The 576,716-nt window shown below is 40.1% G+C and overlaps 3 protein-coding genes across 8 annotated transcripts; all 3 read right to left on the bottom strand.

The window, feature by feature from the left end:
* Positions 1-96,271: 96,271 nt before the first annotated feature.
* On the bottom strand, positions 96,272-422,510 carry AFF2 (ALF transcription elongation factor 2). Of its 3 annotated transcripts, none has more exons than XM_082770464.1 (21): positions 422,175-422,510; positions 336,788-336,908; positions 329,147-330,037; positions 242,382-242,426; positions 221,852-221,944; positions 219,097-219,133; positions 218,793-218,844; positions 181,560-181,611; positions 167,012-167,049; positions 127,915-128,077; positions 126,366-127,385; positions 124,106-124,227; positions 117,480-117,714; positions 115,424-115,563; positions 114,834-114,897; positions 111,366-111,502; positions 108,204-108,275; positions 107,756-107,849; positions 104,220-104,269; positions 100,093-100,307; positions 96,272-96,572 (listed from the first exon to the last, which is right to left on the bottom strand). In XM_082770464.1, exons 1-21 carry the CDS (start codon positions 422,219-422,221, stop codon positions 96,451-96,453), a joined length of 3,810 nt encoding a protein of 1,269 aa, XP_082626590.1. In that variant the 5' UTR covers positions 422,222-422,510; the 3' UTR covers positions 96,272-96,450. The 3 variants fall into 3 exon arrangements, with proteins under 3 accessions (XP_082626590.1, XP_082626589.1, XP_082626591.1); XM_082770463.1 differs by having other exon boundaries at positions 124,106-124,230; positions 422,175-422,502; XM_082770465.1 differs by having other exon boundaries at positions 124,106-124,230; positions 221,858-221,944; positions 422,175-422,502.
* Positions 422,511-528,130: 105,620 nt separating this feature from the next.
* Positions 528,131-536,937, bottom strand: FMR1NB (FMR1 neighbor; the record flags this gene model as incomplete). Its single annotated transcript, XM_082771108.1, has 5 exons — positions 528,131-528,233; positions 531,434-531,530; positions 533,900-534,037; positions 535,496-535,609; positions 536,862-536,937. The coding sequence occupies 5 exons, from the start codon at positions 536,935-536,937 to the stop codon at positions 528,131-528,133; spliced, it is 528 nt and encodes a 175-aa protein (XP_082627234.1).
* Positions 536,938-540,517: 3,580 nt separating this feature from the next.
* Positions 540,518-572,418, bottom strand: FMR1 (fragile X messenger ribonucleoprotein 1). Of its 4 annotated transcripts, none has more exons than XM_082770722.1 (15): positions 572,054-572,418; positions 563,945-563,997; positions 562,835-562,928; positions 561,818-561,889; positions 561,398-561,546; positions 560,134-560,227; positions 559,929-560,045; positions 555,458-555,628; positions 555,299-555,377; positions 551,175-551,284; positions 547,855-547,941; positions 547,136-547,331; positions 545,738-545,881; positions 545,190-545,272; positions 540,518-543,196 (listed from the first exon to the last, which is right to left on the bottom strand). In XM_082770722.1, the coding sequence occupies exons 1-15, from the start codon at positions 572,102-572,104 to the stop codon at positions 543,035-543,037; spliced, it is 1,662 nt and encodes a 553-aa protein (XP_082626848.1). In that variant the 5' UTR covers positions 572,105-572,418; the 3' UTR covers positions 540,518-543,034. The 4 variants fall into 4 exon arrangements, with proteins under 4 accessions (XP_082626848.1, XP_082626849.1, XP_082626847.1 ...); XM_082770723.1 differs by having other exon boundaries at positions 540,523-543,145; positions 545,738-545,917; positions 572,054-572,413; XM_082770721.1 differs by having other exon boundaries at positions 540,526-543,196; positions 545,738-545,917; positions 572,054-572,410.
* Between the last annotated feature and the right edge of the window lie 4,298 nt (positions 572,419-576,716).

Here is a 576,716-nt window from a genome sequence, read left to right as displayed (position 1 = left end):
CAGTGACATTGTTTCTGATTTAAAGCCATGCAAATGAGATCAGAATTTATCACTGCACTTGTAAGTAATGGTTCATTTAAGGATTTTTATATCAATCACTTTGTGAAAGAAATAGATGCTACCCATTGTTTATTGAATACAGATAGGAGTTGAAACAGTCAACTATTAACCTCTGCAGTAACGCATACTCCTATTAAGTAAAACGCTTAAACTTAGGCAGCACGCTTAACGTGCTTTGCAGAATCAGGGTCAGACAACTGCAAGGAAGAAACATGGCATGTGCATCCTCATCTGAGTAATACCAAGCACAGGAAGACAGTGAAGAGGAGAGAGCCACCTACCCCTGCCTTAGGGAACCGACCCTTGGAGCATCCCTGAACACCTTCATTCACCACGTTATAGGGACTACATCACCTGTGTATGTTCTGTGGTTAGTTTAGATGCAGACATTGCAGGAATGCCAAGCTGTCATGTTATTCTTCAGTTTAGTTTGAAGTCCAGGCCCTCTGTAAGTGTAGAAGTAAAATGTTTTAAATTAATTTTACCTGCTGTATTTGACAAACAAAATGGTGTTAAGATTTCTGCTAGTCAGACAGCATTTTTCTGTATTTTCAGGTCAGTTGTTCACTTTTTTTTTTTTTTTTTTGGGTGGTGGTGGTGGGGGATTGCTCTTTGAAAGTAATAAAATACTTGAATTTCTATGCTCATTAGGCCTGATAAATCTCCCACCTTCCTCTTTCCCTACTTCCCCACCCCACTTCATTTATTAGTTTGCAATAGTAGCCAGTTCTGGATTTCTCAAAGTTTTTTTGTATACTTGATTGCAGATCAATAAGGTCTCACTTCACTTGAGAGGTTTAAATGAGTCACAAGACATTAAAACTGAAAGCTAGGAAGCAAAGACATGTCATGTTCCCACACATAATCTCTTACCAAACCTATTACAAACCTTCCATCAGCTTTACAGGTAGTGCTTGTCTATGCTTTGTGTTGCACCTCCAGGCTTTGGCTCATGACTATAGGTAAAAGGAGGCAAATGATCTTCATTTTTTTATTTTGTAAGTATTTTGTAGAAATGCTTCAGATGTCGTCTGTGTATGTGGGAGAGGCTGTGCCCTGTAATTCCAGAGCTCCTCGACTAGAGGTCAGCAACACATCAAGGAACATGCAAGGCAGAAAACCTGAAAGCTGTGGGATATTAGCTACCACTAGATGTATCATTTTATTTTGCATTTGAAATGAAGACTTCTGATTTGGTTAACCATCAGCAGCAGCTGTAATTCACTGAGATGTGTCGCCCAGAGTAGTGGAATGCTTCTTCCGTCTATTTTTTATGTTATTAGAAACATGGAAAGTAGTCCTTCCAAATTTTATACAATAAGAAAAAAATATCACCATTTTGATATAACTTGTTCTTATGTAATGATGAGCTGTACATTTATTTGCATGCAATATGTACCTTAAAAAGCGATTTTTCAATTTTTTACTACTAAAGCTGTATATAATCTAGTCAGTTGCATGGGTGTTTTTTTCACCCAGTGCTGGCTACTGTGCTTGGAAGAAAAGATCAGTGTGTGAAGCAGAGGTGGTTAAAAGTAGATTGCTTTACAAATAGGCTCAAAGTCCTATTTGTCATGTCCTTACAACTTCATAGAGTATAGAATAGTCACTTTTTAATAAAGAATAAGCTTAGAAATACTCAGAGGTAAAACAGAGATTTCTTTTTCGATTTATTTTAAAAATAACCCTTATTGTTTCTGTATTCCTTCCATTCTTTTTTCTGCTGAACTGTTCCTGTGCAGCAATAGAAGCAGTGGTCATGTGGACAATTAGAAAACAATTTATGGAGCAACTCTTTCTCTTCCAGACACATTTCTTTAAAGGGTATCTTGAATTGTGCTGTTATTTTAGCAGCAAGTTGTTTAAATACATACTCTAAATCATCCCTCCATAGAAGCAAGCACAAAAGATTCTGTTTGTATTCTCTGAGTGTGTCCTATCCTGAAAATACTCATTTCCTTTATCGTGACTAATGCCATCGCTGAGTGGCTTTGCTGAGACATTTAGTTCAGCTGTGTTCATGACCATGATTAGTGCATTTGTCTCCAGCTAAAACGCTGATTCTTATTTAAATGCTGCACTCCTAAGAGCTGTGCTCTAATTCTTCACGAAGGAGAAATCGCCGCTTCCCAGCATTCTTGTCTCAGCTAAGTTGATTTTTTTTTTCTGCATGAAGAAACCTAGGCCAAGACATTTCAATAGTCCCCTTACACAAGTTCTGTTTCCCTCCCTCCCACCAGTTTTACATGTGAAAGCTACTTTGTGATTTATGCAACACTGAGTAAGAGTGGAATCAGACCTAGTATTTCCAAAACGTAAAATATTAATGACTGTAATGAACAGTGTAATTCTAATGAATAATATTAGGGTGAGAGATGCAAGCAGTTCACAATCTAATGGCAATCAAGAGTGACCAGCCTGCCATCCGTCCACACTCCCAAGACTTTACCAAGCTCCTTGCACTCTGAAAATGTCTGAAATAGGAGTGAAGGTGGTGGTTGTGCTATCTAACACAGGTTTTGCATAAGCCAGGCTCCAAACTGAGCAAAAGAGTTAATGCCAGCTGAATTCTGCAGTTGGGTGATGGTTACTGAGTTTTGTTTGTTTGTTTGTTTTTCTTTCACCTCCCTGTAAATTCAGGAGAAGTGTAAGAAAGAATAACGTGGAGACTTGTTGATGCTTTCTCAGTGCAGGCTGGTTGCTATCTTGTCCAGGCAGGTTCTCAGAAACTCATTGTAGAGGAGGAATATAAAAGCACATTTGCGTTAAGCAACACTCAGCATAACTTGAATGGAGGACCTAACAATGTAAAACCAGGTCAGTAGGGCTCCCGTTGTGGTCTGCAAACACAGGAAACTTTTTGTGTTGGACCAGCAAAATGCATTAGTCTAAAGCTGATTGGGTTTAAGAGAGGATTATGCTTTGGAAATGTTACGGGCAAGACAATGGGAATGAGTTTGGGAGCTGGTATTTAGTTTTGTAGGGATGTTATTAATAACAGTCACACTTGGAACTGCGATCAGGCTAAAAAGTGGTGTCCTTTAAAAAATAAAATTAAAACCAAAATCTTTTTAGCCAACCTTCAGACTGCAGAACTGCTAACCACTTGTGGCCAACCTGCAAATTACTTCCAGCCTTGTGGCCAGTAACCCTGACCCATTGGTGTGATACCAGCACCTCCCTGTTTAGCACCAGCAAGGCAGAAAGATCTTTACAGACAGCAGTCACTGACTGGAGTTAGAACTGTATCGCTGCTTTATCCTCTCTTAGGGTCTGGCATCTCTGCTTCAGGAGCTTGTACATTGGCAAAGTGCTCAATCCAAGCCTGCCAGCTCCAGAAGTGAATGGTGACAAGCCGTCATCTTCTGCAGTGCCCTGTCATTCAGTCAGCTTTAAAAGGAAACCCCAGCCCGTGGGTTAGAAAGGACTTCTGTGCATTTGATCATTGACTGACTAGGGAAAAGGAAGTGTAATGGGAATCTTTTTAGCCTCTTTCATAAAGTAAATCAAGTTCTGTGCTGGTGTGTCTCCTTGAAGGCCACTGGGATTAGTAGACTTGACTTTGTTTCACTTAAATGGCAAAGGTAGATTTCTCGTTTCGGTTGTGCCATGTGGTTTCCTCACTCCAAAATGTTCAGTGTTTCACATCTCCAGCTCTCAGTTGGGTCTGGAGCCTTTAGCTGGATATGGGCCCAGTAGTGCTAGACACTGCACAAGCCATTGTTGGGGAGGTTTTGTGTGTGCTGCTAAAAAAGCTTTTTTAACCTTTTAAAGCTCTTCACAGCTGGCTGGATCTGCCCTCACCCTTCTGTTGGTGTATGCCTGATTCCTTGGGAGCTCTTTCGGCTTGCTAACCCAACAAAAACTTGTCTTTTTCCTGATGTAGCTCACCAAAGAGTTAGAGGAGTGCCAGAGTAAGAAGGAGTGTGTGACCTCAGATGGATTTAGTCTTGTGAACCTAGCAGCTACACGAAGAAGGAAGGTGGAAGTAACACAATCACTGGTCCCTTTCCTAGAAATGTTTCTAAACTCTTCAAGGGGTTTGCAAGCAGTGTGGTAGAGAGGGGCAGTAGTGCAATTAGGGGATGTGCATTAGTATGTTGTTGCAAGGGAAGGAGGTGGCCTTGTTCCAGAGAGAACTGGATGGAGTAAGCTCATACCATGAATAGACATTTAATGAGTAATAAATCCAGGGGGATCTGATACTTTCATTTTGTAAATGGGGCAAGCTCAAGATCCTAAGACAATGATTTTCTTGCCAGATACAAAAGATTATCTAAATACTGATGCTTGAGCATCATACTGGTGACTTTCTCTGGAATAATAGCTGAAAAACTTTATATAAAAATAAATTAATTAATTATATATTATATATATATATATATATACAAACCACGAAAAACTGCAACAACAAAAAACAGTAACAATAGTGACATTGGGATGCTACTTTATCCTGTGTTCTCCTGAAGATTAATTTTTGTACACGATAGCTTTTAACATCACTGTTCTCTGATTAGACTGTAGATCCATAAAGTTGTACAATATTAACAAGCAGCTAATACTGTTTGTTTTTAGGAGAACAGTTGTTGCACCTCCAGGTGAAATCTGTGAGCATATTAAAGTTGACTTTAAAAGGCTAGAACTTAGCAGATTTCCTGCCTCTTCCCTAAGACTCTCTAAATGGCTTATACACTTTACTGTCTTGGACCAAGAAAAAAGGTCTTTTAGCTATGTAGTGGCACACTTACATAGAAAGCCAAGCATTAGTCCCATTATTATCTTATCTCTGTAGAGTTATTTGTGTTATTGTTTATAGCTTGTGAAAATGGGCTCATTGCCAATGAGAGAGCTAAGAGGAAAATTCTCTCTGTGACAATTTTCATACATCTGGTATAATTATAAATATTTTATATTATTAATAATAAATAGCAGCTTTATACAAATAGTTTCCTTTTGTGGGCTATGGTAGGACAGCTGTCTGATTCGTAATTTTATAATTTGTCTTACGGGCAGTTTTGTGCTTATGGCATATTGACTTCAGTGGGGAATTCTGCTTAAAATCTGATGGCACAAAAGATAACCCTGTATTTTTATGAAAGCAGGTGTAGGCATTTATATTTCCACTGCCAGTCTTTCTCTTCAGAGAAGCTTTGGAAGAGGAAAATGATGGGCATTCCAGGTGAGTCCTCACATGAAAAGTGAGCTTGATAGGAACAGTTACTGACCCACTGTGTTGAGATAGTTGGAAGTTTACCTGTCCTCCCCTTTCAATCTCTTCAGAATCCTTTCGGGCTTTGTCCTTGGGAACAGAATCACAACTTAAATGGATGTTATTGAAATCACAGTGACTCCTCAAAGCTTTATCTAAGGAGAAGCCCCATCACACTAACACTATACAAGTACAAAGGTCTGTTCCTCAGTTTCCTGATGTGTGCTAGAAAACATTTCTAACCCCATCAGTGGTCCTTGTATTTTAGTGATTACTCCCTCTATCTGAAGGACAACCTGATGAATCTAAATGGTAGTCTCAGCCTCAAAGAGCAGCTAAGAACATGGAGGATGGCTGACTGTATTTAGCAGGGCTCTCCAGTTCTCATAAGCTGAGTTAAGTGGCTGTGTAGCAGGTGAATCAGAAAGCTAGAAAGTAGTAAGTGTCTGGAACAGTTATTACCTTCCACTAACAAAACCCTGACTGGCAAGGTGGACTTAATACTTCTAAAATTGATAGCAAAAATGCTGCAACCTACTGACTAGCTCTTAGACACAAACCAGATACCAGGGATCCAGTATACAAAATCTTAACCCCCAAGGCTACTGGCCTTTTTTTTTTTGCTCTTTCAAATAACCTTGCCTCTCATAAATCTGTTGCTCATTTAAAGCAAACTTTCTGCTTGCATCAGAAATTACTTCCAGCATTGGATATGAAACATTCTGCAATATGTTATAAAATGAGGGCTGGATTCAGTGCTTAAATAAAGAAAGCCAGTTTGCTTCAAACGGATCATTTATTGCTACCTTCATGCTGTATATTTATTGTGAGGATATTGTCACATTTCTTTCAGTTTTGAAAATGTAAGTTGGATTTTCTCTTTCAGGTTGCCATCTGGTGTATTGCGAACAGTCTCAGAGAGTAAGAGGCCATCTGTTAATACTTTTTCAGGAAGCTTTTTATAGAGCAGTGAAGTGGCAAATCTCAAAAACACGTTGTAATGACTTACAAGATCTTGGGTATGTGTACAAGTAAAGGCTGATATTTTATTCCTATCAACAATATAGTTATCAAGCTGGGAAGGAAAGGAAGAGAAGAAAGAGAACTTGCACACAAATGCACATGCATTTTAATGGCTGTATTGCATATATTACTTTTTCTATTTTTACATAAAATGTAAAGTGAGTTTCTGAAGCTCTGACTCAGTTTATGCTCATGTACTTTAGCAAGACTGATCGCCCATTTGAGAAAGAGCTTCTTTCTTTAACCATTAATAGAAATCAAGTGGACCCAGGATTTTGCCTAATAATGCTGAAAATGAATGCAGCTTGCATTACTGTAGCATGTGATTTTTTCCATCTCTAGTGATTACAGACATAAAAGGCCATTCTGCAAGATGGCTGCCATGCAGGAAGGCCTCTAGTTCAGGCTTTCCGCTTCTAGTGCCAGCAACCTCAGGTTCAATATTTGCTCTATTCCTGTGACAGAAGGTTAATTCCTCATTCAACTCCTCAGGTGGAGAGATCTTCAACCAAATTTATTATGTTAACTCTTGTTAATGGTAGAAGTAGAGAACACAACTGACAAAAGTGTTGCCTGATCCACCGTTAAAGTATTCTGATTATTGTGGAATAAAAAGGATCAGGAAGGAGCCAGATAAAAGTGTCCAATTAAATGCACACTTCGAAGCCTGATGCAGAGTAGTTAGCACTAACACTTGCCTCTCTGCCTGTCTGACAGCACTGCCTCTGATTTTTCTGCCCACAGCTGTGTTGTGCATTGGGAGGGAACAAGTAAATCCTTGAAGGTGCTGTGTTTAAACTGGTGATGGTTTAAAAAACAAAACAAAACAAAAAAGTGCTGTTGACTTGTGCTATCATTTTATAGTAAGATGAATAGAAGACCTGTGGAAGAGAAGAGGTGACTTTGTGAGGTTATCCATTAGGCTGCTGGTTCTACCAGGAGTAGGAATTAGGTTTCTGGAGTGCCCCTCTAGCTATGTACACTCAGCCACTTTTCTTCTGCTTGCATTGTCTTCCTCATAATTTTGTGGTATGGCAGAAGCAAATAGAGCTAAGTCACGTTCCTGTTGTGTGCTGTGCTGAGGTTTATCTCAACTCTGTTCTGTCCTCTGTGAGAGAATACCCGAGAAAACACTTGCTTCATTCAGGATCTCGCCCTCTGAAGGCACTCAGAGAAGCATCAGATTACTGGTATCAGCCTGACATGCTGAGGAAAAAAAAAAAAAAAGCAATTGCTGACTATCTGAGCTGGTGACTGCTGCAGTTTCACTACAACAAAGATATGATGATGTGTGTTTTCTTGGGTGCTAATACACCTCCTGAGTGAGTGGTGCATGCCACTTTGGCTGTGCATTATCTGAAATGGCCCAATCAGGCACTTTTTTTTATTATTATTATTATCATCATTTATTTATTTATTTATTTTATTTATTTTATTTATTTTATTTTAATGCTATATTCATTCTCTCTGCTTTGTCTTCTGCAGCAACAAGATTTCACTGGTGATGTTTTGGACCTTCCCTCTGTGGAACCAGTCCTGCTTCAATGAAGAGTAGTATCAAGATCTTTTTCTCTTCAGTGGTTCAGAATTTGATCGTGGGATATCAAAAGTACTATCCAGGTATCACCAGTAATAAATGTCAGTGCTGCTGCATGTCAAGGTCATGAAAATCTGTCATAAAAGCTTTTCAGGCTACCGTGTGCTTAAATATTATCATCATTTAAACAAAACTAGGCAGCTTTTAAAGCAAAGGCATTATGAATATAGCCATAAAATTAAGCGCACTAGCCAACAGTGAGAGAATCTGAAGCTTATATGTTGGAATTGTTTAAAAAACAACACAGATTGGTATTTCAGTGCTAACAACCCTTAGAAGAGAGAAGTAAGTGAGCCCAGCTGTGCTCAATATAATGGGATTCAGCTCTGCTTAATGGTATCTAGCCATGGTCAGACTGTCTTCTGAAAGTTTTATTATAAAAAAAACAACAACAACACAGTTTCTTCCAAATTATTTTTTAAAGAGCTAACATTATTATTATTTTTTAAATTGAAGGAACTAAAAATAATATTTGTTTTGTACTTGTTTTTTAACGGAAAAGGAAGAAAAAGAATGAATGATAGAAACTGGGGAGGGGCTACTTTCTTGTCCAGAAAAGTACAAAGTCAACTACAAGTTTTACTTTTGAGCTGTCTTTTTTTCCCCATCTAACATCTAATACTCTTACTTTGTTGCTGAATGATCTTTACTTAACCAAAGGCAAACAGTCATAATTTTATTACTGCATTATTTGAGAATGCTATTAGAAAGATCTACTGCTGACTTGAATCCAGGAAAGATATGACAGAAATCAGTTCTGCTGTCTTTATTCTTTCCTCTCAAAACAAGCCTCTGTAGTCTTGACTGGCAGCTGCCCTGTGCTCTGGCATCTTTCTCCCTTTGTTAAACATGAAACTGCTGGGAGATCTCCTGAGATGTCAGTAAGTTAAGTGCCAGTGTGAAGATGCATGTTGTCCTTCACTCATTCCATGTCTATGAAGCCAGGTCAGCGTATGGGAAAAAAGATCATTACTGAAAATGATTCCCCAGAGAGGGAGATTCTTAGGACTCCCCTAAAATTATCTGCAAATGGTTCAGAACTGAGAGTTACAGCTTAATGGGCCAATACAGACTCCTCGAATGCTTTGCAAATAACATATCCAGGGGTAAAGGACCAAATAGCTATAAACAGATGCCTGGTGCCCCTCCATCTGAAGACTGAACATTGCAATAACAGATCCTTCTTGGCCAGGTGGATCCTTCCTGTGCTACTGTTCACAGATGTGAAAATACAGACCATGAAAGCTTCTATCTCATCGAGATCACAGCTGAGCTGTTTACCACACCTAATGAAGGCCAGATTGAATTCACGGTGCATCACGTTGAATTTTCAAGTACCTTAGCATACGAGGTACTGCTTTTTGTCATCAGAACCGAGACGTTACAATAATATCTGTGATCTACACCGGATTTGTGCTGGTATATCCTGGGGCCCAGACCTCTCCAACAATCAGGAATGGAACTTCTGTGTTGTGCTTTGGCATGTGTTGCTGCACTCCAGGTCTGTTAGCTGCCATTGTGCTGATTTACTGGGGTAACGAAATATGAAAGATTGAATCTAGTCCTATTTAGGGTTAAGAGTCTGTAAATCTAATGCATTTGCAGAGACTAGGAATAATTTAAACACTGCTCACATTCCAGCCTCCACAGTAGGGATGGGTATTTTGTTTTGAGGATTTTTTTCCTTATCTCAACTGCTGTACCATTTGGCTATCTGAAGCTTTTGCATGCCTCACAAACACCATCTGTTACAACCCAAGACACAAATACTGCAAGTGATTAGTAATATAAGCCAATGTTGCAGCTGTATGTGGTGTAGAAACCTGATAGAACCAGAACTTCCTTTGTAAGCCTGACATGCTGAATTGTGCGTTTGTGGTTTGTCTAAGCTTTTGCATTCATCAATTAAAGATTAACTTTCTGCTGCTATGGAGACATGTTAGATTTAAAAAAAAAAAAAAAAAAAAAAAGGAAGACTGAAGAAAACAAGTGGTTTCTTACAGGAAGCATTATTAGAGCAAGTGAAGCACCTAGGACAGACGGAGTCCCCAGTAGAGAAATGTTTCCAACTGCCGCATCCTGATACATTATTAGATGAATCTTTGATGGGTTGAAATCCTCTATGTATTCTTATGAATGCTCTTCCTAAAGTCATAAAACCCTGAAAATATACATATAACAGGGATCAGTCAGCTGTTCTAGCCATGGGCGGATTACAATAGATACCAATATATTGCTCCTGTTATTCAATATGTGTTCACAGCAGAGACCGGCTCTCCTAGAGTTCCAGCACTATTTTTCCTTTTTGTGTTTTATCCTCCAGCATCGGCCTTGATTGCAGTAATGGATGAAGAACTGCTTGTGCTGGAGGATACCGAATTAGTAAGGAGCACCATGTGTTCTTGTGGATGTGCATGAGAGATGAATAGAAGGAGATGAAAACTTATATTTGACTGCCTGCAGGATAATTGTGTTAGTGCATGATAATCCAGGACATGGTTCAACCGTGGAGACTGAAATTCTGAAATGGTGGGGGTAAGTCCCATTTTAATGTTGAGTAAAAAGAATCGTTCAAATCAAGGACCATAACAGAACTGTTGTTGCTAATCTTCCCCTCTATCTCTAAACTATTTCTGCCCCCTTACTATCTTTAGGCATTTGGATTTATTTAACACCATTAGTTAAGTGAATAGCAAATATGAAGACAGAGTTTGAATCAACTTTTGTATTTCTCCTCTTCATGAAAATCTCCCCAAAATCTCTCTTGAAACACTCAGTTTCTTATGTTCTAGTACCACATACTCCCTGTTTTGAAAACAAGAAGTTTTAATTCTAAAAAAACCTCTGTGTTATAGATAATAACTCAAATTTGGAAGAAGGTACAAAAATTATTTTTGCTTATGTGGAATATTTACTCTAAGCAAGTGTGCTATTGTTCATAGATTTTGTTTTTATTATTATTTTTTCCCACGGAGACAGAGCAAGAAGTAATGGCCTTAAATTGTAGCAAGTAATAATAATAATAATAAAGCTAGATACTAAGAAAAAAAAACAAAAACAAAACATTATGTATGGAAATGACAGCAAAACCTGGAGAGAGACTATCAGGAAAGCTGTGATCTCTACATCACTGGAGATCAGTAAGAGCAAATACCATCCGTACAGTTGATCTCACTATGGATAGAACAATGAGCTGAATGGCCTTCTGACATGTCTTCCAGTACTATGATTTTATAAATGTGTTTACCCAGAAAGTCCTTTCCAGCACTCTGCTGTATGTAAGAAATATCAAGGTCATCAGAGGAGAGCCAGCACTGAACGCTGAGATGTGTGGCTCTTGGGAGGCAATCCACTGCTGTGGCCAGACACCTGGGGCCTTTAGGATGTCCTGGGAAAGTTAATCCCTTCCAGTGGACTCTAATAGAGGGCTGGCCTAGCAGGGAGATACTTAATTTAGCTGGTCGGAAAATGTTGAAAATGAACAAATCTTAATCGTATTCTTCTTGAGAGTTGTAGATCTGGAGATGTGGCAGCAAGAAGGCACTGGTGTCAGACCAGTGTATACAGCAAAGAAATCTTTGCTTTATTGCATGTCCTGTGTTATCACTTACTAAAGTACTGGAGGTGATAGTCAGAGGCTGATGGAGTAAGCAGAAGCTATTCTTTCCTTTCCCTTTCACACCATGGCTGAATGGTTGGAGTCTAGGGTGCAGGACAACCGGATTTGATATGGTGATTGGCCTGTGGGTATGTGAAACCATATTTCCTTCTTGAATATTGCCTTAAACACTAGGCTGTTAATGTGTGTTGTGGCTCTTCTGAGCAATTGCAATTAACTGCCCAGGATGCATAGGGCCAGAGGAAGGCAATCAGACTTTCCAGACTTGTGAGCACGGCTTGTCCTTGGAAAGGGAAAGGGGTTGTCTTGCTCCAGGAACCACTGGGATCTGTTCAGTGGCCTGCCTTTTATTATGGGCTAGATTGCAAAGGAGGGAGCTGGCATTTTGTTAATATAAAGTTCATTCTGGTGGTTTGATAACTCATATTTAAATAACTGCAGCATATTCCCAAGCACTAAGCAGGCACGTGTTTATGCCCTGCTAGTTGCCCTTTACAGTGTATTATGAAGTGTAAGACAGTAGGACTGTGAGTGGCTATGATTTAAATGACTGAATTTACTGTAGATTAAATGTTTGCCTTTCATGTTTGATTTCTCATTAACAGAGAATTTACAAAGTCAAGTACACAGTCCTATTCTTACTTGTAAACTTAAAGCTTTCTCTTTTAATACCTAATAATAAGTTCTCCCCTCTGGTTGTTTAATATATCACTTGTGATTCCGTTTTGACAAATCTCTCAGCAGTTCAGAAAACTCTTTGTTACAAGAAAATAAATATCCTGCTGACTCAATGGGAAAGAAATGCTTTTTGTCCTTTGAAAAATGTTGCAGCCCTGTAGACTGGTCAGCGTTACTTATCTGAATAGTGCTATTATAGAGCAGAAAAGGGCACTTTATTGGGCCAAAGAGCATTCAAGGGTACTGAAGTATGCAGGGTAAGGTTATCAAGGCATTGCTTTTGTAACGCTGGTTTTGGCTTTGAAAGATCATCTTACATGTGATATTTGTCTCCGCTAAATGCATTGCCTTTATTATTGCAATAGCTTTTCTTTTTTAATTACAAAATGCTGACAAGATGTTTTGCGGTGACATATTATAACTACATTAACCAGGTACATTAGGATCTGTGTATATGGCAATTGATGATTTCTTTTTGTCACTTGCATAATGAACCTTCTGCCTGTACGGAATAAAATATTTATCTGGAATGCAGGCTGAAGCAAGTGCTGGAGACTGGAGGAGGAAAAAACAGGCTGCCTGCAGTGAATAATTGTTATAATCTCATTGTCCTTTGCAAAGTTGTTAATTAAAGCCTTTACTAAGCAGACTGTGCTTGCAGGAGTCCCACAGAAGTCAAGTTGCTGTGCTCATGTGCATCTGTTGGCTTGCAGTGCTTTTAGCATACCTAATACAAAGGTCCCTAAGTTTCATCTACAGAGAAACTGTGTAGTAGGGAGGGTGTCTCGTAATGCTCTTCCCCTTCTTTTGCCTGCACTTTTTACTTTAAAATGGAGAACATCTGAAAGAGGTTGGTTGGTGTCTGAGCTGGTAAACTAGTGCATAGAGCTCGAGTATTCTCTGTCAGCAATATTGGCAAGTAAGCCTTCCGTGCGTGTGGGGTGTTGGTTTATTTGTAGGTGCTCTCTGGAGCTTTCTCTGCAAGGAGCAAATGGTATGAATCTTGTGTACTATGCCTATTCTGGTTACAAGTTCTATTTGTTATTTAGTATTTACATTTCTGTGGCAACTAGAAGACTCATTTAGGGATTTTGACCATTCCTGGTAGGCAGCAGTGTAAATAATCTGCAGAAATAGTGTTTTGGGTGATGGGATCTGAGCAAAAAATGGCCTATTGATGTCAATTTCTTTGTAGACATTATTAGAAAGGGGAATTTTGGAAAACTGAATGAATTAAGTTTTAGGTTGCTTCTGGTGTCAGGGGACTGCATGGGAGGAAGGAAAGAAAGTCCTAACTTTAAAAAGTAGCAAATGGAGAAGTTTGGTGCTAAGGGTTGATTGGAGACAAGAGCTGACATCTTGGGAGCAGATGAGAGGAAATAGGATGTGTCACTAAATCATGAACAGCCTTGAAACTCAAGGCAAACAACCCATAAATAATACAGAAGGGAGAGCCCAAGGAGGGAGGGAAAACTAGCAACATATGATGGGGTGGAAGGGGGAGGTGAGCTGAGACAACAAAGGTATTTGCAACATCATTTGGGAGCAAATAGTACTGGGAAAGGATTGCATTAGGAAGGCCAGAGAGAAGAACGTTGATGTCAGTAGGATGGGCCAGATCTTGTGTGAAAAAGAAGAAAAAGTATTAATTATACAGACAAAATCAGTGAAATGTGGATGTGAAGACTGAAGGAGGGATGGACGAACAGGTGGAGAAGCAAGCAGAGTCAGTGTGGGGAGCTGTGAGCAGGCAGACTGAGTACACCAGCACTGCGCATATGAAGGCAGAGGGAAGTAAGAAATGGGAGGAGGATGAGAATAATTCCTGGACAACTAATGGAGTCAGCAGAATCAAAGTAATTTCTATGTCTGGTGGGAAAGGAAGAGGAAAAAGGCAGGAGGAAGAGTAAGGCATGGGGAAAGTCTAAATGTCTCACGTCCACTTTTTCCTTGGGAGAAAGTTGGCAAGAGCTTGTGTGGATAAAGAATAGGAGGCAGAATGAAATGTGGCAGTGGATTTATTTTAATCAGAAAAGCAAACTTTGTTAGAGAAATGTCAGGGAGAATGACCTGCTCGTGGAGGAAGTAATTCTGGTGTCCACAGTCCTACTGCTTTCCTTGGTGAGTGAGCAGATGTGGTGTAAATGGAGGTAGTCTGGGATGGAAGCTTGGAAACCCGGATCTTGTTACACGCACAACAGCAGGAGAGACTAAACAAAATGAACTGCTTTATTAAGGGCAATAAGGAGGGAGCTGAAAGCAAACAAAAGTCCCTCCTGATGCAACTGGGTTGTGAAAAGCTGAATGACACGAGGAGGGAACATGTCAGGCCACTCCTGCAGGTGTGACACCAAGGAGGTAAGCAGCCATGAGCACTCATCACTGTAAAGATGCTGTCATTAGGGTTAAGCTGAAAGAGCCAAGAGTCAGAGAGGAAGGCTGAGGAGGTGAAGCCATGGCAGACAGTAACAATATCGAGGGGGCAAGACAGCAGGACTCGTTGTTTACTAGAGTGGAGTATCTCACACTGCTTGATTAGCTTAATTAGGCCAGTTATTTTAAGTTAGACCATGCTTCATAATTTTTGGCAGTGTCTTTAAAAATAGAATTAAAAAAAAAATCAACAAATGTGTAGAATCAAAAACGAGCTCCCCGTGACTCTTAGGCAGCTGTTTCATGTTTATGTGGAGCTGGGCCGTGGCGGAGGGAAGGGCTCTCGCTGCAGTCCTCCCAGCCAGCATCGCCTGCACCCTGCCGCGACCGAGACCAGGAAAGGCTATCGGCACTGGGCAAGTGCACAATTTAATGCTTCCCAGGCTGCTGACCTGGCCCCCAGCAATTTGTAGCTCCCGGATTTTCCGAGCCAGCCAGGTCACTTTATCCCTAATTTCTCCTGTCTGTCTGTAGTGAGATCGCTGCTCCGGGGGAAGCCGTGCTTCCACCAGCAGAGGTTGCTGCTGTTCTCTTCACCTCCTTCTCTTTTTGAGCGAGCTAACCTGTCATGTCAAGCATTTAGCTGAAAGCGGTGGGAATTGTGAAGCTTTAATGTTTCCCAGACTGTAGTCTGCCACATTAACAAATCTTTCACTTTTCAGAAGATGATAGTGTCAATCATGATGACAGGCTGAAAGACACCATTCATTGTTAATTAATTATTAGCTGTCAACTCAAAGACTTTGTTGAACTAAGAACATTCAGGCAGATTGTGGATTTCCTCTTTTTTAAACTTTGTTTAAAGGACACTAAATACCCTTAATTATCAAAGTACGTTGAAATCCTTTCATACTTCTTTCTTCTGCAGGTGACTGCTTCAGGTACAATATTAATTATAAATAGAAAGAAGATTCTGTAGCTTCTTATTGCTGATTTATGTTTTCATAATGGATGAACTAAAAAGGAAAAAGTTTCCTTTCTCTGCTTTGGTAACAGCCTGTGATCCCTAGGCAGCCTCTGAGTTCTGGTAGCTTTAGGAAACAAACAAGAGAGGCAACACTTCTTTCCAGAGAAGACCTGAGGGCCATACAGCCTGGCACTGGGCTGTGACTTTGACTCCACTGTGTAAATCCTTGGATTTGAGTTGTTGGGAAGTTTCAGTTTCATTCCTCCTGTCTGAAAGGCTTTAGCCACGAAAATGAGGGATGGCTTTCTAGTTGGGGTTCCTGCAGGTAGAATGAACTTTTACCTTTTTCTAAGTAATCATCTAATTTCCCAGCAGTTCTGAGCATGCCCAGCCATCACAGCACAGCTTTCTGACACAGAGCCTTACAGCTGGAAGCGAGGTGCTCATATGGACACTTTCTGGTTGTGGGGCGATGGGAGAGCCCAGTCCAGGAAAGCAGCTGGTGCACATAAGTGCTTGCAGAATGCGTCTGCAAGCTCCAACGCACTGGCCAATACTCTCTCCATTTGGGCCTGCTGAATACAGAAGGGATACAAAAATACTTACCTACCTCATAGGAGTGCTCTGAGGCTTAATTAATGCGTATGGGTAAAATGCTTTGAGATCCTTGGGTCACAATGATACTTAGCACTTTATATCTTCAAAGCCCCATACCCAATGCGAAGGAACTAATCCCAAACTAATTAGGCAAAAGGCACTATAAAAGTGCCAAGTGTTGTTATTTGCCTTAAAGTATTATTATTTAATCACAAATTGCCTCAAAGTGAAGTGTGACTCTATGAGATTAGAGACATAGTAATTAAGGCCTTGATTTAATATTTTAAAATTATTCAGCACACTTCAATGCAGCTCTTGATTTTTTTTTCTTTCTTTCCCAAATACCCGGCACACATTTTAATTTTTATAAACACTGCATCCTCATCACTTAATAGGCTTTCCCTCTTCTCTCAGTTGTGTGCCCTTAGGACGTTGCAGTGCTGAGGGAAGATAGAGTTTGGGGAACAAGGATTTGGCCAAGTTGGAACACAGCAGACTGAGTATGTGCATGTGTGAATTAAATATGACAAGAAGGAAATGTGTAAATAAAGTCTTTCTTGCATGTGCGGTAGATATATTTATGTATGTGCTGTGTAAGTTCTACAATGCAAAAACATCTATGAAAGCATCTGTCACCCCGCATTACTTATTCTGCCTTTGAGATTCAAGCTGCTGCAGACCTTCTTAAAGATGACACTTCTCTGCATGTCAGGGAGCAGCTGTAGTTGTGTTGACTTGGGAAGCAATGACTTGGGGTAAACAGGCTGGTGGAATTCACCCCTCTGCATAGTAGCCTGGCAGAAGGTTCAAGGACCACTTCTCTCCCATATAAACCTATTTTAAAGCTTGAAGTGGATGTGAGGACCTGAGTACAAGGTTTAATTTCTTCCAGAAAGAAAATTGCATTGGGTTTAGGGAAAATCTCTTGATGGGAATTGAATATATTTGCTCTTCTTTCGAAAGCAATAGAAGACATTTATTTTTCTGATGCAACTGACTTTGAAGTTCACAGATTTCGGTGAGGAATGGATGTAGCATGTCCATACTGTGCCACTGTAACTTGACTGGCCCCAGCGGAGACAATTCCCAATCTTGTCGTGCTGTGAGGAGAAATTATAATTCACAGTGAGGTTGAACAAACAAGTTTATGGGATAGGGAGACTTCGTAGTGACAGGGAACAATGTGGAAACATTTTAGTGGATGAACCTTTTGGTGGCAGGCAGCCAAAATGGTGACATACTGAAAAGCCAGTGGCAGCCACTCAGATCTTAATTCTGTGCAGTCGCTGCACTCTAGTGAGGAGACACGTCTGCAGGAGGAGAAAGGGGAGGCATCCCATAGTACCAGCTGTAATAACACTGCTCCCTGAGGAGTCTCGCCAAAACAGGTAGAATTACTTCCAGAACAAAATACTGCTCAGTATGAGAGCAACACCCCCAAAATCATATTTATCCTTGTGCATATGTTTACAGTTGTAAATTATAGTTATTTAACACTTATAAAAGTAAGCTTTGAGAGATGTGTGTGTTATTTTCATCTCTTTTTAATTTATTTATTTTTTTGGGGGTAGGACAATAGTTTCTTGTAAACCATAGCATAAGGCTATGCAGTGAGTTTTCACAGAGCCATGCAAACAGTCTCTGGAGACTCTCCTTTCCAGAAACCTCCCACCACAATTTACAGCGTTTTCTCATCACTTGGAATTTTGTGGATCCTATTTATTTTGGGAGGTGGGGGGTGGGTGGGGAAGCTGTTCTGCTCCTCACTGGCCTCAGAAAAGATCTGAGATGAGGAATTTTTGAAAGAGCTTTGCATGAAATCAATCAGAAAATTGCTGAGGTAGCAGTTGGTAAGGTTGGGCCTAGCCACGGAAAAAAATGGAGGATATTTGGGCCTCGGAGAGGTGCTACTGTGTTACTCTGAGACATTCAAAACATTACATGCTTGAATTCAGCTTTGAAGCAGGCCAATTTGGAGGGGGGTTGTGATGCAGCCAGATGCACTTTCAAAGCTCAGTCTTATATCCCTCGTGTTCTTTATTTTCTATAATGACAAAGAAACTCAGCTACTCTGAAGCCGCTTTGCAGGGGACCAGGTGTTCAGCTGTGAACGTGGAAGCAGCTTCTCTGACTTCTCACCAGCTGAGGACCTGGTGCTGTACAGCAGGACTGGGGCTGCAGCATACAAATTTGGTGCCTCAGAGCTTGAGGGGGTTTATTTTTCTGCACGGAGGACCAGCAGGTCTCTGCTTATTCCTAGCTTGCTGTTACTGTAGGTGCATTGCTCAAGCCTTTTGCAAAGCCAGGTGTCAGCTAACGTATGCCTCTGCCTGGAATGAAAGCAAAAATAAAAATGAAACAAGTAAATAATGATTCCAACAAAACCTCAGCATAGGAGTGATCTTTACAAAGGATAACTGAATGAGAAACTTGCACTTAGCTGCACGAGTGTGGGCTTGTGGTAATCTCATTGCTAGCATGCATTTTGGTAGGACTTCAGGAGTAGAGGACATTTGTAGCAAAGCAAGGATCCCTGAGAGCTGCAGACAAGCTGGTTCATCCTGAAGAACTGAGCCTCCTGTGGCAGAGGCTGACACAGAGCCATCTGCTGGTGCTCACCCCTGCTGCTGAGGAAGGAATACTCTGGGGAAACAGAGCATTGAAGCCCAGTGTACTTGGGGTCAGATTTTGGCTAGGTTTTACACTGAGATCTAACATACTTGGGATCATATTTTGGTAAAACTTCAACATCTCCTTTATTGTTGTTAGATGTAAACATGGATTGTGAAGGAGAGCACTGAAAACCAGTGTGGCTCTGCCCAAAGGATATCAGCTGTTACCAGCTCAGCACCTGACCTGTACACGTATATGATGAAGAAACTTGCTGAGGAGTCAGAAATGTGGTGTTGCCACACCCAAAGATATACTGGGGCAAGTGACATTAATGTCTTCCCACTGCTTACACACCTTGGGGAAAGATGAGGTGAAATGAAGTGCTGACCTAAAAGACAAGAGCCCCTGAGGATATAGGTGCTATCAAAATGTCATCTAGATAAATAAGGACCCAAACTCCTAGTATCTTAAGTAGCTACACTATTGATTAAAGAATCATGATAAATGAGTATAGGGCTGTGAATTAGATCAATACCATCAACCTTAAAAGTCAATCTCCTGCACCAGCTTGAACAGACACACTAAAAAAATACACTCAGGAGAACCACAAATCCTAGGGCTGATGGTGGCCTTGAGGCTTTAAGTTTTTCTCTGCCATTTCTTTTTTTACTTTGTTTGTATGAATAAACTTTAAAGAAGTGGTAGAAGAAATGTTTATGCCAGCAAATATTTAGTAGTTCACAAAATTAAGTAAGACCACCAGTCTCCAAAATCTAGGCTTTTGCATAGCTAGGGGTATCTTTAGGATATCATTATGAAGCTTTTAGGGAGAAACATTTTCTGTGGCAATCATTGTGCTAAGGGTCAAGTAAAGGGTCAAATCCTCAGCTATGGTGGGCAGGCATTGACTCTCCTGGGGTAAGTTTACACCTGCAAAGAATTATGCCCTAAAACTACTTTATGTCTTGAAAAGAGGAAGTGCATGGCGCATTCAAGAAAAAAAAAAAAAAAAAAAAAAAAGTTTTGCTGCAGGGGATAAGAAATTGAGACGACTAGGTTTTGGAAAATGAAGTATCTTTGCTTGTGTGATTCTATAGATGAGTCCTGGGAAGGGATAGGTGGCCTTTTTAGCATGCTGGGTGTTGGAGTGGACTAAAAGTGGTGGCACTGTGCTGAATCAGAGCACGTGTCTTCCAGCAGGGCTCTGCATGGACAAGGGGCTCACTAAGGGTCTGTTTCTCAGTCATATTGACTTTTTTGTGTAGGCTTTGGCAAAGGCATGTAGCCTTTTTCCATCTCTGTTTTTGCATATATAAAACAAATTTTTATGTGTATGCCTTATTGTATTCTGAGATGAGTCCCGATTTCCTATTTCTTATTTATTCTTTCTGTTATTCTTACAACAGAGTTGCTTCAGGGTTTCTTAAAATACCTTCCTTCCTACATCTCTATGAAACAAAGGTGCAGCAACAACCATTCAGCTTTGGCTACTGGTGGTAAAGACTTCTAAGGATGTTCATAAGTGTTTTTTCCATTTTCTTTTTGTGGGCAAATTCCTAGGATACCCAGTCCTTACTCCTGCTCTTCAAAATATTTTAAAAACGATTAATTTCTCAGGCTATAGGTATATTATTTATATCTCCCTGTGAGAAAGAGACTTTTATCAGTGTTTCTGCACTGAGACAATGCTCAGTTAGCATGGACGTTACCCACTATTTGTTGAAAGTGTATTTTCATGAGATTGTTTTTGGAAAGTTTCTTATAAATCAGCACATGAACTACCTGCCTATTTCTGTAGCCATCACTGTGAGAGTTTGTCTTACAATGCCATTAAGATGCTTTCCCAATAATGGTGTAAGAACTATATCTATGCTGGTAAACTGTACGTGTGATGACTGTAATAGAGCACTCTCTGTCATCTGACTTCTTATGACGAAATTAACCCCCTGTGCAGATATCTGGCACTTGTGCATCACTTGAGTCTTCTGTTGAGGTGTTAATTGTGTTTGAAATGATACCTCGCTCTTCTGCTAGCTAACTTTCCAGAAGTGAATTTCCTGTGAACAAGGTAATAACTCTTAAAGCAGAAACCTCCTCTTCCCCAGCAGCACCCTCATCTTCACCTTCAGTGTACTGATGCTCCCACCTGACACGAGGAGACAAGCTCTCAAAAAACTGCTAGAGAGCAGTGGTCACGGGGATTGCTTGGGAGCAAGCTGTCGTTTATGATCACTTATAGAGGGCAATATACTCAGCAAGTGTCAGTGCATAGAAAAGAGAAATGTGGTGTCTACTCGAAAGAGTTCCAGATCCCTTTGCTTGTAAAGGTGACAGAGGTTTGAAAAGATTAGTGGTGCACGAGGACATCAAATTGCTTTTGATCTTTACACGATTCTTTTCATAGAAGAAATTTGTATCAGAAAAGGAAAAAGTTAAGGAAATATTTTCAATGTTGGAAAGATTTTCCTAAGTCATGACTGTAGAAATCTTAAAAAATATTTTTTTAAAAAATGGACTCAATTAGAAGTGCTAAATGAGGATCATAATGAGATATCCAAAGTCTTGCCAAGTGAATTTAATCACTTTCTGATCCCAACAGCCACACAATTCAACTCTTTCTTAGCATAATTAAACAAGTGACAATGAGGATGCTATTCCAAGACATGGTAATGAGATGCTGTGGGGCCTGAATTCAGCTGGAGGGGATTTCCTATTAAATATTTATTGTATGTGCAGCTTCTTCAGTAGCTAGAAATATAGAAAAGGAAATTTAGCCAAATAGAACCTCTTTTCTGAAATGAATCTGTGAAAAACTGAAGCACCGCGGTCACTTGGTTTTGGACTGACTATTATTTTTGGCCTGCGGGCTGCATTCAGCATCAATAAAAATCATAGTTTATGTAGGAGGAAAATAAATTGGAGGAAGGAAGTTTGAATGTAGGAAAATAAAAATGGGAACAGAATGGAGAGGAAATAGGAATGTGACAAACCAATTAGGGAGAGTATGAATGATAAAAGTCAACAGCAATTAACTAATGATGGGCTGTAGAACACCGAAAGACTGGAAGGTTGAAGGGGGAAAGGAAATAATTGGATAACAGGGATGAAGGTATGAGGCAGTGAACTAAAAATAATAAGACTTTAAAGTGGAGTGAACATTTAATTCTTGATCCAGGGAGAAATGAAGTATGCTTTCATCATGTTACTTTAGACACTTTATGGGAGTTATGGAAGTCACGGCTAACCTACGTTTAGCTGAAATTGTAGACGAAAAGCTCTATCAAAGCCCTGGGGACTTATAATACACTTGCACATACACAAACTAAAGAGCCTTACTGTAGAAGAGTGTTATTTAGGCCACAAAATCGAGCTGGGACTGCCAAATTTATAGCTGTCTTTGCAACCTCAAGTCTGCACCTTCATAGTCCTTGCCTATTCATTGGATAAGGCAGACATCTTAGTGGAAACTACCACAAAGCAAAGATTTGCTAGAAATTCACAAGAAAACACCATTGCAGTTGCAGCAGTGATTCTGTGCCTGCTGTTTTAAATTTTTCTATTTTTTCCCACTAACTAAATAACACTCTTTCATCTTGCTAATTTTCAATACTTGTTCCTACTCACTTTAAGAAAGAAGAAAACATTTTCTTTTTTTTTTACTGTGTCTTAATCCAACACCAGCACCACAGCAGCTTCAGCTTCATGTCAGCCACAGGAACCGGCAGCAGATGGCTATTGCAGAACCTAGAATGGCTTTATACCTAAAGGCTCTGGGCCTATATGCAGGGTCTTGTAGTCCTCTGCAAGCAATCATCCCTTATCATATTTGTTGACCCAAAAGCACATATTCCTGATGTAACACTTGGCAGGATTTTTTTTTTCTTCTTCTGAGTCCAAGATTTCTAGGGCTAAACAGAGCAGTACAGGTGTAGGAGGCTTCAGGCCATCGAGGCAGTTTCAGGCTCTTCTCTCTGCAGAGCCTGAGCTGAGTCCAGGCTCTGCAGAGTCCACTGAGCTGTAACACTGGGGAAATAGCCCCTTACCACTGCTTTACTGCCTTGCTGGCCCTCGAGAGCTGCCTTGTGTGCAAGGACTGCAGTTTTTCCTGGCCTTTGGCATAGTCTGCACCCTGTGTGTATTCTACAAGGTTTTGAAAAGCAGATGGCTGGCTGAGTAATGAATGGGAACTAGGAGAGAAGTGAGGTGTTGGCTGCCATGCACAAACCACCACCTTCCCCTCTTTCCTCCCTCACCTGTTGCTTCAGCTCTTTGGGCTCAGCGACTGTCTTTCTGGGCATTTGAGTGATGCCTCTGTGGTACATTCAAATCCCAAGGAGAAAGCACTATGTAAATAATAATTCCCGTCATACCTGCAAAATGGCACTCATAATTAAAAAAAAAAAACAAAAAACTTTTTGGCAATAAGATCAAATTAACTTGATGAGAAAGCTCTTTTTTCTTTTTCCTTGTAAAGTATTAGGAAAGCTGTGAGACAGGAGGTGCAATTAATTATCTCACTTGGATTAAAAGCTCTTTTATTTGATATTTGATCTCTTATTACTTGATTTCCCACAAAATTGCTGGTAACGCGCAGTCCCACTTAATAGCTCATTAGCACTCCAGTGCGGTATTTGTAAGGTGGTCAGGTTTGTGTATAATAAAGCAGTTGCTGGCTAGCAGTGAATGACTTCAGCCATAATTAATTAATTAAATGTGTGTAAAACATGGTTCATTAGCAAGGTGTGTGACAATTTCATGGTGTCCAATGCTGTCCCTCTAATTGTGTAATGGGCATGATGCTACTGCGGCATTGCTTCATTAGTTTCCAGCTTCTGCTGGTGTTGTTTAGGTAAAAGATGTCTGATTTCCAGGGCTCATTCTGCTGACCTGGTATCGTTGGAAGGAATAGTTTACGGTAACCAATCGAACAGCATTTCTTACTGTTTTCACTTAAAACCCACACAATTAGAAATTATTACTATAGCTTAGCAGCAGTAGCAGAACATTTACTTGGGAAGCTGGAAATCTCAGTTCAACTGTAGTTCAAGCAATAACTATTCTTTATACTCAATTATGCACTGTAACCTATTAGGGAAGTCTGTGGTTTCCTGATGTAGATTTTTTTTTTCCTTCTCTGTTACAGCAACGTTGCAACTGGCTATGAGTGTATCAGAAATTGTTATGATTGCACAATTATTCTGCAAGCTATCTAAGTTCTACTCGATATATTTATCTGGTACACTTAGAACAAAGCCAGGAGGTTCAGACCTTTAACCCAGGTGTTGTTAGTGTGCCGGAATGCTAACCTGCAGAAGTGATATACTTGTGATGTAAAGCCATTAGAAAGCCATCCTCCAGACCTACTGGACCCAGAAATCAGTAAACAGCTTGTCTTCTGGGCCTTGATGGTGATTTTCTGCTCACAGAGGAAAAGCTTGAAGAGAAGTTTGTTATCTGCCCCACTTGACAGGTCCTTGAAACCTGGTACACTTGACCTCTGTGCAAATGGGGTTGGTTAGCTCTATCAACATGAGCCATGCTGTTTTTGTTTTGCTTTCACGAGGCAAGCAAAAACATTTCTGAGTTTTTGAGCTTTCTGTGGATGTGAAAAAAAATCAATTAGAGACACAATAGTTCCTATTGCAGTGAATAAGGGTGTGAAGAACATTGCCCTTCTTTTGTTTCAGCCAGGTGGAATCACACTGAGTTTGAGGTTCAGGTTCTGAGGCTCATGCAGTTGTTCTCGTCGGGATGTTTCTGTGTGCCACATTGCTTTGTGGTTAGGAGGGCAGGTCAGCCTGTGTTGTTAACGTTATTGTTTTCTGCTACCTTGCTTCTCAAACAAGATCCTGGAGAGCTTTGGTGCTCTGTGACATCGATGTAAAAAGCATGCAGTAAAGATGTTGATGGCTCTAGCTGTTATTCAGAAACATGGTTTCGCAGTGTTACTGTTGTATTTGACTGGTAGTTAATTAGCTATCTGGTTTTGATGTTTGCTGTAATCTAAGCACATTTGAGTAGTTTGCTTCTCCAGCGGGTGTATCAGAAATCTTTAAAGAAGTTATGAGGCTGGAGAAGAAAGTGTGTGTCCTGGTTCTGGTGCCTGCCATGCAACAATTTTCGTTATGAAAGACAAAATTTATTTCAGGACTATTTTCTTTTTGGAGATAGTATACTAAGTTCACGACATAAATAACCCTTACTTGTTTTCTACTGGCTGGAGGATTTCTCCTGCTTCTGCTGTTTTCCTCTTCGGTTATGTAGTAGGTCGTGGTGGTGTGACTTTGACCCAGGCCTTTGCATTGCATGGCACAGTAGACTTCACACCCAAAGTGTTCTTGAAGCTCTACAGTATTCACAGTGGGTTTATCTTTTTGCTTTAAATATATCTAGCTATCAAGGAGCAAGAGAAATAAAGTAACCAACTGCACAGGAAATGACACTGAGAACAGCATCTTCAATTTCAAGAGTTAGCTATTTGCTCCAATTCCATTCACCATAAGCTTGAACATGAACAGGCAGTTACAGGACAAATATGAATCTGCAAAGCTGCTCTTCCCATCCCTTTACCTTGAGCATCCCTCACATGTCAGTTACGTGCTGTCAATGCCTTCCAAACCATTAGTCCTCATTTCAGTGTTTTAAAGTCTTATCTTCCAAAGTTCCCCTATAATATATTTCTTTCTAGAGGTAGGCAGTGAACTTGTTCTTTCTTTCTTTATTTTTTTTCCAGAGGTGATTTCTGAGTTTCTTTTTATGCAGAGGGTTCTTCAAAGAAGGATATATTATTTCCCCATCCTTGAGTCTTCTTTCCCCCCATTATTACAATTTTCAAAAATGTAGATGCCTCTAATACAGCAGAGACCGTTCCACAGCTCTGCCTTTAATGGAGTGAGCAGATTGCAGTAAGAATGCGGTGCTGCTCAGTAAATTTAATGACTTTATGAAGATAAATGTTTCCCTTCCAAAGCCCCTTCTTGTCAGAATACATTTAATACCGCCATTCCTTTGAGAACTAAATTCCTGTAGCACTTTGCAGCATATTAGCATGTTTTTCTCACCACATGAAATTGCACTTCAAGCAAGAAATAATAATGTTTCTGCATCCCCTTGTACATTTTTATTACTGCCAATGAATAGGAGTAAATTAACTATTATGGCTAACATTATTCACAGGGACAAATTCCTAACTCATTTTACAGAGAATAATAAATAACTGAATAAATAAGATGCCTTTAATTTCACATGTGAATTATCAAAGATTCCTCTGAGTAGGAGGAGTAGAGGCTTTACAAACAAAATACAACTCTATAAGAGAAGTTAGATTTGTGTCCACTCATCTTTATTTTATTCTATCCTCCAAAAAGTATAATGAATATTCTTGTAATTACACGTGATTCCTGTGAAAACAGGTTTATTTTGTTGGATTATTTGCTTCAATGCTTGTTATCCAAATACTAATCTGGGAGATGAGCCACATTTTGCTGTTAGGTTTTTGGATTCTGCTGTGACTGATGGCAATTATCGTATGGTTTACTTCATCCACAGACCTTAGAGTTGTTTTTTAAGACTGAGAACCGTTGTACCCTTTTACAACAAGAGAAACTGAGGCTCAGAGATAGGTATCTTGTAGTAGAATACTCAAGATATCTGATCCAAAGCTCCAGTAGATCACAATGTTTTAAGCCATCCTAAAGATTACCTTGTTGCTTGATAGGAAAACTGACCCTAGACAAAATTCTTTTTTTGGAAAGAAAAAATATTTTGATGTCATTAACTGGTTCAGAAGGGATCAGTCTTTATCTCAAGCATTTTAAAGTGTGGTTAAAAAGATTGTCAAAGGGGATGTATATTTTTCTATTATTTACGAAGAAAAACAGGTTCAATGAATATAAACAGTCCACAGGTTTGTAAAAGGGAAAATGGGAATACTTGTCTGTGCCATTTTTGAATGTGGAATAAAAATTGCCATAAATTTCTGCTTCTTGCTCAAAGGTTTTGAATCTGATGGCAATCAGATGGAGTTGGTGGCGGAGGAAGCAAGTTGTGTACCCATGTATCCTGATGCTGTGTCATACCGAGGGGCTGCGCGTACCAAACTCTGCCGTCCTTAGGTCATTGCTTACTCTTTGTGGAGTGGGTGGGGTGTCCGCGACTCGGTGTACATCTCCACAGTTCTTTTGGCATGAATTTGTGCTTCAGTTTCTGTAAAGGTGAGCGTGGAGCTGTGCAGGTGCTGTCTTGCCATGACTAGAGCTATTAAAAAAAACAAACACAGAGAGCATTTTTACTGAACAGCCTGTTGCAGCGCAGCATTGCTGAAAAACCTCTGTTCTTGAAAATTCCAAATTCTTCTTCAGAAGGTGGTCTGACAGAAATCTGTGTGGTAGAGTGTCATGTTATTTGTGGCTATTCCCATTTTGTGACTAAAAGCAACTCCCCTCACTTATTTTTCTATATATTATTTTTCTTCTTCCCCCTTGAGGTGCGGGCAGTGAGGCCAGGCCTTGGTGAGTCCGCAAGGCCGCCGCTGGAGGGAGGCCGGCGCACGCTCCCCTCACAGCCCTCAGTCGCCTTCTTCCTTGCTCCTTCCCCCTCCTCCGTTCCTCTGCAATAACTGTTGTAAATTAAACAGTTACTTCTCTTCCTCTGGTTTCAAAGCATCAAAGATGTATGTGAGCCCATTACCTTTGATGCTGATTTCCTGTTAGAATGCATGTTTTGGCGTCGCAACATCCTGAAAAAGTTTAATCTGAAGCAGAAGAACTGTAAAATGAAGAGAGCAATTATATACAGCCCAGAGCCCTGAGCAGCTGAAATGACAACAAAGTTTCATCTGTTTATTAGGTTAGCTCTGTTTCGGATAAAATACTATTAGCAATTTATGAAGAGGAGAGCAGGACTTTGAAATCGAATATCTGTCAATTAAATCCGAAAATTTTAATACGAAGTGCTTTTAAAAGTCAAATAACATCTATTAAAACGCCGGAGTTAGTCAACAAGATCAGGCTGTACCCTGAGTATACGCTGAAGGAAAAACAGTGTATACATGACAGAACCTTACCTGGGAGGAGTGGGAGGGGATCTTCATGTAGACAGAGAGGAAAAACGAGGAATTAAAACAGCCTTCTGCTCTGCAAAGAGCATTACTATGTAAAGATGGCTACAGTTGTCAAGGCAACTTTGCTTTTGCTTTTACGGGTGCTCCAAATGTGGTCTCTGAAATCAACCTCCCTGCTCCCCTCCCAAACAAAAACGCCACAACAAACAAGATGCCCCCGCATTTTTTTGAGGCTATTTATACTTTTCAATAGAAAATGATCAAGTAAAAATAGCCGAGGATTGACTGACATTCCTTCCAAGAGGAAATAATAGCAAATCAGCCAATACTTGCAATTGATGCTCCCATCTATATCTTATCCTTGGTATATAGTGATCAAGGTCTTGTGTTTAACAGGGCAGATTAGGCAGTCTGCTTGGAGTAAGTAAAAGAAGAAAAATTGACATTGATCACCTTTAACACAGAAGAAAGTTCTGAGCTCTTTAGTTTTGATGGCATCCTTTTGTTCCGTGTTTGTGCACCACTTAGCTATTGTACGGTATCGGTCCACACACTGTGATGAGTCACTAAAAACCTCTTTCTTCAGGCTTGAAGGCGAGCGTGGAGAAGAGCTCAAATACTTTAGCTGACTGTATTGAAGGAGAGGGCAGGGCAGCCTGTGTAAATGGGATTTGCTGTTCCCTTTGCTGTGGAGTGCCTGACTTACTTGTCCTGAGGGGTGGCCTTCTCTGTTATATTGCATTTTCACCAAGCGATTGAAAGCTGAAAGGCTGACAGCACAATGATGCTGTATTTACTGACGCATGGGTCTTGCAGCTGTATCCTCATGGGACTCTTTGCTTTCCAGAGTAGAAACCATCTTCTGGTGTGTGTAAATATATTGTGTGTTTACAACATCCGGCAGATAGGGCACAGTATTGTGATCAGTACCCTAAACTTCCACAGCAGCAACATCGATATTTTCTGGCTCCATACTGATGGGCCACATGTGGATACTTTAAATAATTTGCATGCCACGATATAATCTTCACTTAAGCCCTTCTGGCTTTTCTTATTTGGTCACAGTAATGCTGTCAATAATCCTTGTTTATGCTGATAATGCAAAAAGGAGGACAAACTTGTACTTAAAGCCCAGGCTTCTGCTTCCTGACCTGTAGTACAGGGACATGAATAATTCCTTTTTCACTCAGTCTTGCGGTACTTAAAATGAAAGCTCTGCAGGGCAGATGCTGTATCTTAGTGTGTGTCTATGTGGTACATGGGATGTGCTCTGATCTCAGCTGGGCCATCAAAGTGGTGCTTTATCACCTGTAATGTCAAAGAACAGATGTAGCTCAGTTTTTTTCTGGACTATGAGAAGAGCTTATATTCTGCCTGTGGTGTCACGTTTGAAAATCCGTATGGAAAAACTGTTGGTTTCTGAACAAGTTAGTAACATTTGTCCCAGTCCTTATTTTAAATGTCAGTTTCTGTGGTTTCATACATCTTAGTAATAGTATTGCATGCAATATAAACATCTGCGGAACAAATTCCTTGTGTTTTTACAACAGTCCCCAAAATTCTTTGTTATATTTTTGTGGTGGAACTTGACTGCCAGAGACCAACAGACCCTGTTGGGTAGAGACTGCTACCCAGTGGCCTGTGAGTGCATCCAAAACATTACTGTAACGTGGTTTGGCAAATAGCAGTGGCAAGAATGTGGGAAGAATTTCCAGAGCAGATCAAATAGTCCAGCGCTAAACACAGTTAAAAAAGATATAGACCAAAGATCTTCTAATAGTGTAAAGCTGTGCTTGGCAGAATGAGGAAACATATGGGTAGTTGTGATGCAGCAAATAATGATGCAATGTATTTAGGAGTTCCAGGACCTCTGTTCACATAGGCATTGACTACATGCTGACAATGAAAAGCCACAGATAGGTTCTTTGATAGAACCACTGATAAGCTTAAGACTAAATAGATGTAGGAAAGGAAATTCTTGCTTTACGAAGCATATATTCTCCACAGGTGTTCTCTTAGCTGTGTCAGACCTGATTTAAAGAAACTGCTTCTGTGACTGAAGATCTGAGACAGTTGTCTCTGAGTTAGTTTGGATTCCTTTCATAATCCATGGGAAGGGTGGTGTTTATAGGCTGTGATTTTTCTGATCTCTCTTCGATACCTACCCCAGGATGAGATGAACTTAATAAATACTTCTCTTTCTCTCTAGGACCTGTGAAGTCATACTAGACAAGTAGCAGAGATGGAGAAGTCCCCACAGTAGTTTTAAGTTCAGTTCCTCTCCCACCTCCCATTAAGCAGCAAAGGTAACGAAGTCTAAATAGAGTGAGTAGAATTTTTGCCATTGAGTCCAGTGGAGGCAGGATTTCACCCGATGACTGAGCATCATATGAATATGTAGCACTGCTTTGGAAGTGAATCAGGTCTGTGTATTCCTAAAGATTCAGTTGCCCAGAGACTGGACTGGGACTGATGTAAAGTTGTTCCTGAGGTCTCTCTGTGTGTCTATCAGCATTGTCAGGAGTGTCTTTTGAAAGTCCAGCCTTAAACAAGCAGCTGAGTTGCGCTAGCCAAGTCTTCTCCTATGGAGCTATTACTGTTCAAAGGCCCTCAGTGGACACCTAACTGCCAAAGGACTAAGTTGTGCCAAGGAGGGAAAAAAAAAATCCCAAAGCTCTTAACTGAATGCTTCTCAAATTCCTCATTATCAAGTTACTTTTTAACTTTAATATGACTCTGTACATACATAGTTTTATTGTATGGTGCAACACGTAAAGCACTGGCACTTGTCTCAAGTCTTGGAGGTCTGAATATGCCTGTGATAACAAGCTCAGAAAAAAACATTATAGTGCAAAATGAAAGTTAAGCTATACTGGCATTTGCTACTATGTAAACACCAGTTGTTGGGAAATTATAAGCATTATTGATATCCCAAACGCATGTATTAGCAGGAACAATGTTATGTAAAATGTTAACATCTGTCAAGACAATATAAACAATTATAAGTAACTTTCTTTTAATGATGCAATTATGCAATAACAAAAGGTGCGCTGTAAATTAACATGACACCACGCCAGGTTTATATATTTTAGGGAATGAATTTCAATGCAGCTAAGAAAACAAACAAAGTTTCTAGAGAATCCCTTTGGAAAAAAAATAACTCCACTAAACCTTTACGAAATAAAGTCTGGGAACTGAGATTGTTATTAAATCTGACCTTGATCAGATTTTTATTATGTCAGAAAAAATGGTTCTTAAGAGACAGAGTTGTCATGGGATTAGAGTACATCTACAGCAAGATGTTTCCATGGCAACAAATCAAACACCATTTCCTAAGTCTGCAGTCGTCTGCTTCAAAACCATGAACTTAGCATTGAATAATTATAGAGAAACGCGGTAATGTTGTGTAAAGAGAGGGGGGGAAATAAATCAATCTGGAGGCAGTGATTTATTTTAAAATGCCAATTAACCCCATCAGTGTGATTGTTTGGAGCTTCTGTTGGTGGCGACAGGTCCCACATAGGTATTTGGTTTTACAAATTGAAAGCATAATTTTTTTGTCACACATAACCTTAAAAAAGTGAAAGACGAATCATAATTCCACCAGAATTAATGAAGTCTGAAAGTTATGTATAAAAGCTGTAATAGAAATTCAGAGTTGTGTCAGAGACTCCAGGCGGCGGCAGCACACGATACTCTACCTGAATTCCCCTCATGTTTGAAGGATCTGAAAACATACTTGATACGGGTATGTGTTTAGTCTCCTACAACCAATGAGCTATCTAAATTCATAGGCTCCAATGTCACACAGCTGTAATCTTGGTGGAAAGTTAAACCAGTGAGCACATCTCCACTTAGAACTTGGGGGAGTGAGTTAAGACTAGTTTATCAGTCTCTTTCCCGTTCTGCCATAATTATATTATAAATGTATTGTTCTTCTCCAGAAGCTGTACCTTCTGAATTTATTTGTTGCGTGGTGACATCTGTCTCTGTCTCTCTTGTTTTTTTTCCCCTACGAAACAGAGCATGCTCTTCCCCCTCCCCGGCTACTGGGAGGTTTCCTGGGTACGTTTAGGACAGGTTGCACAGCCAGCTCGGAAGATGAGTTGTGTTTTGACGCTGCACTTGATGAATGACCTTTTATTAAAGGACACAGGTTCAGTGCAGAAGCACAGTCTTCAAGCACTGAGTGCAAATAGCCTGTGCCTGTGTTACTTGTTTTGGATGCGTGTTATCCTGCAATGTGGAGGCTGCAAGCAGGCATTAAGGGAGGTTTTGGGAATCATAGGCTTGAGACTCAGTAGTGACATGTTGTCCTCAGCGTTGTGATTGCTCACATACAGCTGCACGTTCTCTTCTCCAACAAAGTCTGGCTAATAGAAAAATCCTAGGATGGGATGCATTCCTGTGCATTTATTCCAGCTACTACTAATTTGATTAGTAACGGTTGGTGTCTCACCATTAGGATACAGACAGCTATCAGAGCCAGAAATGTGATAACGGTGACTTGTAGGCTGCAGTAGTGGATCTGCTGTCACAAACAGAGTAGCACTAAATTGGTCTCTAACTGTGGTATTAATCCTGACAAAGAGTGTGGGTTTTACTTGGCAATTTAAGAGTGATCTTAAGAGGAACTGGTGTAGTCCCGAACCTCATCACAACTGCTGCTTTTTCCTTTGCTGCTGGTTGATGTGTTCTCTCAACCCATCTTCCATCTCTCGTTTAGCTCTTCTTACTCCTGGTGTGCTACAAGGAACTGTGTTGCCCGCTGTGGTTATGAATCAAAGTTCTGCTCCAAATCAGGCCATTTAATATGCCTGGGGTGTGGCTACCACTGCAGTAGTCTCAAGAAATGCTCATTTCAATGTGGAAAAAATGCTGGACTTGTTGGCTGTCCCAAATCCAGGTGAAGAGCTCTGCAGAAATTACCTGAGGTGGGTATGTGTCATCTTCTGACTCCCATTGACCTACCTAGGAAGGCAAGGGGATATTTACAGATGCAAAACAAACTTCACAAAATAGTTTCTTCAAAGCTTTGCAAGAAGTTCAGTCTTAGATTGAATCTGGATTTGCACAGTATTAATTTGCCCACCTCAGGAGGCTAACTTCACACTTTAAACCAGAAGCTGTATCTTACTTTAATTCCGAAGATCTGTGGGGGCATTCCTGTAATTTTAAAATCAGTGAGTCAGAAGAAGGTAAATGCTGCAGCTGAAACTTTCACGTAGATTGAAATGATAGGAATCTTTCACTTCTTATGTGTGCACAATTTACAGCCATTAAAAGTATATTAGTGTCGTAGGAAATGGGAAAATTGTTTGTTCCCTAAAGGTGTAAGGAAAATGATACTCCTCTTGCTCACAATAGGGAATTATTAATAAAGACGGAGAAGTGATCCCACTCGGAAACAGATATTTTTAACATTGCTAAAAATAACAGTGTTGATCTGTGTTTTTAATGGAAATATACTGGTAAATACGTGTATATTTTTCACGAACGCTTTTTATATTAATAAAATCCATCAGTGAGGGAAACAGCCCAAAGCCAAAAGAATCTCCATTGCCATGTTGCAGCTTTCAGGAAACACTTGTGCCTTGGCAAAGCCCAGCGGGGTTGTTTTTCTGCAGGACTCCCAGTCAGTTGTCTCTGGATGTGGGGAGATGGTGGTGCCTCAGTCTGTGCACCAGTCACTGCCTTCACAAGCTGAATGGCTCAAATCTTAATTTAAAATATACAAAAGATGAAAGCCGCTGAAGGCTTGTGAAAATGGGTTTGTGGGCAGAGTGTGGTCCATTAAGTGATATAAAACCCCTCTGGGAGAACATGAAAGGTCTAAGCCACGTCCCTTTGTGGGATTAATTTGTGTGCTTCTGTGCCATGTAAATGTTTCTGGAAACATCACCCTGTGTCTCTTGCCCAATAGTTTTCAAGTCAGGTTGAAGACGAATCACGTTTCCAAAAACCTTCCTTTCCTATCTTTATTTCAACACTAGCAGCACGTAGATGCCAGTCCCACGAAGAGGCACATGCCATGGTGGATACATCCAGTAGAGACAGGTTACATTGGTTTGAATAGATTAAGAAGCAAGCAGTAACCCAGGGACATAAGGACTCAAGTGTGCTCAGGTCATACTGTGCTACCTGTTCACAAGCCGATTTTTTTGCCACCAGACTTGTGCATGGTCCAGTCCACTCTCAGCATGTGGTGCGTTAGCACGGTACGTATCGCTAGTGATTATTACAGTGTGGAAATGTCATTAACCACTACATTTCTTCCATTATCCTAGGACTGAATATGGCACTTTTGCCAATTTACGAGGACTTGGCCAGGAGATTGTGCCATTCTGGGTGGATGGAGGATGGGGGAAGAGCATGATGCCATCCATAGCCATTACTTACTGGGTAAGTAACTTACTGGGTAACTTCCTCCCTTGCATAAGGGAGGAAGCTGCACCCCATGGATCAAGGGGCTCTCGGCAGTGAGTTTCTGGCTGGCTGTGGTGCTGATGTTGTGAGGCTGTGGGGTGCTGAGCCACAGGGAGGGCTGGGCAGTGTGGGATGGTGGTTCCTAGTTCTCCAGTGCAGCCAGGGCAGTGACTCACCATGCAGTGAGTCATTAGAGCTATTTCAGAGAGTCATTTCAGAAGAAATACTTGGCTTTCAGGGTTTTCCAGTGGAGAACAAGTGTCTCCTTCCTGCAGGAAAGCTCCAACTCATTCTTCATAGTTGTCTGAGCCTCCTTGATCCAGGTGCCAGCAGAAGGACACGTAGTTTTGGGGTGAGAACTCACTGCTGTCAGCTGTGGTGGTACTTGGACAAATTAAATTCTTGGGCAAATGATGTGAGGCCAGAAGCCTGAAAAAAGGAGTCTAAATGAGTCAGACTGCACTGAGGCTACCTATTTATGTGTATCATTTCTGGAAAATCTCTGTGTATAATCAAATCCTAGATTTACAAGTTGTGTGTCCTATGTCAGTGCTGAGCTGCAGACGAGTCCTTGAGCAACCAAATAAAAACTGCAAGCAAGGAGCATAATCAGAGTGATTTTTCTCTCTCAGCAAGAGGAGGAGCTGGTCCTTCATTACACTTAAAATGGAGTTTGATTCCTGGTAGTGGGTCAGTGGTGATTATACTGCTCAGATAAATGCAGGAAAGGAAGGACTGCCCATCTGGGCTGACCATGTGTGAGACACACAGCCCGGCAGTGCAAATGTTCAGGTAGGTGGAGCTGGTGGACTTCACCTGGCACTGGTGAGACTGGGTCAAACGTGATGGATGCTTCACATGGTAAGATGGGGGCTTACTGTCCACAAGCTGGGTTCAGGGAAAAACTTTCATGTGAGGAGAAACTGAAGAGTCTGGCCCAGCTAATAAGTGGAATAATTAATAAAGGAAATATAATAATGTATCAAAGTAATGAGTAGCATGAAAGCAGACACTGGCTGCTCCTGTTTACCCTTTCTCAAGCAGATATTGAAGCGAGAAGGTGCCACATTTAAAACCAGCCGAAGACACTTGGATTTGCAGATACAAGCCCTGTGATTAACCTGTCTCATTTACTGCCTCGAGACTTAATTGAGGCTGCAAGCGTAGCAGGGATCCAGAGAGGACTGGACATTTACAGCGGTGCGACCATCCACAGCCGTTGGGCTGCTCACTGCGCTGCACCCCGGCGGCAGCAGCGGGGGCTGCTCAGCCAGAACACGAGCAGCCCCCCGGGGAAGGGCCCGGAGCATCCTCAGCACCGGGGGCACCCCGCGGGGACGGGACCGGCGCCTGCAGCGCGGCCGCTGGGCAGCAGGGGGCGGCCCCGCTCCGCACCCCCCGCTCCGCACCCCCCGCGCTCGGTGCTGGGCGCCTGCAAGGAGCTGACCCGGGCAGGGCGCTGCAGTGAGCGGACCGGCATTGCAGGCGTTGTGAGGTCTTTTTCTTTCTTTCTTTCTTTCATTTATTTATTTGTTTTAACGAAGCTCTGATTTGCACTTGATAACTTAGTTAGGAATCTGCTGGAAACGAGAACTCTGAAACTGATTTTTCTCCTAGTGATGTGTTTTGTCAAAATAAATTTAAAACATTTTTAAAAATTAGTGATGAACCTCTGCTATTCCTGCCCCCTGTCGTTTTATTTCTACTGTTGTCTGAGTACTTTCAGGACCCAAGCATTACCAGACTCTACCAGGAATGACAGCTGACTCAGAGGCAATAAAGCTTGCTGGAGATATATTTCATGAGCATTAATTTGCAGCGAGGTAGGCAGGAGTTCCAAGAGTGCAGTATTGCAGTTGTGAGACCTGAACAGCAACACAAATGCTGTCTGGGAGGCCAGGTGTCCAAAATGAGTGTTAACTGCCTTCGGCTGGCTGGTTGGCCACAGTCTTGGTGTGACTTTGGCCATGAAGGTTTGTGCATGGCCATTGGGCTGTGTAGGTACTGGGGTCCCTCCAGTGACCCCCGTGAGCAGTATCCTGGGCTCTGCAAGAGCAAGCATGTACAGTAGAGGTATCTTTTACCTCTAATCAATCTACCTCCCTATCTTCTGCAAGTATTGACTAACTCTAAGGGCAGCAGCAGTAAAATATTGGACAAGGGTTAGCTCCTGAGAGAACGTTATGTCGTTATGCTGTCTTTAGACGAAGACTGAAGACAGTAATCAAAAGGGCTATTTTTAACCATGGGTTGATTTATTTGTTTTTCTTGTACAGCTATTGCACCTGGAGCCACTGATGATGGCTTGATTAATTCTCAGTGATTTTTTTTTCTCCACCTTCCTCCCCACGACTTTTCCGACTGGCATAAAGTTGTGCTGTGGCAGGCGCAGTCACTGGGTGAAGATAAGTCCCCAGGTAAAGGCAGCTTTGGGCTTGTTGGCAAGGGCACAGGTGCTTGAGCCCCGTGTAGGCTTGCGAAGTGGATGCTATGGGTAGATGTAGGTCAGCCACCGGCCTTCTCAGTTCCTCCTCTAGATGTGAGTAGGTACAGGTGTAGCTGCAGGTCACCTACCCCATGTATGGTGGGTGTTGTAGCAAAACATAGACAGGGACCACCACTCAGTGCAAAGCTCTCCTGAGAAAGTGAGTAAATCAGTGCTGATGATCATCCAGCCTGTGCTGGGTAAGGTGCTACGATAATCACTGAGTTGCTGGCTTGTTTTAAGCCAGTTTGAGTATCTGTGCTACACCTTTATATTGGTGTTGTAGCCCTAAACTGAAGGGAAAAAAAAAAAAAGAGACGCTGAGTTTTAAAATTCTTTTTCACCTATGAGCATTGGGCAGAGTCTGAGGAGCCTCCCTATCTCTTTGAGCTTTCTACCTTCAGTGCAGGTTTAGTACATGTATGACATGGAGTTTTCCTGCCAAATTGTGGGGCCTGAATCTGCTAGATCTGGGCACAGCAACTTCCTAGAAAGATGTCTGTCTTGATTCTTTTAATGACACTTAATGCTAAGTAAACCTGGGGCTCCACAGCGATTGGAGCAGTACAGGAACATATAAGAAACCAAGATTTTCAGAAGTGCCAGTGGATTTTGAAATCTCAGACTTCAGACATCTCTCCTGAGAACACCTAGGGAGACCCAGTAATGAACCCACTCTGAAGCAACCACTCCTGCAAAAACAGAGCTCTTAGTGTGTCTACCACATTCAGAAGCTCTCAAAATATTCTGCCTCCCAGGATTTTCTAAATATTCTCCATTCTTCCCCATCATAACTCACACCTTATTTTTTCCCCTCCGTGTGACTCAGTAGCAGTCACCTCCCTTTTTATTTTTCCTCGTTAAAGGTCAGCCTGAGCTGTGTATTTCAGATGAAAGGACACAGCCCTCAGCCAGCCTTGGGGCCCAGTTTGTGTTGTGGATGTCTCCTGAGGACACTTCTGTTTGCAAGTGTATCCATTGCAACTTCTGAGAAGCCTACAGAGATTGCTATTGTTTAAAATAAGCTCTTCCATACTTATTATTCTGCTAGTAAGTTTTTTTCTTTCTTATTTATTTCTTTATATTTCCTTCAGAGAAACTAACCACTTTCAGGCTGCAACTTTGAGCCTGCTCTGTGCCAAGCATCAGGAGTGACTTTTGTCTTCAAAGCTGGAGAGACATTTCCCACCAGTGCAGATGAAGGTGCCTCTTCCTTCCAAGGCCACAGAAGAGCAGAGAGCAGACAGTGAGCTAAGTTCTGTTCTCACTCCTGAAGGTAAAAAGCTGCTCGTTTTTGTCTATCTGCACATCTTCCTTAAAATCTCATCTTGAGGGATCTGATGTGAAGTACTTGAGTAAATGGTAGATAGGCACCATGGAAAGGAGCTCAAGGGCAGCTGCAGGAAGTCCTAGGTGTAAATACAAGCAAGGAGAAAAAAGAAGGACAGTCTATTTCAAAGTGACAGAAGCTCTACAGGACTTCCTATAAAGAAAATACATGTTCACCGTCCTCATTTTTGTTTTGTAGCTCTTGTTTCCACCTCAATTTGGCCAAGTAGAGGTTTACTTCCAAAGTAGCTATACAGCTATTCCCTTGTTCCTTCCCCCTGCCTGAGTCCTGCTGCCTGTGGACAGTGTGGTTGTTGGCATGTCTGAAATGCTTCATTCATGCCTCTTCCCACGAGTAACACTCGGAGCAATATCACCCTGTGGCCATGTGGGTTAAATTTGGAACATCACCACATGTGCCCTTATTTTAGTTTCTGGACAGGCTGTGCAGGTACTATATGTACTTTTGAGGTGCAAGCCTATAAAGAGAATGCAGCAGAAGCCACTAACCCTGGATCATCTGTAAATAAGGAAAACTATATTGTGTCTTTTTTTTTTTTTTTCTTTTAACACATATATTCTTTTGGGAGGAAGTTTATCTATAAATTGAGAACATTAGGGGTGTTTGCCTGACTACAGACACACCTGGCAGTTTTGTTGTGATGGAGCATAGATTGCACCATGAGTTCTGAAGAGGCTGCTCTTTAAAGAGGTAAAATACAAAACAACAGGCACATCCATATAATAGATCATCATTTAAGGTAACACATTCTGCCTGACATGTAGTGCTTTGCACATTTAGAATTGTCTCTTGCCAAAATATTCAGGCCTGCAGGGGGAACCCCTGTTGGGAACACAGGACAGATGGATCTGAATCCAGTCATGAAACTCCCTGGGGCCAGCAGTGTGATGTTAATGATCACACCACAGTAAGATGTAAAACATACCTTTGTGCAGCTCAGTGTAAACAGCAACTCCGGTATTATGATGTAAATGAGAAACCAGCAAGGGATGATGTGTGAATGGAAACACAGCAAGGTGCTCTGTGAGGGAGCAGAAAGTACAGTGCAAGGGGAAAATCTGCACATTGCAACTGGAGGTGGAATTAAAATGTGGACTCACTTCATTGTAGAGATAAACTTTAAATACTGCTTGGGCTGGTGGAGAAGGGAGGGAACTCAGTGTTCCTCTATGAGTACCTAATCCCAGCTGAGGTTCTGGAAGGGTAAGGGACAGGTTACAATTAAATTTAGGTTCCTGCACTTGCCAATTAAGAGCTAGAGGATGGGGCTGGGACCAAATGGAAGATAAAAACCGTGAATTAGCCTTATCCCAACAAAAATGTGGAAGTCATCAGCCTGCTCTCCTGCTCAAAGCAGGGCCAGCTTTGAAGTTAGGTGGTGTTGGTTAGGACTTTGACCAGCTGATGCTCAGGTGTCTCCAAGGATGGACGTACCCTTCTGGGAGGCTTGTTCCTGTGTTTGGCCACCTCCATTGGGAAAACATTTCCTGTAGCATTAAATAAGTCTGAAGTGACTCCATGGATGACAGGACTGAAAGCTGGAAACTTGACAATGAGCAAGCATTAATGTGGTTTGTGGGGAGGTATCCAAAGGTACAAAAGGTGCAGTTGGGTCCTCAGCTTTATTTCAGAAATCCACGCTGCTCCTTTGAAGCCCCTTCCCAGTGAGGACAGTGGCAGCTTGCCCGTGAGACAGGGTTTCCATTGGGCCCTTGTAAAGCAAGGCCCAGTCAGAAAGTGTGGTGTCACCAATGTAATTTAAAAATGTGCTGGGCAGCAGGAGCGGAGCTGTGTCTGCTGCTGATTTTATTGTAACGGTGATGTTCCTCTTTGTCCCAGAGTTCCCCGTCCCCTTCCTCTCATCTCTCACAAAGAAGTGAAGGGCTTGCTGGGAAGCTGAGCTTGAAGCTAGAGGAGGTCATACTTAACTAACCTCCTGGAGTTCTTTGAAGATATTACTGCCAGGCTAGATAAGGGGAATTCAGCAGTGTGCTTAGAGTTTCAAAGCGCGTTTCACAAAGTTCCACATCAGAGATTAATAGCTAAGGCAAAAGGTAAAGGAAGAGGAGGTAATAGAGGCTGTTGGATCAAAACCAGCTCAAGGGCAGGTATGAGACAATAAGCACAGATGAAAAATTTTCAAGCTGGCAGAAGGCTGTTCTTGGGACTGTTTCAGGACCTCTGTAACGCATAATCCAGACAGCACAAAGGTGCCCCACCATGCTCATGTCGCTGAGGCAGCCCAGGTTTGGCACCACCAGCAGCAAAACATCCCAGCTATCCCCCTTCTGCCTGCCCAGCCAGGAGCCCTTTCACGTCTCTCTTGGGTGGGGACAGTTTTTGGCACAAGTCTGCAGTCACTGGTGTCCCTGGGGCCATGCCATGCCATCACACTTCAGAGAAGCCAGTGTATGTATTCTTTAGGCTTTGAAAACAGTGAGCTGGCCCCTCAGCAGCATGGTGCAGCTGTGAAGTTACTCTGGCTTTGCAAAGGGAAGAGAGAATTTAGTTTGAGGTCTCTCCAAAACCAGGCACAACCTGAGCGGATTCGCCAGCGCCGAGATCTCTCCGGTGACTGCCAACAAATGGCAAGACGGAGTTCAATGCAGACAAATGTAATTAATCTGCAAGCAGGGAATCAGACAGGGGAATAAGTGATAAACAGAGCAAGCATTCAGCAGAGGGATTAAGAGAGGGATTTGGTGGTGTTGGGGGTTCGTTTCTTTTGGAAAAATCATTGGAAGTGTCTGCCTAGATCACAGCTGTAGTAAAAGGGCAAGCAGGTGACACGGCTGCGTTAGTAGAGGGACAGGATATAAAACAAACGAGGCGATATGTCTGTTACTGTAAAAGGCATCAGATCTCACCTGAGTATTGTCAGCAGTGTTGGCCACTGCCACGGTGCGCTGCAGCGTACGGCAACAAAGAGCAGCCCTGCAGAATCCGCGTGTGAACAAAGGCGAGAGTGCCGGGTTTGTCCTCGGCAGGTTCCTGCCCACCCCGTCCATTCATCATCTGAAGAGGAAATCTGAGGAGCACAAAGACTATCCCTCTAAGCTCTAACAGAGGTTAGGAATTTTGAAGTCGGCTGTATTTTTTCCCCAGAGTATTTCTCTGTCTGGGTATTTTTCTTGCTTTCTTCCCTCTACCTCTCCTTTCTCTTTTCATTTTTCCCCTTTCATTCCCTCTCTCCCTCCTACCACCAGTCTGGGTTTCTTTGTCTTTCCCTATTATATTGCTTCTCCTCCACCCCTGCCCAGGAACTGAGATGATTTAGTCACCTTGCTTCTTCAGACTCTTGAAGGAGCCCAGGCTCCAACGAGGGGTTGCTACTTTGAGTTTTACATGCTGTGTGGCAGGGTGAGCAATACTTTTTTGCCCATAGATTTGGATGAAAAGAAATCTAAGTTGTTGCTGCGGAAAAGGAGAAACTCAACAACCAAACTGAAGGCAGGACGTGGAATATTACTCAAAATGACCATCAAAACCCTTAGATGTGGCTTTCCTTCCACACTCAGAAGAGTTCACAATAGTACAGCTGGTTCTAATCATACAAATTCCACACCAGAAGTCTTCCTTTGTTTTCACTGGTGTAAATTCAGAGCAAGTTCAGCAAGTTGCTCTGAATTTACCCAGCTATGGAGGACAGCTGATTTTGTTTGAGCTGTACAAGAGACAATCTTATTTTTGCTTTCCCTAGGATTACGGTAAGCTTGTCAATCAATGCCCAGAGGCAGTCTACACGACATAGTTGTGCCAGGTAAGAAATGCACTTGACAAACTGTCATAATACCCATTTCTTCTGCTCCTCTCTTTTAACCAGCCCTGACCACTGGACGAATGCTGAGCATTTCAGGTTTGTATGGACCTTAAGCTGTTAGTCATATGTCACAATCAACACAGCAGCTTAAATGACAGCAATTAAAATGGTTCCTTTTTTTTTCCTTTTCATTAATTGATACAACAACCAACAGGCTGATGCACAAAGGGATAAAATAGCTGTCTCCTAAGAAAAAGAAAACTTGTTCTTTTTATTCTTGCCATTTAAATCCCCTGGAGCAGAATTTGCTATTGCTATAAAATCTGTGGAATTATCCCTGCTATTTCAATTTGCCAAGCCAGCCTTTTATCCCTTTAAATACAGGTCTTTAGAGTAACTTGCCAAAATAATCTCTTGGCACCACTGAGGTTAGTGTCCATGTTGTGCTGCTCATGTAACTTCCTTGCTCATGGAACTATTCGACCTGGGTAAGATTTTGACTGGGGACTTGCACTTTTAACTCTTTTTGCTGCCTTTCAAAATATTGCCTCACTATCTTGTGGGAAATGGTCATAGCATAAAGTACCAGGGCAATGCTTGGTGTGTAAAGAAATGTTTAAATAGAAATTATAGCTAGAAATGAAGGTGTGTAAGTAAAAGCCAAGAGATAGGACGTACCTTTCAAATTTTCAGGGCAAAGAGGGTCATTTGGTCCTTTTGTCGGATGTAACTGGGCAAGGGAGAGAAATGCTGGGTCTCATATGATCTCAATTATACGCTGAGGGTGCCAGCAACTTTCAGGCTACGTGTGGATTCTTGACTGAGGCTCAATGTGTGAACTTTGTCACTAGAGGAGTATGTCACACACAGAGCTGGGACATGAGCCATCATTCACAATTCAAACAAACCCCAAGCCCTTCAGAGATTGAAAAGAAATGTGCAGTTAACCATAAAAACTGTGGCATGATTCTCCATACCCTAGTGTCCTCTGGGAACAGAAATACTTCAAGCTCCAAAATACGGCCCTTCTTGTGAGGCTTTCTGACTGGACTGGAAGCATCAACTGTTCGATCCATTGTACAAAATCCTGCTCTTTCACAAATCTCAGCAGTTTTTTTTTTTTTTTCTGGACAAGGAGCACCACAATTCTAGGCAATAGATGCAAATCTACATACCTCTTGATTTTGGGGGTATGTTGGCACAGGGTGACTTTGGATGTGCCAGTGCCTGGAGGTCCGTGCATTGCCAGGAGCTTGGTGTGGAGCAAAGGGGCAAGTGCCAGCCATGGGATGCTCTGGTTGGTACCAGCTGCAGCAAGTGTCTGTTCCCCTGCAAGTTTGAACAAGAAGATCCAAGTGAAAGAGATAATTTGGCCTTCGGATTGTGTCTCGGCTGTAGGGCTGTGAGACTTCACCTGTCTGGGTAAAGCCACCAGGTGGCTCAGGCAGCAACCTTGGAGCATTAGAGATTGTGCAGCCACCCCCATCCTCCCACTTAGACACCTGTACTTATTTTAGTTTGGCCTCACCATGGGATGTTGTCGTGAGGAGCAATTTCTGCTGTTTTTCAGCAGGGAAGTATGCTTTGTGTTGTCTCTGGGAGTGAAGATAGGCTGGTTAGGCTCACTACATGTTCCTACCTGAGCTGCCTCTGGAAGGAGGGGGTCTCAGAGCATTGTCCGTCTGCTCCTCTGAGACTGCAACCTCAGCAAGAAGCACAAACAACTGGGGAGGATCTTCTTCTGGCCAGCTGTGTGCTGGCAAATTACTGCTCTCATGATCAGCAATAAGGGTTTTGCTGCTGCTTAGAAATACACTGAAGGTTCAGATCAGGATGGAAATCAGTTCTGCATATGCTTATTCACATTGTATCTTCTTTTCTATGCATGAGGGCTCTTCATACCGTGTTCAGGCAGAAAAAGTCTGCTGTGGAAATCCATCATATCCTAGCAGTTAAGTCAAATTACTGAGAACTTGCTTACTTACCTAAAAGAACAAACGTGAACATATGGAGATTACTTTTTTTTTTTTTTTTCCCTTAACCTTAGGAAGTACCAGCAAAGATTTTCATGTTAGTAAATTGTCATCTTCTTAGAGAAGAGCCTTATGGAAAAGTTAAGGGTGGCTTTATTTTGTATTTTTTTTCCCTAATGAAAGATATGGTGGAAACTATTACAGCTTTCATCTTCTTTATAGCTTGAAAATCAGAAGTAACAGCAGAGGAAGAAAGTGAGCTCCAAAGATCAGGACTGAGTCACAGGAAAAACAACTTGGCTCCATCAGAGATTTCTTTGGCTTCCTGAGGTATTCACCTGCCTGTCCAGGCAAGAGAGTCATTTCTTCATTGACTCCTGTGTCTGACAGCTCAACCAACAGCTCTTGGAAGTGACCAACATGAGAATGATGTCTTTGCTTGTGAGGAACGCATCTGGGCAACTGGTTGTTATGCTTCTCTTTCCTGCTTGCTCTAACTCTTGGCTCCTTTTGACATAGAAGGGGAGAGGTTGGCACTTCAGTGTATGAAATGCCAGCTGGGATCAAATCAATGTACAGCTATTGATTTCATCTTGTGCCTCAAAGAGCTGGGATTTTTCAGAGGAGGTAGCAAGGAGGGGAGGAGGGTGCTGCACCCATAGCTGCTCCACTGCCCTCTTCTTGGGGTGGTATGGATGCAGCCTGTAAATCCTGCTCTGCAGCAGCTGCATTTTATCAAATTAAGGCCTGTGCAGTGATTAGCGATGCTAAAGTCATGCCAAGATCTTCTTATGGACTCTAATTCATGAAGTATCAGAGGGCAGAGCAGGGCAATTCCTAGTAAGGCAACTCTAAATGGAAGGATGTGAACTTGATAATGCAAATTAGTTTACTTTCCTTTTTATACAACAGATGCTGTTTGACCTCAGAGAAAAAAAAAACACAAAACAACAATATTATAGAAATTGAGAGCAGTCTAAGGGGAAAAAATAAAGACATCTAAAAATAAAATACAAATAGCAGCTGCCTGAATTATATTTCTTTTATATCAGCATTGACAGCTCTCTCTTTTTCCCCCGTTGAGACAGGAATCCTATGGAAGCGGCTGGTAAAGATGCACTCTTTCTTAAGGAGGGGTTCAAGCAGAGGCAATACCACTTTGTGTCAGCGTGCACCCTGCAGTCCTGGTCTCTGGAGCTGTGCAAGGAGATATGCTCAGCACCACTGTGGGCACACAGAGGGGCTTGGGGTCGGAGGGTCTCACCACTGATCGGAGTGTTCTGCAGGTAGGAACCCCACTGGAAAGGGGCAGAATAAAGAATATTAGAAGAAACAGAAGAAATAAGCCCCAAATGTTGTTGTTTCCATAGTCAGAGGGGGTGAGCTTTGTGAGAGGCGTTGAAATGTTGACCTGTGCTTATTTACATCAGGTGAGGAGCTGCACTTGCTGTGTAGTGCTGGTGGGTTATATACTTTTGATATCAATACAAGCAAGTTTCTCACTCTGTAACTATGGTCAGAAGGAAAAATACTACCTAGAAAAAAGGATAAAAGTCCTCATTTTCCAGTCCAGCTGCTAGCGATTTTGGACTGTCAAGCCTGGGCTGTTCAGCCAAGACCGTGTCCCTAGGTCTGATTTTCAGCAAGTGGTAAACACCTCCTCCTTCAAAACAAGATGCCTTCAATGGGGGCTTGAGTTGCATGCAAAAATTAAGGCATTCGTTCGTTTGTGACCAGTGAGGCTGGAACTGGTGTAATAGGACTGTGAGAAAAACTGGATGTGCTTTCCTTTGTGTGTGAGGGGCTCTGCCTTCGGCTGCTCGTGCTCTGTGACTCCGTGGTGCTTGCAGTGGCCTGTCGGCAGTGCGCTGGAGAGCAAATAACACGTTTTTATTTTTATACAAATGTGCATAACTTCATCCATTTCTTGTGGCTGCTCTGACAGGAAAAGGAAATTTATGACGCACATCACCCATTTATTTGGCACAGGCAGTGTTTATTGCTGAGGGAGGCATTCTCATGGAATTGATTGCACAATTTCCTCTTGGTGTACTGTTTTCAAGTAATATCCCAAGACCTCTGTGTGCTAAGATACAGGGACACTTCTTTAAGGCCTGCAGAATACTGCAGCAGAGGAAAAAAATAAACACACAGAGTAGAAAATATAACTAAAAATGTAATTTTGATTACACTGTAAATCTGGGACTTTCTGCAGTCTGCTGGGAGTCCCTGTGGAAAAACCCATTCCCAATGGGTTAAATTTCTAGGTTTCTCTAGAGAACTAAGAACACCTTTGGGATTATTGCTGGTCCATTTTCACAAGTATAGAAGGTGGCGTTGGTCTGGTGTTGGTTCTGGTTTGTGCCTTGGACATGCCAGGATTATGGGTACAGAGAGGAGGGAGAAATTCTGTGTTTTGGAAGAAGAGGAAGGTATATCCTTAGTATGCTGTCCTGCTGAAAGGGAGAGGTTGTTGCCTGTCGCAAGCGGCCAAGAGGTGTAGAAGCTATTAATGTCACAAAATGAAGGAAAAGAAGGGCTGCTGCCTTAATTCAAAGGACTGTGTGGCAGTATATATCTTAAACACTGTGAATGCCACAAAGCACAGAGAGAGGGGGGAGCCAGAGAGGGAACATCTCTCCTGGAGGAGTTTAATTTTAATTTTAATTTTTCTCATATATATATTTGTATGTATGTATATACATATATATATATATTATATTATATATATGTTTTTATATATATTTTTTTCTCATATGTGTTTATTTATTTTTATTTTTTTATTTTTATTTTAATCTGCCCATGCACAATCATTTGTACCAAAGATAAGGAATGTCAACTGTCTCATTTGCACATGGAAAGACGCGGAGGAGGATACTTGCACACAAATAAGTAGCTGGTGATGGCACTGGTTACAAGCGATCGTGGACTGAAGACTGCTGCCAGAAAATTCAGAGCTCTTTTTGGAAAAGGTGACTTGAAGCACGGTGATGGAAGAACGATGGTGTGCACCAGCAGTTAAGAACAACAGCTTTTGCTCCCTTGCACTCCATACAAAACAGCAGCAGCAGCCCCACAGCATGTCTACATGCCGAAGGTCCGTGCCTGCTCCTGAGAGTTACCTGATGAATAACTCCATTTTCCAGCTGCTCGGTGAATGGCTCTCCACCTACATCGCTCTTCTTGATTCTCCAAGGCAGGCCTGGCAGCCAGCGCAGCCTTAATTTTATCATTTCACTTCTCTGGTGACTCTGTCGGTTGCTGCTAATTTCCTGATTTTTCTTTCAGGCTCCAGAAGAAAATGATCTCCTCCTAAGCGTCCGTTCCTCACATTTCTGCATGGCAGTTACCTGTGGGCTGATTCCTGATGCTCCTCCTCAGAGCCAAGGCTGGGACCAGCCTGCGCAGCGAGGCACCGATCCTGCAGCTTGGGGTGGCGGCTGGGCAGCGGCGTGCTCCGCAGGTTTGTTAGCACAGAGGTGGCCAGCTCCCTGGTAATGTTTTGTACATGCCGACCTCTGAACCAGAAACAAGACTCAAACCTCAGAGGAGGCTGGTGATTAATCAAATCAGGGATCAACTGTGACTCAACCTTCAGATCACCAGCTGAGGTTGTGTCCATGGATGATTAAAAGAGGGAAATATATTTATCTATTTACAGCTGTATCTCCCTCTGACTGAGGACAAGGCACCATGGATAAACATATTTATGTTTGTTAGATGTGCAAATTGTGGTTCCTTTGAAAACCTCACAGTTTATCATAAAGCCTCAGAAAGCACATGGCTGTTTATTGACGCTAGAGGACTTCCTGAGACTATGCTGTGGAAGTCGCTGCTCAGAGTATTTGACATGGGCTAGCATGTCCACAAGGGGAATAAAGCCTGGGCGCAGCCATCTGCACATGAAAGGTGGCTTTAAGCAGTTCTCTGTAGGAGATAATTTTCTCTCTCCAATTAGGTTACACTTTCTAGGTGTTGTACTTCTGAAGCCTACAGTGCTCCCCAGTCCAGCTCTCCTGCTAGTCAGGGGCGAACAGAACATATAAACTTCATGTTGCTAATATATTTCACAGTTCTGTGAGATATTAGCAAACTCCAAATAGCTGTCAGGACCTCGAGGTATTCTGGAACATCCTTTGATGCTACAAAGTAATGCATTTTCCATATTATTCCTTTGAACACATTATATATGCAAAGTCTAGCACTTCTTATAGGAGAGGTGGAATTATCATACAATATGATTTTTTTCTCTAGTTCTTTCATGGCTTATAACATATAAAATTTCTTCTTAAAATCCAGACTAGAAACTCAAACTTAATTTATACAGTATTGAAAACATTACAGGGCATAAATCAGTTCAATTTTTAAAGTTCCTGTATGATATTTTCAGAGCAGCCAAATTCCTTCATTCGCCTGGACTCCTTCCAAAATTCTGCCAGCGCTCATGGAAACCTAAATAACTTTGGAGAAAAAGCAGGTTTTCTGTGGAGGCTCAGATTACCCTGTCACCCTTCCTCTACTGCAGACAGGCCTCTGATAAACATGGAGAGCAGGGACAGGGAAATTACTTCATTACTTCGTGTCCTTTTCAATTACAAACATGAGGAGCCTGATCCTCCTGCCAGCTCACGCCCCAGACCCCTGCAAATTTGTGGCTTTCAAAAGCCAACGGTTGCATTTCCTTTGCCAGCACGGATAAGCAACAGCAAGTGAGCAGGGGAGCTCCCTTGAATCTTATTTATGACGGTTGGTTAGAAAGTTTTGAAACTCAGCTCTATTTATTTAAAGCATGAATCCAGCTGAAACGTGAGTCTATGAACTAGAGAAGTGATCGAAACAGGGCTGCAACTCTTTTTTTTTTTCTTTTTCCTGAGAATTAATCACTTGGTGGTGGTGGTGTTACTGTAATCTTCCTGTGATCGCTTAACCTGGAAGCTGTACTTCCAGCTATCTTCATAATATTCTCCTGCTGGCATCTTCAGATCTAGTATTTGTACTGTTCATTGGTTTTCAAAGAACATTAGGTTAATGCATTGTCTTTCTACTGGCTTAGCTTTGTGTTTTGCTTTATGCCTAAAGAAACAAGTGCATTTTCTTTGATGTCATTTTTTGATTATTGATGAACTAACATTCCAAAAAAAAAAAAAATCTGTTTAAGATCTTATTCTGAAACCTCCTTACTTCTACAAAAAAAAAAACACCAAGAATCCTGAAACAAACAAGACACACACACAACACATACAAAACAAAACAAAACAAAAACAAAACAAAACAAAAAAAACACAACGGTTTCAAAATGGTATTAGAGGGAAAAAAATATGGCAGGAGCAAATCTGATTTTCTACCTTGAGTGTAAATCTTACAGGCTCAGCTTCAGCCCAGTGCTTTAGGTCTGTGTCACTGAAACCAAAGCTGGTGTTTGGGTTAAGATTCTGCAGTGTGGTCACAGGTACCTGCTACCTCGGGCTGGTCTGGTGGTGACTCAATCACCTCTGCAATTCTGATGGGGATATTGGCACCAGCTGGGCAGTGAGCACTCCTCCAGCAACACAGAGCTGCAGGAGGCTGCAGAAAGTCCTTTCCAGCCACACTTGGCTGCGAGGCAGAGGCCAAGGCAGTGCAGAGAGGGGAGGGAGAAGAGGGCAGGGAAAAGGTTGGGGGTTCTTTAGCGTTTGGCAATTCAGGTTTTGCTTTGATAAGAATCCAAAAATTCAGGCATTCTTGTGAAATGAATCTCCTGTGGGTGTGGGTAGAGCAAAGAGCTGAACACATGGGAAGCCAGAGGCCATCCATAAGTTCTCACTACAGTTTTTTCCAGGTTTTACTTATTTCTTACTTACACATTGTTTGAACACTTCTGTTTAAGTCAGTGAGAATTTTTCTAACTGGAATTAAAGTGTGGGCTGGGGGAGTTGGTAGTTAGGTGGTGCACAGCATCTTTTTTACTCTCTCAAGGCTTCATCCTTTGGCTGGAACTCTCCTGGATTCAGACATGAGGGTGTGTGCGGCTATGTGCATGTGTGCTTGCTTCTTGCTACTCTCTGCTACCTCTTGGGCCATAAATATTGCATGAACCACAACGGAGGCATGTCTAGTGCTGGTATCAGCCCAAAAGTGGAAGTACATAAAACAAAAAAATACCGAGGAAAAGTTCACCAGACTTAGAAACTCCCAGCTGGCCAGGTCTGGTCTTTGGGAGCTGGCTGGAATGGATGATCTATACCTGAAATAATTTCTCATACTCACTGACTCCCCGAGACATGATGCCAAAATTCTTTTTTTTATTTTTATTTTTTTCATAATGGTAAGGTCATAATGATGCAGATTTTTTTTTAGTTAATGGAAAATTTGGATGCACTGTAAGTAATTTTTTCCCTTTAAGAAGGAAAACTGCTGATGGGCCCTCATTCTGTTTGCTGATGTATGGTAATGAAAGGCGTATCACCCCAAGAATGCTTATTGCTGTGACGAATCACAAAAATGGAGAAAGACTCAGTGCCTGCTAAATTTAGCTTGTGCAAATCCAGTACATCCAAAGTCCATGGAGTGAAATACTGTTTGGAGTAAAATATGATTGAAACGTTTCTGGGAATATAACTCCACTGGATAGTTTACCACCTGGACTTAGTTTTCATATTGTAGGAGATGAATTAAATTTTTATTATTTTTAAATTATAGCCACATCTCTCCCCCCCCCCCCCCACCCCCCCCCAGTATCAGTTCTCTTGTCTTCCCACTGAAGCAAGCACTGTTAAGCTGCTATAACTTTAAGAGCATGAAAGCAAATGTTGTAAAGAGGTCACTGTAAAGGTCACGCAGCAGGTTTGATGTGTCAGTGGATAAATGATGGGATCACATCTGGAACAGTTTGGTGAATAAATAAAATGTGAAAGCTCATATATCACTGCCCACCTTCCAATCTGTAAGGGAAAGAGAAAATAAATTCTCTAATAACCTTGTAAAGCACATAAAAGATATTGAATAAACTCTTGAAATTTTGTGACTAAAACTGTCCATATTAAATAATGATTTTAAGAGTGGCAAAAAGCTTGAAATACAGTATGAGTCTTCCTCGTAAAATGTTGTTTTATTTTATGGTTTATTTATTAGACTATACTTGGATAGCTTTGAAAAATATAATTTTAAGTTTAACTATGTGTTATTGAAACACTCTTCCTTTAGATATGTCCCCCAGAGGTATTTTATATTTACACTTAGGGAAAAGAATTTTCAATTTTTATTACACGGTGCTGTATTATTGCTTATACTGCCACTATATTCTGCCTTCCACAAGTAACATTAAGATATGCATATTTTACTGCCATTACCTTCAAAAGGCCTTAGAAAACCCATAGGTCTAAAACGATCTCTCTAAGTTGGTCATTACTGACTATTGAATTAAGATACAACAGGCTGTACATTGTTTTACTGGGCCATTAATAATAAGCTCCTGCGAATTGTGAGACAGCAAGCTAGAAACTGAGTAATTTCAGTCACCCAAGAACTGCGCAGGATTAATAAAAGGCTTGTAGAAAGCCGTTCTGGAGTGGGAATGCCTTTGGTGTCTGACGAGGGACGAAAGGCAGCGGGTGGGTTTTGATCTCAGCTTCCTGCAGGCAGCTCCTCGTGGCGTGACTGGCAAGGGCTCGTGCAGCCGAGCAGGCAAAATGTCACACTCATCTAGAGAAATTATACATGCAGATGTATGTGTGTGCGATGTACAGTTGCTCCCAACAGCTACAGATAGTGGCAATTTTTTGCTGATTTTTTTTTCTTCTCCTGAAACAGACGTCTGCAATGCCCTGGCTGTACCCTGCAAGGCACGCAGATACACAGACACCCACGATGAAGTCGCCAGGGCCCTGGGCAAACATCAGGTACACCCAGACACAGGTGGCAATAGCAGACAAGTTCTTAAAAAAAGTCCTGTCACTCCCACTATTTTGCTGGGACAGATGAGCTGAATGAAGCCAGCGCCCAGTTCAGGCATGGAGAAAGTGTCTCATGGGCTTCATGGTCGGAGCAGCAAGGTGAATGGCACTGGTGGTGGGCATGGATGTAGGGAAGTGTGGGGTGGGTGGCTGGGGCACCAAGGGGTGCTATGGGGCTGCTGAGATGTGTGGGGCATGTTGGTGCTGGGATAGTTCATGAAGAAATCTGAAATGTTATCATCTGATGCTTGTGTTACTCCTACCTTTGATTAGTGTAGCGCAAGGCATTTAGCATTCGAGATAGATGATGGAACAACAGCTAAAAAACAAACCCAAACAACAAACCCCGACCTTATAGGCAAAGTCTAAACAGATTATAACCAGAAATACAGCTTTTATTCTGGAAGACTACATTACAGGTAACCTTTAACCTGATCTGTGGCAGGACTTAGAAATTGCAGATCACCTTGTACCGTTGCTAGAAATCACTGAAACTGATGCCAGAAAGCAACCTGATGACTTACAAGAAAGCTTTATTTCCCCAAATAAGATCTGGCGGCAGATAAGTGAGTCCTGCAATTTCTTTAATTCATTTATTAAGCTCCACCTTAAAGTGAGCATGGTTTCATGTCCCTGTAGGACAGCTGTTCTAAATACCTTATTCCTTTGATGAGCCGAAACCTCGTCAAATATCCAGCTCATACTTCATAGCCAACTCAGCTCTATTAAACTTTTGGCAAATGTGTGGTCATGTGGTCTTTGAAGACAACCATATTTACTACTACTCTCCCCAGCTCTTTTGCCTCAAAGGAAAGTTAATTTAACTTACAGAGTCTTGTGCTTTAGAACTGATTTCTGATTCCCTGGGCAGATCGGGAAGTCTGTCTGGTTCCTGCCACAGGAATTTGGACCTGTCAGGTGTTTTTTTTTTTTAATTATTATTATTATTATTATTATTATTATTAATATTATTATTATTATTTATTTATTTATTTATTTATTTTTATTTTTTTCCTTTCATTTTCCTGTGAAGGCTTCTAGTTACTCTAAGGACAAAGTGGAGCATGTGAAACACTCCACAGAGAATGACAGGACGGTGGCACGACTGACTCAGGCAGAACGTGACACCTGTTCTAAGGCAATAAATGTTGTAAAGGCAACATTTTTTTTTAGCAGAGACATGTGATGAGGTGCCATGTTAGGATATTCTTGGCCTGTAGCAGTGGTCTCTGAGTTTCTCTGCAGAAATGAAATTTACCTTTTACTCAACTTCATTCAATTTATTATTTTTTGCAAGCTGAATTCTATTCATCCAGACTTGGTCTATCTGAGGGCCTGCAGGAATCAATGTTTTTCTCTTCCTTTTCTCTTAAGGTTCCTCTATAAAGTCCCTTTTTATTGTATTGCCTTTTCAGAGCCCACCATCGCTGTGACCATCAATAAACCTTCATGAATTAACCTGTTGAGAGGAGGGATGGGAGAATCTTACATTGCAGCTGTAAGATTAAATGCTGCTGTTGAACCCTGGACAATTTCCTGCCACTAATCTTTTGGTCTGACTAATATAGCTAGATATATTACTCAAACCTTTCAGTGATGGAAATCATACCTGGATCTGGTAAGCAGAGAGGTAAGAAGACTGGGTGATAAATACTTTAGAAAGAACTATTTTTGACAATATATTTGGCAACTTTTTGGGAATATGTGTGATTTATAGATGTCACCTTTGCACTGAATTATTGTTAAGCACACAGTCTTGTGGGAAGTCGATGGTGAAGCTGGGAAGAAAAGCCAGGAGCCCTAATTTCACATCTCCGTTTCTGACCATGTCTTTGTAGCCTGGCATGGATCAGTGTCTCTCAGATTTCACTGGTGGTTTAGCACATAAATATGACAGCTGATCTGGACCTAATCCTGCAGTGCTTTGCCCCACCGATACCCTCGCTGAGCACAGCCGTTGTACTTTTGGACCCCGTTACTAGTTTCCTGTGGGATGTCTTCAACTTCCCTGCACTTTTCTGAGAAGTTTTATTCTTGAGGGAACGTCTGGGTTTAGAGACATGCACAGCAGAACAACTGTTCTGCTGGAATATGGTTTTAATCAGAGTGAAACAATGCTTCTGCTAATTACATGGTATACTGTGTGACAGATGAGATCCTATGCTGTTTCCTCTTTCAGACTATGCAACATCTCGTATTTTCTCTTCCCTGCCAGAAGTCATCAAATCTTTTTGAAATTCAGTTCAACAATTGCCCTTTCAAATAAAGAAGAGGTTAACAGATCATACTGTAGGCTGAAGAAAAAGGAGGAAAATTAGATGATTGAGGAAGGAAATACTAATCCTTCAAAATTATAAAGATCATGGCAAATAAACTCATAAAATAAGAGCTGATGGCATGTTGTTAGGAGATCCAGTCATTTTCATTTTGAAACATTTCAGCACATTTACAAACTGTGGTCAGCTAAACACGCCGCTAAATGAATACCTGAAACATTTTTAGCTTTTCCAGCTTGGTTCTTGCATCTGGCTTTTCTGGGGGTGGGAGCCGGTCTTTGCAAATTTACTGTATAGGGAATAACATATATGAGGTGAGACGTGATGCATGGCTAAGGGGAGGATCAGACCAATAATCCATTGTAGGGCTACATTATGGTTCTGCAACCCACCATCCATCTATGTCAGGTGGGTATGCTACAAATGGGAAGTGGTAGCCATTGAAACATGTAAGATTAATAGGTGATGTGTGTGTTAATCACAGGATCATAGATGTTGGGTTTGGAATGGTCTTTATAGATTGCTGAGTCAAATCGCCAGGATCTCTTGTGGTTTATCCCAGGTATTTTCCCTCTGAGAGTGCTAGCTGGCGTCGGCTGGAATGTGTCTGTTGATAATGGTTGCGCAGCTCCTCTCTTCAGACCGCTGTGCTGCTGAATTACTGTTCCTCTTGGAAAGTTTTTTCTTGTTATCTAATCTAAACTTGCCCTTCTTTAATTTAAAGCTATTACCTCTTGTAGTACATTGCACTTGGCCAACCTCAAATAAGTCTGTCTCATCCTTTACATTATTCCCTCTCAAGTATTAATTACCTCCAACACTTCTCTTTATTTCTCTAAGCTATTTAGGTTAACTTGCCTTAACCTTTCTTTGAACCCTCCTCTCAAAGGTTAGCGTTAGCTGACATATTGTCTTGAAAATGTTAACTGTTGCTAAAAGCACTTCTTATAGAGCACGGTTCCTACGGAGTGTGCAGCCAGATAAATACACGGTGACCTTTTTTTCTAGGAGCTCTCATAGACATAACATGGTCACGTAGGTGCTTCTTAACTACTGACTTTCCCAACAATGTAGTTGGTGCTCTCTCCTTTTATTTGTTAGACAGAAATCAGGGTTAACTTGAGAGCAAAGGAACTGACCTGAAAAGTACCCGATACAATTGCTCAAAACCTAAAGTGAAAAACCAAGAGAAAGGTGTATATTCGTTGTGGTAAATTCTCAGTTTTGAAATTCTGGGGACCAAATTCTGTCCATTAATGCCTCGCAGATTAGCGAGGAAAACATGGCACAGCACAGAGGGATTAGTGTTGTACCCTTCGCTTTTGGGGAGGTCTGACAGATTAAGGCTTTTGAAGTCTTGGCTCTAGTGGAGTAAGGACACTTCAAGTCAGTTTGGTGGAAACTCAATTACGTAACTGGGGTTTGTGACTGAAGTGAGCTTTTGAACCCCAAAACGTAACTGCTTATAGAGTCACTAGACTGGAAGGGAGGCTGGTCAGAAACCTCTTCATCTCCATCCTGTCTTTGGAAGGACAGGGCATTCCTACTTCCAGAAAGGAAGTGACACCTACAGAGGGAGGTGTCCGTGCTCCCTTGGGCACGTGGACTATTTTTGTAGCTTCTTGTGCAGGACACTTATGGAAGAAGTGACGTGAGGGTATTTCTGCTTATTTTACTTCAAGCTTGCTGGAATCTTGTCCATAATAAAGGATCATTAATTCAGGAGGAGGAAGTTTTGCTGTACTAGTCTGAGCAAGGCACATACAGACAGGAGAAATTATGTTATCCCGTTAGCAATCTAGCCATTAAACTCCACATGGGAACATCTGTTTCCTTCATATTCTTTGCACGGGATGGGAGTTTTGCTTTCAAAGACAAGGAGCTTTGCTATCACGTTGTATATTTTATTCTTTTCCCCTCTTCCACTTCTTCCAGAGGAGCTTGGAGGTGTTAAATTTAATACCTGTCAGAAAAGAACCCATCTCTCACAACATAGGGTTCTTGTGTTGCCTTTGAGACCTTCCAGTGTTGCTTGTGTCAAGAGGGAATTAAAAAGTTCAAACTGATGCAGACAGGATGAGAAATGTCTGAGGTTCTGGCAGGATGGTTTATGTTCACAGTTGTTCCCAAGCCAACAAAATTTGGGGACCGCTTTATTTCAGGGAAAGTAGGATCTGTGAGAAGCCACCTCCATCTCATACACATATCCAGTTTGCTGGCTGACAAAAGCCACATATTCAGCGTGCCCATTTTCCCCTGTGCCTAACAACAAGCTCCTTAGGATCTTGTTTTAGAAGCATATGAGCACTGGTAAAACTGAAGTTTGCTGAATTCTTGCCCAGAGCTTTTCTGACTCATCATCTGGTATATTCACATGTAACTCATTTTCTCAGTAAATCTTTACTCCAGACCTCAAAGTAGATGCAGGAATGAATGAAGAGCTGCTGTTCCTTTTCTCAAAGTTTCTGTGGAAACAGATTCTTTCCTATTTCTGTGGGCCTGACTGCATTCTCAAGCCTGGTGCTGCTCTTTGTGCGGTTTTAAATCCAGTACCTGACAATCTTTAAAAGCTGAAGAATAAAGGGAAATCCCTGTAGTAGTCCTGGGGCTGAAATGATCCGGTGACAGGTGGTAATTTGGTGTAAAAAGGCAAATGAAAGTGCATTTATGAATGTGCCATTCTGCTGGGCAGATGAGAAAAGCACCCTTTTTCTTTTCACTGATTTTGTGTGCCGTATTATAAAAAAAAAAGAAAAGAAAAAGAAAAAAAAAACAAACAACCAAATTCCGATCTTTGCATGAACTGTTTTAACCTTGCAATAGCTGCTTACTTTTCTTTTTCTGGTAGAAACCAGCTGGCATCCTCTCCTGGTCACAGAAGAAGCATGGAGAGGCTGTGAGATTGCCCCAGGTCTGGCTGGTTTAGTGATGGTGCTTTCAGCTACAGGCTGTGAGCCTTGATCTCTTGCTGCACCACTGTTTCCTTCCTCCAAGGTGGGCTACGTCCCTGAAGTCACAAACCAGTGATCTCTGCTGGGTTAGTGTAGTTTCTGGAAGGAGTTCACTAGGGAGAGGGTTCGATAATAATTTTGAACCCTAAAGCTGAAGCCCATATGGGTGATACTTGGCTACTGTACACTTTGTTATGCAGAAACAGCACAATGGGGGAAGGACACACGAGTGAATATGCTAATGAGAAACCCTGGAGAATCCTTTATTTCATCAAACTGGGAAGAAAGTTGGAGGAGTGAATTCTTTGTGTCTAATGAATGAAGACTGCTCTCCCTTCCCATGGAGGAGATGCAAGAACCTTCTGCAGATTTAGTATACCCAGAAAGTGTTAAAAATGCCGTGTTGAAAATAGCTGGCCATGGTGGTTGTGATGAGACCTCTCTGTCTGGGCACTTGAGCCTGCACATCCACAGCAGTATGGGTACCAAAGGAGCATGTATTTGAAGCACAGCTCCATTTCCCACTCTCTGGGTTGCTCTCTGTGGAGAGGGAAGCAGCAGAGCTGTGGTGATCCTACTGTTATCACTCACACTAGGCACCCACATAGCAGAAGCATTGTTTGGTAAAGAAACCTCCTTTGAAACATTCCCAGAACTCCAGATTTTGCAAACCTCCTGGTGTCTGCCAAGACACATGCACTTTTAGTCCCCCAGGAGCTAGAAATCACAGAATCATGCGGAGCCATCTCCAGAGGATCATCTTTGGCATTAAATGGGGAACGATTGTTCAGGCAGAATGTGAGAATGGAAAAAACAAATGTGGCACCCTCTTGAATGGGTTGATTTATGAAAGCGGGAGAGTTGGGAAGTACAAAGTTGCCTTCTGGGACCAGCCAATTTCATGTTTTCGTTGCTTGTAAATAAGTGAGTTTCAGATAAATGCACCCATCTAGCTGAGTGCACGTTTCGAGGATTAAGCTAGTTTAAAAGATTTAGGAGGCTGCTGCGCCAAGTTCATGTTTTTTAAGAGTGAGGACTGCCAAGCCCAGTGGGTGTAAGAGCTACTTTGGAAGCACTTTTATGAACTATTCCTGATGCATATCTTCAAAATATTTAAAGCAACACCTGTCATAGACCATTCTCTCTTTATCCTCTCTTCATGCCAAGTAATGGAGCCACATGGTTTCTACAACTGAAATAACTCTTGGAATACAACATCCTGTAGCTTGGTGTGCAGTATACATTGGCAGGACTTCTTTTTCCCTTTTTTAAAATTTTTTTCTTCTTCTTCTTTTTTTTTTTTTTTTTTTCTTTTTTCTCTAGGATTACTACATATTGGGTACGAGTGCTAATAAACTGCTTGGGAGCCACTATTATCGTGTTAATCTGGATTTGGCATTGTAAGGATATTAAAACTATTCTATTATCAGCCTCGTGAATGTAAAATGGCATGGACTTTTAAATATTTACATTACTGTGAGCTGCAGCCCCAAAGGTATGAGGGGGCTGTACTCGGGCCTCCCACAGTGGAGTCTCAGGCGTAAAGAGGGATTTATCCTCCTGACTATGCAGGATTATCACATCCTGTCTCTCTATATAATGAGCGGAGAATAGGCAATTGTGTTGGCTACGTTAGGCACTCGTAGCAGCTGATACTTTTTTTCCACTGATTTTAGTGGAAATGGGGTCTGAACAATTTGTTAAGCCCTTCTTGCTGTTCTGAATGCAGCTGGCTGAATAATTTCTCACTTGGCATCTTAGAGGACAGGTCTGAACCAAGGTCAGACTGTGGAGAGCTTCAGCTTGGAGTTCTCTGGGTCCAGTCTTCAGGCTTCCTTACCTGTTTCTTACCCAAAGAGTGTGTAATGGAAAGGAAAGCTATTAGTGGGACAGTTGTTCACACAAGCACCATCATAATCTTTTAGGGCAATTCTAGCCATTTTAGAAAAGAATTATTTTTGTCGTGCTCCGTACCTGCTGGCTGCAGGCTGGGGGCAGCTGGCACAGCACAAAATCTCTTTTCTGATGCAGAACCTGCATCAGCACCAAGCGCACTGCAGGCCATGTGAGCAGTAATATGTAAATCATCATTAGCAGATGTTTATTGTTTCTTTTCAGAAAATCAGATTTGACTAATCAGCCTAAGTGAAACATATGCTGAAATTAATTAAAGTTTGTTTTAAAATAATTTGCATGCTTATTGCTTTTAACTGATTGTAATTGGGGCTTTTGAATACTTTTTAACAAACCTAGTCACCTAGGCTGAGCTTTTCAAAGCACTGATTGGCATGTCGCCATACATCTTCCTCTAATATTTAGCTGGCTGAATGACCTGTGTCGCACCAAGTTCTCAACCCCACAGTATCGTAGGAAAAGGAAAGAACATGTCATTGTTTCCTATTTATGCCATGGTGGTTTTTGTAATGAGCACAATTGCTGAGATATGTGTGCCATGATGAAAGATCTGATGATTACAGATTAACTGAAGACAGCAGAGCTTTTCTGAGCGGAGTTGACAGTGTGGTTAAGCATCATGTATGGTGGGAGGTCTCGTTATTTTGGCAAGATGGCTCACCTGCAGACGTACCTTAGAGCCAGCTCTAGCATCCCCCGGCTAGAAGGGGTATGTCAAGAGGATCAGAGGAGCCCGTGGCTTGGCACTGCCCTGCAGCAAGCTCTGCCTGGCCGTGCTGCCTACGTGCTGTCTGACACTGTGGCTGGAGCCTCAGGGAGCCAGCTGGCTCACAGGCAGGGAGGCTGAGGGTGGGAAGGGACTGGCGGCGGCTCAACTTCTGCCCCAACAGGCAGCATGGCTCGCCTGGCTCAACCCACTGGTCTCTGGGAGCCCGGCACAGCAGCCAAAGGCAGCAGGGACCTTGCCAGAGCACGCGGGTGTCTCGCTCGTGCTCCCAGCCAAGGCGCCTGGGTCCTGTGCCCAGCACCGCTGCTGGCTCCTGCTTCACGTTGGGCAACTTGCTCCTGCCTCACTCCCCACACTTTGGCCAGCTGAAGTCGATTTTGGGGTCCAAGAGCTGTCTCTTTGATAACAGCCTGCACACGGGGGCTTTGAATGGGGCATGCTGTTAGCCCTGGGCACCTCACTGGGGGCCAGTGAACTGCGTGCTCCAGGCTTTACACGGGCTCCTTAATGGTCTCCAGGTGGAGCTGAAGGTGTTGGTTATGACCTATAACTTCCTAAAGAGCCTGGGGCTGGCCTAGCCGTGGTGCTGCCTTTCTCTTCAATGTGCACTGCCATGGTAGGCAGGAATGGGCTCCTTTCTGGAGGTAACAAGGTGACCAGCAGTCTGCACCCAGGCCTCAGGGACTGGCCCCTTTCCCCCACCTCCATGTCTTTGGTTTGAAGTGACTGGAATTTGGTGACAGGGCTGGCTCCAGAAAATATGTTTGAGTGAATCTAGAGTGCCTAGGGGACAAAAAGCTGTTTGGTCAGCCAGCTGAGCTCCAGTGAAAGAGGTGCCAGTAAGCTGGAAATTAATTTCAGTGGCAGTTTGATTTAATTGTATTTAGTCTCATACATCTAACAGCCCCGATCTGGAAACTCTAAGTAGTCCTGAGGACTCGGGCTTCTCGTGTGCTGAGCGAGCCCTTCTGTGGAGCTGCGTATCAGCATCGTGCCACTGATAAATCCAGTTCATGCCAGCAGAGGATTTGTCTCGCCAGCACTGCTTACTCCGCGGTGGAATTTGCAGGGTTAGTGCAGGACTCGGTTTGTTCTGCTCATTCATTAGCTCCCTTAGATCTTCCTCAGACCACACTGAAGACAAGAGGCACTTATTAAGAGCAGCAGTTTGTTTCAAGTGCTTTCTCATAAGTTTTCAAATCTTCCTGCTATAATGTCACAGCATCACTGGCTCCTGTGATGGAGAATAACAGTGGTTCATTAGGCTCATAAATCCAAAAGGAAGAAAGACTCTCCTGGAGACATGAGTAGCTTTATAACAAACAGAGCAGCGGGAGAGTCTGCAAATTATCAGCTCAATGCTTTATAAGCATTTTATCATCAGTTGGGGGAAATTACAATAAAGAGCAACGAGTAAGTGAAGCATAAACTATGGCATAAACATGCCCCGTGTTCTCCTCCGTCCACATTTCATGTAAGAGTGTATTTGGAGCCATGGCACTAGGGGGAGAATCCGGGACAGCTTCAGAAGCTGTTCCCCACCCAGAGATTTGCCCAAGCTGAAAATTACAGAGGGTTATATGTTATAAGGACAAATTCCAACAGAAGAGAGAAAATATATGCAGTATTTAACAATCTCTCCCTATTATTCCAATGCAAGTGCAGCATGACAATGAGCTTGATAAGATGTTTACACCCTCTCCAACAGTTTTGCCACTACCACATTTTTAAGTGTGCAGCTTTGATTTACGACTAGTGATACTAAGATCCCAGCCTGTAAATTTTTACAGCAAGCAGACTTGAATTATGTGTTGAGTCTGCTGCACTGGATCAAAAATGCTCAGAATGCTCTCTGGGAAGATTTAAATGTGTACGGTCTCTAAGCCATGGAAATATTGCTCTAATGTGCCTATGTGATTTTTAACAGATTGTGAGTTCAAATTCATTTATCAGCTGATGTCTAATGAGTTTGGCAGGCCCTTAATACATTAAGTATAAGAAAAACTATGAGCATAATGATGTAGACTGAGGAGAATTTAATGAACAAATAAGTGACCTTCACATTTATGTGAGATAAAGATTTCATGCCAAATTTTGCATAATATACACTGGAAATAATGGGATATTTATTAGATTTCTTCTCTCCTTTTTCTTCTTCTTTAAACAACACTTTTTCTTCTTTTTGCAGAGCAGACCTATGTCATCCATGCATATGTGGCTGGGGAGAGTGCAGCTGGCCTGCAGTGGCTAAACCTTTTAATTCTACCTGGGGGAATCTGATTGAGCAAGGGAAAGGCATAAGTCATCCACACCTGCTTCAGAGTGGCAGCTGCACTGGAGGTGAGCATGTTTGTCACACATACAGGAGTTCCCCTCGGTGCCTCCACTGCCATAACTGCCTAGCACTTCTGGAAAATCACATCACCCATTTTGATGCGTGGATATGTACCTAGGAATTTAATTACAGGTGTCTGTCTTTGTAAAATGCATGCCAGCATTATGGCCTGAGTCCCACTCATTTCACTGCGTGGTGTGTCCCAGCTACTAGGGACTGGCTCCGGTACCTCTGAAGGCTGAGGACATGTTGATCTCAAGAATGTAGTTCAAGTTGGCTGGGTCTGGGCTTTGTTTCAGGGCCTGCTTTGACTGATGAGGGTAGAGGAGCAGAGTAAGGCTCCAAAGGTGTTGGTGTTGGGGGTGGAAAGCTGTTAGATCAGTAGGTGCTGTCTCCACAGCTTGGCCCATCTCCCATGGGAGCAGCCAGTCCTCTGATCTGGCCCAGTGTGCCAGCTGGAGACTGGCAAGCCTGAACAACAACCCACACCTCCCCTTGCCTCCGTCCACCTTTCCACAAACTGCCTGCCCACGCGAAGCCTGGTAAATAAATTCTTGCACAGAGCTCACTTGCAACAGAGAGACGGGATGGCAGTAAAAACAATAAGCTGTTTCTTGGGGCTGTGACACTGTGCTTTCATTAAAAAGTAACCAATGCTGAGGTTATTTCCACCAGAGACAATGGGATTTTCACTGAGGCAGTCCAACTCATTGAGAAGAAAAGAATCGTAATCTGGTCATTAAAAAGGAAACAGGGCAGGGGGTAGTTTTCTGACTGAGGCATGTGGTAGGAAAAATGATATCTTATTATCTTATTTACCTTGTCCAACCCGCCCCCCCCCTTTTTTTTTTTTTTTTTTTTTTTTTTTTTTCTGTTTATGTGGGAGCAGCAAAACCTGACTTCATTTTTCTATTTTAGATGATCTGTGGCTTTGCTGCTTGTCCTGCAGCTCGGCAGGTATTACAAACTGTATTTCCAGCTAATGAAGTAGGAGTGAATAATTTATTTAATGTGTCAGACATGGCAGAAGGCACTGCAGCCAGTCACTGCGCATGAAGCTAATTGCTGCACTAAGAAAACAAATCCGTGCAAGTCCTCATTTCAAAGTTATTTCCAAGCATTAACTCAAAAGTTATTTCAATAACGAGGCCTCTTAACAGAAGCATCACTTTTCATAGCACACGGCATAGCTCTGTTGACCCTCCAGTGCTGCTCTGCTGGGTGAAGTGTAGTTCAAACAAAACTTTAACCGTAAAACTTGGGCAAGGGGGAGGCTGGGCAAAGTCTGTGATTAATTAGCAATTAGCAGTATTGAAATGCAGCGAGAAGGGAAAGAATTCATTCTATGCAGAGATTTTTGAACCCCTTGTTTGCTAAGAAGTGCTTGTGCTGAAGTTGTGGGTGCTTGGCAGGGCTGAAAGTTGGATGGCCGGGCAACCTAGCAGGAGGAGCTTTGTGTTTTACATGAGCAATGGTTTAGAAGCCCACCTAAGTGTACTTTTTTTCATTGTAGTTGCAAAATTTGAACACGTAGGTGAATTCACCAGAGAGCCAAACTCTTCCCTCAGACACATGCCTGGGTGCATGCTGACAGTGAAGCACTGTGTTGCCCAAGGGAATGGTTGGATTGCTTTCGGGTAATCCACGCCTACCCTGAGCCTTTGCAGATCCCCTTTCTAAGGCACTTAAGGGGTGTCCTGGCTTTGTGCTGGTCTTTTACATACAGGGAGTTTCCCTGTCAGTAAGAGTGATTCCTGCTATCTCTTGCCTGATGCAAACAAGATAAGCAGTATCATGGGTTTCCTGACACTCCAGTAAATGGAAGCCCTATCCGTCACTGAGCAAAGTGGTCTGGATGAGGAAGGAGATATATCACAGACACACTTCTTCAATCCTTCCGTCCCACTTTCTTGAGATCTTACACAGACCTCAAGAAGTCACACTTCAAAGTCACACTTGGCTTATCTCTGAGAGATTTTAGGGGTATTTCCCAAATCATTCCTTAGCCTCCTAATGTGCTGAAAGGAATACCCACTTATGGAACAGAAATACTGATGTGAAATATGATTTACAGGAAGCACTTAGGCAGCAGATAGCAGGTAACAGGAAAATGATGAGATAGAAGCCTGCTCCTGCTCACCTTGGCTGCTCTGGGATGTGGCATGGTGAGATGAGGTTTGCTGCCTCCGCTTGCTCTGCAGCCAAGGGATGTGTCAGCCCTGGTGTGAGTGAGTGCAATGCCATCAATTCCCATTTGCATTTGATTACACCAAGACTGAAATTGGTCCATGGTGTTTTACTGTATTTCTTTATTTGATTTTATTTTATTTCTGTTTCCTATACCATAAAGCTGAGCAGCTGAACCATGCAGTGTGTAGCAATTTACAGTAAACCCTCCTTGTTCGGCTCGGTAATGGATGGAAACAATTCCGAAGTTAATGGTATTAGTGAGGAAATACAGTCATTCTTAACCAATCTTGTAATGCCCTTTTGGAAAAATGATACTTCAGGCTACTTTTATCATTTGATTTACAAGTCACAAATTTGTGCAAGAAACTTGACTTTAAGTCAGTCGCACACCTTATAAACTGAGCAGGGCCGGTTCACAAATGATTTTACAGCTCCATACACTTCCCTGGAGGAGCCATCTCCTTCCTGCTGGCCAGACACATTGCCTTGAAACAGCTGCCAACTTTTTAAGAGTTCCTTTTTGGCTATATTCTTCTTTTCTTAGCAGCATTCATGGCCCCAGCCCAGGTTCATAAGGAACAAAGTGTAAAATTAATCAATGGATTGATACACTGTTTAGAATGAAAACAGCCCAGTTTTGGCTACATTTTTGGCCCCTGCAGCCAAAGGAGTGCATGTGTGTACATGAAATGTAATTTAGTTTTTCCTTTGCTGCCTGTTGATTTTCCTCTAATTCATTTTCCTTTTGCCTCTTATTGAGTCTCCCGTGTCTGGGTAAGTTTAACCCCACACTGCCTGGTCCATGCAGCACACAGCAGGCAGAGGGACCCAGTAGGTGGGCCCTGGGGTGGCTGCAGGCTTCATTAGCTGCTGGAAGTGATAAGACGATATCCAGGAAAAGGTCTGTGTGAGCACAGCAGTCTGCAAGTGAAGCCTTTGATAGGTAAAATCTACCTGGAGTTTTAATGACTTGTAAAACCCTGAGAAAGCCTCTCGCCTGATATTTATTGCTTTGAATGTCTTCCAAATGAACTTTATCTCACCTGGAAAAGGTTAACATGGATTTGGAGCTGAGTAAATCTAGCTCAGCCTTTTTGTGTACATATATGCCTTCAGCTGAACCTGTTAATACCCAAAGCTGTTCCTCGCCTCCATGGACAGAAGCCACAACCTCTCTGTCACAAGGGGACGTAACTCGAGGCTCTGTTACAGAGCTCTGGTGCCTAAACTTACACATTCACACTTTAAAATAACACCAGTGATTATTAATCAGACATCTTGAAGCAGAAAGCAGGCGATGTAGTGTCTGAAGCAAGAGGAGGGTTTAGGGGGGGCACTGGGTAATTGCATATATTTCACAGACTCCAACAAGCCCTTTTCAGACAGGTGAAAGTTGACAATAGCTCTATTGGTAACTTTAATTTTGGAAGTAGTTGGTCTGGGAAAAAGTTAATCATATTGTAGGCACTGTCTAGCGCCACTCAATCTTGTTTCTATCACTCTCAAAGTCATGTATTTTTAAAAATACCAAAACCAATTTAAAAATACATCTAACAGTAATCACTTCATTGGAAACAACACACTGCAATAACATAAAACAGCAGCCACTTTCCTGGGAAGATTTATGAGACAGACTAGTTTTCTCACGACTTATGTTATTCCTGCCTTATTGTTTTGTCAGCATTGGATATGGAAAGTGGATGATATGTGAACACTCTCCGGCACTAGGAAGCTTTAGAGTTTTGATTAGGTAACAAAATTGAAAAAGTGAGTTTGCTTGCCCTGTTCAATCTCTGTGATTTAAATTTGGGTATGACAAACATACTGAAGAAGCACGCTGCCCTCTCCTGCAGCTGCACCTTGCGGTGGGACTGCGGTTCTCAGGGATCCCGTTCTCAGCCTGGTTCTGAATTTCCTCTGGAAATCCAATGGGACTGTAAATGTCAGTCAGATGCTGGCCCTGAAGGATGACGAGAGGTAAAAAGATAGAGATGGAGAACAAATGGAGAAATTAAGACATTTCAGGGCATGTGAAAGCATTCTGAAACAGTTCTTGTGATCAAACCAGTGAGGAATGCTCACACTGTGACCAAGGGAGCTGGTTCTCCCATGTCTGTGGTGGCTAACTGCTGCCTGACCCTTAGAAATCAACAGCCTGAGATAATGATGAGGGGCAGAAATGAGGAGCCTGGGAGGGAAAAAGTCCTCAGTAGATGCCAGGGGGACATTGCAGCCTGTGAACGCCTGGGGAATTCAGGGCAGCGTTGGTCACTGAGGGGGCAGAAGGTGCCTGGCTGTGGGGCTGCTTGGTGGGATGCGTGCTGCTGCCTCTGCCTTGGAGGTTTCCAAGTGCGAGCACACAGTTGGCTTTCAGCACTTCATGCGTGCTCTGGGTTCACTCCCCCACCCATCCCATCAAACCAGAACAAGCCCACCCGAACGTTGCTTCAAAACCTCTGCTAGACAGTTGGTGCATAGTGTTATGTGCTTGCACATAACTTAGAGAGCTTGCACATCCTTACACAGAGTGCCTCTTACATCTCCGAAAGTAATACAAAGAAGCATGTTATCTGTGGCTCTTAAATCTGCACAAGTCCTAGAAACAAAATTTAATTCATCCATATGCTTACATATATAAATTTATATACAGAGAGAGAAAGGCATAAAGAAATGGAGAAATAAATAAATAAAATGGAGTTTTCTGTATGCAGTTTACCACCTTGGGACCTATTACAAAGCACTTTTATTATAATCATACAAGAACCAACAGTATGAAAATGCACTTGTCTCATGTATTATTGCTGTTGTGTTCTCACACCTTTTAGTCCACTTCCCCTGATGACACACCCAATGGCTCCTTGCTTAGGCTTTGTGTAAATTAACTGCAACATCCTGGAAAATAATAATAATAATACAAAAGTTTACTGTGGAAATGTCATAATTCAGTGTTTCCTCTGTTGGCATTAGCATCTTACAAGTCCCGAGTTCCTCGGGTAGATCTGCTCATTGCACAGCTGGCTGACATCTACCAGGCACAGTTACTGATGTGAGACTATTTTGTAGGCTTAGGCCATATATTCATAATAATTTGTAACAATTCATTAAAAATGAGTTGCCTGTATTCCTAACAGAACAGCAGTTAATGTATATTGAAATAGTGATTGCTTTGCTGTAGTTCATTAAGAAGTCATATTTTAATTCCTATTTAATTACAATCCAGTTACTACCATTTATTACCAATAATTCTAATGAGGTAAAATAAGAGATGTATTGAAAACTAATGATAATGTTACAAAGGTTCATTTGGAATTCACACAAAAAATTTCTACTTAATTGCAAAGGAATTGCTTCTACCTCGTATGTGCGAGGTGGGATGTGGTTGTGGTTCTTGCTGAAGGATCAGCCTGTGCCTACCATGATCAGAAAGGCACAGGTGTGATCTCAGCCCATACTCACCCACAGGGCTATCTCACAAGGCAACCTGCTCTGAAGATGGGGAAAGTGCCGAGCCAGGAGGAGATGTGCAGAGGAGGACGTGGTGGTAAGTTCCCCCTGCCTTGGGTCTCTCAGAGGTTGATGGGTGCTCAAATATGTGCCACAACGGCTCAGGAGATAAAATATGGAGAAGGAGCAATCCTGTCCAGCTCAAAGTGGGGCTCATTTCTGAGTTAGAAAGAGGTGGAGGTGGCTTTATACAATGGAGGAGGTAATGAGATGTGTATGAGAGAGCACAGTGAAGTCAACAAAGATGTAAAGCTGAAAAAAAAAAAGAGGCAGAAAAATGCTGTCCTTGATTTTCTCCTGGGCCTGGCAAGATTCAAAATATTGCTACTCTACCCGGTAATGAGGTTGGTAATGTGGCTTTTCTCTGTTAACAGCTCTGTCAGTGGAGGGTCCAGGACAGTAGATCACGAAATGTTTAAGCAAATTGCCCACAGTCCTCTGAAAAATTGTTTTCAGACAAGATTGGGATTTATTAAAAAGCGAACACCACCCATGGACCCTGACAAGGACTTGTAGTGAGCCCCCAGCAAGCTTTGTAAGTTTGTGTCCCAGCGTCTGCCTTGTGCTTTTCCAGGAATGGGGGTGCAGTCCCTCAAGTGAAACCAAGACAGTGCCTGGGCTCTCTTCTCCTTCCCATCTTCAAGAAAGCTTGGCTCCACTCCAATTTTAGACAAGTTTTGAAATAAAATTATGGGGTCTTTTCCTATTTTTGTATAGCAAGACTACCTGATAAAGGGGAATTTGAGGATAGTTATTTTTGCTTTGAACTATGCAGCCTGAAACATTTGTGGAAAGTTACCCTGAGCTTACCTTGCTCGTGTTAAGGTTTGATGCCTAAATTTCTCCTTAAAATCAACGAGCCAAATCCATCCCTGGTGTAAGCTGTTCACTACAGTCACAGGCATTGCCCACAGGCACCAGGGACTGATTTGGTCAAACACGCCCAATGCCACAATCCTAACTCAGCAAAAATATTCCCTTTCTGTAATCAGCCTGAGGTGCAGGATATTTATGACACCCACTTAGATAGGCCTTCATATTTTCCCTCATTCTAATTTCCCCCTTCTCTTTATTTCTCTCTGTGTCTATCACCTTTTTTCATGTCTCTCCAGATGCATTTCCCAGCATCAGATAATTGAAAGTCAGTGAACTGAGTTTCAGGTTATTTTGCTAAAAGATGCCTATTATTTTGATGAAGCAGGTGCACAGAATTAAAAAAAAACCTCCATAATTGCTACTTTACTATCAGGCTTCTGCTGCCTAATCTTCTTTGATGTTGGTAGAACAAGCTTTCTATCTCCTCTAGGATGATTATAGGGAACATTGCTCTGTTCCTCCTACAGAATCCATTCCTGATGGATATTAAACCTGGGTTATCAATTAAAGTTTCTTTATGTGCCGAGTGATTAGAGCCAGGATTGTGTGTGATTTCTAGCATAAAGCAAATCTGAAGTGATTCCTGCCATTAATATTAATTAATCACTGATATGTCAGACATTCACAACTGAATGCATGAGGTGAGCATGTGCATTTTACTATAGGAACCTGGGACTGAAATAATGGCTGAAATGCTCTCATTTAAGCATTTGGCAACTGTTCCCATAAAGTCTTCTTGGTGTAATTAGCTAAAAAAAAAGAAGCTGAATAAATAGCTGGGGTATTAAAAGCATGGCTGCAGTACTGCCTCATACCAAAAGGGCTGACACATCCCCTTTACTACTCTGCTCTCACTTGTGGCTCTGACAAGCTTCAAATCTTTGGTGTAGAATCTTGCTGGTTATTTATTTATTTATTTATTCTAGGTGAAAATAATACCCAAATATAGACCTGTTAAGAGTCCTAAAATGTGTGTATATGTAAAGAGAGAAAATGAGGAAGGGCTTGAAGGAGCGTGCAGGTTTGTATAGACTCAGATTTTGGCAGCTCAGAATCCAAAAAGCTCACAATCCCACACCAGTCACACCTAGCACTTACCAGATGATGCCCACCACCTTCTCTCCACTTCTGTGTGGGGCTGGACTATCCCCGAGCTTATGCTGGGATCCCAAAAATGTTGTTCCACAGCCTGACGTAGGTCAGCATTCACTCTGGGATCAGAAACCAGACCTCTGAGCTCTCCGTGATGGAGACGGAGGGTCTGATGCTGGGAGCAGCAGGGACAAATGCCAGGCCTGAGGAGAAAGAAGAGGTCAGGCTGGCAGGAGGACTCTGCTGCAATTTGGAAGGTGGGAAAAGGGACATGTTGACAGGCTGGTTAGAAAGAATGAAAGGAGGTACCAAGGATTTGAGAGGGAGCTTGGTACTGGGCAGGCCAGACATTGATGGGAGGATGTACAGTGTGGTGCCTGCCTGCAGACTGGGTGAGAAGCTTGACTAAGTCAGCATGTGCAGAGGAGAAACAGTGCAACAGCTTGTGTCAGGCATCATGCAAAAGATTTTGGAAAAGCCTAAATCCTCTACTGCATGGTTATCCCCTGTTTTGCCAATCCTTATGGTGGCATTGCTTAATTTCAAGGTGCACGACCTCAGTCTCACTCATTTAGGGTAGCCGTAGGCCTGTGGATGTATAGGTGGGCACACAGAAGTGAAGCAATCTCAGAAGTCTGCATACAGTAACGATTGTAGACCCTCACTACATATAGCTGAATAATTTGTTTGCACTTCTCGAGAGTGCAGTGATTGCCTCACCATACAGAGGGACACGGGCGTGTTTACAAGCATTTAAATGGCACTTACATCTGTAGTATCTGATTGCCTTCTAAAGTGCAATGAAATCAGGCAAGGAATCATTATTCCTCTTTTGGAGATGGAAAAGACAAGGACAAAAATTAAAGTGACTTGATGTTTGCACCAAAAACCAATAGCAGAGCTAAAAATAGATAAAGAATCTCCCTAGTGTCAGTCCTGTGCTTTAGGTAATCTTGGGCCACATTATTGACAGAACAGTAAAGAGGCACAGCAATGACCATTGCATCTCCACCTGTTTAAACCAAATGACTAGCTGTCAAATGGGATATAATTACCCACAGTGCTAATGACACAGCCCATTCCCACTGTCATTACCGTTACCGTTGTCACGAGTATGAACAGCTTTGCCGGGCATGCAGGCCCTATCCCCAGGCATGTGATGCTCTACACGTGCAACTTCATTCGGTATAGGTGGCACAAAACATGCTCCTGCTTATTCACTCAGCTGTATAGTCACACCCAGGACATCTTCCAGATGTTGTCAAGTCCTCTCTCAGCTGCAAGCTGTTCAAGCGTCTGGCCTCCTAGATCCAAATTTACCCCTAGAGCAAGGTAACGCAGGACCTCTGGCCTCACTGGAGCTGTGTGTGTTTGCACCATCAGGGAATGCAGCCAGGTGTGTGGTAAATGTGGCTTTTGCAAACACTTCCAAGTTTCTCCCAAGAAATGCATCGCTTAGTGGGACATCTCCTGGTTAGCGTTGGCCCGTCTTAAATCTGAGCCTTGTTCAGCAAGTGCCTGGTTTATCCGTTACTCACATCGTCATAAATCTTAGACAAAAGCAATTACGAGGAAAGCATATTTCTTTCTTTTATGGAATTTCTTAAAGCTGATGAGAGCAGTCAGATGGCTATTTTCATCAATGTACCTTTGATAGAGCATTAGGGAACAGAGATGGTGTCTTTTAATAGACCATTATTACCTGCCTTGGGTGCAAGGAGCTCTCATGCATTCCAAAAGTATATTAATGGCAGAGTAAAACATGACTTAGAAATAATATCCCCAGAAAGGGCCTTATTTTCACTCTTAAAATGATTTTAAATGGATTCTGCTCTTAATAACTGCTGAATTCATGTGCAGTATGGGAAGGGGGTGCAATGAAATTCCTTTTCCAGCCCTTCACCATGGAGTCATGTGGCACCTGTGTGGCAGGGTGCAAACATCTGCCCCATGAGAGCAAAGTGTTTTGTCTCTTTCCTCATCTCCTTTACCCTCCAACATCTAAGGGTTGGGCTTCAAAATGAAAAGAGATATCAGGAAATGGGGTTATTCCCAGAAGGATGAGGAATAGTAGCAGATGTTTGCTAAGCTAGGAGTGCCACCACAGACCAGGTTTCCTTCTCCCACCTATTTCTGCCCGTACTGAGCTCACTTAATCCGTCTCCTTCATGAGGTCAGGCTAGGCCATGGGACAGAGCATTGTGGGGATGCCCAAACCATGGCATCAGGACTTGTGTTTGAGTTCAAAACCTCCTGGATGGAGAAAAGACCTCTGAAATGTTTCACAAGATAATGCAGTCAGGAAATAACCTCAAAGTGGTGAAGCTGGGATAGAAGTTCAAGAGAAGGAATAGGGAAAAGAAACATAAGGGAGACTAAAGGGGAAAATGGACATGCACTTTTGCATTTAAGCAATGCTGCTGACTGTGGGAGATGGTGATCCCAGAGAAGGCCAAGACAAAACTTTTGAGGAAATGGGAGAACAAGATTTGACGGCAGCAAGGAGCAGATAGGAAATTCTGTGCTGATTCCAGGCAGGATTTAAGGAAAGATGTTGACAGAAAAATGGGTTTCTCTGTTTGAGGTTAAAGCACAAACGCTTCACTCATACCTTAACCGGTGCTATCCCCTGAAATAGGAGGGCTGCAGTTTCCCAGCGCAGCGATGACCTGACCCCGGGGATGCTCTTGGCAGGGCACCAGAGCTCGCACAGCACCCGGTGCTGAGCGGCGCCCGCAGAGCTGCCTCCACCACATCGCTGCTGCCACGCTCTTCTGGGGAGCACGGCGAAGACAAAGCTGGGTAAGGCATGGCGTCTGGAGCAAATTAACAAAATCAATAATAATAATACTCCCCATCTCCCATCTATTGTTTGAAGCCAAATTATGTTTTGCTATAAAACGGTCTCAAAATATTACTGCCTTTTCACATGTGATTCTTAATTAAAATTATGAATTTTATAGTTTTTTTTTTTCTTCCCTTGCATAACACGAATTCTGTCCCCTCCTTTCTCCTCAGGTAGTTTTTCCTTTCACGATCTTCACAGACAATATTTAAGGAAGAGGCAAGCAAGCGATTAATAAAAGTGTGAACAGGTGGTTGCTCTGCTACTAAAAAAGATCAGTAGTGCAATAATTTCCTAATTATTATTATACCTTCTAAGGGTTTTTAAATACATGATAATATATTTCCCCACTGCTTCTTCTGGCACCCCTCTTGCTCCTGGCATTATTTCTCATTCAGAATAATAATTAATGAGAGCTGAGGTATCTAATATATATTTTATTCCTTCTGTTTCAGTCCCTTAAGTAACCATCTTGTCACATTTGTTATGCAAATTTTCACACATTGCGTGTAATTTCAGCAATATGTGAGAATGCCTCTCAAAAACGCCTTGAGTATTTTGTTTTATATATTTTTATGAAATTATCACTTCTTTTTTTTCTTGAAGCAGTATTTCTCCATAGCCCTTTAGAGAAATGGATGAGGCTACATATTTGCTCTTGTTTTATTGAGGTAAAAGAAAGCAAAGAAACATTTCTAATTATAAGGTTGTAGCAGTAATAACAATAGCGATTTTTTTTAATTTATTTTTTTATTTCAGAGAGCACTCTATTCTTGCTTATGGGCTGCAAACTGCACCATTAGGAGCAAAGTACTATGTCCTCAGTAACTACCCACTTAGGTAAGCATGGCGCATGTGTTTAACATTTTAGGAAGTTATCCTACATAGATGATGGACCATGCAGCTTGTCAGAGAACAGTGCTCTAATGAGGGTTCAACACATCCATTATGCATTTGTCAACCTGGTCTGTTTGCCTGTAAAAGTTTTGTTTGCTAACAGAAATCATCCATGCTGTAGGCTAAATAAAGGGTCATTTGGACACCAGAGCCCAGAGACACTGACAAGTGATGGAGCAGCTCCTGGAGCCTCAGCATGGGCCACTGCACAGGGTGGTTTTCAGGGTAGAAAATAAGCCCTGCTTTTCCCTGAAAGCTCAAGTCTGGAGTTGTTCAATGGGCACAGCTGATAGCCAGCAAGGATCTGCACACTCAGGGCAAGAGCAGCCCCAGGTTCAGTACCCAGCCCCATGGGATTGTGCCAGCCTAATTTCTTACTAAATTCAGCTGTAAGTTTTCTGCACAAAGACACGTTTTTCCCTGTTGGATTGCAGATGTGCACGAAGTGGAGCAGCCATCTACTAGGACCATGTCTTGGATTTTGCAGCCAGCAAATATTCATCTGCGGGGCATAAGGTAAGTTCTCTTGAGCCTGTTTAATTTTAAACATGCGTGGTCAGTCTCAGTTCAAGAAATACTACCCTGGATTGAACTACTGTACCCAGCAAGGTGCAGAATTGGTCATTATTTGGAAAAAGACTGTAACTTTACATAGGATATCTTAGCATACATTTCAGCAGAGTGAGAGAGGGAGATCTGACTTGAGAAGCCCATTTGACATTGTGTGCACACATATATACGAAGTATTGGACATAATTCGCTAATACGCAAATGGTTACTTGAATGAAAGCTGCCAGTTTGCTTACATCGCTTGCAACCATGCAAAAATAAGGAAACTTGAGCTTCCTATGTGGCAGGAATACTATGAGTCTGTGTGTGATGTAAAATTATGCGAGCAGGACTTTTCTCTAAGGAAGATTTCATTCTTTACCTTCTGAAGTCAGTGGGCCCGGAGTATTTACTGAGCATTTTCACTGCCGTTTTCCATTGGCAAGGATCCTGGTGTCATGCAACTCTCCCACCTGGTTCTCCCATTTACCTTTAATCACACTTTTGCAGTGTCGGGTGGTGGTGACCATTTGCCCGCAGAGTCCCTCTAAGGCCTCAGAAAATCTATTTCTGCTGACCTTTTCCATGCTTTGCTGGAGATGTGGTCAACGCTAGCCTCGTATGGGAGATTAACCTACAAAGAGGAATGATTAATTAGGCAAATTTGAGGGAAAGGCAGATCAGTTTTTAAAACTGTTCCGCCTTGCCGAAGGCTGGAAATTCTCTGTCAAAAAAAGGCAGTTATTTTCTATACCAAAAGTATTCAGGTATATGCGTAATGAAAACCGTGAAATGCAATTACTGTTGGCATTGTGATGAGTGAATGCTGAGAGTTTGAGCTTCTCCTTGTCCTACCCCAAATTAAAAATTATGTTGCAATTAAATATGATTATGTTTTGGACTTTAAAACAAAACAAAACAAAACAAAACAAAACAACAACAACAACAAGCTAATTTAACAAAGCTAATTCAAACTCCTCCAAAAGCAAACAAACATTTATTTATTTGTTTATTTATTTATTGAAAATTAAGCACAAATCTCTGGAATTGCTGCAGTTATGGACTGCAAAAATCTCTTGAATTGCTGCAGACATGAACTGAAACAGGTTAAGCATCCCTCTCAGATACGCTGTGTTTTGAGTGCTGTTCCCACATCCCAGTGAGCCAGGGCCACCCATGTTGGTGCCTTTCCAGGGAGCTAGGATGTGCTTCAGCAGGTTACCAGGAGCTGGGAGGGGACACGGCCAGGACAGGAGGCCCAGGCTGGCCCAGGGGACATTCCATATTATATGGGCAGCACTTGCCCTTTATTATTATTATTATTATTATTATTATTATTATTATTATTATTATTATTATTATTATTATTTTGTTTGTTTATTCCTTTTCTCCCACTGAACTGTCCTTGTCTCAGCCCATGAGTTCTTGTACTTCTACCTTTCTATTCTCTCCCCTGTCCCACTAGGGGGGAGTGAGCGAGCAGCTGTGTAGTACTTAGCTGCCTGCTGGGTTAAGCCACAACAACCCCTTCCTCCCAAACTTTTACAAACATAATTGTGTGGGAGCTAAAACCAGCCTTTGTGCAATAAAGGAGGGAGATTTTGCCCTCTCCACCATGAAAAGCCATGCAATAAAAATGTAAATATCTGCCTTGAAGGCTTTCTTAATAAACCCTGTAATTTTCTTAAAAATTTTCCTATATCAAAATTTGAAACCACTTTGAGATGAGCTATTTTAGACTGTAATTGGGCTATTCATTCCCTATGCATACAGTGATCCTAATCTAATATGTAACAAGAACTTAAAAGCTAATCAATAATGGAACACGATTCTCTATCAGTAGAGCTGCCTGTTGACTCCTGTGAGAGGGATCTTCACAAGACAGCTCGGCTCTGATGACAGCCTTATATTTATTTTAAACATGAAGTTGAAACATCATCTTTCTCTGTATTGTCACTTCCAATTATTTTTGGAACAAAAACACCAGGGGGAAATGAGATCCTTATCCTGAAATGTGCATTCATATTTGATAAATAGCCACAAATTCTGGAGAATGTTTACTGAAATGTGGGCTTGAAATGCTTTCACGTGCATTTTTACTAAAGCCATAGATTATCTGTTGCAAAATGTGCCCGGGCTGCTTTGCCAAGCTACCCTTTCCTGTGCCTTGGAGGTGAAGAAAAGAAAGGGGATGAGTATCCCAGTGCTGGAAGGCCGTGTTTTCCTGGGGTAAAACCAAGGTAAAATTACCATTGAGAGGGAATCAAAGTGAACCGCCATTTACTGTCCTTCAGTGGAAGTCAGGAAGCCTTTTATACCCTCACGTACAAAAGACAAATCCCCACTTTTCATGTCTACACAGTGGCTTGAGCTGGAGCGGGTGGAGAGAAGGGGGTTAAGCGAGTACACAGATGTGCCTAAACCCATATCAATCATAGGCATGAGAAAATGCCGCCCTCTTAATAGGCAGGCTGCACCATTGTGCACAGCTGGATTTTGAATTTTATGGGCTCTCTCCATAAAACGCAAGCAGAAGACATCTCCCATCACTCCCCCAGCTCTGACCATTTGTGCTCTCACCATTTTCCCTCTGAGCCACGCTGGGGACGCGGGAGCCGAATCCCTACAGCTGTAGCCACGTACGACCCCCTTGCCACTTTCTGGAGCCAATTAATGTGCATTTTGGAAATACACGGTGGGTTTCTGATGTCAGGTACACTTCCACAAAGTCCATGTATTTAATCTGGAATTACTCAGGGCACGAGGGATCAGGAGCTGGCTGGGAAAGCTCCTCTCTGGAGAGTCCTAAATGCCAGTGATTTCAAGTGATTATTTATTGAGCTTTATAATAGTGCATATATCCTCATACACACCCTTCTCCTACAAATTACCCTACAACTTTCCAGCCCTTCGTTATGTTGTAGAGGTTAAGGCTTTCCTAAGTAATCAAAACATCCAGGAAGGAAAGCTTGCTGAATGCTGAGCTAAGCTTGAACACTGACCCTATCTCTTCACTGTATCAGAAACTTTATGTACATCATAAAACGTAATAATTGCTGCAGTAACTGCTTGTTCAAGTTAACTAAAGGAGTAAATAGAGTTGTGTAATGTAGCCAGTGCTGTGTTGGGAGCACAAAGGAGGTCTACCCATTAAAAGGTTTAACTGATACATATACATATACCCTATAGCAAAATTTGCTTTCTTCCTCTTAATAGGTATATTTGACTTCTTTAAGGCAATTCTCTTTCATTCTGCTCCTTCTTTTGCAAAGCCTTTGGGCATAGAAAGCAATTAGACAGTTGCAAGGAAATAGCAGATCAAGCATGAAGCTTTGTTTACCTTCCTTTCACTCTTGTTTTTAACAGTGCAATAATTCGACCCTGTCCTTTTCTCAGGTGATGTCCCTTATTTTAGCTGGGCCACAGAAAAGGAAGTTTGTGCTCCTCCTCTCTGCAACCAGCGGTGGGGACTTCCTGGGCCTGAGCTCTGTGCAGCCACGGACTCTTTGGCACATCATTTCTCCACTACTTTGTTCATTTCCATAGCAAAATTAATAACTTACAGAGTGTTTGCAATGACTGAATTTTGGTTTCTGCTGCAGGTCCCCCTCTGGGGCAGGACACATGTGCTGTCAGTGACCACTGATGCAGCCAGGAGCCAGGCCTGCCTATGGAGAGCTGGTCATTTAAACAAGCATCACTAGGTCCTGGGGGACCTCTGGAAATGTGGGCTGTCCTTTTCCTGGCCACCCCAGAGAAGATGAGGTGCTGTGATGAAGAAGATGTGCTGTGACGCTGAATGGTGAGTTACGGGGCTCTTGGGCTGTGCTAAAAGTTGTGGGCAGGGGTGGCCTTCCTGCTGGTGGTGAGTACTTGGTGTGGGAGCGTGCATATGGTGGGTCACTGTGCTAAAGGCAAATTGCAGCTCAGCTGTGCTTGCCTGTTGGAAAGAAAAGACATGTTCTTGGTGGCGGCTGTTTCACTGCATGTTGCAGCTGGCAGCCATCAGCTGCTGGGCCACCAGCACTGAGCTGAAAACTTCTCCAGTCCTGTCCTGGGGCCACACCATGCCCCTGCCACTTGTGTACCCCTGAGCTCCTCAGTGAGACACTGTGGGGCAAACTCATTTCCCATGCAGGCAGTGAAGCCACACCTGATGCATCCACGAAGCAGCATGAATGTACTTAGATTCAAAACATCTCCGATCTATTTCACACATACTCTCCGTAAGCCTTAGTTTAGTATTTTTCCCTTTGCTTATCTGAGGCTCAGCCTGCACCGTGAACACTATGGGTAAGTTTTTGATTGACGTTCAGTCGTGAGCATTTAGCTATCTCCATGTCTTGTCAAGTCATCTTTTGATAAAAGCATTTTAGGTGCCACAAAATGTAATCACTTCACTGCAGCGTTCTACATTGCAGATTCAAGTTTCTCTGCACATTTTTCAGCTAAAGATTTTTGGCACTGTCGATAGATCTGTTCCACGGGCAATTTTGGATGGATCTATTAATATTGCCTCTAAGAGTAATAAGTCCTGCTCTTTTACAAAGTGAATCATCTATCTCCCCTTTGGACTTGTAGTCCACAAGTCAGCAGGGTTTCCTGTTTTGTTAATAGTCTTCGTACAGCAGTGAAGTGATTTCAAAAAATGTTCAGCCCAGTTTTGGGGCCAAGTAGTATGTCTTTTGGTTATTTGTTCTCCTAGACAGGCCGTGTCACCATTAGTCATGCTTCAGAGTGATGGTTTACTTTCATTATTCACTGACTGCACCGCTTCCCATTCAGCGCTTTCCAACTCAGCAAGATTTTCCTGTGCTAATTCATCTGAATCATTTCTAGGAGAGTTTATATCAAAGGACACATTCTCAATGTTAATAAAGTGGAGGGGCTTTGAGAAAGCTCGTAGTTCTGATTCTTCAAAAACAAGCATGTAAAGGTATTTACTCCATGTTTGGGAGCACAGATGCATTGACAGGGAGTCTTAACACGGCTGATAGCCTTTTCCCTTCTTACGTGCCTTCTGTTTGGGACATTTAGCACACGTGCTCTGTGGTCAGGACTGGGCTAACACTGGGTCTGCCATGACAGAACCACCATTCCCAGCATGGTTTAGGATGTGGCTCTCGGACACCACCACTCTCAAGGCCCTCTGCCCCCAGGACTTATTATGCTGCCACCGATGTACCTGACCACTTCAGATGATGACTGAGACTCCGTGGTAGGTCCCAATTCTGTAGATTTTTGGTAGGACTCAGGAGATTTATGTACTCTGGTGCAGGCCTGCCCCTGGGGCTCTCTGCCCCTGTATTTGTGTGTCGGGAACATGCAGTGTAGCCGTGCTACAATGCCCACGCATCTGTGTGTTACACATCTGGCTCTACACGGCTTTTCCATGACTCAGGACAGAGGCTTGATCTCACCGGCTGCATTTCTGGGCGGGTATTTATCTGTTTGAAGGCTCCTCTGAACTTCCCACGCAAACACGAGGCTATAGGGTTTCATATAATCTTACATTCCTGGCTTGTCAGCCTGCCCACAACAGCAGTGAATTGCGAAGACAAAAAATTAGCGGAAGAGTTAGTTAAGCAGAAATGTAGCCACCCACATCATCTGGTGCGTCCTACTCCTCTACAGCCATCTCAGAACCTAAGACAACATCAAGAAAACAAAGGACACTTTGTAACTCGGGCTAAGATCATCAAGTGAAGTTGTCGGCATGCTCTGGGAAGGACACAAAGGAATTGCCCTAAACTTGGAATTTTGGTCCTTAAGGTGTGGAGAAGAGGAATTTTGACAACTGTGGAGAAAAAGCAGTTTGCTTTGAAACTAGAAAGGTTGCAGAAATGTTCATGTGAAACAGAAATGCAAATTATTAACATTTTTCCAGCTAACTATAATTGCCAGGATTATGCTGAGAACATGACTCTTCATGGCAGGCCTCAGTGTCCTCTGACTGATGTCTACAACAACATCAACTTTCCCCTAGTGAAGCCAATCCTTGGCTTTCTATAGAGTTGATGAAAAGAAATAGATGTTACATCTACCACTGTTAATGTTAGTTACAAGCACAGGTTTAAGATGCTGTTCAATTTTCTTTGAGTGTTCTCTTATCTTAAAGACAGCCAAACCCAAAGATTAGATTTGTTAGGGTAAAGCAGACTCTGAAGTTGCCAAGTTTCTTCTCTTGGTGATCAATGGAGAGACTCATGACTTTAGTCAGTACATATGAAACATTTTTTCTGAATATCTGGACAGGTTTTTGCCTTGAATTTGGAGGTGGCAATTGATTTTAGGTGCCTTCAGGCTTATGCTTGGTTGCAAGGCTGCATGGCTCGCAGCCTGCTCAGCCCCCTTTTAGAGAGTGCAAACAGGGACCTTAGCTTTCACTATTGCCACCCAGCCTTAACAGGGCTTGGCACTTCCCTCTGGCAATACTTGAAAATATGGCTATTTTCTGTCCCTCCTTCCTTCCTTCCTTCCTTCCTTCCTTCCTTCCTTCCTTCCTTCCTTCCTTCCTTCCTTCCGTCCGTCCGTCCGTCCGTCCTTCCGTCCTTCCTTCCGTCCTTCTGTCCTTCCTCCCTCCTTTCCTCCCTTTATGCCCAGGACACTTTTTTGTTTTTTCAGTTCCCCAGAGGGCAAGGCTGACATTTCTGAGCCCTAGGATTACCGACCGTGCTTGTTGCTACTCAGATCCCTTCCAGCTCTCCAAACCAGTACAAAGCTCTGGGCTTTCAGCCAATTTACTCACAGGTTTATCATATGCTGACATTGTTTCTCTATAAATAGGTCTACCTTTACTGACATTATTGATTCAACTGCCTCTCTTCTCACTAATACTCCTTTTAATGTATCCAACCTGCTTCAGTATTTCACCTAATGAAAGGCTGAAGTCAAAAGGGTAGAGGTCGAAGAGGTTAAATTGCAAGTGTAAAGGTCTGAGGCTTTAAAGTCAGTGTTTGCAGTGCGAGACAACAATCTGTCAGTAGAGCAGAGCTGCAAGCCTGAGCTCTCTTTTCCACCAGAAGAAAGTGAACCGTCAAGCCAATTTCACATTTTATTAGTAATAATTTGAATTAAAATGAGCTTATTTTGCAAAACCCTTCTTCTGATCCATTTTGGTTGGCAGTGATAACAGGCACCCTAACCTGCCCATCTCAGACTGTGTGATTTTGAAAACAGGGAGCACATTTTCCCTAAGAGGTACAAACACATCTACACATCTCACATGCTGCTTGACTTGGAGTGAACCCAAATTAACAGACCCAAGTGGTAGTTAGGAGCACTAAGGTGTTCACGCTGGGTTTTTCAGAAGACCACGGACTCCCCATTCCACCTGGCTCTCCACCTTCAGCACATCCGCCCTCCCTGCGTCCTGTGGTTCAGCTGGGGAGCACCATCATGGAGCCCTGCTCAGCATCACAAGAGATCTCAGCAGAGCAAGCTGCCCGCGTTGTTTTCCAGCAGATCTGCTGGTGCCCAGGCCATGGGTCTCCTCTCCAGCATGGCTCGCATGCTCCAAGGTGGCTGCAGCTGGGGGCCGGTGGCAGCCTCAGAGCTGGCTGGGGCCAGACGTCCGCAGCGGGGCAGGAAAGTGGAATTAAATGCTCGGGTCTGGCAAAGAAAGCTGCCAGGGCTGCCAGAGCTATAGGCTGATAAATATCATGCTCAAACCAAGTGGCATCCCCCACCCCAAAACAAATCATAAGAGATAAGAAAATGTTTCACATTGTTAAAAGTTTATATTATCTCTGACTTCAGAAATGTTGCCATTAACCAGGGAATTAATCAGAGATTTTCATTTACTCCTTGTTCTGAACTATAATGAGCCCTTTAACAGTGTAAATAAAAAGATCTAAAGATTCAATAAACTATAATGCCACAAATGGCAATCATCTACCATGTGAGGCCTCTATGTTAAAAAGCATCACACAGCTGGAGACAAATGCTTCAGTATAACATTGTAAATAACCTCTAAGCCCACTACTAATTAAACTGAAGCTTCACTTCTCCTGGGCATTGAATATATGAACCAATTAAGAAAATATCACTTCTTTTCTGAGAGACCTGCACCGTCCCCCCCTTAAAATAAAAAATAAAAAAGGGGGGGGGGGGGATTGAAAGATCCAGAGATAGAGAGAAAGAAAGGAGAGGGGAAAAAAAGGAGTTTTACAGAAGGGACCACACTGATGCACTGGGGTTACAGTAATGAGGCATTTCTGCTTTAAGCAAATTTTGCACCTGTAACCTGCAGAAATATAGCCATAGCACTTGAAAAATTACTTCAATGCTGCACAGTGCCATGAAAATTTATCTTTGAGATGATTTTATTGCATGGTTACCCTAGGCAATTAAATCAATAAATCTTAACTGTCAGAAAGGTTGGCCTGCTGCCAGAAATAAATGAAATGCGCGGAATCAGTAAATAAAAGGTTTCTGACAACTCATTCTAGGAATTATTTAGCAGTTGGGCTTTTTGTTGGTGGTGGTGTTGCTTTTGTCTCCAGCATTTATTGACGTTCTCTGTGAGAAATGATTATGCTAACATAAACAACGTAGCACGGAGATACAGATAGATAGCAGAGAAGAGTCGAGCTCGTCAGGGCAATAAATTATTACCCTCTGGAACCAGCGGCTAGCAGCAACTTCGGGGGGGCTAGTAGCTCTGGCAGAGGTGGTATTAGTGAGTTGGGGCCTTGATCACAGGCTGGCAGCACACAGGAAGTCCTAATATTGGGCAATGGGAGTTCTGGTGCTTTGTTATTAAAATAGATGTGTTATTTTCATTGATTGATTCAGAGATGATAGAGATTGAAATGCCTCCCTGAGACATGGAGGTGACATTTCCATGGGCCTACAGAGCCCAGTGCTCACTGTGGGAGATGCCAGGTTTGACAGAGAAATCATTGTTACGCCTGCATTGCTGGTGCAGCTGCTTTGTTTTCCGGGCTGGTGTAGCAAATCCGAAGGCCTGAGTCTGATTTCACTTACCTACCTTGATGCTGGACACGTTAAGTCAGTGTGAACTTAGCAATAGGCTCAGACTCTGTCCAGGAGGCACTGAGGTGAGTGCAGGTGACCCTATTAATAAATGGATAGATTTTCTGAAGCCATTGTGGTCTGGTAGATCAACCTCCTGCATACCAGCAGGTCACCACACTTTGCCTGGTGAGTCCTGCTTCAAGTGGATGGATCTCCATGGGCTGAACAGGCCCAACCCTCCAGCAGGGCAGCTGAGATAACCCAGCCCTGCGTCAGCCCCAGCTGTGGGGATCTGCATGTCCCAGATGCCACCGGTGACAAGGACACTGCTTCCAACAGAGGGGCAGCCTGCTGAGCTGGGCAGCAGGGGAGGCATCTCCTGCCTGAAGCAAAACTGAGATGCTCTGCAAGGCTCTTCACTTCGGGGCAGCCTGGAGAATGTGCAGCTGTCCTTGAACCAGCACCAGCTCTGAGGAGCCAGGGAGGTATTTAGCTGAGCACTGCAGGAAAGAGCCCTCTGCCAAAATGTCTGTATGCAGCTGCTGGACACCTGAGTGACCTTCAGTCACAGCAGCTGTGAGGAGAGACACTACACTGCTTGGGGCCGGGAGAGGTCTGAGGACACGGCTCGGGCCAAGCAGGAGACATCGTGTCATCTTGGAGGCATTGTGTCATCTTGGCTGTGGAACAGTTCACATGTAAGTGTTCCCTTCATGTTACCCTACAGCTCCTCAAAGCCAACGGCAGAGCTTCCCAGACACATTGCTCCTCTGATGCCTCTCACTCCTGCGATAATTTTTCAGCATTTTTTTTGTTCCCAAAAGGCAAACCTGATGCCTGGCAGTGTAGCCATGCAGGACAACACAGACTCAGGGCTCTGTCAGCGCCAAACTGGGCATGCACCCACCTGGAGGAGCCCCCTCTTGACTCTTCAGCTCCCAGACCGCAGAGGGCATTGGTGAGCTGACTGCCACACAACTGAAGGAGTCGTGGTCGCTGCTAGGTGCAGGTAACGCCAACGGGCTTCTGCAACGCTGATTGGCAAGCAGCTTCTCATTGCAGATAATTCCCTGCCAGCACATCCCGAACACATAGGTGATTGCTCTTAAATTGATGGCTCGAAGCACAATAACAGCCTTTTTATTTAGTTCCTGCTTGATAGGCAGCGAATGTAGAGTTGCCAGCAAAAAATAAAAGAAAAAAAAAAGGAGAAAAAAAAATGCTGCAGAATTTGCCGTCTGCTGTGCCTCTGCGAGGCTGTGATTCCTGGGCTGGGGGGCTCAGCAAGGCTCCCAGTGCAGCCCAAGGACAGATCAGCACTGCAGGGTGCTTGGGGCTTGTGGTGTTTTCGGCAGTGCTTGTGGCAGTGGGCATCACCCTGCAGCCGTGGCCCGGTGGGGCTGTGCTCTTCCCACAGCAGAAGGAGAAGAGGGAAGAGAGTGTGTGGCACTGGGCTGCCGAAATGGGTGGCAGAATCAGCACAGGGGTGCCCAGGAAGCAAAGCCAAGCTCTTGGAGCAGACGTTGGAGCACTTTGTATGAGGCGTCCTCACAACCCACCGCACACACTCCTCGCAGAAACCCCCAGCCAAAAGGCCTGCGGCTGAGCCCCGGCTGCCTGGAGCTGGCTGAGAAGTGGGGTGCGAATGGTAGTGGTAGGGAGTGGTGGTGATTTTAGTTTTCCTTTCAAATTTTCCTTTCAAAATGCCAGCTCTCTGGCAAATCTTGATGTGATCCCACAGAGACCAGCACCCACGTTTTCAGGCAGCCGAAGGCGGGCCAGTGCTGCCAGGTGGTGTGTTTCCTTCCATGGCCCGGCTCCTGAGGCCCAGCCCACAGCGGCATCCATTTTGCTTTCTTCATGTGCTCACAGGTGCACAGGGTCCCAGAAGTGAGGAGGGTGTCTCATTTGCAGGACAGTCTGCATGCATGGCGGAAAAAATACCAATAGGGACTTTTCCATAACTCGTATGACCACAAACTTCTGTTTAACATTAGCTTCACATGTGGTTTGTGTGCTGAACACATTTACATTAGCTATAATAGGGGCCTTCCTACTGCGTGGACACAGCATGGGGGGAAAAAACACTGAAAATCCCCATGCACATGTGCCTTTTTTAATCAAAGGGATAAAAGGATATCTAAGCTCACTTTGAAATGCAGCTGGTAAGTGAAATGCCTCTCCATCACGTGGAGCTGACAGTGCATTGCTTCCCTTTTGGACTGTATAGGAGGGGCTGAAGAGGGTCTCGGCCTTTCAGTGACAGGATTTGGGCTGCGCTTCCTGCTCCCGAGCTCTCTAGGCCACGGGAAGCTCCAGCCAGACTTTTCGGATATAAATAAGTCTTCATAACCTCTGCACCGTTCCTGCTGGCAAGGAAACATCCCGTGGTCTCTCTCAAACAGCTTCTTGTCAGGGCCAGATTCATCCCTGAGGGAGCCGTGCAGTTAAATCATCTGAGCTGGCTGAGAAATTGTAGTGCTTCTGCCTGTCCTGAGACTTGCAGGGCTCTTACCAGTATCCTACTCCTCTGCCTCAGCCCCACACAGCCCGGGGAGGAGGGAAGATATCTCATGGGCTGCAGGAATAGGCCCACTTGTACCTCGCCTGAGGTCACTGTGACATTGTGAGCATCCAGACACACAATCATCTCCTGCCCCTTGTTACCGCCATGCTCTGAGGAGACATTTCTTCTCCCTCCAGCCAGCAGGCCCGCGGCCTTTGCTGCTGTGGGGCTACCAGGTAGTGGTAATGAATAATTGTCTTATTTATTTATTTATTTATTTTTTTCCTGAGTTGTGCAGGAGCTCTAACAAAGCAGCACAGCACAGGTTTCTGTGGAGCCATTCATCATTCATAGCTGGGCTCACAGAACACTTTGCAGCCGATTACAAGGTCCCACACACAGGGAATGATGTGCTGCCTACCCAAAGTCATGCTTCAAGCTGGCTTCTGGGCACACCCAGAGGATGCTGAGGGCTCGGGGAATGAATGGAGCATGCAGCATCCTACCTGCGCCCCCCACCTCCCTCTGACCCCAAAGATGGCTCTCGCTGAGGCACTGAGGGGATGTTTGCTGGCTCCCTGAATGTGGTTATTGGCACATGCAGTAAAAAGTTGGCTCCAAATACCCCATTCCAGCTTTTCTTCTGAAATGACCTGTAGCTAAGAGATGTACTGGTTCTCTAGCACGTACCTTACAGGTAGCTACTCACACAGAGCAGCAGCAAAGCCACGGCCCAGTCAGCCTGGGCAGCTTTAAGCTGCTTCCTGTGGTCTGAACGGTGCAGAGCAGCCAGAGGATCCCCATGACCGGGCCTGTTTTAAGCAGGGCCTTACAGTAAATAGCCTGAAATCCAGACTAACACCCACTGCTGTGCTCAAGTCTCAAGGCATCCTTCCACAATGCCGTCTATGCTCTGGGTTCGTGAACACCCTCCTGACACTGCTGAGGAGTGAGGCAGCATCCAGGCCGAGGCAATGCCCCAATTCAGATGTCTTGGCCTCATGTACTCTGCAAGAGCTCTCAAGAGCTTTTTACATTCCTTTTGAGCTGGTATTCTTGGCACTGGCTCTTAGAGCTATTTCTGAAAGGATGCTACAAAAGCTGGTGTTTCTAGTTTTGTCGCCCCAGGAAGCCTCTGGGGAGAGGCGCACCCTGCGCGGGGCTCAGCACACTGCTCGCACCACTTTGGTCATGCTGGAGCCTGGGGCTGCTTGTCAGCAAGCAACCCAAAAGTCCTGCCTATGAAGCCCATCTCCTTTGCTCTTTAAGTTGGGTTTGGGACAGACGGGATTTAGCCTGCAGTCTTCCAGCTGAGGCCTTTTAGGGACAGGGGAAACACTATTGATCCTGTTACCTCTCATCTCGTGTCAGCACTATCGTGCTATTTTCTAACATCGAGTCATTTCAAGTCTCCATAATGACACAAACACATCAATTAAAAATTAAAACCTATAACAACTCTCCCACAAACAGTACTGACTGTACCATAGTTATTGTACCCTGGGAGGGGAATGAGAAAATAGCAGAAGACAGAATAATTTATAGCGATAAAATGGGTTACATTTTCATAAAAATTTTATTTTACTTTTTTTTTTTTTTTAAATAATTCAATGCACTGGCAGTATAATTAATCCCTCTATGAGAGACACAAATGTACCAGTTCAACCAATATTATTTGTACAGAGACATTGTGTTTAAAAACAACAAAAGTACATTTAAAATGTTTGTACATAAAGTATTACTGTTATTTCCTTTTTTTTTTTCTGAAGAAGGAACAAATGTAAACAAAATGCATAATTGTGCAACACGTTGGAAATACAAAGCAAAACAGGCAAGATACAATTTAATACATATAAAGCAAAAGAAATCAAATTTTTGTAACTATACAACATTTCAGTAATTGCTTGACATTTTAACAGTTACCTTGGTCTGTACAAAACATCTTAACTTATGCTTAAAACTTTACAAGAATAACATGCTTGTTCAGAACAAAGACACCTTGTGGAATCGCGATGATTATTGATATGGTATTTGCACACATGAGAAAAAAAAGAAGGCTACTTCAATAGTAAATAAAAAGTAAGAATGTAAGGTAAAGGGCCATCTAGTAAACTGTAATCTAATTCCAATAGCTAATTAAGTTGCACTGCAATGCAGAAATTAAATCTGACTTTTGCTGGAAGACCATAAGGTCATCATGTTGCTCTGTTTCCAGGAACCAGATGAAAGCATATATAAATTTTCCTGATATTTTGGTTAGTTATACATGCGCACATACACACACAAAAGAAAAAATAAAATAAAGGAAAAAAATAGCATTTGCCACGATAGCTGATAATGGTAGGCAAGTAGACGCGCTTACTACACTGCTCCCAAGATGGCTTGGTTAAAAAAAAAACAACTAGAAAGAGCAAACATCCACTGAGTTAGCCAGGGTTACTTTTCCTGAATCTTACTCATAGTTTGCCTTTTTAATTTTTTTTTTCTTTTTTCTTTTTTTTTTTTTTTTTTTTTTTTTTTTTTTTTTCAGAAGACAGGAAACAAATAGAATTGGGCCATTTAAAAATACTGGGAGTGCTACAGCCAAAGATCAAACACAAACCAAAGGAGAGCTCAAAGCCAAAGCAAAAAAATAACCAGCTCTTTTGACTCGTTTTCACACTTTGTGATTTGCCCTAGGCCTCTGAATGTGGGTTTTAAAGAAACAGCATTTTAGATTCAGTAGAAGATATGCAATCCAGAGATGTCAAATATACAGACAGGAATAAATAATACTATAGTTTATGGAATTACACGGACTGTCAGCTTGGATAAAATGTACATAATTTTAAGTGTCCTCAGATGATATGTATGGCTAAAATTAAACTCCTGATTGCATCCACCTGACGTATTCAGAGCCCAATTCTACAATCTGGGGGCTGAGCACTTATTTACACAGTTACTCCTGTGGATTTCAGTGGAGCAACCTGTTGATTAAGATGCTCAAGGGAAGAATGGTAGAATTGGACGTGGATAAATATTTGCCAAGACTTTTAAATGTACAAAACCCATTTGGCTTAGAAAAGACACTTTAACCTGCTGCAATGTCTTTGAACTAAAGTAACAGATTTCATCTCTAGACTGAGAGCATTTATGACACATTTGAATTTATTTGCTATTTTTCTACGCAAGCTAATGCTGATGCCAGTAAATATTTAAACTCAGAGGTAATGAAATTGCAACATGCCTTTTAGTTAAAAACAAAACATAGGCAAACTTAGATGGCAGGCAGAAATTACCCTCCAATTCTTTTAGCAAGGATTATCTGGTGCTCAATCAGAACAGTTCAATATACACTCGGCTTCAGTATGTATTTATAAAGCTGCATTAGAGCATATAGCACAGTATGAAAAGGAAGAGGACTAGTTTTTCAGCTGGTGTAAATCAGCACTGACATCTATGGAGCTACTTAGAGGCACATCAGCTGAAGCTTTGGCCCATAGTCATCAAAAACATCCAACTATCATTCACTCCATATGTAAAAACCTCAGCAGTGGAAGTGCAGAGTGAAAGTGTAATCGACATCAGATAAAAAGCTACCCGTTAGTCTCGTTTCTGACAATGCTTTTCCAGACTGTGTGGTCTAAAGCAGTTTTATGATGTGCTCCATACTGCATAGCTTTGCAAAGTACAATATTTCCTCGCAGGCAAGGATTATGGTACATTAATCATTTCATTGGCATGATCAGTAAAAAAAGGCATGATGATAAAAGCTTTGGGAGTTTATCTGCATAGAGACATATTGGCAGAAATTAGTCTGGGGTTAAAGGGTTTGCTCCTCAGCGTGTGGATTCCTCATATTGGATTAACTCCACCGAAGCCAGTACTCCTACACCAGTTTACACCAGTTGAGGAACTTGTACTCTGCCTCTGCCATAAATAAAGTATGTCTGTTGTTCTCCACTACACAGTTTGTTCATAAATTCAAGGGTAAATGCCTCCTGCCAGCGGGTCAAAGCTTCTTCGGGTTCGTAACTCCACATTACTTGTCACTGAAGTCAGTGGTGGTTTCCCTGAGCAAGGGCTGAGCCAACATATGGTCTGGGCGAAGAGCAACTCCGCTGGCGGTTATTCCAGCACTAGTCAGGAGAACTTTAATTTCAGTGGGGTGAGAGCTCAGCCAGAACAAAACTGGGTGTAATTCCATTGAACTAATTGGGTTAATGCAATTGATGTTCTGGCCCAATAAGCTTAACTCTGATAATGCTTTGCCACTTTTATTAGCCAGCTTCTCCTTCGATTAACAGGGCTCGGCAAGCTCAATAAGACTTGTATAATTGCTATATAACAGCAGAATTTGGTCCAATGAATTCCACAAACTGAGCCAAGTTCTTTTACATTTCCTTAGCTCCAAGTTTGGTCCCTTTTAGTTACTGGTATCCTTTAAAACAATGACTTTCCCTTTGGAATCTGTCTTTCCTTCTAACCCAGAGAAGGAAATAACTGAGTAGAAATTAGGGCTATCTCTACTTGATGGATTTCAATGGAATTACAACAGGGTGATACTCACACAACTGTGAGTAAACTCATATCCAGCACAGAGCTTGCATAGAGGGGAACTCGGTGAAAATCAAAGAAGAAAACAAGTCTCAAACAGCTGCATCATCTGCTCACATGGCTTAGACCACTGGCATCAGCAGGACTCAGAGTCCTGTAAGCACAAGTGGTCCTGCGGACACTATGACTGCAATTGCAATTCAGCACACGGTGCCTTTGTTTTTCTGATGCTGCTGCATGCATCGCTTCTGTTGACTTGCTTGACGTTTCTGCACACAGAGCAGGTGAAAGTGAGCGTTCAAATCCAAGTCCTGTCTGCAGCCACAGAAGACCAAACCTAAAAGCAAGGCAGAGCCACAGCTCTGTGGTACCCAGGCGGTGGAGCTGGGCTCTCTCGGTCCTCCTGGGCACAGCGGTGGTCCCCTGCTGTGCCTCCTGCACACCAGTGCTGCGGGCAGGGCTGGTGGGGATCCCTCTGCGCAGATCTGTCGTCCAACACCCTGAGCAGCCGCACTGCCCCACAGCCTGCGGTAGGCAAGGGCTCTTCTGCAGCCTCTCTCCAAACACTGAGCGTGCACATCACTGCTTGAGCTGACTGTGGGGTCCTGGCCTTCGTCCTTGGTGAAGTTGTATGGGAAAAACGGTTTAACTCTCTGGTGACTTCAGGGCAGTGACAAGCATTAGCTCTCTGTGACATGTGGTGGCACCCTGAGGCAGAGTAAGGAATTGGATGGGGCAGTGCCATATTCAGACTCTGTATGATACCGTGGCATAAGTGTTATTTTGCAGGACACATCAACAGTAATGAATCCCCTTTTCACCTGAGCACACACAGGTTAAACTCTTAGTGCCAGCCCACGCAAACCTGCCCCAGTTTCTTTAAACCACTCTTCACACCTTCACTATTACCTAACATGATTACAGTGTCAAGGAGCTGCCTGAGATGTTGATACCTACCCTGTGACTCTGAGCACAGCTTAACTTTATAGTGTTTCCATTGAAGCACCTACTGACACGGCCATGTTTGATTCTCATCTGACACCAGCTTTATGCAGTAACTCATCTGCATCTGAATTTGCTCTCACTTCTATCTGCAGAGCCACGGGATCCCGCCGGCTGTACGCGAGACCTGAACTCAGTCTCTTCTGACTTCAACAGCTACCACCATGGGTTCAAGCTGGTGTAAGATGATCAAAATCACTGATCGTGAAAGACAACGGAAATAGACAAAATATCTCGGAAACAGAACAGCTAAAGTAAAGCTACCAAGAGGCAGGCGGGAACACAACACTGTAGAGAGGGCGGCTACTCTTTAAGTCAGGCAGAAACACTTCGTGTTCAGGAGCAAGGAAGTTTCAATAGTAAAAAGGAGCATAACTGAGCTTTTAGCCTATACATATAGGCTACAAAATATCAAGTGATATCTCTAAAATATGTCACTGCATCTAGTGAAATATATATATAAGTACATATACATATTTCTCTCTCTATGTATGTCTATATCATTAGACAATACAGAATGCCTGTCTGCATTGCAGTGCCCCATGGTCTGGCTATGTCACGGAAGTACAGAAGTATTAGAAATAGACAAATTGAGCCCTCCCAACATTAACAAGACTTGTTTGTGTTGCACCTGTAAAACAGTACGTAAAGCTGGAAGATGCCATAAGGACAGGGGACTGGTTTCTCACCTGCTTCCCCTCTGCCTCACACCCACTGCTCTCTGCTGGGGTCAGGGAGGTGCTGCGGGAGGCAGAGGCCCTTTGCACGGACACCTTGGACCCTGGGCCTGCCCACGTGTACAGCGTTTCCACACTTGGCTCAAAATGACAAATTAATTTTCTTTGGTGACCTGTGAAATATTTTTCCTTTCTTAAAAGTTCAAGTCGCTGGTCTATTGCAGATGAGTTAACCTTGTGAAAAACGATACGCTGACAGCACAGTCAGAAGTGACACTGACTTCAGGGAACTGTTGCTACTTTCTGTCATGCCTTCATTGCTTGCAAGGAGACAAAAGATGCAAATAGGACTACACACAAACCACAGAGGAACACATTAATAATCCTACCACCACTCAGCACTGGTAAGAGCATTTCCTCTTTAAGGCTACTGCATCATTTCTCCTGTGCTATGAAGTAATGATCACATACTTTTGTTGCAAATCCACATCCAAATCCACACATATGTGGGCAAACACATGTGAGTGTGCCTCAATACTGTGTGTAGTGGAGTTTCTCCTGAACTGAAAGCAAAGAAGCCTAGTAATATCTAAATCAGAATCATTTACTGGCCCCATTTCTTTCAGTATTTTAAACTGCACTCCCAAAATTAGTCATTGGATTTAGACAGCATTAAATACTGATAAAAATGCAATGAAAATATTTCTTCCAAAGTACCTAAAAACTTGTCAGAGGGTCTAAACTATTATAATGGAAGAACATCATAAAATCTGTGGAATTCAAAATGCATAGAAAATAAGGTCCAGATTCAATTTTCTCAGATTTTGTTTCTTTAGGAGGAACAAGATCTTGACCTTTATTCTTCAAAAAAATGCACACCACTGAAATCAACAGACCTGCCCTATCTTTCAAAGGAGGTCATCATGACACAGTATATTAATGGAAGCTATTTAAATAATTAAAAGTCTGAAGACCATATAAGAAAAATTGAAGTGAAGCTATAAGAAGCAAGCTGGGAAAGTTACCACCAACAATATCATCAAAAAAGCTGTAAGCTAAACCAGAATGGCAATAAAATAAAATAAAATAGCACAAATATTAGGCCAAACCTAGCTATCCAAACTCAGCGTGAGCTGTTTACATTGTTAGTTTGCTAGAATGGGAAGTGTGCTTTGTCCTTCCAAAGGAGCCAATGGAGCACAGCTGCAACCAGTGACCAACATGACATGGTCAAGGGGAGCACAGCCCATATGGGATGCAACATCTCAGGCTTTCCCTTTGAGCCCTGCTCTCATGGACAAAGGTTTCTCAACGTGCATCTCAGGGCTACGCATAGTCACTGCAGTCAACGCAGGACATTCTGCCTGCACGTTGTCAAATACTTCACTTAAGACCTGCTACGGCTCTTGACATGGAGGTTAAGTGCTATGTAAATGCCTCACTCCAGCACTTAGGACTTTGCTGCCCTCACATCTTGTAGTGATAGAGCTCCCAAATGCTTGCGTGTAGCCCTTTGCTTGCATGCTCCCTTCACTGCTGAGCTATGGATATTGCTCCAAACCTCCTGAAGCATGGGACACAAATGACAGCCTTGTCAGCTCTGGCAATGTTTTATGAAGCTTGGTGTCCTTCTTAAAGCCCAGCTGCAGACCGAGAGATTACATCAGAGTCTCAGCCTCTCACTATTAAAACCAAATATGTCATTTCTGGCCCTCAGCATGCTTGAAAAATGCCTGAAAACATGTCTTGAAATCAGCTTCAAAGCTCATTATCTGTAAGGCAATGAAGGAACCAAAAAAAATTATTAAAAAAAAAAAAAAAGAAGCCATGATTTGGAGCCAATCTTGTAATTTTTGGTGCTTGGTTCATGACTTTGAATGCCTGAAGTGGGCAGTGTTAAGAGCAGACAGCAAATGCCCAAGCAAACACATGCTGCTTCCCCGTGGATCGAAACAAACAAACAATCTCGTTTGATTAACTCTGCTGGAAATAATACTTTAAAGGGTGAAATGATTCCACAAAGATGACATGTTAGCATTTGAAATGAGATGAATGCAGTGCCTGTAAAAGTGCAATAATCCTTAATAACTAACCCAAAAGAAGCATCATCCCCAGGGATAAGAAGGTAATTCACTCTCCATATTTAATTTGTTTCTAAGCTGCTTTTGAAACAAGATTGCTAAACAGTAAGTTGGCTTGGGATCTAGGCCTGACTGCTGGACTTACTGTAATCATGCCATTGACTCAGCATACATTTCAAACTAAGTCACAGGATGCAAAATCAGGTGGGCTAATTCCTTAAGCTGTTTAAGCAAAAGATTGTGAATACGAGGTAAATTTGGAGATAAGAGTCTGTTTACGGCAAGCAACAGGCGGAAGATAAGATGCTGTCTTCACTGAGTGACTGCAACTCATTCTTTGAACAGTCTTGTGACTACAGATCGCGTTTCAAGCCATATCTACTTTTCATAAATTCATGGCAATCTAGGGTTTCAGTCTGCATTAAAGGAAACAGTGATGACAGCACACTTAATTAGACTGAATAGTTACCGAATCTCATCAGCAAGATCTTGCAAAGGGAATGGAAAACTCTGGCTTGTGACAAAACCACCCCAGCACTACTTCGTCTCAAGTACTCGCTCTGGTCAAAAATAATTCTGGAAGTGTTTTGTTTTGGTTTTCAAACATTTTGTTTTTAAAAAACAAAACAAAACACCCTTCTACATTTCTTATTTGTTCTTGTGGTCTTATTTATTAGCTACTGGGACCAGAACGAGCATGACAAACGCTGCTGGATTCACGTTTCAGCCATGTCACCAAAACCCTCCAAGAAGAGATAAGGGGGTATCAACCACTTCAGCAACAGGAATGTGCAGATAGTACAGGATGTGCATGTTCTGCAAATGGCTTTTGCAGACAACCCTAAACTGTATGATTCCTCTTATGACACACCTTGACTACAGTTACAATACAGTCTTCTGGAACAAAATATCAGCAATTATTGATTTTTAAGAAAAGGTAACTTACAGGGAAATAATATACAACAGCTACAGTAATGTTGGTCTTAAATATGCACTGGGCAGAGTCCTTAAACTGCTCTTATTGCAAATATCCAAGGCCTGCTCTAAAAATCATAACAGTCTGAACCTTTTAAATGCAAATTTGTCCTATTTATCTGGTCACAACCCAGTGAGTAGAATCCAATAACTCACCAGATTAAAGGATATACAGGATTATATAGCAGAAGGTAATTGCAATTAACTAATATCTGGATGGCATTTAATACACACATTGTATTATTTCAATGAGATGAGACAGAATAATATTTACATTGCTATGAGCATTTTCTGTTTATAGAAGTGGAATTTACAGTTCAGTAAGGTATGCAGGCATTACATCAAGAATGAGATGAGACCATTTAAAGTCTTGTGAATTATTGATATAAATTCATTTTGTTTTGTTTCATGCACCAGCGCTTCTTGCAGTGGCACCAGAAGAGCAGTGCAGTTTATAACAAGGAAAAAAAAAAAGAAGAGGAAAGAGCAAATGTGAAATGGTGTAATTTATTCACAATTGCTTTGAAATTCTATCTGAATTGTCTCATTATTATTCACACATTAGAGGAATGGTCCAAAACATGACAGCATGGGTAAATAGATGCAGAGCTTAGAAAATAGGTAATTTGACTGAAGTATTCCTGGCCATTATTAAACAAATGTTATATTGCTTTTGGATAAATCTGTTGATTTTATTTAATTTGTCATTGTTTTCATGATAGCAAGGTAATACTATTTGTTTCTAATGCTCCGAAATGAACAAAACAGGTGTAAATTGATGCCACACGGAATTATAACGTTTCAACAGTAGCTGGTTAGTTAAACTTCTAGAGAATTTCATGAAGAATCTGCATACACTTATTAATGGATTTTTACATACAATATCAATGCTTAGAGCGTAGCATTCCTGTTAAAATCTGCTTTCACTGAGTCACTATGCAAGAAGAGATTGTTCTATGAAGAAAAATCTTGGATGAGTATTTGTTTGAGATTAAACAGCAAAACTGAAAGAAAAATCACAGATTTAGTATAGGAATGGTAGATGAGACTATGAAAGCTAATATTTTGAAATTGCCTAAAAACTGCAATAAATTGTGCTGCCTACTGAAATTATTAAGCCAACAATAAACAGGTAGAATGGAATATCAAAACCTCATTGCATAGTGTGTCATCTTTCTTTAATGAGGCATTCCTTCAACCTTTTACCTCTTAACACCTTTGGTGATCTTACATTATGTAGCTGTAAGATATTCAATGTTCTCTTTTAGAGATTAAGCCTATAGGAAGTATGAAATCTTAGCAACATACTGTGTAAGGTAATGATGCCAGAATTAAGTGGCGAAAAGCTTGGTTCAGGTTCAGAAGATGATTGTGAGTGAATAGCTATAACTTCTACTAATTTATTTCAGAAGGGGCTTATCATATATACCCTCAAATAGTTAAGACTGTTTGTACTATTTCTCAGGAATCCATATCTTCTCAAAGTGCTTTTTTGTTTTCACTTGAAGGCAGCATGGACTTAAAACAATACTGCAGGGAATGTACCGTTCCATAAAGCACATAAGGATGGCAGGATCCAGGAGACACAAGGCATAGAAAATTGTCGAAAATGATTAGATCGTACAACACATACTGCTCTTGAGTCATAAGTTCCATTTATGGTGACTTCTACTTCCAATAGATAGGATATTAAAAAAGGCAATAAAAATGAAGTTACATGAATAAACTTCCAGAAATGAGTGGAGTTCCACCAGTGATCGTCTGTGCGCTGGTAGAGGTAGAAGAATGGGGATGTTATGAGCAGGGCAGCAGTCACTACAACAAATGAGCCTCAATGCGGAGCCAGTGGAGTCCTTGGCGAACGTAACGAACCAGATTGGTCATACTGCTGTGTTGCGTTAAGGGTCCCATCACTGAGTCCAGGTCTACAAAGAATTCTGCAATACACAGGAAACAGAAGTTATTGTGTTGGGCAGCAGTACAGAAATACACGTATTGCCAAGATTTCACGTGCAGTAGCAAATAACAACCAACAATCCGAACCACCGGTGCCTGAGACCTCGCTTTCTCACCCTATTGAACACCCAGCGTGCGGCACGTGGCCAGCTGACACCGTGTAGGCTGCGGGTCTGCAGAGCAGGTGCCAGGTACAAAAATATTATCAATACTTTCTTCAACAAGCGAGCGCTGCTTTGAGGTCTTCAATCTAAGTATTGACAGCCTGACCCTGGTCAGAGTGGGAGCTACAGCAGTATCACAGCACAAAGTGATTTGGCTGGAGGCAAGCATATAATGAAAGCTTAGGGGCATCACCACTGCGTTCAGATGCTGCAGATAGCAGTTACTTTTCATCTTCTTTCCTCTGTCTTTCATTCCCCTCCTCCAGTGCGAAATCAATAAATTTAGGGGAGGAATAACATGCTGTCCTGCCTGCATTCTAGTGATCTCATTCTGGGCTCAAATAAATAATAAATACTTTAAACACTGAAAATTCACCTTAAAGCCTAATTTCAGTTTACCAATCTGAAAACACTTCTCAAAAAAGCTCTCGAGTGATGAAGAGCCGATAGTTTTCTCCTGTAGAGAAAAAGTGCTGTTATCTTTGGAAGCTTAAAAAATATATCTCATTTTGTAAAGTCAGCTGAGAGCTTGACATTATAAATGGTGAACAACACTCTAGGTGATCCACCATGAACCAGCAGATGGGTTGGCTTTGGGAAGTCTGCCGTTTAGCCTGCCTTACAGATACAGGTTTTGTGACAAACTCCATCTCTTCTCCCTCACATTCAGAGCCTTACTGACACGGGGAAATCCACCCAGAGGTACGTGGCAGGATGTACGCGCCGTCCTTTTCAAACCAGATCAGTCTGGCGGGTCACAGTTCTGCTGCTCTCCCTCTTGGTATGCTTTTTTATTTTAATGGCACATCTTTTGTCAGGCTGACAAGAAAGGCTTCTGTCTCCTGCTCAGAGCCAGCTGGACAGGAGTCAAGTCCAAACTGGGAGCGTGCAGGCACACTTAGAGGAGCACAAAACCTAAGCTGACAGCCGTGCACAAGGGGAGGCTTCACAGCTCCTATAATGTGGAAGAGAGCTCCTGTATCTGCATAGGCATGACCTAAGAAACATCTATGAAAGCAGTGAGACCCAGAGGTAAAGGCTTTTAGACGTTACAATGATGGGGCCACATTTTTCTCCCAACCTCTGTTAGCTCATCAGGGACGCGTCCTTGGGCAAGACACCCCCTGTGATTCAGAAGACAACAGAAACAATGAGAGTTGACCACAAAAAAAAGAATGTGACTAGATCTGTTTTTTTGATAGAAAATTTGGTTTTCACTTAAATACTTTCCTTTTTCTTCTCGTTCTTCCTTTTTATTTTATTTTATTTGGGTGGGGGTGAGTGGGGAATAGAAGATGGGACCATTTTGTTCCCAGGGATTTTTTTATTTTTTTTACGATGAACTGACTGCCCAAACCCCTAAAATAGAAATCAGGAGACCTTTAGAGGTAGCCATGAGATAAAGGCGAGTCCTGTCCCAGCCAGCAAGACACTGGTGTTTTGAATGATGTGAGAGATGCGGGCAAAAACTGCTAAATATCATTACAGGTAGATTTCATGAAACTCTAACATTTCTCATGTACTAATGTCTTAAATATAACCTTCTCTAAATGAAATCCATCATGTGATATAATGCAGGCTATCACAGCAATTCTTATACATGTATTTTTCTTACACCATGCATTTTTGAATTGCAGTTTAATTGTGTTTAAGTATGCAACTTTAAATCTAGTATTTAATTAGAAATGAGGTATCTTTTCAGACAAAACATAAAGGCAGACGCACTATAGCATGTATGAAACCCTGATCTCTCTCCAATGGATTATAACACTTAAATGAAATTTGAAGTAACATGAGCTTTCCATTCATTGTAACAAGGCTGCAGTTTGTGAAACAAGATATGAAGGAACAGGGCACAACCCTAGATATCTTGCTCGTGTGAGAAACTCTTATTTATGCAGCCAGTCCCACTAAAGTCAAGGGGACTGCTCATCTGAATAAAGATTACTCCTATATGGCTTTGCAGAATTAGGCTTATCTGATTGTAAATCAAAAGGAGAACAAAGAAGTGCACAGGGGGAAAGAGGCAGAAAGAGTCAGCAGGTTTTTTCTCATCCAGCTCTAGGACTGATAACAGCAGTGGCTGGGTACATTTTCTGTCTGCTGGCTGAATGCCTGAGCTATTTTGATTCAATACCAAGCAGAACATTTAACAACTCCACAACACACAGGGCTAATTACAAGATTATCACCATCTTTCTCCTATCAGAGCATCCTTCTGCATTCCCACTGTAATATTCTGCAGTACATTTGACAGGGAATCACTTTCACACTTTGTGAAAATGGATGCAACTATGGAAAAAATCCAAAACGCTACTAAATTAACCAATGCGAACAAAGGCAAGAAGCAGTGGGGAGGACTGGACAGAACTTCTATTATTGTTCCTCATCCAGGGATAGATCATTATGACCCACCATTCAGACATAAAACCCTATAAATCTCACGCTTGGTTTCTCTAAATCAGTGGAAATTTGCCACTGACATTAATGGGAGTAAGATCAAACTGCATGCAGCGAGCACGTTTGTCAGGAAAAGTCAGCCATCTGAGATCTCAGTATAATTTAAGAGAATGAGCCAATTCACAATGAGAATATTTCCCGGTTAGGCTCTGTACCTCCAGTGTCAAAGAAAGCTTTGTCAACGATTTGTGTAAGCCCAACGCTGGAATCTGAATAATTACATTATCATGGGGCAGTTCACAGATGGCCAAAAATAGGCCATATTTGTCCTTTACTTACATCTCTGCAGCTCCACTACACTCGATACAACCCATGCACAAACTGCTTGGCAGAACTCCTTTGAAACGACTGGGGTAAAGACTTACATTTTGCTTTAGGAATAAGGAAGCATATTTGCAATCCAACCACAGGAGAGCCAAGGCTGTGGTTTTCAGTGGACATGTACTACCCAGACTCCCTGCATAAACATAACATCTAATGTTTGCTTTTCATCCTAACTAGCATTTGAATAGTCTTAAACTGGTTGACAGAGCAGTCTGAAAATAACCTTGGTTCTCTATGAGGACTTGAAACTGTGAACGAATGTGCAGACTCAAAAGCTCTCATCACTTGGGGCTCATGCTCACTAAATTATTTGCCAGCTGCTCTGATAACCCCACATTCAGCATGTTACACATCCCCCCTCTGTGCTTGACAAGACAAGATACGCCTTGGCTGCAGTGACCAGCAAGCAGATTTGGTCTGTTTGCTCAGGCTGTCGCAGTTGTGCTCTTAGATGTGGCGGTGCTGGGCCCAACCCTCAGTAACGCCTACCAGAATGGAAAGAAAGCCAAAGCAGATGGGCCAGGGGGAACAAGGAAGAAGCCATGCAAGGCACCTTTATTCTCCTTCGTCAGCTTGTCAGCCATGTCCCAGTGCTCGTAGCTCCGCAGGACGTTGTTGGTGATGTTGACGTGGCTGGCAGCCATGTGGTGGATGCGCTGAGGGATGGTGATGGTCCCTGCCGAGGAGGAGCCGGCGGTGCCCGCGCTGCTTCCAGCAGAGCTGACGGGGGACGGGCTCAGGGACATGGGTGACGGCGTTTCTGTGCTCCTGTGAGAGACAAAGGCGGAGTGAGACCCCCTTGCATGCAACCGCTTTGATGCCATCCTAAATGGACTTGAAAAATCAACTCCACACCCCAGCGAGGGGAGAATGCACAGTAGTATCTCCTGGTTATATGAGAGGGAAGAGCTTATAAACTGGGACTGATGGAAAATAAAAAGTGATTTAATTCTCTCTACAAATGAACCTGTTATTTAAAAACAACAACAACAAAAAATAACAAAAAACACACACACACAAAACCAAAAAACACATCTATCAAAAAAATAGAGCAATCTTTCAGAGAAAGAAGTATCTCATAGCTGTAACGATTTTTCTACCTGCTGCCAGAAGCTGCTATGGCAGTTAGAAAACACTCAATGTACAATATTGGCTTATTATCAAAGCATTTTGTGGAAACCACAATGACAGTTTGCTCCAAATACAGTCACCACAATAAGTAAAGTGCAAGTCTTAAAAGCACCCTGCAGAGCAGTATTAGGAGCTGAGGGTACTACAGGATTATGAATATCTCCATAGGATTCTTTAAGACTGGCTATGGAGATTTGTTTCTAATTGCCTACAGTTCATCCACACAGCTTTATACAGAGCAGTGTTTTAAGTTACCTACTTAGTGCAGCACTAATGTTCTAATATAGATTTTCCTTTAATTCCACCACCAGCAATTAGGAATCACCTGCTGGCTGCAGGCAGCGTGGAGGTCAGCACAGCAAGCTCGTGTTTGAAGCTGTGCGGCGCTGAGCGCTCACATACAGATGTTCTCTTTGAAAACTGGTTTCAGAGAACAAGATTAAGGGTTCCAAAAATCTCTTCTCTTGCCCTCCTTTGGAAGCGCTTACCTAAACAAATGCACTCGCTTTGCTGTGGAGCACACTTGAAATGCGGGGCCGAGATGCTCCCTGTGCTCTGCATGAAGCAAAGCCACCAGGACTCCCCTAGAGCAGTGGCCACCAATGCCTCACACTGTGCGACAGCATAAAGCTCTCTTAGAGTTGTTATGGGCCTGATCCAAAGCCCATAACAGTATGGAAAGGCTCCTCTTGGCTTTATGAACTGCTCTCGGTGGTCCTAAACGTGAAGCGTAGGCACAGACCTGCTGTGCTGACACCCTCCAGGTGCTGTAGGACAAACTCTGCCACCATGGCACAGCACTGGGCTAAAAGGCATTTATGGCGACAGCTTTTACTGCAGGTTTTCCAGCAGTGCCCTGCTATTCCCTATGCTCAACAACAGACTCGCCAAGATGTGATACATCCTTTCTCCAGAGCTAGAGAACAAGTTAATTCAGCAGCCAGTAGCTTTTTACACAGCTTATGTGTTATAGCTTAAGCATGTCCTACGGCACAAACGTTTTATTTTTAAGTCTCAAAGCATCCTGGTTACTTGACACGCCGCAGCGTCTTTAATGCACAGAAGAGCTGAACTCTACTCGATTAGGTCTGGGAGCAGTTAAAAATCATAAGTATCTGAGGGGACCAGGAGTATTTTGTTAGAGGCACTTACAACAAGCTGACGCACTTCTGCCAAATAAAGCACATTGTTCATTGGATTTACCCCGTTGTGCACGGCCATTATTACTGTGGTGAGTCTATTAAATCTCTCTATTTTGTGCTTTCTGTCGCTAGAGGTGGGAAACATTTCTGTAATGAAACCAGGGAAAACTTGTTTCATTGCCAGCCTGGAACTCGGGCCAACTTCGTAGAGGTTCACAATCCTTTCAAACAAAAGTGGACAAAAGTTCCAGCGAGCCAAGCTGAGATTTTGGATGGCGTGAGATCCTGAGCCAGACAACACTTCATGGCGATAGATAAGCTTTGATTTGTTCAAAAAAAGATTTAAGAATATCCTGCTGCCTCCCCTTCTTGAACCAGGCTGCTGCTCTGTCCCCAGCCACACCCTGACGGTGTTTGGTCTCTCTGTAGTGTGACTTCTCCTCCCACCTGGTACAAATTTGCAGGAGGATAAAAAGATACTGTAGAGCCAGTAGCCCTGAGGAAGGCAAAGCACGTGCTACCAGTGGCAGCATCAGGCCTACAGCAAGCCCTGATCCCACTAGGACACACCTGGCAGCTATATGGCAGCTCGGACTCACTTGGAGGGCAGAGGGGTCAGAAGGCCTGGATGTGGACGGAGGTCTTTGCGTGTAGGGTCACTGGTGTCTTAATAACACCACTACAACAAGACCTTGTCATATTAATTATTCTTCCCCTCTAAGTGCTTCTTTCTAGTAATAAAAGATGGGTATAGCCATTTCTAAAGGAACAAAGAGGTATGATGTTCCAGTGGTCTACTTTGGCACTAAAACTTGATGTAGACCCTTACTGTATTTCTATTGCAATACAAGGTTTCACTCACATTTAAAAGCCTCGATAAACTGGCTTAATAGAATGGAATAGTTCAGTTGGAAGGGACCTTCAAAGACCATCAAGTCCAACTGTCAGACCATTTCAGGGCTAACCAAAAGTTAAAACATGTTCTTGAGGGCATTATCCAAATGCCTCTTGAACGCTGACTGGCATGGGGGATCAACCACCTCGCTAGGAAGCCAGTTCTGGTTACCACCCTCATGGTAAAGACATTTTTCCTAGTGTCCTGTCTGAACTTCCCTTGGTGCAGCTTTGTGCTGTTCCTACACTTCCTATCACTGGCTACAAGGGAGAAAAAAATTATACCTTTTTCTCCACTTCTCCTCCTCAGGAGGTTGTAGAGAGATTTTTGGATGATTTAATTTAGGGCTTGCTTTTCCACTGTTAAAATACATTTTCAGTTTTTGTTTAAAGCAATTTTTTTTGCTTTAGTTTATATTACAATCTATACTTAATTCTACACACGCACACTAAAAAAATATTTTGAATTATGTAAGACAATATTTTTCTTCAAGAAAAATTTCACAAGTTTTGGTTTTGCATTGATTCAGAAAAAAGTCTGTATGAAAACTTCAATTCTTTGTGTGCTAAATTTCAACCCCTTCTACAGTTGTATTTCTTTGTTTCCATAGTTGGCTCCTCAGGAGTGCCTAACAGTCATTTCTTCTTATGAATCACCAGAAAGAGACCATTAACAATAACCATTTTCAGACTACTCAAATAAAGAAGGAAAGAAAGGTAAAGCCCTTCTCCTTTCTTTTATCGGTATGTATGACCAGGAGAAGGAGCAGGAAAAATGTGTGCCAGGTGGAAATGGATGTCACAAGATATAGGCAAGGTTGCAGCAGCAATGCACCTTCACTGAACAGCAGACCATAACTGCATTACTTTGGTTTCACATTTGAAGCAAGGATGTTTTAACATGAGTATAAAGCCTCTGATAATTGGTTGACTAAGTGCCCTAACATTTTTACCACTATTATGCCTTCAGTTTTATTAATCAGCACTTACCATATATCAATGAAAAATTCATTGGTCTTTCATTACTGAACGAATCATTGAAAAATCATTGCAATGAAGGTTAACTTTACTTTGGCTTCCTGAAATGACATGGTACTTGCTAGCTAATTAACAGATATTTTTATGGCCTTCATTTGGCTGGAGAAGCAAACTGTCAAAGAATTCAGCACGGACCCACCACAGCTGATTTTAGACTTAAGGGAGCTTTGAACAAAGAAGGTGTGTTTCAGCTCTTCCTTTCCACCCACAGTGGATGGCTTACATGGGTTAATAATTTAGCCCAGAGGAAACTTATCCCCACAAGCCAAAGGCAGCTATATTGAACATTATCCATGAAGATCAATTTTGTTGCCCAGAAGAACATTTTCTACCTGCTGGATATTAGCAACATACCTGTAGCTTCCAAACCACATATCATGGCCTGGATTTTGCCTTTAGAGATACCAAAACATTTCCCCTTCCCTCCCCAGAAACACTTGTTCCCAGACAGAAATACATAGCAAAAAATACTCACTTTCCATTGCCGCCCCAAGGTGAGGGGGCCTGTGAGGCTTTTGAAGAGTTCTGCAAGTACAAAACCAAAAGGTAAATAAAGGAGATGTAAGATGAAGTACATGAATACTGATGACTAAAGGTTCAACACTCCCTGTTTTAGTAGGAAGAGCTGCAGTGCGTGTAGCAGAACAGCAGCACTGCACATCATTCTCATAATTAAACGGCTGGTGGGTGACTGGTAGGTTCCAACCAGCAGCATAAAAGTCACTTGATGAAAGAGGGGATACAGCAAAGCCTTGGTAAAATCAGACAGAGTTTACAAAGAATTGGTTTAATTACCACTTAAACTTATTCTACAAAGTCAGCTCTTCAGAGTGCAAATGACTCCTTATCTTTAGGGGGACCTGCAATTTTTAATCAGAAACAAAAGGAATTCTTGCAGATGCCTTACCAAAATGCAATTCTCCCAAGTTACAAGGGAAGGTGGCTTGGGATTCAGATAGAAATAAAACTTCTAAGTAAGGATCTGCTTGAATGCTCTTATTTTTATGTATTTTATTTGCACAAATGGACTTGCCTTACCTGCTTACTCTATCTGCCTTTCACATCTGTGTAGCACCTTGTACAACCCAGTACAAAGACTGCCCAGCAACAAGAAAGCACAGATTTTTTCCAGTCTTGCTCAGACTGGATAGTATCTTTTCTAGTTCCTGTAAGAAGCGGTAGGATCAGGGCTGAAGCTATCTGTGTGTGCTCTCTGAAAACAATCACTCTGAGCTCTCTTGCAAAGAAGTCAGCACACAGTAAAAATTCAATCAAATTTTACAAGTTCTCTGCAAGTAATACAAGTATTACTGTTATTATTACAAGACTCATTTGATTACTATAATCACGGCGTTGCACATGAGGCACAGAGATCCAGTGGAGCACAGAGCAGACAAGGGACATGCAGCTCACTCTGACAGTAAAATCCTATGCTCGACTTCTAAAACATAGCTGAATTTGCCAAACAGGATTGACCAAAGCAGAAAAAAACTGCCCAAACCATAACACTGGCCATGGTTATATGTTCCTGTACAGCATGCCACTGTGTTTTATGAAAGATGTGAGCATGAACTGGAACGTTCTGTACTACAGAGCACATGTACTGTGTATTTTTGCCACCCACTCATACATAAGAAAGAGGGAGATGCTAAACTCCCCTGGAAAGCCTTCAGAGATGAAGCAGCAGCTTTGAGATTAGTTTCTACTGTCTGGGGATTGTTCCCGACAGTGTCTGGAGAGAGTATCTCAAGACTAGATCTTGAGGGGAGGTAGTTATTTGACAACTAGAATGTTTGAAATATTTTTGCTGAGGACTAGTGACAACACATTTTCCAAAAACTTAAACATCTTCCTGAAATTCATAGATGGAATGAATAAAAGGATGTCACTTCTGCTGATTTTAAAAGGTTCGATTTCAATTTTAAACGTTTATCTTTTTGGCTATATTATAACTCAAGTTCTCTCTAAATTTCAAAATTATTTTTTTATGATTAAAAGGTTATTTTCTGCTTTGAAATGTCAAAAATACCAATTTGAGACTTTTAATTGGAAATTAATCAGAACCAGTTCTGTTCCCAAATGTTTTCAATTTGGACAAAGTTCCTATGAGGAAAAGTATGAAAAACAATTATATAAAAATACTCCTCTTCAGCTTTGGTGTAAACAGTGGGTTGCTCTCCATAATTAAAATTGTGCAAAACTTTGAATAACAACTCTATTAAAATAGTTAATCCATTTAATTTGTATTACGGATTCTTGCCAATGAACAGAGAACATTGTGCAGCAATACAAAACTAATACATAGTTAACAGCTCCCATTCTTGTCTTTTTTCCTTGGATGTCTTCCCTACAAAAAGATCCTGAATCTGTATACGCTCAAACACTATTTCTAGCAAATGAGTTACAGTGGCCCATAGCATATGCACAGTAACATTAGCTGAAATACTCAGCTTCAACTGGAAAGTCCCATATCAGCTTTTTTGGTATGTCTACTTTATTACCTTTTTTTTCCCCTCTTATTTTCATTTACATTAAAACAGATTCTCCATACAGACGCAGTCAAACAGTCTTATGCTGACAGTAATAATATGTTCTTCATTGCACATACAGTCTTTTCTTTGCACAGCCAGAGAAAGTAAAGGGGCTTTAAGGGAACAGAAAATCACCCCACTTTTTTTTTTTTTTTTTTAAAGAAATCATTGCTTTCTGCAGTTAAAGTTTATCAAATGATTTATCTAATAATCATTTTTGTAAGAGACAGCCTATACCCATCCTGGATAAAATCTGAAGTGGAAGGAATGCACTTCATGAAAATGCTGAGGCTATAAATGTGTCTAGTTGAAATTTTATTGCGCAAATCCCTGACTGAAAACTCACTGAAGACAACAGAACACCTAATGACTTCAGGACATCTTCAATTTAAGCAGAAGATGAGGAGAAATATTACTGAAGTTACAGACATACACACACACTGAGAATAATGGTGAAGTCAGGGCTGAATGGTGGTTCCTAGCATGAGATCATGCTGGACTTTTACAACAGAATAACCGTTTTATGACTATTTGCATGAAAATATTAAAACTGCAGTGGTACAATGTTTAGTGCATTGCAGTACTAATATGTCAAAACCTGGGCCAAATTCAAAGAGGCTGAAAAAAAAAAAAAAAAAAAAGAAAGAAAGAGACCCATGGGCTGTCACAGCAGTACAATTACATAATTACAAAATAATATATAATAATCAAGTACAAGAATTAATGTATACTTCAAACAGCATTAGCTAGTAAAATATAAATATCAACACCTTGGAAAACTGCAGAAAGATTCTGTTCTCCCAAATTAGAGAAGGTGAGAACTTGTTCTTACACTGGATAAACAACATTTGACAAGGTAAAGGAAAACATCACTGAGTCATAACAGTCACTTGGTCCCCACTCTTTCAAGGCAGAGGAAAACTTTTAAGATTTACACACGATTATCTGAAGTTCCTCAGAAATAAAAGGAGAGTGCTAAAGGCAGCTCATATTGAGCCGAAGTTGCAAGGCAGCAAGTAGACTTACACTGGAGATAGCTGACGTCAGTTAAAGGAGAGTGAAAAATCTGTGAGTGTGCAATAAGATTCAGCTTATCTAGCTGAATTTAAATCTAAATTTAACTAAGTAAAGCCTAAATAATTGCTTTATTATGGTTCATTGGGGGTCAGTTCATAATCACTTGCACATTGAAATCTTGAAAGAATCATTTTCCTTTACAGAAACTTGTATAAACATTACATGGCGTTGAGAATAATGTTATTTTAGTAGAGTTGCTGAGCATGGTCTTTTGAATCAAGTGGCTAATCCAAAAATCCCCCAAATCACTTCTGTCCCCACTCCCTGGCCGCCATCCTGCCTGCATTTCCCAGGGGAGAGGTTAAATGTGGGACTTCTGAGCCATGCAGTTATACTTGTGAGAGCTCTCACTGCTGGTATGAATTTCATTTCACATCAATAAATTAAACAGAATAAAGATTACCTTAAAATATTCCATCAGAGATCTGGAGTACTTCATAGCATGGTCCTTCTTTAGTTTAAACATTCTCAAGTAGAGAAGCGATAAGCATCGGTAGCTGTGGTAATTAGGAAAGGATTATGTTAATTCCATTGCTTAATGAAACCTATGAACTGAAAAAAAAAAAGCTGACCTATATTTTGCAGTTTCTGTTCTAAGGTTAGATTTTGAAACATAAGCAAATGGAGAAAAATAAAAAAAAATGGTCAAAAGCATTAAAATCCCATCTTGATAAGAGTATAAATTAGAAGAATAAATGTTTAGTCAGCTGCTGAAGAAATCCATTAGTTATCCTTTAATAGTTTAATGGAAAACAAGAATAATGATCTTCTGTAAGCTGCTTAAGTAATTCAGTACTTTTAAAGTCCTCCTTAAGATTTTAGCTGCTTCTCATTGTCGCAGTGGGACTTACCATAAAACTGCTAGTTTCTTGTCCCCTTCTGTAGCAGAAGAGCCTGTGAAATTCTTGAGTCTCATGGCATACCTTGTCAAAAAGGTAAAGTGAAAAGAAACGTGTAAGATGTTTCTGAGATTACTGGTGATACAATGAAAAAATAACAGCTACACATAGATAAACTTCTCCAACCACAATGGGTAATGATCACATTGTTCCATAACAGTACGTTGATACAAAATTCAACAGAAAGCACCATGTAAAATCTGGTGGGCTAAAGTAAATTGCCAACCCATTTTCAGGGCCAACAAGGTGACTTGTTCTTGAGCACGTTGGCTGTGTTACATGTAGCCATCTGGGCTGAGCCCTGCAAACAGTACTGATGAGCACTGGACAGAAGCATAAGATCTTGGCCCGATATGTATTGAAGAGTAGAGTAATGTGTAACAAGGTTTTACATGTAATGCTTTGGCCTTGAGTAATACCTTCTTCATCCTTCTCATATATGCTTTTCCAAAGCTTTTAATATATTTTATATAGAAAGTGGTTTTAAATACAGGAAAGGTCATGTTTACAGCTTTTTAAGTTCTTAGGTCCATGACTTTGAGTCTTGTATACTTTGTCTCCCCTCTCTATTGAACTGATGCTGTCCAGCATTTGTATGTTCAAAGATTGAGTATTTCTACCTTCTCACTCTCTCTTTCTTTTGTCTTTAACTGAGCACACTTCATGCCATGCATTTAGTCTCTTGAAAATCAATTCATCACATAAAATCATTGTTCTGAGGCCTAATGCAATTTCACAGGTACTTGTGTTAGAATAAGTAATAGGGTTCAGCGTTGCGTAAGAAAGTTTTAAGGTATCCAGGCAGTCTTGATGAGTTCTCATTTACAAGGAGGTAATGGAGTGCAGGCAAGCTGTGCTGCTCTCACGCTGCCTTCCTCCCACTACCCCCATCATCAGCCCCCAGCCTGCAGCTGGAGCACAGCACCTGATGTGCTTCCTCCGTGTCCTCTCTCACCTGCTCTTTGGTATTGTTATTTCAGTCATACTGAATGAGTCTGATCAAACACAATGATGTATTTCTCTTTGGGATTTTCAGTATTATGTTAGGGAGTTTAGCATTATCATTAACCCAAGCACCTTTGAATGTCATGTCTCTGATATGCCTGATCTCTTTGATGCTCCTCTTTCTTTGAGGGAAAAAAAACGGGCCTCCGACAGAGGGAGGAGTTACAGTTTCATAGCCCACAGTAAAAATATGTTAACATTAGGAGACATGCTAAGAAAGCTGCATGCTTCGCTTGTACATTCAGCACCCACTGTAGTCCACAAGAATTTTGTATTTGTCCACTGTGTGTCTCCACACCATAAATGGAGCTAGAAAAGGTCTACCCTAAAAAAAAGTCCAGATTTCTGCACAGTCAAAAGCCGTTCAAAAAGCAATTCAGAAATAGTTCAGGTGCTGATTCCATGCCAAGATCCATCTATCATGTAGCCCACGGTAGGACTGTGCTGATAAAGGAACTATCAGGAACCCCTTGATCTGGCTGAGGGCCAGTTGCTCCAAGGTGCAGCTGTGGATGGACTCATCTGACTCCATCCAGCACCAGCACTGCATGTGGAGAAAAGCTGCAAGGATCATCCCTATGTGAGCTACTCCTAGGGCTGCTGCTCTCTAAGTTAACTGGCACACGTTTTGCAGCTCTCGAATGAATGAAGATTTTCCATCCATCCACTTCTGAATAGACAGACTGCTGGACTGAGGAAGAAGATTTTCAACTGTGCTGTGTGGTTTTCTTAAAAAATAAAAATAAACGTGGTTTCCCATGAAGAAGCACTCACTTCTTTAAAGAATATTCCTACAGTTTATCATGCCATATGACTGTAGTTGTGTAGATCAGCACACAAAGTATTGAGCTATCTGCTGCTAAAGTGCATAAAGAGTTTCAGCACCATGAAGCAGATTTTCTTAATTCCACTGCTCTTGAGGGTTTAACTTGGATCTAAATGTTGAGTGAACATCAGTTTTTGTTGAGCAATCTCTTTAGACTTTCTTCTTCTTAAAGAAGTGTAAGATGTTAAAACACGTTTTTAAATATTTAACAGAAGTATTATTTACCTGAGAGTAAGAGCTTCTTCAGATTTGATGCATTTTATTATGTAAATACCTACTTATTCAAAATGTAAAACATGTATTATTTTTGGCAGTCTTTAATAGCTAATCTGGCATGTTAAAATCCTGTACATCAAAAAGCCCCACCTTTGTCCTATTAAAAAACAAACATTTACAGGTCTGATTTGCTTCCTTTTCTTCCTCTTGTGTATACTGCCAGTAATTACACCAACTTACCAATGATATTCCCAGCATACACTGGGGAAAGCAAAGATGTGTCACACTGAAGAAAAATCCTGTTGTTCTACTTACAGGTAAATTTAATCCTGCTTGATTTCACTTTGGTAATTTGTGCAAGTAAAGCAAACAAAACCTTAGTTACTCAGGAGACCATCATTTCCATGGAGCCCACGCTATGAAATAGCTACAGGTAACAGTAGCAGATTTCCAAATACTGATTTGGGTATTTTATTAGTAAGTAAAGGCTCATTCATTTGTATTCTAACCCACAAGTTTACAAAACTGTATTAAAACTAATTCAGCTGTTTAGCACTCTTTTATCATTAAAAAGTATACTTATTTAACACAATACATGCACAAAGCTTCATCTTTGATTATGATCTTAAGTGCCAGGCTTCAGAGCTTTTTTTAACAGCCAAGTTATAAACCTCTAAAAACAGGGTTTGTAATAGAAATCCTGATAGACTCACTTTAATGTTTTGAATTATAAAACTACACCTTTTAAAAGACAAGTGTCATTGCCAAACAGTGAAATTACTATACTTTACTTCCACCCACTACATTTCAATTTTAATTTTATGAATATTGCAAATTATAACACTCACATTATAACCTCTAAAGGGGATAATTTATAAAAGCAGTGTCCATCAATTATAAATTTTCCATGACATTAATAAAATGGCAAGAACTAATTATGATGACTTCTGAGATGAAGATGCCTTGGACAAATCATTAATACATTGAAACGATATTTTTTAAAACATAGCAGGTTCTAATTATGACTGAAATGAGATTATGAAAATGATCACAGAAAGGACATTAACCTGATGAGTTCCACAGTCTCCGAGTACATGGTGTATGGAGATTTAGCTTCTAATGGATCTCGCTCCATAGCGTTCCCGCACTCGATGAAGGAGAGGGCAGCATCAGCATAATTCACTGCTTTGCCAAACTTCTCCAGCTGAAATGGGAATGACACAATCAAGAAAATCCTTCAGCTTTAATTTCTAGGTAGACAGATCATAATACAAAGCAACACGAGCATTAGGATGAAAGCAAGGCAATGCCACTAGGTAAGGGTGAATTGCACACAGAAATTAAAGCAAGGTCTGTATTTTTGCAAAATCTTTTCAGGTAATATATGGCCAGGCAGTGCACAGAGGAAAGTCAATTGACATCCATGGATTTACACAGGCAATGAAGGACACTCAGCATGTTTGGACAAATCCATATTGCTCCTCAATATACGAAGTTTGTATGCCGCTGTGCAAGGGTTAAGTAACAACTCCATGCCATATGTCAGATGTCACTCTCTGTGGTGATTGCTGACAAAAAAAAATCTCATCACTTATGTGATGATTGAAAGAGAGGAAGGAAAAAAAAAAAGGAAAAAATATAGCACTGCTAAATATTTTATTTTACTAGGATTTTATTGCGAAAGGTTTTAGCCCTCATAATGGTTGTGATTAAACTGACTTAGACATACTGATTTCTTTTTTATGTGTAATGAATATTATATATGACATTTTTATAGGAAGTATTTTATAATAGTATTTAACATTTTCAATTTTTGATAGCTGGATGTAAGAATTCTACTAATGTGGCATTTGATATAAGAGATCCAATATACTTTAAGTCATTTAAAATTTTCTTTGGATGTCTTTATCAAAATATTTTGATGCATCTGCATATGTTTTCCATTCACAAAAATGGAAGCCTATCCTAGCAATATATTAAGCAGAACATTTAATATTGGTTCAAGGTAACAGTATATTTGGCTTTGTGGCTACTCCAAAGCTCTCCTTATAACTACTTCCCTCTGCATTCCTGGAAGGTTTTAATTTCAAGTTCTGCTCTTTCACACTGATTATGTACAAAGCCTTTGTACAACTGATAGGTATTACCTGAATGATCACAAAAGGGGAAATATTTTTATGTTTTCCCTGTACTCTGCTGGCTACTACTAAGCATATACTTCAAATTCCTTGCTTCAGGTCTTCCAAAGAACACTTCATGTAGTACAAAAAAAGGAAATTGACTGTGAACAGATTTAGTACACTTTGAGCCAGAAATAGGATTTCATCCTGCCCTTTGCTCTATACTGACTCTAGTGGAATAGGTGGAATTACTCCAGCCCATCACAGCACAGCTGGGAACAGAGCAAAGTCTCCAAGATCTCTTCCATATGGTACAGTTTGTGGCTGCTGCAAAAAAATGGATGTCCAAATCAGCTGATTCCTCACTGCTGTTCCAGACAAGGACAGGTTTTCATGGGGTCACTCCCATATGATGCAAAATGCCCCGACCTTCACCAGAACTCTCTTTTCCATACAAGCTCAGAAACAGCATCATCACGCATCTCATTTTCCTTTACTGACACATTCTGAGGTCACGTGCATTATCTTTCCAGACACTGCCACACATCTTTCAGTTCTGTGTGATCTTTGCCATGTCAGCACTGAGTAACCAGAAGCAATTGTTTCCCTAGAACAACTAACACTATGGGTTTGCACAGCAAATGTGCTACATGGAGATAATTTGTGTGCAGCTGTATGGGGGTGGGGAGTTGAGACCTAAATACCAGAACGACAGAAATTAAAAAAAAAAAAAAAGAAAAAAACCCAGCTTGTTCACGGGTATTTACGTCTGCCAACAAGTTGTGTTGTAGCGGATGGCCTCACATTCCTGTAAGAGCACTTGGGGTGTCAAACAGCTAGTGACAGAAAAGGCTGGGCTGCAGGCAGCAGCATGATGTGCCTTGCCTGCTCCTCTTAGTTCTGCTTGAGAACCACCACTAATTCCATAAGGCATAGGCCAAGGTAAGAGGATGGAAGACAGGTCAACACTTTCCGAGTGAATCAGGCTGTGGAGGGAAGTGGATTGACATAGTGTGTTGACATCACCAGGAGCCTGAACCTGTAAATATTTGCTAGCGTGGAGCAGGCAGCCCTGTGCCAGCGCCACGTGTGCTTTCTGTAAAGGTCAGCCAGCTGCAGGAGGTGTTGTCAGTGTGCCTCTGCCAGCCTTCCCCATGTGCAGGCACCAGGGCTCTGACTGAACATGCTCTGAGCTGCCCAGTAGGGATCAGTGCGGGCCACCTCCTTCAAACAGGCGCACTGGGAGGGACAGCTGATACCTTGGTGACCTGAAGCAGGTAGCCTGGCATATTAACTCTCCTTTACTCCTTCAGCCCATCAGAGAGCAGGAGGGAGAGCAGTTTTCCTTTAATTTTTAAAATTTAGCATGTGATTGTTTTCTTTTTTGACAAACACTTCTTCCCAGCTACAAAAATCTCTGCTGTGGAATGATGCAATATGCATACACAAAACCTCCAAATAATAAAGTGAGAGGTGAATAATCACCCAAATTACAGCTGAAAAAGAATTGGAGGGGTGAAATGAATAGCCACACTCTGTTTAAGATGTCTTAGTTTAAATAAATAGGTGAGCCAAGCTCCACTTAGCCTGCATAAATGAGCTGTTGTTCTGCACTTTGTGTAGCTTAGAGGGGCAAGGCTCTTATTGCAAAACAAGTGGCCATAAATGTCACTTCAGCACTAGCAATATCTTGGATTGAATAAACTATGACAGAACTGCAATCTGGCAGATTAGGTAGTTCTATCAAAACCCTTTGCAAAATTAGGTCAATCTTACTGGAATTTCATCTGGGCCAAAACGAGGGAAAAATCTTTCCCACCATTGAATTACCTCACTGCAAGATTTTTTTTTTGGGGGAAAAAAAAAAAACAAACCCTGTTGAGTCTTTATTTACCAGCCTAATAGCATGCAGTAAAAATGAGTGCATCATTTAAAAATCAATTCCTGTAAATTTTAAACAATTGGATTTGAAATATCAAATAGTTTTGCCAGTTGATTATGGGGTGGAGGGTGATTTGCCTTTCTTAGCTTTCTGTTACAGAGTATTTCAACACTTTTGGTTTGGGCTCAAAGTGAGTATGAAGACAAATTTCAAAAACACATAATCTTTTAGATATTATCTTACATCCTTTGCACACAGCATGACTGCTGCTTCTCCCCAGAAGAGATACCAGATATTGCAAAAAGTTTCCTTTTTTGGGGAATGACACATTATAGTCTAGGAACGGTGCTCAGGCTTTGGCCTGATGGTCAAATGGTTGCAAACAGTTTGTTTATAGAGTTCAGTCTGAAACATACTTCAGTCAATAGCAGAGTTCCTCTTGGTTTCTGAGGCTTTAGATGAGATTCAGAAGACACATTCTTGTAATACCCAGTTCCAGAGTGGAAAAGGACAAAAAAGCTTTGAAATCTTACCAATGCGTCTGCTTTATGCTTTAGCTTCTTAGCCTCTTGCATGTAATAATCTGCGTTGTGGAGCCTTAAGAGACAGAATCAATTATTTCAAGTCTTTGTTTTCATACAGTTGGACAAACATTGTTTGAAAAAAAATGCTGACTGCTTCCAAGAACAATTTAGATATATACACCCACTTATCTCTTTCAATCTTAACCTGATATTAATCTGAAGTTACTGTATGCAAAGTTTTGATGGGTGACCTGAATGCAAAATAACTAGCTGTGAAAACTGGCCACCCAGAGGAGCCATTAACATGTGCTGAACAGAGGAAAAGGAAAAATAGTTTATACTAATTAAAAAAAAATGAAGAAGAATTACTGTGAGCCAACATTCATGATCTGAAAACATTTATCAACAGAGACTTCATTAATCAGTGACAACAGTTCATTTGTAAAGATTAAAACTGTATGTGCCACTGTGCAGCACTATCCACGCAGGTGCCCACTGTTAGCATTAAAACCAAGGATAAGCTCTTTCACTGGGACCTCTACTTGTACGAAAATCCTAAGTATCTAACATGCAACTAGCACAGATCCAGTAGTACTTACACATCATCAAATGTAATTTTAGGTCTTCTGGGCTCAGAATTCCCATTAGAAAGAGTTGGCATTGCAGACCAGATGTCTGTTTCTAGATGGCTGGTATCAAGAAGAGCATTGGCTGTTGGTGCGTTGTGGGATTCTTCCTCCTATAAAAAAAGGACTGGTGTTAATTCTTCATAATTCAAAACATATAGACACATGAAAAAACTAAGGTGCAAAGTAGCATGCATATGTAGCCAAGTGCATCCTGGAAACCTCAAGAAACCACCTTCCATCCTCTCTAATGAGCCTATTAGATTAAGTAAGCATTGTGACTCCACCACTGACCCCTCACCTAAACTCATTTCCCTACACTCCAAGGTGAAAGCCAGCCTAGGTTACATAGTACTTCTGATTGGAGGCACTCGTTAAAGCCAGCATGGGGAAATCTAACACAGAAGGGCTGGATGTAAATGACTTCATTTGAGGTGGATCACATTATTGTCACCTTTTTCTATAGAATTTGTAGGTAACTTCAATGTGTCTGTGAACTCTGATCAGTTTTCAGCAAGGAGCAGTTTCCTCACCCTTGTTACACAGAACAGGGAGAAGAATGGAAAGCAGAAGTCAAGAGTTGTGACTCTGTATTGATTAAAGACAGAAGCATAACAGAAGCACTTAAATCAGGCAATTGCAACTTTCATGCTATGTCCGCAACAGATAAACTATATTAAAGATGAACCAGTGAGCTAATAAAAGAATTCTAGATTATTTTAGAAGACAAATATATTGGGTACCAGGATAATAGATACACCAAGGATAAATCTGACTGGAGGTGCTGGGAGTGAGAGGAAGTGGCCCTGCTGTTTACATAGCATATTTTATTTGCTGACATACGCAGTTCATTTTGGCATTGATTTCAGTTGAAGGTGTGTGTATTACTCTCGCAGCTTGAAGTGACACAATGGCATCAGAAAGCAACAGGGATGAATGAATAAGGTGAAGCGATTTGTCACCTATGTTCCAATGCAACTTCTGAGTTTTACTATTACAGAGCATGGCAACAACCTCTCACAAAGCGGCGAACTGTGAAAAATGGGGCTACACATGTCCTTTTCTGTGGCTGAATTCCCTTCTTGTCTTTTAATTCTGACAGTGATACTAAAATACAGTTTGATCCTAAGTGATACGTTTGAAATTCTAGTGGGAAGATTATTTTTGAAAATGGGCCAGAAAACTAAGGTTTCCCTCTTTATTTTTTAAAGAGGATGACCAACTGATACGATTTTTTTTTCTTAATTAGTTTGCTATGCAGCTTCTAGCTTTGTCTCTTTTTCATGTATATTTAGCTAAAAAAAAAAAAAATCATCTGAATCTGGTGAAAGGCAAGAAAGAAAGTAATATCTATATGAAAATGTTTGGTGGGGACATGGCACTAACAGAATGGTGTTTTCTGGGGAGCAAAAAATTACCTTTTATGTGATATCTAAAAGTTAGTACAAAATTCATGGAGATTAGGTGCAAATACACCTCACCACTAACAGCTGTGAGGCTGCAAACCTGCAAGAAGACATTTCTGTGTTGAGTATATTTTTGGTATATTGTTGTTAGATTAGGTATATTTGTTAGATTAGGTGTTTTGTTAGATTAGGTATATTTTTGTTAGATTTTTATTTTCTGTTTAGTTTAGGCCACAACATTCAGTATAACTATACTGCTTAATTTTGCCTGATAATTTGTGGTAATGATTCATGAGAAAGACATAAAAAATCTTGATGTTTTACTTGTAAAATGTACTTGTTGTATCTACAGAGTTGGGCAAATAATTACAACCAGGCAGTGGCTGCAAAGGCTTTCTTCTGAGGCTCAGGGACCCTGGGTCTCTCAGAGAGCAATACACAACACCATGTAGATGCCTAATGCTGACCTAAAAAGCTCTGCAAAGGTCTCACTCCTTGCTGCTTTAGAGCGAAACTACATAAGGATTTAAAAATAGATACAAGGAAAAAAATTCAAACAGAACAAAGCTAAGTTAATTTTATTTTATCTTGTTCACTTCCAGCAACTGAGGTCTGTTACTTACACAGACTCCTTTGGGGTTAGAAGAGGATTTATTTTCATTCTTTCTGTGTTTAGAAACAGAGGAGGAAGAGCTGCTGGTCTGAGAGGTGTTTGTGATGTTGGTCTCTTGGCTGAAGGAGCTGTTGTCACTGCTGTGCCGCCGGTGCACAGGCTCATCCAAGAGGGGGGATAATGGAGGAGGGAACAGCTTCTCTTCTCTTTTCTTTGCCACCTTCTTCACTGAGCTACTGCTGTTCCTGGGACACAGATAAGAACCATTTCAATCGTGGTTAATCCTCCACAGCACAAAGCTCTAGATTTTATTTACTGAAAAGCCAGCTCTACCCTCAGATACATGCCGTGATCCCCCATGTCCTAAAAGCAAAGTCAAAAGGAGAGAGGCAGACAGAAAAGAGCCACCCATGCCTTTTCGGCCTTTTCAATGGCTGCAGAAACCTCCTACTTTGGAGGACGACTTCCAGTGCATTAGTACAAATTGCACCCACTTTAAATGCTAATTTGAGTCAGTCTTCATTTGAGAGGTCAGCGAGGTTCTGACTCAGCAAAGTGCTGAAAAGTTTTATGCCCAGGATTAGTTCCTTTGACATCAAGGATGGCTATTTACGTGTTTAACATTAAGCATTTTTTAAGAGGTGCATTAGGGCCCACATAAGCAACCTTTGCAAAAACATGTAATAGCACATGCCACGTGAACAAAAAAAACAATGTATAAGTACAAAATGATAACCATAACAATAACAAGATAATAATTATTTGACCTCTAGAATAAAACCAATGTTCAACACTATATTAAAATGATACATTGTAGCTGGCAAAAGCCCTTGAGCAAATATTGGTTGATGAATTGAACGTGATTCAGAAAATGAATGTGGTTTTGACATGAAAGCTCAAGTAATATGATAATCTATTGTCTGTTTTATGTACAGAAATTGTTAGCTGGCTGGAAATGGCAGCTGGGATACACAGTTAAAACAAACAAAAAGAAAAAACACATGCTAGACCTTTCTCCCCTCAAATCCATCAAGAAAAAAAACACAACACCCTACCACTGTTTAACATATCAGTCTACCGATAGATTTTTATTTTAGGCACTGTTCTAACCCAGTCAATGAAGATAACCTGAATTTTAATGTTTTGTTAGACATCTGATATTGCACTACACAATCATTTACTTTTCATGATTATTGACTAAAATTTCAATAGCAAATTAAGTCAACAAGAATTTATGTTTCATTCCTAGTTGCTTTCAGTCAGTGTCAGGAATTATAGATTTACTTTGCAGTAAAGTAGCCGGTGAAAGAGGAGAGAGCAACCCAGATTTCTTTGCTCCTCGTTCTGGCACCATGCAGGGTAACAGCACCCTCTCACTCCAGGCCAGCCTCTTTTTCAGTTTCCCCAACAACATCAATCAATGATCAATGACCAACAGATCAAACACCTGCTTTGATCATTCCCCCTACTTTGGGCCCTTGGTGGTACAAAAATATTTCAGCCTGTTTTCATAACAAAGTGATATCAAACAAAACCCCTGCGTTTCAGGTTTTACAGCTCTTCTACTCAAAACTATTTTAATTCAACTGAAGCAGAGCTAAAAATAACTTTGAAATTCTCTAATGTTAAAGATCCTCAGACTGCAGAAATAAAAGCAGCAGAGAATTCATATTGCCTTACAGTAGGACGGGTATGGATGCTGTCCTGTTTGGAAAACACATGGGCCTGAAGATCAAAGGAAAGCAAGCAGGTCGGAGGAGACTGGCAGTTCTTTGCAAAGACTGATTTCATGCACATGTGGTCCTGCAAGCATGTCCTCCAAAAAGTTCTCACTCAAAGCCCCATCTGTTAGCTTCTTACCACCAAAGGGCATTTTGGAACTGAGACAAGTTACCATAGCTATAGCACAATAACACTCTGAACTTTTTCCAGAGGAAAGTTTTCCAAAGAAAAGCAAGCACTGCCCCAAGAAAGCACGCATGTGTTACTGGATTGTACAGAGGCAAAGCAGACACAATTAATGAAATACCCAGGAGCAGAATCCAAACCCTCTGCCTTCCAAGCCAGTGTCCTAAACAGGACTACCCTGTGTGTGCTGTTCAGTGGGTTGTCTAACAAACATGTATGGATGAGACCACAGATGGGCACTGAGGTGTGGAGCTCTTCCTTCACCCTGGTACAGCTTTGCAATGGGAACAGCAACCAAGTCTGGCAGTTTTACTTCTAAAGTGTCTGAAGAAAAACTGAAGAGGAGCCATTGTCATCTTCATTGTCATCTGAAGATGAGCTAAGCCCTTTAGGAACCACTAGCAAGGTTTCTCCACACATCTGTGGCTGTTTCCAGAGTTAAAACAAGACTCCAGCACTCGCATGGAGTCTGTCACTACGTGGTGAAATTTAAGCACACACACAGCAATCTAAACAATGTTCCTCAGCTGCTACGTGGAGATGGGAGAGCAGTACAAGAAAAGAAGGCTGCAGGTACCGTGGTAGAAGCCTCTTCTCCAACTGAGTGACATTTACACATTCCAGAAGAGGCATCATATTCAGAGGCCTGATCTCCCTTTTGGGCACTGTGTGAGACTTCCCCTGTTCACCTCACCTTTGGGCTCACATACAAGATAGAGCAAATCAAGCTATAGAAGTCATTCTGCAGGTGAGAACATGTAACCACGACCGAAAATGCACTTGAGGATATATTTTTTCTGCATAACTAAAATTCAAACACAACAGCAATACTTAATGGCTATAAGCTCTCCTCTCCTCTCCTCTCCTCTCCTCTCCTCTCCTCTCCTCTCCTCTCCTCTCCTCTCCTCTCCTCTCCTCTCCTCTCCTCTCCTCTCCTCTCCTCTCCTCTCCTCTCCTCTCCTCTCCTCTCCTCTCCTCTCCTCTCCTCTCCTCTCCTCTCCTCTCCTCTCCTCTCCTCTCCTCTTCTCTTTTTTCCCTACTTAATCCTATAAATTTTCACAGGAATTACACTGATAATTTATTTAGCAATGTTACCTTCCTCAGATTTATACCAAAGCATTTATGTTAACAATAACCTCCATGAAATAAGTTGTTACCAGCAGTTAACCAGATTGTCACTTTGCTTTGGGCTGCTAATGGGCTAAGAAACTGGTCTTTGATTGCAGTAATCACTAATTTTGAATGAATTTATTACAATAATTACTGAGACTCAATGGTTTAATTGGCTGACATGATTGTTAGTTAAACTATATTTAAAATCTAGGGAGAAAGACAATAAAAGTGGAAGGAAAAAACACAAGCAGAACTGATGGTCTTCTGGCTGCAGGGTTTAATTTTTGTGTCTGAGAAGTCCAATTACCAAGGAACGAAAAGTCTCCCCACCTGCTTTTTTTTTTTTTTATTATTTTATTTTATTTTTTTTCATCCTGGTTTCTTTTAGGGCAGAAAGCAAGCAAGCAGGCAACAAGAAGTCAGTGTGAGGGAATTGCCATCTACTCTTACATTTCAAGCTGCTTTTCTTTACCCTCTCTTTATCCACTCCTTGTGGTATGCAGTGGTATCTCTGGCCTATTAGTGAGATAAAGCCATTGTCTGTACCGATCACTTGGCTTTCCTTTCCCTCTACTCTTCCTGTCCACAATGAACTGCTGCACATTGACAGTGTATCTGATTTTCTGCAGGGGGTTAGCAGGGAAAGGTCACTCCCACATTAGCTTGGACCATATGGCAGCGAGTGAATGAAGCTGAAGGCATTGTCATAGATGTAGAAGGCTGCCTCTGCCTTGAATGAACTGCAATGAACACCGTTGTGACTGCCCAAAGGATCAGCTAATATGTTGCCACGTACAGGTGCATCTTTATCCAAAGGTCAAACAAAAGCGAAGAGGAAATCTTCAAAACCAGCCTGAAATGTTTGTCTCAGACATACGTCTAGCATGCCTGCTAGACGGCAGGCATGTTTCCCTGGTATGAAATTCAGACTCACAGTTTGCATCAGCACATAACTCTCTGTGTTGTTACAAACTGCCAAATGTTGGCAAATAGAGCTCTGTCTGGACTGGGTCTACCAATCAGGTATTTAGATATAAATGGTATTCAGCAGCACATACAATTAATGCTTAAATTAAAATTGCTCTGGCAAGCAAGTAAAAGCACAAACAATCCTCTGCTGCAAAGTGGGTAGCTGATCTGACAAAAATCTGACTCACAGCAGTGTTTCAAGTTATTACTATGAATTACTTGGGCACAAAACAGTATTGTTTGTTTCTTCTTATGCTATGAAATATTAGACACAGGGAAAATACAGTGATGATTGTTTGAATAACTATATTTTAAATGTCACATTAGATTTAGGAAAAGGCATGAGACCCAGACTGTGTGAGGGAAGGAACAAGAGTGATAACTATTGGTTTGTACAATGACTACATACAACAGAATGGCTATTTGGTTGGGCAAATGGCCTTTAAGTTCACAACTGACCATTTTGAATTTCTACACTCAAATTGTATATGTAAGTCATAGGAACTTGCAGAAATTAGACATATAACTGCCCATATTAGACATGTAATCCTTTAAAACTCAATTGTGTATCCTCGCTTACTTTACTGAGCCCATACATTTAGGAACAGGTTATGAGAGAAAGATATTTAAGTGCCAAAACCAAACACAGGCAGCTAATTGGAGCTGCAAAAACACAGGTGTACCTATCTTCCACTAATTCCTCCCTGAATGCCTCCAAATTTTAGTCCAGAGATTGTGTTCTTTCTGTCAAAATATTCTTGCACCTATAAAAGAGCCCAGTGGGAATCTCCGAAGTCTGCCTTGGGGAAGTCAGCTTGTTGGCACAGGGACCATATTCTAACAGGAGAGATCTGCCATTCTTCCCGAGAGAGAGAACATCCACCAGGAGACGTGACACCTTCCTAACGGGTCAACTTCATTGTCAGCTGTAGCTGAATCATCCTTGTTTCTCAAAGCCCTTTTGTAGAGAGTTCTGAATGAAAATGGTGGACCTTTGGGAGTAAAGAGGGTTTAAATGGCAAAGCCTATCTTTCAACCATTCACCACTGAAGGGTTATTTTTCCCCACACCTTTGAACAGTGCACAGTTTTAGATTCCCCTTTCTTCTTCCTCCTCTTAAACCCTGTGGAAAACAGAACCACTCCCGAATGCTTAAAACTAACCTGGGGAGGTCCAGAAATGTGTTGTCACACAGTTCAGTCAGCTCCCTAATCTTCTGGGATATATATTGATCTATGTTCAGATGCCTATCAGTGGGAGCTGAAGATCCGAATTATCAAATAATATTGCATTTGTTTCAGATGAACTCAGAAGACACCAATAATAAAGGTAATGTGATCCAGGCCTTTGCAGTTGAAAAGAAGTCAGAAAATTTTATTTCAAAACTTGAGGAAGGTGAGAGGAAAAGATACCATATGGAAATAACTATTGATGAACACAATTATATTTTAACAGAGAATACCAAAGGCTTGAAATCTCTGAAGAATCAAATTAATGACCTGGAAAACAAGCTCAAATTAAGAAACATCAGGTTGGGGGTGGATCCTTTGGGCTTGCTGGAGACAAGATTCGAAAGATTTTTTTTAATGGATTGTGGAGGTGTTGGGGATGGCTAATCCTTCATTCTCTCTGCAATATATCTTTACTAACTGTATTTCTAGCAATGACAACCAGGCAACACCCATCATGGTGTTTATCAAATCTGCAACATATTACTGATCACACGGTAACTTTCAAATCATCTGCCTTTTCCAGAGTAAAACTCTGATCTTCCCAGTGGTATAATGAGGGGTTAGTTCAAGGACTGAAGTCCCTCTGTAATTAGAACAGCACAAATAAATGCTCAACCTTCTTTATGGATTTTAAAATCTGTGTACTATTTCATAAATGATTTTTGAGCTTTATCTGAATTTAGATACTAATACAATCAAATTGTTTTCAGAAGCATATCGTGCATTTGATTCTTTGCTTGTCCTATTGCGAAGCAGAAAACAGTGCCTCATCTCAAAAACATAAAAGCACAAAATTGATGACAGAAGGGAATTGGGTTCTTTGGTTATTTATAGAATGTTAATCTGGTGATTATAATAATCAGAATCATTATTTACATGGTGCCTGTTTGCTGAAGCATTATAGCCGTATCTCAAAGACACTGAAAGGCACAAACTATTTGATTACATGTCTGCTGAAATACAATGCATGTGTGTCTGAATCATTTAGGGTCTCACCCCTGGCAATGCTGTATACACAGTTAAAGAATAAGTGAATGGAAAAGTCATTATTTCATTCAAAAAAACTGAGAACTGTCTCATAGGAAAACAATTTTAAAAATAATTTCCAGATGATCAAATGGATCCCATTCTGGCCATAGAGGGGAAGGATGATGGGAGTGAGAAAGAACCTTGAGAGAATGCAATATGGTGGAAGAAGAGTATTTCAGGGTTGTGATGAGACTCTAATTTCCAGTAACCCATCAGAAGGCTGAATGAATCTCATCCAAAACCATGTGGACCCTCGTCCTAATGGATGGGAATAGCAATGCCTGGTCACTTATGCTTTCCCATCTAAGACATCTGTAGAATAGTACTGTGAAATCCCTCATAATTTAATGGGAAAGAAAAAAAAATAATAAAAAAAAAAACTTACTCTTTAGTGCTGGTTAATCTGTGATTCGGTATTGGAGAGATACAAGGTGGGAGCAAGCATGAAGCTGAAGGGTCCTCCAGGCGCTGCTTCTTGGTTTCAACAAAGGTATCCAGGTTTTCCGACTGCTTTAACAAAAAATGCAGAGCTTGAAAGATCGCACATTTATGCACAGTTTCACTTGCCATTAAGAGGAGCTCAGGAATCTCAGTGTATTTCCTTTACAGAAGCAGCAGTTAAAATACTGTTCTAAAAGAAGTGGAGGTCACCTGAAATCAGGGCTAAAAGTGCTCCAAACACATGACCAGAAGTTATATAATAAGTGACACAGCCAGATAATTAGGAAGCAAAACGCCTCATGTGCTATAGTTATCTTCTGTAACTATACTGTAACATTGGAATTTAATTAATAATTCAGACAGAATGACTTGATAGCACCAAATGTTACTCAAGTAAATAGCTTTTACTCACTGACTTAATGGAAGTCACTGTGAAAACTTCCCTGAGTAAGTATTTCTCACAGGACTGAAAGACTACTATTCCTCACAGGACTGAGCTCTAAGGTGGCAGTCATCAACAGTGATAGCTGATTAAAAATTTGTTTGAAAGATTCCCTGATGCATGACTTCTGTACCTGAACTAGGATGGTGCAAGCAAAGCTGATCACTGGTCCATCACTGGAACCTTCGTATCATCCTTCAAGCCCATTAGTAGATGGCTAAAATACGTCTTTTAATAGCATGATTTAGAAATCCAAATCAGGCTCTTCCTTTCCTGTTTTAACTGTTGATATACCCTAAAGCCATTGTAATTGGTTTGTTTTCTCTTGGGTAGCACTGAACAGTCACACAGCAACTGAAAAGGCTGTTTCAGCGTGTAGCTTATGTTTGTGCAATCCCAGAGTGAGATTCCTCATGTTGCTACCTTCAGCTAACGAAGTTCCAAGGTTCCAGCTTTCATATAACCTTCCCTCCCCCCCCCTTCCCCCTGCCCCCTTTATTTTTTTCTGGGAGTCCTGTGTTTTTTTTGCCAGTACCATATTCTTGTTTTAGCCATCATACTAATGCACCACTGTTTTAATAATTAGTATACCCACTGTAAGCTATTGTAAATACATATAAACATTGACATTTATACATCCCTTTCCTCTCTCTTGTCTCCTTCCCTCTTACCTCTCTGCCTTCAGTGTACAGCTAGAATATAAATTGAATAAAAACCTGCTGAGTTTACTCATGTGATTATTTCCACTTAATTCAACAGGGAAGGAGCCAGTGCAGTGACTCATGTAGGCAGGGGTGCAGACCCTGTGTCTGCCTGGCATTGTCTGACTTTGTCTTGCATTAACTCTCTCATACCACGGGCCTGCTCAAACTCAGCATTTCAATACTGTTCAGAAGTTTGCCAGAACAGACAGCTGAAGTCACATTCACAATGATTTATAAAATTTGGGGTATAAAAAATACGCTATGATGACTTCTCACAGGGAGACCAGAGCACAACCATTTCAGCTGGAAAAAAAATGACTACAAAAATTCATTTATGATATAAAACCCCAGTTTCTTTTCTGAAAACACATTTAGTTTAAAGTGCATTGTCATATCCCACAAGATAGGATACCCTTGGGGATAAATAACATAAAACACATGATAAAACGTGATGCCTTAAGACAAAACATATTTGCTTTTCCAGGTAGCTGCATACAGGGAGCAGCTAGTTAAGCAAATGATATTTCTATGAATCAAATTCATTTGTATAACAAAACAATACAGAGACTAAATTCACCAGAAGCAGAAGCAAGCACCATTCCATTGACTTTAATGAAGTTATGCCTGTTTAAGCCAGTGGTGAAAATGCATTAATTCCGCAGACAATAAAACTCTGCCTTCCAAACAGAAGTCACATTTTCTAAGTATGGCTGAATCCTTGGTAATATGCACTTGTCATCGGGAGTTCTGCCGATTACAGAACACTGCAAATTACTGGGCAAGTGAGCAAATACAGCTAAAAAGGTTGTATGATAAATCTCAAAAAAACATTGTTGATTTTGACAGCTGGAGTTAGTTTTTTTTTTACTCATTTCTGATGTTAGTTTGTAATGTACTGGAAAATGTACATCCTTTGTAAAAATAATGAAGCCTTAGTGGTATGATGCCCCCTTACAGCCCTGCTGCAGGTGCAGTGAGGAGTCAATGACTGCAGTCCTGACCTCAAGGATGCACAGAAATTCAATGTTCACTTCCTCTGAACGATGGAAGTGACTTACCTTGTGTTTCCTTTTGGATTTTGTGGGTGGTTTTTCAGCTGCTGGGGTAGGGGACTCTCGAGATGGTCGTCTGTGTTTCACATTTGCCTCTCTTGGTTCAGTTTTCACAGATGTGGTCTCAAAAGGCTCTTGCCCAGGTATCCTAGAGAGTAAACTAAGATCTATTTTCACCCAAAGAGATTTGAGTTCTTCATATTCTCTCAGTGGGGACAGAAGTTCATTTTGTACGATTGGGATAGGAGAAAAGAGCTGCTCCTCCAAGTCATTGCTGGTCTGGTCGATGGATGTGTTGCTGCCATTGCTAGTTAAGCTACTTACACTGAGGATGTTACTGCCAGAGTCCTTCACTTTGATGCCATTCGCTGGCCCACTGCAAGCTGGCAGTATCTTAGCTTGCAAGCTCTCCTCCTGGTCTGTATTTGAGTCAGAAGTAGACGAATCAGTTTCGATAAATTCCCGGGACTTGGGGACAATTTTGCTGGGGCCTCTGTACTTTTTCTTCTCTGAAGTGAGACCTGTGCTCGTTCGTGGTTCCTTCCTTGGAGCGGTCTTCCCAACTGCTGCTTTAGTTCGAACCTTTGGCTGCTCGGGGGGTTCCTGCGGGTCTTTTTCTTTGGGAGTGTTGCTGGTATTATTTGGTTTGGGCCAGTTATACTCTTCTACACTGGAAGTCCTTTCTACCTTTTTGGGTTGCTTTTTCCCAGTAGTCCTTTGTGAAGTTGGCTCATTATGAGCTGGTGACTTCTGCTTGGAGCTTTTTGCCTCTGGGGTTTTCTGGGCAACCCGCGGTTTGGCTTTCTCTCGGATGGGACTGAGGATTGCCCGGTCTTTGGAATCGGTTGGGGGCAGGCTGTTGTTGAGCTTCCCTTTGTTTTGCCCTTCAGCCTGCTGGCTGCTCTGTGGCTGGGAGCTGGTCTCGCTGTGAGGCTCATTTTGATTGTTGATGATGGTCTTGTTGTGGGGGTTCACTTTATTTAGCCATTTATCCAGCTGCCATTTGTTTGTCGAAGGGGGTTCAGGCTGCAATTTGAAGAACAAGGAACAAATATCAGACAGAAGCAATGCTTTTCCCTTTAAGTGAAAACTTTTTAACACACCCTTTTATTTCAGTCAACTAGTGGTGACTGCTACTTTTATGGGGGTATTTATGGAGTATTTATGCTTAATTAGGCTTCCTTATCTGGTTTACAATGTGGCCCTGAAGAAATTTAATACAACTAAAAAGTTTAGCTGGTCCCTGAAGATATAGTTTTGTCATGTTGCCTTTCCTTAGTCCCAGCTGAATACTGTGTCAATAAAATCTTCTCTAGCTACTGGCAAAAATCTAAATATTTCTTTAAAGCAATTCAAATGTAGGCCGGAAGGATTCTTCCAAAAGCTAGAATGAGTATGTGGGTCATACACATCAAACTGTAAAGGGAGAAAAAAGTCAACAGCACCAAGCCGCGCAGAATCCCAACATTTTCCTAACAGGGAGTAGGATTTCTCTATCTTCGATGCTTCCCCCCTCAAAACATCTGCTAGGGGATATCTGCAAAGGTATTTTTACCTCCGGTGTGGCACTGCGTGACTCCTCATTGCACTCGCTGTCACTGGAGCTGCTTTCACTGTCGGAGTCAGACTCAGAGCTGCTCTCGGACTCGCTGGAGCTCCCAGAGCCACCGCTGGAATGGGCCAAGCCAGCCGCATGTGCCGCTGGCACCGGCAGGCCGCTGTGGGGAGAAGATCCCCTTGGGTCAGTATGCTGCTCATCATTCAGATTTTGAACTGTTGACCTGGGGGGAGCCACCCAGCGAACCCTGCTCACACCGACTGTCCTCAGCATCGCCTCCCACTCACTCAGTACAGCCCAGAAGGAAGCTCCAGAGACCATGGCACCACGTAGGGACCAAGGGAGCTGGCTGGGTTTATGCTTCATGGGGCACACTAATAATGGTGTTAATAACATTATCATCATCATCATCATGCTCAAGTGAGAAGCACTTTAGTTTCACTTTAGAGAGACTCTTTACACAGGCAGATAATGATAGGACAAGGGGGAACGGTTTTAAACTTAAAGAGGGGAGATTTAGATTAGATGTTAGGAGGAAATTCTTCTCTCAGAGGGTGGTGAGGCACTGAACAGGCTGCCCAGAGGAGCTGCGGATGGAACTGTGGAACCCCAACCCTGGAGGTGTTCAAGGCCAGGCTGGATGGGGCACTGGGCAGCCTGGTCTGGAGGGTGGCATCCCTGCCTATGGCAGGGGGTGGAGCTGGGTGGGCTTTAAGGTCCCTTCCAACCTGAGCCATTCTGTGATTATACGATCACAACCTTGAGCTTTTTAGCCCAATGATTGCAAAAACTAACAATTGTACTTAAATAATTTATTAATGAAATCATGCTTTCTTCATTTTTTGCTGGTTCATTTATAATTTATGAACAAAGGAAGGACATCAGGCAACTAATATTGGACAGGGCATTTTAAAAATTCATTTTAATGAATACTTTTACACTGTGGTGTACAAAAACTACACATTTTTGACAACTCTCTAGGGACTGCCCAACGCTTTTTTATTTATAGCTGTTTTTTTCTCTCATGAGATGATTTCTTCATGGTAATGTAGTGAGAAAATGGTGTTCAAGCTGAAAATAAGTCTCTCTGTGAAATCTATTTTTCTATGCGTTCAACTGCCCTCCAAGATGTATTCATTAGCAGTGAGCTGGGTCTCATTGTTTTTATTCAGCATTTATTTCTAAACTTAGAGGTTGGATGACCCCAGTTTTAGCACTGCCAGTCTGAGTTTTTATAAACTCATCTTTAATTTCAAATTATTATTATTATTTTTTTTGGTCAGGGAAATAACTGTAAGGTTTTATGTCTCTTCAGCTGATCTGTGTAGAGACTTTTTGATGACTGATCTTAAATTTGTGAAGCTGACAAAGCAAAGTTTGAAAATTGACACCATTTGCTAGTACTCTTTTATGGATATTCAATACCTCACCTTAATATATCATATGCTGTGTGTGTCCCATGTTGAGTGATCCAGAGAAGCCCTGAAGTTATAATGCTGCTTTCCCTTCATTTCTGCTATCTGCTTTTGTACTTTTCTGTGAGAAGGATTCATATAAGCCAGGCACATGCCCTCCTTCACCTTTCAGAGATGCTATGTGCATTAAGATACCCTCTTAAAAAACACAGTAACCAAGAAACTGGAAGTAAGGAGAGACAGAAGAAAACTGATCCTGCTCCACTAGAGTCTTCAGAAGTATTGCCATTGACTTCCGTGACAGTAATAAATGGTCTTTAATTTTCTTCTCATGCTAAGCTACTTTCCCTCTCCTTCCTTGTTGGTAAACCTATCCCTTACACTGTGGTTGGTAACATAACTGTCTCTTTGAGCATTGCAATGGCCCTGCAGTGCCCATTGACAAAACCAGCTTGGTGCTTTAGGGTGCATTAATGAAATGAAATTACTCACTTGGGTAATTGCTACAGATCACTAACTTTGTTGCTCATTAAGTGCATATACTTTTTTTTTTTTCCTCTTCTAGAGGCTCAAGTGACTCTAGTAGAGCTAGTTACCAAATTTCAGCTGGAAGTAACAGGTAAATATAAAGAACAGATACTTTAAAAAATATATAATACTTTTGGAAATACCAATAATTAAACATAGATACATTACAAAATTGATCTTAAGTTTGTATTTAATTTCAATTTTTAGAAACCACTTGTGCACTTGTTTTTCTTTCTTTAACTCATCTTTTCAATGAAGCACATGAAAGTGTAGGGAAATAACTTTTTCACTTCTTTTTTTTTACAGCAAATAAGGAAACAACAGTGGGGTAAAAGTGAGCGTGATTGTGGGGGAATTTGACTTGCAATTCAATATCTTGTAGTTTTGGTTTTACATTTTCTGTTTGGGAAACACTGCAAGTAGATGAAAACTGACTTTTCCTACTTTATTACAATTGTTCACAAAAAGGAATAAGAAAAAAAACACAAAACAAACAAACAAAAAAACATTACAAGGATTCCCACTTTGAGTAGGACAACATGACACTACTGTTCTAAAATAACAAAATGCAACATCAACCTTGAAACAAGTGTTATTTACAGTTATCAGAACAAAGAAGTTGTAAATCAGAAATAGCTTTTCCCCTAAATCTGTAAGCTTCATCTGTTTCACTTCTGTTTCCTCTTTTCACTCCAAAATGGAAGTGAGCACGGCAATATTAACATTTCATCCTAGCTGAAAGCCCCAGTTCCCACCTCCCTAGCAGAGAGCTGTCTGCAAAGACAAAGAAATGTTTAACCACCAGCAGCTGCTCTGAGAGCATGGGTCGGAGCATCAGGCAGCGTGGCACGGAGTGGTTGTGCAGAGAGCAGCAGGGCCGTGGGTGCACGGAGTTGGTGGGGCACCAACCACCTGCAGGGATTTACCGTGCCTTTGGGCAGGGTGTAGAAACCTGCACCAGCCTCTTGTAGGGACAAAGCTTTGTGTCTGGGGGTGGCTTATGTCAAGGCAACGTGGGTCTGCTCACACCTATTTCTGCAGGTATACCCCCCAAAATGCTCTGTTGTCAGTGCTTGCAAGTTTGCCCTCATTAAGGATCACTGATCTAAGAATCATGACTGATTTAAGATTATCGCCTTTCATAATGGATCAAAGAAGAAAAAGCCAGTATCCCAACAGGTAAGGCCTGTACCTTTCCAGCCTGTAAATACAACCTACATCATTTAGCACTCTGGAAGAGAACTGACACTGTAGCTGGGGTGTGCTTACACAAAACAACTGGAGTTATACTGTAGGAGACTGCAACTGTCTGACAAAGAACTCAAAGGGCAAGACCGAAGCCATAGAAATAGATGGCAGCTGCAACCTGGCCTGATTTCCTCTCTTTCTGCACACCAGCCTCAGAAAAGAAAGTTATCATATGCCAAAGATTACTGAATAACATAGCTCAGCAAGCTTGCAGGAACCAGACAGACTCAAAATAATGTTTTTTCATACGAAACAAAATGAGGTCATATTTGTCTTTCATCTGGGATAATAAAATTATGCCTTGGCTACATCAGGAGGCTTCATGCTGAAGACATCATTGCTGATCTACATTTTTAAAGCAGAAGCATTCACTTTTCATCATGTAGTTTGAGCTGAGAGTAGCCCTGTTTGTATGCATTGCAAAACAATCAGATAAGACCCAAAATGCCTTTCCTAGGATCTTGCAGTACTAGAGAGATCTTGCACACAGCTACACGCACAGTCATCTTCTAATAATGTTGATCAATGGAACAAAAGAAAATATACAGACCTTTCACATACAAGTGCATGGAAAAAAATCTGTGCTGTTTTCTGTGTTTCTTTGTTTGTTTGCTTGCTTGCTTTTTTTTTTTTTTTTTCTCTTAAATAAAATGGATCTTGTAGTTCAGAAGAACAGGTTGGTTTGCACTCTTCCCAAAGACTTCTTTAGCTTTAAAGCTAAATCACATGCTTTAAAAGATGCTTGGATAGATTCTGCAAATGTGCATTCAAGCAGCTGTTACATGAATAAATTGGGCTTCTTCACATAACTATCAACTACATGAACTCAGGGTTGCCTCTGTAAAAGACTTTCAAAGCAAGCTTTGTTGTGTTGCTAAGATCCAAACAAGGAATGCCAGCCTGGACAAGATTTAAAATGGATTTAAAGCATTTTATCATCAGACACAAGTCCTCAGAGTGACTAAAGGGGGCAGGAAGCACTGGTATTTGAAACTCTTGAATTTTTATTTCTCAGCAGGAGATGAACACTCATATTGTCCACTCAAACACTGAGGAACAATGTTTTTATTTCATTTGAACTGAAAAAAAAAAATTAATAAAAACAATGCTTCACAATGGAACACAGTATTGTTTGGGTAAATAACACTTAGAAGAAAGCCAGTTCATTATTATCACTTGAGATTGGAGGCCCCTACTGAGCCCAGTGACCTGCTGTGCCAGGATCTGTGTAAATACATGATGAGACACAGTCCTTGGGCCAAAGAGCTTGCAATCCAAACACACAAAGCAAACATTAGAGGTATTACGATCACCCTCGGACTCAGTGCAGGCCTGACAAATTCTGTGAGCATGAAGCCCCTCTGCAGTTAATGGAAACATCAGTTCTGACCCCCTTTTTACTTTGTGCTCCATATTTTCCCAGCCGTGTGCTCAGCACATGAGCTGAACCCTGCAGGGCAGTCAGATGTGCTCAACGCTCTCCCAGAGCTGTGCCACAAGGGTACTATTTGGGAGAAAAAACACACATGTGACTCAGCAACACGGCTCCCCATTCCTCAGGCCAGCTAGATCAGTGTCTGCTTACCCTTCTCTGAAGCTGCTTTTCCTGCACCATGGAGATGAGAGCTGCTGGATCAGTACTCTAAGTACTGCAAGTACTGCCATACTGCAAGTGGAGGAGAACCAACTCTCCATCCTTTGCAAAGGTCATCATGATAATGTCTCTAACTGCCTGCAGGCTGGAAAGCATTTCTGGTTGCCTCCCTGCCATCAAGAAATTAAGCAGACAGAACAGACTTGCACATCTGGAAGCAATTTTGCTCTTCTGCAGCACTTTTACCTATATCCCTTCTGCTGCTTTTGCAACACGTGGCACTCCCCCTGTCCCTTGCTGCTTGGCAGCAGGATTGGGCACAGTGTGGGCACAAAGTACAAGATGAGAAATGTCTTGGAGGAGAGGACAAACACCAATATCACCAGTATCTGGCAGTGGTTTTCAGCACTTGTTGATGAAATCCAGCTTCAAGTCAGAGAAGCTGAGGCTTGCAGGTGTGTGGCATCTGTCAAGAGCAGGCACTAGATCCAGCTGCTTATGGTTCATGGTGGGGAATTGCATCAGATTTATCAAACACACCAACAGTCTTTCATTCACTGTGGTTGACAGGTATGGATGATCTGCCTAAATTTAAAATGTCTCCTTTCAGCTTGTCCCCCCCTCTTTTTTTTTTCTTTCTAATTTATGAAGTCTTTTTCCAAAGCCAAAGAAAGCAGGTATAGCATTTGTATATGTCTGGGTTTTTATGCTGCCTAGAGAAGAGAAGACCCAACATGCAACTTCAACTTATACTTCTTTAGTAGTTGTTATCATCTAGACCATTATTACTTTATTTTCAACACATCATTTACAGTACTGATGTAATAAATGGCCTTTGAGATTAGACTTGGTAGTTAAAACAAAAATAATATGAAATACTAAACTTCATTAACCTCTAATAAGAAAAACAATCAACATTTTACCCTGTAAACTTACAGGTAAAAAATGTTGAATAATTCATACCACTGCCATATAACTCATCAAAGAACAAAAATTCCTAACAACTCCTTAGATATTTCCCTGAACTTTTCACCAATTAGGTGTAGTCATGCTAATTGCTGTGAAGAGAATTTGGCAAATTGACGGTGCCCTCAAACAATAGCGTTATTCATTTCAACCCTTCCTTTTTAGGGCAATGATGAATTGGCCACTTGTTCCATTGCTCTACCCAGAAATCAAAACATAAGCTTGGAGAAAGCAGAGTGCTGCTGGGCAGTGGGAAAATGTAGATGGGAACTGACCAGTAAGTCAACAGTGCATCAACGCTGGCGATGTATTTCCACCAAGAAGAATCACTCCCCAAAGGTTGCTTTACTGCACAGGGTATTTTTAGGGAAAATGCAACCAATGAAATCTGGAAAGGAGAAGGTCTGTACTGGCAAAAGTGACTACAGACTGGACAGAACTGTTGATTTTCCCGTTAAGGCATTGGGTAGGGTTCTGGATGAATTTTGCTGTCAGTATGTGAAATATTTATTTCTGTGCATCACTTACTGCTAAGTAGAAGGGAGACTGTGGTGCCTATCCTCAATTTGACTTGTCTAAATGTAGCTATTCTTCAGAACAAAGACTCTGATTGCACAGGGCACTGATAAGTAGGCACCCAGTTCTGAGCAAGATTTGGGTGCACTACAACCACACCACATCCTCTAGCAGAGTAGACTGTAGCACTCACTCATGGGGGAGTACTGTTCTCCCACTCACTACGCTGTATTCGGAGAGAAGAGCTGGAGGAACAAACTGTCTTCATCTTTTCAGAAGCTAGCCCAACCAGTCTATTGCTACAGAAAAACACGAGGAAACTGAGGGGCTTTTTAGGCTGTCTAATTCTGTGTAAATGTTCAGAAAAAAGCCTGCTTCATTATTCTAACAGATAATAATAGAGTAGCACCTAGAAGATTAATATTTAGTGTCAGAATTTAATACCATAACTGTTCAATAACAAAATTTTATTCCTTTTCTATTCTTACGCGATTATCAGGAAGTAATATTCTATTCTAATTTGAAAGCGAGCTGCCATTTTTTTAAAATAAATTGTTCATATCTATATCTTCAAATTTATATATGACTGCCATTAGATTGCTTTTTGAAGAAAAGGATTGCTCTGAATGATTTGTTCACTGCCTTTCCATTGGCTAGTATTAAATTATTTATCACCAGGCTGGTAGGATTCAAATCTAAACTTCCAAAGATCAAGTTGACACAGGAACTGAAAACCTGTATCAAGCCCTTTTTAAATATTAATCACCACCCAGGTCAATGGAATGAAATAAGGTGTGAAAATTGTTACTTCAGCTACCATTAGCACACACAGTAAGACATCACTTATGACGGCTCTCTCATGTCAAAACACACGGAAAGCGAAAACCTCTACAGTGCGCTATTCAGTACGTGGCAGCTGATCTGACTGTATCAATCCTGAACACTGTAATGCAAATATGACTTCTGATTTATTTTGAGGGGGAGGCTAGTTTACAAGATGTTGTATGTAAAAAGGCACATTCTCATTTTACTGTGTTCAAAAGTAACTGTTTTAATCAAAGACTGTTTATAACAAGGTTGATAGAGTTACTGAAACAGATTTTTTTCATACCCATATAACCCTTTTATACTTCCAGCTTTAAAGACCATAAAAAAGGATAGTAAAGATGAAAGAAATAAAAAGAATGACAGAGCTAACTCCTATGAGCCACAATCTATGTCAAAGCAGAACTAAAGTGATTGACAGCTTGCATTAGTAATGAATAGAGTGGGGAAAAGCTGCCAAGAATCCGTAACAAGGTCAAAGCCTTCCAATAAAGAATTACATTAGCCACAAATCCTAGGTGGAACTGTGTGTATATATCTGCAATGTGACTTTAACCATGCTACTGTTTCTACTGTCTTATTCTGACCATTTTCCTGGTTTTCTTCCTAGGCCATAGTAAGTTCTGCCTCTTTATCACACCTGTGATGAAGAACAGGTGTAACATATCAAACCATCCATGAAATTATAGAAAACAGCAGAAGAGGAGGAATTTTAATGACACATCCCTGTTGGTGCACATAAAAAACTTTCTGAACTATTGGTATGGTAATCACCCTCCTTCCAATTTCACAGCTTTCTTATACTCACTTGATGTGGAAGGGAAGGGGATTTTGCATATTAAAAGCAATATTGTGTCCATGATTTGTGTGTGCGTCACCCCGCTCACCTCAGAGTTTGGAAACAATCTTGTGAGCATGATATCACTCAGAGAATGCAATGTATGTAGAGTTTTTGATGTATGATATTTTAGTGAATGGATTCACGTGTCAGAGAGTATTATTTGTACTATGCCCTGATGTGCTACTGTGTGTCTGGCATGCGGAAGAACAAGAATATTATCTCTTACTGTGAGACTCCAAAGGGCCCCATTTGATGTAAATGGAACTATTTTATTATATCAATATTGCCCCACTGAATCAAGCTAGATACGAGTATTGATATGTAGAAACTTATTTATTTTCCACAAAGGAAATGTGGAATACTGTATTTTTCAGTACACCTTGTGAATTTTCTTTGAAAGTTAACAGGTACGTATTCATTCCTCTAATTATTTATAATTTGAAGTTAACATATATATATATAAACACACACACATAGCTATTTAACTGAGTCACTTATTTGTACTTTTTCTTATTTCAGCAGAAAGTCCAAGCGTGGTCATGATAAAAAAAAAAATCCAAAGTGAATCTCTTAAAGCGAAGTGTTGGCTTTTTTTCTCATTCATGTATGGCAGAAACTTGCAAAAATAATATTGTAAATTAACTACACTGCTCAGTTCTAACTCAGTTCTACTTCAGTTCCCACTGAAAACAGAATTCAGTGTACAGGGCCTACTGGGAACAGCAGTGGGAGCTATGGGACCAAGACACGCTGGTGCAGATGGATCCACACGAAGTCTCTGAATCCCCAAGACCTCCAGTCACATCTGCTATCTGAGGAATGCTCATTTTACTATCCTGAGCAACCAAGCAGTCAGAAAACATGAGAAAGAAGGTCATAGAATCATAGAATCATAGAATATCCTGAGTTGGAAGGGACCCTTAAGGATCATCAAGTCCAACTCTTGACACCGCACAGGTCTACCCAAAAGTTCAGACCATGTGCCTAAGTTCACAGTCCAATCTCTTCTTAAATTCAGACAGGCTCGGTGCAGTGACCACTTCCCTGGGGAGCCTGTTCCAGTGTGCAACCACCCTCTCTGTTTTTTTTTTTTTCTTTTTTTTTTTTTCTTTTTTTCTTCTCCATTTGTAAGACAACACCTCTGAGCTTGAAATGGTGCCAAAAAGCATATCCCGATTTTCCACAGCCTTACAGCAGTCATTCCCACCTATGTGCTGTGTACAAGTGGCACAATGTCAGCTCAGGAAACTACCTGAGGACTTACTCTCCAGGTGAATTCCCTGGGAACAGATCATCAGCACACCCACGTCCAGACCAGAGCAAAGAGGAAGAACTGGGGACAGGAATTCCTACTACACTGTTTTAAGGACAACCCTGTGGTAACAGCACTGGCTTGAGACTTTCAAAAACTCGTTCAGTTCTTGTGTCTCCATGGGATTTCATGGCCCAAACAATTCAATTCCTGGCGCTTCTTCCCTGTTTTTAATTCAAATCACATTGTGAGACTCCAAGCATATTTACGTTCATCAGAGTTATCAGATAGCAGGGGCCACAGAAGTACACGGGCGCTAATGAAAACTGCAAGCAGACAGTTTCACTGCTACTGCCATAATGCTAAAAAGGAATCAACATTATTAATAAAGGGCGATTACGTTGAAATAGCTTTTAAGTATTAAGTATTCCTACACACACATGATGAATTTATGGTATACCATCAGAGCCTTTCATGGATATAAAGATGTTCTCCAGCATACAACTTGGTTTTTGAACAGGCAGAAACCTTTCAAGTAAAATATTAATAGAGCTGAATGTTGAAACATAGGTGTTAAAATTTATTTTAAAATGGGGTGAAAACCTCTATTTGGAGTGGAAAATATGAACTTTCTCTATATTTTTACCTCACATGAGCTCCTGTTAATGCTGCTTTTTGCCAGTTACAGAATACATGGCTACACTGCTTTACTGATTAAAAAGCAAAACAAACAAACAAAAGCAAAACAAAACAAACAAACAAAAAAAATCAATCTATTTAGGACTAAGTAACATCTCAAAGGATTTTATGTTAGAACAGATCTGTATCTTTAAGCAGCATCCACTGCTAATTATGACATATGTAGGTATTAAGAAAAAAAGGTGCTTCTTTTAGTGATAAATGGACCTGAAGATTTTTCACAACATTCACTATAAATCACAAAAGACCATTAATAAACAGTCAAAAAAATGACAGTTACTACAAGTATCTGCTCTCATACTTTGCCTAATACTATCAGTGTCATGTTTAAACCTGACATCTTAAATCTTCTACATGAAAACCCTTTAAGTCAAAAGGCTCAGCTATTTTAAACAGAATTTTCTATGCCTATTATTTTGAATGACAGCAAAAGGAAACAGAGAATCTTTAATTCTTTAACCTTATCTAGCTGAAAATCTTGCCTTTCAAGCCTTTTTCATCAACACCAAAATAAAGGCGAGATCCTATTGCTGGGATTTTGTGTGCAAACAGTTGCTGTTTCTCCCAGGGGGAGCTCAGCACCTTCAGGATGGAGCTCTGTGGGCGTCAAGTCAAAACACTGCAAAGCAAAGGATTGCACGGAACCTTTGGAGCCAGCTGATTTAAATGGGAAAGCCTAACTGGGACCCCCAGAAGTAACAGTCGCAGCACTGGATGCCTTCCAGAAGTGCTGCTCAGTACTTTATCCCCTTTGTAACTCTACCTGTTTGCTTAATCCAGGCTGAGAGAAACAGGGATGCCTGGCAGAGCCAGCTACTAACCGACATGGAAAGGACTGTGGGCAAACATCATGTTCCCCAAGAGAGGCTGAGGAAAAGATAATCGGAGTGGCCACAATCCTGGGGAAAAAGCGGATTTTGGCAATGGGGTGCTGAAAAAGGCAACAGCTTGTCTATTTTTTCAATATGAACAAAATAATCTAGATCCTTAGGATTACTTAAATTATTTCTTCTTAAAATCTTTCCAGCTAAGATGCTTTCATTCTGAACACTTATGTTCCCGAGTTACAATAAATGGATTTTTCAACATCAGCATCTATTTTTCCTCAGCCTGACGAAGCGTTATTGTTTCAGCAATTTGTTGAAGGTCTGCTGACAAGCAAAGGTCAGGAAGATCCAAGCTCCTCCTGGGTACAGAGGTAAATAAGCAAAGTTCAATCTCTCTTGAACTTCTTATTGTTTTTAACTCGATAATCATTCCTTTCATAAGGTGCAAATGTGTTCTTCACACATCTGCCCAGACAGTCTCCTAATGCCTGATGTAGCATGGTGGCTAATTGCCTGTTATAGAGACCTGAAGCTCTCTTGCTCATTAATGACAAAAACCAGGAGTGGGGTGTCGCTCTACCAGCAGGGAAGTAGAGAAGTATTGACATATTTATTTTCTGCATTAGAATTAAAACAAGCAAGTGAACAAAAATCACCACCACCACCACCAAAACCAAAACAAAATAAAGACTTCCCCACCACAACAAAAAACCCTCTCTCATTTTGCCTGCAGTATTTGGGATAATAAAGGACAGAGCTCAAAAGCCAGCCCTCAAAAGAGAAGGGAGGGCAAGTGGACAAGATGCTGAGCAGGATTGTACGATTCTATAGTAGGTGTCCAAGATGAACACCTTTGGTGTCTGCAGCCTCTGAAAATGCTCAGGGAAAGACACAGACATGTCCCAGACGTAAAAGGCTCACGCTGAATTTCAGATCAGAACCGAGCAGGATCCTGCTCATTAATAACAGCTTGGCTGATCTCTCTCTTTTGGCAGAGCAAAACCTACCAGCTAGGGGAGCCAGACTCTAAGTCCACATAATTCCTTCAAAACCCTGGAGCAATTTACTATCCTAACCAATGCTGTTTCCTTGTCTGCTTTTTAAATGAAGCAACATCCCCAAATGTTCATATAAGTGAGTTAGCAGAGCTGCTGAGAGAAGACAGGGGTGTGGCAGCATGTTCCTCCCACCGTGCTCAAGGCAGGCTGGGTTCCTGCAACGACAGGTTGTCAATGGGAGTTTGACATGGGCACGGTTTTGAAGCTGAAAGCTGTACTTGCTAGTTTTGAAGAGGAGAGGCTGTTATTTTTGCATCTGAATTCATAAAACATCACTTAGCATCTAGGTTACAGATGGACTCAGGATCCCACACTTGGCTCCAGAGTTTGGATAACTCACGCTGCATATCTGGGGTTTGGGTTCAAGCCCATCTTGAATATAAATTTAGAATGAAAGAAATACATGCAAATACCAGGCATATTATAAGACACTGCCAGCTGTTTTCTTCTACTTACAAGACTGTTTCTGAGAAAGCAATGTTTTTTTTTTTAGTATGTGGTGGAATATGGGAGTGATGACAAGTTGGTATCCCTGAGTTCAATGTGAACCTGACCTCATTCTCAAGTTTAGGGTGCCTCTTGTTCCTGACACATGCCTTCCTAGACCTCTCAGGCTACATTCTTTATTAAGTTTGTTGAGAAATGGAACAGTGTGCTCACAACCCTTTTTTGGATCCCCCCTTGAAAAATATCTGTGTTCTATCTGTGCTTAAATGACAGCCTGCAGTTCATTTTCCAAGTGAATGCATGCCAAAAGTCCAGATAACATTTAACTCACAGGCTGGTATACACGGAGCTGGCCTTGTGGGTCATGTTCCCAACTGAGTAATGGACTCACTATATTATCCCTGGCAAGTCTCGCAGGTTGGAATTTTCAAACAAAAGCAAACAAAATCAACTTTTGTTTTGTGATTTGATTATTTTTTAATGCTACAGTTTATTCATTTTGGTTTATTAATTTGTTGGTCCAATGGTTTTTATGTGCTGCAATTCAGAATAGGTCTCTCTCTAGTATCATGTTTTATACAGATATGGGAAATGAAATGTAAGTCTGATACAATTACGGTTGTATGCCATGCAAGACAATACTGTAAACACGACGACAGCCTGAAAAGCTGCTTAGCAAAATGATCTTAATATACAAGGCAGTGTGAAAATGTAAAAAGAATCTATAATGACAACAAAGATTAGCCATTTGCTCTCTAACCTTATTTACAGAAGCAATCAGAGGTATTCAGGTCGAGTTAATGACCCTGTCTCCAATTAATTCAATTGTCTACAAACAACACTGATGCAGTGGTTGTCTCAGAGTCTGCCACACAGTCTCTGAGGGAATACATAAGACTCCATTAAAAGTGACAATAATAATGCATTTATTACTGAAACACTATTGTATTATAAATAAATTCCTGATGTTAAATTATGCTCCACGCTTTAACAGAAATTCAATTACTGAAATAATAAAAAAGACGGTGTATTTGCCAAGTGCTTGGACTATAATTTGGCTGCTTAGTTACCAGCAGTTGGCTGTTTTGCAATTTCTTGTTCATAGAGTATTTCTTTTGAATAAACGCCAGACTTTTTCATACAAATTTCATGAACAAGTTGCAAAATGAAATTTTGAGCTTTTGAATCCAATTATGAAAGACATAACTAAATCTATTATTGAAAAAATATTCTTGAAAGCCCTTCTTGCTGTTGTTCAACTCTGTGTAGTAATTGAGGTAAGCACAGGTGCTGTTCATTATGGGCCATTGTGCGCCATCTGAATTCTGGGAACTGAGGAATTCAAATGGTTTCAACTCTGTTTGTGTGAATAACAAACAGGCGTGATTCGGAGGTTGTTTGTACAAGCTTGCACATTGCTCTTCTGGGACTCCTAAGACACCTGCTTACCCTTTTGAAGCCAAAACAGTATCATTTATGTTCTGGCTATTCTTCCTACAATGATTTTGCAGGAGCTACATATTTCCCCACCTCTCTTCTCTCAGGCTGCTATCTATGGTGGAAATAGGAACAAAAGAAAATGAGGATGTAACAATTATCTGTTGTAGTGGGGACAAGAAGCCTTAGAGGAGTTCTTTTAGGCTTGATGAGATTCAGGCAGGGAACATCTTGTGAGGAAAGAAGCAACTGCTCATACTTAGTGCCGTTCCCTTTCTCAACCATTTTCCTGTGGTAGACAGTTAAGTTTAAAATATATATATATTTTTCTTAGCACAAATATGTGTTCTCTCGTTGGGGCTTAGCCATACATGTATCTTGCTAATGTCTCATTCAATGTCTTTTCTTCAGATATTTCCCATGTAAGACATGGGGAGATGCATGCATCAAATTAAAAACTGCTGACAGATCTTTTTAGTGGATCCCATAGGTGTCTGTAGCCATATGGCAGTGTGCACATGGGTCCTGGCTCTTCAAGGGATCACAGACTCTAACCTCTGTGTATTTCAAAACATGCTGTCTCAACTATATATTTCTGCTGACAGTGATTATTTACTTTACACTTTTATTTGTTGAGGTATTGCTGGTACTTATCAGCAGAGATGCTATCAAAACATCTGGGGATGGAGTGTGTATGTGGAGAGTAGCAGCCAGGCAGCCCAAAGGAAGAAATCACAGAGAAGTTCTTGCAATCTTAGTGCTAAACTCAAAGACAATTTTTTTTATATTATTATTATTATTTTTTCTGACAGTGATTGCAGTGCAACTAAAACTGCCAAAGTTCAAGTACTTCTGGGAAAACGTCAGGCTGATGGGAGATGCTATCAGATTACACTTTGCAGAAGTCAGCAGGCACCAGAACTCATTGAGCAGGTAAAAGATTCAGATATTATTCAACATCTGCACCACGATTTTTCAAAACTTGTAGCAACCAAAGTTAGATGGCTTATTCTTTGAATTTAACCCTGTCAAAAGTTGTGTGCAGATATTAGTGCCATATGAAAGCCAAATTAAGACTCAGGAAGGGGAAATAATTCCACACAGCAAACTAACAATTAAAGAAAGAGAAACTTCAGGGAAAAAATGACATGCAGGAAGGCTTAGGATCTCAATGGGCTGCTTCGTTTCTACATTAGAAACTGGCTGGTGACACTAGAGAAGACCATATTCACAAGGCACAAACCTAGAGACTTCTAAAGAGGGTTGAGCTGGCACTGAGGGACATAGGAAATCTTCATTTCCTTCCAGATGTGGGCCTAAGTAGCCATACACCTAGAAATGGAAAGGGGGAAAAGGAGAAGGAGAAAGAGGAGGAGAAGGAAGCTGAGAGCACTCATCAGTCCAAAAACACTTTAGGAACTTAAGGGGAAGGCATTATTATCATACCAGACTAAATGTTGAATTAAGTCCAACTGCAAAAACAACACATGCAAAGACAAGAAACAAGAGGAGTTTTGTTGGAGAAGGTGGACACCAAAATTATGTGCATGCTTTCAAATTCCAAGCACAACATGGAGCTAACTCCAAGAGCAACCACAAAGCTACAGTTTGTATACAGGTACTGTATTTCACTGGGAGCATGCCATGTCTTAATACATGGGTGTCAATTATTTGGGGTTTAGTTTTTTTTTTTTTTTTAAGTGGTGACTGTAAATTAGGTTTATTTATATTCTGCAATTTGTAAGCCGACAGTAAACTAAATTTCTGTAAGAAGCTAAGCATCAGGTCTGAGAGAAATATTTCTAAGTCTCTGGGAGTAGGTTTGTGGTAGGGTGGAAGAACTGGGAAGTGCTGGGGGGAGACCTGAGGAGATATGAGAACATGTGAATAGCTGCAGCCAAAGCAAGAAACAGAGAGGTTCTGTTGAACAATTTATCAGTTTTGGTAAGAATACAAATGAGTGGCCCAGAGTCTGTGGACTGGATATGGCCTTAAATTTCATATAGCCCTTGACCACATGAATTTTTGGACGTATTATAGCTAGGTAATGCTATTGGAGGTGTAAGTATCTGGCCCAGCAAAAGGTTTGGAAAGACTTACTGAGCTCTGAAATTCCTCCTACAGAGGCTTAATAGATCATTCTGTCATTTCTTACTTCTGATGAACCTACTCCTCTGCATAATTTTATTTTACTAAATGTCTTCTCAACACAACTGGAGAAAATAAAGCCTTACTCTCCCAATCTTTATACCAGCATAGCTCTGTATATTTCTTGTTGCAGTACAGCTATGTCCACCGCACAACTGTGGGATAAGTTATTCAGCTGTGGGATCTGAAATATGGCTTGAGATGTTCAGAGATAATGCAAGGAGGATGACACTAGCAGCAGTGCAGGCAGACACTTAGGCAGATTATAATTACTCAAGTAGCAATTTGGCTCGGACATCAGGATTAATACTCTTAACTCAAATTCGTATGAGAAAGCCATGAAACCATTAATGACTGCAAATGGCCGGGACCTTTGCTTTACACCAAATCTGAAGCAGCAAGTCTTACAGCACAGAGGCCTCCGATACAACATGAGGTCATTGTTTCAAAGCTGGCGTGGTGAAAACAGCCACCTAATTAGCCCCCATACCACTTTCTAAAGCACCCAAGTGACCTGGAGAGTACGTCTGTCCAAGCACTGGTATGGGCCAGCTCTATACCGATTCAGAAGAAGGCTGGAGGAAAATAGCACAAGTGGGCATGGCTCGGGGCCAACAGAGCATTTAGCTGTCATTATTCCTATAGCAGATTCACATGTACTACAAAGTAGGCTTAATGAGGGAATGTTAATTTATATCCATCCACAAGAGCATTATAGGGCTCTAACACTGACCAATCATGGGTCTAATGGGTTTTAACACTTTGATGCGCTACGTGGATCAGAGCAAGTTACAGACATGATAACATCTAATAAACCCAATAAAAATGGAGATCAGCCAAAGTAAGTTCCTGTATGTCAGATATTAAATATGACTAATGTTGTTTGACAGTGTTCCACAGAAGGTGCATTGGAGTCTCACTTCTTCCTTATCATTATCACAGAAAGAGAAAGGTAAAGCACTGCAGGAATATAAATAATTTGAAAAGCCTCATAGACTATATTCTACTGTGCACCTCATTTGCACTTAAAAAAACCTGCCCTACAGACCTTATGTACTTTTAAGATTCATCTGAAAGATACATGAAGAAGTCTTCCAGTCAAAAATGTACATATTTAATGGAATTAGATCTCTAGGCAAGAAAATGTCAGAAGAAAAGGAGAAATATTAAAGTGAATGCAGGGTGCTCCTTTCTAGTGCTTTCCTGCTTTGATAAATATCTTCTGGGATGTCATTTACTAGAAAGTCATGATTTAACAAAAAGAAAAACTGCAGTATAAAATATACTCTCTTTATTGCTGAAGTAAGTTGCTATTTTCATATTTTCCCTCTGTATTCTGCTTTTGTCAGCCAGAGGCCTTGATATTTGCTTTTATATCATCCCTATTGAAAATGCAGTGATTATTGTGAAATATTCAATTGCAGAGCTCTTCTGATTACATGGCAAGGGGAGATCATAGGAATCTCTACTGCCACAGCCCTTTCTCTGCCTTCCAGTCTCATGCGAGGGCAATCAAACTTGGGGGAAAAAAAAAAAAAGAAAAAAAAAAAAAAAAAAAAAGACCCTGATTGTAGTGTTCAGTAATCACCTTGGGCCCAATGGGCTTGAAAGAAATCCTCTTTATTCAGTCACATCAGCTCCAGGTGCCTTTGCTGAACAGCAGTTGAGCGTCTGCAGTGCCCTTCACCCCTCTGCTGCTGGCAAAACTAAAACTCCTGGAGGTACCGCTCCACGTACAACCCTACAGAGGCCCACGGCCTGATCCTGTCTGGCACTGTAATCTCCTCTAACTTGTTTGGAGGGTTTAGCATTCCAGTGGAGATGCAAAGCTGTACTCCAGGTCTTACCCACAGTGGGACTTGAGAAGTGCAATCCTAATTAGCTCTTCTATGGAAAAGATAGCCAAGCTTTTAGAATTTTCCCCCCAGGATAATCTGACAAAAACAAATTCTCATTAGAATTGGCATTGCTACCTGCAAGAAAACTTCAAACTCTCCTCCAAAGCAACACTTTTCTGTTGGGAAAATTCAAATAAAACATTGAGTTAATTTCATCCACAATGAAATATTTTGTTTTATCAAATTGACTTAAGATGTTTTATGTAATCAGTTAAGCCCGGAGTGCAGTCCCTGCTGAGAGCTTTAAGTTGGCTGCATCCTGTCTATGAGGGATGTGTCTCGCACAGTGCAATGCAAAGCCAATGGAGCCTTTCAATCAAGTTAATAAAGGTATGTTGTTTTCAAGACTGTCAAAATATTTTATTTGATTGGAGATAGTTATGAAAAAGCAGTTTATATAGCTGAATTCATGTTTCCATTTCTTTTCTGTAAAACAAAATGGCCAATTTTTCAGACTACAGTAGAATTTTCCTCATTCTTCTGCATGACCAACAACTGTTTTTTTTTTTTTCTTTTTCTTTTTTTTTTTCTCTTCACATATGTTCACAAAAAGACCAAGGAGAATCTGCTAAGAGTTTGCAAGCTCTCCTCCACATCTGGGTTTTCTGTTCATGTAATTATGTGAGTGATTTTTTCCTGCACACTTGCATGCCCTCTAGGATGTATATATTACACATATATGAGAATGCCTAGTATGTTTATTCATTATATGAAGTCTTCAATAAAACATCTTTTTCCAAGTTCCCATGCATTTCCCACAACAATTAACTAAATTCCAAGCAAAACTTTTAGTACTTCTTGTTTCTGGGAGGATTTTTAGGATGTCTCAGTCTTGGCAACCAGGCTGGAAAGTTCTGAATTGTCTGACCAATACCACAAAGATTCTGGGGAGAAAAATCAAGCATGGAAAATTAGGATTCTTATTTCAAGGTTGCTTTTAGGCCACTGGACTAGACTTTACTAGAGCAGTTTCTCCAGCTTTCTAAACGCAGGACCCTGCTGCAGCAGAATACAACCAGGGACATGCAGGATGCCATTTATTTATATTTCGTTAAGTGCCTGCACATGTTCATGTCCAACTCTCCCACACACATCTTCCATACTGGTACTTTTTCATAGATCCACTTCTCATTGCATAGGGGGAATTCACCCTATAAATGCCAACACTGCATTACCTTGAGAGATGTTCCCTCCTTTCTCACCATGCTGACTGTTTGGGTACCAGGTGTTGAAGCAGCCCCATCATCTATCAGTCCCCGTCGCACTGAATAGTACTGTTTGCACCCCAAAAAAAGAGTAGTTCCAGGCTATTCACAAGCCAGACAGACATTTCTATATCAGTTAGACTCGCTTCATATTTTAAAGAGTTTTTTACATGCTGCTTGAGGAGTTGCATTTTGCAAAATGAGAAGTGTGAAGGCCCCTCAGCAGCTGTCTGGGACATGCGATGAGCGTAGGCATGTGTTCAATCACATTTGCTTGTTTCCACATAGAACTTGACTACAACTGCGTGTCTTGGAGGAATTGATCCAGCTCCCATTAACTTGACTGAGAGCTGAAGCCAATTCTAAACCACATCCCCAAAGTGCTACTGCTGTGAAGCACAAAAAAAGCAATGAAAAAACACCCAACTTCCACAACTTCATAGGGAAACATCATATTCTTCTTTCCGTTCAGCTTTAGTGAAAGTATTCACAGCTTTATGACATGATCTCCCAAGTCTTTTCTGGTGGCAATAAAATGGCTGAACTTCACTCCTAAAGATGAGCAAGAGCCGCATGTCACTGATGGAGTCTCTTAGTCCCATTGCTCATCACTGATAGTGTTTTTTAAAGCAAATGTTAGTAATAAAATCTGTTTTGACTGCCAGTCCTAACATTGAGTTAGAAAGAAATAGATCTTGTTTTTCTTAATTTGATAGCTATTTCCTTCACTAAAGTTGAATTGCTTTGGATTTACATCATGGCGTCTCAGAACTGAACCTGTTCCTACTCAGAGTTTAATGCTGTGATAAGCTTAGTTATGTAAGACAAGTGTTTACTTACAATCTATTTAAAAAGTAGGATTAATATATATATACATATCTTTCATCTTGACAATTAGCTTGCTTACCTAAAGCAACAAACCGTCTTCTCTGTATGTCTCATACCTCATGGCTTCAGCTGTTAGGCCTCCTCTCATCTTCTCAGCTTTCTCTATTGCTGCAATGCTTTGGAGCCAAATTCTGTGCTGGGGTAACTCCAAAGAAATCAATAGAGATATGCCAGAAGAGGTTTTGATTCATGGGACAAAGCCTTCACTGGTATAAAATGATGCAGATCTAATGAAGTAAATGGAGATATGCTGCTTTACACTAGCTGAGGGCTGTGCATTCCGTCTGTAACAACAGAATAGCTACCAGTAGCATCTGTATCCCTTTGCTTCCAGCCTGCAGGTGATTTTAAGTTGTCAGGTGTTTTTGCTTTTGTTATTAAATGCTGTGACGTTCTCCTACATGGTGGTTAGCCCAGCCAGCTCACTGGTTGCAGTAGTGCACTGACCTTGTTCCTGATGTGGCTAAGGGAGACCAATGGCCCTGTGCTAGGAGAGTGCTCTGGCTACCCACAAACAAAGACAAAGGATTTTCGAGTGGCATTTAATAATTAAGATTTCCTTTTTTCCAGCCTGCAACAAGGGACACCGCAATAAGTGGTGGTGATGATGCACTCCAGCCTCCTGCTCATTAACACTCACATGGGGAAAGAGATAATTTGCTTTTGTCTTTCTGAGCCATGTTGAGAAATTTATTTCAGTAGCGTCAGTCGTGTAAGATGATAAAAATGGTGCAAATCATGCAAAGGAAGAGAAGCTGGCTTAGCATGATTTGAGTTTATACAATGAATAAGGTTACTAATTAATTGGTAAAGTGCTATTTGTAATTGTCCCTCTCTGATAAATGGATTAGAACAGATGTTTTAATGCGCATTTTTTTCTCATTGTTTTAGATACAAGAATACATGTAAAACTGAAAAAAAAAAAAAAAAAAAAAAGGTGATTCAGAAAGAACTGAGAGATAAATGCTGGGTTATGTAAGACAAAAAAAAAAAAAAAAAAAAAAAGCCACACTTACTTCCTGGAAAAGAAATCGCCCAAAGAGCCCAATAACTTTCCCAATATGAGCAGCAAATGATGACATGAATGAAATGCATTGTTCATAACTGTAGATAAATAATGCCTAATCACTTCAAGCACTCATTTAGCACTCCACAGCCCAGGACTTTAGCTGCTGAAGAAAGAACAGCGGTAGCTTAGGAAATAGGAACGCAACTTGATGTGAGCCTGATCCTGGGGCAATGGCATGGCCCACTGCAGAGCAGTCGGAGGCCTGTTCTGCTTCACACTTGGCACCCTAGGAGCCCCAGCATGACAGCGGTTGTGAATCTGCGTGAGGAAGGGACTCTTTGGCAATACTACACAGAGGCAGGCAGCAGAACCCTGCTGTGCTGCCACTAGCAGCCAGCCACATGGTCCCCCTAGGGCTGGCTCGCCAGGCTCCCTTGCACCAGCACCAGCCGTCCAGAAGGTAGCAGAAAAAACACAGCCTCTGCTTTCATTTCATTATACAGATGTGAAATCTTTAGGGGTACCACAGCACAAAGACACTGTAATCAGGAGCTGGCGCTGGCTAACTGAAAAATCCTGCCTTATCTCCCGGACTGTGGAGAGGTGCAGGACTTCATGGGGAGTCAGGGGCTGTGCCCCAGGCCATGAAGAACACTGATGAGAGGATCCCTTCCCCGTTCCCTGGGCCTGAGTTACTTCTGTACGCACTCCCCTTGCTCTCCCCGAACCTCTGACTGCGCTTGGTGCCCTGGGCTTTGGCCTGAGCAGCACATCGCAGCGGGTCAGCTCTCCACCTCCCGTGTCTCCGACTCACCACCGAGACATTTCCCAGCGACACGGCACGTAGGTGTCACCAAAGGGTGAACTGCAACATGCCCCTAATAGTTGGTGCGCTCCAATCTGAAGAGAATTCTGCAATATCAATTCTTCTAATGGCATTAAAGGAGGCAGTATTACTTTTCATTTGTCCGAAGTAATCTGATTGAGTGCAACGTGGCTGAAATTTCATTTCCTATATCTTTATTAAAGCAGTGCCACTCTTTAAAGAGAAATGTTAGCAGAAGAAAAAACAGAAACTATTTTTACCATCTAGATTTAAAAAAAAAAAAAAAAAAGGAAAAGAAAAGAAAAAAAAAAAAGGAAGCAGGGACAATGGTAGACTGGCTCCATATTAGCTTGTAATCAGCCATGAATCATAGAGATAAAAAAAAGTGAAAGATTTGCAACTGCAGTCTAATACAGTTTCCAGTGATTGGGGAGATTCATTTAAATCTCACCTGAGAAGTTGTAGCCAGGGGATCTATTTGCTCTTAGCAAACAGCAAAGATTACATATTAATTCAAAGGGTGTGTATGAGACACCTGTAGATTTGCATGGACATGACAAAATGCATGGAGATATTTATGGTATGGTTTTACTTTGTGACATAGCAGTGCATCCAGAATGCTCTGCTCCTCTTACCCTGCACTGGGACACAATGGTCTTTTTAAAAATATGTAGTTATGTGATACAAAGTGTTTGAAGTAGGGTTGCATGCTCAGGTGGTGTTTGCTCATCGAAGCATTCCTTTTAATCCTTTCATTAGTGCCTTTACTACATGTAAAAAGAAAGTATCCAAACCTCACTGACAAATATTAGGAGAATAATGAGGAAGGCAAACCTCAAAAGATGCTCAGATTATTAGTGACAAATGCCACTGTCTGATACCACCGTGCTCAATAGTAAATGAACTAAAGAAGCGCTAATTGCTTTGAAGTTAATAAAGACTATATTGGCTTTCAATAATTGGTGTTTGTTTAGCTACTATGATTATAGCGATCTCTTTCTAGTTGAGCAATGTAAGATGGCAGAAGTTCCACCTTTTACAAGTTTTAAATCCCTGTAGAATTGACAGAAAAAGCTGTAACCACAAATTGGTTTGCAATTTTCCTCTTTCTTCCCAGCAAACTCTGTATGGTTATATTATGAACCTTGCTTCAAACAAACTGCTTCTGACTTTTATGATCCTTTTGTGATCTAAATGGCTATCTCATAAGATATTCCACTGCAGCTTCTTTTTCAATTGCTTTTACTGTGAAATGGCATTCTGGAGATTTCTGGGGACCATTTCACACTCTTACGGTATTGATTTGCTAAACCTGATGATAGGTTTATATTTAAGATGCAGTCTAGTATATGAACAAAGTGTAAAGCTTATGAAGAACAGATTCAGGACTTTCAATAACCCCATCTTCTTGATGGGGTTTGCCTCTTTAAAGTACGTTAGTGTTTTACACTAAATTTTGGAGTGCAGGGTGCTGTATGGGCTGCATTTCTAATTGCCTTGGAATGTTTCCATTACACTGAATTACAGTCACAGAAAAATACGGAGAAGATGAGAAGATGACTTGTAACTCCTTCCAACATAAGGTCAGACCAAATAGACAAAGGCACTTGGGAACCTAAACAGAAAAATGCACGTGAAATTGTTCCCTGAGTCCTCACTTACAAGGCTGTCAGAGGATAGATTTTCTCCCGGGTGCACTAGAAAACTGACAACAAAACTAATGTCTTTGGGCTTTGGTGTTGGAGATAAGCATTTTTCTTTAAAAGACTGATCATTTTATAATGGATGTGGGCCAAGAAAAAATCATCTTTGATGGAGTTATAGCATAAAAATGAGTCAGAAATGCTTTTATGAAGAGAATGACACTTAATATTTATTGGGCCAAATTGCAACCCCATGACTCTGCCTTTACTCTGGCAAATGCAATGAAATTAAGAGATGGACCTGGGTAACACCGTCAAAGCAGAATAAAAGCAGAATAAAACAACCAGGCATACACAACTGCAGCGAGGAACACGCAAAAAGCAGATGAATGCCCTGACAGCCTGGGAGCTGACCTTCAGGACATTTTGTTCAGGAGAGAAGGGGGAGAAAATAAATGCTCTGTGTTTGAACAGCATTGTACATGTGCCCAAACAAACACAATTTTGCTAGGACTCCCCAAACGCTAGAGAGCTCTTGTAGGAAGGTGCAAAAGCAGGAGAGTGAGGGTCTGGGAGTTTCTGGAACATGGGCTGTATTTAGGTCTCTATATGCCTGTATCTGGGCAAATTAGAGAGAGGAACTAGGAAATTCACTGCTGTGGCTGACACAGGACAAAGGGAGCAGGGAATCCTTTGCCCCGCTACCAAGACTTTTACAGCAGCAAATAAAAGATCTTTTGTCTGTAACACAATTGTATGCTGAAAAAAATGAATTTAAAATAACTCTTTTTAATAAAGAAACTGAAATAAATGTGCTAGAGTATTTTGTCCTGGACAATCTCCTGCATATATTAGCTGCATGGCTTTATTCTTGAAATGTGTGCATGAGTGATGATATGATCGTGTATGACTGCTGAGTGAAGTCCAGACGAATTGCTTGTTGATATTAAACAAATGAAGAAATTCCTCTAGCAATATTTGGAATAAGTGAAGATAACACTAGTTATTGCTGAGCAGGGTCGGATTTCACTTAAAAATAAAACCAAGAACTTTTAATGCTCATTTCTAAGTCTAGCTTCACATCTGACTTTTTTTCTTTCTGCTTTCAGCCACTTCCATCTTCTTCCTTTGTTTTGTTTTTGCATCTCTATCCCCCTGTGCTGTAGGATTTGCACTACTATTTTAAATGTCAGGTAGACTAGAATGAAATCTGGGGTTTTCCTCAATGCAGTTTTCATGACAAAATAGGAGCATATAAAACTAAAGAACTGCCAGTGCTGCAAGAGCATTGACAGTGGGCAGTATTTCAAGAAATTCATATGCAGTCAGTTAGCAAATAGACAATCAGGGCTGCAGAGCCTTTAATTGCTGGTGAGGGACTTTGAAATGCGAGTTTTTTTGTGCAATTTTGTGTCTTGCTAAATTAAAGCTTCACATACGTGCAAAAAAGCTGAAAAGTGCATACCCTCCAGGATCTTTAGACTTCCGTAACAAGTCCTGTAACTTGTGCAGCCATTTCAAGATTTTAAATTCTTGATCCATTCTGGTTAGCTATCCGACATAGATCACATAAATTGCCCAAATCATCATCCTTACTATATCTCATTTTTATTGTAGATCTGGCAAGAAATATCCATCAAGACAAAAGTCTAACTACTGTCACAGTAGTTATATGATAGACCTGTACATTTCAGAATACAGTTAACATTCTGGATGAGAGAATTGGGAGTATGCTTGTTAAATTAGCGAATAACACCCATGTGAGAAGGTCTGCAAGTATTTTAGAGGATGGATCAGAATACAAAATGATCCTGATGAACTGGAGAGATGATTTGAAGAAACAGGATAAAATTCAGTGTGGACAACTGCAAAATACTACAGTGTCAGGAAAATTCCCCAGCAAAAACACAAGACTCCTAATGACCAGAAAAAAGATCACAACAAACAAACCACCCTTAGAAGTATACCTGTATGTCCTAACATTGTACAGATTTGGCATACCTGTATCTAGATGCTCAATTGTCTGTCTGCCTGCCTGACCATCTGTCTGTGTATGTATCTTCAGACAGATCTATGTAAAGGAACCCTGTACACCTGGATACACTGGAGATAGCGGTGCACAGTGTTTCTGTCACACATCTAGAACTTTCACCTTACTTTTGCCTCTCAGATCCTTTTTCACCAGATTAAAATTTTCTGTGCACTGAGAAATATTTCTTTTTTTTCCTTCTTCTTTTCTTTTGTGCACATGCGGGCTGTGTACACAACCACAGGGCTTCAGAGGGCGCATTTTAGAGCACTGTCATTAAGGGACTGTATCCTCTGGATAGGGACTGTATCCTCAGGGTCAGCTGAGAGTAAACTCAAAGTAAAGTTAGCAAGAATTATTCTGTGATTTCTCCTGTGAAGTATTTCAACAAAATCTTTAAAGACTTAACCAAACATTCCCGAAGCAAACAAGCAGATGACATTATCCTTCCCCCTTGCCTTCATGCCCTGAGCTCCTACACATGGAGCGGTTGCCAGGGCCAGATTCCCAGCTTCAGTACAGCTACAGGGAGTAACAGTGAGTGAAATTCAATCTGTGCTAGCAAAATACATGGCAAACAACCCTCTACACTGTATCAAGGAGGGGACTCAACAACCTGTTTTTCAGAAGACCACTTCACCAAGACCCATGCAATTTGTAACAGTAGGAAAGCCATTCTGACAACCAACTTCCCATCTTTGTTCAGCAATTCACATGTAACAGCCTCTTCATTCCTAATGTCTTTGTCTGGTAAGAGTGTTTAAATGAGATCTCCCTTATTTTAGGAAATCATTCTCTAATTATGTTTCTTAAAATAACCAAAGACAGACAGAGCATAAAAAGTTTACCTTTAAGATTGAAGAACTTTATACAAATATGCTAAGAGCAGATTGAACAATCCAAAATATGTAATGTTATTTTTCTAAGGATATTCTAGATAAACATTAGCAATACATGAGCTACTTTTCAATTCTGGTATCAATATCAAAAGACTGGAAAATCTTAAAACACTGAAAGACCATCTGTGCATGCTAGCATCTGCCAAATTTGCAACTGTGGTTTCTTCCCTGCTAATTCCATATTTTCAGGATAGATTAATGGGCACCATTTATCCAGAATAAATAAATGTGGAAGGCCCGCCTTCCCCCTTCACTGCGCCTCATCATTTTACTGATTTCCACCAGACCACTGAGCACATTAATGCAAGTAAGCCACTGTCTGGATTCAGAAATGATCACATTTGGTAGAGCAGGAACACTTGGCGCTGCCAGTTTCCTTATAGACTGAAAGTCCTTGAAGTTAAAAAGAAATGTATTCAGAGAACTCCAGACTACAAACAACACAGATAAACTGCAGAAGTTGAAGGATTTCTCTTTCCTTTCTCTGATTTAAATTTAACCTATGTATGTGCAGAAAAGTATACTGATATTTTACACATAGTACTCCTGTTTCACCATGTGCATTCATCTTGTTATTTCTTTTGCGAGGCATTTCATACACATATATTTAGACTTTTAGCTTGCTAATTTATGCCAGCTAGTGTAAAATTACAGAGCTGAGAATAAAGTTGCAGAACCAAACCTTTATATGTGTTCTGAAGGAAGAAATTATCCTGTATGCAGTAGGACTTCCCCAATCCACAATTTGCTAATCTTTCCACTTAGTAATTTGCACGCCTGCATGCACAGATACACATTCACAAACATACACACTTCACAGCTTTAATAAAAGACCCATATTTCAATGAGCTCTCATACTATTCAGATTACACCGATTTCTATAAAATTTATTATTGTAGCTGCGCTACTACATACTTAATAGTCTGTTTAATCTACAAAATTTAACTATATACATCTAACACATTATCTGCCACTTGGATGATTTCATTGTGTGTTCATGGGGTGCTAATTGCGAATTTGGAATGCAAATAGTTCATAATCTTGTTAAACACATTTCTTTTAAGAGGAAGAGATATGCCTTTGCTATATATGTCTGCTGTCCCCATTCACTCTAGCTCTGGGTTCTGCTAAGAGGTATAAGCTGATAAAGCCTGTTAGGGCATTTGCTGACATATCTTATCCTGAATGACATTATCATGGCACATTATATCTAAAAAAAAATGCTAAGGACTGGGCATCCCATTGGCAAGACACAAGGGTGCCACATGCCAAGAGAAACCCACACTGTGGATTTGTAAAAGTAACACAGAGGAATTGCTGCTGTGCAAGCTCTGACAGAGATGTCTGTTGATTTTCTTTGCTACTTTCTTAATAGTCTCTGTCTTCTCTCCTTGCTTGTAAATACACATTAGGTTAAAAACAAAGCTTGGAAAGTCCTCCAAGTGAAGCATAAGTGAGGAGCAGCACAGACTCCCTAATCCTAAGAGACAGAGAAGGAAGGTAGGGCAGTGTGGGTTCATCTTGAGCCCAAACAACTAGCAGATGAGACATTTTGCTTGTATTTCCTACTAAGCAGTCTCCCACTATGTACTATATTATTGTTTCTAGTGAGCTAACTCAGCAATAAAAAGCTTAAATTAACCTAAAAGAAACTACAATTTAAAATATATATATATATATATATATATATACGCAACCTCCTTCTCTCCAAGATGCTTTTCTGGATCTTATTTATTTTTCTAAACACAGAAAAGAGCTAGTCCAATTCTTTATCTGTTCCAGACAGCTTTTGAAAGCCTGGACTCTACTGGAAATCGTTGTGATTTTTCTCCATTGCTTGAAACACTCTGTGCTGGATTTATTTCCTATTTGCTTAATTTTTGCATATATGAAATGATTTGTTTTGATGTAATTTCTTTACATTTACATCAGCATGAAGAGCAAACTCAATCATATATTTCCATAAATTCAAGAGAATATTAAATAGAAACTCTGATTATTACTTAAGCAATAAACACCGAAATTACTTAAGTGAAAGCTTAATGGGGCTCAGTGGGACTTAAGCAGATGATGAAGTACTTTCTGAAGCAGGGTTATTTCCTGAAGACCATTTATGGGTTTTACAACCCCGACTGGTTCTAAAGTGACAAGCAGCAACCGATAACAGAAGAAGCTGGAAAAATAATACATTCAGCCTTACAAAACACCGACTACACCTGCTTGTTAAAGAACAGTGTGGCAGTTTTGAAGTGAACCAGTTATACAGCCTCTAGACCAAAATAAATATATCAAGGGTTAGGAAAAAGAAGAAAAGAACAAACCAAAACAACAACAAAAACAACAAATTACCCAGAAGGCAGTTAAAAAAATAAATCTGTCAAAAAAAACCATGGAATCCCTCAATTATAGCTTATCCCAGATTTTATGGGGGAAAAAGCTTGACTCCTTTGAGCCAATACTGTTTACAGTTGCTGCAATGAAAATTCTAATTTTGTGCTCTAATGAACACAAAACGATCCATAGTCGACCTTGGCAAAACTTATAATGACTGTGTAATTGAAGTGACTTTGTCACATTAAAAAAATATTTCACAAAATTGTAGGAAACTGCCAAGAAATAAAACTATGGGATGGGCAGTCTTGGATATGTGATACAGAGCCCCATATCGCCTTTGGAGCTTGTAAATGCTGGATTTATAAAGCTGTGACACATTCATATGCAGTCACTCTTCTTGCAGCGTGTCAAGGCTAATTGTGAATTGCAGCGAGCGCTTCGTCGTGCATGTGTGACACAGAGCTCGCTTTTAAAATAGTGCTTGAGCTGTCATGGTATCTGCTGCAATCAATACGAGTGGGAGATGATATACGGTAAGCTGGCAGGTGGATCTCAGTGTAGGGGTTGTGTGACACAGGTGGACCTTCAAAGAATTCCTCCATTTTGGAAATTTCACAGAGAACGGGCACCAAAGAAAGAAGTGAGACTGCAGCCCTTTGGGAAGGATATAGCTTCAAGCAGTGGCAGGGCAGAAAGTCCTCCAAGATAGCAGATTTTCAGGGATATCCTGACTGAACTGACAGATCCTTGACTGTGGTACCTGAGTGCAGGCCTATGCTCATCATGGTGTGTGCTCTGGACGGGCAGCATTTACTCCCCGAGCCTCCCCATTCCCTCTCTATACTCCATCACGGCTTGTGCCTGCATCCTCGAACGGGCAAGGCGCTCGGCCCTCTCCATCTGCCCGCACTGATGGGATCAGGGCTGAGCTGACAGAGAGAAGGTAAGAACCAGGAAAGGAGCAACTTTGTGTCAGCGAAGCCTGTTAGCATTTAACAGCTGCTGTGTTGAAATACAGAGGGATCAGTCAGCATCTGAAGTCCAAATTGTCTTCTGATGTAACTCCACTTACACAGAACTTGGCTTTAAATACCACAGTTTGGTTTCAAATATGACTGAACAAATATTTTCTGTTTACTTATCACAACAATGACTGGAGCAAGCAGCTGGGGTAAGTCTTGTAAGACTACTAATGCCATCCCCAAATGCAATACTAATGATTTTTATATTTATATTTATTTTTATTTTTCTGAGTATTCTTGAATGATTATGGAATCAATCCACATTTCTCCCAGTCTTTGGGAGAAATAAATAAATAATGTCTCCCTGTTTTCACTCTGGTAAGGATTTTTCCATAGATCCGTATTTCAGAAGACTTTTCACTGTGCTCTTTCACTCGAAAGACAAATCTGATTCGACATGAAGTTCCATTACGAAGAAACTGTTACATGTGATGACACCAGTTATTGAAAATTGAAATGAAGTGAGAGGAACCTAACACCAACTTGTATGAAATTCTCCTGTCTTTGAATGACACGAGGAACTCAATATATCTAATCATCAAAGTGAAGCCCATTGGGAACCAAGCTACAGTTGTATTGCAGAAGGTTGCTACTTGATTGCTAGACCCAGAAGTACTAAGCCATATGCCACTTCTTTCTGTGTCTAAATAGCTTACTGTGATTGATACTGAGGATGGCTCTCCTCTTCAAAGTGAAACAATCATCAAGACAACAGGAATTAGGAAACAGAGTACAGAGATTATTTTTTATAATCCTAATTTTTAACCCTGTCAGTTCCTGGAGCTCCATATAATGTATTCTTCAATAAATTCACTGCATGCTCTTTTTTTCCCCAGCAGATCACTACCCTCTGTACAGACCCGAGCTTGCAAGCTGCATTCAGTATTTTTCCTTTCACCACTGTCGCTTTGCGGCCAGACGAGCTTGATTATAAAGGCTCAGCATCGGCCTTGAGTGTAAATTTTGTTCTGCTTTCATTAGAAAGATTTCTCTTCACCGTCCTTGTGCCAATCTCCTTGATTTTTCTTCCTCGCTCACCTGTCTCTCTGAATCAGCTCTCTTCCAGCCTCTCCACAGTGAAAGTCGCTGCAAGGTCAGCGGAGTGCCCCGGTACGTGGGTGCTCTGCGTCTCCCTCCTCCTGGCTGCAGGCAAAACGCGCTCTGTTTGCAATATGCTCTGTTTCCACTTGACAAGGACTGGAAGCCACTGCATATATCTAAACCTACATCCCATAGTTAGAGAGGGGACAGTGCTGTCGAGACTCGGCCCGCTTCTACAATTAAAAAGAGGCAGCAAGCTGGCAGGGGCTGATGGATGAGCCGATACTCGAACACACGGTACATCTGCACTGTAAGAGTTACATGACTCCACGCAATTCGCCATACAACACAAAATAAAAATCTTCTCAGACATTACTAGCACCCCCACCCCTACTATGCTAATCTCTTCTTTTGTCCATGATCTTAGCGAGTCACATAGTGTTATGATGAAATGCTCTGCACTTAAAGGAGTATCTGCAGCCTCCCTGCCACTATTAATAAAAATATTTAATACTCTTGTTAGGAGGCACAATTTGATTACTGAACTGTTATCCAACAAATCCTGAAAACAATTCAAAGTAAATTTCCCTAATATGTCTATTTTTCTATCCTGCCAGAAGGGTTGCTAATGAATTTGCTGCTTGAATGCACAGACAGATTGGGAACTATAACTGTGCTGGCCTGGGCAACATGGCACTGGCACCAAAAACCTATTTGTACCCATGCAAAGTTCTCTCCAGAGTATGTCTCTCATCCAGAGGTGATTTTCCAATAAAATCAGCCTCGATTATTGCAAACACAGGAGCAATCCCTGAGGGAGTATATCAGGCAATTCAATACTAGGAAATGTTGTACTAGGCAAAATTAACCTTGTAGCAGTGTTATTTCCTGAAACATTATCTAGCTTTTGCCTTTCTTTTGTATTCATCGATCCTAAATGACTGGATTTTTTTTCTGCTTCTTTCGCTTAGCAGAAGATCGTTATTTTTTTTTGTACTTGTATTTAAAAAAAAAAATAAATCTTTGAAAGACAACTGTTTTTCTTTTTATTCACTTATATTACTGACAAAGTAAAGGACTGTTTACTGTGTGGCAGGCTCTTTTTCTTGGATGTATAAAAACAAGGATAGCAAGGAGGATCCTTGTGATAGCAAAGGATCCTTTATTCTATCCTATTTTAATGACTCCACAAGCTAGAGGAAACCTACAAGATGTATTACCAACAGACCACAAGCCAGAAAGACCAAGGAAACTTCATTTTCCCCTTACACACCAAGGTAAAGTTAGGAAAAATGACAGTGAAACTAGAGAGCAGACAAAGGCCTTCAGATTTCAAAAATGTTGACAGTCTCAGTCAAATCCCACTTCCTGGTAGCTTTATACACTGCCTCTTACAAGGCTCCCCAAGGCAGGGATCTTCATTTGGAGACGGTCTAGAATGTACTAGACCCTAAATAAATTGAATACTCATATAAGTACACTAGCACTATTTACAGTTTTGCTCTGGTTATTTATCTTCCAGCAGGACAAAAATGGCACAGCAGTGAGATTCAGGAGTGTATGTGTATGTGGATTCAGGCAGCTACCCTGAAAGCAGCAGAACAAGTGCTCCCATTTATACCAGGATCAGGGAATTTTCTTCAATTTTGTTGGCATTTGTTGCTTAGTTGCAATATCTTAATTGCTTAGAAACACATTTTTAAAGCATTAATTTTGCAAAGATCACAGGTAGTTTCTACCAGCTGTTACTACAATGCCCAAAGCAAACAGTTAGAATAATTGTTTGAATAAATGCTAAGTGACTTAAAATTAAAAATAATAATGAGGAAGACAAATATCATGCCTAAAACGATAGCATGAAACAGGACAGAAGAACAGGTCCTCTTTTCACGGACTCACAGAATCATCTAGGTTGGAAGAGACCTCCAAGATCACCTAGTCCAACCTCTTTTGATCAACAACAGATAAATGCTAAAACTGGAAAAAATATTGACCTTAACTGATTTTGCTTTCTGTCAAAAGAAGAAATCGGGTTATGATTCCTAAAAAAAGGCTATTTTTGGCTCAACCTTTCATTTCAATTTTTGTTTTGTTTTCTTCTTTGTTTTCTTCTAAAAGTTGACCTACATTTAATCTTGACAAGCTGTATCACAATGAAATTGTAAAAATATTGTTTTGAAAAATAACAGAAACGACCCATCTAAAATGAAAATACTTATTTTTGCCAAGTTGCAAGAGTCCTGGCAAATTTTACAAAAATGCATGAGTAGCTTTGGTCAATTGCAATTTGCACATCTCTGAATAAAAATAAACAAAAGAAAAGTTTTACCTATCTATCTGTCTCAAGTGCTGTGGTGGCTCCTGGGCAACATGCCTGGCTTGGGAGCTGAGGGGTGCCTTGTGGCTGGATCCAGCCAGCAATGCTTGGTATTGATGGTGCGTGCCCGGATTTGTAAGAGATTAGATGAATGAGCTCTCAGAGTCTGTTCATCTCATTGTCTTGTAAGCAAACATCGTGCACTACACAGGATGTGGGGTAATTTAACCATCCACTATAAATTATACAATCAAGTCAAAAGCATTTCACTATAAAAATGTATTGTGCCCATCTGAAAAATGTGTGTTCTCTCCAGGTACCTGTTGTGGTGGTAGCCGAATACCTTAATAAAGCACAAAGTATTTTATATTTCAGGTCTTAGCCAATGTGACTCATTTGTACAGTTTTAAGTTCAAACAAACTGCTAGTCAACTAAATTATAACTTATTACCACAGGCTACAGACTTTTAATACATTCTGTGGTTGGAACAGGACTGATTTACTGTTTTGGGCCCTGCCAGTAGTTATCATGCATCATTTCCCTAGAAATAAAAATAGCCCTACTGTGGTTATCCTTTGGACTGATAAAAATATATCTAACAAGATGTGTCAGAGGAACAAATTCAGAAAATAAAGGTAAAATATTAAATAGAGTGATTATTTTATGTCTAAAGCACTACATCTTCCAGCTGCCGTGATGACTTCGAAATAAAGCAAAAGGTTCTGCAAAAAGGAAAAAAGATCTAAAGGAGCAATTGAGCTCTGATAAAACCACATGGGGATAGCTGAATTGTCAGAGCTTTGCAAGAGTCAAAATTTACATAAAAATCAGCATTTAGGGATTAGTGCGATATCATCAAAAAGGATTTAATATGTGCGTTTCTTTGCAAACAGTTTAAAAGCGGCAGTTTTATAATCCATTTCCAACACTAACCTTTAACTTGTAAGAGTAAAATAATCCTTCGCAACATTTCTAGAGTTCACATTCTGCTGAGGAAGCGTAGCCCCCCTAAATAAAACTCACTGAAAACCAACAGTAGCCTATGAGGATTGGTTTTCACAGTGCTACTCCAGGTGCCAACCGTGCTGTGAGCGTTGCACATCAGTGCAGATGCAACCTTGTGGTCCAACTTGCAGAATCATCAGCAGCTGGAGTTTGCCTAATTTCTGGTGGTGCAATAAACTGATCCAATTGACCAAACTCTGCAACTGTGCAGATGCCTAAGTGGACAGACTAGGAGGATCAGGGAGTAAAGAACATTGTCTATAATTGCCCGTAAGCAGGCTTTTTCCTGGATTTCTACCGGGGATTTGAGTGCTTTCGCATGCTAGACTTAAAGTATTAAAACATAAATATGAATGGATTTCTTTGAGAAATGAATGTGGGCAGGCAGTTCAGGTCCTGTGTTGTAATGGATTTTTAGAACTAATTGAATTGGTGCTGGCTGATTTAGTAGGTAGACAGAAATAGTCAGAGGAGAAACAACGGGAAGGAAGGTTTAGAAGCAGAGACTAACAGGTAGTGCTGTGTAAATTGCCTGGGACTTTTACTGAAAATGAGATTTATAGCAAGTTTGGCCTTTTTGTTTCTTCAAAAGTGGTTTGATTTTAAGTTCTTTAGCAAATGGCCTTTGATTAATCTATACATATACAAATATATGTGTATGTATATATAGATATGCCAACGCAGATATGCATATATGCATAAACATACATGTGTATATATAGATATCCTCATATACTATAATCGGTAATTGGGAGGATTTTTCAACCTAGGCATGACATGATTTTCTTCTTGATCTTCTTCTTCATCTTCATTATTATTATTATTATTTTATTTTTTATTTTTTAAATACAGGACAGCAGATACCTTGCAACAGGAATTGCTGAGCAGGACTACCAAAGGCACACCACCACTTTTACACCTCTGTTGGTTACAAGTGCCTGATCTGACCAGTAAAAAAATGAACAAACTGTCAGACCTAGCCCACTGGCCTCCACTTTTGCCAACGGGAGCAAAAGATCTGTTTATGGTTACTGCTATTACAGCACACATTAACTGACCCTCAGAGTCTGACCTACTTGCCCTCCCGCTTACTGAGTCAGTAAGAAAATCCTCTGGCTCTGCATGGCTCGCTTAGACCTCAGACCTCAGACCTTCCATGCAGAATAAGGTCTACCCGGGGAGCGAAAAACAAGGTGCCACTCCAGCTGGTAAAACAAAGATATTTTTAAAGTGCAGTCAGTAGAAACAGTCACTCTTATTCCATGTATAATCAAGGATGAAAAGGCCATGAAAAATACCACTGCGCTTTGCAAATGAGAGGTCAATTGAAATGTCAAGATATCAAATGTTAATAGTTCGCAATTCCAATGATGGTTGGGACAGAAAACCATACCAAGTCAAGTCGGATGCCCTTCTGAGGAGAAGATGAGTTTTATGGCAGGAAAAGACAATAAACACCAGAAGTCTTCCTGGTTAACAAACTTGTGGCTGGCCTTGTCAGTGATGGAAAACAAATATATTTTGAAAATATAAAAAGCAGTGGTATTTTAACACAAGCTGTAATCCCAAAACACGTATCTGGAAGTCATTAAGCCTACAGCAAATTTAAACATATGCAGGTGTTTGGGGGAAATGTCAGTGCTTTCTATTGAAGATTTTAAGGCACTATAAAAGAAGAAGGGATAAAGGACACTCAAGGAAGCCAATGTTTTCTTCCATGAAACAAGAAGTCGATTAGAGTATTCTCAGTTCCACAGCAATTCATGGAGTACATGGGCCACTCTTAAAACATTCATTTTCCATTGTAAATACCTGATTTATCTCTTACAAAACTGTTCAGTTCTGCAGTGCTATATGAAATCAGGTTTTAGCTAAAGCATTTTTTCACCTTCCCACATTTTCCCAAGAATTCCCTCTGGCCATTTTCATAAAAGACTAGATGTGTCCTAAGTCAAAACCATTCCTCATGTAACTGCTCTTTAGAAAGCCTCCACGGGGTAAACTTAGTTAAGTATTGTTACCTTCTTCAGACTCAGGGGTGGGAACAGCATGATAAGGACGAGCAAGTAAGTGAGCAAGTATCTAGGATTTTGCATCCAAGATTTTTTTTTCTCTGCTACTGACTTTCAATGTAAATAGGGATAAAACCAGAGGGGGACAACAAGTGCTCCTTGTATGTCGTGAGCAGAGGAGGATAAGTAAGTTAAAGGTAATGGAATCTGAAGTTCCGGGGCCACTTTGGTGCCACAAGAAGGTCTTACATTTTTTGAAAAGTAACTGCAGTATTTCCACCAAAAAAATCAGTTCAGCAAGAATGGAGACTTCTTAGCTATATTCCATGTGCTTCTTTACAGTAAAAGTATGTCAGATGATGCTACCAATACATAAATATGAGTTCCTCTGCAAATGCAGTGCTTTCTTGCAGTGCTACAAGCAACATGGAACTGAGACCATGTCTTTTGAAGGAGTCAAATGCTACCTGCATTACCTTGGCCCTCAGGAAGTTCATACCAGTTAGTCTAAGCACCTATAAAACAGCTGAACTGTAGTAAAATAAAGTCCCTTGTTTGTTTATTTATTTCTTTTTCTCCTCCAGAAGTGTTAAGAGTTAGAGGGATTCAGCAGAACAAAAAGGAACAGCAAACTTCCTCCTGAACATGAAACTAACTAAAATTCATTAATAAACTGAGCAATCAAAAGTAAACAGACCGTTTCTACAGAAATCTTTGTCAAGCTCCTTAAGTAACGTGTTGAACAATGGCACTATTAGGCCTGGTCCAAGGATTCCATGTAAACCACAGTCTCTACAAGGGAGTTATTTCCGATTTCAATTTGGGGACACAAGAGCTATGTCAGCACAACATATAAACATGGATATTTTTTTTTTATGCTAATGACAACTGCGAATATTTTATATATATTTTTACATACATATATTGTAACAGATGTCAAATGCAGTTAGTTTCAACTCAACTTATTAGTGCATGGCTTTTAGCCAAAAGCAATTCACATTTGCAGAAGTGTACTATCACATATGTCTTAATAACAGAAATGTGTTTTTAAAAATGTATGTGATAAGTCACATATGGTAGAAGGAATCTGTACAGCTTTCAGCCCTTATGACAATGGAAGCTACTAACTTTATTTTGCATAGCTGAAGAACATTAAAATTCAAGCAAAATTCTCTTTGACATTTGAGAGCTACAAAAGCAACAGCACTAAAAGCTAGACAGGCTTGAGGTATACTAAGTGTGGCTGTGATGCTTATATAAATGCGATCCATATCTACAACTGCTATCTTTGAAATGGTATTCTTACTTTTGCCCTGAGAGGTAATATTCTAGCATAAAATCATAATTGCATACAGGTACCTTAAATAGTTACATTTCACTGAAAAATATTAAGCAGATTTATCAGCTGTTCATTATACAGAGTGTAATTAATATGTATAATGGATTCCCTAGGGTACTAATTGAAGCTGCAACCATGAACGTAGTCAGAGAGAAGTTAAACAACCAGTTGGGGGAAATGACAGGGTGAAATATGCACATGTAGGTGGAAAGAGCGAGACTGTCCATCTGGCCTTCTTCCATTCCAAACTGTTACACTCATTCAAGCCCCATAAAAGAATGATTTAACCTAAATCACCCTCTCCCCCACTCTCAAACCTTACTGGTGAAGTAATTGGGCATCAGTGTCACAAACGTGCTGCTTAATGACTGCAAAGCTCAATATCTCTGTCACACATGGGAAAACTTAATTTATTTGAGCCCTTCCTGAGAATTTGGCCCAAAATATTAAAAAAGAGAATGAATGAAAATGATTATTTTGGAGTGGTTCCCCAAGACTCTCATCACCTTGCAGCTCCTGGATCCTCTGGAAGGTGAAGTGAAATCACAGCTCATTTCATACTCTCTATTAAACAACCACCAGGTAACAATGACTTTAATTCAGCTTACACTGAATTTGAACTAGCCCTACAGGCAAGAAAGGTCTCTTGTCTTATTAGAAGTTTCATGTGCTATCAGGTCCCTGCTGGATCCTATTTCTAATTTTTATCAGATTAAATGAAACATAAAGAGAGGGTGATTTATGACTATCTTGCATCTTGCCTAATCACTCCAAGGAGTGTTTGTACACATTTTGCATTCACTTTATAAGATGTAAATGACTATACATGATGGAAACCAAGTGAGAAGTAGAACTGTATTCTTTTGTTATATGTGCTAAAATACAATGATTTGCGACTCCTGTCGGCGCATGTACTTACAAATACAAAACCACTCTAGTCCAAAAGGCAGCATGATCAGCAAACTACTAAGAAAACAAGAACATTTCCTCTGTCTGTAACAGGAATATACAGTTACTGAGACTTAGTTAAACTCCAATGATCACCTACTGAAGCTAAAAATACGTGTTTTATTGGTACAGAAGAGCCCATTAAGACTGGAGTATTCATTATTTAAAGAGAATCACTGATGTTGGTAGCTTTAACTGAAAATGGCTTTTCTCAAGAGCCAGGACATCTATATAGCAACTTTCTTAATTCAATGATATATGGTTGAGTCTTGCTGCTAGTGCCCTAAGATTTAAGAACTTCTCATAAAATGCCCTGGAAATTGCTCCCTGGTAGCTTGCTCATCCTTCACAGAGCCCAACTGCAAGGAGCCGAAACATGCATGTGTGTGTGGTGTGAGAGAGATGCACGTACTGAGTGAGAGAGCTCTTAATCAACAGGATGGCAAAACCTTGATACATAGGTGCAAAATATTCCCATGTGTCTAGAAATCATTTGGCACATTCCTAGTTATTTCCCTCCTGTCAGACCTTCTCAAGGATCGCAATTAAAAATCATAATCTTTTTAGCATGTACAAACCTCCCCAAGGCTAGGAGCACTATGTATTGAGTATGATTGTGATATTATTTGGCAGCTATTCATAGACAACACATTAATTTATGAAAACTGGATGAAACTTGGGGAGTGCAATCATTAGGGACACACGAGAAATCAAAAGCTTTCTTCAGCAATACTGACCTTTTTTAAGCTATTATTAGGGGCAACTTGAACTCTGTTTTCTCTTTTATCACCCTTCTCACTGTCCCAGTCATTTTAGTGACTGTACTCAAAAAGTTCATTAAAGTTACATTTTCAAAATGGATATAAAAAGAACTTACTTTACAGGAATGTTTCTCAATTTTGTCTTTTCAGCAGCCTGTAAACAGAAGAGGGGTGGGAGAGACAAAGAATTAAACAACATGCCTCAGCACAGCCAAGCCACAACAAAGCCAACTACTGGATGCTCTTCAGAAGGGCGCACTGGGGCAGCCGACCACAACCGGGGCAGAGGGAACACGTCTGCAGTAGCTGGACCCTTCAAGAGAGATAACGTTACAAGTTTTAAATATGCCTGCCCCGGTTTGTGATATCAGTGTGGTTTGTTTATTTTTAATGGCTATGAGCATTTAGGAACTGTTCATTACTTCATTTCCCGCTCTGAGGTCTGGCCCCCTTTGTCACTGCCTATCTGTCCCTATCTGGAACAGGAACAACAACAGGAAAAAATAAAGGGAAGAACGGACTCCGCTTCCAAAACAGTTTTTATTCGCCAGCAACAGAAAAGGGCAAGGGATGACCAAATGTTCAGATCAATTTCCTCTTGTGAAACCTTTGAGAAAACACACTCCAAATCATCTAAATGAGTAAATCTTTGGGCCTCTCGGCCTGCACCACCTCAGACATGGAGCCTGGTTCCAGTTTATTGCTGAACCCATTGATCTGTGTACAGTCCATTTATCATTCATGAAAAGAGCCAGTGATCTTCACAGTATATTAGAAGAAACAACTCAGATCATCTGTCAACGGCCCTCTTATTTCTGTTTCCCTCTCCATGGGGATTTCATCTCCTTCGATTCTTCTTGAATTAAAATGTTGCTAAGCAACACAGCTGGGGGCACCGATGGCAGGGCCGCGCCAGTCTATCACACTGGTTAAGCTGCTTGAGATTTTAGTGGAGGGTTGGTGTTTTTTTTTTTTTTTTTTTTTAATGCTTCTGTAGCATAATTATGTAATCTGAACCAACCTTGTATCCTCTCTGAATTTTTTCAGAATAGGTAAACAGCGCTTTAACGCAGGAGGGACTGAAATAGCACCTTCAGACAAACTGGTGTTTCACATAATTTTATAGAGTTCCTTCTAGCATTCACAGACCTGGCTATAATAGATTTAAATGTGGAAAGCGGTCAGATGGTTAGTGAGATTATAATACAGAGAGCAGTGAAAGGCAGAATTAAGACAACTGATCCATAAACCTATTACACAAAGGAAAGTTTCAGCGCTTAATTACCTTTGGAGTTATTTTTGTAAAGCCTACCAAAACCGGAGAGAAGGACTTTGGTGAGGAACTTTAACCCCTGGTACGTTTAGTGATGGGAAGAATATGGTTCCCACACAGGAACTGCTAATATTAGTGGTCCTGAAAAATGCACATATAAACCCATAAGGAATTAAATCCTCTATGAAAATTGGCTAACTTTTTAAACCTTTGGGACCTGCACAACTGGGTTCCATATTTTGCCAGAATGAGTTCTCCTTTGGGCTCTATAATGGGACAAGTTTTTCAAAATACCTACTGTTTTGGCCCTTGCCTCCAATCATACCAAAGATAAACTCTTTGTTTAAATCCTTGGAAATCCCTAGTAATAAGTTAAAATCTGGGAGAAAGAATTAAAGCTTGTGAGAACTGACACAGGGCAACGGCAACACTCTGGGCTGGCTCCCAGTGTGTGAAGAAAAATGCATTTGTTTCATTTGGATTACATTTTCCATCTAAAGAATAAATCAATGAATGCATGATAGGAAACAATTATAGTAATTGTACAGTAGGGTTGCTAAATAAAACACTTAAACTCCAGGAAATCCTGAAGTTAAAATTGCACGAGTAAGTATTACACACCCAAACCTAATTATGATCACTCAAACAAGCCTATGATGAAATGGAGTCTCTACCTCATTAGCGAAATAATGTAAGTTGTGCCTCCTTCCAATGATACTCTCCTAAATCTCCCCTTTTTTTAGCTGCCACATGCATGTGCAAAGTCAAAAACATGTTATGATGAAATTTAAGTAAAAACTACATGTAACAACATACAAACACCTTATTTAAAATAGATTAAAATACCATTGAAAATGACATTTCAGTTTCTGAAGTCTGCCATTAAATACCAAGTCTCAGTCCCATCCTGCAAGGAACTAGAATTATTTTCAAAGTTTACATACCACCGTCCACCATGGCAGGAGATTTTTTTGACTGTACAGTGATATTTCATTTGACACTTATGCACCAAATAGCTGGACTATAATAATTCTGAATTCTGGCATGTGAAACTTGCATCTAAATCTCAGATAAGTTTTTTTTCCCCTCTAAATTATTCAAAAATCGCTACACAAAAAATGGATATCAAAATACAGTTAAGGAAAACAGAAGAGTGAAGAGTGTCTAGGATCAGAAGTAAATAATGCAGTCAATTCTAATATGAGGTAAAGCAGAAGATATTCCAGAGAGCATGTGTGTGATGGTGTGAGCTAAACTGTTTGCATGAAAGATTAAAGAAGATGAAGATATTTCAGAGAGTGAGAACAGGCAATGTCAAAGTCATGGAATATTAAAAAGCAGAGTCTAAACTGGGCATTTGATTTTTGAATACTTAGCTGTGTTGATGTTTACTCTGAAAGAAACGTGGTTGCTTTAAGAACAAAGAATTACAGATGTGTTTTATTTTCCAGGACTATGAACATTCTAGCACATATCACATCTTAGATTTTTACATGGAGAATTTTCCCCTTTTTTTCCTGAGAGAAGGCACTTTCCTAACTCGTAAGAAATGGCACCTGCTGGGGGGAGAGTGTTCTTCGCTCATACAGCGTTTTAGAAAAAAATATTGCAAGTTCTCAAGTTAATATGCATACTAGCCTAGTTTAATGTTGGATGATAAAGCAACTGGTCATTTCCTATTACAAATGATTCAGTTTGTCTCTGTGTTTGACAATGTTAAACACAGCACAGAATGTGGCAGGGATTCTGTCTGAGAAAGAAATGCAGGATCTGGCCTTCTGCTTTTATTTATCTTGTAGGTGTTGCTCATTCATTTTTCAAAGCGCATTTGTTGCGATATCATGAGCATGCCCAGTGGCAGAAGATAAAGAAAGGCAAAATCAAAGTGACATTGAGTAACTCTACACATTAAGCTTTGATGCAGAAACATATTGTTTGAAAATATTTGGTGTGCAGCAGGTCTGTCAATTAGAGCTAATTATTTTTCTCTGATCAGGAAGAATGCAATCTTGTTTTAGGCAGGTTTCTTTGAAATGTACGTCTTTTATATAACTTCATTATAGGAAAATACTTCTCCCAAATTACTTTTTTGCTGGGCTGCTTAGCTATTGACTCAAATTGTCTGTGTTGAGTAGTTCTCTCTGCTTTGATAATTAACTTTTGATCATTACTGAATTTAGCAGCTCTAGTCAGATGTGTTCATAGCCATCCTACTCAACTATTTCAGTGTTCATCGCCTTTAATCTTTGAACAAAATGATCTCATTGAGCCTCCATCAGCCTCGTTACTCAGTTAATAATTCCCATTTCTCATCTTCATGACTGAGTTTGATTTGTTTTAGACTTGATGCGAGCTTTGATTATTAATTTAAGACATTTCAAAGACAAACATGTTTTAAGAGTTATTTTTTTATCTTATATTCCTAGGCCTTTACAAATAAGAAACTGGTTTTAACTCCACAATGATTCCTAAACTTCATGTACTAAAAGTACTATCTAGAAATAGGGCAGGTAGGGCCTCCCTAAATCATGATACATGTGCCCTGAGTGGGAGATGATGCTGCAAAAGATTGGAATGAAATTGGACTGGTATAATGTAAAATTCAATGGTTGTTAGGAGAATTACATCATGGGACCTTTGCTAATTTTGAGCTTGAAAATATGCTTTAAAATAATTTAGGATGATTAGAAAATGGAAGCCAGAATGAACTAGACAATCATTCCACTTTAATTTGCAATTTTTTTCCTCCGGTTATGGCCTTTCTGTAATTGTGTCTCTACTCTGTAAGACCTTATTTCAACAGCTGACTCTAGCGGTGAATAAAAGAAAGAAGTGAGGAATAAATCAAAGGTAGTCAGATACAGAGGGTCATCCATCAGAGCATATTTGCCCAGGGATGTTTTCCTATGACTTTTACAACCGTGAAAGACTTCTACTTCATATGTTGCATTACTCCTGATTTTGACATTAGTTGTTTTAGCTCTAGTTCAGGAGCCATCTGCATTGTGCTTTATTTGATCTGTAGTGTGGATATATCCACAAACTTATTTCATTAAGAGATATTTAACTATTACACAAAAGAACTAGGAAGGAAACAAGCCCTATCTGATTCTAGGTTGTGCACAAGGACCACAGAATGTGAAAAATGATGCTTTTCTTCATGATCATCAGTTACCAGACTGATTTTTGGATAGAAAGAACCAGCAAAAAGTACTCCAGTCAGAACAACTTTCCTACATCACAAAGACCTGAGGAGAATAAATTCAGACAAGGCCAGCTCAAAAATATCAATGTAAAATAACTGGCATCTGCAGTAGGCAAATTAGATTTTCAGTCAAGTTTTAATGGGGAAGTGTCTGCTGTCTGAATAAAATTAACATTTTTCATTGCACAACTGAATATCCAGGATTTTCAGGGGAACATTTGATTTTGAGGAAATGAGGTCTGAAAATAAGTCAGCATTTTTTAAGAATGCCTCCTCACACTCTTGATTCAGAAGCACTGATCAGCCACCTAAGAAGGCAACTGCTGAACCTTGAAGTGTCTCTTAGGCTGAGACAGATGGCACTTCAAGCCATCAAATATGTTAGCAGAAGGAGGAAGACCTCCATGCTTTAACTTTTTCCCAGAGCTGCTGCAAATCCACCTTACATTCATCTCTCAGTTTCTAAGCAGCAGAACCACAGAGAACTTCTCATCATTGCTTTGAGCAATGCAGTAACCTTCATGGCTTTACAGAGAGATGCTCAAGAATGCTTAGGGTGAAATTTTACCAGTCGGAAATTTAATTTCAGTTGGTGCAGTGGAGGCTGGGTAAAATGGAAAACAGAGTTTAAGTGATCAAGTCTAAAAAAGTTTGTCTGTGGGTTAGGAGTAACCTTCATCCCTGATGGAAGGGAACTGCTTTTAACTGAACAACACCACAGACGTGTTTGGGCCTCTGCCAGCATTCTTCCCAAAATCTCTACGTTTACATTAGGACAGTGGTGGAAATCAAACTAAAGAAGTGTTTAATGAAAAACATGGACACTTCTAATTCCTGACAAACTAGTCCATTTTTAAAAAAGCTGGTACATTAGCACCAGTAAGACTTGACAGAAGAAGCTTGAAACATTGTCTCCCTTCCCCACTTGTTCTGATATATGCTGGATTCTTTCAAAAAAATTTTTTTTTTCTCTTTCAACAGAAGTTGCTAATTGTACTAATTTTGATACCTTCATCCAACTGAAGAGAAATTCTAATATGACATTACAAATTCTAAGAATTCAACTTTTGTTAGACTATATTCTAAGACATTTTCAAGTTCCTTTACAAATGCTAATGAACGCTCAGAATGTCTCCTGAGGTCCAGTACATTTAAATGCTCTGACAATACCAATTTGGTCATTGTAAAGTTCTGTGGCAGTGAACTGAACCTAGAGTTAGGCCTGATTTTTTATTAAAATTGTTCTATTTGAAAAAAAAATATCCAGCCCTGGAGACAAAGTTGGAAAAACTCTACTGAATAGTCCATTTTTTAAGAAAAAAAAATCTGAATTGAAATTGTGGTTTGAAACAACACCTCTTAGCAAACAATTTGTTACAAATTCATTGCAAATGTCCCATGCTTAGCAGATGATAATCCTACTGTGAAAATATAAAACATTTAACTGGGTATAAAGCTCAGTAATTATTGTCTTCTTATTTAAAGATGACTTCTTCTAGAATGTGTGTTTGGTTCAACCCTCCAGATGGCTAATAAATCAAAAAATCCTTTATTTGTTGGGCTTACTCCATAGCCACGTTTCAACATTCTAATCACACGATAAAAAATTTAGAGGTGGCAAAAGAAACAGAGAAAAGGTCAAGAAACATTTACAAGAGAAGAAAAAAAAAAAAAAAAAAAAAAAAAAAAAAGTCTTCTTTAAAATTCCCTAAAGAAAGTAGGAGAAAAAGGCTATATTTAAATAATTCCCTGGTACTTCACTGTGCAGCTACAGACATTCTCCACAATTTGTGTATTCCTCAGCTGTCCAGTTCTAACAAAAGGAGAGTAATTCTTTGTATCTCCATCTGAGACTTACCTGAACAGTGCTGATGTTTTGAGGTCTTATAATGAGGTGTGCTTTTAGTGTGCAATGTTTAATTGCTACCTTTGCAGCATTCACATGGGCTATAACTTGCTGTGTCAAAATGGGAAGGAGGATAGGCAGTTGTTGCTGAAGCAGCCCCTCATACCCTTGTTCACTTGCAGTTTATGCCCTCAGATCCTGCTTTGTGGCAAAAGCCTCTATCTCATTCCTCCTGGATCCCAACGCATCCTTAGTCTCTTCCGTACTCTAAATCAGTGAATAGTTTCCTAGACATGTGAAGCAAAAGGGCACAGCCAAATGGTACCAGCAGTGGCACTTCTGGGAAGCTGTGAATTGATGTTGCTATTGTTCACGCCACCCATTTATTTCCTATGCAGGACTAAAGACTTAAAGGATTTTAATTTATACTTAACATTAAATCTACACTGATTATTAAATCCATTACAAACAGGCAGCAGATGTAAACACACACAAAATAACTTTGCTGCCCTTGGTCTGGTTTAGTATATTGCTCTGATGACTTAGCCAATCACCGTGTTGCACCCTGAAAATTACACATAAATTGCTGTGAAATTGGTAGTTTTGTAAATCACACGTGCTCTGTGTGAGAACCCTGCCCAAATCAATTGCACTGTCACACTGTGCTCTGAACCTGTCCCTACAAGTGGGCAGGAGGTCTGTTGTGGGAAGATTCATCCTGCTGGTACAAAATGAAGCACCTCTAACCCCAGCAAACCTTGCAGTGGCAGATGCATTTATCGTAAGAAAAATTAAGGTGTTTCATTCTCATTACTGTTCTCCTTCTGGAATTCCTCCAGGGGAGATCAACTTTCACTTCTTCTCCCCTTATTCTGGCTGACAGAAGCTAATTACTGGATTTATCATGCCCTTTTCATCACCTACTTCTACACTTGTTCTGGCCACCTATGAGTCCCTCTGTTGAGGTATTTGCAGCCCCCCGGCCTCTAAGCCAATACTAGCACTATACTCTACCAGCCTGAAAATCTCCCCAAAATTTAGATTTTGAAGTTCACAGACGGTTGCTTGGGCTTTTAAATAAGAGCAATGCTGCAGATGGCCAGCATAAGAAAGCCAGACAATTTCTTTACCAAAATGGTTCTCAAGACACGCGTGATAAAAATCACACTCTCCTTTTGAGGAGAAAAAGAAGATAAATGTTTCCTATGTGGTTGGATTAGTGAGTGCTGAGCACTGAGGTGGCCCACAGATACCACAGTCCTCAGATTTATTTTTACAGGACAGTATGGCCAAGTCTGGCTTTTCTCTTAACAACAACAGTACTGGTGTCAATCAATTATCTCACCTGCTGCTGCCTCCGCTTGCTGTCAAAACAATACAAGGCTTTTGCATAAGTGTCATGTGTATGCCAAAGGACCTGGGGAAATGTATTTTTCCTACATTCTTATAATAAAGACTTCTCTGTAAAACATGTGTGCACAGGCATGCACACAAACATGGAGTACAAGATCCATCCTGAGGACTGAAAGCTGTATCTCCTTCCTCCCTCCCACCCCAAGGAGGCTGGCAGATCTCCAAGGTCTGGTCCTTATGGTTGTGCTCACGAACAAATGGCCTTTCCACCTCTATTTAATTAGTGATAGAGGCACCAGGTCTGTGTTTAAAGCTTCTCCTTCAGGTGAATGATGTCTCGTGGTATGGCCGGCAGAGCCTGGCTGCTTCAGGCTGGTGGCATAAAAAAATAAACCTAAGAGAAGCACCTGCTTAAGAGAGCACTGAGGGGTTATGAAGTGCCTGCTTATTTGTGGAAACGTGAGGAGAGGACTTCTTGCAGCTGTATTTTTCCATCTGTCCAACTAAGGCATTTCAGCCCTTCGCTAGGGCTGCCTGCCTTCTGGTATTTTATTTTCCTGTGTTATTTTCTCTACTGGGGTGGAGGGATATTGAGACACTGAGCTGCCAGGGAATACCAGGCAGCCCATGGAAAAGGCACAAGGGATGGGGCTCCTCCAGATCCTGTGCTGGTCCATGCAGCTGGTGCCCCAGAGCCACTATAAGGCCATGGCTGCAACCTGCAGGGGCAAACTTATCCTTGTCGAGCTGTAAAACTGTGCAGTCTACAGCAACTGTTTGTCCTAAGGGTTGTATTAATCCCCTTCCTCACTGATGGATGACCTCCACAATAATAACACGTGCAGAAACAATTACACAAGATTCTGTGAATCTGAACAAGTTAAAAGCCTTTGATAACACCATGTATTTCAGTGGTATGCCATGGTTTTTGCTCATAACTGCACCAAGCTCACCCCAGATCTCACAGCGGTTACTGAAAGCTTTTGCTGATAATGAACAAATGCTATGATAGGAACCTATGTGATTACTGTGTGAATTATTACCTCAGACACGTCAGCCATCAAATCTCTTATTTCCAAAGATTTGTTTAACGGAAGCTAGAGTATTCATTTTGCATAGTTGATGATATATGGCTGTCTCAACTAGTGTTGTGCAGAATAAAATAATTTGAGTATCAATTAAAATGGACTGAGGTAGCAAGAAGAGATATGTCTTCATGAAAGGATTTTTCACGGTTATAGATTGACAAGGTTGGAGAATGACTGCATTATGCTAATAGCTTCTGTTTTCATTAATGTCTCAATGAAAACATTTCTTTACAATTATAAAACATGACTGCAGATCTTAAACACTGAGATGTGGGCTTTTTATCAAAACACACTCTGCTGTGGCTACAACCAATGCTGCATCACTCTGGGATTTCAATAGAACCCAATGGCAGATAAACTGTTTACATTAAAGACTCTATCAAAGTTATTTTGCACCTAGTTTCATCCTAATCCATCTGATTTTTCTATAGCTTTGACAAGATGACCTCTCTCACTGTGTGTGCAGTATTGATGTCATTACTGAAGAGCTGTTCTTCAGCCTTTCTGCTGATAACAAAGTAAATGGAAATGTAGAGAAACCTTAGGGAGGTAAACAGCTTGTTCAGGATCCAGATAAAAAATGGGATAAATGACAACAGGAAAGGATATCTATTGTTACAATTTAAAGTGATATAGTGACCTCTTTCAAAGTGTTACGTGATGAAAGCATCATGCATCTTTGCATTTCATAGATTTAAAAAAATTTAACTTGAGTAAAAGCTTTGAAAGTTCAGAATGCATTATAAGAATTCAAAGCTTGGGCTATGGCTGATCACCTTTTTGGATGGCGCTACAAAGGCAAACGTTTTGTCGGCAATTACCTAATAGTAACCTAGAAGAAGGTAACGTGTTTGTGTAAAATACAGAAGATAGGCCAAGGCCATGGATTATACGTATGTCTTGTGTTTATATGGTTATCAGAGAAGTGCACATAAGATGGCAATCATTAAGAGAAGGAAAAAAATATAAAAGAAAAACATCTCATTGATTTGTTCTGCCAAAAATACTATATACATGAAATACTGAAAATAATGGAGCAGGTCTGTAAGTAGTATCCAAGTTTCTTTGGTTAAAAAACACACAGATTGCTAACAATGTGCTTTAAATTAAGTACACATTTCAAAGGTTAACAGGACTATTCCTTAGGCAGAAGAACAAAGAGGAGCTGGTTAAAGAAAATTGGGTACACTACAGCTACTTAAAATATTGTATCCAGGCACAACTCATTTGGATACCTTTGAGCTCGAAGCTAATTTGAGTTATACAGAGGTGCTTTAAAGAACAAAAATATTAACCTGTGTTTTATCCAAGCTCTTTTACCTGCATCAAGCTACTAATTAAAAATCTTCAGTATTCTTTCTAATTTCTGATTTATATTTTTTTTTAACAGAATAATAAAGCCATCTAAAAGTACTTCCTTTCCTTACAGAAGAGCATTAAGAGCATCTCCGAAATGCCTAGTCACCTAATTACACGTCTAAGAACTAAGAACATGTCTGTCATCTGCCTTGACTCTATCTGTCGTGGCCAATCTAAAAATATTTTGCAACAGGACCTCTGAATGCAATATGGATGTATATGCCAATGTTCTTTTCTGTGCCAATACTACAAGAGTTTAAAACCCAGGCAATGCTTAGATGTAACAATACCTCTCAAATAATACATTAAACAGATGTGTACCTTGTATTATAAATATGTGACATAAAAATCCATTGGGTTGGTCAGTGTGCATATTAAAAACCATTCAAGTAGGTCAAATTGTGGATAACTTGAAACTTTAAAGACAGCAATTTTAATAAAACTGTCAATACAATTTTCTTTGTAAAAACATTTGAGACTGATTATGCTGCTTATATTGAAAAAGAAACGCAAGGTCTATATCTTCAGATCTTTTATTGAACTGTGAGCACAGCATCAATAACTGCTTCTCAGCTGTAAATGAAAATTGATTCCAGATCTAACCTGTCATTTTCTGTGTGTCTTTAATCCCAAATCACCCGCAATGAAAGACATAAGAATCAGCATTTTGTCTAAGGGACAAAGCATGTGTCATGTGGCCAGCTCCAAAGTGTCTACACTGAAGATGCTGTGGGATGTGTTTACACGTGTTAGATATAGGTGATAACTGCAGTCTCTCAAAGTGACGCCCAGAAAATGATGACTGGAGTTTGCAACTGGGGTGGAGTAACTTGCAGCTTGCCTCATGATCCATAGCAATGATCAATATGGTTCAAAGATTTACAGATCTGAAGTCAGAAGGAACCTGCAACGATCATCACATTGGGCCTCCTGTGTGTCACAGCCTGAAGAGCTCCACTCAACAACTTTTACAACAAGCCTACAACTGCCAGAGCATGCAGAAAGGAAGCCTAAAAGGAGAGGGAAACCACAAGGCTTCCTTGCAATTTGCAGCAGTTTGGCACTACTAGTTTGGATTTCCAGTCACCTCTCACTTGCTGGAGCCTCTTAAGCCCTCTGGAATGAAATTACAGAGAGCAGCCTCCTTTCAAGAATCTTTTTCTTGGTGATACACTGCTAGGCCATCATAATGCACACTTAGCCTCTTTCTGGCCAAATCAAGAAGTTGTAACGCTCATATTAAGAAGGGTTCTCCAGATCATATTTATAGCTCTTAGGAACCACTTCCAGTTATTCAAAATCCCTGTTGAAAAGGTAATGTTAAAAAGTGGACAGTGTGTTCAGTAACAGCCCTGCTAATAATACATGTATCTACAGACTAAATGCCTTACACTGACTTCAAACTGATAGCTCTCAATTTATCCAGAAATCAGCCTCAGCCTCCTAATTACATGACTGACCAGAGCAATCATGTGTTGGGTTTCTCCTCAGCAGTGACTGAAAGAGCATGAGGTTCATGGGCCCCTAAATACAGATCAGAAATACATGTGCTCATTCGCAGGAGTGAAAGAATACAACAGGAGAGTTTTGTTTCTTGCAGACAAGCTTCAACAATCTAGCACCACGACAAATGTCTGGTAGTCTGAGTAGACAGGCAGATAGATCAAATCCTCTTCACATACTATAGACATTCACTAAATTCAGGACGGAGGTGCATTTATGGATCGATGTTTCTACTGCCCCTCTCATGTACAGATCAAAGGGTCCCTAGCAATTCCCAAACGACAAATACAGGCCTGGGTCCTAGGACTTCCTATTGACTGCTACTCTCAAAGAATTTCAGCTTCCTTCAAATAAGAGCAAAGAGGTCAAGATAAAAAATATGATTTTGACATATTGCTTTTTAATTAATAAAAATGAGTAAATGCTAGCTCATGCTTCACGTTGGCTGTAAGCCTATAGCAAAAAAAAAAAAAAAAAAATCAGAAAGATTGCAATGAGAATCCTTCTTTATAGCAACGTTGCATAAACTGTTAGAAGGGTTTTGAGCCAAGAGTTTTAATCTTTTATTTCCCTGTCAGAGTGCGCACATGTATACAGCTGAGTTACAGCTGTCAATTGCGTGCAAAATCTTTATGTTAACAAAAATATATTTTTATAACTTTGGATCCCACAACTGAACATTCAACATCATGTAACTCGTATATTGTAATCGTCTTGATCTGTCCCTCATGAATGAATATTTTACATATTTTTGGGACGTAATATTTGCAGTCAAAAACCATTCCAGTTACTTTGTTGATGTTTATGTGCCTGACTGGTGAGCCAGATCAACCTTTATTTCCATATCCAGTCCCCTCTCTTTATTTGAAAGGGACATGGCAGAAGCTGCTAAGTGTGAAGGCACGGCCAGGGTAATGCTTGAGTGATGCAGCAGAGCCAAGCTGCTCAGCTTTTCAAGGCCTTACTCAAGGATGCAGTGTGTGACAAGAATCTCAAGGATGGACACATATACTCATGTTTTTGAGAAACCTAAAAAGCTTTGGGATTCTTTCCTGTAATGTAAACAACACTGTCGTCTTTATCGTCTATTCATGAGGCACCTAAAAGAGATGCAACCACACATGTGCGGGGGTACAGAGGAAAGGTGAAGAAAAGGAAAGGTCCAGCCATTAAGTGCTGGACATTTAAGAAATATGATCAGCATGCTTACTGTCCAGACAGTTCATTTATTTTCTACGTGATAGGATGCATTCATGTTTGGAATCCCTAAATACACAGACCATAAACTGTTTCTTCAGAAGATATTTGGGAGATCTTAGGAGACTTGAATCAATTCTAATCACTTAGAGTGACATGAAACTTGCATTGCCAAAAGGAAAAATATGTTCTACGTACTATAAATTTTTGAGAAACTCCATGAATGTTCCTTATTGTGGTCTCTTGCCTGTCTGCAGCTTATGCTTTCCTTACTGGAAAGTCTCACAGAGCTTTGGTGCAGTCTGAGGATTCCTTCAGCTCAGTCACATTGCACAGGGGCTCACCCTGCAGCCTCTGAACTGGGGGCAATGTGACACTGCTCCCCAGCATGACCCTGCCTTTGGGTAAAAGGTTTGCATGTACCATACGACTGCAGTAATACTTTGAAGGCTACAAACACGACACTGTGCAGTGCAGATGTAACTGTGGCCTTCCTGCATGGGACTGACATCAGAGACGGCACCTATTCAAGTCAGTGTAAAGTGTGTAAATCTGGAGCAATTCTACCGAAATCGATGGAAAATTAGTACAGTAAGAAAACAAAAGTAACTCCCGCCTGATAACATATTACCTTTTCTAAATGTTGGGCATCTCAGTATCACAATCCCATCTCATGGGAGTATATGGGAAAATTTCCAATAGATCAAGAAACCTGCTAGTTTCATAAGCCAACGTGTTTGTACAATAGTGCATTGCATAAGTACAGGCTTTTGATCCTTTGGCTTCAGACGAGGGTGCCAGTCTGTCTTGGTGCAAAAAGTACTGGCTTGTATGACTAAGGGGTCAACTTACACCAGAAGGTAAATCTTTCCTGGCATGATCCTAAAGGATGGATTAGGTGGGTTAAAGAACATTCAGATGGTTTAAAAATAAATAAGAAAGAAAGATCCACTTATAAATAACATTACCCAGCTGAACAGACAATGATGATCTTATGCTGTTATAGTATTACTTTTTCTCTTTACTGCACAAGTTTACATATTTAAGCCTATTCCATATATAAAGTAACATGAAGGATGAATTTAACTCTAAGTCTCAATTTTTTTCTGATAAGAATGTTGAGAATATGAATTTCACTGGCCTTATTTCCCAGCATTACCCATAAATATTTATAAAGCGGGAAGAATAAAGAATGACATCAGACAGTTTTCTGAAAATGATTCTTCATTAACGTCCCAAGTAAGGCTGAGAGACTTTCAGTATTGATTTACAACTACACACTGAAGATTTTACCTCTCACAAATGGGAATCTCTGAATTACTGGCTATGGGCTCCCATCCCTTTACTCACTTACTGGAACAAAACTTACAGATCCAACTTCATGGGTGCAATCCTACAAATGAATTGCAAAGTGCAAAACAACACTGCAGTTATGATAGTGGTCTGATGTGGCTATTTTACACTCACTTCCAAACAGGTCATCAATTTCAGAAATTGAGTGTGAAACAAGTGGAGGCCGTTCCACAGTTAATTGGGTACAATGGAAGATAGAAACTCAGAGCACGTTAACTATTCCCTGATGATGCCATATGTGTTCTTTTAGTCCAAGGCTAGTCATGTTTTGGTTTAGTTCAATTTCACTAAGTTAATTTAGCAAAACTGACAAAACATATTCTTATTCAAGAAAAAAGTTTCTCCACCCTAAGGCGGACTTAGGAATAACTGTAAAAGATTCAGAAGTTGTTTTACTTGCAGGTAAAACCTAAAATAATGGATTCTGCAGCACCCCAAAATGTTTTTGCACACAAACACATTCAACATGCACTTAAATGTATTTTACCTGTTCATTGTCATCTTCGTCACTGCTGAGTTTCAGATCATCCTCAAGCATTCTGAAAAAAACAAGGAGAGGACAAAACAGAATTACACTTCGTGAATTAAAGTTATATAAAATGGGGCAAATCTCACTTTCACCAAAGTCAGAGGTAAATCTGCTTTTCAATTCAACAACAGCGGGATCAGACCTGTGATAAATAAACCGATGAATACTCTGTGTATGTATGTTATTAGTTCTTCTGAGATGCTAGGTAAAAACAAATGACTTTCAAATTCATCCATCATAAAGTTTAGTAGGCAGTTCCTCCTTCATGTCTTCCTTTATTTGTACATTATCTCACAGTGATTAGTCCACAGACATCTATGTGTATTTCTAAATCAGAAGGGGGAAAGAAAATTCAGCTCTGAGACTGCTAAAAGCTGAGAAATCCTCTGTGTTTCATTCTTGGTCTAGCGTATTACTGATCTTCGTAGAGGCCTGCACCAATCCCACCTTACCAAACTGAGAGTGCAGAATGAGGAAAATCAAGAAGAGGAGCTCCTCTGAGGTCTGATGGGACATCACAGTTGCTAGTATCTGAAGGCAGAGCAAAAAGTAGGAATCTGCTAATTCATATTCTTTTTCCCTTCCTTTTTTTTTTTTTTTTTTTTTTTTTCCCTACAGGGAAATCTCATGTTACTACTCTTTGCCCTTGCTTAAAGGGAAAGGAAACTCCTAACAGATTTGGCTGTCCCAAAGTCTCCTTCCTTTCCCTTGACAGAAGAAAGAGTTCAATAATGCATGCTACTATGCTAATATTAATCTTATACATTTATTTATTTATTTAGATGCAAGATTTGGGTATGTTGAAACATACCAGGTAAGAAGCCATATTATTTGTTGTTACAACTCTGCAGAAAAGATCTCTTCTTTCAAGGTCTGTCTACCAAGAGAAACACATATAGCAGCCACCATATACTCTCCCCTACAGCTTCCCCTATATCCACACTTTTATCTGGTGGTCTTCCTCAGAGCTGATATTCCTTTGGACCTCACAACCATCTTTTCACCTTGACAAAGTCTTTTCTCACAGGATGACGTATGAATGAATCAGCACATCTCACCCAGATCTGCTGTGCCAGCCACTGAAAGTGCTGAGCTTCCTTTCTCCCAGGCTGATCTCCTTTACCCACTGCAGGAGACCAGCAAATTGCAATTACTGTTTCCTTGCTGCTTTGATGGAGACCGAAGTCTATGATTTTTTATTGTTATCCTTTAAATAACTGTAGCAATCAATGGATGTTCTGTTAGGAAGTTTTTCTGTTGTTGTTTGAGGACTGCCAGTAAATCATGGAAGCCTCCTGGCATATGGAATTTTAAAGAGGGGACAATAATCCCAATGGGGAAATATCCGAAGGTTTGAAGCCCTGCTGGTGCTCTTATAAAAAGAGAAAGTGCAAGGAGATCTTTAAACCAGTTTGTAAGTCATCTGTCTTTCAGTGACCTCTGTTGTCGGGCAGCTCCGTGGTTACACAGTATCTGGACATATAACTACCAGTCATTAACCTCTTGATAAATGGTAGATGCCTCCCTGTAATATGTGAACCCGTAAAAGTGAGACTGTAGCTTTGATAAAAAATCTTCTAAAAGTAAGAATTCTTCAGGAAATATTAATCTTTAGAGGCCTGGATTTTGGTGATGAACGGGAACTTTTTATGCTGTTTATCTAGCAGACACATTCATTTGTTTCCCCAGCGTCATTACTTGCCGTGCTGTTCTCAACATGCTGCCCTACCTCGATCTATCCGCAGCCCCAGATTGTTATCTGCAAGTCTCATTACACACCAGAAGGACAATACCCCCAGGAAACTGAGACCAACTTAATACAGGACTATATCATTCTGACTCTTATTCGTTTCTACACTCCCAGTTTTAAACCTACATCTCACTTTAATGTGTAAATTATCTACTGCTTCAGAGCCACACTGCTAGATAATGTGCTCTATTATTATTTTTTAATGCAGATCTAAGAGGACAAAATGCAAAGGATCATTTCATGAATGAAGCCCAAAAGGTGTTTTTTTTTTTTTTCCTCTTTCCAGCTATCAGATTTTTTTTTCCCTTTTGTTACATGTTAAGTTCCTTTTTGACATATTCTGGTAGAAATAAAACAAAAAGGACAAAAGAAATTCCACATTAGATAGATGGAAAGAACAAAGAAAAAAAAATAAAAAAGATAAATGAGTACACTTACTAAACTAACCAAACAGTCATCTGAAATGGCTGATTAATAACTGTCCTTATACAGCCTACGCTGCAGATACTTTCCAACAAGTACAGTAAGCACAAGACATGTTTATTGAATATTGAAAAATATAAAATGGATATAAAACATGATTAGTAGGAAGGACAACTGTTAGAGTTGGTTTCAGATAAACTAAATTTGCAGGATTTATGAGTTCCCTTCAAGGGACTAATGGATGTTTAGATGACTAGAGAGAGGAAAAAAATTGGTTTTTGGTATTTCTTTAGCAGTTTCAAGCTTATCACTTGGAGTATATAATTCTTCTTAGCCAGTTCCGCTAAATGAAGAATATGTCATCTCATTCAGTTACAAAACTCAAAGGTTAAACAACTAAACCACACAGCTTCTAAAATGCATCACACTCTTTTGGCAGATGGAATAATTAAAGAGAAACCAAGTGTGGTATCAACAACAAATAGATGGTAGGGAGTGAAGTGAGGGGATAAATTAAAAATACAGAGTATGTGCAAATGAAAGTAGGATGCTGAAGAGTTCAAATAACCTGCTCCCAGAGCAGGCTAGAAGAGGTAATATTTTACAAAAAGTAGAGGTCTAGATGGTCTTCCACAATTTTAAACCGTGCTTAATATTCTGAAGACATGGGTCATAGTAGCTTGTACCATTTAATGTTTCCATTAACTCTCATTTATAAGCAAGTAGCATCTGATCACACTCAAAGCTCAGTAAGGGCTTTTTAAGACTGTCAGCAACCTTAATCCAAGGTGACTATTTCACTGTCACACCTACAAAGGTAACCCACTTCAGCTTCAAAGCACTGAGCCAGAAGTGCTCTGTATCTATAGCTCTCTCAAACACTATCTGGTTGGTTTGAACATGAAATCAGGCCCTCTTGAGGGAGAGATTCCTGTAAATACACGTTATCTATTCTGCTCTATGTACCTGTTAACCTCAGAAGACAGGCAGACTGGAGATTACAGTGTACATTTGTTATTAAGATCAGGCCAGCCATTAATAAAGGCCAATTTGGTGGATATGTTAAAGTTACAACGAATACCATCAATGAGGGCAATTCAAAGAGAAAACTGCCTGTATCAAAAAGCTATCTCCAGAGGTGTTACGAATTCATTTTATTTCCTATTCTTCTCTGACCCAGCTGACATTATTATTGAATATACATGTACTTGTTTGTCTTTTCATCCATAGCTAATGCAAAACACCACTTTAGGGAAAGAGTAGGATTAAGTAGGATTTTTGATTTCATTATTAGAGCATTGCTATTTATTCTATCAGTTGAAGTTGTGTCAGCATATTTATTATAATCTACAATTTTCAGAGGTTTGCAATTTGGAATGTGAAATTACTGCAAAGCAGAAACATCGTGACAAAGCAACACATTTATCTGTGGTGTAAGTAGGGGCAATCTCATTGACTGACTACAATACCCACTTCCTCCAGGGATGAACCAGCTCCCAAAGCAGATTGTTCTTACATTACAAATTTAACTAGACAAATGTCTAGATGAGGGCTTTATTAGGATGTCTTCTGTAAAAGTCTTACCAGATATTGTAGCAATGAAATATTTTTTTTAGCAGACTTCAACTTGCAATGGACATGAAAATAAGATGAGATGAACTTAAATCAAAGTGAGCTATTTTTAGATCCATTTATGATGATTTTGGCACAGCAAGCTAAATTTTTATCTTTTCTTTGACTCTACACATGTTGCCCAAAGTATAATTAAAAAAATAAAATAAAAAAAATGCTGGATAACAGTTTAAAAGTGTATTAATCTGAAAACCCTCTATGGCTGTTCTATTAACAGACAATATTAAAAGTTTATGGAAGTCCCACCATGGCTTTTGTTTCTCAACAGGCAAGACTTCATTTTACACCTTTTTTCTTGTTCATTTTCAACACAAATGAATCATGGAGTCCCTCTAGCCACTCCACACAGTTCTTACAACATGTGTTGCTCAGTTACAATATAAGCCTGGGCACCCTTTTTGAACTGCTCAAAGAAGTCATGAATAGTGAGAGACCAAAGCTGCAGAGCAAGATGACCTAGGATTTAATGGGATATTTGGGGTCACCAAAATGGGCTTTCCCACCCATCCATCCAGGGAGGAGCAAAAGCAGCAGAACACCAAATTCAGCTCCGGGGTCTGGGCTGTGACTTAGTGGGGTGCCACCAAGGTCAGCTACACACACACTGAAACTGTGTGTGACAGGCGCTTGTAGCCATCCCTACTGCAGGGTTCAGCAGGTGTTTTGTGCACACCACATTTGCTGGTTTGGGATCCTGTGAATAAGTAAGTCAAGATATGACTGGGAGATGTGAAATATTCTCCTCTCTGAAAAAGCACCATCACGGTACACTTTAATTCCAGGTACTTTATAGAGCATTATAACTTCTTAAAGGAGTACATTCACAGCTCAACATCCTTTCGTTGGTTTCAGGTATAACTTATTTAAATGCTTTTTTCCAAGTGAATAAGGTCCGTATTGCCAGCAAGCTTCTGAGAACACTATGCATTTCTTCCTGCTCTGCTTGTGAAGGGCCATGCTGGGAGAACACTGCGTTTATAAGATGCTGTAGGTTTCATGAGACAGCTTCATCAGGGAAGAAGAGGTGCTTGAAATGCAGCCTAAATATAGGATCCAGGTTCTGCACTTCTAATTTGCTCTCAGATCAGTTCACCACTGCACTGGAGCTCTATTCACGTGTAAAAAAAGCCTTGTGGGAATGGAAAGGATGGAGGAAAGGGAAGAGGGGGTTGCAAGCACACAGTGAAGAGAATACTGGGAAATTCCCTAATCCTGAGCTGCCCAGAAAATTAACTTGCTCACATCAAACAACATTTCTACAAAATGCATATCACATCTGGATCATACCACAACAAACACAAGCATCTTAAATACATATTTAAGATTCTTGCTTTTCAAAATACTCATCTTTTATTTTGTAAATCTGTAATACTGTCCTTGCAACCTCAACGGGTAAACCATGCTTCTGTCCCATTAGTGGAGGATGTACCACTTAATTCTGGCTGACAAGAAAAGGCAAGGACGAAACAAAGCCTACTGACACAAGAGACACAGCAAAGCTCTGATCAGGAGAAGCAGTGGTAGGTGCAGGGAGCATACAAATGACACTGGGAGCTCTCCAAGTTTCTCAGCAGTTCCCTCTTGCTTCAGCCTTCCACTGATACAGATGGACACTAAAATGAAGGTTTGTATGACTCAGATTGGAGATGCATGTGCTACAGCTAGTTATACTGTTCAATATTAAAAAGAAAGCGTAGACTGTTATTGCAAATTTCCCTTGTGATACTTAATACGACTTAAATCCAGAAAAGGCAGGAATCAAAGACACATCTTTGAGGTGAAAAAAGTAACGTTTTACCAACTTGAGCTACAAAGCCCTTGTTAAACTTGTTTGCTGCAATACTTATGTAGAGGGAACACTGTCTGTGCAACTAGTGACTGGCACTGACGTGCAACCTTTTCTACTCCTGAACTTTCATGGAAATAAGGCCATCAGATCAACACAAGCTATGCCAGTTTACCCTCTGGAAATATACTGAACTTGTTTTTCATTTTCCTAGTGTGTTTCTCTGTAGTATATAGGACTTCTCTGAGAGTGGTAACTCAAAAGGTATCATGCAAATGACAAACTGTATAATGGAATTCAGATGTATTTCAAGAATGTGTTGCACACACTGGAGCACAATTTTATCATTCATCAAGGGGGAGGAAGGGGAACTACATGTGTGAAAACATCTAACAATAGATTTCCCCTGAGAAGTTCATAATACAGTGGACAAAGAACCTGGGGAAATGAAAATAAATGGTAGAGTAATACCAAAGGAAAAAAGAAGATCTTTTGTTTTAAAATATTCCATCTATAAATCTTGAAACCTGATATTCATTCTTTTGCTGAAATGTGCAAGTCATCTTTAAAATATTTCCTCTGAGATAGTATAAGAGTTACGGTAAAAGGAAATCTCAGAAGATTAAATGGAATTTACAAGCACCATTTACCTTAATATTCAGGGCCACTTGTCCAGTGATTTTATATATACTTAAATGTAGTTTATTAATTTTTCCTTCTCCTTATCCAGCATTCTCCTTCATTACATTCTGGTCAATGACAAGCTCAGTGTGGTGAGCTCTTACTCACAGGTGTAACTTCTACTCATCTGAGTAGCTTCAGTGGCCTGATTAGAACCAATTTGCTTGAAGAATAGATAAGATCCTCAGCCTCTGGCCTGAAATTGCCTCCCTTTAGAAAGAACTGAAGTCATCTTTCGTGTCTCAACTGCCAAAAAGCCTATGAGCGATAGAGGTACCTGGTCTCTTCCCTCCCACAGGAGAAGGCACACATTAGCCTCATAACACAGTCAGCCTCCCTCTGGTCCAGCTGATGGAGAAAGATGTCTCACTAAGAAACACTCCATTTTGTGTTGTCACACTCAGTCTGCCTTAGTGTTTCTGGCACCATATCAGTAATTAGTGTAATTACAGCTGGTGAGAGAAAAGTAACCCCTGTGGTTATCTATTAGGTACCTCACAATCAGAGAGTGCACTTCATTACTCACCTCTCCATATCATCTCTTAATTTCAAAAGGATTAAGCAAAATGAATTCTTTCAGCAGAAGAATTTCTTTATCTAGCCATCCATTAATCTCCACGCATAAAAATCTCTTACAGGCAACTAAAATATTAAGTTGCTACTAAGTGCATTGCAACAACTGCTCTGTTGACAGGCATTTTGCTTTTCATTAAAGCCAAGACAAGAACTTTGGGAGGAGGGAGAAACCTGCTTCCAAATTTGATCTGTACGTTAACATAGATGGAGATGTTTAGCATGAATAATGTTGTAGCATACCCAATACTTTCCTGACTCGCACTGTTACTGAGGTCCATTCTATTGGAAATTTTCCCTGGGAACAGGATTGGAACAAAATAATTGAAGAGCATGATTAGTTTAAAAAGTCAAGAAAAGCAGTATCTTTTTGATTCAAGCGGGTGCGTTGATATTCTTGCCTTTATGCCTTCTGTCTAGAAAACTGCAATCTCTGTTACATTGTGTCTCCCTCAGTGTGCAAGGACTCCTCAGTATCACATGCTCCCATTTGGAAAGGCCTCAGAAGGATGTATCACGAAGAAAAATGGAAAAAAAATAAAGAAGAAAGGAGACAAGAACAAAGAAAAGCATAGCTCCAGGAACAATAAAGGGGAGGACTAATCACAGTTTCTAAAAACTCCTGTGTGAAATTTGTACTCGTTTTGAAGTTTTTGAAGAATAAAATGAGGACCCCCACCTTTCTAGTGTGCCATATTCTGCTAGTGTGCACAAAGCTTCTCTTGTTTTCCATCTGCACAAGCACAATAACCGATACAATTTCAGGTTCTGCTATTTACCAAGAAGAATATATAGTCCAAGAGCCATTTCTGTGATACATACTCATTTCCAATACATTCCGCATGAAAAACACCTGCTTGCTGCAACCATATTTGATTAAAACTGTCTCCTAGCCAGAGCACCAGTATTTCCTCTGGTAAACAAGCCTTCAGCTGGCATATTTACACACAAAGGCTTTGGGAACTTAGCACACAGTTAAACAATGATTGATAATTCCATAGCAACTTGCAAAGGTGACTTTAAAAAATCATACCAGAAAATATATTAAAAAGAGTTGTTCACCAGGGAACAAATAACATAAGACTGCCTCGTCTATCCAATGCTCTACAGTGCATATGGAAGGGCATTAATTTAATTCACTGATTATGTTCTTTTATCTTTTATTTTATTCCATTTTTAATCTGGTAGCAAAGCTCCTTCAAGGAGCTGTTTGATGAGCTGTCAGTACCAACATGACATTCACAAATCTTTCTGTGTGCACTGTTTTCCACTTACATTGACTAATCTTGTATCTGAAGAGTAGAGTCCTTTTGTTTCTGCAGATTGGAAATGAGTTGTGTCTGGAAATCTTAAGCTTCAATAACCTGGTCTGGAGTGGAAGCAGCTATTGTGTTCATTAAAACCTCTATATTGATGCATTTTTTTTCAGCTCTGAACTCTACTTAAACACATAAAATCGTTTCTGCTGCTTGAACTATTTGCCTCTAATTCCAAAATGCTGTCTGCAGAGTTCAGTGTCATGGAGAGAGACTGCAATTCGGTGTCAGTGATAAGAATGACAGCAAGCCCTCAAGGCGCTTTACAGAGGGCATATGGACTGAGATGAACTCAGTCCCTCTCCAGCATAGGTACTAGGACTGTGAGGAACTGGAGAGCAGAGTGACGAGGTAGGGAAACTCCCCCAGGGCCTGCTATAGGGCACAGCTCATCCACAGCTCTAGTCTGTTCCAACCTGAGAGCTCCACTGGCAGCCACAGCCTGTCCACACCAGCTGTACGACGTTGGGGCCAGTATCTGTGCATCCCACAGCCCATTTGCAGTAGCTGCTGAGGCCAATGGGTGTCCTATGCCTCCAATACAGAGCACAACATGCACAAGGGGACCTCTGCTTCTTTCTCACTGCTCTGGCACATTTCTGCAGCAGGAACTTAGGAGGATGGGGTGGCTTTGCAGTCTTCCTCCACGAGGTTAGTTGACTTGATCCACCCTTCAGGTGTAAGGGTGGATCTGAAATCCAAAAGAGATGCAAAGAAAACTCTGAGTGAGCAAATCAAAACAGCTGCCTGGACCCTGGGTGCTGAGTACAAGGTGTCAAGTAAATAAACTAAACAGGACAATTTATCCCCAGTCCACAAACCATTTCCCTACTTTAAATCCTTTTAGCCATAGCAAGACCCAACAACCTCTTGACTAATATTAACATGAGAGCTATTTCCTTCCAGTCCCCTTTCCTTAACAAGCTCTTTGAACAGTGTTCATAGCCAATATATGTTTATAAACTGAAACCAAACACGGCTCTGCAAAAGGGCACAGCTTAGTTAATGTTTCTCAATGCAGACACATCACCTCCTGTGTTTTATTTATTTTTTGCCTTTTTTTTCCCCTCAATTTTCCTAACTTATGTATGCATAGAAGGGAAAAACTATTTTCTGTCAAGTATTAGGCCCAATAGAGTTTTCCAGTTCTAACATGGATGCCATTAGGTTCATTCCTTGGTTAAGTAGACAGGGACAAAATGAACTAAGTGTGAACAGAGAAAGAAAATCCATTAAAAACAGTAGTAAAAAGTGGAAAAGAGAGAAAGCAGACATGAAAGACTCACAGGCAGAAAATGCTAAAGACTAACTAAATAAAAAAATATCTTACTGTGCTTTTGTAGGATATACATGTACACTTGTGCCAGCCTTGCTTTGGAAGATGAATGGAAGGGATAGGAAAGGAGTAGGTGCATGGTCTCTTCTTCTGAATACAAAACAGATTTTCCTCTGTTAGAAACACCATTTTTAACTGACCATTGCCATTACTGACCATTGGACTACTGAAATTATAGTGCTTCCTAATTTGAAGAAGCTTGCAAACTCCTTTAACAGAACTCAGGAAAGCCTCTAAAGCTCATACACTGCTCATCTACTCATCCCTTCACAGAAAGGATAAAGAATATTTGGCAAGGAGCAAGCTGAAGGCAAAACCTGCCAACTTCTTTCACAACACTGGCCTCTAAAAAAGCAGCAGTGTGAACAATGCACTTCTATTTTAAATAGTTCAGTGTGAGTGGACCCTAACTAATCAGATGAGTGGAAGAATGCCAACAGACTGACCCCAGGGATTCAAAAAACCTCTCAACCTGAGATCCCTGTCAATTTGTCCTCATGAATGAATTGTGGGTGAGTGTCCTGTAACTCAATAAAGGGGTCTGGCTGCTTCATTTCAGTGCAAATGAACAACAACTTCATAAAACTGAAGAGTATTTCTTTGGTTGTTTGAGAGGAAGACTCAAGGTGTTTAATAAAGACTTGTAAAGGAAGGACTTCCAGTGGCAGAAACTGAAAAGGCAATGCAAGGCAGCCACGCCATGGCTTTTGGTGATGTGTTAGGCTATGGAGAATGGCAGTTTTAGTTTGGAAACAGTGTTTGTTCATACAGAGGAAAGCGAAACTTGTCACGCGACAGATTTTTTGAGAGTGCTTTAAGCTTAGCACTTGGCTTGAAGAGATATTTTCAGGGGTGTGCATTACCAAAGCAGGATTCCAAGAGGGCATGAAGTCCTGCGTGCTGGCATGCTGATGGTGCAGGGTGAGTAAAGAGCTGGGGTCAGGCATGAAGAAGATGAGCAAGTGCCCAGGGCTTATTATGAGTGCATGAGAGAACTGCCTGGGGTTTTCAATGCTGCAAACTCATTACAGCTTTATAAATATACTGCTGGACTCTGCCTGGTACACAAGGGTGTTCAGGGCTCATCAATCAGGAAAAAAATCCCCATAGAAAGCAAAGATAAGATGATCTCGAGGAAGATGAGTTTTATTTTCACTGCATTAAATTTCTGATCAGTTTTGAAAGCCAATTCTACTGTAGCTGCAAAATCCCACATCCCAAAGTCACAACACCTACCCCATAGATCCAACACAAACTTTGCAAAGAGAAATGAATCTTCAGTAAGACAGTTCACATTTATCCTTAAATGAACATCCTGCGGATCAATCTAAAAATGTATAAATGGAGTGAACCTAGCACATGCTAGAAGTAATACAAATAGAGGGGATAAATGAAAAAAATACGTAAATGATTTCTGAATCGGGATGATTTATAAGGCACTGAATATGCATGATAGAAATCAAGTACCAGGCACAGTTCTGAAAATACTGACTCATGGAAGTAATCCTTGCTCCTGCAAGCATTATTTTTCAGGCTCAGATCCAAACACAATGCCTGACACTGTTTGCTCTGATAATCACTCTAAGATAAACAGATATGAATAACTGCAAATACTTCCAAGCATTTCCTTTCACTTTTAACATAAAAAGAAAAATTAGAGGATAAAATGAAAATGTATGTTTCCACTTCCAGGTTTCATACATCATTAATTCTGTAAAAATATATCAGTCTTCATGCTGATACTTTCTCTTTGCTTGGCAAGCTTGAAGAATGCAATATGCTTGATAACCTGATTGAAAATTTGATCCTATTGTTTAACAAAATGAGGATTGTTTCATAAGGGGCTCCACCATGTCTGTGCACATTTTCCCCTAAGTAACAGTGTAAGACTTGTATTTCCCCAGACAGTTGAACATTTATGTCGATGTACTTGGCTGCAGACCCAATCTTGCACTGGCTATAATATAGGAGAATTTTCCCCAGCATTTTGAATTATGGCACTGAAATAATTTAACAGTGCCTTCTGTGCATGTTAAACAAGTTTCCTGATATAGTTAGCTCTTACTGAAAGTTTGTTTACCCTATAAATTATACCACATGCTTAAACCACACTTTGGTCTGAAATCTACAGAGGTTATTATTTATTTATTTATTTTCAGTATCGTTGCAAATAGTATAACACTGGAAAACCTAGCATTTCCCCACGTTCACACACACTCCACATACAGATACTCTCTGTTCTCCATATTCCCCAGGAAGCCCAGGTTACTTTTGAACTATCTGCTAATCTGTGCTTGAGGAACCCTCTCCAGTGTTAGAAGGATGAAACTGGGAGGAACCAAGAAAAGAATATTCAGTTATTGGTTTAAAAGGGTACAGTAAAGATATCCACAGCCACTGTTTATACCTAATTACTCATAGCAAACCCTGCAAATTACTGTCATGGTATTGATCCTAGTCAGAACATGACACACATTGTCATTTCCAAGAGCAGGAGAAAGATGACCTCCTTCTAGCAAGGAGATACAACAACTGTCTCCCGATGTCATCACTTTATCACAACGGTTTTAAAGAATACATCTCGGTTGATTCTCTGACAGGTAGGTAAATATTGTTTTCATATTCCCAAATTAGTTATTAGATGAAATGCATGACACCATAAAAAAAAAAAAAAGAAAAAAAAAATCATAACATGGTCTTCAGTGATAAAAACATCATAGAAAAGAAAAATCCCAAATATTGATTTTTTTTTTCCTCCTCTTTTGTACATTTATACTAGGCCTGGCACCCTGTTTTTTTGGCCATGAATAGACTATCTTGATGATATTATAAGACAAATAAACAAAAGTATTAGTACATAAAATTGATAAACGGATACTAAATCTTTTCCTCTAGGACAAAACCTAGAAGTGATGCAGACTAAATTTTATTGATAAGCTCTAATAATGTCACAGCATTACAGAGACAAATAATACTATAATAAATCAAAATTGTCAGACTGGATCAGGCCCATGGTACATCTAAGTCTGCATCTTGTCACGGGAGATGGTTCAATGCGACTATTTGTTGGCTCAGAATTTGTCCTAATATAACTGGAAGTAAATGTTGGTTCCTCATGCCCGTGGAGCACATATGTCTCCCAAATTTTTTATTCCAATCTTTTTTTCAGAATCTTTTTGAACCCTGGCTCTGCTGTTGGCAGCAACCTGAGCCCTAATTGTGTGCTGTGTAAGAACATATTTGTTTTCCTTGGCTTTCTGAATGTCATGAAATGCTTCCTTGCATTTATATTGTAAGAAAAGGAACGGGAATTTCATAGGATCTAAGTGGGTGTAGGTGCTTGACTCCGACCAAATTTCACTAGGATTTTAAAACTTGACTTCTGATAAGGATAGTTACAAGCAATAATAAATTGCTTTTTTCTTTACTATTATTTTTTTTACTTTCTCATCTTACTTTATGTACTTGCTGTTGAAATTCTAAATCTTAGTGCTAATTATCATCTGAGTGTATACCTTTAGCTTATGCCTGACATACAAGCTGTAAGGCCCTCCCCAACTTCTGCTGAGTTTTGATCTTAGCTCAGTGGGAACAGGATGAGTCCCACGAAGAGGAAATTGCATGATACACCTTGCACTTGGTGCAAAAGCTGTTAATCTACAGATTAGTCCAGTTGATACATATGGTTAGGTAGTCGGGTAACTATCAGGATGCAACACTACCTTTCATCTCCTAAGGTAATGCAAAAGTTATATCTCAAATCCAATTTAAATTGGTGCTCCCTTGAGCTCAAAGATAATTTCTCTCTAATCCTCTTCTGGTTGTCTACAGTGTAACCTTCAAAATCTCAGATATGACACTGTAAAAAAATGATCAAGTCATAATTTTTTTAGCACAAAACCTGGCTATTTTTCCTGGTGGCACTATGTTCCAGCTGTTATCAGATTCAAGAATTCTTCAATTGCCTTGAACTCTGCATTTATTTTACTTTTCCAGATTTTTTGCCAATGAAAATACTTCGAAAATACTTCAGCACTGCTTGAAGAGAAAATAATCTTGTCAGTTTTATTGTGTCATATCTGAGATTATGAAGGTCATGCTAACTACAAGTCTGTTCGAATTGCTATAGGGTTGGGTGAGGTGGGCTTTTTATTTTATTTTTGGTTTTCCCCTTGCTCCTACCATGAAGTAATAGGGATTTTCCCCTTTCATTCATCTTGCCTTTTGTTGTTTTTAATCGACCACCCATCAGTGCCGAATTGCCTTGTAACTGTCTGCTGAGCTTTCATTTGACAGAGATAGCTGCTATTGTTAACACGAGCCTTCACTTCAGCCCATTTAACTTTCCTCAGTTTGACAGCTTCACAATAGCCACCTTCCATCTAAAGAAAACTGTGATTTAGTAGAAAGGGAATGTGGGACAACAGCCTGATCTGTCACTCAGTCTCCAGTGAGTTCTCCTGGCATAAAGTTCCCCCACAAAGCCAGAGGATGAAATACTACACAAAAATAAGACGGCCGTGAGACATGCTCAGTTATATATTCTGGTAAAATCTAAGCAGCAATCATGCTTAAAAATACAGCCTTTTCCTGTCTGTAATACTCTGTGCTGGGCAGCAAAATAAATATTTTGATTGATTTTAAATTTCCATTTTTTACTTATATTCCAGATCAATGTTTGACGTTTTTCCTCTCTTTTATTCACCTAGCAATTGTTCTCAAATTGACCTACAACAACTCCTAGTGGAAACAATATGTCACAAGTAAATTAAAGATTTCATTGGGCCAGTCATTGGTCCTGCTCCGCATAAGTCTACATGAAAACATGTGGATGAATTAAGAGCCTGGATGTCATCTCTCACAGACAATTAAAAACATAAAATTACCGCTGCCTTAGCACAGAATAGCTCCCAACTCATCCCCACAGTCAGCTCTCCACTCCCAGGCAGTTTGGAAATACAGTTGTAGCTGAATCTTTTCTGTTGTGCATTTCTGCCTAGTGTTGTTGTGCATTTATGCTTAAATTTGGTTTTATAATTTGGCACAAATGACAAGTCGTAGACATCCCACTATTAGATTTGCTGCCATCACTTTTTTTTCCAGCCGTAGTTAAATAACTGTATTATTTTCTTGTCCAAAATCCTGGATCCCAGTCTGATGAACACTTTCTTGTTAAAAAATGTGTCTGGAAAATGGAATTTGATTACCATAAAACATAATTTATTTCAATCCATCTATATTCCTATCCTTAGAGCTCTCATTAACTTCAAAAGAAGAGGAATGAGAAAACAGAGTTAGTGCAGCCACACACTGCAAAAGAAGCCCTGCTAAACTGACTGCCACATTCACCTAAATTTGAAAACCATTTTCTAGTATTTAAAATAAATTAGCTACTCTGCTAGGGGTGGCTGATCACCAAGCAACGCACAAATAAATGTTTGTTTTGCAGATGCCATTTAAAACTTCAGGTAAGGCTTTACAACTATGAAGAAAGGTGCGTTCAAAACCGGAGACAGAAATCGGACAACAGAGAAATTCCAGGAAAAAAAGCTAGAAAACAGTTACAGAGAAGCATCTACTGCCCAGTTTAAATGTGAGAGGGTACCCATGAGGCTATAACTAGGAAGAACACCAGGCCTCTCCACTGTTTCTAATTAGGGAGGACATCCTTCATTTTATAGCTCCTGTGGTCTAATTTGTAGAGAGCCATATCCCCTAAAGCTTTCTGTAAACCAAATTAAAACTCATTCCATCAAGGAGTTTTAGCAATATATGGTCTCTGAACACAATGCATACTCATGGTAACAGAGCACTTCAGGCAGTCCTCTGGGGGCATATTCTCTTTTTTTTGGGGGGGGAGGTGGGGAGAAGGGAAGGAGGGAGTTATTCTTTTTCCTTTCTATTAGGAAACAACATCTTTCTTTTTAGGAAAATATTTTTTTTTTCCTTAAAACCAGTGAATCTGGTTCTTTTTAAACAGTCAGTCATTCATATGAAGGCACAGTACATACAGTCTCTTAACTGATTTTCCTGGTATTCTGTTACTTTTAATTGGAACATTTTTCCCCTTCTTTTTTTATTTAAGACACCTCAAAGCTTCAGACTTCTCAATGAACACTGCTAGCATTTTTTTTTCTCTAAATAAAAAAATAGTTAGGGCTTTTGGGGAGACTTAAGACTCCATAAATGCTTTTGAAGTTTGCAGTTCTTTCTCAGTCCAGAAAATGTTCATATTGTGTGGCAGTTACACAAGCATCTGGTGCTCTACTCTACCGTTTTTTAACCCAGGTCTGAGCAAGCAGAGTAAATTCAATCTGTATGCCCATTCAATCCTTGGCCTCTATGCTGCCTCTATCAACAGGAGTGCCAATTAAAATTATAGCTTCTGGATTTGGACACATGTCCATTAGACCTGGACTGAGACCTTCAATTCATTTCACACAGGGCACTGAATAGCTCTGGGAGTATAATGACTTTTGTTCACTACAATCCTGCTTTGAATTTGAACTGGTAACCTGCAGGTGAAAGGGTCCATCCTTCTATTGTTAAGTGCAGCCTGTGCCAGCGAGGCACAGTTATAAGACAAATTTGGTGTCACTTGGGCTCTGAACTTCTTGCACACACAAAGGCATCATTTCTTGAAAAAACTTCCCTTTCCATTTCTGTGGGACGTGATGTAAACCCACAGGTAACTACCCATGTAGCTAGAATCAATCAGTGGTGCAAACACTAAGCGAGGTGCTTATTTCCCTTCACATGCAAAAGGACCGAGCTAAATTTCTTCCAGAGGTAAGATTTCAAGAAAGTGTTTATCACAGCTGGTATAATTACAGAATTACATGTGAAAAACAAGGGCTGAGGGATCTAATGACTAAGTGGAAAACTGCAGGATAATATCAAACAAAACGTCTACAGTCCAAATATTCCCCCAGGTAGAGGTCAGACATTCCCCCCTGGAGGAATCTTTGAATACAGCCAGGTGAGAGTTTTGACTGCATTATGTGAGGCAATTTTGCTATAAATTCCCAACTTGTTTTGGCAATGGGTGGCTGAAGTGTTTCATACTGGTTCACGACACGTTTCACATTAAAAGTGCCGAGTAAGAAATTAGACAGGCTGCCCCCAAAATGCTGAGAGCTATTAGCCTGGAGAAGCTGATGAAAAGGGGATGCCCCATGGCACCCACCACTGCCTGGGCGAGTTCCCAGAGCCCCCAGGAGGGCGCTGCTCACTGCTCTGCCTGTTACACCACCCTCCCTCTTCTCCGCTCTGTATTCTTGTCTCTTTCATTAAGGCTTTATCCACTCACTTCAAACAAAACAAATATATTCATTGTTGTTTAAAGGCGCATCTACATTTCCTGTGAGTTATTTTCATCATCAGTGCTCTAACAAAGTTATTTCAAAGTAAAGTGGTGAGAGAGAGAGAGTTATTGTGCAACACTATGTCATGCATCTTCTCAAACCAGTTAAATCTCAGCAAGAAGTTAAAAGAAAAAAAGGTCTATTTAAAACCAGATTAAGCACTAGCTGCTAAAGCATAATAAATGGCTCTATTTTAACTGACTGAACTGTGCACACTTAGAATACAAGGGCATATTTCATTTGGGTTTATGCAATTGTTCAGTCTACTTTCCTACCATTTCACCCATCATCAGATGAGAGAACTTGTCAGGCAAAATTATAGTTAATGATGTTTAATGGTGGCTAAGCCCGATAGACTTGTTTATTTCTTTTCTTCTTTTTTGTTGCTTTACTCTCACTGAAATAATGAAAATATTACATGAACAACTTCTATATTATTTGCAGGAAAAGCTTCCATTACCAATGCTAGGTAACACAAAGCTTTATCTGATTTATACAGCAATCTATATAAATCTACTTTTATGTTTTATTTGATTCCAGCCATTAGGCTGTGCTAGGAAGTAATTCTAAAATATATATCATAGTGGCAATTCACTGTACTATACCAAATTAATCTACATAAATCTATACCTGCGTGCAGGGAACCAGCATAGTAACATCACCAGTATGGAGGAGGAATGGATGCCAGTAATTCTACTTGTAGGCTTTCTAGGAAATTCAAGCTTTTTCTAAACCACTGAGCACAATACAAATGTCCTCCATTGAAAATTTCCTCTAAATTAACTGTCTCATCATTAGCATAGCTTTTACATTTTAAATTTCAGAATATGACACTGAATATTAGGAGAGGTATTTCCTCTTTATGACTGATCTGAAGTCAGAGAGCTGGAGCATGAATGGGATGTTTGGAACAGAATATCCTTTTAAAAACCTGTATTCCTTGCTGATTTAGAGTTCCTTGCGTAGCTGTAGCCAGTGTGCTTTGTACAGCTGAATGAGGCCAGCTGGCAAAGTAGGAGAATATCAGTATTCTGACTGCTTTTCTTTTGTTTGAATATTACCTCAGTGGCCATACACTAAATGATGTGAACTTGATGGGTTTGACTATGACCTCAGCTAAACTGAACAATATGAAACTGGCACATCTGTAATCTCAGGCTTGCTATTTTTCAATTTATTTTTCACCTGATTTGTATTAAGATGTGGTTCAAATTTTAAAATAAAAATAAAAAGGGCCCTTCTGCATTCCAAATCAATCAGCAAATGCTGGCATGCCAGAAGGCAGGCTTCATCTGCCTCTTCACACCACATTTGGTGGATCCCTGACTTATGAGAGCTTGATTTCTAAATGTTTATGCAGAAAGAAATGCTTTACACATCCGCTCCTTCTCAGATAGCCTACAGGGATTTCTGGCAATACTTATATTTTTTTTTCCCTGCCTTCCAGGTTTTCTCCCTGTGGACGCATAAAGACATAGTGACAGCAGGAGTAGGCTCAACTCGCAGTGAGCAGCATCCGTACATATTATTGCTATTGACTCCATGAGATAAGCTGGACATCTGTCTTTACTTTTAGCAAGTTCCACAAGGATAAACACGAACATGAACGCAGGCTGCCCATGGACAGTTTACTGGTGCTCTTTTATAGCCCCATCTCATTGCTGGGCTTCTGTCACTTTTGTCTGAGCTATATTTCAATGTCGGGTCACAAGAGTTCAAAGCACAGTCAATTAATCAAATGGTTTCTATGAACATAAATGCAGTTCAATAACTGTTTCCTATTCAACATAACCAAGGAAATGAAAGGAGGAGGTTAATGTGGAGATAGCTAGGTTATGTGCGGAGTTATATGCGGAGCTTAAAGCAGCAACCCATGATTAGCCATCAGCAGACCAGGCATGTTATCGGTGGAGTTATTTTATGTGAAACAAAAGAACAAACCCAGGACATTTATGGCCTGATCCAGCTCTCAATAAAGCCAAGTCAAGTTCTGCCATTGACTTATGCCTACCAGCTCAAAGAGAGCAGGAGAAAAAAAAAAAAAAAGACAAAAATTCTCTCTTACAATGCACTGTGCTTATACTATGGAGGATATGCAATACAAGTCTATAAGGTGAAATAACTGCTCCCAAGAGAAGGAAAACTGGATATGGGACATGGCAGCTAATATGCTGAAGGGATGTGGAGAAGGTTTTACAACGGTGTTACAGGCTTTTTATCTGCTGTATTGGTGGTACAAGGTGGGGTTTGTGATGCTGCTGATTCCAGCTCGTGAAAGTGGAAAAGGCCCAATTTCCTCAATCTCTGCTACCCAAACATGACCTATCAAATGGGGTGGGAAGCAGTGCGCTCTCTCTGGCAGCCACCCTTTTAGGAGGGCTTTTCTCTATCTAGCCTTTCATGAAAGTGCTGGGATTCTGGTTCATATCATCCAAGTCTAGTAATAAAGGGCTGAAACAAGCCCTCAGACCAGCATGAGAATTTTTTTTTTTTTTCTTTTTGATGGGATTAAAAAGAAAATAAATGTGTTTCTAACCACTGAAGACAGCAAGCTTTGGAGGGCTTAAATGGGAAAAGCTAGTTTAGATTGAGCCAATTTGGGGTATTGCCACACTTGTCAAATAACACTTCACTTGACAAATGGTCCCTAAGAAATCTAGGGGGCTATTCAAGGAGTAAGGTGGTGTTTGGTATGAGTAAGGCGATTAGAATCTGGCCTTATTTTATTTTCAGAGAGATCTCAAAAATGTGTTCGTTTTAATTTTCCCTTCCTTCTAGGATTGCTGGTGTTCACTTGGCCTGGTTTTTGAGGCAGAGGGATGTGAAAAACAGCACCAGTAGAAGAAAAAAAAAAAAGAAGTATTAGCCTTCTAATATATGACTAACATAGTTTTTTCTCCTATAAAATATGTGGCATAAACAAATTCCATAATGATGCTATGTGTTATAAAAATTTTATTGGCACTTGTTGGGGATTACCCACATAACTCACTTGTGAGTTCACTACTCATGGGTAATGCACTCATCTCAAATGCATGCTAAAAAACAGCTTACGTAAAAAGTCCTATTAGAGTTTACCAGAGATTAAGCTAATGTTTTTTTTACAGAAGTCTCTTACAATACGGTGGTTCACAAACATTACAAAAAAATCCATAGCCTCTAATAGGCAATATTTTCATTAGTTTTATCCCAAGCATACTATATAAAATTCCATAAGTTCTGAACCAATGACATATATACCTATTCTGTACTTTTACATTTCTTTCCTCCTCTCTAACCACAGCTTTGTGTCATCTCATACATATACCACAGCACTCAGAGAGAACAAAGTCCTGTGTCCCTTGCCTTAGGTCAGTACAAAGACAAATTACGAAAGAGTCCTTGCTGTAGCAACTACACCATCTAAATGGAAAGGATAGGGGATAGGAAAAAACACTGGTATTTACAGACTGAAAACCAAGACATAGTTTCCGAAAGGTCATACAGGAAGTCCCTGTTAGAGCTAAAATTAAAATCAAATTCTTCTGAGCACCTATTTAGTATCTTAATAACAAATTTCTCTCTCTCCTGCCCCCTCATGTGTTTTTCTTTATCTACTATACTCCAAACTCATCCTTATACCATTTAAATATCTCTCATTAGTATTGCAAGCACCATGATTAGTACCCATCTTTATTTAAAGCATCGAACGCAAACTACACACATGGACAAACAAATCTGTTAGAAGTACAAGTAAGATTACCAGGTCATGCACTCAGTGGGCCAGTGAGAGTTATGTTTTGCACAAATAGCAACCAACCTCATAAACTCACTCCCAGTTCTTTAGCCCCACAGAAACTTGTAATAGAAACAGCAACAGGGCTGATGCTGAAGGGGCAGAGTTGAGTTGTTTTTATTTAGTTTTCTTTCCTCCTTTCCCCTGCTTTATTCTCTACGCATCTTCAGACTCACAATGATACACGTGAGAATGCATTATACGGGCAACAGCCATACCTCCTGCATTGCCATGTCCAAACTGACACAAGGTCACCAGCCAGAGAAGCTTCTTTGAGTACTTCTGTGTCTCCTGCTACAGACTCTACTTTGACCTAATTAGGTAAAAATTGTGTAATTAACCAAAGATTTCTCAAAGCTGAGGGCATTTTAAGCCAATGATGCAACCCAAAGTCATCACTTGTTGCAGAATCCTATTCAGCTGTGGGGTTTTAACATAAACCAATGGGAAGATGTCTTTTTCCCTAGTCTTTTTCTAGGAAATACACATATTGTTTTGACTGAAATAGTCATCCAAAAGATAATTCCAAGCTACTACCCTAAACAGAAAACTTACACTTTAACTTAAACCTTGTGAACTGATGTGGACATTATTACAGGGTCTTTTGTTAGGATATATGGTGAAAACAGCACAACAAACAGTGCTATTGACAGAGTAGATGCATGAGGATATAACAAACTATTTTGGGAAAAGAAATATGTATTTGGAAGGAATAAGAAGGACCGTTTTTCAGATTAACCTGATTTTGTGTGAATTAGCAGTTGTCTGAAATTGTTCAGAGGTTTGGCATATGACAGGAAGCACCAAACAACCTGACAGTGGGTAGCACGCACACAAACCCTGCAAAAGCTCCAAACAATCTGATTCTGCATTACACAAACAGACATAGACAAACAGACCTACACACATCAGAAGCCCATGGATGGAGAGAAAAATATCAGTGAAGCAAAAAATGTTTCTACACATTTTACATTGGCATCTATCCAGGAAGAAAAACCTTTTGATTGAACCTATTTCTATGAAAAGTTTTATTTTTGCTCCATTAGACTCAAATTTTCTTCAGCAAAATTTCCTTCCAACCACTATAAACATGTCCAATTACAAATCTTTGTTCATATTTTCCCACTTTCAGTTTTTCTATTGAGAGAGGAAAAAAAGGAAAAGGGGGCATAAAGACTCCAAAAGCACTAATCTTTTTTCTTAAAGTATTTCCTTTCTTTTTTCATTCTGTGAAAATTTATGACAAAAAATAAAATCTTAGGCAATGTTTTACAGACAATACTTCTATCAACTCACATATGAGAGAACTCTAAAACTTGGTATGAATAAAGCATATTTTTTCTTAGGTTGACCCTTAAAAGAAACTCCTAATTTACAATCACAGCAACAAAGTGAGATTAAGAAAATACTTTAGTGAATCTCTTGGCATAGTGAATATTAATGCAATATGGTTATCTCAAAAGAAGGTGGAAACATTACATAAGGAAGAACAGATTGTCCTTCTCATTTTCAGAATGATTTCCTATCTAAAGATAGACATGTCACTTGATTTTCAAGCACTTGAGAGCAAGTAAATTTCTCTAAAACCCAAAGAATATACCTGCTATTAACAACCTTATTGGTATCTAACAAGAAAAGCACTTAAGCACAAACTGTACTTAATTTATACAATAAGTAGCTATAAGTGATCAACACCAGAATCCTGTGGAGGAATTAAATATTCATTTTTCCTTTGCTGATTCAAGTACGGTTTTTACTCAGCTGTTGTGCAAGCTTGACAGTGGGGGAAAATGAGTCAAGTCAGCCATCCGGCAAGGAGCTCTATTTCATGGCAGGTGCTGGGAAGAAAGACACAGGTCTGCTCAGGGGGAGTCAGATAGGTAGAAAGTTTACCGACTTTCAGAACATTCTCAGTCATCAATACAGGAATAAGCAAGCCATCTGTTTTCATTGAACCCATTGGCAAAGCTATCAAATTGCTGAAAAAAAGTAATTTTTTTTTTTTAGCATAGGCAAGTACATTGCTGAGACGGGTTAGAGCAGGAGGAAAAAAGTGCCTGAATCAACAGAATAGATCAGATGTGCTGGATAAATGCTAAGCGGAAAGATATAGGAAGGACAAACACACATATTCTGCTTAGAATATATTAAAAAAGAAATGTCAGAGGACCAGGCATCCTGGGAAAGGGAATGGAAAAAAGGAAGGTAATAAAGCAATAATCTCAGACGCAGCTCTGGAATTACCCAAAGTCTGCAGTGCTCTGTAGGGATTTTAAAGAGCACATTTAGAAAATTTGTTAGGAATTAGGAGAGCAGGGTCAATAAAGTTAAACTCTGTCAATAATCACTCTGTAATATGTACAAGGATCTTCCACCACAGTGCCCGAGGGCTACCTCTGAACTTAGAACTGAACTTTTCAAATTTAAAAAGACCCATTTATTGCAGCAAGTCATTTGAGAAAATCTTATTATGGAAAAAAGCCTAAAAATAGAGCTGTTTTTTTAACACTCAGGACTGACCCCCCTTGAGAGCATCTACGAACCAAACTTTGCCAAGAGGAATATTTAATGAGAAGTTTTGAAGTCATTAGCCGGGCCATAACAGCACCCCACGTGACTGCAGGGGGATTTGGGAGACCGGAGCAGGCCACACATGGAGCGACCAGGTTATCAAAACACAGGGCCCAACTCTGCTCTCAGTGTGTGCAGGCCTCATACTTGGTCTTCACGCCTCCGAAGAATTAAGGCCATGCCTCCACTGTGTCATGGTGTGTTGTAAAGTGATTGTTAACTCATGATGATCTAACTGGTGCCAGCTCAGGAGGCATCAGAGCACTCGGCCCTGCTTCACGAGCCCTTCAGCACTGGGGAGCATTACACTGGCAACCCCAGAGGCCTTCTGCCATGGCCTGTGTGGACGTGCCGGCTCCCCAGCATTAGAGCATGGGGAGCTCTATGATACCACCTCTGTCCTCACAGCTCTCACCCTCATGGGGACTTCTGCACATCATCCCAGCCTCAGAGGCTCCGGCATGGGCATTAGGACCATCCTGGCATTCAGCCTTCAGGAGAAGGGCTACAAAAATTCATTGCGAGCTTATGTTTTACTTGAGTATTTACATAAAGCATGTGTTCAAAGTTAAAAGCCCTCTACTTGCTCTTCTATAATTCAAAACATTGTGTAGTAAGGGATGCTATTAATATAGAATTGTTGCAGATAGAGAATGCCAGAGATAACAGCCACTTGAAGTGTTTAGCTCCTAGTGAAAATAGCTAGGGTGGATGGTGGGAGTTGTGTGCTACACATCAAAGATCGAAATAACAAGTAATTTTTTTTTGAAGAGAACTACCTAAATCGTGGATGGTTTTAAGAGGGCTATCTAAGCCCTACAACTGGATCTTGCTCTTTTTTTCTCAGATGACATACCAGCAGTCTTGTTTGTTGTTAAATGGCTCCGCCGCACTAAGCTGCAATGGTATGTTACCAGAAAACAGAAAATGCCCAGAAGTACTTGGGGAATGTGGTTCTTAAAGAGGACCTTCATGTCCTTCAGATAAATGACCCTAGTTACTTGACTGGGATGACTTATTGCGGGTAAGTACACTAGGATTGCACTCCACTGTTAAATCATTCAATTTGTCCAGAAACACAGTAAAACAAATGAATCCACCACAGTTCATATTTGCATCAGATTTAACTTCTGAATGTTGCAAATGAAAATGTGGGCTTAATTTTACAAATTTCAGCTTTAAATTAACCTCTAATTTTCAGTCAGAATTTCTGTCAGACTGTCACTGCCTATGATCTAAATGCCTTGGGGACTGATCTGAATGCATGGCAATAAAAAGACAAAAAACACTAGATAGTCTTTTTCCATTAGTACCATGCTCTAGGAAAACAACACAAGACCCACAAACATGCTCTTTGTCATCCCTTACACCAAGGAGTGTTTTGCTGCTGCCTAACAAATGGCCTGTAGGAACTCAGTCCTAGAAGGCACTTACCACTGAAATCCTAACCCAGACAGGAGATCACACACACATTTGCACCTGAGATTACACCTAAGAGTTGGTAACATAGAAATAGAACACTTGGGTCTACCTTTCTCTCTCCTTTTTTTTTTTTTTTTTTTTTTTTTTTTTTAGCAGGAAATTTTTGTTCAGCACAATTTGAAGTTTTTGACAACAAAATCCCATCAGGTCTTCCACACGTGCATGCACTTGAGTGCTGAAACACATCAACAGCATCTGGACTGAACTGAATGCACTTGGGAACTGCTTGAGTACCCTGTCGGCTGTCCTGGGCAGGCACAACAAATCCCAGCACACAGTAAATTAAGCAAATGAGCATGTGTTTCTGCATGGGAAACATGACAAGTTTGTCACAAACCCACTGAAGGCTGCTCACAACTTTGTGGGACTGGGTGCTCACGAGTGCTGAACAATCCACAGCAGAAAACCTTGAGCATTTGACATCCTTTCTTCATTCTGTTTACTTACTCTTTCCAAAACTCAGTGAAATAAACTGCAGTTTGAGGGATATTAAGACTAAACATGCTTTTTTTCTGAGTCCAAACTCTGGAGCTGTAAATGATTAATATTAATAATGGGAAAAATCTGTCATGTATAAACAATATAAACAAACAGTAACAACCACTTAAATTTGTTAATCTGAGAATTTCTTTTCTCTGATTCTCTTCCATAAACAAAATATTTTTTTCATCAGGCACTATCCATTATGTTCATCCTTGGTGTAGTTACAAGGCAAAAAAATGTGGATTATTGATGAAACAGATCATAATGGCTCTTTCCAAGCCATTATCATCTATCATTTAAATGTGTATTCAATGAGCTTTAATCTGCAAATTTGTCACGATTGGGAGCCATTACGATTTAACAGATTCATTGTGTTTGCTTTGTTCTTCTTTTAATATGATGCATGGTGCGTGTTCTATAGACAACACGTGAAGACATTTTACCTAGCAGAATGGACTTTTTAAAAAAGTTACTACACATGAACAGCTGCTTATTAAAGCCTTAAATCTTTACAAAATAAACAACAACGCTGAAATGCCAGGTTGTTATACTAATAAATGAATCCTGCAAAATCTTCATACCCAGGCACAGTGCTCATTCTTCTGAACCGCCTCAATCTCCTGTTATATCTTAGAACAGCACCATGACCAGTCATAACTGAGATTTCAACTACACAAATTTTCACCGGTCCCCTAAACAGTTACTATTTCTACTGGTTGAGATGAAGCGAACAAAATCAATGAATGCTCTCTCACTGATATTAATCAGTCTGAGTTGTGTACCATATATTACCAAGGATCTAAGCTATATCAATCTCTGGGTAGTTTTTTTTTAATTCACTAGTCCATTAATAATAATAACAATAGCTTGCAACACCAACTGAAGAAAACTAGCATAACCAATTCTGTATTTTGGAAAAGGAATATAACACTGTTTTTTTTTAGCTCAATATTTGTATAGCTGCACGATTTGCAAAATTGCAAAAAATGATGGCAATTGGCAATACATGTGCTTTTACTGGTTTTTGGCTCTGGCAGATTAATTCCATATCCAGTTTGTATATAATTCACTTAACACCTTCTCTTACTCAAGTTTTGCAATTTCCTGAATAAAATCCCTCCGAGAGTAAGCTGCACACTGTCTGAGCAAACTCCCCTTGTAGTCATCAGCAATATTGCTGTTTGCTTTGAAGATGCAGTGGGTAAATGCAAAAAACCTCATCAACCCAGAATTCAGATCACACTCTGGTTGTGATCCCCCTTCCCTTCTTGACATTATCCAGGAACGTGGCATGGTGGGAAGGCTTCTTAGCCAGGCATGAGGCAAGATGCAAACATGAGATCAGAAGGACTCATACCATGCGATTGCTTACCTCATGCCTTCTCTATATTGCAGCAGGCTGCTCTGAACTGGTTTGGGGTGGGGACACAGAGGCATGCGATGTGCACATTTGATCGACAGCTGTTCCAGGATTATTTGGAAAACGTGGCCTCCAAAACTGCTGTAGTACCTAAGCATGCATGCAGCTTGGGTAAGCAGCCTGCAGCCCTGCTGTGGTGAGGCTGCCCTGCAGCAGCTGGAAGCTCACCAAGCCATCATAGGTCTTGGGAGCGAGGAGGCTCTGCATGCCCCGGGAGGTGGGCTCCAATTACTCCTCAGGCCATGCCTGCAGGCTGCTGAAAGCAATGACAGTACGAAGACTTTTTTATTATACACCACAATATGGTAATTGCGCAAAAAGCTAGTGAGTAGTTGTGGTAGGACTGCATGACACCGCTGCCACTCTGCCCATGTGAGGTGCATGTCAGCACTATGATGCCAGCCACCCTTTAACATCATTTGCACCCTGTTCACATATTAATGAATTATTCATGGCCTTTACAAGAATGACTTTTTTTTTTCCTTAAATACAGGTATTTCCAAGCATAAAAATATACACATCTAAAAATAAAAGGGAATCATCCATTGGGCTTAAAACAAAATAATCTCACAAAAAAAAAGGAAGTATTTTTTAACAGCACATATCTACTTTATGGCACTGGTCTCTTAACTTAGTGCTTATGAGTTAGGGAAACAGCCCCTTGGTGGATTACTTTTCATAGTTTGCTCGGTAATGTGTTTACAAAGCCATTGTTACAACTAGATGCTTATATATTTTGATATACAGCTTATACTACAACAGTACATCTTCAGAGACTTCATGCTTATTTTAAAAACCTATTTAAATGTTTCTTTACCTTCCCTCCTGGCAAAACAAGTTTATTGCCAGATACTCTAGGGCTCTATATTACAGTCTGACAGTAATTAAAGGCAGAATTAGTGGTGCTTTTGTAAGAAATGGTAACAGTGGCAAGTGTACACTGGGATGGGCCAAATTCATCTCTGACTGTAACTCCATTGAAATAACTAACTTACTCTAGGAACTAATTTGACACTTGAAATTTCAAATGAATGGCCTCTATTTTTAACTGTCTGACATTACTGAAGCACATAACTCAGAGGCTGGGAAATGTTAAGTGGATTTTATTTCCCTTTGTTAGAACATTGCTCATCTACTCACCTGCTTTCTGCTATGTATCATGTCAACAGTCTGCTCCAGAAATCCGTGTTTTGTTAAGATGAGATTATAATGTATTATTTCAATGCAACCTGCACTTAACTAATGGTCATCTGCTCTTGAAAATGGAAAGTATTAGTGATAACCATTATCTCTAAACCACACAGTAAATGTTACAAAACATATTATCCAAAATTTTGTGGTTGTGAACACCTGTAATTTTTCCTCTGATCCTATAAACACAATACACCAATATGCAAAAAAAATCTAATACATTGGTAGTACAGTCTAAAGAAAACTAAAGGAATTATTTTTATGTGCATGCCTTCTACTTGAACTCAGACTCTAAACACAGTTTTAGGATTTTGCAGCATGTGGAAATTAAGCTTTGACAAAACTATCTCTTCCAAAAATTTAATGCCATCTACCTATAGTTGTTAGCCCTACACACAGTAGCTATAATCCACTCTGATTCTGCAGCAGTTTTCTAGCTATACAGAGATCTAATCTAATTCAACCCTATTTGCCCATTAAGAAGACTCCTTTATCTGGTATGTAAAACCTATGCACTTCTATGAGATTTTTTTAATATTATTTTTTATTTTTTAATAAAGAAGATGGCAATTCCTACAGGGACTTTATGGAGAGGGGCTGCTAGGAGGCATCATGCCCCTGTGTGTGGTCACTCCTCACCACGAGAATGGGAGCAGGGGCCTTGGAGCATCCTCAGGATCCTCCGGTGTTTTGGCAAAGCCACAGGTTGACACAGGAAGGTGCTACAACCCAATATTCAAGATTATTAGGTTTGAGGATGAGGAGGATTCCTGGATCAAGTGCAAAAGGAGCAAGAAATCCCTTATGTGACCCTTAGCACCTTCTCCCTTCAGGTTACAACTGCATTTTGCTCTTTATGGGAAGAAAAACAACCTCCTTTCACAGTGAAGGACTTGCATTATTATCTCTGTCTGACTGTTGCATTGATTAGATTGGAAAATGAGTAACTTTTATCACACTTGATCTGAAATAGCACTATTTGGCTTATGTTTATTCCTTAACATTTACAGAACAGATAATTGCATGGATCCTGGGAGTCAGACGCAACACTGTGATGTCTCTTTTGATCTCTGGTGTCAGGTTAAAGGAGAAAAGAAAGAAAGTTAACCTGTGATTTAACACTGGCCACTGTCTGGCTCCTGCTAGTGGTCTGGTCTGGGTGGTTTAGCCCTTTATGAGTGCATGTCTGGGTCCCTTCTTACCACATAGGTTCGATTGCTGCCACCTCTGATATCAGAGCCTGGTGGTGCTGGATGCTGCAGCATGTGCTTGGCCTTGTATCGCAGCAGATTTTTGCCCAAAACAATCAAGACAATTTTCTGTTCTTCTCATTTCACTCTTCCTTATTTTTTCGTTAAGTACGAGGAAAAGCAGATTATTTCAATTAAGAGCCTGTCACTGACAATTGTAAGCAACCTTTCTTCAGTTCAGTGCTGCAGTTGCAGTTTTAAGTTTCTCTCTGCTTCTGTCAGGATCTAATTTTCAAGGCCCCGTTGCCATGGCAGCAAGTTGGAATTTTAATCCAGTACTAAAGGTCAAGACAGGTCACCAGTTTCAGTTCCTCTTCAATCTCCCCATAAAGAGCCACAAAAAGAAGCTGAGATGAAGGTCTGACCTAACCAAAAATTCCAGTCTAGCACACAGTCAGACCTGAAGCTATATGATTTGTATAAGCCTTCCAATTTTTTTGGAGCTATTGAAATTCATGCTAAATCAAAAATGGGCAGCACAGATTCACGTTCTTCTCTGCAGAAAAGCACATATATGTTCTCAAAATGCAGTTCAGCGTATGTAACTTATCAGGGATATCGAAGAAGCAAACACTCAAATCAAGTGTAACAGGTAGGCAGGTAGTTGTGTAAGCAATCCCCTCATTACTGGAGGTATTTACTACTTTTACAGACTCAGATGAGCCTGACAGCTGCACTGAAGCCTTCCTTGTCGATACAAGGTACATGAGTCAACATCTTTCTTTCAAATTCTGGGAAGATCTTTTTGTGAAGTTTTTTTGAGTAAACAAGACTTTCAGTAAGGGACAACTTCCTGAAAGCTAAGCTCAACTACCTTCACAATATTATTATTATTATTATTATTATTATTATTATTATTATTATTACTATTACTATTATTACTATTATTACTATGCTATTTGTATCTTGAAGGATAAAAAGCTCCTGTGGAAATTAAGAAATAACTTTAGATTTGCCAGTTTTCTAGACCCATCCCATGTTCTTTGCAACATGGATTTCAATTAAACAATCAATTTGCACCTGCTGGGGTAAGGCTATAGAGGTCTTCCTCTTCCTCAAGGGCTACATCATATCTTCACGAAGCTGTGGTAGCAGCATTAGGAAAGTCTCAAAATGTGTTTTTCCAAGGTGCACAGGCACAGGCAAGAGAAGCAGCTCTTCCTCCAGGAACTCAGAACAGTAATTAGCACAGCAGTGTGGAATATTTTATTTTTTGTCATTTGGGAGGGCCTATATGTTGTAAGGTAAAGACATTCTGAGTCTGTGGCTCTGAGGGCTATCCAAGACTGGATAATGCAGTGAGCGTGGCCTAGCCCCATGGGGTGTTGTGAGAACTTTACTTCATAAAAAATAAGCCCTCTGGCCAGAAAATTGATAGGGTTTGGAGCCCTGCAGAGCCCTCCGTCCAAAGGATAATGGTAGCAATATAAGTTGCTCTGGATAGGCAGTGTAAAGCTGAAAAAAATGTGGTGGATTATTGGGGTTGTCAGAGGAATTCAGAGGAAAGATGCAAAGGATTAAGTTGTGATATTACAAGAAGTGGTTGTTAGTCTTACCTAGGATATTTAGGACACAAATTGAGAGTTTCAAGCCCATTCTGGTATTATAAATGCCAAGTTTCCTGGCAAAACCCATTCTTCTTTCAAGCTTATCACCCGTTTCCGATTACAACTATTTTTTAGTATGGTGCAGATGAACCTGGGTGACACTTTTCTCAGTTTGTCTCAGGCTACTAAGATATTAAAGAAAGAATTAAAGTGACTAGAGGAAAGAGCGTCAGGAAGAAAAAGTGAGATACGGCTGCATTCTGAACCTGAAGTATACTGGCAGGGCAGAGTTAAAACAAAATGTCCAAACTAAGGTGACCAGAAAGCAAGCAAGAAGTTAGTTTATGTGCATTTTATCAGCAGGCGTGAAGCTCAGAAGACAAATGGGTGGGAGAGGTATAGGCCGTGGTGGCTTTCTCTGCTCTATCCTGATTTACATGTTCAGATTTACCAAGCGCATTTGTTTTTTTTCAAGATGAATGTTTGAAGTTGCACTGAAGTTCGGAAGTGATTCCATCCCACAGAAATGTAAATTGGGAGGTCGGTTTCAGACTGGCCTTAAGCCATGAAGGCACAACATATGCTGCTGCCTGTGGAAAAACTCTAACTGCAGGGAAACCTGTGGCAGATTTTCAGTCTTACTGGTTTCCAAAATGGTAACTGATACTTACCAGACAGGGAAATGCATCCTGAACCCAAACATATAAATGTTTGTCATTTACCTGTCTTTATTAATACTGACACTTTGGTGGTCACAGTTCAGTGATAGTATTTGGCTGTGATGCATCCTACTTGAGAACAAAGTATTTCAATTTTTAGGGCAAATTTATTATTTATTATTTTTTTTTTTTAATGAGGGTTTATATAGCATCAAAAGAAATTGAAATGCTTCAATGCTTATTTGAGTTGCAATCATCAATGCTGGCAATACTGCAGTTGGGTAGCTTGTTTCAGGAATTCTTAAGGGCAGTAATTATATGTCTGTGATAGTCAAGAAAAACTATTCAACATTGATCAGCAAAATATAAGAGAATTAATTTAGTTCTGTTCACATAATCTTTTAAACAGATTTATAAACATGTCAGGAGAAAGAGATCACGGAGAAGAATGTATAAGGAAATAACTTTATTTTGACAGGGCGGTTAAACTGTATGTGAGCCAGCTAAATAATGAAAACAAATTAAAAGTCTAATTTAGAAATTATTTTGAATAATGGGCTTATCTTCAAGGATACAGGGCTTTTAACTATGACACTGGATTTTAAAATATTTAACAGCAGCTGAAATGTCTTGAAAGTTTGCTTCTATAAGTAACTGGCCATAGGAAATGCTTGTATGTTTTAGCTCCAATTACTTAGGACTTTGCTCAAAAATAGAAGCCTGTGGCACTGAAGAACAAAATGATACAGTTGTGACTGGTTATCATTGCTCCAAGTCCCAGGTGATAATATATAAGAACTTATCAGGGCAAGAGGATGCAAAGCTAACTTCTAAACAGCAAAACAAAATACTAAATACGAAAGATGAATGATGTCTTATCAGACAGACCTTCTATTTTCATTTTCTATTTGTCCCATTAATATGGTGCACTGTAGCTCTCTAAAGATTAATGAAGTTCCAATTACATGCCAGTGTTGTTTCACTTATCATAATTTGTCCATGGCAGTGTAAGTCCCTTGTATTCATGACTTCCCAGTTTACCCAGAGGGAATATCCTTGGAACTTCCCACTTCTAACAAACAGGCAGTACTTAGTCTAGTGATTAAAGCTTGCCACACTTACTAAGTGAAAATGAATGTACACTATAAAAAAAAGCAGGCTATCAACACTGGTGGGATCAATTGACACTCTTGTGCTTTAATACAATCGATTAAAAACTGTAATTAGAAATACTAAAATCTCAGCTCCTTCGGTGTGTTACATCTGGGCTGGATTGTGACTGGATCTCATATATAGAGTTGAAACGTAAATAGAAACATTCTTCCTATTCTACTTGGAGATGAATTTTGCAAGTTTTTGGTTCATCTTATTGAATGGGAAATAATGCATCAACATTGAATGTATCCCAGGTTTTTAAAACTGAATCCTTTCAAGGTTAAGAATTCATCAGTGCGTCTTGATTGGAACGTTCTGAATAACAACATTACACGTTGTCGCATTATCCAATATACAATCCTTGGTGTAAAATCCTCTTGATGTCTGATTACTCTTCATAAGGACCTCATGCTGATTCATTTCAAACTGTGAATTACCTTTAATTCATAGCTTGAACATGCTGCCAAATTTTGGTTTGCATGTTCCCAGGTGGCTATCCCTGACACAGTGGAGAACTTCCAAAAAGCCATTAGATACTTAGGAAAAGTAGTTAGATGTCAAGAACCATATTTCCATTTTCAAACAGACTTCCATCAAGTACTATGATAATCTTTGGGATTAGAAAAGTACTGGTATTTACTGAAATGTTTTTAAAGCTGTGAAGTGAAATCCTGGCCCAGCTGAAGCCAGTGGTGTGCTCCCTTTGAAAAATCCTTGCTGAAATATCACATAAAAGATTTTAGCTGCTTGTTTTGGTTTTCAGCCGACTGTATTTAGCTGTCCTCTAGCCCCCACACAGGTTGTGTATCATTAAGTATGATGGATCACAAAAACCTTATAAAGATAAAATAAGTTGTTTTTGTCTGATCCATAAAAATTTGTTGCTCTAAGTTTTTAATGGTTTCCGGTAGTTCTCTGAGCCTATGAGAAGGGCCTTTTAATACTGTATTAATACAGTAAGTATAGGAAGTCATTTTATGACAGGGGAAGAATACCATTATGATTACATTCTTCTTTTTAGCTAGGCTTTTATGGAAACTACCCAAGACTACTCTGCAGTATGATTTTGAAACACAGGATGTGCTTGATTAAAAACGTTCTGGGTAGTTTCCAACTGGACTGAGGCCAAATGCTAACTACCAAACAGAACAAAAGAACTGGATGTTTGAGGATGACATCCTCGCAGTGGTAATTATATAACAGAAACTTAAGTTGCAAGCTAAGTATGTACCCTCGAATTCATGGAAGTTGACAGAAAATCCTTCTCAGTGCAATTGGTTGCACACCTTATCTGTTCCTACTTGCTATGCTTCATAACAAGCTAATCAGAGTAGACTGGATGAAAACTGACTGCACAGCAGCCAATGGAGTCTTACAGTGAATTTGAAATTAAAAAAAGAAAAAAGAGAAAAAGAAAGTCAAGTGCCATATTTTCACATAGACTTATTTCAGCTACAGAAATTCACCACACTCTACATACACACCAGTGGTTCAAAATCTCATTTTCAAGACTTTCGAGTAGAAATTAAGATCTGATATTAGTTACATGAATTATTTAAAATATTCCTGATCACTCATGTACAATGTAGGTACAGAACTTCAGTGCAATCCCAACATCATCCCTTTGGCCTGATCTTTCAGGATGTCAATGTGTCTACACTTGAATTTATAATCAGGTACAGGCAGCTTGGCTGCTGGAGCAGAATACATAGTGGAGGCAAAGCATCTTTGTTCTGCACACATGCCTCAACTAGTCGTGGCATAACTCAGTAATACAGCGAACGTAAGCACATTAGTACTAATTTCTAATTCGTAGAATTTTCTACAATCTACAGATTTCTAATCCTGCCAATGGAATCTATAAGATTGTCACTGTAAATAGACAATATAACTTAAGTTTCACTGGAATTGAACGTAAACTTAAAAAGTTAGAAAATATCTAGAAAAACGTTCATGTTCAAAAGACGTCTAACAATGGATATAGATGAGCAAACCCAGTGGTTTGGATTGGAAGGGACTTCTAAAGGTCATCTGGTTCCAAAATCCCTGTGATGGGCTGGGACACCTTCTAGGAGATCAGGTTGCTTAAGGTCCCATCCAACCTTACTTTGAACTTTTTCAGGGGTGGTCATCCACAACCTCTCAAGGCAACCTGTTATATTGTCTAACCACCTTCATAGTGAAGAATTTCTTCCTTACATATAATCTACATTTACTCTCTTTTAGTTTAAAACATTTATTCCTTGTCCTATCGCTACATAGCGTGGCAAAGAGTCTTTCTCCATCTTTCTTGTAGGCCCCCTTTACGTATTAGAAGGTTGAAATTCGGTCTCCCCAGAGCTTTCTCATCTCTGGGCCAAACAACCCCAACTATCTCAGCCTCCTATTGAGGAAACACATGAGGAATTGGTGGGGGATACAGTTTTGAAATCAGTGAGATCATGTTGAGTGGTTGACAGTATAGCAAAAAATGTTACTGGGGATCAGTTGGACTATAATTTTACTCATACACTCTGATGTCCCTGAAATGACCCAATGTTAGAAAGATTAAACCCTTTCTAATACAACTGCATTCTGATAAATACTAAAAAATTAAAATATACAATTAATGCAGGAGTTGTGATCCAAATAAACCCTGATAGATTGACATTATCCAGCCCTACCTACTTAACACCATTATTTCTTTCTGCCCCACTTTCTGCTTTAATTTCATTATAAAGTACAATAATTCCCATTGAACATGGTGGTGACTGCACATGCAGATCTAAAGAAACAAATTGGCCTCGTAATACCAAGTCTCACAGTGGACTGCCTTCTAACCTCACAAAGCCCTATGGAAATTCTTAGAAGCTGCCTTAACAATTTTTCTGCAGTAAAAGAGAAAAAGTGATAGTAATGGGTTAGCTGATCTTCATTTGGAAGCTAAAAATAAAAGTAGCTTTATTGCAGCTCTGATCTCTCATGTGTAAAATCTATCACCTACCATAAGAAGGCAGTTCATTGCAGCAGAAATCTGATTGATAGTACTGGAACTTTAGATCAAGCAGCAGAACAGAGAGCAACTGGTTCATAAAATGTACTCAGTGTCTTCGGGTTTTATATCAGGCTTCCTATAGAGAGCTTTGGTCCCATTAAATGCACTATATACCACTGAGCTCTGAAGCACTGTTCTTCTGAAATTCAGCTTATAACTATAAACCATGATTGACAAGTCTATTACTGTTGGTTACAAACTATTGAAATATTGTATTTTATAGTATACTCACTAAAATATTTTTCACAGTGGAGTCCAAATACAGTTGCTTTAGGAGAAAAATCAGTTTAAGATGTAATAATATTTTTTTATATTTTTTATTTTTTTTTTACTAGAGAATGTGCTTGATGTTAGATTTGGATCACTTAGATCTTCTGAAACATGAATGCAGCTATTCTTCTATGAAAAACAGTGGGTCTAGTTTGGCTAGATTCTTTAAAAAAAAAAAAAAAAGCAGTCCTTACTAGAAATCAAAATAGCAAAAGGGACATACTAATTTCATACTGAGTTTCATAAACAAACGCTTTTCATGCAAATTATTCCTAGCATTCCTACCCAATTCTTATTTGATCTTAATAATAAAACATCTAACTTTAGACTGATTTAACTGTTTAAACACAGTTTTGTAATGCTTTGTGCAAGGAACTAACCTTATTTGAATGAGTACTTCCAACTGACTTTGAGTAAAGAACTGGACCTTCAGAGCCTGGTGAATGTATTGGGCACCCACAGTCTAGTCCGAGATCTCTTACATGGTCACAGAGACATCACTGAATTCCAGCAAGCTTTCTACTGTACATGAACTTGCACTAAAAAGTCATGTATTGAAATAAATAAATAAAAAAGAAGTAGCTATCTCCCCATTGAGTTTTCTTCCCATATAGGGATTTACTTAAAATCATGTCCCTACTGGATTAAAGAGGAACCACCAGAAACAGTTTGAAGTCATTGTAAATGAACATATTGTATTTACACAAACTTCAGTTAAGCTACTACAATTCTACATTTGGTAGTTTAAAACTCTTGAATACTAAAATAAAATAGCAGCTCTGAATTGAAATCCAACCCACATATTTTAGTAAGTATAAAAACAACCTAATTTTCGAAGTAATTAATTTCTACTTGTAAATTATTTTGAGATGCTGGGGTAGAAGTAGGAAAACAGTGCAGCCTCAACCCACTGCCACATTATTGCAGTCTAACACCAGAGAAGCACCAAACAAAAATGGTTTATCACAGTGGAGAATTAGCTCTTCCACAATTTTCAACTGTCATATTTATAGACCATCTGTGATTTTCAGCTGTTTCAAAATGTATGAAACTCAAGACCCACTTTTCAACACCAGCCAGTAGTATCATTCTGTACTATGTATTTAACTTTTCCTCACTGTATAAATGCTAAAATTCCTGCATCATCTGTTCATTGGGTTGCATTTTCTATTGTAAGAGGCTTAGTATCTGATGAGAGAAGCATAAAAGTGATTTAATTTTGGCAAGTTGTACAACTAAAATCAGCATTATTTCTGCTTAATAAACTCATCTTTCATACATATCTCTTTAGCTAATACTTAAAAAGAAGAAACAGTAATAGGCACTGAAGACATAAAACTGGTTTATGGCTAATTTTTAAGGACTACTGAGAACACCTGAACACCAAGACAAGATTATGAGGGGAGCTAGATTTTAGTTACCTTTGGAGAAATAAGCTCATTCTTTATGATAAATTTAAAACAAGATTTAAAGCTGGAAATAATAATACTTACGACTTTTGTGGCACTGACTTAGTTGCAACTTTCCCTGCTGGATCGCTCCACTCTGCAAACAAAGGAAACACATTTTCAAATGTCAAAAGATTACTGTAGAATTAAAATGCACCCAAAGCTGTCAGCCCATCTAATTATACTTGGTTTCACAACATGCTATGATGCATAACATGTAATAAAAAATGGAACTGATCTGCTTTAGCACCATAGAAATTAATTTTTTTTTAGCCTTTGTTTTAATGATGTTAAACAGGAAAAAAAAAATACAACCCTGACTGTTAGGACCAGGATGATAAAGACCTACTTTGTACATTGTATCCTGAGGTCAGATGTTGGGAGTCCTACAAAAAAGAACACACAGAATGTCAGCATTAGTTAAATGAGATGAAGAAGGTAAAATACATCTGAGCTTGCCAGATGAAGGGCACTAGCATTAAAGAAACAGGGAAGGAGATGATACAGGGGAGTAATCATGTGATTGTTAAGGCAACACCAGTGACATTAGTTTAAAAAAAAACAAACACAAACAACTGTGGAGACAGAGCACCACTGAGGGACAATTTCATAGTTCAGCCAAGAGCTTATCTTCTTCTGCTGTAAATCTACATGCCCCCGCTCCCCCCTATTTTTTAAAATAAAGTCACTGTGATGGTTTATACCAAGAGAGGTCTACCCAGTTCCAGGCTTGGCCATGGATGTGTGTATAGGGCATCTACGATGTAAAATTTAAAAGCATTAAATTTAGCACCACTGCCTTTCTTTTTTGATCTTATTGCTTGAAAATACAGTAACCTTTTCCTGATAGTAACAGCGTTTTTATTTGGGCTGTGACGCATAGGATTTGATAAAGACGCAGGTGGCATTTCTTCACCTGATGGACATTGGTCCAAATCCATACAAAAATCGATGGAAATACAGCGTTACACCAGCAAAGAATCTGGCTTGTGACTCTGAGAATGCTAATGCAGGGATTTTTGTTGGCTTACAATAGCTAAGCTGCTCCCTTAATGTCACAGTGCTTTCTTCCTTAGTTTTTCTCTAGGCTTTACAGTCCACAGTGATTGTAATCAGTTTTCCTTCCAAGCAGAGTTTGATCATTTGAAATTAAGGTGTTATTTACAACATCGTCTTACAGCCAGGCACTACTTTGCTGGGAGTGTTAGTTCTGTAGGATGTTAAAGTCATTAAAGCCCTCGCTGCACTTCCTCTTAGGGCATTATTAGTTCCTAATATTGTACTGTGCTGTCAGTCAGTCCCTTGTGAAGTAAATCATGCCCTAAGAGTAAACATGGCACTTTAAATCTGAATGTCAAAGGGATAAATTGGTCTGATAGGTTCCGTCTTTGTTATCACATTTTTTATATATGTTTCTCATGAGGATTCTTAGTTTTATAGTTAAAGTGAGAACTTCTAATAGTGCCTGTCTCTGTTTTATATGGCTGCAAAATCTAGCCATGTTATGTCTAAGATCTATAATTTGGCTAGCTATAATTGATTTAGTGCGATGTTCTGAAAAGACAATGCTGTTGTTTTTTTTTGAAGTAAAACTAGCTAACATTTATGTGCTTATTTCCTGAAATGCTAGCTCAAAAAATCTAATTTATAATTTACATTCAAGTGATATGGTCAAGAATTTTAGAATCAACATTTAACTTGCCCAGAAATCATTAACTTTGATTTGGATCTTAAAAGTTCAAAGCAAACAATAGGAAAAGAAGAGCAAAACAAAATTTTATCTTCTCTGAACCTATTCTAGTACTGCTCTCAGTGGAAATAGCAGAAGTCTGCAGGACTGTGGGGCCCATCAAAAACAGAGCACTAATTTAAGAGATTGCATAAAATAAAAAACAATTTCCAGTGGGCAAAAACTTTATTCTCACATACTTGTATATGTATTCAAACAGATAGGAATCTACTTTCACCTAAGTGGGTTCAACAGAATTTAACCAAATTTATGGAGAGGATTATACTCTGGTATGATTATGATTTTTGATACTTATTGCTGTGGCAGTCAACTGCACTGACATTGGCAGTGCTGGAAGAGTAACAATCACATTCCATTAAAATAAGACATTCTGGGCACTGGCTTTGTTATTTTTAAGGAGCCACAGATAATGCTAATTTCATATTATTTCCAATTAAGTATGGCGGCTGCATTTCAGACGGGAGTATCTGCCAAACAGATAAAATCAGTAAGAGGAAAATCACATTCCAACTTCTAAAGAAGGGTGAGATTGCTTGAACCATAATGTCAAGCAGTACCAGTACAGCTTTAAAAGCTATTTTCCAAGGTCCTGCCTTTAGAATGTACGTGGCTCCATGTCAGACTGATGTACAAGTCCTACCCTAGGGAAGTTCACCCTTCCCCAGAAATCACTAGCTCACTGGTTTTCAGGTCCCAGCAAAAGACGCCTCTGGCAATGCTTGCTTTGGGTGCAGGCTTGATCTCTAACTGTATTAGCAGAATCACAGCTAGAAGGCAACACCAGAATTCGGACTAAAGGCATGTTGAAATCATACAGCTTAACAATTCACTGCATGACAGGTGAACTGCAGGTACTCTCCAGCCAGGTGCTTCTGATGTGGCAACTGCTGAGTGCATGCTCTCAGAAGGGCAACACCAGGCACTGCGTTACGTAGCTGTGTGCTGTTGGAATGCGCATGAAGATGGATGCCCTAGCAATGTTCACAGGCAGAAGCATTTAAAGTCACCACAATTTGACCATGCAGCCTAAACGTCATCATGCAATCAATCACAAAGACATAGAATGCCCTATCAGCCATCATATTACACAAATAACAATTAAAACCAAACAAAACATATTGCAGTGGATGTAGAATGACTTTCACAACAAGAGAGATAAAGTTCACTTTGCCTCCACTGTAACTTCTGCAGCTTTAAATAAGCAGCCTTACTAGTAACAACAGTCTGATAGGGAATTTCCAACTAAAAATAGTCTTAGAAATTCTTTAAAATGGAACCAGTTAAAAAAATAAACTTTCCACTGAAGAACACTCAACAGAACAGAATGTTAATCAGGTCACTGGTAATAACTTACTTGTACCTTGCTTGGGATAGAAAACTTGGTCTGCTCAGCCTTGCCAGGAGTGTGAATAGCAGTAAGAGGAGGAGGCCAGGAATGGGTCATCTCCTAGGGAAGAAAAAAACATGCTTTTGAAAACAAATTCATGTAAGTAAAGAAGAAAGAGAGGAAAAAATGATCACGTATGCTCCAGAGCCCAGGGGATGTAATTGCGTAGGAAGCATCACCACTCATCCTCCTATAGTAGGTGAACATCTGAACTACCCAACAGGCAGCACTTCTGGTAAAAAGGGTGATGACAGGCTTTAGTCATAAGAATTTTGGCCACTTGTGTCTTCATCAGGCTGCACCTGATTCCACTTTCCTAGTTAGGCTCTCAAGCTGTATGGATGAAGTCATCATAGGCAGAGAAGAGGGTTTTACCTGCAAAGCCCAAACAGGAAAGGGATCTGGAAAGGGAATTGGGTGACTTGCATGGAGTTACACAGAAAGCCCATCCTTTACTAGGAAATCCAAATCTCGGGTGAAAACCTGATTACCAGACCACCTAACCAACATGCCCTTTTTCTGATCAATCTGTTGATTTATCGTTTGTACACGCATGTTCCAGCTGTCTTCAGAGAAAGCACCTGGGTGCCTGTGGCTATGAAATGCAAACAGAAGAGAAACTGCACACCAGGCTTTTTACACCGAGGCCCAAAACTGTCACCCCACTGAGCTCAGTGCGAGCAGAACAGGACTTATGTTCAGAACGGGGGAAAATCAGTTAAATGCAGATTTGTACCCTTAGCGATGCTGCTACTGAAACAGCAGGGCCCAGGATGACAGTGTTGGGGAGGAACCCTCCCTGGAGGCAGGAGGCCAGGCTGCTGTGCCTGGTGGGCTGCTAGCCCTGCTGGGGCCTGTTTTTGTTGCCCAAAGCTCAAATGGTTGCAACTAGAAAGGGGCAGCTTGTGAACAGCTCGTTCCTCCCACTGGGTGAGGCTGCAGAAGCTCAGAGGGGTGATGAGAAGTGAATAATTGTACTGCACCGATTGCTTGACCTCTGCACAGAGGAAGGCAGAAAAAGATTCAAGCATCTGGTCAACTTTTCTGTGAGATAATGTAACCCAAATCCTGTATGCCTCTGCCAGATCTATGCCATAGAGGCTGCTTTGTGGCAAATCTCATAGCAAAATGATGACACAGAGACCATATCATGTAATTACAAGAGGGACAGGCAGGCAGCCGGACTGAAGGCAGAAATGAAGCATATTCTAGAATTGCAATTATTGGCTTGACCTCAGTCTCTTCTTACCCAGGCATAAAAGGCTGGACAGAGAGCCTAGGGTTCATGGGAAGGTGATGCCAGCAAACATTTTGGAGTATCTATTGTCAAAATGCATCTGGTGTCTGCTGAGCACCAACTGAATGGGTTGAACTGTAGGCAAATCTACCTGTCTCCCTGTTAGGGGACACCAAAACATAAAGCCACGGGACAAGTTAAAAATGAGCCTGCTATTATTTGAGGAAATTCAATTATAAGTTAAGAGATCCTGACTCCACTAAAGTCAAAAGCAAAAGACAGCTTTGGTGAGATTAGGACTGTCTAATCCGTGTGTTTACCAAGTGACCTTATGAGCATCAAAGTGTATCACAAAGGTACGAGCTAGCTGTGACAAAAGCATTTCCCTTCAATTACTGGATAGAAAATTTCACATAGGATCACATGCAAAACAGCACCAGATTTAAAGGTTAGCATATAAAGAACCTTTATATGTGTGGAAGTGCTGAGGAGGTATTAGTTATATACAGAGACATACCTACGTCTACCTACAGAGAGATGACCAAAGAATCTTGAATGATCACAGATAAAGTTTCAAGTTTACTCTTATGAAAACCATCCTTTAAAACACCCCAGCAGCCCCACAGAGCCACACAGGACACCCCCAAGCTACCGAGTGACACACAGCAATGGCTCTGCGCTGCCTTCAGCCAAGGGTCAGAACCTCAGGCCCACATCCTGCAGAGATGTGACCGGCTGCTTAACTCTCTCCTGCTTTGTTCCTTAAGCACACACACATTATTTTGCAGAATTGGGATCCTAGAAGAAACCAGGCCATTTGTTTAATCAGCATGTCATTTGTTTAATTAATGACTTCAGCGTCCTTTGCAATGCCCTGATTTCTTCTGGAGGTCCCTCATCTTTAAGTACTTGCAAAGTCCTGTTCTGTTTAACTTGTGAAAGCTGATACATCTACCTTCTAATATGTTATGATGGTTAAGAACCACTTATTTGAAGTGTGTGTGTTATGTATGCATTGTTTACATGTATATATACACATCTGGGTTTGTAAACACCTGGGAAAATAGGCAAGGAACCATATATATATATATATTTATTTATTTTCCAGGAAAAGATTTAAAAAAAAAAAAAAAAAAAAAAAGTTTAATCAATCCAAATTTGGAAGTATTTAGAAATTCCTGGAAGTAACAATAACACAACTGAGCATATGAAATGCTTTAAAGAGGAATTTAATGGAAACAAAGTAATTCCACAAAATCAAGTTAGGATTTATTTTCACATGGTTTGGACTTAAAATAATTCCAAAATCATGTTAACTGTTGGAGTGGGCAGATGACTGCTGTGGAAGCATGCATTTTTTTACAGACCTGGAGATTAAATGAGAAAGTAAACCTGCACAGTTTGTTGGCTTGAAAGTCACTGTGGTCCTCTGATGTAGTAACATCAAGCATCCTTCTTTCTGAAAATTATTTAAACATTGTTTTAATTGAATCCATGTGTTTTATTTATTAGAGCTCAGCACGCTCGTCTCTTCAGCTCAGTCTGTTTTCTTCAGCTATAAAAGCCCTCAGGTAAGTAACTAAGAAGTACACATGCAGAAGAGGCCTAATGAATCACCAAAAATACAACTACTAAGAGCAAACTTCTTAAGGGCAGCAGAGGTACAGGGCCAAATCAGGATTTAAAAGAAAGGAGAGGACTGGGTAAGGATTTAAACCTGCGTGTTCCTAAGGAATGGGCCACAGCGAGAGAGCTGAGCACAGGGGATACAAAGAAGATGGCAAATAGCTTTACAAAACCAGTGCCTAAAACTAATAGCCACCTTCCAGATTTATTTCCTTTCTCTGTATTTTATTTTTCCATCATTTCCTTCTTGTTCAAATGAAAGTGCCGTGTTTTTAAATACAGATAAAAGCATTGAGCCTGGCTCTAAGAGGTCATTATGGAAAAGAGCAGCTAGACCATATACTCTGTGTCTGCTCTGAGGCAGCTTCCATTCCTACAGTGCACTTTAAACTGCTTAGCCTGATCTAATTTGAAGTCTCCCAAGATATAAGACCCATGCCACTTCCCTTGGGAGAATTGAGGGGAGACTTGAGAACAGTCTTCAATTACTGAGAGGACTGTTGCAAAAGAAGAGAATAATCTGTTCTCTAGTTTTACGGTGGATATGAACTTAAACTGTGGCCAGAAGGATTCCAGTTAGACACAAGAAAAAGCTTTCTAATGGTGAGGAGTTTGTAGCACTGAAACAGATTGCTCAGGCAGTGACACAGACTCCTTCTTTGGAGGGTCACATTTAAGAACAGATTAGCACACATCACTCGGGAATGGCTCAGGCAGAACTGATTCCTGCACTGGCACAGGGATGGGTAGCAGACGATGGGATTTCTAAGACCCTCCCCAGCCCTCTTGCCCATTCCTTAGTTTGATCTCTCTTGGCTACCCTTACTGCCTCTTGTGGATGGCAGGCTCACAAAAAGGAGGAGAAGAAAGCAACAGTCCCGGTTGCTCTCTCTTCTCCGGCATTAGCACACACAAAGGCAGTTTCGGCACCAACACTCTGCCCATTTCATTGGTGGGCAGCCGGAGGAGCAGGGAGGAGGAGCAGGAGCAGCCTGGCATGCATAGCTAGCAATAAATGCACTCGGTGGCTGCTGCTGCTAGAGAGACCTTATCTCTGGTATTCTCTCTGTCAACTGCCTTAGCCGGTTGTTTTAGCTCTTAGCTAAATCTGCTCCTTTAAACTTTCTCCCATTTTTGGTTACACAGCATGTTAAAGTTGTGTTCAGAAAAAAAAATTAATATATGATGAGTAGATGTTCCAAGGCTATTACAAACTTAATGTTACAGCTGGTGCTAAGCAACCTACTGCCTTGATGGAATAAAGATAACCAAGTGAGTTACCATTTATTAGGGCCTCTATTAATGATTTATTAATGTTTTATTAACTATTTATCAATGCGATCTTAATAAAAAGTGTGTCTTGTTTCACAGTATCTTTCTACTTCCTGCATTTATACAAACCTGATCAAACTCTCTCTGCTGGGAAGCCAGTAATACATGAGGGGCAGCCACATTTCGTGTGTGTGATGCATACTGAATTAAAAACTATGTCAACCTGTTTCATCTTTGGGGAAAGGCTACGGAAAGAAAGAAATATATATATATATTTATATATGTATAAGCAAATGACACTAAAGCCTAAAAGATCACAAAGGCAATAAAACTAAGGGTTGTTTTTCATACATATTCCTTATGAAGGAGTGGAAAATTTACACAAGCATTTGGGAATATCCTGACCAGTCACCTGTCCTGCTTTATACTGGGCCAAAGGCTTCCTGAGGAAGGTATTTAGGACATTAGGACATTACTGGTAGAGAGAGGACTGGTAAGTTCATAGGTATGTATTTGATTATCACGTTTCAGTACTTCGAAAACTTCTCTGCATCAAAGAGATTCCAAATATTTTTCTCTGTAGGGAAAACAAATAAGTAAATAGATTAAATAAATAAATAAATAAATAGAAGCTTTCAGTGATAGCCTAAAAACCTCCAAGAGAAAGTCAGCCTTCTTGGGGTGAGTATTACGGCAGAAACCATTTTACTCATGCAAATATTTTAGTAAATTTATTACCAGTGGCAAGTGCCCAGCACATATTTTTGGAGGAACAATGTGGCAGCATCTGCAGCGATGCCTCTGTCATACTAGAATTTATCTTGCTGCTGTACCAAAAAGTACTAGAAAGACATTTGAAAATACAGTGCACACACGCACGAGTTTCTTATTAAAAAGCTAGAGTTTATTCTGCAAAAAGCAGCCATTTCCGGGACCGTAATCTGAAAACACGATGTTCACCTTGTGGATTTTCTCCATGACAACAAATAATTCCCTGTGCTCGGCTGGGGAATGGGATGCATTCCATAGCCTCCCCTGGTAAAGAGCTATTCTTTTCCACATTAACAAGGAGGGGAAGGACAGACAGAAATAATATTCAATGAAAATGAATATAAAAAGTGCTTTGGAAGCTAATAGAGGTTGACTATAAACATTACAGCATATGTTTTCCTTTCCTAATTTGCTAACATTTGGGAACTGGTTACACAAAGAACATGATAGCAGCATGGACATTTTCTTTTTCTGTTGAGCTTTCCCATACTCTCTGTCTCCTGTACACTTCACATTTTTCAATATGTTTTCCTCATACTGTAGCTTTTATAACTAATAACACTCATATTCTTTGCTTAGAGCATTTAGAAGACAATAAAATATAGCAAATCATGATTGATGTACTTACTGCTCTAACCAATCTTGTGTAGGAGAAGTAAAACAACACTCTGTTACACGGAGAAGGTACCGTGGTTCAAGAGCCTGTTTTAGGGGGAGAGCAATGAAGCTACCCCACATGAACCCACCACTGGCTTTCCATTTTAGCAAGTCTTACACATGCCTAAAATTAACCAGAGCCTACATGTATATGATAGTGTGTCAACATTGTCAAACCATTTGTCTCTCTGCTGGGTCCTGAGTCCCCAGCAGTTCACACTGTGCACACACTACTCCATTCCCAGGCTCCTCTCTGGAACAGGTCGGATACTTCCGTCCAAGGGGATCAGGATAATTTTCTTCAGAACCTACCTCAGGAAGATTATATGATCAAAAACTACCCTGAATTTGGCTCACACTGCACAGGACAGTCCTTCAATTCAAATTTTTTTTTTTTTTTTCTCAAGCACCTTCTTGTTCATTCTTGATGTTTTCAGGAACATGCAGCACAACTTCCTAAGGATCCTACTATAAAAACACCATTATGGGGGACTGCAACACAACAGTTCGGGTTTTCGTTAAGATTTGTTAAGGATAGGCTGTAACGGCAGCATGCAAAGAGAGAATTGTCAAAGCTTTGAAGTTTTGCCAAGCACATGTGATGCTGGGCTATGCACACACACATTTATATTTTCACACACATATTTCCATGTAACTGTTCTACTGGACAGACCTATTGGTGGGTCAGCATCATGGAACTGCCAGAGCACTGTGGTCCAGCTCATCGGGAATGCTGGTGGAGGGGTGTTCAGAGCTGTACCTTTTGTCTGTTAGAGCTGAAGAGTCAGGCATCTTTCTTCTGCCGTTCTTGGTGACTACACTCATGACTCCATTGCCCTTTCTGTAGTATCAAGTCTCGTTGTGGACAGTATTGCCATGCAATACCTCCTGTTCTCAACAGCTTCTCATCCCCAGTGAGACGCACAGCCGTATCCCATTGATTTTATTTATTCAAAATGATACTTACTTGTAGCCATCTCCAGGGATGGCACATCTAATTTTCATGAGGGCCCCAAGAGATAGGAAGTATGCACTGAACTGTTAAATACAACATAACATCCTGGCAGTACAACTGTATAATATAAACAAAGGCACAATAAGTAATAAAAAGCTAATTCTTTTAAAAGTTACTAATACCAACATATAATTTCATCTTTGCAATTTAAAAAACATTGGCAACATTTCTCCAAGTAAATAACCAACTGTGTTTTGAAACTATTCACTGCTGGCACTTGTTTAAGGGAATCTGGTAATTTGTTCCATCCATCCTGAGCTTCACAAGCAAAAAAGCATGTCTTGAATTGCCTGTTTTCTTCTCTGAAACTTAGGGTTCACACCAAGAGGAGAACAGAACTATAATTTACAGTTACAAAACAAGACTGCACCTACCCTGAGGCGCTCCACTGTGCACATTTATACAACACATTACACCATCTCCTTTACGTTGCCAGATATAATCAATTCATGTTTTTTTCATACGAACAGCAGCAGTGAATTATGTAGTCACATGACAATGCTTTATCCATGTAATTTATTACAAAAAGCATTTAATTTCTGGAGCCACTTACACCAACCTAGTGAAAAAATAACATCTCCTAATTCAGCATCAGGAAAAATTAAATGGCTAAACTACAAAACATCTTGTTCTGTAGATTTAGCACAGAAAACTTTTATGTTGAGCACTACGTTTTAGACCCATGTAGCCAGTTTATAACCCACATCCTGACAATATGATGAAATTCAGTCTAAAAATCCTCCGGAATTTGAAAGCATCGACTTGTGCCAGAAGACACCAGCTTTAGTCTTAAAACAGGAGCATCAATTATCGGAAATAGCATATATGGGGAAATGAAGAAACCGGGATAGGCAACTCTTTTGAGCTTAAAGCCAAATTCTTTTGCATAAGCCATGATTCGCTTTCATTAAAATTGGACTCCAAGTTGCTACTCATCAAATACAAAGAAATGAAGCTATCACACACTGCTGTACAATACTCATTGAAATCGTTTACAAAAGCTGCTTTTTTTTTTTGCCTTCAAAATCCAGACTCTGCCAGATCTCTTTTATTCTGCCACACAAGCAGTATTGCAGCATGGGTTTTCCTGAGGGGCTGTGTTTCTTTTTAGCGTTGTTTTCCTCTGACTTGATTCACTAACACCTCAACTGGAATGCCATTAAAGAACAGCGGTCTGAGGCTGAAGTGAAGATGCAGTGATTACCCAGAAAAGTTCAAACCTGCCCTTACAGAAGCTCTCCTTTTTCAGTATTATATTTTCTTAACCTGTGTGATGCTTGCTCTCGCTGCCAGCCCTCCGTATGTCCCCACTGAAGACTTGGTTCTCCCATAGAATATGAAGAACGCCCTCTCCCCTATAGCACGATTACCTTCCCAGAGCCTACATCAGAGACTGCAAATGTGCTGAGGACAATGATTATCTCGTTATTTTTGTCTTATGCAATGTCCAGGACAGTGGTGAAACTTCACAGTGAATATTGGCTGGACAGTCGTAGGTTGATACCTTGATCGGCATTCAGCAAGCCCTGGATGGCCAGAAAAGTTCACACTGAAGCCCGATCATCATATCGTCTAGTTTGGCATTCCGTTTTTTTTATAAGGCCAATAGCTTAGCATGTTTGCCAAGAATAAACCATAGGCTCTCACCTGTAACAGAGAGGGAGAGTCCTTGCTGCCTCTCACACTCAACCCTTTAATTCTTTTGTCTTACAGAAAGACCTAAGCGATCACCTGAAACCGCACCATACTGCCTGGCATTCATTGCAGAAATTTTAGTCTTTGGAAAAGAACATACAGTTTAGTCTTGATTTTCTTCTCCTCACTTGTGCCTTGAAGCAGATCTGTTCCTACATCTGTGTGTCCTGTAAATCATGCCAACACTACCCTTTGATCCACTCCTGCAAAGCCAACAGGTATAGCAAAAATGTACGTATGTTATAGAAGATGTTTTGATACAACATACACTTTTTTTGGCATGTCAGCCTTACCCAAATAAGCCAGCTTCAAGAAGAAAACTGAAGCCAAAACTAGCTGAGCTTTTTTTTAATCTGCCTTAAGGTATGGAGGCTCCAGAGTATTTCTGGTAGACAGATTCCCACTGTCACATGCATGCATTTGATTGCTCATTTCCCAGCTCATTCTTTCTTACAAAGCTAATGTGGCTGAGGTTGGAAACGTTAAACACTCAGAACCGCCACTAAGACATATGACAGCTGGAGGTGATGCTTGGTCCCTGTGGGTCCCCTGTGTGGGACCAAACCTCCTTCAGGATTGCTTTCCATGCCTATATTTTTAAAAACCATCCATTAAAAAACTACACTGACACAGACTAACTCCTAATAACTGGGCAGATAACCACCAGAGTCCATAAACTTCCTGCCTCCAAACATTATGTCTCGCTTCTGCTGCCCCCGGAAAGCTAGTTAAAAGGCCAGAAAAGCACTAAAAGCAGTAAGTTTGGTGCTCCAGCATTTGAAAATTGCGTATCTACATTACTAGACAATGACATGCATTGTCTTTGTTGCTTCTAGCTGGCCAAAAAGGAATAGCAAACTGTTCATTAGTAATAGTTTATCAGGGGTCATATGAGCAATCTGGAATAAACTTGGAGCAACCCCAAGAAAAGACCACCCAGTAGACCCATGGCTGCTAGTCAGCTCTGAGCAGTTAGTGCTATTTGCAACTCCAGCTGGTGTCAAACAGTGACAATTACCAGTTATCATACAAAGTCAAACTGGAATAAACCTGCCAAAGAAAACTATTTTTTTTAAATTTTTTCCAGTACAACATGCCATTTATTATCATGTTTGAGCAATTACCAAACGGAGTTGTTGATCTCACTTTGCTGATGGGATGCAAAGGCTAGATGCAGTAACGTGGCTTTCTTTTTGAAGATTAACTTGTGTATTAAGTGAAAGACACTATAAAATGACAATGCTGCTCAAAAGGAGACAGAATGATACATTTAGTGAAATTCCCAGTCTAAGCCTTTTCAAAGAGAACAAGCAGTTAGTATAACATTCCTAAGGGTTCCTGTATCCTTTCAAACATGATAGCTTTCTTGTAGTTTACACTTATCACATTAAGAAAAATGGTAATGAGGAGATTATGACAACTTCTTTTAAAAGCAACAATAACTCAATTGCCAAGGAAAAAAGAAGAGTGATAAATATTTTCATGGAAAGAAGCCTCCAGTGAATGGCTCAGTGCTGAAGCTGTGTTGTTTTTTCCTGAACTCAGGAACAACAAGAGGCTGCTCTTCAAAAAATAAAATAAAAAATCCAAGCACCAGTTTTCATTTCATTGGTAAAACACTCCTTTTTCAGATAAACTGGCAGCTCAGGTCTCTTATTGAATAGATTAGGGACTCAAGAGGTTAGAAACGATAAAATACAGGAACAAGTGGGAAGGGATTAATTGGCTAAATTTAAAAAAAAAAAAAAAACACTACTGGGACTGTTTTGCTACAAACCAAACACCAAGTCTTTTTTTCTGAAGCTCAGGAGAATATTGTTAAAGGTTACTGTACCTTGGGGTGTGGGATGCAAACATATTCTTTAACAGGATATACTCATGGAAAAGAAATTCATGGACTACAAAGCCTAAAGGGGCCTTTAACACTCAGTGCTTGTGTAATAAATTCCAGCGGAAGATCTCAAAGCATTCCTTACAAGAGGCAGTACCCCAACTTTCCAGATTGGCTCCAGTAGAGGAAATCTTTAAAGAAGAGCTGTAAATTGTTGAAAACAGGGTTTCTAGTGACCTCGCTCCAGGAGCCCTGGTAAGCAAAAGAGTAACACTTACAGCCAGCGGAATAAACAGGGCATGCAGAATGTTGAACAAACCCAAACCTGGGCACCTAACTCTGAACCTCACATTCATGTTTGTAGTCAGTTTTTATCTCTTGCCTCTGAACAATGGTCAACAAACACCTGGATGCTTTGAACTAATAAAACCATCTTCCTTCCTAATACTACAGGCTGACATTTTCTTCAGCTGACTTTTTGCAAGGCTGGGTGCCTGGATGACTGCTTTTAAATCAAAAAGAAATGTGAGAAATTCCTTGTGAAAAAAAAATATATATATAAAGATATATGTACATACAGCATTCTGGTCAGATTCTCTAGCTATCCAAAGAAATTGTTACACAGCTGACATAAATCAATGTGGCAGGATCTACAGGCTAATTAAACAAATGTGACAATTTTAATGTGACAATTTGAAAACGCTCAAAAGTGCCTCCCATCCACAGTGTGCATTCTTCTCAAATGCTTATTAAAAGCCATGTACTGTATTAAGAAATTGAAAGGAACTTACATATTCAATAAAAAACACAATTATAAGTACAATTTGAAATATATAGCTCAAATAGATTGGAAGTTCATGAGGTTTCTCAGAACATTAAATTCAATGACACACTTTCCTTAAAGAAATGTTAGAAATTCTCTATAGAAATGGATAAGCCTCAGTAACAGTATAATTTTAAATATCTGATTGAGCCTGGCTTTTGCACAGTTAAAACACCAATAATTCCAACTGAAGACCTCTGTGCATCTTGCTAGGAACTAATTTAACTTTCCTGTGCAATGACAGTGTGGGGGAGGTCCTGCTTCCCCATTTCACTGAAGGAGCATCTCAATGTTATACAGAAAGGTTAAAGGCATAATGTTTTATCGGAGCGTATATAGTCAAACATTCATCGAGAGGATGTTCAAAGAGATGGAAAGATGGACCATATCAGTCTTTCACTGGCAGGGGTGAAGTGGTGTGCTCTGCAGACTTTGCCAGCTGAAATAATCTCCACGAGTATGAAGGAAGACATCTTCAGAAAGCTGACTATGCTGCAGAAATGTCTTAAAACCTACAGATTAATAGCAAATAGCAAAGAAATAAGTTACTCCTATATTAAAAAGGTGACATCCAGAGTCATGGCCTTCCTATGTTGGTTTTGCAAACCCCATGGAAGCTGGCAAAGCCAACAGCGTATCACCATAGCACTCCTCCAAAGGAGAAGTCCACCTGCTCATCCAGGGGGGTCTCTCCAGAGCTAAGAAATACATTTTGGCCTGTGTCTCAAATGATGTCTGTGGTCTTGACTAAGAAGAAGAGATCAGGAGTGACTTGGGTTAAATTTAGACTGCAGTAGGTAAAGGAAATGGCAACAAAAATCCTGGATATCTGCTATAACAGAGTACTTCCCATCCATTTAATCTAAGATCAACAATGAGATTCAAAACTTTAACTTCAGGACTACTCCAAGTGTTTTCTTCCCTGTCCTGTTTCCTTCACCTTCCTGTCTAGCCTTATCCTACACTTCTGTTTCTGTCGGCTAACCACAAACGCATAATTTAGCCTCCATGAGCCCCACCAGCTTCTTCAGCAGTGCTGACTTACGGGAGGCCTCCCACCCAGCCCTTAGATCTGCAGTACTTGCCCCTAGGCAAATGAGATAAAGGGCTCAAAGAAGACACTACAGGCTTTGTCATTTCACACCAAAATTGTTTCTAAAGCATGCACTCATTCCAGAAAGCCTAACTCGATTTTAATATGTTTTCAATGTCTTCATTCTGTGCCTAGAGCAATTTGTTATGTAGAGTACACATTATTAATCTACTTAAATGAAAGGTAACATTGCTAGCAGTTTAAACACTCAATGCCCATATTTAACCATGTTTCATTTTGACAGGACAAGATGAAATAACAGAAATGATTAATCTGAGACCAGAGGAATATTCTACTACCTATATTTCAAAATAGGACTTGATTTTTGTGCCTAATACTTTGGCAATAAGATGTGTAAGAGGAGCATACTAGCTTCAGGTGGCTTTTCTGCTTGACCTCACTGGATGCCGTGCCAATATTTGTTGTTCCTGCTCATTTCAGAATCTGCAGCAGTACTCCAGGACAGGCACACAGAAGGTTCTGAAGTTCCTTATCATGTTTTTAAATAACATAAATTAATGCAGCCCACAAGGTCCTTGAGGGAGGATACCCAGTACAGATAGAGCCAAACACTAAAGCAGTGCAGAAGTGCTTAATATTTTCCATTGAGTTCACCAGTTTGGTCCTTTTTTTTTTCTTCATGGGAGCATACAAAAGGTCAAACTTCATCGGAAATCCAGATTCCTCGGGTCTGTTTTCTCTCGCCCTTTAACTCAAAGATAAAGGAGTTACTCTTTATTTACAATGATGAAAAGGGACAGGAAGTCAGGTCCCATGGGTCCACAAATCTGAAGTAGAAATCTTATGGCTCTGTAGTTCTATGATACTTACCAAACTACAAAGTCCCATCAAATGTTTTTCCCACTTTTTTTTTTTTTTTTTTTTTTTTTTGTCTTTTTCACTCCTAGTTATTTCTGGAATTACAAAAGTTGGAAGTATTTGAAAAGGTAGCACATGAAGTTACCAAAGTAACTTTTAAGTGCCACAGATTCTAAGTGCCACCTGATCTTCTGCAGAAGCTGTGAAACTTACCATCATCTTTGCCTCCAAGACAGTGACTGTGCTTGAATCATTCTCTTGTTCTGGTCTGAGTTTTTGAATGTTATTTTTTATATTTTCATCATAACAGAGCACTGAATCAGAGTGAACATGTTCAGTGTGTAACGTGCTGCCATACATATTGGATTATTTTTGAGGTGATTGTCAATGAAGAAGAGAAACTAGAAGTGCTTGGGTTCGGTGCAAGAGATGCTGGAGACCTTGGACAGCAGGAGAGAATTAATGGGTTTGCATTTAGTAGAAGGAGATGACAGTCCTTTCATTCTCTGCAGGAGCAACAACACATGTCCAGATGTCTGCAGTGTCAGTTCACTTTAGAGTAATTTTAATAGCAATGGTAAATCTGGCAGTGATAGCAGAATTATGTAATACTACCGAAATCAGTGATATTTCAATTTGGCACTACAAAAAATATGATAAAATATTATGCTTAAGGAGATAAGAAAATGGAATACTGAGTTTGACATAGGAGTCTGCAGCCTCCTTCTCCTTTCCTGAATACCTTTTGTCATATATGCATTATTTTTTTTTTTGTTACAGTGCGGACATGCTGCAATAGACCCACATAATGATCAGATTTTACATTTTGAAGTTCTTCACTAAATAATTTCTTTAACACTGCTATGAAAATAAACCCTTTTTCCTGCAGGCTGGAATCAGATCCTGCTTGTCTGTTCTGACAAAGGTCTAATCTTTTGCTGCCTTACATCTTGAAGAGGCACTTACCCTATACCATACAGGTGCAAAATACCACCTTTCGAATACAGAAACACTGCACACCCACGTGCATTTGTCAGATCAGTCAACCTTTTCTTTCCACCCCATCCCCAACAGCATGAAGCCTGCTTTGCATTGATCTGGCAGTACAAAGTGGGTTTCTAATATGCATCTACATCACAAGTGAACTCCTCGCACACCCTGCCTGTGCCATGCCAGCAGTGCAGCTGTGGCTCACAAAACCTACCGAAGGAGCTAAGTACTTGAGCACTGACTCATGCCAACCTCCTACTCAGCTAGCTTAAAGTTAGCTCTGATGTTTCTACATTATGTACCTCAAGTTAATACAGACAGCCTGGGGATAATGCTTCTGAGATGCCTTTCTCATGGGTGACATCATCATGCTGTCACTATGACAGTGGACGGTTTTGAATAATACTGTGCTGCTGTGTTTGGGTGCAACTTGCGGTGGCCAAGATGAACCTCCATGCTGAGGGCCTGCTCTAGGCTGGGAGGACCTAAAGGCTTCCAGATCCCAAAGAACCTTTTGCTCTTTAAGACTATACCGGGCTGTCTTCAAATGACTTCAAGTATTGATCTCAGTGTGCCTGTGCATATACGGCTAGACAATGCAAAAAAATGCTGGGAAAAAGCTTCTTTTGACCTTCCTGGAATCGTTGATGAACACTTATGGTAGCACTGAGATGAGAACTGAGCTGCTCATTGACTGATCCAGGAAAGAGCTGCTCCAAAGAACTACTCAGCATTTCCATTTTTCTGGAGTAGAAATGCATCGAGAGGGTCATCAGAGCAAAGGACTGGTTGCTGCTCTCGTGTATGCATAAAGTAATGTGGGATAACTCCTTTTTATTTTATAACAACATCAGCAACATAGATGGAGTTGCTGCCAATTCATACCAGTGTGGGAGGAAGAAGAATTTAATGAACTCAAATGAGATCAGAGGTCAGTGGAATTACCCCTTGATTTATTTCGGTGTAAGAGCAGAAACTGTTTCTGCATCCATTCAGAAAATGCTGGTAAAAAGCTGAAAAAGCACTGGCTTGGCAATTGCTAAGAAATTAATAGTTTTTATCCATCCAAATCTTTCTGTGCATAAGCAATGTCTAAAGAAAAAAGAAATAAAAGCTACACTTGTAACCCATTGCCTTTTTCAAAGCAGGCTATTACCTGTTCCTTGCATGCTTCCAAAGGCTGCATGCCAGACAAGGGACAAAGGCCACAGATACACATTTACACGTGGGTTAACTTTTCAATCCATTTTTTCATTTCAACAGAAATAATAAATCACCTTATCCTGGAGAAAGAAGCAGCTTGACACAAAACATACGGTGCCGGGCTATTTTTATAGCACACCTAAGACATATAGGGATTCATTTATTTACTCAGCTATTTAAAAGTGGCTACTCTTACTCATTCTCTGGACAGCTAAATGCCAGGTTGCTAAGTTACTGTTACTTGACATCATCTCCTCCCCAACGTGTTCCCACATTTGACAGGTTCACATGATTTACTAGGCCAGTCAGCTCGTTATTCACTTGTCCAATGACGTCTGGATAATCATTTTAAATTCACATCATGTCCTCCCCAGCAAGCCCCCAGATTCCACTTGAAAATATTTAAACTGCTTGTCAGCTACTAAGTGCATTTGTAACCACACCGGACAGCATACCTGTATTTTTCAAATTACAATTATTATAATTATGTTTAGCAACGTTCTTCAATGTCGGTTTGCATTTTAGAAGAGAAAACAATTACTGAGGGGCAAATAATGGGCTATATCTGTTACAGTCTAATTTTGCCCTGTGAACAGCTCACCTCAGCTATGGATGATACATATTAAATCCATTAGTGCTTTCAATTGGCATGAGGAAGGTAATACTACACATAATTTACCCAGTCAAGGGCATTCTCACCTGCTGATCAATTTACATATTCTCCAATGTCATTAGACAGGAGCTAGTCATCAGAAGAATAGAGGACCATACAAATTATAGACTTTGCTCATTTGACTCCAGTCTTTTTTATTCTAATTACAGTCTAAATTATATCTAGGATTTGTTTTACTTCCAGACTAGAAAGCTTTTAATTAATATCACAGCTGTCCACATACCATCAGAAGTCCACCAAGTTACTTGATGCCTTACTACAGCGAATATGTACCTACAAGAATTCTTTTGTTCCTCTAAGCAGGGACAGATTTTCAGACAGAAGTGCCTGCCCAGATGGTTAGCAACACAGACACGATAGCTTCATGTACACAGACCACAGCCTCACTTCCGCAGGATTACATCTAAACAACTGCCCAAACACCTAACCCAAATTTTCAATTCATACTACAAGCCCTCAAGAAATTTTATTCAAAAGATTTCCTTTCTTTTCTTTGCAGTGCTGTATGCTTATCCCCTCTTCACCCAAAGGCAAAGCAATGCTAAGGGAGGTTCCTTCTGTGCTCTCTGTAGGCAGAAAAAGGGTCCTGCTAATTTGCACCCAGTGTCACACAGCCGTATACTACGCACACCCCTACGTCCGCATCAGCACACCTTCAAGTAATGCGCACCGACAGCAAGGCACAGATACAGAGTACTGATATAACCAGCACAAGTAACAGCTCTAGAATATTGGTTTAAAATGTCAGTTCTTCCTCCCCATCTGCACTTGGTATCACAACATTTCAATGAATTCATCTTTCAGTAGCTGCACATAGCAAGTGACAACTTAATTTAAATCTATATTAATAAAAGACGAGTTACGCACCCACTGTTGATTGCCTATCTTCCATGTTAGCCACATGTTCAAAACCATTATGTTGGTTTCAAAAATAAGCCACATTTGGAACAAAAAAAAAGTATACTGGCCATCATTCAGCTTCATCTTTTAATTTGGTGTTAGCAACCTGTGTTGGATGCAGAGCTCCTGTCCAATGTTTATAGCTTGGCCTTAGCTGTACAACCAAGATTTTAATTTATCTTATTGTATTTTGTTTTAATTTTTAACAACATTCTCAGCCATCCTTGTTAGAAAAGCAAAATCAACAGGAGACTGGACTGCCATTAACCTTTGGTTGTAATATCATGAACAGTCCTTAAAGCAGTTACACAAGATGACATAAGTGGCTAAGTGTTTCAGGAAATCTGCAGGACTGTGAAATTTTGTCTCTTAAGACTCAGGGGTCTGAGTGGACTCAAGACCTTTCCCCTCGCTCAGCTGGAAAGTTTTTACCATAAACCCAATTAAACACTGTTTTTTGTTTGTTTTTTTTTTTGGTTGGTTGGTTTGGCTTTTTTTTTTTTTTTTTTTAGGAGAAATAAAAAAGGCAGAGATTAGGAATTGCAAACCTCTACAATTACAGAAGCCATTAATCAAGTTCAGCTTGAAAAAAAGAGCTCTGTAAAATCAGAGGTCAGAGCTTAGCTTAGGTCCCTCTTGTAAAGTCTAGAAAAAAAAACCTGCAAGAGTTACTATGCCTTTCTGAGGGGTAAAACTGAATTAAGCCACTTAATTTCCTGACTAAAAAAAAAGGAAGAAAAGAAACCCAAACTTCAGGGCATGCAATGCCAGGGCAGTGTAGAAGCAGGCTCTTGGGGTACGCAGCTCAGCAGCAGACATGGTCGGGAGCAGAAATTGCCAGTCCTTGCCAGCTGCTTGCTAAGCAGCTGTAGAAGTGACACCGAGTACAATGGTGTCACTTTGGATTAAAAGCTGCGTACGTGAATGCGTAATGCAGCCAGATGTTTGGGGCTGAACTCTCTTTTCTGTTGCATGGTCGTGAGTGCTATTTCGCAAGCGATGTTGAGGCAGCAGTGAGTAAAATAAGCTCCATTTACTTCAAACTCAAACAGTTGGCCCGGAATGCACACTGTTACACCCCTACCTACCTACCTTTGGGACATCACTGCCTTGTAATCCTTCTTGTGTTTATCTCTGTGACATCTCTGACAGGGACAGAAATTATAATACTTTTATTTTATTTTATTTTATTTTATTTTATTTTATTTTATTTTATTTTATTTTATTTTATTTTATTTTATTTTATTTTATTTTATTTTTAAACCTGGGGAAGATGCCACCGGAGAGCTAAGGCCCACATTCCCAAAGGCTTTTCAGAGCCTAAGTAAATGGCCAGAGTAAGCCAGAAAATATCTGTCAGGGCTGAGAACTTAATCCAGGTTCTCAAAGGAAAAATTGCTGCTGCAACCAGGGGCTGTCCTTTCAGCCTGAGTCTCCTGACACAGGTCTTCCACAGGAAGCCCACAGACTGGATTTTGACCACTGCTGAGCATCACCTTCTCTCTCTCTCTCTTTTTTTTTTTTTTTTTTTTTTTTTTTGCTGTGGCCTATCGAGTACAATATGATGCTCTGCGTGCAGCCAAAGCACATTTCCTACTAGCTTATTCTGCAGTATACATTTGACAAGAACAAAGCCATCGACAAAACTCAGGTACTTCTATAGCACGTGTGTTTCAGCACCACACAAAGCTGAAAGCCTGAAACGCTGCCATCAAAGGCAGCCGGTCGGAGCTGGGCCTTGCTCAGCCTTTGACGGGCAGCCACAGAAGCGGCTCTGTGATCAGCAGCTTTCGCACACCCAGGGTCTCGCTGGCAGCCTGCTTGCAGGCTGGTTACAAGGAGCCTGCAGATAGTCTGTCAGCGCCCAGAGCTGCCTGACGCCATGCCAATGCCACACTAGGCCGCCCTCACCGCATCGTGGCACTCAAAGCCCAGAAGTGCATGGGGCAAGGCAGCACGTGCCCCAGGCAAGCCGTGGCCGAGTGCCCACAGTGTGCCGAGCCCATCGCTGCTCTCTGCCATGGATGGCTTCATATGCTCCTCGAGAAGGCTTCTGGCTATGCCCACAGCTGTGGCCAACAGGTTTGAACCAAGTCTGGGTGGCAAGGTTGGGCAGCACCCGTACCCGGTAGTCAAGAAGGATCTGCCATGCTGTATACCTCTTACAGGTGCCCACTACTTGCCCTCTGCAGCTCCCGGAGTTGTGGAGACCTGCCAAATCCCTGCTCTGTCCTCCCCAAATCCCCCCGGGTTTAACAGTCTACTGATGGCGGGAGGTGCTGTCTGTGGCAGCAGGGACTCTGCAGTAGATCCAAACCCACTGAAGATGATACAAAGCCTTGTGCCAATCCCGGCAGGTTTCAGAAGGAAGCCTGGGAAATTCTGTCCCTGTTTGTTGACTCAAATTATAGTCGTGGGGTAGGAAACAGGATCACCTCCTCTTGATTAGAAAAAAGACATTTCTGCTTCCTGTGATTTATATGCACTGTTCCCACATTAAAACTGTCACCTGGATGATTGATTCCTGAAATTTGCTACATCACATTTCCTTTTGATGCTGCCTACTGAAAACAACTGCTTTCCCCAGCTAACAAGTCATTCATTACAACTATAGTAATGAGCCTAATTGAATTATATAAACAGAAGAAGATACTTTAAATGTACCAAGTATTTCGCGCTGCCTTTCAACATTTTTTTTTTTCCTTTTGCTCCCTTAGTGTTCTGTAAGTAATAAACTGCTGCTCACTTTGAATGCTGAAACTAAACTTTATTTATTTCCTCACATTCATTGCTGCTGGGTGTGCACACAGACACATATTCCTCTGTTACTACAGGTCTGCATGTGCATGCTCGCCTGCTGCTTCGACTTCTGCAGAAACACTGACAACTCATAAGGACATCAACACCACCCCGAGATAATGCGTGTATACAAAACAGGAGCAAGTTTCCACACAAACAATTGTACTGAGGATTGCAATGAACACTGCAAAGCCTACTTCATTTTATGAGCAAGAATATGTCCATGTCTTTGTTAGCGTGTTTGACACAACTGCTGTACTTCTCTTCAGGTCTGGGTGAGTTTGCACCAATTGCTCTTATTGAAAAGTATATGGCCACCACAAATTCCCAATGAAATTTTATCCCCTCTACACTGAAACCATCAGGTGGGATGGGGTAACCCCAGGAAGGCAGTTCTAACAAATGGGAAACTCACACCATGAGGATAAAACCCTAAAACCCAGATAGGAACTGGTGGGTTGCAAACCTACACACAGACAAAATCCCGCTGATATCAGGGGACCCCATATTTGGGGTGTTTGGGGAAAAGCCCATCTTACTCTTAAGGTAAGGCAGATTTACACATATACAACTCATTGTCCACACTCCCTTTTTCTTGTTATATGTTCTTGCAATTAACTGCAAAAAACTGCTCGGTTTGCAGTGATTGTTTTCATTTTCTATCTTCAAGCACTAACCAGAGCTCCCAGCAAAGAAGGTCTTAACAAACCCATGAGTGCTGGGACACTGCAGTGGGGGGGAGGAAGGACAATTGTAGGCCAGTATAGGAGAATTAAGGCAACTCCACCTCAGGGCGGGAGAGAAATGCATTCTGGAGAGAAGACAGTCTGAGAGCTTAAAAAAAAGCACAGAAAGGGGTGTAAATGTTGACCAAGACAAGTTGCAGATGTACTGGGAGAAGGAATATTAGAACTGACCTTACCCAGTATGGAGCAGTCTGAGCCTACAAGACCATGTCTTTTTCATACAAACCCACTAAAGTGTTATTATTTAACTACGCTGTTAAAGACAGCCATATAACACTTCTCCATGAAAGATGAAATAAGAGCACTACAATTATTAAAAAGACACAAAAGCAAAGAGCATTACTCACCCGCAATATTTCTTCCACACAGCTGGAGTCATTGGGAAGGGCAACCTAGGTTTAAAGAAAAAAAGAAACGTTTAGTCAGGCACTGGATGCAAAGTTCAGTAGTTCAGTGGCTAACTATACAGGTGAAGAGCTAACAAGAAACTTCCTCTGTTTGAAGACTGCTGTATCCATGCTTGCTGCCTACCAAATTTTCCCGTTCAGATCAACAAAAATCATCAGCAGGACTCATTTTGACACTTGGGTTTTGTTTTGTTTTGTTTTTCTTTTGCAGTGCTTTGTGCTAGGAATGACACTTTTGAAGCAATAAAGTACTCTGATTTCCTCACAGTTGAGAACTGGCACAAGAATTGCCTGAAACTTCAGTAATTGAAGAAGATCCCACTGTTACTCCTATCAGCAACCTTCAGAGAGAAGACGAGGCTTGGTTTAACGTGCAGCAGGCTGCGGTGAAGGACAGAGGTGGTAACACTTAGGAGAAAGCTGTTATCATCAACTATCTTATCCTACAGTTTAATACGCTAACAGCCAAGACGGCTCTTAAAACTTGAACACATACTGTAGTAAAATACTGGTTGGACTATAAGGGCAGCTGCTGATTTTGTTGTCCCTCACTTCATTGGCCTGTTCCAGGTTAAGTATCATGTAAAGGCTGAACAGCACACAGGAACCCAGCTCAAGAGGCTTGACAGATATCCCTTCTCCCCTTAGAAAGACACATTATGCTGATGTGCACAACCAGACTCATGCACACACACAATGCTGCCCTTAACTTCTTCCAATTTCATATACTCATTTAAATGGTAGCTACAGCATTTGCCACAATCCCTCACTGCAAGGTTATTAAACAGCACAAAAGCTCTAAATACTGTGAACAATTATGTAAACAACTGACAGACATGACCTGTATGTGCAACCATTTTGCAGTATGTGCAGCTATTTACAATGGATTGCTATCATGGCCGTGGAGCAGGGGAGGAAGAGACAATATCTGGGGGGGAAGTACCAAAAAACAAGTATAAATATTGAGTAAGGCTTTTCCACCCCTTGGTGAGTAGCTTGGTGAAGGACACTCATGACTTAAATGAATCCATGTCATCCTAATCTGCTACAGAGCTTGACCAAAACATGACCATGTCTTTCCTCCTAGATTTCAACTAGCATTAATCTTCAAGAATGAATTCCTACAGCTACAAAAGTCAAAGACCAAGAAGATCTATTAGGTCACCACGTTCATTCCCTACTACTGTAGCACCCTTTCCCCATATTTTCTAGTACTGTGTCTAGTCTAACTCAAAAACTGTAGGGAAATGGATCTCCTATTCCTTCATTTAATAAAATGTGGAGTAGTGTTTTAATCTATTTGGCCCTTTTTTGTGATAACTAGTTAAAGCTCTGCTTTCAGAGTCACCTCAGCCTGTCTGTAGAGCCCTTCTAACTACTTACTTCCCTTTTCACTTACACCATGCATAGATATGTAGTATTATAGTCTGCTTTTTCTGAATATTGTATGTTCAACTTTTAGCTTCTTTCCCAATAAGATTTTCCATTCCCTTGGCTTATTTCTCCACTGTTCTCTGAATTTCCAACAGTTCATCAATATTAGAAAAAGATGTCGTGAAGTGAACATGACCACCCTGGAGGAATATCAGTGATTGTCAGCAAGTACAGATTATCATTTTCCATAATGCCATTTAAAAACACTCATCCAAAGAAAGAAAGAGACTTATCTTTTGTCCCAGTTTCTACTCTACTCAAATTCTACCCAACAACCCTAGGCTGAAAGCTTCCAGTGTACGGTCAGCATTAACTGCCATAGGCATGGACTCCTCCTTCATACTGCATTTCTTGGTATTCCAGCACTTCATTGTCCCTCCTTTGATACACTCAATTAAATTTTCCTTAAATCACTTCTTTTTCCTCTCAACGTCTCTAAGTTCTTTGCTAATCTGTGTTTTCCATACCTCATACATAACTTCCCTTTCAGAGAGGAATACAGTTAAATAAAATATCCCTCAGATTAGCAAACATGGGTATTACTGCAATGTGTAGTGGGATAACAGAAGTACATATGTCTCTAATACACTCCTGATATTTTTTCATTGAAAAATTAGTATGTTGGAATATGAGAAAACAAAACAAGTATTCCCCCAACAATCTCACAGCATACACACCAACCACAAAATCTCTCACAGCAGTAACAGGAGCAGCTCAAAATCCAGCTGAGTTGGTCAGACTGGGAAAAATGAGAGCAGCAGAGGTACAGCAGCCCTCTCTTTACATCTCTCTCCTCCCTCCTGTTACACGTGCCATTTTCAATGGTTAGCCCCAACACTGTGTGTATTCCTTTGTTTAAAAATGTCATAATTGTGCCACGGCCTGAACACAGGGCAGACCACGCTCTTACTTGCTTCACAGAGCTCTCCCAACCCACAGCCCTGTTTAAGTTTATGTTACTCCAGAACTAATGATGATGATAATAATAAACATACCATTCTACTTTAATAAAGCCCACTATATATTATGCAATCACAACCAGCTTCTGCTGGCAGCACTTGCTAATAACTTTAAATGTTCATGCATCAATTTAATTGTGTTAATGGCAAAGAAGATTTTAATGGCTTGACAGAACTTTTGTTCCCTTTGGCACTGCTTTGTTTTGAATCACTGGTATTAAAGTAATGCAAGATGTCAAAGTGCTGTGATTGTCATATAGGGAGATCCAAGTAGGAGCTAGCACAAAGAAGAAAACACTTAGATTGATGCAAACATTAAAAGAATAATTATTACAACATGGCTATCAGAGAGAAGATCAATGTAAGAGTCTTTCAGTACGTTACTATTAATGGAGTTCTCAAGAAATTAGACCATTTTTCTAAATCCATGCTGCAGTTGCACATTCGAAGAGACTTGAAAGACGCAGGCCTATTAGAGACTTAGAAAACCCCGGGGAAAAAAAAAAAAAGGAAAAAGCAACCTTCCAACCTTTCAAAGTATGAATCAAAAATTGCAGGTTAATCGCCTATAAACATTTGCATTCAGCAAACAAGTGCAAGCAGGCCCACAAGGCCCACCACAGACTGATCATGAGAGAGTGAACCACAGTAAATGGTGTATTCATCACCTACCCAACCACTAGTGCTATAACAAATTGTTTGTATAATTGCCATATTCATCCAGGAGTTTAATCAAGATTGGACATCCCATGCTACTACTTTCCTAATTTAATAAAAATTGAGCTGTTAGAAAATATTATGTGATTTTCCACCCTCTCTCTTTGTTAGCTTTCATCAGTTACCAGATTCCAGTCAGAGGACCAGAACTTTCATTTCTGCATGCTTTTGGTGCTTCTCGTCCCATGTGAGCAGTGTGGTCTAACCCAGCCAAAAGGACAGGTTCCAGGATTTTTGCCTCCGTATGACTGAGCAGTTACACCTCACATCATGAGCTCCCCTCTCAGCCAGCACGAGCTCCGGATTGAAGAACAGTTAATATTACATAAGCTGCAGATCTAAGTCCTGAGGTAATGTAACTTCAATCAAAACAAAAAGATTTCACAACAGCTACATGCTGCACTGAACTTATCTTTCAATTTCATTTTAATCTGGCAAAACTCTTTTGCATCAAAATGCTTCATGTTTGCTTTTAGATATTGCTTCCAGGCTTAAAAAGGGGAAAAGAAAAAAAAAAAAAAAAAAAGAAAAGAAAAAAAGAAGGAAAGAAAGAAAAGGTCAGATGGTCAAAATCTACCAGCTAGCATTATAAGGCTCTCTTCACATTTCAGTCTCATAAGAGAAAGAACAGAACTTAAATGACGTGGAACCAAAGGCTTAATGTATGGCTTGGACGGCTCAGTGCTAAACTTTAAAGAGAGGGAAGGAGGGCAGAAATATAAGAGTGAGGGCATAATAGCTTTAGTGTTATGCAGATCAAGTGACATTGGGTGAATGGTTACAATATCTGATGAGTCATGTTGATCTAACCTTCCATTTATTCATTCATCAGTTCCTTGACCACTCTTACCTCCTGGACAATTTATAACCTGCATGAGATCAGATTTTGTTTTTGTGGCCACAGAAAAGTCACATAAGGTCTCTTTTCTCTTTTTCTTTTCTGTCTGCATTTTACACCAGACAGCAGGCATTTCTTGAAAATGTTAGCAACAAAATCTTCCAAAAGACATAACAGAAAAGTCTTAAAACTTCAAATGTGGTGCTGAAAAGCAGAAATGAATCATGCCTTTGCCAGAACTGACTGACCACATTTTCATCTGAATAAACTGTTTGGGAATAATCCCTCTGGCTCTAGTGGTGCACAACTGGCATTCAACAAGTAACCTCTTGTTCTTATCTTTGTTTTATCGGAAAGACAAATGTAGCATGTTATGTGATTGTAGGAATCCACTCCCACCTCCTGCATATATGAACACCTATGTGCTTGTACATCACGAGCTCCACTTGCACTGTCACTTTCTTTACCAAAGGACCCATTCTGACTCTGGGCAGATGAAGCTCACAGTGCTGTTTACTCCTTTGAACAAAAATTGATTTTTCACTTGCTAGTAAGAAAAGATCCTGTGCATGAGCCTTGATTGATCATTTCCAGTGTGTGCCACACAGTATTAAGAAGAAAACACTTAGAAAACCAGAAGCAGCAAAAACAGGTCTGTCAGAAGAACCTCATCCTACAAATGCCTTCAACTCCTGCCAGGCTTCCGAGGAACAGACAGTACTTGTTTTTTTTTTTTTTTTTTTTTTTTTTTTTAATATATTTTTACAGGTAGGACAGCTTTCCTCTGATGGCTATCAGTACCTGCTTGCGTGTTCAGGGTTCGTTTCCCCTCTTTAGTCATTCCCTACATCTTTTCTAGACTTACCCTTTTTCAGATAGCCACCTGCCCCTCAGCTGTGATCTGGCTATCTGTTTCTCCTCCTGAGGAAGACTGTTTCACATTTACTTGAAGTTAACTTCATACCACTGCACAGAGCCCACTGTTCTCATCTCCTTGGGTTTTACAATTCATGCTTTTGTCTGCTTCCTGCCTTGTTAATATTTTGTCCCCAAAGGGTCATTCATGTTAAAGACACCTGAAATAGATGTCAAGCTAATCTCACTTGCTGGATGGATCTTGGCTCTTCCTTACTAACATTAGTGCAAATGGGTATGAATGGGAGCAGCAAAAGAGCAAGGAATGAATATTGCAGCCTAAATGGTACTTTTTTTTTTGGATGTATTTGATATTCATGAGGTTATCACCAACATATATTAGTACTGTATGTCTGGGCTCTGGAGGAAACTGAATGAAGTCAAACATGGTGCTATTAAAAAAAGAGAAAATAGCTCCTTTGGTATTCAAATACATATATGTGTTTTTCACAGGGTTATTAATTCTCAAGGGAGTCATTTGTGGGCTCCAAATAATGTATATTCACTGTTTTCCTTCAGTACCTCCACCATCCTGGAACCAAAGTACCATGAGAAGACTACGTTTCCCATTATTTCAACCCAAAAAATATCTCCTGGGGCTTATTAAAAGGTCTGTGAAAATATATACTTTGTATATATAAAGAAATTAAGAGAGAAAGAAAAACTATTGCCTAAAACAAAATACAGAGAGCTGCTCCTCTGTTCCACCTAATACAAACACTGCACTGTGAAGAGGTTGTGTGTGTCAAACAGGCATTTACTGGGGAACCTGGGAACAAGGAAAAGTTTTAAGGAGTGGACCAAGTTAATTCATGTATTGAGGCAGGACCGCCTGGCCTGCAGTCAGTGCTGCTTTTTCAGTGCTAGATGGAGAAGTATGTGCCTCTTCCCTCAAGTAAAGCACATTTAGCTAGGAAAAATAACTTACTAGTGTGGTCCAAACTGTGACTGAATCAGACTCCTGCTTACTTTAGTGAACTTCCCTTAAAGGCCTCTAGTTGAGAAGCCAGAATTGCCCACAATGGGTACCTTCAGCTTTATACAAAAGCCAATGACTCCAACACACTCCCCTGCAGTCCCTTAAGTAAAAAAGGTGCCGCTACACCAACCTGGGGCACAGAGGTGCTACCCCACAATCTGGAAGGCATTACAGGTCCCTACAATGAGCTCAGCTTACAACAACCTCCCAGTCGGAGCAACCTCAACTGCAAGGACAACATTTTTTCTTTGGCATTTAGTTCTGCAACAGCAACCTTTAAGCTGGGCTGACCTGGATGTGACGATTATATTTTCCATGTTCTTCCCACTGCGCGTTGTATTTAGCCCATTTTTTCTTTCTCATTTCTTTGATGTTGTCTTTTAAAAATACTATTTCAATGTGGATCAGCATGAAATAGTCTCCATGAAAGCACAATATGCTGATGTTCAATTTAAACTCAATGGTTCTCCATTATTTTCATGCAGCAAATTGCCAAACTCTATTAGAGAGAGAAACCTGATAAAGTGATCTCTCACTTCAGGGTCTCCTGGGAGTAAGGCTGCACGTTTTACTTATGGAATATTCTGAATGCAGTATTTTAGAGGCTTGCCGTGATGATAATACCAGAGTAACCGGTAATGTCGGTATTCAGCCAGGTCCAGCAAAAGTGCCATTTGCAGTACGTTTGATTTGTGACCAAAATATTGACTGCTTGCATAGAGGCTGGCGCATCCTATTTAATATTGACAAAGAACAAACAAATTGGGAACAGTCTTCCTTCCTTCCTTCCATTCTCTCTCTCTTGTTCTCTTTCCTCAGTTTCCCCTCTCTTCCTCCCTCTCGTTCTCTTTCTCCATCCCATCCTCCTCCACCCTCCAATGACTGCAAGTACTCATTTACTTATATAATGTAAGTACCTTCTCTTATGTACCTTATTCTAGGAGCGGTTACCTTATATGTTTCCATTAAATTGATGATAAAAAGCACACTGACCTAAAACGCCACTGTGCACTTGTCCACTTTAAACATCAAAGCCTGCCTAGCAGACTATGAAACCCTCTGGTGCGGTGAGATATATGGTGTGGCAGAAATAAAGATCAAGTGTCTGCTTCTTGTCTTACTTCTACCAGTGTGAATGAAATCTAACTCCTCTGAAGACAGTGAGGCAGCTCAAGTACAAAAGGAGTGTGAAGTGAGTTTGGCTTCCAAGTCTATTTGCTCTCAGTTATAGTAATGTAAATGAGAAGCTGTATTTATTCTCAGCGTAACCCTTTGAGTAGAACCTCTTGGAAATCATTCAAAATCCCTCGACTCTACAGACACAACCGTCTAAATTTAATACAGCTTGGAACTGGATCTCTTTTAAATCTATTTTACATTAGTGTAATTTAGGGCCTATTCCCCGCGCAGGCCAGGCAGAGAGCAAGCAGAACCAGGCAGCGTTGTGTGACGTGGCTGAAGTAGCAGCGAAGCCGTCGGGTCAGGCTGTGGCACTTGTGACACTAAAGCTCCACTGATGTCAGTGTGGTTGCATCAGTGTAACCTGAAGCATTATCTGACCTCGTGAATTCAGACTATAGCATTTCTTCTGGGCTTTTAAAGAGGAACCTTTTTAAGCATCTATTTACATTTGACAGCATCTCTCCCGTGGCTGCAGGAGCACAGCGGGCAGCTGTGCTGGTTATCTGCTCCACTTCATTTTTTTAACCAGGTATGAATATCCTCACGGAAAAGCCTTCTCCTGGGTTTAATTTGTACAGCAGTTTGCACAGTTGCAAGGCCAATGCTGGGGCCCAAATCAATTGCTCAAAGCTTGTTCGCAAATTGCTGGTTTTCCTACGGCCCTCCACCACAGCCACAACTTGCAAATCGCATCCTCAGCGCGGCTTTTCAAACCAGAAGGCCAGAACTGAAAGGGCAAGGACACGGTCTTGCCCAGGGGGGGAACACGGCAAATGTATTTTGAAATATCTTCAAGTTGAACTAACAGCATGCCTTTTAGCACAACTAGTCCACACGTATTCTTTTCTTACATAAACTTCAATCAAATAAATGAAGTTCCTATGTGAAATAAAAGCCATTTTCCTTTTATTAAGAACAACAAAATAGCACAAGTGATGATTAAGACTTTATTGGGATCTGATCCAAACCCAGACTACATTAAGAGTCAGATCTTATGCTCATTAAATACTAAAACATGATTATCCCAACTGCCACTGAACGTCGTGGTTATCATACAAAAAGGGAGGTAAAATAATGCTTTTTGGACAGCACAGAACTTAGAACAGAGAAAATCTGATTTTGAATGGGATCTTTATGACCTCCCTTTTAGTTACATTTCTAATTAAAATGCTTTGATCTATTAATGCCAAGGGACGCTGCTAAATGTATTCAATACAGAAGTCGCATACTTTTCCTGAGCTCCCAAAATCTCTCAGATCTGTATGCACTTACGTTATGTGCAGTTAAACTGCTCGCTAAAATGAAAAGATATCTAAGAATAACTCACTTCCATTAGATTTATAAATCACATTAATTAATTCTACATCTCCAGTGGTGTGGAGACCAAACTCTAATGCGAGATCTAATTAAAGAAAAGGGGGAAAAAAATTGGAATTGAAACACAGAAGTAACTGTTTAGCCTCAAATTAATGAGGCGCTATGCTAAGCAAGAATGTCCATAAATCCCTAATGAGGATTTTAAACACATTAAAACTTCCTAATACAAAGTGTTTGCCTTCCTTTTATCCAATAACAAATAAGCCAATAATTTTCTGCCTCTAAATGACACTATTAACTGTCATGGCATGTTTTATTTGACAAACCCTCCATTCAAATACAGTAAAACCAATTAATTTGCCTGCTGTGAAATGTGTTTCTTGATAGCTTTTATGTGATTTTTCTTCTCAAAGAAATGTAAATAGGAGGTCAATGTAGGTGCCTGATTTTGCTTAAAAATATGCCGCAATAACTATAGATTTTCTAGTCAGTTTGCATTTCAAATGAATTGAAAGATAACCTCCATTTTCAGGTCATCAATCACATAATGGTCTCCTGATAAGTAAACAGTTACAGAGTAATAGTTTTATTACTAGGGAAATGGTCCCATATTTGAGCTGTGATAGTTGCAAAATTACCACTTTGTTCCGTTATAAATAATGGTTGGCAATCCCGGTGCTTGGCCTGCCTGCCTCCCTTATCAGCTGCCGAGGGCTGCTCCGGCACCCAGCGCCGTCAGCCCGGCCAAGTGCCCTGGTGCTGAGGGTTTTCTTTCTTCGTGTGTCGCAGCTGAACTCCGATTATTTCAACTGCGAGTGTGGCGATGTGTTACCTTTTTTTTTTTTTTGTCAGAAAAATCTATAGAACAAATAAAAGATAATTCTGCGGTTTCAGTGTTCCCCTGGGCCCCACTTAATAGATCTCGGTTAGCAGAGAAAAGCAAGACCGTGTTACCGCTGCTCCACAATTACGGCGTCTCTGAAGCTCTGAAGCTCCTCTAAGGTTTTGTTACTGGGATGATCAGCCTACTAAAAAGTACACATTTTATACTTCAGAAATACGCTGTTTTTCGGTCTGTGCCCACTACGTGAACTGAGCTGCATTGTAAATCGAAGGCAAAATAGAGGATAATGCATGGCATGCCATGCTTTATGGGGCCTAACTGAATGCCAATTAATCTTTACAACATATGTACAGTTCCATCAGCTCCCGTAGTGTATCGTGATCACATGGAGACCGTGGTTTATTTGCCTTAAGATGGAAACAACTTGAAAAAAACACCACGCAACATACCATATATACACATGCGCAGAAGGAACAGGGAATAAAATAAAACAAAGATGCCTACCAGTGCTGAAAAGGACAAAGTGCTTGCTTAATTAATCATCTGCAAGAGATTACCGACCAGTACTTATGTAGTATACCATGACAGCCAATTTCCAATTTGCACTATCTTGTATGTGTTCCCTATTGAAGGAAGCAAAGGAAATCTGCAACCTAACTCCAAAAAGTAGTGCCAACATCTCCTGACTCGTGAGCAGTGCTTGTGAGAGGTGAGGCTGGGACAAACCTAAGGCAGTGAAAGTGCTCGGCAGCTCTGGCTGCCACCATCCCCATCACTGAAACACACCAGTGCAAGCCCTTTATTTATTCCTTTTCCCAACAGAAACTGCTGAAATATTTGCCATAGTGACCCTTCCTCGGGGATGTCTTGGGAAGTAATTTATATATTATCATATTCGATTTATATATATATATCCCCAAATAAGGGACAAAATGCATTTCACAAATGTATGCATTTTGTTTGTTAACTACAATTCCATTTAGTAAGTTCAGGAATTGAATGGCAGCAGTTTCCAAAAGTGAATTGAAGAGACCCCTTGTCTTGCCTAAACAGTGACAAAGCCACGTTCTTTCTATACACTCTCAACTAATAAAATTCCTAAATTAAACTTAAATTAAACCTTTAAATTAAAATATTTGAGTGAGAACTACATTTGGCATGGCCATATATTAAGGAATCAATTTAATGATGGATGCAAGCTTTTGAGCTTAAGATACTGCACACTGTGACCCCTATTTTCTTCACTTTGAAATCCAGAGTTCCTAAAGTCTGACCTAAGCTCCACCTCTCCTGAATGCAGCAGTCTGCATCTAATTTTGCTGATACAATGTAAATAAAAATGATTTATATTTTTGCAAAGGATCTTATATGATATCCCCCATCAACAACTTTTACATCTACTTCTTAATCGAGACATTGAATTGGGCTAAGACCACCTGACATTATTTCACTTCTGACCTTTTCAACTGTCAAAGCAGACAGATTTTTATCCTACAAGATTCGAGCCAAAGCCTCAAAGGTGCAGTGCCAGAGCATTAATCCATTTCACTAGACAGTCATTGAAATTATAATTCAAAGTTCAACTTACTTTAGCATTTTATGCTGAAATACTTTTGGCAGCCCAGGGCAGAAAGTCGAAATCTGGTTTCCAATGGAGACCATTTCCAATGGTTTCTAAATGTTGGCAGCGAAATTCCTTATTGTCAAAGAGATCAGCAGATGCCGGCTTCCATTAATTTACTTTCTGTGACTGCTGCTCACTTCAGGAAGCCCTTCTTTACCTAAGGATGTTGACCTGCTGCCGGATCCCATCAGAAACGGACTAGAAAAGACACTGATATATTAGGAGACTGGGGACACTGCAGGGAAATTCCCTCCAGCAGCCGGGGCAGATCTCATCCCTCCATTTATTCTGACTGATGCCATAAGCAGAAAAACAAATCTGCACAGAAGACATAATGTGGATCTGTAAAAGCTCCCAACTCAAGCTAAATAAACTGACCCATATGTATTAAACTATCAAGTGGAACTCCAAAATCTGAAAGGACCGGTAGGCAGCTTTTCCTCTTCACAAGCAGGTTGTCATAATGGGGAAAAGACTTTTGAATCTGAAAATAACATCACCGTCTTAAGTAGTCAGTGGGCTGTAAATCCTTTGTTCTGGTATTCTGGAGCTGCCCAGAGGTCTTTGGCCAGGAAGTTCCCTATAAATAACAGTTTATTATTCTTAGACTTATCGCAAAAGCTATCTAAACAAGCATTTAAGTTAACTTAGAGGACATGTTTCATTAAAACCTAAATGTCTTTTTTCTTCATTTTTACAGTTGGGGCTGGCTAGTGATTCTTGGCATCTTATCCAGATGCTAAAAAGTTTCCTTTTTGGGAGCAGGAAGGGGAAACAGGGAACATGAGATCTAATATAAATTACACAAGGATTATTATTACATTTTTTCCTCAACATTTTCAGAACTACTATTGTGCTTGCTCTGCCTATATCTGCACAAGGACCCCTAAATAGCTAACACAAGGATATTTGCATCTTAACTCAAAGCACTGAGAAATAATGCTGCAGCAGTGTGTGAGTGATGGGAAGAAAACAGCAATGAGAAACTATAACAAATAAAAAGAAACTATGCAGGCTGACGTGGGGGGACAAAGATACACAGTTCTCATTAGTGCCGATGGGACTTGAAAAGCTACGTGGCCGTGCACTGCCATGAAGATCTGCCTAGGAGACTGCATTAGCTGGGTGCACGCGGGGTCTCCTTGAGGTGCAGCAATCTCCAGGCTCAGCGCTCAAAGTCAGACTGTTAACGCAAGGAGAAAACAGACTGACTCTCAGGCAATGCAAATCTCACAGAAGGGCATCTGAGGCAAGTACCAGAATTGCATGATACCTAAGGGACATCAGCAGTGACATTAGCCAGCCCTCTGTACCCTTGGAGAGGGTGTTTTGTCACTTAATGCTTTGGCACCTTTGATTAACCGAGGTGTCTGCACGTATGCACCCTACGTGTGTGTGCACATGGGTGTACATGCATGGAACTACATTTCCACATTTTTCTCCTTCCCTTTCTTCCTACTTAGATCTTGGTGTCAAAGGAGATCCACTGATCTATGGCCCAGTGCTGGCACTATTTAACACACAGCACGACACCTCCTGCGGTAGATCTGTTTGCATCCAGGCCCTGACACAGCACAGGTAGCAATCGCTCTTCAGATTCCTGTCTGGACTATTACCTTCGATCTATGGTTTGCTGCACTCCTCAATCCACAGATGCTGTCATTGATCCAATGCACAGCTCCCATTGCCTACAACGGGATCAAGGACACAGGCCCTTTAACGGTCAGCTTTCCTAGGAAAATAGTTAATTTCAAGCAGTTTCATTACAAACTTTTTGATAATAACCTGTCAAAACTGAATAAAGTACAAAATAGCAGAATTTTGAAATGTCAGGGACAGAGAGGACTCGGGAATCTATATTCTCGTTTTGCTCTAGAGGTGTACTGCAGCTTCAGGCAAGTTAATTAACTCCCAAAGTCCTTCATTTGTGCATCTGTATAAATACAGTAAGCAACGCCTAACTAGTCACCTACTAGTTAGAGCAGGAAAGCAGTGGCTTGGTGATCCTCAGCAGGATGGTGTCACACAGGAGTGACAGATATACAGAAAGCCGTACACAACTGGAGATTCCTGACTGCTGTAAATGTCAATCCTCAATAAATGGTTTGACCTTTTTTTTCTATTATTTCCATTTTATAACTGAAACCAGGTCTGACACAGTGAGCGTTTCAGGGGAATAAATGCAGCTTGGGGCTGACTCCGCAGTCTCGTGTCTCGCATCACCCCCTTGAAATGCAATGATCTCCCCAGAAACACAATGCTGCCTTGGTACTTAAGCCCCAAGGACCTCCCAGCATCAGTTCCTGGCTGACCTCACAAGGCAATGAGCCCATTATCAGCACGTCTCTATAAGCCAACAAGGTTTCTTTTAGTGGAACTGCTTAAAGCATGGAGCTGCTTGATCTTCGAGAAGTTATTCTTTAGGCATTTAATTGAGATCTTCCGTGGGCAGAGTCACCTCTTGGATGAACCCACTTGTGCGCTGACTACACAGACAGGCTGGGGTCACTGGTCTGCTTAATCGGGGTGGCTCAGCTAAGGACTGGAAGTTAGGTGAAATAAATATGGATCACAAAACCCACAACTGTGTGCTGCAGCTCGTGAGCCAGGCTCAACGCGCAGTGTGGAAATGGAAACAGATGGGCAATAAATTCGCCATCAGACAGTGGCTTGGGGATCTGCAGGCAGGACCGAGAGCCAACCACTCCTGTGAAGCTAGACAATGAGCAATTTGCTGTCTAATGATAGCTGCGAATATGAGGGAGGAAGGGGAATTGCTTTGATTTGAATTTAACATTTTAAAAACTTCGCAGAAAGCTGAAAATTTGAAATTGTTCGCTTTGTGTTGAGTTTAAAAACGTCACTGTGACAAAATGGATCTCTGTCCTATGGGTTACAACCTTGTAAAACATTTTCATTAAGGAAACAAAACAAAATAATGGCAGGAGCTTTACAAAGAAACAACACAGAATTTGTTTTAAAAAAATAGGGAAATGCCTAAATTGTTTAATTCCAATTTTCACAATTTCCCTGAATTTTTAAAACCCAATAAAAAAATAATATTAGCAGAAGTAACATAGCTGCTAAATTTGAATTTCTGTTGCAGAAACCGTGTGTCCCAAGTTGGTGAGGCTGAATTACAGCCTTCCCTCACCTGCAGCTTTGGCAATGGGCTATCAGAAAACCCAGTTTCCCTTCCACAGACGTCTTGGTTCATTAAAATTTCAGAACTGTTGCAGAATTATTGTTTTTTTTTTTTTTTTTTTTTTTTTTTGGTGGTTTATTTATTTATTTTTAAACCAATTTCTGTTTGCATGCTACCAGTAAGTTCAACAAAAAGAAACGAAGAGACTCTCTGAAATGAACAAACTGACAAATTTTCCCATTGGCTTATCCAGGGAACAGCCACATTTTAACCGGCTGAAAGGAAAAAAGCTGTCATCTCTGAAATGGCCAGAAAAGAGAAAATGCTGGCAGAATGATGTCTTCCTAGGTGAGGAGAGTCCAAGACTTAATTCCATGTGTCAGGGCAAGATAACACACAGCCACACGCATATGATCTCATCAGCCCTTCAGGAGACAGGATTTTACTTGATGTTTTGTAATGTTATTTTAGAGACTTTCTTAATATGTTTTCAGAACAAACAACAAGGAAAAAATGCCGTATAAACCTCAATCTGGATACCACTTAAAGGGATTTGCGATCATTATAATCAAAGTAATCATGACATTATTAATCACAATAGGAAAAAAAAACAGAAACCACCAGCAGGAACTCCACGTTTGCATTTGCTTCTTAGCACCGGGGCTTACATCTCTCCCTCTCTGATGTCTGTGTGCACCTCCACACGTTATTTGCATGCATATATGGGTGCACCCCGTGGGCCAGCAGTGTACCCAGCACCTATCAGCTTGGGGTGTTCCTCAACCCAACCTGAACTGCTCTCCCTGGGGACGCCGGGCACGGGTTCCCCAGCACCTTCAGGCAAACCTGATCCTGTTCCTGTCACCGTCCCCACCACCGTCAGGCTTCACAAGCACGGCAGTACAACATGAGCAGCCTCCAGCAAATTTCCTTTTGGGTCCAGCTCGAGCAACCTGCAAGCCCTGCAACCGGGACTGGCTGCACCAGGAAAAGGGGCCATGCTGGTTTGGAAAGTTCCCTTCTAACCAGCAAAGGCTGCAAACCTGGGGCCCAATTCTCCATTGCAGCTTGACAGCTGGAAGGGAGGCTCAAAGCAGGTAGAAATTATGCCAGACAAGACCCTCTCCTTGCAGGAGTTTGCTGCAGGAGAGCTGGCTGCGGGCCCCACCGTGCCACACGTGGGTCCCCATCCCTGCACCCCACAGGGAGCTGCTCCCTCTGTGAGCTGCACCCCGGTGCCCGCCTGGCCCCACAGCCATCAGCCACTGCCTGCAGCCACCCACAGCCTGCCCTCCCTCCCGTGGGGCCAGGAAAGCCAAAAAAAAAACACCCAGAGCTTTCTTTTAAGCCAGGAAAGCTTCAATTCTGTAAAGCCTGACAGCGAGTTGCGCTCCCAGCTAAGCCATCAGCATTTTCAAGCCTTAGGTAGATGGATAGCTCCTTGTGTGTTTTTATATATAATGTCATATGTATTTGTAAATACGCGGATGATTTCCATACACACCCACCAGCCACACAATGCAATAATAAATTATTCCAATAAATGGCATTACTCGAAGAAAGCAACAAGGATAAATATAATTGCACAAGGTCTAAACAGGATGTAAATCAGCATTTAAAAAAAAAAGCAAGTTAACGTGAAGCTGTTTACTCCTAGAGAATCTCCACTGCTCTAACATTTCAGCAATAGCCTCCAGTCGTGAGTGTGCTGCAGGAAGTAACAGAGAGCAGTTCAGCAGATGAAACAAAGAGGACCTAATTACCATGCGAAGCACAACATCCTTCAGATGTGATGAGAAACGTGACTGCATGAAAAACTGGTCCTGGGGAAATTTCAAAATATGACCACCCAAGCATAAAGAAGAGAGTGGTGAAAACCAGAGAGGCTGCAACATGAGGCTATAGTATTTCTATACAAAGAGTATTAGTTTAAACACACGCACATACAGAGATTGTGTACATATACACAGCTATATGCCGGCACACAAATACAAGGAACTATGTGATTGTGGGTGAAAGCAATAAACATATAAAAGCTTTCAAGCCATATGCTGCATATTAATAAAAAATCACATAAATTCTTTGTATGTTGATCCATGGAGTTTCTTGAGGGAAAAACAAACAAACAACCAAATGCATGAAAAGCAACCGATCACCCTGACAGCCCAGCCCCATCCTTCCATTTTCATCTTACTTGGTCATTTAATATTCATTTTTGTCTACAATTCCAGATTTTGAATGTAAATAATTTATGAATATTGGCCATAAATTATTATTATTTTTTTTGTAGAGAGGATGAACACGGATAGTAAGCACTGACTTTTTTTGAGGAAGGGAAAACCTGGTTCTCAGTTACAGGTGGAGAAGTATTATCATTTGCAAACAACTTCGAAGCCACGAGGGAGAAGGCACTGGCTTGTGCCCCAGCCGGGCTCAGCACCGCTCCCCAGCACTGGCTGCCCAGGGGCCATGCAGTTCTCCCCTCCCTGCTGCTGGGAGCCCACACCTGTCTGGCACCAGCCCAGCTGGGAAGAATGAGTGCCCCATCGCACAATGTGAGATTATGTTCAGGGATGGCCATTCCCCCAAGAAGGAAATGCAGTCTACCATTTCCAAGTTTGGCCTCCCAAAAAGCATGCCATGTACAAGAAACTTGAAAATCAGCATCACCCTTTCACTGGAGGACCCATGCAAGGCAGCTGCCAACCTCTCACTTCATCCCTCCAGCCCCGGGGCAGGTGAAGCTGGTGGTGCATCCTGAAAGGCTGCTCCAAGTGTGCAAAAACTGAGAGTTCGTAAATTCCTCAGCACGATCAATACTGCTCTCCAGCCCCAGATTCCCTTTATCAATGACAGCCTCTCTCGTTGTACTGATTAGAGATCCTACATCTTTTTATCACAAAGAACATGACAACTACACCCTATCTATAGCTTTGTGATTTACAGCAATTGATGCGCTATCATAATTGCATTAGTGCAATGATAGCTTTTGGGCGTTACTCAAGCAGCTGAATTTAAAGTATGGTTGCATTTGTGACATAAACTGACAAGCAAAATCTGATGTTTGAATCCAGCACTGACTTTAACCCATTTAGCTTTGTACATCTCCCTCTTGTTAGCTGCATGGATAAACCGTTCTTCTCCTGCCCCACCAATTCTAATGATAGGAAAAATGAAAGCTGACCTGTGGACTAAAAAGAGAAGCCAGAAGCCCCATGATGGTGTTGTCAGGTGTATTTGTTAACAGACAGAAAATAGGTTTGGGGAACAACATCCCACTCTTCTAATAAAGTATCAACTGCTGTTGCTGTGAGTGGGTGGATTGCAGCTCAGCCTGTACAGCCCTTGTTTTGAAAATTTTAGATGACTTCCCAGTTTATCTGATACAATCATTTAAACACTGATGCTTCTTTTTAATTTCAGGGGATTTGTTTGTCTTATTTTTAGCCCAGTTCCTGATAGAAATGAAACACCTACAGACAGCACTTGTGGGAGTCTAAAATAATGTGTGTTTGTGCTCTCATTTAAAAAGGGTGTTCAGCTCACCCCTGCTGTCCAGCATCAAGGTCAAAAGATAAGGAAACTCTTCCGAGTTTGAAAAGAAGGCAGTGGGGGATAGGAGAGGGGCCCCACTGCTGTCCCATTACAGGAAAAGCTAATAAAGCTCACCCTTTGTAAGATATCAGAGGATCCGCATGAGAGAGAGACATTACAAGCCAGGATTCATTAGCTCCTCTGCTCACCGAGTGATTTCTTTTTACAACAGAACAGAAGATTTCAGTCTCCTGAGCTGAAAGAAAGCACGGGCTGGCAGGGAAGAATGGGAATAGATGAAAAGCAGCTTCTTCTTATCTCTTTCTAAATATTACCATACGAAGTACTGGCTCACATGCCCCCGGCAGCATCCCACCTACCAGCACTCGAAACAATGAGCAAGTGCCAGCACTGGTGCCTGCTACCTGCAAGCGATGGCAGCCAATTGAGGACAGCTTGCACCGCTGTCCAAAGCCTGACCTAACGCTGACATGGTCTTCTTCAGAGGCCTTGGTTCAGCTCCCTGCTCTGCCAGGGGCTTCTTGTTGGAGCCCAGGAGATCGCACCCTCTGGCCCTCAGCTTCTAGCTGAAGGTGGGGACGATGGCACAGTGTCACTAGGAACCGAAAGCCACAAGCCTGATATGCCGTGAGACAGCAAGGACACTACCGGTGGCCTACACCTCCGTGACAGAAGCCTCCAAAGCACAACACTGCGTCCCTGTTTTTGCAGCTGAGAGCTGCCAAGCGCAGCCTGGCACCAGGCCTGGCACGCTCGGCGTTTGTCACAGCACAGGGCAGGGCTGGCACCGCTCCTCCGGCCACTGCGGCCACGCAGAGCAAGGCCCTGAGTGCCCGGCCCTGCTCCAGCCCCGCGGCAGGGCAGGGGGAACACAGGGAGAACTGCAGGGTGAATTTCAGTGTCTTCAGCATGAGACACAGCTGCCTGTGTGGCAGGAGGACCCCGGCCACAGCCTGCTTTCCAGGGCAGCTGCACTGCACTTCTGCCCGGCCCCTTGTACCGCTTGAGCTGTGGTTTCATTGCAAGCCAGGTGCCCCACGCAGGCACAGGAGCTGTGCTGTGGCCCAGCTGGACTGGTGCTCTCGCCCAGCCTCTCATCTCAAGGCCCCACTGACAAGCATTGACTGAGCGGCTAAGCCCAGATTTAAGGACCTTGCTTTAGGCAGCTGCTGTATCCTTTCCAGTCCGGATATTCTGCTTCTGGATACAGCTCCCAAGGATAAACAACTGTTGTAATCACAGTGAAATAAATACTTTATTACAGTTGAATAATGTTGTTTCTAATTACAGTATCATTGATGTATTTCCCTATTAGAGGAAGATTTCCACTTATTCTTTTTTTATATTTATTTACCCAAAACATAATACTCAGCGTGATGTTTGCAATTGAGCTGCTGCTGCTGGCGTTTCTGCCAGTTTTACAGCTGGGTTGTTAGGCAAAGTTGATCTCATATCCTTCTGAAAACCAAACAGGTATCAACTTACTCCAGGGAACCGCTCCCCAAAAGGGGCTCTTCTTGTGCCTTTTGGGGTTAACTCCCCTACAACAGCTCTAGCACCTGAGTGGGAACCTTTTCCAAGGAATTAAAAAGCCTTGTGGACTAGGTGTTTAGCTTTGTTCTCAATGCTGTATTGGTCTTCCAAGTAATTTTTCTTATTGGTGCTGCAGGGGAAAATTGGAACGGCTTAAATATGGGACAGGGCTGAATGAACAATGGCTGTGTTTCTGAGTCTGTGCTGTCGGATACCTGCAAAACCCCAGCAACATGCAGCTCAGCTACAGTGGTGTCACATATGCTGGTAACAATAAAAAATACCTGACAAACCTATTCTTCCACCCTACTGATTCCTGTGTGTGAGCTTGTGAGCTCCCACCGACTGCTCCTTCCTGCCTGGCTCCCGCTGTGTTTGGCTGTGTGGATGCCCTCTGAGGGTGCGGGTGATCTGAGATTATCACGGTATTTGTAAAGCTTTCAGGTTACCTCTGGAGTGAGAGAGATATATGGGAAAACAGAGAAACCATTACTATATATTCAGGCAGCTCATCCTCAGGGATCCGCAGCCTGTAGAAAAGCGAAGCTTACGAAGAACAGGATGATGCCAATAAAACCGAGAAGTGAGGCTTAACAGCACAACTCTCGGCAACGATGACAACCCCACAACATAACCTCAGCACACAACCAGGGGATCAGGTTAGCAAACCATTCTGCTGCAAGGGACATCTCCAGAAGCACGCTCAAAACCTGTCAGACCCTTTATACAAGACTCAAGTTCTCCGGGTAAAAAAAATAGGCAGGGAGGAGAGGTTATCTGTTGATCTCCTGTGGCTTTGATACAAGATAGGACTGACATTATACTCATCGACGACACTCATACTCATTGACAGAAAGCCTCACTGTCTTTTTTCCCCTACCCTTTGCTTGGACCCATTGCTACATACGGCATGGAAAAGCTAAGGGGCACTTGATGCACACTAAATGTGCATTAAAACATCTCCAAATACTGAAGAAGTTTGCCGTGCACTTGCCAGGGTTCCCAGCAGACAAGTCAGGATGCGGGAGCGCTCAGAGGCATGGGAGCACAGCAATTGCTGGCACAAGAGGGAGGCAGTGACAACGCTCAGGGACCGGAGAGGACCTGGAGCCTTCTGCAGGTTGTACGGAGAATTGGGAACTGAACCCAGGGCCTGACACCTCCACTGGCGAAATTGCCAGTGACTTCAAACCCCATTGACTCATAACAGCCACAACAATTTACAGCAGCTGAAGACCTGCCCCCAGGAGTCTGCCTTGCAGCCCTCTGCTCTTACTGCTCGAGATCGATGACTCTTACAGGTCAGATTTTTTGTTTTGTTTTGTTAGGCTCAGATTGCTTCTTTGTACACTGCTGAGATCAAATCAATTACTTTCCACTCCAACCATCTGACCAAAGTAATTCTAATGGAGCAGAAAGCAGAAACTCAGATAAAAGAAGGGACAACATATTTTTCACTGTTATCTTTGTGCTGAGCATGATAAAGAAGGAATGAAGGCTGAAATAAAGATCATTCTTAATAATTCCCCCTCACGTAAGAGTAATGATCTTAATTCCCACCCTTTGTCTTTGTTGTTGAGATTGGGGACACGAGTTTAGATGGAAGATGAACCCTATAAGTCTTCAAAGGAAGAGCACTTATAACAGAAATCCCGTTTCCTTGATAATCATATCCAGGAAAACTATTATTTTGGAACATGATTGCATTTTTCAGCTACCTTAATACCATTTTTACTGTTCAGCTGCATGAAAAATTACCTAACCTGTTGGAATGGATTTCTTGACCCACACATAGCTACATTAAAGGGTGTAATTTAATGCAATCTAACTAAATTAGCACCAATTAGACAGGCTAAATTAAAGGGCATGTCACTAATAAATTTTATGCTAAACATATTACTGATAATAAGCTCACTAAAAATTGCATAATGAAATAAAATATTCTTTTTAACACTGTTCAGTCTAAATATGAATATATAAAAAGTCATGAAATAATGAAATACAGTATGCTAATCCCCAGTTGCCTCTCTGGATAACATCACAGCCATATTAAAATGCACCGTTAGCGGTGGTGGTTAAAAACAACAGGTCAGATCCTACAGGGAAGCAGCAAGCCAGGCCAAATTCCATGCAATAGCTAGGATCCCGATCCTGCAAACATCTGCATGTGTGCCCAGCTCCTTTGAACTCAGCAGGTCTGTTCTTGTACCCAAAGTTGTTGGCCCACTGCTGTGCCTGCTCAGGGAGCTGAATTTTAATTCGGACCAGGGGGTTAGGGAGGAGTGCCAAAACCGGTTGGATTTGCACGCAGACGCTATTTCTGGAGGATATTTTTCAAGTTTTACTTTTCAAATATCAAGTAGCAAAGCTCTGCAGTAGGCTCTTCCTAACTCCCGTGTGTAACAATACTCCACAATGCAAGAACTGAGGCGAAGAGCTTACTCAAAGCTTTAAACAAGTCGCTCTTTGATCGGTGCAAGTAAGGCTGGTTTCCTACAGCTCTGTGTGTGTGTGTGTCCATCTGTCTGTCCTCTCTCTGTGACTGAATTTTTTAGTGGCTAATGAGAGGCGGGCTCATACTCTGCCCTGTTTTCCAACCAGAGCCTCGGTAGGCTTTCTCTTCCCTGGCTGACTGCTTGTTTTCACAAAACTGTAAAGAATGTCACTGTCCAAATTCAGTTGAAATTTGCTGGCTGGACACAGAGACACACTGAAACACCCCGAATTGCATAAGCCCCTTTCCTAAGGGGAGCTAGTGAGAATTTGGTAGTTTGGCCATGGCATGGTGTAAGAATGAGCTGTTTGACAGACTGAACACACTGGTACCCACATTTCCAGCTACACTGCAGTAAGCTGCTGGGAGAGGTGTAAACGAGCCATTTTGGACTCCATTTTCATCCTCAGGGAAGCTCAAAATTTTTGGATGCCCCTTGCTTCCAATGACTATTAAGGTACTAAATACTGCCAGGCAACCTGGCTGCATCCCCACTTAATGCACACGTCCTCTGCTGGGTAGATCCCAAAGTTTACGACCCTTTTGCATCTTCTTTCTGACATGAAATGATCAGATCCCAAAGTTTACGACCCTTTTGCATCTTCTTTCTGACATGAAATGATCAAAAGGGCAGACAAGCTCTGGCCCTCTGTGTACAATTCATCTATCTGTTATTTGTTAATCAGTAATAAAGTAAATCAGGGATAGTAAAGTGGAAGTGACATCTTTATTAAGACAGACCAATGCGTCCTGACTAGTAACAAGAACGGGCACCCAGAGCACGTTCTGTGCACTCACACATTAACTAATTAGGGCCCTCAGCAGGGTCCTTGCTCACATGAGTGCACACAGGTAGTCTGAAATTAATAGGCCCATTCATGTGAGTAACATTTGTAAAAGCATCTCCTAGCCTCAAATCCCCTCTCTTTACCTCTCCTCAAGATACTCTGAGGCAGAACCCTCTGGAGGTACAGTTTTAATAAGCACAAACAATGCAGCAAAGCCACACAGACTGGACCTGCATGGAAGTCCACTGGCATGGTTTTAAAGGGCTTCCTGACACCCCATGCACGGTCATGGCCTGTGGCTGATGCAGACGTGAACCTTAAGCCAGAGAGGAAAAGCAGTAATGTACAAGTAAAACTCCACAGGGAAATTTTTGCAGGTTAAACAATTAACACACATGGACATCCGCTATGTCTTTGGGACTGCAGCCCATGCTCAGGAACCAACAAAGTGAGATTTCATATCAGAGCATGCTTTTTTCCCCCTCCATGAATACATCATTCTCATAAAAATCTTCCCTCATAAAAATAAATAGGATTTGTTTGATTATGTTAAGAACATAGCAAAAAAATGGTATGGCAATATCCATTAAAATTCTGAAAAGAGCTGAAGGCACCTGCAAACTTGGCTTTCCCTGCTCTAGTGCTTCCACTGTTCAAACAGATTTTTAAAACAGCTAGAATCGATGCCAAATGACCACTGTTAATCACAGAATCCTTTCTAGTTGTACGAAAACAAACCAGCATTGAAAATGGTGAAGTGCCATCTATGCACACTTTACTGCATGAGGAACTGAAAAATGACTGAGCTCACATTGATGTGCATTTGGAGGAAAAATGTTGGCTTTGGAATAAAGGGACATATTTCTTCAGGAGTATTGTGGTTTGTTTGAAAAAATTAATTCCTGATTTTTAGCATGTTTTTCCATCCAGTCCTTAGGTCAGCGAACTCGTGGATGCAAAGTGCCACGGATCAGCTTTTGGTGTGTCAGTCCCAGCAGGACCCAGCCCACAGGAGACTTGAGGACTGCTCAGGACACTTCTGTGCACTGTGCTGCGTAAAGCCCCAGCTGGTGGCTGCCCCTCTGCAAAGTGTTCTTGCTAAATCATGAGCAAGCCTCTAAACATACATCCTCACTATCATTTCAAAAACAATACACAAGTGATTTATTCTCTTTAAAAAAATTATCAGTTTGGTTCATTAACCTATAGCCATAGAAAAGCAGGAGTCAATTACATTGCTACATCAGATGTGTGTAAAGATAATTACCCTGAAAAGAAGATGTAAAGGTGTCCATAAAGGCAGTGAAATGTGGCCTATTAAATCAAGCTGTAACCTATTATGGGTCAAAAAACACATTTGTAGGGCCAACAGGCTCATGGCAATGGCCAATCTAGCATGAATTCTGCAGGTGTCTTTTTCCAATAAACATGAAATCTATCCTTTTTGTTCCTGCAATGTTCCCATCTTCTTCCCTTCCAGATGCACACCACACACAAATACAAATGACACACACAAATGCCTCTCTACAAAATTTTCGGGAAGAGTACACCATGTTAAGCAGTGGTTAAACAGCAAATAAGATAGAGCAAATAAGCAACAGAAAATCTGCAAAGAGCACTATGCCCCTGCTGTTTTATTGGTCATTTCACAATGCTGTTAGTCTCTCTGTCATCTTACACAATGCACCCCATCTTTTGTAGGGTAAATGTGCAGTGGATTCACTGATTCAACTCGAGATCTGGCCCAGCTGTTAAAGAAGAATAACAAAATTCTTGTAAATGTCCTGAGTCTGAATTCTTGTTTCTTGTTTCATTAAATTTTGTAACACTAACTTAAAGTTATTTCTTAAAAAATTGTATGCAACTTCAGTTGACTGTGACTAAATTCTGACTGATGTTCCTTTTAACTGATTTAAGCCGCTTTTTTTCCAGTAAGCACCTCATTTAACCAGTTTAGCTTATGTTTTTCCTCATTTCCCCTCACTGAAGCAAATGGATTGAAAAACATGTGCTTTATGTTACGTGCTAAAATATACAGGTATCACAGAGATATCTCAGAATGCCTCTGGTTGCCGTGTTCCCTTTGAGGCTACGTTGGGCTCGATTCTGCTTTCATTTACACCAAAAGTCTAATCAGAAGTAATTAAATGGAAGTCACTGGAGTTCTTCCCCAGCAATCCCACTAGAACCGTGTCTGTAATTAAACTTGAAAATTTTTAAGTAGAAATATTGTATGAATATAGGTGTACAGAACTGAGACAGAAACACTGGTGGCTTGTAAACAGCTTCACTACAGTGCTGAGGACTATAACAGTATTAGTGTGGGAAGTAGATGTGTTTCTGATTTATGGAGCTGCTGTGTCAATGGTCCTAACTCCATTTGCTTTGACAGAGCGAGGCCAGATGACCACTGTGAAGGGTCTCACTCTTGAAGGGTGCACAGAAATGGACTGCAATCTAAACAACATGGGAATAAATCATGAGAAACTGATGCTAAGTCACCAGAATTAATGGTGTAAAATCCAGACATCTAGGTAGAGAACCAGAGCTGAAGCATTTCATTTTAAAATGTATTTACATGATTAAAAATACCATCTGATCCATCAGGGAAAGAGCACATACTTTATGAAATACATCTACATACAGGTGTTTTCACTCTGGACTAGGCAGCTTTGCAGTTAACACACAAAAACCACCTCTGTCTCCTTCAGAGTCATTATATTTTTATTTTTATCCCACATACTCCATACTCCTTTATACCCTTCACGCTGCATAGCTGGCTTTTAACTGTTCTAAAAATAACAGTCATTAAAGGAGGTACAGAGATGTTCCAGTCTCTTTGTTGAATCTGAATTCACACCAGCTCTGTCAAGGAAGGTTGGCCACAAACCTGTCTGCAGCAGGTGCGAGGCAGAGCTCCTTTTTGGAGAATTAGTCTCATCTATCATATACATTTGTTTTGGGTTAACCGGTACGTTGCTCAGAGCAAAAGAAATTGAGAAGCCTCCCACCTAGTGCAGGAGAAATTTAAAGTATTGGTCAGTAAAGTAAAATGATTCTGCAGAGATATCTGTGGAGATAAATTGCCCACTTATCTACCTTAATTTGTAAGACACATCAGGTGTCATATAAGACATTATTCCTAAGGGAGTAAGTCACCTTCATAATCATCACAGAGGTGAGAATGTTGGGAAAACACTAACTAAATCAAAAGAAAAAATCATTTTCTTCAAGGAACCAGCCTGTGTAACGCAGAAGCTCAATAAATGAAGGCTTAGCAAATCCAGGATCTATTGTTTGGTTTCTTGTGCATACCTGTATCTGCATACGTGGTTCTTACGAAAAGCACGCTTAATATGGTTATTATGATAGCAATACTATTCTCTGCGTTCCTTCTTCTTCTTAAGCAATTCCTGAGAAAAATTAGGTATTGATTCTCTCCCTACCTGTGTCATCTTTTCTCTTTAAAAGATTCACTGCTTTCAGGCTTTAGTTCCACAAGCCAGTAGGTAGCATCTAAACAAGATTCACTTCGCTGAAAGGCACTCTGATTGCTATTAATTCTTGTGGCTTTTTTTTTTTTTTTTTTTTCTTCTCAATGTATTTTTGAAGTGCCTTTCTAGAGAAGTTGGGAATTAAACATTTTCAAGTTTCCCTGGACAAAACCAAGAGAGTCGCTTCTTCAACTTACACCAGAGCAGTCAATGATGCTAAAATAGTCTTCTACAAGTTAGACAACTGATTTTCAGTCAAATTTCCGGCTCCAGCTGACATTTAATTATCCTGCACAGAGATGAGCAAAGACAGACTTACACCAGAATAACCACGGCCACCATGGCGCTTGCAATACTGACAAGGTACGTGACAGAATAAGGTTCAATATAATAATATAATATAGAATGTAATAATAGAATTGAATAAGTACTATTTACTCAAGCTACATAATATAATAAAATAGAATAAGTGCTCTGATGGTTGGGGGGTGTGGTTCCTCATCATTCTCTATCACAATGCTTGGCCACTCCTGTCCAAACAGGGGCACCTGTTGGGCATTTCTTAGAGTGAAAATCCCTTGTACTTTCTGAGAGCACGCTACTCTTCTGTTCGAGTAATTCCTTCAAAAGTGTTACTGCCTCTTTGCTCTGTTTCGCCACAGTTTCCCCTGTACGTTCTAAACTTTAAACCCATTTGTACTACTGGGAAATCCTGTCCTACAAAATTCTGTTGAAGAGTGTTATTGAGTCAGACATAGACTGGAGTGTCTGTGCTGGTTTCAATGGAGGTGGGCTGATTTGTGTCAACTGCAGATCTGCCCTCAGTTCCATTGAAAAAAAGACAAAAGAGACACTTCTCCTGATCAAGAGGTGGAATTTTATAATTCATTTAATGAGGAAGAGCTAAAGTCCATTGAGACACTAATAGCTAATATCAGATGTGTCAATCAAAATCTATTAATGTTGAGTTGCTAATTTGATTTGTGAAATACTGTAACAAAGATTCATATAATTTTTCCTTAAGGGATATTCATTAGATATTAAATTAACCTAGCTGATATTTATCCTGTTTTCCAGCTAAAAAGAAATGTGTTCACAATAGCTTACAGGGCAACGCCAGCGAGCACAGGAACGAAGAGAAAGGTGCTTTGGTGTAACATTCATATTTATGCTGGCAATGTTTTCTTTAAATTTGTCTTATTTTCCTCAGCTCTTTATGTAACACCTTAAAATATGGGTTCCTGGCAAGGTTAATTTTAAAGAGTCTACAAACTTAAGAGTTCTTCTTTAGAGAAAAGTTAATAGATCATTGCGACCAATGAACCCCTTTGCTGCCATAAGATTATTTATATTTCAGGTATCGCTGTAACTAAGGTTTATGTTTTAGCAAATCACCAGATAACTGTTTCATCAGGAGCATGTTCTTGTATGTACCATTCTGTTCTATACTAAATACTTAGAGTCACTCTAAAGCTTATTATTAAACTCCTGTATTTTGTATAACAATAAAAGACACTGACAATTTACAGATTATTGTCGTAAACAAGTACGCCTAGAGACAGACTTAGGTTTTTTAGGTATATTTAAATTCTGTATTTGAGAGGAAAACATAGGGAAATGGGCATTATTTGAAAGAACAATCTTTCCTCAAGCAACTACATATATTCACATGTTGCCATTTCCAGGCTTTGGGCAAATGAGTTCATATGCAAGAGTGAGTCTTGGTTTTATGCAGAATTCCAGCACCAGGACTATGTTTCACTGTGGCCTGACACAAGCCAGACTTTAGGTGAGCTAATTGCACTGTGTGCGCTTTGGGTTGACCTCCCTGAACAAACATCAGCTGAATGAAATTCCTGCTTGCTAGATTTCCTTTAGAAATGTTTTCTTCACAATTACTGCAGCTTACATTTATCATTTAAGTACTACAGCATACAAACTCTGCACCAAGTGCCTTTGCACTCCCTGATTTAAGTGGGACACTCCCCAGGAGACAAAGCACTAATTTACAGCAGTTTTGGCAGCACAGGGCCTATGGAAATGCTACTGTTTAGATTTATTTTAACCTCCCTGGATATTTTTATTACAGCTAACAGAAAATACTTCTCATTCAGAGTTGTCAGTATTTTGTTTTTATGTAAAATTATAATAATCACCATGATAATAATAATAATAATTCCAGATGTTCATGTAAAGGCAGCTCATTAAATCACAGTTGTTCGCTCTTCCATGTTGTAATTTTCTCAGGTAAGTTTCCTTTTTTAAGCAGGTAATAAATACGTAAAGCTTTTCTATCTATATATCTTTTAATCGACTGCAGTCATTTAACCTAGACCCTCTAACCAGATTAATAATAGAAAGCGTGTCATAACAATTCCTTACCACAGGATGAATTATCATTATTGTTTTGGCATTGAAAATCCTTTCTGCTACCTCAAATTACCCTTCTTTTCAACAGAGCACAATACATGAATCACTTCCCTAATCCTACATGTTACTAAAAATCACATCCCAGCACAATAGAGCCATCTGACAAGCTACTTTCTGACAGCATGCTAAACTATCATGTTGCTGAATTCCCAGAGACTCTTTGGATCTGTTTCATTAATAAAAGTTGTAAGTGAAAGCCAGAGGAGGAACTGCTCAAAGTCTGCGAGAATCCACCCAAAGACTGAACTTCATACCCCAGCTCTTCCCATCATCCTTAACGTTATGGAAACAGCCTCCCTTATGCCAAGGAGGTGTTAAGCAGACAAACACCAAGAGAGCTCCAGCAATACCTCTTTCAAAATCTCAAAATCTAAACATCTGGATTTTGTACAGCTGGGGGCAATTATACTGCTGTTTCCAAACACCATAAATGCGTATGTATCCATAGCATTGTATACACACAGGCTCTGATCCTCAGCTGGCTGGTAAATCAGTAAAATTTGACAATGTCGAGCGAGTCGCAATGGATTTACAGCATCTGAGAATCTAGCGCTCCAGTTTGCAACCACACATAAAAGGATGAGTGATCTATAGAGCGAGGGCAGAGCTGAGAACCAAGGAATTAAAATTGTCAATGTTGATTTCTGTCCTGAAATTGACACCCTCCATGGTTTGAAGCTAGTTCTTCCTTGCAGCAACCCAATAAAACATATTTTCTTCTCTGGGACTCGAGAAGGAGCAAATGCTGTGTTCTCAGGGAAACCAGGGCAAAACTCCTGGAAAGCTAAATGGGCAGTGCCTTCCTCAATGGGGGCAAGATTCTCTATGTTAAATGCTTTCAAGATATATGTACTGAAAAGTAAACTAAAAGTAGGCTGCGTGGATATTATAAAAGCATGATCCTCCCATGTATTGGGCACTTTGAATTTAAAAGTGAAGCTCACTCTTCTCATGACCAGATCCCAGCATGGCAAATGTGGCTAGTGAGCCATTCTTAAAGCACACTTATCATTTTTAAATAATATTAAATACACACATGGACTTAGGACCTGCATCAAAAAAATCTATAGATACAAAGATCTGGAACACACCATACAAAAAAGGTTACCAAGTCCATTTTTATTATTGGTTTTGAAAAGCTATTAAACCATCTGCCCTCTTTATGATCTTCTAATCAAAACCAACTAGTGCTTCTACCAGACAAGTATTTAGGCAACTTTTTATTGCAACAAACTAGCATTCATCAAAAGTGGTGTATTTTTAACACTAATTCTAATTATAACAAGCAGTGCATTTTGTGTGCTTTCCAATTATGCATGAGAAAAGTCAGCATAAGTGTCCTCTCTTATCATAATTATCTGTTTCTAATTTCAATTTTGGCTATGACTTTGCACTCAGTGATGTAAATGTAAATGTTCCTGTCAGATAAAGATTAATTTGATTTAAGCCCTCTTTGTTCTAATTATATATTCTATTTCTGCTCACCATGCAAGTTTTGTTCTAAGCCACATCTGTATTTTATCACAACAATGAAGAAATTCTGTGGTATTTAAAAAGGTAACTACAGGATTTCAGCTAGTCCTGTCAGGCTCTGTTATGACAGCGTACGCTAGGACTGTGCCAAATGAATTAATATTTTAGCTGACTAATTTACGGATTACTGTAATTATTACTTGAATATTAAAGTATGTGAACTTATATCAAATGAAATAAAACTTGTTGCCCTAATTGCTCCCTTTACTCCTAAGGAAACATGACCTTTATGGGCTTTGAACCTGAGCACACTGAAAATACTGAATGATACCCCGTAGGCGGAATAGGAGATTAAACATGGAGAGAAAGATAATTTTATCTCTGACTAACATGGAACATATCTTCCTGATACTTTCCTGTCTAGAAGCCAAGGATTTGGGGATAGGCTGGAAGGATTTCTGTCATCGAGCACATCAGCACTCCGGGGCATTCTGGGAAGAAGGTAGGGTACAAGCAGTAGGCGAGTAGTTCTGCTGATTTGTCTGGATTTCAAGTGGAGTCTCACACTTACAGGCATCTAAAACTATTTAAATTCCAAGTTTTGCCAGGCCAGCATTGCAGGTAAAACTTCAAGCCCATAGACTACTCCCAGCTTTGACCAAAATGGGACACAACACACTGGCCATGCTTTCTGCCCCGGCTCTACCAACCATAGCAAGTGAATATGCTTTGGCTGAGGCACAGTTCAAATACTGTAAGAACCACTCTGTCTAACCTTTGCAGTGGCATCTTGGAACAATGTGGTTTTCCATTAAAACCACGAGCAGTGAAGGCTAGCTTACTGTGGAGCCAGGTCTCCAGGCAAGAGCTTTAATGGGATTCTCATATGTCTAATAAAGACCGAGTTCATGTTCCAGCCCTGCTGTCAGCAGTCCTTTATCCCACTGCTTTCACACAACTTACAGCAACTTTAACAGTATTTGACAACTTCAATGACATTTGGTTGAAACTGCCTGAGAAAATCAAATCTTCATACATATGGATACAACCATACAGGTGAGCTGCTCCTTTTTCTAAAGAAGTTTAAAAAGTAAGACTTGGAACTGAAAGTTTTACTGAAGCAGGCAGATGTTGTGGCAATTCCTCTTCTGCAATCGGCTTTCCAACTAGTCTGTTTCTAGCCCATCCTCTCAGCTTCTGTCTCCACCCAGACCTCATCTTCATCCCCTCTTTCTATAGGAAGAGCCACACACACCTATCTGCTGTAAGGCTCACCACTAACAACTCGTACATTATTTTCAAAATATAAAGTCTCTAGGATTCTTTAGAAAGCAAAAAAAAAAATCATTTTTATTTGAATACAAAAAAAAAAAAAAAAAAAAAAGTTAAAAAATGCTTCCGGCAACTTTACGGTCACAGTCAAGAGTCAACAAGGCTAACTATTATCCAAGAGCTCAGTGGTGCAAGATCTCTTTGAACAGTTTTCTCCTGACATTTCTGACCACCTCAGGGGGCAACCACTCATATAAACAACCTAACGACTTGAGAGATCAAGATTTAGACACTTACCACTCACTGACATTTAGACTCCCAACTTGATCTATGCCAACTGCTGTCTGAGACGCTGACTTCTGAGCATGTCAAGGCTGCAAGCTGGCACGTAAGTACTTCTGACTGGCCACTGTCTTCAGAATATATTTACTGCATCTTCTGACTGTTCCGTGGCTCTAAGGAAAACTAAGCCTAAAAATGTTTCTACCCAACATCTCATCACTTCATTCTGTTATTTATAAACGAGGGATGGGATGCACACAACAGCATTGTGTTTGGGTTGGTGTTGTTATAAACAATTTTTAAATTTTTATTTTTCATTTGTGAGAGCTCTGCTGTTTTACTTGCCAAAACAAAAATACACTGCTGGAATATTGCTGTGATCTCAGCACAGTGTTTCTGGACAGGGGGTGACCTTCTGTACCTTTTATCGGGAGGAATTTGGCCCAGAGAGGCAGAAATCAAAGAACATGTGATTCAGAGTTGCTGCAGAACCCGTCACCTCTCATCAGCTTGTGATTTAGTGTAACCTGAACAGGGACAGCCCTGTTGTTTTGTATAGGAACCAACATGACATTATCCAGAGCCAGGAGGTCATTGGTTTAAATCGCAGCTAATCTGATGTGTCAGACCAAAGGCTCAGATTAGGCAGTTTGAGAAAATGGAAACATTCCTCTGCAATTTAATATCATAATTAACTATGGACAAAGGATACAACTACTTCAAAAGGAATAAAGCTTTAACAACAAAAGATAATGGGTCAAATTCACTGTTGGTATAAACTGCCAGAACTATGCTGATCTAACAGATCTCTGCCAGCTTTCACTAGTGGCAAATTAAGCTACAATTAATGAATTTCAGTGATCAAACTCCAGTTAATTGTTCATTGCTGAAATAATCCAGCTGGAGATGTGTCTGCAGACAAACACTATAATGTCATTGCAGCAGTACTTCAGTTATCAAACAACAACAGATTATTTTTTGATTACAAACTTCACATAAAAGAAACTGCAGAGAGAGTTCAGGAATAATAGGTAAAGTCACCTACTAATTTTACTTCAGCTAGTCTTTTGAAAGCAGTCAGATGCTTGCTGCTAACGGGAAAACACTCTGTGGGTTGGAGAGACAGAAAGGATCTGTACTGTAAGTTTTTTACCTACATTTCCAAATACTCCTATTAAGTGAATGACTTTTATTGAAATGCGTTGGACTATATCCATTTGCAGATGAATATTGGCTGCATGTGCTTTCCTGGAGAGCATGCAATAAAATGATTGAACTGGTGATTAAAAGAAACACATTAGTTAAAATGTCTACCATAAATTTATAATGTACATTTTTAAACTGAAATATCTCTGAAGCATTATAAACATTATTAAAAAATGAACAGTGGGAGCAACTTCAGGATACTTACTACCTTTTCCTGCAGGCCTGATTGCCTGTGCTCTTGCCTAATCAGAATGGCCATTAGAATTTGTTGGGGCTTATCTGTTAGAAAATAAGTTCTTCAGAAACAAGGTCTTGATTCAGGAAAGCATTTAAACCCAGGCTTGAGTACACTTCCAAATAGATGTGGTTTCTATGTTAGGACCTTGATTGGGAAGTACTTGTAGACTTTTATCAAAAATATAATTCTCTTGAGTTCATTTCAACAGCTTAAATACTCCAAGTTAAGCATTTATGTCAAGTGTTTGACTGGAGAAGGGTCTAACACATATTTTTCTTCATTTTGCAAGTGTTTGCTTTTTTTTGAGGACATGAATAGATAAATAATAATTGAAATGTTAGCAAATATGTTAGTCAATTGGTATAAGATAAAGTCCAGTTTTCTAAAGAGCTTCCTGTAATTCAACAGCAGGCACTTCTGGTTAGAAGAGTGCATCTGGATTGATATGAATGTAATGGGAATAACATTGACATATTGCCCCTACTTCCTCAATATATGTTGAGGAAAAAAAAAAAAAAAGAAGAAGAAGAAGAAAAACAAACAATCTGGGACGGACAAAGGTTGATTGCTCGTGAATGACCTTAAATGACTCTTCCTAATTCTCTAGCATTGCCTCCTGCTCTGGAACTCCTGAGTTGCCTCTTAAATTCATTCTTATTATTTGCTGCAGCAGCCTCCTCTGGCACTTTATAAACACACTTAAAATTTACCCCATAGTGTGTCATTCTCTGTGCAAAAGCCATGAACTACAAAGCAGCCACAGAGCTAAAACAACCATCCAAATAGTTACTACTCATAGTTTCTCCTGAAGAACTTAAAATAGTGTCACCCTAAGGCAGCTCTTTTTGTAAAACAAGAAGTAAAGAATATCTGCCATGAGTTTCACACACACAAAAAAATATAATTAAAAATGCATAGTATGAAAACTGCGGAAATGAATGAATTTTGTGGATCTCCTACTTATTAAATTCTTATTATCCCAGAAGCAAAAAGCTACATCACCACCTCTCCGAGGTAAACCAAGCAAGATGGCAGAGTTGCTCATTCCCTGAACTACTTCATCTCTACCTTTTGTGGATTAATAAAAAAAAAAAAAAAAAAAAAAAAAAAAAAAAAGGAGACTGTGCTTCCCAGGTAAATGGGTGACAGAACAATTGTTCTCGAGATGAATGATATTAACTGCAGCACAAGGCAAGGAAGAAAAAGTGGATTTTAATGCTGTTGAAAATTATGGCCTTAAGAAATGTAGTGGATGACTAAAAGTCCTCTATTCAATGAAGAAATCATTGAGAAGTTCTTGGCAGGATGTCAAAAACTGCATTTAAGAGGACAATTAAAACAGTATAATGCAAACGCTATAATTAGAACCATATCTGGTTGAGCAACATACTATTTTTCTTCCAGGCTGTTAGGAGAAAAATTCCCCATGAACTGTTGCCAGTGTTTATTGGTGTATTTACCAGATAACACAGATTTAGCAAAAAGATGCATTTTGCTACCATAAAGATTAAGTGAAAAACTGCATACACCTCTGTACCCTGAAAGATTCTTCTCTGATAACCATTTACCTCCCACCAACAACTTGATGTTCATCTCCATATATTTATGTTGTTTTACAGGGACAATGACCAAGGTCCCCCTCTCGCTTATGCAGACTCAGGCCTGCTCCTGCTAGGGTGTCAGACTTCTGTACAGTATAAACCAGCACGGTTTAATTTGCACCAGTTGAGAAACAGCCCAGAATTTAAAGTAGAACATGGGAAACCAGCCAGAAGTGCTGCAGGGAGCCCAAATTTCATCTAAAGAAAATGAAATAGGGCATCCATATGTCATGCATTGAGATGCTGAAATGATGGAAGTAGTAAAATGAGAAGAATTTGCTTCAAAAATAAAGTTTACACTTCCTAATTATTGAACACAAGCAGCATTAAACTGGGGACTTGCATGAAATAGGAAGAACTGTAAGAAAAGCATTAAAATCTAATGCAAAATGCTGTCATGACAAACCTCTCTCCTTTGAAGCAGTAAAGCCCTGGTGCAGCAGAACCCTTTGAGTTGCCCTGGTGGCCAAGCAAGTGACCGTACCGGGGCCCTGCAAACCCGCGAGCAGTGTCAGGCCGGCAGAGCCCTCTACCTGCTCCTCCAACATTTTCCTCCGGGCTGACGGGAGAGGGCCAAAAAACACTGCCAAGATTTCAGATCAGGCATTTCGGATTGAAATGAGCTGGATTTGCCTCTCACAAGTGACACTGGCAGAAGGAGCCCAAAGCTGCCCAGAGGATGGCGGCACTCGCCGATGACCGCCAGCACAGGTGGGAAGACCCCGCTACGCGCCGCAACGTGTGACGTACCTATAGAGGCTTGCCAGCCACTGAAGCTCCGTGTGCTCTGGGGCATGCCTAACAAAGGACTTCAAAGCTTTCAAAAAGCTGAATTTCTCGGCGATTATCCGAACCAAATTTCAGAATCTTTTGAAGATGGTTTGTCTCTGCGCAGGGGGTCTGTTTTACAAGGCAATGGGAGAAGTTGCAATTGCTTAACCTCTTTTTAGCATGCAGTAATATTACAGCGTGCTTTCCTTTCTGTCTTAGTGCTCTTGTCCCAGCTACAGAAGTTAGGGATCCCAACGTGCTGGGTATCTGAGATGGGGGGAACATGAGAAACCACAAGGAAACCACGAGGAGAGTCTAGTTTTCCACCCTGGGCCTGGGAATCCTGCAATTCAGATACACTACCTTGTGTTCCATACTGCCTCTTTGTGGAAAAATGCTGTTATACATTGTAAAGTTTAATTGTTCAGAGAAGCCTCTGATCTGTTTTTGGAGGAGAGTTTCTCTGAATTTAAAATCAAATCTCATGGAGGATCTCCTAATATGGAGTTTTATTTCCTGTGGGAACACTTCTGTGCAGAAATAGGCAGGGGAATACATAAGAACTGGATGCAAATTCCAGTGGTACAAATAATCATAATGTTCAGCACAATGATTATACTGTGCATGATGCAAACTCCAGTAGAGAAAACCCACACATATGCATTTCTCCTACTGAAGAAAAAAAGAGTGTAACATTGAAATGTAAACCTTTCTGGTTTTCCTCTTTCTCCCACACTCTGGCTGCATAAACCCTATGGCATATTTTACTTTCCTTTATGGGCCTTGATTGGTCTAGGTGAGATAGAGGATTTTTTTTTTTTCCTAAGCCCAAGAAATCAGGTGTTATTCCCAGCAATAAAACATTACAAAATTAATGGACAGCCTATTAAAATTACATCCCCAACATGAATAGTGCTATCCTACAACTCAGTCTACAAAGAAAGCAAGCAACAAATTTCACAAATCCTGTAGCCATTGAACTAAATAATAAGTCTATTATCTTTAGCAATGTATTGCCTTACACACATGAAATATAATAGGTATTAGTAAGATACTTTGTACATGACAGATCACTTCAGATTATTTCAGCATTATTGAGACTGGAACATCATACCAATAAAAACATAAAAAGGAATAAGGAAAAAATATAGCCCAAATTTGTAAAGGTCAGCGAGTAATTGTTAACCTTGGAGGGAGAAGAAATCAGTTTCTTTTCTGACAGCACTCAGAGCCTCTTGTAAATCATATTCATATTCATATACTTAAGCATTAATTTACATACTTAATTTCTGACAGGTTGACAACTGCAGTCCTTCTATCCTCTTGGTGTAAAGTAAGAAGTCAATTGTTATTCAGTGTATCAGTTACAGTGGTAGTGCCACTAACTGTATTTTATATAATGTGCTATCTGCAGAAAAGCAGATAAGAATTTGATTTAACATCCAATTAAAAGCCGTCATTGAAAAATTACTTCAAATAAGCCTTTTATTTTCTTTAATCAGTCCTCAATTCAAGCCTTCCTTGGACCTACTGAACCAAGCATCAGGACTCATGAATTTTGATTAAAAAATTTGAGCCCATTTCTAACTTAAGCAGATTTTTTTTTGTTGCACTGTTTGATAGAAATTTAATAAATCTATGAATCCTTGCCAGCGTCATTTATCATCTTTTTTTCCGCAAGACTGGCCTATTATGCCTCGGCAGTAAATTATGAGGAAGCCAGCAAACCAAAACTTTTCAGTCCGATACTGAAGAAGAGATATAATCACTTGCATTGAACCATATAATTATAGTAGAATATGAATCTCTGAAACATTAGGTCCTGTTTTGAATATGTAATGCCTATGCTTTGAGAGCCTACAAAGATTTCTAGCTGATCTAATATAGCTCAGTTTAGCATCATATTGAACAATTTGCCGTTAATGAAAATGACAGCAAAAGCCATAAACAACAAGCTGGGAGACTCGGTAAGAATTATTAGGGAAATTTCCCTGTGTTTGGAAGAACAAATCAGAAAATCAGAAAGTCACCTTTTAGTGGTCTGAGTCAAGCATATTCATTCTGAACGAACATGGGGAACTTAACCTGGGACCCTCTTACCAAAGTCATGCTGGTTTAGAGCTCAAGTCAGGACACAACAGAAAATGGGGACTTCTAAAAAGTCCTGGTGACACAGCTCATGGATACCTACAAGTATGTGCTGCTTATCATTTCCCCTCTAAAGGGCAACTTCACCCATTCTGTGTATTCTGTGATTCATACTGCACAGACCCATCTCTGTTTCTATTGATCTCTGGGAGCCAAGGGAACTCTTCCTAATTCAGACACTAAATTAAGGAGCTAAGGCTTGGCAGCATGACTGCTTCCCTGTCTGCCCACCTGTTTAGGTTGGGATCTCTCATTTTACAGTGATGGACAGATTGCCCTGGGAACACAAGGAAACCACTCATGTACATGAGAATAGAGACAGAAGTCAGAAAACAAAAGGTGCTTTGGAAACATGTCCAGCCCAGGCTTTCCACTATTTCAGAAAGGAGGTCCCTTCTTCTTTCCAAAAGACTTCTGAGCAGAACAGGTTGTTCCACAGCCTCTGGAATACTGAGGGTGGGCTGTTGTGTACAGCACAGTAACCCAGTTCTCCCCCTAGTCATCCTGGCCCAACAGGGCACATACAATATCCTGGAGTTAAGAGGTGGATCGGTCAGCTGGTTTATACCAAATGTGTGCTACCAAAGACAAAGCACAACTTGTGCATTTTATTGGGCTTTCCAGAGGGTGTGGCAGCATCTCACCTCTCCCTTTGGAAAACAAAGCAAAAATTCTCTCATTTCTTTGGCCATCAAAAAAGGCTGAGTTAGATCCATGTTTCGTATTACCTAAACTGGCTCTTCCACCACCACTCGGAAACAGAATTCTCTAAGACTATCCGAACACCGGCTTTGTAAAATAATCACTTGCCCAGGCTTTGTTGTTGTTGTTTATTTTTCCTAATTTGAAAATGACCTTTACTCTATACTCTGGCTGATGCAATGAAATACACCGTGGCAGAAGTGCTGTTCTTGACTGTAAAAAAAACACATCAGTTTCTTATTTTACTTTCAAACCACATCGGAATTTTTGTGTGAGAGTTTGATGATATAAAGTATTAATTCAAAAAAGAAAAAGGCTTGAAAAGAAAGGTTAGGCTGAGCTGTAAGAAAATTAAGTACCAATGCATAAACAAGGATGGATATTCAAAGGGGGAAAACAGAATTTTAAATGAAAAAGCCTGTCAAGTATTCAGGAATTAATTAAGAATAGATCTAAAGTAGATGAATATTCTACTTGAGTGGCTGTACTATCATCAAACTTTTGCTAATAAAGCAACCATTTCTTCTGACAGTCCCTCTTATAGATTTATATTTCTTACATTACAGCTGCTCTACCTTTTCTTAATTGAGAAAGTACTTTGTGATCACGTAGTTAGGGGTGTGCAAATGTGTGCTTATTTCAGTAATGCCCTGTAACATAAAAGACTTCACTAAAATCAATGCATTACATTGCAGACTGAAGATTCTTCAGAAAATTGAGCTGCAGGAGAGCAAAAGGTCGCTATACAACAAATTGTTTCACAAATTTGTATTACGACTTCTTTATACATACATATGTCAAGCTCCTAGACAAATGGCAGTAGGTATGAAGTTGTTTTGCAAATATATTGCTTATTAAAGACAACCAAGTTAATCTTTGGAAATTCAGCTGGTGTATGAACACTGAGGACAACCAGACCCAACCATCCTTATGGGACTCCTGAGATAAATCACTCCAGCTACCAGCCTGTTTATTTTATATTGCTTTCTGATCCTTCTCCATCAGACAGAGCTAGACACAACCACAGAGCCTCAGAGTACATCTTAAAAAAACGGTCCAACGGTTCCAGATTTCACAAATACCTGTTCAGGAAAGCATGCAAGTATCTCGCTGGCGGAAAGCTGCCAATCAGCTCTGCAGTCTTAAATATTTTAAGAGCTTCATAAAGTAAAAATAATGCAAATTGCATTTCCTCTGATCCATGGCAGAGAACACAACTTTTTTTTTTTTACTTTTTTTTTTTTTCCTCTTTTTTTTTTTTTTTCCCTTTAATAAGCTTGGTAAACGAAGTGTAACCATACCTGCTAAATTACCTAACTGATGATCTCCTGGCACGGAGAAGAATTTCTGTCTAATAAAAACAAAACTGTCCATTGTGGGACATTTTGCATTAGACTCAGAGGAGTGCAGGGAATAGAGTTTCCTGCCCTGATTTTGATGCTCTCTACAGGAATTGCCCTCTGGCCCCTTGGCAGGAACTCCATGACCCAGCTGAGCTTTCTACTGAATAGCTCAGCAGGGTGCAGGAGCCAGTTGCATGGCTTCACATGGTGCAAAAAGCTGTGGAGCTTTTCTCCTGAACAGCACCTCGGCCATTTTGAAACATCTGCAATAGCTACTATTCAGGGTACAGAGGGAGGGGGAAGGAGTTCTCCAGCTGTTCCTTCTCTGCTGAATCTTTTTATTCCCGTCTACTGCCCTCATGATGATTTTGAAGGACACCAAATGGTTTCCATTATTCAGAATGGAATAACATCTGCTCAACAAATATTGTTACTCCTTGGGAAGCACCTCATTCAAGCAGCAGCTCTCTTTATAACATTACTCTACAACACAATTTACTTTATATACTATTCAGAAGACATAGTTTCATAGACACATTAGAGAAAGAAAGGGGGAAAAGAAGAGAAGTAGCAGCAAACAAAAGAAAACGAAGAAGGCGCTTAAAGAAAAGATTGTGTTCTGTAGTTGATGGGGGCAAGCAGACCATGTCCCATACATGTAGGGTAGCTCAAGAGGAAAATGACCTCTCCTAAGTGCACCAGCTAATATACCAAGAAGGAAAACTGTCACAGAGCGATGGCCGTGCTGGAATAGAGTATGTGAGCAGATGGATGTGAGGTCAGGAGCATGGAATAAGTCCAAAGAGATCAGTTTTGAGTTTTATTTAGACTTGAACTGAAAGCTAAGAAAGAGAAATGGAAGTTACTGAGCCCTGCTTTCTTAGGGCAGAAAAGAGATTAGCTCAGAGCACTGAATTTTAAAGATCGGCCTTCACATCCCTTATAGGCATGTACTGGGCAGGAGCTACCAGCACTAAGCTGTTACTGAAATGAAAATGTTCTTTTATGCTGCCTGTTCTTTCACAACCTATCTGCTGGAGCAGACTACCTCAATAATCCAAAAGCTGGGTGGCCTTTGATATAGTAGCATGGGTGCTGCCAAACCACAGCCCAAATTGTTGCTGTACTGTGCTCCATAACTCAGCTGAACAGATTCGTGTATGTCTTTTACCAGTTTAATTAAAATATTTAAAAAATCACACGAAGATGATAACATGCTGCCTAGCACAAGGACACCTGTGTCTGTTTATTTTCATTTTGCTACTACCAGCATCATTTGGGTAAGGAATTAAAGAAATATGACCACAAAGGCACATTCCAGAATTTAAATAATCTACATGCATACTTGTTAGCTTTCTACTTTCTTTTTATTCAGAGGACAAGTGAATTTAGCAACTTTACCAACATTTCAATTTACTGAGGCTGCACTAATCCTACAATTGCTCAGCACCTGTCAGAAGGGCACTGAAGACTTCTCAGGACTATGCCTATGGAGATGCAGTCATCAGATTACAAGAGAAAGCCCAGACATCTGCACAGATGACCTCAGAAGAGATCTTTGTAACAGATAAACTCAGGAGTTATTTATTGTACTTCTGGCAAATAACTATTTAACCAGATTTAGGATAACTTTTGGACCGCAGATAACATCTATCTAGTGCTTATACATATAATTTCTGTGTGATCTCCAGTTGTATCATTTGTACATAATTGTACAGCCATTATAAAGCTCATATGTTTAATATTATCTACACCTTTGCATAACGTGCCAGATGACGTAACCTCCACTTTTTAAAGACATCATGCCATTTAAAGGCCTATTTCCACAGCTATTAAAAACTGTTTAGAGGCGCATAAAGTAGAAATATATTTAGACTGTTAAAAAAAAAAAAAAAAGTCTTTCAAAGTTTATGTTTTTAAAATGTTGATTCTATAACACCACGCCAATTCTTACAGATTTTGATTGGTGAACAAGGGACTAATAAGTATTTTACTTAGTAGTTCATACTGTGTTTTCAGCCTCATAAGAAAAGCAGAAGACATACTCAGCTGTTTGAAAACCACAACATTTCTAGCAGATAATCAGAAAGTCATGTCTTTAACAGACATCTCTAGCTTTTGGTTTTGCAAGACTAAAATCTATTCTGAGGGAAGTAAAAAGCCTCAGATGCCATGTCAATTTTCAAAATAATATTGTAATAACATTAACTTTACCTTAGTGCTAGCATCCCATACTCATATTTTACTTTGAATTAGAACATACATCTGTGTGCTATGTTATTTCAACTTCACCAACAGTGTTTAGATGAGCAGCTAAGAGTGTGGAAAGGTCTTTAAAAATAACGTGTTTAAGGATAGCTTACTGCAAAGGAAGAAACTTGGCCCCGTGAACACATAACGAACTCAGCTGCTGGAAGCCTTGAATTCAGTGCCTAAACTAGCTCGTTGGCTGGACGGATCAGGAAGGTACGTGCCTTTATTGGATTCAGCCTTCCCTCCATGTAATGCAGACAACAGCAGAGGAACCTCATTAACAGCAAAACCTGGGGACACTATCACCATTCAGACCTGCAAAAGTTCATCCCCTGGTGCCTGCTTGTGCCAGTACGTATCCTTTAAGTTGCATACTAAAGATTTTTTTGTGTCGACTGAGTATTTCAGAACAAGACAAAACAGGAGAAACAATAACTAAAGCGAGGGCACGAAACACAAAAAACACGCACAGCAGCAGGAGCAGCAGGCGCAGCAGAGGTAGTAACAGACTGACGCTCAACTCTCCAAGTCATTCAGATTAATGAGCTCCAGAAATGTGGGGTCCCACTGTATTAATATCCATTACATAATGTGCTCCCTCCCCGAGTAAATAGAGGATTCAGGATGCCTGGGGTACAGACAGTCTCTTGCTGAAGATAATGGGCCCAAACTGATTTTAGACACAGGTCCCTTTCCCTGGAGACAGTTCCTAATGATCTCCATTGCTACAAAGGCATGACAAAAATATAAAGCAGTCACATTAGCCCAGATAGATCTTTTACAATTACTTTGACTCCTGAAAGTAGTCCATCATATCTTACTCATAAAATTTGTATTTTTCTTTGTTTGCACTTATACAGCCTTTCTACTATGGTCTGTTGTACTATAAATGGGATACATGTTTATTTTTCAAGGGCATACGACACCATCTGAAATAAAAGCCAATGCTACGCATAGGCTGGTCCTAATTTTCATTTTCTTTCCTAATATTTAATTGTATCATGAGTGTTATAAGCAACAATTATAAACCAAATAGATGTACATGTATTGTTGTATATGCTAACGTAACAAAAGCATAGAAAAAATCCACATCCACTATGACTAAACATGGGTTCCCATCTGATACGTGCTCCTGCTGAAAACTCTGGAAAGGCTTTGCTTCCTATTTGCGCTTGCCTCCACTCAGCTAGGTGAGGGTCTGTCCCAAAACAAATTAGTATTTTGTCAGCCATACTGTCAAATTAAAACATTTCTCTATGCTTGTGAGACTGAAAGCCACAATTTTCTATCATTAATTACATTCACTGGTGGCAGGGAATGCATACATACACATTGATACATTAAGAGGATGGCAGCTTTCCAAAAAAATCTAGCAGCCGCAAATATTAAACATTAGTAATTTATAAAGAGCGATCACGTTTTAAGAAAATATGAACTTTTTGCTCAACTGCATTTTTTAAATGTATCATGAAGAAAAATAAGCGTGCTTTCTGGCAAAATTCAAGGAGAAAAATAGAGCTTCTGAAAGGTCCAGGAATGCTCTGTTTTTGATAGCTCCCGCAGAAACCATCACTGTCTGGTAAGAAGAAACACAACAAAACCCTTATGTTTTTCTCTTAAGGACCCTTGTCTCTCTGTAAACCTGAACTGGAGCTTTTCCACCTACCGTCGGGGGAGCTGGGGATGCTGCCTGCAGGACACCTGCTGCAGATCCTCGTGGATGTGCACCACCTGGGAAAGTTTAGGCGAGAGCTCACCCCAAAGCAAGCACGCTTCCTTATACCACATTAAAGAGCACTAAGTCGTGCCAAACTCAGCTGGCCAAGCAAGCAACAGAGAGCAGCTCGTCCATCCTCACCCCTGGTTGCCTGCTTATGCCACCTGCACAGTTTTCTACATCAGTCCAGTCCAGTTAAACCAGTAGAGTCACAATAGAAATAGAGAAATGGGACTGATGGCTCCACAGTGACAGGAACAACAACAAAATCTGTTAGGCTCCTGCTGTTTAACTAAAATATCTGGTGAAGGATCTGGCAATAGCGTGAGGAAGGACAGTGAAATAGGTAAGTGAAGACATGGATGCCAGGTGTGTAAGGCACCGAGCTAGACTGTGTGGTGATAGGATGCTAACCACATGGAGATGTTTGCTTACACAACCTGTTCCCCAGCAAGAAGGGCCCTTCCTCTGTTTACTTCAAGGCTTCCTCTCAAGCCATTTCTCCTCTGCCAGGACATGCGAGGATCTTCGGAACAGCATCTCCCTGCCTGTCCCCTCACTACTGGCCACGCTCAAGCCTGTCCCCTGGGAAGGGCTCCCTGGAGACAGCCCTGGCATACCCGCTGCCCTTCCCTGCTGCTTGCAGCACCACCAATGGGTAATGCACGCCAAGGGACCCATGGCTAGCACCTAAGGTGGGCTGTGACTCCACCAGGATTTTGCTTTCTGTTCCCTGCTCTGCAGGCAAAACACACTGGCAGCCATACGATACCTACTGCACTGGGGTCTGCATGGAATTAATCATTACGGCAATTAGTCTTGGGCCCTAACGACTATTTGATTGTGGGGCAGATCTGGCAGATCCTGCTCAAGCCTGATTGAGTCAAAGGCATTAATATCAGCACAAAAACATTTGGCCGTATGTTTGTATATTTTGTTCTAATAATGCTCCAGGACAAACGCAGAGGAACGACATCTGCAATATTTACAATGACAAAGTGCTAGCATAATGTGTCTCTCTCTGTGCAGAACAATTTGTAAATGTCTCATTAAAATGTACTTTTTGTTTCTTTCCTCTTCACCTTAAACTGGTTCGTCTCCTTGGTTTTCACCATTTCCTGGGAGAAAATGTCAAATTGCACTATATTAAAACATCTTTGGGCTTTTTTTTTTTTTCTTCTTCTTTTAAGACATCCTTCGCTGCATCGTTCTGACACATTCTGTGGTCAAAGAAATCATTTGGAAATTCGCATGTTCAGAATGATTTGTCATTTTCATTTTATATTGTTTATCTCTAGGACAGCTACTTACAACAGCTACAGCCGTCTCTAATGAAACAAATGAGATATAACTTAATATGAGCCAACACTGTACTAAGCAACTCATAGCACTAGCATGCATTCCACTACAACATGCATACACTTAACATGTGGGAATAAAGGTGAAATGGATCTTTGGTCTATTTCAAAACAACAAGAGGAAAAATGACGTCAGATGTAATCTAAACAAACTCAAAGATTAATTAAAAGAGTTATGGAGAAGAAACGTACATTTTTGGTCTCACATGTCCAGCAATACAGCAATACCTTTAAATGATTTTATTGCTTGCCATATGTTTTGCCATTTTCCCTTAGTGTTTATATACTTATATAAAAATTCTACTTATGTATATGCAACACATTAGTTTTTATGGGAACAAATCAAATATAATAGGCAAAAGGTACTTTATTTTTATATGAAAGGTATGACCAAAAATAGAGTGTAAAAATGGTCGGGATGCAGGACTGCTATCGTCCATTGAATAATCCTTTTTATATGATCAATAAATTGACCAAGGAGAGGGAGCATGCCTCCAGCCAGGCAAAGTTTTACTATTCTCTTATGGAACATCCACCCACTCTGTTCCTATTACATTGCTTTGCAGCTTCTGATTGCAGAAGAATATAAAAACTCTAACTAGGTAAGACTGAAATGAAGCAGGGATAGAGCAAAGCCATAAAATTGGGATGCAAACTTTCCCAAAGTTTGAAGGTGTTTGAACCCGAGATTTTGGCTCAGACCCGTCCTTAATTTGAAGCAGCATCTGGCAGGCCAAATGCTGTGCAAACACTGGCACTATGAAAAATGAAGTCTCATGCGACACGGCGTGTTGGAAGAAATGCTTCCTCCGCGGAGAAAGCCGGGTCGTGCAGGAAGGGTGAAGGAAGGGGAGCTGGAAGCTGCAGCTGCAAGGAGGGACCCAGCTCCCCCCACCATCCCTGGGGTGCTGGCTTCAAAGAAGGGCAACAAGGGAGAAAAGACCTCCTGCTTCGCTTCATGCGGTGCTTGTCCTCCCTGCCGATCCTCTCCCTGCTCTTTTCCGGAGACCTAAACCCCATCCAAGTCAGGGACGCAACTGCCAAGAACCTGGGTTTCTGGCACTTGGGTCCATGTCAGTGCACCGGGCCAAGTGCCGTGTCCTGAGCTGGCGGAGCCCATTACAGCATCCCAGGAGTCTTTTCACGCTTGATTTTCAAAAGCATTTTGGTGCCCAAGGATGCATGGAGGTGCCTAAATGGATTTTCCTTAGGAATAGAAGAAATTTCAAAGGTACCTTGAGCCCTGTATTCCTAGCGAGAGGGAAAGTCCTGAGAGTTTCTGAAAACCTCATTAAGTGTATCTGCATCCTTACACATGTGCCTAAGTTGGGTCCTCTAGCCTTAAATTCACAGTTTTCCACCAAAAATAAAAAAGAAGTTTTATATTGGTATCTGTGCACTTAATGTTAATTGATACTTAATAATATCCAAAAAATTTATCTGTTTATTTTAACAGGTTTAGACGTGGCTGAAAATAAGTGGCTTATTAACTGCTGTGAGGAACATTTCACAATAGGATCTGCATTTTTCTAGAGCTCTGTAATTAAAGTATGCGCTAACGTGACCACAACATTTTTAAACAGCTGGCACATGGAGCTGAAAAAATAATTAGTTTTCAATAAAAAAGTTGCTTTTTATTACCCAGGCAAAGTTCTCCAGTGACTTTTAAGGATCTGCCAAGTGAAATTCAAAAATGAAAATAGAGTCTCTACGCTGGCTGTTAGCCAAGCTGAATGAAACACGAATACACTGATTTGTGCCAAGTATTAGACATGCTGAACTGAGGCAAAGTGGTTAAGTATCTCCCCAGGTTTAACGTTACACAAAACAGTGTATCTGCCCCCAAAAACGCTGTACTCGGGGGCCCACCGCTGTGGCTTTCACTCGTTTTATCCTCCTTCTCCCAGCAGCCAGGAAATGAAAAAGTGGTTCAGAAGATAACCGAAATACTTCTCTACGAGAAGCTGAGACCCTTGGCAGCCAAGCCTATATATTTGGGTTTAACTGTTAAGTAATTAGGAGTAGGGGAAAGGAAACCCAGTAACAAATAGAAGATTGCAGTCTGATGGCACTCGCGAAGAGGCACGCGCAAGCTGCCCTGGGCTCGTACAGCTGTGCCGCGCTCCTGCAGCTCTCAGCATCCTCCGACAGCTTTGCTGCTCTGTGAGCGGGCAACAGCCCAGCTCTGGCACATGGAGCAGCAGCAGGATTAAGCCTGAAATGTGGCATCTCTCTATTTTACCACCTTTGCTTCGCTGATGAAATGGCGCTTGAGAGAGAATTTTATTCCGTTATCAAATCTATAATCCGCACAGCTGTACCTGAGAATGAGCCTGTGGGTCTTATGCACTCACATAATGGCTTTTTATGGGCTTCTTTCCACTGCTGGTCCAGCAAACTCTCCCTGCATTTATATCAATGGTAATGTCTTTAAATACAAACTACACAGAATAAGGGAAACAGAGAAAGCTCATGACTCCAGTGGTGTGTACTGCAACACGACCTCTGGCAGCAAAGCCCATGCACTTGGCTTCAACTGTTAAATAACAACGGGTAGGGGAAAGAGAACCCAGTAACAAATCAAAGATTGCAACCCAATGGCACACTCAGACAACAGAGACGTGAAATACATGAATTTACGGACATACTGAAAGTCTTCCCAAATGTCCCAGGTGCCTTAGCCTTCCTCTTCACTTAGTGGCAGGATAAAAATTTAGAGAAGTTTCTTCCCAATGCTCATTTTGTCTTCATCCATTTGCAAATATTTAAAGAAATCCTTGAAAGTTTATAGTTTATCACTATAGTATAGTTTATACTGTTTATCACTATTATTGATGGCTGTTGGGAACTCCCACTGCCAGTTCTCCCAGGTTAGATGGTGGAACTACAACTGGCACCCGAGTGCCCATCTGAAAGCACCAAACACTGCAAGTTAAGCCAGGACCTAAAGGTACTTTGGCCCACTCCACTCCGCAGCTGCTGTAAGAGCTATTTTTATAGTACAATTTGTCTACTGATTTACTACTATTGTTAAATGGATTCTAAAATTTGCTTAAACATTTGTGTTTGAAGTTGAGGGAAAAATAGCGTCATTAGCAAAGGTTGAGTCTAATAAAATGGAAGCAAGTCGTCTGACCTCCCCAGCCCCCATCTACTAGCTCTTAACAATTAGGCAAATGGTGGTAAATGAGTTCCAAGGACAGGGTAAAAAAAGGCAGATTTGTATTTCATGCTCCAATAAGGATAATTACCATGCTATTGTTAATTTAATATATAAATAAAGGCAGGATGGAAATCTATTTCCAAGTTTGAATATTCTGTTGGGTCCCCTTTCGCAGCACAACGCCGAAGCAAGCCAAACCTGGAACCAGTTACTTCAAAATATATTTTAATTAAAACATGGGCTATTTTCAGGTGGATAAAATCACAGTGGATTCAATGGCAAAGGGCTGGCTGAAGCTGCATTCGCACACCAAGTAACTTGGCGTTAAATCATTGCAGCAAAGGTGCTCTGTCCAGAAGGCTTTCAAGTATCGCAAGTGAAATAAGTCTGGGTTGCTTAAGTTCTTACAGCTGATCCCCTTTCATGGAAAAAGCCAATTACAGATCACAGATGTCTAGACTAATCCTTTTAAATATCACAGAGGCAGGAAATAATGTGAAAGTGCAATAAATGACAATTTGTATAGCTTGGGCAGTGGTGGAATAAGACGGCACATGAAAAACAAACACAAAAAGGCTCAAACGTACAAAGGGAAAATAAGGGCTTATATTAACATTCAGACTCGCTATGGTAAGGCTGGAGACCATGGGCTAGATTCTGTTCTGATTTACAGCCTGTAAATCCCTTTCAACTGCATGGAGAAAAATTAAGCACAGAATAGCTGCCCGCACTATTGAATTACTCGTTCCTTCTCTGTTCACCTTCCTCCCCTTTATTTCAACACTGCATTTTATTCTAACTTTAGTATAATTTCTGAAGTTTATTTTAATCGAGGCAAAGGAAAATTCTATTTTCTAATAGCATCTGCATCTTTCCAAGGCATATGTCTGGTAATTAGCATGGTGGGATCATTAGCATAAATATACAAAGAAATTTGATTTTAGAACACGAATACCATTTTTGCTATGGAGCAATATAGGACAGGTGACAGGCCCAGCTGGGAAACCTCTTTTTCATTTTTCTGTGACCACAAATCAGACATCTTGGGCTCACAGCAGGACAGGCTCTACTGGCAGTAATTGGCACCATCTGTAGCTGTCAGAGCAGTGCCTGGCATTCCAGCATTTCATCTTTCCAGTCAAGGCATTCATCACTAGTCCAAAACTCAGCCAGCTGACACTGAAAGATTAACTTGCATTGATTTGCTTGGATAAGCTCGCCTGTGCCTCGGTTGGTACTGAACGTTCCTGTTTAATAGCCATCACCATCACAAGATGTTTACAAGGTGATTGTCTACTTAGCTTTTTCCATTCCCCTTCTTGGTCCTAATGTGTTTTCAATTATTATAATTTAGGAGATAGTGAATTAAAAGAAAGGAAAGTGAACACAGCCAGCAATCATAGAGAGCGAGACTTAATGAAAGGATTAGAAATTCACAGCAGTGGCTGTTTACTGGTCTTAAACGAGCAGCTTCTCCCACCCCTGCGTGTGTCAAGAGACAAAACTTGTTGATTTGGGGGTGCGGCAACAGACCGAGTCTCCTCCAGCTGTCAGTCTGCATGACAGAACTAAATGAAACCGCTATTATTTTCAAATGCAATTTTCCAGGACTCGGGTAATTTGGTTTACATTTTCCAGGAAAGCTTTATGGTAGCTACACCAGATGCAAAGTTCAACCTCTTTCTCTTAATCACCTAGCACTATACCTACTTACCAGTGGTTTTAAGCTTCTGATGCATTCAGAGCACAGAGCTTAATCTTTAACAGTCATACAAGGGTCATTACTATTTCAATTTAGAAACCTAATGTGTTCTGTAGAATGTTTTGGGGTGAACAAATTAAAATCTGAAAGTTAAAAAATTCATGTCCATTTTAGTCAATCAAAGCCAAGCTTAAGGACTTCCCAGGGAAACTTGTGATTCCCCTTTAAATGACCGTTCTCTTTCTTCATAATGAAAGTAAAAATTCTTCTGTGAGTAAATAAACCGGATGAAATTTTGTTGGATGCTGTTGTTGTTTAATCACCTATTATCCCATTATCAAAATCCTGCTCAGAAAACTCTGTTACTTCTCTCTCCCAAACAGTTAACAAGAAGATGCCTATTTCTCACATAGCACAGGTGATGTGTCACAGCCTACAAGAACATGTCTACATGGGGCTTATTGGTACTGCTGTGTATCTGGAGAGTTCTCTGCAGATCTATTTCAGACCAAAAGCTCGATCATTTCAGGTGTCTTTCTACACCAATTTTAGGGAAAGCTTGGGGTGATGACACGGAATTAACACATAAAGGCACCTGCGGTATTGATGTGGTATCTACAGAGCACAGTAAGACATTAGGGAGAGATACCTGCTAATGCCACCCACACTAATCAGCTCCTGGAGCAGTGGGGCAGCCCAGGCAGAGCATCGTGCTCATGCAGCCACCCTGCTGCCGGCACCACCACTGCCTCCTCAGGCACGGAAGCGGCACACCGCGGCACATGCTCCTATCTTGAGGGTGTCCCACTCACCTGGAGCCACTCGTGGAAAGAAAGCCATAAAGCAGAGTGCACATAGACACAGTGTGCATGCATGGATATCATGGAAAGAAAACAGGTCAGAAAGAGGTTGAAGAGCCTGGCTGTGAAGTCCTGCAGGGGGAACAGGAGATAGATCCATCTACCAGAGCCTGGGGTTTGGCTTGGAGAATGGCAGCCTCAGCTGGGCAGCAGAGCTCTGCAGGGCCAAGAAAAACCAAAGCAAAATTGGTTTTGCAAAGCGTGTTTTTGCAAAGCAAAGCAAAGCAAAAAAACTTTTTGCAAGGTACCCAGCACATGTGAGGAGGTGATCTGAGTCAGTCAACACTAAAGGAGGCTCAGGCAAGGGCCTCCCAGCAGAACTGAACTTGTGCTCCCAAAGGTGATTCATTTTGCCCCTGAAAACAGGGTATTTCAGTTAAAAGGGAATCCTGTGGCCACTATTAGTGAGGCTTGTCCCAGGTGTGCCCTGCCCTGAGAACATGGGCCGGCATCTCCCAGCTCCCAACCTCAGAGCCACATGTTAAATTACATTTGTAACTGAGAGGGGTTTGTCGTCCCCCCCTTTTTTTTTACATACAAAAAATAGTCATTTTCTCTCCTCTTACAGGAAGGCAGGATGAACAATATTCCATGAAGAATATGAAGATACAATGAAGACAGGATGTACAATATTCCATCAAACAGAAAAAGACAGCGATATTTAAAATCACTTATATAAATTACACGTATTTTAAACTATCTTTGTTAAAAGCATTTCATCCACTACAGAACACTCATGAGTGTTTGCACCACATCTGTGGAATGAAATAAAGAAAGAGTTAAGCATAAAAGAGTATTAAGTCATCTGGTTTGGAGGGATTTTTGTATTAGATCTTGTTCATTTATTAAGTGTAATGTGATAGTGGCCAGATGATTAATACAGTGTGGTGGGAGTGAAGTAACAGGAAAGATAAAAATGGATATTGTAAGTGGAGAAAAGGACTGAGATGTGGAGGGGTTGTACAGAGAGGGCTAGGATAAGGAGGTTAGTGTTTATGGAGTCCGAGTGTGACAGACTTTCTTTGGAAAGGATCTACTCTTTCGGTTGCTGATTACACTCTACACAGTGTCCCAAGTGAGGGAAGAGAGCATGGCATTAAGATGTTTTGAGAAAGCTATTGCCTCCAACACCAACATATGCAAACCATTTTTTCCACATCCATAAGAATGAGATTTTGGTTGCCTCCACATTGCCCCACTGGGTCACCCCACTACATTCCCAGCCAGGGCTCGGGGCAGACGAGGCAGAAGAGATGCTGTGTGGATGAGCAGCAGTGCTGTGAAGGGAGGATTGGTAAATCTCAGTTCTTCATGAATGGGTACAGCTGCCTTTGTCAAGAAAAGCCTTGATAGCAACCTTAGCTATCAACGGTGTTGGCTGACAAAGATATAAGGTGGAATTTATCCAGAAAAATTCACCGCTTTCAGAGAGGTAATTTACCATGGTTGCTCACACCTCTCTCATACCTAACGGGATTTGGTATGGATCCTTCATCTGCCTTGAACCAGGAACTATAAAACTCAGTGGCTAACCAGGTGCCCTGCAGGACAGTGCTGGGGAATTCAGTAACACCTGGTGGTCTGCAGAGCAAAAGAAACTAACCACTGAACCGAAACCACAACTAGCTCTAGGGCCTGTGCCTTTCTTCTAAAGGTCAGATCTTCAAAGCACTCATTGTTGGCAAATTTCACCGTGGCAGCTCTGGCCAGATGTTCTGAAAAGACCTGATCGCCCAAGAACATTTATTGTGTACATAAACCTGAGAGCAATGTAAAGGATACTGTAAGCTGACCAGGCTCTTCAAGTGCAGTTGTTATCATATGATCACGCCGCTCGCGTTGCGTAGGGTGATGTCAGTGCACAGAGCACCGAAGAAAGGAAAACACTCAAGGTCAGCCATGGCAGTACAGCATGCTGATGTGCTGAGAGCCAGCGGTTTTATCTCTAATAAGCATAGTTGACAGGTTTCACCCAGCATGGCCAGGAACATAAAACCATTGCTGCTTAGGAGGAGACTTTCTCTTCAGAGAGTGGGAACTGCTCAGGGGAATCAGATTTCTGTATTGACTTTTACATATACACAAGGTGACTAAAAGAATTAGGACAGCCTGGATTGCTCCAAGGGGATAATAAGCCCTGTGGTGAGATGGAAACACGTGTGGATTGTTCTAAACCCATCTCTTTCTAAGCATTTTCACATACTATTAAAACAAACTGCACTCTTGGTTCCAAAAAAGGCTGTCTCATTACTGGATTTGCAGCTGGGCACAGATTCCTGGCAGAAAAACGGGAGCCCTACGTCCCCTGCGATGCCCAACAAGCACTACTACATGCTGACCTCACTGCACAAGCCAGAGCACGGCAGGATTTGTCCTCGAGAGACAGTGGCGACAAGGATGGCCACTGCTCTGCCTGGGGACCAGGGGAGAAGCAGAGCCAGAGCCAGGCTCTCCGGACTCAGAGCCGGGTGGGAGAGAGGAGCCTGCAGAGCTCAGCTCTCAGCCGCTGGAGGAAAACCAAACCAACCTTTTCTTTCGTTGGCTTCCCCAATTCACTCAAGACTTGTAGCTCAAGGCTTGTAATAATTTACTGACTCAATTAACAATGGTAATGAAGATAGTGTGACAACAAAACCTACACAGAGGAGGAATCCATGCAGCACAGGTTGGTTGGTGCTCTCAGGCATTTCTTGCACCCTTTCAAGTCAGTGGGTATCTGCTTTGTGTCCCCTCTTGCTCTACCAGCATGAAGGGCTCTGCTGCTTCTCTCTTCTGACCCTTCCACAATCAGTGAGGCAAGGCCAGGGCTGCGTTTTTAAAGCCCATGAGCAGAACTGGAAAGGAAAACTTCTCCTGACAGGAAGTCAGAGTTATGTGGACTCCTGGTTTAATGTTTCTAAAGGGTTTAAAGAGACACAATTCAGTGAGACAGTGAAGAAGTATGAGTTCTGTTTTTATAAAGCTAAAGATTTATAGCACTGGGAAGCTTTATATTTTAAATCTTTGTTTTCATTAAATGGCAGCTTCTTTCCATCCTGGGCCCTCCAAAGCCCGCTCTGTACATACAAGCCAGCTCCTTTCACAACAGCCAGCGTACACCACCTTTGGAGTAACCCACCAAAACCGCGCTATGCCCACTAAGATTAAAGTAATTATAGAAGAAAAGATGCATTCCAAGACCCATTTTGAAGTAATAGCATCTTATTTATGGGACTAAGCAGTATCTGTTTGCTATCAGATAGACTACACGAATAAGGACCTTTATATTTTTCAGATGACACGGACTTTTATTTTTTTAAGGGATGTATCTTTACCTAGCAAGCATTAGAATAAATCTAACAAATTTGAAGAAACAGTGCTAGCTCAACCAGATTTACATAGAGTTCTGAGACATTTGATGCTCTTCCTAAAGTCTAAGCTACTACATCATTTATTCACATTAAAAACTTAGTTTTCATTTATTTAAAAGCTTTTTAGCTTACACAGTTCCCAAGAACAGCTTCAGAATCCTACCCTTATTGGTTTTGAAACCAGAAAGCAAATAAGAGCACATAAGACCTTATTACTTTTTAAAATGTCATGATAACTGTGCCAGTCTCTCATTTTTGAGAAAAAACCTTTCTCCTTTTTTCCTTTATTTTTTAAAAAGTGCTTGTCAGTGACAACATCTGGTTTGATAAATCAATGGTAAATGCAGGCTAAGACTTTTAGCATTACGACCATTTTCCAAAATGTTTACTTGTCTATGTGTCTTAGAGGAAGTCCAACTTGAATTTCAAAATTGTTGAATGTTTTATGTGAAACGCAGGTTCTCTTTAGGGTCTCTTAGCTTATTCCACTCACTCCTAAAATAAGCATCAGAAATTGCCAAATGTACCTGAATGCACTAGATGAAAGCATTTATCGGAGTGGAGTATACCTCTCAGCCACACAGATGTGAAACTCAGGACAAAACAAAGTTGCCTGGAGTTGCTGAATCCATTCACTTTGTGTATACTCTGGAATAACATAGCAGAAGTTGCTTCTCTTCCAGCAGTAAGCCTCGACCAATAAAAAACACTATGGAAGGATAAATTTAGAAAATCCATAACACAACCCTAATTTAAAAGAGATGAAGACCTTTGTATACATTAAACACAGTAATAATGATAAGAAAACACTTGACAACAGAGAGCTGATGTGGCATTTTAAGTGCTTCACATTGCACAACTTCTATTATGGAGTCTTGTCTGCTTTTCACTACATGCATGTTATCCTCATTAATGTCAGAAGGATTTATGTGTGCATATGGAGGGAAGAATGTATGCCTATGTGTTTGCAGTCTCACCTGTTGTCTTTTTCTTGTGATTACCTACCGACTTCCCTTCCAAAGAACAACATTTATTGCTCACTGGTAAATATAAGACAGATAAATTTTAGGTACTGAAACAACATGAGTATGAAGTCGGTCTGACTCAATTCTATCAAACCAACTGAAACAGATATTGTGTACACAACAGACGCATCTCTGGTTTCAAAGTTTTCATAAGGAAAAATTCCTCTGGGCAAAAGAAAATCAAAACATTAGGTTGAAATACATTGGATCTCAGGAATTTCCTTTGCAATTATTAGGAACGCCACAAAAATGAACCATTAAAGAGCAATCTTTATTTTTCAATCCTATCAACTATAGCACTTCATCAAAAGTTTACATAATTCTTAAAACCAGATACACAACATCAACGGAGTGCAGCTGAATGCATCATAGATATGGAATACTCTTGCAGAAGGTTTCATTAAGTCTAACATGATTTACAGGACTTAAGACACATTGCTTCAAGATTTTTATATCACTGCAGTAAGTACTCCAGGGATGTTTCGACCCACTTGAAATTGTTTTAGCTGTGCTATTACCTGGGTCAAAACTGATGGCAGCATATATCAATTAGATTGTAGCAGTTTAATACCTGCTCCTATGCATCTGGTCACTCAGAGATTCACATCCTAAGATTTCCATGCCCTGAAAAGAATATTAAAACAGAAATCTGGAATGGGCTACAGTTACCTCATTTATTTAAGAAGCAGCCTTAAAGAAATGACACTGGGAGACTATACCCATCCAGATTACAGATGTCCACTCCATTCACCGCGAGGACTGGTAATGGCTCTTTTTCTGAGTACTGCCAAATGTTTGTCCTGACTATTGAAGATCACGCTGCAGCAAGGCCGAGCTAATTAGGAACTGTAGACTTTTAGGTACACTGAACTAGTATCACTGACATCAATTAACTCCAGTTTAACATCTGATCTCTTGTTTTTTATTATTTTGATCATTGTTAAACAGATGGCATTACAAAATAGCGACACTTCATATTTCTGATTCACATACCCAGAGTCAGAAATATAGAATGTTTTGGGTTGGAAGGGACCTTTAAGATCATCCAACTCCAACCTTTCTGCAATAGGCAGGGATTCCACCCACTAGATCAGGTTGCCCAGGGCTCCATTCCAGCCTGGCCTTGAACACCTCCAGAGATGGGGCATACACAGCTTCTCCAGGCAGCCTGTTCAGTGCCTCACCACCCTCTGAGTGAAGAATTTCCTCCTAATGTCTAATCTAAATCTGTGGGGGTCTTACTCCTGTGTAGAGAGGTAATTCCAGCTAATGATTACATCAGTTTTGACCACTGTGCAGATTATAAATGACATGGCAGTAGGGTAGATCTGTTTTGCTGCAAGTTGTTAATAACCAACTTGATTGACAATGATTTTGTCCCTGACATTTACTCATCTTGAGGATAAGAGCCCCTGACATAATTTGGTTATTCAAGACCAACTTTTTTCACCAACATAATACAACATGGTTAGAGCTGCTCTTTCAGTAACACCTGAGAGACTTAATCTCTTGAGGAACATCTGTCGCTCACTTCTCTGCTGTAGGACTGTGAGGTTTTTAGATTGCTAGAAATACTGTTTTGTTTTGGTTTGGTTTGTTTGTTTGTTTGTTTGTTTGTTTTTTTTTTTTTTTTTTTTTGTTGTTTTTTGTTTTTTACCTGGTGTATACAGGAAGAGAAAGTTTACAGCCAAATGACTTTCCACTGACTAAGACAGGAAGAAACCTAAGGTCACTAATATACTGCGTGTGGTTAAGCCCTTATGATCTATGTGCTGCTCTGTACATGTTACCTCATCTAGGTGTCAGTTTTAGCAAAAAACAGGACATCAGCAAAAGACAGAACCAGTCTCTGTAGTGCTCTTCTCTGCCTCTTCTTCAAACATTATGCATGTCTGTAACAGAGTGCTTTATTCTAACAAAAAGAAAATGAGCTTTCAAGATCTCTTGCTCCCTACCTGTGAGTGCCAAGATGTCAAACAGGAGCAAAGACAATTCTGCGTAAACACTAAAAATATGGTTAAGTCCCGTGATCAAGAAAAACATCAGGCTTAATAATATTCTGTTAGAGCAAAGAGCTGCACATATAAAACAACTCAAAATCTTACTTGCATATTATGTGGTAGTAGCATTTTTGCAATAAAGCTGTTAAAGCTCTGCAAAAGCTTAATAAAAGAAGAAACCAGGGCTATAAAGGCAGAAAGCTAAGGATTTGCCCTCCAAACTTTCCAGTGGGGGAAATCCATCTCTTTTAACTCAACTATGTGCAGTTTTACAGTGGTCCTGCTTCTGCATGAATTTCAGAATACATTTACTAGAAAATTCATTATATGAAACATTTATCCCATGAATAAATTAGAGACTCTGAAATACAGTGCAATAAAACTTTTGCTGCTAGAAAGATTTTTATGGGTGAAATAATGTGAAAATTAGTAACATTAAATATGATTCTCCTTAACCCAGAATAGTCACCACACAATTATTTTGACATGTTCTGGCATACATCATCATAGATCTAGTCAAATAGTGTTATAGAAAAGATTCTGAACCCTTTATAAAGAATCAAAGAATACACAAAAAAGGGCAGTGAAGAGGAGAGTTTTCAATCCTGAACTGCTGAAGAGAGCAGTTTCTGCCATTATGCTCAACAAAAGCAGGGTGATGTTTTTCAGAATGGTTTTACTCAGTCCCTGAGTGCATGAGAAAATATTTTTACTTTTGTCTCTGTTGTGCATTAGGTACGATATTCTAGCATGGGGTAAATGCATTTAAGGCAAGCCTCCATATGTATTAAATGTAATGGTCGTAAAAGAAATCCGCATGCTGTGTTCAGACATTGGATCATCTCTCAGCCAAAAATTCAAAACTTAATATGTGTACAAAGCTGCTCTGTGCCATTAGGCTAACCACACTTAAATCCCACTAACAAAATGCTAGTGCTAGCCATTTGGGGGCCAGATTCTGCCACCCTTCTTCATGCAGAACAGGTAGCTGCATGTGTTGGAAGAAGATGCCTCTTCCCATGAGTAAACACACCTGAAACTTTGAACTCTTCTTGGAAGGTAAAGTACTAGGTCAACTGAAATGTATTTTCAAGCTAGACTGACAAGGCAAGTGAGATCTCTCACCTACTCTTCGCAATTGATTTCAGAGGACAACCTAATCTTGGATTATACGCCTTACATTCCCAGTGATTAAAATCTGGTGGGATGAAGCATACTGCAAGGATTTAAATCTAACTTCAGATAACAGGATTTCCTTACCCTGTGCTTTTCCAAGTATCATGGAATTGCCTTGTGGCACAGAGCTGCCATACTGCACTTGCCACCCTAAAACCCTATTGCTGGGCTTGCAGAAAAAGGTGTCTCTGCTTCAGCCTGCTTGCCTGCAAATGCAAACAGATTATTTTTGATATATTGTGGAAAGTATCTTAGATGAAGGGAAACTGAATTAATGAATTTTCTTTTGGCCTTTCCTTATTCATAGATTTGTATCTACTTTGGTGGATCCTGGTTTTTGGCAGACTAACAGCAGACTTTGTTTATTGCCCGTTCTGAAGAACAGTTATTTGCACAGAGACTTTCTGGAGGTGCCCCTTTCCAGACTCAAATGATTAAGCAAATGTTTATGAGTATTAAAGTACGTTTCTTTCTCAGGAGAGAAAAACACTGTTGCAACTGAAAGAGCGAGCTTGCGAAGCACCCCATGCACAGCAGCTATTCCAGCCCAGAGTGCGCTTGCACAACTGTATTCAGAGGAGTTAAATCAGACACCCTTGAATGCTTTATCTCTCTCTCTCTCTGTTTGGTTTCCCACAACATGACTTTACACATTACCTCATGACATCTTTATAGTGGTGGAGAAAATGATTAGACTCCAGTCCTTGAAAAATCGCAAACACAGACTCATTTGTAGCATTTGGCTGCTCTAATTAGCACATCACTGAGGGGCAATTAATAGAAGTCTGTGAAGAAACTTAAAAATTAGTACCACTAGCAATGTTAGAGTAAAAATCAGAACTGTGAGTAACAGTACTCAAAGGATTTGGGCAATTGCTGGATACTCCCAATATAAGGTCTGTCACTTGATCCTAAGGGACTCCATGGCTTCTACAAGCCTCAGAGGCTTGCTATTCCACCCCAATAAACGAGGCTCTCAAAGTTCATTCAGAGTTAAAGACAGCATCACAACTCTATTGTTCTTGATTTCTTCTTTTAAAGGTGGTTCTTTACTGTGTGGAATTAGACAACCTTTTGTACGTTAATCATTGGACTCCTACATCTGTAATGAGGCATTATAGCTTCCATGTGTGTGAAAGCATGGAAATTACATCACTCTCGTAACCGAATGTGCAAGGACGTATGGATTCCTACAGATCGACAAACAGCTGCACTATTTGTGTTAGACAAGGTCCTTTTAGCATTACAGTGGTCTCCAACTATTCAAAAGGTGTCTTTTGAGGTGCAGTCAGAGGGAAAGGGGATGGAAAGAGACCTTGGCTGTGCAGGGGATGGTCTTCAGCTGCTCCCGCCTCAGCATTCAGCCACCCGATCCCCGAGGCGCTGAGCAGTGACAGCACAGAGGTGAATGTGCAGCCAAGCACGGGCCTTCCACCATCTGAAGAAAAGGTTGCCACAGGCCTGGTGTGCCAGCCTGCAACAGCCAGCTGCAGCCTTCAGAAAAGACAAGGCTGTTTCTTTCCAGCTTTGTGAAGTGAGGCTGGCTGGGCGTTTCGGCATGCCCTCCCTCAGCTAAGCAAGGGCTTCCTCCTGCCTTGCTGAGGGAAGCCTTCAATTCTGGCCCATTCTCAACCTGATGTAAAGGGGCTCCAGCCTGGAGTTTATAATATATTTTCTAAAAGGCCCCTTAGGATCAACAACTTTTATTGCAACGTTCAGTTGCACCATGCACTTGTAAAGCTAGATTAAGCTGGGGTCTCAACGCCATGACCCTTTCCTCTTACCTATTCCTCTTCTTTCTACCTTCCATAAATTTTTTTTCTCCAGGTGATTTCACTCTTAAGATTAAAAAGAGAAAAGAGGGGGGAAAATGGAGAAGAGAGGAAAGAAATAATGGAGAAAAAAAAAAAAAGAAAGAAAAGAGAGAAAAGAAAGAGAATAGGGAGAAAAGAAAAAAGAGAAAGGAGAAAGGAGAAAAAGAAACAGGAACCAAATCCTGTATATAAACACTGGCAGCTTTCAGGCTTGCTTTTCATCCTGAACCTAATGGGCAACGAGCGTCAGTGCATTTGCAAGCTTTTCCAAGTGAGCCTAGAGGGGCCTGTTTACCAGAGATCGAATCTCTGGCAAACAGCTCATTGCAGCTCTTCAAACAAGCTGAAATTATGACCTTATGTTATTGTTTCTCAACAACCCAAACCTTTGATGTAAACTAATGTTGACCTTTCCAGAATAAATTTGACATGAAGCCACTTTTGTTTAAAACGCCCTATGAAAATTCAACTCCAGTCCTATTGGATGAACCCTTTTTATGGGATAATAAATAATAGATAATAAACAACTGGAGCCAATTTATTCATTGAAGTATTTTCTTTTTCTGACTATAATAACGGATCTATTCTACCTTGGCTTTTGTAGGACTGTCTCATACCACACTGTGGACCCATCCGACTGAAGCAATCCCATCACAACCTAGTGAAATTGATGGAAAAAACTCAACAACTTCAGGTCTTTGGTCTCTGGGTGAAACCCAGACTACAACTGGGTCAAACTGCTCCCAAAGTGCTCCCATGGACCACTGGGGATTTCATATCACAGGAGATTTTCCTGGCACCTACCTGAGGCTTCCAACTTAGGTGTTCAAGGTAAGCAGGTGTCTCCAGAAATGAGTTCACATTATTTGGGCGGTGAGGTTCTTAATTCAGCCTCAGAAGGGAGTTACTTAGGTCAACTATAGCACGCATGTGGAAACCTGCTCCTAATGTAAGCACCTTTCCTCTGCTGAACCAGGTGGTGAACCAGGTTGTTCTCATCGATCAGCAGGGATCTGTACATCTTCCCATGCCAGCCAAAAGTCATCGATGACAGTTACGTGTAGGTCAGCCTCATGTTCTCTTCCAACAGTGAATTTCATTTTTCATGATTAATCGCCAGCCCCTTATTGTTTTGCTTATTAATTTGTAAAGTAGTAAAAGGGAATCAACAGACAAAAGGAAGATAATTCTGTTAATTTTTCAAAGTGCTGCTATTAATATGTAGCGCTCTTCTCTCCAGCTTAGCAGTTTTAAATACCAGAAATTTAGCTGGAGATAAAAAATGAGCAACCTTTATATGGAGTCCATTAACTAATACTAAATTAAAGTGGCATTGCAATGGGATTACAGAGGGATGTGTATAAAAAAGAACATGTGACAAGCACATGGATACCACATGAATCCATTATGATAAGTATTCTTCCAGTAAGAGCAAATGAATTCATTCTGACCACACACTTAAAACGAAGCCAAACCTAAAAATTTTTCAATAATTGTCAAAGTATCAGCTCATTGTTAACATAAACACACTATCTTCTGCAGGAACAAAGAGTTCATAAGACAGTGCTTCAGTGTAAAAAAATAAATTTGTCAAAATATTACTTATTCTTATAAAGAGCCTGATTTTATCCCACAGATTTTTTATTTCAAATCAGGGCTGCAACCTTTAACTGAGCCGGTTGCAGTAAACTGCTTTGCTGCTTGACATGCTCTTAAAAATGTCACCTATATACCAACCTGAGGGAATATGAGAAGGCTGCAATGCAAAGGTGATGAACCCATGTACGTAAGGTAAGCTCCACTAACAGCACCACGACACCTAACCAAATATCTGCTTTCAGAAAGGAACATACTTGAGATAACTATCACTTAATATTAGAAGTACTAATCCTCGGATTACAATCCAATTTAGGGCCCAGACTGAGAGGCCAAGCATTTTTTTTGGAGAGCAGAGATTCATGCAAATAAAACATGCACTTGTGAACTCCACTTGCTAATCATAAAGCAGGCCTCATGCAAATCACAGAAACGGCAACGACAAATTTCATGGGTTGGTCATGGCAAAAATGGCAGATTTCACAGCATGACACTGATTAAAAGACAGGAACAGAAAAAAAAATCACAAATAAAGACATGTAAGCTGCCAAGAAAATTAGGGTTTCATGTACTGAATGTTTTCTTTATTACTCTAGTTCTCCTCAACAGATATTCTCCAAAGCAAAAAACTGTCAGTAACACAAGTCTGTAACAAAAAACGCTCCCAGTTAAGGAATATTTTCCAAAGGAAATTAGTCTCCTTAATTCTTAGTTTAGATAGCAGCTGAATAATGAAGCAGACAACAATCCCAGATGGCAAAATAAACTTCACGGAAATACATTTTCTGAGCATAGGCCTCCCTAATGGCTGCTTGAGTCTTCATGGCAGCATTAGTATAAAGGTACATTGCACCTTTTTGCCCAAGAAGAAATCCCAAGGGAAGCCTAATGTCAGATAGTTAAGGTCCCAGTTTTCACTGACAGACCGAAACTTCCCAGTTATTTTTAGAGGCCTCATACTAATCACTCACTGAACTGTAGTTCAAGTGCTTGTCCAGAATTTATGCAAAATCCAAAGCCATACAAAACACACCTGTTTTAGGCTTTGCATAAAGAAAAGTTTAAAAATGCAAAACCACTCCATTTTGGTGTGAGGTTGGAGCTTTCATCTAACCTTGAAGCTGAATCCATGAACAAACTGTTAAGAACCCAGAAATGTCTATTACAGCTCAGAGAAATAAAAAGGAAAAATATATCCAAGGTCAAAATAAAAAAAAATCTTGGAAAGTAAACTACATCTTAATGATGTGCATAAATTTTAAAGGTAAATGCATAAACACTATGATATTATGCTCCAGAAAAAGACTTCTGAACTAGAACTATTTCTGTTCTAGGAATATTGTATACTCCATTTCAATTTGGTAGAGAACAATATATTCCAATTCACTTACTTACTAAACCACAATATATTCCAGTTCTTTTATTTACTAGATCAAGTCTTGGTTTTGGTCTGTAAGTACCTTCAGTGGCTATGCTTGAACAAGCACAGGGGAACACAGTGACACAGTTCCTACAAGCACATCGTGTCCAAGTGGAGCACGAAGGTAAATCTCTCTACAGTATGGTTCACACGTTCATCCAAACACGGTCCTTTACTGCAGGTTTCTTTTAGGACTGGAAAGGACATGATCTCCTTTGAAATCTAAGCAACCCTCAAGACCATGAAAGACAACGGCAAGAGAATTTTGTGAAGGAAACCTCAAGCATATTACCATCTCTAAGACCCTTGAAACAAACCTCTTATGGGGCACGTCTGGGCAAGGGAAAATCCAATGTGCTCCCCTCCCAGGACTGAGGCACCATCCCCTCATTCAAGGTTGGTTAACACAGCCTATTTGGTACAAAAAATTAAACTGAAGCTTTTGCATATAATTAAGGCCCAGCAAAGTGCAGCAATCACAGTATGTTGGCTACTATTTTTTTATACAATCTCTTCATAATAAATAGTGGCGTGAGCCAAAGAAAACTTCATAAAAATGAATGGCTCTAGCACTTGCTGAAGAAATGTAGGCAATCCCTCATGCAGACACAAAAAATGACCCCATCATTCATTTCTCAGAGGGAGGCAGCAATTTCACGGGGCAGTAACTACACAAGGGACAAAAACTAAGATCTTCTTCATTATTATCTACCACCCAGTTCTGCTCATCTGTATCTGATCAGAGAAACAAGGTGTTCAAATTTACTGTGAACATTAAACCCCTGATGAGGTTCAAGACATTAAGTCAACAGGCTGTTGACCAACAGGGTAGAACTGCACCCAAGCTGGTTTAAGGTCAAGCTAAAAAAAAAGAGAGAGAGAGAAAAAAGAAAAAAGGATACACTTCTGGGGGTTGAGTTTTCTATTGTTTCTTCCACAAGAACAACGATCAATTAGCAACTATTGCAAGTCATTATTTCACATCAGTCTAATGATCTGACTTTTCCAATGAGGGACCTTGGCCTCTAGAAAGGTGAATGTAAAATCTCCCTGAAATATCAGTGGCACACATTCAGCATGATAGACATTTGTCAAAACCTGCTTCACCCCTACATTTTTCTTAATTGCTCAACACATTGGTAGTCATTACTGTAGGAACTTATTTCAAACCAAGAGATACAAACGCCTCTCTGTGCTGACAGGGTGCTTTAAAACAACGCAGCCAGCCAAGCAAAAACACAAACTCTCTTCCTCCACGTGGAGATGGGATGGCTGGGATTGATTGCCATCAATCACGAGTTGGATTCCCAGTCCATCTCCGCATGTAAGTATGCTGAGTGAAAGGCCAATCTAATTCGCTAGTATCATTTGGTAAACTCCTGAAACTTTATTAGATTAACTTTTGGGACAAAACAATAGAAATAATCAGTTCATCGATTCAGAAAAGATCTCAAAAGTCAAAATGCTTCCTAAATTAGATCTCTTCTACTTTTAAAGGTAAGCAGATGGAAAACATTTGATTCTTATTTATTACCAGTTAAATTTATGTCCTTTATTTCACCATAAACTACAAGACTTCACAAAAGTGTATCTTATTTCACTGATCTTTAATAACCTGAAAACCGGTAACAGAAACCTATAATGAAGCACCCCATATACTGTAAATTAAAAATAAATAAGAGACCTCAAAGAGGTTTTCTTCAAAAGCTGCTTCAGTTTAGTGTTTCATTTTATATATACACTAAGAGAGAGACATCTGTAAACATTTCTGAAGTTTAAAGTATAATGCAAAGGAACTAGCTATGTTATTATCTATTCTAAGCACACGGTTCAACATTTGTTTATGCAAACCATATAATTGGAAACTCTGTCCATTTTCTGCTTGTGCTAAATATTCTGTGTATAAATACTTTTCATAGTAGATAAATAGGGTTTTTATTTAGGTCTTATCACCTTCATATTACATATTCATTGATTTCTAAACTGCCTTAAACAGCTCTGTAGATGTGAAACATTATGAATTCAGTTTTGGCACCTTGGTATTAAATTTGCATATCAGGTCACGCACCGCTTGACATACATGCAAAATTGCACTGCGGCTATTTTATTACAACCCACAAAAGATATTCAGAAACTGCATGCAGCATCAAAATAAATTAAAATGGATAAAAGACCCAATAGTGGGCCACATTTTTTTATTGTTTAGTAGTGCCTAAAGCCATTTATATGTTCTAGTCAATAAACAAAAGTTAGACTAAGACAATTTTTTGTCTTTCTGTTATTATATTTTAATTGTAGGGGTAAATATATTTCTTTGTCCATTTACAATTGTATTGTACTTAAGGCTTGAATTCCTCGAAATTGTATGCTGTAAAAGTAATGTATATGGATTAGCAGCAAGCCTTCATGTTTCTCTGCATATGTCAGAATGTATACAGACAGCATGTATCAAGCCAGACATACAAAGCAATCTATTTGTCTAGTGGATTTCTTATTTGAAATGTTTTTGTAACTTACAGTGTACGCCAAGACTGCATTTACATGGAGACTCCGCATTTACCCCGAGTTCAAAGTGCATCAATCAGCGGTGTTAAGATATTACAGCACTCTCAAAATATACCAGCTAACTGCATTAGTTGGATCATCTGCAAATTAACCTTTATATTCAGTAAACTGCAGTAAAGACATTAGAAAATCAAATAGTAAGTGACACATTTTCCAATTGCCCCCTGCTAGGGCTCCATTTTGATGTCCACAACATTTCAGAATAATCAATCTGGCATTTCTGTTCACTTGTTCCCAAGCCACGCTCACTTGGCTGCTGAGCTTCCTCCTCATGCCTGCAAAGTGGAGACCCAGGAGTCCTACAAACCCCCACAGCCGTGCCCGTGAGGTGCCTGTGCCAGCCCCTGGCATGTGCAGAAGGGCCAGGGGAGCGGGCTGGCAGCACGAGGAGCTGCTCTGCGGCTGGAAGGAGCTCCCACAAAGCCAGCCAGAGCTCACATTGGGGGGCTTCTGCTGCATCCCCACAGACCCTACGAGGGCTCAGGCAGAAACACCTCAGTCGTGACCCCCCAAACACACACAGTCCCGTGCATGTCAGAGGTGTTTCCTATCAGGGTTGTACTCTGCTGTTAACCACCCTCATTCTTGGGAGAGCCACTGGAAAAAACGGTAGGGGGTTGTTTGAGAGTACAATACATACAGCAGTGCCTTCTGAATCGCATACTCCATCGAGTGAGAGCAACAGCCCAAACAAGGGAAATCCTGTAATTAACACACAGCAAATTTACAAACACATTTTACTGAGTTGCACTAACTGAAACAAACATGAAACCAGATGGCAGAGCACCCAGGTAAAGTCAGCGACCAACCTGCACACAACTGAAACATTATGTTTGCACTAGACAGTTTCTGCTGCTGGGCCCTCAACCAAAACTTTGGGCTTGCAAGTTTGCTCCTTTCATTTTCAATGCATCACCACAGGAATCTGTACTTCTACAGACGTCAAGAAAAACACTCACTGAACTTGGGGGGAGTCAGAGAAGAAGGATCAGAGCCTCATCTGTAGCAGCGCACTGGTAGTAGAGCCTCATCTGCAGCAGCTGGCAGAGGTAGAGAGAGCTCTAAGAAACCTGCAAGACTGCAGTGAAAATCTAATCTAATCAGGACCACTATCTTTATAGAAGAAACCTTAAAAAATCGACATAATATAACAAATTGGTTCAAAGCATTACTACAGACCACCATGCTAAATTCCCACATTCTTAGCAGTTTGTAAAAATGTTTAATTTATGTTTATGTATTCTTATTCAAAATGTTAGTTAACAGCCTGTAGGGACCTGGTAATAGGATCCTTTTTTCTTTTTTATGTTTATTAGCTACATTAATGACTGTTTCTGCAATTCTGCTACAAAGACTTGTGTTAATGAACGCCAATTAATTCTGAAATGATTTTAAACAAAGGGTGATGAGAATAACCAATCAACCATGACAGTGTAAAGAGCAAGCAAGCTGCTGTGACCTATTTTTTCTGTGTTGATTCTTTGCTGTCAGGGTGCATTGTTATTCATCAAGAACACCTATAGATTTTGCACACATGTAGTACAAATACTAACATTTTGGAAACATGCTTTTCCTTTTCAACATGAGAAGTTACTGCATTTAAACTACAGGTTTCGTAATACTGACTCACAACCTGCAAACACCGAAGAGGTCAGGCACATCTCCACCACCATCAGAAGGACCTTTGCAATTTCAGCCTCTTAAATTTTAAGACATGAGAGCTGGCTCAAACACACGGACCATGTGGCCTTCCAGACAGAAATATAACACAGAACCATCTCTCCGGTTCACACTGTTTAATTAGAGCCATAATATCCACCAACCTGTTTATTTATTTATTTTCCACAGCAAATTAATCTTCTAGCCATTTAATTCAATTCACAAGAAGCTAAGTATAAAAAAAAAAAACACCCTGAAACTAGCAACAAGTTGAGTGATTACGCTTCTGAAATAACACTTACATGTGTCAAATTTGACCTAAAAAGTAAATAGACCATGCAGGCAGATATGACTTTTATGTGTCTATTGAGTGAACAAGCATTCAAAAAGTCATCCAACACTATTCTAAATTTAAACAAAGTGAACTGAAATTGAGAAAGGCTATTTGTATTTTTGCCTGGTATCCACTTCTAGGTGGTATGTGCTTCTACTACAACAACATTTTAAATAATTATTTTTAAAAAAGCTAAATATTTTAAAGTTTAAATTTCTATCGATCACAGACTGCCTAAGGAGACCAAATTCCACCACTTCATTCTTTAATGGACATACAGCAGGGAATGGGTCTTGTTTATTCATGGTAATTCATAAATATTCTCTTTAGCTGTGACACACTAAGTGCCATTGAATTTATTGCACAGGGAAAAGTCATGTTTTGGGGGAGGATTCAGCTGAAGGTAACCCCAATATTTAGCAAAGGAGCAGAAAATCTCTGAGCCTCTGAACAGACTGAAGGAATTACTCTGTTGCATGAGTCTCACCAAGCCCAGCATTACAGGATCATACTACAAATGGCACGATAATATGGCACAGATTATAAAGGGCGCTAGTAGATGACAAAGAAGTACACAGAAAACGTTCAGTGGAAAAAACACGGTGTTGTGAGTTTACTTGCTGGTTTCATTGGCAGAGCATAAAACAGAGTTAGTGAAACTGAGCAGAAAAGGAGCCCCATATCTGAAATGACAACATAAACCGTGTAATTACTGACAGGCACATATATCTGGTATTCTCTTAATGGAGGAAGCACTGGTACCAATCAAGTACCAATGTCTGTTGATCTTTGTTATTCATGACCCTCTGTAGGCAGCCACCTGCCATGTCACATCTTTTGTGAGCTGGTGTTCTGCTCTCTGGCCACGCTGAGCTTGCAGCTGCTACTCCAAGGAGGGATGCTCCAATGGGCTAAACCCTGGTAAAACCTAAGTCAATGCAGCCAATTCAATTCCTTAAGTAAGAATGAACATAAGGTTTGATGCTGAAGCTTAGGCAACTGTTCCTTCTTTTATTCTGGAAAAGGGAAATGCATATGGGACTGTAAGTGAGGTTGTGCTGTCAGAGAGCCATACCTGGAGGGATTCTTCAGGTATCCGCTAACCTACTTCAAATCCAAACCTGAGCTCAGCATTTAGCCTCCTGTTTTCAACAGGAGATGCTCTCAGTTCACTGTGGGGATGCCTTTTATCCCTCAGAGAAGCACAGCTGAAGTAACTTCCTTAGAGAGAAAGATCAAGAGAAGAATGAGACAAGAAGCTCTGGTATAAAAATCTTTTTGTTCGGATCTCTATATGCAATATAGACACACTTCTATTCTCAAAACAGCATGAAAAACACTTTTCAAAAACAGAGTGCAAAGGGCGGTACTGGTTTTACTGAGGGACACTCCTATTTATCACAGTAGGATTCACTTGAGTAAAGACAGAGGGCTGGATCCACGATGCCACAGAGTCAAATGAGGTGTTCTTTTGCACCTGTATGAAATACCTACTGAGGCACAAACTGAGGCTATGTTTAAAAGACAGCAGCCCACTACAACCTCCTTCCCTCAAACACAGTAGATGTCAGCAGCTCCTGACCTGCGGTGCCAGCTGAGCCACAAGCAGCACTCCTCCCTCAGAGGAGAGAGAAACGACCTACTGGACGTGCACCACGCCGACAGAAACATTGCCGAGAACATTTTGGTGGCATGATGCAGGGACTTTGACAGTCACTGTATCAGCATTCAGAAAAATCAGGTTTTCCAGTGTCCGTTTATTGAAGTCAATACATATTGTTGCTGACTGATTCATATTTATAATGATAAAAGATTTGCATTAACATCTAGCCCTCTACAAAGGGTTTATTACTGAAATGCCAATTCAACTATAGCTGTAATGACCCTATTTTATAATGCACACATTTCAGGCACTTTTGCAAATGGTTTTAAAAAAACGGAGCAGTTAAATTATGCTGCTAACATAATATGAATGTGTCATCACACCCTATCAAGCAATTTCATATCAAACAGTGATGTGATATGGAATTTTGCTGTTACGATACAAAAGGAGAGACTTGGGGGAAAAAAAAGTGCAGTACTAGAGCAATGATAGCCTACCCCACCTTGCGCTCAGCAATCTGGAGCATCTTTCGGTTATGAGAAAGTCTAACAGACAGATGAAAGATAGAGATGGAGTGACATATTATTTCTCTTTTCCTTTGGTAGCTAAATGTTAAATGGAGGGTCTGCAATTTACTATGTGATCTCAACCAGGAAAGCTGCTGTGTGAAACAACAGATATTTCAGCCACAAGGCAGCTTTATTTTCAAACTCCTGGTCTCCAGGCTTTTCATCATCATATGCTGTATGCATTATACCGCTAACAATGCAATATACAAAAAGGACAAAATGTCAGCCCTCGATGGAAATGAACTCACCACCCTTTGCTGGAGTTCAGCATTCAACAATCAGACCTTGCTTAATTTAAATGTGTGTTAGATCATCAGTCTATTATTCCTCCAGCTTTTTATAATGATTTCTAACACTGGCCAGACATTGTACACCTGGCTGAAAATGTTTCTTTTTAAACAATGCAAGAACCAACCAATATGTAAACCTAATAATTAAATTACATTTAGCCGCTGGCCATTGTTATTCTGCAATACTTTCCCACTGAGGGAGCTATAGTGATCCGATTTAAACAGCAATCTAGCAGAACACTTTTCATTGCCCATGATTGTTGTGCAGAGTAAATTGGCTCACATCAGATTTGACTCTAATTTGGGTTTTAGAACAGTTAATTTGAACTTAAGCACCTATGGAAAGGCTGTTAACAAGAGGTGTCTGCACGCTGGAATCCTGCTCGTAGCTGCGCTGTTTAAATCCAGCAACAAGAGCCCCTTATAGATTGTATATGCTTTCTGGCATGCCACTTGAAATGGTGTGGGTGGCAGAAAACAGCTTATCACATATTTAACATTGTCAAAAGAAAATAAAATGGATGCATGTGATGGATTTTTGCTATATGCATGCCAAGCAGAAGCAAAGACATTTATTTTCAAAGACATAGCTATCTTGTGCCTTAATCATCCCAGGATTAAATGTACCTCAGTCCTTTACTGTGATATTTTGGTGTCTCAGCAACGTATGGAGGGTCAAATTCTGCCCGTTCATAAGTTATCAAGAGATCCATGAAACAAATCTAAAGGCTGAATTTCATCATCATTAGCTATTACATTAATAGCACTAATGTCTTAAATCTTAATATTCTGGCTCATTAGCTTAGGTAAAAGATCATTAATAAAAAAGGTGCATTTTGGCCAAACAACAGAATTTATAAAAGCCTTTGTTTTGTTTTAAAACATCTCTTGCTGGATTAGTGGTTAGCATGGACACTAAATCATAATATTCCATGATTAATAATGATAATATTGCCTAACAATGTAAGATCTACTGTAACTTCGGCTCAGACAAAGAGCTCAACTTAATTTTACTCTGTCATAAGTCAAGCCTGTTATCTCTATCCATACCTGGCCGATAGGTGAACATTTTTTTCCACCAAAGCACAACAAATTTAGAAGGGGCTGAAGGGAACCTGTGAGTTAGTTGGGTTTGGATTTGTTTGCTTTCAAACATACATCAACAAACAAATTATTCTAAGATAGATCAAAAGTTGGTCTTTTAAGTGACAACCCTGCCTACAGAAAAAAAATAAATAAATTAGAAGAATACAGAACATATCTCAACAACTAAGATAATCCACTTGTCCTGATATTTTGGTGTCTCATTAGAAGTCTCTCACTATCTCTAGTGCCTACAAGTGATCAAAACCTACTGGTACAGCACAGGCTCCATGCCGAAATCATGCAAACAAATTATTAGAAAGAAGAGTCCAGCATGACAGTGATAAACAGATGGAAGTCTGACTTATTGATATACTGCAAGACCAGAATCAGGACCCACACTCTAAACCCCAAAGTGAATTGTATATAGTTTTATATAGAAATTTTTTTTTTTTTTTTTTTTTTTTGCCTTTTTGTTTGTTTGTTTTCTGTTTGTCTGCTTGTTTTGGAGGGTGGGGTGTTTTTTGTAAAGAACAAAGGAACAGTCACATCCACCCAGAGTTGTACTTGAGCTTCTGGTAGTAGAAATGCATTTAAGAGATACACGCTAGATGCATCATTAACTCAATTTTGTTTGACTATTGCCTTTTTGTATCTTCTATTGAATTATGAACTGTTTTAAGTTCAGATGTATTTAAAATAATTAGCGCTAGCAACACTAACATTTTATTTTACAATTAAAATGTGTTCTTTACTGTTTTCCCTGCGTACTTGTGCAGTTCCCCCCAGACATAAGTAATGTGTAGACAGATACATTGTTTATTTACGACCCCAGTGACAGTTAATGTGGCATATGTGCCTACAATGTTTGACAGATAAAATGAGTTATTTACAGAAGCCGGGTTTATTATGTATGAATACTGAAACAGCTATAGTATTTGTAAAGTTCTCCATTTATTTTCCCAAGAGCTTGTTTCAGTGAAAGTAGTGATGTTTTGAGCTGCTCTAGAAGAGGACAGCACAAATACTGAGTCCCGTCCGTCTATAACACAGTCATCATCTGTATGTGCTAATTTCTAAATTCTCTCTGAATTTATTTGTACAGGTCTTGATCCAAACACCACTGAAGTCAGTGACAACATTTCTATAAGCAACAGTGGGTTTGAAATTTGGTCTGTAAAAATAAAGTGTCTGCAGAAGAGTAGGTTCATATCTGGGTCTCACAGGTTGGCATATTACGGAGTAGGTATAGATGTATAGGGGAGGAAAAAAAGGAGAAAACATTTCACTTCCTAATCTTAAAAGGTCAAAACCTGTTTCCATTGAAGCTGAAAAATAAAAATGACACTGACTTTGCCAAGAACACAAATTTTGATTTTTTCCTTTTTAGTAAATAAACTCAAATGTGAGGATAACCAAATTTTGACATAATTATATCTCTGTTACTTAAAGCTAAATGTGCCAGACTCCATCACATGTGGTGGTGGTGATTTTGTTTGTTTTCTGTTATTCCCAACAGCTTTCTTTACTCCATTTCCTACCCTTTGGTTTCAGAATAGTTCATGTTGTTCTCACAAAACACTGCAGCCGATGTCAGTGGTTGTGATTGCTGCTGCCTGCCTTGGGTCTAAACCTGCTGGTTATGAAGTGCTGTGCTTGTTGTGCAAGCGTGTTATGCAAGATGCTGCAACTTTAAGAGCCCAGTGTCAAAGGTAATCCCTAAGGAGACTTGCATAACAGCCACACATAAAAATGCCAGTGCTGGCTTTTTGTTTTAAAAAGAGAAAAGGAATCCTATGTAATCTTCCAAATACATGATTTTTTTTCCAAGGGCAATCACAACAGATCTGCGCACACATTTTGCTTGATTTTCAGATGGCTTTATACATCCTTTATGGTATATGTTTCCATGCACACACACATACAAACCCTCGCTGTAGCTACCTGGGTCTTGAAACATTTGGAACCCTTTCAAAGAATATTTGTGCTGTCTATTGTCGGCAGACCTGAGTTATCTCAGCTTGTGTTTCAAGCTGGAAAATAAAAAAGTGTAAGCCTGAGCTGAAGCTCTCAGCAGAGTTTATTAGCTCAGGCACAGATCTGTGGCAAATGCAGTCCCGTGGCTTATTCTTTCCCCCTCAGAGCAGACAGAAGGCAATCACTGCTGAGGGAAAGCTATGCTCCAAAATACCTGCTATGCTCTTTGACCAATATGACACTCAATCCAAGGTAAGGCTTTGCTACAAGAATGGGGGATTACAACAATCCATACGCAAAGTCCAGCCACCACCATCGTAAAAATACATGAAAAATGGTGGGAGGACACATTTCTTATACACATACACAAGTATATAAGCTTTGGTAATACATTTTACACGTGTGTACTATAATCCCCTCTCCTCCAACCTCTGTCATATAGCTCTGCTCCCTACAACAAGCTAAACTTTTCACTTCCTTCTCTGCCTCCCCGGCCTGCCTCCATCTCCTTTGGGACATGGCCTCTGTCTAACAGCCTGCAAGGCAAGGCCCTGTCCTCGCTGTAACATTGGTGCAGGTGGAGATCTTCTGGCTCCAGCACCCTTCCCCAGGTAGCAGTCCTCCTGGCTGGGGAAACGGGAAGCGCTGGGAGCCGGGTGACACCAGCACTGAGGGCAAAGCTGATATTGCTTCTTTTTTAGAGGAACTAAGTATGAGAGTAGCTAAGGGAACAAAGAGAAATTTAAAAATCTTGTGATCCCATTCAGCAAGAGACAAACAAGCAATGCCAGTACATTTAAGCACTGAACAGAACAGAAAGCATTCAGCTCAAAACCAACTCCCTTGGGACTCACTTTTGGAGGGAGGGCTAGAAACGACAGTTGTTAGGGCTTGTGGTATTTGTCTGTGTTTGGGGCCAAAATCAGAAACCAGATGCAGTGAAGACCTCCACGTGGCTTTGTGTCACAGGAGACAAGGCAACAAAATATGTAATTCCTTTCCACTTCCGTCACTCATGATCTATTGTGAAATGATAGTGCTGTGCCAAGAAAAGCCTCTTTAGCCTCTGCTATTGCGAGTGTGGTTGTAGATCTAAGTGGCCATATGACAGCCTATGTATTCGTGTATATAATTTTACATCTGTATTTGTAAAGATGCACACAGAGAAAACAAACCTATGATAACACTGCCAGAAAAATCACCATCCTATAAAGCCTGCAAAAGCTCAAGCTCACAGGCACAGTGCAGCAGCTAACTTTATTTGCAGTATTTTGAAGAAGCAGGTACCCACAGAAAGAGAAGGAAGGTGAGATCTGCAAGAAACCCACAAAGAAACGGTCTCATTCCACAGAAGCCCTGACAGCGGCTTTAGCCTCTGGGGAGAGGTGGGTAACGCACCCTCAGCAGGTTTTAGGCATTTCCCAAGTCCTCTGCCACAGCCTTACACACCGCACTGACTGACTTGTCATCAGCCTGGACTCCACATCTGTTGGCGAGAGCAATCCACATCTTCTCTGTGCACCCAGCTGCCCCACAAAACCTGTGTGCTCGGGACAGCCATACAAGTTTCCCAGCACACTTCATTGCCGCAGCCTTGGTCTCTCTCTGGACTTCCCTCTCCCCTCCCCACATTACAACAAAATACCACGGATAATCCTGGAGAGTGCCAAGTAAATACTCCCTCCATTATACACAGGTTTGCTATCGTAAGGGAGTTATGTTCAAGCAAACTTTTTATTAAGGGCATGCCACTGAGATAGCATCTTTTCTTTCCGCCTCTGGCTGTTGACTTTAAACCTGGAAATCCCACTCAATAAGGATTTCTGACAGCACCGAAGTACAAGGGCAGCTTACAGTAAAGTGCTATACTCTATTTCAATAGTTTAAAAGCCAACTCGCTGCAATCACATCATTACTCACCATACAGGGCCCCATGTTAGCTAATGGGAAAAAGAATGAAATACAGAGCCTTTACATAGTCAGGATCCCAAATAAACTTGGCTTTGTTAAAGGACAATCCTTACAACGGTTTGTCTGGGAACAGTATTTCCTATGTATTTGACACAAATAGCCTTTTCTTCAGCATCAGAGCTGCATGTCTGCTTGTTCCAGCTATTTGTTCTTGAACAAACATATTTATTGTGGCTAATGAAAGGGGAAATCCCTCTCCCTGTTCATGTCTCTGTTCCCTTCTGTCCTTCAGTGACCTGGCGTGTGCCTCATCCCAGAAACCGAAATGACTGGAGCAGCCAAGAGCACGGAGAATTGTTCTGGGCTCCTACTTCTGAAACCACATGCAGAATTTGTTATGGAAAATCTCCCACACTAGACTGTAAATATCAGTTCCCTTTTAATGCTCTGACTTGTGGAAGTTACCTCCACCACCTACAGACATGTTCCCTTCCCAAAACGCTAGATTTAGCTGTCCCATAGAGGTGCAGCCAGCAGTGACAGAAGGCAGAGTCTTTTCCATTCCTGCTACCTGCTCACGCAGGTGGTTCCACTTCTTGCAGGCAAGCTGCAGAGGTCAGTAATACTCTCCCTTCCTCCCTCCCTGCTCATTTGCACTTAGTGTAATACTGTCAATGACTGTTCAATTCATCCTGGGCCACCACCAGTTCCAGTGCAAGAGAATAAAGCTGGATCCTCATCGCAGGAAGCACAGCACAACAGGAGGCACTCTGTAGAGGGAAATAGACCTCTGTAGAGGTCTCTGTAGAGGGGAGAGGAGAAGGGGCTGAGGGGTGCTAATCTACCTTCTCCTGAGCACCAGGGGAACAGCTGGAGCACGCTCTGGGCATCCCTGCAGAGCTTCTCTCGTTTTAATTTTAACCTAAAGAAATGTAGCTCATACCCTGAGACCACTCCACAGTGTGAAGCAAACAACAGCAACCGGTCTGCTGTCAATTTGTTGCCAAAGTGCACTCTCGAGCTAGAAACCCATCTCTCTCTTTTTTTTTTTTTTTTTTTTTTTTTTGAGTCGCTATCACCTGGCTCTTGTAATTGAGCAAAGTCAATAGTAATATGATATTCCTGGTTTAGCTAAACATCTGAAATCTGGTTCCTTATCTGAAGCCTTCATTATAGCTAAAACATTGGTTCTGAAAAAATGAAATGAGAATTATAAGTAAATAGGCCATCTCTCAAGAGTTCTGATATTTCAGATTAGGGACTTGAAGTATGTAGAATACTGATAAAAAGAGGAAAAAACATTATTAAAGTAAATCAAATATATTCAATACATCAAAGTATACTAAAAACTGTAGCAAACAATTTTCCTGATGAAATGCAGGTGCAGTTACATCTTAATAAAATGTGTTTACAAAAAAAAGCATTTGCAAATTTAAATTTTTCTTCTCTGAAGGGCAATAATACTCTATATTCCTGCTACACTAGCTCTTACTGCCAGTCCTGAGTAAGTCTAATTGTGAATTATCATTTGTGATCCAATTTTGCTTCTTCTATTCACAATCTGAAACTCTTAGTCCTCACGTGGAATCATTGGGATTTCTTGCACAGCAGTGACAACTTAAAGGGCAAGACAGGACTAACCTGGCTGTATTTTACAGTCACCTCTGCGTCCCTTAGAAAAGGGCCTCATTCTGTTTTATTTTGTATATCTGGATTACAGCACATCAGCCACCTTCATGTTTTAAGGAACAGGCAAAACCTAATTTATCACTACACTGAAGAGAAAAAGGAATAGCAGTTATAAGTACAAAATTTCTAGGATTTAAACAAAAATTGCTAGGATTTAAACGCATTTCTTTGCAATCACAGGCAGAAACTTTGAACACAGCCCTGCCTCCATTGCATTCTGCACAGTAAGTAACTTTCTGTCTGGCGGAGGAAGAAATAATTTATGACAATGAAGAAGCGTCAACCATTGGCACAGATAGCGCATATCCCCTCGTTGGCTTTCTGTGACTCCACAAACCTTCCTAGGAAACGTTAATGGTAAAGTTTTGCTTTCAGAAACATTGGCAAAGCCCTAAATCCCTGATTCCCAAGCTTGGATCTGCAAAACATTTGTGGTCCGTGACACCACAGTGCGTGGTCCACACCATGAAACCATGCTAACTGCTGACCTTTGTGATCATGGTATTGTGCAGCAAATGTTGTGGTTGCTAGGATAATTGCTTTGAATAAAAATTACTTCTTAATATTTCCCTAGCTAAATTTGTGGTATATTTCATGTCAATGTGTAACTGCATGTGTTGGTGGGAAGGGAAGATGCTACAGATCCCTCTTTCTTCTCAATGCACAATAGACTGTTAAGTTTTACTTCACAGAGAGGCTGCCTAAGAAAGCTACTCCTGGATGTGAAGGGAGTTTCTAATTAAGCATATTCAAGTTTCAATAGCATGTGCTACTAGAACTTACACATTTTCACACATTTTTAGTTTCTAATGACATGGAAGTAATGGGGTTTGGGCATCAAAAAGGATTAAACCCCACAGACAGAGGTTGCTGACCGAGACATACAGCCTTCACTCAAGCTCTAATAAAATCCAAATCCTGACTCCTGCAAGCAATCTGAGGATCTTTATGGTTTTCTAAGTTTTCAAAGGGTATGTGTCAGTGTTTTAAATTTAGTTTACATATTTAAGAAATAATTGTTTCAACGTTTATATTTAAGATACATGCAAATGTAAATGGGTGCCTGGATATTTACAAACAGCAGAAATAATTGCCAGCTTGTCTTGAGGATTAAAGTGTCACAAATTGCAGCTCAGTGAAATATAACCCAAGAAGTTTGTACATTTGGGAGATATAACAATGGGAAATTATTCTGAGGAAGTGCGCAAGGGAAAGCAGCATGTATTAACTGAAGTATGTTTAGACTGACAGTATTAATTGGCAGTATTAATGGAGATTGAGGGTCACCAATTCCTCTCAAAGATATTTGCGAATCCAAGCTAAAACAGGTCCACTAGCCTGGACAGTGACTGAATCTGGGTTTACCTCGTCTTTTTCTCCCTCTGCGCTCCAAACCTCTTCCTTGCACTTGACGTTATTCTACAAGAGGATACTCAGACAGCAAGCACAGATAAAATTAAAGGCATCATCTACCTTTTTCTCAAGTTCCCTGTGCTGGGTGTACACGAAGTCGTTTCCCCCAGGGTGCCCTTTGTCACAGTTCGATGCCGCCCTTCAGCAGCCGAGGAGGCCGTGTTACACTGAGGGAAGGCCTCAGGCCACACAGGGCCTCCACCCTCAGCCAGGTGGCTGCAACGCCGCCTTCCATACCGCTGCCTCCCTCCTGTGTACTCGTTTAAGAGGATGAACATTTCCATTTGTCCGGCCTCGTTTACATATTTAGCTAAATTTACACTGTCCTGTGGCTCTACGGGTACAGCATGAGGGAAAGGGAAATAAGCTTTGCCCTGACCCAGCAGCAATAAAGGCACGAGCAAGTTCTGCCTACTTGCAGCAGGAGGCCTGCTGGTGGTACTCGCTGCATCACCAGGGTTTTCAAAGGAGGAACTTTAAAACTTCCTTTGGCCCGAGATGAAACTCTGGGCGTTTTAAACTGTTTTTTCTTGCTTTATTAAATGAGTGAATGATTTAATGTTTCTTTTAAAATGGGAAATGGCATCACAGTGCCATAACGAAAGCCTGTTTTAGATTGTTTTATTACACGATTTTTAAATGCACATTGCCATAGCATTTCATAGCTGTGTATTTACATCTACCTTTCTAAAACACACAGTATATTATGTTGCAATTAAAAGCCCACAAACTCAATCTGATATTTCTTCACTAATTTATTCCCAAGCCAATATGCATTTTAATGTTCCAAACCATTGCTAATTAACACATGGAAATATTTTAACATGGATTTTGATTAATTCCATTTAACAGTCTAACCAGTGCTAAAACATATGTGGTGTGTCATTTCTTTCTTTTGAGGAAGGCATTGGCATTAAATCTTTCAATCTTCCTGAGCACCAAATGCTAATTTCAGGAAGATTAAATAACAGACTGCAGCTACAGTTTCCTTTCTTTACTTCCCAGAAGGTGAAATGAACATATTTATGTGGGAGGAATTTCTTTACTGCACAAGCCAAAATACAGAAATTAGATTTTTTTTCCCCAACATTGCTAATACACCAGCAATCGCCTGCCAACTAAATAACTTTAACCTATATCTGCAGTTCATGGAGAGTTGCCAAGTTATGCGTTCAACTTTCTTTCCCTCTTTTTTATTATTATTATTTTTATTTTTATTAAAGTATTCCCATATGATGTTTTCACCTGCAGCTCCTAAATGCTTTTCCATACTTGAATCAGAGACAGCTAGCTTGCGGTGGGGTGACTCTGGCCATAAATCCAGAAATTCTCATATATAACCATCCTCTGATTTTCACACTTTGAAGGTATGTTATAAATATGGTTCATATGGTACGGCTTTAATGGTTTAAAGTCTAGTATGATTTTGCATGTCAATGGGCCAAGCATACAAAATAGCCAGAGGAATTCATGCAAGTAAGCATCTTATGCATGTAAAAGAACCAGAACATAGAGCGGAGGCTGCTGCCTTCTGGATCACGGGTTAATTGCTCGCATATTGCACACAGCTTTTCACAAGATGGAGTTTGATGAGTTTAAGAGCAGTTAAGCACTTCTGCTCTTGTGATTCCCACCAGAAAGCCAACCACACCTGAGTACTGTAGTTCCTCTTTCCCCTGTGGTGAGTCCAGTTTACGTCCTCACTTCCACTGTCCATCCTTCTTCCTACTGAAGCAAGGACTCATTGTGTGTTAAGATTGTGCCTACACTTCCTTCACGTCTACCACATCTCTCTGTTGCATAGTAACCTGGTTTTCCTCATCTTCCCCTACTCCTTATTTTAGTTGTTGCAATATTCTCTGTAAATCTTCATTCAGCTTGACAATATATGGTGCTATCCCTCCTCCTTTATCTTTTGCTAGCTATATTTCAGTCTCAACCACTACCACTGTGTCTGAAACAGTGCTTTCTATTTGGTTTCCTATTACTTCTATAATATCTAATCACACTTTCTGCACCATTTGGCTGCCCAGATTCCTGACATTTGCACAAGAGCATTCCAGTTGTTTCTTACTGATCTACACTTAGCAGATAAAGCAAAGTCCAATTTTCTACTTGACTACCATTTTCATCAGGATTAGAACTTTTTTTCCCCTCAGAGTCTGTGTTTGTGCTCACTGATTTTCTTGTATTTTCTTTATGCCTCTTTTTATACATTTAAGAAGAGCGTATTGGATGCAATATTTTCACCATGTTCACTTGGTGAGTGGCCCTGGGAGAAAGTCAATGATATCTGCCAGCAAGAACCCCAGCTCTTGTTAAAGGAGCCAAGGTTGTCCTGAGAAGCCCCACGTTCAGTTCCAGTGATGATTCACAATAGCTGTTATTGCCCAGGCAAGAATGTGCGCAGACTCTCTTGCCTGAACTTTAAAACAAAAACAAAAAGTGACATCTGTGTTCTTGGACTGCTTAAAACCATAATTCTTACGCTCTCTACAAAGAGAAAAACAAGAAACAAAAAAACAAAAAAACAAAAACAAACAAAAAAACTCCCAAAGGTATGACTGAAAAGAGCAGTGAACATCTACATAGGTTCCTTCTATCTAGCTGTGTGTTACTTTAAAGGTCTGAGTCAGATAAAATAATATTTAACTTAGTTCATTGTAAAGTTTACAAATGGCCATTCATTCTCACACAGTGAGCCAAACACAGATCCACAGATCTGCCAATCCTGCTCTCCACAAGCCGACAACGTGCTGTTCGCAGCCCTGAGTGAAAACATACATCGCAAAAAATCAAATACCTGAAAATGGTGCTTTCTCATCTTTTGTTACATGAGCATTCTTTGTTTTACAGTTCACAGAGACAGGGTAGTCACTAAAGCAGGTCGTGTTCCACAGCAGTGTTAACAAATAGTGCAAAGGCTCCAGCTTTGTTAGCGCTGCTGGACTACTTCTGGAAGAGCACCTGGCTTAGCTGACAGCTACGCAGAGCATCAAGATCCAGGAGCATTCTTCCTGGTGCATTTGCAATGCAGATAGATGAAAAGAAGATGCTGAAATATCAGCTCTACCAACTTCTGGTCATTAGTCAAAAGTACATTGCCAGTCAACATAAAGACGATTTCACAACGCTTAACTAGATTTCTATATGGCTTGATATGTTTTCCTTAAATTAACTGGAGCAAGTAGAAAAGAGATGCAGTTTTAGTTATGGAAAAGCAGCCATAATAATGTATACTCGCTCCATGTTTTTTTCAACAAAAAATCTGAAAAATACTACTCTAAGGGTGGAAAGTAAGTATTATGGCCCCCCTTTCCTAGTCAGATGCACCAAACCACTGAGGACCACACATCAAAAAGGGGAAGAGGATTGATTATTTAAAGATTTTGGACTTCTGTTCAATCTACAGAACTCAAAAAATTAAACTTGCTATATAATAAGTTAGAGAAGTACCAACCAAGTGACACCGTCACATAGTCACAGACCAAATCTATTGGCAGAGCTATGCATATACCCTGCAGTCCTCCCAGGCCATTAAGTGATGCCCCCCCATCTTTGCTCAAGCAAAACCAATTCTAGTGCTGCTCTCCCCAAAGCCTTTAAGGTCATCTTATTTTGTGACACTATTATATCATGCTATTCGGGTAACAGTATTTCTTACTCTTAACTTGGATCACTAACAAGTCACTTAATAAGCAGCTACTTGGGCACTGTGGAATTTCAAAAAAAAAAAAAAAAGTTAAATCACTTTTCTAACAGAAAACTTTTTTTACGACTATGATCTTTTAACTATACCTAATTTTATGGGCCCTGTTTTGCAGTCTCCAAGATAAAATGCAAGGTTAAAATTCAGGCCCTAAAGATGCATAAATACTTTTTACATTTTATTTAAAATAGCAAACTGCCCTCTTACTATTCCTGCAAAATACTTTTCCTAGCAATTGTCCGAGCAATCGGACAGTAGCCTTAGAAAGGCCACAATAAGAGGTCTTCAGTCGAGTGGTGTCATATGGTCTTCATTTAGAAGTATCACAAGAACATTACTTCTCACAGTATTTACAAATGAAAAACATATGGCTGTAACCTGTAATACTGCAAGAAATACTGCTCTTTGGGTTTGTTTTTGGCCTCAGACTTTTGAAATATGAACCAAGCAAAGGGATTTCAGCTTAATGCTTGATTCGGTCCATTCTTCTTCAGAGCTCAAAGTCTGGGGAAAGGATAAAGCCTGCATTTGAAAAAAAAAAAAAGTGATTTGCCCACAACTATGGTAATGCACTATAGCTGGCAACCAGAGAAGCATGTATATCAGAAGGGCGTGGGGATGGTTAAAGACATCTACTTTCCATTTAATTAAAAAAAAAAAAAAAAAAAAAAAAAAAAAAAAAAAAAAAGATATTAAACTGGCTTTGGTTCCTACAAAGAGTTTTATAAGGCATATATAGGTCCCTTGCATTTACTATTTAGGTTCAATCAATATGGTTATCTACCTGTCAATTTTTCTTGCTCTTTAATGCAGAAAGAGAGCAGCCTTTTTTATAGCTAGCTCAGAAAGTACTAAGCTAATCAATACATGCAGCGATAACAGAATGATTTGAAACATGTAACAGAAGCTTATCACTTTGCAGTATACTGAACCCGTCAAAATATTTTCCTAGAAGTAAAGTGAAAATAGAAGTTCTTCATTTTTTATTACTTAAGTGGGTGGTGACATAGATGTTGTAGGCCGTTTGGATTTGTTCCTAGCTTTGTATTTTTAGGGAAACTTGGTATATGAGCGTTTGTTACTTTGTAGGAATGTGAGGCCAATCGTGCAGTGAGATTTAAAAACTCTGCCTAGAGAGTCAAACATTATCTCAATTGCCCTTGATTTCCTGTCCCTAAACATTTATTGGAAATCCATGCATTGTTCTAGAGAACCGTGCATAAGATTTTCCAGGAACACATCTTCTGATGTTCCCACAGACCTTAAAACCCTTTACTTTACTCAATACTCTCAGTAATTTGTGTTTGAGCCCAATCTGAAAAGTACAGGCTTTCCTTTCAACTATCTCCTGCTGAGTTAGTTGATTTGAAATAATTTGCAAGCATCTGATTCCTAGAGGTTTAAATACACATACACGTATCAAGATTCCGGATTTTAATGCAGCAGAGAGATGATCAGTTGTTAGTATGGTCTCTAACCTCTACTTTTTTGAATAAATGCATATAGGATTTAGCTATGCAATTCTCCTTGACTGGTAAGTAACAATCATCTGCCATCATACAATTTAAGTAGGTGGAATTCCACATAATACAAAAGCTCTTTGTGATGTCCCAGGCTTGCCACAATTTCCCAAATGTTAAATGCAAGCTCAAAATTAATGTATGTATGTATGTAAATACAGAATAAAGAGATCAGTGTTAATAAGAAAGGAACAGGAAATAATGTTTATGGCTGGAGGCTTCTTATCAATTTTATGTTTTAGCTCCAGGGCTGTTGTTATTAATTCTGTGTCATGGTATCTGGTACATTTCTGCATGCCCCCCAGAAGACGTGACAGACTTATGGCCCTCCAGTTCCAAAAGGTTTGCTTCACAGTTTCTGAATCCTGGGGGCTGCAAGCCTGGGAACTGGTGATTACATTGGGGTTTACCCAAGGCACCAAAGCATTACAGTTTTATACCTTCAGCCTTAGAAAACTATAGCAATAAGTAAAGCAAAGGAGAAAGGCAAAAGAAATCAAAAGGATCACAGAAATCCTTAAATGACAAAGCGAAGTCTACGGAAGTTCTGCTGTTCCCGTTCCTCTACCAGAAGTGTCCATGCATGGTGCAGACAGGTCTGAACAAGCTCTTTGTGGTAAGTCTGGGTCTGGAAATCACAGAGCAGCATCCACGGAGAGGTAAAGGTTATTCCATGGGTGCAAAAGAGCTGCTACCACCACGTTCTGACCCAATCTGGTAAGTCTGTGTGAACTCACCATGAATCTTTATAAGCTCAGAAATCACTAAACCACAATCCACTGCACAGTGGAGACATGCCAGCAGCAAAGCATTAACATCCTTGTCCACTCCAGAGGAGCTGAAAGATGGATGGGCATATCTGAGGGCAGAATTGGGCCCTGAGAATGAGCAAAGATTCTTAGAGCAACACCTCAAGTGACACAAATTACGTTATAAAATTGATCACTTCCTCACACATGGCAGAATGCTTCCAGGGCACTCAACATCCTATTCCATTAAGCCATGATAAATGAGACCATATTTCCACATCACTCTGAACTCATCTTTTAAATCCACTTCTTCCAATATTTGGTTACTTTTTCCCCCTCCTTAAGATATTAAAAACTGTCTTTTTCTTTCCCACCATGACACATCTTAATAGATGACATTATTGTAGGACTGTAGGAGTATTGTTTCTCTACAGAATTCCTTATTTTGAGAGCATGCAAAATTTTGAGAAAAATCACTGAAAAAAGTTTGGTGTGCAATCTCAACGTGTAGACCTGGCAACTTGAAAAATGGACTCAGATATGGGAGGGCTACAGAACAAATGATGGAAAAATGTCCCCAAAACACTCCCAGTGCTAGTTCGAAGAAGATCACCACCACCACCACCACCTGGAACAGTGTTAGGATGGAAACCTGTGGAGCAGGAGCAAAATTGTTTCAAGCAGATGACTATGGCTGGAGGTGGCTGGGGAGGGTTCATAAATTGATAAGCACCACCGAAGGATCATAAGCCTCCACATCAATTGTATAAAGATTACAACAGAGCCACTCGCTGCAGTCATTCTGAAAAGGTTATGGGTTTCACAGGTGTGCACTGTCAGTTCTGATTAAGCTTAAACTAAGCCAGTTATCTATAACGTTGGATTGGAAGGAGTTTTATTGCTGAACGCAGGGTAAATCAAATTCAGGATACACATCTGTGGAAAAACACAGAGGGCCAAAGTTCACAGTCCTGACACAGGAGAAAAAAAAAAAAATTCAACCCTCCAAACTCAGGAGGAGATTTGCCTGCAAAACATCCATCAGTCTGGCTATTGTCATATGTTCTGTATCAGAAAGGAGAGTTATACATCACCGCAACACAGCTTTAGGTTTTCTTTCCTTTTTCAAACCACTGCTCACTTTTATGAAACAGAGACTGCTTTAAAATTATTACCTGCATTCAGTTCTAAAGTGCCTAGAGTTTACCATTTACCTAATCATAAATGAAATTAATTATACACCCGTATTTTTCACTACACAAGATATAAACTAAGGCAGCAATAGTAACAACTTCACAACTTAATTTTTCATCTCTGTGACTAGAAACCTTTCCAAAAACAGTTCACGTTAGAGATCCTCAGACCTACACAAAAAAGACCATGGCTGAAATCCTGTGCCCAAAAAGAACTGGTAACAACTCAATTGATTTCAACAGTGTCAGGATTTCACCAGAAAAAAAAATAAAATAAAAGACAAGTTGCAAAAGACACATTCTGTTTCCAAAAATACTTCATATTAATGCTGCACTTGAAAGTACGTCTATTGACTCATAGTGTTAATAGATGGCAAAAGTGAATAAATGTATTTGCTTTTGCAACATCATTATTTCCTTTGCATGCAATTATTTACTTGCCAAACAATGCTAGCGACAAATCGCAACAGACTATGAAGCCATCTACATCAGCAGATTTTTAACCTAAGGTAAAAATAAACAGAAACATCTGTAAAGTAATCTTGTACAAAGCTACGTTTATTAACAAATACATTTTCTAATAAAACACCATCTGCAAGCAACCCTCAGCTTCCACTTGATATAAATAGGCCTTTTACTGTTTTCAGATGCAGTTCCCAGAAAATTATTCCAAGCTCTACTGCAAAACACATCAGTCTTTGTTGCTGCCTGGAATGTTAATAAATAACATCAAGTTTTTAAATAGTCAAACAAATTATTGGCTTGAAACAATTATTCCAGTAGAAAAAGCTGACCTTTTGCAATAAAGTGGCTTAAGAATGCATCACTCCTCATTCCTAGTATAAAAATATTACCAAACAGGGAAATATTTTGCAGAAAACAAAAAACTATGAAAGACCCATATTGCAATTCTGCTCATACACACGCTATAAACCTACCTTGAAATAGTTACTGCTTTAGAGAAACTCAGAATAAGAGAATAAGTATACAGACTGTAAATAGTTCAATTGGTATCCTTATTATACATCTGTGCTTGGAGTGGACATGAATATGAACAGATTAAAATGTTCCTCACAGGAATATTGTACTGACCAGCAATACAAAATTCAACAGCTTAAACTGTTGGTAGCAGAGTCTGGGACTGAATCCCAATATTAAGAGCTCTTCAAAATGCATAAAAGCTTTAATGGGACACATTTTCATAAGCATTACTCAGAACTTAAGCCACATTAATTCCATTAAAAGCAATGGGAATTCAGCGAACTCTGCAAATAAACTCCTTACTGGTAGAACTGTTTAGTACTGCTGAAGTCTGGAGACTGCCATTTTTCCTTAAAGAGATTAAAACAGTGATATTTATGTCAAACTACCTCCTAACTGAATATGCAAAATAGTGAAAACTGCAGATGAACCAAGATATTAGAGTTCTCTGTCCAGAATTCTAGCTGGTATAAATGTATTATACCCAACTGAGACCCAGCCTTTTAATATTAATTGGAAACAAGCAATGTTAATATTCCAATCTGTGATTTTAAAATTTCATTAAATATTGCTTACTGGGACTATCGCAATAAACTTTGCCAAAAGTAAAGTTAGTCATGCATATTCTAGAAAAAAAGGAATGTTTTAAAACATAGTTCCAGGAAATGGAACTGCATATTTCCAAAGACAAGTATTCAGTGCATGAAATACTCAACCAGAAAAGATATTTTGAACTACTTACTTCACCAACAGGAGGAATGTTAAGCTTTGGTACTTTGTTCTTCGAACTAGGGGTGTTCACTTTTCCTTCCAACAGCGTTCCAAAGGACTGATTTCCATATCCACTCTCAATTTCTATCGGAGGTTTCAGTTCAGGCGAGTCATTGGGTACCTGGTCCTGACCATCCATAGGCCTAACATATGCCGTAGGCTTTTGCTGGACCATGCTGTTTTTACAGTGAAGTCCTGGTGGGAAATTCTGGGTCGAAAGACCATTGTTTGCAGATAACAAAGATGTGGAAGGAAGTGGAGATCCAGGACCATGACTTACAAACTCAAGCTCTGTGGGTGACTTTGAATGACTGTTTTCTTTGTAAGTATGTTCTCCAGCTGCTGACTTTGAATGATTATGCCGCCTTGAATGTGAAGATGCTGCCATAGAGTTTGTTTCCTCAGTTCCTCCACTTTTATGCTGCTCACTCTGACAATTGTAGAGGTCTTCATACCTGCCCTGTGGCTGGTCATGAGAAGAGCTATGCTTTGTCCTACTCTGCTGACTACTGGATTGGCTTGGCTGGGCCCCACTAGAGTTGTGCCCACCACGCGACCAGTCTGTCCTCGACTTCCTGCTGCTCTGGTGACCGTGTAGCAAAGTAGAATTAGATGATAATGAAGAAGGCGGAGGCATTGATGTCGATGAGTGGCCACTGATCTGATGAGATGGGATCATCCTGTTTCTTTGTTCCGGGAAAAAGGTCTGTTCATTTTTGTCGATGGGCGTCTGCGGGACAGAATTCTTTGGGATTCCGACAAGGTGGCTCTGATTGGAATGGTTAGTTAGCAGGTCCTTCATCTCATCATAGTTTCCCAATGTGTTCTGGACACGGTTTGCAAGAGCATCACCTTTATTTGTCTAGAATAAATAAAGGAAAAAAGTGAGTAAATTCCTGATTAGGAAGTTAATGCTTGGAATAGTTGTCTTAGAAGATGGCAAATGTTAGCTGTTTAATGGTGTCATGCTGACATTTAATTTAATTTCAATTACATTTTGCATATGTTATGTAAGAAGAATCTATCAATAACTGTGTTCAAAGAATCTCTTGAAACAGGCTTGCATGAGTAACACTTGTATACTGCTTCCCATTTTCTTAAATATGCTCTCAAAGAAATGTTTAAATTACATCAGTTATGGATGTTATGAACAAAACAGGCTGGTTTTATGTCAGAGAAGTTGGGCTTGTGCATTTCATATCTCGCAAAACATGAATGTACAATTACTGGTTACTCAGCATTTGAACTGCAATCACACATTTTATTTAAATATGTTATTGCACTTTCACCCCCTTGACTCATAGTTCTGCCATAAACAGAAGCCAGGTAGTCTATAACAGACACTCTTCTGTTGCAAGCTCTTCTACATTGTAACTCCAAGTATTTCTGTATCCAAGGTTCAGTTTGACCAATGGTATCAACTGTCTAAATACATAAAAGAAAATGCTTCTAACCACTGGAGTTATAGCAGCTTCAAATAAATGATCATTCCAAAGATTTCTTACAGAATATAAATAGAGATGACTACCACATTCTTAAGTATTCTTCCCATTGTTTAAAGGCTAGTTGTATTTGTGAATCATGCTTTTCTTTGAATTCCAGTAATTATTAAATAAATACTGACTCATCTGTGTTTCACCACTATTATACTTTCCCTTCTGAAGCAGAATATGTTTTTTTTTTTTTTTTTTTTTTTTTTTTTTTTTTTATCCCTTTACCTTTACACTTACAAAAAGCTGGACAAATACGCTGGAAGCTATAACTAATATGCAGCTAATTTCCTCTCTCCTTGTTCTAAGTCACCCCACAGAGACCCAACGTACCAGCCTTCTCACTGACCTTTATGTTCCATGGAAATGACCAGCAGAGAACTAAAACACTGCATTCCCCACGCTTATTACTTTATGTGACTCAAAGGATAAAAACAGAGCAAAAGCATAGTTCAAGCAGATGGTTAACTTCTACAGTCTGGAATTAAATTATCATAGAACCATAGAATATCCTGACTTGGAAGGGGCCCACAGGGATCATCGAGTCCAACTCCTGGGTCCGCACAGGACCACCCACAAATCAGACCCTATGTCTGAAAGCATTGTCCAAACACTTCTCGAAACCCAGCGGCTCGGTGCCATGACCACTCCCTGGGGAGCCTGTCCCAGTGCCCGACCACCTCTCAGCGCAGAGCCTTTTCCTGACATCCAGCCTGACCCTCCCGTTGCAGCTTCACGCCATTCCCTTATGTATGCTGCAGCTACATAATGTAAGTAGTGCACAGCGATACTTCAGGCTACAGCCAACTGTACTTATATTTACATTTGTTTTTTTAATTCAATACAGCAAGTAATGTCACAATCCAAAGGGGCCTTAACATCAGGTTGTAAAGATGGGGAAAAGTAGCACTATGAGCTTGTGGTTGGTTAGAGACAGTCCCACTTAATTCCTCAACCAAGGATGCTATCATGCCACTGTTCCCATCTTCCTCAAGTATTATGCAGAAATCTGAGTGATGAAAAAAATCCATGCATGGATTCCTCCTGAAATATCTGCTTATATTAACCACTACTGAACTAGTCAAGAGATGAGAAGAATATTGCAGAAAGATTTTTCTCTTAGTACTGCACATGCCATAAAAAATGTTGAAAAAAGATAATAAATGCAAATTTTCTTTTGCTCATTCTCAGGGATTGTAACGTATATTACCACTGCACTGAGGCAGTGATTTAAAAATTAACTGTTCAGTGTTGTTCTCATCTATATACATTTTGCCAGTGCTCCTCACTGACACAGTTAATAATCCCAGTTGTGGAGAACCACGAATCACTTTTATTCACTAACTAAATCCCTAGGTTGGTCATTTTAGTGGCAAAATTATATTCTATCTATGCTAAGAATAAGCTCTTTGTATATGAGCAGTCTCCTTCAACTGAGTTGCACAATGAGCCATTTGGGCAGCAGCCAAAACCAGGCTCTCTCTGTTCAACCCCCAAATTTAAAACAAGGAGATTCCATTGTGCTTAAGGGCCCAGCAGGAATTATGATGCGAAGTCTAAACACTTACATACTTGTTCTGTTTCCTCCTTCCCCACCAAACACTTTAACTCCTTATGGGATGGCACATAGGCAACAATCAAGCATCAAGAAAAGCCTGACCACTAACCTTCACTGCTGGTTCAGCTACACTTTAAGGTTGCATTTAGCTTACTGTCCAGAAAGTAAAAGGAGGAAAAATAAAGAGTACTAAAAAACACATCATCACTGTAATACTTCAACGTCATGGCACGTTAAATGTCTCTTGTCTAGGTCCTTACAGAGGGAATCAATATTTTAATTTGAATGTAGAGCTTTTTGAATATTTCTGTTTTTTTTTTTTTTTTTTTTTTTTTTTTTTTTTTTTTTACATGCCATGAATATAAAAATAATTTTGGTTAATATTAACTCTATTTTATGCAAGCTATTCACATTCTGGTGATAAAAGACCATATAAAAGTATTATTATTTGTACTAATTTTCTGGGAGCATTAATAAAAATATATATTTATTGAAAATCATGGAGGTAATTAATTTAAATATCCTTAACATATTTTAAGTATGCTAAAGTTCTATCCAATAGTTGTTGAAGTCAATGGAAAGATTATTATTTTCTTCAATATTTTTTAAGCCAGACTGCAAGACTGCAAAGTAAAAACACATAGTGAATGTAAGCAGCAAATTATCTCATAGTGAAATAAAACTCGAGCACACAACTAAGACCAGACTTGTGCATCACATAACCTGACTGAGCTCACCATTGCATAGTTCAGTTTACTACCTGCATTTAAGGAATAAAGCGTAACATTAGTATGTTTTTTGTTATTGTTGTTTTTTTCCCATCAGCAAATTCAGGGCTTTCACGAGAAGTAGAGTATTCTTGACAAGCTCGGATACCAGCAAGATAAACACAAAATCTGGTCATAATTTCTGGTTGTTCTTTGTTACTTCCAGATTGGGGACAATTTCTACCTTCATGTTCTGGATAATTGGCTGATTTCTCAAAAGAGACCTCTGTACAGCTTATTTTCTGAACAGCATGTTGAATCACAATTTTGCTGCTATCAAGGAAATGCATTTTCTGACTATTCCAAGGCATAAATTATATGTCTGGTTTGTGACTCGTGGCTAGCAGCCTTCCCCCTCATTCTAGGCTCTTGTTAATTTAGGAAATGTACACCCTCCTACATTTGCTTCTATTGCTTTCAAAAAAGATCTGTAATAGAATCCTATTGGAAGACTAATTTGCTACCTAGCTATTGCATTATAGCTTTACAAAGAAAAGAACTAATGCACTCAAACTTATAGGCCCAATTTACAAGGGTTTTGTGAAAATTTGTATGCAACTTCAGGTTTCGTAATTCTTTCACTTTCTCATGCCTCAGTTAAACTAACCTCCCTGGATCAGAAGCTGAGATTTTATTATTATTTTTTTTTATCCTAAGCTTGAATAGTGTGGAGGGGCTTTACCTAAAAAAAGACAATAAATGATTTAACATTCGCCAAAGAATACCCAATGGAAATGCTGCCCATTGGGTTCTGTCTCTCAAGTGACAGTCTTGAACAAAACAAATCCCACCTCCTACTGTTTTCCCTAAAATACTCCTTGTCTCTGAAACTCTTTACTAATTTAAAACGTTAAAAAATATCAACAACTCACTAGTAAAATTGCAGCTCCTCTCGCTAAAACTCTCACACTGCTCTTTCAAATGTCTGTTGCCATAACGCTGCAGGCTCTTCTCTGATCATCTCTGCCAAATTAAGCATTAGCAGGTTGGACCAGCATTTGAATGCAGAACCTGCAACCAACATGCTCTGTAAGTTGTATTAGGAGGCACACAGCCCTCACTGCCCAACCTTACCAAAATAACGCTGGATGTCATCCCATTGTTGGAGGTGGTGTTTCTCCACATGAGACAGTGGAGCTTCAAAAGAAGTCTTCTATCTTCTAATAAACATGTACAAATCTATTTTATACACATGGATAAATAAATCTCTTTTGATGTATGTTTACACATATGTACAATACACAGAATCAATGCAGAAACATGGACTTGTTCAAAACTGCAATGATCACCCATGTTTTAGCTGACAGATAGGAGGGATAAAAAGACATGCGCTAATAGCTAGGGTAAAGAAGTGGTAGACGGAGGCAGATATTCTGGAAGGACAAATCAAATGTTCATATCACGTAACTTGTGATACACAACTAGTAGTAAGATCCATGAGAAAAACAGAAGGTTTTTTTGTTGTTGTTGTTGTTGTTTGTTTTTTTTTGTTTGTTTGTTTGTTTTTGTTTTTTTGGTCCTCCTCCTCTGACTGGTCAGCTTTCTTTGGCCAGGTTTTAATATCCCTAACTTTAGAGAAGTCTTAAAATAGTTGCCAGTTGCTGAGTCTTTAAATCATCCAAACAGCAGTGGTGGTATTCCCTGCCTTGACAATCCCTTCCCTGGGTTACCGTTCAAGCAAATGGGGACGGAATGATAATCAAGTATGGACACTATGTCTGGGAATAAAATAAAAGAAAAGAGACACTATTTCCTGAGATCTGTTATTCCCAACCTTCCCTTTGCCACAGTAGTCTCTACCTTACCTCCCACCCTGGATCTTTCAGAACCATGGTGGCCACCCCTTGAGATGATGTTCAGAAGCAGAGGCAGCCCAGCTGTGGATGTGCCCCTTGTGCCCATCACAGACCATGCCACTTGACCTTGCTGGGCAGTGCTTTGTTTTGTCCTACTCCCACTGTGAGCAACGAGAATAAGCGAGATGGATGCAGTTTGCTGTGTGCACCAGGCCTTGAACCTCATCCACAGAGAAACATCCATTCATCTCAAAACGGAACAGCGCTTCAAACTGAACATATAGTACATTCCTCCTCATCTCATGACCTCTTTATTTTATCCTAGAGTACACATGAATAAAACCCTGAGTTCAGTTTTGCAATTGCTTAAGAATACAAATCACTACTTATCCACTCAGATTCACATCCACCTCTTGATTTGTTCCTAGGAAACTGTAGTGTGGCAGGTTCTTAGCAATGCAGAACTTACAAAGGAAACACCAGTCTTAGCACTTTGTTCCTTTCCCAGTGTAAAAAACAGAGGCAAGACCTAGCTTTCATATTCAGTCTTGGTTCTTTTTGTTCTGTGAATTTAAGACATATAACTACTTATGCATGCAATTTCCTCTTAATTTATGTATTTCACAACTTATCATTACAATGTATTTTTAGCACAGTAATACATTATGCTTTGCTGAAATCCACAGATCCCCAAACTTCCTCTCTAAGCAGGTGAAAAGCAATAAAGTTTCTGTGTTTATTGTTTATAAATTAAATTACCTTCAGAAATTTACCAGAATAATTTTTTGCTTTGTGGTTTTCCAGTTTTTGATCACACATGTATATTTTGTACATGCCTGGTGCAAATGTAAAATGTAGAAATGTAGAAAAAATGTAGAATGAGATATTATCATTCCTATGATACAATAGATACCTGTTGGGAGGTACATTTCTAGTTCCTTACTCACAACTGAGTGCTGATTTGCATATCACTCTACCACCTATTGAAATCCAAATGACCTCCAATATGAAGAAAAATGTTTGTATGACCTGCAGGAAGTCTCAACAAAATCACTTCACAGTAACTTATTCTTTCCACTAATTAAAGGTGCTAAAATGTACTCCAATGCAGAAATAGTGCCTTGATTAGATTTTTATAAAAACAACAACAACAAAACACAAACAAACTCTCCAACTGCACAATCCCTATTTAGCTGAATAAGTCTCCCAGCCTATAATTATTAGACACCGTTTGATAATAATGCCAGTCTTTCCTCCTCCTTTTCTGGTGATTTTCAAAGAGCCCTCATCCTCCCTACAGCTGCTAACAATGTGAAATGGAAAGATGAAGTGGTGGCCTTTCAATGGATGTCACTGATTGGGAGGAGAAAGAGATATGGAAATTTACATTCTGATGAATTCTTCAGGGAATGTCTTACAGAAAATCAAAGCAGCAGAAATCATAAAGGGGGACATCCCTCGGTGATGAAAACCTCAGGCAGCAAAGCTCCTTAGAGAGAATAAGACTTGTCATAAGTCCCTTTCACACTCTTGTTATGGTCCCCAAGGATTCAGACACTCTCCCAGAAGACTTCTTTGGATAGTTATGATTGCAAAAGAAAGCTTATGGACTCATTATTTATAGAGAGGACTTCAGTTTTAACTACTCAGGTATATTTTTTTCTTAAAAATAAAAGGACTAAGTGTTATTTTTGAAGGTACAACCCCACTTGTAGAGGTATCAGCTGCACATCTATTGTGGGACTTTACTGTGTATATAGAGGAAGAAAACTTTAACAGGACTGTAATCAAAATTCCTGATTCTGCCAATGAAATGCTGGGTGGAGCACTCAGTTTGCTCTTCTGCAATATGTTGATTTGGAAGCTTGGTGTATTCAAGAGTGTGAGTACCAATGCAGATGTGACATTTCCCAAAGGTGACGAGTAGTTTTATTTATAGTTGCAAAATACATTCAGGTAAAAAGACATTCTAAAAATGTAAAGCATAACAAAGCCATTTACCTTATAGGGTTCCCCAAAGAGGTTAAAACCTGAAGCAAAGAGATCTTCATCTTGCTGGACTTCTTGGTTTCTTCTCTCCCATTCTTTCCGCTTAAGTGCACTCCGGTCTTGCTCATAGTGACTGAGGAAGAGAAAGACAAAAAGATGGTATATTATTTTCCCCATCATTTAGTTACATGATCATTACTATCAGTAAGAACAGCAAAACCTTAGCAACTATGTAGCTCCTGAGGATAATTCTGAGAGAAAGAAAGAAAAAGCCACTACATGATTTTCCTAAATGTAAATTTGGAGTCATAATACTATATGAAATTGGGTAATAGAAACTATTCAGTACACTTCCAAAATGAAAACAGACAGAATGTATTTCTTCAAATTAACGGAATGTTATGCACAAGAATAATACAAATTTTGACACATTCGTATGAACAGTCTGCAGAATATATGAACATACACACATACATAACCATGTGCACGTACACCTACGGAGACCGTCTTTGTGCAAAGAAAGCAAAAGTGAAGTCAAGGAAGCACTGCAATGTCTTCAAATCCAACTAACTGTGTAACACTTGTCTCTATCCATCCCTACGCTCTAGTTCAGCCTTGTGTGATTTTGACTACCTAATTTTGTCCCATGCACTCGTTAAAATTTATGTAAGGCTTCACTGTGAGTGTTAAGGGTGTTTTAAAAAGGGTTTCTCTAGCCATCTCCAAGAAGAGACTTTAGGGAAGTTGATTCTAGCAGCAGAGAGTCCTACACCCAAACAAACAAACAGGAAAGGATCTATCGCCTCAGCACAGCAATGGTGAGTGGCACTTATCTGTACGTCAGCTTACTCTGTGCACCTGCCAGACCTAGCTGACAAGCTGTGAGATCACACTCACTTCTCCCCTGAATAGCACTGAAGTACTTTGGTCTCTTAGCTTTGCAAACTACCTCCTGCTCCTCTGAGGGAAAAGATATAATTAAAACCCTGTAGGGGAGGGGAGGGCAGGAAAGAAAAGAGGAAAGGAAGAGATGCATGCTTCAACTTGCACTGACAACCCCTCACATGACAAGCATTAAGGGACACTTCTGTGCTTTCAACCCATATTTGATTTGTTATGAGGCTTTTGGCTCTACTTTGTGTCAGTTAATTAGCTACCAAATTCCAGATGACAATTTGAATAGCAGGTTTAGTACATGCACCGATGTCATCTGCTGTAAGCAATACCTCCCTGACAGACTCCGGACATGCACATGCACACGCCCATGCCCGTCCCGTATGTACAGATGCATACATACAGATGGACATATTACATATGTAACAAAGAACATTTAATTCTCCTGTCTCTGGTGAGAATGAATTAAACCTCTATAGAGCTCCACTGCACTTGGAAGATAACCAAATTTCTACAACTTTTGCCTTTTTAGCTCAGCATGATGTTGTATTGAAAGCTTCACACCGAGAGATATAATGAGGAATGAACTGCACAGTGATGAGGTTTTAACAGTGTATAAAGTCACTGATTTCTGAGTGAAACCACAATTACTAATTTGAAGCACCAGCTAATTAAAACCACAGCTATGTATTTAGCCTCTTGTTATACCTACTGCAGTTTATAATTATGAGGACCTCTTTATCTACTCAATTAAAGTTCTTATGATTCAGGCAGGTTGTGTTTGAACCTGCAAGCCCTGCAGAGAGCACAGGAAAGCATATGTCTGTTTCCTGATGACTCCCTGTATCGTTACACTCACACGCTTGTTTTTGTACAGGGAGGGAAAGAAAAAAGCCCAGACAAATGCTGCAGTGAAATCCTTAAATCAAAAATATGAATTAATAACCGGTATAAGCAACTCAAGATCACTCAGGTTTGAATTGCATAACGCTCGAGTATGGCTCAGAAACAACGCAAAGCCACCTCCACAGGCTGAGCTGAATGATTGCCATCCACCTTTTCCTTCCACGGGTGAGAAGTCTGTGAAGATGCCACATAAAGCCCCGACGTGGTGACATCGCTGCCTCACATCCATGGAGCTCACCACTACCAAGCTCCAGAACATTCCTGTAATCATTCGTGGTGTTTTTGCAAAAGCTAATAGTGCTATTTATGGGTTTCCTGAGGGGGAGCAAAGTGAAATTGTTGTAACCACTGGTCACTTTACTACAGTACCTGCTCACTAAAAGGTAAAGAGGAGGACACGACTCTCTCTTCCTGCCATGTCTCCGTATCAGGCCTGAAGTCCACAGGTATGGGAGTAAGGAAACAAAAATCTCATGGGAGATCTTCCCAGTGACTTCTTTGGCAGCCTCGCCTATAGATGGTGCAATTCTTGCACAAAGAGCAGGTCATGAAGTGAGGAGCCCAATCTCACCTGCAGCAGTCACTCAAGCTGGTGGATCTACTGAAAGCAGGGTATTAGAGCCTTCACGAGTAATCTTTTCTTATGGGAGCAGGCGCATCCCAGGCACTGCCACTTCAGAAAGAATTATTTATGAAAATTAGAGCTGCATTTTACAGCCTTACAATGGCAACCCAGTCCCAGTATTTCCAGGTGAAATCCTGCACCCACTCAGATCAGACTGAACACGGATCACAGAATCACAGATCACAGGCTTCAGCACAGAACAGATCTCATCTTTCATGTGAGGCTTCAGCACTTTAAATACAAGCTGGCTCTGGTCTCAAGCATGCAGAGTATTTAGGGAACCAAGTGGAGGCCTTATGCCACGTCTTAACTGAGAAAAAGCAGCAAAGGCTTTAAGACTCTCCATACAAGTTTTGTGACACATTACAAAACCACTAATTCAAAAACGAGAAAGCAGTGGTAACTCAAAATGGTACAATCGCTTTAAAAGGCATTATATTAAACTAAGACAGTATTTACAATTTTAACAGGAAAGGTTAAAAAACACATACACACACACACACACAAAAAGCACAGTATTTTCTAACACAACATACTTAGGTATCTCTCAGTGCACATCTTTCTGAAAGACAGATTCTCCATGCACCCAAGAGACGAGCACAAAGGGGCATCTCATGCCCCAGATCCCAATGACATTTGCAGACTATCAAACTGAGCATCCATATTACCACAGAAGCAAAACCCTAAGTGAATTGCTGCCTCTAAATCAATCCAAATCTTTCTCATAAACTGTCTTTTGAGGAAAAAAAATAATAAAAAAATGAAGGTTTGTTTCAAACTTTCAACTCCTACAGTTACCCCACAGCCCTAAGTGTACAAAGACTACACAAAAGCAAGTGGTTGCTCATCCTGTCAGGTCAATTGCTTGGTTTATTTCTCTGCAAATGCATTTGTGCTATGCAAAAGCTTGACATGGCACTGATTGTGGCTGTGGAAAGTCAAATATGATAAAATCATACACAGATTAGGATAACTTTTTTAGGTTCCTTGTGATCCAAAGAGAAATGCTGATTAGATCACAAGGTTGCAGAGCACTGAGAACCTAGTGGGATGTTCTCCAGAAACTCTTAATGCAGCCACAAGGCAATCTCTGGGACTCGTGTTTAATATAAAGCCTAACTAATGTTCTGTGAAATACGGATATATGATTAGTGGTGAAGGTGTCAGTGAAACTGTAGTCAGATACCACGAGGAACAGCAGAGTTCAGGCTGTCTCATTAGTATGAGAAATACTTCATGACTCCTCTAATGCCAGGAGAGTAGGAAATCACAAATACACAGTTTTGTAAACATTTAAAAAAGAGATTTAGAAGGAAACAGCTGGAGGCTGTGATACTCATTGTATCTGAGAGGGCCAGTTCCCTAGATACAGCTATTAGGTAACAACGCAGTTTAAATACATGAGCTTTATTGTTTTGTTACCACTTATTAGATTAATAATTGAATTAGAATGGGGAAGCCCGTACATAAATCTGCGAAGACCGGGAATGGTGAGCAATAAGAATGCAACAAAGTACACGAGACTACTGCTCTAAAAATTACCTGTGTGCTGGGTATGGCAGAAAGGATGGGAACAGCAACACTATCGCTCTGCTTTAACATCAACATGAGCTGCAAATGCATTTCAAATAAAGGCGTACTTAATCCTTTAAAATCAGACCAGCATACGTTCATTTGTCATTTTTCTCAGCAACAGACACCCTCCGGGAGGGCGGTGAGCCGATGTGCTGTGACAGGCCAGGTGCTCAGCCCGGTGTACCCACAGCGCCAGCAAGGCCCAGGGAGCTGCACCCTTCAGCCCGCGATGGTGACAGGGACGTGGGCGACAGGCAGAGAGGGGGAGAGGCTGGCTGGTGAGGAAGGAGGTTGCAGCAAGTGCTTGTCTTTTGCCATAGGTTTTGGACTGGAAGCTAAAAACAGATCTGATTATAAGAGATGGAAGTCAGACATGCACGGTCAAAAAGAGATCTGGAAGTAGAATAAAAATTTGGGCACTGGAAAGGACAGTGCAAGCATCTGCAGGGAAAGTAAGGAGATGCGGTGCAAATGATCTGGAGGTAAACGAAAAAAAAAAAAAACACACAAAAACAAACAAAAAAAACATTCAGGACATTGCAAAAGAGCTAGAGGTTAAGGGAAGAGTTAGAAGGAAAGCCAAAGAAGTAAGATGAACAGCTAAAGGCTGAGACCCGGCATTTGGGGTTTGTCTTCAAAGATGCAGTAACTAAAGCCACAAGGTAGTCTCCCAAAGCGTGGAAGACTAGGAAAGACAGACAAGCCTGACAGAGAGGAGAAAGGAGAAGAAAGAAGTCAGACCAGACAAGTTTGAAGGAATAGTCACTGTGACATGGGAAAAAAAAAAAAAGAAAAAAAAAAAAAAAAGAGAGAATGATCAAATATCTAATGTTGCAGAAAAATCATGAATGAGAACAGAACACCGCTCTGTTGATTCAGACAAAACAACAAAAGTGCAATAGGGAAAGAATCAATAAAAAGCTGGAGCAGAGAGGCTTTATAGTAGTGACAGACTACATGCTGGAGGATAAATGCATAACGTTAGAGAAAAACAGCATTTATCCACAAGTTAGGGAAGTAGTTTCTTTAAATATTGAAAGCAGCAATGTCTGAATTCACAAAAATGCACACTGATCAAATCAAATATTCTCCTGTAATAGTGCTCTCCCCTCTGCCTTAAAATATCAGGTTAGCCTAAATGATGAAAGAAGCTCTCAAACTGAAATGTTTGTCATTTGTGGAAACAAGAAATAAACAAAAGCTTCTAAACTAAGACACGGTGAATATAAAATGGAATAAATTTAAGAACTCAAAGTCCCTTTCCAAGGTTATTTCTTCACAGTTCTCACTCTTGGACAGAATTGTTCTCTGCCACAAGTGCTCTGGAGGTTGGTGAGGTAAAACCAGAAACTGGACTTCCTCAAATATTCATATGCCTGAGCAAGGCATTAAACAGCCCAGATGAAAAATCACTCGTGAACATTTTTGATTTATGTGAGAAATCTAGCTCAGGTCAATGAGAATATTCCCATGCTTAAAATACGCGCTTGGCTGCTTTTCCACACCAGGGCAATTCTTTTTCAATGTGAGTAAAAATGTAAGGCAAAAAGCAGTCACCTGATAGCCCAGCAAGGTGAAAGTCTACCTCTAGCAAACGCATTACAGTAGCAATTCCCCTCTACATTAGTCCAGATTTATCTCAACATTACTTCATTGATTTCATGTAAAACCAGAGTACCACAAGATCGTACAAAGGAAGGAGAACAGGTTTCTGAGTGTACTCAGATTCTCCCAGTATACTCTGTGGTATTTCATCATTCCAAATGAAAAAATCTGCCTGAGGTCTTAAATTTTATTACAATTCTTAACATATATTTAGTAAACGAGGGGAATTTCAAAACCTGATCTTTAAGCAAAAATATGGTTAACTTACCGCATCTTCCCTGCCCATCTGAAGGCTTTGTTTCACTTAACGATAAATGTCATGAGCAGTACCCACGTAAAATGGCAAAATTCTTCTTAATCTGTTTAGTGGCACTGCTCTTGCATCTTTGTCCTGGCAATTTTACTACTTAACAGAGACCAATCAGGCCACCATAGAATAGCTTTACACTTCTCTCAATCTTTCTTATTTAACATTTGCTTTAATGTTGTGTTCTTCTTCATTGCATGAATAGTTACTCTAAGTATCTAATGCTGAACATATCTATCATCATACTTCAAGATAAATGATTTATTTTAAAATACAGAATATTCTGTCTTTGATGTTCAACAGTTCTGTATAAGAAACACTTGAGATGGTCACTGGTTATCTATCCACATGAGCTAAATCTTTTAACAATTTGCATTAAAAACAATGCCATTCCCATAGCCCGTTAGATAAAGAATACAGAAGATTAAAGCCTCCGAACAAAATAACACCCAAGAGACCCCTAGGCAATTTATGGAAATTTAAACTAGAAGGCTAAGGGTTTGGCTTATATTTATCACATTCTTCATTCTTTTTAGCTATTTTTCCCCCTAAGTATCTAGAAAATGTTATTGTCACTCAATTTCTCCTCTTTTTGGCATTATGCATCCCCAAACCTTTCCTTAACATGAATTTGGAAGGAACAGTTCTGGGGGAATGGATGGCAGAGATAAGTTCCTGAATAGTAAGCGTATAAAGAACAGATGAGGTTTCAAAGGGGAGCATTTATTGTTTCCTGTATCATAGCACATTGTCTTTCGATATGATTAGTTATCAGTCTGAGTTATCAAAAACTGGGATGAAATAAAGCGCTTACGCAGTTATGCTTCATTGATGTCAGCTAGGGGAGCATGAAAATCTCCATGAAGTTGGGTAATTGATGTGTAAATCAGAGCTCAATCACTCTGTAATAGAAATGGTCCCACTGAAAGTATGGTTGTTGAACAGTATTGCAGAGGGGTGGGAAAGAAAAAGAGAAACAGAATCAAGATAAGACTTATTTATTAAAAATGATAATAAGTGGCAATTTACACAATTTTCTCTTCGAGAGAGAAGCGCTGTCAGATACATTTACATGCAAGCTGCAGACCACTGTGTTTGGATATTCTTATTCGGCAATAATTAACTGTTTCTGTTTTATTAAAATGCTCGGGGACACTGTTAGGGATATTTAAAAAGCAAATTAAATGAACATGTTCATGCTTTGAAAGGCTACACGTGTAAACGACATCAGTGATTGTAATTTGGTTAACAATGTGTGTTCAAGGTATGTTTTGGAGTTCTATTACAGTCCTCTTGTCAGTTCAGATTTGTACTAAGGGAAACAAAAGCAAAACTGAAGGAAAAGAGAAAAAGGAATGTGAAAAGAAAAATGGCTATAATATAAACACAACTCCAAAAGGACATTAAAAGACAAACAGTCATTATAGAACATCAATCACATAAAATAGCTTTGCAACATACTATATTTCTAAGAGTAAATACCCGATATGTAAATATCTAGTTAGGGTATATATATATATATATAATTTTTTTTTGTATTTTTTATTGTTTTTTCTGTTGTTAGCTTGTTTGTTGTTTAATAAATGAATGAACACTAAGGTATTCTTACCAGCTTAGCAAAAAACACCTTGAATCCACTATGTTAGTCATGGTTTACTCTAAACTGCTAATAACCTATAGCAAACTCACATAAAGGTGAGATTTATGACTATTTTTGGCACCAAATGAATTATATTCAGGACACTGGACCTGTATCAGGAAGCTCTATTAGATGGGTAATGTCCTGTGACTGTAAGGGGACTCTGATAGCTTGTAGTAGGGGGGTTGGACAGGGAAGGAGGTTCCACCTGAATTCTGAATTTCACTTCATTGCACTCAAGAGTTTAACAGAATATGGCAGTCATTTTTACACCTCCCCCCACACTCCCCTTTTTTTAAGGTTCTGTTGATTGCTTCTGGTATTTGAAGTTTCTTCAAAATTCACTGATGGCAATGAAGCCATTAGGCATTTGCCAAAGTATATGCTGTAATTCAAAAACATTTCAAAGCACATCTCCTAACAGCTTCATAGCTTCCACCATGCTTCTACATTGTTCTACGTATTAATCTGTTACTGATAAAAACAGATTTGTTTAGTTGCATGCTGTGCGTTATTCTTTATACACATCAACAGTAAATGTGGCACGGTACTATTACATGGAGTACATGTATTACACCAAAGGAATAACAATAATTTGATGCAATTAAAGATCTTTTAACAAAGCCGTTTACTGTCTGTTTTTCCTTTGGTTGGATACCTCAAATTGTTAATTAAAAATGTGCTACTAAGTTTCTTCTGGTTATACATGCACCATTTTCAAAGAACAAAATACATTTTAATATATGGAAATAGAAAGTCCATATTGTGTGGTTGATTATCACTTAATGTATACAGGCTGCACCCCTTATATTTGCACTGAAAACCATTTGGAACGCTACTTTTGTCTTTACCTCCATTTTATAACTAAAATTTTTCTTTAATATTGCTACTTAAAACTTTTCTAGGTACCTGTAGGATGTATCCTTACAAATTGAGTCCTTATATTTTCCAAGTATTTTCCTGAAATGTTGGCAATGATATGCAGTAGACAGCCAGCAGAAATAAATCTAACCTTTTAAAAATGTTACAAAACAATCATTGATTAACACATCCTTTTGGAGACAGATGAATCAGCAGACTCAAATGCTTGAGTATTTTATCACAGAAGTGCTTCCGTGCTACTCCTACAGCTCTAATAAATGCACTCATTTACTAACAGGCACCTCTGCTCCCTTGAGCATTTTCACATGCTGTGCAGCTCTTTAACCACATGTTCTTAAAACTTAACGTGTGCTGAAGAATACCACCACAGGAAAATTAAAAATTCAGGAGGATGACTATTTCATTCATCAATTTTAGATTGAAGGAGAAGTGCACGCAGGCCTTTGTTTATAGTGCATACATACAGACTGATTCAGAGACCCCAATACACAGGCAAGTAGTACTGTAAGCCTAATATAATTTAATTTATTGTTATTTAGGACTCTGGCTAGAGAAATTATTTTCTAATAAATTATTCTTCTCTCAGTTGAAACCCCATATAATTGCCTCCATTTGTTGTAGTAATATCTACTGGAAAGGAAGAGATGGTCAAATAAATTCAAGGTGCTCTCATTTCAAATTCAAGTAAACATGCATTTCAGTGCCGTCATCAATATATTGCCCATCTCAGGCACTAGCAAAACGCAGGAGACACAATGAATTTGTGGCTTCCCGAGACTTACTGGTCATCAGCTTGGAAAGAACCTTGAATATTCAAATCCCAAACTTCAAGCCTTCTTCCACTAGACCTTAAAATGCCTCACAGCAATAAGGTGCCTGTTATACACAGCTTCAGAAAGTATAATATTTTGTAGATATTTTTTTCCTGAATAGACACAGAGTCAGCAGATCAATGGATTACCAGTATCTTTGGCTTCTAGTGAGGAAGATAATCTATAACAAATACCGCTCATGTCTTAGCACACAATGTTTATTTCTCATTAATAAACCAAGTATAAAGTATGACTAAATAATTTAACCAAAGCAGCACAAAGTTCGCCAGCAGTGCTGAGGTTTACATCCTCTCTAAGGGCACAGTTCAACTTCAGCTGATGCTACTGGCAATTTTCCCAGTGATTTCAATGACGGCTGGATGGGACCTAGCCTTTTAATAATGACAAAGAAGCCAGGTCTTTTAACACTGCCAGTTCTAAGCAACAGCAACATTTTTGTACAAACTAGCTATATTCCACATGCTAACAGAAATTCTTTATCCACTGCCAAAAGTTTAAAAACACATGTTTGAAATTTGCCCTTGGATTTGAAAGCTAAAAATGATCACTTAAAAAAATGTAAAATAATTTCTCTTCTTCAGGTAGAGCAAAATCATAACATAATTGTATTTAAACTGACCAAATCTACAACCTCATGTCTGAAATATGATTTTTTTTTAAGGTTGATGTGATACAAATAATAATGCAAGTACTGTAATTTCGAGAGCCAAACAGAAACTGTTTCCCCAATTACGTACTTGAAATTTCACATGTATTATTTACATGAATAAATGATTTCATGAATGACAGGAATGCCACTACAAAGAAAACACGGCCATTTAGGGCCAAATTCCCAGAAGAAAGTAAGACCAAAGCTCTAACCCATTCTGCCTCTTACAATGGCCAACAGCAACGCCTAGCAAACCACCTAGGAACAGAGCAGAGCATTCCAGCAAAATATCACCTCTGCCTTGAGAAATTTTTGACACCCATAGCTAAATGTTAAGTACAAAGGATCTGATATCTATATGTTAACATCCTTAATGCTTTCAAACAGAATATCCTGTTGCAAGGAGTTTCACAGCTCATGCGAAAATTATCACTTTATCTCAAACTAAGTTCACCATTCATACAGGTCCAAAAACCTGATTGATTTAACAATGTTTGCATTTTATCAGATATGTGAGAAGGGAATTCACATTTGTATTTTGGGGCATCTACATTTATTACAAGCAGGTGGACAGGAAGCTCTGGTTCTCTTCAGTCTGCAGAGAATCTCAGACGCGTATTCCACGACACTAACTATATCTTGCATTTTCAAGACCAGACACATGGATTACTGCATCCTGAATAGCAGTTATTTACACTACAAACCCTTTATAAGTACTTTTGTCCCTGCTGCTGTCAATCAGCAAATAAATAATGCTATTTATTTTCATTACATGAAGACAACATGTTATTTAATAAAAGTGCATCCTCTTTGAATTCCTTACCATTAACCATTTGTCTAATAGAAACATACTGTGTAACTTGCAAATATTAAAATGCAATGTTAGCGAGTCATATCCATTGGAGGTTGGCCAGCTCCAGCACATTTCAGTATTTAATAATAAAAAAGTCTAGTGTAAAAATATGTAAACTAGCTTCCATCCTGCTTTAATACTCACTTAACATGAGAAGAAAGTGAATGCGATTTTGTTTAAATATTAAACATTACATTTCTTCTTTTGATTATTAAAGTATTATTAAAGCTAAATGAAAATGTGTTTGCAGCCTCCTTCCTCTGAAGTCTTAAAGGCCATCGTTACCATAATATTTTGTCCCTCTAGCTGGCTTCTTTGGGGGATCTCAAAGCTCTTTACAAATCAGCACAGGTCATGCCAGACTATGCCTGTGGGAAGGAGTAACTACTGATTTCAAGCAAAACAACTGAGGGAATGAAAGTTCAAGTGAGTTGACTAAGGTCATTCAAGAAGCAAGAGACAGCTGTGGGAATTAAACTGAGGCGTCCTGACTCCCAGACATCAAACTTCACCATGAGACCAGCTGTAACTTGCAACCATTCATCCACCACTAAATTCCGAGATGACAACCATCGAGTTGAATTTTAAGTATAACTAACAACACCATCCAGCAAGAAGGAATTATCTTTATGTGCGTTTCCAGAACATTGGGTCATATGCAGTGAGACAGGTTTTCTCCTGCTGAATGTCACTGGGAGAGGTAGGCAAGGATGTTCTTATTACATTTGCTGCAAGGAGGGAGCGTATCAAATGATTTAATTTTGTGTAGTGCCCCACTTACTTTGAAAAACTGATACTGCACAGGGCATAATGACATTAGGTGATTAAAGTACAACAGCACTCAGCTTGCCAGCTTCCTTTTATACCAAGTACCCACAAGTGCTACTGCAGCAGGCTTGAATCTGGAAAAGCTGGGCCTGCAGAGGCAACTGGGGCCCAGGAATGTGAATCATGGACCTCCTCCTCCTCCTCTCACTGGGAGCCCCCACCTGTACAGGCACCAGAAATAAGCTCAACAGGGCCATCGGAAGAGCGTCCCTTTCTCCTCACCTCTCAGCCCCAAATATTACGTGACTTTCAGGCATCACATCCATGCTCTCCTGACCCCAAAAGCAAACGGCTGATGAGTTAAGGTGTATTGACAGTAAAGTGACATGATACAATCATAAAAGTGTGATGCACCTTCACTTTTCAGCTGGTATTGCATTGCAAATAACTAGCATCTAGCACTGCTCATTATACCAAATGTATTAAAGCCTCAGTATCCATGGTAGGAAATGTGTGTTTTGTCACACACGCTCTTTAATGTGACAGAAATATAAATTCATGTTTTCTTTCATACAAATACCTAATGGGGTTTGAATAAAATAAAATCTGCACATTGCCATGTGGAAATTAATTTTAAAGAACTGTTTATCAATTTAATTCCACTGATAGTAACAGACAGATTTATGAGGCAATTAACTAAATATTTGTTTTTTCACGTTTCAATTCATTATAGTAAATTAACAATTTTCCACTTGAAAGTCTTGCATTGCTACACTGAAAGCCTAAAAAATGTGTATATTACTGTCGGTCTAGGAAGGAATCTCTGAGTTTTAGAACACGGATTATTCTCCTCACATTAACTTAACATACTGTATGTAATTCAAAAAAAAAAAAAAGGAGAAAAACCACCACATTTCAGTATTACCCACAGAACCTGTCATTCTTTAAATGTCAGTTTCAAGCAACTAGACATAAATAAAGAATAATTACAGCTCTAAAACCAATGTAACATCTGTTCAAGCAAACAATCCTGCAGAGCTGATTTTATGGCCACGTAACACCCACCTATGGCTCAGACAAGCCTAAGAGAGAAAACCAAGGGCCCTGACAGACCTGGCCTGGCCTTCTGCGGCCTCCCAAGGCCAGACGTGCCCCTCACAGCACGCCCTACCAGAGCTGACGGCAGGAGCAAACCAAAATAAAGCTGACACAAAGTACCACGCGCTAACAGCCTCCACAGCAGCCCGCACACCATTCACGAGGCCCATGACTCCACATGTAAAGCCATGTCTACCTGCACTGATTTTGATGACTTAAACCATTTAATTCGTGATTTCAGCTCCAAGGAGGTCATCTGGTCGTGGCCATGTGCATCTCCTCACATTCACGGGCCAGGTACAAAACACATTAAGCAGCAGTCAAAAGACAGAGCTACAGTTTTATGTTCTTTTAACGCGTATTGTACCAAATTAACATCAGGAGAAGTATATTTTATAAATACAAAAGCTGCTGCTTACATGGCTCCTTGGATTCTTCCCTCCTGACTGCTGGTGATTTGCTGCCTGCCCTCTGCCCGTGCTTGCCGAGCTATCGCGCCTCTGCCCGCTCAGCTCGCCAGGGGTGAGCCCACCTGAGGGAACCCTACCAACTACATTCCTCGGTTCTGTGTAGATCCCGAGTATTTTCTTCAATAAAATGTAATTTGCCTGCTCTAAAAATTCACTGGATTTAAAAATTCACTGTATTGCAGCACAATCACATCAGAATATTAGTCTAAATAGGTTTTGTTGCCAGATTAGATATAGAAGATTTACCATTTTATGGGACCACGTCTCATAATACATAAAGAAATCCTCAGGAAAGGCAAGATAGGACTGCCCACCTCACTGAGTAATGAAAACCTGTAGTGCACTGGATAAATCACTTTCCCCATTGCTAATATTTACAAATTTGATAACAATGACAGGGAACATGGATCTCCTGACAGCTATTAATTATTTCAGAACAATGCGCAAATACTAGTTAAGTGGGTAATTGCCATTATCAATGTGCATTACAAATTGAGAAACTGAGGCACGAGGAGATAAATGACTTACTCACGGACACAAGATGAATTAGTGGTAGCAGTGGGAGCGGAGCCACTTCCCACTGCCCTGGTTTAGTCCCCTTACCTCCTACCACTACAGCCACCACCAGAAAAGACTTCAATTTTAGCACTCAGGAGGCTAATAATTATCAAATGAATACTAACTAATATTAAAGTACTCTAACTGGCTAGTAGAAAGGCTTTAATTCTTGATAAATGCTCCATACATTAATATTTATCAAGTTGTTAAGCATTGTCCAGAATATCATCTTATCAATCCACCAAGTTCAAACAAATTAAATATAAGCACAGTATCTGAGCACCATTAAAAATGCAAGCACCAAATGTTACTGTTCTTTATCCTTTTTTACTTTAAATATATATATATATCAGTAAATCAGTGACCTCTGTACAGGGCATTTTCTGAAGACTAATGATGGGCTGGGATAAATGGCCCTCACTTCTACTATGGGTTATCAACTCCTCCCATCCGATCATTAATTCCCTAGGAAATGCCTTTTGCTTCAATAGCTTTTGCTTAAATAGATCACTAGTGAGAGGGGAAAAAAAAATCATGCCACTAGAAATGAACTGTAGAAGCTGAGTTGCCTATGCCATAATCTGCACATAAAGACTTCACAGGTGACTTGTAAAGGCCTTTTTAATTGTATTTTTGACTCCTCCTCTTTTTTTTTCCCCACTTGGTACAACAATAAAGGCAGCCAGTGGGCAAAATTTTTGATGCTCCCTATACACGCTTACAGAGGATGTTTGCAAAGGTCTTCAAGATGCTTTCTGTGAGCTCTCATACATTAAGAAGTGCAGGATCCTGTGCCTTAATTAAGAGCTTCTTTTTAACAGTGTGAATTTCTGATGCATGAAACAGCATTAGGGCCCTGTTTTATCTGGAGGGGAAGGGAGCAACAGGAGGGAAGCAGAAAACAAGCTTTCAGCCCCTACTTAAATAGCAAAAAAAAAAAAAAAAAAACTCAAAACCCTAAAAGAGCATATGACCAACTCCTTATTTTGTTTGCAAGACACGTTTAATATCAGGATGCTGGGGAGAGGCCCTGCATCACTCAAGTTTCGTTATCGTTACAAAATATAGCAGAATGCCTTCACTCAGAAGTTTATTATCATAAATAATTAAAACAAAACTATCCTTATGGTATGAAATAAATGAACAAAGTACATTATAGGATGCATTTGTTCTGGGGTTTATTGCTGTTTCCTGGCTCCCTACGTCAGAAAATTCTGGAATTTGTGATCACTCTCCTGATCATTAGTCTGAATCAGGAAATTTTTACTGCAGCTGGCTCAAATGACTTTTTCTTTCTGAACCAAAAAAAAAAAAAAGCCCAAACAAACAAATGGAAAAAAATGACTATATACCCTTTACTAATTACATACACAACACATATTTCCGTGATAAATCCGGTATGCGATACGCAAAATGGTTTTAAAAAAAAAAAAAATCAAAATATAGTATTGGTTTCTAAGAAATAAAAAGGAGAAGAAAATTCTAGCCCTAAAATTAAAGATGGTCTGATTTGTAATTACAAGAACATGCTAAGGTACAGATGAAACGATTAAATCTCTGCAGTATCGATGCTAACAGAATATTGTTCTCATAAGCTTGCAAGTGTTGGGCACACTCAAGTTCTTTGAAGTTTTGCTTTGTTCCTTTGACTTATTTTATACAGGGCAAAGATCACCATCGCTGCGCATATCTGTCACTGGCGGATAATAACGCTACAACTCAGTTTGGAAGCAGGCTAGGCTGGCATGTTAAACTAGCAACAGACACATCAATCTTACTATTCCTGAAGACCGTGCAGTTCAGCGCCTGGAGGTTCGAACTCAGAACTAATGATAGTTACTAGTTTCTGCATCTTGATGCACCAGGTTAGGTCTCTTTTCTTTTGAGCAGCCTGTCCCTGTGGACGAGCAAAACATGCCAGGAAAGCAAATTATCCTGCTAATCCAGCGCACGCTGACAGAACCCCATTGGAGAGCAGCAGGATTGTGGGGAAGCATGCAGAGACCTATGACAGCAAAAAGAGCTTTCCAGGGAAAAGACCAGGCAAACAGAACAGTCATCAGAAGTTGGGTAATAATCATAATTTGTGAGAAATAGAAAGACTGTTATTATTGGTGCAGTAGCGTATAATGTGAAATACTACAGCATACCTATTGTCAGCTAAGTAACTGATAAGCACCTAAAATAGGCAGGTCAGGATATAATGCCTCACTCATCAACTAGAGGGAAAATTTCTTATCTCTCTCTTGTCCCTGATAGACTGCTGTCGAACTGTTTTTGTTTTTACTTCGGAAACCAGTGTCCAACACGAATACTTAACACATTTACCTGCTAGTTCTGTGCGTACAACAAGTCCAGTTAAACAAACCCGAGGAGGAACGGTACCTGCTGAAACTCCAGGCTGTTTTATACTTACAAATAAATGAAACCACTGTACCTCTCTAACAAAAAGCTGCCATATTCCTGCCTCGAAATGGAAGTTGTCTGCTACACTAAAGAGAAGAAACCCATACATTAGCACAACGATGGCATTTCTTAGTGCCAAAAGCAAGGGGAAAAGGGGTGATGTTTACACTAAGCACTCATAACTTCAGTAGTCAACACAAGGCTCTGGTGTCAAACATCAAAGAGGATGTCTTCGCTGTTTTCTTTTGTTTTTGTTTTGTTTTGTTTTGTTTTTTGTTAAACTGAGCAAGATTCCAGAGCAGGTATGTATGTGTAGATGTGTCTGCACTGCACCAGTTTCTTAAATGCCCCCAGCTTACACCACCTGAGCTACCAGTGGGGGAAATTTAAAAGAAACATATCATGTAAAAATGGTACATCTAAGTGCTTGAGAAACCCAGGAGGCAAATAGGTACCTTTTGTTTGAAACTGTCGCAGCATTTTAAAGCAAGGAGAGGAAAAGTGGCTCACAAATGAAGCAATGAGTGTAATGGGCTATAATTTTATCATACAACATGGAAATTGAAGCTGCAGAAACAGCGAGAATATATTTGTTTCTAGTTCCACTGGGTCATCAGCTCTCTCAGGCGCCTAAAGGGAAGTACTTCAAGCCAGCACAGTTTCTATTCCTTCTATCCTAAGCACAGCTCAACAGTCTTGTGGAGCACCTTTCCCCCTTCACGCACCACAACTAAATCCCTTCAAAAAGAACTGGAAGCTCTCTGTTGACCTCAGGGAACACTAAATGTGGCCTTGGTGCATACAAACAACGGCTTTACTTTGCAAACAGATAGGCTGCAGTTATCAAAATTGCATCCAAACAGGCAATGCAACACACAAATGTTTTTAAACATACACAGACACATGTATGCATATGTGTGTGTGTATATATATAAAACTAACGGCACCTTCTTTACATAGATATTTCCACTAAATTGTTATTAAGAAACATATTAAGAAAAAAAACCTCTTCACCCTCAAAGCACTCATGCACTGCTATTCCCTTGGGAAACTCTGTTCAGAGAAGTACTCTAGGGAGCCAAGTACAGCTGTGCTACAATAAAGAAACCGTGTATGGTTTCATATTTGTAATAAAAAAATTTGCACTTAAAATGCAGAACTGGTTAGAGAAAAAAGTTATTAATATATGTAGGATTTTTTTTTTTTTTTATGGGAAACTGAACAGAGGCATCATCACCTACTTTATAGTCACAACACATCTCAAAATTGTTACTGGGGCTGGACAAATTAAAATTAAAAATAAATAAATAAATAAATAAAAACACTGAAATTATTACACTCAGTTTGATGCTCCGTAATACGGTTGAACTCAGAACCAAACAAGCTGGTGGTCTGTAAGGGCACAAGAGGAAACACCCTACAGGAGTTTAAATCCCAATCCTAGCACAGGAGTTTCTCTTAATATCAAAGTAGCTTCTTAGGAAAGCAAATGAAGTACATTACCTCTGGTAATGGTAACCATTTACTCCTTGAAAAGCCTTGAGAGAGCTCTCACAAAGGGTAGCCTATGTTTTATTAAATCCTATTGCATACTTTTATTTTCAGGTCATATAACCTGAAGGACACAGGATTCACTTAAAGTTTTTAAAGCATTCCGATTTTATCAAGGATTAGTTGTTGTGATTCTTCAATAATTCAAGCTTCATCCTAACAATGCATTACATCTAAACGTGAGTAGTATTAAAGCAGAACGTATAAACAAAGTATTTCTATCAAGTCCCAAATGCTCAGCACAAACAAACCACTGGCAATACAATCAATATGAAGACCTTACTAAGAACTTTGATCACTCACGTTTGTTATTTATACCAAACAAACCTCAGGACAATAAGTCATTTAACTGTATGGCATAAGGATATAGTCACATCTGCATAGGTATTTTGTTATTTAGGAAATGAGACAAATAGGGAGACAGACTTACAACTCACTGTTTTACACTTGTATCAAATAATAAACTATGACTGCCTTGTGCCCTGAAGTGGGCCAGAAAGGCCACAATAATAGGTCAGCTCAGCTGTGCATACCGATGCTTTGCAATGAAGAGCTGGTAAGAAGCAGGAGATTAGCAAAACTGGATGCATTACATATATTTAAAATAAAACACTCTAATATATTTTATTTTAAAATTTTCCTTAAGATAGGTAAAATCATGCAGTCATCAAGGTGCTTCTGTTGGGAACCACTCCTGCTCACTGTAATGTTTATTTTGGTATTAAACAAAGGACACAGAGAAACCTTACCCAGACACTGTTTATGGCCAGAGGTAGTGAGAGCTGACACAACAGGTCAACAATGGGATGTGTTCAGAAATAAATATGTGACAGAGGGAGAGGGAGGAGAAAAAACTCTATGTTTAATCTGATTTTCTGCTAATGACTGAATAGACAAGTCTTCTGAGAGAAGTGGTGCTTGACAAAGGCATGAATTCCCCTACATCTGCTAGATGAAACAGGCTGGTTTGTTTTCCTTCGCTGTGATGTACCTCTCAGCATTCTCAATGGGAGTGAATGATTCCTGATACTGAACTGCTCAGCCAAACAAAAGTAGGCCTCCCCTGCCTAGCTGGTTTATTCCCTACCTCCACTAACACTTGGAAGGGATTCAGAAAAGAGCTACAAGAGCGATTAGAGAGCCTGGAAAAACTTGCCTTACAAGGAGAGACTACAGCTCAGTCTATTGAGTTCATAAAGGAGAAGGTTAAGAGGCAACCTGATCACAGACTATGAATACTTACCCAGGGAAGAGATTTCTGAGAGCAGATGGGTATTTAATCTAGCACAAAAAGGCGTAACAAGATCCAGTGCTTGGAAGCTGATGCCAAATTCAAACTGGTTTATGCAGCATCAGTTTTCAATGACCAAATAATAACTATTTTAACAACTTAACTAGAAAACCAGTGCATTCACTGCCATTTGCAGCCTTTAAATGGGAAGTCTTTCTTGACAATATGCTACAGCAGAGTGGGACAGGAGGTTTGGCACAGGCACTGCCAGAAGAGATGAAAAGCAAAGCCTCCTCCAGCCTTTCCCCTCCGCAGCCCCGCATGATGCGCTTCTGAGTGAGCTGGACCTGCTCAAAAATGGCCTTTTCTGGGGCCAAAACGTGTCACAGGAACAGCACCAGGCTGCACAACCAGAAGCTTCCAGCACATATCCCAGTGAAATTCACGTCCTTGTGCGCAGAAAGATGCTGGAGTTTGCAGCTACGATATGGAGAGGTTTGGAAAGGATCTTCAGTGGAAAATACAAAACACGGCCTAACAGACACAGAAGAAAAAGTGATGCACCTGAAACCATCACTGGTAGACAGTAAATTTATTCATGTTTGTTCTGAGCCACTGAAAAACACTGGGGCATTTTGCTGGCTCCCTCATGACAGCCCCTTCTGCAGAAGCAGCAGCTGCCCATCTGCACCTGAGCCACGGGGCCAGCACGTGATGCCTTGGGCAAAAGCTCTGCATGCCTCCAAATCTTCCCCAGTAAAGGCTGGACTGACTTGTTTCAGGCAGCAATGCAGGAGTTAAACATTACTGCGTTGCTGGGAAAAATACCATCAAACCAGTTTATGTCTTACTGTATTTCTTTTCCATTCAAACCGTATTATGCCGCATACCATTTCATCACTTCACAATGCCACAAACTACCTTTTAATGCAAAACAAAGCTTTTCAATGTAAAGCCCCATATCGTAATCCAGAAGAACTTTCCTTATCTATTTCGACAGCAAATCTTTAGTGGCAACCACATGTTATTGTGTTTTAGGGATTGAGACTTTTGTATGAACATGCTGATTGTCTCCTTGAGACATATATAATCAGCATTTTGTGCCAAGAAACACTTAAGCCAACAGAGACTTATACCACTCTGAAATGTTGTTGGAATTGAAAATGTATATTTTGGCTTTTTTCCTTAAGTCTGCTATAGCAGGAATTTCTTTTTTATTATTATTATTTATTTTAACTTCATTCTCTTCTCAAACTCTCAGAGACCAGGAAAAAGTCAAAACACATGTTCCAAAAGAAAGAAGCAATTCCAATAAAATAATTCATTCTCATACACCAGTGCTACCTAATACGGATATCCCTTGGAATAAGGACAACTGCCTCAAACTATTTGGTCCCTTTTCCCTCTCCACACGTGTGAGGAGCTGTGCCTGTACGCTGTCTACTCGGTAGCAGGCAGTTGTGAAAATGGAAAGAGTAAGCGTGTAGGCAACTCTGAATCTCACACACCAGAAAAACCCCACACGTGTCTAGTTGTGTGTTTCAGCAGTTGCACAATGTCAGTTTACTGCTCGGAGGAGTTGCAGGAGTAACGTACTCAGTATTCACAGAGCATCCTGTCACACTTGCTGCAACAGATATTTTTAACTCCCTTTTGCTCCATATGTAGAATGTGCAAATACACAAAAGAATGTCTTAATTGGTCCTGCTTTATATAAATGAATAATGGGCTAAATGGGTTGAAGTGAATACCATATTTATCTCTCCACTGAGGAAAGACATGATGATTCAGAAACAGTGAAGCCAAGAGGATTCAGAGCCTTACTCACAAGTGGAATATATATCTCCTGTCAATACATTATGTATTCCATCTCTACTACAGCCCCCTAAAGGCACAAATAGAAAAAGAGAGGCAAAATCTAAATGTTTCATTTCTGCTCAACATACATTCATGGATGTGGGCTTTTTTTTTTTTTTTTTTTTTTTTTTTAATGCTTGCTTTCAGGACTTATGAATCAAATCTCTAGAGCTCTTTATTTTACTGAATTTTTGTAAATGTTATACTCTCCAGTGTTAGTTTCATCATTTGATATTACCATTGCCAAAAGACATTCAATATTCCTAAGAAGCAGAGGCAAAAGCAACACAAGAAAGGACTGAACTTGCCCTTACCCACTCAAGGCAACAGCTCTATGCTGCAGCATCTTTCTGCTTAAGCAGGGATACTGCTAACCAGGCACTGCAAAGCATGTAAGCAAAAGAAATAATTATTGTTTTTTGTTTGTTTTCCTGCTTACATGCTTCCACATATGATTACTAATTAAATATATATATATATATATATATATATATATGTATAAGCAGCATAAGAAAACTTCTTTTTAATCCTCCTTTAAAAAAATACAAGCTTAACTAAAGAGCTCCAAGAAAAATAAGAAGTAGGATGTGCAAGATTGGGCTGATATTTTGATTCTGCTGATTCTGGAAGCTGATATTTTCAAGTGCTGCCGGTCTGGTTGGATTTTATAATTACACTAGCAGAAAGCAAGTCTCCTCTGCACTCACCCCGCCAGGCAGGGAATCACTTTTAGGGCTGGTGGAAAAGTGGAACATCTCATTTCCATTAATCTGGCTCATAGCTTCAGATTCATAGATGGCATTAGCAGAGCACCGCTTTCAGCCAGAGTGGAAGTTCAGCCTTCTGTTTAACTCTGCATTAACTTGAGCATGACGAGTAAAAATGCAGGAAGGATAGCAAGAAAAATCATCTGATAATATTTTTTCGGCAGAAGGAAAAGCTTTACAAAATGTATAGATTCAGTTATTCCCAAAGTGGTGTTTTGTTAGTAGCATGGTTGTGCATACAGTGCCACGGCTTGAGGATCTGCCTTGCCCACGGCAAGTAAGGTAAAGCCTCAGGCACATGTAATTTAAAATTCATTTCTGCTCTAACAGACAACTTCAGACCAGCACCTATTTTTATTTTATAAATACAGCTCTCTCAATTTACATTCCTGTGGTCCTTAGGAGTTAACACCAGAACTGTTTTATGTTCTAGGTGTGTTTTAGAAAATAATACTAAATTGCATCTTTAAAACCCATCAGCCGGGATTGCAAAGGATCCCTCTGTGCTCTGACATTAGTCCGAGCCTGCAAACATTTGCTACTGGAGGCTGTGGAGCACTGCCACTAGAAGGTGTCACTGCTGGCAGAAGGCCCTTCTCAGATTGAGCCCAACCCAATAAAGCACGGCCCTCATACTCATATCTTTTAAACACTGCCCCTTAATTAAAGGGGAAGGAAGATTCCCCAAACATTAATAATTCTTGACTCCACAGGCAGTTACTAAAGGTAAGCTCATGCATGGTATTTGAGGAGCCACATAAAAATGATGGACAAATCCTTTGTTGTTTCAGTTCCCTCCTCTCCCCCATTCCATTATCTTAACAATTAAAATATTGGATATTTGAAAATAAATATTTGGGGCCAGTAATGACTGTTCTTAATAATTTAATCTATTGGTTTCTATTAGAAGTGAAATTTGCGAAGTTTGGACCTAAGAAACCAATGGAATCTAGCTGGCACACCTAACTCTTGCTCATCCAACAGACCAGCTGTTGCCCTGCCTTGCACATGGGCAAGCGTTGCTGGTAGCAAAGGACTTTTACACATACCAGAGGGCAGAACTTGGGCCTAAGTGCTATTGTCCTGGTTAAACAATCAGTTAATTTCCTACATTATGGCATTAAAATACATGTGGTTTATCTTTTTGGTTGTTTGGATTTTTGTTTATTTTTTTAGACTACACAACCAGCGTGGAGCTAAGTAAAACATCTGGGGACTCTGGAGCTTTACCCTGTTTGGAGATGGCAAATCACAAGTTAAACAAATGCACTCTCCTTTTGGGTCAGCCTGCCCCACCACCACCGAGAGCACTGGATATCTACTACAGAGATTAAATAACACTTTCTGCTCGGAGCAGCTAATGAGAAAACAGCAATGGCATTTGCAAGACAAACATGAAATTTTTATGTCCAAAGCTGAGCCATAATTATCTCATGCAAGTTACTCAAAACCTTGACTCCAATGAGCTTACATATGCTTTTCAAGTATTTCCTATAAAAAATAATTTCAACATAAGAGAACTATTTATTCAATTTACCATAATATCAATACTGAATATTTTATTGACATCTCACTTAATAACCATTTTCTTTTAAAACCATAACTCTTGGAAAAAAAACACACAGTACAATCACCTGCAGGTCTCTATAATAATAGATTAGTAAATAAATGGAGTTAGTAATGCAAAAACATACCATTTTCCAAGCACCATTTAAAAATTCAACTCAATTTTTAAATGCAAAGAAATGCCTGACACACCACAGAGACGTCCATTAATCCACCAGATCGCCCCAGTGGGGTTCTTCAACATAAATGGTCGGAGAGGAGGAACAAAGGTCAATGGGTGGATTTACTGCTGGATGACTCCATAAATTACTGCCTAAGCACACCTACAGCCCAAACTATACCTACAGGCAGTTGAGACAAACAGTGTCACAGTCTCGGTAACAACAGAAGACAAGAAAATTCTGGTCTGCATGAGCATTTGACAGATATTTCCTTTTTTGAAACTTTGGAAGCATAAATACTATCAAAATCTTTATGAAAATTTGCAGTTATTGGATCAGGGAATAATAACAAATATCTCATTACCTGCTGCAAAACTGTTCAGGACAATTAATCACAGGTAAACACCTCAAGGAGCTCAAAAATGAATTTGGGTTTTCATCTGAAGAGAAGCTCTTAATAACTACAAATTGGGATTTCAGAGCAAGCTCGTACATCTAATATCTACTAGAAGTCATCTTGATGTATAAAGCAAATTCATAGAAATAAAAAGGACGAGGACAAGATATCAAACAATTTACTGCATCCCAAGGACTTGGACATGACAGGGAAGATTTGGTTAAATCTGTAATTGGTTTATTCAGCCATAGCTCAGATACCAAATAGTTTCAGCTCCACTTAATGTGAACAGCTCTGCTGGACATATATTCATTAAGCATACACTAGCATGAGATACGTATTTGAAGTACAAAAAACGTATACTAAGCCAAGAATAGCTACATTTTTACTAAAGGTGAGATGAGTTTGTGGTTTAAAATCTATTGTAATTTCCCTGCCTCCCCGCAAGATGAAGGGGGTATTCAGACAAACTGAGGGTATCAGTCAAACTGCTTTACTTCTGAATAACAAGGCAGGAGAACTCAGACTGAAAGAGGAAGCCAAAAGGGGAAACGGAAGATTCAGTCAAGGGTGGTGTACAGCAAAACTTATTCAAATTTCCAGAATAATATTTGGTTATTAACTGCACTGACAGTATAAGAAAAGATATTATGTATGATGATGCGACTTAAGATCCCTTCTAATCCCTTGGAAAAGCAACACTCTCTTTTCTCAGCTATGCACTTGGCAAGAAAAGAAGATATAAGCTAAAGGATAAGACTGGCTTGTGCTCCTAGTACACTGTGCAATATTTGCTTCCACTGTTCCACAATCAGTTAATGGTGGGATTCAACTTTATTAGCTCTACTGACCCAAGAAATGAGATGACTGCAGTCTGTACTAAACACATAGACTTCCCCTGTACTAAACAGCAAGGGAGGACTCCAAAGGTGATTCATTTCAGCCTGGGCTGTGGCTAATTACCTGTCTTTTTCCATTGAAGGAGTCTATACGATCAGACATTCAAAAATCAGCATGGGGAGCCATCTCCTAAGTCTAAAGGAGAAATGCATTTGAGGAGATGGAAGAAAATACTCATCTTGGAACCTCTTTCTGTGCATAGTGGGGTAAGTCCCTATGCCCATATGCTTTCCCAGGCGCCTGTGTGGCATGACAAATCATTAGACCAAGCACTTAATTCAGCAGCGGGTGGAATTGAAGGTTTTAAAACATTCAAACCCACTAATGAATAATGATGCATCTCAGATAGTATGCCTTGTTGTGTGAAATTCAGGCACTGCTCTTGTTCTTTGCTCTGCCATCATCAGGCCATATTTTTGTTACACACCAAGCACGTCCAAACACAGCCAAAGCAAAGGCTTTTCCTAACCAGCACTGGCTCTGCATGAATTAATTCCTCTCCCAGGAACTGGGGAGTGGGTCAGCCTCAGACAGAGTGACATTTCCAGCAGGGTCCGGCTGCCACAATCTACCTTGTGCAGATGGACTAATAAATTCTGTCATAGGTATTATCTGAGTTGCAGGCCAGAAAGCAGGGGAATGTGTAACAGATTGAGCTCTTGCCACATTGTGAGAAAAGGTAAATTGTCAACAAACATTTCCTACATCTGATATCTTTTGTATGTAGAGCTACGCTTTTAATAAAGAAGCAGCTGCCACTGCTGAACGATTAATCAATACTGGTAAGCTGACATCTTAAGAACTTGCTGAACTAAAGCTTTTCTTTTCCTCCTGCATTTACAAATAAAGTGCTCACTATTTGACTAAAGCCTGTCTACTTGACTGGAAAATATCAGAGTCCTATTTAAATGACATTTGCAGAGAATGAGATTTTATCCTGGTCGCTGCTCCTTATCGCTAATAATAACATCAGATTAGTGGATTTAGGCCAGCCGAGTAGCAATGCCTTTTCTGATCCCTTCTTAAAGCAGCTCTTTCCATCTGTCTAGCCAAGCTTTCCTCTGCTTGTATGGGCCAACGATTAGGTCTTAAATGGAGCTTCAATTGATACCATGTGGGATATCTATACAGAGGTTCATTGTGTTGCTAAATTCCAGCCAAGACATTTATCAACTCTGACTGCTGCTTACTTCAAAAGATCAAAACACCTGGATATTTACAGGAATAAACATTCTTACACCCTGTCGCCTTCTTGAATAATTACAATAATTAGATGATCCAATTATAAAAACACACAGTCTGCTTTAAGATTTATTTCCCGAATAAGATACGGGATCAGACACTAAGCTGCTGTCAGGTAACGTGACTCAGCTGAGCACCACGAAGGACTTGGGGCACAAACTTTCTGCATGTTCAGGATGAGCCTCACCCCCCAGCAAATAACGGGGGACTTGGGCTTCAGCACCATGCGGCTTGTTAGTCGTGGTGGTTTTCAGCCCGGGCTTTAGATGTAATGCCCGAGCATCGTGGGAGCAAACAGAAAATGCACCGCATGTCCGCGTGCTGGATCCGCTCACCCCGCAGTAAAACTTCTTTTTAAAGAACGATTATTGGTTTTGTCATCATCGCTTTTATTAGCAGCTGAGCTTAGCAGCATAAGCAAGATGTAAAATCCAAATGCCAAATGCTCTCAATAAAAATACTAAGGCCAATTATAAAGTAAATTTACCTTTTATTTCCCCTCCCCTTTTTGGCTGTTTTTAGTTTAAAGGTCACATTGTATTCCTAGCTAGAGCATTTACACTATGTTAATAACTGACATTTCCTCTTCTTAATATATAATGCAGGCCTGACAACTGCTGTGGACTAAAGATAAGATGTGAAACCAGTAGTTCTCACAAGAAACCAGTGTTTCTAGACCATGCAAATCTCCTAAGTCCCATGCTTGTTTAGTTTTTAACAAGGTCTTGCTCATTCCTAACCTTGACCAAAAAAGTGTTTCCACATGGCAGTCAGATTGATGCCAAGTGCAGCTACACGCAGAAAGTTGCCTGACTTAATCAAGCAGTGGTGGAGACATGAAATGAATATTTAGCAAGGTCAAGTCAGACTGTTGTTTGAGAAGCAGCAATTGCTGACAGGTGAGCGAACAGCACACAGATCTGGGACCTTGTTTCAGTGCCTACATATTTTTACTATTTGTCATCCTGTTAACAAAACTCCATTAAAACACAATATTAGCAATCTACAAACATTTTTATGGAAAGGATACAATCTACTATATATTTATGCATGTCATAAAGCCCATAATGCATCTTGTATAAGACCATTTATCTTCATTTCATAGGGTCACAACAAGTACACGCTACTTTTCCTTCAGGAAGCCTGTGGCATGTTGAGCCAAGCATCAGTCATAATAAGAAGGAAAAAGACAAACTTATTTCATTAAAAAATAGTGCATGAAGTAAAATGGGAAACTCCAAATTTTTTAATTAACAGGATTGTGAGCATCGCTTATCTTTGAAAACAGCAAATTGGAATTAATCACATTTCAAGACCAAGTTAATATTCTCTCTCTTCTACAAAATGACTGTGATTGATCTAAATCTAGTTATTTCATGCAAAACTAGGTTAAATACCGTGGATCTTTATGACCACACAGAAAGCATTATCATGACAGACTACATTATTGTATTTCTGTTGCTGGGTAAGCCACAGTAAGTCCAACCGCAAGCCATCAAATCAGGAAAAAATCTCCAAGCAGCCTTAAGTACAAAACGTCTGGCTGGTGGAGTTTTCACAGGAGCAAGACAGGGAATTACCGGGCTGCTCAGAACCAGTGGGAATACAGAACGCCCCGACTGCTTTCTCCTGAGGGCACGGAGGGCTGGGGCAGCCCACCCAAGGGCACCCAGGTGGCACCGCTCAGAGGTGCCTGGGCAGGAGGGGGTGGCTGGAGCACCAGGTGCTCCCCCCATAGCCCCTCCAGCTCCTGTCCCCAGGGACCCAGCAGAGGTCAGCCACATCTCCTCCTGGTACAAGTACAGACACCGGTGGCTACCGGGCCTGCTTTTCTATAAGAGGAGATGCGAACCTTCAGCCTCTGGAGGCACCTGAGCACTAGGATCTCCAAAACTGGGAGACTGAACTCATGTGCCCATAACTAAGCTTCAGAAATTATGTCTTTTTTTTTTTTTTTTTTTTTTTAATATATCTAAGTAACGTCTTTGAATTACTATGTACAGAAACACGCTGCTATCTCAATACGGCTATAAACCATTCTAATTCTGTGACCATTCAAAACACCATTAATGTCTCTGTAATTCCAGATAATGAGGAGTAATAACAATATCATAAATGATGACAAACATCACTGTGAGCCTTTTTCAGGATTCCCATGTTATTTGGTGCACATACATATAACGAAGCTTCCTGATAGTTTAAGCACCACCATTTAGCGTCAAGTCCACTTCAACAGCCTGAGTTCATGGTTTATCAATTGGGTGAAGCTAATGCGAACGAAGACCATCTCAGTTTACTCATCAAAAAAGGGCTACGTGCTGTCAAAGAGATCTATACAGCATCCAAGGAACTGGCAGGAGAAGCTGGCAACTGTGTATTTATGCCTTGTAAATGGTATCTGATTTGGTGAGCCTCACAGTTAGACACAAACTGCAGCGCAGCATTTCTCTGATCAGATTGTGGCAAGATGTTTTCCCCCTTAATTCAGTTCTGTATGAAATCCTAAAGAACTTCCTGCTAGCAAGAAGGCAATTGCAGGGTATGTGGTTATAGGAAGACAATCAGGTTCCTGGGGAGCAGAGGTCCTCATGTGTACTTTTTTTTAAACTCCTCAGGGGGGTGATTTTCTCACAATCACACCCCCCCATCCTATCGTGCCTTATTGCTTAATTAGCTACTGGATGAAATGTAGTTCTGTTTGCATCAACTTTATGTCTACTGTAATTGCCCTGCGTTGCAGTTCCAAGAAGAAAAAAATGGATCATATAACTACATATATTTTGTTTGATTAATCATGAAAAAATCATTAAGGGATTAAAGTGAAACCATTTTACTCCTGTTGATCATGTTCAGCAATTTGAAATTATTTTATGATCCTGATCAATGTAATTAATGAGAATGGCTGTTAATTAGTTACACTAGCAGGTGGGCCATGAAAAATGTATTCACTTAATACCACAGAATATCTTGCTATTCGAATTTGTGTTGATTCTGTAGTGTTCACAGAACAAGATTAAAAACCACTCGGGACTTTGCTCTTTGAATTTTCAGCTCACGCACCATACACAGACACGCGCACACACTCAGCCACACAAAATTCCTGCCGTAAAGGCAACACAGACACAGCTGTTTGGAGATATGAAACCATAAACATTATTTTTGTGATTGTCTTCTTTACGACAAGTCCCTACACCAGCTCTCGCAGCAAACCCTACTGGCAGCTCAGGAACAAAACCTGTGTCAAAGTAACCGGGGCTTCACGCTCAGCGCCTTGTAATTCAGTCGCTCTCATCTGGCCCTTTCTAGTCTCTCTCCCCAAGGAGAGAGGGTTCTTCAAGAGAAATAACCTCTTGGGTGTGAACTTGAGACAGACAATAAAACTGTTAAATGCTCTGCAGTGTTATGTAGCTAATTAGCGGTATTGAGAGCTTTACAGTGGTTTTGATTATCATGGGGGCTGTGAGGGATCCCCATCCCCAAGGAATACAGGCAGCTGAATATTGCTTTTTTTTTCTGCAATGATAGCCCCCCTTGCCTCATTTACTCAGACACGCAGACAAGACTTTTCCCTTCCCTCTCCCCTATGCTACACTTAGGTATACAAGAACCTATGTATAAACCACTATGACATGGATTTAATTGTCCCCTTTATTCACACGTGGCCATGCTGCTGTACTAAAAGAAAACTACATTTGATAACCACTGAACTTAAAATATTCTTTTAAGAAACACATGACCCTGGGATAAAAGCAAACAAAAACCAATCAGTTCCTCCCAACTCATCTTTAAATATCACCATGACAAGTGCAATAGAAATAAAGGCTTGAATTTACTATTTGGAGATGAAGAATTCAAGATTAGAGACCCCAAAGGCAAAAGCGGGTTATCAGAAGAGTTCCTAGCTTCACACCTGCATGCGTGGCCGAGCTGCTGTGTTTGCTGTTGGAAGGGAAGCTCCAGGTGAGCCTGAGCTCCTGATCAATCCCTGACAAGCTGGGTCAGTCCATGGCACTGAACTACAGTGTTTGCAGAAGGCTTTTTTTTTTTTTTTTTTTTTTTTTTTTTTACTATTAGCATGAGGAAGGCAGGGGCTGTCTCCCTTAAGGAGACTGACATATTGGTGAATGAAGAGACAGCAGAGCAAAACTGGTATTATAAACCTTTGGGGTGAGCAACCACACAAGGGGCTGGTTTTAGCAGGACTCAGGTTTAATGAGCTCTTCAATGGCTGTGACCTCTCCTCACCAGGGACACCTGGGTGTATGAGGAAGGACTGTCATAGCAAAAGTACTCTCCAACAGAGAGCCGCATTCCTATTTTAAAAGGGGAGAGGAAAACAAAAACATCCCCATTGTTTCTACAACATCTTAATGATAATTCCCATGGACTGGATCCAGATTGTAAAGAATCAGCCTCAGTCTTACCTGCTGGTTCCTGCACTAAATATTCCATGTACATAACTGTCGGCTTGAGCCAGTGTATATTGGCCTCTTCAGATGAAAGAAAATTGGTGTCGGCAGCCTCCTGAGCACATTTTAATAATCAGCCTGATCATGGGTGCATGGCAGCTGCTCGATTGATGGTGTTAGACAGCGAATAAAGAAAGATGCCAGCAGTGCCCTCAGATCTGACATAACGAGGGAAACATCAGTCATTTGGCTAAAAGGCTCATAAAGGCTCCATCAGCTGTGACACAGGAGTCTGTCTTATGCAAAGCTAATGAGGAAATGTGGCAGTGTTAGCATTCTCTTTAGACAGTAACAAGTTGCAAGTGAGCTGCATTTTAGATGAAAAATTCAGTTGGAAACAGAGCAGTTTTCAGGATCTTTGCCTAAATAATACGCTGAGGTCTGGGAAAGACTGTTAGAAATCAAAAGATTTTGAAAGGGTTTTAGGGCATCCATTCCCGATCCCATAGCCTGTATATTGATTCCCAATGGATACCACACATATCAATGCCAGCACCCAACGCTCATCTCACCTGACTAGATTCTGACCACACTCACCATGCATCTCAAACTTGCACATACTGCTATTCTTCCTTTCAAAGCTGGAAACTACAGGGTGGCCAGTGACCACCAATTAGCAAGATCTGGGCACAAACGGGGCTTTAATTGATCTATGCAGACCTGCATGAGATATGGTGAAGACAGCTGCATAGCCCAGTCCTGCTGCTTTGCTCACCTCAGGGTTTTGGAAGCACTGGTTTGGAGTCATTTGAGAATAGCACCCACCTCTGCTATGTGAATATTTTAAAGCTGTTGTCCTACAGCTGGGTATGAACCCTCGTATTGGGTTGCAAAGTCAGGCTATGAGAACAGTATATCCAGGAGCTGTCAGACGGGCTGCTCTGGAGAGTAAGGGTAGAAGAAGGGAAGCAGGGAAGAAGATACGCGCAGATGAACTTTCCCTTTCAGTCAAATTTCCATTTCTAACAACTTCTTCCATTTCAGCTTCCTAGCACGTTGATATATTACACTAATTATAAAAGTGACCTTCTCCCCCTTCTACATTTTTTCTTCCTACCGCCGCTCCAGTCAATAGATTTACAGTCTGATGTTATTTCTGTGTATGCCATCAGAGCCATTCCAACAGCAACAGGGCGTTATGAAAAAAAACAGTCAAAAGGTAATTAGAAATCTTGCTGAAATGTTATGTTTGTTACATGAGGATTACAATGAATGATTCAATGAGCCTCAAAGTTCATCCTTAACATTGATAAGTGGCTTTCTGCCAACAAATGCACAGCTGGTGACAGCAGGGATTCAGGGTTTGGGAGGGACACACACTTCTAAGGTGAAATCGGAGACAGGGATTAGAATCAGAAAAAACAAAGGAGGTCTTTATTCCTGGAAATGTTAAAGTCATTTTTCAGTGGCAAAGGAAATGCCATTTTTATAGCACATACCTAATCTTTCCCTTAGTTTTGATAGCAGATGTTTAGCTATATAGGTGAAACGCGGGATTCCGACATTAGAACAAAGAAAACGGCAACAAGGGTTTCTGACTTTGTTCCTCAGTCACAGCAGTTCTGCATCACGTCGCGTTTAGGTGGCCCTGTGCAAGTCGCTTTGTCTACCTGTACCTCTAGCTCCATGTTAACAAAGAAACTAGAAAAACAAAAGACTATCGATAAGCAGAGTTAATTCGGTATTGAAAGAGCCGCCAAAACAGAGATCCCAGCACACTAACAAGTGACTGCAGCTTGCACAGAAGTTTTCCTGCAAGTCATAACACCATTCTCCAAACTGCTCCTGCACCAAGTTACACTGGTAATGGCAACAGCAATTTACAATGTAACCTGCCTGAAAAAGCAATCTGCTTAAGTAACATCTTCTCCTAAGAGGTTGTCCTCAAGTACTCTCAACCGCTATAAATAATCTGGTTCATTTTCCTTAGAGGTCCACCTCAATTGATTTTTATCAGTCCTCTGAATGACCATTTACAACACATTTCAAAATAATACTCATGGACCATAGCTGCTATTAAGGTTAATTAATTAATGTTTGTGAAGCTTGTTCAGAATCTTGAATGAAAGGTTGCACACTGTATATTGGTGCTTTGCTGTATAGCAGAGGAGAAAAAAGACTTGTTTTCTTATGAGAATTAATTCTCTGGCCTCCTTACAGACCTCAGTGCTGTAAGTTAACTTTGTTGAACTGCTTTCTTTGCAGTAATGACTTACAGATCATAATACCTTTCCTGGGAAGAGACTTCAAAATTGCACCAGCACTTTGGAACACCCTGTCAGCATCAGAGAGTTACACTGCAAATGGCCTGAGTGCATAATTTTTTTTATTTTTTTTATTTTTTTAACAATAGAGCTTTATTTCTGCTGAAAGTTAATACCACTAAGGTATTTCACTTTTTTTTTTTTTTTTTTTTTTTTAATTTTTTTTTTTTTTTCTGACTCCATTTGCGCTTATATTTGCTTGGCAATGCGGCTTTGCCAAGTTAGACTAGCATAAATTATGGATTATTGTTTTGGGACACATTCTTTTTTTCAGCTTATATTTTAGAGCTGCACAATTTGTACATGGTATTCCTCTCGGTTTACTTTCTGCAATGTATCCAGTGCAACCAGATTGCCATTTAGTATAAAGTATTAGGTTAAGGGTATATAGTGCCTAGTTAGGGAGAAGCTGGTGAAATTTTCCTGAGAAATAAATGCCTGCCCTAAAGCCATTTTTGCAAAATACTAAATGGTAAACAATTACAATGCTTATGCTAAGCTCCATGTTAACAGCTGTATGTATTACAGACTGACGTACAGAACATTGATACAGCAGGGGCTGTACGCAACACATTTAAAGCTGTATTTCAAAGCTTGTACATGCCAACATGCAAATTAATAAATTCTTCTTTCCAAATGTCACTGGCATGGTGATTTCCTGCCAGCCTGAGCGTCATTCTCCTGAAGCAGTAAAAGTAACACAGTCAATCTCCTCTGAATCCTATCTCCCCTGCTTCCTGCAGGGTCCCTGGGAGTTTATGATTCATATTCAGAAAGCTGTACGCGGTAGCCCTTTGGGGATGTATATTAATGAAGAAATTTTCTCACGCCAGAGCTGCCTCTTTATTGGAGTACGAAGGGTACAGTCTGTTCTGAGCGGCTTTTTAATTTCTCATAATTAACCCTGCCAGAATTAACATTGGTGGCATCACTGACAGCAAATTAAAGAAGCCACATCAGCAGAGTTAAAGCTTTTTTTTTCTCTCTTTTCCTCAGCCTCCCACCCTTTTGAACTCCCCTGTTTTGGTGTGCGTCTAAAGAAGAAAGTTCTCAGTCTGTCACGACGATTGTCTTGTCATTGCACTAAGAGCCCCGCTGAGATAGGTATGATTAGAACATTTTCAGACTTCCCTACTGCTAATACCGACCTATTTCAGCTCTTAACTGGCCATGTGCCATGTAGATTTGTGGCAAAGATCCATGGTTTCAGTTTCTTTTGCTCTATGAGGTACAGCGGTTCACCTGATCTGCACTGTGAGCTTGTGGAACCAAGATCTAAAGGCCATGGCAGCATTCAGCCAGCCTTTTCTACTGACATTGTAGTAAAAGATACATCAACTGTGCTTTGAGCCTCTTCAAACCAGCTTCACAACAGCCCCTTTTAAAAAATCCTGGATAGATGATGAAAACAGGCTGTAAACACCAAGATATCCCAACAAACATTTTTTCTTCTAAGCCAGAAATAAATATGTTATGTTTTGATAGCCTTGTAGCCACTTACATCTAGAATTTCATAGAAGGAGGAAAGGGGTGGACCCCAGATTTCTCCACTGGATGTCTGAGAGGAGAGACAGATCTCTGAGAAACCCTGACATGGTGAATGCCACTGTAAGAATTGCAGTTCAAATCCACCTGCCCCACATGAGTGCTCTGAGAATTAAGGCTCCAGAGGTCACACAAATATTCCTCCCTTGTTTGATTTTTAAGTGAAAAGTGACCTATTATAAAGTTGAGAGGTCTAAGAAAGATGAGCTGTAAGACTGCTGCTAAGTCACACAGGAAGCAATAGTGGATGAAATAAAAACAGAGCTATTCATTCATCTACCTACCAATTTCTGTGGAAATCATATTTATTGATCCTCTTATTCCCTCAGTCTAATGATAGCTTTTCTTTACAAACAAATACAAGTTGTGATCTCAGTCACTTTGCTTCTGCAAGAGAGAAGCTAGCCTGCACGTGTCTTTCCATTGGATCATGGCATCCATTTCCACTGGATCATGAATTTACTAGCCCACAAGGAGAACGTCCAGTACTACCTGCTACTCTGAACTTGCTTCTTTCTGCACTGCCTTTTTCCCCAGGGACCTAGCATTGCGCCCTGCTTACAACTTCCAAGTGCCAAAACACCCGCCTGGACTTCCAAATGCTCCTGCAAAGAGAGGTAAATGTTGGCAGAATATGGTATGAGAAGCACCTTCCACTGATTACCCGGAATGATGTAAGACATCAATCTAAAAAGCCCAAAGCCACAAAGCCAATAATGTTTGCAGAGAGATTTGATGGCTTAAGAACCAGAATAAGGATTTCCATCAATAGGGGGTAGAAGGCAGGAGAATACAACGGTTGTGAGCAAGCATGTGACAGCTAACAAAGGTACCTCGACAAAACACAGATTGCTGTGTAAAACCCTGCAGTTGGTGCAGCTTTGGAAACGTGCCAGTGCAACCAGAATGATGATACGCTTCTTGCATTGTCAGCTGACTTGATAGGCACTGCTTGAGCACAATCAGAGTAATTTTAGTTTGCCACAAAGATCACCGGAAGGTAAGAATGTGATTTACATTCGGTGGTCTGAAAGGTTGCAGCAACGATGGTAGTGCAGATATGACAGAACCATCAATTGTTTGAGACTATATATTTGTGTACAAATATAAATATATATATATTTCTGTGAGAAGGCCAATTAACGGCTACATAACTTTCTGCAATAAAACTAGGAGAGACAACAGGATTTTTGCAAAAGTCATTAAGGTTACTTCAGATGGCTTAGTTTTATTAAAGCACTAAAAAGCAGAAAGCTAGTGCAATACTGGCACACAAAGATAAAGCAGAACACCAATGCAACAGATATCAACAGCCTTTATAGTACTCTGCAAGTATTCTGCAGCTGTGAGTAGTCAGGACAGAGTTGGGCCTAAATGTTTTCTGTCATCTCCACAGTCCAGTGACTATGCAACAACCCTTGGTGACTGGCAGTGTGGAATTACAAATCCACAATAACAGGCTGTGATGAAGTTATAATCACTTCCAAGTAATAATAAAAACTCTACTGTGTTGAATGATAGGTGAAACTAGCACCTGTACTTGTAAGTGATAACCAGAAGAAAGCTAAATCTGGGAGTTACATCACAAGCTAAACTCCTGTTAGGAAACAAATTCAATTACTGCATGGGGAACAGAGTAAGAGTTCTTACTCAGTACTAGGGGAGCCTAACAACCCTGTGTTGTAATGAGTTTAGGGTAGCACTGATTCCATGAATACATCAGTTCACAATGGAAGGAGGAAGATGTTTTGCACTAACATATCAAAGTCCTACCTGAAAGGCAGGAGAAATGAGGAGAGCCAAACATGCTATTAAGATTGCTTCGATTGGCTATAATGCCTGTGTGACCCCAGCTGCTTTTGTGGGAACGTCAGTTCGACTCACTGGTGAATTGTCTAGTGTGCACTTACAGTCCTGGACCAATTTCTTGTCCCCCTTTAACTTCTCTAATGGCTCAAACAGTCTGAAGGACGCTCAGCATTTTAATTAACTCCCTGTAGACTCTTGCCCGAAAACACTACAACTAAGATTATCAACTGCTTGGGATTTCAGGGCTTGACTCTTGGAAGTCCTCAGGTAATTGTGAGACATTTCCAATAGGCAGCAGATATTTAGACCTCCTCCTCTCAAGAGTAACTCCTCTTGATCTTACGACTGTTTCCATCACTAACATATATCTTTTTTAAAGTCTGTGGGTGGACGACTTAACTGGGAATTCTGGAGTGTAATAAGCCAGAAAAGAGGGAATTCCCATGGAAAGGAACAGCCAAGCAGTGCTCCGAGTGACTGGGAAGGCATTTAGAGCTTAGTGCAGGAAAATCTCTGAAGCCATTTGTTCTGTGCATGGCTGCAGTAAAAGGAAAAGCAACAAGGACACAGAGATGCATCAGCAAAGGGCTGGAATACAAATCATAGGAAGTGAGATTATTTCTGTAATAACTACTGCACAACTGGAATCCTGTTCACAGTTATACGCACCACATAGGTAAGTTAGTTTTACTGTAGAGAGGGTGCAACTTTAAGTACCCAAGGTGGTTCAAGGTTTTTAAGAAGATCTGTTGTCAAGACAGGTCAATGTGACTGAATTTATTCTTGCTAGGAAAAAGATAACTTTGAAATGACTGAACAGAAGTATTTCATTTCATATTAAGAATGTTTTAAATACAGCACAGAGATAAGGGAGAGGGGAAAAGCTGTTCATCAGTGGTTTAAAAAAAAAAAAAAGGGCAAAACAAAACCGTGGGCATCATTTCACATTTGGAAATAACAAGCCAGTATCCACTGGCAGTGACAGCTATAAAACTCTCATTGACTTCAATGAAAGCAGCAAGTGCGCATCTAATTGAGGAATATGGATCACAAAATGTAAAGAAAAATCATTTTGCTTAGAGAGTAATGAATATGCCATATTACGCTGCCAAGTAATATTATTGCCACAAAGTCTCAACGAGTTGATGAAACATTGATATTTTTATTAGTAGAGAGTCGATTGAAAGAGAGTGACAAAACAAAATGAGGATGAAAAAAAGGTAAAAGAAAGCAGACTTACTGGGCCAAATGGCTTTTTCATGTCCATAAATTGCTAAGCGAATTTCTAATTAATTTCTCCATTCAAACGGCCAGAAATAAAGAACAGAGGCTTTTGAGTGTGCCATGAACTCAGGAGGGACTCTGTAGACTTGGACAAATAATAGTATAAAATGGTTTATGAAACCAGAGGGTTTATGGTCTATAAATAACTTCCATGTATTTTTATTCTTTACACGTACAATATTACTGAGGACTGGATGATAGCTTTTCACTGCTGCCTGGTTGACTTCTTCCACATACACACCCAAGGTAATGATGATATTGATCCTGAAGAGACTTTTTTTGAGACAGATAAAAAAGCCACACAACTGAACTAATAGAAAGGGCCTAGCAACTTAGTGGTAAAGCTGTGGTCCTTTAAGTGCATAGCAATTGGCTACACAGCTTAAAACCTACATCCTAATATCTTCAGGGTCTGGGATGAAGAAGGAAAGAAAAAAAGAATGAGACATCTAAAAGATGACTTAGGGCATTTAGTGCCTTTAATGGCCCTTCAGACAGCTACCATGCAAATTTTTAGGCATCCAAATATTATTTACATCCAAAAATATATGATATGTGTGTTCGTCAGTGTAAACAAGAGACTCGCTGAGAAAATGCTTTTGATCTTTAGGACTTACAGCATGCTCTTTTTTGGTTAAATGTGCAATTCAAAACGTGCCTAATTCCTAAAATCCATATATGTGACACTGCCTGGGTTTCCATGACTACTGCTCTGAAAACCATATTAATTATGCAAGAGGTCCATGCCATTCTCCCTGTGTTCCATAAGGAATGCTGGGAAGCACTGTCTGCCTTTATAGAGCAATACAGATATTTAAAAGGGCTGCATCGCTGGCTCTAAATACCACAGATATTTTCTTACAGCACTATGACATCTGCGTGATAGGTCCCATAAATATTTTTTAAACACTCCAGTACATCAGTGAAGAGGGGGAAAAAAAAGAAAAGAAGAAAAAAACTCTCCTCTGCTTTTTTCCTTCTATATTTCAACAATATTCAAAAAGATGCTTTAATTCTAGTCTCTGTTTATCATCCTGATATAATCCCATTTTAAATAAAGTCAACTAGCTTGCATGCAGTAGGGATTAATGCCTGTGTTTTTTTAAAGGATATAGTTTCAAATTGTGAAACTTACATGAAATCAAATTTCTCACATCAGCTGTGACTAAGCATCTGTTTGCCATATCTGTTGATCTCTGTATGTTTTAATAACCATAATCAGCGCAAGGAACATACTTTACAGATAACGTTATCAAAACACTGTAACAAAGTAAGGAATGTCAGTGCTGAAGCAATACATACCACCGCCGACGTCCTGTCACAGCGAAACGATCAGTGCCAATCACACCGGAGCAGCGCGGGTGCATTACAGGGCCAATTACTCAGATGCAGAGAAGAAAGGAAAGTGGGCCAGATTCTGTTCTCAGTGGAAGCAAGACAATAGAGTTACCCCAGATTTATACCTGTGTGACTGAAAGCATAATCTGGCCCAGCATCAATCTTCCTGACATAGAGTCGCTCGGGATCTCTGATTGGCATATATGTAATACTCGGGCATCCCTTACGGAAAAAGTCTATAGAATGGAAGAGAAAATGATAGCTTTTCTGCAGAATTTTTAAGTCAAACTACTATATAAAATTCCACTGCTGAGATGTATTCTGGATCTCAATTAAATGCTCTATAAGCCTTCCATACCATATCTGTAAAAATAATATTCTCTATTAATTCCTGTACGTTTAGGGAACATTCTTCTGTAAAAAGAAAAAAAAATCCATTCATTTTTCCTTTCTAGAACCTCCAAGTTTCAGCCCTATTATATTCTCCTGTAACATCCATACAATACTTAAAGCCAGGATTGAAATGCAGTTGGTAAGGTAAATTTGAATTTCCCCAAAGCACAGATACAGCCTTCTGTTAGTCCTGTCACCACTTAAAAATGCCAAAATGAACAACAGGGAAAACAGAGCTCCAGATTCAAAGCCTGCCCCAGTCAGAATGCCACGTGCAGATCCCAGACTGACACTCCCTGAGCAGACACACAGCTGTGACCAAACCAAAAAGTGCAGTAATATTTTTAGGTCTCGGGAGCCCTGGAACACGTACTGTGCCTGTGCGTGCCTCTCCCACTGTACCGGCTCTTCCCAGTGCTCCTCACCCTCACTACCTTTCATGAGCTGCTCTGCATCCCGATGTGGCTAACAGTGCAATAGCAGCACGGGAACATGACCCAGGACTGAGAGACGAGTTTTGTTTGAGAATCCTGCACCAGCTACTTACCCTCCCCTCAACATCTGCCTTCTCTCCTAGCCTGTGCTGGATGGAAAATCTCTCCCCCTCTGGGTACATGCTAGCACCTAGCACAATCCTCCCCCTCCTCCCTCGGTTTAGCTGGAATGGCAAGGCATTGCTATAAAACTGCTGATATACTATAACCTATAATAATTTCCAGTTGCCTACTTCCAGGATTTTTTTCCCCTTCCTCCCAAACATCTCCCTACCAGGGCACCATCATTACTATTATTATTTACTGTTCAGACTGCAGCTCTAGCGCCCACAACATGCATGCTTTATTACTCCCAAGTTCTCACTTGCCATACAAAGTGCTCCATCCAAATACAGATAAAAAGTAATTTCCTCAAGAGCAAGGTGTGAACTGAGCATACTTAATTGTGCACTGGTATATCAACTGTATAATGTTGCAATAAAATTCCAAAACAATGTGATTAAAAATTATACCAAATGAGGATACCAAGGTGCCATAGCCAGTCAAAGCGCATTTATCCAATCTAAATTATATGCTAAGCAAATAAAATAAACATGCAATTTGCTAATTAAAGTGTACTCTCATGTATTCTGTAACCACCATAAATTATACTGCAACATTTAATTTTTTGACTGTTTAGCAAGGTTTATGACTGCTTTACTAAATTAAACACAGAATGAAAAGGGGGGAATAGTAGGAATGTGCTGCTTTTCCCCTCCTCTTTCAGTTCAGATTTCTTTCACTAGTTTTTTTGTTTGTTTTTGTTTTCAGCAATCATTCCTTCCCACAACACAATCTTAATTTTACTGTGGATTTTCTTCCACTTTTACTTCCAACGCACATCTTCCACCCTGACTAAATGACAGCTATTTGTTTCTGTATATTTTCTCCAGTAGGGTAGTCAGCTCTCATTTTGTGTACCTTATTTGAATGATTCTTTAATAAGAATTCCACGTTCAATGTCCCCACATTTTGTCAATGACAATGGCTCCCCACCACCGCCCACAAACAAAACAAAGATTTTCAATCCTTTCATCTCATCCCAAACGGAGTGCCAAATCACAAATGGCAGCTGACTGGCTTCCAGTCAACGCTACGAGTCCTCCATCATCCTGGGTCTGAACGCCTGAAGGCTTTCCTGGGTTCCACTCGAGGGGAACTGTGAACAGTTGGGGTTTGTTTTTTCTTAAAATATCAGAAAAGTCTCAGGATCTCAGTGTGCCTGCCAGCCAGGTCAGCTGTGTGCTGGATTCCTCAGGAACAGTGTTTTATCCCAGAGTATGGTCAGGTAAAGAGAAATATGTGGTTGAAAAATCTGGCAGTCACTGTTCAAGCTCTCACTCTACTCAATTGCTTTGCAGCTTCTCTGAAAATTGCTCCATATTTGTGCCCAACACCTAAGGATTAGCATGCCTCCAAACCATCCATCTACGTGACTTCACAGCCTACCTATAGCTATCGCGCTCCTACAAGTTACAGTGAGAGCACCAGTGAGTTGCATCACCAGGCAACCCTTGTAGGTTGGCCAGCATTATCTCTACCAATAAAACAGAAATTAATGTCTGGCAGTATTAATATTAGAGCTGCTGTTCTGTACCCAACAGCTACCTACAAACTCCCCAAACACCACATCCCAGTGACACACCAAGACACACCAACAATTTACAATCATGTAAATCTGGAGTGAATTCCAGACCATTCCGGCTTTGCAGGTATCAGCGCTGCTGAGACCGGGCTGTGCAGGTTCCAATGCGCTCTGCGGTCTGAAGAAGTGCAAGTCCGAGGAAACATACAACTGCTGAGACAACGCAAGACTTCTCATAACCTTAATCACCTTTACAAGTGCATGAAGTCTTTCAGTTGAAACATCAATCACCCCAGGCTGGCTGTATCCAGCCCCTTTCACAACTTCTTACAGAGGTCCAAGTGCTTTGTTGGAAATACACAACATTAGCATCCTAATATCAGCAAATTTTCCAAAATTTAGAGTTCTTGCAGAGCTGTTTTGTCTAGAATATTCTAGAACTGAATGCATATGCTAGGAGAAATTTGATGGTCAATACTTCACACAGAGTGGGGTTTCCTATAACAAAGCAATTGAAGAACTCTTCCTTCAACCCTTTTACTTGCACCTTGTAATAATATTGTTTCATACTTGCCTTCTTTTTGGCAACTGAGATCGGTACATTTGTGCTTTGTTGGTTACAGACACCTTTTTAATTGGTATTACTTTGCTGGGAGGATCAGTATGTTAGCTGCTTTATTCACAGTGCTGCTTGATTTGCAGTTTTGCTGCAAGACTATTTTTCTTAGAAATACTTCTGAATTCCTGTCTTCAGTGAAAACTGCCTCTCACTAAAACAAGGAAATAGTTTTGCTATCTAATCTGCCTCTTGAAACCTTGCCTAAAGACAACTCTTGCTTCTTTGGGAATTCATTTTTTGGGGAAAATGGGGGAGAAATGTTTTTTTGTTTTTTTTTTTTTTTTTTTTTTCCTTTTAGACCATCCTCTTTATATACATATTTTTTTCCTGATGACTGGCATTTAATAATATTGCATCTTCATTTCAATGAACAGAAAGAGTACATTGAAAACAAAGTGCTGTCATTTAAAAAATAAGAATATAAAAAGCAATTTATTCTTTTTACATTTGTACACTTAGCTAGAAAATGCCCATTTTGCCTTGTCCATGGTGGGGGGGGGACACACCATCTCTCAAACCTCTGCTTCTGCCATGCAGTGAAAAATAATTTTAAGTACTAAGACAGAAACAGTCCCTGAAAGCCTGCAGGTTTAAGGTTGACTCATGTTTTCTGCTCTCTGAATTATGTCTCCATCTGCTCTGATTTTGGGGATTGGAACCAGGTCTTGGGCTAAGAAAGTTGATGCCAACAGCTTGTGGAGCCAGTGCCCATCAAAAAAATGTGGTGGTTTCAAAGTGAATGGCCCATATCAGTAAGTATTGTTAAGCCACCACTCCAATGCAGCAACACAGCGTGCTAATTAAGAGGAAGCAGCAGGTGCATAATTCAGGGGTTACAAAAATGGACTTAGGATCAGTGAGGTTCTAGACTCAGTAATATTTGGTCCAGCTGTTTATCAGACTTCGCACATTTACATATGACCTTCTTCAATCCCTCCTCTCCTCCTGCCCAGCTCAGAAAAATCAATAGTGCTTTGTTGTAGGGTTATGAGAAATTCCAGAAGTGCAAGATAAGCTACTCTCACGGTTCAACCATAATAGCCAATGGAGCTCAAGGGAACTCACAGTTACCTGGGCTATGGCTCACTGTTCCTGGGTTATGACTTGAAGATATTTTGATGCAAGAAAAAAGAAAAAAGTTACCATCATTTCCTTTTTTTTTTTTTTTTTTTTTTTTTTTTTTGTGCAAAAGACTTACTTCCCATTTCCTGGGAAGCCTTCTGAGGCCTGAACTGTTGGACAAATGGAACCAGCAAGCCCCCACCTTCTCCTCCTCCTCCTCCCACCGATATTTAACAGCAAACTTATTTTTAAAGTAAAACAACTGTAGAAAGTTGTGTTTTTTTCTTTTTGTTTGTTTATTTTTCAACTAACTCCAAAATTATTTAGAAGTAAGAGCTCACTTCATTGGAAAAAACTAAGTTACAGTACAATTCAAGAACCTTGTTTGTATAGTGGGATTCTTCTCTGTTTTGCCATCGTAAATCCAAAGTAACACCGCAGGGCTGAATTGTGTTACACCAGATTTTCAGAAAATAAAGGAGACCGCAGCCCTGCCTGTTGACCTCTGTGGGATTTTTGCCTAAGTGATTACTGCAAGATAAAGCCTTTTGACATAAGGTGGAGTGAAACTGAATTTTAAAAGAAAAATGTGCAAGAGAAAATACAAGGCAATTATCTGATTACTAATAGGAAGAGGTACAGAGCCACAGCATATAATGTTCTAGGGATTATCCAGCTTTGAACAATGCTTGCTTAACAGCTGCTACCGAACTGTGGTTTGTGTACTTGGCAGAGTGTTTCATTAATGATAATCTACAGTGTTTACAGCCCATAGGCCTCTAAATATGTTAAGAACCTTTTTTATTTGTATTTTATAATCCTTTTCCCTTATGTTTTATGTTTTTCTTGATATTTCTGAGATCTGAGGAGGTTTATGTTTCAAAATGATTCATTCCACTCTGACAACTGCAGAGCAAGATTGCAGTAAATGTTCCCTTGTTATCAAGACTATGTATTTATAAACAGAGAGGAATACTATCTAAATTCATACCAGGGCTTGGATCACCACCAGCTAATACATTCAGATGCCAATATACAGTGCTCTATTGTTTACATGCAAAAGTAAATGTCAAACAGAGGTGTCTTTGCCAGTTGCTAGATATTCCTCAGTCACTTCTTGGACCTGTCAGGTTGCAGCAAATTGAAGCTGCCTTATTTTTGACATTGCATTTGACCTGAACTTCATTTAGAGGAATCCTGCAATTATTTTAAAGGTATAGTATCGATTAAGACTTTGGTTTGTTTCAGAATTCGGCTTTCAGATCCTTGCCTGACCCACTCCTCGTGGCAAAACTCAGGTGATATTAGGAAAACAGAAGATAATTAAGAATCTAATTCCACTGCAGAGTGGATTATGTATTATGTAGAACACTAGGAAGAAGATCACGATCCAAAAGCCAAGTCACTGAATTCTGGCTGTAATTGTTTTGACACATGGGATTTCGGTGGCCATGATTCTGTCATGATAAAACCAAAGCAGATTATTGCCTCAAAGCAATTAGCATAGTTAATTTTGACACAAGACAGCACACTTCTCTTTCACTATTTTCCCCTTCTTTCATCCTCTCCCCCTTTGTACCATCCTGACACGGCTGCTTTCCCCGTCTCGGCGATGCTGAGCAGCCGGGAGCCCTCCTGCCAGCTGCGCTCCCTGGGGGACGTGGCAGTGCAAAGAGCTCCCTTCACCCGCAGCGGTACGGCCCAGAAACTCTCAGTGATGTGTTAGCCTCATTCCAACTGGTATCAGAGGGGCACAAGCACCACATCTCAAGCTGCTAGAGGGCTGTGTTTTTTTTTTTTTTTTTTTTTTTTTTTTTTTTTTTGCACTGGCCCTCCAGTGCACCGAGCTGCTGAGCTAGGCTCACTGAAATGTACACTTGAAAGAAATTCTCTCCCCTCCTGATCACTAGTGGTTTCTATAGAAACAAGAAGGAATCTCTGTTCTTCTCTAAAATTTTCCCCTAATGCTTTTATACTGTATGAAACCATTTTTTAATTTTTTTTTTCTTTAAAGATTCCACAGCTCTCCATTTATAACCTCATTTATCCAATTAAAGAATAGATTAGATTAAAAAAATGGGCATGGGGGTTAAATTTAAAGTAACACAATCCTGTGCATTAACTATCTGTGGTCAAGCCATCTCTCCTGGGTCATTTTATGGCTCAAGCATTTCAAAGTAAATAGTTTAAAACAACGGTACATCACAAGAGTTAAAAGGGGTCAAGAGGATATTTACTTAACCACTAGTTGACTTTTTAACTTAGAAATATTTCAGCAGTTACTGTATTTAAATGAAATCCATCTCCTCAGTGTCCCCATAAATTACTCTACAACTCCAGGGTTCCCATCCATATTGCAAGTCACCACCCCAATGCCTGGAACTTCTTCTGCTTTAGATAACTGTGATGTTTGCTTGCTTTGTTATTGTGCCCTTCTCTGGAGACTGCATTTGCACAGGAATTGCTAAGGCTTGTAAATATTGTATCTGCCTTGTTGTAATCACTAGGCAAACATACTTGCACTCAGTCTTATAAAAAAACCTAAGAGCTGTTGAGCCATGAAAAATTTCTCTAACAGGGGTTTGACTTCAAGAAAAAAAATTGGAGAAGAAAACCTTCACACCAAACAGACTAACAGAGGCTATGCTAGCCAGAAACCAAAACAGCAATACAAACAAATGTTATTTGGGGTCTACTATTCCCTTCTATCAGAGGAAAAAGAAGACAATCATTTTTCACACCATAATGATGCAATATAGCATGTTTTTATAAAAACAATAATAGGCACTCACTTTCAGTGCACATAAATAACTTTCTCGTATAGTCAAGTCATATTTACTCTCACATGTTTACTTGGAAAGTTTAATATTCATGCACACACAAATCATTTACTGTAGGTAGTGAGCTGAACTCAACAGAATAGAGGTTGATTATATTAGGCAATTGCAGATGGGACCAAATGCAATCCTGATGTCACTAACGCAGCAAAGTGACGCACAGGACAGCTTCTGTCCGGCGCGTCTGAAGGAGACGCTCAGTACAAACACCAATTTTGCTATTGCTATTTACTGCACCAGCACTGTCTGTCAGCAAAGATGACAACAAGACAGTCTTGGAGTTGCAATCTGAAGTGTTATTTGCTTTCCAATCTTCTGTTAGTTTGGCTGTATTTTTGCATTGTAAGAATTAAAAGTCCCCTGCAGGTGCTAAGAATATTATGAGAGCTGGAAATGAACAAACTGCTGGGTCAAATTCATCCCTAGGTAAACTGTACACCAGCATACAATTCTTGCATCACTATAACGTTTAGACTTCCACCATCATCTTTGAGGATCTAGCATAATAATATGCTTGAATTCAGTCACCTCAAAGCTCTTGGTGGGTCTTGTTAAGACTTACCTCAAAAGATTTTTTTTTTTTTTCTCAAGAAGAGCAGGAAAAGAAAAACACACTGCATTTTTTTCTTCAACAAACAGGGTACCTTACCTCATATTTTGTAATATTTGTTTTGCTTGTTAGATTTGAGATGATGGCTCCAAATGCAAAATCCCCAATTCAATGTAGGAGAATTGAATAAAGAAACATGCCAGCGTTGTATTTTTTTTCCAGAACAGTTAGTCCCATCATATAAATAGCTTCTTAATGTTGTTTTACATTGCCAGAGATAACTTGTACTATAACTAATGTATTTTAAGTTTCTTAGAAAAATAATTACCAAGCATTTGCTCCACCAGTAATAATCATGCTTGAAGTCATCAATTTGGAGAATAATGTTTGTTCCATTTTACTGCAGAAAAATATTTTGTGTCTACAAAAAAACATTTTCAGCATCAAATTTCATTTCACTTTGGAATGTTCAAGCATTACTAGGAAAAACAAAACAAAACAAAACAAAACACCACCTCCCAGCCCAGACTGGCACTGCTCAAAGGCCAACATAAGAAAAGATGCATACGACTGGATCGCTTATTTCAGTGCTCAGCAGTCAATCAGTGATACACTGATATTAACAAGGATTGAAATATCGAGTGCCTGGTGATCTGCCAAAAAATCGTATGTTACCTGCTATGCGTTTTCTCTTTTTGTCTCTTCAGGGAAAAGAGCTCTGTACAGCTTCATGCACAGAAACCTATTTTAAAAGATATGCTGGTCAAAGGGGGTCCTGAAAATTTCACGTTGAGAACCAGGAAAAAAATACGTGCCGCAGCTAACTTTTACTGTCGTATCTGGAAAGCATTTAATATATTCTAAACTAAAAGTCAACACATATATGGTAGAAAGGAATGTCAGGCTTGCACTGTTAACTAATTTTTAGTTCAGAAAAACTCTGTGAAAGTAGGAAATTTCTCTGCCGATATTGGACTCTTCTAAGGCCGCCTGGTTCCTAACATGGCAGTGGGGAAGAAAAGCCACCTTGATGCAATTACACAACTTCTAGAACAAAACCATCCCAACAAGCAGATGCTCTTTGTCGCTAACAGCAGAACATGCCTTCGTTCTTCCCCTTATTCCCAGTTTACCCCACCCAGAACTCGAGGTCCTACTTGTGTGTGACCATCTCCAGCTCTCCTGAACACGGTTAAAGGAAACCACTACCTATTTGCTGTGGCCATTATGAGATTATGTAGCTAAACAAGAATATCCAGTTGTTGGTCATTGATTTATCTATAAAACGGTAACTGTAAAAGTGATAGAAGAGGTTCTGTACTAGATAGTCTTGTGAAACAGTTTATTACTTAAGCATTAATGACCCGTTTAGAGGTCTTTACTGGTCAGGTAATGACCAGCTAAAGGAGTTAAGGGCCCGAGGCAAAGCACTCTAATAAAACCATGCATACAGCATGTGGTTGGTTCCTCCGAATTCTATTAGGAGAGAGGAGCATAAAGGATAATGAAAGACATGTCCAAGAGGCAATCATATCAGCCCTCTCATTTTATATCGGGCATAATGCGCGTGGCCTTATTCCGGCTGCACAAATCACACCTTGTTTATACCACCACCCCTCCCTGAGAAGAGCAGTAACTGCAGCCAAGAATGGCCAGTCATGAGATGTGAGGTGTTAAGGACCCTGTTCCTTTAGGCAAACAAACCTTCATTCAACGGAAGGAGCCCGTGCTACTGTTCAAACACCCGCTATGCTCTGGACCTGCAGGGAACACACGCTCAATGCACAAGGAAGGGAGCTGATATGCTGACAGGCACCTCAGCCGCTCCTGCAGGTCCTAAATCTGACTCTAGTAGTATTAAAGGTGGAGGGATTAAGAGTTTTCTGTATTTCCAAGCAAATCTACTCAAAAACACTGACTTGAATATGAATGCCCCCTTGGTTGCCTTTTTTACTGTTTGCATTATGAGAAGAATCACATTAAAACAGGAGCGTAATATGGATCTCCCTACTCTAAGACTGAGACAAAGCAGCTGTATGTATATCTTTGCCAGTAAATGAGAAGCCAGCAGTTGGAACAATAGCCAGGGCCCTCGCTCTTGGCTTCAGAGGCAGGTAAAACACTCGGGCCCACATAACCGCATCTCGCTATTACAGCCCCACAGCATCATTGATTTCAGCCCTGATTTATGGCATCATTTGTTCCTGATAAGAGCCACTTGCCAGCACTACTCAGAAAAAGTAAAATACAATCTAGGAGAGGAAACTAGAAAGAAGAGAGGATAATAAGAAGAAGGAACTGCTAGAGAAATCCGCACAGATTCCTGTATTTGCAGGACAAGGTGTTCTAGGCACAAGCAAGCTTAATGGCTCAGCAGTTATGGCTGTATCATCAGTGGTAAAATGAGGATAAAGACCATTCTGATGACTTAGTCAAAAAGTTACTTAATTTCACTGTCACTTCTATGACTACAGTATATTTTGAATGTTTATTTTAAAAACCACTCTGCAGTGTTTACATGACTAATTATAATAGCTTCCTTAAAGTATTTCCAATTTTCTGTGTAAATAGCCTTTTAAGACATGTTGAGGCTTGTTTCAGAATTTAACAATCTTTCAGAGCCATTGCAGCTAATTGTATAAATACCTATTAAGCCAAATTTAAGTTTAACTCATGTATAGAGTAGAAAAATGGTAGCTTTATACTCACACCATTCCAATCTGAAAGGTCAGATATCTCAGTGCTTTATTTCAGACCATCTGAAATGATCACAGTACAGCCTAGGCATTCACTGAAATTAAATTTTTCATCAAATAAGTGGGCAGAGCAGAAAACACACACAATATTAAACAGATATGATTATTTCTACAGCTGTACACTTTGAGCAGCTCAGAATAGGAAAATAAAATTCAGGCCCTAACTAAGAGCTGATTCAGTGTGTGCACCACAAAGGCTGAATTTAAACCAGAAGATTTATTCATTTTTAGAGCCAAATTATAAACTTTTGCAACACAGGGTTAACAGCAAAAGTGCTGACACAACAGTAAGCGTATAGTGGCGCCTGCAAGCAGCGCTATAATTAATCTAAGTGTACTGTCATTACACTAAACGCTGCTTCTGCAGGATCATTCCAAATCATGAGGCACTTTCTCTCTTTCTCAGATAACATGCAGTTTATTTCCAATCATGGGCATTTCCAGTCGTAGCATGATTTGCTAAAGGAACATTAGGTCTCAAAGCAATATCTTAATCAAATCAGAATTTTCTTCTGTAAAACAAATCTTTGGCTTTTGGAGAATTAGTAACATCTAATGCCTTAGGATAGAGATGTGAAACTGTGAGCTGAAATACGCACTGCTGGAGACCGTACTCAGCCTCCTTGCTTCTAGCCATTTACAAGTACATCTATCTAACCTCCTACCTACACACCTACACTTTATATGGTCATAAACCACCAATGCAATATCTAAATTATACCCTGAAAACTCCAGGTTGGAAATGGGTTGTATGAAAATTCACCTCATGTGGTTTATTCATTTCTGCAAGAATAGAAGGCTCTGATTCCTTTTGGATGGAACTCGTTTAAACAAAGCCCAACAGCAAACACCCATAAATTAAAGCATTATTGGTATTTATGCAAAGAGATACACGTAAACTGTGTGAATTCTGCGTAAAAGGCTTAAAAAAGGAAAGCAGTAGAATCTCACACATACAACCCTAACTGCATTTATAAAGTTATTAAGTACTTTGTGAATTAATACTTTGAAGTACTACAAGGGAAGAAAAAAACATCCTGTCTTGAAACCTGTTTATTCACATTTAAGATTTTCCCTACTGCCATTCACATCCATTGAAGTAGGACTGCCCTAATAAACTAAGAAAATATAGGAACAAAATGAATTTAAGTATTTCACTGTATCTATGTGAAGCTGCTAATTTATAATAAATAGACATTTACCCAGAATATATTCCCTTTACTTCAACATAAGCTATATTTGAAGCAATAGTCTGCCTTGGGAATTTTATGACCAAACTACTATGATTATGTTTACAGAGTTTAAACATATATACCAGAATTACTCATTCTTTACTTTTGATATACAGGTCTGTGATTAAAGAGCAACCTGAATTCTACGCCGGAATTTCTATAATAGTAATATTAACATGTAATTGCTACACTATATTAATGTAAATCACTTTGTAAAAGCGTTAGAATCTTCAGTGGAGTGCTGGAAAAATTTATGTACGGCAAAATGATAAAAAAAATACACAATAAAAGTCAATGGTGAGTTTAGAAGCCGGGGTCACTGGGCCAGCACAGACCACTGCTCATTCACCATCTTTGCCCTTTGAAAACAGAGTTGCAACTCTGAGAATTAGATAAAACAACTTTAGAAGAACGTGCTTAGAAGACATCAAGCAGATGTAGCACAATCATTCACGCTAAGGCTACTGTGGTGCAAAGTCAAGTTATGTTTTCCCACTAATAAATATATTTTATCTAGCAAACAAAGAATGCAACAACGCACATACATACACATATAGACTCAGAGAAGCCACAAAACATGCCTGATGACTACTCTACATTTTAAGAGTGAATAATGTGTGATCACAGACATATGGCCCTAGCCACTAGTGTGTCAAAACCTAGAGCAAAGAAGTATTAAGATTATCCTTAAGTCAGTATTAAAAATCTGAAGTACTAAGATTATTATTTCCTATCTAAAGATGGTGGTCCACAAACATTTGAAATTAGCAGTAATTTTGCTCCCCTCCTTGTGTAGGTAGCGGCATTCATGCAACTGCGCAGGCAAATAGACCAGGAACTTAATGTAGCTGCAAAGTAATTCCCTTCCTCCATGCCCCTTTCTCTCTCACACATACAACAGGAAAAAAAAAAAAAAAAAAAAAAAAGGATCACTTGCTTAATCTGATTCACAACATGACATCCTAAAGGCCAGCATCAGCACAAGGCAGACGGGACAAACGCAGAGCTGGGGGAGGGCCAGAGAGGAAGACAGCACTTGTCCTGGCAGCTTGCACGTGTCAGATTTTAAGTGAATGACAAACCACGCCTACAATTTACAGTGTCCAGGCTGAGGGTGTTTTATGGCTGTTTAGAGAACACCCAAGGCTCATTATTCCCTTTGTCTTTTGCAACTTCTCCAATTCTGACTTTCGGAAATCCAACCTACTTCTGGCTCAGCTGACCACTCATAAAAACACCACTGACAACTACCACTGCTGCGTCCGCGCTGGGCAGCAGCAGCACATCAGGCTGTCACTACAGGACTGGACCAGCCCCGTTACAGCCCGCAGGTGTACCTGTGGCATGGAAACTCAACTGAAACAACATCCACAGAACACACCTGTGGAGTCCCCCGGGTCACTTGGTGGGGCAATTCTTCAAATTACAGACATCTCCAGAAAGCTGCTGACTAAGAATATCCAAGGCCAATGTCCTGAAATGTTCAGAAAAGGGGTTACCAGGGGTGCACTGTCCTCTGTTGGCTGAAAAAAGACTTCAGCTCTGAGACAAGACAGTCAAATTGTGTGGCTGACCATAGCCCACTGCTAACCATACCCAGGTAACCCTCAACACACCCACGTCACGAGCATGCCTGACAGCACAGATGCATGCAGCAAGCTTTAGGAGCCAGAGACAGGTTTTCAGCTGCTGCCTCCACATCTACTTAACCTACCTTCACATTTTCAATGTCTTTTCCTCAGCAGTATAAAAGATCTGCTGAAATCACAAGGCAACAAATGACACAGGCAAGCAACTAACACTTCAGATACGAAGCACCCCATCGTGGTGTGGAACCACGGTCACAGGTCCTGCTGAGCCTCACGGGCAGCGCACACACCCCCATGTTACAACAGCACCTCTCGTCTCTCAGCTGAGACTAGAAGAAGTAATCCTGCCATTTTATCCAATACCCATCTGCTAGAAAACACAAGCACCTCCAGCCCAAAGACCCAACCCCCTTCAGGCGAATCCCAGGGCACAAGGCTACAGGATCAGACTTACTTCTGGTGCTGTGGCTGCTGCATTTTTGGAAGCATCGTAGCTCATCTTCAGGCAGGTGCATGGGGTCCAGTTTCTCCAGGATACCTTTCCCAGGCGAGGGTGCAGGCTCTGCCCCCTCAGGGCACCAGGGGCCCCGAAGTCGTGCTCTTTCTGTCCCCAGGTTATAACAGAAAAGCCACAAAGTACCATGAAGGCAGAAACATTTTGTTGAGGGTTTTGCTACTTTTAAGGAAACATGATGGGCTCAGACATCTCGCATCAGAAGAGGGCTGTAGGCACCAGATCATTAGTGGGCAGATACAACCCTGAGTCAGAGCCTTATGCCAGCCCTAAAAGGCAGGAGCTCAGACATCACTGTGGAGCTTACATTTGCTAGTGGCTAAATCTAGTGATTAGTCAGCACCGAGAGCTGCTGAATCACTCTTCAAAGGCACCTATCTCTCTGCTTACATCAGCTACGCAGCCGCTGCACTTCACTGGAACAGGCTGGGCTGCCCATTTGTGGCTAGGACCCTTTTATGAAGCTTGCACGATGCCCAAACTGCAACGCAAACAGCTGACCCCTGACCCACCGCAACGTACATGCTAATAAATTAACAAGACTGACAGGCACGGCAAAGGATGCATGATGGCTCATATGTAGTTCGTCTATTTTTTCTGATAAAATAATTTCAAATGGAATGTGATATTTATCTTTCGTCTTAGCAATCATGAATATATTTAAACATCTTTTCAAGTTCTTGTCAATTCAGAATCCATCTGTCATTATTAATTGTTTGGGTGTTAATTATTTGTGATTAAAAACACGTAGGCATTGATATTCATACAAGACAAATGACATACGAAGCAGATGAGACAATTAGCATGAATTACTTCAATAACCCTGAACTCCCCCAAATCTTTGCATCATTAAAATCTGTCTCTGATTAACAAAAATAATAATAAAAAAATCATGAGATTAATCTATTTTATTACTGTGATTCTTTAATGCTTTTACTGACCATGACAGACTTCACCTGACTAAATCTGAATTCTGTCAACTCTCATCGTAACAAAACCCAGTCTTAGAGATAAGGTGCTCTCCACAGGGGCTAAACAAAAGCAAATCAATATTTTCTAGCTAAAGGACAATCTTTGAGTCAAGATCTGTGTGAGGAAAATCTTTACGCAATTCTTAGAGGAAACTAACTACTTAGAAATACATAATAAGCAATTAAACTTATTGCTTCAGAATTTAACAGGAGTTTTTAAAACAGTGGCAATTATTTTCTCATGCCAGTGGATGAAATTTCTCATGGTTATGTGTTAGCAGCACTTCAACTAAAAATGATTCATGCAACAGAAAACATTCGTAAAATAGAACAGAAAAAAAACTAATAAAGTAAAACTTCTGCTCCTCAGTGATAAAAGCAAACAAAAGACATATTGCTTTACAGGGGTTTTGTCCGTGAGAGAATTTTGGTACTGCTCTAGTAACCACTTTGACAGAAAATGGCCGTTAAGCCCTATGTAAAGAGTATCTCTGAAATTTTTCTTCTGTTTTTGTTTCCTTTTTATATCTGAAATCAATTAAACAATAATTAAAAATTGATTTTGAAATGCTTAATCCTGCACATTTCTGCACTTTTTTTTTTTTTTTTTTGCTTGTGGGGAGACTTAAATATCACCGAACAAAATCCTCACGACTTTTCTTACCAAACAGGAGGATTTATAAGAGACAGAGAGGCAAATCCTACTCTTCTTATTTAGAGGAGTGCTGCTATCACAGTCAACAGCACTGCGGCATCTTTAAAAGCAACACAGCTTACACCATATCACTGGAGTCAACAGGAGTGCCCGAAGGATGACAAACAGAGCTATGTTTCTGAAGTACTGTAACACCTAAACAGAGACAAATTAGACACACTTAGGGGAGGCGTGTATAAGTAAGGTTACGACAGTTCCGCAGAATGTCGCAGTTCGGTTCAAATCCTCAATCTGTCCACTCACAGCGTGGCAAAAAGTCAATACGTGTATTTCAGGAACTATCAGTAACTTCCCCACTAAATCCTGGTTGTGCTACAAACATGGGAATTTTCCAAAAGACACGGGTTACATCCAGCAAGCAGAAACATCTGATATGTCTGTTCTTGAAGGTTGCGAGAAGGACCTCCTCTGACCACGAGAGGGAGAATTGAATCATACACATTGTTTATTCACATCTATTTCTTTCTCAAACCAAGCTCAGGAGGAGCACACTTTGTAAGTTCAATACAGCCAGGCGACCCACCTCCCAGCAGTGGGATCCCTGCCTACACACACTTAATGGGGGCTCGGGAAGCGGGGTGAACAAAACCAAATCCCAGAACATCTCTTTTATGGAGGGATGTTGAAGCAGAGTCAGGAAGGGTGAGGTCACTGAGGAGGCACTTCTTGAAGGCAAGTTGGGTCTGAGTTTTCATAAGGATCTTAGACTCCTGAAAGTTGCAACTAGGATTCTGAGGTTTTAGCTGTGCTTTGCTTTGTCTTTTTCACCTCAAAATAAGGTTACTGGTGTACGCTGCCTGTTTCTGTAGCCCCACTTCACAGGTGCCACTGGTGCTCCAAGTGTGCATGGGCTGCTGGCTAACTTTCAGGTGGGACTTCAGATGTTGGGCTTAGCTCCTGGCACTCCTGCTAGCTTGGATCTCACCTACTAGGAAGTTTCCTAATCATCATATGGAAGACAGCAACAATTACGACCTGAGCTCCTCCAAAAATATAATAAAATAAAATAAAAAGATTGGGAAGGTCCTGATGACGGAGTATTTTCCATGAAAAATATGAGACACTGAAACCTGACCTTTCCCTCAAGGCTGCAGACCTAGAGTTTGCTGATAACCTTTCAGGCCTGCTGCAAAGAGCCACTATTTTCTGGGCCACCAGGGAAGTCACAGACTGAGGGATGAATGAGATTGTCATGAGAGGTTTATGTTTATTACATCCATTGCTGCTGATAGCAATAACTAAGAGGAGTCCCCACTGTACAAGCCTTTGCAGATCTGCAATAAGTTCTTATGTTCTGGTTATGTTTCAGCGCTTGGAGAAGTGCAGAGTAATGGAGGTAAATAAATAAATTACAACATACTTTTTTTTTTTTTTTTTTACCCTGCTTCAAAACACAATCCTAGTCCTCATTTTTCAGAATCAACCATTACTCATGCTCACTCCTGAGGATCGGCTTTATTTACAAAAGAACTCATAACCATATGACATCGAGCCTATCTCCTAGCCTCCCTATGTTATTTGTGACTGGAATAATCACAGAGCATTTATAAGAAATTTGAGGCAGTATTAAGCGCAGAGCATATTTTGGGTTTTGGCCAGGATGTCTGGACCTTTTACTGTACTCAGTCAAATATATTATGCTGATCTCCAGCCAGCGAAAGGAGATGGGAAGAAAGCTCTGTTCAGCTGAAGAGCAACACAGTGGATGTGACTGGGACCCAAACATTATTTGTCAGCAGACAGATGGGAAAGCCCCATCCCAAAGCAACGTGTAATGAACAGCTACTGATGGCATGATCGAAACAGGCAATACGTGTTTACATTCTGCTGCTCCTGAGGCATGCAGTTATTTTTCTCCCCTGGATTTTGAATTCCTTTTTCTTTCCACAACATGGCTAAAATCTAATCCTACATACTGAAACTACTTACAAAAGCCAGCTTGTATCTGACATGCAACAGCAGTACAGGAACACCTGAGCCACATTTACTATGCCATTGCAGCTGCGACAAAATTAATGAGCTGACCTATATGAGAAAGGAGTCAAAACAAGCTTTTCCTGCACAATGGCAAAAGCTTTGTATAGAAATAGGTCTACTTAGATTATTCTATATTATAAAGTTACATATACTTAGGCACAGGAAAGAGGATTTTGAAATTCAAACTGTGTAGGACCAATTGCTGTTAAATTAATACTCCGCAGCTGTACTGAACCTCAGAAAACACACCACTCACCCACTCATTTTCCAAATGTGCAGGGAAAGCAGCTGCAACTACAACATCACCCTGTGTGATGCTACAAAGAAACATCTCAAGAACAGATGAGTGTACTGTACACACATGGTAATATACATGAGATATAGCATGCATATATGACTATGTAGTGCATTTATGTATCTCCTGTGGGAGCATATATTCATAAACAAAACCAGCACCTGCAAAGGCTGTGTATACCCATACATGTACAGCTATATGTGAGTCTCCTATAGCCAGAACCCTTCCTTCCTAGCACACATTTTGGACTTGTTTATGGATGGTGACCTAGACAAATACATACAATGCACGCAACAATGGTGTTCAATTAGGTATTAGGAATAGGTTCATTTAGGTGAGCATTTTTGGAAGCTCAAAATCTGCAAAGAAATTGTAGTGAGTTTTGCAAGTCACGCTGAAAGCAGAAGTTCTCAATGGATCGGTTAAGCCAGCCAGTGATACTAGAAAATACTGATGCCAGCACTTCTGATAAGCAGGTTAACCTGTAATGCTTCAACTACTATCCTTGGTGTCACTAACTGCTTCATCCTGAGTGTAATTGACTCCAGGGGAAAACAAAAGAGGGGATTTTGTTTTGTTTTGACAAATCCACTGCAAGGCACCACACTAAGGTGCCAAAGGCTACTTTGTATTTACAATGCTGATGATACGCACAACTCAGAAGTTTCCTGACCTCAAGTACAAACACAACATGAAAGGTGATATATCAAACTGACACTATCACAGCCAGGAAAAAAAAGAAGAGAAAAACACCTCAGATTTATACCAGGCTTGCCTGCCTAGCATAAATACTAACATCAAGCTATGCAGGCTTTGTTATACAGCTGCTTAAAAGTTCTGTGAAACAGCACAAGGGCAGAACAGTCCCGAATCAAATGGAAGGCATTTCCAAACAGAAAATTATAGGAAGTAGAGAAAGAAATCTGATGAACCTGGAGAGGAACTTTAAGTTTACGTAAACCACAGCACATTCAGCCCTCATTTATCCTAATCACATCTCCATTCCCTATCTTGCACCTCCAACCTGCAGGCCAGTGCCCCCCTCTATTTGTCGTGCCTATAAATTTTTTTTCCACTGTACCCTTGTGCATGCGAAAGCCCTATCCCTGAAACAGTTTCAAAGGATTTCAAACAAATCCTTAAAACAGAAAGGGTCTGAAGCCAGAGCTTCTTTTAACTGAGGCATTAACAAAACAGATCTTAGCCGAAAACAGGCCTCCCCCCCAAAAAAGAAAAGAAAAAAAAAAAAAAAAAAAAGTTCCTGTTTGTTACCTGGAATCATACAGTGTTCTCGCACACGTTTGAGGTCCCCCCTCTGTACACTGGGGGTATTTTAATTGTTTAGAAAGAGCATTCATCCATTTTGTCACAGCTGTATCTCAATTGATTCCAAAGGCCAAAAGCTGCTAGCTGTACTCCAGGATGCAGTACAACCGAGGTGAAAGGAAATATTTATGTAAGAAAGTAGAGATAGATAAAAATAGCATTCCGTAGTATCTAAATGAAAGTAATAACAAAGAAAATTTTGCAGCTGTAATTGTACATAATGTCCAAATGACCCATTAGGAGACAGACATTAAAAGAAGTCAGTCACTTTACAAAAGATAACATAAAAGCATTGATCGTGAGTGGGCATAAAGTAAAAGCAGAGATTTAGAAATTTTGTAGTGCTTTCTATATCTTTTCACACAGCGTAGTCTTATCATGGGTATTTTGAAAATATTAATGCTAGTAACACGGATGTAGTATTGCATTTCCTCCAAAGAACATACATTTGAATAATAGAATATATAATATGAGCTCTATATCGTAATTTAATTTAACCATGAAACCAATTTCTGCCTTCAACATTTTATGTTTTACAGTATGAAACAGAACATTATTTGCTGTAATGTAGTTTATTTAACCTTAACCTGATGTGGTGCAACAGTGAATACAGATACACTCAAAATGTTAATAATATGACACGCCAAGCTGATTAAAATTTCAATTGTGTTTCCTCCGTCTCCTTTGGAAAGTTAATGAATTAATGAATCTTTAAAGGACAGTCAGGGAGGCCTTAAAAAGAAGATGCCTTTTTGAGTAAGGAGAGAAAGTGGCAGATTACAACTTAATGGCTTCAGAATAATGGTAATTTCCCTATTTTCTTCACTTGCCTTAGCTCAGCTAATGGCTTCATTAGTGTCCACACTCTCAAACGAATAATAGAGGACCATGTCACATCCATCTTAGTCACATCACAATAAAACCGTTAAATACAATTCAGCTACCTGCCTTCTGCCAGTCTGTGCTATGAGGCAGAATTAGCAGCACAATCAATACAGAATCCTGGTATTAGATTCTTTTTCTTTTAAAAATGAAGTGTATCATCAGGTATAATCATGTATTGCTATTTAACTGTATTGCAAATTTTATGCTAATAAGGTAACTATAGTTACTCAGAATGGACAGAAAATGAAAGGGAAAAGATATCCTTACTTTACATCTATTGATGAAAAAAAATAATAATAACAGAGCTCTTTATTTGATAAAATTGACGGATTACCTCAAAGTCAGCACAGACATGTCAAGTTCCTCCTGACATCCCAGATACCAAATCATTTCACAAACCCGGCTAATTAAGCAGCTAAAAACCTCCTTGGCTTTAGCTACCTCTGTCTTGGGAGAAGAGATTCCATTGAACCAATTAAAATTTTTGGAACAGATTCAGTGTAACCGAATACAGCTCCAGCAAAAGGTATGAAGACTGATGCAACAAGTTCACAAACTGACCTCAGAACTCCAGAAGCAAAAGGGAAATCTGACTTTTCAAATACTTTAAAGGTTTTTAATTTACAAAGAAGTTCAATTTCAATTATTTTTTATCATTAATTTTAAATTGAGTTTAAGCAGCACTATTCTTTTTTCTCATTATACAGTTTGGCTACCCTTTGCAATGTGAAATTTGTTTAAGTATATTTCTCTCATTATATACATATTTCATACAACAAACAACGTGCAGGCTCTAACAATAGTGGTTGAAACATGCACACTTGGCAAAATGTAATGCACACGTAATATTATCCTGTACTTTTTATCAGTGGATACCAAAGGAGCAAGCTCCAACTTCTACCCAGCTAAACTGCAGCTGGCAGCAGCACACAGGTACTGGGGGGCATGGGGAATGGCCCGTTTAATATATAAGGAAAATCTCAAATGCTTCAGGCAAAATTGTGTTCTCAGATCCACGGCGCAGATCCCGACTCCTGTGTTCTGCCCTTTCCTGACCCAAGCATCTAGCGCTACCAAAAGCTGCTACGAACATGTAGAGGCAGAGGTTTCCTGGATCATACCAATCTAAGGCAGGATTTTGCAGAGAAGATTTCCTGGACTGATTCCCTGGTTCTCTCCGCATAACCCTACCATAAGCACATCCAACTGACGTCCAGGAAGAAACTGCTTTTGTAAATCTTAGAATACATGAAGTGCCGGGCGTCTGCGCTTGTCAGCTGAATAAATTCTTCTGACAACATAAATCTGATCCCACTGAGAAACCTTTTTTAAAATACATTATTGACTAAAAATATTTATATGCAGCACTTTTCCTGTTAGCAAAGGTAATATATTAACTGCTTTGCCATTACTGCAAGTAACTTCAGGCCTAAGATAAAATATTTTTGTATGCGTGCTATATATCCCTTTTGATTTAAAACATGATGTCGATATTGTACTAAATCACAGCTGAAGTCCCAGCCTTAAACAGATATTGAGTGACACCTGCATTCTGAGTTTTTATGAGCAGTTAAGCAGTGATGAGGCCTTAATGAGAAGTACTGCTTTCAAAGTATGCAGCTATGGGTAAACATGAAATATCCTCTTTTCATATTATGACTGTTAATCATTTTAGTTCTTAGATGTTATTTTACAACAGACAGATGGAAGAAGCACAAAAGATCTCCTACTTCTTGTCTACCCTCAGGATTCTAAAACCATACAAATAAAAATAAACTCATGGCACAATCAAGAATCAAAACCTGACGTAGTTGGGCTACCAATGTATTTCTCAGAAGACCAGCTCACAGCTCTCTGTGGAAGGTGTTACTCTCAACATCCCAGTTCACAATCTTGGTCTAAACAAACTCCCCTCAAAACAAATGTGGAAAAGCTCCACAAATACATTTGTCTGTTAGACCTCAGAATTTGCTTAAAGACATCACTTTCTATTCAGACCCCAGCTTTCTATTACACATGTGCCCCCTAGGGCACTGATTAATTCTCTGACTGGGCACAGAAACTTCATCTACAAACAGGCCAAAACTACTGGTTTGTGACTCAAGACGTAGCTGCCACATCAGCATTATAGCAACACCAAGCACAGGAATATCCAGATGTGACCTTTATTTGACACCAATTGGCCAAAGTATTGCCTTTGTTTGTTTGTTTGTTTTTAGATGTAACTTTAAACACATAACTGAAACAGAACATTTAAGAATACAACCATACTTTTAACATTTGCTATAGGCATGCTTAAGAGTTCAAAGTTAACTTTTTCCTGCTCACTGCACCTTTAAGATTTCTGCATCACCCCCTCATTCACTTAGCTGCCTGTAGGAAGAATATCTTATTGCAAGGTAGAAGAGGCAGGAGGGAGATTACTATTTGTAGGTAAGTTAGGCAAGAAAGATGCATTTACTACCTTCCTGTTTTAACCAAGCAGTTTTACAGACTACAGGTCCCCTCAGAGTAAGCTTGCTTAGCATGCAAGTACATTATCTGCCTAAACTCTGCTTTTCTGATTAAAGTTTTGTATTTAATTAAAATTGACTTTAATTAAAATGCAAATATTCTAGGACTTCAACAATAAATTGTTTACACTAGACTGAGAAACAGCCCTCAAAGGCTTTGGAAAAAAATAGTTTCAATTGCAAGCTGTATATTCAAACCTCACTGCTCAGTGAAAATGGGTAAAGATCCTTTTTTCTCCTATTGGCTTGATCTTTTTTAAACAAATGGAAAGATATCCCAATTTGTATCTAGAATTCAAATAGAAAACAATCCCCAAAGTTATTGGCTGTTGAGCAAGCAATTAGGCCAGTTCAGAACATCTTTTGTGTTTGAAACAATTCCTTTAGCCAATTTTGCTAGGAAATGATACTGACACCACAAAAGAATTGCCAGTTAAATGAATGATACGCATAGTCCCTTCACCGAGTGATAAACGTGTGCGTGAGCTTGTGTGCATGCAAGGATCCATCTGTATTATCCCTTCACCAGAAACATCCTGCTGGAGGTTCAAAAATAGCCGTCCTGTTTACAAAAGAGCACAGTTTAGATACAGCAGATATATAGCCCGCTCATTTCTTTCTTTAAACACACAGAGAAAGACTCTACACCCTAGGTTTTGATTTACTGCAAGCTAGACTATATGCTCTGCAGCATCAACAATACTTTTCTGTGTGAAGTGCTGGGACTCAAAGGTGAATTATGCTTATGACCAATTCATACCCATACTCTACTGGGAATAAAATTGAGCCATTGTAGTTAATCTGACTTAAGTTCCCCAAAATACAGTTGTTCTTAAAGAACTTCATTTCTGAAGAAACTTAAAATCAGACTTCATAATTTTTGTAGAGTACTATTATGCCTGGTTTGGAAAGAAACGCACCAACTTCAAAACCTTACTACACACACACACAAAAAAAAAAAAAAAAAAGCAAAAAAGGTAAACAGTGCTCGGAAGGTTTTATGATTTATTAGCGAAATCCTGCATTATACTTATCGCTATTTCCCTGTTCAAATACTGAAGAGCAGTGATGCAAGCTAAATGAGAAAATGGAAGTAACATTTAACGAGTTTGAAAAATCCATTTACAGAAGCCGGTGGAACGAATCATTTGTGGAAAGTTTTTAACTGGAAGTTCTCACTAGAGTAATGGTATGAATCTGACCCCAATGGAAGTTCCATAAAGTATCCTCATTCTCTTAGAGAAAGTCTTACAAAGACCCACTCACTATAAATTTGAATTTCCTAAATTCATTGCAGATCTGAGAAACCAAAACGAAATAAATTACCACAGTTTGACACCATCTCCTTCATCATAGTAATTCCAGATTTCAGTATAAAAGCCATTACTTAACTTGCACGCCATAATTTACACACTCTTTTACACAATAATTTTTGATCCAAGAAAAGATTCATTTTCCTTTTATAATTATCTTGTGTCAAAGTCTTTAACCTTTTCATCTGAAAAACTAGAGCTGGATTCCTTCTCGAAACATATGTCAAGAGCGCCGCTCCACTCAGCGTGCTGCAGGAAGGTGCTGGACAGGAGGGGGGAGCCAGCAGCGCTACAGGGTTGCAAAACAAGATGCTGCAGCTACTGAATATGGTCCTGATTCTGTATAATTCAGTGCTATTTTTACAGTTTCCTGATGAAAGACAATATTTTTAATAGGGTACACGATTGTTTTAATGTCTCCACAAGCACCCCCCTAAAGCAAAGCAGCCCAAGTACTGCTGGTCTGAGCCACCAACGGCAGAGAATCAAGCTCACTGACCTTACCTCTGGATTACTCTAACAAAGAGTACATTGTTAAATAAATCTTAACAGAGTGCACCATAGTGTCACCTACAACCAATTACCGCCATTGGTTGCTTTCCAAGCACTCCACAGCAAAACAATTTATTTTAGTGAATAAAATCCGTGTCACTCCAACACGAAGCTTTAAGTACAGCATGAGACCCAACGAAACCACAGTGGCACACAGTTATTACTCAATTTGCATAACTTATACAAATCAATGTAGATTCATTAATTAGCATTTTCAGAGGCTGTCCTGGAGGCCAGGGAAGGCAGGTTCGAGCCCAAGCACACCAGCAGCCAGCCTCTCACAGAAAGCTGACAGCAGGCACCAGTCTGGGCACTGTGCCCCTCCCCTGATGCTAAATCAAGATTTCACTCTGGCATTTCTCCAGCAACTGACAAAAATAAGAGTGATATTTTACTTTATTAAAATTTATATTAATGTAGCCAAATCAGTATATACCTGGCCGACCGGGCATCTTTGCAAAATGGCACCTTTTAGTCACACATAAGAGGCATGGTGGGTGCAGGCCCACTTTGGGGTAGGGAGCAGACAACACCTTAGCAAAAGGAGATTTTTACACAAAAAGGTCTCCACATTTGCTCCTGGCTTTCTCCTTGTGGTGGTGTGGGCCTGAGGCTGCCCTGGCCCCTCACCAGCGAGGCTCTGTCAGGTGCTGGGGTTGCACCCCGACGTCTGCTGAGGTGAGGTGTTGCCTCTTTGGCAATGGGCTCTGCACCACCTCAGGCCTTGTCCTCACACAGGTGGAAGCATCTGTCCACTAAGTGGCACTTAAAGTGAGTGACAATATGAAGCAGGAGGGAAAAGGCTTTGGAAAAAGCCATAAGATACATCACACAGGGCTCTCTCCTGTCTCCAGTGTTGGAAGGAGAGCTGTTATGGACATCAGAGAGTAAGACTGGTGCCAGAATAACCCAAACCCTGCCAAAATGTCCTGCCCTTGGGTCTGCCTCAATGAGCCATCTCTCTGGTGCTCAGGAGGGGGGCACTAAGTCAGACAGTGACCCCAAACCTAGCCTCGGCACGGCAGCCACCAGCCACGGCAAGGAGCAGCAGCACACAGCGGCCTGGCTGTGCCCACCTTCCTCCATTTCATGGGGAGGCGCAGTGCTGCAGCCAGGGTGGGAAGGGTGGCTCCCACTGCTGCACGGGCTGCGAGGCCTGGTGGCCAGCTTGACTGTCCAGTGAAATGAAAAAAACTAATTTTAAGTGATACGGCTACGTTCCTGGTTCCTAAGCAAGCGCCACTCTGTTACGGGGAACAATTAGCTTGTACTTCAGGCACCTATCCTGGGTGAGGGACAGAGTACATACTTTCACCCTGTTCCCAGTTCCCCCACCAGCAGATGTGCAGGAAAAGCCTCTACCAACAAAGTTGTGAGCCCACCTTGGTATAAAATTTCCTTTTTGAGAAGTTTCTATCTTGTTTTATCAGAGACCAGTGTCTGTGCTGAGGAAATCTTATAATGATTTTTCTCTTTTTCAGGCTTATTCTAGAATTGCATCTATTTTGGGGTTTTGTTTAGATCTGTTGCAGCTTTCATACCGTTGATCATGTTGTTTTTCTAACCCGCCCTGAACATCTGTTGGCTCTTTCTGAGGCTGCATAATCCTGTTTCTTTTTTTTTTTTTTGGTGTGTGCTTTTTTCCTCTTATGTATTCTACTGCTATCAGCTGGCTGGTTTTCTTGTTTTTATTTTCAGCTTACATTTTATTTAATTTGGAAAAAAAATTAAAAGCACAAATTTTCTCTGGCCTCAACAAATTCATACCTGACTCTGCTTTTGTTTTGTTCTGCTGTTCTGTTAGGTTTCATGTTTGTTTGGGCTTTTTTTTTTTTTCTTTTAAAATTGCATCAATGTAAAAAAATGCATCAATGTAAAAACTCTGCTCTCAGCAGATCTAAAGGTGGAGTGAGAAGACGATGAAGGATCTTGTTTTCTTAATGATAAAAATCAGTACGTATAAGAGATGCCAGGCTGGCAGCCCTGCAGAGAACAGAGCACACACCGTTTAACCACAACCCAGACGCACACACTCTCAGCAGGACCACTGCAAGCACTGAAAGGGGAAATAACAGTCAAACCTTGGCCTCCTCGCTGGGGCTGCCAGCACGGGCGATAATTAGCGCCAAGCATGGGGGTGGTTTTTGTGACGTTGACACTGGGAACTGTTTGGAGACTACAATTATTTTGCATAGTCTGACAAACAGTTATCAGATGGCAACGGCTTTTGGTCACTACCGGGCTGGACCGCATTCAAACCCGAAAGAGAAAGACACGTATCTCCTCAGCCAGCAAGTCTCCTTACCCAGTGATTATAAAACAAATAAGATTTGGAGGTTGACAAGAGTCCCTTTTAGCAGCATTTGGATTATAAAATTGCTCTGACTCACTGCAGCGCATTGCTCCCTCTTAATTAACAGGGCTGAACTTTGTACATGTCTAGACTTCCTCCTGCAGAATGGCAGAATTTGGCCTTCATGAATATCATTTGAAGTCATATTATTTACAGAGCTTTTATTCATTTCAGTCATTTGTTTCAAACATTTTCCACAATAGGAAAAAAAGCACCAACTGCTGGGCTATTTAATCCAAACTTAACAGTTTAGATGTTTTATTCAGCATTTTAAAAAGGATTGTCTTAGGGAATTTTATGTGCTGCATTTCTAATGTTAACTTTACAGATTGTAAAGTGCCTTGGGATGCACTAGCATGAAAGGCATTAAGGTATTGCACGATTTAACCAAATGTGTATTGCACTAAAAAGAACCTTTTACAAAAGCGCATACATATAAAAAACACAGCAATGTTAGTGTTTATTAAGAGAGACTCAGATTTATTTCTTCAAGCAAAACAATTTTTCTCCTCCATTGGCAAAAATGACCGCTTTTGTAAATTAAAAAATTTCCACCACTACTGGCATAAAATTGCTGAAATTTTACACCTTAGCTAAAATTTATTTTTCCACATAAAAGTTTAGTCTTTTAGAAGATTGGGATTCATATGAAATCAAAACTTTTTTTTTTTTTTTTTTTGAAGTAGATAGGCTTTAGGATTTCTGTTTTGTGGGTGGCTTTTTTCCCCACTAGTTATTGGGCTGAACCAATTAACTATATTAACTAGTTTGTTCACAAGATTTTATGGGTACAAAAAATGGATAAATCACATATTTTGATCCATGCTTCCTATTACTATCAAAAAATTGCATTTCAAATACAAGAAAAAGCTTGTACAGCTAAATCCCTTGACATGCCTTGAAATCACAGAGTAGGCTTGTACACCAATCACTTATGAGAGAGGATTTAATGTCAGTGGGTGAAGTTCACCACGGTGAGGAGGAACAGCTTTTACACAGACAGAGCAGCCTTATCAAGGACAGGTGGGGTATTATATCAGGCTTTATCTCCACCTTTTAAATGGGAGGGTGGATTTGATCCTTCACCACCTCCCTCCCCATATTCCACTTTTGTAACACCAGCGTACTCAAGCTCTGCAGTCTCAATCCACAGACTACCACAGTCCATTAAAAACATCAGCTGATTTTAAAAGGCTACAGATAAAGCCCAAAGATTGTGCCATGGATTTCAACTAGTAAGACTAAACACAAGATTTATTTTTTTATGGAAAAATATATATTTATTATTCAAAAATGAAAGAACAACAAAAAACATACTTTCTGTCTCAGAGACATTAGAAGGAGCAACCACTTTGGAACACTAGATCCATCTTTTCATTAAAATTACATTAAAAATAAAACACAGTGAAGGAAGTCAAAGAGCAGTACTTCTACCAAGAAGGGAAGGATTAGTCGTCCTTTGCATTCTCAGTATGAAATTTAATATGACATTCACAATACATACTCATAGCTCCAGATCTTTTTTGAATGATAGGAACATTTTCTCAAAAGCTTTCAGTTATAAAATAGCCCTCAAATAGTTTTGTTTCTGTAGGATGTCTGCCTGTAATCCACAAAGGTTTCTTACAAATACAACTGCAAGGATTCATTAGGCTTTTAAGTGAAAACTTTCAGATGATGGACCTGAAATCCAATAATATTCCCCTGTTTAAAGAAATACAATAGACCTATGCCTTCCAATTACAGTGGATCATAAAACTGAATTAAAAGATACCTTTTTTTTTTAAAAAAAAAAAAAAAAAAAAAAAAAAAAGCTAATTATGACTTTTTACTACCTCTCTCCCACCCTTCAATTACTACAGTATTTTCAGTTACACATTTATTGCATTTTGTTTTCACACAACTTTTTTCCACCCAAGTTCAAAGTAAAATCAACCCACAGGACTTGATTTACATTTTTGCTGTAGACATCATGTACAAATGTAAATACAAGCCCTTATTAAACTCAGTGTTTTGCAAACTGTGCTGCTGTGTAACAACAGGATGGCAAGTCTTGGACTCCATGAATAGTGGTCTTGACTCCCAGATCTGATTTGAGCATCACTTTGAATATCACTGACTGAGACTGCAGCCACATATGGCATCGTTTACCACAACCTCCTCTTGTGTTTATTTTACACTGATCGCTAAAACATTACAGCACAAAGTGTCGTGTTATCTCTGTATCTATCTCAATATCTATAACTACTTTCTCTTTTGTAAAAACTAGGACAGGGAGTTGTAGCCCTCAAAGATTACAGATACCCATCTTCCTAAGCCTGACTAAGCCTAAACACACAACAATTATAAGATGGTAAACAGCAGTAATTGTACACTAAATGTCTTTTTAAAGAGCCAAATGTGCACTTAAAGTTTAACTCCCACTCACTGCTGCTCTAGAACAAACAGTAAATTAGCGAATACAAAACTAAAAAATAAAAAAATAAAAAAGCCCTGCAGCATGCTCCTCAGGCAGGAAGTAATTGAAATTTTTTTTTTTTAAACTTTGTAGACATAATGCAGGATAGCTTCAATAAAGCACTGCCTGTAGTAAAAGCATGAGATGATCTTGTAATCCAAAATAAAGTGTGACATCTGGTAATTACCATGCATTGACAGAAAAGGGAGCACCCAGAGAAACAGCCACCCTCACCCTGCAAATCAGTCCTTTCTATTTTCTCAACAGACAGTTTATTACCTCACGTATTTTAAAACAGGGCTTTATTTGCACCTGTACGTATCAGTGCAACGCAGCCAGTTTCATGTCCGTTACAGGCAGCTAAGGCTTCCTCTTCTCACTGGAGCAGGTGGCACGCGTGGGGCACAAAGCACGGGGCTATTTTTGTCCCACGTGCACCAAAAATGGCTTTGGGGTATCGCTCCTGCCTCATTTACCACCAGATTACTGAGAGTCCTGAAACTTCGCACGAGACTCACAACAGGCTTGCCTTTTATTGGCTTGGGGAAGGTGGTTTTGGGAGGTTTTTTTGAGGCAGAGAATCCCACAGCGGAAACGAATACAAAGGCGAGTCACTAGCAAGAGCCCCTCAGCTTACTGTGGGCACCAAGAGCAGAAACAGCAGCAACTGAGATGCCCCTTTCTTTCTGACCGGGGCCCAGGGCAAGAAACTCAGTGTGCCAAGGCCTGTTGATAGGCAGAGCACAGAGGTTTTCCAGCCTTACACATGAACATTATGTTTATGGGAGGAAGGAGGGAGAAAAGAATTAAAACATATTAAAAAGTAATAAAAACGTGGCTGACGTCTGACAAAAGCTGATTGCTCCTGCAGCGTGCTGCAGCATGTGTTACGGTGTGACAGCTCTCCTGACAATTAGAATGAAGAGGTCGTGTGCACTAATAGCAATGCCTAATTATGGAATATATAAAACATACTATAAATATTCCACCATTTCCAAAGAATGTGACATTTACCACCAGAGGTACCATGTTTGGTTTTTCCATGTCTGTTTCCATGTCTACGCTTACAATACTGCACATTTAAATGCTTCCTGGAACTCAGGAAAAGCAGCATCCAGGCAAAGAAGGAACACTTTAATACTGGTATTAATTTGTACAGGCATAAGAAAAATATTTCAAGAAGACCTCTATGTACCTTGACAAATCTTTAGGCATGCCCTAAAATACCTCTAAAGTTAAAAGTATATTACAGTAGCCATTTTGCAAATGTGTGAAGTGATGCAGAGATTATCTACACAAAAGCCCAAAGTGCTAACTAGAACTCCTGATCTAGTCAGTAGCCATCAGATTGCTTGTTGCTGCTATTTATTATCCAACATTTACTACTTTAACAGCACCTGGAGACTAAACGGGTTAGGCCATACTACTCTGTGCCATGCAAGTATGTGACAAATGACTACGCAGGGATTATGTTGCACTACAAAAGCTGTAAGAACTAGTTAGCCTTGCATAAAGTATCACAGGACAGAGGAGAAGGGCAGAAGATATTGTGAATACCTTAAACTCTTATAAATGCGAACATTTTGAGTTCCCCCAAAATCAAAGGGTTAAAATTTAGATGATTATTTTGTCTTAAAGCACGCCTTTACTCTGAACAGAGCAGCTACGTAAACCAGCACCTGTCAAGTCTATTAAACCATTCTCTATTTAACCAGAATTTACATTTAGTTCAGTCAATTAATATAAGCCTTATCAGGTTCATGATAATTAGCACACTTATTAACAGCAGCAACAGCAGCAGAAATAGCGTCAAAAGAAGAGCTTTGTTGTAGTTCTGTTGTTACCACTAGAGACTCCTATCTGATCTTACCTGGTGATCTACTTGTACTGCCAAGGAGACCCACTTACTTTGCCCTTAAGCCAGACAAATTGCTGTGACAAGAAGCAGACTTAGGGTAGCTTCCATGCACAGATCACTCTAAGTACTTTACGGGTCTTGTGCTGATAAACTACTCGCTTTGCCAATTTCGTTTGGCTTATCCAGGGCTAAACTGTTTTACTTGAAGGGGAAGGATGGTGGCGTTTTTTATTTGGTTGGTTTCCCTTCCTTGGAGTTGCTTTATTTAAACCACGCGTGTGTTGTAAAGTACATGCTGTTATAGGTAAGGGCTGTTGGACCAAAAAATAATTTTTAATCAATAAGGAAAAAGAAATCCTCTTTTGCTTGCCTTTGCCCTACATAGTTATTGTGCATGTGCGCATTAGCAAATGCCGAGTTCTTAAAGCAAGTGCTACTCGGAGCAACCAATCAATAAGGGCACTTTGGGGTTGCTTTTTTTGTTGTTGGTGGTGGTTTTTCTTCTTTTTGTTTGGTTGCTGTGTTTTGTTTTGTTTTTTAAGTTAGTCTTTTAATGGAGTTAAACAGCAGATACAATTTAAACTCTTCACACAGAAGATGCCCTCTAGCCTGTCAGCATACAACTAAGTATTTTGACCAGAACTGTCAAATTTCAGGTAATTGCTTATACAAACACTTTTTCATTACTCTCTTGAGCTGTAAAGTCATTGGGGTGTAATTTACAATGCAGAAGTGTTAAAAAAATATATATACACATGTGTGTGTATATATATATATATATATAACAACTCATAGCATATTTGCTGATTTTGTTCCCCAATTTGAACTAGCATTTTCCTTCTCTCAAACTCAGAGCCATTAAACCAAATCATAAGTCAAACTTATTTTGAGACTAAAGGCTACAAGTTAAGCACCTTTGATGAAATTAACCACTGCTTCAACAATAAAGGGAGCATTCTGCTGTCCTTCGCTTATCACTGTTGTTAACTATCCAGAATTAGGTAAGAGCTGGGAAAAAATGAAATCCATGACTTCTACTACAGAGCATATTATCCAGGAAGGTGACTTTAAAGTGATGTTAGAGATGCTGTTAGAAACCGAGAGTCAAATCAGAATTTTAGATTTCTAGGCTTTTCAACATTCAAGACAGACTGCTAACAGTAGTTTAAGTTATCTGTTTTTGTAGTAGAAACTACAGAAACAGGGAAAATTTGCAACAAACCAGGTTGAATTATAGTGAGGGTATTTTCAGGCTACATTTTAAGAGCATACTTGAAAGACTGGCAGAGTAATCCAGAGCTCTGATTCTTCCTTGAATTCAAAACAATGAGATACTTAAGACTTTATTCACACACCACGAGAGAAAGAGAGAGAGCAAGGAAAAAAAATAGAAGAGAGGAAAAAAGGAGACTTACATGTTTTTAAGTGGAAGAAATACACATTTTCCATTTCAAGTGAGAACTTTACCACTTTACTCCTGACATACAATGAAAAAAGTACTTGTATATAACCCAGCCATGCCAGCAGAGAAATGAATCTGAGGGCTGTGCAATGATCTAAGGAAATCTGAATGGGCATATGGGAACAGCTCATTTTGCAAGACCTCCAAAACCAACCTACTGATAAACACCGGAGGGTGCCTGACTGCCTGCACACTCACATGCCTATTTGTTGTTGTTATTCTTATTCATTACTGAGTCATTATTATTATTTAAGCACCGACAATGCACTCGTGAACCAGAACAGATGCAAAATATCCTGTGCTAATGAGAAAATCAAAGCCTTTCTTATATTAGCAATTTCATATTATAGGATCTCTTTATTTTTGCCAATAAAGCACAACAGTAATTAATACAGCAATATTTTCTTATTGTTCATAATGAGTAAAGCAAGTAAAACTGCTCAGATTCTGCTTTGGCTCTGCCCCCTACCAGCACAAAATACAATAAATACTATTGAAGAATTCCTATTAAGACAAACAGCTGCCAAATAAAATACAACAAAAATCTCCCGTAAAAGGCTGCTGTCTGTTTATTCAGAGATAGAGACAGGACCGCTCACAGAAAACAGTGTGGCACTGCTCTTTCGTATTTAAATACTGGTGCTGCATCTTACTGCTACAACCATCTCACCGGGCTAAAGAGGATAATTTGTTAGCTGCCCACAGCAAGGGTACCCTGGTCTGCAGCGTGTTACAGAGCTGTGGCTCCAGCACCAGCTCACCTTCCTGAGCAGCACCTGGAACCGTATGTCACTAGCACGTGCTTTCTGCCCCTGAACTTACGCTGCTGCACATGCAGGGACTGACAAATGCTTCCATCTTTAACCAGCTGCCCACAGGCAAGATGCCAGGCTGGGGCATCTTCCCATAGTCGTGATAGATGGCTGCTCCAGGCTGACACCTCCACAGCAGGGCTGCAGGGGAGGCTCTGGGGCCCTGGTGTTCCTGCGTACCCAGCACCACCGGAGCCACGCGATGCTGCACGCTGGAGCTGCGCCCGCTTCTTTTCAACCACCCGTTTTTAAAGCAGGGCCAGGGATGTTGGAGCAGTTTGTTGCACGTAGGTTAACCTGCTACAAAGGATACTTGAATTTAGCTGAGAAAGAGAGCACTGTTCATGTGGTAACAGCAAGCAAACCCATTCCTACTCCTTACATTTGGCCCCAAAACCAACAACCAAGGATGTACCTCCACCTCAGCAAACATTTCGGTCCTTTCTAGGAGCATTTTGTGTCACACCAATGTACTCATGACCAAAACCACTTTCGTGACAAGGAAAGCTTTTTTTTTCCTCCCCCCTCAATTTCAGTAATGAACAAAATTTAAGCAAAAAATGACTCAGCTGGGACTGCCTGGCCCCTCTGGGAGCACACCCATGTCTCAGCAAACAGGCAGCTGGAAGCAGAGAGCTACCTCCTGTTATCAGCCCTCCTCAAATGAAGTGGGCTGATGAACCGCATGTGACTTTTAGAGCCTTGTTGATGAAGCCTCCCTGGGATCAGACATGGGCCCTACCCTGTGCTGGTCACCAAAAGGGTGTGATGCTGTCCTCATCCTGCCGCAATGCCAGGCACAGCCCAGCACAAACTTCCCTGCCCGCCTGGGAGGCTGCAACCCCAGCCTCTGCACCCAGAACTTGTAAGTGGCTCGTTGCCCCATGGAAGAGGCTGGTCTTGCACACGTTCAACATCAAAACACTCCTGCTGATCCAAAGTAGGTGGGAAAAGGAGCGAAGACTGAAATGCCAGAGCCAGTAAAACTGCAACATGCATCAACAAATGAAAATGTGAATGAAGAAGTTTCATCCTCAGGAAGTCCTCAGAAGGGAGAACTGAGATATTCAGAATCTGTGTTTCTGACTAAAAAGGCAACTCAAATAGCTGGATACTACTTCTCTTCTCAGCGCCAGAAACCAAGAGAACCTTGTGTTCTGAAGAACCCAATCTGGTCCTAACCACTTAATAGGATTAAATAAAAAAGGCAAGTACCTTAAATATAAAGAAAACATCCATGAAAAGATAATCTGCTCTCACTTCAAAGGTCTACATGAAAACAACACTCAGTAGTAACAGCAGCATCCTGTTAATGACACACACTTAAACAAAATGAACAAAACGTACTCACAGTAAGCTGACATTTTGGCAAAGCAGGTTAAAAAAATGCCTGAATTTATTATTTTGCATTCAATATTTAGTTTAACAAAACCAAGAACCAATGCACTTAAGTTAGAAGAATGTTTTAAAAAAACACTAGCACCGTGACAGATGAATGACAGTTGGACAGTTTGATCACAACTGACGATTCACATTTAAGCTCACACAGGAATCCCCAACCTTTATGTCCTCTTCGGTTGGCCCAAAGTCAACAAGCACTTATCATTAGGTGTGTACTTGTGTCCCCCGACGTAGGCATGCTCACAGTAAAATACAACGTGTACTTAAATACCTTGCTGAATCAGGCAGTGCACATGTATGTGACCACGCCACTAAAAATCATCATTTTCAGAGTTTTGACAGTCACCCCTTTCCCCCCCCCCATTTGTTCTCGTCTGGGTACTATTTTTTTTGTCACAACATTTATAACCCCTGGTGTTGCCCCCCTAAACTGAAAGCTGTGACGCAGTCTTAACCACAACTTTGAAAACATGCTGACATTATAATATACAAACATGTACAAAAGATATACACACTCAGACCCACTAGGGGATAAAACAGACTGGAAGGAAATGAGGAACTTTATGTTACTGTCTTTTCTAATGAGATAGAAAGTGGCAGATGTAAAGATTTCATTCAGCCGACAATCTCTTTTATGATATGAATAAACTACTAAAACAGATTTAATCCTTTATAAAATCAGATTATAAGAAGCAGACAAAATCACAACTTTATTCAATACGCCATTTTATCCAGTGTGACTAATGCATTATTTGTATGAAGTTAAAGTGGAGCGTTGGAAAGCTATGAAATAAATCAAATGCTCTACTTTATGTAATCTTAACAGACAGTTCCCATTAGGATTCTACTATGCATAGCTGTTGGTTAAAATCATTGACCAGTAGTATCCTTACAAATTAATCAACTGAGGTAATGCTGGCTTGGCTGTCATCATTTGCTGCTAATCTACATTTAGAATTCACTTCAACTTTTCAAGCCCTTTGGAATAGGTTTATCAATTCTCTCGCCCTCGCCTCAGACATCCACCTCACCGCTAATTGTTTACAGAAGACCTGGGACAATGGAACTGTATCATTTATGTCCTTTTTCTTCCCGCAGACATTAGAGCGTATATTGACACTGGGTTATAATTAGTTAGAAAGATGTTAAATCTTAACCAAACATTCTAGTCTGTCTCAATTTTTTGATGAGACCTTTTATCATTGAATTTGAATTTGCAGGCAAACTGTATGAGTTTACACAAGTGCGAGTCATTACAAAATCTAAAATACCTCTTATCTGGTTGACATGCAGCTAGCGGAATATTCCTGGTTATGGATACACAGGAGGGAAAAAAGCATTTTGGATATCAGGTTATTTGTGGAGCTCTAATGTGTTTTCAAACATACAACTTGTGTCACGCCTATGTGTTTTATATAGTTTCTAGTCATGTTTGTTAGATGTCTGCTTGTCATGTACTGCAAGATTCATGAGCAGTCTACAACCAGGCAAAATCCTCACACAACAGCTTGTCTTGGGTAATGGGGAAAGAACCAGGCAGAATGAAGTGGCAGAAAAGTGTATTATTTATTATCCTGACAGGGATAACACCTAGCCATGGTCTACGATCCAAACGTGTTCAATGTCCTGCAGACAGGACTGGATGATTCTGAAGACGCAAACAGGTGTTTTCTTACACAAATACCGAAAACCTCTATGATGATTTTGCTCCCTTATCTCTGACCCCTTCATGTGCACATTAAAGAACAGTCAGTTCAGGCAAGGGCTCTTTGAAGAAAGAAGGAAAGACCGCGGAGTAGCAGTAACATTGCCAGCGATTGCATAATGCTTCTGGAGCTCTACCAGAGAGTAGGTAAAGGTCATCTTCTCATCTTCTCCAGAAATGGAGTGAGAAAGCAAAGGAAGCTCTGGTCAAGTATGTTTTAGAGTTTAGTAAATAAATGAAAAACTTCAACTAGGAGCAGTGGCCTTCAGCTCAGCCCTCTAATGCAACTTTGCTGGCCCACAGGCAATTATCAAAGCCATGAGGGCAATAATTCCATGTATGTACGCTATTATTAGTCTCCCTAAACTTCCTTAAAAGTATATGCACAATTTCATCAACATTCTTGAGAAGTCCATCACTCAGAACCAACTTCTTCCTTTAGTCTAGTAAAATACACATGTGCAAATACCTCCTGCTTGTCTGGGACATAAAAATAAAGACCACCAATTGTTTTTGTTGTCTATTTTCCTTTAAGCATTGGAAGAAAGGGCGTTTGAACAACCTACAGTGAAAAAAATCTTTCCTCTGTATTTTTGTTTAAACATCACAAAGATGTACTCTTCCTAGTGCTTGCTAAAAACAATGCAGTAATTTGTATCCCCAAGTGGTATAAATAGAAAATATGTTCAGTCTAATAACATATGAGAAGAAAACTCATGCCCAGGGTTAACCAACAAAGCAGTGGTCTGCTAGAAACAAAGGCAGCTGGCTCAAAGAGCAACAATGCTGCTGAAAAAGTGTGGATGTCCTATTCGGTAGAGCATCCAAGACTTGACGTTTACTTAAGCTACAGCTGCGTATACAAAGCTTTGCTATAAGACCCAGGAAACGATAAGGACTAACAAGACTCTTCTGTCTCCAAGAGGTCCGTGGCCCTCACTGTCCAACTCAGAGCAGGGTAAATTATATCAAATATGCACACTGTAAATATATGGCACGTTCTTTGCTCTTCAGAATAGTTTCTCTGCTTTGATTTCCTCTTCTTGAAGATATGCTCTGCCCAAATCCTCCTGTCTCTCTTTATGGGCTTGCCTTTCCCCTACTAATATATCTGCCTAGGTTCCTGTCTTGCTCTATCATCATAAACATTCATAAACATTAAGGGACTTAACCTCATCACACCCCTGCGGAATAGGAAAATATACCCATCGGAGTGGGCAGGCAGTGAACTGGAACCCAGCTGACAGCATCCTGACCAATGCAGAGTCCTTCAGCAAGGCACTTCTCTCCTCCCAGCCCCATTTCCCCATGCATAAAAAAAGGGGGGGGGGGGGGGGGGGGGGGGAGTGCAATGACACTGACTTCTCTGTGAAATGCCTCAGTCTACCAGTAAAATTCTGAGATGCTCTTTTCTCCTTACAAAAGGACAAAGTATATAGACAGACATAAATCAAGGTTTCATGAAAAGTCCATGGAAAGAAATCTCACCCTATTTTTCTATGCATGTCTGATACCATTAGCACAGAAGTTATATCCAGAACAGGATTGCAATGCATAAGCTATGCCATAGACAATCTGCATCAACATCGTTTGCTCTGCTCATAGGTAATGTAGTGCAAACAAGCTTATGATGGACTACGTATGCTACAGTGAAGTTCAGAGTAGAGGAAGTTGCCAAAAAGTTCCCAGCTGATCCCCATGAAGATGAAAAAATGAACAGAAACACTAGTGAAAGGTAATTGCACTTGTCCTCTTGCTTTCCACTTGAACAACAGCAGCAAAAAAAACCCCACGATTTACCAAATATCATTAACCTGTTTTGACAAGCACTGCAACTTTCCGAAGGCAGTGGCAGGGCTGGTAAGAGGCTCCATGTTCTACTCCGAAGTGTATATTCACCTCAATTAAGCAAACTTAAAAAGAATGACAATAACTCTGCCAAGTGTTACCAAAAAACCACAACGCAACTTATCTCCTGCTCCAAGCAACCGCCACCCTCAGCCACTGGTCACCGCCTCCATCCACCTATCGCTCTTCAAAGGCTTGGGGAAGACAAATGGGCCTTCCAGCGTGCAGCGAAGCAGAAAGCCATGAAAATCAAAGGGCTGCTTTTTGAGTAAATATGAGCTCCAAAGCCATTGTCCTTTCCCACAGAGGAGATCTATGAAAATGCTTACTATAGCATATGCACAGTATTCTTTACAGCTCTGCCTCCCTGCTGACCACCAGCCCCAGGGCCCAGTCCGCTTCCCATTACAAACAGCTCCACCACACCCACTGACTTGTATTGGAATTCTTTCAGGGACCCTAACTAATGAGTTTTTAAACACTTGTAGACAGAGAAGATAATTCCTCATCATTATTCTTCATAGGAAACACCAGGAAGAATGTCATTCTATTGTTCTACGGGAAAGAAACTGGAAGAAAAATCACCCCCACATTCGAAAGAGCAGCCCAACGTTTTCAGATAGAAACTGGCTACCCAAGTGATGGGTGCCTCAGGTGAGAATTCACGACAGGGACCTAAAAAGCATGCAGGCAGCTGAAATTAAGCCCCTTGAAAACATCTCTCACAATGGCCTTTAACCAAAGACACCCACAATCTGCATGTATTTTTCCAAATCTTGGATACTACGTTCTCAAACATAAGTGTGGCTGCTGACAGCAGCACAGAAAGACTCACCTAAACACCGTATTCCTGCAGGATCTCAGTTTCCCTCGTGACATGAGACTAAAATAAATGGGAATTGGCAACCTTAATAACATTCTGTGTTTCCTGATTTTATATTTAAAGCTTGCAAAGCTTTGCATGTGCTTTCTCAAACAGATAGAGGTGTGTTTTTTCTTTTCCTCACAAGTGAAATCTTGACCTAAACCAATGATACGGAAAGAGGTGAAAAAGAATAACTAGACCTACATGGTGGGCTGTTACCCTCAGACCTAATAACATTTTAAATGAAAAACATCTCATTTTGAAGCCATCTTAGCACAGATCACAAGTCACAGAAGTACTGCTTTTACCTGATCTTACCTCTAGGTATCTATCATTCTGGCAGATGCTGATACCATCACCTATCAGGAGAGCTTACATTTGAGTGACCAGAATGAAAACTTTTACACTCCAGCCAAATCCTGACCATAGTCCATGCAAAGTGCTATAAGGAAAAAGCACTAGTCTCAGTAGTAAGATGTCTGCAGGTTTGAGCCCCAGGCACTGAAAGCAATGTAGAGCTATGGAATTTACTTATTTCACAACACCATGTACACCCACAGCAGTACAAAAATAGCGATTATAATACTTGTCAAAGGAACAACTGAGTGATTTTTAACTTGGTGCTCCATCTCGTTTTCTTCTCTGGTTGTTCATACCCCACCCCATCAAAACATATAATTATGAGTGGGCTATTCACATCTTACTATAACTGGTAGCACCATGCAGCATCTGAGTCAGGAATCCATCTGAATTGCTGACTACAGCTCCTCACTAAACAAGACTTACACACTGCACATAGTAAATGGCATTCTCCCATTCTCCATGTCACCCACAATGAAAATCAGCTTCCAGTTCTGGCACCATCTCCAACTCTCCTTAAACTTCACCACCTTGGATCACCTGGAACAAGGACTCACTGATAATCTCCAGTAAATAGACACAGATAACTGCTGAGGTCACATACAGAAAAGAAATTCAAGAAGTATTCAATCCTAAAAATTAAAATAAAAAATCTATCAAGTTGGTGGCTTGATTTGAACACATACATAAAACGTCATTAAAACATGATGTAAAGTTTTACAGAAGAGACTACTGACTAGACCTTTGTTTAACACTCGTAATAATTTATGGTGTGGATCTGCTATGTAAGAGTTGAAAAACAGCCTCTTCATGATAAAAGAGCTTGTAATAGCTGGGAAGTTAACGGCAGGAGGTTTGGGTTTATTCCTTTACCTCAGCTCTCTAGTGCCATGTTATTTTTTCAGTACTACAAGCACGACCTCACCAACCCACTGTACCGACTGCATTTAAGGGCAGTTTTGCTGAAACCAACGAGCAATTTGCAATTGTTTCCAAGTTTTTGCAAGGCCAGGCTCCAGTACAGAGTTTGTGAAAACAAACATCCCACGTTCATTTCCCAAAACCTTCCCTCGCAAATGCAGGCTGAACATCACATGCTCTTTGCCAAATAACTGTATCATTAGAAGGTAATCAAAATGGAGCTTAAAACCCTACTGGTGTGTACATTGCCATCCTTCTTCTCCTTTTCTCCCCCCCTTTATTTATTTATTTTTTTAATCTCTACAGATGTCCATTAGTCAGGAATAACATACCTCCCAACATCTGTGATCAAAACTATTAGAACAATTTGAATATTTTGATTACAAAGCATCAATACAAAACATTCAGTAACAACAACAGGGTGAAACACCTGTCTTCCTGAGTCACAGTCCTGACGATTATTTTATGAGTGGTCTGGTAGGTTACACTAACTTGACATATTACTGGATTTACTGTCTTCTTTTTCAATTCTTAAGGAAGAATTTGTAACACTGCAAAACCCAGAGTTGGGGCACAGTTTCACTTCTCAGTGTTAATAGATGTTTGATGGTTTTATAAAATCTATTTTGTTAACTGCAACCAAGAGAGAAGTTTGGGCTTTTTTTCCTCCATTTTTCTTTTCTTTCTTTTCAAAAGAAAGGTAGTAAATTTGAATCAGAATGGTTCAGAATTGGACTCTGCAGAGTTGTTCACATGCACGGTATTAGGTGTGTGCAAAGTGCCTGCTGATCCTGGTCATTCGAGACCTGCAGCACATTTCTGGAAGTCTGCCTTTTGGCCATAACAGGGTCAAGTCCAGCACCTGCTGAAATCAGTTGGGAGCACCTCCACTGACTGCCCTGGTACTGGCTCAAACCCAAGCTGGAGGAGCAGGTAGGTACTTTATGGTATGTATTGATCATATACATTTAATGAGCATCCAGGAGCCCACTCCTTCAAGTCCTCCAAATAAAGAAATTCCATTTTACATCCAACCTAAAGGCACCAGGGAAATACAGGGCGGGGTCTGTCTGTTTAGATGCTTATTCCACTTTCTTCCAGGGCTCAGTGTATAAGTTACTTTCTACAGCTCTGATAGAGAGAGTGCTTTAATATTTGTATTCTTTTTGGCTGTTCAGTCAATTGTACAATCACATAAAACCGCTGATAGAGCTCAGGCAAATGGATGCACACTATACAGTCACAAGTAACAGCAGTTTCCATCACCAAGTACAGGGAGAACTAGGGTTCAATCGTTAGTGAAACTGAGCATTTCGGGAACAGTCGAGATCTCAGTTCAGTAAAACTTATCTTGAAATCAGCATTGCTTCAATAGCGTTGCTTGTGTGCTTAAAACTGCATACCTGCATATGGACCCTGCTACATTAACACTCAGTCTTAGATCCAGTTTTGTCCCATCTCACACAATGGGAATTTTGTTCTTTACTTGGATAAAAAGAGAATTTGGGCCTCATAACAGAGACAGCATGAGAACACTCCTTCCAAGAAGCTGGAGCATACTGTCCCAGACTTCAGAAGTACAAAAAGACCAGTGGCATCCACCAATTATATTTTTTTCAGAGATCATTTAGTATATTAATTTGACTTAACACATTACAGAACGTCACATTTCCCCTTTAAATATTTAGTTAAATTTCAGGTTGCAGTACAGGCTTCTCAGATGCACAAAAGGAATAATTCTGCTTGGCTGAAGGACCTGCACCATAACATTATCTTTACTCAGAAACAAAATCCCAAACAATATAATTGGCATTCATGTACAAAGTGCTTGAACGCTCTGAAGTCCTGCCTGGCTTTGGAATAGCTGAACAGTATCTGAAGTATCTGCTCTCCATCCCAATTTGTATATTTCAGAAGTCATTAAATTCTTGAATGAATCATTAGAAAAACAATTCAAATGCTGTTAAACTGATTGTAATTTTGCCTCATAGGATAGATGTGAGCTTAATGTTTGCAAACGGCCAAATTCTTTTAAGATTTACACTCCATGGAGTTCAATATCAGCCAGGGAAGAATTACTAAATCAGGATGTACTTAAAGTACAGGTTTTGGCCCAAGAATATTTTTGGTCTTTCTCAGCTGCTTGTTTTGACAGCATCTAATCCCCCTCACCCACCCACCAGCAGCCACACAATCCATCCATTTACACTTTCAAAGCAAATTGAAAATGAAACGTTTTCAAATAATTACTCGGGGATGTCTGTAATACAAATCTAAAAAGTAACGCCAATTCAACTGTAATATTTCTTAAGGAGAAGAAAGGGAGGGGGAAAAAAAACCCTTACAGAAATCCATTCAAAATGCAACTTCCTCCTGTACTAACGCTCTCACCACCACCCCCAAAAAGGGAAAAGAAAAAAAAAAAAAAAAAAAAGGAGAAAAAAACCTTAATCTAAGTCCCAAAGAGCCTATCTACTTTGTTTCACACATCCCCATCAGAAGCACAACACTGTTTCCACGTTCAGAAGACTTCTCATTTAGCAAGCTATTACAGACCCTGGTGACAGAGCAGTGACTGAGGTCTTCTGCAGAGGCACAAGGCAAGGAGGGAAGGTGGCCGAGGGGCGGAATACCCAAGGCTGGAGCTCGAACAGTTCACCTTTGTCTGGAGAGCAGGATCCCCCCTCCAGCCTGAGGTCCATGCTGGAAGTGTGCTGCTGGGGCATACAGTACGGTTTTGCATTCATACAGGAGGGGAACCTGGCCCACAGATGGCCTGTTCTCAGCTTTGTCAACCACAAACAGACCTTTGAACTTTCTATTTATATAACAGTTTGGTGAGTTTAAGCCTCTTCCTGTATAACTGGCAGTTTGCTGGTTTTGCTCTAATTAGGCTACTTGTGATACATAATATAAAAAAGAGAAGACAAGAGGCTTGTTTCTTTGCAGTGTGAACTCTTCGCTATCCCAACTGCACAGCTACAGTGATGGTGTTACCTGCCGATTGCGTTGCCCTCTGCCACGTTTTATTTTCCATACCTCAACGTGCATTTTGCTGCTAAGTATTTTCTCAGCTTCCACTTTTTCAAAGATTGGAGGACTTAGAAAATAATAGTACCAACGCCAATAAATAAAACATAAACCATGAATCTCCCCGCCTCTGTTTGTGTTACCGAAGAGCCGTATATTCTGGGTTGGTTGGGTTTTTGTTGGGGTTTGCTGTTTCCTAGCTGCTGATTAATGGCACCACCTTACTCCGTAAGCAGGTTCAAATCTAGCCACATGGTCCCAGGACGCGTCAAGATTTCATTTACTTGGTTACCACAGACAAGCGTGGAAAGTGATTTAAAAGATGAAATTTGATTTTTAACAGCAAGTGGTCCCCTTGGTGCACACAGGCATTCAAGCTTTTCATTATATCCATCTCCCTTCCTTTCTCCCTCATAGAATGGCTCGTATTAAACGCAAGCCCAGGTGAACGTTTCTTATTCACCCAGGAATCTCAGAAGACTTCAGCTTTGGCCCTTTCACCTAGACAAGACCTTAGATTCATTTAAATTGTTTTGTTTATACAGGTTTTTGAGTATGGCAAAACATCCACTGGGATACTTAGTTTTGCACATTCTGTCCAATTGCTTCTCTGTAAAAATTAAGAAAAAAACACACATACTCTCAGCTACCTTCTCAACAACATTCTTGATGAAGGGTCACTGAAACACCTTGTTCTTGTATTGTTGTGATCCCTCCTAACATAGGAAACCAAAGGGCTGATTCTGCAGCCTCCACCAGGACAAAGCTCCCCCTAAGCATCCTGAGTGCCTGGTGACAACTCCAGAAGACACGCTGTGTCAGCGCGCTGCTACTTTGGCAGTCCTGGCCAAAACACATCTCGAAAAGTGATGCAGAGAGGTACCTCTGGTGGACGGAAGGAAAACGTGGTGGGGTTTTTCCCATCACCCTAAGATGTGTGGGGAATCACTTCCTGATATGCACAGAAAGCGTTACCTTTAAACCTTTACATTGGATAAAAAACCTCCACTCAGCTATACATTTATATATATCTATTTCTCAGGCTAACTATGTTTCTGCTGCACTTGTATACAGATAATACATACAAACACCCACACACGCTGTAGGCCTGAGCTTGCCTTCTTTGCGATTGCAGCACAGATTAGCAGAAGTTTTGCATTTGCAAGCGACACAGAAGAGGGTCTCTCACTGCCTTATAACTGCTCACAAGACACGTTTTACAGAGGCCAGCTCACAGACAGAAGTGCCGAGGACAGTTGCAAAATATGAGGCACAAATCCACACATCATGCTAACTATAGTTATTTGTAAATATCATGGAGTAACCACACCACGCTGGATACACAGACAAAAATAAATACATTTTGATGGGTAAGCATGCATATTTCTGGGTGTGCAGAGATGATGCATGTACACATACGTCACGTTTATTTACACACATTTATGGATAGATGAGCTAAATTCATCTTTCCTTAAGCAATGTAATTACTTGCCTGAGATACATAAATCTTTATATGTACAATAAAATACATGTAATGCTTGCATATACATGTAGATTACGTACCCCTATATTATATACATGTGCACATGCATATACTAATTGGATTATTAAAGGCTAAATCCAACTTGATCTCTGCAACAGTAATCCAACTGTGTCACAGGGAGAGTTTATGTGGATATCAAAACACTTTGAAACAGCCATGAAGTAAAACATGTTCTTGCCTCACAAACCCCAAAAACACACACACACACAAACAACCCCCCCCCAAAAAAAAAATAACTGTGAGAAATGAAGTGAATGGAAATTATGGAATGAGTGGCAATACATTAATATTTTATGCAAAAACAGAGGCACGAGTTCCCTTCTTTCTGATGCACATCTCTAAATCCACATAAAACCATAGTCAAATGAAAGCAAGTTATTAAGCAAACACTAAAACTCAATACCTATCATGTGCTTAGTATTTGAACTACACCCACATATTGGGTTGTAACAGCTTCTATTAAATTAATGATGTTACCCACACTATAAATTAGGCAAATTGTATGCAAATATTATTTGAGTAGTTATATGGTGGTTATCAGTTGTGTGCAAAATAAATTAGTGTAGCAGAGTCAAGATAGGGTGGTAGAGGCGTAATATTTAATTGAGCACTAATTTTATTGTGATTATTACTTTTAAATAACAACAGCCCGGTTATTAAAAGAGGTAATATGATGGTACACGGAGAGCTGATAAAACACGCGCAGGATCCAAAACGCCTGCTTCCAGATTAATATTGATACAGTGTAATTTATGGTTCCAAGGATTTACTCCGAACTGCTGTAAAATAGGACGTGACAGGTATTTGGTTCTGATTATCTTGGATTTGCAACCATAGCTGCTACACAGTGGTTGGCAAAATGATAGTTATTAACTAAATATATGATCTTTTTCCTAGACATACCTTTATATTACCAACAAAGTAAAGTAAAGGCTCTGCAAAACATGAGGTCCAAATGCACATGCACACACACGCAAAATCCGTGTGACATTTAGTGATTAGGATCACAAAGCAGCATTTTACTTTCTTTCTTGGCAAACTGTGCTCCAGCCCAAAACCATTTAACAAAGCAGTAACCAACCTCTGAATATAACCATGCACAGTTGCAAAATTGTAACTGCTTTTCCTAAATTGAAAATAACCAGTAAAAACAGTCGTAAAGAATAACCATAATCTCATTAACCAGCCGGGAAAGTGCCTGAATACCTACCCCAGCACCAACTTTCCCAGCTACTTGTCACCCATCGAGATTCCTCAGCAGTGACTTCGGTAACAAGTTTACAATATACTCAAACAGATGCACCGGCCCTTCCAAGGTGTGCGCTTAGTTGCAGAGCAACGTAAGCCTAAAGCCCCCACTCAAATAAAATTTAAAAAAAGGAAAAAAGAAAGTAAGGAAGGGAAGACGGAAGGAAGAAAAAGGATGGGAAAAGGTAAAGAAGAAAGAGGCAGAGAAAGGAAGGGACCTGTTATAATATCACGGGGACCGAGCTTCCCACTTCCCAAACTAACTTCAATAACGCTTTCTCCCGAACGGGAAGCCCGCAAAACCAGCGAGAGCCCCCCCCCACCCCTCCGGGGCGAGCAGGGCTGCAGCCGAAGTGTGCCACACGGCAAAACTCGGGGCCGCCTTCCCCCCGCCGAGGGACCGCGGCCGCTGACAGCCGTAAATACACCGGGAGCGAAGCGGCGAGCCCGGGGAAAACATCGCCTCCCCACGCCGCTGCCCTCGGCGGCCGGGGGGGCGCCGCTGCCGCCTCTCTCCCCGCCGGCAGCCCGGCGCATCCCGGCTCCCCCCGGCTCCCCCGGTAAGTTGCTCCCCCCCCCGGTGCGGTGCGGGGGCTCCCCGCCAGCCGCAGCGGGGCTGCCGGAGCCGGCGGGCGCAGCGCGGAGCCGCTCGGCGGCGGGCACCGGGCGCTTCGCCCCGCAACAAAGGCTCCCAGGCACCGGCGGAGAGAGCGGGGAGGAGAGGAAAGGAGGCAGCTGGTCGGGGGAAGAGGGGTGGAGGGGAGGGAGAGGGGAAAGGGGGGGAATAAAGCAACCCCCGAAAAATTAAAAAGCGACACCCCAAAAAAAAAATAAAAAAGAAAAGAAAAGAAAAAAAAAAAAAAACCTACCACTGCTGCTCTAAGTCCCAGTCCCTGAAAAAGTCGAATAGGTCCATAACGATGTGGCGGGGGGCGACTCAGAGAAGTGGTGCCCCCTGCCTCGGCGAGGCGGCACGCTCAGGGCTGCCCGGCCGGCATCGGGCAGCGGCGGCCGCCGCCGCGGGGCCGCTCGGAGCCGCCCGGGGCTCGGGGAGCGCCGCCGCCGCCGCCCGCTCCGGGGCCGGGCTGCCGGGCTGCGAGGGGCAGGCACGGCGGCGGCGGCGGCCCCGGCGCACACGCACACACACACACACCGCACACACACACACACCCGCTCGCACTCTCTCGCACACCGCCAGGGGAGGAGGAGGAGGAGCCGGGGCGGCCCCGAAGCCGCGGCATGGAGCCGCCGCGCCAGCACCGCCGGGATCCGGCGGAGCCCCCCCTCCCATCCCCTCCCCTCCCCTCCCCTCCCCGCCCGGGGATGCCCCGGGGAAGTTTGGAGGGAAAGAGGGTGGGATGGAAAGGGAGAAAGGAGGCTTCGCGCATCGCCCTAAGCCCCGAGTGGCACGGGTGGGATGGGGGGAAAGAGGGGAAAATGGGAAAGAGGCGCCCGTGGGATCGCCGGTAAAATCGGCCCCCCGCCAGGGAATCGCCGGGGGGCACCAGCACCGGAGGAGGCGCTGCCCGGAGGGGCTCGGGGCAGCTGCAGCAGGAGAGGTGCAATGGCAGGGGAAGGCAAGGCCCAGGAGGGCCCCGGGCTGAGCAAGCGAGGGGCTCCGAGAGCCACCAGCATCACCCCAACTCCCCAGGATGTCACCAGCCCGACCCACTGCCCCCACACCCCAAATTGTCTCCACTTTGGAAATACAAGGTTCCAACCACATATACGTGCATGCAGCAACCAAGCGCATCCATTGGCGTTGCGAAGACGAGCCCAAAGCTGTGTTCATTTTGGCTGGTTTTGCACAGGACCAGCCACACCCTGAACTTGCCCGAGTGATGCTGGGCCTCAGGGACTTGGTGCGGGGTGAAGTCAGAGATGCTCCTTGCTCTGGTGGCATCCCATCTCCACAGCCAAGGTCCTGCAGCTGGTCACAGCAGCCCACTCTGCTGCCACCACGGAGATCAGGCTCCAATGAGCATCTCTGTGGGCTTGCTGAGAATTACAGAACAAACCCAAGGTGGCCAAGCAGGTCAGCAAAAGAGCAGCTAATGTAACCCACGATTTTTGCCTTCCTAAAGAATGCACAGCTGTTGTGCAAACGCTGCTGGGGTAAAAAAAAAAAAAAAAAAAAAAAAAACTGCAGAGGAAAAGCTCTGGAACCATTATCAGTGGAAGTCAAACGTGACAAAGGCTTCCTGATCTGAACCTGGGTTTCACTGCAAGCTTTGCATTTGCATCATGCATCTCACGGCCCCCCAAGGGAGGGAGCTCAGGCAGGGCTGCACCACTGACAGCCTGCTCGCACCCAGCGAAACCCCGAGCCCTGCTCCTCTCCCTGCTGTGGGCAGGCAGGTGCACACAGCATTTCCTCTCCGACACTTGTCGGTTTTCTCCACAAGCAGGCTTGAACGTGCTGCTCTGGTCCCCTTCAGCTATGAAATACCATGAGCCAGGCCCCTCTCTCTCTCCTCTTTCTTATTTTGTTATTCTTGTTGGTTTTGAAAGCCCTGTTCAATAATGAGACTTTGTGGCCAGTGCTGCCACAATTCAAAAATTTTCTTCAGAGACAGACAGTTTTTTTTAGAAAATGTTATTATTGATAAAAGTAAAAGCCCAGTCTGCCGCCTGATCACTCACATTCAATAACAACTATTTTCAGTATCTTGAGCTGGAGCCATTAAACAGAACTAAATGAGTTACTACAGGCGTTACACAGGGCGTGCAGGAGCCGGGGATGCTCCGCACCCTGCCTTGCTGAGAGGTCATTTACTTCATTGAACAAAACCCTTCTTCTTCTTCAGAAACTAGCAAAATCTGCACAAAATAGTCCCCCAAGAGGCTTTCAGAGCTCACTATAGCAAAAATAAGGGTGGGAGATCCACCAGATCTGCAGTTGCCATGAAGGGCAATATCAGAGAAAACCCCTCTCCTGGGGGATGCATTTTGGGCACCTGGAGCTCCCTGAACACCCCACGCCCTCAGCTGAAGAAGTTTGTGCACAAACTAGCTTTTCACAGACAGTTCAAACCAACCAAGGACATTCCCGCGTGCCACCACCACAGAGGCCAACCAGGCTGACACAGGGCCCCCCGGCTGAGCCGCCAGCAGCCACGCTTGTCCCCACATGCTATCAGCAGGGCTGGCCGAGCTCAGCACTTGTCATAGGAGCGTGTCGGGGCCATGAACTCTTCCATAGCACAGGCCAGGGATGAGCACGAGCATGAGGCTGTGCCAGCTCTGTCTTTAAATAGCGAAGGGTTCGTTTTACCCAAAGTGCCAGGAACAGAAAGTTCAACTGCCCCTGGCATGACCACTTTTACCATTACAATGGAAAATACAACTGCAGTTCCCAGCACCTGCAGCAACAGCTCAGGACACGGTTAAAGGCCAGCAAGGCCTCCCGGCCCCTTTCACCGCCGCCAGGCCCAGCAGCCAGCTACAAAGAAGAGCGCTGGCTCAGCACGGGCCCGGCTCCCTTTTAGCCGATGAGGCTGCGGATGCTGTTTCACCCACCCCTGCCCACGCTGCTCAATGAGGTTAGAGCTGGCTTTCCAGCCTGCTGTAGCACTGCAGGGGGTGCAGGCAGCTGTGAGAGTTGCCCCTGTCTCGGGTTTTAGGAGGAGGTTCCTGCTGGAGCACCCCTCAGACAGGGCACAGGTGCCTGGTGTCCCTCAGCAACTGCTGCCAATTTGGCCATGGGGGAAATCATGAGAGCACCCTGCAACCAAGAGAGCTGTGGAGCTGCACCAAAATGGCCAGGCTCCCCCTCTGCTCCCTCAGGTTCAGCAGTGGGTGGCAGGTACCAAGTCTGAAGCAGGAAAAGGGCATCCCAGCCTCATCTTCTCTCTTTCAGGCATACCCACGCTAACCTCCTTACCCAAAGGCTTTGTAGCACGTGCTCTACACACATATGGGAAAGGGAAAGACGAGGGCAAGGAGGGAGATGTGGAGAAACAGTAATGTACCCAGCACTGTGCTCCCAGGACAGGGCTTGATGCCTGGGCTGCCACCACCACAAGAAGCCTTGTTGTCCCTGCTCCTGGGGAAGGAGAAGCAGAACTGTGGCCACGGTGGGTTGGGCAAGGGAGACTGGCCAGCTGTCGGTGGTCAGGGGCAAGAGGTAGCTGAACTGCAACCCTTGTGATACAGCACATAAACCCTTTCTGCTCAAAATACTCCATTTGATCCAAAGAAAAACCTATTTTTCACAAAACAACAAAAATGAAATCACAGTTTCCTATCCAGAAAATGTTAATGGTAAATTTGTGGCCAGCTATGCTGTTGAATACAGATTGGGGATATTTGGATTTCTGAGGAAAGGAAGGTCAAGTCATTTTCACAGTGTGAAAAATGAAGCTAACAGAGTTCATATTTCTCTGTGAAGCAATGATTGATTTTTCTTTCTGTCTCATTCATACTGCACTAAACATGTATATAGAACAAACTTATCACACCTTAGATAAAGCATACAGATTACATTAATACATTGAAAATTAAGTTAACATCAGCATCTACTTGAAGGTAGTGCAAAACATTTAGCCCTGCTGCATGTGAACAGGCTCTTGGCACGAGTGCATAAATTTTTCGTATCCTAAAGCTGCTATATCAGAAAAACAGTCACCATTGAGATGTGCACATATAACGTAAGAGCCCATGATGTACAGCTGCTATGGCTGAATTTCACATTTGGAAGTATATAAGAACTTTAGATACTTAAAGTATGTTGTCACTCAGTTTCAAGTGCACATGTGTAGGTAATCTTTAGTTGTCTGCCACTTTAATTGTAATTATCATCTCTGTGCTGCCTGAGTGATTTATTTAACTGTGCAGAGCTATTCTCTTATTATTGTTGCTACTCCTATTTTATGAAACAAGAATAATTTAATACAATAATCACTTCTGAAAATATATTGATAAAGCCTGCTCACTGTGAGGAGGAGGAGCATTTTCATGTCCTACTGAATAAACCTTCCTTCAGTAAGTTTTCCTAGACTCCTTTAGGAGACACGGTGTTGATATTTTTATGACATTAGAGTTTAGAAAGGCAAGCTCTTACTTACCATATGTTAAGAAGTGTCCTTGGCTAGCTGCAAAGATGCACTGCATTTCATCACACTTTGCTCATATCAGGTGCACGGTGGATGCTGTAAGGTCCACCATTATATCCCCACCATTTGGGTAGTGATAAAGTCCTTCCTAATACATGTTGTAAGTTAATGCTTTCAAGAGATGCAGGCAGATAACTCAGCAATCATGTCAGAAGTATTGCAGTGCTTAGATTGTGACACTGTATGACCCTACCTGATTGAGGTACAGCTTTACCATGATATTTTGCCACTGTCAGAAAAGAATAAAGGGGAAAAAAAGGCAATGAGATTCCTATTTCTTACTGTCATTCTGCACGTCAGACAAGCAACACTTACAACACTGTTAAAATAGTCTAAACTTTCAAAACTAGGTAAGGCATAGTGTATTCAAAACCTAGGAGAAAGTCACTGTTCATAGACAAGTAACCAAAAAGTTATCTTGAAAAATGTGTGCAAATAAATTGCAAAAAGCAAGAGAGAGGGTCACATAACTAAGAATTTGGAGAGCATCAACTGTCAAAAGTACAAAGGCTCTATGAGGGAAAACAGAACAATTTGATTCTCAGACATTTCATTAATTAAGATCATCACAAATAAATCTTTTCTTCCCTTCTACCCCACCTTTTTCTCCTTCACTTTTTTTGGAATATATATATATTTTATCATCAATACCTTGTTTTGCAGTTTTTAAAGCAGCTGCCTATCTTCTAACATTTAAGGATCAAAATTTTATTCCGTGCCTAACAACTGAGCGCAGACGATGGGTCGTAGCAAGCAGCCAAGCAGCATGCCATCTGTTGCAATCCCTTCCCTTAACCAAACCAATCGCTTACAGCCTCATCGTGGCTCTTGCCATCTCCTAGCCTGGCACACTGAAGCAGTCCCTGCAGTAGCTTTTTAACCGATTGCGTGACCATATGTTCCTTACGAGTGGAACCACAGCTAACACACAGCGTAAAACAAAACTATCATACCAACTTCAAAACACAAACACAGCCAGAGAATTGAAATGCAAAAGCATGGTAAAAAGGCTTTTCACATCAAGTTCCCTTCTTTCTGCCATGTTGCTTTCAAAAGACAGAAGCACTTTACAGCAATGATGTCTATATATAAGCTGCTGGAATACTGTCTTGTCTTCAGTGATTTTTATGATGATATTCACTAATGCACTTCACAGAAATGTAAGACTAGGCAAAGCTTCCTTTTTATGAAGGAAACAAAAAGAATAATATATGGCAGATAGCATTAACATGGAGGGGGAATATTAGACAAGAAAAGTTGATCTCTTGTTCCCTTTCTTTTTCCTCCCTTTCTTCTGTTACTCTGATAAGATTGCTCTGTTATATTCATACCCTGTGATCTCAGTCGTCTGGTCACCTTATGTTAGAAAAATAGGCTTTCCTGTCTTCTGCTGCTATCAGAACATGGTATCTCTCCCAGAGACATTGTTTAGAGCAGAGCCTGCAGCCATTCAGGATCAGCTACAAGAAAGCAACATAATCCAAGCAACAGTTTGAGTGTTAGGCTAGATGTCCAGTACCAAATAAAGGAATTTGGTGATAAATACGAAGTATCAAAAAGGGCAGATAACACCCACATATATGAACTATTCCACGCATACAATGAAGAGGCCAGACAAAATTGAAATTCAGTTAAGGAGAGACTTCCCCCCGAGAGGAAGTTGATAAATACTGACAACGTGTTCATTTTGTAGTAAAAAGCATTAATAGATTATGTCAACTAAATTGCAGAATCATTGGTATTTTCTATGCATACCCAGCTGAAGGCATCTGGAGTTTTTGCTCACAAATTTGATCAAATTGACAGGATTTCAGCAGTGTTTTACTGGTACATGGGGGAGGCAGCCTGAACTGACTTACGAGACTTCTTCCTGGCTGCCTTGTGAGCAAACCAGAAGTGTCTGCTGTCAGCAGGCAGACACAGCCAGTCCTCCAGACACTCAGGCCATTAATGGACAACTCCTATAAACTTCTGACATACTTGCTATGGTGTAACCAATGCTGTCACACAGAACATAGCTTTACAATGCTAGCCTACATTTCCATTTTTCAACAAACACAGAGCAGCGCATGGAAGTCGGTGGGCTTAGGTGTCCCGTCCCCTCCCTAAGATTTTGGAAAGAAAGAAATGCCAGTTTTGACTCAAAAACCAGCTATGCAGGCCCAGCTACATGATGACAACAGGGAAGCCTCAGCACTCCACCCGAATCCTACTGGACGTGGTGAAACTGATGCTCTTTTAGTATCCGAGATGGTCCATCCAAGGCCTTTGAGAGGCCTTGGAAAGGTTCTGCCGAACACAGCGCAAGACCATTGCAGCAATTTCTTTTCATTCAAGAGATGAATGCCTGGCATATTTATTTCATAAAGTGAGAACCAGTATCCCAAACAAATAGCTAGAACGAGCATTATTCAGCCTTTTTCCTGGCAACCAGCTTAAACGACCGTGTCTTGCTTTTCTGGGAAACCTGCCAGGTGAGCTTTGAAAGGATTGTAGTGCTGATGGCAAAGTCTAGAGGGTTCGCTCTGTGAGCTAACCGGAGGTCTGCTAAAAGAATCAGGAGGCAGAGGCCTTCATCCTACACAAGAGGAGAGGGTAGGAGCAAAACGGCATCGCCAAGGGGAAACTGAGAGGGCTATTAAACTCGCTGGGGCATGGACTGTCTTTTACCATGCGTTTGCACAGCTCTAGCACTGAGGCACCCCAGAGAAAAATGTTTGAAAGTGGTTAAATGGTTTATGCTCCTAAAAATCTATTTCCAGAAGTGAGAAGAAGAACTTCCATTTGCTTCCTTCCTTGGGCCAGAGGGGCCATTCTGCTCTCACTTTTTTGTTTATAAATCCTTTTCCTTGAATAAAAACTGCTGCCTTGTCATTTATCTGGTTCACTTATGGGATTCTACTGTTTGCAGTGACTGTGCCCCGTGAAGTCATCTCCATGGCTAGAAAAGGCAGGTGGCACCGAATGCTGCTATACTACTTCATGTGTCACCACATCTACTGAAAGTGAAGTTTTGAGAGGGAAAAAAAGTGAACAACTAAACAGGATTCTTAAATCAGAATTAATCCAAGCTACATAATGAAGAGCTGCCAAGTGAAAAATTTGCTACCGTGCCTTACATATTGAACTGATTTAAATGACCTAATTTATGAAAATACATTTTTAGAATGCCTTTCTACCATTGTAGAAAACTAGTCCTATAAGAGTCAGAAATCATCAGCCTTGTGATGGTATTAACGTAAATTTCCCTATTATAGAGTATAGATTATTAGCTGTTTCATCCCTAAGGAAAACACTGATATTGGCAGAGGGAGAATTTCACTTTCTGAGTGAAAAAGCTGCACTTGGCAAGGCGTTTACCAGCAGAATAGTATTTATGTAAATATAATGAGAAGATTATTGCTGATCTCCTTGACACTATTCTTCTATAAAATGGCAGAAACATTAGAAATGGATCTGGACTACACTAAAATAACCAAATATTGAAAAGGAAATAAAATAATAATAATATTGAAAGGAAATAATACAACCTGCTACACTGAGGGGACACCTGGCAAACCTTCTGTTCCCTCTGTTAAAATGGATACCTCTTTGTTGATTATAAGTGACTACAAATCAAAGTGTTTGTTACAGGTATCAGTGCAAAACTCTGTAGGGAGCTGCTTGACAGAAGAGTTGACCTAAGTGATCACAGACCCTTCCATTGCTTGTTCAAGTTCCTAATTTTAAAGTCCCAGAAATTACAATTGAGGCCAGTGACACGTCTTTAATAGAACAGAAATATGGTATACTCAGGAACGCCTTTTTTAAACAAGATAGAATTACAGTATTGCACCATTAAACCCAGCTACAAGAGCAAGTCACCATGTCAATGGTCAAGCTTGTAAATTATTTTTAGGCCCCTGCTAGACATCATGAAAAAACGAAGTCAGTCAAAAGCAGAACAGCCAACTACAGCCTAAGGATATTAAAAATATAGAACAATATCTATCACCCCAATTGCAACCTTAAAACTGGATGACAGATCAGATGTAGAAAGAAAAGAGTCAACCACAGATCAATGTAATCAAGTGACTGATTACTTGACTGAGAAAAAATTAGTATCCTATGCATAGAGAGATTTCTTTTTGGATTACAGTGACAAATGCTTGCTGATCTTTCTAAGACCTGCATGCATTTACTGATGGTTCATTCAACAGGCCTTATAAGAGAGAGATTTTCTTAAGTAGATGCTTGAAATTGCATTGGCATTTTTAGAGGAAAATCAAAACAGCTCCTTTGGTCCTGGTTTGTGCATTTAGGAATGTAATTTCAAGCATAAACATTTTAAAATCGGGGCAGAAACCATTGGGAGGGCTTTAAACAAAAGAAATGCAATACAGCAAGCAGAGGCAAGTAAATAAATAAAAGAAATTAAAGCACACCTAGGTCAGGACAACTGCTGCTGTTTTTAGCACATTATTTAAAAATCATTAATTCAGACATTCTTCCTGATAAAACTATTTTACACCTCTCCTGTTTTCTACAATAGGAGAGCCATGAAGTAGCCATGAACTACTAAATACTCCTGCCATTATGCAACACAAGCAGATAATTTTAGTGGTCTGCTCCGTCCTTCAATTCCTGAATTCCATTTTTACTGTATACTTTTAATGACAACTGAGTTCAGTTTTGCTCAGTCAAAATACTCAAATGTTGTATTAGAGATAGCTATGTTAATCTGTACCTCAAGTGCAGTCACGGTATTAAATGATAGATACCTATTAGAAGGAACAAGTTTGAGTCACTGAATCCTTTATACAACATTTTTGTAAAAATTTAAACATCATTTTGAGAAGCAGAATACATACCAGTCCAGTGATATCTGTCATTACTCATTTTTCATATACTGAACGTGATTATTCATTACTCAAAAATGACATAGTTAAATGCTAAGTCTTGCTAAAATATTGATCGTAATATGTAGGGGCATATAATTTATCTGAATCAAGTGAAATATGTTTTCCTCAGTGAGATGATGAAAGCTTGTCTCATTACAGCATTATTTCTACTGAAGTTTCCACCATTAGTTAGTTTAATGACTCTGTGAACATTTTAATTGAGAAGATCCCTCGGTAAGCTGCTCATTCAAGACACATGGATGGGTTTAGATTCGGGAATGAGAGAAACGTGCAGTCAGCTGTGCTCAGACTTGGGGTGGAGGCAGAAGGCAGAGATATGGATACAACAGCAACAACGAAAAACAGATTGGGGGGAGCACAAAGAATAGAAGGTGAGACACTGCAAGCTAGGAAGCAGGAAAGGCCGTAACTTGCTGGTGAGACTACCTGAGCCAACACTGTGGTGGCCAAACACGTGTGCACTTAAATTGTTCTCACCTCCCGCCCCTCCAGAATTCCACTGAGGCCAGTGGAAAACTACTCTGACCTTTGAGAATTGAGCCTGATAAGAAAAGGTAAACGTTGATATTACGAGCTTTGATTTAACTCTGTGGGTAGCTACTCCATGAAGGAGCACAAGTTAACAGGTGATCTGCCATCGTTGCCTACCTGCATGCGATGACTCACATACATTCAAAGGAAAAATTCCAGTAAAACACTTCTCAGTATTGGTTACATGTAGATGGTCAGCAGATCAACATTTGTGCTGGTGGAGCTCCACTGTCCTCCCTGAGGACATGAGCTGGTTCTTTATCAGCTCGTCCATCAAGTGACAGCAGTGTGACGTCAAAACCCCAATACCAGAATATTTTGTGGCTAACATTGTCCTTGCCATTGGTATAGTACAGAAAGTATTGCTATAGCAGAATACGCTCCTTCTGCATAGAAATGGGCTCATTCCCACCTAATATGCACTTCTTTGGGAATAATCTAGGGGGAAAAATTGACTTAAATAACCTTCTTAGTTAATCAGAACAATATACTGGGAATGAAGAGAGATACTGTTATTTCTGCTTCACAGCTAGCAGAAGCCAAGAGGCTCTTCAGACATTCGCCCAAAGCCGCATAGTTCTATGCATTTTGGTCTGGATGTTAGAACATAAGACTAAACTGTTAGCTCAGTCACCTTTCAGTTGCTGCTGATACCAAGTAAACCCACATTATTTATCCTATGAACAACCACACATTACTTCAGAACACATAAGTCATGAAGTTAGGGATCTTTGAACACAGTCTACCCTCCTTCAGTCATTCCCTTGCCTTAACTGAAAGACCTTTGACTTGGGACCGTATCTTTTGTAGCTATCTAGTGTCCAATGCAAGAGTCTTTGATCCTAGTTGTATTCTCTGAGAGTTCTCATTACTAAACATAAGCACTAGTGTCCTTTGTAGCCCAAGCAAGCTGTCCAGCATGGAGAGGTGACTGAAAGCAAATGAGTTACTGAGGCATAACTCCCCCCCCAGACACAAAAGGGGGCACTTCGAAACACCGTAAGATAGCCAACACCTCATTCATAACTTTCGTACTATATACACCACAGATTATGCCCTCTTTCTTATGGGACAGATTCAGGTATTATGTGCTGAAGTTACGAGTTCAGAGCCAAATATAGATTCCTCTTCAGCACATGGTTTCCCAGAGCAATGTAATAGGGCTAACTGAATGGGCCAGCAAGATTTGGCTCCGTGGAAGCATTGCTACCACAATGCACTCCTCATTTATAAATAAAAATAGCAGAGATGAATAGACATTCATTACCATTTCTATTAGGAAAAAATGAAGAGGGAGGGATGAGTTTAAGTATTCCTCAGAATACCGTTGTATTAGATACATACAAACCTGGAAAGCTTAAGCCTACAAAAAAAAAATGTATTGGGATTCATTCTAAGGAATCTAATATTTTGCAAAATTGTTTGGCAAACACTTCATGAACAACATGATTGACATTATTTTTGCTTTGTTTCTGATTATTGGAAATAAAAATATATAACCTTGTATTCATTTCTTACTAGTCCTGTGGCACCTGTACTGAATCTTTGTATGAAATCATACACATGCAAGATCAAATCAGAGATAGGAAGTAGAATGTGCTTCATTATGGCAAGTACAGCTCATATCCTCCTCCACAACACAATTTATTAGTATCTAATAGAATTGTAATGTTTCTCATTCTACATTTTTACAGCTGCATCAAAATATTAAAGTGTGAATTGCAATTAAACTCACACAGTGCTCTTAGCATAATTTCCCTTGTATTAATACTTAGCAAACCAAGTTATTGGTGTAATATTACTCTTGATACTGGTTGTCATAAAGGGATAAAGCCTCCAAATAGTAATAAAGTATATTTTACTGGAGAGAGAGCAGCAGTATAAAAAAACATTATGCTACTGGAGTTGTTAATTTCTGTGTAAGGGGGTGGAGAGAGAAAGGCTTTTGACTCTTTAAATTATAGTTTGCAGGTTAGTACACCAACTCACTTAATCTCTCTAAACAGGTAATTTACTTGCTTTCTGAAAGCACCCATGTGCAAGGAAATGCTAGTGCACTCCAGGGATGATTCTAAGATTGATTGCTTGGTTCTAGTCACCAATAACAGTATGTATTCTGCTAAGCTCTATTTTACATGTGTCTAAAATCTTCAAAGATGTGCTCTGTTTTACATGCATCTACAACCTTTAAGGATTTCAGGAAAAAAAAGAAGGGTGATATTTGTTTCAGATAACTTCAATTTATGAGTGTATGGCCTGACTGATTGATGAATTTTGAAGCAGAAGGGAATTTTAATAAGCAGAAGGGCAAAAGTACTATTTGCAAATGGCAATAGGTACATTAATTAGTGTTTGAGCAATTGCAGGTGTGATATGCTTATATTATCTATTAGGAAGGTGCATTATGTATTTGTCAGCTGATCCTTAGATTTGCACTCAGCTGTAGCTTTTTGCCATTTATAGTTCAGAACAGAGTTTTGCAAGAACACACTCGTGGAAGCAATTGAGAGATTTAATGTTTGTTCATGGAAGCAAAAACGAAAAGACTAAATTAAATGCCATAAAGTAGACACAACCTTGGTAGGATTGTCCAAGCTGGACTGTTCTATAAACATGTCTGGAAGTGAAACTTGAACGACAAGGTTTAAATGGGTGCTATTGGATTTATGAACTCACTTGGTAAAGCAAAGCATTTCATGTTTCAAGTGTTGAGTATACAGTAATCAGAAATGGAACTGCAGTACGGTCAACACGCTTGATCCAGAGTTAACCCAGTTACTCAATTGTCTGAAGGCACAGAGACTTGGCCATGCTGGATGCAACAAAAAATCCCAGTGACATTATGCAGTCTGTCATCAAAACAAGAGACCATTTTATTAAGTTAACAATAGAATCTCAGTCTCAAGGAGATTCTATAAAGGTTTGAAAAAGATCATCTTGACTTGTTTCAGGTACACTTGTATTTTTGCTAGCATCCAGTGTGTGCTACCAATAAAGGATCCTGCTCAGCTGTTGCCCTCCAATTTGCAGAGCCATTTCTGTTGATGGGGATTTCTCTCACTTCCAGCTGAGAAGTCCCTCTGCAGCTGGATTACAGACTGGTAGGTAATGGAGGTGGACCCTCAATCTCCAGTCCATCCGCAGTGCCACATAACATCACAGAACAAGATATAAAGAAAACCTAACGCTGCTGCAGGCACCAGTCCCACCTGCCATTGCTGTTTGGTTGTTTTTAACAGCATAGGCTTCTCTGTGACAATTACTGGTGATAGATCCTCTGATGTGGACAGGCTGAATGTGGGATTCTATCACAGCCTGCAGAATTAACACTGTTTGTAGTGTCTGGGATTTGCTGTGTCATTCATGAATTGCCAAGATAACCACATCATTGCAATGTGTCACACATTTCATATTTTTTCCTCCCCTTTCCTTAACCTTCCCTTATATTTTATCTCCCAGAAGTTTAATCTCTCCTGCCTAAGCCACCAGAGTAGAGCTGAGTACCTGAACATGCTGAAAAGGCCATTAATTGCCAGGCAGGCTGTGATGGGAGGTCAGGCTGCTCCCTCCTCACAGCACACCATGGTGTTTCACCCTGCTGGGCAGCTAAACTCAGCTGCTCATTTGCCCCTCCTCAAAGAAAGGAGGGGAGAAAACACAATGGAAAAGGACTCAAGGGTTGAGATAAAGACAGGGAGTTCATTCACTAATTACTGTCACAGACAAAACAGACTCGACATTGGGAGATTAATATAATTTATTGCCTATCACCAGCACACCAGAGCAGTGAGAAACTAAAAGCAAACTGAAAACACCTTCCCCCATCCAATCCCTTCTATCTCCCCCCGCTCCAGGAGGTGCAGGGGGGTAGGGAATGGGGTCAGTCCTTGATGCAGCATTTCTGCCACTTGTGGTCACTCTGTCCCTGCTCCATGTGTGGTCCCTCCCACAAGATGCCATCCTTCCTGAGCTGATCCTGCATGGGCTTCCCACAGGCAGCAGCTCTTCAAGTGGTACTCCAACATGGGTCCATACCAAGGGGTCCAACTTTCAGGAGCAGACTGCTCCAGCACTTGTGGCAGCTCCCACCAGGCGTCCTGCTCCTGCGGGGGCTCTCCACGGGCCGCAGACTCCACCAGGCCACATCCACCTGCTCCACTGGGGGCTCCTCCACAGGCTGCAGCATGGAGATCTGCCCCATGTGGGACCCATGGGCTCCAGGGGGACAGCCTGCTCCACCAGGGGCCTCTCCACAGGCCGCAGGGGAACTTGTGCTCTGTGCCTGGAGTACCTCCTGCCCTCCTCCTGTACTGACCTTGGGGTCCACAGGGCTGATTCCCATTCCTCTCTCCCAGCTGCTGTAGTGCAGCAGGTTTTTTTTCCCCTTCTTTAAATCTGTTCTCCCAGAGGCACAACCGACATCGCTCATGTCTCAGCTCTGGCCAGCAGCAGGTCCCTTTTTGATCAGCTGGAGCTGGCTCTGATGTGCCACAGGGCAGCTACTGGGCTCTGCTCATAGAAGCCACCCCTGCAGCCCTCCTGCTCCCAAACCCTTGCCACATGAACCCAATACATGTGGGGAGGTTTCTCTCTAACTCTGTGCTGCTGCACCCAGTGCAATAATCACTCCTGACCACCAGCAATGGTGACATTACTTCTGCTTGCAAGGCTATGAGAGCTTGGCGGGCTGAAGACTACAGAGGCAGTATGCCAACAGTCTGTATAAAAAGTGGTTAAGCTTTCAAGAGTCTAAGCCAGAGACTATTTAAATTCAGTAAAAGTTTCAGACGTATCCCCTAATATCTCAAGCACATCTCAAATATCTTGAGCAAATTCACCCCAGACTGTGGGGAAGTTTATTCATCTAAGTCTGGCTGAAAGTAAAATTCTCAATTCCTTCCTGTATTCCTCATGGCACATTTCCTAACAGTATAATTTCCAGGAAAATGATCAAAATATCATTAAGAAATGTCAGCACTCTCAGTCAAGCTCCTTTCAGAAATACAAGCAGCGTGCAGCAGACGTAATAAAGTCATGATTAGGAATGTCCTTTAAATCACAGGAAAGGGAGGCAGAGTGGATGTGCCCTACTCCATCTCTGAACAGGTTCTTTGCGTGACTTGAGCAAGCACATAACTAGCAAATGCCCAGGCATAACTCAATTCTTTAATGCCTGTAAAGATATTTGTACTTCTGCATTACCCAGCAGTAGCAATAACATCATTTTTCCCCGCACATCGGAAGCCACTGACAAGCCAACTCAGAAACATGTCACAGAAACTGCATCCTCGCTCATCCTAGCTGCAGCTGAGCCACTGAGTGCACAAACAGAGACTGATGTGATCCTAATATGACATTAGCAATGGTTGCTGTTACCCCAGAGTTGGATTGGGATTTACCCTGGGAAACAATGCGTGGTGAAGCAGGGGAGAAGGACAACAGAGAAAGAATTATCATGCTGAAGAAATGGGTTCTGCATCATTTTCAGTTTCCTACAGGAGTCATTTCACATGCCTGTCCCTGCTAGCTCACCCTGAGCTCTTCGATCTCCTCCCAGGCAGGTTTCTGCTAGCAAGTCCATGCACACCAAGCAAGGCAGAAGAGTGCCAGAAATGATCCATTTGTCCCACCATCATGTTACTGTAATTAGCCACGTATCACTGTCTGCTAGGACTACATTTGAGAAGACATTCTTCATTGCTTGGTCTCCTGAAAAGAAATGGCAACATGGTCTCTGCAGAAAGAGTGCTCAGGAAATGAATTTGGATAACCCTAGGCATTTTATGAAGCAGTGTTTAATAGTGAAACTATTTCACAGACAAATTCTAAAAGCAATTTTGAAAAAAAGTTACACAGTAAGATAATTAAGTGCATCTCTGCAGGTAGCACTAGGTTTGTGTGTTGACTGCTTCACTTTCTGAAGGAAATACAGCCCACGAGACAGCAGAAAGGGTTGAGCCCTCGCATGGCATTATTCCAAGGAGCTATTCCTGGCTCATTTCCAGAAAGGACACTCCCAGGATGAATTTTTCTATTCCAGAACAAAAGAGCTTCATTTTGGATTTCTTCAACCTTTTTCAAAACAATAGCTAACTTGTTAATTTGACAGACTCTGCCAAATCAACTCCCCTAGGTAGACACCCCCTTTATTGTAAGGGGCTTTTTCTTAGATCCAGGTAAGATGTTAAACTTTGAAGACCAATATAGATGTGAATTAAAGGAAAAATGTGTGGGAAGTACTGAATGCATAAAGCACCTGTTAAAGATGACATGGGGTTGGAGATCCTAACCACAACCCCAGCCTAGTACCTGTGGATGAAGAGAAACAAACTTCAGTTTATCTCATGGAAACACCACCACATGCATGCTTGTATCATTAGCAAGTCAGTCACAGAACAGGTACAGGAGCACTTTTTGGACAAGGAAGCTCCTGATCTTCAGACATGGTAAAGGATGGGGTCAATCCAATCAAAGGGTTCTCTGTGAGCCTGTTTCTTTCTCAAAACAAACCCTGCAAATCCTAAATCCACCTATGTCTAGGTTGCCAGATTTGAAGCAGATACCAGATTGTTTTACTTCCTAAGTTTGAACATAGCAAACAAACAAACAAAAAAAACGAACAAACCCAAAACCACAAGATAATACACATGGGAGCTGTGAGCTTTTCTTAAAGCTGAAATGATTCTTTCATGAAACAAAATATTGCTGTTAGCCCACTCTTGCTGTAAATATAATCAGTGCCAAAAGGTACATTGGCTTTCCTAGCCTCATTTGTCCAGCTCAGTCATAAAACAGTAAAAGCCAGTGCCTAGATGCCAGCTGAAACTGTGGCAAAGGCAGAGCTGGAGACCCACTCATCCTGTTCTACCTGGTGCAAAGAGCACATAAAGGCACCCAGAAAGCATTTGACTTATAGACAAGGTGACAGTATTTCTGAAATAAAAGATTGGAATACTTTTGCAGTGACTTTTTTAGGGTCATAAAAAAGACAAAATGCCCATTTACAAAAGATGCGTGCTGGTGTTGTTACTGCCAGCCTGCGAGGCGATAGCTACACTTGCATATTACTTATAGTGTAGGTTTATTTCCAGACACTCACTGTTCGGGAGACATTTATCATATACCACTGAACAACTAACATCCACTTTGAGCAGAGGAACAGCTTTAAATGTCTCTGCTTATCCAACTTTTCCTCTCTTCACTCCTCTGTTTGCAGACAGAACACTTGTTCTGCTGGACTGCTTATTCCTAACAAACACAGAACAAATTCTTCTCAGGCTTGGAAGGGAGCAACTTGTAGTTATTAAAACAGAAAGAGAAGCAAAAGAAGAAAACTAGGTCACTGATGTGTCAGAAGAAAGAAATTGCTGGGATGTCATGAGACCAAAATAAAAAATAAAATCAAGATTACCCCATGTTTTGTTATAGAAGAGAGAAAGAGCAAGGATCTTCAAAAGAAGGTAGATTACATTACTGTGCTATACCGTGACTCCTCTGAGCTGCCAAAGGGCTAGCAAATCCAATAGCTCATGACCAGAAATAAAGAGCAATTATAGCTGGGCAATGGAAAATTGATACCTCCAAACATATCAACTCTTATGCTGATGCCTCCCAGCAAAGAATGGAGGCTGGATTGGTGGGTTTCAATACAACTTATATTGTCTGCTTAATTCTGCTTTTATTTAATGCCTCTGTCTTTTAGCTGGCATTAACTTTAATGTAATATTGAAGGCTTTGCTTTTTTAATAGCATCATAAGTGTAAATATAATAGTTATATAATAATAATAATAAATCAAGAATGTACTAGAGCCATTGCAGTTACTAATAATAATGTTAAGAGTGTATGATGCATCTAAAGTTCAGTACCTTAGAGAGTTAATTAAGTCCTAAGTTAATTGGCAATGATCTTATTTCTAGACAGGAAATGTAGCTGATTATCTTGTTTATACTTAAACGAGTAACTGAGGTCATAACAAGACTTTTCGGTGTATTATTGATTGATTTATAATTTCCTAATTAATTTTGATCGACTTTTCAAGTATCTTGCTTCTTGACTTAATTCTTTGCTTCTGGGGAGATGACGCTACTGACAGGACTGTTGGTACCAGAGCCAGTCTCTTTTTTCTCCTACAAAATGCAGTTTCTGTAACTCTGCTGTACTTTTAAAGTGTTATACTACTCCAGACAGAGCTCTTGTGGCAAAAAACAAACCAAGTTACTTTTCAAAACATTGTACCTGCCTTTACCTGGCATCTCCAATGCTCCTGTGTGTATCTTAAGACAAGTTGCATTCAATTATTCAGACAGACACCGCTTCTTCATTTGGAACGTCCCTATTGTTAATTCTACAAATGTTACCATTTTATTGCTTCAGGAAATGATTAATTTTTAAAATTAGTTAATGGGTACATATCTGAAAAACAAACCCAGGTAATGCTTTCCAGATTAGCATTACAGGGAATAAAAGCAATCCTTTACAAGGCAGCTTTGTTCCATCACAGCCTGCTCAGCATCTTAAACCTTTAATTGCAAGTGGCTTCTCCCCACACATTCTTATCCAACCATCCAACAGTACATCAGCTATTACACAGACCTTAAAAAAGCATAGTGTTAAAATTCAGCTCCTGTGAAGGAACTGGACAAAAAGGACTGCTAGCTCATGGCACCTCCAGTGAATAAATGCTTTTGCTGCAGTCACATAGTATCAGAAAAAATTAGCAACTCATTTACCTTGCCATGTTAGGCTAGAATATAGGCACAGAGTGGTGAAGGGTGACAGTGCATGGGGATGCTTTTGACCAGCGAAGTCAGAGCAGGGGTGAAGCAGGACTTGAAGGAAGTCTGCTGCTGCAGCGAGAGCTGCAGGAGCCCCTGTACTGATGCTACCAACTCATCTCCTGCAGCACGGCCCCTGGGAGACAGGTCGCATGGACAGCACTTTGTTCCCTGTAGGCTGATTTGGATAAGCTAGATGTCCTCCCTGTAAGAAGGCAGATTAGCCCAGATATAATTACAGGCCAAGCGATATGCAGGAAATTCATGTTTGGCAGCGTCAGAGAATCAGAGGCGACAAATCAATTCCAGGAGAACAAAGAGTTGGAGCTGAGAAGAAGTAACAAGACTTTTTAAAAACACAAGTGCAAATTGAAATGATAGCACTTTATAAAAAGGCCAAAGAAGCACAGATACAAACATATTTCAAGTCTCCACCACTCCGGCAGCAAATGGTAAATGGTACAAAATTGAAACTACTTTTTGACAGTGGATACAGAGCAGTCCCAGAATGGTATAAATGCTTTCCTTCTTTCTGCCACTGCCCCCTTCAAATTGCATCTTGGTTGTATTTCTTCCCCCACTTCCCAGTCTGAGATTTAATTGACTAAACCTGGATTTTCTTCCCTTGCCTTGTGTTAATGGGGATGATCTCACTTAATATTGTGACCATTTCTTTACAATGATGTAAAAACTCTTCTACTTGATTTAATTTTATTCTATTACCAGACTTTGCTACTTCCTTCAAGTCCCACTTCAGTAGCCCTGAAGTGCCACTGCTTTGTGCTGTTCTCCTTTCAGGCCATGTGATTCATAGCAAAGCATTCATTCAGTTTAAATCACAGATGTTCAGTGCTGAACATTGTACCAAGCACTCTGTCCTGTCCCTCCTCATGGTCAGCTCAGCACTTGCCAACATCACCCAGCTCCCCAGTGATGGAAGATCAAAGTTTTCCCTTGGAGAAAAAAAAAAAATATTTTAAAAATTACGCTGGCTGACTTACTGCATCTGTCTCCTGCAGAGATGGCATGATTTTCCTAGATCAAACTGCTCCCAGAGCTTGCAGCATTTTGGACATAGGCACCCCAATGCTGAAGTAAAACATATATTCATCTATGCTGTGACTTAGTCCAGTCAGGGTTTATTATCTGTAATGAAGCCTCAGGCTGGCACAGACACATGATATGCATTTTCACCAGTGGAACTGGGAGCAGGTTTTGGCCCACATTCCCTGGGATCAGGCTTAAGTTAGTGTTGCTTCCCATACACCATTTTAAGGACATTTGACTACTTATATTCATGAAGGCAAGCAGCTTGCAAAAGGTGGAGAACACAAACTGGGAGCGAATGACACATACAATGCTGGAAGAGTTTGTACACCTTCAACTTTGTGCCAGGCCAGCACCCTGCTATTCTATTGCATTGCCCTGCTCAGGCTGTGCCAAAGAAAAGTTTCTGCTTTTATTGTTCTGTCCTGAAGTTTATGGCCTACTTCAAAAAATAAAACTAAGTTACTAAACTATTATACCACCATTTATTTCCCTGGTTGATGCTCTGCGGAGAGAAGACTGCCAGTAATGTTTCTGTGGAGTAAACATCTTTCTTTTTGCCTACTCGATGTATTCTCAATTAAAAATATATTAATAGACACGATCCTCAGCTGCACTCATTTACATAAAATGAGCGCCAAATGGTACAGAGCCTCCTGCGCCATCCTTTTCTGAACAGATATAAAATGCCTGGAGAGCACTGTAATGATCTGGTTATTTCCTATACAGCAGTGAATGCACAGTGATGCTAACCATTTCCAGTACATTGCAGTTTGCTCCTGTTTTTCTTAATCACAAATGGGACTTTAAACAAAAATTAAAATTCTGACGTAGTACACAACTCTTAACAAAACTAATACCCTGCTCAGAAATGCCATGCAATTCATGAGCAGTGTCCTCTGGATAGCAACCAAGAGGAAACACAAAGGTCCAGATGCACAAGAAGTGGAAGCAGCCTAGCCTAAAATCATTTCTGATGTCAACCATGTAGTATTTAATAAATGGATTGGTCACTGCTTTTTTTGAAAGGGTAGGGAAGAAAGGCATGCTTCTCAGGGTCATCTGATTTCAATCAACAAAAATGTACAAGTGAGCTTCCAGTGAAGAACTCGTCAACCCCAGCAGCCAGCATTTTAAGAACTGTTGCAGAAATTTCACCCTGTTCAGTCCTTTACTTGTGTTGAGGGTGAGAGGGGCAGAAGCAGCACACAATCATTCTGCCAAAAATAAGCTACCTAAAACAGTGTGTAAAGAGCTCCCATCAGCTGCATACAATAGCCTTTATGATCAACATCACCAGAAGCCCAAACAGCCTCACCCGGACAGAGAAGCTTCAGCTGCACACCCCATGCTTCCAGCTTGGGGGTGTCTGACAGCAGCTCTGGCGGGGACAGGCACTTTTGAAGTGACTCTGGCTCAAACCATGCCACGTCTCAGTTTAGTTTCAACCAAAAGGAAACCCATTTGCCTACCCTGAATCAGCCCTGCAGTGCAAGCCAGTACACGCAGCCTAGCCAGGCCAGAGCTGATGTTAAACAAGCATCCCAAGGCCATGCAGCACAGGCACCGGGTCCTCAGCCCCAGCTGGTTTGCTCAACCTTTGCTGCACCAGTTCTAAAGCTTCTTGTATATGTGTGTGGGCAGGGAACTCAGCATGTGCATACAGGTATCCTTTTTTATGCAGAGAAGTATTTCTGGGTTTTCAGGCTGGAGGTTGGAGTCTTCCAGTGATTTTATATATATATATATATAATTTTTTTTAATTAGAAAGTCCTTCTCACTCTAACGTTAACTTTCCAACTATTGTTTCATAGCTCATTTCTTCCTCTCCAGCCATGACTTAGTTAATTTCCCCACCCTTTTCTTGGTCATGGTTTGATGTTTTGATAAATTTCAGCAGCTTCTGATTTCTTTGTTTTGTTGAGGTCCCCCCACCCTCAGCTTGAGCTCCTGATTTTGTTATCCAGCCCGTGTTTCCTCCTGTCCAGTACTGTTACAGCCATGTACGTCTGCCCTCTGCAAATTAATATTACCATTGCTATGCTTCGATGCTTTGTATTTCCAGCTCCTCTAAACCTCTTACTTTAGAACACTGTTGTGCAGTATTATATCAAATAAATGAGTAACCACTTCATACTGCTCTTGTATTTATGAATAACCAGAGAAATTTCTTCTTTGGCAGTGAATGAGAAATTAGATGTACTTTAAAGGCTCCTAAAATGTATTTTCAGTTGCTACCAGATGAAATCAAAGAGACAAAATTACTTTTCTCTGCTTAAATATTTCATTGATTTTTCCTAGAACACAATCCTCCCTCCTCTCTTAATCCAAGGCACGCCTGATTATTCCTAGCTACACCGTGAGGCATACTTTATAGATCTAGACCTGTTCAGAGCATTTATAAAGAGCAGCCCACAGTAATATTAAATGCATTTTAGTGCATATATTCTACCTGTATAGACTAGTGCTGGAACTTTATAACAAAGGAACTGAATTTGACTCTGTGCCCGACATGCTTGTCGACAAATACTGTGTCTGCAGTGCTAAATTACACCCATATTCTAGCTGCCCATGGCTTCACACAACCTGTGCACATTAATTGTTCCATCCAGAAACAAAATTGAGAGAGGCATGTGGGACTGTGGATGGAGAGGGGGGCATGCTTATTGAAATTCATGTACCGCTCTGCTTGATTCCCCAAGCCACACACGGGAACGTTCAGCCACAGGCAGCTGCATCACTGTCTGTGGGAGAGGGAAGAACTGGGGCAGAACTGTTCCACTTTGTGGTTCCCTGCTGGTCACAGCTCTTCAGACATGCAAGGCATAAACCCAGGAACCTGGCCCATTGGGTTTTGGTGCCTGAAAACCCAAAATAAAAACAAAACAAAAAAAATATATAGAACTACTGTGCTAACTGTTACAACTCGTGTGTGTTTAAATCAGACCCCAGAAATTTGCCATAGAAAACACAAAGACTTACATTTTTTCATTATATAAAAATATGTAATATTACAACAAAATATGTTCATACATTCTTCCAAGAAAAGATCAAACTCCTTCCCCCAGATGTGCCTAACAACCTGCCCACCATTTTAGTGACAAACTTATTTTGTCTCTCCAAAATAGAAACAGCGAAAGACAAGTGTTTTCATATCAAAAAAGCAACTTCCTACCACACAGACAGGCCACACACAATTACAGCAGCACCCAGGTATGCTGCATCTATGCTTTGGCTCTCTACAAAGCTGCGCACAGCCCTTTGCTGGTGTCACTTCCTTAGAAGTATCGGTTATTTCAGCAGGAAGCTCTGCACAGCGGCCATCCCAACATAGGGGCAGGCTTGAAAATGAAAGCCCTTTGATTTCAAAAGCCCATTTGTTAATTCTTAGCTATCGGTGCAAGTCAAGACCTTCCTTCCTGTTACTCCAGTGTAAAACCACTCCATTCAGAGTGTAGATCTGTGTCTTACCTTGCAACTCGCAGAAGCGCCCCAGACTCTGGGCTTTTTGCATCATTTGGGGCTGAAGCAAGGATAGAGTTACTTTTCATAGAGTTCCACCACTCATCACTCTGAATATGACTTCTCTGCACAGTATCTGACTGAATATAGCCCACAGGGAGAGATACAAGTCCAACACATTTGTTTCTGGCTAGATTGAGTTTTGCAAGTGCAGATAACTTTTTAATATTTTAAAATACATTTTGAATTACAATTATAATTAGGCAAGAAGCTTTCTTCTCCATAATCACATGAAATGGCCCAAGCAATTTACTGTTCCAATTTTCATATTCATAGAGCAAATATTAGACTGTCCAGTTACATTATTGGACAATAGATAATGATCCTAGGTCATGCTGTATGTTCTTTTTAAGTAGCTATGTAATATGGAAGGTTAAAAAAAAGTGTTCTTCTAAAATTACAAGGGGGGGATTGTATATATTTTTTTCTGGCTAAGAATTTTAATTCTAATTGGAAAAGGAGCCAAATTATTTCTTAACATCTTCGATCCACAGCTTATGGGACACAGTGCAAGCCTGAGCTGAAACAACTGCACATCTTCAAAGCAGACATTTAAAAATATGAACCCATTTATGTTAGACCCCTGTGAACCCATTAGTCCAAAGCTAGAGGCATGGCACAAGACAATGCATAAGAGTATCATCTGCTAATTGAAAAAAATTAACCTAATTAAGTATATATTTGCTCAGCACAAATTAGGAAAAACCATAATTCTGCTAATCCCACCTGCCAGATCCCATTTCATTAGCAGTCATTGCAAGCATCTAGTCTTCGATAAATCATATTTTCAAGGATCCTAAAAATCCACATTTCCATACATAAGTGTGGTGCCTTGAGCTCTACATATCAGTTCTATGTTTGTACCCAACTGGATCCTGTCACACTGCACTCTTCAGGCACGCAGCTGCTTTTCTGTCTTTGGTGTTTTAAACAAAATTAAAATGAGACTTAACACTTTTAATTAGATGTTTAATTCATGCTTTTGTGAGCTATTTCCTTCCAATCTGAATTTTGTCACACAACTATAACAGTCTTTCCACTGCCAATTTTTTTTTTTTTCAAATGCTAACTCAGTGTCTCATAAAGGATGTGTAACGTACAATTTGGTAAAGAATTTGAAAGTGAAAGTATCATTTGTTAGTAAAGGAGGAACGCTTCCTAACTGTCACAATCTGTGGCTGTGAAAATATGCAATGTTCAGAACAAAACCCTCCAAAACCAAAGGAACAGTTTAAAGACGTTTCTACAGAGGATACTGTAAGGACTAAGTTTAAGGAACTAGTTGAAAGTTGAGTGGAACTTGACTCTTACAAATGACACCTAAGTGTTTTTGTTGCTTCTGTGGGTTTTATTTCTAAAGAAACACATCTAAATAATCCTCTGAAAATAAACAAAATTGGATTCAACTATTCGAAGAAGGCAACAGGGAGCAGCCCAGTTCTCAGAAGTATCTGTCTCCACCCTTATTGGCATTTGGCGCACTTTCCAAAGTACTGCTTTCCAAATTTTTTGACAGCAGCTGAGTGCCATTCAACCACAGGAAGGTCCCATCAAGAAAGCAGCACATACCTAACAGGCTAAGTCCTCCTGCTGTCAGTTACTGTTTCTAACCACTTGTGGAGGGTGAGCAGGATTTGGCCTGTCCTCAGGACCACATTGCCCACGCTGTATCTCAGCATGTGCTGCTTCGGCAGAGCTCTCTCCCTTCCCTTTTCCCTGCAACCTATTACTTGATACACTGTCAGTATCACTGGCTGGCTGGCACTTTGTTGTTTTATTCATTGCCCCATTGCACAGCGTGGGGGACATCTCTGTTGCTGCATGTTGCCATAGGAATAAACTTCACACAGGTTGTGGAGGCAACATCAACTCATATGTTTCTAGGTGTCTTTGTAAGGGCATCTGTTCATACTTCCAAAGGCACCTGTACTATGAGCATAATGTATTGTTAATAATAATAGTGATGAAGATCTGCTCTGTAGGCCAACAATCCTGGTTCAGCTGCACCAGCTGCTTGTGGCCTAAAAGGAACATCCCTGCTAATCTCCTCGTTCATCCTCTCACATGCATCTAGCTAACCTGGTTATCCTGCCCACGGTTTCCTGGGTGTGTTTTACCTGCACAGCCTCACTGTGCATGCTTGGGCCAGCCTCCGACTGGGCCCAAAGGCAACCCTAGGGCTTTCTAAGCCTTGAGCTCCAGGCAGCTTCTATTCAGTGATCGAAACAGTTTTTGAGGATGTTCCTGAGCCAGCTGAGGTTTTGTTGTTGTTGTTGATTCTATATTGAACACTACTGTAGTCATGAGCTTTTGGGACAGCATTTTTGGAGGTAAAATTATGAACTGCTATTGCTTTGGCAACAGAGCTACCCCAGCAAGTAGCAGTCTGTCTCATACCAAAGCATCCGGTCGGGGCAGGGACATTCCGACCGAGCATTACACGGCCATGGCTGCTGATAAATACTGTAAAAATATCTACCAGGTGCTATTTATCAACATAGACATTTGCAGCATACAGAAGGTACCATCAGACTACAAGAAGCATTGACTGGAGGAAAGAGAACCACAGCAATGCGGCCTGGGCAGCCTGAGAACATGCAGGTTCACGCCTTGCCCGACTCCTTCCTCTCCCTGAGGCACAACAGGCCAGCCTTTACCTCAGAGGCCACATTCTCCTTGTGTCAGCTAACACACTAGGTCACGATTTGAAAACACACAAGAAAAAGCTGTGTAGGAATCAAACCCACAACAACTGGAGTCTGGATTTCACTCCAGGCAAGCGTGCAAAAACCTACTTTATGGATAATTTATTCAATTACCTATGTACTTCAGCCAAGTTCTCACCAAAGCAAGGCCAAAACCTCAGCAGTCAGTGAGGGAGAGCCTGCAGAGCTCCCGAGCCCCTCAGCAGTGAGGCACGGGCCGCAACCAGTGGGTCACTGCAGCCTGTGGCTGCAGGTTGGCCTCATGCACACAGGTCAACACCTCCAGGCCTGGCTTCCCCACCTGTGCGCAGAAACCACTCCAGGCCCCTCTCAAAGCCTGTTTCCAACCAGGGGCCTAGTTAAAACACTTCAGGGGAAACTGAAATCAGAGATGGTTTTCTGCATCCAGATGAAATGGATTGTTTAGTATTACAAAAATACAGTCCTTCAAGTGGGCTTGGGGCTCTGTGGTGACGTGAAAAGACTGGGAGCAGTCTGAATGAAAGACAATAAATAGTTTTTTGGGGAGGAGGAAAGGCATTTTTCTCTTTTAACACAGCTACTAATGAGATAGCAGGAATGACTTATAAAGAAAACACACAAACATTAGACTGCTGTGAATTATGCAGTTTGGTAAGAGATAAAATAATAATCAGCTCACCATCAAGACCAAATCCCCAAGCTGCTTGTAGGATCATGATCGGAGAGGCATTGACTCATCTCTTTTGCATACCTCCTGGTACGCAGCATTCCCAGCATACCGACAGCTGCATCCACAAATTGCGAAGCCAGCAGCCACCACAACCCCGAGCAAGCAGAGGTGGCCTCTGTGCCAGCCCACCCTTACTTTGAAAGCACATTTTGTACAATCAACAGCTTTGCACACCACCAACTCTCAGCAATTTCTCTTTCCTTTATCTCTTCAGGAGGCACTTCCCTCCCACCCACACCTGCAAAGGATTGAGGCATTCAGTCAGCCGACTGGGATGGTTAGTGGCCAGCTGGGCATTAATTTGTTGGTAGAAGGAGGCGTTGCTAGTACTAGGGGCCCTCTCTGGCTCAGTGCCTTTAAGGAGCTGCCATAGCAGTTCTAGGCTTCTTGATAACCTCCTCACCACCTCCCTGGGTGGTTGTAGTAAAAGTATGGCAATTTTCTTTGGAAGGGCAGGAACTGCAATATAATTAAATATGTCAAGTCAGTTCTGATCCAGTGTGTGGAGACCCCAGGGTAATTTGCTTCCCTTTATAAACCTGAACTTGATTTGCTTAATTTCTTTCTAGATGAACCTGAACGCTGGTTTTCAATTCTCATGGCCTCTTATTTATTATTTTTTAGACAGTTCATCCCTCCAGACACAAATCATAATTACCAGAGACCAGAGGGAAAGAGCCCAAATTCAAATGAATACATATATACATGTGTGTGTGCGCGCGCGCGCACGTGTATATTAAGCCGCTGCCTGTCAAAGGCAGTTTAATGAAGCTGGAGGAAAGCTTTTAAATAAAGTCATGGAGAATGTCAAGCAACATGAAGCAACCTAGTTAAACACAGAAAAACCTGTCCTCCCTTTCGTTTGGCTCCTGATTTATGTCAAACTGAAATAAATGATAATAACACAACGTTATTAGAGTTCTCTATGATATAAATATGAAGCATATGCATTTAGAAACTTTAAGACTATAAAACACAGATGGAAGCACACCATCCATAAGTTCCAAACCATCTCATTTAAAACACACACAAAGAACACCAAAAAGAGATAGCATGAGAAATAAAGACGAAAGTCTCTGAACTCTTTCAGAAGCACAATTTTCTCTAAAAGGGGTATTAGCACAAAATTGTTTGAAGGCAGAGACTGGCTGCTGTACAAAAATGCCAATATCATGTTTAATTTTCATCAAACCTTAAGAAAAACCTCCTGCACGTATATTAGTTTTACAGTTGTAAAAAGGCATAACCCCAGCAGGGTGCAGAAACATGCTGCAAAGGAGCATGAACCACCTCAGGAGCTCACTGCCCACCCTGCTCTGGTATCGAGCTGTGTAGTGGAGAAGAATTCTGGTGCTCTGTAATAGCCTTGTGAGGAAATATCACTGGTGTGAAACGGCTATGTACATCCTGCATGTGTTTCTTTGCTCCCCACATCCTGTGCACACACACTCATGGGCCACTGGGGTTGCCCTGTGGGCAGGATGTGTGTGCAGCCCTGGTAGTTTCCTAGTGCCTCATCATTTTCCTCACTTTCTGGGTTGGGAAATCTCAGTAAAAATTTCTCTGAACATACCTGCAGCACATAAATTTACAGGGAAGCGGCGATGCTGATAGTAGCTCTGTCTTTTCCCAGCCTCTTTTGCAGCGAAGCATTCTGATAGTGAATATATTTGACTATAAATAATAATAAACTTTACAGAAAGGAAATGAATATTTTTATACATCTCGGTTCAACAGGCTCCAGTTTAATTCTAAGCCCTTCATTTGAGAAATCAGCTGTGAGGGTGATTGTATGTCGGAATATCCGAGCCAATGAAGTTATGTTGATGCTATTTCAAGAACAAGTAGGAAGTGTAATTTAAAGTGATAAGACCAGCAAAGTACAGAGCCTTTGAATATTTTCCTCTACACGTGACTTAAGATCTAATTACTGTTAGTAAAAGCAAACCCTTTGTGTCAGAAAGATTGCTTACCTCAGTGGCTGCAGATTGAAACCTCTAGTTAGTCCATTTTATATTCAGAAAAATGTTAGCCCATAAATTTTTTTATACTTTCAGTGAAGATATTTTTGGAACTGCAATAAATTTCTCATTACATATAATACACTACTATCTGATACATTTCTTTTAATTTTTACCTTAAAATTATGTCTAAATGGGACAGTCCAATTATGTCTGATTTAATGTTCTAATGTAATCCTGTGTGATTACAAGAAAGGTCTTGGGTTATTTAACCAATGACGCTTTAGATTTATTACAAAAGTGATATCAGATGTATAGGACCTGTGGGGAGCCAATTAAACTTTCCTGGACATCATCTGCTTGGCAGTGTCCTTCTGCCACTAACATGCCACCTTACCTGCAGAAATAACCAACTTGCTGTTCAGTGGCTGGGGAACTAGACCTAAGATCAGGGCTATAATCTTTAGGAGAGAAGAGGAGGAAGACAAAGAGTAGAAGATTGCAGTTATTTTCCTTACTGAGCTTGTCAAAACAGCCGCCCCATGGAAATAGCCTGGCCTCCTTGTCTGTAGTATCTCAAAGAGTCAATGGCAGTGAGAAACTCTACCTGAGTAAATATGTAAGTGGGCTGGACTGCCAGAGCTCAAATAGAGGCTTACTATAGCTGGCAATTAGAAAAGCTAGTTTTTAATTGCAAATGAGGAAGATTTGTTCAGCAGTGGACATGTCTCCATGTGATGACTCTGTTACAGCATCATTTTCAGGAGCAAACTTGCACTTCGAGATGGATTTATTGGAATTTTTATAGCTGTACTTCTGGTCATGAGATATTGATTTTACTGCTAGACATAAATGAGGTAAAATAAAGGGGAAAAAAATCCTAAGCTTTATCTCACTGACCAGAGCTATATCTGCTGTCGAAGACTTTTGCTCATATAGGCATGTTAGTAGCGTTCAGTTCTGTCACAGCAGTCTTTGTGTAGCCAGGCCATACAAGGGAAGTTTAGTATCACTCCAGTGAAGCCACTCATAGAAGTAAAATAAGCTTCCTAGGAGAAGTGCAATTTTAGCAGAATAATTCTGTTTATATAGCAGCTTTCACTGGTACAATTATGATGACTAGATATTACACTCCTCTTTCTCTGCACCTGAGAGGATTCATTCCTGTGCCAAGAATACCTACAGACCAGGCCAGAAGCAAAAGTTGAGTTAATTAGAATACAGATAAGCTCTTTATGACTTACCTCTGTTTTGCCACTCTTATTACACAAGCAAAACGAGAGTCATCTCATTAAGCTAGAAACTGTACCAGCACTCAGCTTCCTGCTACTGGTTTCTAGTTGGAAACCAGCTGCAGCGATGGATGAAGTGAAGAACAGGCAGGTACAGACACGGAAGGATCAAGGGAGCAGCCAGTCATCACAGGAAATACGATAATCTTTTCATCACTAGCTGTATCCAAATCATTTAAACATTGCAACCAGCAACAATCGTGTCACACAACAACCTTCGTACTGTCTCAGCATGCATTGTAACCCTTTATAGATTCCCATTCAGCCCTCAGAAATCTTATACTCGTGTTATTTCGTTATTGCTTGTTTGTTTTTCCTCCTTCACTGCAGACCAGCTCTGCTGGTCCTGCTACCTGGCCATATTAGTGCTCATCAAGTGCAAAGCAGAGCACGTAATACACTTTTTCAGAGCGCTTGAGCATGAACTATTGTTCACGCTGGATTCCCCCTGCCCTGCTTTGCTCCATAACTTTTCCCAGTGCGGTGATCAACCCGTCCTCCAATCAGCTTTACAGCCTCACCAACAATACTGCTCCATAGATCAGCCCAGTTTGCCGCAGGATCCTGACGACTTAATGCCTCCAGCCTGCCACTTCGCACTGCCCCGAACTACCCAACGAGTGGAAGTCCCAAGGTTGTTTGTAAACTAGCATGTCTTGTGCAGCCAGCAGGCTGGCCTGGGCAATAATTTGATGTATTTCATACTCAAGTAGGAGTGTCAACTGTTAAACCCATTCCTTGCTAAAAATAAAAGCTACATAATAAGCCTGATACTGTAGATCACTTTAAACCAGATACTGTAATCCCCACTTGAGACAGATACATGACCTATTAAATTAAACATAGATTCCCTCAAATTACATGCAGAACCTCTCTCAGATCAGACTGACTCCATTACTTTATGCAGTAAATAGCAATATTGAACTCCTGTATATATGCAGGCATGATGTATACAGTTACTTATCAGCTTTTGTATATTCATGCTGTATTAGTAGAGCTGCGCCTTGAAACAAAAACAAAGTTGACAATATTTTCAAACCCAAATGCCTGATTTCATCTTCCTAAACACAAAGTTAATTTTGTCATCAAAATACATCTTTGTTTTCTAAAGAGGTAAAATCTGTGGCAGGTGAATATACTGAGACCTTAAAAAGGTCATCTATATTAACGTGCTGATAAAATAAATTGTGGACTCAAATTTAAAAACAGATCTTAAAAACTGGAAAAAAAATAAAAAAAAAATCAAATAGAGCTGGCAGCCCTGGGAATGCCCTTATATTTGAATAATTTCACTGAGATGATCTAGATTTTTCCGACGAAACGCATTTCTGCAGAATTTGCAGCTCAATAAACTGTTGTATTTTACAACTTTCTATCTGTCTTCGTTCTGTCACTGAAGGTTGCTCTGGTGATTTTGCAAAGGAAACACTGAGAAGAGCTGTGAGGTGACAACAGGAGGGAATACAGCCCTGTGCCCTGGTGTGGTGAGAGGTGGCTGCCCATGCCAAAACGTGACTCACATTTTCATCATTCCTGATATGGGTAGAAGAATCAGTTCTGTCTTTGTATGGATTACTGCAGAAAGAAAGAAACAGGTTATGCATATTTTATGCCTGTGTGGCACCTACTTAATGTGTTTTACCACCTACTGAGCATGGGCTGGACACTGCATTATATGATTATGTACAGGGTTAAAGCAGATTACTGCTGAGTACCCACACCCAGAGTTTCACAGCTGCTCTGTTGCTTTGGCACACAACCAGGGCTTTCGTCCAACATAGCTCAGCAAAACTGCTACCTCCATGTCTTGCAGCAACTCTCCTTTATTTATTCAGATTTATCACCACACCTATCAAGCTCCTCTCTAACATTTTTTTTTCTATTTTTCTTTTTTTTTTTTTTTTTTTTTTTTCCTCCTGACAGCCTCAAACTTTCTCATCTCCTCAGCTATTTTTTTTTTTTTTTTTTTTTTTTTTTTTTTTTTTCCTGAGGGCTCTCTACGAAACTGGGGCTCTTTCTGTTCTTGGGGTGTCAGAGCAGCTCTGGAATTCCCACATCAAACTCCCAATGGGGAATGCCAAATGGGATCAAATGCATCTGAAAAACAACAGCCAACTGACCAAACAAATGAATAAGCAAAAAACCCAAGTAGGTTATGTGAGGCCGCCATCCAGGTGGATGCAACAAATAATGCTTGCACTTCTAGAATGAGGATAAATCAAGATGATGCAGTCTGAAGCAATATTAACTGGGGTAGTATTTTCCCACGCACTGAAACAAAATTCTCTTGAGCAATTCCTGCAGTGGATGAATCACTGTCTGTCTTGGATGGTTTATTCTGTATTATTTCTGTTAAGCAAGAATGGAGGAGAAATCTTATTCTCCAGTGTATGTGAGCCTTCATGTTTCCAAGTACTGTGCTGATGCAATAGAGTGTTCTACTCCCAGTCACTCCAGTTGTAGTAAGGTGTCTCTCAATAGGCCTGTGGTTTTCCAAACAGCATATCCATGTGTGGAAGCAACAAAGCTGACTATACTTTGTACTATTACAGGATGATATGCTCCTGAGCTGTGTGTTAGTCATCAGGCACCAAGGCTGCAGAGGTAGCAGCGATAACATATCCCTGAACAGGGACACCAGCTGATGGTGGTGGGAAGTGCGATGCCTTTCTCAGAGGTCACGGCGTTGGAGAGCAGCTGTGACTGGGAAGAGCTGAAGCCATTCCTCTCTGAGAAAGTGTGAAGCCAGCCTATATATTGGTGAAGCCACTTCAGGGATATGCTTCAGCAGTAAGACATGACAAGTTGTGAATTACTGCGCATTAATTCAAGCCTAGCATATTGTCAAGTATGGGGCCAAAGGGCTAAGAGCTATCCATACAACTAGGTGTGAATTAATTCACACTAGCTCACACACTTAAGTGTCTTATTGTGATAATAGATTTAAAACTCCTAAAATGTTATTTTAAAATATCTATATATTATTAATTAAGATATAAGACTTATGCCTCCTGAACACTGAATTATATCTCAATGAAACCATTGCTCAAAATTCTTATTAACCCAGAAGGTCACTCAATTTTTCCTGCCCATTTGGTATTAATAAATAGTATAAACTTACAGACCGTTCAATCTCTTTGTTACAGGAACTATCATCATCAAAAGGGAAATCCCTCTTCCTGTATGTAAAATTAATGCTCAAGTATGTGGTTGGATAAATGTTTCCTGCATGTAGATATTCAGCCATACATTTCTGGATTTCTGATAAGTAGGTGCTGGCTCCCACTGAGTGATTATGTGCAAAAACCATACCGAGAGGAAAGGTGCCTGTACACAAGCTTTAATCAATGAACTTTGCTACTTGTCAATTCATATTTCCAAAGCACATGCATTGAAATGAGAGTCATTATGGACGTGCCAATTAGTAAGAAAAATACATTGGGCTTTTGTCTCTTGCCAGTGGAGGTCAAGGTACTCTAATTTTAATAGAGTCTCCTCCAGAGAAGAGCTAAAAAACAGATTGGGTGGAGCCCAGCCCTGAGGAAAGTCTATTGAAGCTGATGGGAATTGCCCAGAGTGGGTCAGACTCATTCGCTTCTACCAGGAATGACTTTGGTCCCCTGAGAACAGTCAAATATTCAATCCATTTCTGAGTTTTGTTTTGCCTTTTTTTTTTTTTTTTTTTTTTTTTTTTAACTGAGTCTTGGGCTTCCACTTCCAAGCGGTTTATAAGAGAAAATGATGTAGTAAATTATGTAAGATAAATGATACAGTCTGGCAGTGTGAGAAATCTACTATTCGTAACTAATTCTAATTTTTTAAGCTACTGTATGTCACAGCTAAAGCAGCACATGCTATCACGGAGCTGTCTTTTAGATTTACTACTTGTGTTAGTGTTTCATCTCTGGTTTGTTTAAAATGTTTGGGGGGCTTGAGTCTGTGGTGCCGTGCTGAGGCTGTGAGCTGCATATAAAAGGCTGAAAACGCCCTTCTGCAGTTGGTGGATGAGCAGAGAGGTCTGCCGTAGAAGCAAATCGAAGTAAATGACCAACAGGCATTTAAATGTTTTTGTATCAAAAGGCAGCTCTACCAAAGGGTGACACTGGAAGGCCTTGGCATGGGTGAAGACAAGCTCCTGCAGACCTGAGGGGAGCAGAAGCCATCAGATCTGAGCCTCAGTACAAAGGTAGCCATGAGAACACGCGCCCCCCGTGCACTGGCTAAGCAGACCTGTCTCCTCTTAAGACAGAAGGCTTCCAAGTAAAGGTTTTTACGTTTTATTGATCTTTGTCTTTTATCTTCCTTTGCAGCGAACCTTTCCAACAGCACAAACATTTTATTAGACAGTTACATCGTTGTGGCTGCTATATGTTCCTTACTGAGTGCACCTTTTCTATGCCGTCAGATTTTTGCCTTCCCAAGCAAGTTAATAAATTATCTAGTTATAAGCTTTGATTGCATCACGTCCCAACTGCTCTCTCCGAGCAGCCATGTTACCCGAGATATTAGCAGGCAGAGCTGCTCTGACCTCATTTACTGGGCAAGCAGGAGCGTTCCCAAACCGCAGACCCCAAAGCATAGTGAAACCATTGTCTCCTTCCAGGACAAGCCACGGAGCCTGAACCACAGGAGCGTAACCTTGGATGTCCGTTAGCCTTTCAGGCTCTGCTACATGGGTAAGCAGTGAAAAGAGACAGTATCTAAGCATCTGGGAGAAAAGTCTATGACAGGTTTATTTGATATTTTTACTGGAGACCATACAATTACTGGAATACCTGGATTTATTTGAATGGAAGTATTATAGAGATATTCTCTCCAGTGGTTTCCTGTATGGAGAGGAAATTTCATTTTGCAGCCAAAATTTTGTCAGAGGGTCACAAGCTCATTCCCAATGCTGAAAAACTGTTGGAACTCACCCTCTAATAAAGTGAAAGTCTTCCAAAGAGATCAACCCCTGCTTGGCCCAGGACAGAGGGAGTGCACTGGGTGCCACCTGGGACCAGAGCAGAGAGTGGCCAGGCCAGCACGACACCACCGGTGCTCTCCATCATCAAACCCATGCAAAGAGCAGCATTCTCACAAAGACCTGTGCTGGGACTCTGTGCTTGGAGGGACAGACATACAGCATAAATACAAACACAAAATGTGAATGAATATCACTCTGCCTCCTGCGTGAGCAGACACCAGTGGTTCCAGAAGAAAAACATCACAAGGAAGCTGTACGGGATCTTGACTGGTGCAAAATCCAGTTGGGGTTTGCTTTCTCACGGAGTTACTTCTGGTTGCTGTCTTGTTAGTGAAACCTTTTAAACATGCAAAGCTTGTGGCTGAAATGGGACTTCAGAAGTACTGGTCTGAACACTTTGAAATGAAACTGAAAGATGCATTTTGGAAATCTGGAGGGTATGGTACACCCTTGCTCTAACCTATTTGCTTTCAGTGGAAGCAGCTGCCATGGCCACCTCTGTGCTAGTGTGTATAACAAAACAACAACAACAAAAAAAAACTACATAGAAATCCTACCCTCTTTTTTCTTTTATTTTCCCAGCATCTGCCAGACTAGATGAGAGCTAGAGGCCACCTAGTCCAGTTTCCTGTCTCTGATAGCAGCCAGAACCAGATGCCTTGAACGAATGCATCTGAAATCTTAGTTTTGGCACAAAGGGAATAATCTACTCTCCTTGATGGGTTCATCTTGATTTCTAGGAGTGAGAAAGTGTTTGAAACTCTGAGGTATGAGCTCTTACATCCTTTCTACAACTCTCTTAGCATTAATTATAGTAACTCTGGCACCTCTAAAAGCTTGTTGTAACATTTGGCACTGTGTCGAGAGTAAAGTGTGTTGAAAGAAGAAAACAGGACGTCTAAAAAAGCTGAGGCAGTGCTGGGATTATTGACTCAAAGACCTCAGTGAGGGAACATAACACAGGGTCATGTTTCCCAGTAATAACATGGGTGGTTGACTTCCCAGCATAAGGAAAAACTGGAAAAATTGGAACTCATGTTGTTTTGGATAGAGCCCAAGAAGTTACTGGAGATTTACAATTAGATCATGCAGAAACTGTGGGCTGATTTGGTTTCATTTTTTCAAACAGATGTTGGAGAGGTCCCACAAGAAGTGGTGTGGAGGGCGGCTGTATTAGTAACTGAAATAAGTGTAGCTAATTCCAATTTAATACTGTACTTTATGCACTGCAATCACTTTCCTAAGTGTAAATACCAAGCATATTAATTATTCCATGGTAATTTTCCAGCCTTATAATTAAGTCGTTTCTCCTTCAAAAGAACCTATAGAGCTCTGGCTCAGATTTTCAACAGGCATTTCTCCTATTGGCAGCAGCATCATCTATCACCATTGTCAGCGACGAGCTCTTCTGACTAGGAGGGAAAGTGACAGTAACATCTATATCGGATCATCTGGAATGGACCAAGTGCACATTGCATTAAAATATGAAGTGGAGAGCAATCCTATGTGCCCAAGGTTAACAAATCCATTCCATCTGCAATTTCCGTCATTCCTGGGTGCACTCTGTAAGCTGCCACACGTCACAGGCACTTGCAGAAGACACACAAGTTACCAAAAGCTGACCACATTAAGATGAGTATAAGCAATTCTGGGGCTCCTGGTCAGTGTGGGTTTGTACCATAAAATTTAATTTTCTTCTGGGGCACTGGAGACTTTTTTGGTGTGAGGGATGGCACACGGAGTAGCATCTGATGGACTTTTTCAAATAATTCATCTTTCGTGTCTCAGGGGTCATTTCTGCTTTCCTGTGCTTGGGTACTGATGCTACCAGTCTGGTTTTACCGATTGTCCTCAAGGACAATTATTTTGTGTGGTTATATTCTTAATTATATCATACAGTACCCAGGAAGCAAGCTATTTCCCTGTTGTTCACTATTAACAGAAACCCAGTATCACCACCAGCACTAAATACTGTAGTCAGAAATCACATTACGTAGAAAACAATCTCATTTTCTTTTCCCTAAAAAAAAAAAAATAAGAAAACAAAACAAAATCAAAGCACAGTTTGATGTTCCTGACTCTCTGGTGTTTATTCTCTAAATACTGGAGGACACAGAGAGACCTAATGGGGAAAAAGCTCATCTGGGCAATCAGCCCCTCACAGAGCTCCCACTGGATTCCTTGGAAGTCCTGCATGCAGAGCACAGAGCAAGCAAATCCCATGTGGCAGACCCTCCCTTCTGTACAGGCACCTGCCAAAAATAAATTCTCCCCATGCTTTTGACAAAGCACAAATAAGCTTCTAGAAGGTCTGCAGTAGTATCAATGTCCTCTAAAAATAGAGCTCCAGCCCTTTCTGAGCATAACATCAGGAAACCATCATCATGTAGCAGTCGCCCAGCCTGCTGCCGTGGTGCTTCTCCCATACTCTCACGCTGCAGATTAGCCAAGCCTTTCATTCCTCCATTAGTCACCTGTCGTACTTGGAAGACAGTAACCAGTAAATAAGCAACTGTGTGACTCTTGTAAGCTTGGTATATTCATACCTCATAGCATGGCTATAAACTGTTAATACTTATGTTTCAAAAGCAAAGGAATTTGGTGCTCCTGACTCATTCTTCCTCAACAGAGGCAGCTGTGCTACATAGCATCCTCTGGCTGAAGGTGATTAAAGGTTGATGCTTAATCAGCCATGCTTCTTTTTTTTAAAGTTCAGAGAGAACAAAGTATACTTGTGGGCTGGGGCTGGAGATGGCTGAGCTAACCTTTTGACACCTCTGACAGTCTGCTCTGATGTGTATTTAGTTAGGTGAAATGAGGGCTATAGAATAATCAATTTTTTTATCCCATGACAGGTCAATTGCTTATTTTAGAACTGTCTTGGGTGGTTGATTATTTAATTTCCTTGAAAGCAAGAAAAATAATCATTGTGAAAGTTGCTAATATACTCCAGGTGAAATGCAACTAAACTGTTCATTCCAATATTCACATTAGCCAAAATATACTCACGGTTTTGCATTTTGACCCCTTGCTCCTTCCATGTCACAAAATAATTATAAAAATGATTAAATGATTTTAAACTATTGAATTCTAATTTTTTAAATGATTGACTTGACATTTCAATTCATTAGCTTTCAACCTGAGTTGAAATTTATTCCATGGTCCTTTTCTTATGTTCCAACTTTGTTGTTTACATGATTGTCACTAAATGAAGAAATCACTAACCAACACTTTAATTGAATGCCATGCTTTGTATGCAGTGCACTACAATAGGACTCCATTTGTATTCACTATAAACCAATCAAAACATGAGCAATTTGATTTTTCTTCTCTCATTCTTGTGAATTTCAATACAATTTGGGATTTTCATAAAGCTTTTTGTAAAAACCCAGGTTCATGTGCATTTAAATAACATTGATGGAATCATAAAAGGAAGCTGTAATTATACTGTCAAATTTATTTTATTTCTTCAGTGCCTTTCTAGCAATATTTAGAGCTGCTTTATGTTTCTGCTACCAGATAAACCCAACTTGATTGCAAACTGTGTAAATTAAATAATCAGTTACTTTCTACATGCTGTGCCCTTTCACAGCTTCTGAGCTCACTCAGATTGTAGTACGAGAATACCAACTACCCTTGGGCGCTACTTCCAGAGATGGATTTTGGTGAGTTACACATGCCAAAGAGCCATTTCAGGCCCCTGAATGAAACCAGGCAGCTCACAGTTTCTGCTGTTTGGATGGAGTAATGGACAAGCTCTCATGCTTATTGCTAGACCTATTTTGGTGATAAACATGCACAAGAGCATGAATCTGTGAGCACATGGTTAGACTTATCTCGGGTGGAATGGAGATTCTTGAGCTCTGCCCTTCACTGGGTTGTTTTGTTTGTATGTTTTTCCCAAGCACTAGCCCTATATTTCTAGCAGGATTGTGCAGCCCTCTAATTACACACAAAGCAGCATTTTTCAATTATTAGTATTACATTCAAGTGCTTTCTTTACCTGTGGATTGAAACAGATACATATTCTTCAGCCCATGACTGCACCTACATTAATGTTCCTGCAGAACAGAGTACAAAGGCTGATTTATTCAAAAAGAGGGGCATGGCTATGGAAAGGATCCAAACTAATCAAATGGAAGCAATTTCAATTATATAATCAAACAGTTATATTTTAATTATAATTGTTGCCACAGGGTAGCCCAGGAATACTTTGTGTGAACCTCTACTTAAATGTTTATTTCTAAAGAAAAATATTATAAGGCATCTATGGCAATTTCATTATTATTAGAAAACTAAAACAAATCTATAGTTAGCTAAGGGACCTGTGCAATTACCTACATCATCTTTCAGAACAGTAAAACGTAATAATAAGCCACAATGAGAAATTGGAACCTCAGAAATGAATCAGATGGCACTAAAAGAGATTCACTGACAGGGAGCTCAAGGCTTACTGAGCTGTTATTTATTACAGGGCTAGATTTTTTAAGCTACACTCGTGAAAATAGAGCAACAAAAAATACTGCACCAGAATTAATTGTACAGATTCGCTCTTCAAGCAAAATATACTAGCAAGAAGTAGTCTTAAAATGTTCAGAATACAGAGGGTTTAATTCATCTCCCTAAATCTTCATGGAAGCCATCATTTCTCTGACAGAGAAGTCTGGGCACAACTCAGACCTCCCTCCTCCTACCCTCTTCCACCCACCCCTCTGGGTGTCTGGGGAAGGTTTTGTGGAGTCCTCTGTCCTCTGCTCCTACGAGAGCTACGTAAGCGTGCTTGGAAGTACATCCAACTTAAAGCTTTTCTGACCCAGAGGAAAAGCACTTGGGGGGGTTAAAAAGATGGGTGAGTCAAAAGGAGGATTCAGTGAGAATCAATCAAATTGTCCCTGCAATCCAAGTGAACAACAAATTGAATATAAACAGGAGGTGTATTTAATTTGATTTTGGAGTTGTTGAGCTTTTTTGTCACGAGGGTTCAAGTTCAAGCCTTCTTCTGCCCTCAAACCCATTTCTCCCTCATTGCAGCTGACATGGGTTATCACCAGGCACCCTGTGGGACGGGACCATGGCCATGGGCAGAATACTCACAAAACATGGTCGTATTCTGTATCCTATCGTATCAGAGTACAAAAAGGCAGGCCTTCATAAATTCTGCATGCCGAGAGAGAGAAAACTGCCAGACTGCACCCCATGGCATGCAGAGGACTGTTTTTGTCTCTTTGAAGTAGGATTGTGCTCCACAGATGATAAGGAACAAAGCAACTACGGCCAACACCTGAAGAAACGATACCTCTTCTGAATGTGGGCTGTATTGATTGGGAAACTAAAACTGCATGGGAGAATGTAGGGAAAAAAAAGAGAGGTTTTATTCAGTAGCAACATAGCTACTTTGTTTTGGATAGAAAAAGCAAAATATGTTTCTTGAGAAAGCTTTTATTTTGTTTTTAGTGTTGCTTTTTGGGAATAAAAATGGACTGAAGAAAAATATGTTCCTTATTTCTTAACCCAAATTGTCATCACTCCCTACACACTTTTGCATCAGCAACATGATTTGGCTGTTCTTCGGTCAGCTTTTTCTCAACCCCAATGACTCATCCTTAGAACTGACCTGTTATTAAAAGGCTTCTGCCCTCGGGGAAAACATTTCATCTAAGTCAGATTGGAAGAAAACTTTTCAAACACTGATGTAGACCCCACCAGGACAGTACTTGAAATTTCCTGATCATATCATATCCTGCCTCCATGATGCACACAGATTCTTTCAAAGTTTTGTTTTGTTTTGTTTTTTAAAAAGCCAGATCCAGCAATGATGGAAATCCCGTCAGTATTTTATGGTGACAGAAGAACCACAGACAAAAATATTAAAAAAAAAAAAAAAAAAAAAAAAAAAAAGGAAGATTCAGTTAGATACAGTTTATGCAGAAAGGATGCAGAAAGAAACATAATATGCATCCTTAATGTAAATTTTACTTACTTTAAGCAATATGAAAGTAAAAATTACAAACAGCCCCAAATGCTGTAATGGCAGGTTGAGGCCAGCCTTTGAACATCTTACTGCCTTGAGAAGATTTACATACTGTGTTTTAAAATAATTGCTATCCTGAATCTTAACATGTCTTGGTCTGTAGACTAACCTATGCAGGTGCTCCTGCTATTGCTGGGAAAAATAATAATAATAATAATAATTGCAGGGCACTGGCAACATAGATGGAGAAGGATTTTTTTCTGATGGCTCTTAATATCTTATTATGACTGCTTTACCACTCTATCTAACGTAACATCTTCCAAAGAATTTGCTCACACTGAACTCATAGCTATACATGCTGTTTGCCTCTTACACAAATAATATTAGCTTTACAACTATTGTTTTGCCCTGAATACAGCTGCTCAGAAAAGATGTTTCATGCTTGTAATATAATTTGTTTTAAAAAGTATTTCATGACTGAACCACTGCCAAATAGCTGACACTTTCCGTTTATAGTTTCCTTTTGCATTGGCTTTCTGTTACAGAAAACAAACAGAAAAAAAAAATGCATGGAAGCCTTAGGTCTGGATTTTGCTCACCTTCACAAACAGGCTAATGTTAATCCAGGACATACCCTCTTTAGAAATCTACCATATGAAACAACACCATTTAATTACCAGTTAATTACTGCCTTCAACCAGAAGAACCTTTTCTGAACAAGATCTGCTCAGCCTGGAGGCCTGGGGAAACAGCAGAAACCAATTGCAGCTTCTCCATTTTATCCCCCAGCCCGTGCCAGGCCCAGCTCAGACCTTACACGGCTTTAAGGAAGACTTACTATTGCCTCGCTTCTGCCATCTTACCTGAGGAGACATCCATTTACAACCTTTTCGCCAGTCTTTCTGCTCCACTCATCTTCCCCAGCTGGTCTTCCTAAACCTTGTCCCTACACAGGAACCTGGCTACAAAAGGATTTGGAAGTGGCTCTATTCCTACATTTTGTGGTTTCTCTTTTCCTGGTAGCACTGCGGTGTTCCCAATGTCATTTTGGAGTCTCTGCCCTAATGTTAATGTCACGATTAATGCCACGCCAGTAGATTAGAATGTTATACATCTTGTGGGCTTGTAGAATACACAGATATTTGCAGATAGGTGTTAAACACACCTTCATTTACAATTTTTCTATAAGATATGATCTTTCTTCTGGAAATAAAGCTACCCTCAACCAATCGTGCTATATGCAGGCAAAACAGGCACAGAAACTTCATTTCCATAACCTCATCACAAGCTCCCTTTCGGATATTTGCATCAGATCAGACTACATTTACACCTTCTTTTTTATGCTATAATGAGAGACCATATGCAGTACAGAAACAATAAGTATTCACAGGGAGTTTCTTCTATGCTTTGGTCTGAATGGCTTATGTCACGGCCAGTGTGAACCTGTCATTTGTACTGGTGGTGGTGTCCTGGTAAATCAGTGGAGCAGCAGACACTGAGATGGGAAATCATCTGCTCCTCTTCCATGGTTCTAACCATGGTGTGGGCACACGTTGTTTCAGTAATGTACTAATATATTTTTTTTCAATGGAAAGATGCTCAAAACTTTCTGAAAACTGTCTTCCTTTTCAGTGTCTCAGGTTAGGATCTCTAACCATCAGCTGATTTATGCACTATAAGTATGTATATATATATAACGTATATATTTTGAAGCACTTGTATCAGATGTAAATCTTTGGTTTTAGCCACATTAGAGGACATTGAGAATACAGCCAGGTCACTATCTCTTTTTTATACCCTCTACTTTCACTGACAGTGGCTGGAGAAGGTCCTTGGTATCCCAGAACTGCTGTTTTACCACTTAGACTACTTTCCCCTCACCAATAAAAGCTGAGTCAGCCTTGATGTTCTGGTCTTAATTGTTATAGCACATTGTGTCCCACAAGGCAGAATATGGCACCACGGGTACATAATTAAAACACCAGGACACTCGAAGGACAGGTTGATACAGTAAAAGGCAAAGCAGGCAAGCAACTACATCTGCTCCTGACAACTGGACTCTTTGATGAGTGATTAAAATATATGTGATAGGCTTGCAACAGAGTTTGAATAAACAAATAATTAAACAAAAGTCCATCAGAAGGTGCAAGGCACAAATATAGTCTACCTCAGCAATGGGGACAGGGCTGCAATGTATCAGAAGGCATTTCAGCTTTCTAGTGCTTTCTTTCCAATGTTTCCCAAGTCACAGGTTTTAAACAAACCCCTGAAATGGGATGAAAAATTAAATTTTCAGAATTGTTTGCTAACTGAAAGCAGAAAGCCACAAAACCGGTTCAAGCTAATTCCACATTCTGTTTTCAGCCCTTTCTTTTCCTTCACTCCATTCAAATTACTAAGTTTAAATTAATCCCCCAAATGTCCCAATAGAAGATCATTAGATATCGGGAAAAGAGCATATTTTGACAGGAATGTTTTGAGTCCAGAAATTCCTTAAAAATGCATTTATCTCCATAATGTTTCATATTTGATAAATCAGCATCTCTCAGGGATGTGAAATGAAACAAAATGCTGTATGGAAAACATCAGTACCCTACAGTCTGCTGTAAAGCGGAGAACAGCATCCATGACCTCCTGCTCCTCACCACAGCAGTGGGATGCACAGCACAGACACCACCCTAAACCTGTCCAACTCATCTTGAGGGACGAGCAGAGATTTTAGGGCAGGAGGAAGATGAATGGCAACATCTACGGGAATAGGTTACCTCCTGTGGGAAGGGAATTTAAAAAATGAGTTTCCTGTTCTGTTCCCACAGCAGTGGGATCTCTTAGGCCATTGTTTTTGGTAGTTACTGGCAACACCTATTTGCATCTCTAACCTTAAAAACAGTGCTCCATGAGCCAGTGCAACAGCAGACCCAAACATGGTGCTGCTGTATTTGCCAGTCTGCACCAAGAGCCCTGCATCCCCCAGGTCTCTCATCAGCCTAAAGCCAAGTACCACATTCCTCAGGCAAATTCTTCTTTACCTACAGCTTTGAAAAATCCTAAAAGGAGACATCTGCAATAGTTTAGCCTTCCTGGCATGACAAAATCAGTAATGGCCACTGGCTCCTAACTCGTCAGAGCGCACTCCATTTCCATGTAATTGAGAAGCAGACTAAGTTTGCACAGATTATATGGCTGGTTTAATGAAGTTTAGTAAAATGAGCTCATTAATGCAGCTTTCGAAGGAACTTCTATTTTCTACATCGCAAGGCATGATTTTACAATCTTTCAGCACTAACATTAAAATCTCTCCGATTCTGCCATGCTGCCAAATCGCAGTGTGCATGTGGAAACTCCAGAAGTTCCTCTAATTGCTTGTAAAATGCAATTGCCATCCTCTGCTAATGTGAGATGGGGCTGCAACTGGCATTTCCCTAACTGTGAATGGGATCGGTTGCTCTCGCTTCCATTTGCTTGTTTCAGGGATATAATGAGGATGAGGAACTTTAAAAAAAAAAAAAAAAAAAAAAAGGAAAATCAGAAAGTGACTCAGATATTTCCTAATGATGCCATATACATACGTAAACACTTTTATGATGTTTTAAACACCCACAGTTGAGTACTTACTGTATGATTTCTAATTTCTATCACACAGTTGTTTTATCACACCATTCGAAATCTCCCAAGGTGGTTTTCAAAAGAGGTGTTTTCTTAGACTGGCAGAATAACGCTTCAGAAAAGCAAGCAGGTGCTGCTGTGGAAGGGGATATGCATGCCCATGCTGGAGTACAATATCTAGCATAAAGATTTCTCGTGTCTCTGCAAGATACCCAAAAGTCAATTAACCTGCTTGTAGCTTGTTGTACAAAAGACAGTCCATTGTCTTGAGCAGAATGGAAATTAATTTTTTCTTCACTTTTGATGACATGATGGCCCTTGCTGGCCCAGGTATCTGCCATATATTATTCGAAGCATGAAGCCTGCTGGAGGTGGCTAAATCTCTCCAGATGGCTGTTTTAATATAAAGCCTGCTGAGCTGCATGAAATGTAAATCAAGACAAGGCAGAGAGCTCAACAATTTTGTAGATCACCATTGTAGGACTTCATATCATGTCAATATAGAAAATGACACAGGAAAAGGAAGAGAGAAAAGGGAAAACCTGCTATTTGAGGGGAGTTTATGCACTTGCTGACAACAAGCAAACAGATGGACTGAGAAAGATGACAGAGAGCATGCTCCAAATATTTCTCTTATTCCTTTTTGCCATAAATTTGAGTCCTTAATTCTTATTGCAAAAAATCCAGCAACGGTGAAGTGGCTTAGTAAGGTTCCTTTGAAGGAAAAGGTGATAGTGTTCAAGCTTTACAATATTTTGAAAAATCCTTTATGAAGGATCAGCACATGAGGTCTCTGTCTGCCCCTGCAGCCACACAAACATTTGGCAGAAGCAACAGGCAACAACTGGAACATTTCTTCTTTCCCCCACTGTCTTCCCTCCTGAAGGGGGAGCTGGCTGGACAGATCTTCCTTCATAATAAAGGAGGTATCACCTTGACTCACCTCCTCCTGTTGTGTCCCACAGTAGCCAAGAAACCCACCTGGCAGGGGGAAGGAGTCTTGTTCTGAGGAGCACAACTTAGAAAACACAAGAAGAGAAGAGAGCACTTTTTCTCTTCCATTAAAAAAGAACTGTACTCCCCACAACGTTCTTTGGCTAAAATACTGAGGTCAAATGGATAGCTGGTTCGCAGAGAAAAAGATAGTGATTATCTTTAGCTCTCCAAATAAGCATCAATCACTGCTTAATTAAGGCCACAATGTAAATGGGCAGCACTAGACTTCTCTACAGAGGAATAGCTCATGTTGTGTATAGTTATTTCCTTCTGCTAACATGTGCTTTGGTTTACATCCACATACAGGGGCTTGGGGTGACAAATAACATCATTACTGGAAAAAAGTAAACAGCTCACAGAGAATAATTTACATGATTGAACATAGTTTCCCTTTCTGTTCATCGAGTATATGTAAACAGGTTGTGATTTTCTCCCATTATTCAATCAAATTAACTTGACTATATATATATTTTAACTTGTTTACATTCTTTTATTATGAGATCAGTTGCAACACACAATATCTGAGATTTAAACTGTTGGTTCTTTGTTCATTTAAATCATAGGAAAGTGTTTCTATTCCCTCCTTGGACGGACTCACACTGAGGATGAGGATACTCTTTCCTGTTTGCTTAGCACCCAGAGCAAGCTAGTTCCAAACCTTCCTACAACACGTGCATGTTGCCATAACTTGAATTTATGAGGACAATGATGAAACTGATATGAATTTGGGTTCCATGGTGTTCCATGGTATGGATCTAAGACCATAGTAGAAGAGTAACAAAGCAAAAAGCAGCTGACTGCACATAGGAGTGCCCAATGCACTGAAAGGGACCAATGCCTCAAATAATCATATTTATCTTCACTGGTTAAATGAAATAAAATGTGGTATTATTATCAAGAAAAAAATCAATATCTTTCTCATAAAAGATCGTTCTATCAGTCACTGAAAAACACATGCCAGCCAGCCATCACAAAACAAAATAGATTTTAAATGATTCTCCAGTGACTAAGACAACCAGAATTTTTTTTCCTCCCTCAAACATCTTTGACACTTCTGCTTGGTTTTTAGAACTTAGCTATGAAAATATTACACTCATATTTCTCTGATCTCTTAAATTTCTTGAGACTCCAGCATTGGTCATGAAGAGAAAGAGTTGCCCAGTTATCCTAGGTTCTCTCAGGGAGAAGCCAAAGGCAGAAAATTGATAAGGATGGAAAGCAAAGTGATAAAGATGATTTATCACTTTGTGCCAGCACATACTCATATTAAATAAATAAGTAATAGTAATAATAACGAAGTTCTTCTGCATGCTCGTTGTTCTCACTGCTTCTGCTTAAGATCTTTGAATAAATTGTAGAGGAAAAATCAAGGGAAAAAACAGACTCTACAGTGCTGATGGCATTAAGCCTCAGAGATTAGTTAGAGTTTATCTCAGCACAGATGGTGATCCCCCAGAGGAGACTTGGACCTTGGTGCATCGAAGTGTTATGCAAACACAGAGCAGAGACAGTGGCTGTCCCACAGGGTTTACAATCTGAGTAATCACTTTCTGTACAATTACCCTCATTCAAGTTCATTTGTAGCTTAAAGCGTTGTTCATTGGGAACTAGAACATCGGGCTGAGCTTCTACGTAGAGACAAACACAGCTCTGAGTTTGGTGACTACACTATAAGAATATATTTTGTTACTATTATTATTACTATTTCACTAGATTAAAATGGGTAAATGAGATGGGGATTGGCAGGAAGGTCACTCTTGACCTGGGAGATGTTTCCAGTGCCAATCCCGTGCCAGCAGGCTGCTGCTGTAGCTGCAGAAAACATCAAGGAGCAGCACGGAGTGGGGAGAAGTTCACTCTGGATGGCACTTTCTATCTGGAAAGCTTCAGGAGGGCATTTGTGGTTGGACCATATCTGTTTTGGGCCAAACTGCAGGCGAATATTGCCTGTGACCTCGCTGTGACTGTGGCCCACTGTTTCCATTGAAATGGGAACCTCTGTTCCACGCGCAATATATAACTAACCTGGGAGGAGGTTCCAAGTTTTCACCTCATTAGCCATTTTAGTGGAAAGCAGCTGTATAAAGAAATATATATGAAATCCAGGTGTGAAAGATTTCAATGTCATATGGCAACTTCTAACTAAGCATTCATCATGCATAAAAATTGTGATTTCAAGATTTCCACCAACCCAAACAGAACACTTTTGAGTGCATGCATTTTAATAGCCCACACTTGTAGAAAATTTTGGCAATGCTTTCGAGAGAATGGGCAATTTTGTAAAGTCCAAGGTTTTTCTCCTCTTTCAGCTTCTTCTTGTATTGCTCTCTTTCTATTCAGCACCAATTTGCTGATTTGCAATCCCTAAAGGCATGTGTTTTCTCTTCTTATTTGACTCCAGTTTTGGCTGGACCTCAAACCAAAGCCTGTGTGTTCTATGCTCAGAGATTTATTATTAAGTGGTTCTTGCATCCTGCCTTTTATTTTCCCAGGCCTAAATCCTCAGAGGGACTAAAGCCTGAAGTGGAACATGGGTGGAATTTAGGCACTTATGTACAAGAGTGTAATTCCTCAAATGCCCTGTGTAAAGCCTAGCTGAAGTCCCAAGATATCAAAATTTGCATTTCTAAAGTCTAAAAGCATTTAACTTGCCCATTAAGAAGTGCTGCCCCCCTGAACAGCACAGCAAGGTAGTGCTTCACCTGCTCCAGGCTCTCTACCTTGTCAAACCCTGATCCAAATCACCGCAGGAACCAGTCAGACTCATCACTTTTAAAACCAAAGCTATACCACTGTGAGGGAAAACATTTTCGATTCCCATTTCCAGTGGAAGAGAACTACCACACGCATAACAAACCCTGAACTGGGCTAGGACTTATGGTCTGAGCACAGAGAAAACCTGAGAGAGGGCTTACTTGAAGCACAGACTTAAGCTCCATTGCTCTGGGGAGCTAGGATACATTCTTTGCAGTCTCAGTTCAGGGCTGGCATAGATAGCTTATGCTCATTGAGCATCCTTCTGAAGTGAGTGTCTCTGCCCATAGAAAGTAGTTTAAAAAGCCTTTCATTCAGCTTCCAAAAGCCAGTTGCCATGATGGCAAGCATCTAAGATTGATACTAGTCATGGAGATAAGCTTTAGTACAGTTTCCTCTACCAGGTGAGCAGTCTTTCCAGTTTTCAATCCACAAATCTGAAAGCAAAATGTAAACTCTCTTTCTCTAGCATATGACATAAGATGGACAGGGGTCTCACCTGAAAGCACTGGCACAGTACGGATATCACCAGGTGGGCAGGCGCTTCTGGTTCCTGAGTACAGATGTTGTAGAGTACAGGACTGAACAGAAACTCCAAATTGTTGTGAGCCTGCCTGCTCTGTATGTTCTGGTGACTGGGAAACTGAACTATATGGTGTGCATACCCGTAAATCTGGACAGATATGGCCAGGATGTCCATTAATGCTTCCCCTGAGAATACGACATAAAGTAGGAAATCAGTAAATTGCCCTCTGACACAGCGCTAATTCATAAGTGTTCAATCCACACATTTAAGAAACTTGTTGACGGGCTGGAAATGATCCAGAAACACTTTTGCGGAGATGTCAAGGCTCCAGGACCTATCCTGCAGCTGGAGAGTCCAGAAACCCTAGTGCCAGAAGAGGTCAAACGCTGACTGACTCCTGGTCCATAAGTAAGAAGAACAGTCTGGATCCAGAAAGTGGCATTAGTGAAAATGCAGAAGGTAGGTTTTAGTGTAGGGAAGGAAATAAGCCTTTATAATTTTGGTAATAAATAGTGAAAATTATTGGGCAGTAGGAATACGTACATAGAGTTGGAGTGAATGCTCCAGCACTTCGATTCTTTAATAAACTGTCTGCTCTTTGGGCTGTGCTCTCAGACTGTAAGAGAGCAAAAACCAGACACCAAAATGAACGGGGGCAAGTCTATGGCTCCGTGGTGCAGGAATTGTTAAGGTCATTGGAACAGCTCAAGCTATTCTTAAGAACCAATGCATCTTATGGATGAAATCCTCAAGTATTTGTGCCACTCTGCAGTATTCTTTCTGTTACAGTTTTACTTTGAATCCTTCAATGAAACATATGATTTTCCATCTCATTCTCCAAGACTGTCTTTTTGGCAGCGATTGTCATAGTTTTTTATCCTCTAAGGATGTCAGAAGGCTCTGCATTTTGTCAAACTTTGTGGTAAATAACTCAAATATTTACTTTCCTATTTCCCTGGCTGCTTCACAGATAGAGTGCAGGACCTTTTCCCCAAGTCAGTATATCATGTCCTGGATCTGTGAGGCTGTTCTAGGAACAATTTGAGCGGTTTCTACGGCACTGAACATGACATGATGTTGATGAGTAAGAGTGGTAAAGTCATTAGTGGCTGCACATTGGCGGCATGGTGGTCAAACAGTCCTGTGCACGGGATTTCTGTGCTGCTGCCTGTCTCTAATGTAGGCACCATGTCATAGCTCTGTACTCGGCTCTGCTAGCGATTGCCTCTGGCTACTTTTATCACCGTTCTGGCAGTGTGATACCTGCCACTTCTGTTATACTAATTACCCAAGGATGGTTCAGTTAAGCGATACAGATCATGTATACAAACAAAATACAACTGTAGCAATTAAGGGGAACACCAGCAGTGACTTAAAAGAAGATAGAAATCTGTGATATTACACTGTTCATGCCCAGAATTTCTGTTCTGGAGCCACAATTGCAAGTACCAACGACTCAGGTCCTGAGCAAGAACCATTGTACTTTCAAATGACTCTGCAAAGCAGTAATGAAAAGAAAATTTAATTTATTTCAATTAAGGATGTCTATGAGTCATTACTTATAAGGTTTGCTAGCAACTGTAGGATTGACTGAATGCCTCGGTGCCACTATTTGGGGTGTTGTGTTTCTCTTTTCTTTTTTTTTTTAATTTTATTATTATTTTTGAACTCCAGCTGAGCCACAGAAGCAGAGGGTTATGAAAAGCTATCTGACTGATGTGTTGAGCTCCTGGATTTCTACCATGCTAGGACTGAGTGATCTTACAGCTTAGTAATGACAGGAATGATTACCTCTCAGGATGGATGTAATGCTACATTTCAGGGCTTAGGTGCATAACTGCTTTCCTCGTATTATATCTCCCTTTTGTACTTGATGTATTCTAGTCAATGGCACTGTAATTTCCCAAGCAACTCCTGCTTTCGTAAGGAGCCCTCCTAATGACTCTGCCTTGCCTCATTTTCTCCTCAACAAAATGAATAGCTCCCATGCCCTAAGCAAAGCATGTTTTTATTTCCACTCCTTTATTTTTGTGCTTGCTGTGACGGACCTTAAAGATCTGGCCATTTTCAAAAGTTAATGAATTCAGTGCTGAGAAAAAACCTCCATGCTGTCAGCCTGGGATGCTGCAATACCACAGCTACCCACGGGGCCTGGCCCTGGGCTCTGCTGCCTGCACTACACAACCCCAGCAGTGAACCTGATCTTACTGGGGAGAACCAGCCAGCCCAAGGGTGGCTCATTTCAAGCGTTTCTGCCTCATTGTGACACGTTATGGGGTTTAAGCAGAGCATGTGGCAAAGGAGGGATATAATCTGCAGACCTCCGTAAACTGAGGCAGGTAAGCTACAGAGTACCATCACTAGCCCAGAACTAAAGGCAAAGCCTACGTAGGACCTGTGGTAATTTCAGATTGGGATCAGTCAGTTGGCACGAAACACCCTCAGCCATCCTCCAACATCAGGTATTTGAAATGCACTAATACTGCCTCCCCACATTTCTGCCATTCATTATTATAAATGTTGCCTCTGAGACTTCAGGTAGCAATTCCCATGCTGATTCTGCACTGATTTTTATCAGAGACAAAACGCAGTATCAGATCTACAAGCACTAACAGATCCCTCTGTACCAAATCACTTTGCCCTTGTTTGGTATGGTATGCAAGATTTATTCCTCAAACTGCTTGTTATACATGGCAGGTACTGAAAGGCAGTCGGCATTCCTGGATACATTCACAATTACGAGGGAAATCCTCCAAGTCGTAGAAGCCAGACAGCAGAAATCAAGCCCTTTACTCAATGGTTCATCTTCAAAAATCTCCTCTGCTGTATTTTACAGCACTTTATCCTCCTCTCTTTCTCTGTGGTGCAAATCCATGGAACACGATAGCTGTTATTTTCTTTCCCTGTTCTTTTCCACTAATCGTTCTTTAAAGTATCATTTTCAAAATGCTAGTATTTGTTTTGTATTTACAGGCTTTTCTTTTTTTTAACATAAGCCCAAATAAAGGATCTGACAGCACAAATGACACTTGTATACCTATTTTTGCATTCACTTCATGCAGAACATATTCATACTCACGGCACACTTCCTAAAGCACAATATCCCTTTAAATCACTCTGAACATAATATCTTTAAAGGACTGATTAAGTAGTTGCCCCTATCAATGTAACTACTGCCTGCTAAGTGTGCTGTTAAATCAGCAGCTCATCAAATGGCCTGATGCTAGGATGTAACAAGTTTCTGATGGAGTTGTGCTCCTTCAAAGAACAAGCGTTTTTTTCATCACCCTCTTAGTCACCTAATTTGACTGAGATCTAAGATCCTAATGCATCAATCTTGTTAATTCTCTTGCCAGTACATAAGAAATTGAAGCAATAAACCACAACCTGTTTGTAGTGGTGTTAACATTATTATGTAGTACACCAGCTGACAGGAGCACCGCTTTTCCATTAAACTTAAGCCAATGCAACAAGCCTGTAGCTCTTGGGAGTGCCTATCTTGTCTCGTCCTTTTTCTTTTCTTCTTCTTTCTAAACCGCTGATGACTTGCCCAAAGTGCTGACCCTACACCCACTCTACTCAGTGTTAGTTTTTGCATGGCAAAATGCTGGCGCACTTGCCTCTCATTACCAGCCCTTCCTCTTTTCATGATGCTGTCATTTCTGTACCATAATTTAAAAGACTACAGTTCAAACCAGCAGATGATAAACATTCTACAAAACTGTTAAAAAAATAAAATGGGGTTAAAAAATATATTTTCCCCCTAACCTGACTCCTCTAAATGGCTGAACCCTGTTTAAACATTAGAAAAAAAAAAGAAATATCTGAGGCAAACAGCATCTGTTTGAAAATGTCAGCCGTGAAGCTGAAGTTTGGCAAAGTTGCATATACAACTATAAATATAACACAAAATATGATAACATGCAGTGTTGAGGAACTGTAAGCATCACTGATAACAGCTCACCCTTGACAAACTAGTTTAATCATAAAAAAAGAAGTTCAATCTCAAAATTGGACACAAAAGCTAATGTAAGCAAAGTGCCCTGTAAAAGCCTCAATGAGAAGTATACAGAATGAAAACCATAAGACGGGATTTTAATGGCAGCTTTGTCTGCATAAAGGCTACAACATTCCAGCCCTTGGGAGCCATGGTGGTGCTGATGCATGGGAAAGGGAGCAAGGGAGGTCTGAAGGTTCCCCCCCATTCCTTCCCTTACATTTGGGGCAAACACTAAGTTGTTTCTTCCTTTCTGCAGCCCGGTTTTCCCATCCTTAATTATAGCGCATTGTTTCCTCCTAGAGAAAAAACCCTACACCCTTCTGCATTTGCCAGAACATGCGTATTCCCCGTTGGTGGTTGTTAGAGATACCCTACTAGTCTATAACTTTCCATGCGAGGGCTGCCATGGTAACACAATTTACTGTATACCAGGGTTAATATGTGCATAGACACAGAATAATGTGCAGACACACAAATTACTGCTTCCCTATGGACTGCTTCTTTTGGCACTGATTTTGTTGCTGTTGTTGGACACATGCTTTATACATTAAAGACAGAAAAAGCCTCTTTGCATTTGATCTTGTATGCTGAACGCTAGGATATATAACAGAAATGTGTTCTTTACACTTGGAGGGGGAAGAGGTTGCAAAATCACAAACGCAGTTACGCTCATGAAAATGTTACATGTAAGTGAAGTAAATTGTGAACTGATCTGCAGGAATTTTTACATATGGGAAACAAACGGGCAATTGTTTGTGAAAGGTCCAGTCCGCATGTAATGGCAAAAAGTTCTTTATTCTAAAAAAGGAAAGTATCATTTTGAAAAATAAATGAATGAGGCAAAATAAAAGCTTTGCAAAATAGCAATGGGATTTCCTACTCTGCAGCTGTGTGCTATTACCAGCTATAGTATATCACTCAAATGCTGCTTTTAAAGGGGTAACTGTCAGCCTACAGGGATTAAGATTGAGAATTTGCAATTCATCATCTTTATTTGGAAATCTGGTAGCTTGTCTGCCCAAATTAAATAGTTTCTCTATCACAAGTATACTTTTCAATTAGTTAGAAACATGGACTGCATTTGATTTCAATAAATAAACAAATTATAAACTCTTGAATCTTTATTAATTTAAATCAACAGTTTAAAATTCAGTCTTGCAAAGTGCACGACACTCTGAGATATCTTAATATAATTATGCCAACCTACTTTTCCGATTGTCAGTCTCCAACATTAACTCAATTGCTTCAAATACAGCACACTTTATGCAGGCTGTCACCATCAAGCTCCTTTAGTATTTTACCACAGAAATTTTGCAAAGGGTGACACTGAAAACAGAATCAGGCCCATGGCTATACCCTGAACTTTTTTGTTTGCTTGTTTGTTCCCCAAGTGCAGATTTGCAGTTAGAGAAAAAAAAATGAACTTTTCTGTTTAAAAGACCCCCAGTAGTGTTTAACCAGAGTAAGCTGGAGCTGCCTATGCTATTTTCAGCAAAGTTCATATCATTCAGGCAAGACAAAAACAAACAAACACACATACAAATTAAAAGCCTACTGTTTTTATCACAAGTCAGTTGACACGTGCAGGAGCCTGTTGCTGAGATTACAGCTCCTGATGCAATCGCTGAACTTGTGGCTCAGCTGTCTGCACCACAAGCCCAGCTCACGCACTGGGCACACAACAATTCAGGTCACTTTTTCAGAGGCTTGTAGATGTGTTTATGCACCCATATGTGTTTTGCAGGTCCTGGGCTGTGCAGACCTGGTTCAGTCACACTCTGTACCCCACATATGAATGGGGAACAAGTTTCCTGAAAGGGCTTGAAGAGGTAGAGAAAACAGCAGTGTCCTTGTTTTAATTCAGCACCACATTTCTAAAATGAGTATTGACGTTAGTGGGTGAGTAAAGCAGTTAATAACAAAAATTAATACAGTGCAAACCTCAACTGACTGCACATTTTCTGGAGTATGAGATAGAGGCTACGCCAGCCCCAGGAATCTGGAAATTTTGGTTTGCCAAGTTTCCAGGGCCTTAACAAGAGCAGAGTGAGATTCCCAGGGGTACAAGGCAACATACCATGTGTCATTACATCTCTTGCAGACAAGCCATTCACGGGTGCTTAGGAGCTATACAGCTGCGGGTGTTCAGTGTCAGCTCAAGGCATACCAGTTCAGGTTCAGAGTCGTGCTGGCAATAGCGACACGGTTTCATGGCAGATAGAGTCTTAAACGCATAAATATCTTTCGCTTTCAGTGGGATTTAGTGTTTCTGGGAACCCCACCCGTAATTTCTGCTTCTTGGGCCTATAGGCCTCCTTCTAACCCTGTGGCTAGACAAGAGCTCCTACAAATTCCCACGTGAAGCTCTTTGCTAGCTCTGTGTTCTGCCAGCCCCAGGCTCCTACGGAGATCATGGGCCCGTTTGTTTTCAGTACTGGATTCTCCATTAAAGCCGTGAACAGTAATGGCTTGAACTCCAGTTAATGAAACATAACCGCACAACTGGAGGTATTCAGCTATCGGCACAGCGGAGTAGAAATAAATCCAGATAAAATGAATAAGTGCTATATTGCAGGGCTTGCTTGGACGGTAAATGACTAAACCAGCAAGGACTGACTGTATGTCAGACTGCTCTTCCCTTAGCGAAAGGAAGTGAGTGTGAGGAAATCTCCTTCGGTAACCATAAACACGGAGTAAAAACACACACAGGACACCAGATATTATTCACCAGCTATAATCGCTTCCTGTCTGAAATGGACAGACAGGCAGAAGTCATTAATTTGACTTCTCCTTGGGTTTTACCAAAGAGATGGAAACTCGACTTGGGAGGTCAAGCGTGAAGTGCTCCAAGGAAACAGGCAGAGCCCGAGTTGTCTCGGGGTGATGCTCCGTGCCCTTCCCCAGCACCCCTCTGCCTGCCAGGGGCAGCACGTGGCACTGTGCAAACTGCACCCCAGTGACACCGTCGGGGTCTGTCAGCAATCGGCCCCACAGGTTTTGTAGGTAGCAGCCAGGTTTAGTATACTGGCTTGCAGCAAGGGGTTGTCAAGAGGCAGGAGACCTTTTCTCCATTAACACTAGTGACAGGACCCGCGGGAACGGGGTTAAGCTGAGGCAGGGGAAATTTAGGCTGGACGTCAGGAGGGGGTTCTTCACAGAGAGGGTGGTTGCACACTGGAACAGGCTCCCCAGGGAAGTGGTCACTGCACTGAGCCTGTCTGAATTTAAGAAAAGATTGGACTGTGAACTTAGGCACATGGTCTGAACTTTTGGGTAGACCTGTGCGGTGTCAAGAGTTGGACTTGATGATCCTTAAGGGTCCCTTCCAACTCAGGATATTCTATGATTCTATTCTGTGATTCTATGATATATTGGAATACTGTTCATCTAGAACACATAGAAGCAGTTTTATTCTTTCTAGGTCTCCAAAAGTTAGGTATAAATTAGCTTTAATGAAAGACAGTCACTTATTTAACCATGCTTTTGCAATGTGTACCTAATATAAAAGCACAGTTTGTTCCTTCTTTGCTTACATGTAACATGACATGATTCCCATCTTCAAACACCGAACAGTAACAATTTCAGATATGGTTTTACAAAACAGCACTCTGCCGTCTTCTTACACTCACCTCCAAAACCAAACCAGAGGCCAAAACAACAAACTGACAGATCAGGCTGAACTAAATCATCTTTTTGTGTACAACAATCAGTTGCTAATCATTAACCTAGATTAAATTGTGTAATGACCACAGAGGAAGCAGATTCATTCCTCCTCCTTTTTAGTACTATAGGAAAATAATATGGTGCTCGATTTCATTGATTACAAGCAAAAAGCATAAAAAGGCATGTGCTTTCTGTACTTTATCACATACATAAAATATGCTCAAGTGCTTTTCAAACAAAGAAGCCCTGAACAGGACAGATTGTTCTACACTGAAATTCTTTGTTGGTATAATCTGACATTCACTGGTGGTTTTGGAGAAATTCCCCACTGGCCTTACTTGGCTGAGGTCCTCTTTTGTCCAAACTGTGCCAGCCTCTCCCCAGGCCTCCCCAAGGAACGACAGTGGCCATGTGGGGGGTCTGGTACTGATCTTTGTAATGGCCTCATTAGAAGCTGACAGAAATTGATCCGTTTATATTTTTAACTCAATCTGTGGATTTTAATTATTATTTTTTTTTTTCCAGAATTATTTTCCCAGTGTTTTGAAATATTGCACTACAAATGAAAAGATGCTTCTCAGGACACCTCTGCTGAGTATGGTAATGCATGTGCTTAATCTGCAGGCATACTGTTGTATAGTTCTTTTCAAAACTGAAATAAACGCATTGAACACATTTCAGATTAAATATGATTATTCATTTTCCTTTGTTTCCAAGTTCATAAAGTTCTTCCTAAAAAGACACTCCATCATCCCTAACTTATAAAAGAAGACCTTTTCCTCTGCAAAATCATGATCCAAGAAACTATTAAACTTCAGGATAGCTTTGGTGCCATTCAGTTCAAGATTAGGAAGTGATATGCATAGCACCTGAGTTTTTGGAATGATGTATATCACCTCAGAGAGATAATTGAAAACAACTATTTCTGCAGTTGCAAAGCCTAATACTTGAGAAATGCTTTCGCAAAACAGCCAAGTGACTTTAAAATAGAAATCAAATTCAAAACTGAAGAAACTCATCAAACCCAGCACCAGTCCCTGGAATAATAAATAAATAAATGAATAACTAGGGGAAAAAAGCACACTGTCTATACTGTGTGAGGACTGTATGTGTTCATCCAATTTTTGTGTGCTATAAAATTGGTTTAAATATAACGTGCAGGTTACATTTCCAAGCTGTGTTTCAGGAAAGGCCTTTTCAATGTCTCCTCATGGGAAAATCATGACACAATTTAAGTGGTGACATTTCAGAAAGCAGAAAAATTGCACAGTATGAAATTGTCTGACTGTGGAAGAGATGAATATGCTATTTACTATGATAAGTACTAGTTATGTCCAATCATTCAGAATTTACTCTTTAATGTGTGCAAGGGGAATGCAAGCTACTTAGGTTGCAATTAAATGCACCTTAGGCTACTGAAGTGATGAAGAAATAGTAGGAGAAACATAAAAGACATCTTAGAAGCAAGCTACACAAGGGGCAAAAAAAGCAGCTCATAATTTCAGAGGCATCTTTTATAGCAGAAATAATGAGGCAGATCAGAAAGCACAAATACCTTACAGACCTCAGGTTCTGTGAGGAGGAGGCAATGAGTTAAACACCAGCACATGGGCTGGTCAATATTTTGCAATGAATGATTCAGAGTTTTGGTAGCTGCCTCAATCCCAGATCTAGCTGTACCTTCCCAGGGAACATGAAGCATTCTGCTTGGGTGCTTTGATATATGAAGTTACATGGAATGAAAATGGGCCAAAAAAACACTACTTTTATTTAGTTTAATTCTTAAGCAAACACTGTTATTTGTTGACTACAAACCAAACTCTTACAATTTCTTTTAGGATTTTGAGAAAAGGCCAATGCCCAGCTTTAGGTTGATACTATAAGAACTCTTCTTATGTAAAATTTGACTCACTTTATAAGGAAAATTAAACATTTCATATTGAAATTCTGTTTAAAAGGTGACCCCGACCAGATAGCACTCAGGTCTATACTCCGTCATTTAAACCTCAAAGATTGGCAGGAAAGGATGCAAGAATCTACACACAGAGAGGATGCACACAGTGTGCCAATGGAAAGCATAGCCAGTGAAGTGGTAATACCTGACTCTTCCAGCTATCCACCCATTCACAAGAGGAAAAACAATCACATTTACTAACTGCACCAAAAAAAAGATGAAAATAAATGCCACTTAGAAATGTGTCAATCTTCCCAGGACCCATAAGAAATGGAAAATTTCAGTTTTCATTTTAGATATGCACATTTGCAAACCTACCCATACTAACAGCCAGCCATTCTCCAGACTCTCACTCTTTTTTAGAGAGGCACAAGACGTGTTAAGCCAAGAAAAATAAGCTTGCTTGTGATTCCTCACTCTGCTACATGGTTATAAAATCCTCAGAACCTGTATGAATAGCATAACTTCAGAATTCTGCTATGGCAAGATCAATTTGAATCTAGCCAGATGCATTTTTTTTTTTTTTTGAAGCAAATCTGTTTTACAGTCATTATTTTTAATGACTATAGCTGAATTAATTTTAACTGTTTGTAAAACAACCCTATCTGTGGATTTCAGATTAATCTAAAAACAGGTGGTGGAGCAGCATAGGTTTCTATCCTATTCACGTCATCTTCTTTACTAGAGTCTTCTACAAACAAGGGAAGAGGGCAAAAGTGACATCACATAAATCTAAACTTCAATGGCTGTTAGTTTTACATCATTCATAAAACTTTTCTACTTCATGCCATCTCACTGATTATTAGACTGGTGATCTAAGTATAATAATTGCAATTCTTACATTTGAGCTTATTGTAGAAATGCGAGCAACACAAGTTAAATGTAAATATGGAAATTCATGTACAAACATTGAATTCCTGATTCAGTGTGCCTGGACTTAGATGATGCTAAAATACTTCCTTGTGACATAAAAACATGAGACCAAACTTCAAGAAATTAACTTTCCGGACTGTGTTTCTCAGTACTAGCTGTAAGTTATGCAGCTCAGCTCCACAACTCCTGAAAATAAAAATAGAGAACAAAGCCTCTCTTCTGTAAAACAGAGGACAGAGCCGAGCCAGGTCACAGGTAAAAATAAAGTGATGAAAACACTAACAGAATGTAAGGCTTTTCCTTGTTCATTAGTATTTTACACAAACTGTAAGCATCCAAGAATTGCATGGTTGCTAATAATAAATAATGATGAAAGGTTCAGTTTTCAAGCTGTATATGTTACTGAAACTTTGGCTAATAATTTTGCACCTGTGTACTATACTTGTATATTTCCTCTTAAATTTTAAAGCAATTAAGTAGCTTATGAACAGCAGATTTTTACTTCAGGAATGGAAGAAAGGTTACTCTTCTTCTGGATTTGAGGAGAAAAATGATTTCTGTTGAACATTTCTGGAAAAATACTGGTTCAAGGAGAAAGTGAAGGTTTCACCAGGTGTCACTCGAGTAAGAACTGTTATTAAGACTTCTATTACTTTTGCCTAATCAGTGAATGCAGTCACAAATTATTCATGTATCCACCACTATATTCAGACAGCTTCAGCAGGCAGTATTTTGCAACAAGTTTAGTGTGCTTCGAATAAATTATAAATGTAACATTCATTAGTTAGTACAGATTCCCAGTAACATCACCACCAACAGTGTTAAAAGAAACTTCATGAAGTTCCATCATGAGGTACAGCATTGTAGCATAAAGAAAACAGAGATGAGTATTTCATTACTAACTAAAAGTTGTTGAAACATAAGTGATAAATTTGTCAAGGTTTACATGCTAGAAATAGTCTTCTCATTTATTTATTTTGTTTAGCTATATTTAATGGTTACAGTAAAGAAAATTTGAGTGGCATTTCAAAGAGGAGGAGGAATCATTAGGAATAATAAGTTGCACTTGAGATAGCAGTGAAAGCTAGCATTCAAGCTTAATTTGTAAAAGCATTTAAGAGATTGGATGATGCTTAGAAAGAAGGCAAAATACATCAGTGTCTGGAAGCTGAATACTTTGTAGGCATTCATTTTAAAAGCCCAACTCTTCCTCCTAGTTGAATTGATCAATGAAATACTGCACTGCCATAAACTCATAAAACTGGTTGTAGATCTGTAAACTCAAATGTTTACCTTCCAAAACTCATGAAGAAAGGAAAGAGAATTGTATTTGAAAGACTGGTGTTGAGCAAGCTCAGTAATACCTACAAAAATAGACTACTTTGCTCTTTGCTATGTACTTTACCTGTTCTAAATTTGATAACTGGTAAACAGTGAAAACTACTGCCCTGCTACAGCTTTCTTCTGCAGCCTTCTCTTTCCCTGCTTATTTCTGTGTGTGGATTTTTTTTTCCTACAGTATGTGGCTCTCTTCCATTTATTTCTTCCGTTCCATTTGTTTAAAAGGCGTGAAGGTGAGAGAAGGAAAGAGGGTGGACAATACATAGCCAGCAGTGGTTTATCAACAAAAACTTGTCATAGGATAGAATAAACAAAAAGAAATTGGGTTATAATTTTCAACATATTGAAATCCACAGTCATGTTTCCTCTCTCCTCTAGCAAGTATGCCAAATGTTTGGCCAGTTGTCAGGAAAACTCCCTCCTGCGCTCATGAATTTATAGCTACTTTTTGAAGATTTCAATGCCCAGTGGAATAGAGATAACCATGGAAAATTATGACTACAGAGGAAGAGACAGGTAGACTTTTCAATCTACTCAGGGTTACTTACTTGGGAGACTGAATTATTTTTTCCTCTGTATCAACAAAAATGTGGTAAAAAAAAAAAAAAAAAAAAAGCACGTGAAATTTGCTGGCACTCTTTCAAAACGTATAGTTCCATTTCTAGGCCATATGCACTTAAGCAATTTCCTGATATTTAAAAGGGGTTGGATTAAACCAATCTTTCCCCAAAGTCATTGTAAGGTTAAACACATTATTATTTTCATTAAAAATAAATAAATCAGGCATTGAGGAAAATATTGTACTTTTCCTGCAAAATACTGCATTTCCACTGTGACTAGGAATCCTCAAAACAAAGGAGAGTGTAGTAGGAATAATCTTCTATTGATATCTGTGCTTATCACATAAAATTTCACAAATAACACTTTTCTCCTTGATTAATATAGCTCCAAAAGCCTTTGTTTAAAATATTATTTCTAATTATTCATGGTTTGTAAATGCAATCACAAATAAAGATGAGAAGAAAACAGACAGCTGTTTAATGAATTGTGTGGAAACACTGAACTTTAAATGTGTAAAGGAATGGATATGAACATGGATTATTTCACATCTCTAGTCTAAAAAATAGATTTCATAAGATACAGGAGTATATTCTGCTTAGTAATAAACACTGTATAAATAGCTTACTTTTATTTACAGTGAGCAGGATACAGGACAAAAAAAAAAAAAAAGCTACGAAAAATAGAGTTGAAGAGAATTATTTTTTATTGAGTGGTTGTGTTGTCTCTGTATAGGACGAGTTCTGAAAGGATCTGCAATCTAGAATTCCCTGTGCCGCTACTGGCTTGTCTGGATTTAGCTGTGCATTGACATCATCACACTTTACTCAGCTTTCAATGTGTTACGAAGAGAAAAACAGATACAATACATAAAGTGATGGTTTAAGGAAACACCAGGCAGTCATCATCATAGATACCAGGCTGAGATATACCATACTAGGGTCCTGCCAACTGAGCGCTAAAGCAACAGACGCACATTTACAACATGAAATACATTTCAGTTCTAAAGCACAACTAAAGCCTTAGTTATTTCTGTTACTCGAACAAGTTTTACATCAAGGTAACTGCATCCGCTTCTGAATTACCTGTGTTTTCGTCAGAACAAGATGATGCCCTGAAATGCACAGTAAGGTTAAACAATACTTGGTGGAAAGGAATGCTCAGACAGCCAACACCTCCACAACTATCTTTGAATACTAAACAATGCACAGCAGAAACTAGAATATTCTGTGTTTGTCTTTAATCACTGAGTACCACTTTTTAAAATTTAAATTCATGCCTTTGAGTCAGTTTTTGTTGCCAAAAGCAACAGGTCTTAACAGATACAGTGTGAAACCTATTGTTTAGAACTGGCACTAACTGTTCTTCCTCCCTCTGTAGCAGTAGGGAGGTTTTCCAGGTATGTGGGAGGCAAGCTGCTTGGAGCCATTATATTGCTTGTTCTCTGCATGATCTCCTTCATTAAATAATCTTTTAATGCAACATTAATAGTAATTGCAAGATTACAGTTCAAAATATTTGATAACATCACACTATGCAGTTGAAAAGCTACCGATCTCTTCTCTAAAGCTGGCTGTGGGGGGCAAGCCTACTGTGAAACACCACCAATCCCTTGAACTGAAAGCACTGCAATTCCCTTTGTTATTTCCATTCCAGGTCTCAATATCTTACAGATGATAAGTGGTGCAATCTAGCAGTGGAGGGTGAAAGAATGGAAAATAACTGGTTAACTTGTTTTTTTTTGTTGTTGTTGTTGTTGTTGTTGTTTTTTTTTCTAATAAGTTTTTAAAGGACATCAACATGAAATTTTTTAGTGATTCACAAAGTAGTGGACTGTTGATCACCTATTAGGGGATGATATTTAAGTAGCAATACTTGTATCCATAACCTTTGTTGTCTCTCAAATATCCATAGGTATTGCAGAAAATTATTTATATTTTACCTACGTTGAGCTCCCTGTTTCTTCTGCCATATTCTTCACATTGTATATGTAAGGATGATTAGGGAGTTTGCAACCTTACATCCTAGAAAGCATTAGCAAAAACATACTTAGAAGTCTACTACTCTGTCCAAGTCAAATATCCTTTCTACCCTGATTAGCATTGACATTTTTAGACTGGCGACTCCTTTGGAAGGAAGAATAAATTGTAATCTATTGTTCTCTGTGAAAAGATGCCAAATATTTAGGTTTAGCCAAACTCCATTTTTGCATTCCCACCTAAATATTCATCAGTATTCTCAAAATTGGCCACCCACAGGTTAAGAACTGGAAAATCGCTTGATGTCTCTCTCCTCTTTCCAGTAAATGTAAATCTTCAATATGATGTTTGATGTTGATTCTAAATTTTAATATCTGTAGTAGCAGTACTAGTAACGATAACATTTCTTACCTACAGAAGTACTCTGGATCACAGTTAGAAGAAAATGCTACCAGTTCTTTTGTTATTATTTTTGTTGTATAATAATTTAACATTAGACTCTCAACTTTCCTTAAGGTGAAATAATCAAACCGCACAGAACAAGCCCTGCTTTCCACTTACACAAAGGTGTTGAGAAGATTTCTTGCAAGAGCCTCACAACAGCTCTGCATAAACTAACACTGAAGAAGGGCCTAAACTCAAGATATTGTGTGACTGACAACATTTCTCCAGGTGAACCATTCAAAAATCACCAGAAACCCAGGCTGAAGGTTATATGTATAAGATATATATATTATATCTTTCCAATGGTTGGGCAGGAGCATTCAGAAATTCCTCAAAATAAATAAATAAATAAATAAATAAATAAATAAATAAATAAATCCTGAACTGGCATAATACAACTAGTTTAGCGTAACTAATTCTTAATTCAGCATAACTACCACAACTAGAATAACTTTTCAAGAGCAGCTTTAGTTTAGAATAAGGTAATCAAGCTCGTAAACTGAGCAGGCAAAAGTGAGAATAAGAACTCTCCAGACATTGTGGAACATAGTCCTTCCCAGACATCGTTGCTGCTTCCCATCTTGAGAGGCATTTAGTCTCAAATTCTGGTGGAAAATGGGGAAAAGGGGAAACAGAGAACAGAGACTATTTGTGATCACTGTCTCTCAGCAGGACAAAGCTGCTCTATCGTTGCCAACACATCCAACCACTTATCTGTGGCAGGCTTTTACAAATACAGATGAACTCCATTTTTGCTGTCTGCTTCCCTGTCTTGAAATAAAAACATGTACAAAATGGATATGTCCCCAGTTTTCAGTAAGGTGGATTTTGGCAGCATAGCCAAACTCTCCTCATATATACCAACATTCATAGTTAGCATAAAGAAAAATACCTTCCATAATATGTGAACATACAAATAGGGGATGACATTAGGGCTGTACGTGGCATTTTCAGCTAAACAGTTATTTGATGTTGGAAAGAACGTGTAGAAGCTGAGAACATGGAAGTAAGTCCAACATATAATCACTAGTCAGTGCTGGATCGGTACAAGCAGATCTATGAACCTAGAGAAGTGCCATTAGCATCAGGAATCTGCCAATATGGAACAGATTTGTTAACTACAGGACAGAGGCTGCAAAGGAGCCCAACAGGAGTGCAACAAATACATCTCATAAAGATCCAGAGGTATGAGTTCCAGCCTCAGACCCATGTTGAAGTCTAACTCCAGTCAACATGATCATAAAAAGCACTTCATCACTCAGACTGTGGAGAAAGAGACCCACCATGCTCTCTTAGGTATTGTTGACCATAAATCTTCCCACGCCTTAGCCACACTGGCCCTAGCAGGCCATAAGTACAGAAGCAATTGTAGGTAAGGGCAGACCATTAAACATTGTATGGCAGGTAGAGATGTACCAACAACTGACTTCCTGAGTTGCAGGCAGAGACAAATAAGAAGTTTTCTCACTGTCATTGATAACAAAACTACTGTGGAATTACATAACTTAAATAAAAAGAAAATCAATCAAAAATGAACAGTAAGATTCATCACAAAGAAAAAAAAAATCAAATCAGAAGTAGCCAACCACCCATGTCCCAGGGAACTTGTAATAATAGTGTCTTCTGCAGGACACATTAGTTAGAAATTCAGAAAAAATGTAAAATATTTTATAATTTATATGGTATATACATACCGCTGAGTATGAGGAATTCTTTCTGCATGAAAAGCCAGCAAGTGGCACCTCATTAAACAGGACCTAGACTTAATCTAACTTGGAACAGATAAAAAAGAAAGGATTCATATGAAGCTATCCTGCCTGGGGGTTTAATCTCAAAGCTTTCGAGTATAATGAATGAATTAAGTAGGGCAAGTGATTAACAACAAAGAAACGATCACATAATAAAAACAGAAATAGTACTGAATTTAGAGCTATGTTTCCATTGCTTATGGACAAGACCCTGCTGTGCTATTTTTATTGTTTTAACTTTTAAAGAATAAATAGGCGAACCATATGACAGCGCATGTTCTCCAGGTTCAAATGGAAAGATGTGGGAAAGGGCCGCGAGCAGATTACTTAATGGTGCATAAATAATGGAGTGTTTGGATATCAATATTTGTATCATTATGAGAATAAAATTCAGTCTGTAGGACTCACCAATATTTTAAAACATATTTCTCTTAATGATGTAAACGTGGAATAAACACCATCAAAATTATGATGCTTTACATTATTTGCCTGTGCTACAGCTGGTTTACCCATCAGCTGAAGCAGCATGAGGCACACTTAGATCAACACGATGGCACTTGGAGCTCGGCGCCTGGACCTCTGGGGTGCCCCCATGCTGCTGGTAGGAGCTGCCTGCGCAGGCAGGGGGTACGAGGCAGCGCTGCCTTTCCTTGCGAGCCTCCTGGTTGAAGTAGGAACAAGCACACACTGAAAGACCACGGGGCTTTGTTTGGGCTTGTGCTTTTACTGTTGGCATAACTCAGATTCAGCTGACTGCCAGTTAACAGAAACCAGTTCCCATCAGGGTAAATACGAGGCATAGACAGGTACAGTGCAGTGCCCTCTTCCCCTTAACTGCTCCCTAAGGTAAATCATGAAACATGCTTTCTAGGCTGCTTTGCTCTAGACAGTTTCCTGCATCCCATTCTTCACCCCCACTCTAAGATTAGTGAAATAATTTAAGCAGGACTGAGTAATGTTAAATCATAACCTCTAGTTTAGGAAGGTCCTGAAGGAAACCCAATAAGCAGTGGTCAAACTAACTCAGGGCTAACAATGAGAAAACTCAGGAAATGTCTTTTGGCCTAGGAAGCTCCCAGGTTAGTCTATGCAACATGAAGGACAAATATCCTACAGACTACCACAGGCACAGATAATTGCCCCCAAGTTAGCTAGGCAGCGCTAAGCACTTTGTCACCAGTCTTGTCCTACACAGTGCCCAGTTTCCTGAAGCAAGAGGATTTAGCAGTTCTTTGTGGGTCATCAGTTCACAGCGTGACTTGAGCAGTATCATCTCTTCAGATCTCACAATCAACAATGTAAAACAGGTCCCACAGTGGTCTACAGATTGAGTCTTGTGATCTCTTGGTTGCCTAAGCGAAGCTTGTGGACATAGTGACCAAGTAGTGTGTTTTCTTGTACTAAATGAAGGTAAAGCTGCAAAACATGCCTCACGGTCTGAGAAGCATCAAATGAATTCCACATAATCCTTCTCTCATGGCAGTAAATGACAAGAAAGAATGCTGTTTTCAGTGTCTTTTATTTTGTTGCCTTCGCAAACAATTCTAGTGTATACCAGAGTATGTCTAACACAGGGATATAAGCTCCAGCAGTTTGAAAGTTGAGATTTCAAGATGGAGATCACGAGGGAAAAACCCAGATTTTCTCAAGGCCCTTGATTGGCTCATAAATTTTGCTTTCCATTCACTAAAGCTTTCAGGAAAAAGAAAAAGAGGATAAAGCCTGTAATTGATGGTACAATGCCCACAAGCCTCAACAGATGTGATCCCTCGTAATGAAGCATGTGGGCCTAATTTGGCATTACTTACTACCAGGAGGATCTTCTGCAGGGTATCTTTCTAAATCTATGTTTGGTTGGCACCTGTGCCTTGTTGAAACTGGCATAGCACCTTCTGAGTGGGCATAATGCCATTCTAGCAGATGGGCATGAGAGCAGACAGGATGCCAGAGATCTAGTTTTGCATTTGCAACAAACTTAAAGTAGCAGAGGCTGGGGTCTCATCACAGGATGGCTGAGGTGGGAGGAAACCTTTGGAGACTGGCCAGTCTAACCCCTGATCAGAGCAAGATCAGCTACTGCGGACTACTCAGGGCCAAGTCCAGCCAGCTTTGATTATCTCCAAGGATGCAGACTCCATGGCCTCTTGGAGCTATCTGTTCTGTTTGACCAACCTCACAGTAAGAAAAAAAAAAAAAAAAAAGAAAAAAAAAAAAGAAAAAAAAAAACAGTCCCAGCTCCCTCAGCCTCTCTTCATATGACAGATGCTCCAAACCCTTAATCACTTTCATGGCCCTTTGCTTCACTCTCTCTGCAAGTTCATATCTTTCTTGTACAGAAGAGGCACTCTTTTTATTTTAAACCTCTAGCTCCATGGGCAGAATCTTCATGGTATATATGCAGTTGTATCAGCTTCAGGATAACTTCATTGAGAGTGATGCAAGATGTGAGCCCAGTGCCTCAGTCCTCATTCTCATATATTACTGCTCAATTGCATGAGTACTTGAATAGAGAGAGATTTTACTCTGTTTTCCTTGTACAAGTGATTGCTTTGGTAGGAGTGCAAGCACCTTCAGAAGCAAAGAGACGATCATTGGAGTCCCTAACTTCATAACTGTAGCACATAACTATGAGCCCAAACTTTTATTTTTGTTTTGTTGTTGTTCTTTTCTTAAACTAGTCCTTGGTGCAAAAAATGCTCCTCTGACTGCAAGTCATCAGCTGAAAGAGAAAATTGTGGATGACAAAATGGTTTACAAATGGTATTCTAATAAAACATGACACCAAACTCACAAATTGCTGAAACTGCAGAGATTGAAATGACCCTGTATTATGAAGTGTATGCATAGTGATTTGCGTGATATTCATTGTGTTAAGGTTGAAAACATCATTAACATCTTTGCTCCAAACCTAACAGACCAATTTATTCTAACTGGCACTAATAAAATGTATCATTAGCAAACAGGGGTCAGTGGAAACCACAGCACACAGAATATGCAGAAAAATAACAGAGTTCAAGAAAAAAAAAAGATTAAATCTACTTCAAGCTGGCACTGCACAAGTGGCTCATCAGAACGTTATTCTAACAAATGTAATCTATGATATACCAAAAGTGTAGTAATCTATTATCCTCAGTATATTAAAGCAAAATAGTACTTAAGTGATGCAGAACAAAATTATATTAGCTTCTTGGATCATCTTTAATGATACTAACTTTAAAGTATGATATTTATGTGCTCATCTTCTTGTCTTCTAAAAATATTCTTACACCAATTAAATTTGCAAATTTTAAATCTGTATTTTGATTTTCTAGATTTTTTGTATTCAAGACTCCAATTACTACCACTTATTTTCAGCATGTTAATCTATTTCTGATGCCTTTGCATTTATGTCTTTAGTTGTTTTAGAATTGACCTGAAATGTTCATAATTCCAGGAAGATTGAGGCTGCAAGGCATTTTGTTATGGTAAAGCCTTGGTTTTCTCTGTTGGATTCAACTCTTTCAGTGGTTTTTAAACCTCTCGTGCCATAAGGAAAAATATGACCCATTCACCAATTAAACCACATACCAAAAATCACAAAAACTTACAGGGAGATAAAGTCAAAAGACAAAATAAATATTGAGTTGAATATTCTGCAAGAAGTCATTGGACAGCTTGTCAGCCAAATCAGGATTGTTGCATCTCAAGACACAGCATTATATCTTCCTCTAGACTGCTATGAACACGTCTGCTCATCCTCCTATTTAATTTTTGTGTTGTAAAGACACAAATTTTATAAGGTGCTGTGATTTCTAGACACATAGAAAACTATTTGCTATAAAGAACCCTAAACTGTCTCCAAGGATATCATCATCACCACTGCTTTTATCAAGTGAAGAGTTTTGTGCAAATTATCTGGGAAGAAACAAAGTTCTCATAGACAGTATATTGAATAAATAAACTTTCACCAAAATCAAGGACGTGAGGTGAGCCAGATTTTCCTCTACAGGTGCAGTAGTAAAAAGCTAGATGCTGTTTTTCTCTCTGTCTAGCTCAAAAATATTTATTCCACTCTTGCACTTTAGTGAACTTCCTGTGTATTAATATTTACTATTGAACACAGTCCTTAAGAAGATTTGGTTTAAATACCCAACAACATGAGATTGCATTTCACACTCATGAGGGGAAAAAAATATAATGGAAAACAGAATACGTAAGAGATACAATGCATAAGTGGTCTACGAAATGCACTATAAAACCAGAGAGACAGTGGAATTTTGAAAATAGCAGATCTCCATTAGGGTAATCAATTTAAACTCAGTGATAATTGTATAAAACATGGTAATGTTAGTCTCTAACCATGTGTTTTAAGCACCCTTTTGAATGTTATAAAATGGATAGAAAGTCAGTGAATTAAATCTACTGTGAGAAAAATGTCTGCTCTTACAATACTTGGCAAAAATCAGGTACTGGATGAAAGCATGTTAGACTTCAGTTCAGCATGGATAAGGCAGAGGTAATGCTGGTTGGCAGATGAAAGTGTTTTGAAGAATTGGCAAGGTCTAAGAGTACTCCCTTGGCTGAGAGCATCTGCTAACCCATGGTGAAAGCACTTTATAATAAAAACTCAGGGTTTCACTCTTCCTTACCCCTGGGGCTTCAGGTAGCAAAAAGAATCAATCAAGCACTGCTATATATATATTTTTTTTAATCAACAGGTTCTCTCTTTTCCCCTCAAAGTCAGCCTCTGTCCAGTTTATCTGATGCCCTTTTTGCTTCAAACTGGACCTCTAACTCTTGACTGTGGTTTAGTCCTACTGACAGGCTTTGGCAAGAGCAGACCAGTGCCACTTCCTGGGCGCGAGACAACCTGCTGAACACCACGCTACACCTGCGTTCCCTCCTGCCCACCCCTGCAAAGCAACATTTGCACCAGTGTTCACAACCACCAAATGAAAAGCAGCAGGAAGGCAATAAAGAAAGCAGCTGTTTAGTTTCGGATCCCTTTGTTGCAAACACTGCTTGCAGTTGATACCCAAAGGCACACACTCCTGCTGTGGGAAGCCCTGGTGACTGGGGGAGTCTCCCAAATGCTGTTGTTCCCTCCTCCGCCTCCCTCTTGCTGTCACATGGGTCTGCTGCTTCCCTTTCTGAGAAGGTCTTGGACACGTATGCCAAAGATTTGGTACGGTCTGCACCTTTGAGGATAAAATTCTCCCCTTCACCCACTCCCACTGGGCCCCTCGCACTTGCAACACATAATGCAGACTGTGCAGAGTATACCACATCATAGCAGGCAGTTAATATTATATAAATATATATATATATATTAGGTGAAGTATGCATGCCTCAAATAATTTTGACCTAGATAGAAACTGCTTTTATTAAATTGCCACATCTATTACCAAGGAGAAAGAGTCAAGTAGGCTATAGTATTCCATGGGTTTCTTTTACAAGCTTCGCTCTTAAAGGGGAACTTTTGAAACATTGTTCTCTCTCATCAAAGAAGATGAGAAAGAATAGGATTAAGGTGAAGAGAAGGATTGCTTTGAATAGGGAAGATATAATTACACATTTTCCATGACACATGCTGGAAAATGTAATATTGGATAGTGCAAGTAACCTCAAATTTTTCATTGTATTTTAATAGAGAGCTCTCTTAAGATTTTTATATCATATACAGTATATAGTTATATGTGTAGGCACTTCTTTCACATAAAAAGGATTGAAAAGGAATCAAACAAGAATAAACTCTTCCCCCCTAACCACTAAGGAAGCATGATAAAGAAGGGCAATATCAGATTAGCTACAAATTTTCCATCTCATTGTTTCCTGAAAAATAAAATTTTATAATGAACATACTTCATACAAGCTGTGCAGAGGAAGCATCTCTTCCAAAAATGCACAGAGCAGTAGTAAAAATCAAGCATGGACTCAACGACATCTGTTGTGGCATTGTTATCAAATGCCATCTTTTTTACACAAATCTATAACAGTCACCACTTTTTGTGTGGAAATATTAGTTTGTCTGCGGCATCTAAAAGTTGGCACACAAGGACCAACAGATGCTTTGGTTTTACCTCATCTTCAACTTACTTGGCTTCTCATTATACTAGCTACAGCTCGGCAAATTATTCCTCTGCTTTGGAAAGGCGACAAAATGCCATCTGTCTCTGCATGGTTATCAAAACTAATACTGTAACGTGAAAAAACTATGATCTGAAATTGTACCTGGCAACTACATGGTGAGGTCGAGTATCCTGGTAGATTACTCATACACACAACCTCGGTTAGTGGACACCTACCTATCCCATTGTGCTCTCAGCCGAAGGAACAGCGAGTCCCTGACCTTTCTTGCGTGTAACTGTTTCTTGTGCCATTGCCATTGACTGACACTAATTATGGCTTAGAATGCAAAATGAGGTAGTTTCTCACCAACTGAGACTCCAAGGTCACTATGATTAGAGTATGAGTAGCTTTTGTTTTTTTTCTTATAAAAATGGGAGGCTGAATAAATGGAGGAAAGAGGTGGAAAGGTCAATGAAAAAGAAAGAGCAAGACTACATCAGTGTGGTTCAGCATGTAATCGGGTTGGTCCAACAGCTACAGGATTCATCACTAGGGCTTTAGGGAAAAGAAAACATGAACAAGCTGTCATTAGATAAAACAGAAAAGAACAAAAAGGTATGGAAAGACCTGACAGTCCTACATTTAATCTAACAGAGAAGAAGTAGGCATGCTCACAGTACCTGTTCCTTTCTAAATACCATGGAAATTTCCTCACCAACTAGTGAAGTGCAGCATGGAATAAATACCTCACACAGATATAAGTAACTTAGCTGGGTTTGCTATACTGCAGAAGTACTTAAATGTCCTGAGCTAGATCTCACCAAATAGTTTTTAGAGATAAAACTGAGGTGAAGATTCTATGGAACGCCAATGGAGAGACGGTCAAAATCCAAGTTGGTAGACACTGCCTTCTCTTCCATAGAACTTCAGAAATGCAGTGCTGTTAAAAATGTACAACGTAGTTGCTTTCATTCATGGCCTAATCATCTCCTGCTGCTTGTGGTCAGAAATAGGCTAAAAGTTAAGCTGGCCTTTGGTCTGAAGCAAAACCATTTTGTTCTTATGATTTGTTGCAAAATAGAGAAGAAGAGTGCAGCAAAAACGAGCCATTTATCTTTAATCAGCCAAGTGAATATTGGATCCTGTAATACTCCTCTATTACTTCAGTAGTACTAGACTACTCTGAGATACTCTCTGGATAAGAAACCATCTCTCAGCCAATCTTATTCATGGAACTGAACAGTTAAGCCAGTATTGCACAGGGTATACAACACTAATTTTTATTTCATGTTAAAACACTACAGAAAGAGCATCAATTTCCTTCTACCATCTGAGATACACTCAACTGAGGATTATTTTTTTCCAAAATTGCAAAAGCTTAGTAATATTTAATATGAGAAAGGCTAACTCCAAAAGCTCCTCTCCCTCATGGATTTTCATGCTGAAGTTACTCCTACTTTGCACTGATATATGATAATAATGAAGTTCCCTGTTGATACAAATGTGAGTTTATTTAAAGCTATCAAATGTAGGAAGAGAATGTAGGAATATAGGAATGTAGGAATGAGAAAACATGCTTTGGATAAATGGCTTTTATTTTTCCTGTGGAAAGACATTCTTAATTTTAACTTAACAAAATCTATACCTACTCCTAAGTTTCTACAGTTTTCCTTTATTATTTCCATTGGCCTGATTATTTTCTAATTTCTGAAGAAAACTTCAGTGTAAAATACTTACCACTTTCCATGCAGTTCTGGAAATAGTTACTAGATGTTCCTTATAGGCATTCATTGTCTATGCTCTACTGAGCAGTCCTATGGCATTTGCCTTGAGAGTGACGTTACTTTAATTTGTGCTGTACTACCCCTTTGAACTGGCACCATAATATAGGACTGAGCAATCATTATATCCCACTGCAATCCCTTTCTGCAGAAGAGGCAGTGTGCACTGCCTATCAGTTACATTCACACCTCATCTAAATGAGTAGAAAAGAACAGAAAGAGGGAGAAAGCCCAGAGCTTCCTCTCTTCCTTCAAGGCTCCCTTTCTTCCTTCCACACAGCATTCTCCCTTGTGTTCTTGGCTACGCTGTATTATCATGAGTTCCTTGGGAAAAGACCTCTTCTCCCTATCTACAAAGAAATCATTAAAAAACAGCAATGTCTTGGCTTCACTGTGTAGTTGGTTTCTCCTTGTATGTTCTTGCTCCCAGCAGTGTTAAGTCCATGTGTAGCTCTTATTCACAGGAAATCCTTTTAGTCTTACAATGAGGTCTTTGTAGAGAGTCTTTGGTGTTATTCTTCTGTATTTGCAAGGACTCTTGAATACCAGGCTGTCTGGGACACGGTATCTAGGGGAATAACTAATATAGGCTAAACGTAAACTAATTTTTGGGAACAAAAGCAGCCTTCAAGCTATATGCAAAGTTACTACAGGCTGTTTTTTCAATGAGAGTGAGTGGTAGTGACAATTCTTTTGCACTTAATGAGCCAGAGTAGCAGAGATTAAAGAAACCCTCTAAATTATTTGGCTGTTGAATAAAAATCCAATTTAAATCTTGTGGAAAGTAAGAGCTTTGGTTCAGCTGTAGAATCAGGGTGTATAAGCAAGGAAAATAAGCAGTCTGTTAGATCCAGTCCCTAAACTGGTAACTGTTTGTTATATAAAAGCCAAGCACAGATAATAAGAAAAAGAATATGCTAAGAATAAAGAAGAAGAAAAAAAAAAAAAAAAAAAAAAAAAGAAGAAGAAGAAAGAAAGAAAGAAACCCTTGGGAGACCAAGAGGATTGCTTAATGTTACCAACTATTCCATGCAAAACAGTACCCATTCTAGAGAAACTGATACGCCTTTCTCTTATACTCCTTCAGGCCAGGACCCGTGAGAATGCATGAGTCCACACTGAAGCCAGCATGGCAGCACATTACAAAGAACTATAGCAGAAGTCAGTACTGCTAACCAGTACTGCTCAGATTAGCCCATCATTATTTTTCAAGTACCTAAGAGATACTCTGTGAGAGCTTGGGAAAAAGAGAATGCATTGCAAGGGACTGAAACCAACAGAACAGCAATGGAAGAGCGATTAAAAGATTTATAGTATGGAGGACCTCAGTCAAGTATGTTCAGTGTTTTTCATCTTGGAAAGTCCCACTACTGCACCAGCCAGGAAATTTTTTTCATTTCTTGTTTTGTTCACAGGTAAAAAGCCATAACTTGGCAGTGCTCCATTGCAAACAATAAACACCAGCAGAACTTTGCCAATTACCACAGTGGTTGTACATCTTGGAGTCTTATCCTTTCCTCTTTACTTTGGCTGCCAGTCTTTGCAGTCTGAAGCTATTTGGGCCAAGGATTATCTGTTTCTTTAGTGACCATATATGTCACCTCAGTAAAAAAGGAATGCAAAGCTGTGTGTACAAATAAACATTGACTTCTGGCCTTCTTGAAAAATATGACTCCTTAAATGACAGTCAGTTTTAAAAAATGAAAATGCACAAGTTCCTCTCTTAACAAAACAATGAAAAATAACGTACACACATACATCTTCACAAACAGCACTGTACTGTTAGTTTAGCAGAACTAACAAAGACAGTCTTCGCATGGATTTATCATCCTTAGATAGATGACATCTCATCAAGGAATGGGTCATTCACATCTCTCTCCTTTCTGAAAATGGTGGCAGTGAAACTTAGAATCCAGTGGAATTTAAAGTGGAATAATCATCATAGTCTGCCTCACTATGTACTTTCATGAAACTCATAACTATACCTCATGGTGGTCTCCATGTTTCTATTCTATTTCATTAGGATAATCAACACACCCAGGTAATAGGAGGAGGATGGAAAGGGGACTTTAGGACATGGTCACAACAATCACCCAATTTCTGGAAAAAAAAAAAGAAAAAAAAGTGCTAATAACAACAACAACAAATGGCTCAGGCTACAAATTACAAGGTTTTCCAAGAAAACTAAGCTCATCTAATGCTTAGATGAGTCCACAACACCCTTCAGTCCATTATTAAATACAAATTTTTGGAGCAAATTGCTGTGTTCAGTCCTCAGAAGGTAAGTCTGGTAACTGTAACATTCTCATTAGGCTACTGGGATTCTCTCTTCCTTTTTATCTTATTTATTTGGCTCTATAAATACTGAAGAAAAGACATGATGAATCAATGAGTGATTCAGATTTTGCCTTCAGTGTTTATCATCAGGCATTTATCTACTTTTTGTCTCTGGAGTTTTCTATCCTACACTAAATTTATTGTAGTGCTTCTGAGTGTTTTTTTTTTTTCCTTTTTCTTTCACTACCCTCCCCCAATACTCTATTGATTTGCTCATTTTTACAAATAAGTATAGCAATAAATAAAATTACAAAAGCTCAGGACAGAATCATAGCTGAATAAATACACTCATCAGGAATAAAAAATTATTGGCTAGACTGGAGAAGTTACAGCTCCCTCATGTATATTCTTTATGATGAAGCGAAAATGCAATTAGTAAAGCAGAAAAATCTCAGAGTCCAGCTTCTACTTCCTATTTTGCTACTGATGCATTGTGGTCACAGCTGGTGTATTTTAAAGTAATTGGGTAATACTACTTAAGATGAGGGTGAGAGGTGTTTAACTCCTCTAGCACCACTGTTTGACAATAGGTCATCACATCACCATTCTGATCTTGAATGAAGTTGTGACGGTGACAATGTATTAACACCAATCTCTCAGGTTGGCAGATAAATGTATAAATTGAGTGTTAGTAAGTTGATTTTAAATTTCTTGAATTGAAAGGCCTCGTCATACAGTGCATATAGGATTAGTGGATCAGTACTCTTCTGAATATTCATCATAGTTTAGGATACAGAGTTCTTGTTTCAAAGTATTATGGAATTATTTTGTGACCCTAAGCACTTATAAGATCTGATCAAATGTGATGGTAGGACTACTACACAGGGCAAGAGAAGAGCCAGCTGGGTACCTCCTACTGCTGTCTTTCTGACTTATACAGATGGACTTCTATTAGTACAAATAGTCTTACGATACATGGGGAAAAAAAAAAAAAAAAAAAAAAAAAAAAAAAAAAAAGTTGGGTACCATATATATAATACACGGTTTCTGAGAACAACTGTTTAGATCTACTTCATAGTTGGTTAAGGTGCTGCATGTTTTTAAAAACTTCCAGGTTGACAGAGATATATCTAAAAAAACCTCATTTTTCTAAGTCTGAAAACCTTCAGTAAAATATTTACTAACGCGTTACCTGTTGCATACAGAGTCTATCCCAAGAGGTTAAGAAAATAGAACAGTGACGGCACCTTAACCTTCCTAGCACCTTTGACGCACTCTTTTCTATGACATGACCTGGTTCAGCGCTACAGTGGTGTCACTTCGGTGTCCAGGCCACCTCCTCCTGTGGCATGGATGCCCCAACTGCCCCAACTATAGCCCCAAGTACTGCCACTACTGCCCCAACCACTGCCTGGAGAGGGAACGGCGTGCCTGCCGCAGGGCCCTGCTTCAGCACCTCGGCCAGCGCCCTGGGGCGCTCCGGACAGCCGGCTGTGTGCATGCGCGGGACACTCAGGTGTTTGCCTGAGGGCGGCCACGGCCCCCCTGGGGTTGCATCCCATCCCCTTGTGCACCCCACCTCTCCCCCAGTTTCCTTGCAAGAGGTGCAAGTAGAAGGAGAGGGAGAAGTTCGCATGATAGTTTTGTCTTGCTCCCATACGTCTGCACAGCTGCCTTCAGCTTTGGCCTCGCTCGGAAAACACATTTTTCATTCCTGTCATGAGACACATTTGAAAAACTAAAATACCAAGCAACACCGGTGATAAATGAACAACAAAGAGAAAGAAACATCAGGGAGACAGAACTGAAGGAAAACATAAAATGGAAGTTGATACTCGTTTTTTTGCTCCTCACTCCAGCAGAAGGGCCACAGCGTGATTTTTCTTGTGCCTTTTTTAGAGGGAGCAACAGTAGGGCATGGGGACAAACCACAGGACAGCTGGAGGGAAAGTACAGCAGTATTTCACAGCAAGATGCACTCACTGAAAAAAAAAAAAAAAAAAAAAAAAAAAAAAAAAAGAAATCTATAATCTCAGTTGAAAACAGGGTAGAGTCTGTGGTTGAGAAATTATCCGTGCTGGACAACGGAGCCAGTAAATGAAAGCTCCATCTGGATCAGGCTGACACTAAAATAAGCTGCAAAAAAGTCTGGCAGGTTGACTAAGCTAATCAAAACTCCCAACAACAGCAACAACAAAAAAAATCTGAGAAAAAAACAAAATTGAAGAATTAGAAAACTTGATGAATGACTGAGGGACGTGCTGGTGGATTGCATCCCTGAGGTAATAAGCAGTCCAGGAATTGCATATATGGGGGAAGTATTCATTGTGTGTAAAACTATATAAAATGGAAAGGTTGATAGAATTCCAAAGGAGATTAATATTGCAGAAGTCACTCATGCAAAACTGTGTGGGGTATGAACAAGATCATAAGTGACCTCATTTAACATCAGAAAAGCTGCCTCTGGCATAGGAAATAAAGGAACTGTTTCTGAGCACAGGCCTCATTTGTTTTTGATTAATCTTAATTAGATGGACAAAGCATGGGAACTTCATAGTATGTTGAAATGAAGATAACTAAATTTTAATGTGTAGATATGAATGATCAGACTTAATATTTACTACTATATGAAGTAGATACAAGTTTACTACATCTGACTAGAAATATTACTGCTACTAGAGAAATCACTTGTAGAGTCTGTAGAGCAAATGTCACTAAGTCTACACATAGAGAAATTTTACCTCTTTTTGATTGTTCAGTTGCCAAGGAGGAATTGAACTTTACATAACTAATTTCTAAATTCTGCTTTTCGATTCAGTGGGGACTTTGTTTGACAGATGTTTGTCTTTGCAAAGATGGCCTGGAGTATGTCATGGAAACCTGCCACTCAATATCAACAATTTCTAGGAGGTCTCAGAAAAGAGCAGTCACAAAAAGTTAAGACTTAAGGGACATTTGGAATGAGAAAAATAAAAATAAAAAAGGAAAAAGAAAAAAAGAGAGAGAGAAAAAAAGAAAGGCAATCCCACCTAAATTTGATTAAAGCTTTCAGCAAAGACTACTCAGTACAGTTTTGCCTTGAAGGTGGAATATGAAATTCTAAACTTAAATCAGTGTTAGAGGGTAAGTTGAAATAAACTTCCTTAATTGGAAAAAATTGAAAAGGTCACCATGAAGCAGACCATATCATTTTGGCCTAATCCTGTTTTCATGGAAAGCAATGGTGTTCCTAAGCTGCCTCAGCCCTCAAAAAGAAAAAAAATGTTTTATAAATAAGGAGGGTCACAAGATGTACTGACATGCCAGAACAGATTACAACCAAAGATAAGTTTCAACCACACATTCCTTCCCTATATGGGGTACTAAATTTTATCCAGCACAGTGGTAGTTGAGAACTGATAAAACACGAAGTCCCTTTCCACAGGAAGAACACTTTCAAATCAGTGAGAGTAAAACATGCTCAAGTGATGTATGAATAATACCCAGTTTGCTTCTCTGTATTACTGTAGGAATCTTTTCCAATTTACTTGAGCACATACCTGGGACAAAACTGATGCACTAGGATGGAGAGAAGTCTCTGGATTTTCAGAAGCTCGGGGGCATGTGGTGCACAGCAGAATTTGGACTTCTTAACATCAACAGAAATCATCACAGTGTAGGTACTCACTCACATATGACATTTAGTCCAACATATACAATAGCAAACAAGGAACCTGTGAATTAGTAACTTTCATATAGGTAGCTCTCTACATTATCTGGGTCCCTGACATTTTGTCTATTATGAGTCAACTTGCAGGATGAACTCAAGGCAAAAAAGCCCATCTATCTTCTCACCCTGGACACCCATAAATATAAAGGTATCCCCTCCTGTGTTCTGTATTCACTGTTACTTTAAATTATCTATTTCTTAGGGGGTAGTTTCTTATTCTCATCTATAAGAAGCCATATAGGCTATATTCAGCATTAAATAACAAACCTATTATTAGGAATAGAAACAGCAGGTTTTCCTGGCAAGATGACTCCTGATGTGAAGACAGGACTGGGAGATAAAAGTCAGAGCTCGTCACCTCTGTGCCACTACTTCCCTTGTAATCTTCACCAAATCCATTAATCTCCCTGGATTCCCAGTTTCCTTTTTCACACAAAGCTTTCTTGCCTCTGGGGGACATTGAGAAGACAAATTCATTAATCTCTGTAAAATGCTGAGAGGTCTGCTCACCACGAGTTTCAGGCAAATATCATCATGAGACTAGATCGGCTAGAAGAGAAAGAGCAAAAATTATTTTGCTTGGATCCCACCGAAGGGTTTTGAATTAGCAGGACTGATGGAATTACATCAGGCTGAAGGACAAACATCCCTGATGGTACTGGGAAAGCTGCAGGAGGAAAATACTTGCTGAAGCAACCCAGAAAGAGTTAAGAATCTGATAGAAAAATCCCTACAGTTTTGAACTTAATGTGCAGTGACAATGCGGAAACCCATCCGGATGTAAAGCTGCAAGAAATACAAGCCATCAAGAAGGAAGGTATTCATGCTTTTCATGAGTTAGAAGCTATTGTATCCAGCATTTGTCATGATATCTTAGATAACACAATTGTTCTCCAAAGTGCTCTGCACAGAGCACACAGAAGGAAGAAGCTTTAAAATGCAGACTTTGGTGGGAAGAGAAGAGTGCCTCATAGTCAACATGATCATTCCTTGCATTTCAAAAGGAGATGGTTTCAATAATTTGAATTAATTCTCCAAACTGGTGACAGATATGGGAACAGCCCATACAGTACTTACATCCAGGAAGATAATCAGAGCTTTCATCCTTCATGTTTTTTAAATCTGGGATGCTGGTCTGAGTCTTGGAAATAGGAGATGTGTGTGTAGCCATATACTGGGTCAGCTAGAGAGAGCCACCTCCAGCAGCAGCTTGGCAGGGTCAGCCGTAGTTCCACCATAAAAGAATTAGGACTTGCAATGGATGAATGAGGAACCAAAGTAAATTAATAAAAACAGCATGGGGTTGGCTGCCTGTCAAGTCAAGAACAGCAGGGGCAAGGAGGAGGAATTAGAAGTATTTCACTTTGTCTACAAACTTTTCAGGGCAGTTAATTTTGTATTTGTTGAGGGGACAAAAAGACCATTTGTTCCTTCCTTCCTTGCTTGCTTGCTTCCAGAATGCAGCTGTTTGTGTGAAAGCAGAAGGAGACTTCACAGACCCAGCAAAACATGCTGTTGTAGAACTGAAAAAGATAGAAGTGTCCAAAATCCATGAAATCAAGGGTTCAGATGACATTGTAGGAAACAGAAAAGACTGTATTTAGGTGGTATTTATGGCAGGGTGATGAACTGATTGTAAGGCAAGCTCACAAGATAGCTCTGCCAGGCACACCTCTGGACTTCAGTAAGTCATTCAGTCAGCATTGCCCTCACCTGTATGAGGTGAATCATCCTTTGGTGTCACATAGAACAGTAAACTACCTGAGTGCTGTGTTGATACCTGACATGCTCTGACACTGTATAATATGCTCATTACCATAACCTTTAAACAAATATGTCATTAAATATGTTTTTAAATAACGCAATTTAGAGGATGGAATTACCAAGTAAATAAGGTAGGAGAGCAATGTCAAAATCACAATGAGCAACACACACTGCATATTCCTTGAGGCTGCTTATGTTTTAAATGCTTCCCTTTAGAGAGCTGCTCAGTGCTTTCTGTCGAACACGACAGCGTCTGCTGGTGATTGACACTCAGCCATTACACAGTGCAGTTTTGTCAGCAGGAACTCAATGAAAAAGTGAAGCCGAACACCTTTGGATAAGTGTGCACTCCTGAAAATGGCCATAATTTACTCAAGCCTCTTCCATTGATACTGATAGGAGTAACATTTTAAGATCGGCCTGTAGAAAAAAACTGTAATTTTTTTTTTTTCAAAAAAAAAAAAAAAATGTGTTTCTTTCCCTAGTGCTTTCGTGGGAAGAAGAAGCCCCAGGTATCTGACTGCAAGCTCTTAGTCACCCAATGACTCTGACCTACAGAGTATAATACAGAGCAATCACATCTCCATGGGGTAGCTATTCAGAGACACTCGAGCCTATACAGGTGAACTGGATTTCTACACCCAGCCCCTCCCCTTTTTCCTTCTCTGAATTCCTCAGCCTGGGACAGATTTTTTTTTCCACTTTCTTTTTCCCCCCTCCTCAAAGGTACAATCATTTCTCCAGTCTGAGCTGGGAAAGGAAGGCTACTTCAAGGTCACTGTGTAAAAGCCCTAATGCTTTTCAGTGAAAGGGAAGGGAAAAGAGGCCATAAGTGGCTTCCTGTTTCTATTCATTGCTTAGGGAAGCTCCTTAGGAAGGAAGGAGAAAGTATGCACAGGGGAAAGGCTGTATGGCTAGAGGAAGGGGGAAGGGCAATTCACAAAAGGGCAGTCCATAAAGATAATGTCCCGCAAAGAGAAAAACTTATTGGCATGCTAATAGATGAGTTGGAGAGACATGAAGGGAAGGATACAATTCCCTAGGGACAAGCAGTTCCCTTGTGGCCAATGGGCCGTGAAAGGGGTTGGCGATCTTTGACAAGGACAGATACCACAGAAGGGAAGTGGGGGCACCGCTACAATAAATACAGCGTGTTCCTTCCTGGATTTTCTCCGTGCTGCTGGAGGAACTGCATGTAGCAGCTGCCCTTCAGCTCAGCCCTGATACAATCCCTTGAGCTAGCTTCTGCTAGCACTTCAATGGTGCAAGCAGAAATACTTCTGCTTGCACCATTCAGGTGGGTGCACAGGGGAAAAAGGAGCTGCTGCCACAGATGAAAATTGGTACCTGCTTCCCTTCCTTCCTCTTTTATGTAAGTGATCTGCAAATGAGATGCTGACGCCAAAGGAACAAGGGCAGCAGAAAAGTTAGCTGAGTTTAGCCACAAGGTACAAAATGTGGTAGTGGACTTGGTTCTAAAGCCCATGCTAAGAGACATCTCCAAAGCTGGGCTTCTGTTGTCCAGTGCTTTGAACTGGGATTCCTACCATTAACCTTGGTGTAACATGCACAATTCATATTTTGTATTTAAAATTGTGTTTGGCACAGCTTTATGTTGTTTTACAAGTGAGGAAATATCATTCATCATATCATATCAACTGAAGGCTGGATTAAGATGTGTATGTGCAAGGGTGAAGCTAAATTACTCCATACTGTTACTTGTTAGCTGAGTATTTTGTAACACTGTTTTCCCTAGGTTTAGGGCTTTGTGTTTTCTTTGACTATGCGAGCACAGGACAGGCAAGCAAAGTGTCATATTTTTTGTTTTTATGTTGTTTACCAACTACAGGCTTGCAATAGAGCCTTTATATATCATCTTTCAAAACACATTTTGAGTACTGTTGCTGTTGAAATATTAGGTTTCAATACCTATTCACATACAGTCACTCATGATGACACTCTTGTTCTGGGTACCCTACTAGCACAGAATAAAATGCAATCTTTATCTCCAAGAATTTATAATCTACAGATTACACATCAAATTTAGGCAAATCTTTTCAAACAGGTATTCTCATTTTATTGTTGGAGAATTTAGATATAAATCTTTGTTCCTCAAGTGAGATTCTTACAGGTGTCTAGAGCATAGCAGTGCCATTACAAGGGAACTGTGGTAAAAGAATACACTGATATTTTTCAAAATGTAAATAATCCTGCTGAGCCATAGAAAATGCAGATTATTTTTGTCACGGAGAGAAACAATAAGAGTGATTAATAATGCGGGCCTTCTTGAACTTTCATTTCCTCTTGAGTATTGCGATATTTGCTTTCTGATTCTACAGTATTCCTACAATATGCTACAGTGACAAACCTCTCATCTTTAATTACCAATTCCCCCACAAAACCAGAGAGGTAAAACACATCCTAGCCAATAACCGGAGTCTAACAATGCCCCCCAGCTGCCCTATTGCACCGTATTTCAGGGAGTCCATGGAGAGATTGCAACACAAGAGCGCTAAAAAAAGACAACCCTGGAACCTGAGATAAGGAAGCACTGAGAAAAACAGCAGCCACAAGTTCTCATGGGATGAGGCTTGGCTGACGCTAGAGCAAGAAATACATGAAAGAAACAAGTGAACCGCACCCATGAAGTGACAGCTTCTGTTCAGTGATAAAGACCCAGATAGGCTCTTGCAAGCTGGGTCTCTGCCTTGGCTATTTATATCATTCAAATAGGAAAGCCTACTAATAAATAAACAAGAAGTCTGGAATCCAAAGTACTTGCAATTATCCACTTAATCCTCTGTATAGATTTAAAAAAAAAAAAAAAAAAAGCATACCAAGCATGGACTGTAAGGAAAGTTTAAACTGTGATAAAACTGGTTTCTAATTAAATGGTAATAAGTATATTAGTGCAAGACTATGGATACAAAATGTGTAAGATTTTCAGTCGTGGTATCTCTGCCCCACCACTGCTTTTGACAGTAGGGTAAAAAGGTCTTGCTAAGTTTGTATTTGCATATGTATCAACTGAACACAGGAAAAAATTATCAAGCACAGCACATCCTTGGTGCACAAGAACAAAGTACAAAATGATGGTAGAGGCAAACCACAAATTTTGATTCAGAGTATAACAAATCAGCCTGAAACTAAAACCTTGTCAGTTCCCCTAACACCCATGTTTTCTTTCATTAGAACTATGCTCCCTTAGCACTTCACATCACTGTCTCCATAAAATAAACAGTTTGCCAATTGTTTTTTCTGAAAGGATAGACAAAACTTTTTTTTTTTTTTCTTAAAAAAAAAAAAAAAATACAATTCCACGTGGCTATGATCTACAGTATACCTCTAACTGGTACATTAGGGACAACTGAAGCATAAATCAAATTGTCATTTTGCTTTGATTATCCATCTCAACATCACCAAATATGTAAATTAAAGACCCAGATCTCCCTTTACCCCACCAGAGTGCTGTGAAAACAACCATGCACTGCACTAGTGTTTGGCACGCCAGGTACACATTCCATGGCTTTTAGGACTGATTCTATTTTAATGATGTTGTCGTTATCAGTAAGTTTAGAAAGAAAGATTCCTGTAGACCCAAAGTGCTCTGTTGATGCCTAGGGAAGTTGAAAGAAAGTTTAACTTTGTTGGAGAGGTCTTAAAAGACTTCTCAGTGATGAAAGCACTTGACTTGGATTAGACATTCAGAGGGATGGGTCACGCATTTATTTGTTCATACACTAATGAATACATACAGCACACACCTACTCTCTTTCATCTTCCTCTCTCTCGAGATGTCTGTTGATTCAGCTCTGTTCCTACATGTTTTCTTCTGCCCAAACCACCTGACCATCTCTATATAAACCTCTCAGCTATGCATTTATTTATGTTTCGAACCTGCATTAGGTTCGAAGTAAATCTCAGCTTCACTTGATATCTGTTCTGTGCAGAGAAGAGACAGATTAAGCAGAGCCCTGCAGTTCCTTGCCCACAGTTTCATCACAGAGAGCAGGAGAGTTCTTGCTCAACTGGGAGAGGATGACAGAGCATCCTGGCACAGGGAACGACATAGAAGTCCAGCCACACATCTAAAAAGAGAAGTACACAGGAGGTGAGGTGCAGTCATAAGAGAGCAGGAGTCTGACAAAAAATAAATCTGTCTAGATTCAGCTTCATGCGCCGAGCCTAACTGTACTGCATAAAGATATCTATCTTCTCATGTGGCTGGGTAAGCTCTTCTTACCTCCAGAAGAATTAAATTCTGGACTCGAAGGTTTTGGAAATTTACCCTTAACAGTCTCATCTGTTTGCCAAATCATGAAGCAAAATTAGAGCCCTCCAGCATGTGAAGGACAGGACTGGTAAGGGTAGAATTAGAAAAACACCACTGATTACGTTCTAGAGCGAGTGAAGCAAAACAAACAAACAAAAAAACAAAACTGCATTTGAAGGCAAGCCCTTCAAGTACAAATAGATTAGTGTAATTAGAAGACGGTAAGAAAAATGATGAAAACTGCAAGATGGACAGAATTGTAATGATGGCATGATTTAGTATGTAGATTAATGCGTTCCGAACAGGACAGGATTGAAAGTCAATACTTTAGTTTATTGATTTTGGCCATGTTTTATATTTCTTATGTCTTTCAACAATATGAATGAAACACTATGAAGTTACTGATGAAAAGCAGGCTTTATGTTTGTAATCTGAAAATTAATAAAAAATAATTTAAGACAACTGAAATGAAAGCAACTATATGGTACTATACTCACTGTTCATCAAGGCAATTTTCAAGCTTAGAAACAAGGGAACGGCCACAAACTATAAATACTATTTACAATAGATCTGTTTCTAAACAAGGTAAGGGAAAGATAGAAACATGAAGTCTGGTAGTCACACCTTTAGAGGTTAAACTAAAGAACATAAACATGTTTTTTTTTTATTTTTAGGCTATATTCAGAAGTTTCAAGTCATTTGTCTCTAAAGACTCAACTGACAAAAATAAGCTACTTTTACAAGTACATATGATGTCTGCTTAAAAATTAATTGGTTTAATTCTGCACTATGAATTGCATTTATGGCTCAACCATAATATTTTTCTCATGCAAAGCCCAATATTAATTGTAATCTCAGAGTGCTCTCTACTGGTAATAAATTATGTTTAAACTCATTAAATATATGCAATGCCAGATGCATGTAAAGAACTGCATTTGGCATATATCCTATCTTTGTATCAGTGCAGGAGTAAGTGGTTTAAGAAGGCAACATGAATTTGAAATAAAGAGTAAATGCAAATGCTTAGGCCAAAAAATGATTTCACTTTATATTGACCCATCATGGCCCCATTCCTGCTCCCAGGGAATTTAATATCAAAACATGCAGCTGTCCCATATCATTTGATAGAGGGTCTTTTGCACATAAATAATTACTTCTGCACTCATCCACGCTGGTACTTGCAAGAACTAAACATGTTGGTTGCAAGTGGCGGACATGAATGATTTGGTCCTTGTTCTACTTCACTTTTTTTGACAACTTGAGATGTCTTTGTGAAGTACCTCAAGCTTCTTGTCCTTAAATTTGAATAGATTTTTTTTTTAATTACTGCTACTGTGCACAGAGTAATTGATCAATAATAGAACAAATTGTTCCATAATACTGGAGATCAGCAGCCTAAACATGTAACTGTAGGCTAATCTGCACATATTGCAGCACCAACATTTTTCTTTTTCCATGTGGCATACATGTAGTCCATTTGGTCATAACACTACAATGCACTGTATGCAGTCTGCTTTTGCTTCCACTGACGGCAGTGGTGAAACTCCTCCTACAGCCACAGGGGGGCGCACATGCTCTGAACCTCAGAGGAAAGAAAACAAAAAAAAGTGGTTTGATTTTTTTTTTTTATATATATATAATTTATGTATTATTTTTTCCCCTCTAGGTTACAGAGCAGTTAGATATTGCTGAGGTCCTAGCTTTGAACCGTATTAGTTCCTGAGACACGAGCTCTTAACATAGACCAGGTACAATCACCAGTCAGTCTGGTTCCTATTTATCTTGGACTAGCCTCCAAGAAAAAAAAAAACAACAAACTACTGCTTTTCTAAGCCAAGTTAAAGTCCTCTCCTCTTCCTTTTTCTCTTTTTCCCACTTACTTCAGTGCTTTACCATATCTTCCTATTACTCTTTGAAACATCTCTTTCAATCCTGACACAGATTTGCAAGAGGCAGCAAAGAAGATAATGGTAGGGATTATTCACCCTGTCCAGTGCAGCATGTGACAGTGTTGGCCTGGATACCTCTGTTATTCTACTTAATGTTTTATCCCACCTGTTGCTCATTTTGTATTCCACATGTTCTTCAATAACTGCCCAGACACGACTCTACTTCTTGACAGAGTCATAACTTACCTTCTGTTTTGTTGCCACTTCCCACAAACTTTCTTTTCTAGGATGTTTAATTAACCGTGTTTTAAATCTGTATTTTTGTTGTTAAAACGAACTAAAATCTAGGATTAAAAAAAAAAAAAAAAAGTGCAGAAAGCAAGTCACAGAACAAAATCCCACAAAATCACAGTTAAAATAGAAGTACTGACTAATTTGTTGCCTCACTCAGTGCCAAATTAATACAGAGCAATAATCATTTGCAAACATATGGATCCCATGAGAAAACTGAAAACTTTTGTAGGTCTGGAGAGTTCAAAAGCATCTTTCATCATTGGATCTTGCTTCCATTGAACTGAACTGGATTCAATTCGTTTCACAGTCTAGTAGGAATTTTAATGAACTAAGTCTGAGTTGCTCCATGAACCTAGAATAATGTAAACAGCATTTGGGACCTTCTTAATCATGAGATCCTACCCCAAAATACCATAGTATTGTGGGTAGACCTTTCCAGTGCTATCACTAGAAGGATAAACCCCCCCAAAGTTCCTAAAGCTGACAGTCTTAAAACCTGTGCTAGAGGACACCTCTTGGGTGGACCCTTACACTACAGTGATACTCTCAGTGGTGTTCAGAGAATCAAAATCAAGAGAAGATCTTACTATAAAATTGAACTGCACTTCATAAAAGAGAAATAGCCTTCATTTTTCTAGCCACTGAATTTCAGAGGACTCATACATGCTAGCTATCACCCTGTTGAAACAGCTGTACTTCTACTCTCATTGTAAGAAAGGGTTATTTTAAATTTTATAGACAACGCACCATCATATCCTGAGCTGTTCAGGAAACATGGCAATGTAAAATATGCAGCTAAGCATTAAGTTGCACAGTAACCCATCTCAACACCAATGAAATAGAATGCACTGGTGGAAGAGTTTTAAAAAACAAAACAAAACAAAACAAACACATACAAAACCTGAAAACACAAAACCAGGCACTGTTCCAGCTATCAGCCAAACAACTCAGGTTGGAGAATTTACTGCCCAATTATTATGTGACCAGCTATTGGATAGAGTTGACAAATATTTCCTCCTCTTTCCTCTGCTTCAGAGTTGGCACCGCTCTTCTGCCTTTTGGAAGAACTGGAGCTCCTGCCAGACTGCTTGGCACTGCTCTAATTGACAATTTTAGGGCAGTAAATTAGCAGGGTTTTTCATGTTGTTTTATTTCTAATTTTAATCAGACATACAGACACTTGGCACGCCGAGCCACACACTCTTCCATGCAAGTTCACAGTGCCTCCATAAAAATGCCCTCATTGAAATGTAACTTAACTTTAAAAGAGTCACACAAAAGCAATGCGCTGACTAAATGCACTAGTACAGTGCATTGAGAGACTGTGAATTCCAATTTCAGCCATGCCAGTCATTTGGCATTAAAATATGCACCAGCTGTGAGTGTTTGGATCTCGATAAGTCAGAGTGTGCTGGAAAGCTGACAAGATACTGCTGTGAAAATGTTTCCAGCCCCTAATCTCTGCTCTGTCTCCTCTTTTTCATATTTTGCTACCCATGTTGATGTATAATGCAGGGAGAAATGAATGCAAAACCCAAGGAAGATGTGCATGGGGTGACACCAAGTATTTATAGGACTTGTAAGATAGTGCCGCCACTCACAGAGCCCTGGACTCCTCTTTGATGGGTTGTTTCTGGCCAGCCTGTCTAAATTGCTAATTTATTTTCCTTACAAGAGGAAGAGCTTTGTATTAGTAAAACTGGGAGGCATAATGTTGCCAGGAAAAGCAGGGATAATAGGAGTGAAATCCACAGACAGTCCTTCAAACTGGGATGCTAGGTTCTGTCAAAGGATCTGAGAAGTGAGTCTTGATGAGGAAGTATTTTTGGGCTGATTTATCAACAGAGCACATCATTCTGTGAGCTCCGTTTTGCACAAATATTTCTTTCCCTTCTATTATTTATTCCTATCCATGTTAAATCTCACACACAAGCCGCCAGATTCCAACCTGCTGTGGAGGGCAGAGCGGTGTGTGTCCCATCTGTTCTGCTTCGCCAGCGAGATTCTCCGGATCCCACCCTGCCTTCCGAGAAGGAAAATCTTCCTCCCTTAGAGCAACCACCTCCCAGCCACACAATAGGGACAGAGCAAGGGCGGGGAAGGGTGCAGCTTCACAGCCTCAACCTTTTGTAGCAGAAATGACAAAGGGCTGCCTAAAAGCAATAAGCCACTGCTTGCTTTGTAGCAGTTTCGCTCCATAGTGGGTAACCACATCACTATCCTTTTTTTTTTTTTTTTCCAGTTTCAAGGGATATAAGAAAGGACAATGTGCAGAACCTAAGTGGACTGGCAGAAAGCAGGATGCCTTCAGCCTCACCCTGATATCCCCCTCCCCACTGCTTCACACAGGGCTGGTGAGTGGACAGGGCTCCAGCTGCGGCTGGAGGCCAGCCCTGCTGTGAGGGGACAACCTGCAGAAGGGCAAGGGCTGATGGAGGAGCTACAGGACAGCTCCATGCGCACGTACGACATCATAATTCTTTATTATCCAAACAAAAATCTTGGAAGATGGCAGGATTTTAGCCTTAGCTCAGGGATGTTGTAACAATGTAAAGATCTCCTAAACCCTCTGGCCTGAAGAGAATTTCATCCAGCAAGGCGAGGCAGACAAGTCTCAGTATCATGTGTTTATCCAAAGGTGAAATCATATTCACCATTCCTTCTATTTCCACAACTGTAGCTTCAGCTAAGGAAACACTCCCCAACCAATCCTACAACGCACACCCATACTCACAATTTTGATAAAATATTAAGTAGGAGGTAGATACTAATTACAGAATGTGGCTTTAAAAAAAAAAAAAAAAAAAAAAAAAAAAAGGAACTGCCTTATACTAGAACTGTTTTCCCTAAATGAGGTCTGCATGGGAAAAGTGTAATTTAAGGTATATACACAAAATTCTGAGCTAGACAAAGAAGCATTTTATAATCAAAATACCATTCCACACATGCAAAGGTCACCTTACATAAAACTGAGAAGAAGTCATTTGATAAATCAAATATAGGAGCATTTTTTTTCCCGTTTCTCATAGAAATACACATAAACACACACACACAAATGCCTTACGGCCAGTGTCTGAAAGTAAAAAAGCAATCAGGTGCAACAGTTAAATCCAGAGGAGTTTCCCATTTCAAGTCAAGCTCACTGCAGGGAAAACAGAGCAAACTAATTATGATGTAAATCCACAGTGAATGATGCTGAAATAGTATGCAATGTAAACAATAATTTTGAAATTCCCAGTTTACATCAGCACTGATCTGTTTTATACACTCCAGAAGTATAACTCAGAAATTATATTTTTGCACTAATGAGAGACTTCTACTTTTTAATCAAAGAATAAATTGAAGCATTTTCAAAAGCATGCCAGCCTCATTAATTAGTTCCATTAAAATGTAAAAGATGACTACATACATTTGCTTCACTTTGGGCTTGCAGCTCTTTACCTTAAATATCCTATCATGTATTATTACAGGCATGGCTGGAAATCACATCTATTATTAATATTCCTTGATGTTTCTCATTAGAATATTCTGTTTTCAATTGTTTAGAATTTATCGAAATTATAACTATTTGGGATGAAGCTTTCACAGTGGGCATTTTAGAGATTTTTCAGCCAAAGTGATAGGGAATATAAAGCATTTGCAGCAAGGAGTTCTAGCAATTGCTTCTTGAACATAAAAAAAATAAATTTATCCGTTAAAAACCACAAACCCAAAAAAAATAAAAAAAGGAAAAGGTTGGAAATCTAAGAGAAGGGTCCTTCACACTGACCCTATGAAAATCCATAGGCATTTAGTACGTTATAATCCATCCTGCTTTTCACAGACCAATGTATTCAAAGGTGGGCTAAGCTTTATTCCTTGATTGCATGAACCTAAAAGAAAGAACGAGGATGGGAATAATGCGGATCACCCACCCAGATACAACAACTTCCACTGCAGGCTCCCTCTCCTACCAGGTCTCCTACCACTTGTTCCTGAGAAAGCTCCTGTTTCCCTGTGCAGGAGGACAGCATACTGTCTGGGCAGCTTCTCCTAGCTGAAGTGAAGGAGATCTCTGTGGATTTAGGTATTTCAGTACTTTCAATCTACTGATACCTCCAGCAGGTATTAGGACAATGTCTCAAGACAGAATTGCTACATATTCTGCTCTCTTTTCAAAAGCTATAAAATCACCTTAATCAAATATCCTTACGCAATTTTCTGAAATATCTTTGGATGGCCACACTTATCACTCAAAAGTGAGAAAATGCTAAATTTAAGCTTGCTTCTGCAACCATAAGTCATTCCTCTTTTTGTAAGAATTATCCTAGTCTTGCTATTTTTCCCACAGGGCCAATTTCATCCAGTGCACAGCAGGAATCACGTTCACTAAATGAGCAACGATTCAATAATTTCTCCTTCTGTCACTGTTCATTACTGGTCTAGATCCTTATTTTTTTTGCATATTATTTAGACCAACTTCTAAAACCAGTGTTGCTTCTTTGTGTTTGCCAGTGCAGTATCGGACCATTTCCAATACACTAATTGACTTATTTTCACAGTTTCCCTGCAAGATGAGGGGGTTTATTATTCTCACTTAGAAATGGCAAACTAAGGCATAGAGTCCTATTGTGTGTGTGGCATAAGCTAAAAGACTTGTACAGTATAAGCCAAGTGAATAGTGCAGGGGAAAAAAAGAAATAGCCCACTATATTTAACTACTGATCACACTCAGAAATCAGGGAATTGAATCCATGTCTAATTCTGCATTTCCATACACAATTACTTGAACCTGCAAAGATACAGGCCCCACTATCTGCATACAAGTTGCCAATAGCACTTGTGCACCAAGGCTAACAGTCTGGTTTGCAAAGCTCTATCAACTTGCGAGGACACATGCTGTCTTATAATGGGAAATGTACTGGTGTTATAAGGGGTAGAACACAGAAAGTTGCACAAGATCCACTACAGCCTGAAAGACAGTGGTCCATCAGCAAGCACATGCTGAGCAATTTGCAAATCAAGTCCTCAGCTGAGCTTCCAACCAAACAGGTGCCAGCGTGGCTTGGTCAAAATGCCCAGCAGCTTGCTTGAGTTCTTCTATATGCACATTTCAACTGAGGTCACTTCTGAAGGCCACCCTGGCTGCTCAGGACAAGCCTTGCTCCAGTTCCAGAGCCCCCTCCCGGCCCATGCAGGCACGCATGCTGCAGGCAGGGCTGGAGCAGCTGTGCTTTTCATGAGAAAGGCAATTCCATTAAACTAACAGCTGTGAATGGAGCAAGAATTTACTTTGCTCTGACTTTATTTTCTGTGATTCTATCTACTTATCTTTACTGAATAAAGCAATTTGAGTCTGATTTTATTGTCTCACTGGTCAGACTAACAGGTGTCCCAACTGCAAGAGTCACCACAGGACATTTCTCCACTGAAACTGAAAGAACAGCTTCAGACATTTTTCGGTTCTGTATCAATCAAAGGGAATCTTCGGAGAGCATAAGTCAGCAAAGCAATGTTTGTTTATTATAGTATTAGCACCAGACGTTAATTGGTAAGAGTGGCAAACCCAACCCATTGTCAGTGTAAGTGTAGAAAGAAACTAAAAATGGAATCTCTGTGAGCATACAAACACTCTCCTTGTGATACTAAGCCCTAGTCTGTGTGGGCTGACAGTACCATCACATGTACCACATGCTGACAGCTGAGTTAAGAAGTGTAATGCTACGATACAGAGGTGTCAAGATTGCTGAAATTAATGCTGGGATGCGTGGTGTTTAGCTTGTTGACTCAGCTGACTTAGGTGTGTTAGATGAGTGGTATCATACGACAGTAAAGGCACTGCAATTTAGCATAAAGTAAAGCTATTTCTTTTGGGAAAGACTTCTGATGCTTTCTTAGAAAATGTATATTTTATACCAGTTCAGGAAACTGATATCTTCAGCTAAAAGACAAGCATACATCTGTTATTACAGATGGAAAAAATGTCACAGAGACGGAGGTACTCAGGAGGAGAATGGCCAAGTGAATGATTTAGGACTCTGAATTGTGATTCTCTACTCCATCCCCCCACTCTAACCAAAAGCCTTGGAAGACAAAGGCTTTTATCTGTTGCAATAAGTGGTATCCTTTTAGAGCTGTCATTATCACTGAGCTGAACCAGGAGATGAGTAGGAACCAGACTGTAAGACTTAGGAGAAAACCCAGAACCTCCTTTGTCAAAAGAGTACAAGTCTGCTGCTTGATCAGAGGAGAAACTGCTCAGCACATACAATCAAGGGTGTGGTTTCAGGTTGAACCATTCCAACACCATCCAGCAGAGGTAAGAGTAGCTCTCTGTCATACATCTTATCAAATCAAGCCTTGCAATGGCTTTACATACTCTATTAAGATTAATGGTAAAAGGACCTTGATACTTGAAGTGCTCTTAACAGATTATTTCCTCTTTCTTCCCTTTTGACAAATTCGATCAGTCTGATGTGAGAGATTACTAGAGCATCTTGATGTCAGTAAGCACGCTCAAGTTACAAATCTGCTGCTTCAAACCACATAGTAAATACAAAATTGTCTTCTAGTGAAATTGTTCCAGTATAGATGACTCAAAATTTGTAGAGGAGGAGAGTGTAATCTCCTGCCTTACCCAAAGAACTGTGAAATGCTTTGCATTTGCTTTGCCTCACAGACCTCTTGAGATCCGCCCAAGTCTTGGGAGAACAAGAGAAAGCCTTGGACATCCACAACACTGGTCTTACTGAGCTATTGGCATGGCTTCCTGTGGAAATAGTTTTCTTCCCTTCCAAGAGCACTAAATTCTCACTGACTAAACTTTAGAGTAGGCCATCTTTTAATGACATTAGCATAAATGCTGACCCTTCTCTAATGAACTCCAGTATTTCCTCATCAAATTGTGAGTAGATCTGTGCAGATGATGACTTTCCTCAGAACATCCATGTTTCAGAAGAGCCTGCTGGGAGCCGAATCACCTTGGGCTGAGCAAGAAACTGAATGCAAATCTCTCAGTCTAGGTACGTGGTCTGCCCATTGACTGTTGTGTAAACCCCTCTACCTTGATGCCATCCTGGGTTTGTTTTCAATGAGGATAAAGCAAAAAACAACCCACTGTCAGACTTCTTCACCATCCACTGGCCTCCAAACAGCTCACTCAACATTTATAGAGTCAATTTATGGAGTCTTTCCCTGAGTCCCAGAGGTATTAATGTAACCATATTAAGTTTTTTGCTCATTCAGTAGGTGTTGCAAGCTCTGCAATTCATTACTGCTTCAAAGCAAGAACCTTACAACCTGCTCTTGTATGCACTGGAGCTAATGACAGTATTCCCATTAGCCACGGAAGAACTAAGTCATTGCACAAATTCCATATTAAGGGTCTGCACAGAAGAGGATTCAACTGGCTCAACCAAGAAATTTTTGCAAAAATGCAAGCCATAAGAGGCATGCTTTGCTACTGTCAATCAGGAGATTGTACCCCACATACTAAATACAAACCATGATGGCTTTAGAAAAAAATTGATTTTTTTTTTCCCCAAAATTACTACTTTTACCACTTATTATCCAAAGAAAACATTTTCCACTGAGAAACTCTCAGAACTGCCTCCAGAAAATGTACTTCTGGCATTCAATTTCTCAGGATCAGCTTGAGTCAAGAATGTAACCACCTAAGGAAAAGATGAGTAGGGCCCTCCTCTTATCAAAGTCAGAAGGTTACTTAGCCTGACCAGGTGTATCAGAAATGATAACAAACTCATAAAAGAAAAACACATTAATATCGGGCAGATTTTTGTTATTGTTAACCTGACACAAAGGTGATTCATTTCTTCTTTGTATGGTTAAAAACATTATACCTTTCTAGCTATTTCAACCTATATCTATATATCCCTATCTATCTGTATTTAGGCTCAACTTACATTTTTCTTCTTGGTTTTGAAATATTCTGCTGGGCTACCAGTTACAGACAAAGGAAAATTACCAAAACGTCTCAAGTCCCTTAGCCAGCCACATGTTTTAGCTTATCATAAAATACCTGCAGAAAGATACTTGTGTTCCAGGCTCTACAACAGTCACATTTTGGTTTTAAGTGCGTGTAATCTCCAGACAAAGAAATCTGAGGTTGTCAGTCATTACATTCATGTTACCTGAACATCTTGCTTTTTACTAGAGTTTCCATGCACAAGCAATATCAACATCTGTTTCAAGGATCTCTGCTGGAATTGGAGCTTCACACAGCCAAATTGCCTATGCTTCCACTGAGGAAACGGCTATTTATTTTATGCAGCCATCTGGGCTCTAAATAGCATGTTTTGTCATTTGTGGTCTTGTTTTCCAGGGTCTCTTGTAGGAAATTTGATTCCTTCATAACTTATTTCTTCCGTAAATGGTGTTTTTTAGTAATCAAACTTGAGAATAAATGTTTCATAAAAGGCTTACACCATCAGTGTCAATTCATAAATATTTCGGATCTAGAGCCAAACCCCAATTGCAACAGCTTTGATGGTCTACATTTCCCTGCACCCTCCCCGCCTCCCCCCATGGAATCATACAGAAAAATAGTCTTTACAAAACTCTCTCCCAGTTCGATAAATGACTTGTTATTGCAGAGTTTAATAATTCAGGATGATACTGGTGAGTCATTCACACGGTTTGAACACAGACCTTTGGAGTCTTGGAGCCCTCACTCCTTATCTTTAAACAAAGGAACCAATGGTAATCGCTGACAGCAAAAACATACCTACAAGCCTTTACCTACAAGAGAAAGGACACGACTATACTATTTTTGCTCAGATTATGATAGAAATGCAAATATCCCCCCTCCTGCCCCCAATATAATATTTTCTCAGATTTTTTCCTCAGTTGATTTTAGTCTCAGAGCTACACATCGTAACCTGGGAAGTATCAGAGACCTTGGCAGGCCTCTTACAGAGATCGTAAGAAATTCCAAACCACAGCTGAGAACAGCTGAGTTTCCTAATCCCTGTTTGCCACACTCACAATCTTGTTTGCACTTTGCCATGGGGCTCACAGACTCGCTGAAAGGAACCAAGAGCTGAAGCCCAGGCACCCTCAGTTCTGCTCATAGCTCTCCCAACACACAACCAACATTCCCCTTTTACCCACAGGAGTCCTCTGTAATGTAGACCTAATGCTCCACCTTTCCATGCAAGGAAACCAAGAAATCCGTCCTCCCAGGTATGCTGACACCACAATAATCCATCCTCTGCATGCCCTCGTACACCTCCTGCCTGGCCACAGCCTCCACCAAGAGAGGCTGTCTCGCTCTTCCCCTCAAGAGCTAATTTTCTTCCCACTGTTACTTGCTCTGTTGGTCACACAAACCAGATAACACTAACCAAGTTGCCCTTCCCTTTCTGGGAAGGGATAAAGGATTAAGCAAGTAACAGCCTATGTCACAAACCATACCGTACTAGAGAGACTATGGGGAAGCACATGGCTAAACCAGGCAATACCAGCTCACCCAGTTTACTCTCCTCCTTGTCACAGCCTAATAATAAAGCAGACAAAATCCCTATTTTCTCCCCTCTTCATCAGCTATGATGCATCCACTTCTACAGGCTCCACATAGCCTTCTACAGGCTTCAAATTTTAGGAGACACAGAAGAACATATTACTATCAACTCTCTAGATCAATTTATTTTGTTGATTTACCTTGAACTTCACTTTCTGTTACTTGTCTTCCTTACAAACTCTACACAGTCCACATTGTTTCTGCTCTCAAGTGTGATTGTTTATCTTCCTTTCACTCAGGTCCAGTGGCCTAATCATTAGGTTCACCTGCTTTCACCTGGATCAGCCACCAAATGTTTTCCATGCAGCAATCTCAACCTTTTCCTGCAAGGTATTTCTTAAAATCTCTTCTTTAAAAAAACATATTCAAAAATATATATATGTATATATACAGCATACCTTCAAAGACATGGTACAAAGCATTAATATAGTAAATCTAAAGTCTTTTACATTCAAAAAGAAAGCAAAAATGAAGTATATAATGAGTAACTTAAGAATGGAAGAGATATACAGAAACTCCCCAGCATTCCATAATTCAGTAGTAACCTTTCCTGCAGCTGGCTCATGGTGCCCTTTCCTCCAAAGAACCACTGTTTCAAACTGTACACTTTCAATCTGTCAGAGCACAACAGGCAGAGAAGGAGGAAGCTATCACAAACTCAGAGTATTGTATTAATAGCAGGTTTGCTTACAATACTCTCAGCAGGTCCACAGCATTTGCAAGGAGACAAACTTGTAAAGAGACAAAACCTTTTTCTGCCAGTTGTCTGAAATGGAAGCTTTTTCAGCTGTTCGTCTGAATGAATCAAGAAATAATTATTCTTTCCTCTGAGGTTAAACTCAGCCAGATTGGCACATTTCTCTCCTTGTTCAGCAGTAGAAAATATGGGTAAAACATGTCTGGGTGGCTCTTTGCCACTTTAGGAGCCTTGGCTGTAGGAAAAGCTTGACCTCTCTTTACTTTTGCCTGTGATGTAAAACACCGGTCTGTTAGGCACCGCAGTACTTTCATTTATCTGAAGTCATTGAGCTCAGGAAAGCAATGGCTAGGAGGAGGCCAACATTCAGTGAGATGCAGAAAGTTGGATCAGACAATGTAGTTCACACATCAGAAGACAATTAACAGCTAGGTGAACATGTGAAAGGCACATGTTGGAGGGCTATATGATGCCTGCCAGCATGCTACCTGGCTCAAGCAAGGGCTGTTCCCATTCATTGGGAAACAGCAAATTTTCCATAAAGTAGAATATACAGGAGACAAGAGCTCTGCTTTTATTATTATTATTATTTTTTAATGACAGGACAGTACAATAAAAAAATTTGGAGACCCCAAGGAGAGGTCTTCTGGGTAGCACTAGCTGAGCTCCAAAACTAGAAGTGGTGCTGAAACAGCAAAACAGCTGGAGTAGGTAAGTATTAGAGTACTTACTCTGCTCACAAAAATAATACTAGCTGGGGCTAGGATCTGAACATCAGCCAGCATGGAGATTGCAGTCCTGTAAACACTGCTCTGGATAGTAAAGATATGCCCATAGAACAAGGAAAATTCAGTTGCTTGTTTTACCCCTTGCTGCTCCTCCAAATAATTGCATATATGTGAGATTTATTCTGTAAGTACCATCACCTGTCAAGATGAACTACAGGTGAAGCTTTCAACTTACCTTAGCATTTTGTGCAGACTTTGCAAATTTTAAGTGTGTCATTCAGTATTGGCTGTATGCTTCTTATTAGCAGCGTATCAAATAGAAAAATATTTTTTGTGTGTGTGTGTGTGTGTGTTTTTTTTTTAAAAAAAAAAACAACTGTTTGAAGTATAAGAAAGTTGTTGCAGCACATCACCATAATTCCTTTGGGTTTATCTTTGCATTCTTAACAGTATTTATTATTTAATTGATAGATCATAACATCTCATTTAGAACCACTAGGTTCATTATGTGAATACATGGTCAAGAGCTCTTTAATGTGCAGCATCGCTGCTACAGACCATGACAGCTGCTTTGGAGGTGTCAGCCTAGTTTGTCACAATCTATTTTAATCTGAAAAAAATCTCAATTACTTTGTAGCTGCCAATGGACAATTTAAACTGATTGCTCTGTGTCATAGCTGGGCACTGTTTGAGCATGGGAGGTGAAGTACTAAAGCAACTATGAGGAACAGACCGCTGTCTTCATATGGGCCTTGGGGGAATCAAACTCAAAGTTAATAACAGAGATACTTGCCATATGTTTTCAGAGGACAAACAATGAGAAGAGAGAGGATGGGTGACAGATTATTACTCTGTTTAACTCTGTCCTCAGCTAGTTTGGGAGACTAGAAGGAATCCTTAAGGTTACGTTTACAGTTAAGAGGCAGTAGCTGCTTGCCACTCCCCTCTTCTCTGCTCAACTGCTGCTGGTGGGCCAGCTGGGAAAGAAGATGCAGCCCAGCTCATCCACTGCAGAAAACTGGTTGGATGTAACCAGCACACTGAGAATTTACATCGTGGTATCTCAACAGGAAGAACAATAACAGCGTGTCCTTTTCCTGTGCTGTGGCCCTTTGACACTGTACTTTCCTTCTCCTCTGCCTTCTAAGTACAGCCAAATGGTTTACAAAGCTGGTTATGGTGCATAACTTTGCATTTAAGAAATGCATAGAGTTCAGAAAGCACATTTCTAGCTGTTCTTAAGTGCAGGCAAGAACTAATACAACATATTCAGAAAACCAACCTCTGTCTCTCACTCTTTGCTCAAGACACGATTCTGTACAATCACGTCATTCAAACGGACTTTTGCTAAGTAGTGAGAGAAAAGTGGCTTCCTTTGGAGAGGGGAGAAAAATGCCTGTTGCTGCAAGCTATCCATCATCTTAAAGTCTAAGATGTACTAAAGCTCCCTAAATTTTTTATTCCCAACAGAGCCAGATAAGACCAGTGTTTTCTTGACAGACATTCCTCCCATGTCAAAACCTACTTTCCAGCAGTTTTGCAGACATCCACTTCCCTGCTAGGGTGGACAATAAATAAATGTCTATCATGTCTTTAATGTCTTTATTTGAGAAAGATTTTCTTGTTGTGCCACCTTGTCTTTTTTTCGGGGGGAGAGGGGGAGGCTGTGTGGATGATGATGGGGGAAGAACGGTTGTGGAAAGATACCCTTCCCCCCAGCCAGGAAATAACCATTTCGAGGTAAGACCTTAAAATTGATGATTTTGAAAGTTTTCTCTACTGCCATGCTGTTCTGCTCCTGCATTCCTGCGGTGCCAACAGATGAAGTTGTAAGCCTGCTTGCCTCCCTGCATCTAATCCTGATACTACTCAGCAGCAGGGAAGGTGGGCAAATGTTCACTAGCAGTTGTTGGCAAAGAAACACAGCAGGATTTAAACTGGATGACGCCACTGCATGTGTAAAACAACCATTTGAGCAAATGCTGCTATAGTAGCATCTTTAACCAGTAAAACAGAATTTGCTGTTAACCTTTTTCTTGCTAGCTGCACTGATGAGCTGTGATTAATTGTAGTTGTGCTGGTTTTGTTTATAGTGCAACTGTTGATAAAAAAAATGATTAATGTTTGTAGCATTTGATGTGACAGACTTTTATATGTGACCACAGTAACAAAAATAGATTTTAAAAGCCAAATTGGAACGAGATCCTGCTGCACTCTGGTAAAACGCTCCACATCGTTTTTCAACCAGTTATTTTTCCCTTGATATTCCTTCTCTTCCTTTCTAGCTGGCACAGCCTAATCTTTAGTTGACATGCCCCCAGCCCAGATGTTTCACAGTTTAACCGTAGTCATTTTATAGCATTCTAGGACTGTTGTGAAAGAGGGGAGCCAAAACAGTAATTTGCCATGCTTATCCACTGTTCAAGAGCTAGATCTCAGTCACCTACTGTGTCATCAAGATAACTGGTCAACACCAACCCAGTAAGTGCTTTTCCCCAGGCTCTCAGGTTTCCTTGCCTTTGACAGTTGTTCATACAGAGCAGCTTTGATAAGAGATCTCTCTCTTCAAGCTGAGCTCTGCCATTCTTTAAGGCTACTGGGTTGGTATCTGAGAAATATAACTTGAGAACCTGAAGTATCAGCTGACAATGCACACGGCACCCCATTTCAGGAATGAGAATTAAGTTTTTCCTGACATGCCTTGAAGAAGACTGATAAGGATGGATCACATACCCAACTGCCACTCTTTTTTTATATGCTTAGTTACTGCAATTCATAAGGCCCAGTTTGATTGAAGAAACTGCCTTTCAGTAATGCTGCCACCTACCTGGTGCATCTCACTGAAGCAGGGAATTCCTGTTAGGAAGGGTATGGAAGAGTTTTTTGTGGAAGTGTGTTCCTTCCCCTGATTTCCAAGCTGTGCAGTACGTCCTAAACACAGGATGTTATCTGTCCTGTTAGTTGGTTTAGTTCCTCCACACCACGTTTAGATCTTGCATGTTAGTGATAGATCTAGTACCTTAATTAAGAAAATGGAAGAAGCTTGAAGAGCCAGTAAAAATCTCAACTAGAACCTGGGCAAAAGTGTAGTGCTAAATGGCAGGCCAAGTAGATGCCTCAGAAAATTAATTTCTAAAGGAAAATTATTTTAATTATTTCACTTCAATTCAACTGATGGTCTACGTGATAAGTAGAATATTGAACAGCTCCAGCCTTATAGACTGAAAAATCAGATATTTGAAAAATCAAGGAGATAAGGATGCTGTAGGAATACAACATGTGTAGCCATGATGTCTTTTAGATGGTGGCTCTAGATAGAATTGCCATCACCTTCCCAATATCATCCAATTTTCAGCTGACTACCAAACTCACAGAGCTTCCAGGATCAACCTCTGCAGGTTGGTACTGCAGAGAATAAGCTGTCGCAGAGCAAAGCTCTATACCACTTACCTGTTACACAGAGCAGAACAAACACATCAGCTCAAAGATTTATCAGCTTGGATGGAAGATGTATGTAGGGTAGTGGATTCTGCAAGGAAGCAGTGCTGTAGGAAGCATGCCTTTTGTGAAAGAACTTGGAAGAAGTACAATGAATCTCTGAAGACTAGAATAGCACAGCTGTGGACAGTTTTTCGACTTTCATTTCAACTGAAACCATTTTTTTTTTCCAGTGTTTTGTGAGAACAAAAAAGTTTGGAGCAGAAAGATCAGAAGCAAAACTGAGTTGGACGGAGCCGCTTGCTCCACTGGGACCCTAGAGGAGAACATGAAACACTCTTTCCAGGGAGACCTTTGCACTTCATTTTTGGTGTGCATCCAAGCCTAGGCCGGCAAAGGATCAGAAGACTCCTATCATTTCAAAATTGCGTCCCTTACATGGAGACAAGCTGGAAAAATATTTTTGAGCAATGAAATACATTCTCCTGCTACATCTGCACTACCTGGCATTGCATGAATCCCAGCGAGGTAAAACAGGTCTCAGACTTGAACCTCAAACCTTAAAAATATGAGACAAATTCCCCAATCACATGGGTTTTGTTTAAATAGATTTCTATTTGGCTTTGGATTTTTGAGCTTTACACAGTTCAAATCCATTCTCTCAATCCACTCATGCCATAGAATTTAAGTTCAATTCTCATGACCTTGAATGCTGTCTGAAGGTCAGAAGGAGAGAAGTACCAGACATTTCCACAGTTGCCTGTAGCATGATACAGTCATTTCATACTGTTCTAAAGCTTTCAAAAAAAATCACCTCAACTCTTCCTCTTCCTGTTACAGAAGGTGGTTAAAGGTGTGGGTTAGGTTTCTGAGGGAAGGCTGAGACACACCCTTTGTCATCAGACCTCTTGCAGGTGCTGAGCAATGCGCTAAAAGAGCTGTACTGCTGCTGAAGCCTTCTCATAGCTCCTATCTCTATGGTAGCAGCATCCACTCTTGGACATTGCTATTTTGCAGTAAGTCGGGTCATTCAGCTTTGTATTTATTTAATCTTTGTGAAGATAAGGAGGGATGTTCCACTGAGCGCTCTTTTGTTTCATTCTGTATCAGTTCAATAGGAGGGAGAGCAGATCTAAAGCCACCAGCAATGGTTTGTATATCTTGTAAGTCTCCTAAAGCCTTGTCATCATATGCCGTATTATGTTGTCTTTTTTACTGAGTGACCATTGCTCTATTGTACACTATCTGCCTTCTTGTGACTTGATGAACCACATTGTAAAAGGCAGAAATCAATAAAGTTCTCCAGAAACCAAACCACTGAGGGAAAAATGTTTTCCTGCAGCACCATCTTGTGGTCCTCGGTTTTAGCACGAAAGTTATCTCCCTCCCTTAGTGCCTAGAAGGCAGACAGTCTGCCCTGGCAGCCTTGGAAGTGGTGCACAGCACTGAGCAGCTGCTTTCACTGATCACAGAGGCACTGCCAGCCTTGTAAGAGTGCTTGTGCCTTCTTCAACCTGGCTGGGGCCCTAATCCGGTTCTTTGGAGGAACAGAAAGGTCAAAGAAAAAATGAATTTGGCTCAGCAATGTGCAGCTTGGTATACAAGAAACATGTCAACAGTTTAGGCACTTGGGAAAAGACATGTTCAGGTAGGTCTAGGTCAACTCCCTATTGACTTTTTTCTGTAGTACACTAAAGTCCAGGAGTATGGAACAAAGAAGATAAAATCGTGATTCTATGAAATCATTATCAAAGCAATTGTTCAGAAATTTTAATTTCTCTATTTACTGGTGGAAGTAAGCAGCTGATCAAAACATCCGCTTGTATGTGATGGTGTCAGTGTGGTTAGCATCACTAATCCACAAATGAATATTTGTGATGTGACCCTAATGTGATAACTTTGACCCCTCAATAATAACAAAATAGATATTATGGCATTTTAGGCAGAGATAGCAGTTATTTCTGCAATACTTATGCTGGACAGCTGTTGATTCAATGAACTGTCAAACCAGTAAAGAAATTACAACTTAAATTTAGAGCCTTTGCCTTTTCCAACGAAAAAGCAAAGTTGTCAGCTTTAGGAACATCTTTACTCTTAACACCGTACTCTTAACTACTGCCCCAATAGGGGAAATATAAGCTTTGTTGGGTCTTTTCCATCTCATGCCCTATTCTTACAATGCATATATTTTGCTTATGCTCATTTTGTTCTGGTTCTGCCAGATTTGGTTACTGCAGATGTGTTGATTGCTTATTGTTGTTTTACGTGTCCCTTTGTCAGAAAGTTATGTGATGTTGAAAGCATCTGTGCTGTCAATGACATGTAAACAAAAGGAATTTATCAACCTACAAATCAAAATCATGAAGCACCGTACGAAAGCCTGACTTTCTCCAGAGCACAACTCTCTCAGTCACCATCATCCATGAGGATCTATGTGGTTTGCCACATGCACATTTCAGCTGTGACAGTGCCCCTAAATTCAGGCAGAAGGAAATTGTTTTTATCTTTGACAAAATATCTATAGACATACTACACAATTCATGAAAATAACATCAAGAAACAGCAAACACATCAGATTTGTAAGGCAAAATATAGCCCTTTTCAGTCCCCATCCTTCTGCTGCTCCAAATCAAAAACATCATAATTCTTTTGCTTACAAAATTATATCCCAATCATCTCTAATACAGTGTTACTGGCAATGGTTGCAGTATCAGGCTTTAAAGCTCCTGCATATGGTTATGTCTGATCATCAGTATGTGCTCTGACAATTTCATGAGACTGCCCATATGCATACTGCACCTCTATTATGCTTGGGTTTTAAGTGGTCTTTTTTTAATTTAATAAAACAAAAATGTTATGAAATAGGGAAATCTGTAAGTACACAGTTTCTGAGAATCACTAATAGCAGTTATTCTAGAGTTTATGAGTAAAGATCCATTCCCCACAGTTGTAGCTCTTGGAAATTCTACTGCACTCTACTACATTACTGTTGTGATACTGATTCTTTTTTTTTTTTTTTTTTTTTTTTTTTGGGGGGGGGGGGGGTAATTTGTGTGTCTTACTCTACAGGGAGTAATTTTCAAAATTACATTTTGAAGTCACCTACCTTGGGAGACAAATCACCTGAAGATGAAAGGAAGTTCTGTGTTGCAGTGATATGCCAGGGGTAGAAAATGCCAGCGGAAATGCTACTACAGTTTCCTGAAGTTCTTCACATTTTTGCTCAGTATATCTTTAAAGGAACTGCCCAACCACAGATTTCCTAAATCCTCTGCAGCCAAGGAAAATAATTAGTTGTTCTCCTCAGTAAGAGTAGCATTGCCGTGCTACAATGGTATCCAATATTGGAACACAGTAAGTTGCCATTCATTAAATCAGTACTGAGTGGCAAGCTATCTCTTCTTAATCCAGGTAATACTCCAAGACTGACCTCTAAACTATAACAGGCACTTAACTGGTATCTTCATATCCCTCCATACGGATGCTGTATTAATAAGAGAGGAGTGGCATTCAGGAATTGCCATGAGTACTTTTTGCCTTTCAGCATTACCATATTTTTCATACAGGAGATATGGAATGAAGAAATAGAAATGAACAACTGCTAATACAAAATCAATAGCATTATCAAGGGTTGATAACATTGTATTACTTTGATACTAAAACAAAGCATTTCATTTTCTAGAGCATACTCAAGTAATCCTGATGTCCTTCTCCTGCTTGAGGTCTTTAAAATCAGGTGGGTGCTCCTCTACACCAAAAGAGAGCAAAAAAAGAATAAAAAAGGAAACCTACATATCAGTATAACTAGATTACTGGATTTATGGACATCTTTACAAATTTGTTAAATCAATGCCAATTCAATTCAGTCAAATCTCTCACTGAAATATTTCCTTACTATCTAATGACCTTGTTGACTTTTTATTTATTTATTTATTTATTAAGTTTGATTGTTACTTTCAGCAAGCTATCATTTGGAACAGTAAATAGCATTTAATACCCAGATTACATTTATTTCAGCAGTCAACTGCAGTTTAGCATTAAGTAATAATGGCAGGATACAAAACTATGTGAACACGTCAACATAAAACACCCCTTTCCATAGGAAAGGAAAGGTTTCTATGTGCCTGGAAATGGATCCTTGTGTCCAGCAACACAGTTTGCTAGGACTTAGACCTAGGACTGTAATATTGTTCGTGGCTTGTTCTGATTTCATTCAGCATCCCAGGACAGGTATCAAATTCCTGCAGCTTCATTACTTGTCCCACAACAGAAACCAAGGGTTACTCCTGATAAACGCTGCCTTTTTGACAAAGTCTACTAGACTGAGAAGCTAGCAGGCATTTAGTTCTGCATGTTTAGTGCTCTATATAGAATCAATAGTCAGATAACAATACTAAACTGAAAGAACAAAGAAATACACCAAATTTAGTTTACCTTTTTCTTGTGTTTATGGTCCTCAGAGTCTTTAGGTTAATCCGATAACAACCTATGCATATCTTCACTACGTGCTCTTTTCTTCTGCAAAATTTTCTTTATTTTTTTGTTTGCCCTTCGTAAAGGATTGACACATGGACTGCAACATATTAAAACAACAGCAGAAATTGGTTGACTTCCACAGAAAGAATTTAGAGAAGATCACCTAGATTTTAACTGCAAAATTTTACCTCCAGTGAAAAAAAAAAAAGTAAGATACAGCTGATTTCAGGGGCCATCACAAGATTTCATGAATAGAACTTACACTGAAAAGGCTAGGAAAAGCACTTTGATAAGTTTTTCCCATCTCTGACATTTCCTTCATGAATTTCAGTTGACCTGCTGATTCCTAACAATGCAATCATAACCAGAAAATTCTCAAGTAAGCAATCAACCAAAATCAAAAGCCAGCTTCCTACAGTTGTACCAGGAAGTTACAGCAGAAGAAAATGAAGAAAAGTAAAGTAAGAAAATAAATCTTACTCTGTTTTAAAAATCTACAAATATTACTCAAATACAGCATCAGTTAAGTGCACGTCTTTTCCTTCCCTTCTCTATCTTATAATACTCATCATGGCTTTTAGATGTTAATGAAAAAAGACTGACAAAACAGAGAAGGAAGATAGGATAATACAGTTACAGGCATAACAAAAACATCAGAGAATGTCTCAAGAAAAGAGCCATTGTGCTGATAACACACAAGAGGAACTGCCAGGGAATGGGCAAAAGTAGCTCATGTAGATCCTGCTTTCTGTATAAAAAATAACACTGAAAGGAGACAAAATACACAAGTTATCAGTGGAGATGTGTAAGTAACCCAGCCCGGATGATTTGGGAATTTACTGGTGCTGTGGCAAAGGGAGGAGTATTCAGAGTAACATTAGCCACGTAACTTTGCTATTGTAACTCAGGCTTGGAAAGAAAATTTTTTGCTCCCTTTAAAATTTTCACAGGAATTCTATGTTTCTATATATAGATTCTCTTATCTTGGCCACGTCTAGTCCTGGGCATCTCCAGACAAAGCCATCTCTAGTAACACAGCACCAATGCCTGCAAAGACCTTCCATGGATAGTCACCCCAGGTTAGAGTCTCTCTCTTTTGCCTCACTCTTTCTCCCCCTCTCGATACAAATTCCCATGGGAAACCTTGGAGTTTGCTCTACAAGCAGCACAATGGAATTAATCAATCTCACATTTCATTAGCAAAAGCCCTCTCATTTCTTGATAATTCTAGAGAAAAATTTTTACTTTTGTGCATGCCCATTGCAGTACAATTTTTGCATTGTACTTAGGAGCCTCCCAACAATGACCATCCAGCATTGTTAATGAAAATAAAAGAATTTCCATTCAAACAAAAGATTTTATGCTCTTTAACTAAATCGTTTTCAAAGCCATATCTTCTATCACCCTAAAACTGATAAAACCTGATCAAAGTTACTGTGTTATAGGACTGCTTCTTTCCTGGAACTCAAATATATGATGTTGGAAATTAAAACCATTTAGCATCTGGTTAATCACCGCATTAAAAGAAACAAACAACAAAACAATAAACAAGTCATAGCAGAACAGCAATATTCCTAGTTTCACTGGCTATGAAAAAACACAGAAATCATCATTTAAACATTAATGTGAATTCTCTCAAAACAAATATGTATTAATTTGTTTTCCAGAAAATTTATGATAATTTCATGTTAATTCTTTGCCTCTCATTTTCAGAGTCACTGATGACTCAGTGTAGCTATCTGTATGCTGAACATCAGCTGTTGAGCACAGGGTAAGATGTAACGTGGAGATTTTCACAGCAGGCTTTGTCTAAATGTGGAACTCCATAGCAAATAGCCATCTGCTAAGCAGCCGCATTAGTAAAGTCTGTGTGTGTGTGTACGTGCATGTACGTGATCCCACACAGCCTACTAACATCTCAGTAGAGCAAAAATGTAACACTTGGGGGTAAAAAACCTTCACAGAAAAAGACAACTCTGTCATATTAACCAAGCTATAGCATTAGCCATACAGTATGAACCACCACTTTAGGAAAGTAAAGCAGTGTTAATACATTCCATCTCAGTTTAAGGATTTTGATACTGTGGAGTTTATGTTCTCCCCATTATTGCAAGAGTGTATATGCATGCCAAAACTCTTTGCAAAATCAAACACTGAACTGCTTGCATAGTACATATGGGCTGTAATGTGCCCTACACATCAAGGAAAAAAAAAAGACAACCAGCACCACCTCACTGCATGTTGGCAGCGTTCACTCACACATTCATCAAACATTCACTCACTTTTATCTGAAGTACACTCCTGGCCCATCTCTCCTTGCTAAGGCCTACTACTTTGTCCCTCCATCACGTTCCTCCAACTTACTGCATCGTTCTGTGTTAAACCCACACAGAAACACATTTCTACTTCTTGTTGCTTTTTCTCATCATTTTCTTCCCTATTATCTTTCAGATAATTAATTCCTGTATGTACATGTCACTCCCTCTGTAGCAGTCAATTGCATCTCCGACACAATGTCACTCTTGAAGAAGTATCTTAGAAGACAGTGTTAAGGACAATTTCTATCTCTTTTTTCCCCTGTAGTTTAGAGAGCAGGCAAGTGGCAGGAATTTCTTTTATTTCTGTTTAAATTTATGGTATGATGTAAGATGAACTTTTCCTCAGATCCTTCCTCCTTTTTTATTTTAACTGATGTTCTTGGGTTTAGGTAGCACGGGATATAGTGACATAAACAGCCCTATGACTTTCTTTGCTCTTTGTTCTCATTTGTCACCTTTTTTGCTTGGTAGTTGGTGTTCCCTTCCTGCCAAAGAGATGAATGACTGAGTGAGAGGGAGAGAGTGTATAGAAAATTGGAGAAGAAAGGGAGCAAAAGCCTACCCTTCCATACCTCGGCACACCTGCCCAGGCTGGGACCCTGCAGAAACTCAGGTTCAGGCCCCGCCCCACTCAGGCCTTGAAGTGGAAGCTCCTCTGGAAGCCTGTGGGCTGCATGCTCTCATGTCCTACATGAGGTTTCCCAGGCAAGGGAAGCAAGATCAAGTACAAGTTCTTTATAACTGGATCTTTAGAAGGACTACCAGGACACTAGCACACTTCTTTTCCTCAATCCAAATCAACTATGCTTTATGTAGCTTCAGAATAGGATTTTTTTATATTGGCACATTAGCTTCTTGCCTTTTTTCCCGCCATTTTTTTTTTCTCTCCTCACTGGCTTTAAACATGTCAGTTGTCCATGTTTTCTGCCGTTAGAGGTGATATATCATACATTTGGTTTGGTTGTGCACTAATGCTTACCTCCTTTGCAAACAGACACAGCAACACAATGGTAGACACCCCAAAATAAAAAATCCTATTGCCCCAAGCACAAAGAGTCGAAATATCAGTTGCAGATCTGTAAAGTCAGAAGTTTGCATTAGTTATGAATCATTCCAAGATAATATACTGAAAGAGAGAGATAACAGAGATTAGCCTCTAAGACAGTCACGCATGTATTTCAGCCAGCAACAGAAAACAACAGGTCCTAGAAATGCATTGATATACATGCAGGAAATATCGGCTCTTAAATTTGACCACCAGAGTTCAAGCAGCCCAACTATTTAATTAGTTCAGAAGCAACTGTTGAGTAACCCCAGGGTGTGCAAAATCAGAGTCCTTTATAGGACTACAAGGCTTCTTAAAAAATGGAGACCAAATCATACAAATTAATGCTATTTATTTCATTTCAAATCTTTTGTAGCATTTTCTAAAAGTCTCCTTTAATTCCTACTGAAATTCAAGACAAAACTCCCAAATAAGAACCATTCAAGTGTGTAGCCTGTAACCATCTAACAGAAATGCAACAGCCATGAGTCTAATGTCTGTTAAGTGCTCCTATTTTGTCAACAGATTGCTATGAGGCAAACAGCATGTGCTCCCAGGGCAGTAAATGTTTGTATTTTCTTTGGACATATGTTGTACATCCTGGAGCATTCAAGTAGCTAATTAATCTATGAACAAATAATTTGGTAAAATAGTCAGTCCTTGATGTTTACTTCCAAACAATAAAAGCTCAAGTGGAATGGGGAATCAAGCAGTCACAGCTGAATAAGAATATCCAATTTTACAATTTGCTTGAGTGTCTTAACTATGAGTAAACAACTACAATTTTCACTATATAGTTTTTCTTCTCACTGTAGTTAAGTGTCTTTTATACACAATATAAAAGCCCAGCTGAGGAATGATTATTAAAACATTTTTTTCCTTCAGTATGCTCCTACCAGATTTTGATGGCCTCACACTCAGTGGTACTTTCTTCTATCAAAAGTAGCATAATAGTTACAGCTGCCCTAGCATTGGAACATGGTGCTGTTCAACTACAGGAGAAATTTGAAAGTGTAGCCCTTATCTGTGCTTGTTTCTGGGCAAGTGCAAACAAGCAGAAAGAGAATTCTTAGGATTTCATGTATTATAGAATCATTAAGGTTGTAAAAGATCTCCAAGATCATCTGGTCCAACCGTCCCCCTACCCCTAATATTACCCTCTAAACCATGTCCCTAAGTACCACACCCAACCTTTCCTTAAATACCCGCAACGATGGTGACTCCACCACCTCCTGGGCAACCTGCTCCAATGCCTAACTATTTTTTCTTTAGGAGAAAGAAATTTCTCTTAAAGATGAGAAAATAGAACAAAATAAAAGGAATTCCTATGTTGGAAAAATGAGATAACATTTATATCTGTACTTATTAAAGCCTCTAACAAGTATGCAATGATCATTTGAATATTTTGACATTGTTTTGTCATTGTTCTTAACTGAAAAATGTAGGATGTGGGATGTGTCTAGTGTCAGGACAAGAAACAAAGGACAAATTAAATCACAAAATTCCATCTGAGCACAAGATGGATTTTTTATTTATTTTTAATTGTGAGGGTTCTAAAAGTACACACAGGAACAGGTTGCCCACAGGGGCTGTGGAGTCTCCATACTTGGACATATTCAGTGTTTGGGTAGACAAAATTAGAGGTTTCCTGGAAACCTGCTGTGGTTGACCTTCCTTGAGCAGGGGCAGTTGTATGATCTTGATAGGTCTCTTCCAAACTCATTGATTGTGTCTAACAAGAGCCTCTAACTTTCCACATCTTTCAGTTTATTGAAGAAAATTCACAATGAAAAGTAACAGCAGTTTCTAAAAAGCTGTACAAACAGGAAAAAAATGACTAAAATTCAAGTTGGATTCAACCCTTTTAGTGAAGCAGAGTTTACCATGGAGTTATGTGCAAAGGTGAATTTTCCAAGTATCAATTAGTGACAATTCCCCCGTGTTACGTCATCTACCAAAGAGACTGTCTCCCTCATCTTAGTTATTGCCCTTCAAAACAGTCTTTATTAAACAACCATCTAGCCTCCCCTTCAGCAGATTAGGTACATACAGTTCCTTCAACTTTTCTTCATAGCACTTTTATCAAGTCACTTTGGATTAAACTCCTCACACACCCTTTCCACAAATAAAGCCTTCACTCCGTTCTTTGTACTAACCTACATAGTTACATCTGTTTGTATTTCATCTTATGTTCTTTGCTTGTGTTGAGGTTGACAAACAATTCAGACAATTCTTTGTCAATGAATTGTTTTCTGCATTTATATGCAGAAATAAATGCTAGCTCACACTTACTTTGAAGAGATTTGTGACCTGAAAAACTGAAGAAACAAATGAAAATCACATAGTTTGACTAGAAGAAACATATGGCTATGAGGAAACAATTCACAGAAGTATACTTACTGTCTCTAAATGGGACATAACATGCCAGTTCATGTCTGTCTTTGGAAGGACAACATTTATTTTCCAAGCACTCAGTTCTGTTAATGCTTCCTCCTACAGCACAAGGAACCAAGGTGCCTTTTTCTTTGTGACGGCAGGCTTTAAAAGAATTAAAATGTGAGATTCCTGTTCCAGGAACTATATGCAGGTAAAGGAAGGTTATAACTTTCATTCCCCTAGTATGTTTTGAAAGAATAAGTCTGCTAGAAAAGTAGCATCATTGACTTTCATGGAAATTTGCTCACAGAAGTTAATCAGTCTTTATATTAAAACCAAGAGAAAAACTAAAATCATGTCATATGAGATCTTAAATAATTGGCTTTATTTCAGTAACAAACATTTACAAAACTGATTGTAAACTACATTGTGCCTTTTTTGTATTTAGGTTTGTAAAGCAGAAAGAAACTATGCTTTCTGGCTGGACTGTTTCTAATTTAAGAAAAAACACAAAGACATTAAAATACCCTGTGTTTTCTGAAGGGCTCAGCATACAATGTATTACAGCTAGCCATCTCTCCGGTTAGCACTAATTGCATTTTTCTAAAAGCAGCAGTTAGGAACAAAAATCTAATATATCCAGTCCAGTTATTGAACACAGCATACAATACTTAAAGTTTTCTATTTAATAATGGATTTATTAATAATCATGAGATCTTCTGTGGGAAAGGCTGTATTTTAAAACACTTAATAAACAATAACACCTGTAAAACTTGGTATTACAACTCTGATGTGACACCATCACAGAAGCTGCAAAACCCCATTTGCTTCCAACACCACTCCCAAGATTGGCTGCACTGTCAGTCGCACTTTTATCATAGACATCACTGGTAATCAGATTTAATTAAATGTGGGGTCAGGCACTTCAAAAGACCTGTATTTATTTAGGCCTAGTTAGTAACAACAGTGTGTCTTCATTGTTATTACTAATCAGCTATATATAAAGTGAAGAATGGTATCTCTGCTGTCTATTTGTCCATGAAACAATTATGGAGTCAGGCTTGACTTTATTTTTGTACATGCCAAGCTCTCTGTAATCATGGATTTCATCTTTTTTGGTGATATTAATGAATACATTCCGTTTTGATCTCCTTCTCAATAATTTTCTCAAATAATGAAGGTCTCGTTAATAACTTCAGCAGTCCAAAAGGTGAGCTGTTCAGCCTAAGCTAACGGCTCTGATTTCTTCCTGAACCAGAAGTGGAAGAGACTATTACCGAGTAAAATCCATCTCCCACTTAGGACATACAGAACATTTAGTCTCATGTTTATACAAGGAGAAAAAAAGTAGTTCACATTGGATGCAACACGGGTAGGGAAGGTGAATGTTCCAAAGTGCACAACACTGATGATGAATGGATTTTATAGGCAATGCAATGGAAGCAAATTTATGATCATCCCGAAGGGGCATTTAATAATATTTTTTGATGAGACCTAGTGAGTTTTACAGTGTCAAACTGGGGGTTTTAAAAACACTAAATGGTGATAGGTAAGGGGGTGGAAGCGAGTCAGCAGTAGAGGAAGAGGGAAGCAGTGCTGCAATGACAAAGTGGCACTTACTCATTGGCCTGAAGAAATTTAATATAGCTTCAGATGCACCTTTCAGTTTCATTTTAAGTTTGCTGGGCACCACTTCACTTTTTTCTAAAACTTGATGAGTTGGTGATGTAAAACCTGAAAGCTCATAATGATTAGCTCATTACCATCAAAATATCCATAATTAATTAAATGGAATGACATTTTCATACTGATTATCTTTCATTATGAAGGCATTTATAGTCATTATGAATTGTGACTACTGATGGCTAGCAAGGTTAAGCATAGATGTCTTTTTGTTGTAGTCAATTATATTACTTCAAATTGCTTTATGAACCACAATGAGTAAAGAACTAAAGCTGTGAAATTTAAATTAAGGAATCAATTCATGCGGAAATTGTCAAGAGAAAAAGCACTACTGTTCAGATGGAAGGTGCAGGTTACGGGAAAATTCTGTGTTACAGCTGTAGATGTATTTCTTTCATGTATACAAGCAGAACTGGCCTTTAGATCAAGATCAGATCCCAACCAAAACACAGGAAAAGAAACACATTATAGATGGCAGCTTTGTCAGGTACAACCAAACGTGCATCTATCCCAGTATCTTGTCTCAGGTAGTGGTGGGTGCATAGAAAGGAGCAAAACATCCATGAATATAACACTACTGGAATATTTTCCTAAACTAGTGATTTATTGCCGTGGGACTTCTCAGTTGTCTTTCATCTACACTAGTCTCAAGAATGTATCATCTGTAAGCCTTGTTGTGTCACTCTACCTCTTTTTCATTAAAGAACAAGTGCAAATCACAGTGGGACTCCCTGGCATTCAACCCTTCCACAATGCAGAAAAAAAACTCAGAAATCCTATTTTCTTGCCTTTTTCTTATAGGGGAAACTTAGCCAAAGGAACTCTCTTTAATAGTTTTCAGTGTTTGTCAGAGTTTATTAAAAGACATTTCATGATTTTATAGTTCCATGTGAACACGAGTGAGACCATGGCCTAACCGAAAGCTAGGGTATTCAAACAACTTCATTTTTTTGGGCAATGCTCCACCTGGGAGCAACAGGAACTCCAAGTGCATAAATACATTAGTTCTCCTGGAACAAAACTCGGTTTTTCAGTGCTATGTCTTCTCTACAGAAAAGTATTTGAATAGGCTGAACCAAATTCACATCAGAACAGGTACTCATATTAACGCGTAACAGGAGTGTGACCAGCAAAGCTCACATTAGCAGTTACATCACTGTCTCCCCACCTGCTCCAGTGAAAAAAATTTATGTTTTTCAGTATTTTTCAATCACTGCAAGACAACGAAATTTGTAACTTTAATTCCTGCTAGGAAAATTACTTGCTTCTTCTATGAAAATGATTTTCTCCTTGCAAAACTCACTTGAATTGATGCTATGAAGCAGTATCAGTATCACATAATTCCATGCTAGATGAACACCAATTACTTCTTGAAGCATTACTGTAATAAAACCAACAGTGATAAGGTATGTGAATATGGGAAGAAACTTCTATCGCTCCTTTAACTTTGTATTTATAGATTAGAACAAACATGACAGTAGATTGCTGCACGGAGCAGACGGTCTGCTCCCCCTCCCCCTAATTAAGGAGGCAGCCAAACCCAGTAAAACATTTTGGCAACATTATTTTTGAGGACTTTAGGAGAGCTTAAAGGGATGCATCCTGTTAACAGACTAGCCAAAGAAGTATATAAGTACAACCTCTTAAGTGTCCCAGAGCTGGATACTTGACACCTTGAAGAAGCACTTTTAAGTGAGTGTTTTAATCCAGGTATAGTGGACAGAATCAGGACTGAAGAATTAAAAGTTTTTGAAAGTTTTCAATAGAACTGTACTTTACCTTACTGAGTTCTTTGGTTGTTCTAATGTCAAATAAAGATGCTTTGGATAAAAAAAACATTTTGAAAAGTTGGTCCAAAAAGGATATTATGGATAAAAATACTTTTAAAAATCCCTGAGTCATTCATAGCAATTTAACAGCAGGTTTAAGTTGGGTTTTACACCTCCAACCACCCCCTGAAAACTGCTTTGCCAGATGCTATATTTCACTTTGCCTGCTGCTTCTATTCTAAAAGGATCTTTTTCAATTATTACAACATATATTAAGAGCTTAAACTAGACATTATTTTCTTAGCATTGGTAAAGGTGCACAACCCAATTTTCTTAAGTGTTGTACAGAGAAAAGACTGTATTTTGTACAGGTATTGTCCTTTGAAGGATCTGTTCTCTCTGCACCCCTGCTGCTAAATGAGCAAAGCTTTCCTGCAACTCAAATGTGCCTGTTTCATGGAGTAATATACAAATACATTCTCTGTCCCAAGGAGAAACTTCACTTTGGCAGGTAAGCACAAAATTCTCTAAGAAGGCAGGAATCACATTTTTCAAGACACCTATTAAAATCTAACGCCATTCCGGACAAATTGGGAGGAGTGAAACATTTCCTGGGAACAGGAGAAACAAAGAAGCTATACACAAGTCTATCCCTGCCCTTTACATGCTTCTTTCCATACCTTCTCTGTTACTGTTGGAACAGGCAGATCACAGCTACCCTGAGTACAGCAACCCCAGGCATGTTACGCAGGACAGCATGGAAGCAAGGCTCATCACAATGGGCTGCCCGTCCCTTATGATGTAGCTCAGAACAGATGTGTAACTGCATCTACCTGCTGCGTGAGGGACCAGAAAAAAAGTTGCATATGCAGTTTGAAAGAGTCAGCCTTCCACCGAGAAGACTGTTAAATGTCTCAGTCTTTAATTCACTAAGTTAAGGCCACATCTGTGTTATTAACAATATGCAATGCAGAAACATGGCCTAATAGACAGTAGTGCAGACCAACTAATAGATACCTCAAGCCATCAAAATACACTCCTCAAAACAAAGTTTGGGCAGAGTGCCCAAGTCAGATTTTGCCCAAGTCAGATTTCTGAATAATTCAAATAAACTCATTATATAACAAGATTTTCCCATGAATTCATCAAGTCTATGTTTGAAGCAAAAGTAAAGTCTAACCTCAACCTTCTTTTTTCTTAGAAATGTCCACTCCTTTTATTAATGTGGTGTTCTTTGAATAGGTTAGGAACATTAAAAAAAAAGACAGAAACCTAAGTAAATGTTGACCATCATCCCATCTTACCCACCATTTTTTGGCATTTTAGTTAATTGAGTAATGAGTTTAAAGGGTATTTTTTTTTTTTAAACCTGCATTTGTAGGCAGCATTAGCTTTCTAATATAAACATACAGCATCCTCTGTTTCTTTCATTCTGCACACACTACACACAACCACTCCCAATACAAATGAGGAGACACTTTGAAACATCTAATAGGGAACAAACATTCTTCACTTTCTGAAGCATTTGATTCCACATGCAATTGTGATTTTCTGCATTGATTTCTTTCATGGAACACTACATATATGATATGATGCATTTATGATGTACAAATATGAGACTGATTCAGACTGCTAGAACCCGAGAAAATTGCCCACACATTTTATGTTGACTGCTTCATTGATTTTTGTTCTTATTAAATTCAGGGCTGTTGATTCTTCTTGTTGTAACTGTAGTCTGTACCTAAGACTCAAGCCAAATCCACCAGCCAAAAAAAGGTCATCTAACATGCCATATGACCCCAAACTTATTATACTATCTCTGCAATGGTCAAGTTCCTCATCATTTATAGAGACTACATCCATGGGATGCTTTTTGTTTAAGTTAACTGTTTTTATTGTAAATCAGTTTTTTATTCAGGGAAAAAAAAAAAGTCATGTCGTTTTGTACCCTCAGTAGAAACACAAGGCTTTTATCTATTTTTTGTTTTTATGATGCATTTTCATACAGCAGTAAAATTACTACTTTTGAAATTCTTTACAATAGGCAAACAAAAGGAAAAAAAACAGTAACAACTAGTTTACTCATAGTTTAGTAGCAATTATCGCCATCAGGAACTGCTCAAGATCAATGGTCTTCATAATACACAAGCAGGAGTGACAGACAAGGGATACATATAAAAAAAGATTGTTAGGAGCAGAAAAATGTCTGTCCCCTGATGTGGGCACAAGATCCACAGGCTGCTGCTGAAAGACTAATACTTCTGGAGTCAAAAGTTGATGCAGTAAAGTCTAACCCTTTCAGCAGTAAATACAGTATAAAAATGTCACATGAAAGCTAAACTGCAAATAATTAAGTCTAGCAAAACTCTTGCAAGGAGAATCCTGCAGATCAAACTGGAATCTGTTCAGAGCATTTAGCTCTGAAGAACTCATGTCAGCTTTCATATAAAATTGCATTAACTTGAAGGTATTAGAATTCTTCCAGCCATTGTGATTTTCATGGATGTGAATATAGCCAGAGAAGGCTGTTTGACCAGCATCTTTTAAGATGAAAGCTTAAGTACAGTTATGTTCAAGTGGATGATAAGTTCATTACATGCTACTGCAAAAACCTACATCAGGTAATAGAACCACTATTAAAATACACACACGCTGGTCTTCCATTACAGCTGCTACTGTTTTGAGAAAGTCTTCAACAATACACAGGATGATAAAAAAATTAAAAATCTTGCAGATTAATACAGGATGCCACTTACCAGAACCATAAAGAAGGGTTCTTGTAGTGACTGAGGAATATTCACTGGAAGCTAATCTATTCATTTTTAATATTCAATACTGAAGAGTTTGAAGAAAAAAAAAGTTCAACTCAGGAAGTTACCTTTCTTATTAAGCACTCCTACAAAGAATGCAGAGTGTACAGTCGATATCATACTTGGACTATTAAATTTGTTTCTGGCTTGTTGAAAGAAACAAGCATTGAACACGTTTGATTTTAGAGACAGCAAATAGCAGAAATATAATTTATAGCTAGGCCATTAAAAGTTTCTGTACACAAGAACTAAACTGATTTGATTGTTGAACTCATGAATGCTCATCATCAGAAAAACAAAACAAATGAACAAAAAAACATTTCAAACAACCTATATAAGTAGAGGTCTTTTCTTGACAAGATTTTATACCAACTCTGAAAAGTTACCATCATTAACATAAATACATTCGGTAAAGAAAGAAAACACTTTCTATTTTCATAAGCATCTGTTAATTTATAGGCTTTGATGTTAACCCTACTGAATTTAAACTCTGGCATCATTCACAAATACCTCTCATTCTTTTTAAAGAACTTTATTTTTTAAAATAACTTTAATTCATTAGACCATACTTTATAAGTTACCAATAGGACGGACCTGAACTCAAGCATCAGACATCGGTTGCACTTTCAAGTTTTTTAAACAACACATGATTTTTCAAAATAAAACTGTACATTTAGATTCACAGTTTAATTTGTTGAAATTTAATAACATTTAAAAAACACTGGAATTTGAATTGAAAGGGATACATGTTAAGCACACAAATACTGAAAGGTCATAATCCCAAAATGCACTTGAGAATGGAATGCAACTAATTAGTCAAGACTGTAGTAGTTTAGTAATTTCACATTTAACCTAGTTAGCACCTTAGTAAACTCAACCACTGAATGTAAGAAATATAGTGCATATAATGTGACAACTCAACAGGTATTGTACCATTTCATAATGAGATTGTTTCTTGAGCATTATGTGCCATATTTTTTGAAAATTGGTAATATTTTAAGAAGTTTCCTAGAACGTATAAGTAACAATGACTACAGTTAAAGTCTAAACAGAAATATTTTCTCTACTTGTTTTGAGATTTTTAAAGCAATCATTTATAAGGATTGCATCAACATCAGTTAGCAGAGGAAGATCAAACTTTATTGAAACTGCTTGCATACAAAATATATTGCACTATAACCAAACAAATGTCAACATAAAATCCAATCTGTTGTAGCTAATATGTACAGAGAATATTGCCCAAGAGCAGTTACATTACAAGGTCAGTCTACCTTGGTTAATTATCTACAGTATTTTAAACCAAACAGCTTACAGATGATGTGTGCAAGGTACCAATTTCTGTTTTCAAATACTATACATTCCCAAAATAAATAACTAGAAATCAACATTAATGTTTGGCAATACTTTTTAAGACATTTTTATATTTGTTAAATCATGTGCAGTTTGTTGCCGTTTTTAGTATGCTCACCTGTATGCAAGGAAAACAAAGAATGAAGAAAGCAAAAGAAACAAAACTCACAAAATACATCAGAGGCAAGGTCAAGTTTGTACAATTCTGTACACAATCAGTGGCTCTCCTTCTGGAGTAATTTGAATAAAATGGATTAAAATGGAGGTCCTTATACAGCTTTGCCCAGTGAGTTTAATGCATGATCAAAAATAAAAGAAAGCACAGCTCCTCCCACCGCTTCCCACCCTTCCCTGGTGTATGACTGTACTTTAGATCAAATTCTGCATTGCCTTCCAATGGGCTGGTAATTCAGACCTTGTACCTCAAAATAAGATGGATTTGTTCTACCCCCAGTATCTCCAGTTACTGCACCTGAACTTTTCAGAGTGGTGATTTTCTTCCTACCTCTCCTGAAATAGTCCCCAGATTAAAACAGAAATTCAAAAACTTTTGGGACGATGAAGAACATTAGCGCTTTAGACTGGTCATCCGGCCAAATAGCAGGCACACATTACTAGCTTGTGAACGAGTTACATTTGTTCCCTCAGTAACAACGAGTTTTTTAGTTTTCCACAATGGAAAGGTTTTTTTTTTTTTCTTTTTTTAAAAAAAAAAAATCTGTACTGCCTACAAAGAAAAAAGTTACACCCCTTTTTCAATAACACTATTTGCCAAATCTTCAGTGCAAAATTTCCTATTCTTATAACTGCCTAACCCAATGCTTATGTAAGGAAAAAATTATGGAAAGCATGCACTTGTCTATAAAGTACTAACGTCTGACAAGGATTGCTACATATATTTTACATTTAGTGTTACCAACTCATCTTCCCTGATTTCTGCATCCAAATATAATATTCCTACCTGCCAAGATATAAAAAAGGCACAGATCATACAACTTTTTTGCTAATGAAAATGACAATTGTTACATCACACATTTTTCAGGGTCCACTAAAATACTGAAAAAGGTGGACCAGAATGTGAACTGACACAGGACATAAAACGACATAGCATTTCATGAAGAACTTGTAAGTTAGATTGAAAACAGAAGCCAATTTGATTACTGCAAACACTATTTATTCTGAAAATTGAAATTGAGCAGTGATTTTGACCCGATGCGTTAAAATGGTACAACTGAACAGAAAGTTTACCAATGCACAGCTCAGTATTTTTAAAACAAACAAAAAGATTCTTTCATTGTTTGAAGTGCAATATGTACTTGAAAGCAATTTTCGGAAATTCAGATATTTTTATGCAAATATTTGAATAACTTCTTATTTTGAAAACAACTGCATACTGTTGATGTTAAAAAAGGCTAACAGAGAACATATGTTCATTTCATGCCCTGCGCCATCTTGCCTACTATTTGTCTTTGGCCTAACAAGTTTCTCTAATGTGGAATAGGAATTACTGAAACAGTATAGGAAATATGACTTTAGAATTATGCAGTTTAGGGTACTCCGTTCACCAACGGCTGTTGACCATCTGCGCTGTCCGCTTTCTCTTTCTTCTGATTACGTTCTTTACCCGTGCGCAGCCGACTACCTTCATTGGAGGTATTCTGTAATGTTTTAGTGTGGACACTCCTTTCATTATTGCAGTCAATTCTGATCTGGAACAAGTCAGAGTTATATAAAGCATTCTCCTCCTTTCATCCACCCCTTACGCGTTCATTACCTTTGCAGCCTGGGAGGAGTGCTGTTTATTAAATCGTCAGAAGACACAAAATAGTAACACACCCTTAAGGCTCTGTTAAAAGTAACTAGCTAAAATGGAGCATGGCTGATTCTTTTTCTGTTTGAAAATGCCACATACTTTTGGCCATAAAAGAACAAATCTCCACAAACACTCCAGTCTGCCTAGTCTTGGAAAGCTCTGCTCCCTCACCAAAGCAAAAACATACTATATTTGTGCAAGAGCAAGAGTACATGGAACTCTGAAACATCATTTCACTTTTACTTCAAGTTTCTAGTTGTTGTATGGAAATATTAATTTTTGAAAAAATAAACAAAAATCATAAAATGATACTAACACCCCCAAAATTGTCTCATCCACCTAGGGAATCCAAAAAAGATTTCATTTAATTCACCAAAGATCTACATGGCTTTTATAAATGGCACTGAAAATACTCAAGTGAGCATTTTGAAAGCAAGATTTTTATGCTTGTAGGGGGTAAACTCTTAAACCCATTTCTGGCTTATTCCTTGAGATATTACAAAAATTTATTACAATTTGATCAGTCAGGTTTTAATCATATATAAGTACTTACTTAAATATAGAAAAAGTATCATCTCATCCAAATCTCAGAGTAACAGACAAAAATCATGACTTCGGTAAGTTCCTTAGTTTTTTTTTCCCCTCTAATATCAACATTCTTCTTTATCTGCTTCATCTTCCTTTACTTCAAATTTTGCAAGTGAATTGCTCATCAACTGTAAAAGTTGTGTGGCCATGTATGTTCATATATTTTTTTTGTGTGCTATTTGTTTGCATTTCAGATCTGTATTTACATCCTTGAGTTTAGCACTCCCACTTCAAAAACAAAGCATTTGGTCACATGCTCCAAATTTTTCTTTTTTTTTTTTTTTTTTTTTTTAAACAGCCTAAACCAAGACACTGAGAATCAGGTGAATCTCCCTCCAGACCTGTGATTCCTTGTAACACCATATAGAAGGTGGCAGCTACAGCTGCTCGTTATTCCTCCATCCTAACATAGCTCATCCTATGTGGTAAGAAGTGGTAGGTCTGCACACTAACAAAAAGCATTTCCATTTGGGGAACCTTAACATATATATATAAAAAATGTCATCATGAATAACTTCACCCTAGAAAACACTTGAAAAGTTGAAAAAATCAGTATCTTTATAAAAATCTGTAAGATCAATATTGAACTGTTTCTCCATTTATATTCTTAACTTGCTTCCTAGTTTGCATAGCTTTGAATTGCAAACATTTAGTAATAAAGGTGCATTTAAAAGTGTAAACTTCTTCACTCTGGAGAGTTTGGCTACAATACAAGCACTCCCGCCCCTTTTATTTAAAGCATTAAGTACTCTTTTTGCTCAGTTACACTCCCTCATTTTGAAAGGAAAAACAAGAGCAGAAAATGCTGCGAAAAGGGAAAATGAAAAATAAAAAAAAACTAATTACAACAAAGAATCAAATACAGCTGCCTAGTAAAACCTTAGGACTCATGATCAGTGTTCTAACTCAAGGGAAAGCTAAGTTCCAGAAATAAGCTCTATACTGTAATTTGAGCTGGGGTCAGTCTGAGCTAGCTTCAGGAGACAAGTTTGTCATCTCAATTCACTTCAAAAATTAAAATCAAATTACACTACTCTGAACTTTTAAAAACTGTCAGCAAAACAACAGTGTTAGTTCCACATTAGGAAGCTGTATCTTTACACAACTTGAGATACCAAGAGTCCTGTGTGTGGAATACAAAACAATACAGAACTCTGATATTCCTCTAAACATGATTAGATAACAAGGAACCAGAAGCCTACTTTGTCAGGTGCAGTTTTAAAGAATCCCATGTTAGTACATATACACTAACGCTTATGCATCTTTAAGCAGTGCAGAGTTCTAAGAAGAGGAAAAATTACCTGAAGAGATCCATCTGCTGTTCTCCCTTTTGCATCTCTTGAATTACGCTGACGGTTATCTGTTCGTGACTGTTCATCGTTTCCTGCAGAAAGAATTAATCAACCAGGTTTTTCGAGTAAGAACACAGAATTTTCTTGTATTCAAGAAGTGCACAGGCCTAACAGTTAATTACTTGAAAATTTTCATCCTAAGGGACATTAAAAAAATACCCTTGATAACATAACAACAATGCTCAAACTATGGCCCAAGTACCATCATAGAAAATCTTTTCATGCAGTAAATCACAGTACACAAAACCACCATTTAAAATCAGTACAGTTTAAGAAAGACTTTTCTTAGTTGCCCTCAGGAGACAAATGTCTCTCAAAACAATCAACCACAGGATAGAAAAGCGCAGTCAACTTTGGTAAGCTTCAACATATTTACAGATCTTTCCATGATGGCTAGGAGGCTAAAGCATGTTTTAAGACAAGAGGCTGAGGAAACTGAGTTTGCTTAAGGATAACACTGCTAACCTTCTCTTCTTCAAAAAGAAATCTAGATTTACCTTTGAATCCTCCACGACCCCGTCCTCCTTGCCCTCTTGCACCACCTCCACGTCTTCGCCCATCTCCTCTACGTAGGTAGTTGTCTCGCTCCTCTTCTGCTGGGGCTAACGACCAATCGCTAAGTTCATCTCTGTGATCAGATTCTGTTTCAGAAGCATTTGATGCTTCAGAATTAGTTCCTATCAAGAGGATAAAAAAATCCAAAACGTGCCAGTGTAGCTAAGCATGAAAATATTACAGTAGAATGGAAAATACATCTGTACACTTAGAGATTTCTCTTTTTTAAAATGGTTTTGAAATGTTTGCCTCCATACATAATACAGAGATGTGTTATGCATTACTTCTTCAAAAAAAGTCAGTATAGACTTTGTGAGTTAGAAGTATGTTTCAGGTTAAATTGTCTGCCACACTTTTATAGTTAGTATTATTACTATCCATTATTGAATTTATTGTGCAAATGCAGTTAAAATCGCATCTAATCAAATTCAGGAATTTCAGTTTTTTAAATATAACTTTTCCTGCCTCCCCTCAACGCACCACGAAACAGCCTGTAACACACACTACAGAAGCAGAAACTGAAGTCAGAACGCTGTAAACGTATCAGATTCAAAATAACTCCGTTACCTAATTTTTGAAGTTAACAGATCACTTTTACTGACAGAAGTTCATTCTTTTTCCAAATTTTCATTTTTCTATACACATTATTAGTCAGGTGAACCTGTGTCTTAAAAATCATAAAGGGCTTCACCAGAATAACATTAATTCTTTATTACATCATATGCATGTCATGGAGCTCACACAGACACTGCAATAAGTGCAAACATCAGCCGGCCTATACTCTGGATACTGAGGCAACAGATTGCTCTAAAGAAGCATGCTCCTTAGAACTATTCATAAATAAATTATACAAGATTTAAAAGAAGAACACACTGTCATTGACTATGCTCTTCTAGCAAAAGCACCTAAGTTCAACTTCAGGAGGTAAACATCCTACTTTCACTTGCAAGTATTTATACTAAAATAGCCTCTTACAGGGTCAAATGAAAACCAGGTTTTATTAAGAGTCATTCAAAATACAGATAAATTAACAATCCTTGTCCTTAGTAGTTCGTGATCTAGAAGACAGGCTATAGTGTTAAGAGACAGAAGCTGCAGTAAAATAGTGCTAATATAATCTGACCTATTTTCATTCAGAATATTTTCTACTACATAAAGCTCTAAATAATCTCCAAATATTAGTACTTAATTGAATTTGTTTGAACATCTGTTTCCAAGTTCCTGCAACTGCCAAGCCTTAAATATTAACTACTAACAGAATGGCATTCAAGAAAGCAAGAGACCAAAGCAGCATCCAACAGGCTTCTATTAAAACTGTAAGCATGCTTCTAGTTACCTACCCGAAGCGTAGCCTGGACCACGTCTGCTATGCCCTCTGTTTCTGTAAGGTCGACTACCTCGCCCAAGTCCTGGACCATCATCAGTCATATATCCTTTTTCTTTATCTGTACGATTTGGTGGGGGCCTAGAAGTAGCTCCAATCTGTCGAAGCTGCTCATCTATTTGCAGTCTTTCCAAACGTAGCTGGTCCACTTCCTACTCAAACACAAGCATTGCAGGTGATGTAACCATACGTGAATGTACAGACACGCATTTCTCAGAAAAGAAAACAAAACTAATATATTGCTGTTGATAATGTATTTAATACTTCGTAAGTCAGCTTTGAGGATAGTTTGTTTACCAAAGAACCCTTTTAATGTTTAAAACTGTTGCACAGTTAGCAAGCTCTCCAGCTGTTACACAGACAGGTGAGTGCTGTTATATGACCTTCTGTTCAGAAAGGTTAGTACAGCACAAAGAAAAAAATCAACTGAATTAACTATGAATTGAAGAATCTAAGAAAAAATTCAGGGCTATCGAGCACTTTCCACTCCCATGTTAGAAGCCATTTAAGAATCAAAGAAATAAAACTTTTACAAGAAGCCTTTAATGTAGATTGTGTAACAGCCACTTTTCAACAGCTTTTTCGGCCTGAAAAGATTTTGTTCATCATCCTGTTTTTACCTTATTAAGTATTGTTAGACAAATTTCAGTGGTAGAGTAGCATCATTCTTCTCACCTTTAAATAATTAAGATGATAATCCAGAAGAACAGTTGCATTAGTGATGCTATCCTTGGTTCCCACAAATACGAATGGTACCATTCCCTACAACACAGTAACATTAAACCTATGATTACTGATTAGGCATCAAATACTGAAGAGAACCAAACATTATTATAAATTTAAAAAATATTTTTTACAACATGCATAAGCACAAATTTAAAAATGAAACAATACTATATTTAATTTTTGATGCTGACTAAAGGGAATTATCCTTCTATGCAAAAAAGATAATCTTAAGAAAATTTAGACATCGATATCAACATTTATTATTCCCATCAAGTAAAACATACAAAACCCTTCAGGTTTCCTCCCTTCCTTCAAAACTAATACCAACTTTGCTGATTATGTCTGCTCTCTCACACCAGCTACTTTTATGCTGCAGGTCCGTAAAGAAGCCTTTCTTAAATCCTTTTTTTAAAAGTCAAATTAACACTGTCACACAGCAAAGCTTGCTCTTCCTTAAGGATCCCTCAAATGGTAAAAGGCACATAAGTTAGCACATCAGGCAACAATTACTAGCTTACAAGCCCATTACCTTTCAAACATTAAGTGATTCATTAGTTACCTGTGAAATGTAGGCCTGGAGTTGATCAAGTTCTAACACCTGAAATTATGACCCTTACAGATAAAATATCTAAAGACCAACTTAGGTGGTGAAAAGTGGTGTAAGAAATCTACCTAAAAGAGTCCCAAGTGCTGAAAACAGCTAAATTTTAGCAGATTCAAAAATAATTTCCACAAGGATAACTCCAGTCTAAAAGTGGGCTAAGCATCAATTCAAGAGGTAGGACTATTGCCCACACAAACCTAATGACTAAACTACCTGAATTTTGTACCAGCTGAAGCCTCACCACAGCAGTACGAGCTTCACTGTAAACCGCAGAGGTCAACCTAAATCTTGTAAACACTCAGTTGCTGAAACCCATGCCTGAGTAGACAGAGCTTGACTACCCCTAACTGAACTGATAACATTTTATTTTTTTTTAAGTTGTTATATTAGGGTATCTCACAGTATCTCATCATGAGCTCTGAACACCCTTAACTCTCACTGCATGCATACTCTTTGCAGGATTGCATCCAAAAGATTTTTGTGTTTCCCTCTACCCGCCCCCAGCAACCCTTTAATCTTAAGAAAACGCTACACTAACTCTAGGCTTTGAGCTTTGGAAATCTGTTAGCCACTGGTGTGGTCCACTGAAGGTGTGGTCCACTGAAATGGACTATCTTATTATCTGGGTCATTTTATTTCATAAATATTTAATATGGCTTGATGAAGAGTAATTACTTTTACACTAAACTGGCATTAACTAGTATATAGTATCAATTTTTAAAAGACAACTGACTTAAAATAGCATGTAAGGAAGAGGTAGGTGCTTGTCACTTTCAGTGGGGAACTCTAGGTATAAAAATGCCAAATCTTAAGAATTTGAGCTAGTAGCAACATGAAGGATTGTTAGCCCTACAAAAACTCCAAAGTGCTTATTTATTGAGGCTTATTTCTGTCTTCAAAGCAAAAGCACCAATCTTCAACTTAGTTTCAGTAGTCAATTCTTATGCCCATAAGTCAGCTGCTCAGAAATTTAGAAATAATATATGCTACTATAAGAAATAAAACCTATTTTAAAAGATGAAAAGCCTGAAGAACTCATAAAATCATGGGAGTTATGGAACCACACCCAAATTTTATGGGCAGGATTTTGAGATCTCATTCTTAACAGAAAGAACCCAATACTGTATTAAAAGTGACCCACTGTTCTTCACAAAACAAGTCTGCAATATGTGTCTACACAGTGGAAGATTCCTAGACATTCATTTCAAATATGACAGAAATAAGCTTACAGGTACTAACTTTTACCTGCCAGGTTTTGACATTTTTTTTTTTTTTTCTATTTTTCCTGGTGTAAAACATGACACAACTAACACCTAAAGCAGCATAAGGAATGCCAGGGTTAACAATGTCATTATCAGGAAAAACAGAAATAGGAACGCAGAGCTTGGCAGGTGAAAAGGTTTTCAGTTCATCTTTAAAAGATGTATTTTGGACATCAAATTAGTTTTTTCAAGACACAAGAATGAAAAAATCTGAAATCCAACTATAGCATGACTTACTCTTTTACCCAAATTTTCTTGTGTAGGCAACATTAAAAACTTTGAAACTTTTAGCCAGCAGCAAAAGCAGCACCCTCTTGCTTATTAAGACAGCTCAAGAATTTTAGAGTTGTAAGTTTGTTAGAAATAGTATTTGAAATAGAAGTGAATCTTTTAAATCTACAAAGAGTTGACTTTCTTACCTTTTCAAATAGATGTAAAAGTAGTAATGAAGTAAAAAAAAACTTAATTGCTTAGCCACTTTTTACAGAAAAATTGAACTGTGGGTCTTCTGTAATAATTTAATCATGATGATACAAAAGATGAAAAACTACTGAAGCAAGAACATAAGTGTTCTAGAAATCTATTTCATGTCTTATTCAAGGGTTATTTAATGAGTACATATTCAGATTTTCGGGTAAGAGTGTTTGATCAAGCACATTTCATATTTGAAGTGCAGGGACTTCTCCTAAATTGAGATGTTGAAACCTTTTTGCTTAAAGCTTTACTTTCAAACCTGCAACCTTTCCCCCACAACATAACCCCACACAGAAGTGCCTTAAGTTGTCAAATTACAAAGTTCAAGACTTCATTAAAGCCTTCTACAAGGCTGGTAGGTAGGAAAAAAATAAACAATTTTAGATAGCCTTTCTGTGCATAAATGGCGCTTCACATCATTCATGGCTGATTTTCCTTTAAATTACAATTCACATGCTACTGCGAATTCAGATTACATTTAAAAAAAGGGTTTAGGGGTTTACACACAGAACACAAACTTTTCCTTACAATGTAAGAACTTACTGGTAAAATTGAAAGCAGGTAAAACCCCAAGAAATCAGTCTCAAGGCAAATTAATGAATGGGAACAGGAAGATTTGCATATAATTTACAGCTTAGCATATGCCGAGAAACAGTATCACTGCTTCTAACAGGAATAATGTGAAATCTCTAAGAAGGTGCATCACAAAGTTTCATACAGCATTTTTTAAAACAAAAATAAAGTCCGATTTACATAGAAATGCCCCTTTAACATTAACAGGGAAACATAGTTCCATAAGGAAAAAGAACAGTAATCAGAGTTTCATCTCACTTACTACTACAAAAATACAAAGAAAATTTCATTTTAGCACTGGGTAGAATATAACCATCAGTTAACATATATAGAAATCACATGAACTAAAAACATACCTCTTCTTGTGGAATATTTTTATCATTTTCAGCCTCAATTCTCACTCTTACAACACCAGATTTGTCCACTATCTCCTGAATCAGCTTTCCATTTTTTCCTATTACTTTTCCTACAGAAAGAACATACAAAAGATTCCATTTTCAGGGTTTTTCCCCTAAAACCTGAGAGCATTACTATATTCTAGTTAAACACAACCATTCAGTAACAGTGCAAGAACTTGTCAAAATGACATAATACTCCACAACAAAGATTTAGTCAACAAGCCATGAACTATAATGTCTAAGGCAGCCTGGGACGTTAACTTTGGTAATGTTCCAAAGCAATCACTGCAGCGTACAGGAAGAGAGGTACTTTATTATGAAGGTTCATAACTGAGTATAGTTCCCTTCCTTTTCAAAGCTTCTACAGAGAACAAAGGAAATGAATCACAATTCTGCACTTCTGTATTACATCATCAATCTCGTTTTGAAAAAGGGTAGAATGGAAGACCTGGGGAACTCCAGACTGGTGAGCCTCACACCTCTATGCCCAGGAAGATCATGGAACAGATCCTCCTGGAAGCAAAGTTAAGGCAAGGAGGTGATCTGAGACAGCCAGCACACCTTCACCAGGGGTAAACCATGCCTTCCAGTGGTCTTCTATGATGGAGTAAATCATACAGTCAACAAAGAAAGACCAACCAGTGTCATCTACCTGGACTTCTGTAAGGTCTTTGACAGTCTCACACAACATACTTCTCTCTAAACTGGAGAGGTAAGAAGGGTGGACTATCTGGTGAATAAGGAATTGTCAGGATGGCTACACCCAGAGAGTTGCTCCAGGTGGAGGCTGGTGACAAATGGTGTCCATCTTTGGACCAGTGCTGCTTAATATCTTTATCAATAACACAGACAGTGGGATCAAGCGTATCCTCAGCAAGTTTGCAGATGACACCAAGCTGCGTGGTGTAGCTGACACACCAGAAAGAAGGGATGCCATCCACAGGGACCTGGACAAGCTTGAGAAGTGGGCCTATGCAACCCTAACAAGGGTCAACAAGTCCAAGAGCAAAGTGCTGCTACATGGGTCAGGGCAATCCCAGACCGGGAGAAGAACTCACTGAGAACAGCCCTGCAGAGAAGAACTTGGGAGCTCTGGTGGATGAAAAGCTCAACATGAGCCAGCAGTGGGTGCTTACAGCCCAGAAGGCCAACTGCATCCTGGGCTGCATCAACAGAGGCATGGCCAGCGATCGTCGAGGTCGAGGGAAGGGATTGTCCTCCTCTGCTCTGCCCTCATGAGGCCCCACCTGGAGCACTGCATCCAGGTCTGCAGCCCCCAGCACGAGGATGTGGGGCTGTTCGAGTGAGTCCAGAGAACGGCCACGGAGCTGATCAGAGGGCTGGGGCACCTCTCCTATGAAGAACGGCTGAGAGAATTGGGTGTGTTCAGCCTGGAGAAGGGATGGCTCCAGGGAAATCTCATTATGGCCTTTCAGTATTTAAAGCGGGGCTTATAAAAAAACCATATAGTGACTTTTTACACAGACTGATAGTGTTAGAACTATCAGGAAGGGGAAATAGTTTTTAACTAACAGAAATATTTAGATTATAAATTAGGAGGAAATTCTTAACTCAGAGGGTGGTGAGGCACTGAACAGGCTGCCCAGAGAAGTTGTGGATGCCCCATCCCTGGGGGCGTTCAAGGCCAGGATGGCTGGTGCTTTGGGCAGCCTGGTCAGGCAGGTACAAGGGGGTTGGTGGAACTGGATCTATAAGATCCCTTCCAAGCCAAGCTATTCTATGATCTTGGTTACATATCCATTCACTAACTCGCATTCTTATTTGGCTTTGCTTTGATATATTTAAATTAACTTCAGAGTCATTTAAGAATAAACTTTGTTGGTTACATATTTTTTTAAACTTTTACAATGACCTACATTTGATGTTTCATCACTTTTCAGGTAGAGAACAAAACCAAATCATTAGTTAGTTAGTTAAAAAAAAAAAAAGCTAAGGTTTTCCTGTATTATAGATTCTCTTAAAAACTGAGCTTTTCTTTAGAGATAGTTGAAAAAAAGTTACAATTCATTAAAAAGTCAGATTAAAAACAAATTATACTCTGATGTCAGCAATGCCTACATTTATCTTCAGAACCACATTCTCATTTGAAAAAATGGAAAGTTTAGTTCTGTCCAACCTGAACACACTAACTTGTCTGAAAATAGACAGGATAAATGAGCTGCTTGGAAGGTGAATAAGGAAAGGCCGTATCTTGCAATTACAGGAATAAAGAAAAGTTTAGTAGAGAGATATCAAAGATGTTATCAGCACAGAACAGGAATACAGAATCTTAAAACTGATGAAAAACTTAGAATGTAACATTTATGCAGGCACATTACTTAAATAAGGGCAGAAAATACTGAATACAGGACTGCTACTGTTTTATTGGTACAATTAATCCCTGGAGAGCAAATTAAAACCCTCTTTTAGTTGCACGGGATACTGTACCTATCGTTCAAAGCTAAATAAAGTTTCCTAAATGAAGTTTCACTTTTGCATTTCCATTTTTCTACCATGAACTTTTAAATCCTTCATATTTGTAGAAAATTGACAAGAGATGGACAGTAAACTCTTCCTTGATCACAAAGGCCTACTCAGAGATTCTAAAGCTTATTTGGAATACTTTATTCCCTTACACATCTTCAGTAAATATAACAACATCTTGCTAATAAATATTGAAAAGCTTTGGTGGTATATAAAAAAGTCAAGTAAACCAAAACACGAAAATGAACAGTAAATTACTTGTGCCAATGAAAAAATATTTAGTATTTATTTTTAGATAGAATTCATCAACATACACAACATTCATTAAAAATTATGGACTGCATGCCTACGTTTTGTAACCTACATTTCAGGTTATTAATTTCCATGCAGCCTTTAAAAAGAATTATTTATTTATTTATTTTTTTTTTTTTTTAAGGATAATTAAGTAGAAAAACAGATGCTGAATTTTGTTTTATCTAAAGAAAATGCAAATGTAGGAAAATGGCCTTTTGCCTTTTTAATGAAAATTTAGTTTTCTGGCAAATCATTAGAAGTTAGAAAGTAAATTACCAAACATTGCTTATTTCAGATATGACATATGGTTGATCTAATTTTATATTAGAAGGGATCTAGGCCAAGAAACAGACTAGAAATGCAAAGCTGCCAAAACCGGAAGTAAGTTCAGAGATCTAAACGTAGAATAGAAACAAAGAAAATAAAACTTCAAGTTAAAATAATGACAGCCTATCATTTCACTTACCACCAGTGGAATTGGGAGGGAGTGGGATGGAGAACTTACCCTAAAAGCTACTGTTTTTATATCAACTCCGGAACTGAGGTGCCACATTCTGAAGTACTTGTCCCTCTGCAGAACTCCACATTGCTTCTACACCAGATTTCACATACTGCTTCACAAACTATTAGAATTACCTACCTTTCAAAGTACACTACAGTGTATATTTTCCCTTCTCTTATCTACTGGGTTATGCTATGTATTTTTAACGTTGCTTTATAGCAACAGAAGCTCATTAAAATTATTTTACACACACACCAACAAGTGCTGCATGCATTCTTGTGGACCGTCTTGACATAGTTAATAATGGAAGTAATTAAATTGTCTTTTGAGTGTTTTCTTGACCTTTGAGTGCCTTAACCAGGCCTTCAATTCATCCCACACTGCTGCTTCTAAACAAACAATATTTTAGAAGTAAAAGCACAGGAGAAAAGACAAATACAAGTCAGAGCAATAATGACTCATCTGTTGTACAGCTGAACAAATCTCTCCACATCTTTGGAGGAAATCATTTTGGAGGAAATCATTTAATTCTTTGGCTCAATCTAGAAACTGCTTTTACTACTTCATATTTAAGTATAAGAATACTGCTTCTAGTTGAAGATCTTTCTGAACCGCAAACCAGTAGGTAATTCCTTCGTGTAAACTGAAAAATTCAGCACAGCTGAGAAAAAAAGCCCCAAGCTTTATACCACCTATGAACTATTCAAAGAAAACTTTATATGTATTTTTTAAATTCTGAAAGTAAAAACATGTTCTCTAAAGGCATTTTTCTTTAATATCACACCCACCAGAATTGACATACCTACTAAGTTTCTTGGGACTTGTATGACATCTTCAGCAAATTCAAGGTAACTTCTTGCCTTTTTCACTGCATCTTGATCCTAAAACACATGTGTATGAGAGAAATGAGGTAAGTTCTCCTATTGTAATCTCTTCTGAAAGGGTAAAGAAGGGAACTTACCTCTCCGTAAATATGGAATGTACAAGTATCTTCATCAAGATCAATAGCAGTCACTCCAGGGACTTTCCTGGCTTGCTGAATATTAGCACCATGAGTGCCAATGGCCAAACCCATTAGGTCTTCACGTACAACAAACTGTTCATGAAATCGTGATGCAAGTTGTCTAGAACTCTGAAAAGGATACATATTTATATAGATTATTACAGCAAATCCTTTGATCTCTGGCAGAAAAATGCACCCATTTCAACTGTTAATGGGAAAGAACAATAACTCAATTAATAGTCACAAGGAGACAGAGAAAATGTTAACTATATATGTATCTACTGTGCAAAAAAGAAATAAAATGAGAAATCTGTCCATGTAAGACAACACAAAATTAAGGTGTAACTCCAATACATTGCTTGGATCCAGAAAACACATTAAACTCATACTGGAATCGCTTCTACCCACACAGAAGGATCAACCTGAGAACTTCAGATTCATGCTACTAAGACAAAATCCCCTGCTCCACCAGGGCAATAAGAGTTACTAAAAACTATACCATTATATCAACTCTCAATCATTTTTGAAGCTCAGGTAATTGCAAACACCTGGTTTTGCAACTCTCATCACCTTCACATGAAGCTGTTATGGCATAGCTAAACAATACAAAATGGATTACAGAATTTTAATGAGGATCTCCTATACGAAGTAAGACACCAAGAAAAAACTAATTCAAAATAGCTTTGAAAAAGTATTGCTAAAAATCTAGATAAAGCTTGCAAAAATAACGTAAGGAACAGGTTACCTCTACTGACTGTAAGGAACAGGTTACCTCTACTACAGATACCTCTACTGACCACAGTAAACAATTTTGTAAAGCAGCCCCAAGCTTCCAAGAAAGCTATGTTACTGAGCTCCAACTTACAGAATTATGCATAAACATGCCCATACATAAAACAGTTTCAATGTTTTCCTGATTGTATGAAGTTTCTGTCACACAACACGCACACAGAAAACAACTGAGAACACAGGGAAGCTTTTGAGAAATATCTTGCAGCACATTGTAGAGTTGGATCATGTTGAAAGCACTCAAACAAGTAGGAAAGGTAGATTTTAGCAGAATCATACAATCCTGTATTGATGTGAACAGCCTCTGCCCATTCCAAGTACCTCAGATTATTGTGGGTACAAAGAAAAATACTTGGGAAATGCTGAATTGCATACAGCATCCCATCAAGCAAGCAGGGAAGCCACTAAACATAAATGGTGACTTATTTCTAAACAGAAAAAAACACCATAAAAATTACTTGTTTATGAAGACTAAAACAATGACTGATAAATTTCTCCTACACATCCTCTTCATACTTTCAAAAAACAGATTTCTTAAAGGATGCCTGTGCTATATGAAATGGGAAGACCACTAAGTTTGGTTACCATGAGAACTAAAAGAAGCATATGGAGAGAAACCAGTAAGACACGAATACACAGAATAACACAGACATTGTTTATGACAATGAAGTTGTCATACATTTAAACAAAGTTACAGTACTTAAACCTACAGAGAAAAGCAAATATAAAGTATGTAAAAAAGTCATGGATTACCACAATAAGTAAAACTATGTAAAAATGCACATGTCATCCACTAATGTTTGAGCACAAGACCATGTAACAGACCACAGGAAAGTAACAGCTTAATGCATCTACGGAAGATACATTATCACAGATGGAAAGTCTGTATTAAGTAAAATGGAAAGAATGTTTTGCAAGAAAATAAAGTACAGCTCTGTATTACCTTTCCCAAGCCAAAATATAACTCCATATATTTTTCTGCATTGCAATCAAAGTGGTAAAGATGTACACAGGTGCACTTTAAGTTAGTTTGGGTACTAACAGCAGTTTAACCTCAGCAACATGAAACTCTACAGAGGTTGAAAAAACATGATGGAAATGCATACATAATGGTCTACTCTGTCCCATCTGAACCGCTACTGTTATCCAACCTCGTCAGCTTAAAGATAATGATAAATACCCTGTGGAAAATCACTGTCAGACAGAATCTGCTACAATGCATATGAAGTAAAGTATCCAAAAGTAAAGTCTTCACAAACTTGGGGGACCTCTATCAAACAGTTCTTTAACTAGATTACAGACAACTCAGAAAGCAAGCACCAACTGCAATGTTTACAGATCTACATTTCAACTGATCCAAAAACTGATTTACTGTTTGATATGTTACAGACCACCAAATGAAGAGTAGAAAACAGGACGATCATGTCAGTCCTTTACACAGCTACCTACAATACACAGAAAGTACGAAACTTCATCATTCCTAGGAACCTTAACTATGATGTTCACAATGCTGTTATATAGCATGTACTACAATAACATCAGCTTTTTCTGGAAATTATATATTACAAGATGCACTGCAACTAAACACAGTAAAATCTTTATTTTCTTTGGACAGATTAATGAGAAACAACTATGAAAATAATGTTTTAATAGACAGATAGAGGTCATGTCTTAATTGCATTCAGAGAGAATAAGATATAAACCAGAATGCAAAAATACATTTCCAAATTTGGGTTTTTTTTTTTTTTAAACATTAAAAACACAACTAAGATACACCTACTAGGAAGGGAAGCAAACAAAAAATAACTGGTCATTTCACTTGATGCTCTAAAAGCCGTATTTGAGAAGGAAGGCCACATAAGTCCAGAAGCTAATATGCGGAAAAGAAGGTACAAAATACAACAAAGGGAAGGGAGGAAAAAAGCTGGTATAGTGATTATAGCTTAGATTAAGAGTACTCTTATAGATTAAAAGGCATGAAAATGAGTTTATTAATGGTTCATTGTTCCCATCAAATAATAACGCAGTAAAAGCCCAAAGCATTCACTAAGTGTATCCCCTGCAGATGGACGTGTGCAGTCTGTACGTCAATTAGCGTTTCAACAGAAATTCTGAATATGATTTTTAGTATCTGAAGTTTTTCAAATTTAGCTGAAACTGACTTCATGGTTCTCAACATACAAGAAACAAATGCCAACATCAAAAATGTCTCCCAACTTTTGTCACGGTAATTGTAACCATATTTTTCTTACAACAACCTTAATTTAAATACTGCTCATGTAGAATAAAGGCCTTCCAGTCAGAATCAAATCAAGTTGTCCAGTCTTTCACAGCAGGAAAAAAAAAGGTTCAGACTTAGAATGAGAGCAAGAATCCCACATTAGTTTGGGAAAGGAATCAATTACAGCAGCTGCTGGTGCATGCATTTGTGGGAGCATGTACAGAGAATTAGCTCTAAAAAGGCTGTTGTTCTTCCCACCTCCAAAATAATACTTTGCACTTCAAGAGGTAAACTACCCACACAATTGTCAGTTCTGGAGGAAGACAGAGAAGAATGGATTGTGCTCAAGAAGGAACACCAATGAGAAGAGACTAGTTTCCTCAAGATCAGCAAGAGACCAAGACCAAAAGAAACTTGGATCGCACCTTTCAAATACAGAAATCAAAAGAGTAATGAGAATAACAGAAGAACGAACTTGTTGTATCCAGTAGGTACACACACAGCTGCTTACAAGAGTCCTGAACGACTACACCACATCCCATTTCAAGCTAAAACCAAAATTGGTCTAATCCCTGTTGGGGTCATGGGGTGGGAATGACAAAATCTGGCTCTAAAATAACAGAGCTGGTATTCACCCAACGTAGAACTTTAATAACAATAGTTCAGGTGGTACTTCTAGTTCCTGCTGATGAATCTAAAAAAAAGTTTTTTTGAAATGTTGCTATTTTTTTCCAATTTGTAGATAGGAGTAAAAACATGAAGATATGTTAATTCTACTGTACAAAGATCCCCTGATTTCTTAGCCTACTCCTTTTTTTCCATGGACAAGTATGAGTCAAACTTCTTGCCAGTCAACACCCACTCTCCAGTTACAGGAATATCAGAAGCTGTATCTGCTGTAAGACAATTTCCTAACATTTTATCTAGAGACAAACCAATCCCTTTGTACATCCTACCAACATCAGTCTCACCCCTTCCTATAGATCCACCTCTCATTTTCACTATGTTTGTTTTGCAAGATTCAGTTGTAGTCCATCTCACTATCAAGCAATATTTACTCCACCTATTTTTAAAAACAGTTACAAAAGCTACTTAGTATGTGGCACTATTCATGCCATAGTGACTATTCTATGGTTCAAAATGCAAAATAAATACGTGTATATACTTATTTGTATTTAACACAAGATCCTGGTTGATGGGCAGGTCTGGATATAAGGTTGGATAAAAATGATTATTTTTAAGAAGTGGCCCTGTAACTATGAACCTCTTTGTTAGGGTTACATCTTCATCTGCATCTTTTTAACACTAAGAATAGCATCCGTCGATAATTGCTTTCATCCCCATACAAATCCTAACAGCTAGTAAGTGCCTGTGTTTTTTTCTTTTTAAAAAAAAAAACTTCAGAGAAAAACAACATACCTCCAGCTGTTTGCTAGCTTCTTCATTCCTCAAAATCAGGGATAACTTGGTACGAAGACTTCGAAAGTGCATATCAATCAGCATATTTGCCCGCTTTGTTGTTACATCGTTGATTGACTAAATTATTAACAAAGAAAACAGTGTTTTACATATGTACCTTTCAAACAAAACACTATATTTGGTATAGTTAAATGTTAATACTTACTAAAATAATAAGTTGATGGTTTTCAGAATCATATGTTACAGAAAAAGCTCCAACTGCCTTTTTGAAGTCCTTATGTGCAGACTCTTTGGCACACCTAAGAATAAAAATGCAACATATACACATTTAAAAATAATAACTGCTGCATTTATGTTTCACGGCCAAAAAAAATATTATTTTCTTAATACAATGAATCTAAAAAAAAAATCATATCAAAGTTCTCCCTTTTAATGCAGGTATTCCTTTATTCTGACGTAATTTACTCCTTTTACTTCCAGTGGTTTTCAAAACAGTAGAATGAGAGTTGTTTTTTTTCCAGAAAATTTATCTGTATGTACATCTAAGAAATGACAAACCAGTTATGGAAAACTTCACATTAAAATAAGCTACGATTGTCACATCCAGCAAACTTGAGTTTCAAACACTCCATGAACCAGTATATGCAACTTCACTGCATCCACTGCAGCATTCTAATGACCTTACGGTGATCTCTTGCACCGTTTTGCTTCTCTAGACTTCTTCTGTCTACTCATTACTTAGTGAACTTGTGTACTATAACATTACCTTGAGAAACTGAGTTTAATCTGAGTTTATAGCTTATTCCACATCAGGGTAATAAAACACATCTCAAAAAAGCAAGAATTGATTTGAAGCTAAACAAGGGGAGATGGTATTAATCCATGGTTTCAGAGCTATATTTTGAAGGAAAAGACACGACAGCATTAAAGGAGAAAAACAATTGTTTCTGTACCATACTATGGGAGATTTTGTTATTGCACAACTGAGCTATCACCAAAAGCGTGATATCCAGAGCTATCACCAAAATACCTTATGCCCTACAATACAGGGCAGTTTTCTATTGTCATTAAATACCAATTTGGATAGATTGTCAAATGCTCTTTCACTGATAGACTGACTGTTTGCAAATCATCTATAAAGTTGACCAAAACGGATTCATATTAATTTGAGTACATCACTGAACGAGAATACAAGTAATAATACATATTGTAATGAATAAAAATCTTAATCTATGCTGCATGTAAGTCTTAAAACCTTAAAGGAAGTATTTCCTCCTCCAGAAATAAGTTGCATTTCAAAGATAATTTTTATACTTCTGATCACATTCATATTTTTATTTTCTACATTCTTACATGAAAACTGTAAAAATTACTTTCAAACACTAAGAAGCATTTTTATTCCTTCTTTTCTCACACTCAAGAAGTTACCCATGTTTTGAAGCAAGTTATAAAGAAATTCTTGCACTTACATTTGCCTTAAATCCTCTGGAACTTCCAGTTTGATTTTATGAAAAGTATCTTTTGTTGCAGGTTTATTGGGGTTCACAGATCTCAAACGCTCAATTGTGACAATTTCGTTGTACGTAGCATCACAGGCTGCATATTCTATTACGTAAAACTGATATAAAAATAATAAAATCATCCAAGACACACATTTTATGACAAGAGTAAGACTTACACTATTAAGTGAAAGGTGCTTTTGTTAACTCTAAAAGTCAAATTTGAACTTTTTACATTGATGTAAATGGCAATTGCAACAGTACTAATCAAGAAGTTACTTGAAAGTGAAGAGGGAAAAGCTTATGTTACTGCACATCAATATAAAAGAAAATCAACACAAAAAAATAGTTTATATAAGTAAATAAATATGTACATATGCATATTCCTACCTCACCCTTTATCATTCTCACTTTAGCCAACCACCAGCAGCAGGGTTCTTTTTCATTTGCCCTGGAATAAACCTAAACAAAATATACATATTATGTATTTGCAGCATTCTTAAAAGACATCAGAAAAGCTGATATTGATCAGTATAATCATCAGGTCTGTTATGTGTGAAAACCAGCAAGATATACTGATATTTAAAGTCTCCAACCTAGGCACTGCACAGTGTGTGTGTAACAGCTGAAATATCTACTGCAAGTACAGGTAGGATATAAACTTATCTATATCATATCGTAAATAATATTGTACCTAAGATTTACCAGTAATAATCGCTTCAGTGCTTAAATACGTTAATATTCAATCAACAACGTATATTGTGTGCAAGTCCAAAGAGGTTTTACAAGTGGGGGAGGGAAGATAGGAGAGGACATACATCTATACTACTTTAGTACATACATGACATTGGCCACATCTACAGAAAAAATTTGCCACGTTCTTATTTTTCAAATCAAAATAAACTTAAATAGCATGCAGCCAAAATACAAATGCAAGTTCTCACTTCTTTTTTAATAATAATGATAAAAAAATATTTTTTCATAAAGTGGGCAAGTTTTAAGAATATGTCGTACTTAAGTCAGACTCCCTCTACATATACATCAGTATTTACATTTTTATATTTAAATGTATTTTGTATACATATGTATTACATATATACATGTTACATATGCAACACAATCTTCCTCATTCAGCTTTAAGTTTCATTAACCTATAGACATTTAACATCTGCATAGTTAAAGAGTTAAAAATTAAATGTAGTCAAAGAAGTGAAGTACAGTCCAGGCTAACACAGCAAAACTCTCTTTTGATGACATGCATGACATCACATTCTATGTAGTACTTGGGATTAAAGATGTGATGCCATGCAACATAGAGGCAAGCCTTACAACTGGCTAGGCTGACATGTTTTCCACCCCAAGTCCTATTACTTCTCAAATCAAATTCTGAGAATGGAGCATGCGTACCTCTACTTCATCGCTTTCATTTATATCCTTATTATAGCCTGCAGGTGGAGGAAACCTCACATCGTGGAATGGTATTTGTCTCTCTGGTTGCCAGCTGCAAATAAAAATATGCTGAATGGCCTATTCACTTCTTTTATTTTATTTTTTTTAAGAAGAACCATTACTGTTTTCAAAATCCATTAATATTTGAGTTTTGCAGAGCTTGTGCACACAAACATCTATAGAAAAGGTAAATTAATGTTTGGAAGAAACACCCATTAAGTGATCATTAAGCAGCTTAAACGATAGCTTGATGCTACCTGCACTGTTTTGTACAAACTACTGCTGGAAGATTTCTGTTTACAGTCATAGGTTTTATTCTCAACATCAGAAACACAAATTAAAAAATTTCATCACCCTTTTGAACTCTTTATTCAAAAGAAGTCTTATTTCTTTGGTTCTATCTATAGCTAATGAAAACGTGATCTGGAATCAGTCTGAATTCAATTTGAATTTTCAGGTTCTTTAATAGAGATTGAATAAAATGAGTATGACAAAAAGAACTTATTTTTAGAGAAATAAGAAAACAATTTCCCAAACCACAGACGATGCAATAAAGATTGACAGGAAAAAGTATATAGCAGCATGTTGTTTACCTCCTGAAGGAAAGAAAACCTGAGCTGAACAGTATAATGGAAGGCTAACTTGTAATGCCCTTAAATGATGAGGAAAATTTAAGCTAAGAAAACTAGCATTTATCACGTATCTGTAAAACACATTTTGTATTAACGTAATTCAGTAAATTAAAGTAAGACATTCCCATGAGACAGAAGCAGTCATGATATACCGCTTACTTACATTAGTTGCAATTATGTAAGTTCAATAATATGCTCATCTTTCTAAGAAATCTCACACCAACACAGTTTTGTACTTAAAAATATTTAAACAAATAAAAGCATCTACATGAAAATGTCACAACATAATAAACACCTCAAACATAATTCTAAAACACACTAGCAGCAAGCCTATAGTATCTAAAAGATGCCAATCTCCATCATTATTAAGTTATATTTAGTTTAATCAAATTCAAGATGAGAATGTTTCTAGGTGTAACATCAGCAATATACTTACTTGTTTTCAAATACAACTGTTATAGAATCTTCATGTACATCCTTTACAAATGCCTGTTAAGAAAAGAAAGATATAATTATGGTCTGCCTGTCCATATATTTTTAAAATAATTTTAAAATTGTTTTTTCCCCTTTCAGAAATATTAGCAGAACTCAAAATATAAGTACGGTGTTGACTCAGCCTTTTTAATTTTGCAATAGTCCTATATAAAATGCATACTGAAAGCTGATAACCTTGAATTCATGTCTGCCAGTGTACAGACACAATGTCCAAGCCATACACACGTTCTCTCCCACTACTTATAAAACAAGTAGAAAGGTCACTATCAAATGGCAAGATCATTCTGAATAGTGAGTTATAACTTGATTTTAACATGTTTGATTTTATAATGAATATTTTGTGCTTTCTGTCACGGAAACTATGTTGTAGAAATAAAACAAATACTCCTAGAAAACAATCTTGCCTCTTTTCTCTTTTACTTCAAGGTAAGCTTAAACATCACACTAGCAAAGTTTGCCGACATCCATTCCAGCACAGTATTAGTTTCATCACACTCAGCTTCCTTAGCACACAAATGAGAGTTAAATGCCCTGCAGACTTCCTTCACTTTCCTTCTGGGTGATGGACAGCAGTTGTGCTGTCTCCTACACAACCAGGAAGCAGAATACAGAACTAAGACTCAACCCCAAGTGCTTTTCCACAGTTATGCTACTCAGCTGATCGACCTTTGATCAACTCTCATCTTAATGCCCAAACTTCCCCATCTACAGAACAGCAAGAATGAGGCACTACTTGAAGAGCTTTGGGATTCACTAATGAAAGTATTTTTCACAGCCTCAAATTATAGAGGTCACAGAGCAACCAGGGCTGAAAAGATTGCAGTTTGTTCCTTTTTAAAATACTTTTACAAACTGCTAAAACAGACAGACACTGGCAAAGTGCTGAGCATTCCACTGGTATTTGTCCATATATAAATGTATATTATACGTATCATGCCCTTGCTCAGTAGGTGAAAGCGCACTAGCAAGAGAGACTATGGAAGTTTGTTCTACCAATGGAAATGTGTCTTAGCAGATCTAAAAATTCTCAGTAAGTTGGAAATAACTTAGCAGTAAATAACTTCTTTTAGAAATCATAGCTACTGAACTACAGAGCTTTTCATTCTCCTCCCATTTCAAGTTACTAAGACAAAAATGACTGGCATCTTACACGAAGGTAAAAGTTTGCTAGGTATGGAGTTTAAGTGGTTAAAAATCTTCTCCCAAGACTTTCCTTTATGAAGTATTTCCAAGCATTTGCTAAGTTGCAGAAGTAACTTGTGGAATCAAACAAGCAGTACCCGATGTAATGAAATTAAGCGGTATGTGTGCACAAGTACACATCTACAAGTGCACTGAGAGACATGCAGTAAAATGATAATTTGAAAATAACTAATGCCACCTTGAGCAGAAGTCAAAGCCAAGTTACAAGGACAACAGCAAAAGGGTGTTCTATACCTGGCTCATCTCTCTCAATACTGTAAATGAAATTACAGGAAAGTTTATTACTACTAGCATCCAAAGGAAATTTATTCAAGAAGCCCTAAGATTTAGAGATGGATTTAACAGAACTTAGGTAATTACTTATTTTGAAGTTCCAAGGTATTCCTTCCAAGGGGATTACAAACGTAGTTGGTATTTTATGAAATGATGTAATACAAAGTAGATCTAAAACTGTTTCTCTGCATCATGTTGATAGTGGAACATACTCTTTATATAAAAAGGCACCAGAACTCCCAGTTGATCATTATGACCCCCGGACACTTATCTACTGTTTTATGTTGCTGTCTCCTCTGTAAGAGGAACCCAGAACAGAATATGCACTTCACAGATACTAAGATAGTCCTGACTTATTTTGCAACATTACACATGACTTTCGAAGGCTCTTCCACATTTCTTCCAGTGTTTGGTCATATGCAGCTCTGAAGTACCTATTCTTATGGATGCAGCAGAAATAGATGCCTTTAATACCTGAAAAAATACTGTAATCACTACCAAATATTTGGCATTAGTTTTTCACGCCATGGAATGGAGAAGACAGAACTTAGTATTATTAGTAACATTTCAGTATGCAAAAGCAGAGGTTATTTTACAAAGCAAATCCTACAGATCCTACAACTGGGGGGATTAATGCTAAAGACTATCATTAATAACTAAACCAGATGGTGACACAAACAAGTCTTATCAAACTGAAGACTAACCTAACACCTTTAAACGTTATAGTACTTTAAAAATCTGGAAAATGTAAAATACAGCTAATTAAAAGAATATTTAACTATGGGCAATCCTTGCCTTAAACTTGCAGCAGGGCCCAATGTAAAGGCTGAAGGTCTAGTACAGCAGACGCAGAGCTTTTATCATTCCTTTGCTATGATAGACACAGAGACTAAGGGACTCCACTAGGCTGAAGAGGATTCCAACACTGTGCAAATGTTTACAAATTTATTATTATAGCATTTTATCACTTTCCAGCTACTACAAAAGCTCCTCTTAAGGAAGAGGAATGACTTCAACATTGCTTTGGTCTCAACCCAAAACCAAAAAGACACCCGAACCAGGAACACTGAGGATGCCTGTTGACCATACACAAGTAGCATCAATACAGATTATCAATAGTGGATATAATAAAATGGACAGTTTATTTTATTTATACAGAGTTCATAAATAGATGGAGTACCTGCTTTTGCTCCAGCCTGGCCAAGGAAGTTGATTTCATAACACTGTTATTTGCTCTTTATTTTCCAGCCTTGCTGATCTTATGAGGAGAGGGATACCTTGCAAAGTACCTCATTTCAAGTATACGACACTTCTGCTACTTTCATCATGAATTTTATGCTTACAAAACAATTAACCAGACAAAATACATTAATAGCCCAGATACACTGTTGCCTAATCCCAACTAATCACAGAAAGCCGGTTTTCCTTGTTCTGCAGTTACAATCTTGTGACACAGGAAAAAAAAACTCAGATACACCTTGGCCAGAACATTTTTCCAAGTCCATATAGAATTATTTCTATTTTTCACAGGTATAAGAATTTAATATCTCTAGTAAGTAAAATTAATTTGTACATTTAAGTTTGAACACTTAAGCCTTCCTACATTTCTAAGTATAAATTTAAATGCCTCAAAACATTTCTAAATTTTATAAGAACCTGTAAAAAAAAAAAAAAAAAAACAAACACTCAACTATTATTGCATTATGAAAACTAAAACTTAGCACAATTGTATTTTGTATTCTATATTCTGTGATACTCATAATACGATACACAAAGCTAAAAAGAAGTGACAGACCATTAACACCACAAACCAAATTCACAGTAACAGGACAAGCCAGTCCCAGATGTCACTGAAGGCAGAGAAGAGCCACTGATTTCACACAGAGTATTATGAAAAGCACAACAAGCATTCACCAGGCTTTCTGGAAATAAAGAGTACAAGTTAGGCATTGAAATTTAAACCCAAAGATGCATATATTTGGGCTTGAAAGGCACACTCAAGAAGGGACAGAACACTGGCTATGATAAACATGAACACATACATGGGAAAAAAAACCAACACATTAAAGACACACTGAAATCAGATGGAACTCAAATGAGAAAGCAGGACACTAATGTGTCAGCAGCTGTGATATCACTAACAGTGATACCAAATAAGAATACATAAGAAAAACAAATCACCAAGAGGTTTCCTCTTGCAAAGTGTACTTCTGTACACATAAACAATGACCAAGTCTGCTTGTTCCTCTCTGATGTGAAAGATACAAGTGTGGTAAGTTTCCTACACCAAATTTGACTTTCAGTCGCATTAGCCATTAGCATTTATCTCCATGCTTTAGACATAATTAAAAGAATACAATCAAACAATGGCATGTTATGGTCTTCCTCACATATGACCATTCATACTGTAAGAACAGTTATATGCCAAAGATGTGGTCTAAATTGTATGAATGCTTAGATACAAAATGAGAATTTCTGGAAATTCCAGTGTATTTGTTATTTTTGTGCTAAATGGCATGACAGAAACTTCAGAAGAACAAAAAGGCACTAGCTACCACGAAGTGTTTTGATTTTTTTTTTTGTCTTACATTAGATGCAAGTAGTGTCAAACATTTTAATAACAGAGGATAATAACATTTTAAGTTAAAATAGGGAAAAAATGCTCTAAGATGAAAGTGTTATGTTTATACAAATGTGCATCTACTGTTTGCCTAACAGTTGTGAACCATTTTGTACCTGTTAGAAGGAAGGATGGCTACCAAATCTGAGAACAGGCATACCGCCATACAAACAAGCAGACCAGGAAACAAGAAAAGTCACAGAAATGACAAGATCAGGAAAAATGGTACAGACTATCATCCTCAGAAGGACTGAGCAGACATGATTAAGAATGTACAAAGAGACTGAAGATAGTTATTTGCTGAGGGTACATCTGTGTGGAACATTGAAAGGAAAAAAAAAAAAAAGGTATGGAATGCAAAGGGAGGCCCTGAGTACAGTCATTAACATAGACATGAAGTAAAGAAGAACTAAGATGAATGATTTCGTCAATTGCAGCTTCAACAGAAAAAAAAAGTGAAATATCTAGAAAACTAACAAAACCATGGCAGAACACTGAAGCTACTGGGATAAGAATTTGAATATTTTAACAAGGGTATAGAGCAAGAAGTAGAAAAACTTGATTACAGAGAACATGCAGATGTTAACAACAAATATCTGAAGTAATCTGCCTCAAACAGGATGCTTTCCATTTCTAGCAGGATACAAGAGAATCACTCCCAAGCTGGGGAGAGTAAAAAATCCCATGCTGGAAAAGCATCCATCACATGCCCTTTTACAGAGGAAAAGTATCTAAAGCTAGTGCTTGAAAGATTAGACAAGGGACTGTCTATTTGTCCTCTGAGAACAAGAGCTTAAAAAACCCATTTACCACACCATACTAACCAACAAGATGTGAAAAGATAAGCCCTAACAGCACACGTCTTCAAGGTTTCGTTACTTAGCTGTGCGCTCCAAAAGAGTGGTTCTCTCCCCTTAGGATTTGCAGCCCTGGCTGTTTGTTGGACTATTCTTAAAATAAATAAGGGGATTTAATCTTTTCTTTCCAGGGATTCCGGGCCACGCAATCTATCAAGTCATGACTAAGCATCTCTAGATACTGGATTACTGACTATTCCTGAATCATGCTTACTGACTGCACTGCACTTTCCATGGAATAGTTCACACGGGTAAGGAGAAAAAGTTCATTAAATTGTGATGCGTTCACCAAATATTTGAATTAGTTAATGTATTAATGAACACATGAAGAACCAGTCTCCAGTGCAGCAATCAAACCAAAGCATTCCAGAACTCTGTGAAGCAACGCACCTGACCAGTATGAAATGTGAATTAACATCTTCCACGTGCTGAATGCATGCTCTACCTCCTGAGGTATCAAAACCATCTCTTGGGTTCTGTGCGGAACATGATCCCTTCAGATGCATCTCAGCATGTGCTCTGGATCAAGTCCCACAGGTAACACAAGCAGAGAAAAGCCTGGTTCATGACTCTCAGTAGAGCTTAGGTGCCACTTAGACACCAGTTTTATACTTTCAAAATCAAGATGCTGCTGGGAACACTCAAAAATGAAACTGTTTAGGGACTTGAAATCATAGGGTCTTAACAGAGAGTTACAAAAAGGCTATGAAAACCTCAGGTGGCTGTTAGGTATCTATTTCTATCACATAGAACCTTCACAACTCCAGCAGCCTCATATTCTTCCCCTCCACATCCTAATATCAAGACGTAGGAGTTGTTCCAAAACACAAATATTCTAATGAAGATCATCAGAACGATTCAGAGCAAACGAAACTAAGTATCAATAAACCATGAGATGGAATAAAAAATGTTTTATTTGTTTTACAACAATAACACTCTAAACATTTCTCAGGAAGTTGCTTAAAAAAAACTTCAACAAAAATAAATAAAATCTTGCCATTAAGTCTGCATTTAACATCATAACACTTCTTGTTATGCTGGATCAATCAATTCATTTTATAATCAAATTCTGGATCTGCAAGACAGGCATAAAACTCACAAGAAAATATTCTAACAAATTACTTACTAACAGTGTGATACCTAAAGATTATGATGAATTCCAGTTGCAAATCTTTTATTTAAGTAATTCAGGCTAGAAGAAAATTGCTTATGTACGCTGAATATTACTGCACAAGATTTCTTAATTTTTAGCTTAAAATAATCTGTTGCTCCATTTATCTCAAGTTTGATGCTGCATCTAGGCAGGTAGTACTCATTAAGAGCTCCAGTTAAGTCCCCTTAGATAATTTAGCCAACTCCTCTTGGGTAACTTAACCAAAAAAAAAAAAAAAAAAAAAAAAGATTCTTGTATTTGAATTTCTAAAAGTTAAAAGGCAAACATAACATGCGCTGTGGACGCAATGTCTGTGCATACTTGGATACATTAAACCACACTAAAACATAATGAATAAATCCCTGTGAGTATCAATACGCTCATCTGAGATTGCGACCTAAACTACAACCAGAAATATGTTGGGTATTTTATGGAGAACAAGGAAAAAGGACATCGTGACATCAAAACTGAACATCGCAAAAAAAAGTTCCAGAAGCTTTCAGTTTGGCCCAGGTTTCTTTAACAATATTGACCACTAAAGAAATGTACAGTATCATTTTTATCATCTATTTTGTGTAAATATAGTCATAAAATTTGATAAAAGCCTTGTCAGAAATTCTCTCAAGCAACATATTACACCTTATATTTCTTCATGAGCAAATACTGCATCTTCAAAAAATTAGAACTGATTTCTGTTAAGTGCTAAATAAATTTAATTCCAAGAAGCAATATATAGATCCAGGACCCTGACTGCAACACTGCAAACCCACAGGATGCTCTGTGTACCATATTTACAAACTTCTCATACTTACCTTTTTCCTTATCTTAGGATCTTTCCAGAATATGAAATTATCTCATGGATTAAAAAAAAAAATAATCTTCAATTTCTTTGAAACAGAAAAAGGAAGAAAGCCAACAACTCAACGGTGTTGGAAGCCTACCATTTGGATACCAACCTGCCCTGCCACACTACCATCAGAGTGTGAAATTCTATCTGTGCCTTCATTGCTAACATAAATATTGGATGTCGCTCAATAGCTGGGCCCATATTTTAAAGTACTACAGCACCTAAATGACGGTAAACTTGCGGAAACTGATCCATGACAGTTTCTGGTACGTTCATAACAGGTGCACGTGCCAGTGAGGGTAGGCCCAAACCCAGTGTTCAAACTTTGATTTTCTGTGCACAGTGTAAAAGCACAGCGCACACCCTATTAATTAAAAGGCCCTTAATTAACACACGCCGACCCGCAGCAGCACTACGCGGTATTCATAAAGGCATTAAGTGCTCGGGGTGTATATGGAGGACTCGGTGACGGCTTTATTCAGCGCAAGGGCTTGGGAATAAACACGGAACGCTACCGAGCAGCCCCGGTAAGACGCACGTTAGATAAATAAAAGCACTCAGCGACTCAGCACACGCATTTTTGGTCCAGCAACGCTCTTTAATATCCGCAGGCGACGTCCCCAGCCGCGCCGCTGAGCCCCGCGGGCGGCCTCCGGGCCCGGCGCCGCACCTAACGGGCCCGGAGCGGCCGCGGAGCTCACCGCTAACGGCCCGGGCCCGGCCTCGGCGCCACGGAGACCAGGCCCAGGGCCCTCCTGGCCTCCCCCCCCCCACCTCCGCCTTTTCCCCTCCCCACAATAGGGGAGGCCCGCGGCCTCCTAGGCCTCCGGGGGCCTCTCGCAGCCTCCCCCCTCCCCGGCCGGGCCCGCCGAGCCCCCGGCCGCGGCCCCCTCCCCTCGCACACGGCGCGGGCCTCGCCGCGGCCTCCCCCCTCCCCCCCCCCAGCACCGCTGTCCTTCCTCCTCCTCCTCCTCCTCCCTGCCCCGGGGCCCCCGCTTTCCCTCAGCGCGGGGAGGAGCCGCCGCCTCCTCCTCCCCCTCCTCCTCCCGGCCCCGCTCCCTCCGCGGAGGCCCGGGCGGGCCGCGAGCAGCCGGTACCTTGTAGAAGGCCCCGTTGGAGCCCCGCACCTCCACCACCAGCTCCTCCATGTTGTGCGGCGGCGGCTCGGGGCGGGTAGAGCCAGGCCCGGCGCCTCCTCCCTGCCCTTCCCTTTCTCTGCCTCGGCGCAGGAGGAGAAGGAGGAGGGGGGGTGGGGGGGGGGAGAAGAGGAGGAGGGGGAGGCGGAGGAAGGCTCGGGGTGTGTGTGGTGTGTGTGTGTGTGCGCCGGGCGGGGGAGGGGAAGGGGAACCTCAGTTCACTGCGGGGGTGGGGCCGCGGAGGGGCGGGCCGAGGCCGGGGCCGGGGCCGGGGCCGTGCTGAGGGGTGAGGGGGGGGGGGCGCTGCGGGCGGCTCCGCGCCTCCGCTGCTCGCCCTCGGCCGCCCGGAAGTGAAAGCGAAACGGGCACCGCCGGGCGGCGCGCGCGGCCCCGAGGGAGGGAGGGGTGGGAGGGGAGGGGAGCGGGGGGGGAGGCGGCGCGGGGGCGCCCGCTTCGAATGTAAACACTGAGCCCGCGTCACGTGACGCGCCGGGGCGGAGCGCGGAGCGGGCCGCAGCCTGCGCGCCCACCGCCTAACGGCCGCGCAGCCGCAGCGGGGAGAGGCAACGGAAGGCGGTGGCCCGCCCCTGAGGTTGAGTGACAGCCCCGCTGGCCAATCGGGTGGCGCGGTGCGCCGCGCGTTCTGACCAATCGGAAGGGGGCGCGGCCTGCTCTGTCTGGCCATGGCGGGGGTTGGGCCTGTAACGGCCGCGGCAATGGCGGCGGGGGCATCATGGCGGCGGGACAACACTGGGGCGGGTGGGGCCAGGCCTGGCGCCCTTTGTGGGATCCCTGTAACAAGGGATCACCAAGAGAGGAGTGAATCAGAAAATAAAGTGTGAATCAGAATCCTTGTGTCAGTTTTTATTGGGTTCACCATGGCCGTGGTGAAAGACCTGAACGCCCCGTGAGGAGGCTGAAGCGAGACGAGCAGAGCACCAGGCCTGGGCAGCTGGCGTGCTGCTGCTCAACGCCACAGCGAGGCCTTGCTCAACAAGCGAGCTCTATGCCTGCTAAAAAATGGAAAAAATATGCACCATATTACATACACTGGTACTTGACCTATATAAAATGTCACTGGAACCATATAAATGGTTCAACGCAAAATCATTCAACAATCTACCCAGAGAGCTTATGCCCGCTTCTAAAACAAAGCTAGCTGATACTTTTTTGGCATTCTTTATTGCGATTATTCTCTAATTAGTAAAGCAGACTGCTGTCACACAGGCAGGTTATGTCTGAGCAGACAATATAAGGCTGCCTAATTTAGCTCTGACTTTTACTTTTGATTTCCCCATTTACCCCCAAGCTAAAAGCTGCTGTACTGTATAATCTTCCCTAATGCTTATTTTTTCATTTTCATTGCTTAAATTCAACATTTTTTATTTATTTTGTCTTGACTAGTGAATGTTCTAATCCCTGTCTGCTTAATGAGACCAATTTACGTATTTCCAGAGTGCGCTCTTGTTTTTCTGCTGATTGACTCTTAACCTTTCCTCATATTTTCCAAATTACTTACTGTTGCTGCTATTTTACTTTGAACAATTTCAGACTGAATTGTCCATCCCTTCTGAAATGTAATGTTCGCTAATTAACTAGTTCCTTTGTAGATTTACCAGATCCTTTTAAATGTGCCTGTCTGAAACTCAGTGACACTAAAAATAGATCTCAGTAATTCCATTAAAGTATTTTAATATTAATTATTATATCTATCACATTTATTTTTGTTACTTTATTATGTTTAAATAAATACCATATCCATTTAAAATTTCTTCCATCAAAAGATGTGTTAACATATCTACTGACCATCTTTATCCACACAAATTTCAAACTTTTGCATGTCTGACCCCCTTTCATGATAAACACCTTTCTCCCATCTGAAGTTTTGAATTTATAATCCCTTTCAAAACCAGCTGGAGTTAATGTTCCTCAGATGACCTGTCTGAACACTGGACCAGCTGAGCCGTGCTTCATTTACAATCTAGGTTTATAGTTAAAACACATACACTGGTTTTGGTTGGTTAGTTGCCTTTTTTAAATTGTATTTTATTTACGTAATAGTATGGAAACAAAGAATGGGAGCTTTTTGGCCAACACCAGGTATTAAACTTGATCAGCCTCACCTAGCTGTGTCTGCCTGATCAGAGTATGATTTTGTAATCATTTCTATAGCTCAACAAATCTAGATTCTTACATGATATGAGTGGAAAATTAATCCCACTACGAAGCTTCCTTTATGAAGATCTTGCATGGAAGGCTTCTACTGACAATTAAGGAAAGATAAATGAGCTGATAAGAGATCTGTATTCTGATGCAGTTCACATTCCTTTTCTTGTTGGTGTACAATGTAGTCTCAATAAAGTGCCTTTCAGTAATCCAAGTGAAATGGTAATGTTATAGTAAGTAGGTCAGCAATTGGAAGAAACAGTTACAATCAATAGAGATATAAAGATGAAAATCTTCTTGGACAAGGTTGCTTTATGATTAATCAATAATACCTGAAGGTTGATTATCACCATAGAATTGCACTTTTATTAACTTGTCCTTGACTAAACTGATATCCAGAAATGAAACATATCCAAATCACAGTATAGAATAGCAGGTATTCCCAGAACTTTTGAAGAGAAGCTGAACTAAAACAGAGATTTGCAAGTCTTAGTGTGTGTATACAAGAAATCGGATTATATTATGCCTGATCATTCCGTTCTTTAAATAGATAATGTGAACTTTATCTGTCAGTCCTGATAAAATCCTCTGAAAAGTAGTGTTCATGTGGAAAAACAATAAAACTATAATAATAGAATCATTAAGGTTGGAAAAGACCTCCAAGATCATTTGGTCCAACCATCACCCCACTATCAATGTCACCCACTAAACCATGTCCCGAAGTGCCAGGTCCAACCTTTCCTTGAACACCCCCAGGGACAGTGACGCCACCACCTCCCTGGGCAACCCATTCCATTGTCTGACTACTCTTTCTGAGAAGAAATGTCTCCTAATTTCTAACCTAAACCTCCCCTGGCACAACTTGACACCATTCTCTCTTGTCCTATCACTAGTTACCTATGAGAAGAGACTGACCCTCAGCTCCCTGCAACTTCTTTTCCTGTAGCTGTGGAGAGCAATAAGGTCTCCCCTGAGCCTCTGCTTCTCCAGACCAAACAAACCCAGTTCCCTCAGCCACTCCTCATAGGACTTGTGTTCCAGGCCCTTCAGCAGCTTTGTAGCCCTTCTCTGGACACATTTGAGGGCCTCAATGTCCTTCTTGTAGTGAGGGGCCCAAAGCTGAACACAGTACTCAAAGTGTGGCCTCACCATAGCAGACTAAAGGGGGGACGATCACCTCCTTGGTCCTGCTGGCTACACTATTCCTGATACAAGCCAGGATGCCATTGGCCTTCTTGGCCATCTGGGCACACTGCCGACTCATGTTCAGCATCAATCAGCACCCCCGGATGCTTTTCCTCTGCACAGCTTTTGAGCCATTCTCCCCCAACCCTGTAGCGCTGCGTGGGGTTGTTATGGCCCAAGTGCAGGACCTGGCAATTGGCTATGCTGAACCTCATCCCATTGGCCTCTGCCCATCAACCCGTGTTGTCCAGGTCCCCCTGCAGGGCCTTCCTGACCTCTGGCAGATCAACGCTTCCCCCCAGCTTGGTGTCATCTGCAAACGTACTGAGGGTGCACTCAATTCGCTCATCCAAGTCATCGATAAAGATACTAAAGAGGACAGGCCCCAACACTGACCCCTGGGGAGCACTGCTGGTGACTGGTTGCCAGCTGGATTTCACTCCGTTCACCACCACTCTCTGGGCCTGGCCATACAGCCGGTTTTTAACCCAGCAAAGAGTATACCTCTCCAAGCTATGGGCTGCCAGCTTCTCCAGAAGAATTCTATGGTAGACCGAGTCAAAGGCCTTGCTGAAGTCTAGGTAGACTACATAAACAGGCTTTCCCTCATCCACCATGCGGGTCATCTGGTCATAGATGAGGTTGGTCAGGCAGGACTTCCCTTTCATGAACCCATGCTGACTGGGCCTAATCCCACAGTTGTCCCATATACATGGTGTGATTGCATTCAAGATGACCTGTTCCATCAACTTTTCTGGCACCAAGGTCAGGCTGACAGGCCTGTTGTTCCCTGGGTCCTCCTTATGACCCTTCTTATAGATGGATGTCACCTTAGCAAGTCTCCAGTCATGCAGGATCTCTCCAGATGACCAAGACCACTGATAGATGATAGAAAGCGGGCCCAGCAACCACATCCGCGAACTTCCTCAGCATCCTTGGGTGGATCCCAGCTGGCCCTATGGACTTATGACAATCCAGGTAGAGTAGCAGGTCTCTAACTGTTTCCACCTGAACTGTCATTACAAAAAGACAAAACCAAATACCGTAAAGTTATTTAAACTCCAAATCTGTCTTTACATGTGTAGACCGGTGGGTAGTTGTCTTCAATGTTGTAAAAATATATAAAATATATCAGCAGTAAAAGCCAATTCATCTGTATTCATTTTCTACCATAATTAATTGATCCGATCTGTGATTAAAATTGTATGTTTCTTTATTTTTTTGCTGTCATTACTCCACCTTCTCCTACAAAAAAAAAAAAAAAAAAAGTTTC

The sequence above is a fragment of the Aythya marila genome (genome assembly GCF_965140915.1).
Source record: "Aythya marila genome assembly, chromosome: 13".
NCBI lineage: Eukaryota > Metazoa > Chordata > Aves > Anseriformes > Anatidae > Aythya > Aythya marila.
This window is presented reverse-complemented; position numbering and strand designations above follow the sequence as displayed.

Coding starts and splice junctions, on each gene's coding strand:
- AFF2 (XM_082770463.1), bottom strand. CDS start 422,221: ATGGACCTATTCGACTTTTTCAGGGACTGGGACTTAGAGCAGCAGTG. Junction 219,134..221,851: donor CTATCCCAAGCAAGGTACAA/GTAAGTTATTAC, acceptor TCTTTTTTGTAG/GACTCCCAACATCTGACCTC. Junction 108,276..111,365: donor GAGACTGTGGAACTCATCAG/GTTAATGTCCTT, acceptor CTTTTTGACAAG/GTATGCCATGAGACTCAAGA.
- FMR1 (XM_082770721.1), bottom strand. CDS start 572,104: ATGGAGGAGCTGGTGGTGGAGGTGCGGGGCTCCAACGGGGCCTTCTAC. Junction 560,228..561,397: donor CCAGAGGATTTAAGGCAAAT/GTAAGTGCAAGA, acceptor TTTTATTCTTAG/GTGTGCCAAAGAGTCTGCAC. Junction 555,629..559,928: donor AAGCTAGCAAACAGCTGGAG/GTATGTTGTTTT, acceptor TATCCTTTTCAG/AGTTCTAGACAACTTGCATC.